Raw genomic sequence first — 437400 nt, 5'->3', positions numbered from 1 at the left:
AAAGGACAACAGCAGAAAGCTTGCCTCCTGTCCAAATGGAAGCCATGCCTTCTGGTCCCTTGCTAAGGCCATTGGATGCAACTTCTGTTCACTCGCACTTTTGCTCCTCTCGCATTCTGATGGCAGCACTGTTACTTCACCTAAAGATAAAGCTGACTTCCTAACATCATTATTTTCCTCAAATTCCTGCATAGATAACCTAGGGAAATCCCGTTACCATAATCTGAGCAGCATCTCTTATAGTCTTTTGACAAAAAAAAGATATCAGAATAATAAATAATTTGGACTCTTAAAAAGTCTTTTGGTCCTTATGGCTTCTCTGCAATTGTTCTTCTGAGCTAACTGCTGTGCTGTATCATCTCTACACTCTATTATGTGTAGCCAGTACTTATTCCAATGCATAGAAGCAATCACATATCCAGCCTACTCCAAAAAAGGGAAATAGAAATCTACCATCAAAGTACCAACCAGCTGCCATCACCTCAGTCCTCTCCATAGCCAACTTCTCCACTACCTAGAAGCTTGCTAGTTAAATAGAGACTGGCAATATGCATTCTGCCATTCAAGATGTAAGCTGACTCCTTAGCTTACATTACCCACCACAGGACACAAATGCTATGGAAAGATTCGGAGAATGTGCTGTCACTCTCGACATTTCCAGAGCGTTTGACCATGTCTAGCATGATGGCCTGCTAAACAAATTGACATTCTGTCTGCCCACCACCTTTGTAATTGGGTTGGCAGCAACCTCTCTGGTCATTACTGTGTGCTGTGGTTTCCTCTCTTTCAGCTTCTCCACCGCAGGAGTACCTGAGGTCTCTGTCCTATCACCCACTCGCTTTCTCTTATATGTAAACAATGTACTCTTAATCACCACTAATCCTATCCACAGTTTTACAGAGAATAGTACTCTTCATTTGACAAATCATGCAGTGCACAGACATCCCAAGCATCAAGATCATCAACAACCATGTCTTAACACATTAATTATATCTTTCAGTGGGATGTGGACAATTTGGTCACCTTCAATGCCACCAAATAAAAGCATTCTTGCCTTTTCTCTCACAAAAGAGATCTCAGCTTGTCTACCCTTACCTTTACTAATACACAAATCACCAGACAAGATTATATCTCTTTGATTAGATCAGGAGAAAACACCTCTAGTCTCTCCTGATACATGAATAGCACACATCACATCAATAGCTTTCTCAACATCCAAAAAACTAGCCATCCTCTTTTGTTCAAGATGCTATTTTACAACCATCTGTAGAATACTCCACCATCCCAAACATATTTGTATCAAATATGTTTGGGATTGTGCAGCTAAAACTTCTCTAAAGGTTATTGACATTGTCCAGAGGGATCATAGATGATCCCCTCTTACAGATTCACTTCAGCTGCTGTCTCACAGACACATTGTTTCGGATCTATGTCTATTCTATAGGTATTTCAACAGTCCTTGCTCTACTGAACTGGCTCCACTTTCTGTTGCATCTGTTAATACAAGAGCAGCAGTTGCTCAGCACCCCTTCACTGTGCAACCTTTCCTCCTCTTTTATTCAATCTACCTCCATCCTTTGGAACAGCCTTCTGCAAGAAGTATTCCCAAACAACTACAACCTAGGTCCTCTGACTTCTCATGTATGGAATATGTATAAATTTGTTAGTATTAAGTTAATGCATAAGTCATTCAGCAGGAGTTAGGTTAAATTCTCCATCCATTGCATTATATTCCATATCACTCAACTTAGACAACAGTTGTGAAAGTAAAACCAGAAAGAACTGGATACAGATGAAGAGAGGGGCACAAAATAGTCAGATGGAGATCTGTGGTTGAGGCTCTGTGCTCCCAATGGAGTGAAGAGGAATAATTAAGTAATCTAATATAAATTGTATATTAAATGTAAATTTGCCTTTCGTTGGTAAGGAGAGTTGCTCCATCACCTGAGAATATTTCCTATTTCCATCATTACATTATTACAGGAGCAACATGAAACTGTATTTTCAGAAAATTTCTGGATTAGCATATGATAACATTCATAGAGAAGACCTTTGGAGAGTATCGAATGAATTTGGAATACCTCATGAGATAATAAATTTAATTAAAATTTGCAGCCAAAGCATGCTAATGGAGAGGAGAGTATTCAGAGACAAGTGACTAAGCTCATGATAGCTCTGTGGAAATTTCCATATGAGGACAGATTGAAGGTGTGTGGGTTGCAGAGTTTAGCTAACAGGTAGAGTAAAGGGGATATGATAGAAACTTGCTAAAGGGATTCCATAAGACTGATACAAATCATTGCTCTGTAATCAACTGTGACATAAAATGTTACTGTTTCTGTAAGAAGTTTTTCTCTATTCCTTTTGGAATTTAGTAGGGTGTCTCTGCCCCCCCCCCTTTTTTTTTTCTTCCCCAGAACAGATAAGTCAGCCAGAGAATATGCAGTTTAGATTTGAGACACATGGTTTACAGCCTTAGTGCTGCTTGTAACAGAGTTATAAGGATGATGTAACATTTTGTCTTATGGTTAGAAAGATCTCGGTTCAAATCTTGTTTAGGACTTCAGTTCCTTTGTTATTATTCAACATAATTATTTGATACAAATATTCTGGAAAGAAAATCATTTAAAAATAAGTGCAACTGTATTACATAGGGATTAAATTCCTTTCAAATGAGTGGTGTTGTGTGGGGGGGAGTTATTCTTTTCCGTCTAAGACAGGTTGAGTCTCCCCTTGAGCAGGACCTTCCAGTCTTCTCTATTCCTTGCTGTTCGAAAAAGTTCTTTATATGTTCTACACCCCGAAATGTTCTTTATTCATTTCAGCCAGGTAATTCTTGGTCTTCAGGGTCTTCTTTTTTCAGTTGGAAAAGTATTGACTAGGACGTTAGGAAGTCTGTCTGTGTTCATGCATACAGTGTGGCCAAACCATCTCAGTTGTTGTTTTCTATTATTGTTCTATTTATTTTTCTTAAACATTTCATTTCAAATGCCAGCAGTTTTTTCTCCTCGCTTTTCTTAACTGTCCACGCTTCTGCTCCATAGATGACTGTTGGTATAATTATTGATTCATATAATTTGATTTTGGCTTGCTTAGATATCTTGTTTGTTTTCCAGATTTTCCGTAATTTTCCCATGGTGGTCCAGCCTATCACTATTCTATGTTTGTTTCGAGTTCATCTATTGTTTCTGTTAGTTTTGATCCAAGATATATAAAGTTGTCTACTTGTTCTCCATTTAGGGTGGCTAAGATGGTAGTTCTGCTCCTCCCTATTTTCATCACTTTTGTCTTTTGTATATTTATTGTCATGTCATGTGTTTTACAGGTTTCGTTTAGCTTGTTTATCAATCTTTGTAGTTCATTTGGGGTTCTTGCAATAAGGACGAGATAATCTGCATATTTGATATTATTTATGTTTAAACCATTAATATTGATTCCAGGCTCATTGTCTATTGCCTTCTTTACAACTTCATCTAGATATAAATTGAATAGGCATCCCTGCATTACTCCTTTTTGGATCTCTGTGGGTTCTGTTGTGAGTGTTTCCTTTTTAATTATTGCATTTGTCTTAGAGTAATATTTTATCAGAAACTGTATTATATATTTATCTATTGCTTTTTCTAGTAGAACTTTAAGGATTTCTCTATCGATGATTTTGAAAGCTTGTTTGAAGTCTACAAAACAACAATATAGTTCTTTATGGTCTTCCCAGCTGAGCTCTGCTAGTTGGTGCAATGTGAAAATCTGGTCTATTGTTGAAGTTTCCTCGGAAACCAGCTTGTTCTATGCCTATCAGTTCTTCATAGCTGCTTTTTAATCTATTTTGTATTATTCTTATTATACAAAATCAACTTTCTTGTATATTGGGATGATCTTTCCAGTTATTTGGAATCTCCTGTTTCTATTATTTTATTGAGTAGAGTTGTTAAATATTCTATTGATGTGCTGTCTCCATATGACCATAGTTCAGTAGGGATAGTATCAATGCCTGGTGCTTTGTTTTTCATCTGTTTTATTACATATCTAACTTCTTGTAAAATTTTGGGTGGTCATTTTATTTCAAGCACATCTGTTCTAAAAATCGACTTCTGCTTGAGCTATCTTTTAGTTTTGATAGGTTGATGTTTTCTTCTTTTCTGATATTGTTTTTTCCTGTTGAATTTTATCTTCACTTTGGCAGTTAATATTTCGTGGTCAGGGTCAAAATCAAAGCTTCTTAATGTTTGTACATTAAGGTACAAACTTAATAATATTAGAACATGAAACTTAATAATATTGGTGGCATTAGTTACTGATCTTTTCCATTGTTTGTTTATGATAATATAGTCTATCCAGTTCTTTATGTTACCACCTGGGGATGTCCATGTATATTTATTATTAGGGCATTGATAGAACGATGTGTTTGCAATCATTAGATCATTTGCTTTACAGAAGTGGAGAAATTGTTCTCCTTTGTCATTAAGCTCTCCATATCCAAATTTCTCCATCACATCTTTTAGTCTGCTGTGAACTGTCCTATTTTAGCGTTGAAATCTCCCATCACTATCATGAGTTCTCTATTTTTGGAATTATCTGTTTCCTGTTGGAGTTCTTTATAGAAATTTTCCATTTCTTCCTCTGAATGGTTACGATCTGGTACATATATTTGGATTATTTTAATTGTTTGACCTTTTGCTTGAAATTTGGCTGTGATTATTCTAGGAGACACTGGTTTCATTTCAGTTACCGAGTGTGTAAGTTTCTTCTTGATTAATAATGCAACTCCTTTTCTGTGTATGTTATCTTTTCTTCCTGAGAAGTATAGTCTTCCTTCTGGTGAATCCATCTCTGCACCAATGTGTCTCTGATGAACCTAAAATACTCAATTTCAGTCTTTTTAAATTTTCCAGGTTGGTATAATGATCTTATGTTGAGGGTGACTATGTGTTTCATGTCCTTTGCTGACCACATTGCTGATTTCTCACCTACTCTATGTGGTCTTCGAGTAGGTGTGTCGGCTGTCCCATATGCAGTAGCACTATCTCAGTTTGTAGACTTTCACCGGCTCATGGAAGTTACTGGCATAATAATGTAGCCAGCTTGCCATGCCTCTGCTATATCCTTTGGTCCACAGCTCTTTATTCAGAGCAACCCATTTGGGTTTCCCCCATCTGGGGGATGCACCTGGTAGGAGTGTGGTCTCTCCCCCAAAATATTTCTGATTATAGTTTCAAATTGTTTTCACAACAGAATTAAAAATGTATTTTACTTTAGAAGCATGTATCTACATTTTTTTTTTTGAGTCAAAAACAATGGGAAAATGTCACATAATATCAAAACCAGCATTACATGAATTTTCTTTTTTTTCTCTTTAAATATGCCATTTTTTTCCTTCATTGAACATTATCCTTCTAATATTCAATTAATGTACCCCCCACCCCCACAAAAAAAATTTGTAAATAGTTTCTTGCTTTTTAGCAAGCAGAGGATTTAGCTAATGCATAAATTTTTTTTCAATAATTGTTTATTCTAGTTTGTAATGAGGGAAGTTGGATTCAAAGTACTACAGATAACATGATAAACTACTACAAATTTTACAATATGTATAAAGATTGTTTTGTGCTCTGTGAAGAAAAATGGTATGGTAACTTTAAGTATTCTGTGAAGCGATTCATTTGACTTCCTTCCATATAAAATTTTCTTATGTTTTTCTAGTTCCATATTTCATTTGCCATCTTCAATAAAAAATTGTAAATAATTGAAATATTTTTCTATACATATTCCATTCATGATGCAGCTGATGTTTTCAATGTACTCCTGCCTATTTTCAGTCTGACTTTTTATTGCTGATTTTTCATGAATTTGGCATAAAAAATCAGTAATTATTCAGTTTAGTTATGGAATCCTGCAGACTTGTTACTAGATTTATTTAGGAATGTAACATTATCTGCATAAAGTAAAGAGTTGAATTTAACATATCCAATTTTGATAACAGATTTATTATTATTATGTGACATCTCGAGGGAGTCCAAAGACTCATCGAGGGAGAGTGTGCCAACAGCATTGAACGATTGATCCCTTCTAACCGTGCTCAAACTTGCTTAACTTTTTGCGAGCCATTAATAGCAGAGGCTCTACCAATCGACCAACCTTTGCTGGCTAAGGTAATTTTTTTTTTTTTTTTTTTTTTACTTTTTTAATACCACTTTCTTCTTATTTGCATTTTCAGACAAACTTAAGTTAGTGCAAGATAACAGTCCAGCTTCAGGTGTTCTGAGTGCTTTTTTTTTTTTTTTTCTATTCTACTCGCCAGACCCTCGGTTCCATCCATGTCTGTTTTTTTCTGTTTCATTTATATATGTAGTGGAATATGTATGCCCAAAGTCACCTTGATCGGATCCTTTCTTCTATGAAAAAAAATTGCCTCAAATTTTGTAAACAATTAAAAACACCTTATTTTGATGTCCCAAAAAAAGTAAAGTGGGGACTCGATAAAAATTTGAAATTTTTAATATACTCAATAGGTGGCTATAAAGTTAAAGTTGTCTCATGCTGTTATTTTCATCTCTTCAACCTATATCCAATTCAAATTCAACTGTTTTTAATATTTTTGGCAATTCTGAAACAATTCCTTTCACCTTGAAATGATTCTGGACATAAGTATTTCGCTACATGTGTATATATAACATAAAAAATCATGTTTCTAGATTCAGCATAGAATACAGAATGAGGAATACCTGAAGCAAGTAGCTACCATCATGCAAATAAGAAATCAAAAAGTAGGCACACAAACACAGTGACCTTGAGCATTACAATAACAGTAAAAAATCAGAAATTGGACAATCTTGAAATACACTGTGAGTAATTTTAAAACCTAATGAAATTATGAACATTCTGTGAATCCACAGAATAAAAATGGCTAATATAATAATAGGATGCCCAAAAAACCCCTTTCATTTAAAGGATAGAGTGAAAAATAATATTAGTTTCATCAAAATCAAGAATTATATGGCTTCAACAGATGATTTCACTTGGAAAGATCCCTGTATCTCGTTTTGTCCTGGCTGCTGACTTACACGGTTGCTTGATATAACATCTCATTTATGCCATTATAATTGCAGTGTTTTAAGCACTTTTTCTTTTGCCACCCAGTCATATATCTTTTCCAGTTCTACAAATTTATATACAGATTCTTGTTATATTGCAACTATTTGCACTTAATTGTTGAAAGTTTTTTCATTAAATTAAAGATGCCAAGAAATTATAGTCTTGTTAAATCCTTGATCCAAGTATAGGTAAACAAAGTTTCTACATGAAGTAGCTTCACACCTAGGCTACCTGTAAAAGGAAGCTAATGAATTCAGTGAGATTTCAATAAAGGTTGAAAGTGGTCTAGGTAGTGGCCCTGCCCATATAATGCATAGTATTATACCTACCCAAGAAAATGTGTACTTTGTATTATGGTATACTAAGGCAATTAATGTGAAGTCATGAAGATACTTCATGCAAAAACTTTGGATAAAAGATTAATCAAAAATATAATTTCTTAGTATCTTTAATTCATGATGAAGTGAAAAAGCTTTCAACACCTAGCTCTAATCCACAGAGCTTAATAATGTGTTACCTTTTGACTACTTGTATGTGGAAAATCTATGAAACTACATTACTTAAACCCTGATATCTTTTCTGGGTCTGGCTCTCACTGTTGACATTTTAATAATGTTTGTCTTTGGGATTGATTCCAGGGAGAAGAGGCTTTGTGGTACATTTTTAGCCTCTCACCGATGAGTTTGAGTGATTCCTTTGGGTCACTCAGTGAGACTTAGAGTGATCTTGTAGATCACTGAGTTTTTGAAGAGAGGCATACCCTGCACCTTAACATTACCTTAGTAAAGATTGAAATTGTTCTGGGTAGTGGCCCTACTCTTAACATGTAGCATTATGTGAAGTCATTAGCCACTATATACAGGTAGCCCAGCCATGAAGATATTTCACATGCAAACTTTGTTTGCTTACACTCGATTAAACAAGAATATAGTTTCTTGGCATCTTTAATTTATTTACACTAAAAGAAAATCTCATCCCGATAACTTTCCTCAAGTTTTCTTACTCTTCTGAACTATTCTTGCATAAGTCTTATCAAGAAAATTCCTCTAATTCTCATGCTCAGTTATATTTCAGTTTTTATAAATGTGTAAAATGAGAGCTCTACTCCAGAAATCTAGTATGCAGTGCAGCTACTATAAAACTTTTATACTGTAAAAAGCAGGTTTATTCATGGTTTTTCTATCTCCAGCAATGAAATGTATTTCTGATTGCATTCGTCCTGAATATTTTCTACCTGTTCTGTAACTTCTTATTACGTTTAGCAGTATTTTAAAATAATTACCCTAGACCAGTGGTTCTTAACCGGTGTTCTGCAAACTGGTTCCAAGTGTAACGCCGGTGAAAGATGTCACATGACACAATTCTGAGCTTAATTGGCTACTCTGATCCTAACAACTGAAGACTTCTAAGCGCGGTGAGTTTTAAACCAATGGAATATCGCTTATAGGTCATGTGTTTGCAGGAAGGGCGGGAGGAGCGTCTCTTTTAGTCATTCAGTGATATATGTTTGGTTTGTGTAATATCGTAATAGCGCACAGTCCATTTTTAATGTTCATTTGGTTTGTGGGTTGTCTAACATCGTAGTAGTAGTACACAATGGATAAATTTATTATTAAACAAAAACGTGATTCTGCGGCAAATATTAATGATGGGGTAAGTACAAATGGAAGTAGTAGTAATGACGTCGCTGCATATACGAATCATAGAGAAGACAACATTATACGTAGTAAAATAAAAAAATAATTAATAGACAATATTCGGACGAATATTTAAGATGAATTACATGGACCAGTGAGGAAGAATGTCCTATTCCCCAGTGTCTTTTATGCGGGGGAAAAACTATTAAATAGTACAATGGTTCCTGCTATGTTCAAACCCATTTTACTAAAGCATGACAATCTTGTTTCAAAAATTAAACATTATTTCAAGAGATTGTTGGATATGCAAGTTAAACAAGTAAAATATTTTGAAAAGACTGTTAAAATATCCGATAAGGCACAACTTGCATCATATAAGGTAGCTGAATTAATTGCATCATCATCAAATTCCTGACATGTACCCTCAAGGGGTGTACAGGATATGATAGTACTACATGAAAAATTTACATAATTACTAACTTCCTATCTACAATTTTCCTCCAAATCAGTCTGTTACTTGTCAAGACTCCAATATTATCATTATCAGATCTTATATTTCTATCGTCTAAGGCACATTGTACCGTATCAATCCACCTATATCTTGGTCTTCCTTTGGGTCGTTTTCCTGCCAACCTGGCAGAGAATACTTGTTTTGCTAATCTTTCCTCGCCCATTCTGTTTAAGTGACCATACCACCTGAGATTAGCTCTGCTAATGCATTCCTGGATGCCGACAATGTAAAGTTATTTCCTAATATCCTCATTTTTAATACGATATTGCCATTGATGCCATCTGTTCACGCCTCTAATCTTTCTCAGGACTCTCATATCTTCGGTCTCTAGTCTTTAGTCAAGTGTTTTACTTCTGACCAAGCTCTCAGATCCATAAGTTAAAACTGGTTTGAACACTGTCTTGTATACAGCTAATTTAGTGTTCTGACTAATTTCTCTCTTATTCCATATGAATTTATTCAATTGACTTCCCACCATACCAGCTTTGTTGATTCCGTTGTCTATTTCCATATTTAATTTACCATCCTCAGTAAAAATCGTGCCTAAGTAGCTTGAAATGTTTTACTTGTTCCACAGGTTCCCCGTTCACAACACAGTTGACATTTTCAACAATTCTACCTATTTTCGTTGTCTTTGTCTTTTTTTTTTTTTAATGCTGACCTTCATACCATATCTATTACAACAGTTATTCAATTTAGTCAGGGAATCTTGCAAACAGGGTGCTTAAGGGTCAAAGCTGTATAACTGAGAGGAGACCTCCACATAGCCTTTAAAGGAATGCAGAGAACCGACCAGGGCTTCTGACCTAATGTCCTGAATGATGCTTCTTTCATTTAGCAGTTTTTCAAAGTAATTACTCCATACCTCAAGGATATCTTTTTCTCCTGTTTTCATGTCACCTTTATCATCTCTAACTCCTTTTACAGCACTCTTTCCTCCATTCCTAAGCTTCTTCAACAACCTCCAGAATATTTTGCCACCTTCTTGATATTTATTTTCTATATTCTTGCGAAAGTCCTCCCATGACTTTTGTTTAGCTAGTTTTACACACTGTTTAGCTTTCTTACATTTGTTTCTGTATTCTGTAAGAGTAAAAGGTGACTTATTTGCCAGGAACTTTTGATATGCTTTCTTCTTTTCCTTCACTGCCTCTTTAACTTCCTGTGTCCACCAGGGAGTTCTGATTTTTCTATCCTTGCACACAACCTCATCACATGCCTCTCTGGCAGAATCAATGTTTTCTTCAGAGTTTGCCACTGAATCTCCAAGGTTTGATTCCTGTTCTCAAACTCTTTCATTTTCTTTTCAATAATCTTTCTGTATTTTAGTCTACAGTTCACATCTGAGAGCTGCTCAACTTTTATTCGCTTTAAAACTTTCTTACATGTTATTCTTTTCAATATGAAATTCAATTTTATCCTGCTCAAGACTAAATAGTGATCACTTCCAATTTCAAATCCTCTGTACACTCTGGTGTCCTGCACCAGGGAGAAAACATCACTATCAACAATAACATAGTCAATGAGACTTTTCTTATTCCTGGCCTCTTCTCTCCATGTGAATTTGTGCACATTTTTATGTTGGAACATGGTGTTAGTAATAACCAGTCCATGTCCTGAGCAGAAATCCAACTGGTATTTGCCATTATTATTAGCTTTGCTCTGTTCTCCAAATTTTCTCAAAATATTTTTGTATGCCTGACAATCATTTCCTACTCTGCTATTTAGATCCTCAACAAGGACCAACCTTTCATTTTTCATTGTGTCAGTCGCTTTCTCTAAAGCCTAAAAAAATTCCTCCACTTCTACCTAAGTAGAACCTTCTGTGGGACCATAGGCACAAATAAGTCTCATTGTTCAGTTCCCCATTCTCATATTTGCCCACATTACTCTACTTGAGACTGACTGCCATTCAAGAAGATTAGCCTCGTATTTTGTGTTGAATACTATGGCTACTCATTCTTTTCCTTGATTGTCATTGCCTGAATATAACATTTTGTATTTATTGCTCAGAAAGATCTCACCAGTTTTTGTCTTTGTTGTTTCAGTCACCCCTATTATGTCGATATGGTACTTATCTAATTCCTCAGCTAGCTCCATTTCTTTGCCATTCAGGCTTCTTACGTTGATAGTACCGATCTTTAACTCTGGTGATGTTGAGTTGGGGGTTTGTTTTCAGATTTGTTCCAGGAGCTGACTTTTCGCTGTTCGCCCTGGTTCCCTGGCGAAAACAACGGGGGGCCTTGTTTAACGGGGGCGACGCCCCAGCCGGCATGAAATTTTGTCATGTTGTACCATCATTTTTTATTTTGGTTTAACCAATAAGAATACAATTTGGTCGGCTAAATCCCAAATTGCCAGCCCATCCTCGTTTGTTCAATATCAAAGTAGATACCCAACAGGGTGCACCACGAGAAGGTGAGGATTGGACATTAGGTCAGAAGCCCTGGTCGGTTCTCCGCATTCCTTTAAAGGCTACGTGGAGGTCTCCTCTCAGTTATACAGATTTGACCCTTAAGCACCCCCCTTTTTTTTTTACAGAACAAATGAGAAGAATCTCATTTGTTTTGTAAACATCACTCTGTTGATAACATTTTATGCTTTCTTGTTGGAATGATATTTCACTGTAAAGTGCACGAAACAGGAGCTTTTGTAGTTTCGTTATCAGTGGAAAACTAGTATGACTGTTAGCCCTGACCATGCCCACCACTGATAGAAAACATTTTGCATCAACAAAATATACTTCTTATTACATGTTAGAATTAAAATCTCTGTACACTTTGTTAAACAGACAATAAGTGAAAACAAAACTCCATCTTTTATTGTACTACTGTTGACTGCATCTGTTCTACCATTACTGAACTGCTTGTGACATCATTGTCACAATTATGGAAAATGAAGAGCATGAGAAAAAAAGAAAACATGGTGAGAAAGGAGAGTTGTTAAATTCTCTTAAAAACAAGGAAGACATGTTTTGTAAGTTCCTGTGGATGAACTAATTTATCTTTACTGATAAACATGATCAGAACTTTTGCAAATGACAATTGTTCATTCAGAAACAGCAATGTTTGAAAGAAATTGTTTCTTTTCTTTCATTTTTAGGTAACTAAAGCTTGGGAAAATAATTATTAATATATTAATATATTTATTTCTTGCTTAACCAGAGATTGAATATAATTGCAATAAGGCACAGTGGAAAGTAAAGGGAGGGATTGTCTTTCTTTTTGTGACATTTGTTGCTTTTATTTCCTCTTGAAAAATTAATATTTCTCAAGAAAGCATAGGTTTGTAAGTTTAGGGACATTAGTTGGCTATAGAAAGAAGAACTGTGTAATAAATGATTTTCCTTAGAAAATGTATTTTGAACATTTTAACTTAAAATTGCACCTGTTTTGAAATTTCTTGCCTGGCCCCAAGTTCTTTGAATGAGTTCATAAAACTGTCCATCACTGTTGTCCACCATGTAGATCACAGACCTAGGCATATACACAAAATTCAAGGACGAACACTATCTCTGAAGATTACAACTACAAATCAGATTGTGGCAATTTCTATGACTGACGATTTCAAGTAGAAAGTGGGTACACCTTTAAATTTTTGAATTGCACGCAAAGGGGTTATATGATAGCACGCAACAGAATGAAGGGCAAAACGCTGCACTAAGCAAATTGTTTTTAAAGGAAGTTCTTTTCATGAAAGAATATAGTTGAAAACTTGGATGTCTTGTAATGTCTCAAAGACATCATCTAAATAATTTCCCAGAGTTTGGGAGGTCAGTATGCAAGTCTGTTCTTCATTCAAGTACAGGTATGTGGATATCTTGACAAACTGGCAAAACATCTACAACAATTAGGCCTATACACCCGAATGCTTGTTCATCTGTGTCCCTTTATCCACAGCTCATCGTACAGCATGTTTTCAGCAGTGTTGTATCCATAAAAATTGGACAAGACACTAATAGTCTAATGTACTCTTTACAGATGAGAGTTGGTTTAGTTTATCCTCCAATTCTAGATAACACTTGATCTGGCATGAAAGAGATATGGCAGTGCTGACTGTCATGGTGTGTGGAGGTGCCGAGCTACAAGTACTGTAAAAAGGGACTGTGACTGGTGAACGATATTACAAGGAAAGTCTTTAAAATCACGTGTCAATTATTCCGTGGTGCTATAGGCGAAGAATTCATTTTTACAGATGACAATGCCACACCACATTGTACACGAGTAGCGGAGATATTTCTGAGACCAAGGATATTAACTTGGTCGAGTGGCCAGCCTGTTTCCCCTAATCTCAACCCTAAAGAACAGGTTTGGGAAGCAATAGGGAGACACATTGCTGCCCAAAATTCTCCCCCAGTAAAGAAACAAGGAATATTAAGAACTTGACATTGTCAGCATCCAGGAATGCGTTAGCAGAGCTAATCTCAGGTGGTATGGTCACTTAAATAGAATGGGAGAGGAAAGATTAGCAAAACAAGTGTTCTCTGCCAGGTTGGCAGGAAAACGACCCAGAGGAAGACCAAGATATAGGTGGATTGATTGGGTACAAAGTGCCTTAGACGATAGAAATATAAGATCTGATAATGTTGGAGTCTTGACAAGTAACAGACTGATTTGGAGGAAAATTGTAGATAGGAAATTAGTAATTATGTAATTTTTTCATGTAGTACTGTCATATCCTGTACACCCCTTGAGGGTACATGGCAGGAATTTGATGATGATGATAAAGAAACAAGGCCTTATCCTTGCTCTGAAGGACAAGTGGGCCAGTTTCTCTTAAGAACTGCTGAATCACTTTGTGCTAAGCATGGTATTGTAAAATCTTTCATTTTATGTTGTTTTTAATTCAGGAAAATGTACTAAAAAGATTGTTAAATCTTTGTTGAAATAATTTTTGTGGGGTATTGTATTCAACCTTTGTTACAATAATGTGGCACATGAGTCAGCAAGTCTAACACTAAGATTAGCAGAGTTAAGAGGATTATCATAAGTGGAACGTTACGGAGACTTACGAACAGTGATGTCATTGTATCCAAAGGCCAACAAGTGCCAAGGATGAGGAACAAAGAAAAAGCACACAAAGATGATGTAAACATACCCGAGGGCGAGCACATGACTAGGTTCAAGAAACGCGCGAATGTGAAATCTAGGCCTATATAAGGCATCTTGTCATTATGGAATTTTATCTTCAGGATTCTCAAGGCGTTCTCTTGCCTGAGATCATCTGCATTCGTTGTTGGGAAGAGAAGCTTCGTTGGTTCTCCAGGGTTCTCAAATCATTTGCTTACTGGAGATTACAGACATTCCTTGTCGGGGAGTGAAAGAGAAGCTTTGTTTGTCATCTACGTAAATTGCTGCCACAAGGGAAACATTGTGTCGAATCGCCAGGAAAGAAAGGAGCTGCATATCACCACTATAATAAGGATCTAATAAAGAAAAAGACAGTTGACTTCTTGAGCAAGGAAAGGAGCAACACTGTAATCGAAGAGAAAGATCCTCATGTTAACATTAGAATACTGTGATAGACTGTCTACTGAAAGGGACTTGTAAGTAGTTGCATTACTGAGGATGTGTAAAGTGAATATTTGTAATAGTTGCATGTAAATTGTGTGTGAGACATTGTATAAGTAATGGTAATTTAGGCTTAACCAGCATGTGTCTCATAATTGTGTTCAGAACTAAAGTTTAGAGTAGTAAGAAATTGTAACTACTTTGTGTGTATATTGTACTCTTTAGGCTTAAATAAATGGTTTATAAACAACATACTGAACTGTATGTTGTTTACAAACCACATCAATGCACTATCCTTAAATAATTCAAACCTGCATAAGAGAAGTATATTCGATTCTTATTTAATTTTGCCACTACTAATTTAAGGTTAGAATAGATTAAAGTGGGGAATACGATTAAGATATCTGCATTGTCTTTGGACTAACTTCTTATACTCTTACACTTAGTATATAGTCTAGCTTGTGCAGTCGATAAACAAATAAATTTGCTAGACTATAGAGCGTGGGAGATAAGATATAGTATAGGCGGCAGTCGGAAGTTAAGGCAGCTGACCATATTAACGAAAATTAAAGTTAAATAAGTAAAGGCAAAGACAAAAGCAAGGTAGTGAATAATGAAAGATATATTATAACAGAAAAATTTTACATTAAATAAACGTACTGCAATTTAAAACACATTTTTTTGTAATATAATTTATTAGTATGCTAGCAATAAATTTATGTCCAGATTTGGCTATAGTCATGAATATTTTTTCATATATATATATATATATATATATATAGGTAAAAATGTAAAATGCAGTTCGTTCTTAGCTTTTGGACAGCATTGTACAATACTACTATAATGGTCTTTTTCCTCATTGTCATTTTCTAACTGAATGGAAAGATTTCATTATTAATTAATGCTATGTTACTGACTGCTCAATCTGTATATTAGGTGTGGAATTCCATTTTTTTAAAAAAATAATAATTACAAAATTAAATTGAGAATAAAGTCTAACTCAAGACCAAACAGAAAAAAAAAAAATATTCAAAAATGCACAGATTTGGTTATCTGGGAATAGTGGAGAGGATCTGGATGCAAGTGACCAGTTCTGTGACATGCTTGCTATAGATTTCAAGGCTTGTGGGTTACAAAGTTTAGTTGTTGGATGCTGAAGACATCTTTCAACACATGACTAGCCGATGGAAGAGAACAAGGGTCTATCCCCTGGAAGTTGCATAAGAGTATGGGTAGAGGACTTGACTTTTTTTTACTCTGAGAGTAGTGAATGAGTGAAATAGGTTATTAGACACAGTCATGAGTTCATGGTGAGGTATGACAGGTAGCATGTGCCTCCCATGCACATAATAAATTTCACAGTACAGCAAAATTCGTTTAAATTCACTTCAGAAGTGGTCAGAGCACTGGTATATTATTAAATGTAACTTATAAATGCAAAACTGATGGATCTTGAAGAGGAATTCTTCTTATAGCAAAAACATTTTTGAATTTCAAGTTGAAACTATATGCAGAGAGAGAGAGAGGAGACTATTACTGCATTTTCTTTCTGCAATATATTTCTGCCTTTTAGTCGACTTAAGATAGAAGTAGAAAGTGTAAAGAATTAAACATGCTTATGTAAAAGACTGTTTCATTTAACCAAAGCTTAACACCATCCAATTAAATTACTGTATGAATATTTTTATCTACAAGGTTATACACAAAATTCCAGTAGAAATTTATTTTGTTCATACAAGAAATAAACTTATACACCTTGTACATTTATTATAGATTTTTACCTGACATGCTATGCTGTATAAGAGCAAATAAAAATTACTGTACAGGAAACACAGGGTATAAACACATAAACAAAAGCAAAATAAAAAAGGCTTAAAATTTTTATATTCTTTTAACATTGTGTGCACCTACATAGGTAATGTAAACATCATACATCACTCATAACTGCCAAAATATGGATATAATTACAAGATGAATGAAATGAAGTTGATACTGATACGAAATGAAAAAAAAAAAAAATGTAACAATGTCCTCATATATTGAGCATCCATCACCCAAGTGCACATGTGGCTTGCTTGGAAAATGTATCACAAGGAAAGAGGAAATCCCAAAAATTGGATGGCAGCAATTTTTCCCCCCCTCTTGGGTTTTTAAAAAAATTTTTTTAAATTAAAAATATCTAAAACTACATCTAGACTGAGTGCAGTTATATAGTTCTGTATAACTTTAATAATTTTTGACTGGCACATGATAGACAAATTGGATATATTAAATGGAAAATTTAATTCATTTTATGTTACATTAGAAAAAAACATGCTAAAATGTGAAAATGTATTCTTTACTTAGTTAAAAATCAGTAAAGAAGTTAGCAACTTCTGAAAATGAAGCAAAAAAAAAAAAAAGTTTTTTTTTTTTTTTAATTAATGGTGAACACAGACATTTTTTAAGGTGCTCCTTGCCACTGTAATCCAAATGAGCTCTTGAATGAATTACTCTTAAAAGTAGATCAGAGAGTCACCATATGGCTAGTCATTCACTTGCTTATCCTCAATGAATAGCCACACTGAAGCTATGACTCCATACTCATTAAAACAGACTTTACCAATTTGGCTATCATTATGCTACTCAATTTATTTATGCGTGCAAAAGTTATTAAAGTTTAAAGCTACTGCAAAATTTTAATAATCATTCTATTGTTAAATCAAGTTATGAAAGTTATATCTAATTTTCAATACTGATTTTAATATTCACAGCTTTATATATATATATATATATATATATAAATGAATTTTTTTGTACATTAACAAACAGAAGCAGTACTTTAATGACTACTTGAAGCTGCAAGATTAAATAAGTTCCCAAGCAGAAAAAGTATGCCCATAGTGATAAATGAAACAAATTATTCTGGTTTAATGAAAGCGATACTGGCGTGCAGGTTTAAGAGTTACATATGTTTTCCTCATATCCTCTGATTCTTCTGATTTGACCTCAGTGTATCTTTCTCCTTTCACACTAACTATTTTGTTATCTCTATAGCGAATCAGCTTCTTTGGTTCCTAAACAAAAATCATTTGAAAAACTACTTTATTCAAGTTGTTAATAAATATTTATTCTAAACATGACCTATTTACTAGTTTTCAATTAATTTATACAAATAAATACCATACAAAATTGATACAGTCAACTTTCATTGGCAAATGTATCGGAACCACTGTTGGCCATAGTGAGAGTTGAATGTATAATATAGATGAAAAGAATTAGCATCATGTGTTAAGTGAAATTCATATTGATATATTTATGCATATACACACATGTATACAGCAAGTCCTTATGTGGTTAATTCATTCGGAAGGTTTCTGCACAAGTTTAAATGTGCTTAAATTATCCATTTCAACAGATAATTAAAGCTGAACAGGTTCTGCTTATGAAAATAATCTGTCTATACTATTAGTATGGACAGTTTTTCCATCCATTAAATCAGTTGAGAGCATGCAATAGCATTTTGGGTTTTCTCTGGCACAATGACATTTATTGTTGCAGTCTTCAATCCAAATCGTCAATGATTTTTCATTTCTTTTATTATTATGCCTCTTTTTTTTGGAAATGACAGTATTGCATATGCATAGGCTAAACTTTAAATGTGCTGCACAACATGAACTTATCTTTTATGACAGTTCTAATAGTCTACTGATTTATTCCCTCCCTTTTTTTTTTTCACATCACTTATATCTACTTGAGTCTCCATAGTCATGATGCACTTCTTACTGCTGTGAATACATGTATTTTTTCTCTTCACATCTTGTTTTCAGTATGTATTACTTGTTTACTAACAAGACAACTTGTGTTCAAAATGGAAAAAAAACAAAATGGCAATGATACATCAGTTGTGTGTCAGCTTTGCACATAATAGATGGTTTTCATATGAAAACCATCTATGTGCAAAGTGGTGCTAGCCAAACTGAAGTACTACAACTTCATATCTAAGAATCCATGTAACTCCAACTCAAATTGTGTAAGTTGGAAACTAACTGTACTTACACTATATATACTTACACCTTTCTATATGAAATTGAAAATAGCCTTTTTTTTTTTTACTTTATTTTTTTTTTTCTTTATACTGATCATATCATTACTTCAGTAATAGGTAATTTATGTCTTAGTACCACTACTTTAAATTATCACTTATTCTTGATTGAAGCCTCCTACAACAATATACTGCCAGGGTCTCTTTCTCCTAGATTTGCCACAGTGTTACAAGCAGCTCTTACTTATTGTTACCTGTAATCTGCCTACTCTATATTAAATCATCACTGTGTCCAATAGCTTAAGAAATTTTGAAATTCCAGTAAGTGGCTCAGTGTTATTGAAAGCATTTGCTGTTGTTTAATTTATGGACATCAGCTGAAGGATAGTTGGATAGTGATCCCAGTTAAACAGGTTTTTAGCAGATGATTCCCAGAAAGAGTAGCAGCTCTGGCTAGTTTCATTTTACACAAATTATGGACTCTACAACCATTCTATAAATAATTATTTTAATTTCCCGACGTTTTGACCTTCATATTAAGGTCATCACCTGGAGTATACATCCACACACACACATATTTATATACACATAGAGACAAGCTAAATTACATTTCACATATTACTATCTATCTATCCCTTAAATTTATTTTATGTTGGACTGCATCTTTGCGATGTCTTTTTCTTATCAGTAGTAATACCGAGTTTATCATCATTGCTTGAGCTAGTTCTTCATGCACAAAACTCGCAATTATTCTTAATTCCTTTAGTCTATTACCTTGGTTTCCCCCCCCCCCCCCCCCCTTTTACAAGGTTGTAAGTATGCTATTTCATGTGTTTAAATTGTAGACTTAGGAAAAGCTTCTGGCTGGAACCAATTCCTTAATTTTCTCTGCTGTATTTTACTAGAAATGACCCTTAAAAAAAATTTTTTTTTTTTGACTGCGCCATTAAGGATCATGTAAAAGAATTGTTTTTCTTTCATTACATACAAGTGAAACATTCAGCTGAGCATGGAAATAACTCTTAAATTACTTCTATCTCAAGCAACTCCTATCAATTAATCAGTCAGTCGTGGCTATCACTATTATTAGGTCACACAGGTTCTATATTTTTATGAGACAGTGCATTGGTAAAGCAAGATCAGGCAAGCTATTAACAAAACAAACATGTTTATTCATTCTAAGACAAATTAATTACAAAATTTAAACTGTACATATCAAGTGTCTGGTTCAGCCTAATACAACTAGATAACAATGGAGACAATACAAATCACTTGTCTAATTTTCCATACGATCATTTAAGCTTAAAAAAGACATTAAATTTTCACACATGTGGATAGACTTTATCTTTACTCATGCTATAAACAGAAAAAAGTTAAAGCTTAATTCACATTCAATTTCTTTGCATTACACAACATTAGCAAATTCCTTAAAACTCTATATACTACTTATTCACATTCAAACAGAAGTAAGGCTTTCTGACTTCTCTAATACTTTATTTGCTAATCGACAATAAACCAACATTCGTCGCTTAATTTTCACAATCTAGGAATTAAAATAAAACATCTTACTTACAATTTTGCCAGCTCATTACATATAGTCCTAGATCCTAAAGGTATACGTTCCGTTTCTTCCAAAAAAAATATTCCAATTGGGCTCTAGGTTACGGCAGCAATACTACAGCACACATGTAGATCATCAAAGAATCATATGGTAGGACATCTCGAAATGACCATCTCTACTGCTATCTAACTTCCCATCTTCGTCGGAACTGCATGCTCACAGGAATGTGACTCTCCCCATCCTCGGAAAAGGCTTGGCACAGGAATCAACTTCAAATCGAGAGCTTTTTGCCCCTCAATCTCTGCCTTTTATCTCACTATCCCGATCTTGGCCCTTCTTCAAATTAAGTCCCCAGGATTTACTGGAGGTTTTTCTCCACCACCCATGCTATCATTAAGTTTTGGCGGGAAAACTAGTAATCCGGCGACCTTCACAATTTTCGCTAGCCTTAGGTCTATTTGCCTAATCCTATTTTTTGTTTTTACAATTCTAGTGGTTCTTACAAAAATATTCTAACAATTTGTTACCAGATTTAATACAACAAAGTGAGTTAAACATTATTTTATGTAAATTTAATTTCCCATGTAAAATTGACATAGAAAAAAATATTACTATGTTTTTTTCTATACGAGATTTTACAGTATACTGAAGAGATAACGATTTGATCAATGCTTATTCTACTGGCCTGACCTCTAGTGAAAATAAAAATAGAAGGATTGTGTCTATTACAGGACAAATTCCCTACCAATATCACAGTGCTCTTTGCACATGTACTACGTTCTGGCTATTTTGTGTGGCAAAACACTTTCTACCTACAAAAAGAAGGCACAGCCACGGGCTCACCACTATCCCCCCCCCCCCCGCTAACTTTTACATGGAACATTTTGAGCAATGTGCTCTAAATTCCTCTTCTTTAAAACCCAAAGTCTGACTTAGATACATTGACGATGTTTTCGCTATCTGGCCAACAGACACTAGCAGTCTTTCCTTCACTGTTTACTGGAAACTGACACATACTGGCCAATATATACTAAAAAAAAATTCCTACCAACACAAAAACTAGGCTTTGAAGATTTGCTCCAATGAACAAGCACTTAAAGATGAATTAAAAGTTATCAGCAATAACTTCCTAAAAAATGGCCAAAATACTATCAAGAAAATTCTGTACAAGACCTCATTTAAAAATAAACAAGACTACAATAAAACTGTAACCATTCCATACATTAAAGGGATATCAGACAAAATAAACAGAATACTGTAAAAATACAACCTTAAAGCCACCTTTAAATCTCCTGCAAAATTAAAGAACTTACTCAACTCATCCAAGGATCCACTTCCTCCACTGGTCCACCCTGGAGTGTTGACATCACACCAAAACATGGTATGAACATAAATTTAATGAGGCATGTGAAATTCTTATCAACCACCCTAATCTTAACAATGATGGTGGTCTAAAAATCCCAAGCATATGGAAGGCACATATTCTACCCACTTAACTTTTCTCCCTAAGAGTTAATTTTAAACAGAACCATAGGTAATCCAGGATCCTAAATTTCATATGACAATTGTCATGTTAAATTAGGACATCATTTTCACTGTAACAAAACTATCTATGCTATCTATTAACTACATCAAAGTTATATTCTATTTAAGATAACATCAGAGAAATAGAATATAACTTTGATGTAGTTAATTTATTTTATTTCATTTATTTATTGTAATTTTATTTTCACTAGAGGTCAGGCCAGTAGAATAATCGTTGATCAAATCATTGTCGCTTCAGCATACTATGTGAAATGTAATTTAGTTCGTCTCTGTATATATACGTGTATACTCCAGATGATGACCTTAATATGAAGGTCGAGACGTCGGGAAATTAAAATATTTATAACACAGTTGTAGAGTCCATAATTTTGTAAAATGAATGCTGATCACAAGGTAACACTAAAGGAAAGGATACTGGTTAGTTTCATGTCCATTTTATAGTAATATTATGTATTTTACACTACATGAAGGTGGTAACCTTCATAAAACCACTGTTGCTTCTGTCACCATATTTATTCACAGTGTGGGAAGGATAGTAGATGTAAACAAAGAAATACAGGAAATCACAACTGATGTGCTAATTAAGGAAAGGAGCATTTTTGTCGGTCTGTGATTGCTTTTGTTTATACTGCCTGCCCCTGTTTTATATATATATATGTAGGCTGTTCAATAAGTTATAAGACTATATTTATACAGAAAACAGATAACCTTTAATCATCATCATTTACATGGTCTTTTTTTAAGTAACTACCGTGAGACGCGATGCATTTGTCCCAACGTTGCGTCCACTTCTTAAACACATGTGAAAGTCCTTTTTTTGAGAGTTCTTTCAAAACCGCCTCCGCAGCTTTTACAGATGCTTTGTTGCTTTCGAAATGGTGGCCTCTTAGTTGTTTGTTGAGCTGAGGAAACTGCGAGATCAGGACTGTATGAAGGGTGTGGTAGGATATCTATGTTGTTCTTCTGCAAAACGTCCACTACACAACCAGCAATATGTGGCCTTGCATTATCGTGGTGCAATAAGAAGCCATTCTTCAGCAATGGACGCTTCCTTTTGACATGCTGTACCATTGTCCGTAAAACATCTGCATAGTATGAGCCATTTACAGTATTCCCGGGTTCTACAGCGTGTTGGTAAACAATGCCTTTGTAGTCAAAAAAACATTATGGTCATAACTTTACTAGCCGATTTTACAGTTTTTGCTTTCTTGGGGGGTAGGCGAAGACGGATGCTTCCATTCACTGCCTTGTTGTTTCATTGTAGGGTCATAGTGATACAACCAAGCTTCATCTGCTGTAATGATGCGTTTTAAGAAGTTGTCGCTTTCTTGTTCCAGTCTTTCTTTCCATTCTGTGCACACATCCACTCGATGCTGCATTTGCTCTGGTGTCAAGAGTTTGGGAATCCATCAGGTGCAAACACGTTTCAGTCCCAAATGGTCAGCCATGATTGAGTGAACACTTCCCACAGAAATATTCAGGACAACATGCAGCTGGCATACTGTAATTCTGCAATCCTCCTTGTTGATAATCACTGCTGTGTTGAACGTTGAAGGTCTTCCCTCACGTTCAAGATCTTCAACATTTTGCCTTCCTTCCTTAAAAGTTTTATGCCTGCGAAAAACACTTGCCCTTGACATTGCTTCATCGTGGAAAACTTCGCGTATCACGTTAAAAGTGTCCAATGCTGATTTTTGCAAACGCACACAAAATTTAATCGCATAATGCTGTTCCAAGGATGCTTCCATTTCGATGACTGGTCGCGGCTCGTAGGCGTGCCGAAGCAAGCTTGCATTTAGTCACATGACACTCTGGCACATCAGCCCGTATACGCCATCTATCAACCTCTTTTGTTAATACAGACAGCAACATTTCTTTATTCCACAGAAATTAATATTGTGATGAGTGGTTTCGTGACAGTAAAATTAGTCTTATTACTTATTGAACAGCCCTCGTATATATATATATATATATATATATATATATATATATATATATATATATATATATATATATATATATACAGAAGAGTAGTTTTTGAACTACTTTTCTGTATATATACGAGGGCTGTTCTTCTAGTTTTTCTGGCTACATATCTTCCCTCAGACATGTGGGAAGGCTTATTTGTTCGTCATACATGTTTATTAATTTTAATGGTATCGATGAGAACACAGACTGATATTCTATCCAGCATCTTCAGAGCACAAATACAATTTGTCACAGCACGTGAGACAACCACAATCCGGTATAACAATGGGATTAGTTTGAACAAATGTGTATATGTATATACACACACAATATATATATATTATATATACAAAACTACATCAAAAGCATAGACTAAGGCCTAATATCCCTGTATATTGTGCGCACACATACACATATATATATTGCTGGTTCACAGACAAAAAATCAAGAGTACTGTACATCAGTGCCATGTGTGGGCAAAAATGCAAGAAGAAAGGTGCAATTATGTTATGTTTTTTGAAAACAGATGAAGGAAATCTTTGAGGAAGGCTACTTCAAAGAACAAAGGTAGAAAGAATTAAAGAGGAAAAAGAGAAGCTGGTTTGGAGATGGGATATAAATAGATGTTAACCAGCAGAGCACAGTACAACGGGCATAAGGCAGAACTGAAGTCAGCGAGACAGGGATAACTCTCTTCACTCATCCAATGCTACTCTGGACCTTTTTTTAAAGTTCTCCCTTCAAAATACACTATAGAGGTCACCTCCCTATCAGCAACTTAGACTACACTTTTGTACAAATCTCTTCTCTCACGGAAGGTCCTTCCTCAAGTCACTCCTGATCTCCCATACTCTGGCACTTGAAAGGTGCTAAATGGATCACCTCTGGAACTTCAACTCATCCTTTATATGGTCTGAATATTGCTTCAGTTCATCCAATCCCAAAGTATGCCTCAAACGAGTAACAGAAACTATCCTTACTGGCATGAAAGCCTTCATCCCCCATTCTACCCAGAATCCTTATCTGTTTTCAAGGCCTAGTTCAACAGGTGTATTGGAGCAGTTGAAGAAAAAAATTCCGCTTAATAACGCTTACGTTGGCATCAAGAACTTCACCTTGCCTATATCAAAGCATGCAGCAAATCTAAATCTGACTTCATGATAGTCTACAGCCAAAAACTTGCCTTCTGTTCAAACAGAAGCCATGATTTTTAGTTCCTTGCTAAGGCTGTTGGACAACTTCTGTTCACCTACACTTCCACCCTGATGGCATCACTGTTACTTTACCTAATCACCACCTACCATACTGGAATCTGAGCACCATATGCCTCCTGTAGTTTTCCAACATAAAGACATTGGCATCTCTCCATTTGTTTTCAAACATTGTGCTCCAGAGCTTTTTTTTTTTTTTTTTTTATGTTTGGCCCATACACAGAAGGTTGGTTGGTCAACCCATAGTACATTAGTACTGTGTATGGGTTGAGAAAGGAAGAATTTGTTTATATTTGATTGGAATGACTTTAAATTGTATTCCTTGGGAAACACAGCAGGTGGGAGACTGTTCCACAGTGCAGGGATGAAGGAAGAGGAAAAGAAACTTGTTCTGTTTGTTTCTAGGTGTACTGTGAAGGGATGTTGCGCAGCAGCTGCATGTGTTCCAATGAGCTTAGTACTGAGCGGAGGAATTATTGATGTTATTTCAGATGAGCATTTCCCATGGAAATATTTGGAGAATATACATACTGCAGAGACCATATGTCTGTTTAAAAGTGGGGGGAGAGAGAGTTGGTAAGGGATGGATCATTGATATGTCTAATTGCTCTCCTCTGTACTGAGTTGAGCATTTTGAGAGAGCTTTTAGGGGCCCCATATGTGGGAGCAGTATTCAATAGTTGGGCGGATTTGCGATTTGTATAATGTTAATAGCTGTTCGGGGGTGAAGTAACGTCTTGAGCAAAAGAGAAATCCTAGCTTTTTTTGAGGCTGAGGATGCAATTGTTGTGATATGTTTATGCCAGGAGAGGTTTGATGTGAGGGTGATTCCAAGAAGTGACATCTCAAACTGTCTGGAAATTTGGGCATCATCAAAAAGGATACTGGAAAAAAATGGTTCTTTTTTATGGGAAATAGTACAGAACTGGGTTTTATTGGCGTTGAAATTTATAAGGTTATCCGAACCCCATTGTAGGATGGCTTGGAGATTGGAGTTGAGGGTGGTGGTGGTTGATGTTCTGTAGGTTGAGGTGAGGTGAGTTATGTAGGGTAAGGCTTATCAAATGCAAGCGAGGAGTGTAGTGTGCTGTCATCTGCAAAACTGTGTATTGGGTTGGAGGTTAATTGCAGTATGTCATTGATATATAGCAGGAAGAGGGTTGTGAGAGGACAGAATCTTGTGAGACCCCAGCATTAAGTGAGTGGTGAGAGGATAGGGAGACGTCCACCATCACGCACAGTGTGCATCCAGACAGAAAGCTGGCAATCCAACTACAGAAGTCCTGGGTCAGACCGAATGATGGTAGTTTGCCTAGTAGGCCTTTGTGCCAGACCTAGTCAAAGGCTTTGGAGATATCTAGTGCAACCACTTCAGATTTGCCAAACCTCTCCATAGCATTTGTCCAGAGATGGGTGACGTATGTGAATAGATCTCCTGTTGATCGGCAGTGGCGGAAGCCATACTGGCGGTCATTTATTTGGTGAGTGTCTTCAAGATAGTGTAGGAGATTTTTTCCATTACTTTTGACAGGACTGAGGTAAGCGAGATAGGGCAGTAATTGGATGGCAGTGACTTGTCACCCTTCTTGGAAATGAGCTGAATACAGACCAATTTCCAGTTTGTGGGATAGATTCCAGTGGAGTAAGAGAGTATATATAGGTGACATAGGATAGGGGTCAGTTCTTGAGCACAAACTTTCAGAACAATTGGGGGAATGCCATCAGGGCCAGGAGACTTTTTGTGTCTAATTTGGACAGTATTTTTCTGATCTCATCCTGGCAAAAGGATACAGGGGCATTGTATGTTGGGTGTCTGGAATGGTTGGGGGACATTTACCATTGTCAGTTATGCATGTATTTGAAGCAAAGTATAAAGCCAGAAGATTTGCTTCTTTTGTGAGTGATGATGCAGTAGGGCCATCTGGGTATGATAGGGGTGGGAATAGTGTTGGACAGAAGTTACGGCCAATTGTTTTGGCGAGAGACCAAAAGGCTCGGCTGCTAGTTTCCTGCTTTTTGCTCTTTTGAACTCTTTTTTTGGAAGTTTTTTTTTTTTTTTTGCATCTATTATGCATCTATTTCGGTGTAAGCTTTGAAGGAAGATGAGGTTCTTGATTTCAGCCAGTTGTGGTATGTCTGGTGTTTCATCTCTACAGCCTTGGCACATCTTTTGGAAAACCAGGTTTTCGTTAGGGAATGGCAGTTCAGAGTGCTGTGTGTAATGTATCTATTCATGCCGGTGAGGATTACTTTGGTAATAAGCTTGGTGAATATGTTTGGGTTGGAAGGCTGGAAACAATAGTCCAACCATGGGAATGAGGCATAGAAGTTGCAGGGCTGTCCCACTTGGCACTGTTATTGTGCCAAACTATTCTTGCATGGGAGTGTCTGTGTAAACGTTGTTGCATGGGGGAGGAGATGAGCACTAGGTTGTAGTCAGAATTGCCCAGAGGAAGGTCACTACTTTCACTGTGTTTTTGGAGGGGTCATTGGTGAGGAAGAGATCTAGGGTGTTTGGGTAGTGGTTTGGGTTATCTGGTATTTTGGTTGGCATCTGGACAAGTTGTATAAGGTCATTAGTGATGGCAAATGTTTCAGCATCTCTGCCTTCAAGATCTGTACAACTGGAGCAGGAAAGCCAGCTAGTGTTGTGGATGTTAAAATCTCCTAGGAGGATCATTTCGCTGTTGGGAAAGTGGGATTGGAGAAAATTGATTTTTAGGGAGAGGAAATTAAAGAGCTCAGGATGGTTGGTTGTGTTGGGGGGAGCGATAGAGACAGCAGATTAATTGGACTGAGTGGGGAAGGGATATTTTCAACTAAAGGTCAAAGTTGGGTGCTCGCTGGCAAGGTATGTCAGAGCAGATGTATGTGCAGACACCAACCTTAGGATGAAAATTGTTAAAGAGTGAGTAGTTTGGAGGGTTGAGATAAGTGGTGCTGGGGGGGGGAGGTGAGATTTGAGTTTCTGCCAGGAAGAGTAGGTGGGGTTTGGTAGACTGTAGGTGGTAGTGAACACTATTCAGGTTGGAGTTTAGGCCACGGATGTTGGTGATGTGTAGGGTTTTGTGAGTCATATGTTGGACCACATTGGTCTTGCACATTTCCTATGTGGTGCCTGCATGCTGGTCTCCATGGTGGCTGCTAGTGGTATCACTTGGTTTTTTTCACCAGTTTATCTCGTCTGTAATCGATGGTTCAACTGTTGTCACCATTTTGACGTTTTTCTTCGAAGCTGGTGTTTTTGTTCCCTTTGTGCAAATGATAAATCTGGTTGTGCATGTATGCGCAATTGGGGACAGGTGTCTTTGAACTTGTTGTTGTTGATCGCTGTTATTATTTTTGATGTGCTTGTCGGCATGTCGCAAGTCACTTTTACTAGGCGTGGAAAGTTCGTTCCATTCTTCCTTTTATTTATAGGCCCGAAACGATGGCACCTGATGATATTCTTAGGATCGATGTTGCATTCTTCAGCTAGTTTGTTGATGTCCTCTTGTAATGATTTTCCGTCAGGAAGTTCAAAATGATGGCGTTGAGTTTTTGTGTTTAGCCTCCATCAAGTCGTTTACCGTTGATGCGATTAGATCGCAAAGTAGAGCTTGTGTTGCACTGGTTTTCAATTTGTTCTAGCTTAGCTTCGACTGCACATAATTTGGAGGTAAAAGTTTCATTTAAAGCATTGATGTGCTGTTCGAGGTTTGACACGTTTACCTATGTTCAGTTATTTTACCGAAGAGAGGCACAGCGAACAGAAGAACGGCTGGTTAAGTTCGATAAGTAGCTTTTGCGCAGCTTCGTCTATTTTCGTGCAGCAAGCATGCAGCCAGTGGCAACAGAAATCGCAGAATATGCTCTTTTTTCTGTCTGTGACATCAGTTTTGCAGCTGCGGCACGTAATAGGTTTGTCGGCGGTGATCGACGGCACTGTGCTGGCGAGACACGTGGTCCTCGTTCAGCATTGGCTTTTGATGCCGCCATCTTTGCTGAGTACGGTAGGCATTGTGAGTGCTTACACTTGGATGATTTAATACACTATAAGTACTTACAGGTTGTACTGGAGTATTCCGCTGTTAAGGTTTCCGTTTGATAAATAATTTCAATGAAAAAACACTCGCAATAACGGTAAACTGGGGAGCACAAGTTTGGAGTAGCTTATTCACCGATGCCGCCTGACACTCATCCTATATTTATCCCAACATGTGGAAGCAATCACATATCTGGCCTTTTCCAAAAAAGAGAGATAGAAGTCTATCATTAAACTACTGACCAGTTGCCACTGCATCCTCACTAAAATAATGGAAAACATCATCAATAGCCAACTTTTTCACTACAGGCTGAATAAGTAATCAGCAACCACCAGTATGGATTCCACCATTTAAGATCCACAGATGACTGCCTAGCTTACATCATTCACCATTGGACATGTGTAATTGAAAGGTATGGAGAAACTTGTGCTGTCACTTGACATTTCCAAAGCTTTTGATCATCTCTGGCATCGACTTCTGTTAATATACTGCCATCCTTTGGTCTACCTGCCACTCTCTGTAATTGGGTTGCAGCTTCCTTTCTGGTCATTCATTGTATATATATATATATATATATTGGTTGACAGCTTCCTCTCTTTAAGTTTGACTACCAATGCAGGAGTGACGTAGGTTCTGTTCTTTCACCTATCCTCTTTCTCATTTACATAAATGACCTATTCTCAACCAGCAACTAATTCTATACAGTTTTGTAGATGATGGTACTCTTCATTCATCTTACTCATTTGGCAAACCATGCAGTGCACATATATCCCAAGCTTCAAGATGGTCAACAACTAGTGCCTCAAACACTGACCTACGTACTATCCGTCAGTGTGTGTGTGTGTGTAGGGGGACAATCTAGTCACATTCAATGTGACCAAAACTCAGTCTTGCCTCTTCAGCCCACATTCCCTTATCCTCAGTAATATATATAAATCACCAGACAAGATCAGATTTCTCTATTTGGACTAATATTCACCTCCAGTCTCTCCTGGCACAAACACATCATATTAATAGCTTCCTTAGCATCCAAAAAAGAAGGCACACTCTCTTTCAAACAAGATGCTATTTTACACTCAACCAATCAACTCTTAATCATATCTATTCCCTCAGCCATATGGGTGGTGGGGGTAGCTACATGCTACCATACTAGGGAAATGACTATGAGCAAGGTGGTTTCCCATTGCCTTCCTTGCCGTGCTATATCCTATGACTGTATCCTGTGTGTTCACAGGGCCGGTTTGCCTGCTTGCGGGATGAAAAACCCCAGATAAACTGGTGGAAAAAGCCCTGCTGTCCATGTCCAAGACTGGCTAACTTGGCTATGGCTGAGGAAGATCCTTAAGCTCCTCACATCGCCGATGGGAATCGAAACTAGAACACTCCTTTCCCAGGCATATGGTTCTTAACCATATACAGATCCGAAATCAAGGTGTTCTTAGAATACTGCTCACATGTTTGGAGAGGAGCACCTAAAACTTCTCTAAAAATTCTTGACGATGTCCAGTGGAGAGCAATTTGCTCATAGACAATCCCTCTCTTACAGATTCACTTTAACCTCCCAGATACAGTCTTTCAGCTCTGTATCTATTCTACAGGTACTTCAATGGTCATTGCTTCAGTGAAGTGTCAACAATAATTCCTCCACTCAATGTTAATACAAGAGCAGCAACTGCCTAGCACCCTTTTACTGTGCGACTGCAAACACACCAAACAACTCTTCAAAAAAGCCAAACTTCTGACTCCTCACTTACATCCAGACACAGCAGTGGTGTGCTTATAAAAGTCCTTCAACCTCTCATGTGTGGGATCTATCTATCTATCTATATATATATATATATGAAATGTGGATGAAAAAAGTCTTGCTACTTCCATATGAGGTTGGCTAACTTGTCTTCAACTAAGAAGCCCTGCAAAGAGTAGTACAATATGGAGGCATTTATACCTCCACATGTTCGGCATGTAATGTTAGAACAGAATACATGCTGATATTCCATGTGTACCTGTTGAATAATTCTTATCCTGGTTATGCAACAGCTCTTCAATCTCATTTCCATACACCTAAATAAATCTAATACCAGTCTTCAGGATTTGCTGACTAGACTGAATAACTGCAATAACAAATTTGGTATGACAATCATCAATAAAAAGACAAAAACTATGAAAACAGGCAGGAACATAGAAAACTTATACAGCAAAGGAAATTATTTCTACTATCTACACAACAAGTAAAATATTTCAGCTATTCAATTACAATTTTTAGTGAAGAGGACAAATTAAATATGAAATAAACGAGAAATTAGCCAAACATCTAATAAAACTTCAAACCAATTTTATTATTATTATCTGAGACCTTCAAGAACATTGAGGGAGGCTATATATCAGCTGTCAACCTGCTCTTAAATTAATTTACACTATATGCACTCACTACCCCTAAAGGCAAACAATTCCATTCACTCACTGATCTGTGGTAAACAAACCTTGCTCTTACCCCTTTCTTGACTGCAAACAAACTTAACTTCCATGGATGCCCCTGAGCTCTCTCCCCACCTTCCATATAATGAAAAATTTCATAGACAATATCCACGTTCAAACACACACGTTCAAAAGTTTTTATACCTCTATCATATCATCATTCTTTCTCCTGTTGATTGACCAGAGTCTGTAATCCACATACTCACAATCTGTCATAATCTAAATTCTATAATCCAGATGTAATCTTTGTAACTCTTCTTTGCACCCTTTCCACAGCTTCTTTATCCTTATGGAACCCGGAAGACCAAATCTACACATAATAATCCAGGTGTAGTGTTATCAATGCCTTATAAAGAAGCAAAATGACTTCCTTATCCTTACATATCAAGGTTCAAATCAACATCACAATTATCCTCTGAGTTGTATTTGAACTTCAAATTCCTATCCATCATTACACCAAGATCCATAGTCTCATCAGTTTCTTGTAGCATAACCCTGCTAATATATGTGGCTGGAAATCTCATCACACCCAAGTGCATAACTTTACACTTACTAACATTAAACTCATACCCATTTTCTTTTGCCCAAAATTTCCAGACTATTCAAATCATTTTGTAAGTGCTGGGCATCAGTATCATCCCTGATTGCCATGCCTATATTCGCATCATCAGCAAACAACTGCACATCTCCTGTTAGATTCTTCTTAATGTCATTCATGTATAGATTAAACAACAATGGCCCAAGGACTGAACTGTGAGATACACCATTGCTCACCTTAAATGTGGCAGATTCATGCCCATCGTATACTACTTTTTGATATCTGTCTGTCAACCATCCTTGATCCAAGTCAAGAGTTTATTCCAATCCCATATTCTCCAGTTTATGCAACAGCCTTTTGTGTGGTATCCTATCAAATGCCTTAGAAAAATCCAACATTATTATATTGTATTCATTCCCTTTATCTAACTCAGCCATGGCATTGTTATAAAATATGAGCAAATTGCTAAAACATCACCTTCCTTTAGTAAAAATTTTCTGCTCCTTGCAGAGTAGTTTCTTTGTCTAGTTACTTCTCTGTATGCAAGTTCTTACCAACTTCGCTAAAATCTTCACTACCACGCTAGAGATACTGATAGGTTGGTAGTTAGACACATCAGTTTTTGCACCACCCTTGTACCATGGAACTATCGCACATTCCTGTGGTATGTTAGAAAAGGTTACATGCTGAACATTACTTTAGCAAACATGCTGATATTCCATGTGTACCTGTTGACAAATTCTTATTCTCGTTATGCAACAGCTCTTCAACCTCATTTCCATGCATGTAACTCTTCATCCAATGTAGCAGCAGCACTATGTCCCATGTTACATGCACCTGGTTGATATATCTTAGCAAAGCGAGCACCCATTAGTTGAACAATCTCATTAGCTTCCAACACTAGAGTACCATCTACATTCAATAAAGTTAATCTTCCACATTCATTCTTTCTTTTGCTTGCAGCATAAGAATAAAATTCTTTTGGATTGCCTTTGCATAGCCAATTTCTTTTCATGCTCTGATTTAGCTTTCCATACAATAGTCGTTACTTTTCTGACCTGAGATTTATATATTTGACAACTCCTTTCACTCTTACTCTCATGATATTATTTCCACATCATCTTCTTCTTGTGGATCTCTTGCTTAATAAGGTTGCACATCCATTTCACTCCCAGCCTGTTTATTCTTTGAACACTAGGGATCACCTCATTTAAGCACTTTTTCAAAGCTTCCCCTGCATTGCCAACATTTTATCCATTCAGTAACTGATACCATGGGACCAAAGATAGTATTCTCCTAAGCTGATCATAATTTCCAGCTTTGTAGTTCAGCATGTAACCTGTTCTAATGGGAACATCAATATAATTATACAGATACTTCCCAAGAAAGCACAACACGAAAACTGTCACCAACTGGTGGTAAAATAGTCATTCTTAATAGAGACTCATACTATGAACAAATCCAACACTCTCTTTGACCTCGAGTTCCTTCTTTCACATGCTGCTTGAGAAAGTTGTCTCCCTCAACAATTCAATAAATTCCTCTTCATTCCTATCATGAAATTTCTCTTCTACCCAATCAATGTTTGGATAATTAAAATCACCCATAACGATCACTCGTTTAGTACCCATAATGCTAATTTGGCAATGAATATCTTCTTCCTCTGCAACTGAGCATCCAGTTCTGTAGCAACATCTCATCATATATTTTGTTCTGTTAGCCACTTCACATTAGATAGCCTTAAACTCTCTGCTACATGGGAAATTGTTACTATCATTATTTTCTTGCATTTCTATCCTAACTGGACTAAGTCGTTTGATGTCATTAGTAGTACTCCTCCTCCTCTCCTATCTCTTCTGTCATTCCTAAAAATACTATACTCATTACTCTCAATCCCAGTTACCATATCTGATTCTGATAGCCAGGTTTCACTAATGCAACAATCTTAGGACATATTGTATTCAATAAAGCAACGAACTCAACCTGTTTGTTTCTGGTGCACCAGGCATTTGTGTAGAGACATAATAAATTTCACCTAGCCTATTCTTATAATTGTCCGTGCGATTAGCCTAGTGGCTTTGCGCTTCGCAACCATGACTGGGGAAGGAGTGTCCTAGGTTTGATTCCCGTCAACGACGTGAGGAGCTGAAGGATCTTCCTCAGTCACAGCCAAGTTAGCCAGTCTTGGGCATGGACAGCAGGGTTTTTTCTGCCAGTTTATCTGGCGTTTTTCATCCCGCAAGCAGGCAAACCGACTCCGTCAACACACAGGGATACAGCCAGGAATACTTCGAGGCATAGGGGTGACCATTCTATCCTCGTATTTCAGTTATGGAATCCAAGCATGCTTGGAGGGTTGTGGGCCTTAAAGGCCTGTTAAAGCCACTGAGATAGATATTCTTATAATTAGACATGCAATCTATCTGGCCTTGTTGTAGAACTTTTATCTCCCCAAACATACTCAAAAGATCCAAACCCAAAGCAAAGTTTACTACCACTTTGCCATTCATATCTTTATCATGTCTGCATACCATAGCTGAACTTTCACACACACACATTTTCCCCAATTCTCCCTTGATGATCTAGTTTCCCTGATTTTGCATTACTTCTCATACCAATTAAGTATTTTTTTACAGGCTCCTGATGCTGAATGAATTCAAGTGCCAACCATCCGTATTATACAAGTATTTTTATAATACTTGTATAATACAAGTATTTTCCGCCATCAAACACACCCCACACATCTAAAAACCCGCATCCATTTCTTCTACGCAGCCTGCACATGGAATCATTTGCCATCATGTTTCTTCCAACAGACCTTTCATATCCTCTCTCCTACTATATTTGTCGCTATTTAAATTTTTAGTTCCTACGAGAGCTACCATCTCCTTTACTTTCCTTTTTTGTTTTTCAATTACATTTGTCATATCTTTAATTTTTGCTCCTGGGAAATTAGAAATAGTGACTCTCTCAGCAAGCACAATTTTACTTGTGGATCCGAGAGCTGGGTCAGAAATTAAGCAGCTGATCAAAGGCTAAAGTTTTCAAAAAAAAAAAAAAAATTAGAGAATAAGCAAAATGGAATCAACGACTGCATCATATTAAAAATGAATATATTAGATAGAAACCTGACATTGCTAGCATTCAGGAATATGTGAGCGGATCTAAGATAATACAGTCACTTAATCAGAATGAAAGAATGAAGATAAGCAAGTATTGCAGTTGCCAGGATGGGCAGGAAAAAGGCTCAGAGGGAGACCAAGATTTAGGTAGTTTGATGCAATTGAAAGTGCCCTAGAAGAGTAAAAAATATCTGATAGCACTGGAATCATGACAAATTGCAGATTAATACAAAGGAAAAACTGGTGACAGGAGATTAATAATAATGTAAATGTAATCATGTAGATGTAAATGTATGTATCCTGACCACACCTTCAGGATACATATCAGGAATTAGATGATAAGCAGAGCACAAGGTTATGGTTAGCACAGACACCAAGAGACCAGATTTTTGCTTGGAGAGTGGTAAATGAGTGGAACCAGTTGCCATAAATGGTCATGACTTTTTTTTTTTTCTAGTGCAGACTGCCATGATGAAACTGACTCAATGATTTTGACTCTGACTCGGACTCAAAAAAAAATTTTTTTTTAATATTTTTATTGCATGTCTGGTAATACTTGGGGGTTTCTTTTAAAAAAGAAGTGAAACAACATGCATTTACTTACAGCTTTGGGAGCAACAGGTTTGTGCTCTCTAACATCATCATCTTGATCAATATAAGCATACCTTAAAAACAAATAAAACAACACAGTTACTAACAGAAGAAAATGACAATTCTGGTAAGTCATTTAATTTCTAGAGAACTATCCAGTAACAGCAATTATTAAAGAACTTCATTTCAAATTGAGATCTAGTTATGATTTATAACTGCATGAAAATTAGAAATTGGAAAATTCCTAATTGTAATATTAAATCATAAAGTAATACGAGAAAAAGTTCAGTGACTTGGCTGACCAAATTGCATTCTGTATCAGCTTTAACAACACGCTATGATATAATGATCAATTGTTATGGTGGCTCGAGCAATGTCTGGTTACAAGAATTCTGCTGTCTTCATCAGAAAACTAAGGAGGACATTGAAAAGTCAGCTATTGGAACAAATGTGAAACTCAACAGAACTGAAGAAAGCACCATGAACATAAGAAGCATCAATGGAAAAGAGGTGAAGCCAAGAAGTAGTACAGAAACATAATATAGACAAAAATGGTGTTACTGAGATGAACAAAACAAGTGAGATATTAAATGGACCTGAATTCCATCTTGGGTGTAAAGAAGCTGTTATAGAATCTTTTCGAATGAAAGAGTAAGCTAGTCTCATACACAGCTTGATGGAATTTTCTTCTGGAAACTAATGTGTGGGATGAAAAACAAACAGGTTAGAGATTATACTTAATTAAGATTGACTGCCCTATCATGAGTAACAAGGTTTATTCGAAGCTGTGAGGAAGGTGGAAGTTGTTTCATTTGTAAATGAGTATTTAGGCTTAGGTGCTGGTTTACATTCATACTGCGCTTTAATGGCAAAAATTACAGTATAAAGAGAAATAACTGAACAAGTTCAATATTTTGTCTCGGTCATCATCAGCAATACAATGTTAAAATTGTAATAACACACAAAACAATGCAAGAAACATTAAGTGGAAGAAATGAGATAGAATCGGATAATATTGGTTTGCATTTCGGTAACAGTGATCAGAGAAAGGAAAGGGTAGTCATAGTAATCAGTGCTAAACACACAAATAAACTTCCTGAATGACAAATTTCAAGTAGAATAATGTGAAAAATTTTGAAATAGTAAACTGGAACATGTGGCAACAGTTCCGCAAAAGAGTCTAGGACAGAAGAGGTAGAGGAATATTTCAAGTTAAGAGAGAAGACAAATGACATGAAGAAATAAGAAGCTTGTTCATATTAGAGAACTAAATAGCAGAGAAGAAAATTAATCTCAGATATATAGAAAAATATTTTGGGAAAAAATTGGGAAAATCACAAAGCTAATAATAATGGTTAAGTATCTACTGGATTTCTGTTCAAGACATGGATTAGTCATTGCAAACACCATATTCCAAGAAGATAAGAGAATCTTATTTTTCTCAGCTTCTTTCCATTCGTCCCTCAGAACTGGTCCCGTGAACATACACAGATTACAGTCATGAATATTTATGACATGGAAGAAATAGGGTCCTCACCACATGTCGTTACGCCCATAGTAAACCATGAGTAACATCATGGTAGTAAACCTCCCAGATAGGAGACAACACATGAATGGGATGGGGAAGTGTTCCAGGCAAGATTTATGCAAGCATACTTGAAAAAGGGCCTGAGAAAGATTGTGGAAGAGAAACTAGGAACTAGGAGGAGAACAAGCTGGGTTCAGGCCAAATAGAGGTTGTCAAGATCAGATTTTCACTTCAAGACAAATAGTTGAGAAATCATGGGCTGAAACATTCATGTTTTTTTTTTTTTATTGCTGAATAACTGACTGCCACAATCGGTGCAATGCCGGATTTTTCTTCTGGAGCTGTACTGGAGGAAGTAGGGGAGACAAGATCTGGGGGGGTGATGATCGATAGAAAACTGAAATTCAGGGGGCATATTGCAAAGGTGGCAAAGGCAACCCAGAGGATTGCTGCAATACTGAGGACACTCAACAGCCCTGCAGAGATAGAAGAGTTATCATTCTGTTGTACAAAACCATGATCAGACCACACTTGGAGTATTGTTCTCATATTTGGTCCCCAGGATTTGAAGGGGATAAATTAACTGTGCAGAGGCAGATAACAAAGATGGTTTCAGGACTGTACAATGTTAATTATGAGGATCAGCTGAGGGAATGTGGACTGCAGAGTTTGGTGGATAGAAGGAGAGGTGATATGATCGAGACTTTTTAACTGTTGAGAGGCAGTTACAGGGTGAACACTGGGGAGTTCTTTCACTTGGTGGAGCAGAGGGAAGGAGCGATGGCAAGGGGCCATCCCAGGAAAGTATGAAAGGAAGATGTGAGCAAGAGGAGGGGTTTCTTTGCGTGGAGGGTGGTGGAACTGTGGAATGCATTGCCTAATAGCAGCAAGAGTGGTATGATAGACTGTGTGTTGACACACAGTCTATCATACAGAGTGGTCAATGAGTGGTATGATAGACTGTGTGTTTCCTAGGATGAACCTCCTGCAATGAGTCTCTTGACTTTATGGAGGCCTGAATAATAATAATAATACACTCCCAACCTCTCAGCCAATGACTTGCTTATAATGTTTATTGTTGATAGTAATACCTTCAGAATGGTTCAGTATACAGGAGATTTGAAATAGGAGGTGATTATCATTTAGTTTTGAGCAGGATAAAAATGGGTATGATAATGAAAAAAGTATGAAAAACCAATGTAAAAGAATTAAAGTTGAAAAGTTTTTGGATATGTCAACAATAGGCTCAGATATACAAATATTACTACAGAAAGAGCAAAAGTCTATAAGCAAGAACCAAATTTTAAAAATCCACAACAGCAAACATTTTAAGACAGACAATTCAGGCAGAAAAGTATGTATGGTGAATTATCTGTAGAATAAAAACTGCTATAATTATATATATAAATGTTGGACCCCATACATGAGAGGAACACTGGTCGACCTGTAGTATGTTAGTATCATGTATTGGAAGAGATTTGGGAAATGAGGAACTTGTTCACAGTGGATTTGAAGGTCTGTGAATTGTATTCCTTGGGAAACATGGGAGGGGAGGCTGCTCCAGAATACAGCAGTAGCAGGAATGAAAGAAACTTGTTTCATGAGTATGAAGTTGGATTGCGTGATACCAGACAGTAGCTGGGTGGATGTTGGGTGTTAGCTGCATGTGTTTCAATGGATTTGGTGGGGAAGGAGGGAAATTAGCGATGATTTGATGAACATTTACCATAGAAGTATTTATAAAAAATGCATACAGTAGATACTAAACCCCAGTGTGAGAGTGACTGAAGTGAGCTGGTAACAGATGAGTCACAAGTCAGTCTGACTGCTCTCTTCTGTATTACATGCAGTATTTTTAGGGACCTCTTGGGACACCTCCCAAGATGTGCGAGCAGTACTCAATGGATATGTAGATTTGTGATCGGTTAATAGCTGTCTGGAAGTAAAGTAATACCTTGTGCTAGACATGGGAAGTTTTTTCACTTGGTTGCATATTAGATTAAGCTTGCCAAGACATTATATTCCTGATTAATCCTTAATCCCAGTATAAGCAAAGTTTGCATGTCCTCAGAACTAGGCTACTTGTATATAGAGTACAATGAATTCACATTAATTCACCTGCATATTCCTACAATGCTCTGCATTATTAGGAAAGGTCGCTACTCATATCAATTTCAACCTTTATTGAGGTATGTTAAAGTACAGGGAGAGCTCTCCAAAAACTCTGAATAATCTACAAGATTAGTAGATTCAGAGTGATCTTGCAGATCACTTTAAGTCTCACTGAATGACCCTAAAGGATCACCACTAAACTCACCGCTCAAGGACAGGAAACCCAGCAGCGGTTCCACTCAGTGACAGGCAAACACCCGTCACTAAGCAGAGCCTCCAGCCTCCCTATTCCCCAGGAAGCAAGCAAACCCAAAGATGAACATTATTATTATTATCTGAGATCTCCAGGGAGGCAAGGACTCATCTAGGGAGGCTATAAATCACTCAAACCAGCTATCATACTTTCCCTTAAATTCATTCACACTAGATGTACTCACTCTAAGGGCAAATTATTCACTGCTCTCAGGGAGAAAAACCTAGCATTTACCCCTTTCTTCAAGATGAACAAACAACTTCTGTGGATGCCCCCGTGTTCTCTCCCCACCTTCCATATAACGAAAAATTTCATCACTTGAAATCCTATAACATCCATTCAAAAGTTTATAGACCTCTATCACATCGCCCCTCTTTCTCCTATTAACCAGAGTCTGCAATCCACACACACTCGCAATCTGTCCTCATAATCTAAATCCCATAATCCAGATATAATCTTAGTAACTCTTCTTTGCACCCTTTCCACAGCGCTTCTTTATCCCCTTGGAACCTGGGAGACCAAATCTGCACACAATAATCCAGGTGTGGTCTTATCAAAAACTTAAAAAGAGGCAAAATGACTTCCTTATCCTTACATGTCAAGGTTCACTTCAACATAGCAATTATCTTCTGAGTTGTATTTGCTACTTTTGCTATGTGACCTTTGAACATTAAATTCTTATCCACAAATACACCAAGATCCCTTGCCTCTTCAGTTTCTTGTAGCATAACCCCACTAATATAATATGCCGCTGGAACTCTAATCACACCAAAGTGCATACCTCGATACTTACTAACATTAAACTGACAGCCATTTACATTTGTCCAAAATTTCCAGTCTATTCAAATCATATTGTAATTGCTGAATATCAGTATTATTCCTGATTGCCCTGCCTATCTTCACATCATCGGCAAACAATTGCACATCAGATGATAGACCCTGCCTGATGTTGTTAATGTATAGATTGAACAATAATGGTCCAATTGCCGAACCCCGAGGTACAGCACTGGTTACCTTAAATTTGGCAGATCACACGCCCACTGTATATGACTTTTTGATATCTTTCTGTCAACCATCCCCTGATCCAAGTCAAGAGATTATATTCCAATCCCATATTCTCCAGTTTATGCAACAGCCTTTTGTGTGGTATCCTATCAAATACTTTAGAAAAATTCAACATTATCATAGTCTATCCATTCCCTTTATCTAATGCAGCAGTAATGTTGTTATAAAATATGAGCAAATTGCTAAAACTGCTTCCTTTAGTAAACCATGTTGTTCCTTGCAGAGTATAGCATGTTTGTCTACCTATTTCTATATACGAGTTCTTACCAACTACTCTAAAATCTTCACTATCACACCAGAGAGACTGATAGGTCAGTAGTTAGACACATCAGTTTTTGCACCACCCTTGTACAATGGAACTCTCATACATTCCTTCCATTCCCGAACTGAGACTGAAGTTATACAAATGTGTGAAAGGCCTAGCCAACTTGGCTGAACATTGCTTTAGCAAACGGGCAGATATTTCATCTCTATTGACAAATTCTTATCCAGGTTATGCAACAGCTCTTCAATCTCATTTCCATGAACCTCTAACTCTTCATCCACCATAGCAGTAGCACTGTGCACCATTCTAACAGATAAGCTTAGGTGTTGACAGTTATTAATGACTTAATTACTTAACGGTATTAACAACACCAAACAATTTAATCAAAAGATATTTTATTAACTGCTTATAGTTTGTTGAATTTCAAATCAGCATCATCAGAGCACAAAGCACTTGTACATGAGACAGTGAGTAAGTAAAACAATAAAATTGCAGTGTACAAAAAATATAAAGTCCTATTTATGGTGCTCTCTAATGTTGGGAAAAAAAAAAAATCATTACAGCTATGTGGGAGTTGCTCTTAGGATGACAGTCTCCCAAATTTTTGGCAAATTAATGCAACAACCTTTCAGATCTGTAACAACTCCTAAATAGCACATTCATTTTGTTCCATTTAATCCTGTGTGAAGGAGTGTCCAAAGCGTGGTCTGCCAGTCCTGACTTGCCATAGTAATAGTAGCGAATGTATTTTTTATGTTCTTCCAGGCAGATGTTAACTGATCTTCCTGTTTGTCCATAGTAGGCCAAGTCACAGGGAACTTCATACACTCCTGGGTGTGCTAAAGGGTGAAGTTTACCCTTAGGTGAGTGGGTCAGAGTTGCTAGCTTTACATGCAGTTTGAAAGTGGTGCGAAGCCCATGTTTCATCAGGACTTTGGCTATCTTTTCTGATGTACCTCTGACATAGGAAATAGAGATGGTAATGTTATGTTCCTGTGTATTAGGGGAGGGAGGAGTAATGGGGCTGCGTAGTATTTTATCTATTTTGCAAGGATTGTAGCCGATGGCTAAGAACGTATGGTGCAGATATTTGAGTTTTGTGGTCAGAGCTGTATTGTTAGAACAAATGGCTCTGGCTCTGTGTGCGAGTGTTTTTAAAATGCCATACTGTTGGACTGGATGATGATGTGATTGTTTATCTAGGTATCTTCCTGTGTATGTTGGCTTTCTGTAAACGGAAAAAGATAGTGATCCATCTGAAAGGCGGGTGACTAATGTGTCAAGAAATGGTAAACAGTTATTAGATTATTTTTCTACTGTGAAGTGGATTTTGGGGTGTTGACTGTTCAGGTAGGTGACAAACACATCGAAAGTGCCTTGTCCATGGGACCAAATGGCAAACACATCATCTACATAGCATAACCAAACTAGTGGATTGTATGTAGCTGTGGTAAGTACTTTGTTTTCAAAGTGTTCCATGTAAAAATTTGCTAATGAGGGGGAACCCATAGCAGTACCATTAGTCTGTTTGTAGAATTTTCCTCATCATGTAAAGTAACCTGCATTCATAGTAAATTTCAATAATTCAAAAATATCGGAGAAATTTAGACTCAATCAAATCCAGTGTCTATAAGTGGTACATTGGTAAATAAAGAGGTGACCTCAAAACTAACAATTATGTCTGAAGTTTTTAGGATACAATTTTTAATTAGTGTGTTTGAAATGGACTGAATTTTTTACAAAAATAGAGGAGTTGCCAGAAAGGGGAGCAAGCGACTTGGCTAACTGTTGGGTCAGTTTATATGTGGGACTACCTTTACTATCAACAATGGGGCGTAGCGGGTTATTAGGTTTGTGGATTTTTGGTAATACATAAAGATCTGAAAGATTATTTTTTGAGTCAGCAATGGCTTTGAAGAATTCTCCTAACCTGAACGAGTATGGGTGAATTAATTTGCCAAAAATTTGGGAGACTGTCATCCAAAGAGCAACTCCCACATAGCTGTAATGATTTATTTTTCTTCCCCAATATTATAGGGTACCATAAATAGCACTTCAGATCTTTTGTACACTGCAATTTTATTGCAGTGTACTTACTCACTGACGCATGTACAAGTATGTTGTGCTCTGATGATGCTGATTTGAAATTCAGCGAAATATAAGCAGTTAATAAAACATCTTTTAATTAAATTGTTTAGTGTTGTTAATACTGCTAAGAAATTAAGTCATGAATAACCATCCACCTAAGCTTAGCTGTTAGATTGGTAATTCTGCATGGAGAAGATATTGTATACAAAGCGCGATGGATCGGTAAGTTGAAACTGAAATTATCCAGTAAATTGAACAGATTAGCCTTCCTGAAAGGATGCCACGACAGCGATATCATTCCAGCTTTTCTCAAATTTAAAGAAAAGTTACAATCGGCAAAGGCATATCATATTTATCGATGGGTGAGTTTAGCGCTTCTCCGAGAACAAATCGCCGCAACTTGCATTGAGCTTAATAAGTTAAACAGCTCTACTGTCACTCTACAAAAAGAACTAATCAACATCTTAAATCCTGAAATATGGACTGTCCCATCGCATCTCCGAAGTTGCAGCAAAAAAAGAACTTACAAAAGTTAAAAGCAGACACCTAAAAAAATATGAACTCCTACAACAGCGCCAACATACAGTTCTGACAGCAACTTAAGAGAGACCGTGTGGTTATAAACCTATCGTCAGAAATACTCAAGAATACTCAGAAATACTAAAGAAGCCATGAATGCTCTCAGTCTAGGACATCACTTTTGCTGTCACACCTCAACAAATTCCAAAATTAGAAATCATGAAGAAGGTAGAACAGGGCATCTATTATCTTCTGCTGGCAATGGCCAATAATGTGCATTTAGATATTGAACATATTCTAAACAAAGCTAAACCACCAAAATGCAATATACCACGTAATGAAATAACTGCCTTAAAAAAGTTATATAAGAATAAAAATATTATTATTACAAAAGCCAATAAAAGGAAATGCTTCAGTTATCATGGATCAAAAAGATTATAACAGAAAAATACAAGATCTCCTATGTGACATTTTCCACGTACCAAATTATAGATCGAGATCCCACTATGTCTCAAAGAAAAAAAAGTCAGAAAATTAATAAAAAAAGAGACTTCTTGGCTCAGAGAATTCATCAAAAAATAAAAACCAATTCATGCTAAACCACTCCGTATTTATGGATTATCCAAAATCCACAAACCTAATAACCACTTACGCCCCATAGTCGATAGCATAGATCAATGGTGTTCAACCTTTTTTACTACGCGAGCTACTTTTCTATAAAAAGTTATTCGCCGATCGACTCTCTTATAAGTTATTCGGCGATCTTATATAGATCATGTTCCCCGAACCTGATATCTGATTACACACAAATCAACAACTAAAAAAATACACAACTAAAAACTTTATTTGTGTATTTAAAAATTTATTTATCACTTTTAATTATTTTGATACAACAAAAACATAAATAAATATATTGGAATAAAATATTTATTTCTCTATTTTGGAAAACCAAAGTTAGGGAAAAAAAGCAGATTGATTACAAACTTACAAGTTACAGGAAATGCTAGTTGATAAAAAAAAAAAAAAGGTTAATGTGAATTTTGGCATTGTTTGGACCTCGCAATGTTTTTCATAGTCAAGTTGATATGAAGAAGTGGCCAATCGCAGACAATCATCCAAATGATCATTTGTAATTTCGTTTCATTGATTTTTTATGACGGTCATATCTGAAAAAGCGGATTCCAACAAATATGTCGATCCGAAACACAACAGAATTTTCCACGCAATATCAGTTAATACTGGGAATTTTTCATGTGCATATTTCCAAATGACTTAATTCTTTATTGATTTTAAATGTAAACTATTCTGAATGTTTATTATCTCAAGTTCTACTTCAGCTTGGTTTATATCAAACAGCACACTAATTTTTTTTGAAATTTCTGTGAGGTTCAAGTTTTCTTGAAATGGATTATTGATAAAAGATACAATCATTTCAGTTTTATTAAAATCTTTAAATATTGGAAGAAATAAATTTAAATAAATTTAAATTTATTTCTTCCTCAACTAATTCTATTTCACGAATAAATTCTTTTAAATCATAGCGAAGCATTTCTTGATTTTGTTCAAAAAATTTTAATAAATATGGGAGATGTCTAAATTTGCGGTCATTTATATTTTTCTTTAATAAAAGTAAGTATTGTTGGAAAGTTTTTATTGAACTTAACATGTCAATTAAATTTTTATCTCTGCCTTGTAACTCTAAATTTAAATTGCTTAATTTCGTACAGAAATCTACTAAAATGATAAGTGTAACAACCATCTTTTATCACTCAATTATGGATAAATACCTCCTTTTTCATCAAGAAAATTTTTTATATCGTTAATTAATACAAGAAATCTTTATAAAAATTGACTTCTGCTGAGCCAGCGAACATTATTGTACAACAGAATGTTCCCTATCATCATCTGCCTGTAATTTAAATAACAGCCACTGCAGGGCTTTTCCTCGAACAGAATTTACAATTTTAAATGTAATATCCAAAACATCTTTTATGTTTAATCTTTTACTACAAAGTACTTGTTTGTGAATAACACAGTGGTATGTTAAAAAATCTGGATATTTGTCATCGTTTTTACATAATGAAATGAAGCCTGATTTATTACCTATCATTGCAGGAGCACCATCAGTGGTAATAGACACAAGTTTAAAAAGCGGAAGTTTGTGTTGTTTCACAAATTCATCAAATGCCGAAAAAATGTCTTCTCCCCTAGTCCTTCCTAATAATGGTATAATTTTCAAAAGTTCTTCTTTACTTGAATAATCTTGAAATACCATGCGAATAAATACCATTAACTGAGCAATATCAGTGAAGTCGTTTGATTCATCAAATTGTAATGAAAACACAACACACTGGTGAATGTCTGACATTAACATGGCCTGGAAACTTTTCTCCGTCAATTTGAAACCTTGTCTGCGGCTTAGAAGTAGTCTCTCTAGCGACGTCTCGAACTGAGAAGCTCCTTTCTGGAAGCAGGAAACTCCTCTCTCAAGCAACGTGGATCCAGGCAGTCTCTCTGACAGCGACTCTGGATCAGGCAGCCTCCTCTCTGACAGCAATTCTGGAACCGGGACCCCCTTCTGCTTGCTTCAGTCCCTTTTTATTAGACCTCCTCTGAGACCTTGCATGAAGTTTGGCAACCCCCAAAGAATCGGCACGAGTCCTTCATCTTAAGTTCCAAGTTTGGCACGCCTTTTGTTCTCCTGCGCATTCTTTTCATTGCAAGTTGCCGGCCATAGGAAAGTTGTTTGAACTCGTTCTGACTGACTTCGGAGATGTTTACACTTAGAGCCTGCAAGCCTTTCTCATACATACAAGTTTCAATAACAATCTTTTTAATGCCGCCATGTACAGCTTCGGTGACAAAAAACATTGCCTTCATTTTTAACACTCTAAAATATTCTTATTAAAGCAGTATATACAGTTAGCTTCAAAAGTTATTTACAAAAACATCTAATACAAACTATACCAAGACAAACAAAGTTTATTTTTTTACAATATTCACATTGGACTTAACCTAAGTAAAAAATCGATGTAATGTGTTTTGGAATATTTAATATTTAAGCTACAATCGAGTTTTTACACTTTGCTTATAATCGCATTCACTCGGCTGGCTGTTTGACTTCCACTGATCCAAATTAATTCATTTACCTGGACTTACAAGAAAATGACTGAGTTGACAATTTTAACGAAAAATAAATAAACAATAGCAATACACTTAAAGCGAATTAAAAATAATACAAAATAATGATAAATAAAATATTATACTTTCAGTTTTAATTTAATTTGTAAGTAAGGAATACACAAGAGATCAACCAAAAATCGCTCCGCGATCAACGGGCTGAACACTCCTGGCATAGATAGTCCCATGTATAAACTGGCCCAACAGTTAGCCAAGTCAGCTTGCTCCCCTTACTGGCAACTCCTGTACTTTTGTAAAAAATTCAGTCCATTACAAAACACTAGTTAAAAATTGTATCCTAAAAACTTCAGACATAATGGTTAGTTTTGATGTCACCGCTTTATTCACCAGTGTACCACTTATAGACACTCTGGATTTGATCAAGTCTAAATTTCCCCCTGATATTTTTGAATTATTCAAATTTACTATGAATGCAAGTTACTTTACATGGGGAGGAAAAATCAACAAACAGATTAATGGTACTGCTATATCTACATAAACAATCACATCATCATCCAGTCCAGCAGTATGGCATTTTAAAAACACTCACACACAGAGCCAGCCATTTGTTCTAACAATAGAGCTCTGACCACAGAACTCAAATATCTATGCCATACAGCCCCATTACTCCTCCCTCCCCTAATATACAGGAACACATCATGACCATCTCTATTCCCTATGTCAGAGGTACATCAGAAAAGATAGCCAAAGTCCTGATGAAACATGGGCTTCACACCACTTTCAAACCGCATGTAAAGCTAGCAACTCTGATCCGCTCACCTAAGGATAAACTTCACCCTTTAGCACACCCAGGAGTGTATGACGTTCCCCGTGACTTGGCCTACTATGGACAAACAGGAAGATCAGTTAACATCCGCCTGGTAAGTCAGGACTGGCAGACCATGTTTTGGATACTTCTTCACACAGGATTAGATGGAACAAAACGAATGTGCTATTTAGGAGTTGTTACAGATCTGAAAGATTGTTTTTTGAGTCAGCAATGGCTTTGAATAATTCTCCTAACCTGAACAAGTATGATTGCATTAATTTGCCAAAAATTTGGGAGACTGTCATCCTAAGAGCAACTCCCACATAGCTATAATGTAATGATTTTTTTTTCCAAACATTAGAGAGCACCATAAATAGGACTTGAGATCTTTTCTACCCTGCAATTTTATTGTTTTACTTACTCACTGTTGCATGTACAAGTGTGTTGTGCTCTGATGATACTGATTTGAAATTCAGCGAAATATAAGCAGGTAATAAAACATCTTTTGATTAAATTGTTTGGTATTGTTAAGAAATTAAGTCACTGTGTACCATGCTACATACATCTGGTTGATATATATCTTAGCAAGGTGAGTACTCCTTAACTGAACAATTTCCTTAGCTTCCGACACTCGAGCACCATCTGCATTCAATAAAGTTATTCTTCCACATTCATTCTTTCTTTTGCTTGTGGCATAACGATAAAATTCTTTTGGATTGCCTATAGCTTGCATGACCACAATTTCTTTTCATATTCCGTTTTAGCTTTCTTCACAATCCTTGTTACTTTTCTGGCCTTAGCTTTATATATTTCATAACTATTCAAATTAAGTGGATATTGAATACGACATTATTTCAAAGCCGAATAGAGAAACTACAAGAGTTTCATGCCGAATAGAGAACTATAAAAGTTTCGCCGGATCCAAGCGTAAGCAAACCTTTCATGACAGGGGCAACTCATAGTAAAGGTGGAGTAAGCTCTGATCACTATCCTTAGTATTTTCCATAATGTAAGGCACATCTCCTAATGGACATGTATGATGCTATACATTATGGGGGGGGGTCACTACACTACCCACACTGGTTTTGACCTTTGTTGGGGTCTCATCAGTGGGGGCCAGACCCAGTTGTAAATACCCAGGTGGAAGTGATGCAGAACTTATATTTTATGATATGGGTTGCCAAAAAAGGTGTCACATTACATCACAAAAGGCACCAAGAATTACTGAAATAAAGAGACAAAAGGCTTCAAATTCAAATTTTTCAAATTAAGTGGATATTGAATCCAACATTATTTCAAAGCCTAACAGAGAAACTACAAGAGTTTCATGCCGAATATAGAAAGTATAAAAGTTTCGCTGATCCAAGCAAAGTCTTTTCGGTCTTTATTTCAGTAATTCTTGGTGTCTTTTGTGATGCGACGCCTTTTTTGGCAACTTGTAAAGTATAAGTTCTGCATCACTTCAACATGAGTATTCACAACTTGGTCTGGCTCCCACTGATGAGACCTCAACAAAGGTCAAAACTGGTCTAGGTAGTGACCCCCTCCCATAATGTATAGCATCATACATGTCCATTAGGAGATGTGCCTTACATTATGGGAAATACTAAGGATAGTGATCAGAGCTTACTTCACCTTTACTACGAGTTTCCCCTGTCATGAAAGGTTTGCTTATGCTTGGATCTGCCAAAACTTTTATAGTTTCTATATTCGGCATGAAACTCTTGTAGTTTCTCTATTCGGCTTTGAAATAATGTTGGATTCAATATCCACTTAATTCGAATAATTTTGCATCGTCGAAGTGAAGCCTTTTGGCTCTTCATTTCAGCAATATTTCATAACTCCTCTCCCTCTTATTCTCACGATATTCTTTCTACATCATCTTCTTGTGGATCTCTTGCTTAATAAGTTGCACATTCATTTCACCCCCAACCTATTTATTCTTTGAACACTAGGGATACATTCAGATACCGCCTCATTCAAGCACTTTTTCAAAGATTCCCATGCATTGCTGACATTTTTCCCATTCAGCAAGTGATACCATGGGACCAAAGATAGTATTCTCCTAAGTTGATCATAATTTCCAGCTTTGTAGTTCATCATGTAACCTGTTTTAATCAGAGCTCCAATACATGCAGGTACTTCCCAAGAAAGTACAGCATAATCATCATCACCAGTTGGTGGTAAAATAGCCATATTCTTGATAGAGACCCCTTCTGACGCTATGAGCAAATACAAAACTCTTTGACCTCGAGTTTCTTCTTTCACATGCTGCTTGAGAAAGTTGTCTCGCAACAGTTCAGTAAATTACTCTTCTTTCTTATCATGAGAATTCTCTTCTACCCAATCAATGTTTGCAAAATTAGTCACCCATAAATCATTCGCTTGGTACCCATAAGGCTAAACTGACGATGCATTTCTTCGTCCCCTGCAACTGAACTGCCAAGTCTGTAGCAACGCCCCACCATATATTTCATTCTGTTGACCTTTCACACTCGATAGACAAAAACTCACCACTACACGGGACATTTACCATCATTTTCTTGTGTTTCTACCCTAACTGGCCATAAGTCATCTCACTTATACCTAAAAATAGTATACCCTTTACACTCGATCCCACTTACCATATCTGATTCTGATAGCCAGGTTTCACTAATGCCAACAATCTTCGGCCCCATCATATTCAATAAAGCAACGAACTCAACCCGTTTTTTTTGTAATGCTCCTGGTATTTGTGTATAGACATAATAAATTATGACCTAGCCTATTCTTATAATTAGATATGCAATCTATTTGATCTTGTTCTAGAATTTTCTCTTTTCCCTCTCCAGACATACAAGATCCGAACCCAAAACAAATTTTTCCACTTCTTCGCCACATACATAACCATGTTTTCAAAAGCATTCATATCTGCATCACGTTTGCATACCATAGCTGAACTTTCACACATATTTTTCCCATTCCTCCCTTGATGATCTAGTTTCCCTGACTCTCTGCATTATGTTGCATACCAAGAAGTAATTTCTCCAGGCTTCTGATGCCAAATGAATTCAAGTGCAGGCCATCATTCTTATACAAGTCTTTTCTGTCATAAAACACACCCCATGTCTAAAAGCTCACATCCATATCTTCTACACAGCCTGTATGAAAGCATTTGCTACCATCGCCCTCCTTCTTAACTCAGTACTATGATATCCGGGTAGTAATTCTACAATTTTTACATTCTCACATTTCTTTCTCGCTTCTTCATATCTTCTCTCATACTATATTTATATTATATTATTATATAATACATACTATATTATTAAGTGTCATCAATGACAGCGAGACCCAGAAAACATAACAAGGCTGAATTAATGCAGAGATCATATATTTATCATATTATTATTATTACCCAAGACCTCATGGAGTCAAATACTCATCTGGAAGGTCCTTTTATCACACACACAGCTCATCATACTGTGCTTTGAACACATTCAAACTCCCTGCAGACACCACACTCTCAGGCAAGGCATTCCAATCATTTACAACTCTGCACGAAAAAAACCTGACTCTTACTCCCCTACTCACACCTTCTTTATACAGTTTCCAGGGATAACCTCTGGTTCTCCCACTATTTTCTGTAGAACTTCTCTAGCATTGATCCTATAACAACCCCTTGTAGGTCTCTATCATATCTTCCCTCTTCCTCCTGTCCACCAGACTCTGCAAATTGTATTTCCTCATACTCGACATTCCAGAGGTCAGAAACTACCTTAGTCAGTTGCCTTTGGACCCTCTCCAACATCTCTTCATCCTTCTGAAAACCAGATGACCAAATGTGGGTACAATAGTCCATGTGTGGCCTAATCAAAGCCTTATACAATGGAAGAAGAATCTCCCTACTTCTACACGTCAGTGTCCTCTACATCATTCCTAGAAGCCTTTGTGTTGTCTTGACAATTCTGGCTATGTGTCTCCCTAAATTTCAGATCCTAATCCACTATCACCCCCAGATCTCTTATTTCTTCCACCTCCAACAATGTTTCCTCACCAAACATAAATTCTGCATCCCATCTTTGTTTTCCAAATTTTAAAACCTTACATTTTGCAACATATATGAGTAATAAAAAAAAAGTGCATCACCTTATTATCAAAATTCTCTGGCTTAGAGATAGATGTGGGAAGTTTTTTCACTTGCCAAGAAATAATATTCTCGTTTTATCCTTTATCCAAGTGTAAGCAAAGTTTGCACATGAAGCACATTTCTCCATTTCTTTCTGTCTTTTGTTGCAGCAATTGCCAACTCCAAAGTCAGTCTGGTGATCTTTTTAATCTGGTCCAACCATCCTGGTCTTGGGCGTCCTCTTTTCTTTGTCCTTCCACTTTGCCTTAGATGATAAGTTTTTCCAAATTGTCATTTTTTCGTCTTGAAATATGACTGAAATATTTGAGAATTCTTTCATTTTTAAAATGTCACACAGCCACCTCTTATTTTTAGTTGGCTTAGTATACTTTCATTAGACCTTTTGTCCATCCAAGAGACTCTCAACATCCTTCTCTAGAACCACATCTTGAATCTTGAAGCTGTTTATCTTGTCCATATCTTTTTTTGCTGAGAGTCAAAGATTCAGTACCATAAATGAAAATCGAAAATACCAAGATATTGACCAGTATTGATTTAGTGGTGATAGAAATGTTTGTCTTTCTATATTTTCTGCAATTGCACCATTGCTGACCTTGCCATGATAATTCTTCATTTAATTTCTGGTTGACATCTACTCTTAGTGCTTATTAGAGCTCCAAGGTAAATGAATTCATCCACCTTCTCGAAGTCAATGTTTTAGGCGAAATTGTTCATTTTCATTTATGGCCATGTATTTTGTTTTATCACGATTAACTCTTAAACCATATTTCAGGCTTTCCCATTCAACTCTTTTAATGAGGGACTCCAGTTCTCCTTTGCTGCTAGAAATAAGAATAGTATCATCAGTGTACCAGGTTATTTATCTTTTTGCCACCAACTGAGAAACCACCATCCTATCCGTTAAGTGCCTTTCTCATAAGTTTTAAAAGAGGTAAACCGTGAGTAGACATATCGGTACACAATAAATAACGGAAAAAACTCACGTAGAAAGATTATTTATTAGTATAATTTTCGCCTGTGTGTCACAGGCATCCTCAGTACATTAAGCTCAAAATTAAATACTAACTGACAATTCCAAAAATCAGTGCCACCTAAGTAGCTGGTGTAAGATAACTAAAAAGGTCAATAACTTTCCTTAAAAAAAAAAAAAAAAATTAATACAATAAAAAGTTAGGAAAGATTAGCTGATTTGTAAAGTACTATCTCCCACAAAGGGGACAGACGTAAGCTGTCGGATCTGTTTAAGTTAGGAGAATGAAGTAGAGTTTCACATGTTTCTTTATAAAGGAGTTCCATGAGAAACTGACTTTTGTGAAGAACTCTTGTCTTTCTCCAATGAACTCTGTGTCTAGTGAAGATGGCATGTTCAGAAAGTCCAGACTTTTCAGGTTTAAAGTATTCAATATAAGATTGGTGTTCTTCTAGCCGAATAGAGGCAGATCTTCCCGTTTGTCCGAAATAAGATAATCCACAAGAGCACGGAATCTGGTAGACACCTGGATGATTAAGATGTGGAAGCTTGTCCTTAGGAGAAGTGAGAAAGGTGGAGATTTTTCTAAACGGTCGAAAGGCAACAAAAATATTCAGTGGTTTTAAAACTTTTGCTATACGTTCACTGATGCCTTGTACATAAGGGATAGTGATGCGTGTTATTTCCTCTGTGTTTGAAGAGGAAGACATATTAAAACTACTCAAAGTTCTTTCAATGAAGCATGTCTTCCTCTTCAAACACAGAGGAAATAACGCGCATTACTATCCCTTATGTACAAGGCATCAGTGAACGTATAGCAAAAGTTTTAAAACCACTGAATATTTTTGTTGCCTTTCGACCGTTTAGAAAAATCTCCACCTTTCTCACTTCTCCTAAGGACAAGCTTCCACATCTTAATCATCCAGGTGTCTATCAGATTCCGTGCTCTTGTGGATTATCTTATTTCGGACAAACGGGAAGATCTGCCTCTATTCGGCTAGAAGAACACCAATCTTATATTGAATACTTTAAACCTGAAAAGTCTGGACTTTCTGAACATGCCATCTTCACTAGACATAGAGTTCATTGGAGAAAGACAAGAGTTCTTCACAAAAGTCAGTTTCTCATGGAACGCCTTTATAAAGAAACATGTGAAACTCTACTTCATTCTCCTAACTTAAACAGATCCGACGGCTTACGTCTGTCCCCTTTATGGGAGATAGTACTTTACAAATCAGCTAATCTTTCCTAACTTTTTATTGCATTAATTTTTTTTTTTTTTAGGAAAGTTATTGACCTTTTTAGTTATCTTACACCAGCTACTTAGGTGGTGCTTTTTGGAATTGTCAGTTAGTATTTAATTTTGAGCTTAATGTACTGAGGATGCCTGTGACACACAGGCGAAAATTATACTAATAAATAATCTTTCTACGTGAGTTTTTTCCGTTATTTATTGTGTACTTTCTCATAATGTATTCTCTGTAAAGATTGTATAGATCAGGGGAGAGTATGCATTCTTGTGTCACACCTTTCTTGCCATTAAACCACTGAGATGTTTTCCATCCATCTTCACTGCAGCCTGATTCCTCTCATAGAGTTGTTTTAAAAGTGTGTCAAATTTTCTGGGGTGCCCACTTGATTTAGTATTTTTCACAAACCCTCCCACCTGACACAATCAAATGCTTTGGCATAATGAATGAAGTACATATATACAAGGGAATATTAAATTCTTGAGCCTTTTCAAGTGCCTTAGATTAGAAATTTGATCTGTGGTTCTTCAACGTCCTTTTCTAAAACCTGCCTGTTCTGCAGGAAGTTTTTACTTGCATGTGAGATCAAGGCTATAGTTCTATAACTATTGCATTCATTGACATTTCCTTTTTTTTTTGTGTATCGGGATAAAAATGGATTTTATCCAATCATCAGGCCAATCTTCTGTTTCCCAGATTGTATTACAAATTTTTCTGATGATTTTGATTCCTATGGCTCCTAGATATGTAAGAAGTTCTCTTGGTATTTGGTTGTGGTCCGGGTTTGCCCTTTTCTGAGTTCTTTTTTTAGAGCTTCTTCAACGTCTTCTTTTAAAATGCAAGGTTCCTTATGGAAGTCTCTGGTGTTATCTTTGTTGAATTTTTGTTTGGTTTAAATTTTCTATTCAACCGGCCTTATTTTGCTAAATAAGTCTTTGTTCTTGTAGATAAGCTTATATGTTGGTGATACATAACTGTTAATTTTAAGGAAAGAACAACATATATTATTGTTCTTTTTTTTAGAGTTTCTTCAACGTCTTCTTTTAAAATGCAAGGTTCTTTATGGAAGTCTCTGGTATTTTCTTTGTTGAATTTTTGTTGAGTTTAAATTTTCTATTCAACTGGCCTTATTTTGCTAAATAAGTCTTTGTTCTTGTAGATAAGCTTATACGTTGGTGATACATAACTGTTAATTTTAAGGAAAGAACAACGTATATTATTGTATTAATTAAATAACTTTAATATTTGGGCTGATGTTCTAAGAATGCAAGTCTCCCATATTTGGGGTAGTCTCATGCATCCAAATTTATTGAGGTTTGGGGAGTTTTTTTAAGGCTGAGACTGATTCTAAGAATAATCTCTCATATTTAAACTTGCTGCGGTGTAGTAAAGAAGCTTTCTTCCAACGTGTTTTATGGCAGGTGTCCAAGGCATGGTCAGCAAGTCCTGAGTGTGTATAACGGTGGAAACGGATATAATTCTTATGTTCAGATATCCTGATATTAGCAGTCCTGCTTGTTTGGCCATAGTAAGACAGTTTACAACTACAAGGGGCCTGGTAAACTCCAGGTAGGTCTAGAGGAAGTGGCTGATCCTTGGGAGAGCGGATAAGAGATGCCTATTTTTGGTATGTTTGTAACAAGTTATCAAGTCATATTTTTTTAAGATTTTTGTTAACTTTTCAGAAGTACCATGAATATAAGGAATAGTGACAGATTTAGAGTAGTTCTTGTTGTGGCAGGGGGTTGGGGTTAACTGGTTTTAATATTTTTTGGATTTTATGGGGGTTGTATCCATTGGCTACAAAGGTGTGAAGAATATGAATAAGTTCAATAGTAAGGGCATTGTTATCTGAACTGATTAATTTTGCCCTGTTATATAGGGTTTTTATAATCCCATATTGTTGGGAGTGGGGATGGTGTGAATGTATCTACCTGTATGTGTAAGTTTTCTGTAAACTGAGAAAGACAGGGATCCATTAGGCTGACGTGTAATCAGAGTATCTAGGAAAGGGAGATTGTTATTGTTTTCTTTTTCTAAGGTAAACTGGATCCTGGGGTGTTGATTGTTTAGGTGTGAAAGGAAGTTTTCGAGGGTGTCTAGGCCATGCAGCCAAATAGTGAACACATCATCTACATAGCGTAACCAAACAATAGGTTTAAGTTGAGCAGAGTTTCAGGCTTTTTCTTCGAAGATCTCCATAAAGAAGTTGGCCAGAGGTGGGGAGAGTGGAGAACCCATGCCAGTCCCCTCTATTTGTTTGTAGAATTTTCCTTGCCAAACGAAATAGACTGAGTTCATGGTGAAATGAAATAGGGCTGAGATATCGGGAGGAGATTTGCCTTGGATGAGGTCCAAAGTATCTTTGAGTGGAACATTGGTGAATAAGGAGGAGACATCAAAACTGACCATTATGTCAGTGTGTTGGAGTGAGAGGTTATGTTTTCTATACTTGCTTTAAAGTGGGCTGAATTTTTAATGTGTGAAGGCTGCCAGTATATTGTGTGAGCACTTTGGCTAAATGTTTGGCTAGTTTGTATGTGGGGGAATTGATGCCATCCACAATGGGACGTAATGGCACATTCTGTTTATAGATTTTTGGAAGTTCATATATTCTGGGGGGGGGTCTAGAGTTAAAAAGGTTTTAGTTTATTAGTAATTTCCACAGGCCAAGAAGTAACTTAAGGAGCCTATGGACTGATTTGGCTACCAGCTCCCAAATTAGAACACTCCATAGGCTCCTTAAGAAGGTTACTTCTTGGCCTGTGGAAATTACTAATAAACTAAAACCTTTTAACTCTAGACCCCCCCCCCCTCCACCAGAATATATGGACTTCCAAAAATCTATAAACAGAATGTGCCATTACGTCCCATTAATTCCCCCACATACAAACTAGCCAAACATTTAGCCAAAGTGCTCACACAATATACTGGCAGCACACCTTCACACATTAAAACTTCAGCCCACTTTAAAGCCAGTATAGAAAACCCTCACTCCAACACACTGACATAATGGTCAGTTTTGATGTCTCCTCCTTATTCAATGTTCCACTCAAAGATACTTTGGACCTCATCCAAGGCAAATTTCCTCCCGATATCTCAGCCCTATTTCACTTCGCCATGAACTCAGGCTATTTCGTTTGGCAAGGAATATTCTACAAACAAATAGAGGGGACTGTTATGGGTTCTCCACTCTCTCCACCTCTGGCCAACTTCTTTATGGAGACCTTCGAAGAAAAAGCCTTAAACTCTGCCCCATTTAAACCTATTGTTTGGTTACGCTATGTAGATGATGTGTTCACTATTTGGCCGCATGGCCTAGACACGCTCAAAAACTTCCTTTCACACCTAAACAATCAACACTCCAGGATCCAGTTTACCTTAGAAAAAGAAAACAATAACAATCTCCCTTTCCTAGATACTCTGATTATACACCAACCTAATGGATCCCTGTTTTTCTCAGTTTACAGAAAACCTACACATACAGATAGATACATTCATCAGCGTTCACACCATCCCCCCCAACAATATGGGATTATAAAAACCCTATATAACAGGGCAAAATTAATCAGTTCAGATAACAATGCCCTTACTACTGAACTTATTCATATTCTTCACACCTTTGTAGCCAATGGATACAACCCCCATAAAATCCAAAAAATATTAAAACCAGTTAACCCCAACCCCCCTCCACAACAAGAACTACTCTAAATCTGCCACTATTCCTTATATTCGTGGTACTTCTGAAAAGTTAACAAAAATCTTAAAAAAATATGACTTGATAACTTGTTACAAACCATACCAAAAATAGGCATCTCTTATCCGCTCTCCCAAGGATCAGCCACTTCCTCTAAACCTACCTGGAGTTTACCAAGTCCCTTGTAGTTGTAAACTGTCTTACTATGGCCAAATAGGCAGGACTGCTAATATCAGGATATCTGAACATAAGAATTATATCCGTTTCCACCGTTATACACACTCAGGACTTGCTGACCATGCCTTGGACACCTGCCATAAAATACGTTGGAAGAAAGCTTCCTTACTACACCGCAGCAAGCTTAAATATGAGAGATTATTCTTAGAATCAGTCTCAGCCTTAAAGAAATCCCCAAACCTCAATAAATTTCGATGCATGAGACTACCCCAAATATGGGAGGCTTGCAATCTTAGAACATCAGCCCAAACAGCCAAGATTATTATCCAATTTGGCCCACTCGGTGGCACCCTTTAGGACTCTAGGAGTGTCTTCAGTTGTTTTCTTCAGCCATTTTTGCTCAGTGTTAGTGCCTGCGTGCACATTTCATTAATTTTTGTTCCCTGATTTAATTTTGATTTGAGTGATCTTCTATTTCTCTGCATGTTGTTGATAGTTGTTTTTATTTTTAATGCAATGTTTTTTGATGAGCTTGGATAACTCACTATAGATCTGTCTATCATCTTCTGTTGAAAGTCCTTTTGACTATTTCTTGACTTGTTTCAGAGTTTCATTTGATATCCAGGGTTTGTTGATTCTGGATTTTTTGGACAGCATTGACTTTGCAGTTTCCAATAATATTATTTTGTTGTGGTTTTACCCAAAGTTCTTCTGGGGGTCATTTCATCAGGTGTAATGCTCTAGTTCTAGAAATCTATTTTCAAATTTAATGTTATATGTCTCAGCAATTTCTGTGATGTCTAATCATGATAAATATGTTATTATTTATTTTCAAACACAATTTCATATCAGCAATGATGAGTTGGTGATCAGAGCCACAATCAGTTCTGGGAAATGCTTTAACAGTTTTCATCATAGACCTCTGTTAATGAGGATATAATCAATTTGGTTCCTTGTTATGTCTCCAGGCAACCTCCAGGTGTATAGTCTCTGTTTATTGGTAGTAATAACCATAAGTTCTCTTTTAATACAAAAGTTGATCAGTCTTTCATCCTTTTTGTTTTGGTCAGCCCATGAGATCCCAGGACTGCCTTGTTGTGGTCTTCCATCCTTTTTCCAACTTTTGCATCAAAATCACCCTTAATGATCAAAATGTCTCTTTTTGGTATTGCATCTATGGCTAAATTCATATCCCTGTAGAAGAGGTCAATGATCAATTTGCACCCCTACAACATCACTTGTAGGGGTGCAAATTTGTAAGAGTGTGATTAGTATTGGATTACAGTCAATTCTTAAGGAAATTATCCTATCATTGATAGGGTTGTAGTTCAGCACTGATTTGCACATACATTTTTTGACAATTATTACTAATCTGTTTCTGCTTATAGAATGATATCCAACAAAATAAATCGTATTGCCTAGCTGTAATGTAACGTGTCCCTTGTTTTACCAATGTGTTTCTGCGATTCCTAATATATAGATGTTTAGTCTTTATATTTCATTTTGCACTATGTCCAGCTTGCCTGTATATAATAATCCTTGTACATTCCAGGTACCAATACATGTAATTTTCCTTAATTGGTGCTTTTTTGGTCATAGTTGAATTGTGGCTGAGAAAGGTATCCATTTTTTGAATGTCATAGGTTCTCAGTAGGTGTCCAGTTTGGGAGTGCACATTCCTCTCCCCCTCTGTGCCCTGACCTTGGTTTGCCAGGCTGGTAGCTTCCCCACTTTTATCATCATTCTTCATTATGGCTATGGTTGTCATGGGAGGAGAGTAGAGTGGTTTTCCCTTTCTTTTTTTACCACAGAGCTATTGCCCACTTCCAGGGTATCTCACTTAGTCTGGCTCCTACCCAAATGAGACCTGACCAGCATGGGTATCCCTGCCAGTTGCTAATCAACTGTTGTTTAGCTCTCTGGGTTGTCAGAGCATGCCATGTCAAGGTGGAGATACCTTTGAGGGGACTACTTGTATATAGAAACTAAATGACTTCACATTAATTGCCTTTGTATCCCATAATGTAAAACACACACTTGGATAAAGGATATAATTTGCAACCAAGTGAAAGAACTTCCTACATCTATCTCTGTAATCCAGAGAATTTTAATAATGTGATAAGCCTTTTTATTACTTGTATATGGGAAGTGTATGGCCTGTGCATTAATTCAACATTTGTATCACTTCTGGGTCCGACTCCTACTTATGTGGTTTTCCATAGATGTGAGATCTACTGAAGTGGTTTTGATCACTGCATTCCAGTAGATGCCTGTCTGGTACGGCTTCTACTGATATGGGCTCTTCAGTGGATGCTTTGCTCTGGGAGATGAGTGGTTCTGGCTGGTAGCCTATGAAGACTGATGCTTGGCTTAGTGATGGGCATTTGCCTGCCATTGGGTGGAGCTGAGGCTTCTGCAGGTTTGTCTGGCAGAACCACTACTGAGATTATTGGAGTGTAATGAGTTATAAGATCCTTTGGATTACTCAATGAGTTTAGAGTGGTCTGAAGGATCACTTAGTTTTTGGAGAAGACCCTTTACTTATACAAAGGCCTTCTGAAGCTCTCAATCACTGCAGTCCATTATATGCTTGCCTATGGTATGATCTCTACTGATAAGTCCTTTATTAGGGCCCTTTGGTAGATGCTTTTCCCTGGGAGATGAGCAGTTCTACTCAGGGATATGGGTTACCTGTCACTGAATAAAACCATTGCTGAGTATCTTTAAGTGATTGAGAGTTAATGAGTTAAAATGATCCTTTTGGATCATTTTAACTCATTTAAGTCATTTAACCTCATTATACAAGTAGCCTAGTCATGAATGTATTTAATGCACAACTGTGCTTGCTTACATCTGGATAAAGGATAAAACAAGAATATAATTTCTTGGCAAGTTTAATGTAATGCCTTGAACAAAAGAGCAATCCTAACTTTTGGGATGCTCATCATGCTAAGAGAGTCTTGAGGGGGGGGGGGATAATCTTGCCTAGGGATTTTGATGTTGCCAAAGGTTAGGCTGGAAGAATATGGTTCTTTTTTGCAGACATTGAAACTGACAAGGTTATCTAATCCTATCAAAGAATGGATCAGAACTTAGCCTTGCAGAGGTTGTTGCTCTGTGAGTTATGGTGGCTGTTTGGTGCAAGATTTGTCAAGTGAGAAGGAGGAATGTAGTGTACTGTTGGTGAAACTGTGTAACTGATTGGCAGTGTCAACTGGATCAGGTCATTGATGCATAGAAGAAAGAGGGTGGGTGAGAGGACTGAACCTTGATGAACTCCAGCACGAGTAGCATAGTTGGAAGGTGGACTCAACTAGTTAGAGACAGTCCTTGAAAAGAAATTATATCAAAAGTTCTAAGTAAGTCAGAACATAAGAAAACAAAGTCAGAAGCAAGTATGGAAAGAACAAACACCATAAAATCAAGGCTATTGAAAAAGCTTACAGATGGAGGAAGGTGGTGACCATGTGAACATTGGCTCTCCATCTCACTTGGTCTCTTGTCTCATCTTTCAGAAGTTCTAATTTCATGTTAATAAGTTCATTTATGTTGTCTATCCAATTCTTTCATCCTCTTCTCCTCCTTCTCATGCCTTCACCTTTATTGCTTTCTTCAGTGTTCATCTGCCTGCAGAGCATGTCCAGAGTACATTAATTTTTGCTCAGCAATCAATGTTTCCGAGGAGCATTTTGTCTTATAATTATATTCTCTAAAACATTCATGTTGGTCATTCTTATTATCCATGAGATTCTTAAGCCTCCTCTATATCCATAATTCAGATGAATCAATTCACGATCTTTCATTTTAATCCAGCTTTCACATCTACAAACTACCACAGAAAGACCATTACTAACTTTTGTAGCCTTATTAACATCTCAATCCTTCATAATGTTTGCCAAGTTTAACATAGCTGTTTTCCACATAGCTATTCTTCTTTTAATTTCATCTTTATATTGAGCATCGTTTCTTATTTTGGACCCTAGTAAAAATGGAGGAAAGGGCATCAAAAAAGGAATCACAGGTGATAAAATTTACATAAAAACCAAATATAAGGATATTCTGGAATAATCAATTAAAAAAATTATTAAATGATATAAGTATTGACAAAGCAGCCTGTAGAAAATATAGGAAAGATACTGTCCTAAGTACATTTCAGTATTCCGAGGTACAAAAATCTAACAATTGATGATGCTGAAATATGGAAGTGTAATAATTTTAACAGGGCTGCAACTACAAAATTTAGAATGCCTGGTCAGGCTGAATTCCAGATAAACAGGTCTTATAGTAGCCATCTATAATAATAATAATAATAATAAAGAAAACAAAAGGAAATAAAATTGAAGGAGAAAATTAGAGTAATTTCCTTACTTGGCATTTGAGGCAAAATTTAAGAAAGCATACTTAAGAAGAGACTAAGAACCAGAGGAAGAAGCAACAGGATTTAGAACAAACAAGGGTTGTCAGAATCATATTTCCACTTATAAAGAGCAATATACCGCCTATACTTAAGTCGTAAATTAGAAATGAAGTTTGTACAAAGATAGTCTTATGTAAAATCCAATGCAAGACAACAGTGTATGCCACCTCCAGTTAATTGTATCACATTATGAAGGGAAATGGCACTAAGCCTCATATGAAAAACCAGACACATTAAATTCAGTTCTGTACTTTATGCAGGTGATGTTATACTCCTAAACAAATTATATAGTCTTCAGGATGAACTAAACTATTGTAAATTTAGCATGAAAATCAGTGCAAAAAAGACAAACTGTGAAAATGAGCAAATTAACTTGTATTTTCAATGGAGAGCATAGCACAATTAAAATATTTCAGAAAACCATTTAGACAAATTTTTAGTGAAGATGATTAAAATATGGAAATAGACAACACAATAAGCAAAGCTGATATACTATCAGTTGATTGAATTGAGAGCCAAATGGCTGAAAAACAAGCTAAAACCAATTTCTATTAGTATTTGAAAAACTATGCTGGAAATAAAATAGTTAACTGCCGACTATACACCACAAAATAGTTCTGAGAAAAACTGGAGGGCAAAACAAATTATCATCAATGCTGAAATCATATTAAAAAGAAAGATACAAAAGGAAAGGAAACAACATTAGCATCAAGAATGTGTGGAAGCAGAGTTAACCTGAGGTTGCATAGTCATTCAGAATGGGAGAGGATGGGTTTGCAAAAGAAGTTTGATAATAGGATGGTAGTAAAAAAGACCCACAGGAAAACCAAGACATAGGTGAATACAGCAGCTAAAAAGAACATCATGTTTCTTAACTGCATCTGGACTTCTCTTGATAGAAATATTTTCTTTATTTCTTCAGCAGAAGCAATTCCTTATTCTGAAAACCACTTTTTTTGAAAATAACTGTAATTATACGTATAAGCAGTGGTGAGATATGGAAATTTTAACCAAGGGTAAAAATGCCGAGCAAAAAAAAAGCCATATTTCACACAAAGACAGCTTGTGTATACCAATGCCAATCAAAAAGTATGAGAAGACAATCAACCTGTAAAGGCTATCATTTTTAAACAAATATTTCATGATCTAAACATGAAATATTTGCACACAATCATCTGTGTGTTAATTTATCTTACATGAGAAAAACATTTTTTAATTATCAAAATATAATAAGAATAAAATCTTTTATAATCGCACATATGAAATAGTCCATATTTTTTATAAACAAAATAAATTTGTTTTGTTTGCGACAGAAGTTTTTATGACAAACAATCTATAAACAATAATATTGAAATACGTTATATTTCTCTTTTGTTTTTGTACTTCAAGTGATAATCAATGGTACCAATCAAAGGGCATTATTTTATAGTCCTGTTTATTTATGTGATTACCAAAAGTGAATTCTTATTTGTAAAATGGTAGTAACAGTAACTATAATATTTTATTTAATAAAATCACTTTCGAGATGATGAGACGATTTTACATGAAAAGAAAAAAAAAAACTCACTGTCTGGTGCAAATTTACCCAGGAAAAACTCACTCCTTTACAGGTTTACAAACAATTGTAAGGAAATACTTATGACAACAGCTGCCACACCTTATTTCCTTCCTCCTTCACGTCTTGTGTTCTTCTAGGAGGATCTATAGCCGAGCGATGATTTTCTAGAAAAGATTTGACATAGGGATTCGGACTAAATTCATTCAAGGGTTTCCCATTTATACATATTGTCAATCCAAAATATGTTTTATAGTGAGAGAAGAACTCTCCGTCATTATGATATTATTCATCACACTAAAAGCGCGTTCGGCTTCAGCACTGTAAACTGCAATTGTTGCCATAATCACTTTTGCTTTTTTCACCGTGCTGAGAATTTCGTTTTGTAACTTTCCAGTCAGAGCCATTTTAACTAAATCTCTAAAATCATTAATTTTAATTTCATATTTCAAAATAAAATTTAAAGATCTTATTCTTTTTTCTCCTTCTAACCATGGACACATAACTTCTTCCATATTCCATGTTTCAGGATAACATACATTTAAAATGTTTTTCAGTTCTTCATGTTCCAAATTCTCATAGTTGTCATTTTTAAAGTTTAAAATTACTTTGATGCATTAATCTATCCTTTAAAGACATTATAAGAGAGTTTAATAATGTTTCTCGCGGTAGTTTGTGAAATCTGATTTTGCTTTCAATTGCTATTCTTTCAAATTCTTTTGATTTTAACATGGTATAAATTTTAGATTCATAAGAACCTACAGAATTTTTTAAATCATTAATTCCATTAATTGTTCGCATGATTAAAGATTTAGCCCTCATAATACTTATATTGCGATTTGTAGAGCTTCTGACAGATTTGATAATTCCTGTAGGATATCAATCATTAATGCTAGATCTTTTAAAAATTCCAAATTGAGAAGTCGGTTTAAAAAGTCCTTATATTTATCGTTCGATGCAAAATGCTTGCATAAAGCTGGGTAATTTGTCCAACACAGCAAGAGCCGTTCATAAACTGCAAGCTGCCCATTGTGGTACAAACAAATGGCCGATCTTTAAAATTTTGATACCAAGGACTTTTGCAATCGTATTTAATTCTCGTTGATTTTGGGTGATTGATGATAAAAAGCATATAATTTATCCATAACTATTTCAAAATGATTTATTTCTTTAATGTTTTTTATCAAATTGTCTGATGCTAATTGTAAACGATGAGCTATGCAATGCCAAATCACAATGTTGGGAAATTGTTTGTAGAAGGTTGATTGCAACATGTGATTAGTTTCCTAACATTACTAGCTCCATCAGAACAAAATGCAATGAGATGATTTTTTAAATAGTTATCAGAAAATCCATATGAATTTAAAGTAGCAATTATAGTTGCATGTATACGTTCCGCAGTGGTATTTTCTAGTTCTACAATAATCATACATGGTTCAGTGAGCTCAACTTGTATGCGAATAACTAAAACACTTATTTTCGATAATGTTGTCTATTCGTCTGCTATTATAGAAATTTTGCATTTTTTTCTATTATTTTGGAGAATATTTCTAATTTTATTTGTTTAGAAATATATTCAACTATTCTAATTCCTGAGAATCTAGAATGCAATGATAATCCTAGATCAATACCATTTTTAATTTGCAGCTCGATAAATCTGGTAAATCAGACATTGGCCGATTTCTCTTCACCAAACTATAAACAGAATTAAACAATTTTGAAGTTATCAAAATTTCTTTTTCATTTAGTTTGTCAATTAAATTTGGTAATATAGATTTGCTACATTCTTCATTAATTTTTATGATTTTATCATGAGCAAATGATTCATTATGTTTGGATAACTTTTTACACAAATATGTGGTTCTTGAGTCTGTAGTGTTTCCCTTCGGTTCTATTTTCTATACCTATTCCTTTGATAAGTGACAATCAAAGGAATGGGTTTTTCCTTCTTCAACACCTAAGTTTTTATATTTTGAGCAAACACGGCATCCTAATTTACCATTTTTAACTTCTAACCACTTATACTGCGTTTTGAAATGCTTGCTTCTCGTTTCAGCAATCAGGTAAATGATTTTCTTTTTTTCTCTTCCAACTCGTTGCATTGAATATTCATTGAATCAATGTGCTTATTATCTTCAACTTCATTTTTTCTTTCCCCAAAAATTTAATAAATTTGACTGCCTTTTCATGTTTCACGGGTAAAAACACTTTTACAATTATAAAAATAAAATATTTTTATAATTGTAAAAGTGTTGGTTATACATCAGTGTACTGACGAACACAGAACTAATGTCCGTGGAACAACCCGTTGATGGCCGTTTTACGAACATTTGATTCGCTACTGGTTTTACCATACGATTGGCTACCAGAAGGGTAAAAATAGCTCATGCACTTATTTTATTTTCAAACTTGGGTGCATTCATTATAGAGGAGTTGAAACAATAATTCCAAATAATCTATATTGTCGCTTAATATAGTTAAAAAAAATTATGTTTTTTTTTGAAAAAATAAAAAAGTAAAGAAGAACAAGGGGCTTGCAAATTTGAGAAAAATTTGCCAAAGGGCTCGCACGAGTCCTTTATAGCTCACCACTGTGTATAAGTAACCATAAGTGCATCCACTTACTCCAAGAATGGCAGTACGTAGCCCTTTGATTGGAAAAGGCCTGAGTTTGATTCTCGTCGTGAAGAGAGAATTCTTTATATGGGCTTTTTCAGTTGAAGGTGAATTAGTCAATCTCAGAGTTAGCAGATAACAACAATAATAATAAATTAAAGATGCCAAGAAATTATATTGATGTTTTAGGAAAGCATACTTGAGAAGAGACTAAGAAAACTTGTACAAGAGTACATGTTTTGAAGTATGCTTTCCTATCAAATTATACTAAAGCAGTTGATGTGAGTAAAAGTAGCCCAGTTGTGAAGATACTTCACACACAAACTATGTTTGCTTATACTTGGATGAAGGATTAAACTAAGAATATAATTTCTTGGCATCTTTAATTTATAGTCTAACCAACTGAAAATGAAAAACTTATCATTCAGTAACTGTAGATTTCCTATTTATGGACTGGACAATATAATCTTCAATTATGAACACTGTCGAGCATTCCTCTTTTAATGACTTTAAGAAAATTACACAAAACATTTCTCCTTCAAGATTCACAATGTTGTTCCTCCTTCTATACCAAGGATTTCCAAGAAAAATAATCAAACACTTTAAATTCTACTTCCTGAATCTATTTTTTAAAACAGCCCTTAAATTATTATTATCCTAAGACCCTATGGAGTCAAAGACTCATCTAGGAGGTCTCTTTGTTATACACACAGCTCATCAAGCCTTGCCTTAAACACATTCAAATTCTCAGCATACACCACTCTCAGGTAAGGCATTCCAATCATTCACAATGTTGCATGCAAAAAAAAACCGAAAAGCATATTCTCCATATACAGATTCCAGGCATGACCTCTTGTTCTCTCACCATTTTATGAAAAACATCTTCAACATTGATTGATAACAATCCCTTACCAACTCGTATGTCTCTATCATATCACCCCTCTTCCTTCTATCCACTAGACTCTGTAAATCCCCATCTTCTCAACCTTTTCTTGTATTCAACATTCCAGAGATCAGAAACTACTTTAGTCAATTTCCTTTGGACCCTTTCCAATGTCTCTTTGTCCCTTTTTATAAACAGGTGACCAAATCTGCATACAGTAGTCCTTATGTGGCCTAATCAAGGCCTTATACAATGGAACAAGAATCTCCTTACTTCTACAAGTCAGTATCTTCCGCATCATTCCCAGAATTTATTACTTTGTCCTCACAATTTTGGCAGTGTGTTCTCTAAATTTTAGATCCTTATTCACCATCATCCCAAGAACCCTTATTTCCTCTGCCTCCAACAATATATCCCCCAAGTGTAAATTCTACATCCCATCTTTTTAAAACCTTACATTTTTCCACATTAAACAGTCATCCTCACTCCCATGAACATTCACTCAATCTATTCAAGTCTCACTGTAAGGCCAGAACATCTGCTCCTCTACTCCTCATAGTTCTTCCTAACTTTGCATCATCCGCAAACCACTGAATATCCCTATCCAAATGTTCTCCAATATCATTAACATATATGTTAAACAGCTATGGCCTAAAAACAGACCTCTGAGGTGTACCACTAATGACTTTCCTCTTATGAGATATTGCTCCCCCATACACAACTTGCTGAGACCTATCAGATAGCCAATCTCCCATCCAATGCACTAGTCTAATATCCAACCCCATCTGCTCTAGTTTGACTATCAACTTATCATGCATTAATTTATCAAAAGTCTTTGCAAAATCTAAGTATACTACTGTGTGTCCATCTCCTTTGTCCAATGAAGCTGCCACCTTATTGTAATAAGTAAGTAGATTACTAAAACATGACCTTATTTAGTAAATCCATGCTGTCCATCAAAGATAATACTACTGTTGTCAACCCAATTCTGGATGCTTGAGTTCTGTTACCTCCTTTATGGAGTACTATTATGCCTTACAATAGTCTTGTAAATCAAAAACCAGAGATATATGCTGATGGAACATTAATTTCGTTTAACCCGACACCTAAATATCTGGGAATAACTCTGGATAGAACTCTGACATATAAACAGCATATAATTAATATTGCTGCTAAAGTTCGCACCAGAAATAACATAGTTCAGAAGCTTTGTGGTACTATATGGGGCTCAAGTGCCACAACTCTGCGGTGCACTGTTATGGGTCTAGTTTACAGTGCAGTAGAGTGTGGTGCTCCTGTCTGGCTCAATAGTTACCATGTCAATAAACTAGATACTCAACTCCACTCTGCGTTTAATAACAGGTTGCATTAGGAGTACACCCTTACAATGGCTCCCCACTTTGGGCCATATTGCTCCTCTGGAACTGTGATGACAGGAAGCCTTGCTTCGTGAATATAAAATAATTTTAAATAACCAAAATCTCCCAATACATGAATTTATTCCAGATGCTTTATCCAATAGACTAAAATCCAGAAGACCTGCCATAAAAACCACCAGTAATCTTCTTAGCCAGAATGACAGTATGGTGAGTAGGCGGGATGTACTGAGGTCCCAAGCAGTATCACCTGAAGTTTGCAATCATATAAACATCTTCCAAAAACTATCTGGATTTGACCTTCCCAGGAACATATGGACAACAGCTAACAGGATTCGTACAGGCCATGGTGTATGTGGAGACTTACTTTCAAAGTGGGGTAAGACACCAAATCCCCACTGTCCCTGTGGGGCCGAGACCCAAACCATTTACCATATAGTACTGGAATACGAGCTGATAGCATATCCAGAAGACTTTAAGGATATCTTTGACCTATCCCCAGAGGCGATCAACTGGATCAAAAACCTAAATGTTAAAATATGACTAATCTTCTATCTGATGCTTGTCATAAATTTCATATTTGTATTTGCATGAATGTAGATTTTTTTTTTTTTTTTTTTTTTAATCATATATCTTATTGTCTTTTAACCATGTGTACAAGCCATATGATAAATAAAAAAATAAATTATGCCTCGTTCCACTCCTTTGGTTCTTGACCCATGCAACCAGTGCAAGATTCATATTAAACAAATATGTCAGGGCAGATGCCAACTCCCTGGCACATTCCTTCAAAATACATGGTGATATATTATCAAGTCCCACGGCCTTATTAACATCAAGTTTGCTCAATCCCCTATATAACTCTTACTCACTTACAGCCAGTCTCTCCTCCTCATCATCAACTGCTCTCGAACTCTCCATTGTTTCACACTCACAAGAATGAAAGACGTTTATAAACTGTTCAATGTCATCCTTCCCTAATTATTATTATTATTTTTTTTTTTTTGCTGGCTGCATATCGAAAGAACCCCTTAAGATTATTTTTTGGGGGGCTTCATTAGCTAACTGCTGCTCCTACTTCACTTTTGCTACCCTTATCAACCAAGTCACCCTCCATGCTTGTTCTTTGTAATCCTCATGATACTGATTATTACCACTCCTCTTATGTTATCTCCATAATGCCTTTTTCCTCTATATCGTATGCTTAATCTCTTCATTCATCTATTTCACACCTACCTTCTGACTCTTGGAATACATTTAGACACTGCTTCTACTAGATAGTTCTTGAATATCATCCAAGGAACACTGATCTCCTTTCCAGCCAACTCCTCATTCTATGCTACACCTGCAAGCTGCCTCCTGAGCTTCTCATAATCACCAGCCTTGTAGCTCCACATATACCCTTTCCAAACAGAGGTCTTCACACTGCTGGCAACCACCCAGGTAATTACTTCATTTTCACTCTCACCAACTGGAGGGTGATTTGACACCTCATTTATAACAACATCCTCTGATGAGATGATCAAATTCAAGATCCTCAATCCTCGTGTATTCCTCTGTTACATACTGCTAGAGGTACATACTGTTAAAAACTCGAGAAACTCATTTCCTTTACTTCCATTTGCTATCTCATCATCCCAGTCTATATTGCGATAATTAAAATTGACCATAATGATCACCCTTTTCTTATTTGCTTGGTTTATTTGACTATACATTTCATGGTCACTACCATCCACATTATCAGGTCTATAACAACAACATTCGACTAATATTGTTGGAGGTTTTTCCACTTAATTATACTATAAATTAAAGATAACAAGAAATTATATACTTGGTTTAATCCTTTATTCAAGTGTAAGTAAACAAAGTTTGTGCTGAAGTATTTTCAGTACAGGTTCAACTTGTATATAGAAGCTTATGACTTCGCATCACTTGCCTTAGCATCCCATAATGCAAAGCATACCCTTGCAGACATGTATAATGCTATGCACTATGGGAAGGGTCACTACCCAAACCAGTTTCGACAGTTTTTGAAGTCTCATCAGTAGGAGCCAGACCCAGAAGTGATACCAAGGTTGAAGTAATGCAGAAGTCATATTTCCATGTTCAAGTTGTCAAGAAGTGTTACGCTGTATTACTAAAATACTCTGAATTAGAGATAGATGTTGAAAGTTTTGCCAGTTAGTTATACTATAAATTAAAGATACCAAGAAATATTACTAAGGCAGATATAAAGTCATTAGCTTCTATATACAAGTTGCTCCAGTCAGTCCTGAAAATACTTCAGGCACAAATTTTGTATGCTTGCACTTGAATAAAGGATTAAATCAAGTATATAATTTCTTGGTATCTTTAATTTATAGTATAACCAAGTGGAAAAACTTCCAACAGCTATCTCTAAATCCAGAGTGTTTTAAGAAATAAGATGTGACACCTTTTGGCTACTCCTAGAGGAAAATATGACCTTTGCATTACTTCGTCCATGGTATCACTTCTGGGTCTGGCTCCTGCTGATGAGAGCTCAATAAAGGTCCACTTTAATGCTTCTTTTTTTTTTTGTATATTGTACAAATCCTTAGTCTACTAAAGATCGAAAAATCCATAGTGACAAAAAGAGAAAGACCTGAAAATGAAGAAAGCATATCAAAAAATTCCTAGCAAAGTAGTGCAAGAGTGCTAAGCTACTATGTGTAAAAGTAGCTAAACAAAAGTCATGGAAAGGGTCTGATTAGAAGATAGATATCACACAAAGGTGACAAATTATAAGAGGCTGTTTAAAAAGATTAGAAATGGAAGAAAGGGCACTGTAAAAGATATCAGAGATGATAAAGATGACATGAAAAGAGAAGATAAAGATATTCTAAATATACGGAATAATTACTTTGAAAAGACTGCTATAAGAAAAAAAAAATTAGAGAAGATTCAAGATGAATTCTGGCATATATTGAAATGCTTAAAGGAAAAATCTGTTTTAAAAAAAAGAGCCTAAAATGTGGAAAAGCAGGTGGAGAAGATAATATTTGATAGAAATGTTCAAATATGGCAGTGTAAAAGTTAAACAGTGTTAGAGGCTCAAATTCCAGATGATTAAAATAGAGATCTCATAGATCCCATCTATAAAAAGGGAAATAAAACTAATTGTGAGAATTGCAGAGAAATTTTACTATTAATTGTTCTAAGTAAGATTTACATAAGCATACTCGAGAAGAGTCTAAGAAACACTGTGGTAAAGAAAGTTGGAGAAGAATAAGTTGAGTTCAGGCCAAATAGATCAGATTTTCCTATAGATTTGCCATCCTGGTTGGCCGAGTGGTTAGCGTATCTGCTCTCCATCCAAAAGGCTGCAGGTTCGAATCCCACCTTGGGCATGGGTGGTTGTGAAAATAGTGGTGGTCGGCGGTAGATGGTGTTGGTAGATGAAGGTAGTTGCAGTTGGTAGAGATGGAGAGTTGTAAAGTAGGTACCCTCCCTCGATGAGTCTTTGGACTCCCTGGAGGTGCTTTCAGGTGAACTAAGTACCCTAACCTAAGTTTTGTAGATCCAGAAAAATCACACAAGGTGCCAAGAGAAAAGCTGTTCAGAATGTTACAGTTGTTGGATTCTGAATGAAGAGAAATTTAAATTATTAATACTCTCCTCAGAATCCAACATAATCCACCATGGCAAAGGCTACATTTGTAAATATTGTTTAATGTAAATCACTTGTTTATAATTTAATATTCATATAACTACCACCTTTAATTTTATCTAATATTTAATTATTTAATCAAGAATATATGTATTAATAGTAGAAAAACTCTGTGTTAAAATATTATCAAGCTTTTAGTTTATTTCTATGTTGATATAGAATTTATATTTGATAATTTAACTGTGCATTAATTGAAATGTAAATATTCCTTATTTATTCCTATTTGTAGAAGTTAAGCGTTATGCAATACCTCAATTTTATTATATTTTGTTTGGTTGTTATGGAGACGTATGTAAGTGAGTGAGCACGTTTTGGAACACCACGTGAGGAGAAAGTTTACTGAAAAGAGTTTTAGATCACGAGAACAATTTAGGCGGGAAGGACGGATATAAAAAGGGAAGAACGCGGAAAAGAAGAATAACAAGGAAACACAGAGAGAGAGAGGATTAGCATTAGGTTGGAATCGGAGCATTCGAGAATCACAGTGCGATAATAGCGAGTCGGCAAGTCACTCAAGCAGCTAATAAAGTCTACTAGTCGAGAGGCGGTTAGCTAATAAGTTGTAGAATAACAATTATAGCTACGGAAGATAGCTGAGTGACTACTAAATAGACTAGCAATACTTGAATTGAGATTTAATTTCAGGGCCGACCTTTCAAGGACACACAGAACCTTGAAGCAAAGCACGAAGTTACTAAAGAATAGTAGTGCTGTAAAGTTGAAGTATACCGATAGCTGTGTTTAGAATTGTAGTGTCTAAAGAATTAATTGAATGCCGGAAGAGTGAACAACTGTGCATATAAAACCTCAAGTTAAGGAATTATTGTGTGTTGCCTTATTTCATGAGTGATCAGCAGTACTTTATGCAGCAACGTTTGTTTATGTGTATTGTGACCGATGGTTAATTCAGTTATTGCCTAGAAGATTTATTTTAATGAGTGCCTTATATGCTCAAAGTGTTTACAGTTATATAAACATGTTTGTGCGTAAGTTTATGAAGAAAGAAAATTATCAGTAAGATTATTCCAACCATTAATATTCCTTTGCAGAAAAGTGTGAGAGTTTCATCCTAGAATTTCCTTATACTAACAATAACTATTGAGGAAGTTAGCTAAAGTGTAAATTTAAAAGTGTTTGTTTGTGAAGAGGTATTACTGCAATTTTTGTTGTATTTGGAACTTAACACGTTCGCTGCCACGCTACTTTGGCATGGTCTGTTCCCCTACGCCGAGCTGTTTTACTTCTTCATGGTCAGTACGATAATCTCGTTACCGGAGGTAAACGACCTACGAGTATACTCGTAGTTGGCTTGTACAGAGCATATACGGTCTATGAGAATACACAGTTTTGAAGCTAGCCCCACAAGCCAAGCATTTTCACTTCTTCAAGGTCACTACAATAATCTCGTTCCCGGCGGTAAGCGTCCTACGAGTATACTCGTAGCTGGCTTGTGAAGCAGGATTACCCACTACGAGTATACTCGTAGTTGGCAGCGAACGTGTTAAGGAACTGTGAGAAGACTGTATTATAGAGATAACAGATTTACCATTGTATGAGTTGAATGATTGAATTTATCTGAGGAGTTAAAATGTTTGTGATATCTTAATTACTGATTTGAATTTAAGCGTAAAATTTGTGATTCTAAATTAAATGTTTGTTTTTGTTTATCTAAAGTTGTATTTTGCCTGAATCTCTTTTACTGCACCATTCATAAAATATTCGAACCAAAGCGGGTAAATTAAGTAAGTCAAATATACTCAGCCAGTATATAATTTTAAGGAGAAATAGTTGAAGGTTGATTTTTCTTCAATTCTTGAACTAATTCAGATATAAAGTGGCGCAGTCTTTAAATATAAATTTTCTTTATATTTGAATTAGAAATCAACTTACAACTTATCAATTGTTTAAGAACATCATAGTGATCAACATGTCGGATCCAAGGTAAAGATTTAGAAGAAGTAGGATCCAACACAGTTATATGGGGTAAACTGAACATTATGCAGAGCAATACACAGCCTATATTTAAGTTTATGAGTCATTACCTGATATCAGAATAGAGGATAACATTTTGTACGTCTTTTATTATGCACTTGTAAACAAATCCAGTCAAAATCTCCAGAATTCTTTAACTAAACCGAATAACAGCTATAACAAATTTTACATGAAAATTAGCAATATAGAAAAATAAGTTTAATCTTATTTTTCTCTTGTGGAAGAACAGAAATCTTATGTCTTAGACAGTTATAGAGAGGTTTTTTATTTTTTCTCCCACTTGGTTAAAAAAACATTATACTAGACAAGAAATTATATTCATGTTTAATCCTTTATTCGAGTGTGAGCACACAAAGTTTGACTGTGAAATATCCTCACAACTAGGCTACTTGTATATAGAGACTGTTAATTTTGCATCAACTGCCTTAACATTCCATAATGCAAAAGCACATTCCTTTAAGATGTGTATATTGCTATGCATTATGAAAAGGATCACTATCCAGACAGCTTTGACTTTTATTGAGGCCTCATCAGTGGAAGAAAGACAGGAGATACCAAGGTTGAATTAATGCTGATGTTACATTTTCCATATAAAGGCAGTGTGCTTTGCATTATTCGATACTAAAGCAAGCAGCTGATTTGAAGTCAACTGCATCTATATAAAAGTAGCCCAGTTGTGAAGGTACTTCATGTGCAAACTTTGTTTGCTTACATCTGGATAAAGAATTACATAAAAATATATTTTATTGTCAAGTATAATTTATTGTATGTTCTAAATAATAACTAACACCATTGTATATGACAAAAAAAAAGTTCAACTAATGGATAATTAAAAATTATTTTAATATTTCTCCTAGGTAGGTAAAATCAAATTAAAAATTAATTTGAAGCTGCATAATTTTGTATTTTGATGAAACTGAGTTATTTTGTTACCCTAATCTTTAGATCAGGGGTCTTCAACACATGGCCTGCAGAGCTCTTTGTCATGGCCTGCCAGCCATTTTGAAAAAATAACTACTTAACATTAAAACACAATTAAATAAAAAATAATTTCAATGAAGCCTGCGAGCCACTAAGCTATACAGGTATCCGTTGCTTAATGTGGGATTTGATTTCCGTGGTGAAATTAATTGCTGCAATCCCTTGATATACTCGGCAAGAGTTTAGATTAACGCACCTTTAACCCTTCGGAGCTTGCAGCCGATCTGACAGATACATGCAAAATGTTTAATATAAATATTCTTACACAATTCAGTGTATAGCTTGGAGGTCATGAGTAACTGTGCATTCATATGCTACGAGTGATATTCCGCACTGTTTTTTGTTGTCAGTTTGATTTAACACATGTTATATAAAGGTCTGTGATATTTGACAGTAAATTGTATCTGAGAGATACCGCGATCTCCGATGTCAGTATAGTATGGTTTACTATTTTTTTTTATTTATTCTTTGTTCAATAATTTCTAGATTGTAACTGAAAATAAATAAACCATCATGTATTACTGAAATAGAAAGCCAAAGGCTCATTGATCATACATGTTCTCTAGGAGATGTGCTTTACATTATGGAAAGTACTAAGGAAAGTGTCTGGAGCTTACTCCACCTTTACTACGAGTTGCCCATAAGGTCGCTTATGCTCGCATCTGCCAAAACTTTTAGTTTCTATATATTCGGCACGAAATTCTTGTAGTTTCTATCTTCTGCTATGAAATAATGTTGGATTCAATATCCACTTAATTTTTACCATCATGTATTATATTTGCAGTGCTTTTTCTTTATGATTTATTGCTTGTTTTCTGAGGTCCGGAGAGTCATTTTGCTTGTTATCGTAGAATGTATGCCGATAAGAAAAAAACTAAAACTGTTCAAACGACTCGATAACTTCTTTTGATAAAAAAATTGCAGTAAATAATGTAGGTGCAAGCATTTATTAAACATTTACTTTGCATTCATTTTTTATCTTTCTTAAAAGATTACCATATAAAACGAATTATTAATACAGTAATCGATCATGGACGAATTGTAATTTTTACCATTGATTATTAGATTTGATTAACGCAGTAACATAGAGGGATTAATTAACTGCGTTAATCGGGGGATACCTTTACTGCAGTATTTAGAATTGTAAGATGCTTTCCAGATTCACAAGGAATGCTGTGCATTTGATACTTTACATAAAATTCTATAAAAATAAATATTAAATAGACATGCTTCTTCAGCCATGTACCAGTGCCAAGCGGTACTTAAGTACTAGTACTAACATTGCAGGTAGATGACTGAAGCAGTAGTTCATTCGAGTGCGCTGTCTAGTGCCTTCCAGATACATCTCGAAGGTTCTCGATACTTTGTTATTTTCATATAAATACAAGAGGATCTCATCCACAGTCAGTCAGTCGTGAACAGTGTGATATTCGTGTATAAGTGCACGCAGGTTTGTCGTGTCAGTCATAGCCGATTTTGGTTTTATATTGTGAGACTTTTTTTTTTTTATTAGTGTGAGACATATTTAGTGGATAACCGTTACACGGCCATTTTGGATCATTTTTTGGGTTCACCTTCCATCACCATGGCGTTTACGAGTAAAAAGCATAAATCAAGTGATTCTTGTTGGTCAGTGTCAAACGAATACAATACAAAACAACGCATGTATCCAATTTCAATCACCTTCAAGGGTGGCTTCGTGTGGACAAAGTGAACAGTCTCCAAATTGATTTAAAATGCCAGCAGGGTATGTTTAAAAGGCAGAGGGAAGAGAACGAAACATGTATCAAAGTAAGTTATGTAATAGCTGAAAAAATTGCTAAAAAATCAAAAGCCTTCTTGGATGGCGAATTTGTGAAAGAGTGTCTCATCACTGCTGGGGATATTCTGTGCCTAAATAATAAGGAAGTGTTTAATAAACAGAGTTTGTCTGGGGGTAACTGTAGCACGATGTGTCAAAGAACTTGCCAATGACATTGAAGGAACTTTAAAAAAAGTCGTCCAAATTTACATCATATTCACTTGCTTTAGATGAGAGCACAGATCTGAAGGATACAGCACAACTGGCTGTCTTTGTCCGTAGCATTGATCAAAAATTCAACGTGACAGAAGAACTGCTAGCGCTCGTACCTATGAAGGGAACGATGGAAGGCACTGATATTCTTGAAGCTGCCAAGAAAACGCTCCAGTGTTTCGACCTCAGCTTAACCAACCTCAAGAGTGTGGTAACTGATGGTGCTCTGCTATGGTGGGAAAGAACCAAGGGTTTGTTGCATTGCTACAGAAAGAACAGGAACTAGAAGGAAAAGATTTCGTCCATTACTACTGTTTAATCCAGGAGAATTTGTGCACGAAAACTACTGGATTTGAGAATGTCATGAAAGCTATCGTGACTGTTGTCAACATTATTAGGGCAAGAGGATTGAATCAGCGTCAATTACAAGAGTTTTTGACCCAAGAGCGCAAAGCAGATCATGGCGATGTGGTTTATTATAGTGATGTGCATTGGTTGAGCAGAGGGAAGGTTCTTAAAAGTCTTTGACTTAAGGAGTGAAATTCGACCAAACCAAGGGGAATCCGATTGTGGAATTTAACGATCCGAATTGGATGACAGACTTTGCCTTTGTGAGCGACATCTCATTGTATATGAATGACCTAAATATGCGGCTACAATCCAAAGATCAACTGGTGCACACTCTGTTTGATCACATCAAAGCGTTTGTGGCCAAGCTCAAACTTTGGGAGGCACAACTTGCAAAAAAAGACAACTCATTTTCAGCTTCTCGCTGAGTCCAACTGTTCGTCTCTTGATGAATACAGTACAAAATTAGCTGTATTGCGAAGTGAGTTCGAAGAGAGATTTAGTGATTTTTGTAACCAACAGTCTTCTTTAGATTTATTTCCAATGCCATTCAGTATCAATGCTGCCGAAATGCCATGCCCAATACAAATGGAGCTGCTTGAACTCCAAAACAACTCTTCTTTGAGAGAAAAATTATTCAATGTGCCCTTGCTTGCATTTTACAACGACTACATTTCTCAGGATGCATTCCCTAATCTTCTCTGGCATGCTTTGAAGGTGTGTGCTTTGTTAGGAAGCACATACTTATGTGAGCAGTTCTTCTCCAGAATGAAGCATGTGAAGTCCAAGACAAGAACTCAGATTATGGACCAACATCTCGAGAACACTCTGAGCAGCGACTTCCAACATTGATGCCAACATCAACAAGCTGGTCAAGGAAAAATATTGCCAAGTTGCCCACTGCCATTGCAAAAAATGAATGTTTTTTTTCCATTAAATTATCTTTTTTCAAGTATTGATTGTATTTACTTATCATGAACCCGGCTCCTACCTACGCCTTAAAGCTGAGTTTGTTTATTTTTATAGGATTTTATGTAAAGTATCAAATGCACAGCATTCCTTATGAATCTGGAAAGCATCTTACAATTCTAAATACCATAGTATAGCTTAGTGGCATGCGGGCTTTGAAATTTTTAATGCGGCCCGCATGGTCTGAAAGGTTGAAGATCCCCTGCTTTAGAATCCTCCCCCACCAGTATAGCCATTTTTATTCAGCAAGTTGATTAATCACAGCTATTTTCAAATTATCAAATTTCTGTTTTTTTGCTGTTATTTGTGTAATCAAAATTACACCTTGAACACTGTGTAGTCAAAAAATGAAAATATGCTCAAGGTATGTGTGCTAATTTTTTTTATTTTATTTATTTTTTTAAATTTCTTATTTGTATTTTCAGACAAACCAATTTTTTTTTCAAGATGACAGCCACCTGCTTTAGGTGTTACAAGTGCTCTTTTCCCTCATTCTGTGCCCTACCCTGCAGTCCCAAGGTTGAATCTATAAGTCTGATTTTTTGTGTTTTATATGCACATGTAGTGGACAAGATAGTTTTGGATATGTATATCCAAAACTATCTTGATTGAAGTATTTCTTTTATTAAAAATAATTATTTCAATATTTTCAAAAAATTAGAAACAGCTAACTTTGAAGCCCAAAATGTTTTGTGTGTGTGTGGGCGGGGTTATACAAATAAATATTTGAAAATTTTATCAGCTACTCTTCACAGGTGGCTCTAAAGCAAATTTAGTCCTATTCTGCAATTTTCACCTATGTGGCTTAGACAGCCTTCTAGCATATTTAGTACATCTACTTACCAGAGCAATTTGTAAAGCCCTCCTGAGTGGTGTACCATGTGACTACAACAACAATCGAGAAAGTAGAAACTAAACAAATTAATTAATACTATAAGTCATTTAAATTCATGAAACTCCTAACTATTTAATATTAATTTAAAATCAATGCTGACTTGGCAATGGAGCAGCCCCTTTATCACAATTAGCCTAAAACAGATAATTAAAAAAGATTTATTTAATTAAGAAAGGATTATTAATTTGACATACATTCATTTTCTTTTCATTTATTCATTACTGGTTAGTACTTATTTGTTATTGGTTTTATTCATCCTAATCTACCTTGAAGGTACCCGGCTATTAAGTGATCACCAGTACAGATTCTGTCAAAGCTGTTCAACAGGAGATCTACTTTCATACATCACCCATCGCTGGACAAACACCATGGAGAAATTCGGTGAATCCCAAGTAGTTACACTTGATATCTCTAAAGCCTTTAACTGAGTCTGGCACAAAGGCTTACTAAGCAAACTCCCATCATTTCACTGCCTCAGGACTTCTACAGATGGATTGCCAGCTTCCTGTCTGGACGCACACTATGTGTGATGGTAGATGGCTCCCTATCCTTTCACCATCCAACTAATGCTGGGGTCCCACAAGATTCAGTTCTCTCACCGACCCTCTTCCTTCTATATATCAATGACCTACTTCAGTTGACCTCTAACCCAATACACAGTTTTGCAGATGACAGCACATTACACTCCTCCCTTTCATTTGACAAACCCTACTCTACACAACTCACTTCAACCCACAGAACATCAACCACCACTGCTCTTAATTCCGACCTCCAAGCTATCCACCAATGGGGCTCAGATAATCTTGTCAACTTCAATGCTAGTAAAACCCAGTTCTGTCTTATATCTCACAAAAAAGAACCAGCATTGTTTTCGATAACACTCAAATTCCCAGACAAGATGAAATTTCTCTTCTCGGAACTACCCTGACATTAAGCCACTCCTGGCATAAATGCATCCTCAGCATCCAAAAAACTGGGTTTACTCTTTCGCTCAAGATGTTACTTCACCTCTAAACAGCTGTTAACATTATACAAATCACAAATCTGCCCAGCTATTGAATACCCTCACATCTGGAATGGGGCTCCTAAAAGCTCCCTCAAAATGCTTGACTCAATACAGAGGAGAGCAATTAGACTGATAAATGACCCATCTCTCACCAACTCGCTCCCCTCACTTTCACAAAGACGCTTGGTCTCTGCAATCTGTATATTCTATAAATATTTCCATGGGAAATGCTCATCTGAAACAACATCAATAATCCCCCCCACTCTGTACTAAGCCCATTGGAACACGTAAGCTGCCGTCCAACATCTTTTTACAGTACACCTTGAAACCCACAGAATAAGTTTCTTTTCCTCCTCATTCATCTCTGCTACTGCAGTATTGTGGAACAGTCTTCCCCCTGCCGTATTTCCCAAGGAATACAACATACAGGCATTAAAATCAAATGTAAACAAGTTTCTCCTTTCCCAACCCACCACCCATATATTGTACTAACGTACTATAGGCTGACCAGCCAACTTCTCGTATATGGGCACAACATAAAAAAAAAAAATTCACGTTTTTCGGCCATCTGATATGTATCTCTAAGCCCAGATATATGAGTTCCTTAGGTACAGGACTTCTCATACCATCTCAGCTCTGATCAAGTCATCATCATCATCATCATCATCAAATTCCTGCCATGTACCCTCAAGGGGTGTACAGGATATGACAGTACTACATGAAAAAATTACATCATTACTAACTTCCTATCCACAATTTTCCTCCAAATCAGTCTGTTACTTGTCAAGACTCCAACATTATCAGATCTTATATTTCTATCGTCTAAGGCACTTTGTACCGTATCAATCCACCTATATCTTGGTCTTCCTCTGGGTCGTTTTCCTGCCAACCTGGCAGAGAACACTTGTTTTGCTAATCTTTCCTCTCCCATTCTATTTAAGTGACCATACCATCTGAGATTAGCTCTGCTAACGCATTCCTGGATGCTGACAATGTCAAGTTCTTTCCTAATATCCTCATTTTTAATATGATATTGCCATTGATGCCATCTGTTCACGCCTCTAATCTTTCTCAGGACTCTCATATCTGCGGTCTCTAGTCTTTGGTCAAGTGTTTTACTTCTGACCCAGCTTTCAGATCCATAAGTTAAAATTGGTTTGAACACAGTCTTGTATACAGCTAATTTAGTGTTCCGACTAATTTCTTTCTTATTCCATATGAATTTATTCAATTGACTTCCCACCATACCAGCTTTGCTGATTCTGTTGTCTATTTCTATATTTAGTTTACCATCTTCAGTAAAAATTGTGCCTAAGTAGCTGAAATGTTTTACTTGTTCCACCGGTTCTCCATTCACAACACAGTTGACATTTTCAATGATTCTGCCTATTTTCATTGTCTTTGTCTTTTTATTGCTGACCTTCATACCATATCTATTACAACAGCTATTCAATTTAGTCAGAGAATCTTGCAGACTTGTAGCGGATTTATTTAGAAGTATAACATCATCCGCATAAAGCAAAGAGCTGACATTAACATCTCCAATTTTGATATCAGGTTTAATGCCACATTCCTTCATAATGTGATCCATATATATAATGAATAACAGAGGGGATAACGTACATCCTTGTCTCACACCAGATTTAACATTAAACCATCTTCCTGTACTTCCTTCAATTCTAACTGCTGACTTACAACTCAAATAAAGACTAAGTATTGCTTGATATAATGCCCCATTGACACCATATAACTGCAGTGTATTGAATAGCTTCTCTCTTGGCACCTTGTCATATGCCTTTTCCAAATCGACAAAACTTAAATACAGATCTTTGTTATATTTCCATGCTTTCTCGACTATTTGTCGTAAAGTGAAGATCTGATCCTGACAGCCTCTATTTGGCCTGAATCCAGCTTGTTCTTCACCAAGCTTTTCTTCCACAATTCCTCTCAACCGTTTCTCAAGTATACTTGCATAGATCTTGCCAGGAACACTCAGTAGGGAAATACCTCTGTAATTCTCACATTCAGTTTTATTTCCCTTTTTATATATGGGTACTATGAGAGCTCTACTCCAATCATCGGGAATTCGTCCCTCTGTCCAGGCTTTCTGAACTATGCAGTGCAGCCACTGTAAGACTCTTATACCACCATACTTCAGCATTTCTGGTCGAATATCATCTACTCCTGCTGCCTTTCCACATTTCAAACCTTTGATGGCTTTTTCTACTTCAAGTATGGATATGTATTCCTGACTGCATGCCTGGTCAGTGTTTTTTATCACTGTGCTGTCATCACTGCTTGTTTCATTTAGCAGTTTTTCAAAGTAATTACTCCATACTTCAAGGATATCTTTTTCTCCTGTTTTCATTTCACCTTTATCATCTCTAATTCCTTTTACAGCACTCTTTCCTCCATTCCTAAGCTTCTTCAACAACCTCCAGAATATTTTGCCACCTTCTTGATATTTATTTTCTATATTCTTGCCAAAGTCCTCCCATGACTTTTGTTTAGCTAGTTTTACACACTGTTTAGCTTTCTTACATTTGTCTCTGTATTCTGTAAGAGTAAAAGCTGACTTATTTGCCAGGAACTTTTGATATGCTTTCTTCTTTTCCTTCACTGCCTCTTTAACTTCCTGTGTCCACCAGGGAGTTCTGATTTTTTTATCCTTGCACACAACCTCACCACATGCCTCTCTGGCAGAATCAATCAATGTTTCCTTCAGAGTTTGCCACTGAATCTCCAAGGTTTGATTCCTGTTCTCAAACTCTTTCATTTTCTTTTCAATAATATTTCTGTATTTTAGTCTACAGTTCACATCTGAGAGCTGCTCAACTTTTATTCGCTTTAAAACTTTCTTACATGTTATTCTTTTCAATATGAAATTCAATTTTATCCTGCTCAAGACTAAATAGTGATCACTTCCAATTTCAAATCCTCTGTACACTCTGGTGTCCTGCACCAGGGAGAAAACATCACTATCAACAATAACATAGTCAATGAGACTTTTCTTATTCCTAGCCTCTTCTCTCCATGTGAATTTGTGCACATTTTTATGTTGGAACATGGTGTTAGTAATAACTAGTCCATGTCCTGAGCAGAAATCCAACAGATATTTGCCATTATTATTAGCTTTGCTCTTTTCTCCAAATTTTCCCAAAATATTTTTGTATGTCTCACAATCATTTCCTACTCTACTATTTAGATCCCCAACAAGGACCAACTTTTCCTTTTTCATTGTGTCAGTTGCTTTTTCTAAAGCCTCAAAAAATTCCTCCACTTCTACCTTAGTAGAACCTTCTGTGGGACCATAGGCACAAATAAGTCTCATTGTCCAGTTCCCCATTCTCATATTTGCCCACATTACTCTACTTGAGACTGCCTGCCATTCAAGAAGATTAGCCTCGTATTTTGTGTTGAATACTATGGCTACTCCTTCTTTTCCTTGATTGTCATTGCCTGAATATAACATTTTGTATTTATTGCTCAGAAAGATCTCACCAGTTTTGGTCTTTTTTGTTTCAGTCACCCCTATTATGTCGATCTGGTACTTATCTAATTCCTCAGCTAGCTCCATTTCTTTGCCATTCAGGCTTCTTACGTTGATAGTACCGATCTTTAACTCTGGTGATGTTGAGTTGGGGTTTGTTCTGATCAAGTCTTATATCAAATTATATACCATCTTTATTTCCAAATAATAAACACAGGTATATAAAATTAATAATTCTACCTTAATTAAAGAAATCTAATTTAATTATATCTCTTTAAGCCTAGTTGTGATAAATGGGCTGCTTCGTTGTCAAAATAGCTCATCATATATTTCCTGATATGTACCTGCAAGAGGTGTTCAAGGTTACTATGACAGCACTACATGATTAAGTTTACATTACTATTAATCTTCTATCAGCAATTTTCCTCCAATCAATTTACTTGTGAACACTGCAATAGTGTCATATCTAACATTTAGTGCTTCTATGGCACTTCTAACTGAATCAATCCGCATGGACCTTGGTCTTCCTCTGGGTGTTTTTCCTGGCATCTTGGCATCAAACACCTGTGTTGCTAATCTTTCTTTCCCCATTTTATTTTAAGTTAATCTAAGGTGACCATACCACCTTAGATTAGCTCTGCTGACACATTCTTGAATGCTAATAATGTCAAGTTTCTTTCTAATATCCTCATTTTGAATATGATTCTGCATTGGTGCCATCGGTTCACTCCCCTAATTTTTCTAAGAACCTTCATATCTGTGATTTCTAGTCTTCGATCAAGTGCTTTATTTCTAACCCAACTCTCAGATCCATAAGTTAAAATTGGTTTGAACAATGTCTTGTAAACTGCTAGTGTGGTGTTTTGGCTAATTTCTCTCTTTATTCCGTATAAATTTATTCAGATGGCTACCCATCATACCAGCTTTGCTTATTCTGTTATCTATTTTCAGATTTAACCTGCCATCACTAAAAATTGTGCCTAATAGCTGAAATATTTTACTTGTTCTATATGATCTCCATTCAAAATGCAGCTGAAGTTTTCTATGCTCCTGCCTATTTTCATAGTTTTGGTCTTTTTATCACTGATTTTCATGCCAAATTTGTTACAGTTGTTATTCAATTTAGTTAGCAAATCCAGGAGACTTGCATTAAATGTGTTTAGGAGTACATCATCATCTACATAAAACAAAGAGCTAAGTTTGACATCTCCAATTCTAATGTCAGGCCTAATGCCACTTACTTTCATAATGTGATCCATATAAATGATGAATAAGAGTGGAGATAATGTGCATCGTTGTCATATCCCTGATATTACATCAAACCATCTTCCTGTATTTCCTTCAATTCTAAGTGCTGACTAGCAACTTAAATATAGACTGTATTATAGACAGACTGAAATATAGACAGCAATATTATATATTGCTCTGTATAATATTCCATTCGCCCATATAATTGTAGTGTTTTGAAAAGCTTTTCTCTGGATACCTTGTTGTATGTACAGATCCTTGTCATATTTCACAATTTCTCAATTATTTGTTTTAAAGTGAAAACTGATCTTGACAACCACTATTTAGCCTGAACCCCATTTGTTCTTCTCCAAGTTTCTCTTCCACAATTTTCCTCAACCTCTTTTAAAGTAAGCTGGCATAAAGCTTATCTAGAACACTTAGTAGAGAAATTCCTCTGTAATTCTCATATTCAGTTTTTTCCCTTTTTTATAGATGGGTACTATGAGAGCTCTACTTCAACAATCATTGGGAATTTGACCTTCTGACTAGACCCCCTGAATCATGCAGTGTAGACACTGGACAACTTTTATACCTCCATACTTAAGTATTTCTTGTTGAATATCATCTACTACAGCTGCCTTTCCACATTTCAAGTTTTTGACAGCTTTTTTTTACCTCAAGTATTGATATGTCCCCCCCTCTTTGCATTCCTCTTGAAAATTTTCTGGTACAGTTCTGTCACCACTTGGTTCGTTTAACAGTCTTTTAAAGTATTTACTCCAGACATCTAGGATATCCTTATCTTCAGTTTTTATGTCACCTTTTTCATCTTTGATTCCTTTTACAGTGCTCTTTCCTCCATTTCCAAGCTTTTTCATAGCCTCCACAACATTTTGCCACCTTCCTGATATTTATTTTCCAGTCTTCCCATGACTTTTGTTTAGCTACTTTTACACATAGCTTAGCTCACATTTTTCTCTGTATTTTTTTTAGGTCATCTGCTGACTTATTTTCTAGGACATTTTGTTATGCTTTGTTCTTTAACTTCTTGTGTCCATCACAGTGTTCTTATTTTTATATTCTTGCAGACAACTTCACCACATACCTCCCTAGCTGAATCAATCAATGTCTTCTTCAGAGTTTGTCAATGAAACTCCAAGGTTTAGTTATTGTTTTCAATTTGTTTCCTTTTTTCTTCAATAATGTTTGTATAATCGAGTCTACAATTTACTTATAAAATCTGCTTAACTTGAATTCTTTTTAAAACTTTTTTACACACTGTTCTTTGCAATGCGATATCCATTTTTGTCCTATTAATTAATGATCACAGCAATCTCTGCACTGTCATTGATGTTCTGCAATAGATATATCAGGTTTTCCTGTCCACTCCATAAGATTCGAGTGCAGCTCATGCCACTTTCTGATCTATACTGTTAAGTGCTTTCTGAAAGTCAACAAAACTGGTATAAAGATTTTTATTTTTATGTAGGACTTCTTTCTCCACAATTAATCTTAACATTAATATTTGGGGCATAGTTTCTGTCTCTTCTAAATCCTGCTTGCTCATCTTCCGGATTTTCATCTATTAGTTTCTTAATTCTTTCTGTTAATACAGTGCTTTCCAATGTTTTTTAGATCATGCCCCACCTCAATGCCTCAAAGATTTTGAGCCCCCCCAGCATAATAGTCAGCCAAGTTTTCTGAAAAAATATAAACACGTACTTTAAATAAAAAAGGAACATAAGTAAAACTGTTTTTAATTTGACTTTCTTCAATGAATATAAATTTTATATTACACTTTGTATATTATAAAACAAATCGAACTGAACTCGGAATAATAAAATCCAAGTTAATGCGATCCTTGAGCTTGATGTCTGCTGCAAAGAGTTTTTATTTGAGGTACTAATTTAGTCATTCTCAATCTCGAATCCCCATGGTTTTTGATATCCAGATGGTTTCCTTTTTTTCAGTAGCAAGTCACTCACAGAACTAAAGCCACATTAAACTGAATATGACGATGGGAAGGGCAACATTATTTTTTTTGCAAAACTAGTTGAATTTCGGTATTTCGTTTCTGTCTCGTCAGAAAGCCATGCCATTATTCCTTTTATGTTAATAAATTTCTAACAGACTCATCATTTTGCTTTTCTGAGAGTTCTTCTTGATACTGTATTTATGTTGACTGCTGTACTAGTGATGTCAGCTTCTTTTCTCAGAAAGTCAGGGTTGCAACATCGACAATTTATTGCCAACAATGGTGAGTTTTTTGAGTATATCGGTGATGAATGCATCATTTTATAATTGCCCACCAAAATATTAAAATTGCTCCCCTGTGGGGCATATGCCCCACATTGGGAAACACTGTGTTAATATAATCATAAGTACTTTTCCCACATGACTCATTAGAGCAATTTCTGTAGTTTTTGCAATCAATTTTGCTTATTTTTTTGTGTATGGGTATTAGAATTGATCTTGTCCATTCTTTTGGTGCTTCACTTTTGTATATGATCACCTTGCCACCATGTTGAAAATTGAAGATGTGCCTTCTGTCCCTCACAAAAACCATCGGACACAACTTCTGCTCACCTGCACTTCCACCTCCCTCTCATCCAAATGGCACCAAAGATAAATCTGACCTCCTGGCATAACTCTTTTCCTCTAACTCCTATATAGATGAAGGTAAATCACCTCCTTCCATGTCAGCAGCCAAGCACTCCTTTGGGCTTATTCTTCTTCTTTGTCTTCTTATGTAATATAACCTGGACACTACAAAGTCTTGTGGTCCTGATGGCATCTCTTGTACTGTACTCAAATGTGCTCCAGAGCTAATATCTGTCCTTTATCATCTCTTCACTCTTTATACTCAGCTAGTACCAATCACATCACATGGAAGCAAGCTTATATCCACCCCATTCCAAAAATAGGGAGATAAAAATCTACTGTACAACTACAGGCCAAATGCCCTCACCTCAATTCTCTCCAAAATAATGCTGATTTCTTCACTACCTAGAAGTTCACCAGTTAATCAGTGACTACTAGTATGGTTTCTGCCATTCCAGATCCATGGCTGATCTTTAAGCCTACATCACCCATTACTTGACAAATGCCATGGAAAGGTTTGGAGAAATGTGTGCATTCAATCTACCTGCTAACATCTATAGCTGGATAGCCAGCTTTTTCTCTGATCATTCCTGTGTGTCATGGTGAATAGCATCCTCTCTTCGAGCTTTGTCATCAATGCAGGAGTGCCTCGGGACTCAGCTATCACTTACCCTCTCTCTTATACATAAACAACCTACTTCCAGTCACCACCAATAATATCCACAGCTTTGCCGATAATAGCACACTCGATTCATCCTACTCCTTTTGACAAACCATGTAGTTCTAACGGTTTGTCAAAAGAGTTCCCAAACATCAAGATCATCTGCAACCAGTGCCTTAAACCTGATCTCCATACCGTTCTTCAGTAGGTCAAGGATAATCCGGTCACTTTCAATGCTGCCAAAACATGGTCCTGCCTTTTCTCTCACTAAAAAGATCTCAGCTCATCTTACCTGATCCTCAGTAATGTATCACCAGACAGGATCAGATCTCTCTCCTCAGACTGACATTTACCTGCAGCTTCACATGGCATAAACACATCATATGAATAGCTTCTTCAGCTTCTAAAAAAACTAGGCATTGTTTTCTGCTCAAGAAGCTATTTTACACCCACCTGACTACTAACCCTATATAAATCCCAAACTTCTCTAAAAATTCTTGATGCTGTCCAGAGGAGAGCAATTTGCCCTTGTAATTGACCCTTCCCTCACATGCAACATTTCAGATCTTTGTCTCTTCTAGGATCACCAATCCAGTGAATTGGCAAACATCAATCCTCTGCTTACTGTTGGGCCTACGAAAACAAGAGAACAGCAGCTGTCCAACATCCTTTTTCAGTACAACTGCAAACACATGGAACTCGTGTTTCTCTTCCTCATTTATTTCATCTACCTCTGTCCTCTGGAACAGCATTCCTCATAATGTGTTTCCCAACAACTTCAACTTACAGCTCTTTGAGAAAAATGTCAATAGATTTCTTCTTTCACAATCCTTATTTGCAAAACTTACACAGGGCATTAATGTGCCCTAGGTTCTTGTATCTTTCATGTGTTGGATAAATAATACATATTCTCCAGCCAGTCTGTGTTCCCAAGAATTCAACATCCAAAGTGATCTGAGGAAATCAATGCACCTGACTTTGTCAAATGCATAGTCTGAAAGTTCAAGAACAGCAACATTCCTCTCATATGCCAACCATGTTTTGACAGACACCCAATCAGTTCTGTTACATCCTGAATGAAGAACATTTAAAATGAAACAATTCATTCAGGATTTAACAAGTCAGAAAAATTCAGCTGAGAGAAAAAACTTGTACTCGAGCAGAAGAAATAAAGTACTAACTGTAAATAGAAATAGAATTACCTCCTTTTAGTAGAATTGTAATACCATGTAAAGAACTTTGTGTATAAATTAGTATTATATGAATGCATCATGTATACAATGAATGGGTAAATTAGATGTAAACAATAGTCCAAAGGTCATGGGTGGGCCTGAGGCATTGGCAATCTCGGAAAGCAATGCACATTAGTTTCCCGGAAGACGCTGCTAGAGATCTTGCGATGTGCCGAAATTCCCATGGATGAAGAAAGTAAGAGGGCGCTATTGCAGTTAGTAACAGGGTGCTAAAAAAAAAAGGGGGAGGGGAGTGAAGGGAGAATAAAAAGGGTTTGCACCCATTTCTCAAGGCTTTTTTTTGCTATTGGATGATGATTCGACTTCTCCCGTGGACCGGTAGTTCCTGATGGTGTTTCTTGGTGATAGTACAATATCGGACAAATTGCCTTCCCCTTCGATGTCTAAATTTCTGCCAGTACTAAAGCGTGAGATGTTGGCATATGCTGTCTTCGCTCCTTCACTGAAAGTTCTGACGGAATAATATCGCGGACGTATACTATGAACCGGCAGTAGAAACGAGGATGGCCCAAAACAGATCGAGAATAGACGAGGGAAAAACACCAGGTGTAGAGCATAGCTTAATCTGATGACCATAGTGACCCACCGCGTGGATGCAGGCATATGGAAGTATCGAGAGGTAATTCAAACAAAGCACAGTTCAGATGGACCTGGAGATCCTGCCGCAAGAAATGGTAAAGTACAGATTTTGTTGTATAATTACCCAGTCGGTAAAAGGGAAAGATCATTGTAGTGTAATAATCGAGTATGGACAGTATTTAAGAACTTTAAGTGATTATTTAGCAGTGGCTAATGTCCATAAGACAAATTGTCTGGAATGATTATAGATGATTCTGACTAGTTTAATGTGCAAGACTAACATAGTAGGTAGAATATTGATTAGCAGTTATAATGTGTATATTATGTATGTTTAATCTCTAACTCAAAAGAAGGATTTATTGTTCATGCATTAGAGTATTAATCAGTTTGATACAGTTTGATTTAGCATGTCATTGATCTAATTGAAAGTGAGATTGGTCTAAGTGTATATATCTTTAGATTCCAATAAATATATTTTTTCTTCTATACCTGAGTTTTGCCTGTGATATGAATCAAAACTACCATTCATTAATCTGAACCATAGCGGGGGGGATTGAAAGAAAGGTATAACATGTTGTTATAGAGGTTACGACTGCAAACCAGAATTTACTTAGCCACAGTAAAGCGTTTAATAATTTATGAGTTTAAGCACTAAATTTATTCACTTATGTGCACTAAAGGTCTGGAAAAGTCTCCCTGAATAAGAGTCCCCTCTATTCTAAGATATTGGCTGGCGCAGCTTTAAAAAATAAATTTGTCAATACCTGAAGAGGAGACGGCCCCAGAAAGAAATTAGAGGATTCGTTTCTTTTAGCAAGGAATAACCTTTAACAGTCACGGTAAGCATGTGAGTAAAATTAGGAATTGGCTAGAGATATAGAATTTGCTTTCCATATAGAATGAACATCTAAGAAGTAATATAGATATTAGAGTCAGAGGAAATTTTGTAAGTCTTGTAGTTATTGTAGAGAGGTAAATTCATAAAGGAAGTAAATTATTATAGGAAAAGTAAATACATAACAATGGCACAGACGACAATGTTTAACAATGGTGCAGAAAACAATACATAACAGTTCCAAGAGACAACATCAAATGGTTTGAAGCTGATCTAGCTACAAGCAGTTTCTCTTCATCTCCTCCAAGAGAAACTGTGCAGTATCATCTTCATGCTTACCATCATTTGGAATGAATGTTTCATCAAAGAATTTGCCACCTGTAATAATAAGTCTACTTTAGGAACACACAAAAATCAGTGAAAACCCTCAGTGAAATTGTATGTCTAATCCTGATAATTGTTCAGTTCAAAAACAAGGTTATATTGCTAGCTGCAGGGAATTTTAATGACAAGCCTTCTCTGACTTAGTTCCAGAAAGGCATACCATTGGTGCTGACTTCCATTCTCAAATATTGCATAACATATTGAAAAAATTCTCTTTCAGCAATGACTGTCAGAAAGGCACAGAAGTGGAGATGGAGCTTCTATAGAATATAGTCCAAAGCTGATGCCATTGGATTATCATTTATTCTGACTGATGGCTCATAGCACTTCATCAGTGCTGAAGAGAATGAAACTAGGTACAAAGATTAGAAATATATACACGTTTACACAAGAATAATGTTTAATTTGCCAAATATTTTGGTCTGAATATTACAGACCATCTTCAGTGACTACATAGGAATAGGTTTAAAAAACAAGGTGGGATACAAACAATTGATCATTCATACATGGAACGAGCCGCGTGATGTCATATCGCTAAGTATTAGAAGATTAAACATTTTTAAAGTCATAATTAAAGATATTAATTCAGAAATTCATATAATAATCTTAAATAACATTAGACTAACACAGGAAATTTACAAAAAAAAAAAAAAAAAAATTAATGTGTTATCCTGATTAAACTTTCTCAAATTTTTGATATAGATATAAAGTCATTATGATTCAAGTTAGGACGTTGAAGTAAGGCCTCCACACTTTCTTTAAATAAATGTTCAAGTTTGTGATGACATCTGTGTAGGAGAGTCTTGGACCAAAGGTTGTTGTAGCATGTTTCTAATCCATGCTGAGCTAATCCAGATTTCTCGGGTTTGTTGTGCTGAATTGATGCTCTTGAATTCTTTTTTCTATAGAATGTCCAGTTTGTCCAAAGTAGGAAAGATTACAGTTGCAAGGAACTTGATACACAGACAAGGTTGAGCATTTATCTTTAGATGAAGGAAAATGGATGGATAATTTGTTAATAGGTGTATAAGAATACCTGAAGGTGAACATATGAGAAGGACATCTAAAAATGATAACTTGTTGTCTTTTTTTCAATCTCCATCCATTCACCTTCAGGTAAGAATACCTGAAGGTGAACATATGAGAAGGACATCTAAAAATGATAACTTGTTGTCTTTTTCAATCTCCATCCATTCACCTTCAGGTATTCTTACAACAACAGTTTACAGAAAACCAACTTTCACAGGTCGTTATATTCTCAAAGAATCTGCTCATCATCCTTGTCAAAAAACAGGAATCATAAAATGTTTGATCCGATGAGCCAAAACTAACTGTTCAACTTCTCATTTATTACATAAAGAACTTTCGACTATCAAACATCACATGAAACTAAATGGCTTCTCCAAAAAGAGTACACAACATCTTTTCGATTCTTACAATCCAACACATCATGTTGGAAGCTTAATGGATTTTTTACAACACTCAAAAAGAATTAAAATAGAATTTAATACTTCCTATATTTCGTCTTAGTCACTAGGACATCTACGGGGATTACAAAAACAATTAATGTAACATATACACAAATAACAAACAATACTAAGCCCAACCACGTGGGTGACACTAAAGTCCTATCTAGGTAGAGCGCCCTCTAAGGGCAGTAGTAGGTGGCCTGGAATGTAAGGTGGGAACTCTGGTGATGAGTGTTTCCCAAATCTTCGGAAGCTTAATGCAACCGTATTTATTGAGATTTAGTTGGTTTTTGAGAGCTGCTGCTTCTAAGAAAAGTCTCTCTTTCTTGAATTTGCTGTGGTGGAGCATGGTGGTTTTCTTCCATGATACCCTGTGGGTGGTGTCCAAAACATGGTCAGCCAAGCCTGAATGGCCATAGTTGTGTTTGAAGATGTAAGACTTGTGTTCCTCTAGATGGATGAATGCTGATCTGCCTGTCTGTCCAAAGCATGCCAGCTTACAGGAACAGGGTACTTTGTAAACTCCAGGCAGAGAGAGAGGAGGGAGCTGATCTTTCGTAGAATGGATAAGAGTAGCAAGTTTGCGGTGGGGCTTATATGCTGTGTGTGTAGGTTGAACTGTTTTAGTATCTTGGCTATTTTTTCAGATGTGCCTCGGATGTAGGGTATGGTGATGGCATTTTTAAAATCTTGTTGACGAGAAGGACGGGGAATGGGGGAGGAGTTGATTATTTTTTTGATACTGTGATCGCTGTAGCCATTGGAGAGGAAAGTGCTGTGTATGTGGTTAAGCTCAGTAGTGAGGGCGGTTCCACTGGAACAAAGATTGTAGGCTCTCTTGGTAAGAGTTTTAATAATGCCATATTGTTGAGAGGGGTGGTGGTGGGAGAGTTTGTGAATGTATCTGCCTGTGTGTGTGTGGGTTTTCTGTATACGGTAAAGGTAAGTGTATCATTAGGCAGGCGTGTGACTAAGGTGTCTAGGAAGGGTAAACAACTGTTCTTTTCCTTTTCCATAGTGAACTGGATTCTTGGATGTAGACTATTGAGATGACTGAGGAAGAAGTCTGTGTCTGGGCCATGAGGCCAAATAGAGAACACATTATCTACATATCTTAGCCAGATAGAAGGTTTGAGTGGGGCTGAGTCTATGGCTCGTTTTTCGAAATCTTCCATATAGAAATTGGCAGGGGGGGGGTGAGAGGGGGGAACTCATGGCAGTTCCTTCTATCTGCTTGTAGATTTTGTTGTTCCAAGAGAAATACCCAGAGTTAATGGCAAAGGAAAAGAGATCTAAGATGTCAGAGGGAAAAACGTTTTCTAAGAGAGATAAGGTGTCAATTAAGGGAATATTGACATAGACAATATTCCCTTAATTGACTATGACAATAAACAAAGAGGAGATATCAAAGCTTACCAATATGTCTGCATTATTCAAGGTTAAATTTTCTGTGAGGGCTTTAAAGTGGGTCGAGTTTTTTATATAGGAAGGGGACCTTCCGGTGAGGGGGATCAGAGAGTTGGCCAGCTATTTAGATAGTCTATAGCAAGGTGCATTGGTGGCATCTACTATAGGCCTGAGTGGGGAATTGGGTTTGTGAATTTTTGGTAAACCGTATATTCGGGGGGGGGGACGGGAGCAGAAAGGTTTAAGTTTTTTCGTGATGTCAGGGGGCCAGGAAGATACTTTTTTGAGTAAGATTTTTAGTTTCTTAACTTGTGTTTTTGTGGGGTCGTGTTCTTTTTAAGTACCCTGTTCCTGTAAGCTGGCGTACTTTGGACAGACAGGCAGATCAGCATTCATCCGACTAGAGGAACACAAGTCTTACATCTTCAAACACAACTTGGCCAATCAGGCTTGGCTGACCATGTTTTGGACACCACCCACAGGGTATCATGGAAGAAAACCACCATGCTCCACCACAGCAAATTCAAGAAAGAGAGACTTTTCTTAGAAGCAGCAGCAGCAGCTCTCAAAAACCAACCAAATCTCAATAAATACAGTTGCATTAAGCTTCCGAAGATTTGGGAAACACTCATCACCAGAGTTCCCACCTTACATTCCAGGCCACCTACTACTGCCCTTAGAGGGTGCTCTACCTAGATAGGACTTTAGTGTCACCCATGTGGTTGGGCTTAGTATTGTTTGTTATTTGTGTATATGTTACATTAATTGTTTTTGTAATCCCCGTAGATGTCCTAGTGACTAGGACGAAATATAGGAAGTATTAAATTCTATTTTAATTCTTTTTGAGTGTCGTAAAAAATCCATTAAGCCTCCAACATGATGTCCTCACAGCACTTAAGCCTCTACACATGAATCCAACACAGAACAGCAAAGATTCAATACGTTGAGTTCCAATTCCTTACATTTCCGGGATTTCAGAACCAATTTCAAGAATTCTGAAGAAATATGATTTAACAGCCACTTATACACCTATTAACAAATTATCCACCCATTTTCCTTCATCTAAAGATAAACACTCAACCTTGTCTCTACCCGGTGTGTATCAAGTTCCTTGCAACTGTAATCTTTCCTACTTTGGCAAACTGGACATTCTATAGAAAAAAGAACTCAAGAGCATCAATCATCAATTCAACACAACAAACCCAAGAAATCTGGATTAGCTCAGCATGGATTAGAAACAAGCCACAACATCCTTTGGTCAAAGACTCTCCTCCTACACAGATCTTCATCATCATCATCATTATCAAATTCCTGCCATGTACCCTCAAGGGGTGTACAGGATATGACAGTACTACATGAAAAAATTACATCATTACTAACTTCCTATCTACAATTTTCCTCCAAATCAGTCTGTTACTGGTCAGGACTCCAACATTATCAGATCTTATATTTCTATCGTCTAAGGCACTTTGTACCGTATCAATCCACCTATATCTTGGTCTTCCTCTGGGTCGTTTTCCTGCCAACCTGGCAGAGAACACTTGTTTTGCTAATCTTTCCTCTCCCATTCTATTTAAGTGACCATACCATCTGAGATTAGCTCTGCTAACGCATTCCTGGATGCTGACAATGTCAAGTTCTTTCCTAATATCCTCATTTTTAATATGATATTGCCATTGATGCCATCTGTTCACGCCTCTAATCTTTCTCAGGACTCTCATATCTGCGGTCTCTAGTCTTTGGTCAAGTGTTTTACTTCTGACCCAGCTCTCAGATCCATAAGTTAAAATTGGTTTGAACACAGTCTTGTATACAGCTAATTTAGTGTTCCGACTAATTTCTTTCTTATTCCATATGAATTTATTCAATTGACTTCCCACGATACCAGCTTTGCTGATTCTGTTGTCTATTTCTATATTTAGTTTACCATCTTCAGTAAAAATTGTGCCTAAGTAGCTGAAATGTTTTACTTCTTCCACAGGTTCTCCATTCACAACACAGTTGACATTTTCAATGATTCTGCCTATTTTCATTGTCTTTGTCTTTTTATTGCTGACCTTCATACCATATCTATTACAACAGCTATTCAATTTAGTCAGAGAATCTTGCAGACTTGTAGCGGATTTATTTAGAAGTATAACATCATCCGCATAAAGCAAAGAGCTGACATTAATATCTCCAATTTTGATATCAGGTTTAATACCACATTCCTTCATAATGTGATCCATATAGATAATGAATAACAGAGGGGATAATGTACATCCTTGTCTCACACCAGATTTAACATTAAACCATCTTCCTGTACTTCCTTCAATTCTAACTGCTGACTCACAACTCAAATAAAGACTAAGTATTGCTTGATATAATGCCCCATTGACACCATATAACTGCAGCGTATTGAATAGCTTCTCTCTTGGCACCTTGTCATATGCCTTTTCCAAATCGACAAAACTTAAATACAGATCTTTGTTATATTCCCATGCTTTCTCGACTATTTGTCGTAAAGTGAAGATCTGATCCTGACAGCCTCTATTTGGCCTGAATCCAGCTTGTTCTTCACCAAGCTTTTCTTCCACAATTCTTCTCAACCGTTTCTCAAGTATACTTGCATAGATCTTGCCAGGAACACTCAGTAGGGAAATACCTCTGTAATTCTCACATTCAGTTTTATTTCCCTTTTTATATATGGGTACTATGAGAGCTCTACTCCAATCATCGGGAATTCGTCCCTCTGTCCAGGCTTTCTGAACTATGCAGTGCAGCCACTGTAAGACTCTTATACCTCCATACTTCAGCATTTCTGGTCGAATATCATCTACTCCTGATGCCTTTCCACATTTCAAGCCTTTGATGGCTTTTTCTACTTCAAGCATGGATATGTATTCCTGACTGCATGCCTAGTCAGTGTTTTTTATCACTGTGCTATCATCACTGCTTGTTTCATTTAGCAGTTTTTCAAAGTAATTACTCCACACTTCAAGGATATCTTTTTCTCCTGTTTTCATTTCACCTTTATCATCTCTAATTCCTTTTACAGCACTCTTTCCTCCATTCCTAAGCTTCTTCAACAACCTCCAGAATATTTTGCCACCTTCTTGATATTTATTTTCTATATTCTTGCCAAAGTCCTCCCATGACTTTTGTTTAGCTAGTTTTACACACTGTTTAGCTTTCTTACATTTGTCTTTGTATTCTGTAAGAGTAAAAGCTGACTTATTTGCCAGGAACTTTTGATATGCTTTCTTCTTTTCCTTCACTGCCTCTTTAACTTCCTGTGTCCACCAGGGAGTTCTGATTTTTTTATCTTTGCACACAACCTCACCACATGCCTCTCTGGCAGAATCAATCAATGTTTCCTTCAGAGTTTGCCACTGAATCTCCAAGGTTTGATTCCTGTTCTCAAACTCTTTCATTTTCTTTTCAATAATATTTCTGTATTTTAGTCTACAGTTTACATCTGAGAGCTGCTCAACTTTTATTCGCTTTAAAACTTTCTTACATGTTATTCTTTTCAATATGAAATTCAATTTTATCCTGCTCAAGACTAAATAGTGATCACTTCCAATTTCAAATCCTCTGTACACTCTGGTGTCCTGCACCAGGGAGAAAACATCACTATCAACAATAACATAGTCAATGAGACTTTTCTTATTCCTAGCCTCTTCTCTCCATGTGAATTTGTGCACATTTTTATGTTGGAACATGGTGTTAGTAATAACCAGTCCATGTCCTGAGCAGAAATCCAACAGATATTTGCCATTAGTATTAGCTTTGCTCTTTTCTCCAAATTTTCCCAAAATATTTTTGTATGTCTCACAATCATTTCCTACTCTACTATTTAGATCCCCAACAAGGACCAACTTTTCCTTTTTCATTGTGTCAGTTGCTTTTTCTAAAGCCTCAAAAAATTCCTCCACTTCTACCTTAGTAGAACCTTCTGTGGGACCATAGGCACAAATAAGTCTCATTGTCCAGTTCCCCATTCTCATATTTGCCCACATTACTCTACTTGAGACTGACTGCCATTCAAGAAGATTAGCCTCGTATTTTGTGTTGAATACTATGGCTACTCCATCTTTTCCTTGATTGTCATTGCCTGAATATACCATTTTGTATTTATTGCTCAGAAAGATCTCACCAGTTTTGGTCTTTTTTGTTTCAGTCACCCCTATTATGTCGATCTGGTACTTATCTAATTCCTCAGCTAGCTCCATTTCTTTGCCATTCAGGCTTCTTACGTTGATAGTACCGATCTTTAACTCTGGTGATGTTGAGTTGGGGTTTGTTTTCAGATTTGTTCCAGTAGCTGACTCTTCGCTGTTCGCCCTGGTTCCCTGGCGAAAACAACGGGGGCCTTGTTTAACCGGGCGACGCCCCAACCGGCATGAAATTTTGTCATGTTGTACCATCATTTTTTATTTTGGTTTAACCAATAAGAATACAATTTGGTCGGCTAAATCCCAAATTGCCAGCCCATCCTCGTTCGTTCAGTATCAAAGTAGATACCCAACAGGGTGCACCACGAGAAGGTGAGGATTGGACATTAGGTCAGAAGCCCTGGTCGGTTCTCCGCATTCCTTTAAAGGCTATGTGGAGGTCTCCTCTCAGTTATACAGCTTTGACCCTTAAGCACCCCTTCCTACACACATGTCGCACACACTTCCTACACACATCCTACACAGATGTCGCTACAAATTTAAACGTTTATTTAAAGAAAGTGTGGAGGCCTTACTTCAGCATCCTAACTTGAATCATAATGACTTTATATCTATATCAAAAATTTGGGAAAGTTTAATCAGGATAACACATTAATTTCTTTTTTTTTTTTTTTTTTTTTGTAAATTTCCTATATTAGTCTAATGTTATTTAAGATTATTATATGAATTTCTGAATTAATATATTTAATTATGACTTTAAAAATGTTTAATCTTCTAATACTTAGCAATATGACATCATGCGGCTCGTTCTATGTGTGAATGATCAATTGTTCGTATTCCATCTTGTTTTTTAAACCTATTCCTATGTAGCCACTGAAGATGGTCTGTAATATTCAGACCGAAATATTTGACAAATTAAACATTATTCTTGTGTAAACGTGTATATATTTCTAATCATTATGTCACAAGTATTGTTAAAAAATCAAATCTAGGTACAAAGAGGTTTTTCAATTGCAAGCCCAGGCTTGGTATTATTGAACTGTTCACTAGGAGAGATGGATTATGACCACAAAACAAGTGTAAGTTTATGGACTGCTTGGAAATAAGCTTATAGGTTGGTTAGACGTAGCTTCTAATTTTTTAGGAAATGACAATGTAAACTAAATGATTAATTATAAAAACTTTAATAACTACCTATATTTCGGCAATGTTACATTGACATCTTCAGGGATCACAAAACAATGATATGTGCATGCAGGAAAAGCTGAAAAAAGGCAACAGAAGTCAGTCCTAGAGTCCTAAATGGTACCTCCTAGTGGGCTAGATTGGGTTGTCTTGAACGTTTGCCTGACGATCTAAAAATGTATGCTTTCCAAATTTGGGGCAGTCTCATGCATTCAAATTTGTTGAAGTTTGGAAAGTTTTGCAGAGCAGAGGCAGATTCAAGGAATAGTCTTTTGTACTTGCTGCAGTGTAATAGAGTGGCCTTCTTCTAGAGTATCCTGTGGTGGGTGTCCAAAGCATGGCCAGCAAGTCCTGAGTGGCTGTATTGGTGGAACTGGATGTAGTCTGTTTTTGGATATCCTAATATTGGCTGTCCTGCCTGTTTGGCTGTAGTAGGATAATTTGCAACTGCAAGGGACCTAGTATATTCCAGGTCAGTCTAGGGCAAGTGGCTGGTGTTTGGTGGAGCAGACAAGAGATGCCAATTTCTTATAGGGTTTGGATGTGAGGTCATATTTCCTTAGGATTTTGGTTAATTTTTCAGATGTACCCCAGATATATGGAATGGTGATAGATTTAGAGTAATCTCTGCTTTGAAGGAGGAGGGGAAGGGGTTGTGGATACCTGGTTTTAATATTTTTTGGATTTTCTGAGTATTGTAGCCAGTAGCTAAGAAGGTGTTAAGGATATGGTCAAGTTCAGTAGTTAGGGCACTGTTATCTGAACTGATTAATTTTACTCTGCTTTATAGCATTTTATGTAATCGCATATTGTTGGGACGGCAGGTGGTGTGACTGCTAGTGAATGTATCTACTTGTAAGTTTTCTGTAAACGAAAAAAGCCAGGGATCCATCAGACTGGTGTGTAATCAGAGTGTCTAGGAAAGGGTGACTGCTGTTGTTTTCCTTTTCCAAGGTAAACTGAATCCCAAGGTGTTGATTGTTTAAGTGTTGTGAAATTGTGGAGTGTATCCAGGTAATGTGACCAAATGGAGAACACATCATCCACATAGCATAATTAGACACTAGGTTTATGTGGGACAGAGTTTAAGGCTTTTTATTCAAAGGTCTCCATAAAGAAGATGGCCAAGGGTAGAGAGAGAGTGTAGAACCTATGGCTGCCCCCTCCATCTGTAGAATTTTCCTTGCCAAACAAAATAGCCCACGTTTATGGTGAACTGAAATAGGGCTGAGATATTGGGAGGAAATTTGGCTTGGATGGGGTCTAAGGTATCTTAAGTGGGACATTGGTGAATAAGGAGGAGACATCAAAACTGATCATTATGTCAATGTCTTGGAGCGTGAGGTTTTCTATACTGGTTTTAAAGTGGGCTGAGTTTTTTTTGTGTGTGAATGTGTGTTTCCAGTATATTGTGTGAGCACTTTGGCTAAATGTTTGGCTAATTTGTATGCGGGGGAATCAATGCCATCCACAATGGGACAAAATGATACATTTTACTTATGGATTTTTGGTAGTCCATATATCCGGGGAGGGGGTTTTAGAATTAAAAGGTTTTAGTCTGTTTGTCGTCCGTCGTCGCCTGTGGAGGCCAAGAGATAACCTTCTTAAGGAGTCTATGGAGTGTTCTGATTTGCATGCTGGCAGGATCATATTCTATAGGGAGGTAGGTAGAATGATCTAAAGGTAAAGAGGCAAGCTTACCTGTGTAATCTGATTAGCTTAAAACCACAAGCGACTCTATTAAACTGCAGCAAGTACAAGTACCAAAGACTATTTTTTGAATTTGACATAGCTCTGAAAAACTTTCCGAACCTCTACAATTCGGGTGCATGAAACTGTCCCAAATTTGGGAAGCATGCATTCCAAGATCGTCAGCCCAACGGCCAAGACAATTTACCCAATTTAGCCCAGTAAGGGACACCATTTAGGATCTAGGACTAACTTCTATTGCCTTTCTTCGGCCTCATTTGCTTAGTGTGAGTGCCTGCATGCACATATCATTGTTTTGTGATCTCTGAAGATGGCAGTGTAACATTGTCAAAATATATGTAGTTATTAATTAAAGTTTTTATAATTAATAATCTAGTTTATATTGCCATTTCCTAAAAAATTAGAAGTTATGTAAGTTTATGGAGTGGTCATATAAAAATGTCACAGTTTGCAATACTTTAGGTGAACTTAGTCTTTTTAACAATATGGTCCCACAGGGCTCAGTACTAGGACCTATATTGTTTAACCTTTATATCAATGACATAGCCAGTGGATTGCAGGAGGATATTCAGTTGTTTGCAGATGATGCGAAGCTGGGAAGGATTATTAGTAATAGTGCAGATGTGGTAGCCCTGCAAGAGGATTTAAATAAGCTAGATAGATGGGCAAATGAATGGGGGTGTCAGTTTAATGTAGCAAAATGTAAGGTCTTGAGGTTTGGGAAACATCGATGGGATGCTGCATACTCTATGGGAGGAATTATACTGGAGGAAGTAGGGGAGACAAGAGATCTGGGGTTGATGATTGATAGAAACCTGAAGTTTAGGGGACATATTGCAAAGGTGGTGAAGGTAACACAGAGGATTGCTGCTATTATGAGAAGGACACTGACCTGCAGAGATAAGAGGGTTATCATTCCGTTGTATAAGTCTCTGATCAGACCACACTTGGACTATTGTTCTCAGATTTGGTCCCCAGGATTTGAAGGGGATAAATTAACCGTGGAAAGGATACAAAGACGGATGACAAAGATGGTTTCAGGACTGTACAAGGATAGTTACGAGGATCGGCTGAGAGAATGTGGACTGCAGAGTTTGGTGGATAGAAGAAGGAGAGGTGATATGATTGAGACTTTTAAACTGTTGAGAGGTGGTTACAGGGTTGACACTGGGGAGTTCTTTCGTTTGGTTGATCAGCGGGAAGGAGTGATGACAAGAGGCCATCCCTGGAAGTTACGAAAGGAAACTGTGAGCAAGAGAGGATAAGGAGTGGTTTCTTTGTGTGGAGGGTGGTTGAGCCGTGAAATGCATTGTCTGATGGAGTGGTGGGAGCGAGAACGGTCAGTGAGTTTAAAGAGAGGTATGATAGACTTTGTGTTTCTCAGGGAGGGGGGGACCTCCCCTCGATGAGTCTTGACAGACTTTATGTCTTAGGAAGGACCTCCCTCGATGAGTCTTTTGACTCCTTGGAGGCCTGAATAATAATAATAATAATAACAATCTACTGAAACTCTCAACCACAAGAATATTCTGTCAATTGTTTTAATATTAGTTGTTGAAATTTTTTTTCACTTGGTTATACATTAAATTAAAGATGCCAAGAAATTATATCCTTGTTTAATTCTTTATCTAAGTGTAAGCAAACAAAGTTTGTGGAAAAAAGTATCTTCATGACTATTTTTGATGTATATAGAGGCTATGACCTCCCATTAATTGCCATAGTATTCCACAATGCAAAACACACATCCTTTCAGGTATGTATAATGTATATGCATTAAGGGAAGAGCCACTACCTAGACTGCTTTTAACCTTTGTATAAGTTAAAGGTCTTCTCCAAAAACTAGGCAATTCTTCGGATGACTCTAATCTCAATGAATAATCTAAAGGATCTTATAACTCATTACACTCCATTAATCTCAGCAGTGGTTCCACCAGACAAAACTTTCAGAAGCCTCAGTTCAACCCAAGGTCAGGCAGAAATCCTTCACTAAGCCAAGCATCAACCTCCATAAGCGGCCAGCCAGAACTGCTCATTTACAGGGAAAGGCATTCACCATAGAGCTCCGATAATGGTCATGTCAACAGAAGCCATACTATATGCAGGTTTAAGGGAAAGCAGTGATCAAGACCACTTCAGTGATCTCACACCCATGGAAAATCTCATCAGTGAAAGCCAGACCAAGAAGAGAGAACAAGGTTGACATAATGCAGAAGTCATATATCTACCATATCCAAGTGGTGAAAAAGTGTAACACCTTATTAAAATACTCTGGATTAGAGCTAGTTATTGAAAGTTTTTTTCAATTGGTTATATATTAAATTATGGTATTACATTATAATGTAGAAACATTTTCAATAACTAGTCCTGAGTATTTTAATAATATGGCACTACAGTTATACCTGGGAAATATATGATTTCTGCATTGTTTCATCAACCTTTGTATCCTTTCTGAGACTGGCTCCCACTGATGGTAGTTTGCGTCCAGGGGAGTAAGAGACGTTCAGCTTGGTGGCTAGTTTTTGCCTGTTATTGAGTGAAGCCACTGTTGATTTTCCTGTCCTGGAGTGATGAGTTTAGTAGTGATCTTCTAGCATCACTAAGTGAGATTTAGAGTGATCACGTAAATCACACAGAGTTTTTGGAGAGGTATCCCCCACACTTTAACATAGCTCAATACAGCCGAAAGTGGTCTAGGTAGTGGCCCTTCCCATAATGCATAGCATTACACACCCAAAAGGATGTGTTTTGCATTATGAGATACTTCATGTGCAAACTTTCTTTGCTTATACTTTGATAAAGAATTAAACAAAAATATAATTTCTTGGCATCTTTAATTTACAGGACTGCTACAAAGAAAAGTATTTCTGACACATGCAAAAAGATTCCTCTGTATCACTCCTCACTCATAATATTTAGATCCTCCATTAGCAATTTTATCCAAGACTGCTCACTTTATAACTAAGATGAAAAGCCAAATGGCTATTTTTTTTCTGGCGAAGTTAATTATGGTTATACATTATAATGTAGAAACATTTTTAATAACTAGTCCTGAGTATTTTAATAATATGGCACTACAGTTATACCTGGGAATCCCCTTAATTTACTGCTCACTTTATTCAAATGCATGCAATTCCACCTCACTTCATTTCAGTTCGGCAATCTCAAGCAAGGCTTACAATACTGGATTTAAGTAACATTTAGGCAAACATACCAAAAACATAAAGAAGAGAGAAATTTACTGATAACCCTTTTTCTGGTGACTCACCACTGTTCAAGTCTGTTTCACCTTTCTTACATGTAACCTTCAATATCTATGCACAGTTTAAACATATTAAACTGTCTTTTCAAGCTGTGCATCTTATTTCTGAAATGTTCAAAAACTATCAATAAGTTGCTTTTCTATTCCTTTCTTTTTTACTTACTTTTTATCCTACACAAAAAGTAAGGGACTCAGAACAGAGAAGGAAGTCATGGTACGTTAACCAAAATACTATAGATTTTATACTACAGTGAAAGTCCATTATATACCAACTGTTTACCAAAATTTTTAAAACATTTGTTTTTAACACAGAATATATTAATCAGGCTGTTTTAATGAAGACAAAGTTTAATTTAGCTCAAACAGAAATATTTACCATTTTTTATATTACTTATATGCGGCTTCAAATGCTTTCTCTATCAGCTTAGAAGTATATTAATGTTCTCCATGTCAGGTTACTAGCCTGGTGATGGATAGTCCAGTGGTAGGGCTGCTACCTTAAGGCTTCTGAACTAGCCTTCTTCCAAATTTAAAGCCATAGGAGGAATAGTGTATATTGAAGGAGAAAGAGTAGATTTTAGAGGGGATATAGACCAGAAATGTAAAGATCCTATAGCCCTCGAGTACTCTAATAGTATAAAGTCTGTGGATCTTCCTCAAAGTAAAGGAAGAAGAGGATAGATCCAGCTGGGGGACCATGACAGTGCCACTTCCTTTACAATCAAGATGATTGCCCCTTATTGTCCACGAGTCCTTATTCGATATATTCGGACCATCCCACCATATCTGGTGGGCTCCCTTATCCATCACCCAGGGGACGCATTCTCTAGAGGTTACAGGGCCCCCCGAAAGTTATTTTGAAGTATATATATATTCTAGGTTGTACGGAATAGCATACAAATGGAATTTTCATTATAGAAATGAAATGTAGAAACAGTGATCTTTTTAACTTTTCTGTGACAATGCTATAAGTACTTGTACTGACCTGCTATTTGAAGAAGAATGATCAATAATATATATATATATATATATATATATATATATATATATATAGTAAGCATAAACTGTGGTGCTTATTATTTTATAGTGAGTCCATATCGCAAGAAGTTAACCTGGACTATTCAATCATATTATCAAAGACTTCAATCACCACAATTAATTCTTTACAGTGCAATGAGTCAATCTGCCTTCTGGAAATTCCACAAAGCACCACAGCACTGATGTCATTCTAAAGAAATTACAGTCACTAAACTTTCTGATGGTAACAATTCAGTCCTTTTCCTACAAACTGGCCGTAGTGAGAGTTGATTATTTTATCATCATCATCAAATTCCTGACATTTAGCCTCAAGGGGTATACAGGATATGATAGTACTACATGAAAAATTTACATCATTACTAACTTCCTATCTGCAATTTTCCTCCAAATCAATCTGTTACCTGTTAAGGCTCCAACATTGTCAGATCTAATATTTCTATCTTCTAAGGCACTTTTTACTGTATCAATCCACCCATATCTTGGTCTTCCTCTGAGTCTTTTTCCTGCAAACCTGGCAGAAAACACATGTTTTGCTAATCTTTCCTCTCCCATTCTGTTTAAGTGACCATACCATACCACCTGAGATTAGCTCTGCTAACACATTCCTGGATGCTAACAATGTCAAGTTCTTTCCTAATATCCTCATTTTTAATACAATATTTCTCCTGTGCACAAGACTCTGCAAATTGCATCTTCTCAATCTTTCCTCATACTCGACATTCCAGGGGTCAGAAACTACCTTAATCAGTCGCCTCTGGACCATTTCCAACATCTCTTCATCCTTCTGAAAACCAGGTGACCAAATCTGGGCACAATATTAGGCCATGTGTGGCCTAATCAAAGCCTTATACAAAGGAAACAAGAATCTCCCTACTTCTACACATCAGTGTCCTCTGCATCATTCCCAGAAGCCTTTGTGTTGTCTTCACAATTTTGGCTATGTGTTCCCTAAATTTCATATTCTTATCCACTATCACCCCCGGATCTCTTATTTCTTCCACTTCCAACAATATATCCTCACCAAACATAAATTCTGGATCCCATCTTTGTTTTCCAAATTTTAAAACCTTACATTTTGCAACATTGAACTCGCTTTCCCATTTCCGTGCCCAATCACTCAATTTATTCAAGTCTTCTTGCAAGTCCACAACATCCTCACTACTCTTCATGGTTCATCCCAACTTTGCATCGTCTTCAAACAACTGAATATCATCATCCAAATCTTCACCTATATCACTAATATACAAGTTAAACAGTAATGGCCCTAAAACAGACCCCTGAGGCACTCCACTAGTGACTTTCCTTTTCCTGGATATTGCTCCCCCATACACAACTTGATACCTATCAGATAGCCAGTCTCCAACCCAATTCACTAATCTAATATCCAACTCCATCTGCTCTAGTTTGACTATCAATTTATCATGAGGTACTCTATCAAAAGCCTTTATGAAATCTAAGTATATTACTGTATATCCTTCTCCTTATCCTTCTCCTCTGTCCAAGGAAGCAGTCACTTTATTGTAATAAGTAAGTAGATTATAAAACATGACCTCCCTTTAGCAAATCCATGCTGTCCATCAAAGATAATACCATTTTCCAAATTTAATTTACCATCTTCACTAAAAATCATGCCTAAGTAGACGAAATGTTTTACTTGTTCTATAGGTTCTCCATTCAAAATAGAGTTGATATTTTCAATGCATCTGCCTATTTTCATTGTCTTGTTATTACTGACCTTCATACCATATCTATTACAAAGAGTTATTATTACAACAGGGGTGCAATTCTAGCTTGCCTCCTCGTGGTGCACCCTGGGTCATGCTAAAGAGCTAGAATGACTGGTGGCCAGACCATTGTGCAATCTCCTGACCATACTTACACATGGAAACTCAAAACCTTCACAACGATTCTTCTTCGAACCAGCTGATAAGGAATTTTGGACATGATATCCGTATCTTCCAGTTAAATGTTGAGAGCATTAGCGCATCAAAATGTCAATGTCTTTCTAAACTTCTACGAGAAAAAACCATCGATCTACTTCTCATTCAAGAATCACATATCAAAACTGAAGATCAAGTTAAATCTAGAGCAATAATCCCTGCCTACGACATTCTCGGGATTACTTACAGTTGTAGCTATGGCAACATAACATATGTCCAAAATGGTATTGAGAATGCTGTGCTGATATCTTCTTCGACTGATGACGAAACCCATAAGATTGCTGTTAAAATAGCTGACATTACGATTGTGAATGTATATAAACCACCTGCCACTGTTTGGCCAAATGATGTTCTACAGACATACTCCCACCCAACGGTGTACTCTGGGGACTTCAACAGTCATCATACTTAGAAATATGATCGGAATGATCAAAACGGGGAAATATTAGCTGAATGGGCAGATCAACACCGTCTTCACTTAGTTTTTGATGCCAAGGAAAAAGGCACCTTTAAATCAAGAGACTGGAATAAGGAATATAACCCAGATGTGACATTCGTCTCCACTGATTGTGAAAATCAGCCTCTACAGACTTTCAGACATATTCGAGGTTTTTCCAAATAGCCAGCACCGTCCCATCTTTATGGAATTAGGAGCCCAAATTCCAGTGATAACATCATTTCCTAGAACAAGATGGAATTTCCATAAAGCCAACTGGGAAAACTTCACTGCGGATCTAGACGCACGCCTTAGAAGAATTCCCCCAACTTACAAAACCTATACACTGTTCACTGGGGTAGTTATAGCGGTGGCAAAAATACACATTCCTTGAGGCTACTGAAAAGAATTCATGCCTGGATGCATCAATGAAATCCCTGTATCGGGAATTCCTTGAAGGTAAGGATCCTGAGATAGGAGAAGAACTGCTCCATAGTCTCAACTCTGCCTGTAGGGAAAAATGGATTCAAATAACTGAAAACATAGATTTCAAACGCTCTAGTAGAAAAGCCTGGTCGCTACTTAAAAAGCTTGGTTCAAGCCCCTCTGTACCAAAGAAATCTCCTCTTGTTGATCTGAATCAGATAGCTGCTCACATTGTTTTGCTTTCTAGAGCTGCGATAAATAAAGAACATACTAAAGAGGTAAAATGCAAACTAAAGGCTATGAAGTCTGTAACTCAAAAGAATCAACAATTCTCTTTGCCTTTTTCCCGTGAGGAAATATCCTCGGCACTTCAAAATATCAAAATGGGGAAGGCTCCTGGATTTGACAATGTTCATAATGAATTCCTGATGCACTGTGGACCTTATGCAAAATCGTGGCTGGCTAAGTTCTTTAACGATATACTTGAGAGTGGTTGCGTTCCTAAAGAATTTAAAAGGACAAAAATCATTGCTGTGTTAAAACCAGGTAATCCAGCAGACAGAACTGAAAGCTATATCTTCCCCATAGCCCTTTTAAGTGAAACCTACAAATTGTTGGAGAGATTAATATTGAACAGGATCAGTGATAAAATTTTGGAATGTGTTCCAACAGAACAAGCAGGGTTCAGAAGAGATCGCAGTTGCACAGATCAAGTTCTCAGCTTAACAACCTACATTGAAGCAGGATTTCAAAGATGTTTGAAGACTACTGCAGTCTTTATTGACTTAACAGCGGCTTACGATACTTTTTGGAGGGAGGGACTCATATATAAATTTCTTAAGGTCATCCCATGTAAAATATTGGGTCATCTCCTAAACAACTTACTGTGTGATCGATATTTCAGGGTAGCTACCGGAGGAAGCATCAGTAAACAGAGAGTGCTAAAGAATGGATTACCTCAGGGCTCAGTGCTCACACCACTGCTTTTTAGCATTTACATTGCAGATATTCCTGAAACAGCCAGCAGGAAGTTTGCTTATGCAGATGATCTAGCATTGGCGATCAACAACAAGTCTATCAAAAGAACTGAAGAAATATTGACAAATGATCTGTCGGCTTCATGGCAGTTCTATAAAAAATGGAGACTAACACCAAATTCTAGTAAAACCAAATGTTCTTGCTTTCACCTGAACAATAGTCTTGTAAATCAAAAACCAGAGATATATGCTGATGGAACATTAATTTCATTTAATCCAACACCTAAATATTTGGGAATAACTCTGGATAGAACTCTGACATATAAACAGAATATGATTGATATCACTGCTAAAGTTCGCACCAGAAATAACATAGTTCAGAAGCTTTGTGGTACTATATGGGGGCTCAAGTGCCACAACTCTGCGGTGCACTGCTATGGGTCTAGTTTACAGTGCAGCAGAGTATGGTGCTCCTGTCTGGCTCAATAGTTACCATGTCAATAAACTAGATACTCAACTTAACTCCACTCTGCGTTTAATAACATATTACATTAGGAGTAGAGTACACCCTTACAATGGCTCCCCACTTTGAGCCATATTGCTCTTCCGGAACTGTGACGACAGGAAGCCTTGCTTCGTGAATATAAAAGAATTTTAAATAACCAAAATCTCCCAATACATGAATTTATTTCAGATGCTTTATTCAATAGACTAAAATCCAGAAGACCTGCCATAAAAACCGCCAGTAATCTTCTTAGCCAGAACGACAGTATGGTGAGTAGGTGGGATGTACTGTGGTCACAAGCAGTATCACCTGAAGTTCGCAATCATATAAACATCTTCCAAAAACCATCTGGATTTGACTTGACCAGCAATATATGGACGATGGCTAATAGGATTCATACAGGCCATGGTGTATGTGAAGACTTACTTTCAAAGTGGGCTAAGATACCAAATCCCCATTGTCCCTGTGGAGCCGAGACCCAAACAATTTACCACATAGTACAGGAATGCGAGCTGACAGCATATCCAGATGACTTTAAGGATATCTTTGACCTATCCCCAGAGGCGACCAACCGGATCAAAAACCTAGATGTTAAAATATGACTAATCTATCTGATGCTTGTCATAAATTTCATATTTGTATTTGCCTGAATGTAGACTTTTGTTTGTTTTTTTTTAATCATATACGTGTATCTTATCTATACTTGTGTGTATTATATCTTATTGTCTTTTAACCATGTGAATAAGCCATAAGATAAATAAAATAAAACAACAGTTATTCAATTTATTCATGGAATCTTGCAGACCTGTAGCAGATTTATTTAAAAGTATAATATCATCTGCATAAACCAAAGAGCAGACATCAACATCTCCAATTTTGATATCATGTTTAATACCACTTTCCTTCATAATGTGATCCATATAGATAATGAATTACAGAGGGGGCTAATGTACATCCTTGTCTCACACCAGCTTTAACATTAAACCATCTTCCTGTTTAACATTAAACCACCTTCATTCAATTCTAACTGCTGACTTACAACTCAAATAAAGACTAAGTATTGCTTAATATAATGCCCCACTGACAACATACAACTGTAGTGTTTTGAAAAGCTTCTCTATTGGCACCTTGTCATATGCCTTTGCCAGATCTACAAAACTTAAATAAAAATCTTTGTTATATTCCCATGACTTCTCAACCATTTGTCATGAAGTGAAAATCTGATCCTGACAGTCTCTATTTGTCCTGAATCCAGCTTGTTCTTCACCAAGCTTATCTTCCACAATTCCTTTCAACCGTTTCTCAAGTATACTTGCATAAATCTTACCAGGAACACTCAGTAGAGAAATACTTCTGTAATTCTCACATTCAGTTTTATTTCCCTTTTGGTATATGGATACTATAAGAGCTCTACTCCAATCATCTGGAATTCGTCTCTCTGTCCAGGCCTTCTGAACTACTGTATGCAGTGCAGCCACTGGAAGACTTTTATACCGCCATACTTCAGCATTTCTGGTCGAATATCATCTACTCCTGCTGCTTTTCTACATTTCAGGCCTTTGATGGCTTTTTCCACTTCAAGTATGGATATGTATTCCTGATTGCATGCCTGGACAGTGTTTTTTTTATCATTGTGCTGTCATCACTGCTAGTTTCATTTAGCAATTTTTCAAAGTAATTACTCCATACTTCAAGGATATCATTTTCTCCAGTTTTCATATTACCTTTATCATCTCTAATTCCTTTTACAACACTCTTTCCTCCATTTCTGATCTTCTTCGACAACCTCCAGAATATTTTGCCACCTTCTTGATATTTATTTTCGATGTTCTTGCCAAAGTCCTCCCATGACTTTTGTTTAGCTAGTTTTACACAGTATTTAGCTTTCTTACTTTTATCTCTGTATTCTCTAAGAGCACAAGCTGACTTATTTGCCAGGAACTTTTGATATACTTTCTTTTCTTTCACTGCCTCTTTAATTTCCTGCGTCCACCATGGAGTCCTGATTTTTCTATCTTTGCAGACAACCGCACCACATGCCGCTCTAGCTGAATCAATCAATGTTTTCTTCAGAGCTTGCCATTGAATCTCCAAAGTTTGATTCCTGTTCTCAAACTCTCATTTTTTCTTGAATAATGTTTGTGTATTTTAGTCTACAGTTCACATTAGAGAGATGCTCAACTTTTATTCACTTCAAAACTTTCTTACATGTTCTTCTTTTCAATATGAAATTCAATTTTTTTTTGTTCAATTGTTGATTATTTTGTAGTGGAAAAAATATATGTTTTAGTGGAATTAATTAGTTATTTAAAAGAGGCTAAAAAATACTAACATAAAAATTAATTTGTGGAAAAGCCCTGGTAATATATTAAACATGTACTTAAAATAAAACAGACCTATTAAGAATTTGCTCTCTTAATTTCTTGTCTTGAAGTTCACAATTTGCATTTCTACGAACACTATGTTTATGACTTTGGGTCGGTATCACAGGGCTAATCAACTGCTCTCCACTTTCCTGTCTTTGTAGTATCAGCTGGACAGCTTTCTGACAATCACCTCCTGATACTGTAAGACAATGCTGAACTTCAATAGAACAAACGTGGGGAAACATTTCCATTAATATTTCAAGCTGCTCTTGTAGTTCTATATCTTCTTTCTTGGACATAGAAAAAAACATAAGATTTAAAAACATTGCTTTAGAATTACACTTATTAGGCTTTAATACAAGTTTACTACTAATATACTGTTTATATGGCAGACTACAAAGTGTTCATGTATTTTCTTTTAAAGCAGAAATATGAAAAGGTTCCTCAAACCTATGGTTATATTGAATTAACCAACAGACTGAAGACCGAGGGAAAAACCTAGCATTGGATTTGAATATCCGTGTGTTGCAATTTTTATAAAAGACAAACAGAATATTTATCCAAAGAATGTAACTAAAGGAATGAATGAAGATGAAAGAAAATTTAATTGGCAAATTTGCAGCTGTCCTCTAAATAAGCAACAGTTCATGCATGATTTAAATTAAGGGGATATTAAATCCCACATTGTTTTAAAACCAAAAAAGAAACTCAGATTGGAATTCAGAGAGAGTTTCATGCCGAATATAGTAAACTATAAAAGTATCGGCGATCACTAGCATGAGCTAATGCAAACAGTCCTAGTATGTAGTACAATCTCGGGCAACTCGCAGCAAAGGTGGTCAAGTTCTGATCGCTATTCTTGGTATTTTCCATAATGTAAAAACACATTTCCTAGGAAATGTATGCTGTTATTACATTATGGTGGGAGGTCACTACCCAGACCGGTTTCAGCCTTTTTTGAGGCTTCATCAGTGAGTAGCTAGACCAAATAGATACCAAAGAGTATAGCGAAATGAACTTATATACTCTGCTATATGAGTTGTCAAAAAGGTGCAACCATTAAGTTACTTAAATATAAAGAGCCAATAGGGTTCAGTTCGGCGATATATACATTATTTAAATTAAGGGGATATCAAATCCCACATCGTTTTAAAATGGAAAAAGAAACTCAAAGATTGGAATTCAGAGAGTTTCATGCCGAATATAGTAAACTATAAAAGTATCGGCGATCACTAGCGTGAGCTAATGCAAGCAGTCCCAGTACATAGTACAATCTCGGGCAACTCGCAGCAAAGATGGTAAAGAGATACCCTTTGGTATCTATTTGGTCTAGCTACTCACTGATGAAGCCTCAAAAAAGGCTGAAACCGGTCTGGGTAGTGACCTCCCACCATAATGTAATAACAGCATACATTTCCTAGGAAATGTTTTTACGTTATGGAAAATACCAAGAATAGCGATCAGAACTTTACCACCTTTGATGCGAGTTGCCCGAGATTGTACTACGTAGTAGGACTGTTTGCATTAGCTTACGCTAGTGATCGCCGATACTTTTATAGTTTACTATATTCGGCATGAAACTCTCTGAATTCCAATCTTTGAGTTTCTTTTACGGTTTTAAAACAATATCGGATTTAATATCCCATTAATTTAAATAATGTTTATATTGCCGAAATGAAGCCTACTGGCTCTTTATATTTAAGTAACTTAATGGTTGCACCTATTTGACCACTCGTATAGCAGAGTATATAAGTTCTTTTTGCAATACCCTTTGGTATCTATTTGATCTGGCTACTCACTGATGAAGCCTCAAAAAAGGCTGAAACTGGTCTGGGTAGTGACCTCCCACCATAATGTAATAACAGCATACATTTCCTAGGAAATGTGTTTTTACATTATGGAAAATACCAAGAATAGCGATCAGAACTTGACCACCTTTGCTGCGAGTTGCCCGAGATTGTACTACATTCTAGGACTGCTTGCATTAGCTCACGCTAGTGATCGCCGATACTTTTATAGTTTACTATATTCTGCATGAAACTCTCTGGATTCCAATCTTTGAGTTTCTTTTCAGTTTTAAAACAATGTGGGATTTAATATCCCCTTAATTTAAATAATGTTTATATCGCCGAAATGAAGCCTATTGGCTCTTTATATTTAAGTAGTTCATGCATGGTTAAACATATACTGAAGAAAAGAAATTGACAGAATTATGATGATCAATACTTCTGATGAAGAAAATATTGTGAATATGCTTTGGGAATTTCTGCTTTAAAATGGTTTGCATATGTAAAAAGAATGAGTTTAGAAAGAAGGGAAAAGATGAGCACAGAAAAGGTGGAAAAACCCAGATAAGAGAAGATTTAGATGAAAACTAAATCAGCTATATGAGAAGATAGCGATGGGGCATTGTTCAGTCTGGCTGTTGAACAGACTTTCTATTGGAACAGTTGTGGTTGATGAAAACCTCATAACAGCCATGAAATACATATAGCAAACATTAACAATTAACTAAGCTTACTGATGAATACTCAAGATTTATTAGGCAATAACACTCTGAGATATAATATCGGTCTATAGTTATGAGGATTCATATTATTTAACTTGAAACTAGAAATGAGTTCCAAATATTGAATAGCTCTTAATTCAAACCACAGGTACTCTGTATACTATTGCACACAAATAATAATTTAATAACATATATTTTGCCTCAACTCACCAAGATAGCTTCAGGATATAAAAATCATGGGATCACTTTCATGTAAAAGCTAAACTATATATGTTTAACAAACTTATACCAGTATCCTATTATTTTAAATGTCTCCTCTACACTGAACAGATATGTCCGGTAATCTTTATAGAAACAAGTAAGGCTCTCAAAGAAGCTATCCTATGAACTTCCCTGATAACTTTAATTCAAGATGAAATATAATGGTCACTAAATTTATTTTGATTTTTATATGCTGCTAGTAAATTTCAAGAGACATTATTATATAACAATAATTTTTATTTCACAAAAAAAAAAAAAAAAAAAGGAAAGAAGCAAGAAGCAGTGTTAAAATCTGTCTTAAATATTTTGTATACAATACTCTAAAATTCCAAATGACTGGAAAAACAAAGCACAAAAGTCTTAATATATACAAAATGGTGATCATACAGATCTAAAAAACTACGGATCAATCAGCCTGCTTTCACATATGTATAAATTATTCACCAACATACTAGCTAATATGATCAAAAACAAACAAAAGACCAAGCAGGATTCAGAAGTGGATATTCAACTAATGAACACCTCCACAAACCTATGTGTTGATGTTCAAGTGTTATGAGGATATCATATTGGAGGTTTAATGGAATATTTACAGCACTAGGAAAGGATTAAAACTGATTTTAATGCTTCCAATATTTCATCTCAGTCACCAAGACATCTTCAGAGATTACAAAAAACTATTGTAGCATACACTCAAATACAACATGATACTAAGTGAAACACATGGGTGACTCAAAAGTCCGATCTAGGTGGTGCGTCCTCTATGAGCATTTGTAGGTGGCCTGGATGTAAAGTGGGATCTCTGATAATTATCAGAGATCTAAATTGGGGAAAAAAAAAAGTATCAGAATAAATGGTCAATATCTAAGCAATTTAAGATTTGCAGATGACATTGTACTATTTTCTAAAACATCTAAAAGCTTAAAGAAATGATTGAAGAATTAAGTACAGAAAGCAACAAGTCTGGTCTCAACATAAATATTGATAAAACTAAAATAATATACAACAAAAATACAAACTACAACCAAAAGATAGAAATAAATGACAGAGAAATAGAAAATGCAACTAAATTCAAACATCTAGGGCCATATAATTAACATAGACAGAAATTGTGAACATGATATAAAACAAAAATAAACCAAGCATGGAAACAATTTGGAAAATACAATAAAATTTTTAAAGAAAACATTCCTATCTGACTAAAAGAAAAGTATATGAATAATGAATCATACCAGCTATGCCATATGGAATAGAAACTGGGAGCATCACAAGAAGACTGGAAAATAAATTAGGAGCTGCACAGAGAAACATGGAAAAATCAATGTTAAATATAAAAAGAATAGATAAAGTAAAAAACATAGATATCAGGAAAAAAATAGGATTAAAAGACATCATCTTTAATGAAATAAAAATAAAAACATGGAGATGGGCAGATCACATCACAAGACAGGAAGCAACCAATGCACAAAAATGTGTATAGAATGGCAAGTATGCAAAGGTTTAAGACCTGGCAGACGATCAGCAAGGTGGAGAGATGAACTACATCATTCAATGGGTAAAGACTAGAGCTTATAGGCCAAAAAATGGGTGGTTAAGGATTGATTATGATGATTAAATGATGATTTAAAATGGGTCATGTTTCTCTGTTAGTGGCTTACTTTTCTCCCTGAAGTTAAACTTCATTAGACTTCTTAATAATGGTTTAATATATCATACAAAATGGGTAAAAATCATAATTTTCTGGTATATCCTTAGGAGTGGAGGGATACTACATATTAAAAGTAACACAATATAACTAATTTCTGATCAGCTACTTTCTTTAATATTGATCTATTATCATTAAAAATTTGATTTTGCACAGCTATTAGATTTAGAATCTCCTAAAGCACTATATTATTATTATTATTATTATTATTATTATCTGAGCCCTTCAGGAAGTCAAGGGCATTGAGGGAGGCTATAAATCACCCATGAAAGCTGTCAACCTGCTCTTAAATTCCTTTACACTACATGCACTCACTACCCCTAAAGGCAAACAATTCCACTCACTCATCACTGCTCTGTGAGAGAAAATTCTAGATCTTACCCCTTTGAGTGCAAACAAACTTCCACAAATGACAATATACACTCACCCCCCCACCTTCCATATAATGAAAAATTTTATTAGACAATATCCTATAACACCCATTCAAAAGTTTTTATACCTCTATCATCACCCCTCTTTCTCCTGTTGACTGACCAAGTCTATAATCCACATATTCGCAATCTGTTTTCATAATCTAAATTCCATAATCCAGATGTAATCTTTGTAACTCTTCTTTGCACCCTTTCCACACTTCATCCTGTTGGAACCCAGAAGACCAAATCTGCACATAATAATCCAGGTGTAGTGCTATCCACACCTTATAAAGAGCAAAATGACTTTCTTATCCTTACATATCAAGGCTTGATTCAACAATGCAATTATCCTCTGAGTTGTATTTGAAACTTTTGCTATGTGACCTTTGAAATTCAAATTCGTATCCACTATTATGCCAAGATCCTTAGCCTCATCAGTTTCTTGTAGCATAACCCTGCTAATATAATATTGCAGGAAATCTCATCAAGCCAAAGTGCATAACTTGCTAACATTAAACTCATACCCATTTTCTTTTGCCCAAATTTCCAGACTTCAAATCATTTTGTAAGTGCTGGATATCAGTATCATCCCTGATTTCATTCATATTCAGTGTTACTGCACTGGATATCAGTGCACTAACAATTGCACATCTCCTGTCAGGCCCGTCCTAATGTCATTAATGTATAGAATGAAAAACAATGGCCCAAGGACCGAACTGTGAGGTACACAACTGGTCACCTTAAATCTAGCAGATTCATGTCCACCGTATACCACTTTTGATATCTGTCTGTCAACCATCCATTGATCGAAGTCAAGAGTTTATATTCCAATCCCATATTCTTCAGTTTATGCAACAGCCTTTTGTGCGGTATCCTATCAAATGACTTAGCAAAATACAACATTATCATACGGTATCCATTCCCTTTATCTAACTAGGCCATAACATTGTTATAAAATGTGAGCAAATTGCTAACACATGACCTTCCTTTAGTAAACCCATGCTGCTCCTTGCAGAGTATATCAAAACACATATCTTGGTCTGGCATGTTTTTTCATTCATATTTAACAAATCTTTTATCTTCCTGTTTACACAATTAAAATTCCTAACTAATACATCTAAATTTGAATACTGATGTTCCTATATGTATTACTTGTTATCACTTGCATTACTATTTTCTATTTTACAGAATACTGCAATCTATCATTCATCTTCATCAAATTCCTGATATATATACCCCTCTCAGGGGGGGGGGGAATAGGATATTATGATAATACTACGGGGTGCTTAAGGGTAAAAGCTGTATAACTGAGAGGAGACCTCCACATAGCCTTTAAAGGAATGCGGAAAACCGACCAGGGCTTCTGACCTAATGTTCAATGCTCACCTTCTCGTGGTGCACCCTGTTGGGTATCTACCTAGACACTGAACGAACGAGGATGGGCTGGCAATTTGGGATTTAGCCGACCAAATTGTATTCTTATTGGTTAAACCAAAATAAAAAATGATGGTACAACATGACAAAATTTCATGCCGGCTGGGGCGTCGGCCCGGTTAAACAAGGCCCCCGTTGTTTTCGCCAGGGAACCAGGGCGAACAGTGAAAAGTCAGCTACTGGAACAAATCTGAAAACAAACCCCAACTCAACATCACCAGAGTTAAAGATCGGTACTATCAACGTAAGAAGCTTGAACAGCAAAGAAATGGAGCTAGCTGAGGAATTAAATAAGTACCAGATCGACATAATAGGGATGACTAAAACCAGAAAGACAAAAACCAGTGAGATCTTTCTCAGCAATAAATACAAAATGTTATATTCAGGCAATAACAATCAAGAAAGAGAAGGAGGAGGACCCATAGTATTCAACACTAAATACGAGGCTAATTTCGAATGGCAGGCAGTCTCAAGTATAGTGATGTGGGCAAATATCAGAATGTGGAATTGGAATGAGACTTATTTGTGCCTATGGTCCCACAGAAGGTTCAACTAAGGTAGAAGTGGAAAAATTTTTTGAGGCTCTAGAGAAAGCTACTGACACAATGAAAAAGGAAAAGTTGGTCCTTGTTCGGGATCTAAATAGCTGAGTAGGAAGTGATTGTCAGACATACAAAAATGTTTTGGGAAAATTTGGAGAAAAGAGCAAAGCTAATAATAATGGCAAATACCTGTTGGATTTCTGCTCAGGACATGGACTGGTTATTACTAACACCATGTTCCATCATAAAAATGTATAAATTCACATGGAGAGAAGAGGCAAGAAATAAGATAAGTCTCATCGAGTATGTTATTGTTGATAGTGATGTTATCTCCCTGGTGCAGGACACCAGAGTGTACAGAGGATTTGAAATTGGAAGTGATCACTATTTAGTCTTGAGCAGGATAAAATTGAATTTCATATTGAAAAGGATAACATGTAAGAAAGTTTTAAAGCAAATAAAAGTTGAGCTGCTCTCAGATGTGAAATGTAGACTAATATACACTAAGATTATTGAAGAAAAAATAAAAGTTTGAGAAGAGGAACCAAACCTTGAAGATTCAGTGGCAAGCCGTGAAGAAAACCCTGATTAATTCAGCTAGAGAGGTATGTGGTGAAGTTGTCTGCAAGGATAGAAAAATTAGAACTCCATGGTGAACACAGGAAGTTAAAGAGGCAGTGAAGGAAAAGAAAGCAAATCAAAAGTTCCTGACAAATAAGTTAGCTTGTGCTCTTAGAGAATACAGAGACAAATGTAAGAAAGATAAATACTGTGCAAAACTAGTTAAACAAAAGTCATGGGAGGACTTTGGCAAGAACATAGAAAATAAATATCAAGAAGGTGGTAAGATATTCTGGAGGTTGTTTAAGATGGAGGAACGAGTGCTGTAAAAGGAGTTAGAGATGATAATGGTGACATGAAAACAAGAGAAAAAGATATCCTTGAAGTATGGAGTAATTACAAAACACTCAAAAGGCATACAGTCAGGAATACATATCCATACTTGAAGTAGAAAAAGCCATCAAAGGCTTGAAATGTTTAAAGATAGTAGGAGTAGATGATATTCGATCAGAAATGCTAACGTATGGTGGTATAAAAGCCTTACAGTGGCTGCACCGCATAGTTCAGAAAGCCTGGACAGAGGGACGAATTTCCAAAGATTGGAGTAGAGCTCTAATAGAATGGGCAAGGAAAGTTCATCAAAACAAGTGTTCTCTGCCAGGTTGGCAGGAAAACAACCCAAAGGAAGGCCAAGATATAGGTGGATTGATACAGTACAAAGTGCCTTAGAGAATAGAAATATAAAATCTGATAATGTTGGAGTCTTGACAAGTAACAGACTGATTTGGAGGAAAATTGTCGATAGGAAGTTAGTAATGATGTAAATTTTTCATGTAGTACTATCATATCCTGTATACCCCTTGAGGGTACATGGCAGGAATTTGATGATGGTGATGATGATAATATTACATGAAAAAGTTACAGTATTATTAACTTTTTTCCTTTAGTGTTATATGGTGATCAGTATTCATTTCACACAAATTATGGACTCTATAAATGTGTTGTAAAGAATTATTTTAATTCTCGATGTTTCGGCCTTCATATTAAGGTTATCTGGAGTACACATATATATGTGTATATATTATTATTATTATTATTACATAACACCTCCAGGGAGTCCAAAGACTCGTCGAGGTTGGTTGGTTGGTTGGTTTATAGTTTATTTGACACAAAAACTACAAAGGTCACACTGTGCCATACTAAAGGTTACAACATTGGCATTTACAGAAAATTGTAAACAATATGTCTGTACAAGAATATAGTTTCAGAAAGCAGCATCTCTAGGTAAACAGAACTGCTGCAAAGGGCACAGCAACACACAAGGTCATAGGTTATTACAGTAGTGCAAAAATAGTTAACAATATAAATTAATATATAATATATGAAACACTAAGCCAAGGAATGCAGTATCTACATATATGTAAAATTATAATAGATGCCTTTATAGCAGTACAAAAATAAGCAAAAAAGGGATTATTATACAATATGCATGGATGAAAATTAAATTTAGCAATGCAGTAGAAATAGAATTTAGAATACATATAAACAGAATTATTAGAAAATACACAAATAGGTAAGATGTCCTAAAGCACAACATGATTATTTGAAAAATAAAGTAGTAAATAAGATGCATACACAAAATGTATGTCAAGTGATACAGTATCTACATATAAACAAAATTACTGCAGATGTTTCAGCAGTACATAAATAGATAACTATAGGTTAACATATGTATATACAAAACAAGTCAAGAAAAGCATTGTCTACATCTAGTAAGATTACAACAAACATCATTATACTAATACTTAAAGAGTCAGAAAGGAATTATTATACAGCAGTGATGCATAAAATTTAAGTTTAGCATTACGGTATGTAGATATTAACAAAATTACAGCAGGGTGACACAAATATACAAGATCAAGGCCCATGGAAATATATAATTGGCGAGATTTAACCTAATGAATAATATTTATGTATAAAAGTTAAGTTAAGCAAAAAAAAAAAGTATTTACATATAAACAAATTTATGGTCAAATGTGTTTGTACAAATTAATTCTATCTAAAAAATTAAAAACATCATGCAATGTGCCTTAGTCTGCTAGCATTTCCCTGAGTGTATATAGCTTGGTTAGATAGGTGAAAATTTCATTCCTCTCATGTGTAAATTTTTGACAATATACCAGAATATGATGAATAATGATGTGTGTTGCATTTTTCACATATGGGAGGGTCATCAGCTTTCAGTAAATGAGAATGTGTAAGGTGACTGTGACCTATGCGGAGCCTAGCAAGGACAACCTCCTCCCTTCTCTTTGTACGTTGACTAGAATGCCAGTGTTTAATTTCAGGTTTAATGTTATATAATTTGTTTGTTGATGTTTCTTGCCATGTTAACTCCCACTACGCAATTAACTTTGATCTTATCAGTTGTTTGTAGTCTGTATATGGAACTGTCAAATAGTATGTGGAGAAGGTATGGGCTGATTTAGCAGCTGCAGCCTCATTTCCTTTGATTCCGATGTGGCTGGGAATCCAGCAGAACTGAACATCGAAATTAAGAATTTTCATTTTGTGAAGCAGGTGTAGCACTTCATAAAGTACTGGATGAGGATTACATAGGAGAGGAGATAGCCTGTAAAGAGCTCAATGAGTCTGTAGAAATTATACACTTTTGGTAGCAGTTTTCTTTTATATGCACAAGTGCAAGCTGAATGGCATGTAACTCTGCTGTATAATTACTTCAGTTTGGTGTGATCTGATTTGAGATAATGTCAGGAAACAGCAGCACAGTCAACAGAGGTGTTAGTTCTTGAACAAAGTACAGATGGGTAAGAAATCAGCGTGTGCTGCTCTGTGTGCATTAAACAATTGCAGGCAAATGGATGATGAAGTATAAGATTTCTGCAGCTGACAAAGTGAGAGGTTGCAGGATGGTGTGCAAACCCTCCATGGAGAAATGCTGTCATTATGTTTAGTGTAGCTAATGTTGTCAACATTTATACTAACAGCTTCCACAGTTTCTTTAACATGCATACCAAAAGGATGTATAGCAGTTTGATGTGTGTGCGTGTGATATTGAGCTTCCCAATGCTGAGAGAAGATACTATTCCATGTAGGGTGATCTGGGAGAGATTTTATTTTTAGGTCATAATTAAGAGACAACTGTTTCCATCGAAGTGATAGAGCCGGTTCATGGCTTCTACATAGAGACTTGGAGTGGGTGAGGTGCGAAAGGCACCAGTAGCTATCTGTATATCCTGATGATGGATGGAATCAAACCATCATAGGATACTCTGTCTTGATGAATCATAGACTTGGGACCCATAATCCAGCTTTGAATGTATAAGTGCACGATAAAGATGGAGCAATGAAGCTCAATCAGCACCCCACCCAGTAGAGGATAGAGTGCGAAGGAGGTTCAAAGTTCTTTTGCACTTTTCTCTTAGTTGAAGAATGTGTGTGTGTGCTAGAAATGTGAGTTTTCTGTCAAAAATGAGTCCCAAGAACTTGGTTTCTGTAGTTACTGGAATAACAGTATGTCCCATTCTTAGTTCAGGATCTGGGTGATGAGTGTGTTTTCGATAGAAGTGTACACAGACACTTTTTTCTGTTGAAAACCTAAATCCATTATTAAGATCCCACAGAGAGACATGATCAATTGCTTGCTGAAGTTGTCTTTCAATTACCCTCATGTTGCGTGAGTGAGTAAATTGTGAAGTCATCAACATATAGAGCATTGACTACAGTGGGAGGAAGCTGTTCAATGATTGAGTTGATTTTAATAGCAAAAAAGGGTTACACTTAAGACAGAGCCTTGGGGAACACCTTGTTCTTGAAGATATGGTCGAGATAGCGTACTTCCCACTCTGACTTGGAAAGTTCGCCTAGACAGAAAGTTTTAATAAATATAGGGAGGTGTCCTTTGAGACTTAGGTTATAGAGGTCTTATAATATGCCATATCTCTAGGTTGTGTCATAAGCTTTTTCCATGTCAAAAAAAAACCAAGACAAGATGTTCTCGCTTCAGAAATGCATCTCTTATACAAGTTTTAACCGAACTAAATGGTCTAAAGTTGATCGATATCTACGGAAACCACATTGTGTATTGGAAAGAAGATTGTTGCTTTCTAAATACCAGAGAAGTTTGGCATTAACCATTTTCTCTAATATCTTACAAAGACAGCAGGTCAGAGCAATGGGCCGATAATTATTTGCTTGTGTTGAATCTTTTCCTGGTTTTGGGATAGCAATGACAATTGACTTATGCCAAGAATTTGGAACCTCTTCCTCTGCAAGTATTCTATTGTATAGTAAGAGAAGAAGATCCATAGAAGATGATGGTAGATGTTTTATCATTTCATAATGGATGTCATCAGGTCCTACTGCACTAGGGTGAGATTGTAGGAAAGCTCTTTTTAGTTCCTCCTTGACAAATGGCTGATACATGGCTGAAGAATGTTGGTACAAAAATTAAGACTTCGTTTCTCTTGCTGCTCTTTCAGTATTAAAAATTCCTGAGAATATGAAGCTGTTGCTGAGATTTTAGCTAAAGTTTCTCCCAAAGTATCTGCAATAGCTTTGGGATCAGCAAGAACACGTCCATTATAATCTAAGGTGGACAAACAATGTGTACTATATCTACCTTTCATTTTCCAGATTTTATCCAATACAATTTTTGGATTGGTCATTTGATTAATTGATTTCCACGAGGATATCACCAGAATGCAATTTCTTGACAGTTTTGGGAGGTGCTGCCAGTACTACTAAACCTTTTTGGATAAAGAAGGGTGATCCAATTTTCCCAATTAGTTTTTCACCTGTTGCATGAATGATTAAAAAGGTTGGTTAATTCGGCGCCACACATAGATGCCCACTACTCGACAAGCAAAGATTGTGCTCAGGAGTGGAACGCCGGGGCTAACCTGGACGCTATACTGGCACTGCAGCAGTTCTAGGATACCGACCCCGGACCATGGGGGTGAGAGACTTACTGCAACACTGTTGACCCTTGCAGGCAAGCACACTAGCCGATTGATCCTGGCTGGGCCATCCAGGACCATTCGTTTTGCCGAAGCAGGGGCCAAAGTAGTGCAAGACTAGCAGGATCCCCCTTTCTGGATGTCCACGTGTCACTCCGCACGGCAAACACGGCGGCAGGGAGTTGGATCCCAGTGATGGTGGTATGGAAAAAGGATAGTGAAAAAGACTCAGGAGAATTAGAGCAAAGAATAGAGGAAGAAAAGCAAGGAAAAAGAGGAAGAATGAAAAGGGCCAGTACAATCACTGGAATGTCCCCTCCACCACGAACAAGTGCCCCACATGGAGGGGGAGGGACTCATCGAGAGAGGGCACATACTCTATAACTCTCCATCTCCACCAATCGCAACTACATTTCATCATCTGCACGAATGCCATCTACCACAAACCACCACTAGTATTTTCACAGACGATCACAAACATCCATGCCCATGGCAGGATTCAAACCCACGGCCTTTTGACTGGAGAGCAGATATGCTAGCCACCTGGCGGGAGTATACACATATGTGTATGCTCCAGATGACCTTAATATGAAGGTCGAAATGTCGGGAAATTAAAATAATTATTTATAACACGGTTGTTGAGTCCATAATTTGCATAAAATGAATTACTAACTTCTAATCAAATTTTTCCACCGAATTAAACTGTTGTACGTCAAGACTTCAACATTATCAGATCTTACATTTCTGTCTTCTAAGACACTTTTTACTGTATCAATCCACCTGCATGTTGGTTTCCTCTAGTCTCTTTTCTGCCAAACAACACCTGTTTTGCTAATCTTTCCTCTCCCATTCTGTTTCAATGACCATACTACCTGAGATTAGATTTCTTAACACATTTCTGAATGATAACAATAGCAAGTTCTTTCCAAATATCCCCATTTTTAATATGATACTGCCATTGATATTATCTTTCACACCAGAATGCCCCCTTTCTGGATTTTTTCTTCTCGGAATTCTCATATTTAAGGACTCCAAGTCTTTGATCAAGTGTTTCTTTTATGCTATTCACTAAGAATAGATTTGCATCAATGATAAATATCAGTTTTAATTTGTATACATTCTTTTATTTATGCTAGATGTTTCTCTGTCTATATGGCTAAGAGCATCATTAAGAGAATGCTTAACATCAGTAAAAACTGACAAAAAATTAATTTAATTTTTTGTCAGTTGTGAAACATGTAGAGGAAATACATCTAGTATAAATAAAAGAACATATACAAGTTAAAACCTGGTATTTATCATTCAAGCATTTTATTTCTAAACCATCTCTCAGATCCATAAGCTAAAATTATTTTACAGCTAATTTAGTGTTTTGATAAATTTCTTTCTTGTTCCTCATCATCATCAAATTTCTGACATGTACCCTCAAGGGGTATATAGGGTATAATAGTACTACATGAAAAATTCACATCATTACTAACTTCCTATCTACAATTTTCTTCCAAATCAGTCTGTTACTTGTCAAGACTCCAATATTAGCAGATCTTATATTTCTATCGTCTAAGGCACTTTGTACTGTATCAATCCACCTATATCTTGGTCTTCCTTTGGGTCGTTTTCCTGCCAACCTGGCAGAGAACACTTGTTTTACTAATCTTTCCTCTCCCATTCTGTTTAAGTGATCATACCACTTGAAATTAACTCTGCTAACACATTCCTGGATGTTGACAATGTCAAGTTCTTTCCTAATATCCTCGTTTTTAATATGATATTGCCATTGATGCCATCTGTTCACGCCTCTAATCTTTCTCAGGACTCTCATATCTGCGGTCTCTAGTCTTTGGTCAAGTGTTTTACTTCTGACCCAGCTCTCAGATCCATAAGTTAAAACTGGTTTGAAAACTGTATTGTATTGAGCTAATTTAGTGTCCCAACTAATTTCTCTCTCATTCCATATGAATTTATTCAATTGACTTCCTACCATACCAGATTTATTGATTCTGTTGACTATTTCCATATTTAATTTACCATCTTCACTAAAAATCATGCCTAAGTAGCTGAAATGATTTACTTGTTCCACAGGTTCTCCGTTCACAACAGTTGACATTTTCAACAATTCTACCTATTTTCATTGTCTTTGTCTTTTAATGCTGAGCTTCATACCATATCTATTACAACAGTTATTCAATTTAGTCAAGGAATCTTGCAAACATGTAGCGGATTTATTTAGAAGTATAATATCACCCGCATAAAGCAAAGAGCTGACATTAACATCTCAAATTTTGATATCATGTTTAATACCACTTTCCTTCATAATGTGATCCATATAGATAATGAATAACAGAGGGGATAACGTACATCCTTGTCTGACACCAGATTTAACATTAAATCATCTTCCTGTACTTCCTTCAATTCTAACTGCTGACTTACAACTCAAATAAAGACTAAGTATTGTTTGATATAATGCCCCATTGACACCATATAACGGTAGTGTATTGAATAGCTTCTCTCTCAGCACCTTGTCATATGCCTTTTCCAAATCGACAAAACTTAAATACAGATCTTTGTTATATTCCCATGATTTCTCAACTATTTGTCGTAAAGTGAAGATCTGATCCTGACAGCCTCTATTTGGCCTGAATCCAGCTTGTACTTCACTAAGCTTTTCTTCCACAATTCTTCTCAACCGTTTCTCAAGTATACTTGCATAGATCTTGCCAGGGAACACGACACTCAGTAGGGAAATACCTCTGTAATTCTCTCATTTAGTTTTATTTCACTTTTTTATATATGGGCACTATTAGAGCTCTACTCCAAACATCAGGAATTCGTCCCACTGTCCAGGCTTTCTGAACTATGCAGTGCAGTCACTGTAAGGCTTTTATACCACCATACTTTAGCATTTCTGATCGAATATCATCTACTCCTGCTATCTTTAAACATTTCAAGCCTTTGATGGCTTTTTCTACTTCAAGTATGGATATGTATTCCTGACTGTATGCCTGTTGAGTGTTTTTTTACCACTGGGCTATCACTGCTTGTTTCATTTAGCAATTTTTCGAAGTAATTACTCCATTGGTAGAGCCTCTGCTACTAATGGCTCAGTTAAGTAAGTTTCAGCGTGGTTAGTAGTTGGAAGGGGACCAATCGTTCGATGCTGTTGGCACACTCTCCTTGATGAGTCTTTGGACTCCCTGGAGGTGTCAAATAATAATTCAAGGATATCTTTTTCTCCCGTTTTCATGTCACCTTTATCATCTCTAACTCCTTTTACAGCACTCTTTCCTCATTTGTGAGCTTCTTCAACAACCTCCAGAATACCTTGATATTTATTTTCTATGTTCTTGCCAAAGTCCTCCCATGACTGTTGTTTAGCCAGGTTTACACACTGTTTTGCTTTCTTACATTTGTCTCTGTATTCTCTAAAAGCACAAGCTGACTTATTTGCCAGGAACTTTTGATATGCTTTCTTCTTTTCCTTCTCTGCCTCTTTAACTTCCTGTGTCCACCATGGAGTTCTGATTTTTCTATCCTTGCAGACAACCTCACCACATGCTCTCTGGCTGAATCAATCAGGGTTTTCTTTAAGGCTCGCCACTGAATCTTCAAGGTTTGGTTCTTGTTCTAAAAATCTTTCATTATTTCTTCAATAATCTTTGTGTATTTTAGTCTACAGTTCACATCTGAGAGCAGCTCAACTTTTATTTGCTTTAAAACTTTCTTACATGTTATTCTTTTCAATATGAAATTCAATTTTATCCTGCTAAAGACTAAATAGTGATCACTTCCAATTTCAAATCCTCTGTACACTCTGGTGTCCTGCACCAGGGAGATAACATCACTATCAACAATAACATAGTCAATGAGACTTTTCTTATTCCTAGCTTCTTCTCTCCATGTGAATTTGTGCACATTTTTATGTTGGAACATGGTGTTAGTAATAACCAGTCCATGTCCTGAGCAGAAATCCAACAGATATTTGCCATTATTATTAGCTTTGCTCTTTTCTCCAAATTTTCTCAAAATATTTTTGTATGTCTGACAATCATTTCCTACTCTGCTATTTAGATCCCCAACAAGGACCAACTCTTCCTTTTTTCATTGTGTCAGTTGCTTTTTCTGAAGCTTCAAAAAATTCCTCCACTTCTACCTTAGTAGAACCTTCTGTGGGACCATAGGCACAAATAAGTCTCATTGTCCAATTCCCCATTCTGATAGTAAAATTAGTTTAATCCTTTATCCAAGTGTGAGCAAACACAGTTTGCGCCTGAAGTATCTTCAGGACTAGGGTAAAGTGATACAACACCAGGGCAACTCGTTGCAAAGGTGGAGAAAGCTACCAACACTCCTAACTCAGTATCTCCTATAATGCAAAACACATCTCCTTGCGGATATGTCTAATGTTATGCATTAAAGGAAGGGCCACTACCCAGACTAGTTTCGACCTTTATTGAGGTCTCTTCAGTGGGAGCCAGGCCCTAGTGGAAATACCAGGCAGAAGCATTAGCAGGTCATCTCTACCTATAGGATTTGCCAAATGGTGTGCCACCCTTTTTTAATAAATTACTCTGGATTTAGAGAAAGATGTTGAAAGTTTGTTTTTTCACTTGGTTAGAGTATAGTAAAATTAGTTTAATCCTTTATCCAAGTGTGAGCAAACACAGTTTGCGCCTGAAGTATCTTCAGGACTAGGGTAAAGTGATACAACACCAGGGCAACTCGTTGCAAAGGTGGAGAAAGCTACCAACACTCCTAACTCAGTATCTCCTATAATGCAAAACACATCTCCTTGCGGATATGTCTAATGTTATGCATTAAAGGAAGGGCCACTACCCAGACTAGTTTCGACCTTTATTGAGGTCTCTTCAGTGGGAGCCAGGCCCTAGTGGAAATACCAGGCAGAAGCATTAGCAGGTCATCTCTACCTATAGGATTTGCCAAATGGTGTGCCACCCTTTTTTAATAAATTACTCTGGATTTAGAGAAAGATGTTGAAAGTTTGTTTTTTCACTTGGTTAGAGTATAGTAAAATTAGTTTAATCCTTTATCCAAGTGTGAGCAAACACAGTTTGCGCCTGAAGTATCTTCAGGACTAGGGTAAAGTGATACAACACCAGGGCAACTCGTTGCAAAGGTGGAGAAAGCTACCAACACTCCTAACTCAGTATCTCCTATAATGCAAAACACATCTCCTTGCGGATATGTCTAATGTTATGCATTAAAGGAAGGGCCACTACCCAGACTAGTTTCGACCTTTATTGAGGTCTCTTCAGTGGGAGCCAGGCCCTAGTGGAAATACCAGGCAGAAGCATTAGCAGGTCATCTCTACCTATAGGATTTGCCAAATGGTGTGCCACCCTTTTTTAATAAATTACTCTGGATTTAGAGAAAGATGTTGAAAGTTTGTTTTTTCACTTGGTTAGAGTATAGTAAAATTAGTTTAATCCTTTATCCAAGTGTGAGCAAACACAGTTTGCGCCTGAAGTATCTTCAGGACTAGGGTAAAGTGATACAACACCAGGGCAACTCGTTGCAAAGGTGGAGAAAGCTACCAACACTCCTAACTCAGTATCTCCTATAATGCAAAACACATCTCCTTGCGGATATGTCTAATGTTATGCATTAAAGGAAGGGCCACTACCCAGACTAGTTTCGACCTTTATTGAGGTCTCTTCAGTGGGAGCCAGGCCCTAGTGGAAATACCAGGCAGAAGCATTAGCAGGTCATCTCTACCTATAGGATTTGCCAAATGGTGTGCCACCCTTTTTTAATAAATTACTCTGGATTTAGAGAAAGATGTTGAAAGTTTGTTTTTTCACTTGGTTAGAGTATAGTAAAATTAGTTTAATCCTTTATCCAAGTGTGAGCAAACACAGTTTGCGCCTGAAGTATCTTCAGGACTAGGGTAAAGTGATACAACACCAGGGCAACTCGTTGCAAAGGTGGAGAAAGCTACCTTTAATGCATAACATTAGACATATCCGCAAGGAGATGTGTTTTGCATTATAGGAGATACTGAGTTAGGAGTGTTGGTAGCTTTCTCCACCTTTGCAACGAGTTGCCCTGGTGTTGTATCACTTTACCCTAGTCCTGAAGATACTTCAGGCGCAAACTGTGTTTGCTCACACTTGGATAAAGGATTAAACTAATTTTACTATACTCTAACCAAGTGAAAAAACAAACTTTCAACATCTTTCTCTAAATCCAGAGTAATTTATTAAAAAAGGGTGGCACACCATTTGGCAAATCCTATAGGTAGAGATGACCTGCTAATGCTTCTGCCTGGTATTTCCACTAGGGCCTGGCTCCCACTGAAGAGACCTCAATAAAGGTCGAAACTAGTCTGGGTAGTGGCCCTTCCTTTAATGCATAACATTAGACATATCCGCAAGGAGATGTGTTTTGCATTATAGGAGATACTGAGTTAGGAGTGTTGGTAGCTTTCTCCACCTTTGCAACGAGTTGCCCTGGTGTTGTATCACTTTACCCTAGTCCTGAAGATACTTCAGGCGCAAACTGTGTTTGCTCACACTTGGATAAAGGATTAAACTAATTTTACTATACTCTAACCAAGTGAAAAAACAAACTTTCAACATCTTTCTCTAAATCCAGAGTAATTTATTAAAAAAGGGTGGCACACCATTTGGCAAATCCTATAGGTAGAGATGACCTGCTAATGCTTCTGCCTGGTATTTCCACTAGGGCCTGGCTCCCACTGAAGAGACCTCAATAAAGGTCGAAACTAGTCTGGGTAGTGGCCCTTCCTTTAATGCATAACATTAGACATATCCGCAAGGAGATGTGTTTTGCATTATAGGAGATACTGAGTTAGGAGTGTTGGTAGCTTTCTCCACCTTTGCAACGAGTTGCCCTGGTGTTGTATCACTTTACCCTAGTCCTGAAGATACTTCAGGCACAAACTGTGTTTGCTCACACTTGGATAAAAGATTAAACTAATTTTACTATACTCTAACCAAGTGAAAAAACAAACTTTCAACATCTTTCTCTAAATCCAGAGTAATTTATTAAAAAAGGGTGGCACACCATTTGGCAAATCCTATAGGTAGAGATGACCTGCTAATGCTTCTGCCTGGTATTTCCACTAGGGCCTGGCTCCCACTGAAGAGACCTCAATAAAGGTCGAAACTAGTCTGGGTAGTGGCCCTTCCTTTAATGCATAACATTAGACATATCCGCAAGGAGATGTGTTTTGCATTATAGGAGATACTGAGTTAGGAGTGTTGGTAGCTTTCTCCACCTTTGCAACGAGTTGCCCTGGTGTTGTATCACTTTACCCTAGTCCTGAAGATACTTCAGGCGCAAACTGTGTTTGCTCACACTTGGATAAAGGATTAAACTAATTTTACTATACTCTAACCAAGTGAAAAAACAAACTTTCAACATCTTTCTCTAAATCCAGAGTAATTTATTAAAAAAGGGTGGCACACCATTTGGCAAATCCTATAGGTAGAGATGACCTGCTAATGCTTCTGCCTGGTATTTCCACTAGGGCCTGGCTCCCACTGAAGAGACCTCAATAAAGGTCGAAACTAGTCTGGGTAGTGGCCCTTCCTTTAATGCATAACATTAGACATATCCGCAAGGAGATGTGTTTTGCATTATAGGAGATACTGAGTTAGGAGTGTTGGTAGCTTTCTCCACCTTTGCAACGAGTTGCCCTGGTGTTGTATCACTTTACCCTAGTCCTGAAGATACTTCAGGTCCAGAGTAATTTATTAAAAAAGGGTGGCACACCATTTGGCAAATCCTATAGGTAGAGATGACCTGCTAATGCTTCTGCCTGGTATTTCCACTAGGGCCTGGCTCCCACTGAAGAGACCTCAATAAAGGTCGAAACTAGTCTGGGTAGTGGCCCTTCCTTTAATGCATAACATTAGACATATCCGCAAGGAGATGTGTTTTGCATTATAGGAGATACTGAGTTAGGAGTGTTGGTAGCTTTCTCCACCTTTGCAACGAGTTGCCCTGGTGTTGTATCACTTTACCCTAGTCCTGAAGATACTTCAGGTGCAAACTGTGTTTGCTCACACTTGGATAAAGGATTAAACTAATTTTACTATACTCTAACCAAGTGAAAAAACAAACTTTCAACATCCCCATTCTGATATTTGCCCACATCACTATACTTGAGACTGCCTGCCATTCGAAATTAGCCTCGTATTTAGTGTTGAATACTATGGGTCCTCCTCCTTCTCTTTCTTGATTGTCATTGCCTGAATATAACATTTTGTATTTATTGCTGAGAAAGATCTCACTGGTTTTTGTCTTTCTGGTTTTAGTCATCCCTATTATGTCGATCTGGTACTTATTTAATTCCTCAGCTAGCTCCATTTCTTTGCTGTTCAAGCTTCTTATGTTGATAGTACCGATCTTTAACTCTGGTGATGTTGAGTTGGGGTGTACTTTCAGATTTGTTCCGGTAGCTGACTTTTCGCTGTTCACCCTAGTTCCCTGCGAAAACAACTTGGGCCTTGTTTAATCGGGTGACGCCCCAGCTGGCATGAAATTTTGTCATGTTGTACCATCATTTTGAATATTGGTTTAAGCCAGTAAGAATACAATTTGGTCAGCTAAATCCCAAATTGCCAGCCCATCCTCATTCGTTCAGTATCCAGGTAGATACCCAACAGGGTACACCACGAGAAGGTGAGGAATGGGCATTAGGTCAGCAGCCCTGGTCGGTTCTCTGCATTCCTTTAAAGGCTATGTGGAGGTCTCCTTTCAGTTATACAACTTTGACCCTTAAGTACCCCCTTAAGGGAGATTATGTTGAAAAATAAAAATAATTTTGAAATTATAAATTTGTTTTTTCATTGTTAGGCCGAGAACTTTTCAGACCACCCTTATATTAGCTGGTATGGCGGACCACAGTTGCATTATCCTTATCTGCTCTAGTAATTGGTATATTTTTCTATCCATAATTTATAAAGTGAGGAGGGTTTGCTAGAAAGATTTCCTTCAAGTGGTGAAGCTCATTGGGATGTTAGCTATGTCAAGACTGACGTTATTAACAATATCTGGAGACAAACTGTTGATTCTGTCTTCTATATGCAACATAAGGTCTGAAATCAGAACTTGCAAGCTATTAAAGCAAAGTTATGCTGAGGTTAAGCATGCTCATGACTTCTATGCAGCTTTTTTTTGAAGAAAAACTGATGACAACTAAGAGGTCAAAATCTCTGGCTGAGAATCAGAGCTGCAAAAGTTGTCATTTTTCATAATGTGTTGGTTCCTTATTATATAAGCTCTTTTCAAGACAATTTATCAGAAAGGAAGCTCCACGGTTTTAGGCTGAGAATAATACAGCTCTAAAGAAAGCTAATGGCTATGCTTGTTGTGGCTAGACCACTCTGAGCGGCAGTGTTCAGTTTTCATAGTAAGGCAAAGCTAAGACATCTGTAGATTCAGAGGACATTTCTGGAGAGTGGGGGGAGAGAAAGAACAGAATTTGATTTTTAACTTTACACATAATTCCAGCATACATCTTTTTCGGAAGGTTAGTTGGAAAAGTTTTTCAAGGAAGAAAAGTTTCTAACCACGTATGAAAAAATAATAGCAAGCGTGGATAGTGGGAAGCATTCTTATGGAGGTTTACAAAATCTCAAATGAGAAGCAATCACAACATGAGCACATTTGGGATTTATACAGCATAAAGTTGAGCAACTTTCCTCACCTTCATTTAATACACTATCTCAACAAGTTTTTATATGCATATTTCCTGTCTGTATGTATATTAACATGGGGTGTATGGAGAGGTAGCACCTTAATATTGATGTCAGCCGCTGATCTCAGGATCAGGATGTTGGGCTCTGGTCCTCACATACACTCAACTCTCACTTATGGCTCCAAGAAGTTGGTAGTGCACACCAGCGGCCACACCCCAGTTAACCGTCTCGGCTGGCGGACTAAATTAAGTGAGGGTATCAGCAATATAGAATGCTGTAAATAGGAAATGTCACCTCTTATGTGCACGAAGTCTGGAATGGCCAAGATGGCAGAAGAATCAACACTGACTGATCGATGGCATCAAGGGCATGACAGCAAGATGTGCGGCACATCGAGGGCACAATCCTGACATCTAGGGGACTTGTGGCCAGCCATCGTGGAAGAGATCGGAGCCTCACCACGTATTTATCCATTGTCAACCATGAAATACACCATGTCACAATATGAAGTTAGAGATGTGGTTGAGACCCCTGCAACCATCAGCTCTTATAGCTACAGGGAAGAAGAGCTTGAAACTGGGAATTGTAAGGAAAGAACTACTAAGGTAGTGTATGAAGATAATATCCCAAACCCTCCAGGGAGGATATTCTCAGATATCCCTTGTCTGAAAACCAGGAGCAATCTCCTGAAAATAGTAACATGGAATGTCAGAACACTCTACGAGGCAATAATTTTTGTTTTGTATCTACGAGGCAGGCAAATTAGATAACCTACTCCAGGAATTAGAAGTGATGAAGGCCAATATTGCAGGTATCAATGAAGTGAGGTGGACAGATACAGGCATATTAAGAAGAAAAAATCACACTATAATCTACTCTGGCAGTGACTTACACCTTAATGGAGTAGCGTTTGTCCTAAGTAATAGAACTGCAAAATCTCTACAGGGATATTGGCCCATAAATGACAGAATCATAACTGTCAAAATAACTGCACAACCATTCAACCTGTATATATTATCCAAGCATATGCACCAAGATCACTCAGATGAGGAGTTGGAACAATTTTATTAAGACATCCAAACTGCAATCTCCAGTGCTAAGTCAGATGATGTTATTATACTGATGGGCGATCTAAATGCAAAAGTGGGCTCAGAAAAAATCTCATTTTGCATGGGAAACCAAGGGCTTGGAATCAGAAATGAAAAAGGTGAAAGATTAATTCAATTCTGTGAAACCGATGAACTAACAATTGCCAACACACTGTTTAAACATCCTCCCAGAAGACTATATACCTGGACAAGCCCTGGGAACATCTATAGAAACCAAATTGACTATATAATAATAAGCAAAAGATTCCGAAATGCAATAACACAAACAAAAACATATTCTGGAGCAGACATAGGATCGGATCACAACCCAGTGATTGCAAAAATCAAAATAAAACTTAAGATACCAAGCCAACCATTCATAAGAGAAACTTATAATTCAGACTCACTTAACAACCAAGAAGTTAAAGACTGCTTTATAAAAGAATTCACAGAATCCCTTAACAAGTCTGACACCACAACTCACACAGAAAATAGAACGCCAATTGATGAAATTAGCATGAACTGGCAAACATTCAAGAATAGCATCAATGAAGCAGCCAAAAATACACTCCCACAATTAAAAAGGAAAAGGAATAAACCTTGCATGAATGACGTTGATGGAACAGAGAAAAAAAGTTATAAAGAACAAACCTGAACATAAAAGCATGAATAAAGAAATAAAAAAAGAATGCAGGAAAGCCAAAGAGGAATGGATTAAATATAAATGTATAGATGTAGAAAACCTTGAGAGAAAACACAGAAGCAGAGAAATGCATGAAAAGATCAGAGAAATGACAAGCAGGACAAATACAGCAAACCATGCAAGTGTCATTAGAGACTCAAGAGACCATATTCTAATGGATAAAATTAAATCATGGAAAGATGGATTGAATACAAAAGGAAATTATATGAACAACAAAGAAATGATATTCCTGAATAGACTGATTTAGAAGGACCATTCATTTTACTCTGTGAAGTTGAAAATGCCATCAGAAAACAAAAACCACATAAAGCTGCAGGAATAGATAACATCTTGGCAGAATGGTTGAGGGCTCTCGATGAAGGAGGACTGAAATTTCTAACAAAATTATTCAGTAAAATATACGAGACTGGATTTCTACCCAAAGATATTAATCACTCAATTTTCGCTCCAATTCCCCAAAAAAACAAAAGCTACAAGATGTGAAGAGTTCAGGACAATCAGCCTAATCAGCCAAGTACCAAAAGTCCTATACGTTATTCTTGAAAGAAATAAAAGAAAAATAAACATAGAAATAAATGATACACAAAGTGGTTTCAAGGAAAATGTAGGAACAAGAGAAGGTATTTTAAACATCAGAACCATCATAGAAAGATATCTAGAAAAACAAAAAGATGAGTTCCTCTGCTTCATAGATTACAAAAAGGCATTCGACAATGTCCAACATGAACAATTAATTGAAATAAATCCTTTCAAAAATAGGCATGGATGGAAAAGAAATTAGGCTATTAACTAATGCATTTTTTTGGAAATTATGGAGACAACTACCGTGTTTGAATAAAAACTTTAGTTTACTATTACTAAAATTTTACAATTCGACGTTTAGACCTTTATGTCAAGGTCATCTTCTGGAGCGTACAAATATACACAAGAAACAAGCTATACTACAATCATACTGGTTCGTTAAAGACACTGACTAACTGCTACCACAATTGTTGGCCTGACCTCTGGTGAAAAAAAAAAAAAAATTATACATCAACACTAGAGTCCTATTATTTGTGTTGTCTACTATATACACATATTAACATCATTCCAGCCAGTTGGAGTGGAATGGTTTCTAATAATAGCAGAGTCCTGACTTATGTTGAATCTTTCAAATTCAACATCCATATCACCACCCAGCACAAAAATATTGAGTCATAAACACCCTTAAAAACAGAGCCACAACTATTTGCTCTAACCAGCAAGCCCTGAAACAAGAACTAAAAATCATTAGTGACACATTCATAAACAATGGCTATAACAAAAATACTGTCAATAAAATACTCTATAAAACCACAACAAAAACGAATCTAGATTACAGTAAAACCATAGCCATCCCATACATTAAAGGGTTATCAGAAAAAATCAACAGAATCCTACAACATTATAACCTCAATGCCACCTTTAAACCACCCACTAAACTTAAAACCATATTCAGCTCCTCTAAGGATCCTCTCCTCCCATTAGCACATCCTGGAGTCTATTGCATCCGCTGCACCTGTAACTTACCGTACATTGGAGAAACAGGACGGACAATCCCTATACGCAAGAAAGAACACATTAGACACATTAAATATAATCATTATGGTGAAGCAGGCCTCTCAGACCATGCACTCAACACCTTACACCAAATCAACTGGAAAAGCACCTGCTCCTTACACCGCACAAAAACATGGTACGAAAGAAAATTTAAAGAATCCTGCAAAATCCTGATAAACCACCCAAATATCAACAATAAAGATGGTATGAAAATTCCAAGGATCTGGATGGCACACATTCAGCCAACCTAATTTGAAAGATTCAACATAAGTCAGGACTCTAGCCAATCTGCTATTATTAGAAACCATTCCACTCTAACTGGCTGGAATGATGTTAATATATGTATATAGTAGACAACCCAAATAATAGGACTCTAGCGTTGATGTATAATTTTTTTTTTTTTTTTTTTTTTTCACCAGAGGTCAGGCCAACAATTGTGTTAGCGGTTAGTCAGTGTCTTTAACGAACCAGTATGATTGTAGTATAGCTTGTTTCTTGTGTATATTTGTACGCTCCAGAAGATGACCTTGACATAAAGGTCTAAACGTCGAATTGTAAAATTTTAGTAATAGTAAACTAAAGTTTTTATTCAAACACGGTAGTTGTCTCCATAATTTCCAAAAATGCATTCGGATCACCGTGCAAGCCTAAAAGAAAGGCTATTAACTAATCTTTACTGGGAACAGACTGCATCTTTGAGAATAAATAGAGAGACCTCAGAAGAATTCCCAGTTCAGAAAGGTGTGAGACAAGGCTATGTCTTTTCTCCGATTCTCTTTAACTTATACACAGAAGAAATATTTAATAAAATTAGTAACCTCAAAGGAATCACTGTAGGGGGCAGAAATATTAATAACCTAAGATATGCAGATGACACAGTTCTTCTAAATGAAAACAAATATGACCTCAAAACTCTTATAGATGAAACCCTCAAGTATAGCAAACAGTATGGCCTCAGTTTCAACTTTAAAAAGAGAAAAATCATGATAATTTCAAGAGAAAAAAAAAAACCAAAAATATACATCGAAATAAAAGGAAATAAATTAGAACAGGTGCAAAAATACATATACCTCGGACACTTGATCACAGAGAATGGCAGGACAGAAGATGAAATTAGAAAAAGGATTGAAATCGCAATGTCAACTTTCAACAGTATGAAAAATCTACTAACATCTAGAGAATTAAATCTGAAAACAAGACTAAGAATCTCCAAATGCTATGTATGGTCTACGTTATTATACGGAGTAGAGACATGGACACTCTCTAATCTGAGTGTGAAAAAACTGGAGACCTTCGAAATGTGGATGCTGCGAAGAATTATGAGAATATCATGGAAACAAAAAAAGACAAATTAAGAGGTACTAGAGATGGCAGGCGTCAACAGGAGCATGAAATAAATTAAAAAGAGAAAAGTCAGATATTTTGGACATATTCTGAGACATAACTGCCTACAAAGGACATTTCTCGAAGGAACTGTTGAGGGAAAGAGAAAGAGAGGAAGACAAAGACTGGACCTATCTCTCATATGAGGAATGCAGCAGAGAGGCACAGAATAGGACATGGTGGAGACACATGGTAGTCAATATCCTGGAGGGAGAAGACGCCTGATAGGACAGGATATTTCCCTATTATACATGATGATGATAAGAGTTGTGTATTGAAGTAGTGTATTATGAACAGTGCAGAAGACCAAGTTTTCTGGAAGCTGAGGAAACTAAATCGCTAAGTTATGTCCAAAAAAAAAGACTTCATGTGTAAGTCAAACCGAGAAAAGAAACGTGATCTAGAGTGGATATCAAATTCTATAAAGTAAAAGGTGTATAGAGTGAAGTGAAAGCTTTCCTACAATTTAAAGATAAGGTGGTACTACACCAGGGCAACTCGTTGCAAAGGTGGAGCAAGCTACCAACACTCCTATCCTAGTATCTCCATAATGCAAAACACATCTCCTTGCGGATATGTCTAATGTTATGCATTAAGGGAAGGGCCACTACCCAGACCGGTTTCGACCTTTATTGAGGTCTCTTCAGTGGGAGCCAGGCCCAAGTCGAGATATCAGGAAGAAGCATTAGCAGGTAATCTCCACCTATAGGAATTGCCAATTGGTGTACCACCCTTTTTTAATAAATTACTCTGGATTTAGAGAAAGATGTTGAAAGTTAAATCCAGAGTAATTTATTAAAAAAGGGTGGCACACCAATTGGCAATTCCTATAGGTGGAGATTACCTGCTAATGCTTCTTCCTGATATCTCGACTTGGGCCTGGCTCCCACTGAAGAGACCTCAATAAAGGTCGAAACCGGTCTGGGTAGTGGCCCTTCCCTTAATGCATAACATTAGACATATCCGCAAGGAGATGTGTTTTGCATTATGGGAGATACTAGGATAGGAGTGTTGGTAGCTTGCTCCACCTTTCCAACGAGTTGCCCTGGTGTAGTACCACCTTAACCCAGTCCTGAAGATACTTTCAGGCGCAAACTTTGTTTGCTCACACTTGGATAAAGGATTAAACTAAATTTATTATACTCTAACCAAGTGGAAAATAAACTTTCAACATCTTTCTCTAAATCCAGAGTAATTTATTAAAAAAGGGTGGCACACCAATTGACAATTCCTATAGGTGGAGATTACCTGCTAATGCTTCTTCCTGATATCTCGACTTGGGCCTGGCTCCCACTGAAGAGACCTCAATAAAGGTCGAAACCGGTCTGGGTAGTGGCCCTTCCCTTAATGCATAACATTAGACATATCCGCAAGGAGATGTGTTTTGCATTATGGGAGATACTAGGATAGGAGTGTTGGTAGCTTGCTCCACCTTTGCAACGAGTTGCCCTGGTGTAGTACCACCTTAACCCAGTCCTGAAGATACTTTCAGGCGCAAACTTTGTTTGCTCACACTTGGATAAAGGATTAAACTAAATTTATTATACTCTAACCAAGTGGAAAATAAACTTTCAACATCTTTCTCTAAATCCAGAGTAATTTATTAAAAAAGGGTGGCACACCAATTGACAATTCCTATAGGTGGAGATTACCTGCTAATGCTTCTTCCTGATATCTCGACTTGGGCCTGGCTCCCACTGAAGAGACCTCAATAAAGGTCGAAACCGGTCTGGGTAGTGGCCCTTCCCTTAATGCATAACATTAGACATATCTGCAAGGAGATGTGTTTTGCATTATGGGAGATACTAGGATAGGAGTGTTGGTAGCTTGCTCCACCTTTGCAACGAGTGTTGCCCTGGTGTAGTACCACCTTAACCCAGTCCTGAAGATACTTTCAGGCGCAAACTTTGTTTGCTCACACTTGGATAAAGGATTAAACTAAATTTATTATACTCTAACCAAGTGGAAAATAAACTTTCAATTTAAAGATAAGATTGTGTTTTGGTAGAAGATCATGGTGCTCACTAGATTATCTTCACATCTATTTGACAAACATTAAAATACACAAAAGATTCTATCTTGAAGACCTTGTTTACCAATGCATTAAAAAAGCAGTGGAATGTACACTTATCAGCAAAAAAAAGTATAAAGGATTTCAAGATTAGTGAAAATTTAGTGCATATCCATATAACAGTGAATTTTTTTTTTTTATGTTACTCCCACCCACAAAAAGTTTTTTTATTTGTAAGCCTATAGTACAATCATACATGGTTAAGGATTTTTCCCCCTATTTTATTACATGTGTGAGTGTGTATATATATATATATATATATTATCTTTTTTTTGACTCACTGAAACCAAGAAAATAGATTTAATGAAGCACACAACATGCTTCGTCAAAACGACTTCTTCAGGTGTGGTAACACTTAAAGCAAATTAAAAAAACCATAAAAACACTGTGCCATTATAATAACAAACTTGTAAACTCATTTTTTTAACCTAGTCCAGAAACCCTGCTCCAGAGACCAAACACAGAACTTTTTCAAGCCACCTCCAAAAAAGTGGAACTAGTGGTCTGACACTGGATGATGACATTTCCCACCTAAAGACAATCAACTTGGAAGGTATTGGGTGTGTCTGTGACACTGGGTGGATGATATTTCCCACCTAGAGACAATCAAGTTCCAAGTTGCAGACTGTTGGTTAGACAGTGAATATGCTAATGACTCAGCCAACTAGGTGAGCTAATATATGTTGTTTAATAAGTGAAATCAGCAGCAGTATTAAAAATAAATAACTCCTTTGATTCTTTTAACTAAGACATGATGTATGCACATTACATGCCATTATTTCTGATTTTCCTATTTCAGGCTATATTCATAAAATAATAAATAAACACTTGTTATTTATCATAATGTATTCTGAATGTTTTAATATGAAAGGAATTAAAAAACAAAATTTTCAGATTCATCTCCATGCTCACTTGCCTTTATGAATTAATGTGGTTTCTTCCTATTTTATGTGTTATTTTTATTACTGGTTTATGTGTAACAAGTAATATGCTGCATTTTTTTTTGTTTGTTTTTACTTGGTTTGCACGTTTATTATTATTCCTGATACCTCCAAAGGAGTCCGAAGACTCATCATGGGAGGACACCTACAACTGTCTCAACCATTACACTGAACCTCTACTAAGAATCATCTCCATCATCGCCATCTACCGCCCACCTCCACCTCTATTTATGAAATGTAAAATCTTCAAAATTTGCAATGCAATAGTTTCTATTCTTCATGTGGTGCCACAATGGATTCTAGTCTTCCACACTGGCAGCACATTGGTTGCCTGAGTGATGTCATTTCTGGCGACTTCAACATGCTGCCTACTAGGCCACGTGGTTTTACTTATGTCTCAACTATCAGCAAGCAGGTTACATACAGTTATACAACTGTATGTAATCATTGTATAATTTTGCCATTTTGAATAAAAGATGTGGAAATAATTAGGTGAATGTCTTTTGAAGCCTATAAGTAATGTTCCCTCTAATTTTTTGCTGCGAGTGTGCACAGAAATTTGCATGTGTGCACCCATATGAGTCACCATACTGATCATTTAAGCAAAGAAGTTAAAAGATTTTAGTTCACTCTTTACCTTCTGGTGTCAATGGGACGTCAGCCAGGTCACCCCCAACTCCCCGCTGTGTTCCCACACACGGCAGTAGCCTCCCCAGTAAACAGTTGGAAATCACGATTCACAAGTCTTGGGCAGGACTCGATCCGGGGACTTCGCGTATGCGAGGCCAACAAAATACCAACTGTACTAGATAGGATTCTAAGTGTGTGTGTATTATTACCATCACCAAGTAAGTTGTGTGACATCAATCACAGAGCTAACAAATATTTTATATGTATTTAATATTGATATGATTAGAAGTAAGAAATAAAGTGAAAAAAAAAAAGATAACACTAGTGACTGATTGACTTTAATTAAATTTTCTAACTTTGCAAATAACTCTAAACGTTCATAATAAAATATTCCCATTACTAATTCTCACCTTGTTAAACATTCAGATGAGAATTAGTCTGTTACTAATTCTCATCTTGTTTAGTTCTAGCTTCTATCTCTTTATTTTTTCTCTCTTCTGTCTTTGGCATTCACCCACTCTTTATACACACTATCTAAATTAATTGAATTTCCATATAATTGGTAACTTTTCACTCTCATTAGCATATCCAAATGACATTCTCCTAAACGGTTTCTAAGTTGGTTTTTTATTTGATTCATTAGACTAAAACCTCGCTCACAGTCTGCACTAGATGCAAGGAAGGTTCCTCCAATATCCATCAACTTTGCCAAATCATAAAACTGCTCATTTTGAAGAGCAAATACAACCATTTGTGTAAAATTTGATATCATTTTTTCTTGTACAGAAAATTTGAAATCATTAAACTGACTAATTATTTCTGTAGTATCATCCAGAAAATCATGATATTTAAGACAAATGGCATTAACAAGTCACTACCAAATGAGAAATCACAACGTGAAATAGAGGAGATATCAAACACTGACCATTCTTGTATCTCATTGTCAGGGAATCTGTCCTCTAAATGTGCACATAAACAATTTATAAAATTTAACAGGGGCCTAGTATCTACTGGTTCAGTCTCTTCTTGTTTAAGTAAAGCATTTACTCTGTCACTCCAGCAAGCGTCACCTTAATAATGATTCCTGATTTTGTTAATCTTCCCTCTGGAAAATGATGACTGTCTAGGGATGTAAGATTACTCCTTTGTAAGATTTTGCAGAGGGAAGCCATTTCTTCAAAAACATCACTTAAAACATTAACAGCTACTTTGAATGTCACGTTAGTTAATTTATTGTGACAATAATTAACCACGGGATCATTTGATTTGTCTTTTTCAAAATATGTGATCAGTCCCTCATGGTTTCTTATTATTGCCTGTAATGCAAAATGTCGGGATAGCCACCGCACTTCATTGAGTGGTCTGAAAGCAATAGCTTCATTTTCAGACGCCTCGACAATTTCTTTAAATTCATGTCTTTTCACTGTGGAACGAGGAAAGAGTGTGTACACTGTTCTCATTAATGTATCAATATCTCTGATTAGTTTAATTTCCTTCCACGTATCACAGATCCCCAGATCCTCACGGTGAGCTACAGTGTTGCTGGACAAGATGTAGAACTTCTAATTTAAGTTTTGCAGCGACACCATTAACTTTGCCTAGCATCACTGCGGCTCCATCAGAGGTAAACATCACCATTTTTTAGAGATCAAATTTCTTTTCTTGATAAAACTGTTTAATAGCTAACACAATGGAGGAGGCATCACATGCCTGCTACTGAATTATTCCACCAAAATGTTTTATATTCATTACAATCTTTAGGTCTAAACTTAAAATAGAGAATGAGACATTTGTTAACAGTTATATCAGTGCTTTCATCAATGGTTAAGGTGTGGAAATTTGCAGATGCAATTTGCTCAAACATGTCATTTTCAACAATTAAATTGATTGTTTCCAGAAATTCAAATGTATAATTTTTGCTTCGCCAGCTGTCTAGGAGTTGAACATACTTTTCCATATGTTCATTAATATGTTGAACTGAAAGTAAAGAGTTATTCATCTTAACAACTAATAAGACACTGTCAATAAGAACTTTAATTTGCTCTGGGTTTGATTCTTTTCTCTCTCGGTCATCTGAAATTTCACGTAGCATACGCAGTACTCCTGTAGCTGGCAATGAACAATTTTGTTGCCTAAGTTTGTGTACACCATCCAGATGTATTTTACTTGTCAAATGGCGTTTCAAAAAATCCAACTTCCAAGTGATATCAAACTTCTTTCCATTAGCAAAATCCCCAGCAACGACAATAAATACAAACAATACCAATTGTAGTATCATACATAAATATTTCACACAGCTGAATGTTTATCAACTCATGAGCTTTTGATGTAGCAGTTTTCACTATTACATCCAACCATTCATTTTTAAAGCAGCTAGCAGTTTGTTTTCGCTTCACACCTTTTGCTTCCTTTGAATTTGACATGGTGCATCAGTTTTTTGCAATTTTGTTATTTGAAGAATGTTTTTATTGTTTTTATAAATTTACAAATATACACTATTCACTGAATAACTTGACAAGGCAAAAGCTGAACCAACACTAAACATTGCCAAGGGGAACACAAGAGCTAAAATATATGCCTAGAGGCTAGATTTAATTAACTTGGTTGTATCTCAATGCGTGCACACGAATATTATTATTTAGTCTACTATTTTAAAATTCCTTTTAAAAGTTAGAGAATTTTGAAACGCTACAATATTTTTAATTGTACTCTAATTTAAGTTTTTAAAAGTATTTAATTATTTTTATTAAAATTATGAAACCACTGTTTTAATTCGTCATGATCTTGAACTAATTTGTTCAGCCAATCACGTTTGGGAATTTTCCATGAGTCAGGCCTGAGATGTAAACAAACTGCGAGCCATTCTATATGCTACTTAAAAATTACACATTTAAGCCACACCCCTTTCACTTTGGCATCAAATCGCTAGCCTCAAATAGGGTTACTGTTAATAATGAAATCGAGAATGTAATAAAAAATGCGAGGTTACAGGCTCGAGCGTTGCCGAGTTACCGTATTTTTTAAAGAATTTATAGGTTAATGTTTAGGTGGAACTTCTTTAATTAATAAATTTAAATTTCATCTTGAAAATCTAATGTACGCATATTTTTTGCTTTGTGCGCTAGTTGTAAAACGTGTGCACACACACAAGCGCACAGCTTAGAGGGAACATTGCCTTTAAGTCAATTTCAACACTTAATATTCAAGTACTTCTGGACTAGCGAATATTGTTTTCACTCCATAACCAATAGATTCTACACCAAATCCAAATGTGGAATTGATGTTCACAAAATTCTTTAGGTGGAAGACTATTTTCATTGTTGGAAGACTGAACTAGCTTGAATAAATACCATGGTTAGTGTCTAGAATTATCTTTTTTAAAATGCAAACAAACTGAATGAAGCAGCAGTAATGACTGTGTATGTAACGATATGGAATTAGGTGTCTAACAGTCAACTAAACCAATTGACCATATTGTAGGTTAAAAACATAATTCAGGGCTTAGCCTTACCAAGAGAATTCCTACTAAGTGTTCATTTTCTTTAAGAATATAAATATTATCTTTCAATGCACAAAGACATTTAATAAGATCATCCTCCTCTGTTTCTGGGGACAGAAGAGTATCCACAAGGATTTTGTACTCAGGGCCAGCAGAAGCGGGCATGCAGAGCATGCGGGCGCTGCCATGAAGGGGGCATCGCTACCAGGGCATGGTTAATAAGTTCATTTTTAGGAAACAAAATTTTGATCATAAACACAAAAAAATTCTTAGAATGATCAATATTAAAATAAATAAGGCCGGATACACCAAATAAAAATTTTAAAAAATTGTATATTGTCGCCTCTTTGATCAGCCGGCTGTTTACAATTTTGCAGCGAGAGCAGGCTAAACTTGCCTGCAGAATGTTGTGTCTACTGCAGTCTATCTAAAGTGAAACGGTGACGGTTTTTATGCACAGAAACGAATTTTCATACAAAACATTTGTTGCTAGTTAGCCAGTCATGTGGTACGCATCTCAGTAGGCGACTGACAGCAGCGAAGTGCGGACTTTTATTTCGTCGCTGTGTCATGTTGTGTAATAATTTCTTGTGGGTATAAAATAGAAATGGAATCAAAAATTAAAAAAAAAAGTTATCCGGTGCACAAAATCATAAGCGTCATGCTGCGAGAGAAGCAGTTATTAAGAAACAAACTGGGGCTCTTAATAAATTTGTTAAAATATTAAAATATTCTGATGCAGATTGTAACCAACTCGATACATCAGAAATCAGAGTTGAAGAACCGTGCATATCATCCAGTTTTCATGAAAGTACTATTGCAACTGAACAAGATAACAAGACGCATGATTTAAGTGAAAAACAGTTAGGAGAAATTTAGTTGTAGTTGACCACGAAACTAACATATTGTTAGTGTCTGTAAATTTAGATCCAGGTGAATGGGGAAATATTGATGAAAAATTACGAGTTGTTTTAATTGAAATGGGGCCTGTTCAAAAGAAAAATATAATATATCCCAGAGATACATAGGTCATAAATTTGGCAACACGTATTATAATAGAAAAATGGAAAACGGGGAGCTCGTGCCAAGAACATGGCTCATTTATTCCGAAACTTTAAATTCTGTTTTTTGCTTTTGTTGCAAAAGTTTTGCACCTACTGAATCAAGTAGTCTTGTAGAAGGTTATAACGATTGGAGAAATTTAAGTAAAACTTTGCATAGACGTGAGACTAGTTTAACTCACATGAAAAATTTCTTAAAATGGAAGGAACTTGATAAAAATTTAATAATCAAAACTACTATTGATTGCCAGACTCAAAGCATGTATGAAATGGAAAAGAAACATTGGACAAGTGTTTTAGAATGCTTGATTGAAATTATAAAATTCCTTGGTAGCCAAACTTTAGCTTTTGTGCAGATCATCTGATAAATTATATGAAAGGAATAACGGCAATTTTTTAAAATTAGTTGAACTGTTTGCTATGTTTGATCCTGTTATGGAAAAATCATGTTGAAAGGGCCCTACATCGAAACAATAGAGAACACTATTTGAGTAAAGACAGACAAAAGGAAATATTGGAAACTTTAAGTAATGCAATCAGGGATACAATTTTATTATTAATTCGAAAATCTAAATATTATTCCATAATTTTAGACTGCACACGTGATGCAAGTAAAACAGTAGAAATGACCATTATTATTCACTTTGTTTTCTGTGACAATGGAATTGTCAAGATCAGGAAAAACTTTTTAGGTTTTGTAGATATATCAGATTCCACAGGACGTGGTTTATGTGCAACAATAATGGAACAACTGGAAAAATGGAACATCCCCATTGAAGACATGCGAGGTCAAGGGTATGACAACGTGGCAAATATGAACGGGAAAAAAATATGGGCTCCAAAATTTCCTTTTGAACAAAAATTCTCGAGCTTTTTATGTGCCATTTGCTGCTCATACTCTAAATTTAATCATTAACGATGCAGCCAAAGTGAATGCAGATACAATTGGTTTCTTCGCAATTATTCAAGAAATATACAATTTCTTTTCATTCTCTTACAAACATTGGGCAATCTTTTTAAAGTTTGTAAAAAATTTAACATTGAAACAGCCATCAAAAACGCAATCGGAAAGTAAAATTAATGCAATCCGCCCTGTATATCAGTTAGGAGAAATTTATGATGCACTTTTTGAAATTTTAAATAATGAAAATTTTAATAAAGAAACTCAGCATGAAGCACAAACATTATGTGCTAAAATAAAGGACTACAAATTTATTTGCTCTCATATAACTTGGCATGATTTACTTAACAGAATAAACCTGTGAGTAAAATGCTTCAAGACAAAAATATGAACATTACACTTGCTTTACAATCTGTCGAAAACTTAAAAATATTCTTACAAGAGTATCAATCAGATACAAATTTTAAAGAAGTTCTAAAAGAGGTGGATGGAGTGAAGAGGTGGATGGAGAACAAGAATTTAAAACTGGTACGGAAGTTTGACGACGAAAGAAGACACGACAATTTGACTACGAGCATTAGAGAATGGTGAACGTTCCTTTTCCAAATTGAAATTGATTAAAACCTACTTAAGAGCAAGTATGTCACATAAAAGGCTTGTTAGTTTGGAGTTAATAACTATTGAAAATGATATATGTGCGGAATTAGACATTACGACCATTATTTCTAATTTTGTAAATATGAAATCATAAACCCTGAAATTTTAATTTAAAAAATTTCAAGTATATTTATGTAATTTAATTATTTATGTTATTCTGCAAAGATGTTATTTTTTGAATACTTATAGTAAATGTTCTAATTATTTCTGAATTCTTTTCTTATTTTCCCATCTATCATGAGTTTCTCTTATTTTCCTAAAAGATAGATCCACTTATAAAAATTATTAAAAAATTTTTACAAGTTACTAAGAATTTACTAACTTGTAAAATGAAAGAATATTTTAAACTTCAGTTAAAATAAATTTTAACTTTAATTAAAATTCATTTTAATTTTGTTAGCGATCTGGGTCGGTGAGAAGGCCCAGATATAATCCCTGTATCATTATATTCAACAATTAAAGTGAATTGACTTTGTCAAAATTTGCATTAACTTTTAAGAATTTTTTGAATATTCGGGTTTTTAATGATTATCCTGCCTATTCAACACCCCCGGTTCGTTACATTTAGCGAACCAACGTGTGGCTGTTCTCTCAAAATTTATTTAAGAAATTTCAAATAATTTAAATTTTTATTATCATGAAAGAACCACACACGCCCGGATCGTTACAGCAGCGCTTAGATAGAAATTGCATGCGGGCACCAAAGACCCTAGTGCCGGTTCTGTTTGTACTGTTCAAAACTACAATTTCCCAAACCTATACTCTTAATAATTTCAGTTATATGGTTCATCTTTACTCTTCTGCATTATTCCAATATCTGGAGATTTTCCTACAAACTTGAAATTACCGGATTTGAATAGCTTTCTTGTTACGTATAATTTTATTCAGCTGACTTCCTACCATACCAGCTTTACTAATTCTCTTGTCTAGTTCCATATTTAATTTGCCATTTTCACTGAAAATTGTGCCAACAGCTGAAATGTTTTACTTGCTCTATAGGTTCGTCATTCAGAATACAATTGATGTGTTCAATGTTTCTGCCTATTTTCATTGTCTTTGTATCACTGATTTTCATACCAAATTTATTACTCCAGTTATTTTATTTAGTCAGGGAATCTTGCAGACTTATACTGGATTTATTCAGAAGTATAACATCATATGCACAAAGTAGATTTAAGACTAACATTGTGAAATTTTGATATAAGATTTTGAACCACTTTCCTCCTTCATAACGTGATTCATATAGATAATAAATAACAGCAGAAATAATCTACAATTTGTCACACACCTGATTTAACATCAAACCATCTTCTTGTACCTGCTTCAATTCTAACTGCTAACTTACAGCTCTTGGGGCATGGGTCCCATGTTAACAAGTGCGTCCCCGGGTTGCAGATAGGGGAATGGCCTCTGGATACAGAGGTTAGGTGCAAATAAACAGGGAAACCTGTGAATAAGCAGTCATGGACAATGGGATGGCATCTACCAACAGGAAGTGGTGAGATAGATAGTGGCATGGTTATCTCTATAAAAAGCCACACATTTCCACTGACGGGGATGCGACATGGCGTGATGTAACCGCGATTAAATAAGTTACAGCCCGCTGGAAGTTGAGGCAGCAACAACTTTCATCCTGATCAGCGGAAGATCACCATAAGTGACAACGGTGTAAAGGATACTGTGGTAGGTAGATAATCATGAGGAATGAGAAACGGCTAGCACACTGAGCCTCTCTAGAAGGCTATTGCTGGACAAGGAAGGCAAGGGGATACCACCTTGTTCTATTTTTCCATAGTAAGATAGCAATATGGATGGACATTCTAAAAGATAGTAATGCGCACAATGGCTCAATACTTGTGCACGGCAGAGGAAGAAGCAAGGCTTCCCAGGTCGTAAACCAGCGAAATCCTTGTATATTCATTGGGACGTGGAATGTGAAAACCCTCCTACAAATTGAAAGTTTATTTTTCAATAGGTTAGACTATGATAAATTTAGTTTAATCCTTTATCCCAGTGAGAGCAAACATGAAAATATCTTCAGGACTGAATATAGTGCTGTACTATCTTATCTGGATAGTACAGCCCTATATTCAGTCCTGAAGATATTTTCAGGCACAAACTTTGTTTGCTCTCACTGGGATAAAGGATTAAACTAAATTTATCACCTCCTACAAATTGGAAAATTTGAAGAGAGAAATGGATAGATTAAAAATAGCCATATTGGTAATTAGTGAAATGAGATGGACTGGAACTGGAGACTTTTGGAGTGGTGATTACAGAATCATTTATTCAGGTGATGAGACAGCAAAAAATGGAGTTGTGATGGTTCTCAATAAGGAATGGGGAAGAAGATTAATCAACTCAGTAAAATGTAGTAGCAGATTGATAATGGTAAAACTAGAAGCAAAACCAACAAATATTATAATAATACGAGCTCATGCCTACTAGCGACCACAGTGAAGAAGAAGTTGAGAGAGTATATGTAGATATTGAAAATCTAATCAAACTAACCAAAAAGGAAGATAATCTTATTGTCATGGGGGATTGGAATGTAGTCATTGGTGAAGGCAAAGATGGTAGAGAGGTGGGAAAGTATGGACTTGGATGCCGAAATGAAAGAGGAGATAGATTTTTGGAGTTCTGCCACCAATTCAATCTGATCATTACTAATACCCGGTATGAGGTACCAAAACGAAGAAGGTATATTTGGAAAATGCCAGGGGATATAGGAAGGTACCAAATAGATTATATTATGACAAGAAATAGATTTAAAAATCAAGTAAAATCATGCAAAAGTTACCCGGGAGCTGATGTTGATAGTGACCACAATTTGGTTTTATTGAAATGTAATCTGAAAATTAAAAAGTTATCACAACCAAGGAAAAGGCCCAAAAACATAAGTAACCTGAAAACAGAGGAAAACCATAGAAACTATAAACAGCAAACTGATGAAAGCATTAAAACTGGAGAGAGGGAAAAGAAAAACAGAGGAAAAATGGACTCATTTGAAGAATACAATCATCAAGGCTGCCAATGACTGCATAGGATTAAGGAAGAAGCAAATAAAAAAACCATGGATCACCCAGGACATTCTAGATCTAATAGATGAAAGAAGAAAATACAAAACCTCCCTAAAGGAAGAAAGCAAAGAAAATATAAACATATAAAAAATATGATAAATAGAAAGTGTGAAGAAGCAAAAGAACAGTGATATACAGAGAAATGTAAAGAAATAGAAGATCTAACAAAGACTGGAAGAATCGATAAAGCTTATAACATTATAAAAGGAATAGGCCAGCAAAACAAGACAAGTGCAATTATCAAAAATAAACAGGGGAACATACTTATAAGGAAGAAATTTCAGAAAGATGGAAGGAGTACTTAGAAGATCTAGATGCCAAGGCTATAGAAGATGAAACAAGACTTGAAATGGAAGAAACTGGTCCAACTATATTAAAAGATGAATTTGAATGGGCACTGAATGCATCGTCAGCCAACAAGGCACCAGGCACTGATAACATCCCTCCAGAATTAATAAAATACTCAGGAAACATAACTAAGTCATACCTTTTCAAGATCATAAAGGATATTTATGAAACAGGGATCATCCCCAAAGATTTTACACAATGCTCTATCATACCCATTCCTAAAGTAAATAATGCAAACAAGTGTGAAAATCATTGAACAATAAGCTTAATATCACATGCCTCAAAAATACTACTCAAAATTATACAAAAAAGACTAACAAAGAAGGTTGAAGAATATGTTGGCAATGACCAGTTTGGATTCAGGAAACAGCAGGGGACAAGAGAAGCAATCCTAGCTCTAAGAACAGTTATTGCAAGAAGATTGGAGAAGAATCAAAATACTCTGATAGTCTTTCTTGACTTGGAGAAAGCCTTCGATAGTATTGACTGGAATCAAATGTTTCACCTCCTAAAAACAATAAAGGTAGATTGGAGAGATAGAAGGCTCATATTTAATCTTTACAAGCATCGAGAAGACCTAATAGAAGCAGCCAGCAATACAACAAAAACCACAATAGCAAAAATATGTAGAGGTGTAAGACAGGAGTGCTCGTTTTCACCCATATTGTTTAATCCGTACATTGAAGATGCAATAAATAAACTGAAAGAACTAATAGAAACTGAAATTCAGATAAATGGAATTGATATTAACTGGCTACGGTTTGCGGATGATATAGCAGTTTTAGCTGATAATGAAAACAAACTGAAAGCCACCCTAACAAAGATGAAAGAAATCTTCACACAGTACAGCCTAAAAATTAATTATAAGAAAAAAAATTATTAATTACAAGTAAAGCAAATCCAATGAAAATAAACCTGGAAATAAATAATAACCTACTACAACAGGTATCCTCTTTTAAATATCTTGGAAGTCTTATCACAGAAGATGGAAGAAACCAATCAGATATTAAAGCACGAATAATCCTAGCTAGAAAAGCATTCTATAACAGAAGAAACATTTTTACCAGTAAAGGACTTAGCATCCAGCTCAAAAAAAGGCTAGTGAAAACATATATATGGAGCATTACATTATATGGTTGTGAAGCCTGGACCAAAACAAGACATGAAAAAGTTGGAGGCATTTGAACTTTGGTGCTGAAGAAAGATGATGAAAATTAGTTGGACAGGAAAGAAAAGTAATGAAGAAGTTCTGAATATAGTTCACGAAGAGCGGTCATTAATGAAACACATCAATAAGAGAAGAAAAAGCCTAAATGGACACCATTTGAGGCATGGGGGGACTGATTACAGAAATAATGGAGGGGACTGTAGAAGGAAAGAGGGCACAAGGCAGACCAAGAATTTCATATATAAATAACATAATGATGCTAACTGGTGCTAAGAGTTATGAAGAGATAAAAAGGAAGTCACAATACAGGATGTTGTGATGTGCTGCTATATTTACCAATTTTCGGATTGATGCACCAAAGAAGAAGAAGTGAACTTACAGCTCACAGAGAGACTATGTGTTGCTCGATATAATGTCCCATTTACACAATATAACTGTAGCATTTTAGGTATTCTCCCTTGGCACCTTGTCATATGCATTTCCCAAATTTACAAAACTATTAAACAGAGGCCACAAGTGGATTGAAGGTCTTGGATTTGACTACCTCATCAGAAGATATTGTTGTAAATGAAGTGTCACTTGGATGGTAGCCAGCCATATCAGGACTTTTGCGAAAAAGTGTTATGTGGAACTATAAGGCAGGTGATTGTGGCAGATTCAGGAGGCAGCTTACAGCAATATCATGGAATGAGGAATTGCACGGGAAGGAAATTAATGCTGCTTGGTCTCTACTCAGGAAGTATCTGGCAGAGGCAATGACTGAGTGTATGCTAAAGATCAGGAGATTAAATAAGGTAGGTGTAAAATCCGGTCACTGGGCTTTCACGGCAGCGCATCAGGACATCCCCTCGGTGGTGGATGAGGGGGATGGTCGATGGCACTACTTTTGTAGGCCTCCCAGCTAGGTCCACGGGACCCGCTAACCAATGACAGCTGCGGTCCTCCATTTATTGGGGGTTGGATGGTTCTGGCAGCCCATTCCATAAAAAATGCCACTATGTAAAACATCATGTCTAAACAGAAAGGAAATAAAGCCCGGATAGTCTCAATATGTCCGGAACGGTGGGGGTCAGGGTGATGTAGCAGGTCCTGCAGTATCGTCAGTCTGTGACTGCTATAAAGAAACTTGATGCAGAAATTGCTTGAATGTTGCTACTTGGAATATAAGAAGATTGAATAAATGTGGGAAATTGGCTAATGTGATGAGAGAGAGAGAGATGGAGAGATTGAATATTAGTATACTAGGAATAAGTAAAACCTTTTGGAAAGGATCATCAGATTTTGAGTCTAAACTTCCAAATGGCAAGATGTATAAAGTATATAGATCAGGTGGTGAAATATCAAGGAGAGGTGTAGCGTTCATAGTAGATAAGAAAACTAATAAAAATATTATCCATGTCATCAGAAAATCAGATAGAGTAACGGCAATTCTAGTGAAGTCTAAACCTTGAGATATGCTGATCATTCAAATATACGTTCCTACAGAACAGAATGAGGAAGTAGAAATAGAATGGTGTATAAAGGAATTTGGAGGCAAGAAAGATCAAGTTATTTGTGCTATGGGTGACTGGAATGCAAAAGTTGGATCAGAGAGAACATCTACACACGTACGTCCATTTGGACTCTGAATCCGGAATGACAAAAACTGATTGATTTCTATAACAAGCACAGTCTCATCGTAACTAACACTTATTTTGAGCAAAAAACAACAGCAAGATACCCATGGGAAAGTCCAGACAGAAGATACAAAAATCATTTAGACTATATTGTGGTCCGTAAACATTACTTCAATGGAATATGGAACTCAAGGGTGATGACAAATGCTGACTGTGAATCTGATCATAGACTGGTCTTAATGAAGATGAATATTCACCTGAAAACAATAAAAATTAAAAGAAGTCAACGTCAACCCCTAAAATGGGATCTGCAAATGGCACAAAATCCAATAGTAAAATCAAAATTTAATGTTCCAGAACTGCTGTTTGCACAGTTGTAAAACGAAAATGAACCCTCTCAGTGGAATAGACTACAAGCAGCTATCATGACATTTGCTAAAAACCACATCAATAAACAAGAAAGAAAGAAAGAAAAAAACATGGATAACACAAGAAGTAACCAACCTTATCGATGAAAGAAGAACATGGAAAAGAGGAGCAAATGAAGAAGAAATATTAAGATATAAAACATTGGATAAAAGAATCAAACAGTTATGCAGAAGACTGAAAGAAAATTGGATAAGTAGGCAGAGCACCGAGATAGAAAAATTACAAAATAGGAATAAAACCAGAGAAGCATTCCTGAAAGTGAAAGAAAACTTGGTAAAGGAAGCTGTACACAGTTTAATAACATCAAGGACAAAGATGGAAACATAATCATTGATAAGGAAAAAATAAATGGAAGATTTAATGATTCACGACACCATATGTTAAACGTAACAACAGATACCACTCTACCGACAAGAAAGGAGATAGAACATGTAATTAAGAATCTTCCTAATAATAAATCTGCTGTGTGCGATAATATCCCAGCTGAGCTGCTGAAAGCTTTGACTGGCAATATTAACAACTATGTAGTGGAATCCATTCAGAACATCTATAAAACAATACAATTACCTGAAGTTTTTATAACATCTATTTGCATACCAATTACAAAGAAAAATAATGTACAAAATTGTGAAAGTTACAGAACTGCGAGTCTAATATCACATGCATCTAAAATTATTTTAACCATTGTTAACAAACAAATTGAAAGAGTCTTAATCAGTGAATTGAGTGAACAACAGAAAGGCTTCAAAAGAGGAATGGGAACCATTAATACTATCCTGGAACTAAAAATACTAATAGAAAGATCACTTGAAAGAAACAGGAACATTTACATATGCTTCACAGACCTCCAGAAAGCCTTTGACTGGGTAAAACATAATAAAATGTTCAATATATTAGGTAAAATAGACATAGAAGATCATGTACTTAATTTTCACTATATTATTTCAGGAAATTACAAGTACTAGGATATACATTAAAATAAATTTTAATATATTTCTATATTTCGGCAACGTCACACTGCCATTTTCAAGAACTTATGTACAAGATACGTGCACGCAGGCACAGCAAAAATAATAAATGAGCAAGAAGAATGAAGCTATTATTTCTCTAAAGTCCTGATGGTGCCCTCTAGCGGGCGATGTTGGTATTCTTGGGCAATTGGACTGGAGGTCTTCTGATGTAGGTTTCCCAAATTTGAGGAATCTCATGCAGCCAAATATGTTGAGGTTTGGCTCGTTTCTTAGGGCTGAAGCTAATTCTATGAAAAGCCTTTCATATCTGTATTTGCTACGGTGTATTATCCTGGCTTTTTTCCACCGTATTCTATGGCAGGTATCCAGAGCATGGTCAGCAAGACCAGAGTGGCTGTATTGGTGAAACCGGATGTAGTCCTTGTGTTCTGAAATTCTGATGTTTGCTGTCCTGCCTGTTTGGCCGAAGTAGGACAGCTTACAGCTGCAAGGGACCTGGTACACTCCAGGTAGGTCTAGGGGGGGAGGTTGGTCTTTTGTTGAGCGGATAAGGGATGCCAATTTTTTATATGGTTTGTAACAAGAAGTTAAGTTATGTTTTTTTAGGATTTTTGTGATTTTTTCTGAGGTGCCTCGGATGTAAGGTATGGTGATGGATTTAGAGTAATCCTTGTGAGGGGGAGGGGGGGTTGTGGTTTACTGGTTTTAATATTTTTTGGAATTTTTTGGGGGGGCAGCCATTGGCTGAGAACGTGTTGAGGATGTGGTTTCGTTCTGTGGTTAGGGCAATGTCATTCGAGCAGATAAGTTTAGCCCTGTTGTGTAGTGTCTTAATGACTCCATATTGTTGTGAGGGGGGGGGGAATTGTTGGTGAATGTATCTGCCTGTATGGGTGGGTTTTCTATATACTGAGAAAACCAAGGTTCCATCAGGCTGGCGGATGACCAGTGTGTCTAAGAACGGAATGCAGTTGTTGTTTTTTTTCCTCTTCCAGGGTGAATTTGATTCTGGGGTGTGGGTTGTTTAAGTGTGTTAAGAAGGAGAGGAGTGCATCAGAGCCATGTGGCCAAATAGCGAATACATCATCTACATAGCGAAGCCAAATGGTTGGTTTTTGTGGGGCAGAGTTCAAGGCTTGCTCTTCAAAAGTCTCCATATAAAAGTTAGCTAAGGGTGGGGAGAGTGGAGAACCCATGGCTGTCCCCTCTATTTGTTTGTAGAATTTTCCTTGCCAAACAAAATAGCCCAAGTTCATTGTGAACTGAAATAGGGCTGTGATATCAGGAGGAAATTTAGCTTGGATTAGCTCTAAGGATTCTTTGAGAGGGACATTTGTAAATAAGGAGGAGACATCAAAACTGACCATTATGTCAGTGTGTTTGAGTGTAAGGTTTTCTATGCTGGCTTTGAAGTGGGCTGAGTTTTTTATGTATGAAGGTGTGTTGCCAGTATAGTGTGAGAGAGCTTTGGCCAAATGTTTAGCTAGTTTGTATGTGGGGGAATCAATGCCATCCACTATGGGACGTAATGGCACATTTTCCTTGTGAATTTTTGGGAGTCCATAAATACGGGGGGGTATGGAGTCATATGGTTTTAGTTTGTTGGTGATTTCCACAGGCCAAGAAGTGACCTTCTTAAGGAGCCTGTGGAGTTTTCTAATTTGTGAGTTGGTGGGATTGTATTCGATAGGGAGGTAAGTGGCACGATCTAACAATAGAGATTTCAGCTTACCTGTGTAATCTTTTTGGTTCAGCAATACTGTGGCATTCCCTTTGTCAGCTTTGGTGATTACTATTTTCTTGTTTTTCTTTAATTCTAATAGAGATTTAATTTCATTATTGGGCATGTTGGTTTTAGGTGGTTTGGCTTTGGTTAGAACACAAGCTACATCCAGTCTAATATCGTTGGCGACGTGACTTGGGAGGTATCGGATCCCGCGTTCAATCCGTATCATGATATCCTCAGCAGGTATTCTTTTGGGCGCAATGGCGAAGTTGTGGCCATGTGCGAGGGCGTCGAGTGCTTCAGGTTTCACAATTAGTGACGACAGATTCACTACCGTATTGGTAGGAAGTTGCGGTTTCGAGATCGCGACCTTTTTTAAATTTTCGAATTTTTTGATGTGTCGATCTTGAACTAATCTAAACTCTTTCTCCGCTGCAGTGCACGAGATGTCGCGTAAAATCGATCAAATTTCGTGGCTTAAGGTGCTTGAAAGGTCATCTTCGAGCATGTATAGCTAACTCAGCTATACAAAATCTGCCTGTATAGCTGAGTTAGCTTCACTCAGGAAACGGCGAGTGGCGGCAATTTGTTCTCTGAGTAAGGCTTGGCTGGCACGGTTATAGATACGAAGTGCCTTTTGCGAAGAGAAACGGTACTTGAATTTCACACAGTTAGGGATTACCTGGTTATCCCGGCAGCGCTTCAGGAAGGCGAGACGATTCAGTTGTCTTGCTAGCTTCAACTTCAATTTACCGTAATGGCGTGCTTTATGTGCGGTAACATCTCCGTGGATTATCGTAATTCTCGTGGAAAGACTTAGACGTTGGTTATGCATTTTCACTATATTATTTCAGGAAATTACAATGTACTAGGATATACATTAAAATAAATTTTAATATATTTCTATATTTCGGAGTCACGCTGCAATTTTCAAGAACTTATGTACAAGATACGTGCACGCAGGCACAGCAAAAACAATAAATGAGCAAGAAGAATGAAGCTATTATTTCTCCTAAAGTCCTGATGGTGCCCTCTAGCGGGCGATTCTTTGGCCAAACAAGCAGGACAGCAAACATCAGAATTTCAGAACACAAGGACTACATCCGGTTTCACCAATACAGCCACTCTGGTCTTGCTGACCATGCTCTGGATACCTGCCATAGAATATGGTGGAAAAAAGCCAGGATAATACACCGTAGCAAATACAGATAAGAAAGGCTTTTCATAGAATCAGCTTCAGCCCTAAGAAACGAGCCAAACCTCAATAAATTTGGCTGCATGAGACTTCTTCAAATTTGGGAAACCTACATCAGAAGACCTCCAGCCCAATCGCCCAAGAATACCAACATCGCCCGCTAGAGGGCACCATCAGGACTTTAGGAGAAATAATAGCTTCATTCTTCTTGCTCATTTATTATTTTTGCTGTGCCTGCGTGCACATGTCCTGTACATAAGTTCTTGAAAATGGCAGCGTGACGTTGCCGAAATATAAAAATATATTAAAATTTATTTTAATGTATATCCTAGTACGTTGTAATTTCCTGAAATAATGTAGTGAAAATGCATAACCAATGTCTAAGCCTTTCCATGAGAATCATGTACTTAAGATTATAAAAATGATTTACACCAAACAGAAAATACAGCTGTTTAACTCTGAGGCTTCTGTAGTAAAAATAAAAAGGAGTTAGACAAGGTTGTTTCCTTTCACCAAATCTATTTAATATTATCTAGAATGAGACAGTGATAAAAAAATATTGAAAAACAAAAAATAGGAATTAGTATCAATGGTATAAAATACGACAATCTTAGATATGCTGATGATACCATTCTAATAGCAGAAAACCGAAATAAATTAATCAAATTACTGCTGCTACTAATTGAAGAAGGTAAAGAATTTGGATTAGATATAAATGCAAAAAAGACCAAATTTATGAAAATTTCAAAAGAAAATAGATCCAAGCCAGATATCTTCATAAACAATATGACAATTGAACATACAACAGAATACAAATATTTAGGCACCTACTTTACTGCAGATGGAAAGCAAGATAAAGAAATAAAAATAAGAACAGTCATAGCTAAAGATGCCTTCTGGAAAAATAAAGATCTGCTCAGAAGTTCTGTGGGTACTGAGACAAAGAAAAAAATGATAAGAAGATTAGTATGGCCAGTTTTCACCTATGGAAGTGAGACCTGGATATTCAAGAAGAGAGTAAGACAACAGATAATGGCTTTGGAAATGTGGTGTTATAGGAGAGCTCTGAAAGATCTCATGGACAGAACATGTGACAAATACAGATGTCCTACAGAGAATGAGAACACAGAGATCTTTATTACAGGAAATGATCCAGAGAAAGATGAGATTGGCGGGACATGTACTGAGAAGTTCAGCAGGACAGAGGATACTAACAGTTTTAGAAGGAAAAATTATGGGAAAAGGATCAATGGCTTGAAGATATAAGATCATGGACAGGATCACATGGCTATGCAGAAACAAAAAGGAAAGCCACCTACAGAGAGAACTGGAAGGATATGGTGCTGCACTCTCTCACTGAGGAAGTTACATGAAGAAAAAGGTGTAAAATGGATGACTGAAGAGGTAAAGAATGCAATCTGGAAGAAAAGGCATTATGGAGATGGCACGAGATGAGTGGAGATAATCAGTTACATGAGCACAAAGATCAAGCAAGGAAGGTGACTCACTTAGTAAGGGTAGAAAATGCGCAGCATGAGTAGCGGTTAGCAAATGGAGCTAAAAGAAATCCTAAGAAGTTTTTTCGATATGTGGCCAGTAGAAAGAAGAATGATGTTAGTCAGTGATATGAGAGATTGATAAACACTGAGGAGGATATAGTAGATGTGTTAAATGAGCATTTCATTAAAGTATTCCATCTTTGTGATTATAATATAGTGCAGAACTTGAGAGCAGTGGGAATGGGAAGAAACCACTGATAGTGAGTGAGCAGGAGGTATATGAGGAATTCAGTGAACTTGATGTCAACAAGGCCATGGGACTTGATGGTAATCACTGTGTGTCTTGAGAGAATGTTCCAGGGAGTTAACAACAGCTTTAACATATATTTTTAACATGAGTCTTAGATTAGCTCAGATACCAAAGAAAAGATGTCAAAATTGTTCTGGAGGTGATAAGACTAAGATTTTGAATTATAAGCCAATCTGCTTGTCTAGTGTTGGAGAAGCTAGTGAGAACAAAGATTCAGAACTGGAAGGACAGCAGTAGAATTCTCTTTAATGGACAGCCTGAGTTTGCTAAAGGAAGATCGTGTTTTAGCAATAATAAGTAAGCAATCTGCTTACTTGTTATAACAAGGTGATAAATACAATGGACAAAAGGATGCATATATAGTAGTATATTTAGGTTTTGCAAAATCTTTCGATAGATTGCCACTTGACAAAGTAGCAATGAAATTGGAACAGATGGGGTTGGATAGTAGATTAGTGTGTTGGATTGGAGATTAGTTTGGTTGTGTATGGGGAAGTGATATTCCAGAAAAGGAAAGTCACTAGTGGTGTGCACCATGGGTTTGTTTTGGAGCCATTGTTTAATTTGTATGTAAATGACACTGGAAAGGGCTCAAATGGTGATACAGTTGTTTGCATATGATGCAAAGTTGTGGAGAGTTATGAGAAGCAGAACAGATGCTGTGGCTTTGCATGAGGACCTAAATAGAATGTCTGAATGGGTAAGTATGTGGGTACATCAGTTTAATGTTGCAAAGTGTAAGTTTTTAAAATTTGGGAAGCAAAGATGAGCTGCAGAGTATAGGATTTTTGGGGATATTTCAGAGGAGGTGGAGGAGATGAAAGATCTGGGAGTTGTAGCAGATAGGGACTTGAAATTTTGTTGACCTTTTAAAATTGTGAGGATAACACAGCAGATGATGAGAATGGTGCAAAGAGCACTGATGTGTAGAATAAGGATGTTTTGATTCCATTGTAGAAAACTTTGATCAGGCCACATATGAATTACTGTGCACAGATTTGGTCACCAGGTTTTCCAAGGATGATGAGATGTTGGAGAAGGACCAGAGATGATTGACTAATTTGGTTTCTGGTCTTTGGAAAGTGGAACATGAGGAGGGATTTGGTGAATGCCAATTTTCGGGAGAGCCTGTAACCCCTAGAGAGTGTGTACCCAGGTGGCAGATCGGGGAATGCCGCCCAGAAATTGGTGGGAGGAGGGAAATGAAATACCTCCCGCGGATCAACAAGTATGCAGCAGAGGAATGGCAAGCCAGCTGCATTAATTGCCTAAAATCCTTAAAGATGAATTGGCCAGCAAAGAAACAGAAATAATGCTACCGCATACGGGAGAGCCGAAAGGCCTAACTCAAGCCCACATAGAGTAGGCAGCTATGCGGAACACAAACTGCATATATAATATTTCAACCAGCAATATCAGAACGTTTTACAAATCTGGCAAATTAAAATTGATAGAGAACTTGAATAGGAAATAGTGGGAGTTGCAGAAACCCACTGGACAAGCGAGGGAAAAATCAACATAAAAAATGCAAGCATATTTTACTCAGGAAGGAAAGATAACATTACAGGGAAAGTGTAGCACTAATCATTAAAAAATAGCTCCTAAACTCAATAGTCGATGTAAGCCCAAATTCCTCTAGAATTATCTCAGTAAGATTCAAAGCAAAAGAAAAAGGAATATATATAAAAATAATAGAAGTTTATGCCCCAGACCAATAACATGCAGGGGCGTGCATGCCATATGTGCAATGTGTGCGATGCACACAGGCACAAGGATAGTAAAGGCGACAAAGATTTGGTATATTTTAAATAAAGTGAATTTTTAAATTATACATATTTGGTCGTTTTATAATAGAAATACAATTTTATTAATACAGACCAGTTTACAATAAAACTTGTATTAAAACCTACTAGTTTCGCCAGCAAACTGTCTGGCTTTTTTCAAGGCGTTTACGGAGATATGAAAATTAGTAAATGCAAATTGAAAGGAACATAAAAAACATTGTAAACCAACTAGTAGCTAAGGTTACACGTTCGCGTGACAGAGAGGACTTATTGTTCTTATTCATTATCACGCATGCGTGTTTGTTGTAAACGTGTAATGTGATTACTGGCTAGCTGTAGTTCAGATTGATTGAGAGAGAGAGGATCAGGTTTTTCCACGAACTGTTTAGAATTACACCTTGATTTCTGTTGAGGTTTCTGCCGGTTATTGACACTATTGTGGCTTCCTTAAATAAACGATGCATGTAGTCGTCATCGAGATATGGCATGGGCCTGTTTTGCCAATCTATCGTGTGGTTAGACGTACAGAAATTATGTGCTAAGCCAGAAGAGATGCTTCTGTTGTGGTTTACATCACCAACATGTTCTTTTTGTCTAATTTCTAAACTTCGTGAAGTTTGTCCGATGTAGGCAAGACCACAGGAACAGGGAATGTAATATACTCCTGGATATTTGTAGAACGGCACTTTATCTTTTGTGGATCCTAAAACTTGTCTGATGTTGGTGGTTGGTTTGAAGACCACTCTGATATTGTGGGCTCTTAGTATTCTTGCTATTTGATAAGAAATTGACTTGATGAAAGGTATCACTACAGTAGAAATGTGCTTACAGTGGGATTCTTCTTGTCTGGGGTTGTCATTGTATAGATATTTTTTGATGATGTTTTGAGGATATCCATTTTGTGATAATATGTTGGCTATTAGTGAAAGTTCAGTCTGTGTATCCTCCTCTTATGATATAAACTTTTTGGCTCTATGTTTCAACATGTGGATAATGCTCAGTTTGTGTGTCTTGTGATGGTTTGAAGTATAATGAAGATATCTTCCAGTATCTGTGGGCTTTCTGTAAATGGATAATTTGACACTGTTAGGTTGTTTTTTTTTTTATCAAGATATCTAAAAAATGTAGTTGGTTGTTGTTTTCCACTTCCAGAGTGAATTTTATAAGATAAAATTCACTCTTATAAAATTTTATAAGAGATTTTTCTTCTGGTGGTCTCCACTCAGCACTCTGGCGCTTTGTTTCGGGCTCATACTCAAAACACCACATTCCGTCACCAGTAACGATCGTTCTAAGGAAGTTTGACTCCTTATGAGCGATTTTAACGAGGTCCTTGCAGTGTTCAATCCGATACATTTTTTGGTCGTCGGTCAACTTGTGGGGAACAAATCATGAACTGAATTTACGAAGGCCCAAACTCTCAGCCAAAATATTGTGCACAGTTGATTTTGAAATCCCCAATTCATCTTTAATCAATCTTATGGACAATTTCGGGTTTTCTTTCATGAAATCATGCACTTTTGGGATGTTAACTTCGCTCAGTCCAGTTTTTGGATGGCCCGGCTTTTCATCGTCCTCAAGCAAATCACAACCACTTTGAAATCGCTTAAACCACCTGTAAACTTGAGTACAGGATAAGCATTCATCACCATAAGCTTTTTGAAGCATCAGATGCTTTGGTAACGCAAACATCAAATGATTTTGCGTTTCAGTAAAACTTTTACCAAGTTTAACACAAAAGTCAATTGCTGCTCTCTATTTGAAACTCATTTTCCAACCGTTCATCAAAACACACTGTCACTCTTGGCACTATAATTCGGCTTCTAATGAAACAAATAGCATAAAAAGTTGACACAACAGTAATGAAGGTTGCTGTTTTCGACAACAAAAAGATACAATAGGTGGCGCCACTAGTTTCTTCTATTTTCGAAAAGTTCGGTTTCTTTTTGGACAGAGGGTGTATAATCATTAATAAGAAATGGAAAAATTTGTTCCAAAATGTCAAAACATTAAAAAAGATTGACATGGTTACAGACCATGAACTACTATCAGCCAAACTAAAAATCAGTTTCAAAAGAAAGAGAATAAACTATCAAAAAAAAAAAAAAAAGAAGATAGACATCTCAAAACTCAATGATACCTTGACCAGATCTATCAGAGAATATTGAAAGAAAAATTAAATAATCTTGCTTTAGATATAGTCTTGTAGTCTTGGAAAAAAGGTAAAGAAATCAAGGCCGGCCTGGTTGGCTGAGCGAGCAATTAGCATGTCCGCTCTCCAGCCAAAAGGCTGCGGGTTCAAATCCTGTCGTGGGCATGGATATTTGTGATTATCTGTGGAAATACTAGTGGTGGTGGCAGGCAATAGATGGCATTGGTGTAGTTGCGGTTAGATGTAGTTGGTGGAGACAAAGAGCTATAGAGTAAGTGTCCTCCCTCAATGAGTCTTTGGACTCATCAAGAAATAGCAACAAAACACCTGGGCTACCAGACAAGAGTAAATAAAGATTTACAAATAAAGAGCGACAGTGTGTTTTGATGAACGGTCGGAAAATGAGTTTCAAACAGAGAGCTGCGATCGACTTTTGTGTTAAATTTTGTAAAAGTTTTACCGAAACGTTTCTTTAATAATAATAATAATAATAATTATTATTATTATTAAAGAAACAGCAACAAAACACCTGGGCTACCAGACAAGAGTAAATAAAGATTGGCTTGCACCAGATATTTTGGACTTATGGGAGAGAAAAAGAACATCCAAAACTAACCTCTCAAAAGAAGATAATGAAGAAAATAGATTATACAAAAATTTGGAAAAAGAAATAGACAAAAAATGCAGATTAGAAAAATCATATATTTTGAAGAAAAAGCAGGAATATATGAAGCATACAAAAAACATGACTCCAAGACTATTTATGAAATAGTTAAAGAGAGAACTAGAACACACTCATCCAACACAGTTTCAATACTAAAAAAAAAGATGGAACTACAACAAGTAGCAGTCAAACAATAAAAGAAATATGGACTAATAATTTTGAAGAAACATTTGCAGCTGAAGAAAACATACATCAAGACACCTTCAGCACAGAAGAAACTTCTGAAACAAAAGACATCCTAAGTGAAGAAATACATAGAGCAATCAAACAAATGAAAAATGATAAACCAGGCATAGAGAACATTGAAAAAGAACTTCTGGAAAAAGGGGGAGAAGGCATAATAAATTACCTAAGGAAACTGTTCAACAAAATACTAAAGAAAGGAAATTTACCAACAGAATGGAGAACAGGCCAGATCATACCCATCCACAAAAAAGGAGATGTCAGATCTTATTATTACTATTATTATAAAAAAACATTCATGGAGGCAAAGGTTCATCGTGGGAGGTCCACTGTTATACACGCAGTTTATCATATCACACCTCAAATATATTCAGTCTCTGCGCTCACTACACTCTCGGGCAATGCATTCCAATCAATCACCACTCTCCATGCAAAAAACCTGCTCCTCACTCCCTCCTTATACAGCTATCAGGGATGATCTCTTGTTCTCCTGCTATCTTCACCCATTCTGTGCAAAACCTCTCCAGACATTAATCTGGTAATAACCGCTTAACAGCTTATATGTCTCGATCATATTCCCCCCCCCCTCCTCCTTTTATCCATCAATTTCTGCAAATTGCATTTCGTCAAATTGTCTTCATACTCTACATTCCAGAGACCAGAAACCACCTTAGTCAATCACCTTTGAACTTTTTCCAACGCACCATCTTTTTGAAAACCAGATGACCAGATCTATGCACAGTAATCCATATGTGGCATGATCAAAGCCTTATACAAAGAAACCATAACATCCTTACTTCTACAAGTCAGTGTCCTCCACATCATTCCCATTATCTACTGTGTGGTCTTCACAATTTTAGTAACATGTCCCCAAAATTTTAGGTCCGTGTCTACAATCACTCCAAGATCTCTCATCTCCTCTACCTCTTCCAAGATATTTTCACTGATTGTATACTTTACATCTCTGCTTCCCAAATTTCAAAACCTCACACTTTGAAACATTGAATTGACATCCCCACTCATTTACCTATTCAGCCAGTGTATTCAAGTCCTCTTGCAAAGCTACAGCATCCGCTCTACTCCTGATAGCTCTCCCCAACTTTGCATCACCTGCAAACAACTGCATATCACCATTTAGACCTCTCCAAATATCATTTACATATTAAACAGCAATGGACCCAAAACAGACCCTTGAGGTACAGCACTAGTAACTTTCCTCTTCTGGGATATCGCTCCTCCATAGACAACTCGCTGATACCTATCAGACAGCGATCCTCCAATCCAGCGAACTAATCTACTGTTCAGCCCCATCTGATCCAATTTAATTACCAACTTGTCGTGTGGCAATTTACAAAACGTCTTTGCAAAATCTAAATATACCACTGTATATGCAACACCCTTATCACTTTATTATAAAAAGTAAGCAGATTGCTAAAGCATGATCTTCCTTTAGTAAGTCCATGTTGACCACCAAAGAGTATTTTTCTGTTGTCAACCCAATTCTGAATCTTAGTCCTAACTAATTTCTCTAATACCTTAACCACAACTCCAGACACACAGACTGGTCTATAATTCAAAGCCTTACTCTTATCATCTCCCTTATGAATTGGAACAATTTTACCCTCTTTCCACTCTTGGAACTTGACCCAGTGAGAGACTCATGTTGAAAAGATATTCAAAAGCTGTTGTTAACTCTCTGGTACATTCCCTTAAAACATGTGGTGAAATAGCATCAAGTCCCACAGCCTTATTTACATCAAGTCTATTCAATTCCTCATATACCTCCTGTTCACTTACTAACCGTTCCTCCTCCTCCTCCTTTCAAGTTCTGCATGATATCACATTCACAAGAATGAAATACCTTTATAAATTGCTCATTAAATATCTCAACTATATCCTCCGCAGCAGTTATCATTCCTCCATTTTCACCAATCAATCCCATCCTACCATAATCATTCTTTCTTCTATTGGCCACATACCAAAAAAACTCCTTAAGATTTTTTTTGGCTGCTTTAGCTAACTGCTGCTCATACTGCATTTTTGCTACTCTTATCAAGCCAGTCAGCTTCCTTGCATGCTCTTCGTACTTCTCTTGCAACTGGTTGTTATAAATATTCATTTTGTGTTTCTTCCAGATTGCATACCTTATCTCTTGATTCATCCATTTTACACCTACTCTATTTACCCTCTTAACCTTTGGAATACACTCTGATATTGCCTCCACCAAATAGTTCTTGCATATGGCCCAAGCAGAACTGATATCCTTTCCATCCAGTTCCTCTTTCCAATTTATTACCACAAGCTGTTTCCTGAGCTTTTTCATAATTACCAGTCTTATAATTCCATATATATCCCTTTCTAACAGACGTCCTCGAATGACTGGTCACTGTGCAAGTGATCACCTTGTGGTCACTCTCACCAACTGGTGGAAGATTTGACACCTCATTTATAATAACATCATCTGATGAGATGATCAAATCCAATACTCTTGATCCTCGTGTACCCTCTGTTACGCGCTGCCTAAGGTAATTGCCTTTCAAAAACTCCAAAAATTCATTTTCTTTACTCCCAGATGCAGTCTCTTGCTTCCAAGTCTATAATACCATAATTAAAGTCACCCATAATGATCACTCATTTCTTGCTAGCTAGGCCAATTTGTCTATACATTTCCTTCTCATTACCCTTCATATTACCAGGTCTATAGTAACACCCAACTAAATATTTCATCCTGTTTACTTCTACCTCACACCATACTGCCTCAAAACTGTGGCCCCTATTTGCAAATCCATACATGGGCACAACTCATCTGCTACCATTAACAGTACTCCTCCTCCCATTCTTCCTTGTCTATCTTCACGAAAAATATCATATCCGTTCATCTCTATTCCTGTCAGGATGTCATCGTCATCTAACCACGTCTCACTTATACCAACAATTTTGGGGCGAATAAACTCAACAAAGCAACAATTTCGTTCCCCTTATTTTGAATACTTCTAGCATAAGTGAATAAATATAAGAAATCATTACTGCTTCTATCTTGCACTAACTATAGACCTATCACCCTTCTATGCCACGGCTATAAAATATTCATCAGTATTTTTCAAAACAGAGTTAAACATTTCTGTGAAGAACAGATGGAAGAAGAACAAATGGGATTTAGAAATAGGAGAAACACAACAGATGCAATTTTATTATTACGGGCGACTCCAGGGAGCCCTTAGACTCATCGAGGAGGCCCTAAACATCATGTCCACACAACTATACGACATTCTCACAGTATCTATCATACCTTGCCTTGAACTCGCTCCCCGTCATAGCACCCACAACAGACTCTGGCAGCTTATTCCACTCATTTACCACTCTAAAAGAAAAAGAACCCAGCTGTAATATCCTTGCTAATCACACTCTATCCCAGCTTCCATAGGTGTCTCCTAGTTCTCCCGCTACTAGTCCTGATCTCAAAAATATCATCTGAATTAATCCTATAGAAACCCTTTAGCAATTTGTATGTCTCAATCATATCTCCCCTTTTCCACCTATCAACTAATTTCTGCAACCCACAAATCTTCAACCTGTTCTCATAAGGTTCATTCGATAGACCTGCTATCATCTTGGTCACTCGCCTCTGGATCCTCTCCACCTCCTCCCCATCAAGAAGAAACCTAGGTGACCAAATCTGGGCACAGTAGTCGAGATGAGGTCTTATCAAGGCTCGGTACAGAGGTACAGTAACTTGATTGTCTCTGCTCGTCAAAGTATTTTTCAACAACCAAGTGAGTCGATGAGCTGATTTAGCTACTTTTGCAATGTGCCCCCTAAACTTCATCTCCCTATCTACCAACACTCCCAAGTCTCATCAATCTCCTGGAGTACAGTTCCACCAATGTGGTATACTGCTGCTAATCTTTTCACCCCAAAATGCATAACCTTACATTTTGTCACATTAAATTGACATCCATTCTCCTTAGCCCAGAACTCCAATCTATCCAAGTCGTCCTGCAAGATTTTGACATCTTCTGCATTCACTATTGCCCTACCCAACTTTGCATCATCAGCGAACAAATGAACTGTCCTCTTAGATCCTTCCCTATATCGTTAATGAACAAAATAAACAGCAGTGGTCCAAGAACCCTGCGGCACACCACTAGTCACAGGCCATCTTTTGGACTCTACTCCTGAATAAACTACTCTCTGATATCTCTCCATCAACCACCCACCTATTCATCTCACCAACCCTATATCCATTCCCATATGTTGTAGTTTACGGATTAGAATTCCATGTGGTTTCCTGTCAAATGCCTTAGCCAGGTCCAGCAGTATTACTGTAAACCCAATACCTTTATCCAGTTCAGCCGTCATGTTATAAAACTTGAGCAAGTTACTGAGGCATGATCTATCCTTCACAAAACCATGCTGTTCCCCCATACAGTATCTCATTTTCATCAATCCATTCCTGTATTGTTCTCTTGACTACTTTCTCCAAGACCTTGACAAAGACTCCTGATATGCTGATCAGTCGGTAATTTGCCACCGTAGTTTTGGATACTCCTTTATGCAGTGGAACTATTTTCCCCCCTCTTTCAACACCTTCGGGACTAAACCAGACCCGAGACTCAGATTAAACAACATGGTCAAGGGCACTGATAATTCTTTAGCCGCTTCACGTAAGACCTGTGCCGGTATACCATCCAATCCCACAGATGCATTCATATTAAGGTTCTGTAATAGACTATTCACCTCCACTTCATTCATCACAATTCCCGTATAAACTAATGGTTCCTTCATTTTTTCAATGTCACCACCTGTATGATATACTCTTGCAAAGTGCTCGCTCAGTAATTCCACTATATCGACTGATTCAGTGACCTCCTTACCATCATCATTCCTTAAAATCATTTTGCCGTGTACAGTTTTTTTTTTTTACTTGCAGCATATTGAAAGAACTGTTTGGGATTCTCCTTAGCTTGTATAGCTAGTTTTCTTTCATAATCCGCTTTTGCTTTTTTTTACCACACTCGTTACCCTTCTGGCCTGCACTTTATACCGTTCGTGTGCCTGCATTTCACCCCTTTCTTTAAATTCCCTCCACAGTTGTTTCTTTTTTTGCAGCTCAAGCTTAATGGTGTTATTCATCCATTTAACCCCTACTTGTTTTACTATTCGGACCCTAGGTATATAATCAGCCATAACCTCCTGTAAATGCTCCTTGACCACTTCCCATGCTCTATCAACATCCAGCCCTTGAAGTTGTACATGCCATGGCACAGATCCAAGCAATCTCCTAAGCTTCTCATACTTGCCAGCACGGTAATTCCACATATACCCTGTCTTAATCGAAAATTCCACACCTTTAGCTACCTCCCAGGTCAAGACCTTATGATCACTCTCACCAATAAGTGGCAATTACCGTCAAATTCTCAGATGCTATTATCAGGTCAAGCACTCTCACACCCTTAATATTTTCAATTACATGCTGTCTAAGATAGTTATCCCTTAATAATTGAATAAAATCCATTTCCTTCCTCATGTGTGTCTTCTTCTCCTTCCAATCAGTGTTACCATAGTTGAAATCCCATAATAATTACCCTCCTTCCACTCATTTCATCAATTTGTTTATGCATACTATCTCTGCCATCTATTCCATCACCTGGTCTATAGCAACACCCAACTGTGTATTTTGTTCTGCCAGTCTCAATCTCACACCAAATAGCCTCAAATGAGCTCTTTTCACTATCCTGTGATTCAACTCCAATTCTCCTTGGCTGCAGTTCATCAGCTATCATCAATAACACTCCTCCCCCCATTTTATTCTCTCTGTCCCTCCTAAGCACACTATAACCTACACATTCTATCCCACTAACTATATCATCTTCTGTCAACCATGTTTCGCTAATGCCAATAACCTGTGGCCAGGAAGAGCCAATCAAGGCCAAAAATTCTTCCTTCTTGTTCCCAATACTCCTGGCATTAGTATACATGAAATGCAGAGGTCCCTTTGTCCCACCCCTATCTTGATGTGTTATTCTAACTATCCCATTCTGATTTCTTGTCCTTAGTACTGGCTCGGGTACATTATATACATTCTTACACTCAACTGTCTCACTGATGTCTGCATATACACTCCCCCCCCCCCTCCTTGGTAGTTCTAGTTTCTGTGGTTCTGCACATCCATTTTCACTTCATTCAGCAACACTTTTTCCAGTCTCCGCACACCAAATCCATCCAAATGCATCCCATCCATCTTGAATAAATCCTTTTGCCCATCAAACTCATTCCACGAATTCCACACCACACCATCTGCGTAACCTGCGCATAAAGTCATTTGTGATTATGGCCCTCCTTCTAAACTCCTCTCTGTCATACCACGGCAACAGACTCACCATCCTAACTCTATCACTCTTTTCTTTCGCTACCTTTAACAATACTTTCAAGTCCTCTCTCATAAAAAATTTATCTCCTTTCAATTCATTCGTACCTGCCACAACTATCAATTCTTTCATCCTCTGTTTTTGCGCTCTAATCCTCTCACTTACATCCTTAAACTTTGCACCCGATAAGTACGATTTAGTTATACTCCCATCTATCACTCCTCTTAATAACGAGTCACCATACAACACTCTTTCCTTCATTTCAGAAACTCTTCCACTTTTAAGCTTATTTTTCCTTTCAAACACTTGTTTATTTCCGTTAGCCGAGGCACTCTGGAAAGAGTTTTGCAGATGCTCTAACTGCCGCTGTGCATTTTGTATCACTGTACACAACCTGGTGATCTCACTCCCTACAAATAATTCCTCATTTTTTCATCATTTAAACCATTTTCTCTCTCTGTATAGCTGCTATCACTCTCTCTTTGATCACCGCTCTCATTGCCATCTTGTACAACATCGCAATTACCTATGAAGCCACTATTTTCACTCACATTCTGGCTTTCTTCAACCATAACTATCTCACGACCTGACACATACTTCAATTCCTCACTTTGCTTAAACTTTCTGCACATTCTCCAACCACTATCACCACTTTCCATCCAAACTCCAGCCTCATTCAGGAATGCATACATCCAACACACATCACACTGGACAAACTTCCTCACATTACAGTTTTTGAACAAAGGCGTCGTATTTCTAGATGCCATTATCTTACGTCGCATTGCCACCATGTGCTAATCTATGAAACGTATCGTTAAAATACTAAATTAAATAAAACAGTATTTTTATCACACCAAAATCACAGACACAACAAGCTACCAAAATTAGACAATATTACTTTATTATTTAAACCAATATTTCAATTTTCACTCAAAATTATACTTAGCTTTCGGGAGCTCTTTGAAAACATTACACGATATTTTCATATTAAACAGATTAGCAGATAAGATCTGCTAATACAGAAAAAAAATAAAAAACTCTACTGCTGTTTTATCGACTTCAAACAAGCTTTTGACTCAATAAACAGAGGCAAACTTATTAAAATTATAGAAAACAGAGGGTTCAACAAATACCTATTAAATTGTATCAAGAATTACTATTCAGAAACACAAGCAATAGTGAAATACAACAACATATAAACAGCAATTAAAAAGGCAAAGCTGCCCATTGTCACCATATTTATTCAACCTGTACCTAAAAGAAGTAGTAGACGAAGGACTACAGATGTGTGAAGGCATAACTGTAAATGGAAGAAATATAACACATTTAAAGTATGCTGACGACATAGTTATCACTACAGACAGCCCCAAAAAATTAGAAAATATCCTGACCAAGCTGCATCAAACAAGTAACATATGATATGAAAATGAATTTTAGTAAAACAAAACTAATGGTAATAGGAAGAAAAAGGGAAGCAATCCAAATGAAAATAGGAAACAATAATATAGAATAAGTAAAGCAATTCAATTACCTAGGATCAATGATCCCTGAAGATCAAGACTATTTCAAAATCATAAAACACAGATTCAATAATGGATGGATAACAATGGGCAGACTACAAAAAATATGGAACAATAAAAGATTAAGCAAAGACTCAAATTAAAGATATATAAAACAATGATTTAGAACATAAATATAAAACATATAATATAATATAAAACAATGATATTAGCTATACAGAGAGAATATCAAATCAAGAAGTTTTAAGAAGAGTTGGGATGGAAAGAACACTGCTCAAGAAGTTCCAGCTGCCCTTCTCTAATGCCTTGAAAAATTTCTACACTGCTTCTTCAGTAGAACCTGCTGCAATCATTGGCACAAATAAATCTCATTGTCCAGTTTCCCATTCTGATCTTTTCCCACATCACTCTACTTGATATTGCCTGCCATTCAAGAAGATTATGCTCGTATTTAGTGTTGAATACTAAATGCAAAATCTTAACTACAATGTAAAATTATGGTAATTATTTTCTGATGTAATTGTAACTGATGAATTTTGCATTTTTAAATAGACACAAAGTAAATTAACCTGAAATCTTGTTTGAAGTTTTTCTGATGACAAATATAATATACTTCATCCCTCTTCTTTGTTTGGCAAACCTTCTTAAACACTGATCTCCTCCCCATTCTCTATGGTGAAGACAACCTTATCGAATTCAATGCTACCAAAATATAATTCTATCTAATTTCTCAAGAAAGATCTCACTTCATCTTATCTTTGTTAATACCCTGTTTGGGCTGGCTTCCACCTCTAGATTTTCCTGGAGCAAACAAGTTGTCATCCATCGATTCTTCGGCCTCCAAAAAAAAGCAGTCTTTCAAATCAGTCCAACTTTAGAATACTGTTTCATGTGATGGCGCATCAAAAAACTTCCCAAAGTCCATTTTTCTCAGACTCACTCAAATCACTTTCTCATATGTTCTGTTTCTGCCTTTTCTGTAGGCATTTTTATGGATGATGTTCTGCTGAAAGCATATAGCATCTTGAATAGATGCTGGTAACGATTTATTAGCAGTCCAGTGTGTCGCTCTCAACCAAGACTCATTTCCATTGGGGATTCTTCTTTTTCATGTCATCTACTCCTGGAAACAATCTTTCACAAAGCCCGCACAGAAAATTTAACCTTGAATAATGCAGACATATTGGTAAGCTTTGATATCTCCTCTTTTGTAAATTGGTAAACAAACTCTTTGTTGACCAATATTCCCTTAACTGACACCTTATCTCTCTCTCTCTCTCTCTCTCTTAGAAAACGTTTTTCCCTCTGACATCTTAGATCTCTTTTCCTTTGCCATTAACTCTGGGTATTTCTCTTGGAAGAACAAAATCTACAAGCAGATAGAGGGAACCACCATGGGTCCCCCCCCCTGCCAATTTCTATATGGAAGATTTTGAAAAACGAGCCATAGACTCAGCCCCACTCAAACCTTCTATCTGGCTAAGATATGTAGATGATGTGTTCTCTATTTGGCCTCATGGCCCAGACACATTAGACTCCTTCCTCAGTCATCTCAATAGCCTACATCCAAGAATCCAGTTTACTATGGAAAAGGAAAAGAACAATTGTTTACCCTTCCTAGACACCTTAGTCACACGCCTGCCTAATAATACACTTGCCTTCACTGTATACAGAAAACCCACGCACACAGGCAGATACATTTACAAACTCTCCCACCACCACCCCTCGCAACAATATGGCATTATTAAAACTCTTACCAAGAGAGCCCACAATCTTTGTTCCAGTGGAACCGCTCTCACTACTGAGCTTAACCACATACACAGCACTTTCCTCTCCAATGGATACAGCGAACACAGGATCAAAAAAATAATTAGTTCTTCCCCCATTCCCCGTCCTTCTTGTCAACAAGATTTTAAAAATGCCATCACCATACCCTACATCCGTGGCACATCCGAAAAAATAGCCAAGATACTAAAAAAGTACAACCTACACATAGCATATAAGCACTACCGCAAACTTGCTACCCTTATCTGTTCTATGAAAGATCAGCTCCCTCCTCTCACTCTGCCTGGAGTTTACAAAGTACCCTGTTCCTGTAAGCTGGCGTACTTTGGACAGACAGGCAGATCAGCATCCATCCGCCTGGAGGAACACAAGTCTTACATCTGTAAACACAACTATGGCCATTCAGGCCTAGCTGGCCATGTTTTGGACACCACCCACAGGGTATCATGGAAGAAAACCACCATGCTCCACCACAGCAAATTCAAGAAAGAGAGACTTTTCTTAGAAGCAGCAGCAGCTCTCAGAAACCAACCAAATCTTCATAAATACGGTTGCATTAAGCTTCCGAAGATTTGGGAAACACTCATCACCAGAGGTCCCACCTTACATTCCAGGCCACCTACTACCACCCTTAGAGGGTGCTCCACCTAGATAGGACTTTAGTGTCACCCACGTGGTTGGGCTTAGTATTGTTTTAACATTTGTGTGCATGTTACATTAATTGTTTTTGTAATCCCCGTAGATGTCCTAGTGACTAGGATGAAATATAGGAAGTATTAAATTCTATTTTAATTCATTTTGAGTGTTGTAAAAAATCCATTAAGCCTTCAACATGATGAAATCTTTCACAAAGTTATCCACTGGGCCATTCAGAAGGCCAGGTAGATAAGTATAAAATCAGTACATGTTCAGTAGATGACCTCCTCTGTTCAGCTTTCCTCACCAATGTTGGAGTACCATATACTATGGTTCTATACTTTTTCATGTATGCTGTTCCTTCTATACATAAATGACATTTATCTCACTAACATGAAATCTTGTTTTAGAATGGACTGAAGGACTACAACAATCAGCTGTTCAAGAGACATAGTTACAGGTTCCTTCTTTCTACTTAACCAGCTGTTCACATAGATGGCACTAATGCTATCTGTTTTACAATCTCTTGTAGCATATTTATTAAAACTAACAGTGAGCACAGCTAAATGTACCAAAAATAGTTGCAGAATTTCAAAAATCAGCAACTAAAATACATATAAAAATCTGCATTTTATTTATATTAAAAACTTAAAACTTACTAGTTTCTTCTTTTATTTTTCTGAAACAGAAAAACAAAAGAAGAAAAACAGCTATTCAGTCTATCAATTCACTAACTAATAACTACTCGGCCACTCACGTGAGCACCTAAATAGAAAAAATATAAGCGATTAAAATCTTAAAGCTTTAATTTCCATACAAACTAAACAATTCAGCACAAAGTCAATTATAACAATCATTAGTACTTAGCAGACTGTAACAGAAATTCCATATCAAGCAACTTCACACTTGACTCAAAATGCAGCATTTTGCACTTTTATCAACTTTATTAATCGATATGGACAGCATCGATGCAGATTGCTTATCATACGTCTCCTTAAACTAGTTCACCAACCTACAACAATTCATTCCACTCATTCCCAAAGGCCCAAATCTATGCACAACAATCCTGATAGTCTTGTCAGGTCCTTATAAAGAGGGATAATAACTTCCTTTTCCTCTTGTCAGTGTGTGTTTATTGTTAACATCTAAGTGATCCTTTGACTAGTTTTGTCCACTTCTTCAATGTCCTCTGAACTTCAACTCTTTATTCACTATTAGTCCAAATTCCTAGCCTTATCACTTTTTTGCAGTAAAAGTTCTGCAGGATTTCTACATCACCTTTATGAATTATTGTTCTTTCCACAGTTTAGTATCATTGAAAAATAACTAGATATTCCTCTCAAATCATTCCCCATATCATCAATACACAAACAGAATAGAACAGCAGTAATCCAAGTAGAATCCTATGGCACGCCACTGGTCACATGTCTTCTCTTTGATAGTTTTACCATATACTATTCTCTGATATCTGTCCATCAACCACCTCTTATCCATGTAACAAACTTCACATCCTTCCCCATCTGCTCCAATTATGTAACAGGGTTCTACACAGTATCTTGCCAAATGGCACTGCAAAATCCATCAATATCACGGTGTATCCATTTCTCTTATCCAACTCGGCTGTAAATTATTTTAGAAAGTGAGTAAATTACTAAAATAAGACCTTCTTTTCAGGAAGTCATGTTCTGTCCACATATAGCATATCATATTCTTATCCACAACTCTTGTGATACTAACTGGTCTATAATTTGCTATCTCCGTCTTGGAACCATCATCATCATCATCATCATCAAATTCCTGCCATGTACCCTCAAGGGGTGTACAGGATATGACAGTACTACATGAAAAAATTACATCATTACTAACTTCCTATCTACAATTTTCCTCCAAATCAGTCTGTTACTTGTCAAGACTCCAACATTATCAGATCTTATATTTCTATCATCTAAGGCACTTTGTACCATATCAATCCACCTATATCTTGGTCTTCCTCTGGGTCGTTTTCCTGCCAACCTGGCAGAGAACACTTGTTTTGCTAATCTTTCCTCTCCCATTCTATTTAAGTGACCATACCACCTGAGATTAGCTCTGCTAACGCATTCCTGGATGCTGACAATGTCAAGTTCTTTCCTAATATCCTCATTTTTAATATGATATTGCCATTGATGCCATCTTTTCACGCCTCTAATCTTTCTCAGGACTCTCATATCTGCGGTCTCTAGTCTTTGGTCAAGTGTTTTACTTCTGACCCAGCTCTCGGATCCATAAGTTAAAATTGGTTTGAACACAGTCTTGTATACAGCTAATTTAGTGTTCCGACTAAAGGTGGTTCCGTCTTGGAACCACCTTTATATAATGGGACTAGCTTGCCCTCTTTAGATTCTTTGAGACTTTTCCAGTGCTGAGAATTAAATCACTGACCTGGTTGGCTGAATGGTTAGTGTATCTGCCTCCAAACAACAGGTGTAGGCATGGATGTTTGTAATTGCCTTTAGGTGGGAGATGAATTTCATTGTTTCGTGTGAGTACACTATCTGACTTATCGGATGACTGAAATGGCTTGAGAAAGTTCAATGTTTAGTCTGTAGAGCATGATATCTGGCTTATGTGAAAATATTAAAATATACATAATAAATTTAGTTTAATCCTTTATCCAAGAGTGTGCAAACAAAGTTTGTGCCTGAAAGTATCTTCAGGACTGGGGTAAAGTGGTACAACACCGGGCAACTCCTTGCAAAGGTGGAGCAAGCTACCAACACTCCTATCTCAGTATCTCCCATAATGCAAAACATCTCCTTGTGGATATGTATAATGTTATGCATTAAGGGAAGGGCCACTACCAGACTAGTCTCAATCTTTATTGAGGTCTCTTCAGTGAGAGCCAAGCCCAAGTGGAGGTACCAGACAGAAGCATTAGCAAGGTCATCTCCTCCTATAGAAGCTGCCAAACGGTGTGCCACCTTTTTATTAAATTACTCTGGATTTAGAGAAAGATGTTGAAAGTTTATTTTTCACTTGGTTAGAATATAATAAATTTAGTTTAATCCTTTATCCAAGTGTGTGCAAACTTTATTTGCACACACTTGGATAAAGGATTAAACTAAATTTATTATAGTCTGACCAAGTGAAAAATAAACTTCCAACATTAAAATATACATATATATAAAATTAATAAATAGAAAAAACCCTTAGCCCAAACAATTAAAGTGCTATAGGTTTCCAACATTTTGTGGGTGGAAGTCATATAAAAAACAACTTAGTTAAGGACAATGCCATTTTTGTCTGTCTTGTAAAACAAAGGCTGATATCTAACCCAATTCCTTGGCTATATTCACCATCAGATGATCTCCTAAATATTGCCAAGATCATCGATCTCAATTCTCATATTAATTCCTATTATATTTATTACTTCATTATTTCCACCTGGATGATACATGCTTTCAAAGTGATTACCTAATAATTCAACTAATTCTTCTGCTTTTGTTGTCTCCCCACCATCAGTGTTCATTAGTTATCCTTCCATAATTCTTCTTCTTTTTACTTGCTACAGAACAAAAGTGCTATGAGATTTTCTTTGGATAGCCTCATTTTCCCCTCAATATCTGATTTAACTTCTGCACCATAGTGATCACCATTTTTAAATTAATTAATTTATTTATATTTGTTTTTAATCTGAGCTTTGCTACTCATGTGCTTGCTGGTCACCTTAATTGTTATATAACCTCCATAATATTTTTTGTGCAGAACCAGTTTTAAGATATTACTCATTCCATTTGACATCCACTGATCTATGAGTATAATCTAATACTGCTTTCCTTAAATACCTATTGACTACTTCCTATGCAAAACACACCTTCCTAGCAGTTTCTTAGACCAGAGCACTGTACCATCGTATGCCATTTTAAGTAAGTATCTCTAAAGAGTTGCATAAATTCCTTTTATTTCCCCCTCCCACATGTGCTTTTTTTTCTATCTTCTAATCCTAATATCCACATAGTTGCAAATAATCAAGATCTGTGTTCATTGAGCCGATTTGCCAATGCATGTCATTCGCATCACATTTTGTTCTGTGGTCTACATTAGCAGCACACAACTAGCTAGATATTTTGTCCTACTGGCTTTTATCACAAATAAAACAGCTTCCAGTGCTTAACTTTACTGAACTCTACTTTCGTGCTGAAATTATATATCTGCTAGTTAAAATTTTTCATATATCATTAATAAAACTTGTCCACAGTTATGTTCTCTTTCTTCATGTAGGAAAGCATAATATTGTCATTCTGTCAGGCACTATCAATATATCCCTAATCATGCAATCGTCATACAGTATTGTCTCTATACTTTCTCTCTTTCACTTGCCAATAACTCTTCTCATTTTTCACCTGTGAGAAACAGGTAAAAAATAAGGACCTCCTTTCACTGCAATGACTGCAGCAATCTTACAGTGCATACTTTCCACAAGCATATGATAGAGATCAATGGGAATTTTGGGTCATTCTTTCTGTAGGCATGAAATGAGGTCCTGGACTATTGTGGAGTGGATGTCTCTTGACCTCACCCAACGCTCCAGTTCATCCCACAGATGGTCAATAAAATTGAGATCAGGGCTCTGTGAAGGCCCAGTCAAGAGTCATGACATTCATGTCCACAAACCATGCAGTTACAGCAGCAGCCTTATAACACGGTGCACCATCTTGCTGAAAGAGACAATGGTCAGTTCTGTAGAAGTGCCACAAAGTAGGAAGCATTGCATTGTCCACAATACCTCAGATACCTCTCGTAGTTCAATTTTCGTGCCATCACAAACAGAAGTTCGAGGCCATACCAAGAAAAACAGAACCATACCACCACACTGCAACCTCCAAATTTCATAGTTCGGGTTACGCACTCTGGTAAGGGATGTTCACACTGAGTATATGCAACACCAACACCTATGTCCATCTGCTCGGTAGATGGTATAGCGCGATTTGTCACTTTATAACACAGAATTCGGAGCAATCAAATTTCTATGTCCCAATGTGTATGCTCTTTGCACCGCTGAATATGATGCCACATGTTGGTTTGGGTAGTGTGGGACTTGCATATTGCAGTCCCAGCATGGAAACCCATGTTCTGAGCTTCAGTTTTGAAGTTTTTTCACTTGGTTATATCATAAATGCTTTTGTGCAGATTCACGTTCCAGTCGATGCCCAGAACTCCACATTCAACATGTCAGTCGACGAATAGCAGTTGTTTTTACATATTATCCTCCATAATACCCTATAGTCATGTTCAGTGAGTGTGGTGGGTCATCCACTGCAGGTAGCACTTGGAGTTAACTCCTCACACTTCCATCTCAGTATAGTATCACTGATCTTTGATCTGAGATGATCCAAATTGTCAACAATTTGCTGAACAGATACAGCCTGCAAATTGGCATCCTATCACAATGTCTCATTCAGAACTAATTGAGTCACTATTTCCCAAAATTTTCAGCCATCATTCTGACTGAATACTGCAAACAGCTTTATAGTATTTATAGTATTTATTTAAAGTACTTGTATGGAAAATTTTTGTGTTGTCCCAAATGAGTTGTAGAAAATGGACATAATTTGTGTTCTAATCACTGGATGTCTAAGGTATGGCAAGTCTGGCCAGGCAAACTGGCTATTAGAATGCATGCAATTAACATACATAATACACTGACTTCATAGCTGGAGTTGCTTTTGCTGTAAATCTAAACAGCAAAAGCTAAATCTAATAGAAGAGACTGCAGGAAAAAAGAATCTGGTATACTCCTGGGAGAGCCATATGAAGAAGTATGTGTTTAGTGGAAGGTAGAATCAAGAAGATAATGTTTTCTGGCTAAAATATTGTCTGGAATTCAAATTAAAAAAAAAAACTTTTTTGAGATATCTTCAGAATTTTTTTTTTTTTTTTAACGTAAGGAATAGAAAAATTCATCTAGAGAGAGAGTGTTAAGATAGTGAGCCTGTTGTTGTGGTATGACAGAGTATAGCTGAGAAAGAGGACCATAATAGCAAATGCCTTGATGTGTAGGTTATATAAGAGGAATAATGTGAAGTTTGTGGATGTATAGAATGAGTTTGATGGGCAAAAGGATTTATACAAGAAGGATGGTTTGTATCTGAATGGATTTAGTGTTCAGAGTCTGGAGAAAGTGTTGCTGAATGAAGTGGAAGTGGGTGTGCAAAATGAGGGAAACTAGAGATTTTTTCTGGGGGGGGGGGCTAATAAGTGGACATTCGGATATCAGTGCAGCAGTTAAGTGTAAGGAAGTGTATAAAATGCCTAAGTTGGTATCACAGGTAAAAAACCAGAATGGGATAGTTAGTATAAAGCATCAGGATAGCAATGGGCCTAAGAGAATTTTACACTTTTCATACACTAATGCCAAGATCATTCAGAACAAACAGGAGCATTGGTTAGTTCATCATGGGAAAAGGTATAATAGATTTAGTTTAATCCTTTATCCCAGTGAGAGCAAACAAAGTTTGCGCCTGAAAATATCTTCAGGACTAAATATAGTGTTGTACTATCTTATCCAGTAAGTAGTGCAACACCAAGGCAACTCGTGGCAAAGGTGGAGCAAGCTACCAGGCACTTCTAACCCAGTATCTCCCATAATGCAAAACACATTTCCTATGTGGATATGTATACTGTTATGCATTAAAGGGATTGGCCATCTACCCAGACTAGTTTTGACCTTTATTGAGGTCTCTTCAGTGGGAGCCAGGCCCAGAGCTGGAGATACCAGGCAGAAGCAGTAGCAAGTCATCTGTGCCTATGGGAGTTGCCAAAAGGTTTATCACCTTTTTTAAAAATTACTCTGGATTTAGAGAAAGATGTTGAAAATTTATTTATCACTAGGTTAGACTATAATAGATTTAGTTTAATCCTTTATCCCAGTGAGAGCAAACAAAGTTTGCGCCTGAAAATATCTTCAGGACTAAATATAGTGTTGTACTATCTTATCCAGTAAGTAGTGCAACACCAAGGCAACTCGTGGCACCTCTGTCCACCTTTGCCACGAGTTGCCTTGGTGTTGCACTACTTACTGGATAAGATAGTACAACACTATATTTAGTCCTGAAGATATTTTCAGGCGCAAACTTTGTTTGCTCTCACTGGGATAAAGGATTAAACTAAATCTATTATAGTCTAACCTAGTGATAAATAAATTTTCAACATGGGAAAAGGTAATTGGCAATTAGTGAGACATGGCTGACAGAAGATGATATAGTTAGTGGGATAGAATGTGAAGGGTATAGTGTGTTCAGGGAGGAGAGAGAAAGAGAGAGAGAGAGAAAAAATGGGAGGAGGAGTGTTATTGATGATAGCTGATGAACTGCAACCAAAGAGTGTAGAAGTTTAATAGCAGGGCAGTGAAAAGAGCATATTTGAGGTAATCTGGTGTAAGATAGTGGAAAGCATAAATTAAAGATACCAAGATTTTATATACTTGGTTTAATCCTTTATCCAAGTGTAAACAAAGTTGGCACCTAACACATCACTTGCCTTAGTATCCCATAATGCAAAGCACATTTCCTTGTGGACATGTATAATGCTATACATTATGGGAAGGGTCACTACCCAGAGCCCAGAAGTGATACTAAGGTTGCAGTAATGCAGAAGTCATATTTTCATATAGTTGCCAAAAGGTGTCACATTAAGTATAGTTTCTGGGAAAATTCCCATATTACTCCTCTTAAACACTATTAATATAATTACGGCTATTATAGCCTGTTTTTGTTTAGGAGTGTCCCTTATTTTAATACATTGGCTTAACATTACTCAAAAAAGGGATATATATATTTTTTATTTTTTAGGGCATTATGGGTGAGTATAGAAGGCAATTATGGCAGAATAAAAGAGGTGGAAAAATTTTGTACATACCTTGTTTTTGGTTCTATGATGCCTACCAATTCCAAGATCCTGCTGAAGGTTGTTTATAAATGGGGGGGGGGGGGGAGAAACATGGGGTATAAGTTTGGAAACCAGGGTTATTAAGGGGATATTAAATCCCACATAGTTTTAAAACCGAATAAGAAACTCAAAGATTCAAATCAGAGAGTTTCTTGCCGAATATAGTAAACTATAAAGTATCGGCGACACTAGCGTTAGCCAATGCAAGTGATCCTAGTACGTAGTACAATACCAGGGCAACTCGTTGCAAAGGTGGGGAAAGTTCAGATCGCTATTCTTAGGTATTTTCCATAATGTAAAAACACATTTCCTAGGAAATGTATGCTGTTATTACATTATGGAGGGAGGTCACTACCCAGACCGGTTTCAGCCTTTTTTGAGGCTTCATCAGTGAGTAGCTAGACCTAATACCAAAGTGTATAGCGAAAAGAACTCATGTACTCTGCAAACGAGTTTTCCAAACAGGTGCAACCATTAAGTTACATAAGTATAAAGAGCTAATAAGCTTCATTTTGGCAATGAAAACATTACTTAAATTAAGGGGATATTAAATCCCACATAGTTTTAAAACCGAATAAGAAACTCAAAGATTGAAATCAGAGAGTTTCTTGCCGAATATAGTAAACTATAAAGTATCGGCGACACTAGCGTTAGCCAATGCAAGTGATCCTAGTACGTAGTACAATACCAGGGCAACTCGTTGCAAAGGTGGGGAAAGTTCAGATCGATATTCTTAGGTATTTTCCATAATGTAAAAACACATTTCCTAGGAAATGTATGCTGTTATTACATTATGGAGGGAGGTCACTACCCAGACCGGTTTCAGCCTTTTTTGAGGCTTCATCAGTGAGTAGCTAGACCTAATACCAAAGTGTATAGCGAAAAGAACTTATGTACTCTGCGAACGAGTTTTCCAAACAGGTGCAACCATTAAGTTACATAAGTATAAAGAGCTAATAAGCTCTTTATACTTATGTAACTATATAAGTAACTTTATACTAACTTATATATATATTATTTTGTTTAGGGCCGCATTTTTTGTGGGGAGAGGGGGGAACGAAGGGGGAAGGGTATCCTTATGTGGAAACTGGGATAGGGTTAACGGGGTGTGGACTGTTTCAGTCGTCGTCTGACTATCGTCGGAACCTTGTCGGAAACCTCTTTTATTCTGCCATAATTGCCTTCTATACTCACCCATAATGCCCTAAAATATATATATACCCCTTTTTTGATGTGTTACATCTTATTATTAAATTACTCTGGATTAGAGAAAGTTGTTGGAAGTTTTTCCACTTGGTTATACTATAAATTAAAGATACCAAGAAATTATATACTTGGTTTAATCCTTTCTTCTTCTGCAGCTTTTCCCACTTAAGTAGGGTCGCTGTTTGTGGTGAGTCTCCTCCACAACTTCCTGTCTTGGGCTGTAGCCACATCCAAGTTCTTCATTCTCAAGTCCTCCTCCACCATCTCCCTTCATCTCTTCTTTGGCAGTCCGCACTTCCTCTTCCCCTGCACATCCATCTGCATGACCCTTCTTCCCACATACTCTTCCTCCCTCCTCATCACATGACCAAACCATCTCAATCTTGTCTCCTGTATCTTTGCTCCTAAGTTCGTAACTTTCACCATTTCCCCTTACATAATCATTTCTCAGATGATCCTTTCTAGTCACACCGCACATCCACCTAAGCATTCTCATCTCCGCTACCTCCACGCTGATGTTATTTTTCCTCAGGGCCACAGTTTCCAAAGCATACGTCATAGCTGGTCTCACTACTGTACTGTAAATTTTGCCTTCTAGATTGATCGGCACCCTCTTATCACATAGCACTCCAGCCATCTCTCTCTCTCTCCAGTTCCTCCATTCTGCATCCCACTTCCTTCTGCCTCACCATCCTCTTTCATTGTTAACCTAAGTATCTAAAGTCACTGACCTTCCTGATGACATTTCCTTCCAGCTCCAGATCTGTCTCCTGGCTGCCATCCACTTTGCAATACATATACTCGGTCTTACTTCTGCTCAGTCTCATACCTCTCTCTTCCAGTGCTTTCCTCCATCTTTCCAGTTTGGAGGAAATGTAAACAAACAAAGTTTGTGCTTGAAGTATTTTCATGACTGGGGCAACTCATATAAGGAAGCTAAGACTTCACATCACTTGCCTTAATATCCTATAATGCAAAGCACATCTCCTTGCAGACCTGTATAATGCTATGCATTATGGGAAGGGTCACTACCCAGCTTTATTGAGGTCTCTTCAGTGGAAGCCAGACCCAGAGGTGATACTAAGGTTGAAGTAATGCAGAAGTCATATTTTCATATACGAGTTGCCAAAACATGTCACACCTTATTATTAATTACTCTGGATTAGAGAAAGTTGTTGGAAGTTTTATGGGAGGGTACTAGGGAACTGTCAGTGCCTTTGACCACATTGTTTAATCTAAGTCTCAGCTCTGGGTTAGTCCCAAGGGGGTGGAAATAGTTCAATTGCATAAAGGCAGCTCCAAGATTGAAGTAGAAAATTACCAATCGATCAGCATATTATAAGTTGTTATCAAGGTACTGAAGAAGTTGGTGAGGAGTAAAATAAAGGAATGAAATAGATGGAAATGGAATACTGTATGGGGGCACAACATGGTTTTTGTGAAGAGTAGGCAGTGCTTCAGTAACTATCTCACACTTTATAATACAGTGACAATTGAGTTAAATAAAGGTAATGGGTTTACATCGATACGGCTGGACTTTGCAAAAGCCTTTGGTAGGATAACAGATGGAATTCTAATCAACAAACTGCAGTGCATGGGGATGGATATAGGGTTGGTGAGGTGGATAAGAGGGTGGTTGATGGAGAGCTATCAAATAGTTTATTCATAAGTAGAATCCAGAAGGCAGCCTGTGACTAGTGGCATGCCACAGGGCTCTGTTCTTGGGCTGCTACTTCTTAATTTGTACATTAATAATATAGGAAAGGATCTGAGAGGAACTGTTCAGTTGTTTGCTGATGATGCAAAATTGATTACAGCAATAATTAATACAGATGACGATAAAATATTGCAGGATGATTTGGACAGACTGGCAGTCTGGGCAAAGGAGAATGGATGTCAGTTTAATGCCAAAGTGTAAGGTTGTACATTTTGGGGTGAAAAGATTACCAGCTGTATACCACTTTGATGGACCTGTACTCCAGGAAATTAATGAAGCCAGAGATTTGAGAGTGTTAGTGGATAGAGAGTTAAAGTTTAGAGGAGACATAGCAAAAGTGGTTAAAGTAGCTCATTGGATTACTTGGTTACTGAAGAATACTTTGATGTGCAAAGACAAGCAGGTTATTATTCCTCTTTATCAGACCTTGATAAGACCGTATCTTGACTACTGCATGCAGATCTGGTCACCTGGGTTTCTTGGCAATGAAGAAGATGTGGAGAGGATTCGGAGGCAAGTGACCAAGATGGAGGTATATGAAATGAACCTTACAAGAACAGGTTGAAGATTTGTGGGTTACAGAAACTGGTTAACAGGCAGAAGAGGGGTGATATGATTGAGACATACAAATTATTGAAGTGTTTTTACAACATTAATTCAGAGGAAATTTTTCTAGATTTTTTTTTTGCTTGGAGAGTGGTGAATGAGTGGAGTAGGTTGCCAGAGTCTGTTGTGAATGCCATGATTGTGAGTGGGTTCAAAGCAAAGTATGATAGATACTGTGCAAATATTATTATTATTATCTGACAACTCCAGGGAGGTCAAGGACTCATCGTGAAATGATGCTTAGATCCTCCCTCGATGAGGCTAAGGATTCCATGGAGTAGCCCACAATAATAATAATAATAATCTTAGTAGGAGAATAGAAAAATGTGTTGCAGTATGGATGGAAAATAACTGTTCAGAATCATGTTCTATATAAACTGTAATTCTAGTCAGAGAGAGAGTGTCCTCAGAAGATCAGATGACATGTGCCCAGTGTACAAGGGTCTTGATAAGTTTTTGTGAAGGAATATAATGGAGAATGTGTGTTCCAGTGAAAGTCAGCTTCTTATAAAGAGAAAAGTTGAGAGAGCCATCCATTTCTCTTACTGCCATTGAATCTAAAAAAGGAAGGAGTTCATTATATTATTTTTCTAATAAATTTATCCTAGGTTAAATGTTAATTTTATCTAATGAATTATCTAATTCTCCATTTATGAGTGTGGTCAAATAGCAAACACATCATCAACATAACAAAATCAAGTTGAAGGCAAAAGGATGAGAGTAGTGAAGAGATGTTCTTTTAAGCATTCCATGAAAAAATCAGCTAAAAAGTGGCAATCTCTACAGGCAGGGGGAGCCTACCTGCTTGTAGAGATTGCTTTGCCAGGAAAAGTATCCAAAGTGTAAAACAAAGTCAAGTAATTTAAGGAGGTTAGCTGGAAAGTCCTTAGAGAGCAGCTGAATAGTTATATTATTATTATACGGGTATCTTCGGAGAGTCTGAAGATTTGTCATGGGAGACCCAATCGACCCACACAATCTATCAATACCTATCTTTGAACCCATTAACAGACAAAGCACTCACAACTGACTCTGACAACCTATTCCACTCATTCACAACTCTCCAAGCAAAAAATCTAGTCCTCACACCCCTACTAACCATATCTTTATTCAACTTCCGGGGACACCTTTGTTCTGGTCCCTCTAGCCAAGTGCTGAAACATTTCCACTGCATCTATCCTATAAAACCCATAAAGCAACTTAAATGTTTCTATCTTATCCCCTTCTTTTTCTCCTATCAAATCAATCAGCTTCTGCAATCCACACAACCTCAATCTATCCTCATAGGGAACATTCCACAAGCCACTCACCATCTTGGTCACTCGCCTCTGAATCCTCTCCACTGCTTCCTCATCTATCCCCATTTGTTCTAATCTGCATAACAAAGTTCCATGTGGTATTCTCTCAAATGCCTTTGCAAAGTAAAAATTTATTTTATGCCAGAAGAAACCCAGAGTTCTCAGGTGGTCACTTTGCCAAGTACTAACTAGGCTCAGGTTTGCTTAACTTCAGTGATCAGAGGAGAACTAGTGCTTTCAAACCGAGCCACTGACAATATATCTAATATATATATATAATATTCATCCAAGCTTGATTTGCTTTCCCAGCCTTAAGTAAAAGGCTGGTTATATTCCACTAATTCGAGCCCTACCTAAGGGTCTATGAGTTGTGAAAATACCTTCTGAATACGAACAAACAAAGCGGCCTTTTGCAGCTGCCTGGTTTTTAATCCATCTAACTCGAGTGCTTCTAGATGTTTTTTCAATGTTTTGGGGATGGTGCCTAAAGCACCTATTATTATGGGAACAACTTTTGTTCTCTTTTGCCAAATTCGTTCAACTTTGACTTACAACTCGAGATACTTTGTCATATTTTCAGTTTCTTTTTTATCAATTTGGCTATCTCCTGGTATTGATATTTCGATAAACTGAACACTCATGTTTTCACTTTTTTTCAACCACTGTTATATTGGGTGTATTACATTCCAAGCTTTTGTAAGTCTGGATTTTGAAATCCCATAGTATTTTAGCTTTTTCATTCTCAATCACTTTTTGGTCAACTTTATGCTTCCAATAGTCTTTAGATAATATAAACCTGTACTTTTTTACATAACTGCCAGTGAATTATCTTAGCTACATTATTGTGCCTTTTACGATACTCATTTTGTGCAATTTTGTTGCACCCGCTTATAATATGGTCTACTGTTTCTTCTTTCTCTTTGCACAATCTGCATTTACTGTTGTGTTGATTTTTTTGTATTTTCGCTTTCATTATGTTGGTTTTAATGGCCTGTTCTTGTGCTGCAAAAATTCCTCACTGTTTCTTTCTTTAGTGCTCCATTTCTCAACTATTGCCAGGTCAGGTTGCTGTCAGCACTGTCCTCTATACAGTGAAGGTATTTTCCATGCAATGCCTTATTTTTCCATCTTTCAGTTCTGGAAAGAATGTATTAAGGGAGATTATGTTGAAAAATAAAAATAATTTTGAAATTATAAATTCGTTTTTTCATTATTAGACAGAACTTTTCAGACCACCCTCGTAACATTTGTTCAGCTGCTCTTTCTGAGCTTAGCATAGGATACCAGTTCAGCCATCCCAATATATATCCTAGCTATTCAAGACATGCAGGCCATGCAATAGATGGCATTCCATTACAAAATGGGTATCTGAAAAATCCATTATATGATTATATGACAATACAACTGAAAATACAAAGTCATCATGTACTAAGCAATGGCTGAAACAAAAAGATTTATTTACCAATATACTACAATAATTCCTATGGAATCTTCTGGATGAAGTTATAAGTAACAAAACTAAAAACAAAACAAAACAAATAGGCAGCAAATGCAAGTTATCTACCTATAGCCTAATATATTACAGATCTTCTAGATGTCAAATGAGGACATACCACTGCAGTTGTAATTTTATATCAGAGTTTGAGGTTATAATGTCATTATCCTTTATTATAATGCTTTACAAGAAATTAATACAACAAATAAAAACTTTTGGTATAACACTAGACTTTGTATAACAATGGCGAATAAAATCAGGAAAGAAATATAAAAATTATGCTGGAAGTTCATTTCTCTGAAGTCCCACCAAATCCAAAATAGTCATTATTTGTCATTTTGGGAAAAAAAAAAAAAAAAATTGTGGCTGCTCTCCACATCTTTCATGGGGTAGCTCAGAGAATCTATGAATCCACAAAACTGGGATTCCTTTATGGTCAGTAGTTAGTTCTCTCAATGTCTCTACATTTAAAATGATCATATATGTATCTGAAATAATATCTTCAGTTTCAGGAGACTATTCTTCTTAAATATCAATTAAAACTTGTCGTGAAAATACTAGTGGTGGTCGGCGGTAGATGGCATTGGTGATGATGATGAAGGTAGTTGCGGTTGGTGGAAACGAAGAATTGTAGAGTAGGTACCCTCCCTCGATGAGTCGCGGACTCCCTGGAGGTGTTATGTAATAATAATAATAATAATAAAAAAAAACCATATTATAGTAATGTTATAACAATATGTAAGCCTAAAAACTATAGCAACAAATCTTGAAACAGCTATATTTATTAAAAGAGGACTTGTTTTAAATGGCTCAAGTAGCAACCTAAAATAAATTATGCTGAATATGTGTTTTTTTTGTGCTTTTAATTTGCCTCTCTTGAACTATATTCTTTCTTTAATAAACTCTATAAGAGTTCAGCACACAGCCAAACTACTTTTCCCATATCTAGGGAATGTCTTATTGATGTTATTTTCTTCTCTGTTTACTGCTATAAATCCTGACTGGTGTCAGTATCCTAATTCACAGAAATGGAGAATTCTATACACAATAGGCAAGCAAAGTGAATGTAGCATATGTTTCAGATAATGATAAAGGAGTATAACTTAAATAGCCTGAAAATTGTCTCTAAAATTTATGAACAGTAAACCAAGAAAGAAAATCTCTGGGCATGAAAAAGAGTAACTTTCATACCTATTCAATTACTTATAAAAACCAATGGAGAATTTCTTTGGGGGAAAGGGGATGGAATAAAATAAGTATTGAATTCAATTTTTAAATTAAATTAATTTTATTTTGTGTTTATCCATCACTGGTCTTGTCCTTAAGTCACTAGATTTCTCTCTTTCTTCTCCAGTGACACATAACAGGAAAAGCTGCTGGATCACAGAACTTAGTTAGTGGAGGGGTGGGGGGATATGAGTCAGTACCATACTATACCATAAAAATTAAAATTGACTTTTGCAATGATTATTATTTAATGCAGCAGGGATGTTAGTATTTTAAGCCATATTGGCATCACCCCTGATCACAGAATGATGAGAGGGAAAATAGAAATACAGCAATCCCTAGATTAATACGCCCCTGATTAGTGCATCATTTTTTTTTTCGATACCCAAATTTGATTAGTGTGCCTCTAAAATTATATTAGTGTGCCTATATACATCTTAAAAATAAATGTTACAGATTAAATTAAGGGGATAAAAATCTCTTATTATTTTACAGCCAGTATGCAAAACTCTACGATCGAAAACTATGATCTAAGAGTTTCGATCTAAGAGTAAAGCAGTATTATATCTCCTAGGAGCTGTGTGTTTTTACATTATGAGAAAATATCAAGGATAGTGAGGGAGCTTGCTCCACCTTTGCTTCGAGTTGCCTTGGTTGTATTACCAGGTGGTCACTTACACTTGGATTTGCCAATAGTTCTTCGGCATGAAACTCTTAGATCATAGTTTTCGATCTTAGAGTTCCGCATACTGGCTGTAAAATAATAAGGGATTTTTATCTCCTTAATTTAATTAACTTTTCATTTTAATTAATTGGCTTTTCATCAAATGTTAGAGATTTTAAAAATTTTCGATCTATACATTTTTTATGACTAACTATTTTAAAAAAATCACTCACATGGATGAAATAATTTAGTTACCGATTTGAAACATTTTACAAAGTCATTTTTAATGGTATACTACACTATTTCCATGTACACTATGTTCCAAATTTACTGCCAAAATTTATGTCGTCTGCTTTACATAGCATTTTGCTGATCATATCTTGTGCAATTACTGTATTTTCCTTACTTTTTTATTTTAAATTATTTTCCTAACCTTTAATCACGAGTAAAAGAATTAGTGAGCAAAAAATAGAAGTGTTAAAATTATTCAAAAAGTAATCTGATTGGAAGAAAAACTTGAAATAATAAAGAAAAATGAACAAGGCGAGTCCAGAGCAAAGATAGGACAAGAACACAAAAATGGGTGAATCAACTGCTGAATACAAGGAGAAAGGTAAGGCTACTTCAAGTTCATCATGCATGCACTCGAAATCAAAGTATTATAATGATTGAATAAGAAAGACTTCTTTTTACATGGATCGAAGATTGTAACCAAAAACGGATCCCACTAAACACTGTCCTTATTAAATCAAAAGCATTGTCTCTTTGTAACCTGGAAAGAAAGGGCTGTCAATGATGGAAAAGAAGAAAAATTCCACATTAGTGCTGGGTGATTTGAGCATTTCAAAAAGAGCAATAGCCTACATAATGTTCTAATCGCAGGTGAAGCTGCAAGTGCAGATAAGGAGATATCCAGAGATTTTGAAGAAAACTGTGTAAGAAGGGGGACTATTGTGATCAACAAATATTTAATGTCGATGAAACTAGCATTTTTTTTGGAAGCAAATGCCTTCCAAGACTTTTCTGGCCAAATCAGAGAAATCACAGCTTGGTTATAAAGTCGCAAAGGTGAATGAAATTACAGCTAGCAATATGTGAGCCGTTTCAAAACATTCGAAACAATCATTTGCACATTCTTCCACATTGTGCAAATGATTTTAGAGGCTTTTCAAATGAAAATCTCATTCTGAGAAGTTGAGCGATTCCAACCTGCTAAATTTAGATGCACAGCGGGAAGATCCTGAAGAATATGAAGAAAATTTAATCACCGACAAGCCGAAAGAGGTTTCACAGAAACAGTTTGAAAATAGTTTTCGTACAATTGAAGTTTATAAGCAGTGATGCTTAGAGACTGACCCTGGTGAAGAGAGAACCAGTAAAATTAGCAGAAGAGACAATAGGGCCATACCATCAGTTGTATGAAAAAAAGAACCAGAATGCTTGCCAAACTATGTTAGCTCAATTCTCTGTTAAGAAGCAGAATAATAAATTTATATTCTGAATATGTTTGATTGTCTTTCAGCTTCATGGTTTTCCTTTAACTAGGCCCTGAGACATACCCTAATTCTTTTATAGAAAACTTAAGGGTCAAAAAGGAAATCTGAGGAACGAATTATACATTTTCCCATAGGTTATTATATTTGATTAGTGCGTTTTTGATTAATGTGCCTGTTTTAAAGAACACATTAGGCACACTAATTGAGGGATTGCTATACCAGTGAAAGCTGAGAGAGTCATATTGCAAAAAAGGAAAAATATTATAAAAGCTGAAATACTTCATACACATAAGGATACCATTAAGATATCAGTGGAAAAGAAAAGAAAATATACAAAGGATATCAAATACAGGAATAAGCATTGACCATGAAAAAGAACATAAAAGAAACATTCTTATTGAATCAGCACAAAATTTAAAAGAAAACAATTGACTGCAGAAGGGGGAAAAAAGGAACTGCTGCAATAAGAGTAATAAACAAGGCAATAAGGATACATATAAAAGAAGATATTAAGAAAAGAGAAGATGATATGATCCAAAAAATCATTGATAAAAATGGAAACCTCAGAATTATAAGAAATAATCTTTCATCTGGAAGGAAGAATATTATAGCTCTTGAAAACCAAAATGGAAGAAAATTATTTAGCAAACAAGAAAAAATCAGAGAAGAAGCAAAAAATTTCTACATGAAAATCTAAAAGTGAAGATAGAAAGAAAATTTCAGAATCAACAGAAAAAAAAAAGATTATGACAATACCTCAGATATACGAGAGTAGTCTGAAAAGTTTTCGGCCTTAACCATAGCTGGCAACAATATCGACAAGGTTTTTTTTTCTAAGTTGGTACATCTGTCATAAGCATCCATGTGAAATTGCAAGTCATTCTATTAAGTAGTTTGTTTTATACAGCTGTCTGAAGCAAAAGTGTTGTTTGTATCCCTTGAAATAAATAAAATTGAGTATCGTGCGGTTATAAAATTCTTTGTAAAAGAAGGCTTAATACCAAAAGAAATTCATTCAAAGTTCATAAAAGTTTATGGGCACTCTTCTCCTTCGTTTTCGACAATTAAGAAATGGGCTGCCGAGTTTAAACATAGCAGTACCAGCCTTAAAGATGATCCGTGTGAAGGTCGTCCAAAAAGTGTAACAACACCAGAAATCAAGTGCCCGATATGGTACTAGATGACTGCCGAGTCAAAGTGCGTGAAATTGCTGAGACTATAGGCATTTCAAAAGAACATGTAGGATACATTTTGCATGAAGAATTGCAAATGAAAAACGCACTCGCATGAAAATCTCTGAACAGTGCTTGGAATGTTTTAACAAGAATAAAACTGATTTTGTGCGTCGATTTATTACTATGGATGAGACATGGATTCACCATTACACACCAGAATCCAAACAGCAGTTAAAACAGTGGACAGAAGCCGGGTTATTCAGCACCAAAGAAGACAAAGTCAGTTGCATCAGCAGGAAAGGTCATGGCATCAGTGTTTTGGGATGCTAAAGCATTTTGTTTATTAATTATCTTGAAAAGGGTAAAACAATAATAGGAGAATATTGTTCTGATCTTTTAACCAGACTAGATGAAAAAATTTGTGAGAAAAAGACCCAGTTTACATAAGGAAAAAATCATCTTTCATGCAGGACAATGCACCTGCCCACAAAAGTGTTTTGGCAATGGTAAAATTAAGGGATCTGCACTTTGAATTGCTGGAACATCCACCCTATTCCACAGATTTGGCTCCCTCTGACTTCTATCTCTTCTCAAAACTAAAACTCTTCCTCGCTGATCAGCGTTTTTCTTCAAATCAAGAGGTGATTACAGCTGTAGAGGGGTATTTTGCAGATCTTACAGAGAACCACTACAGGGACAGGATAATGGTACTGGAGCATCGCTGGAATAAATGTATATTAGTCTTAAGGAAGATTGTGTTGAAAAATAAAAATAATTTTGAAATTATAAATTCGTGTTTTCATTGTTAGGCCCAGAACTTATCAGACCACCCTCATACCTCCATTAGAAATCTTTGAAATTGAAAAAGCATTAAAACAAATGAAAAACAATAGAGCTACCAGAGAGGATGGTTTAATAATAATGATTAAAGGAGGTGGGGATATTCTAAAACAAGAACTGAAAATCCTCTTCAAAAGATGCATCAAAAAGAAGAAACACCTCAAATATATAGAATAATGCAAACATTGTTTTACTGAATAAAAAAGGAAGTAAATTAAAACTAGAAAACTATACACCTATTAGTTTGTTATCCCATGTTTATGAGCTTTTCACTAGAATTATAACCAATAGATTAGAAACAATACTTAATATAATACAACCCTCTGAACATGCTGGTTTCAGAAAGAACATCAATACATAGATTATATTCAATCAATTGGCCTGCTTATTGAAAAATGCAATACATACAACCTTCCTCTTCACATGGCCTTCATAGATTTTAAACAAGCTTTTGAGTGCATAAAAACATCATCAATAATAGAAGCTCCTGGAGATTATGGATTTGAAAAACAATTCATTGATATAATAAAATATATTTATGGAAATATTACATCAAATATCATTCTTAATGAAATAAGTAAAAAATTTCACATAAATCAGGGAATAAGTAATTTAGAGTGGTCCAATAAAGTAGTCAATATTAATGGAATTAAATTAAATAACCCTAACATTTGCTTATGATATTCTTATTATTGCAAACAATATGGAAGATTTAAAGGAAATGATAAAACATTAACACTTAAATCAACAGAAATTGGATTAGACATTAATTCTGAGAAAACCAAAAAGGACACGATGAAAGACACAATGTTATTAAGGTAAACAATAAAGAAATTGAAATAGTAGATGAGTAGGTACACTTAGGAAAATTGTTAACAATGAAGAAACGAGTTATGGAAGAAGTGAAAAGAAGAATAAGAATGGGATGGTCAGCTTTTGGAAAACTGAAGAGGTTTTTAAACAGCAAAATAAAATCTCAGAACAGAGAAAGATTGTTCAGCCAATGTATATTGCCTGTTATGACATAAGGAACAGAAGTATGGCCAATCAAAAAGGAAATGATAGATAAAATGCAAAAAAACAGAAAGAATGGAAAGATGTCTGCAAAACATAAGACTCAGGAATAAAAGCAAAAATGAAGAAATAAGAGCTAAAACAAAATTTTTTGATATTGGAGAAAACATATTTCGAAAGAAATGGAAATAGGTGAGACACATTACAAGACTCAAGGGCAATAGATGGACATAAGTTATACTGGAGTGGCAGCCACATGAAGGTAAAAGATCAGCTTGAAAATATGAAAGAAGATGGTCAGATGATATAAGAAAAACAATTGGAACTCTTTGGCACCAACAAGCTCATGATAGAAACAGATGGAGAGAATTGGTAGACATCTATAGCCAGAAGTGACTATAAAAAAGAGTTAAAAGAAGAAGAGAAAGTTATACTTGTCAGGAAATTATATTCTTGTTTAATTCTTCATGAGTGTGTTGACTTCACATTTGCCTCTATATACAAAGAGCCTAGTTGTGATAATACTTCATACAGAAATGTTGTTTGCTTACACTTGGGTACACAAGAATATAATTTCTTGGCAAGTATAATTTACTTTGTAACGAAGTGAAAAAACTTCCTACAGCTAACCAGAAAAAAATCTAAATGCTACAGGTACTTACAGATATATGAGTAGAAATCCTATCCTCATCTTCTGACTGACTTGTACTTCTGCTACGAGAATGAATACTACTACAACTACTACTACTACTACTACTAGAACTCCTAGGTGGCGATGATTCATCATTCTCAACTGTTAATGGAATAAATGGTATGCTGTTGGCCATATTCTCCAACTGTGGAATAGGCCATGGTAAACTACTGTTTCCAAATAGGGATTCACTATCTGGAAAGAGACAAACTATTTGCACCATTTTAACTCATTGAGGGCACAGTTATGTGATTTTTTAAACTATCTATTAAAATCAAGTAGTTCAACTGGAAATAATACTCATTGTCAGTAAATAAATACATATTCATGACTTATTTTTAACGGTATTAATAACACCACACAATTTTATCAAAGAGATGTTTTATATAACTGCTTATATTTTGCTGAATTTCAACTCAGCATCATCAGAGCACAGCACACTTGTACACGCGACAGTGAGTGAAACAATACAATTGCAATGGACAAAAGATCTAAAGTCCTATTTTTGGCACCCTCTAGCGAAAAAAAAAAGCTATGTGGGGGGGGGGGGGGTCTCTTAGGATAACAGTCTCCCAAATTTTTAACAAATTAATGCAACTAAATTTGTCTTCAAAGCCATTGCCGACTCAAAAAATAATCTTTCAGATCTGAAACGACTCCTAAATAGCACATTCGTTTTCCTCCATCTAATCTTGTGTGAAGGAGTGTCCAAATGTGGTCTGCCAGTCCTGACTAGTAGCAAATGTATTTTTCATGCTCTTCCAGGCAGATGTTAACCAATCTTCTTGTTTGCCCATAATATGCTAAGTCAGAGTCACAGGGAACATCATACACTTCTGGGTGTGATGAAGGGTGAAGTTTATCCTTAGGCGAGCGGATCAGAGTTGCTAGTTTGACGTGAGGTTTGAAAGTAGTGAGAAGGCCATTTTTCATCAATACTTTGGGCATAGTCCTTTGGCTATCTTTTCTGATGTACCTCTGACATAGGGAATAGAAATGGTCATGTTGTGTTCTTGTGTATTAGGGGAGGGGTAGAGTACTGGGCACATGTTTATGCCATTGGCCAAGAACATATGGCGCAGATATTTGAGTTCTGTGGTCAGAGCTGTATCATTAGAACAAATGGCTCTGGCACTGTGTGTGTTTTTAAAATGCCATACTGTTGGACTGGATGATGATGTGATTGTTTATGTAGGTATCTTACTGTGTGTGTGTAGGCTTTCTGTAAATGGAAAAAGATAGTGATCCATCTGAAAGGCGGGTGACTAATGTGAACAGTTATTTGATTCTTTTTCTACTGTGAAATGGATTTTGGGGTGTTAGCTGTTTAGGTAGGTGACAAACACATCCAAAGTGTCTTGTCCATGGGGCCAGATGGCAAACACATCATCGTACTTTGTTTTGAAAGTGTTCCATGTAAAAATTTGCTAACGGGGGGGAACACAGCAGTACCATTAGTCTGTTTGTAGAATTTTCCTCCCTATGTAAAGTACCTGCATTCATAGTAAATTTAAATAATTCAAAAATATCAGGGAGAAATTTAGACTTGATTAAATAAAGAGTGTCTATAACTGATATATTGGTAAAGAAAGAGATGACATCAAAACTAAGCATTATATCTGAATTTTTTAGGATAAGATTTTTAACCAGTGTTTTGAAATATCAAGAAGGTGGCAAAATATTCTGGAGGTTGTTGAAGAAGCTTAGGAATGGAGGAAAGAGTGCTGTAAAAGGAGTTAGAGATGATAAAGGTGACATGAAAACAGGGAGAAAAGATATCCTTGAAGTATGGAGTAATTACTTTGAAAAACTGCTAAATGAAACAAGCAGTGATGACAGCACAGTGGTAAAAAACACTGAATAGGCATGCAGTCAGGAATACATATCCATACTTGAGGTAGAAAACACCGTCAAAGGCTTGAAATGTGGAAAGGCAGCAGGAGTAGATGATATTCGACCAGAAATGCTGAAGTGTGGTGGTATAAAAGTCTTACAGTGGCTGAACTGCATAGTTCAGAAAGCCAGGACAGAGGGACGAATTCCCGATGATTGGAGTAGAGCTCTCAGAGTGCCCATATATAAAAAGGGAAATAAAGCTGAATGTGAGAATTACAGAGGTATTTCCCTACTGAGTGTTCCTGGCAAGATCTATGCAAGTATACTTGAGAAACGGTTGAGAAGAATTGTGGAATAAAAGCTGGGTGAAGAACAAGCTGGATTCAGGCCAAATAGAGGTTGTCAGGATCAGATCTTCACTTTACGACAAATAGTGGTGAAATCATGGGAATATAACAAAGATCTGAATTTGAGTTTTGTCGATTTGGAAAAGGCATATGACAAGGTGCCAAGAGTGAAGCTATTCAATACACTACCGTTATATGGTGTCAACTGTCCATTATATCAAGCAATACTTAGTCTTTATTTGAGTTGTAAGTCAGCAGTTAGAATTGAAGGAAGCACAGGAAGATGGTTTAATGTTAAATCTGGTGTGAGACAAGGATGTACATTATCCCCTCTGTTATTCATTATCTATATGGATCACATTATGAAGGAAAGTGGTATTAAACATTATATCAAAATTTGAGATGTTAATGTCAGCTCTTTGCTTTATGCGGATGATGTTATACTTCTAAATAAACCTGCTACAAGTCTGCAGGATTCTCTGACTAAATTGAATAACTGTTGTAATAGATATGGTATGAAGGTCAGGAATAAAAAGACAAAGACAATGAAATTAGGCAGAATCATTGGAAATTTCAACTGTGTTGTGAATGGAGAACTTGTGGAACAAGTAAAACATTTCAGCTACTTAGGCACGATTTTTAGTGAAGATGGTAAATCATCATCATCATCATCATCATCAAATTCCTGCCATGTACCCTCAAGGGGTGTACAGGATATGACAGTACTACATGAAAAAATTACATCATTACTAACTTCCTATCTACAATTTTCCTCCAAATCAGTCTGTTACTTGTCAAGACTCCAACATTATCAGATCTTATATTTCTATCGTCTAAGGCACTTTGTACCGTATCAATCCACCTATATTTTGGTCTTCCTCTGGGTTGTTTTCCTGCCAACCTGGCAGAGAACACTTGTTTTGCTAATCTTTCCTCTCCCATTCTATTTAAGTGACCATACCATCTGAGATTAGCTCTGCTAACGCATTCCTGGATGCTGACAATGTCAACTTCTTTCCTAATATCCTCATTTTTAATATGATATTGCAATTGATGCCATCTGTTCACGCCTCTAATCTTTCTCAGGACTCTCATATCTGCGGTCTCTAGTCTTTGGTCAAGTGTTTTACTTCTGACCCAGCTCTCAGATCCATAAGTTAAAATTGGTTTGAACACAGTCTTGTATACAGCTAATTTAGTGTTCCGACTAATTTCTTTCTTATTCCATATGAATTTATTCAATTGACTTCCCACCATACCAGCTTTGCTGATTCTGTTGTCTATTTCTATATTTAGTTTACCATCTTCAGTAAAAATTGTGCCTAAGTAGCTGAAATGTTTTACTTGTTCCACAGGTTCTCCATTCACAACACAGTTGACATTTTCAATGATTCTGCCTATTTTCATTGTCTTTGTCTTTTTATTGCTGACCTTCATACCATATTTATTACAACAGCTATTCAATTTAGTCAGAGAATCTTGCAGACTTGTAGCGGATTTATTTAGAAGTATAACATCATCCGCATAAAGCAAAGAGCTGACATTAACATCTCCAATTTTGATATCAGGTTTAATACCACATTCCTTCATAATGTGATCCATATAGATAATGAATAACAGAGGGGATAATGTACATCCTTGTCTCACACCAGATTTAACATTAAACCATCTTCCTGTACTTCCTTCAATTCTAACTGCTGACTCACAACTCAAATAAAGACTAAGTATTGCTTGATATAATGCCCCATTGACACCATATAACTGCAGCGTATTGAATAGCTTCTCTCTTGGCACCTTGTCATATGCCTTTTCCAAATCGACAAAACTTAAATACAGATCTTTGTTATATTCCCATGCTTTCTCGACTATTTGTCGTAAAGTGAAGATCTGATCCTGACAGCCTCTATTTGGCCTGAATCCAGCTTGTTCTTCACCAAGCTTTTCTTCCACAATTCTTCTCAACCGTTTCTCAAGTATACTTGCATAGATCTTGCCAGGAACACTCAGTAGGGAAATACCTCTGTAATTCTCACATTCAGTTTTATTTCCCTTTTTATATATGGGTACTATGAGAGCTCTACTCCAATCATCGGGAATTCGTCCCTCTGTCCATGCTTTCTGAACTATGCAGTGCAGCCACTGTAAGACTCTTATACCACCATACTTCAGCATTTCTGGTCGAATATCATCTACTCCTGCTGCCTTTCCACATTTCAAGCCTTTGATGGCTTTTTCTACTTCACGTATGGATATGTATTCCTGACTGCATGCCTGGTCAGTGTTTTTTATCACTGTGCTGTCATCACTGCTTGTTTCATTTAGCAGTTTTTCAAAGTAATTACTCCATACTTCAAGGATATCTTTTTCTCCTGTTTTCATTTCACCTTTATCATCTCTAATTCCTTTTACAGCACTCTTTCCTCCATTCCTAAGCTTCTTCAACAACCTCCAGAATATTTTGCCACCTTCTTGATATTTATTTTCTATATTCTTGCCAAAGTCCTCCCATGACTTTTGTTTAGCTAGTTTTACACACTGTTTAGCTTTCTTGCATTTGTCTCTGTATTCTGTAAGAGTAAAAGCTGACTTATTTGCCAGGAACTTTTGATATGCTTTCTTCTTTTCCTTCACTGCCTCTTTAACTTCCTGTGTCCACCAGGGAGTTCTGCTTTTTTTATCTTTGCACACAACCTCACCACATGCCTCTCTGGCAGAATCAATCAATGTTTCCTTCAGAGTTTGCCACTGAATCTCCAAGGTTTGATTCCTGTTCTCAAACTCTTTCATTTTCTTTTCAATAATATTTCTGTATTTTAGACTACAGTTTACATCTGAGAGCTGCTCAACTTTTATTCGCTTTAAAACTTTCTTACATGTTATTCTTTTCAATATGAAATTCAATTTTATCCTGCTCAAGACTAAATAGTGATCACTGCCAATTTCAAATCCTCTGTACACTCTGGTGTCCTGCACCAGGGAGAAAACATCACTATCAACAATAACATAGTCAATGAGACTTTTCTTATTCCTAGCCTCTTCTCTCCATGTGAATTTGTGCACATTTTTATGTTGGAACATGGTGTTAGTAATAACCAGTCCATGTCCTGAGCAGAAATCCAACAGATATTTGCCATTATTATTAGCTTTGATCTTTTCTCCAAATTTTCCCAAAATATTTTTGTATGTCTCACAATCATTTCCTACTCTACTATTTAGATCCCCAACAAGGACCAACTTTTCCTTTTTCATTGTGTCAGTTGCTTTTTCTAAAGCCTCAAAAAATTCCTCCACTTCTACCTTAGTAGAACCTTCTGTGGGACCATAGGCACAAATAAGTCTCATTGTCCAGTTCCCCATTCTCATATTTGCCCACATTACTCTACTTGAGACTGACTGCCATTCAAGAAGATTAGCCTCGTATTTTGTGTTGAATACTATGGCTACTCCTTCTTTTCCTTGATTGTTATTGCCTGAATATAACATTTTGTATTTATTGCTCAGAAAGATCTCACCAGTTTTGGTCTTTTTTGTTTCAGTCACCCCTATTATGTCGATCTGGTACTTATCTAATTCCTCAGCTAGCTCCATTTCTTTGCCATTCAGGCTTCTTACGTTGATAGTACCGATCTTTAACTCTGGTGATGTTGAGTTGGGGTTTGTTTTCAGATTTGTTCCAGTAGCTGACTTTTCGCTGTTCGCCCTGGTTCCCTGGCGAAAACAACGGGGGCCTTGTTTAACCGGGCGACGCCCCAGCCGGCATGAAATTTTGTCATGTTGTACCATCATTTTTTATTTTGGTTTAACCAATAAGAATACAATTTGGTCGGCTAAATCCCAAATTGCCAGCCCATCCTCGTTCGTTCAGTATCAAAGTAGATACCCAACAGGGTGCACCACGAGAAGGTGAGGATTGGACATTAGGTCAGAAGCCCTGGTCGGTTCTCCGCATTCCTTTAAAGGCTATGTGGAGGTCTCCTCTCAGTTATACAGCTTTGACCCTTAAGCACCCGAAGATGGTAAATTAAATATAGAAATAGACAACAGAATCAGCAAAGCTGGTATGGTGGGAAGTCAATTGAATAAATTCATATGGAATAAGAGAGAAATTAGTCGGCACACTAAATTAGCTGTATACAAGACGGTGTTCAAACCAGTTTTAACTTATGGATCTGAGAGCTGGGTTAGAAGTAAAACACTTGACCAAAGACTAGAGACTGCAGATATGAGAGTCCTGAGAAAGATTACAGGTGTGAACAGATGGCATCAATGGCAATATCATATTAAAAATGAGGATATTAGGAAAGAACTTGGCATTGTCAGCATCCAGGAATGCATTAGCAGAGCTAATCTCAGGTGGTATGGTCACTTAAATAGAATGGGAGAGGAAAGATTAGCAAAACAAGTGTTCTCTGCCAGGTTGGCAGGAAAACGACCCAGAGGAAGACCAAGATATAGGTGGATTGATATGGTACAAAGTGCCTTAGATGATAGAAATATAAGATCTGATAATGTTGGAGTCTTGACAAGTAACAGACTGATTTGGAGGAAAATTGTAGATAGGAAGTTAGTAATGATGTAATTTTTTCATGTAGTACTATCATATCCTGTACACCCCTTGAGGGTACATGGCAGGAATTTGATGATGATGATGAATTTGAAATGGACTGAATTTTTTTACAAAAGTAGAGGAGTTGACAGTAAAGGGGCAAGCGACTTGGATAAATGCTGGGCCAGTTTATATGTGGGACTATCTATGCTATCGATTATGGGGCGTAGGGGGATATTAGTTTTGTGAATTTTTGGTAATCCAAAAATACGAGGTGGTTTAACATGAATTGGTTTTATTTTCCTGATGCTTTCTTTGGGCCATGACGTCATTTTTTTCAGTAATTTTTGAACTTTTTTCCTTTGAGACATAGTGGGGTCTCGATGTATAATTTGATACGTGGAACCGTCACATAGGAGATCTTGCATTTTTCCGTTATACTCTTCTTGATTCATTATGACTGTTGCATTTCCTTTATCGGCTTTTGTAATAACAATATTTTTATTCTTATATAACTTTTTAGGGCAGTTATTTAATTACCTGGTATATTGCTTTTTGGAGGTTTAGCCTGTTTAGAATACTTGCTATATCTAGATGCACGTTATTGGCAATTATCGGCAGACGATCGTGGATACCCAGTTCTACTTTCATCATAATTTCTAATTTAGGAATTTGTTTTGGCATGATAGCAAAGTTAAGCCCTAGACTGAGAGCGTTCTTGGTTTCTTCAGTGAGTGTTTCTGACGATATGTTTATGACCACGTGGTCTCATCGAAGTTGCAGTCGGGACTTCGTATGTTGGTGCTGTTGTAGGAGTTCATATTTCTTCAGGTATCTGCTTTTTACTTTTCGTAAATTTTTTTTTGCTGCAACTTCGGAGGTGTGATGTAGGACAGTCCACATTTCAGGATTAACACGTTGATTAGTTCTTGTTGGAGAGCTGTGATAGAGCTGTTTAACTTACTAAGCTCTATGCGAGTAGTGCTGATTTGTTCTCAGAGAAGCGCTAAACTCGCCTGTCGATAAATACGATGTGCCTTTGCTGATTGTAACTTTTATTTAACTTTCAGAAAAGATGGAATGATATCATTGTCGTGGCATCGTTTAAGGAAGGCTAACCTGTTCAATTTTCTAGACAATTTCAGTTTCAACTTACCGAACCATCACGCTTTGTAAGCAATATCTTCTCCATGCAGAATCATCAATCTAACAGATAAGCTTAGGTGTTGACTGTTATTCATGACTTATTTTTAACGGTATTAACAACAGCATACAATTTTATCAAAGAGATGTTTTATTAGGAGTTTTACAGGAGTGTATATCAGTGTTGTTTAGGTCTTAGACAACCTGATAAGGTCAAGCTTTCTTGCTTGACCTTATCTTAGATAAGGTCAAGCAAGAAATCAAAACAAACAGGGATATACAGTGGTATCTCGCTAATCCAAAATCCTCCAGTAATCCGAACTGCGGTTTGAAAGAAAAAAAGTTTTATTTATTACGTATTATTATTTTGTGTACTATTATTTTTATTTAATAATTATTATTTTAACTATTATTATTTATTTTATTATTATTATTATTACAGTACAGTATTTTTTTTGTACTGTCGATTGTACGGTTATATTGGAGATGTATTTTGATGTATTGTGTGTTCACGTTTGCTTTTTTATACTGTACAGTACGCACTGTATTGTCGGCATGAATCACAAATATACACAAAAAGAAGAAATTCAAAATGTGCATAATTTGGTTAAAAATATAAATCCAAATGATGAAATTTCACAAACAAATGTTACGGAATGGATTACAGGTAGAACCGAAAGTGAAATCGAAATCAAATCAGATGCTGAAATTATAAATATGATGCTACATATTTATGATGTATTATGTAGAATCATCGTCTTCTAATGAATTAGAAGACTATGATGACGATGGAAGAACTCGAAGAAAAAAAAAGTAAAACATGAAGAGGTAGCTGACAGTTTTAATGTGTATAGAATGTACTAAGCAAAATGATACACCGTTCCACAAAATTTTGTTCCTAATGCAGTTCCGAGAAGAAGCATTCGAAAAAAGTTTAGCTTCGAAGAAACAAAAGAAAATCAGTGAAAAGGAAATAAACTTTTTTGTGTGTTATTTTGTGAAATTTTTTTGTGTTGTGTACAAGAAAGTGATATTTTTTTATGCAAATTAAATTACGTACTGAACATATGCAATTTTATTAAATCAGAATCCTCAACAATACAGGCACAAGAAATTAAATTTTTTACTAAAATAAACTTGTGTACTTTATTATTTTTTGTTTTACATTACAGTAGCTTTTTTTCTATCAGTTTCTATCATTGATGTACCATTACAATCTGATTATTTTTGTCTTAAAAGCTAGTTATTGTTGCCTCTTGGGGGGGAAATTTGCTAATCCGAACGAGCATGGTTTTTATTAGTTTGAAGGAGCGAGATACCACTGTACATCAGAAAAGATAGCCAAAGTATTGATGAAACATGGCCTTCACACCACTTTCAAACCTCATGTCAAACTAGCAACTCTGATCTGCTCACCTAAGGATAAACTTCACCCTTTAGCACACGCAGGAGTGTATGAAGTTCCCTGTGACTTGGCCTATTAAAGGCAAACAGGAAGATCAGTTAACATTAATCTGGAAGAACATGGAAAATACATTCGCTACTATTACTATGGCAGACCACGCTTTGGACACACCTTCACACAGGATTAGATGGAGGAAAATGAATGTGCTATTTAGGAGTCGTTACAGATCTGAAAGATTATTTTTTGAGTCAGCAATGGCTTTGAAGAATTCTCCCAACCTTAACAAATATGGTTGCATCAATTTGCCAAAAATTTGGGAGACTTATCCTAAGAGAAACTGCAGCATAGCTGTTTTATTTTTTATTTTTTTCGTTTGAGGCCGCCAAAAATAGGACTTTAGATATTTTGTCGAATACAATTGTATTGTTTCACTCACTCACTGTCACATGTACAAGTGTGTTGTGCTCTGATGATGCTGAGTTGAAATTCAGCAAAATATAAGCAGCTGATAAAACATCTCTTTGATAAAATTGTGTGGTGTTGTCATTACCGTTAAAAATAAGTCATGAATAACTGTCAACACCTAAGCTTATCTGTTAGAAACAAATATATAATTTCTTATTAAACTAAAATATGCTACAGACAATATTTTAAATAACATCACATAAAAATAAAAAAACAAAATGCTTGATGCCATCTCTCATGATGAATATTGGCTGCATTTAAATTTAAGAAAATTTAAGGATTACAAAAATTATAATAATACAGTAATCCCTCGATTAGTGCATTCCTTAAAATGTATTCCTTAAAACACCTGCATTAAATGAAAACACACTAATCGAATATAATAACCTATGGGAAAAAGTATAATTCATTCCTCAAATTTCTTTTTTGAACCTTAATTTTTATATAAAAGAATTAAGGTATGTCGAGGGCCTAGTTAAAGGAAAACCATGAAGCTGAAAGACAATAAAACATATTCAGAATATAAATTTTATTATTCTACTTCTTAACAAAGAATTGAGCTAACGTAGTTTGGCAGGCATTTTGTTTCTTTTTTTCATATAACCGACGGTATGGTTCTATTGCCTCTTCTACTCTTCTGCATATTTTACTGCTTCTCTCTTCATCAGGGTCAGCCTCTAAGCATTGCTACTTAAAAACGTCGATTGCACGAAAAATATTTTCAAATTGTTTCTGTGAAATCTCTTTTGGCTGACTATCAGTGGTTAAATTTTCTTCATATTCTTTGGGATCTTCCCGCTGTGCATCTAAATTTAGCGGGTCAGAATCACTCAATTCTTCAGAATGAGATTTAATTAACTCTCAGACATTATCATTGAAGGGGAGAATGAAATGAAGGACGTATGAATTGGTCACCAACACGCGAAATCATGTGCTTTATAGATAAAATTTCCGAACTGTTATACAAGCAAAATAGTTACCACTTTAAAAACTGCAATGATCATAAAAGAGAAGTTAATTTCTGACGTGTAATAATAAACAACTCATCCCAGAAGACGGATTGATTACCCTATTATCGGAATGGATTCTCCTTTTTGTTATGCGCAGAAGTGTCAAACGGTCTTGAATCTGTCGGCATACTATAGCAGACGACATAAATTTTGGTGGTAAAAATTTGGAACATAGTATACATAGTGTACATGGAAGTAATGTAGTATGCCATTAAAAATAACTTTGTAAAATGTTTTAAATCAGTAACTAAATTATTTCATTCTGGTGAGTGATTTTTTTAAAATAGTTACCCATAAAAATGTATAGATAGAAAATTTTTAAAATCTGTAACATTTATTTTTGAGATGTATATAGGCGCACTAATCGAATTTGGGTATCGAAAAAAAATGATGCATTAATCGAAAACGCGCTAATCAGGGGCGCATTAATTGAGGGATTACTGTGTGTGTGTGTGTATATATATATATATATATATATATACAGCAATCTGCAATAAAAATGAACAACCGCTTTCACGATGGATAGATATAAAAAGAGGAGTTTTACAGGAGTGTATATTATTATCAGTGTTGTTTGGGATCTTAGATAAGGTCAAGCAAGAAATCAAAACAAAAAGAAGCATCTTAATGCAGAAGAAACAACCTAAGATATGCAGACACACATACCACAGAATTATAACTGAGAAAGAAGAGGACATGTAGAGCACAGTTAATAAACTGAGAGCTGTGATAAATTTGGACTACAAATAAACACACAGAAAATAAAAATATTAATAAAGAAATGGATAAAAACAGGGATGTATACTATCTACCAATGATTGTCCGGACACTTTAGCAATTTATAATTGATATCTGCAGGCAAACTCTAATATCGAATATGTCCACCTTTGGCTTTTGATCACCACCTGCACCCTTTGAAGGAGGTTTTCCACAAATGTGCAGCAAATATCAGGTGTAATTTGTTTCCATTCCTCCATCAAAGCAGCACTGAGTTTAGTGACAGATCGAGAACATGCTGCTCTGGACTTCAATTGGTGCTCCAATTTTTCCACAGTTATCGATGGGATTGAAGTCAGGACTCTGTGAAGGCCAGGTAAGTCATTTAACACCCATCTCTTCATACCATTCCATAATAGCTGGAGCATCATTGTCTTGATAGTAACATGGGTCCATTACACGACCCATGTTACTATCACAGGACAACGACCAGTGGTCCCACTCTAAACTAGCTGAATGCATGCCACACCATTACACAATTACACACCATTACTTGATTTGTGTTTTACAAATGTAGACTGAAGTTTAGTTTCAGAACTCAGCATAGTCTTGAGAATACAACAGTGTATTTAAGTTCGACAGCACATTGCATTCCCTCCTTTCTTTTGATAAACCTTACTCCACAAACTCATCCCTAACCTACAGAACAGCAACCACCACTGCCCTCAATTCAGACCTCCAAGCCATTCTATAATGGGGTTCAGATAACCTAGTCAATTTCAATGCAAATAAAACCCAGTACTGTCTCATTTCTCATAAAAAAGAACCATTTTTTGCCAGTATTATTTTTGACAACACCCAAATTTTCAGACAATCTGAGATTTCTCTTTTTGGAATTATCCTGGCATCAAGCCTCTCCTGGCATAAAACACATAACAACCATTGCATCCTCAGCTTCTAAAAAACTAGGATTTATCTTTTGCTCAAGACGTTATTTCACTCCTGAACAGTTGTTAACCTTATACAAATCCACCCAACCATCGAATACTGCTCCCACATGAGGTGGGGAGCCCCAAAAGCTCCCTCAAAATGCTCAACTCAATACAGAGGAGAGCAATCAGACATTAATAACCCATCCCTTACCAACTCACTCCTCCCACTTTTGCACAGATGATCGATCTCTGCACTATGTGTTTTCTACAAATATTTCCATGGAAAATGTTCATCCGAAATAGCATTAATAATTCCCCCACTTAGTACTAAGCTCACTGAATCATGTGCAGCTGTGCTCAACATCCCTACACAGTGCACCTTGAAACACACAGAACAAGTTTATTCTCCTCCTCCTTTATCCCTGCAACTGCTATACTATGGAACAGTTTTCCCCTTGATGAATACAGTCATTCAAATCCAGTGTGAACGAGTACCTTCTTTCCCAACCCATACACGGTACTAATGTACTATAGGTTGATTTACCAACCTCTCATGTATGGGCTCAACATAAAAAAAAAGAAAAAAGTTCAGTAAATCTGGAAAAATTTAGGTTTTCGTTTCTTTGGATGAATACATAGTTGTTTTAGCATAAATTTCTGGTTGAATATTATCTACTCCAGAACTGCATGTTTAACTTATTGTGTTCACCATGGGGTTCATATTTTTCTAGCCTTACAGACAACTTCACCACATGCCTTTCTAACTGAATCAATGTCTTCCTCAGAGTTTGCCACTGAGAGTCTGGGGTTTGCTTCTTGTTTTCAAACTGCTTCAAGTTTTCTTCATTAAAGTTTGTATATTTGAGTCTACAGTTTACCTGTAAAAGTTGCTCAACTTAAAATATTTTTAAAACTTTCTTACATACTAATTTAATAAGCCGAAAGGCTATTTTACCGGTGAATATGTTAATAGAAAGGGGGATGGAAAATCCCTTTAGGTTTTTAATAGCCGGGTACGAAACTCAGATCGAAATCCATCGTAATCCAAAGAGTTTCATGCCGAAAAAAATTATCGGCAGGCCCAAGTAAATGATCACTTGGATAGTACAACACCAGGGCAACTCCATGCAAAGGTGGAGCAAGCTCCCTCACTAACTTTATATATATATATATTGTTTTACATTATGAGATGAGGTCACTACCCAGCCGGTTTCTACCTTTTTTTTGAGGTCTCATCAGTGAGTAGGTAGACCTGGAATATCAAGGTTTTAAGTGAAACAAGAACTTACATACCTCTACTATCGAATTGCCGAAGTGGTGTACGAATTGCCGAAATGGTGTACCGAAATGGATTACGATGGATTTCGATCCAAGTTTCGTACCCGGCTATTAAAAACCTAAAGGGATTTTCCATTCCCCTTTCTATTTTCTTACATACTGTTTTTGTTGATGTAATATAAGTTTTATCCTGATTAGCCTAAGTAATGGCTACTTTCAACTTCAAATCCACTGTAGCCTCTTGTATATTGAACCAGCATGAAGATATCACTATCAACAACGATATAGTCAATGAGGCTTTTCTCTTATTTCTTCTCTGTCTTCTCTCCACATGAACTTATGCATATCTTTATATTGGGAACATGGCTTAGTAATGACTAGTCCATGCCCTGATCAGAAGTCCAACAAATACTTACCATTATTATTAGCTTTGTCCTTTTCTCCAAATCTTCCCAGAACATTTCTTTTTGCCTGGTGGGATTTGTTTCCTACTCTGCTGTTTAGATCTCCAACAATGACCACTTTTTCTTTATGTCAGCTGCCTGTTCTAATGACTCAAAAAATTCTTCTACTTCTTCCTTAGAAGAATATTCTGTGGGACCATAGGCAGATAAGTTTTACTGTCCATTTCCCCATTTTGAAGCTCACCCGCTAACTCTACTTGAAAATGCTTTCTAATCACAAAGTTTATTTTCATGTCTGGTGTTGAATGCTATCGCTACTCATTCCTTTATTTGTTCATTATTGCCTGAATATAACATCTTAACATCTTAGTAAGATCTCACCTGTTTTGTCTTCTTTCTCTAAGTAATGCCAATTATGCCCATGTTGTACTTTTTTCAATTCTTCTGGAAGTTTGATTTCCTTTCCATTATAACCCCTTATATTGATTGTTCCTATCTTCAGTTCTTCTGACGCTGGGTTTATTCTTCTTCTTCTCCTACCTGTTGAGTTGGAGCTTGTTCCAGTATCTGACTTTTCATGCTTTGTGCCCTAATTCTCTGACAAAAACAGTGGGTGCTTTATTTAACCAGGAGACACCCTTTATGAGGGAACAAGGGTGAACAGTGAAAGTCAGCTATTGGAACAAGCTCCAACTCAGCATCTAGAAGAAGAAGAAGAATAGAGAGTACAATTTGGTTAGGTTGAGTCCAAAATTATCAGCCCATCCTCAGAACCTAGTAGATTCTACTAACTGGGTGCACCACATGGAGTTGAGGATGGGACATTAGGACAGCAGTCCTGGTCTGCATAAGAGAAAGGTGATGTGGAGAGCTCCTCCCACTTTTGGCATTGTTTCTTAAGTGACCCTGACTGTAGTATTTCCACAGTGACAGTAATTTAACTCACTCCCAACAACAAAAAATCATAGTTTTTATATAAGTATAGTTTCTTAATTTTCAAAATTAAAGGCTTTTTTTTTTTTTTTAATACCAAAAGTCAGATATCTGTTGCTAGCAGAGTAGTTAGCAACAATTAAATTTTTTTTTATTGATCCCATACATGAAAGGTTGAGAAACCTATCAGCATATCAGTTTTGTGTGTGTGGGGTGCAGATGAGGACTGAGATATAAGTTTATTGATGTATTTTTCTTCATTTTTTAAGAAGTTGAAGGTTTTAGTTATTTGGGAATACCTCATGAGGAAGGCTATTCCATAAGCAAGAGGTGGATGGAAGAAAAGAGGCCAAAAAGAAGCATGTTTGGTGTGTTTGCAGTTGCACAGTAAAGGAATGCTGGAAAGCTGGTGCTCATATATTAATAGGTACAACAAAAAGTGGAGGATTGATGATTTCAAATTCACTGGAGCGGTGAACATAGAAGTACTGTAGAACAGACACAGTGCTGAAACATTGTGTCTATTCTATAGGTGAGGCATCTATTCTGCATCTGTGAGATAGAGGTTGAAGTGAATCTGTAAGAAAGGGATCATAAATTAGCCTAACGGCTTGCCTCTGGATGGCATCAAGGATTTTAAGGGAAATTTTAGGTGCACCATCCCAAACATGTGAGCAGTATTCTAAGTATGGGCAGATTTCAAATTTGTATATAGTCAGGAGTCGGTTGGGTGTAAAACAGCCTTTTGAACAAAAGAGAATGACTAGTTTCTTCGAAGCTACTGTTGTGATGTGTTTATGCCAGCAGAGACTGGAGGTAAACGTTCATCCAAGCAGAGAGATCTGATCTTGTCTGGTTTTTTTTTTTGTGTTCAATGATTTTTGAACACATTCAGTGATTTTTGTCTTACTGAGGATAAGGTTAGGTGAGCTGATATCTCTTTTGTGAGAGAAAAGGCAAGGCTGTGTTTTGGTGGCATTGAACATGACAAGGTTTTCCTCTATCCTTTGAGGGATAGTATGAAGATCAATGTTTAAGGCACTGGTTGTAGATGATCTTATGGCCTTGGATATAAGAGTATTGCATGGTTTGTCAAATGAGTAAGATGAGTGGAGAGTAGTATTGTTACCAAAGCTGTGAACAGGATTAGTGTTGACTGCAAATGGATCATTTATGAACAAAAGAAAGAGAGTACATGATAGGACAGAGCTTGAGACACTTCTGCATCTCTATGTACCAAGAGTTGCAGAGAATGACCAGAGAGAAAGCAGGTTACCCAATTACAGAAGGTAGCAGGGAGAACAAAGATGGCAATTTGTTTAGTAGACCTTGATAACACACACAGTCGAAATCTTTGGAAATTTCAAGCACCAGTTTTTCCAAACCTTTCTATGGTATAGTGTCCAGTGGTGGGTGATGTAAGCTACAAGGTGAGCCGTGGATCTTAAATGGAAGAATCCATACTGGTGGTTGATGATTTATTCATGGACCTCTAAGTAGTGGAGGAATTGGCTATATAAAGGGATCAGAAGGTATGGCTTCCATTTAGACAAGAGGCAAATTTTCTGCTGTTGGCCTTCATAAAATCAGATTTGGATCTGCTGATGACCGATTTGCATATGTTGCATGATTTATTATAGATAGAGTATGAATATGGAATTCTTTATGTGTACCACATGCGGTAAGCTGAATTTTATTTTTTTCAAATGCTGTGATACATTTATTGTTGAACCAGGGTTTGGAAATGAGATGAAATTTATGGGGTGAATGGGGGATAAAGTACTTCATACCAGTAGGAATAATTTCTCGACTCATTCACATCAGGTGTTAGGATCAGGTGAGTGGAAGTGATAGTCAGACTAAGGAAAGGTGTAGAAATTTTGGAGGTCATCTGAATTAATACCTTTGTAATGCCAGAGAATCAAAGTTGGGAGTGGTTGGAGGAGGGGTTTCTGTGAGAGAGAGGAGACTTGTACAAGATTGTGGTCTGAGTTACCAAGAGGAGAGGTGATCTCTATGGTATACCAGAAAGTCAAACTGGTCAAAAAGAGATCCAGGTATTTAGAGTGAAGAGGGTTATCAGGAATTCAAGTGAATAGATGTACAATTTGTGTTTTGAGATTTGAAAGCATATCTGTTCTCAAACCAATAAGCTGTGGGTTTGAATCCTAATGTGGTTGTCTTTAGGTGAAAGATGAATTTCAATGTCTGTGACCAGCATCCTGTTTATTGCAGACCTGAAGTGGGTTAAAAATATTTCATACTTGGTCTCAGGGGCAATGTCCTGACAAATTACTTGTTGCCAGGTGGCATAACCAAGTGAACTACGTTTGAATTAATGGAGGGTCGGAGTGGGTTGGGACTCTATGTAATCCATCGCGTTCATTATACATAAGGATGGTTTTGCATGTCTAGTGATATGGTAACCGTTGTAAGTGTTTCTGTTTAAATGGTAACATGAATAAGAATGAAAAAGGAGCAGTGTTTCCAGGTTTTAACTCTGTCCACCCATAGTACTTATGTAGTAAAGGTTCTCAAATCTTCACAAAAAAAAAGTGAGACAAGGAAGGCTTACAGCAAACCTTTGTGTAGGATGAGCCAACAGAAAAGCAAAATACTGATATGCCGGTTATATCAGTTTATATCAAGTTTTCAATTGAGGAGGGGGGGCTAACCCTAAGACCATGATGTTTGTCCCAAACTGTTAGTGCTCTGTTTCATTTTCAACCATTTCTGATAAGATCAAGCTATTTGGTTATATGGATTTTTATCATGTAGGCAAAACAAGACTTTTCAGACAGCTTAATTTCTGAGTTTGCTGAAAGTAGTGCAAATGCAGAGTTAAAACTATTTGTTTATATACAGTCAACTTGTGGGGACCAAAAGAACAGCTTGCTATACTGAAATTCTTTTTTGTGATATAATGAAGCTAAGTGACTTTAGTTAAGGAGTCTAGTTGCAACTAAAATAATAATAACAAGAGCATCTGATAAAGGACTTTAGCAAATAATAATATTATTAATATTTATGAATACATTTCAGGGAGTCCATGATTCATTGTGGAAGGCCCTATTTAGGCCACTTACACTTCAATATCTCTCCTTGAATACATCTAACAGTTAACTCAATTCCACATACCATGAGAAGAAGAACTTGGACATCACATGCATTCTAAAAACCACTTGTAACCAGTTTTTAATTTGTAATTTAATAATTACAACTTGCAGCTCTTCAAAAAACTTCTGTCTCAGTCCTCATCAGCACTCCACACCTATAGGTCCTCTTGTGTATGAGATCAATTTTAAAAAAAAATTATATAGTAATTAGATTCTAAGAAATATTTTGCCTTGGTAAACAAGGTATCTTCATAGTCATAAAGAAAAACTAAGTATGTGCACACAGACAAACCTGTAGAAAGATAAATGCAGATGTTGTTTCAAAAGATTGGTTCTTACAGATCTAACTGATGCCCTCTGAGTGTAGTGGTGGAATCTTGTTGTAGGTCTCACAGTGACAGTCTCCCAGATTTTTGGCAGTGTAATGGAGTGAAATTTATTTAGGTTTGGAGAATCAGTTTCTCTCTGATTTGTGTCTGTTTCTGTATAAGAGGGAGTTTTTTTTTTTTTTTTTTGGTGATCTGTATTTATTATTATTATCACCCCAAGACCTCATGGAGTCAAAGACTCATCTGGGAGGTCCTTAGGTTCCACTCCAGAATGGCTGTAGTGTAGATGATGAAATGATGAATATATTTTCTATGTTCTTCTAGGCAGATATTAGCTGTTCTCCCAGTTTGTTTGAATTATTCAAACTTGCAGGAGCAAGGGATACTGTAAACACCAGGATGGTAAAGTGTATCTTTAGATAAGTAGATAAGAATAGCTAATTTTTGGTATGGCCTAAAGCAGGGGTCGGCATGTGCTCATAAAAGATTGACCATACTTACATGGCATGTGGCCCGTAAAATTTTATCATCAAGAAAAGATGTTATGGATATTCAAGAGGACGTTATCTACTACTCAGCTGTTAGATGGTTAAGTAACTGTGATGTGCTAAAAAGATTTTTTAATTTACGTGAAGAAATAGATATTTTCATGACGGAATACAAAAATACTGCCCCACAACTATCGGATAAAAAATGGATTATATCTCTTGCATTTATGGTAGACATTACAACTACCATAACGAACTTAATTTGATCCTTGCAAGGCCAAGGTAAATTACTAGCAGAACTGTTTTCTGACATAAAAGCTTTTGCAGGAAAACTATGTCTGTTGAAGAAATATATGATCGAAGAAAATTTACATCATTATATATGTTGCAAATCTGCATCTAGTTGGATGGAAAACACAAAAGGAAACTTTTGTTGGTATTATTGAAGATTTACAAATGGAATTTTCAATAAAATTTGTGGATTTTATTAAAAATAGCATCGAAATGCGATTATTTTTGCATCCTTTTAATGTCAACATTGATGACGTATCAAACCGATTATAGACAAAAGTTTTGGAATTACAACACAATGAAACATTAAAGAACGCATTTTCATCAGAAAATATTCAAAAAAATTTATCGATGCTTACCAAAAAAATATGAATGATTAATCAGTTTCGCAAATAACACGATAGTCGCATTTGGAAGCACCTACATTTGCGAACAAGCATTTTCAGCCATGAGTTTCAGAAAAAATATATTTTCTTCTCGACTGACTGATAAACATTTGCATGCTTTGATTCAAATTTGCATCTCAGGCTATAAAGTGGATCTAGATAATCTGGCTAAGGGGAAACAATTACAAAAGTCACATTAAGCAGAGAGACACAACACATATTGTGATGTATAAACTATATTATTAGTTTTTACGTGATAATAATTTTTCATTCAGTTTCATATTTCGTATTTTAAATATTTCTGTGTGTTTTAAGATTGATATAATAAAAGTTGATAACTTAAGTATTTTTTTTCACTCACTATTTTCTATTAATTAAACGCTTGCGGCCCGATTATTAAAAATAAAAGTTGAATGTGGCCCGCGAGTCTGAAAAGGTTGCCGATCCCTGGCCTAAAGGACATCTGTATGTTATACCTTTTTAAAAATGTATGCATTCTTAACAACTTTTAAAAACTCTGTATATTTCAAATCTGGCCTGATATGATCCTCAAGGATACTGATGTCATGGTCAGTTTTATATAATCTCCCTATTCACCGATGTATTCTTAAAAGAGTAAGAAATCATTCATACTATCCTCCTGACACAACTGCCTTATTCACTTTCATTATACACTATGGCTAATTTACATGGTAGGGAAAAACCTACAAGATAATTGAGCCTAGAGCTGGCAACAGCCATGGGCAGTGCCGGCTCTAGGGCTACTGGCACCCCAGTGCAATTTTAAGTTGAGTGCCCCTTATTTTTTTTTTCTTCAAAATGTACTTAACATTTAAAGGCTAAAAAAATCAAAACACATATATTTTTATGTAAAATTGTGTATTTTGAAAAATACATATATTAACCTCCCAATTGGCCAGGACGTCTATATATGTCCAGCAAAATCTGGATACGATGCATGCTATCTGTTGAAAGAACAAGAAGTGCAATTTGGCCATCATGTCCATTAGAAGGTGCAATAATCCTTCACACTGAAGAGAACACTTAACCAGAATATCTCGTGATCATAACTGCGTATCAATTGCCTAGAACAAGAAACACAGTTCCTTTCTATGCTGGGTAACTGCACTTTTAGTTATATTGCATAGACTAAAAATATAGAAATTATGTTTATTTTTATTTTCTCCTTTTATTGTACAATTTTTAATACCAGGACAAAATAAGAGATCCTTGCATACTTTCTTCACTTAAATATTGCATTACCTTGGAGAACCAGCGTCATTTTAAATTTTTTGTGCTAATTTTGTCTAATCTCTTAATCACAATACATTTTATTTGTTCTCAAAGAACTTAATTCAAGATAATTATTTGACATATTTTGGAAAAAAAAAAAAAAAACAGGCTGCCCATGTTCCAGAATATGGGCAGCCTGTTTTTTATGCGCTTTAACGACTTTGCTTTATAGATAATATAAAATTCTTTAATCATATCAAATGTGAAGTACATACCGTGAAAAGTATGAAATATGAAATTGGCTATTTATAATTCAGTCACTATTAGCGGTCATGGCAGCAGGAAAGTGGGATGGGGTGGGGGGTTGGAATACTTCAAAACAAACATAACATTTTAATCAATTCCGTATAGGACATGTCTCAGATAATTTCATTAACACACACACACACACACACACTCGGATCTCTTTTAATGCGGATTTGAAGTTATGCGGTATAGTACACTCACAGATACAAGACCTTTTGACACTTCTGCACATGTCAACAGAAGGAGAATGCATTCCGATAATAGGGTAATCCAGCGTTTCCCAAACTTTTCCTACGATAGAACACTTCACAAATCCTGAAATATTCATGGAACACCTAGGTTATTTTGTAATATATTAATTAATAATTGATCATTAATTAAACATCAATTAAACATAAACATCATTAAATTAATTTGTGCTGATTTTCATTGACATATCCCATTCTGATCAAAAATTTATAATATTATAAGTACTTACGAGTGAATACAGAATTTTTCTCCTGCGTGCTGGTAGGTTTTCCCTCCTTTTGTACATCCTGGAGATAACTTGGATGATTGAGGTGGACGAATCGCTATCTGTTGCATCACAAACACCTTCAATAAGCGATTTCTTAACACTGCAATTAAACAAAGTCCTTTGTCTCTTATTCATATTAAAATTTAAATCTGGGGTAATCAATCCGTATTGTGGGATGAGTTGTTTATTATTACACGATGGAAAATTAACTTCTCTTTTATGATCATTGTAGTTTTTAAAGCAGTAACTATTTTGCTTGTATAACAAGCAAAATAGTTACCATTTTGCTTGTTATACAAGCAAAATAGTTACCACTATTCGCATGTTGTTGACTAGTTCGTTCATCGCCGTTGAACATAATGAACGGCGTGTTGCAGCACATTCTAGCGTAATGTGATAAGGTGTAAGCAGTGAGTGTTCGATGTAAGTGTTTGTCTTTTTATTATCGAAAGTCTAAATTTTGCTAATTGTTATTTTAAAGATTTAATTTGGCCCAATGGAGGGAAAAAAGCACCAAAGAAAAGCAATTTTGTTGGAAATGAAAACTGCAATTTTAGATCACTTAGCAAAAGGAGAGGGATCTACAGCAATTAAACATTTTAATTTAGGTGAATCTACTATAAGAGCAATTAAAAAGAATGAAGTTGCAATAAGAAAATCTGTCATTTCTGGCACAAAACTAAGTGCAAATTATCATCATACTCAAGAGATGCATTATTAGAAAACATGGAACAAGGGTTCATAATTTGGATTGAAGAATTAACTCAATGAAGAATTCTTATAAGTGGTAATTTAATTAAGCAAAAAGCTCTTCGGTTTTATGAACAGATGAAGCAAATGGAGCCGTCCGTCTACTTCCGCTTCCCAGGCTGATAAAGAATTTTCACATAGCAAAGGATAGTTACCAGGTTTTTAAAAAGAAATGCACTTCATAATGTGAAGATTACAGGCAAGGTTGCAGCAGCAGATGAAGCAGCAGCCAAAAATTTTCAAGAGAAGTTACCCAAAATTATTGAAGATGGTGGATATTATCGCTGTGTTTAACACTGACGAAACAGGATTGTTTTGAAAGAAAATGCCTAGTCGAACTTACATCGCAAAGTCTGAGAAAAAACCAAGTGGGTTTAAAGCAAGCAAAGATCGAGTAACATTGTTATTTTGTAGCAATGCATCAGGAGATCGAATGTTAAAACCCCTCCTAGTAAATCGATTTCTAAGACCACGTGCTCTAAAAGGCAAAGATCTAAAACAGCTGCCAGTACATTGGATGGCTAATACAAAGGCCTGGGTAACAACTGTTGTATTTACTGAATGGTTCAATAATTGCTTTGTACCAGAAGTGGAAACATACATGAAGCAAAAAGCTCTCGATTTTAAAGTTTTATTAATTGTTGACAATGCACCAAGTCATCTGCATTTAGAATATCCAAATGTGCAGGTAGTGTTTTTTCCACCCAATAAAACAAACATTATTCAGCCATTAGATCAAGGCATAATTGCTACTTTTAAAAAATATTACGTTAAGCACACTTTTCAATTTATATTGGATAAACTAGAAAATGAATCATTAACAGTAACCAACGTTTGGAAAAAATTTTCTATTTTGGACTGCTTAAATCATGTTGCATCTACTATCGCTGAAATAAGACCACAAACTTCAAATGCCTGCTGGAAAGCAACTTGGCCTGGATGTGTTGCAAACAGTGCAACCATCTATATTAACAGCTGAAATCATTACTTTGGCACATGAAATTGGGTGAAGGGTTTGATACATTTAGCCAGAATGATGTAGACGAATTGCTTGTGGATAATGCCTTAAGTGATGATGATATTATTGGATATCGATTAACTTTAGATATCGTCGAAGATCCAGAAAACGATAGTGAAGCAGAAGAAAAACCTGTCCCCCTCACTGCAAATATAATTCGAGAAGGTCTTGAACTGTGCAATAAATTGGAAAATCATTTTCTTGTTAATGACACAAATTCCGAACAAGCCTTTAAATTTCAACGTGAGCTGAAGAACTGTATGTCTGGATATCGCGAGCTGTATAAAAAATTAGTGAAATCATCATCACAAAGTTTAATCATGGATTACATTGTCAGAAGAAAAAAATCAGCACAGAACGAGGGTGAAGCTAATTCTGTTTATGAAGAACCATTGCTTTTACCATACAGATCTGATGCACTGACTATCTCTTTTGGTGATGAAAGTGATTTTGCACCAGTTCTCAAATGTTGCAGAATATTGTCTAATAGCGATGATAATTCTGATGATAAAATATATATATATATAAAAAAAAATTGTTACTTTTCAATAAAATTAAATGAATAAAGCCTAAAAACAAACTGAGGCATTCTTATTTTCCTGAATTTTCAAAAACTTTTTTATGCGATTTTAGGTTTATTTTAATTTTTTTTTATAATAATTATTTTTATGCAGTTTTAGAAAATTATGGAACATATCCCTAATTTTTCAAAGTAAATTAGGCCTTTTTTTGTGCGATTTTTTATATGTGGTTTTCAGTGGAACGTATCTACCACATAAAAAGAGACCCGACTGTGTATGTATATATATATGTATGTGTGTGTGTGTGTGTGTGTGTTGCTTACACCCACGAAAGGTTATTTTACAGCGGTAAAGAAACAGAATTATTATTATTGAAATGAGCACTCTATAAATAACAGTAATAATAACAATTTATTTTGTTTTTCAATTACGAGTTCATTTGAAATATAAATTTGTGATATTTTAAAATTTGTCTTGAAATAATGTAATGCAATTTAAAATGTCTTGTTCATAAGAGCATAAAAAGTTGTTCTCAAACAGCAGCAGGATATCTCAATCTGCAAGCATAACAACATAACATGCATATTTCCATACATCGTAGTAGTGTAAGATCAAATAAAAAGTAATGTTCAAACTTTATTTGCTGCAATAAATTTTGCTTGATAGCATTTTTTTTCCAGAATATTTCAAAACAGTTGTTTAACACAAGTGTAGAAATTAACACGAAAATAATTTCCAAAATATTTTCTGTAACACATCTTCCAAAATGAATATAAATGTATTCATTTTATTTATTATGCATCTGCTGTATTCACTTCATGAATTATTATCTTTTACACTTTCCATTAAACATTCAGTAAACTGTTTCAATAATCACTTTGTAAATAAATGTGTACACGCACGTGGGCGTATATATCTTGGAAACAACCAAAATACTGACTTCGAATTTCTTAATGGAGGAAACTCCAGGTAACACAGGGTTTAATAAAACCCTGTGTTACCTGTTATTATGTGACACCTCCAGGGAATCCAAAGATCCATCGAGGGAGAGTGTGCCAACAGCATCGAATGATTGAACCCTTCCAACTACTAACCACGCTCAAACTTGCTTACCTTTTTGTTCCAAAAAGGTAAGTAATTAGTAACAGAGGCTCTGCCAATCGATCAACCTTTGCTGGCTTCACTTTTCTAAGTCAAGAGGGCATAAACGTTACAAATCCACTACAGTTAGTCATTCCCATTATTTCCATTAGTTGACAAAAATAGCAAGAAAATAATCACATGCACTTTCTTTGTGGGGCAGACTGGTTTGCAGAGTGGTTAGTGTATCTACTCTCCAGCCAAAAGGCTGTGGGTTTGAATCCCAATGTGGGCATGGATGTTGGTTATTGTCTGTGAAAATACTAGTGGTGGTCGGCAGTAGATGGCGTTGGTATAGATGATGAAGGTAGTTGTGGTTGGTGGGGACCGAAAGTTGTAGAGTAGGTGCCCTCCCTCGATGAGTCTTTGCACTCCCTGGAGGTGTTACGTAATAATAATAAATTACACTTCATTCTGACATTTCAACTCAATGATTTCTTTTTAATTTGCGCCTCACGTCCTAAGCAGCGAATGCGTGATGCATGTAAAAAAAAAAGGTCGACACTGTAAGGGTGTCCTCTGTAATGCGATGCCCCAGGCGAATGCCCAGCTTGTCTAGTGCTTCCACCAGCTCTATACTACACATAGTGAAAAACAAATTGCAGTCTTTGCCAAATGTTATTAAAAGTCGCAGTAATTGTTATAATATATTTAGTGCATATCCACATATAATTAACGCTAATATTAAAATGTGTTTTAATTCTGACTGATTCTGATCATGATGAGAAGAATCCATATATGAACTTTTTCAGTTGAAACTGATTTTCATCTGCATAAAATCAAATTGGCCAGAGAACATATGCAACTAACAGATAACAAAAATATTATTAGTGAGCAATAGTAATTATTAGTAATAATTACTAAAGCAGTAATTATGAGTACTAGAAACAACTGTAATAAATATCTCCTTTTCAGTTTTCAATACACAATTCATAATAATGCTTCACAGTATAGACAAGGAAAGGAAAAAATATATATTTATTAAACTCACTAATATTTCGCTGGTATTCTAACTAGCATCATCAGAGCACAATTATAACGGTGGTAGACATGCAATAATGGACAAATTCCTCCCTTTCTCAACTGACATCAAGAACAAGAGACCGAGATGATTGGAGGAGGCTAACAAAAAATATCACCTACTAGCCATGAGTGACCCAACGGTCCATTTAGGACTACGGGAGAGAAGAAGATACACAATAAACTACATAATTGAGGAAAACAATTAATTTTTTTTTTTTTTTAAATAACAAAACCTGTGGTGAGATCATAATTAAAAGAAACACACGTATTATTAACCACGGTGAAAATTATTTACTTGTAAATATTTCATCCTAAGTATCTTAAGACGAAATATTTACACGTAAACAATTTTCACTGTGGTTAATACGTGTGTTTCTTTTAATTAATTTAAATTGTAACTGGCAACAGAACTATTGTCCTTGCATGATGCCCTCTATGGGTCTGATAACCAAAAAGCTAATTTAGAGAAGTTAGGCTATTAGGTCTTAAAATGATCGTCTTCCAGATCTTTGGTAAATTAATTTTTATTATTATTACGGGTGACTCCAGGGAGTCCATTCGACTCATCGAGGGAGGCCCTAAATATCATGTCCACACAACTATACGACATCTATCATACCTTGCCTTGAACTCCCTCAGCGTCATAGCACCCACAACAGACTCTGGCAGCTTATTCCACTCGTTTACTACTCTAAAAGTAAAGAGCCCAGCTCTAACACCCCTGCTAACCACACTCTTGCCCAGCTTCCATAGGTGTCCCCTAGTTCTCCCACCACCAGTCCTGATCTCAAAAATATCCTCTGAATTAATCCTATAGAAACCCTTTAGCAATTTGAATGTCTCAATCATATCTCCCCTTTTCCGCCTATCAACTAATTTCTGCAATCCACAAATCTTCAACTTGTTCTCATATGGTTCATTCCATAGACCTGCTATCATCTTAGTCACTCGCCTCTGGATCTTCTCCACCTCCTCCCCATCAAGAAGGAACCTAGGTGACCAAATCTGGGCACAGTAGGCGATATGAGGTCTTATCAAGGCTTGGTACAGAGGTACAGTAACTTGCTTGTCTCTGCTCGTCAGAGTATTTTTCAACAACCAAGTGAGTTGATGAGCTGATTTAGATACTTTTGCAATGTGTCCCCCCTAAACTTCATCTCCCTATCCACCAACACTCCCAAGTCCCAGGCCTCATCAATCTCCTAGAGTACAGTTCCACCAATGTGGTATACTGCTGCTAATCTTTACACCCCAAAATGCATAACCTTACATTTTGTCACATTAAATTGACATCCATTCTCCTTAGCCCAGAACTCCAATCTATCCAAGTCGTCCTGCAAGATTTTGACATCTTCTGCATTCACTATTGCCCTACCCAACTTTGCATCATCAGCGAACAAATGAACTGTTCCTCTTAGATCCTTCCCTATATCGTTAATGAACAAATTGAACAGCAGTGGTCCAAGAACAGAATCCTGCGGCACGCCACTAGTCACAGGCCGTCTTTTGGACTCTACTCCTGAATAAACTACTCTTTGATATCTCTCCATCAACCACCCACCTATCCATCTCACCAACACTATATCCATTCCCATATGTTGTAGTTTACGGATTAGAATTCCATGTGGTATCCTGTCAAATGCCTTAGCCAGGTCCAGCAGTATCACTGTAAACCCATTACCTTTATCCAGTTCAGCCGTCACAGTGTTATAAAACTTGCACAAGTTACTGAGGGATGATCTACCCTTCACAAAGCCATGCTGTCCCCCGTACAGTATCTCATTTTCATCAATCTATTCCTGTATTTTTCCCTTGACAACTTTCTCCAAGACCTTGACAAGGACTCCTGATATGCTGATCAGTCGGTAATTTGCCACCGTAGTTTTGGATCCTCCTTTATGCAGTGGAACTATTTTCCCCTCTTTCCACACCTTCAGGACTAAACCAAACCCGAGACTCAGATTAAACAACATGGTCAAGGGCACTAATAATTCTTTAGCCGCTTCACGCAAGACCCGTGCCGATATACCATCCAATCGCACAGATATATTCACATTAAGGTTCTGTAATAGACTATTCCCCTACACTTCATTCATCACAATTCCCATATAAACTAATGGTTCCTTCATTTTTTTTAATGCCACTACCTGGATGATATACTTTTGCAAAGTGCTCGCTCAGTAACTCCACTATATCGACTGATTCAGTGACCTCCTTACCATCGTCATTCCTTAAAATCATTTTGCTGTGTACAGTTTTTTCTTGCTTGCAGCATATTGAAAGAATTGTTTGGGATTCTCTTTAGCTTGCATAGCTAGTTTCCTTTCATAATCTGCTTTTTCTTTTTTTACCACACTCGTTACCCTTCTGGCCTGCACTTTATACTGTTCGTGTGCCTGCAAGTCACCTATTTCTTTAAATTCCCTCCGCAGTTGTTTCTTTTTTTGCAGCTCAAGCTTAATGGTGTTATTCATCCATTTAACCCCTACTTGTTTTACTATTCGGACCCTAGGTATATAATCAGCCATAACCTCCTGTAAATGCTCCTTGACCACTTCCCATGCTCTATCAACATCCAGCCCTTGAAGTTGTACATCCCATGGCACATATCCAAGCAATCTCCTAAGCTTGTCATACTTGCCAGCACGGCAATTCCACATATACCCTGTCTTAATCAAAAATTCCACACCTTTAGCCACCTTCTAAGACCTTATGATCCCTCTCACCAACAGGTGGCAACATGGTCATATTCATTGCAGTCAAATTCTCAGATGCTATTACCAGGTCAAGCACTCTCTAATGCAACCATATCTGTTGAAGCTAGGAGAGTAGTACTTCATAGCTGATGCTAGTTCTAAAAATAGTCTCTCAGACCTATAATGACTTTTATAAAATAACAATATTTTCCTCCATCTGATCCTATGTGAAAGAGTATCTAGAGAATGGTCTGCCAATCCTGGACTTGCCATACAGATGGAATTTTTGTGTTCTTCAAGGTGGATGTTAACTGATCTTCCAGTCTGTCCAAAGTAGGCCAAAACTGCAGGCACAGGTAATTTTATACACTCCAGGATGTTCAAGAGGATGTAGTCAATCTTTAGCAGAACGTATGAAGATAGCTAACTGAAAGAAAGGATTGAAAGTAGCATGGAAATCATATTTGCAGAGAACTTGGCCAATTTTTTCTAATGTATCCTTAACATATGAGATGGGAATGTTTTTGCTGTGATCCTGTATGTTGGAGGTGCAAGCAATATTTTATCTATTTTATGAGGGCTGTGGCTATTGGCTAAAAAAGGCGTTGTGAATTTCCCTGAGCTTACTTTCAAGGGTTGTGTCATTTGAAAACTGAGTTCAAGGTCTTTGCAACACTTTTTGGTTTTTGGAAGACTACTTCAAATTCAGAAGTGTTCAAATCATACTTCAGGATTAATGCAGATTTAAGGCAAGATAAAAGCAACTTGGTGTCCTTTTATGGTTAAGATTTATTTTCAACTTATACCATGCTAATGTCGCCTATATAGGTGAAAAATGCACTATGGATATAATGTAGATGTTCCAGTAAAAGCCAAAAGTAAATCTCTGAGAAGAGAAATATGATCTCAAGATCTGGATTATTCTATCAAAGATTTGGGGAGTTAAGGCAGATGTGCAACTAGGGTCCACATTATCTCCACTGTTGGAATTATTCATCATCTATATGGATCGCATTATGAAGGAATGCAGTATCAACCCTGATATCAAAATTGGAGATGTTAATCTCAGCTCTTTACTTTATGCAGATGATGTTATACTCCTAAATAATCCAGGACATGTCTGCAGGATTCACTGAGAAAATTGAATAACTGCTGTAATAAATTTGGTATGAAAATCAGTATTAAAAAGACAAATACAATGAAAATAAGTAGAAATAATGAAAATATCAACTACATCCTAAACCAGCCATAAATTATGGCTAATTTAGGCATAATTTTTAGTGAAGATGGCAAATTAAATTTGGAAATACACAGCAGAATTAGCAAAGCTGGTATGGTAGGAAACCAACTGAATAAATTTATATGGAATAAGAGAGAGAGAGAGAGGGATTAGCCAAAACACTAAACTAGCTCTATACAAGACAGTCTTCAAACCAATTTTAACTTATGTACCTGAGAGCTGGGTTAGAAATAAAACTCTTGATCAAAGACTGGAGATCACACATAATGAGTCCTGAGAAAGATTAGGGGCTGAACAAATGGCATCGATAGCAGTATCATATTAAAAACAAGGATATTAGGAAAGAAATCAACATTGTTAGCATTCAGGAATGTGTCAGCAGAGGTAATCTTAGGTAGTATAGCCACTTAAACAGAATGGGAAAAGAATGATCAGCTAATCAAGTGTTCTTTGTCAGGTTGGCAGGAAAAAGACCTGAGATTAAAACCAAGATATAGGTGGATTGATACAGTAAAAAGTGTCTTAGAAGACAGAAGTATAAGATAATATCTGATAATATTGGAATGTTGACACATAACAGGCTAATCTGGAGGAAAATTGTTGATAGGAAGTTAGTAATAATGCAACTTTTCATGTAGGACTATCATAAGATCCTGTACATCCCCTGAAGGTATATGTCAGGAATTTGATGATGGCAATGATGATGAGATTTGAGAGGTGAAATTAGAGGTCTTTTCCAAGAGAAAGAGACAGTTTGGTGTTTTCGAAACATGAAACTTGACAAGACTGTCCTCATACTACTGAAGAATGGCATAGTGAGCAAAGTTTAAGACACTGCAAGGTTTGTTGAATGAGTATGAATATAAAGTAATATTATCAGCAAAACTATAGCTAGGAGTCAACGAGAGAAAGTCGTTTTATGTAGTGTTTGGTTTCTTGAATCAGGAAACCAGATTATCTAGTTTAGCCCATCCAAAGTACTAAACACACAACAGCTTTACCTTCTGTGATGGAAGGCACGTAAACTATAGAAGAAAGATAAAACCATCCACCATGAGATAGTGAACAATCAGAGAATACACCAAGTTTTCAATGATGGAAGGCAGCCCATCTAGAACAGATAGACTCACTCAGATATGATCTGTGGTTGCCAAAGAAACGTCAAAATTGACTGCATTAATTTTTTTCTTGCCACTAGTATGTAGATAGATATGGAAGTTGAAGGTTTTTTCCCTCTCATAAACTTAGGTTTTTCCATCCCACAAAAGTGGCAAACTTGTCAAAAGAATGCATGCAATTAATAAACATAATACACTGACACCATAGCATTAGATGCTTCAGTAATTCTAATTTTAAATGACTCAATCCAGAAGAGATAATGCAGGCAAAGATATCAATCTATATTGGTGGTATCTAATTAATTGGAAGGTTTACAGTTGGTGAAGAAGTTGACTGGTAATAATCTTCTCTATTACTTTCAAGAGAATTGAGGTGAGATAAAGACAATGGGTTAATAATTTAATGATAGTTTTATCTTAATACTCCTTATATAGAATTTTTCACCAATGTTAAATTTTGCTTTAACATATGCCCAGTATGTGGCATGTCCAAGAAATTTAGTTTTAGAAACTAATATTTGTTATAGTCAGTAATGACTGTCAATTATTCACAGATGGGAATTTTAATTCTGTGAAGGAAAAAACAGTATTCTAACTCAGCTTTTCCAAACCAGTCTCTTCCTTACAGTAATTTCCAGTCACTCTGGAAAAAATATCAGACTCCAGAGTAGGGTTCCACTACAGACAAAGAAGGATGTTAAAAAAAAGAAGCAGAAGTGGCATCCACGCATGTTTTCATAGCACGATATAAATAAGGAAACTGCTATAACATTTTTATATTTTTAAAAAGAAAACGGTACACTAATTTATAAATTTTAGACTTACCTTTTTGTCCAGATGTTTTTGATAACCTTACTGCTAGTTCAAAAATCCATCCACACACAGCAGGACTGAAGGGGGAAAAATTTAGAAAACATTATTCTTTTCCTTCCTTTTAAATGGTGATCAGCACTTTATTATGAAAAAATTATGGAGAGTACCTATTATTATTATTATTATTATTCAGGCTTCCATGGAATCAAAAGACTCCTCATGGGAGTTCCTAAGAAACACAAAGTCTATCAACACTCATCGTGGGAGGTCCCTCTTAGGAAACACAAAGTCTATCATACCACTCCTTAAACTCATTGACCATTCTCAATCTCACCACTCTATCAGGCAATGCATTCCATGGTTCAACCACTCTCCATGCAAAGAAACCACTCCTCACCCCCCTTGCTCACAGTTTCCTTTCGTAACTTCCAGGAATGGCCCCTTGTCATCACTCCTTCCCGCTGTTCAACCAAGCAAAAGATCTCCCCAGTATCAACCCTGTAACCACCTCTCAACAGTTTAAAAGTCTCAATCATATCACCTCTCCTCCTTCTATCCACCAAACTCTGCAGTCCACATTCCCTCAGCTGATCCTCATAACTAACATTGTACAGCATTGAAACTATCTTTGTTATCTGCCTTTGTACCCTTTCCACAGTTAATTTATTCCCTTCAAATCCTAGGGACCAAATCTGGGAACAATAGTCTAAGTGTGGTCTGATAAGGGTCTTATACAATGGAATGACAACTCTTTTATCTCTGCAGGTCAGTGTCCTTCTCATTATTGCAACAATCCTCTATGTTACCTTCACCACCTTTGCAATATGTACTCTAAATTTCAGGTTTCTATCAATCATCAACCCCAGATCTCTTGAATAACTTACTTCCTCCAGTATAGCTCCTCCAATAGAGTATGCAGCATCCCATTGATGTGTCCTAAACCTCAAGACCTTACATTTTGCTATATTAAACCGACATCACATTCATTTGCCCATCTGTCTAGCTTATTCAAATCCTCTTGCAGGGCTACCGCATCTGCACTATTACTAATAACCTTCCCAGCTTCACATCATCTGCAAATAACTGAATATCCCCTTGCAATCCACTGATATAAAGGTTAAACAATATAGGTCCCAGTACTGAGCCGTGTGTGACCAAGCTTGTAACCCTCAGCCTCCTTGAAACTGTCTCACCATACACAACTCTCTGATACCTATCGGACAGCCAATCCTGAATCCAGTTAACCAACCTGACATCCAAACCCATGTGCTGCAACTGAAATATCAGCTTATCATGTGGCACCCTGTCAAATGCCTTCGCTAAATGCAATAAAATTTCAGTATATGCCTTTCCCTCATCTACTGCTCTTTGTTACTTTATTATAAAAGTCTAGCATATTACTAAAACAAGAGCACCCCCTTCACAAATCCATGTTGACTCTCAAAGATAACATTACCATCATCTGCCCAATGCTGTATATGGAACCTCAATAATTTCTCCAAGATCTTAACTACTGAAGACACACAAACTGGCCTATAATTAAACACTTCCAGTCTGCTACCGCCCTTATGCAATGGCACTATCTTACTCTCCTTCCATTCCCTGGGCACCTTTCCTGTAGCCAGATTTTCATTGAAAAGCCAGGTGAAAGGAGCTGTCAGTTCTTTAGCACATTCTCTCAAAACTCGTGGTATAATACCATCCAGTCCCACAGCTTTACTGACATCTGGTATACTCAATAATTAGAATACACTCTCCTCCTGCACCTCTAAACCTTGAACCTGCCCTATCCCTCTAGTATTAAAATTTACTCCTACAGGATGAAATACTCCAATAAAATGTTCATTGAACAATTCCACTATGTCCTCTGCATCAGTCACTCTATTCCCATTTTTATCCCACAATGTCATTTTTCCACAGTCATTTCTCCTCCTACTGGCCACATAGCTAACACATTCCCTAGGATTTTCCTTGGATCTAAGGGCCAATCTCTTCTCATATTCGGGTTTCACCTTCCTTACCACACTAGTCACTCTCCTGGCCTGTGTCTTATATTCTTCATGCATCTGTTCTTTACCTGTCTCCTTATATCTCTTCCATAGCCTCTTTTTCACATGCAGCTCCTGTTTAATATTGTTTGTTATCCACTTGACACCAAATCATGTCCTCTTCTTTGACACAAGTGTAATACAGCTTACTATTGCTGCTAACAAATAATCCTGCACAATTTCCCAAGCACTAATGATATCCTGTCCCTCCAATTCCTCCCCCCATGAAACTTCCCCAAGTTGACATCTGAGACTATTATAATCATCTGACTTATAATTCCACATACGTTTTCCGTCTCTTTGAAACTCCAGCATGTCTATGCATCTTACAAATCAAAACCACATGGTCACTCTCTCTCCAACTGGTGGGAGAGATGATTATTATCAACTCTTCTGATGCTATGACCAAATCCAACTTCTTGGATTTGGGAACCTCTTGTTCCCTCTATTACATGTTGCCTAAGACATTTGTCTGCCAAGAATTCTAGAAATTCCATTCCCTTATTGCTACATGCATCTTCCTCTCCCCAATTTATATTGCTGTAGTTAAAATCTCCCATAACAATCATTCTTCCTGCACTTGCCAAGCTCAACTGTCTAAACATTTCCTGATCCTCACCCTCTGTGTTCCTTGGTCTGTAGCAACACCCCACCAAATATCCCATCTTGCCCATCTCTACCTCACACCATATGCTTTCAAAATCATTAGTGTCACTGCCTTCCAAAGCCTCCACTCTTAGATTTTTCACTATATCATTTCAGGAAATTACAATGTACTAGGATATACATTAAATAAATTTTAATATATTTCTATATTTCGGCAACGTCACTCTGCCATTTTCAAGAACTTAGGTACAAGATATGTGCACGCAGGTACAGCAAAACAATAAATGAGCAAGAAGTATGAAGCTATTATTTCTCCTGAAGTCCTGATGGTGCCCTCTAGCGGGCAATGTTGGTATTCTTGGGCGAATGGGCTGAAGGTCTTCTGATGTAGGTTTCCCAAATTTGAGGAAGTCTCATGCAGCCAAATTTGTTGAGGTTTGGCTCGTTTCTTAAGGCTGAAGCTGATTCTATGAAAAGCCTTTCATATCTGTATTTGCTACGGTGTATTATCCTGGCTTTTTTCCACCGTATTCTATGGCAGGTATCCAGAGCATGGTCAGCAAGACCAGAGCGGCTGTATTGGTGAAACCAGATGTAGTCCTTGGGTTCTGAAATTCTGATATTTGCTGTCCTGCCTGTTTGGCCGAAGTAGGACAGCTTACAGCTGCAAGGGACCTGGTACACACCAGGTCGGTCTAGGGGGGCAGGTTGGTCTTTTGTTGAGCGGATAAGGGATGCCAATTTTTTATAAGGTTTGTAACAAGAAGCCGAAACTGCAACTTCCTACCAATACGGTAGTAAATCTGTCGTCACTAAGTGTGAAACCTGAAGCACTCGACACCCTCGCACGTGGCCACAACTTCGCCATTGCGCCCAAAAGAAGACCTGCTGAGGATATCATGATATGGATTGAACGCAGGATCCGACACCTCCCAAGCCACATCGCCAACGATATTAGACTGGATGTAGCTTGTGTTCTAACCAAGGCCAAACCACCTAAAACCAACATGCCCAGTAAAGAAATTAAATCTCTATTAGAATTAAAGAAAAACAAGAAAATAATAATCACCAAAGCTGACAAAGGGAATGCCACAGTATTGCTGAACCAAAAAGATTACACAGGTAAGCTGAAATCTCTATTGTTAGATCGTGCCACTTACCTCCCTATCGAATACAATCCCACCAACTCACAAATTAGAAAACTCCACAGGCTCCTTAAGAAGGTCACTTCTTGGCCTGTGGAAATCACCAACAAACTAAAACCATATAACTTAATACCCCCCGCATTTATGGACTCCCAAAAATTCACAAGGAAAATGTGCCATTACGTCCCATAGTGGATGGCATTGATTCCCATTTGGCCAAAGCTCTCTCACACTATACTGGCAACACACCTTCATACATAAAAAACTCAGCCCACTTCAAAGCCAGCATAGAAAACCTTACACTCAAACACACTGACATAATGGTCAGTTTTGATGTCTCCTCCTTATTTACGAATGTCCCACTCAAAGAATCCTTAGAGCTAATCCAAGCTAAATTTCCTCCCGATATCACAGCCCTATTTCAGTTCACAATGAACTCAGGCTATTTTGTTTGGCAAGGAAAATTCTACAAACAAATAGAGGGGACAGCCATGGGTTCTCCACTCTTCCCACCCTTGGACAACTTTTATATGGAGACTTTTGAAGAGCAAGCCTTGAACTCTGCCCCACAAAAACCAACCATTTGGCTTCGCTATGTAGATGATGTATTCACTATTTGCCCACATGGCTCTGATGCACTCCTCTCCTTCTTAACACACTTAAACAACCAACATCCCAGAATCAAATTCACCCTGGAAGAAGAAAAAAACAACTGCATTCCGTTCTTAGACACTCTAGTCACCCGCCAGCCTGATGGAACCTTGGTTTTCTCAGTATATAGAAAACCCACCCATACAGGCAGATACATTCACCAACAATCCCCCCCCCCTCACAACAATATGGAGTCATTAAGACACTACACAACAGGGCTAAACTTATCTGCTCGAATGAGAATGCCCTAACCACAGAACTAAACCACATCCTCAACACGTTCTCAGCCAATGGCTACCCCCCCCCCAAAAAAAAAATCCGAAAAATATTAAAACCAGTAAACCACAACCCCCCCCCCCTTCCCCCTCACAACAAAGATTACTCTAAATCCATCACCATACCCTATATCCGAGGCACCTCAGAAAAAATCACAAAAATCTTAAAAAAACATAACTTCTTGTTACAAACCTTATAAAAAATTGGCATCCCTTATCCACTCAACAAAAGACCAACCTGCCCCCCTAGACCTACCTGGTGTGTACCAGGTCCATTGCAGCTGTAAGCTGTCCTACTTCGGCCAAACAGGCAAGACAGCAAATATCAGAATTTCAGAACACAAGGACTACATTCGGTTTCACCAATACAGCCACTCTGGTCTTGCTGACCATGCTCTGGATACCTGCCATAGAATACGGTGGAAAAAAGCCAGGATAATACACCGTAGCAAATACAGATATGAAAGGCTTTTCATAGAATCAGCTTCAGCCTTAAGAAACGAGCCAAACCTCAACAAATTTGGCTGCATGAAACTTCCTCAAATTTGGGAAACCTACATCAGAAGACCTTCAGCCCAATCGCCCAAGAATACCAACATTGCCCGCTAGAGGGCACCATCAGGACTTTAGGAGAAATAATAGCTTCATACTTCTTGCTCATTTATTGTTTTGCTGTACCTGCGTGCACATATCTTGTACCTAAGTTCTTGAAAATGGCAGCGTGATGTTGCCAAAATATAGAAATATATTAAAATTTATTTAATGTATATCCTAGTACGTTGTAATTTCCTGAAATAATATAGTGAAAATGCAAAACCAATGTCTAAGCCTTTCTACGAGAACCACTCTTAGAGGACATAAGTCGTCATTTATCATAAGCAGTACACCACCACCACGCTTTCCCTTCTTATCCTGCCGAAAAATGCTGTACCCTGCTACTTCTATTCCTGTTATTATATCCTCTTCTGTCAACCACATCTCAGTGATTCCAATAATCTTTGGCCAGGCTGATGCTATCAGCACCACCAATTCCTCTCCTTTATTCTGGATACTTCTGGCATTGGTGTAAAGCATAAAATTGCCACTGTTTCTATACCTAGCATTATCCCCCTCTAGACTCAACTGGGCTCAACATTACCTGATGTTGTCCCCCTTATCCCAAGTACCTATTCCCACAAGAGGTCACCCCTGCTACCATCCACACTGGGACACACTGACTCATTCAGAACAGCAATCTCTCCAGATGCCTACGTCCTTCCTCATTCAAATGCAAGCGGTCTCTCGCATACAATTCCTCTCTGTCCTCAAACACCCTCCAAGCATCCACATATTCGAATCCTCTCTTTTGAGGATTCGAATATGTTATTCAATATTCATTATTACTGCTCTTCTGCTCAGCTCGTGACTATCATACCTAGGCAACACACATACTATCTTTCCTCTCTGTGTCTTCTTTTGCACAACCTCAACCAAGAATCTCATATCTCTCCAATTTACATTACCTGTCAAGTCATTTGTTCCTAGGATCACAATCATCTCATCCATCCTTTCGCTTCTCTTAATTGCCGTAGCCACATTTTCTATCATTCCTCCAGGCAAACACTTCTCACAAATCCTATCTTGAACACCACAGATCATTGAGTCCCCATACATTACATCTCTCACTCCGCTGTTCCTCGATTGCTCACATGCATCCCTCACTCTCTCTCCTCTAACACTTTCTCTCTGTGTTCCCCTACTTACCTGCCTTCCTGGCATCACTCTATCCCTGGTTCCAGTGCTCCCTTGCATTCCTCTCATTCCCTCTCTCCTACTGTTTCCATTGTCTCCTCTTCTATCATTCCCTCTCTTCTGCTGTTCCTATTCTCTGCTCTTCTATCATTCCCATATATCTCTCTCTCATTCCCTCTCTTCCACTTATCATATTCTCTCCACTTCTATCATTCACATTACTCTGTCTCATTCCCTCTCTTCTACTGTTCCTATTCTCTCCTCTTCTACCATTCTCATAACTCATTCACTCTTCTATAATTCCCATAACTCTCCTCTTCTACCATTCCCATAACTCTCCTCTTCTACCATTCCCATAACTCTCTCTCATTCCCTCTCTTCTACTGTTCCTATTCTCTCCTCTTCTATCATTCCCATTACTCTCTCTCACTCCTACTCTGATTCACCTTGCATTTGTCTCTTCCATTCGCCTTATCTCAATTTTCACCCTTCTCATCTCATTCTCTAAACATTCCACCTGCTCTTTCAGCTCATCTATCTCTCTCTGCAAGTCAGCCACTCTTATTTGCCATTCATCCTTCCAATTCAGATCATCTCCAAATACTTCACTATCATTCAACCTTTCCATACTCCCCACTCTCATTATTTTATTCATATTCATAGTTATTCATATTGTGCTGTATTAATAGCTAACATAATTACTTTGCACTTCGAACTTCACATTAAGGTCATTATATGGAGCAGACAGAACATGTCTGCTCAAATCAACTCATAAAATAACAGGTTTGATACACAAATTTCTTTTAGCATAACACTGTATCCATAGAACTTTGGTTTGACTGTTCAACAGTTTGTTACAAGTGAGCGAGTCTGTTAGAGTGGTGTCCCCTATAACCTGAGTCGACTGTATGTGTATGTATATACTAAATATAAATATATATTTATAGCATAACTCTACAAATATAGCATGAATATTTATATACATTCCAGATAATGACAAATATGAAGGCCAAAACACTGAGTAATAAGTTTGGATTATGCTAAATTGTATTCCAACATGGTAGCAGACTCCAAAATTTTGTCATAATGAGTTCTATATTCTTTCACATTCCAGGAGATGGAGGATAAATAGCACCAAGTTAGGATGAACTTTGTTTACTTACTTCCATTTAAGTACAAAAGTGAAAAAATTAGGTTGCTTGTGTAAAAAAAAAAGTACTAACAATACATGGTATCATGTTATAAAATTGAAAACATGGTCATATACTGTTAAGATTTTAGTTTGTTTTTCATTCATATAACAGAATGTAAGGTGAGTTAGTTACATGTTACATACTGTATTTCAGTTTGTGCACCTCCAAAATTCAGTAAAACTTCTCTACCTAATAGATTACAACAGATGCGACTTCAAAAAAAAAAAAAATCTTAAAGTCACATCTGTAGTAATCAGGTAGGTAGAGAAGTATTTTTCTTCTAAACATTTAGAATCAATATCAACTAAGGGTTGTTTCAATAAATGGAATTATACTAAAGGATTATTATTTTTTGATAATCAGCAATAAAATTTTGAAATGCTAACAGTATTGAAATGAATGCTAAAATATGTCTGTTCTACAGCTAAACAATACAAAATAATTCATTTTAACTAAAATAAAAGTTTGTTGGCTTTTTTTGTTTGTTTCACTGTATTAAACTTATATGAAGGATCCTTGATTAATATAAAACTTATCTGGGAGGAAAGAGTAAGATCAGCGTATGATATTCATTAAGTGGGAACTGCTAGTGTTACACTCTGATACCTTCACTATGTGGAATTTCCAGTTATCATGGTGTGACATGAAAAGAAAAGAAAATAAAACCCCTGGATAAAAGCTAATAGATAAATTATTTAAAGAAAGAAAAATATTCTTGCATCCAAGTAAAATATATAACAAAAAAAGTGTTTGTTGAACTAACTAATAAAAGAAGGAATATATTACAGTTGTGATATGAAAAAAAAATTAGCTAAGTAAAACAGAAAGGATTAGTCATAAGAAATTGTATGTGAGAGGCTAGAGATTAAAATATTAAGTAAATTCTTAGAAAATTTTGGAAGGGGGATTAATTTAGAGGCTAGCAAAAGAAAACAATAGACTATCGCTCAGGGTCAATTTCAGGATTGAGACATCGTCGCGTGCGCGCCGACCGCAGGGTGTTTGGCAGAAAAACGCCACCCTAATTGGTCGGTGAAGTCGAATCAAGTAAGGGGCAGAGAAAAGAAATTAAAAAAGGTGTCGCTAAGGGTCAAGGTACAAAAGGGTTTAGAACCCCCCCCCCCACGAGGCTTTTTTCCCGGATAGTTTCTTCACGAGCTCCTTCGTATAGGTTTTCACGTGGTTTTCCTGAGTGGCAGGGTTGGAGTTATATCTCCGTCCGACACAACAAGGGAACAAGTAGTGAGCCGGATTTCGATTCCGTATTTCCTATGGTAAGAAACGAGGAATGCAATTTAGCTAAAGGAAAAAAGGTATTATCTATGTGTTTCATCATCCAGTGACAACTACGAAAAAAGGAAATCTGTAAAGAAGTCGGTGTCCACATGGTGAGTTTCACAGCCGTGGTGTGAATGATTCTGAAGTGTGTTCTTAATTCAAGTACGAAAAGTAAAGATTGCATAAGCACTGTTTAGTGCCAAAAGAACTTAGGAGTGACCAATTATAGGAGAGATCATACCAGGATAGTTCAATAGGAAAAAGGTAGAGGCCAATATAGAAAACTCAAGAGAAAACGGTACTGTAAAAATCTCGTGTTAACTCGTCTGTAATTGTAATCATTACTCTATTACTGAACTGTTGAAGAGACTAAGGAAATGTATACTAGGACTTTAGTACATGACTGATTTTAATGAAAGTATGCTTGTTAATATTAATATTGTATAAGTAATTATCTGTCCTGAGATTTATGCATGTGTATTGCAACTTATAGGAAAGTTTTAAATGTCAAAGTTATGAGTTATCACAGTGAAAGGTTTTAATCTACATAGTTTTAGATAGTTAAATAGAGTGAGTTGATCACATATGTCCAGGTGCTACAGCATATAGCGTATTCAGACTAATACAGGGTTAACTAATGTTAATTAGATCTGGGATTATACATATAATTGTATGTGTTGAATTTGTTATGGCGGCATGATCGCAATACCCATAAGGATAATAGCCAAATTACTTGTGATAAGCTAATGTTATTTTGTAAATGTTTCCTTAGTATTGAATTGAATTATATTACAAATTGAATTGTACCATACTAATGAGTTTAATATACCTTTGTTCACTGATAAAACAGTTGTCTGAAATTGCTGCCTAATGCACCACTTGAAAACGTACGAACCTAATCACGCGGGAGGGGAGAATATTTAAATGAGTAACGAGATAAAGTGTCACGACTGCAATATTGTTTCACATTCAGACATATTTTAGTAATTGCTCCTTGTTTTTGTATTTAATATCTCAAACCAAATGTCCCAAAAGGCGCAGTATAATATAAATATTAGGGACACTAAGGGGAGAAATAGCTTAAATATTTGTATTTTGGGGTGATATCTCGTACAGAGATAAAAGTTGAACATAGATAAGCAGAATTTCACTAGATAGAATAATAATCATCAATTGGGACACAACATAAATGGTGCATTCGGCAGGATGTAGTTTAGTTAATTAAATCTTAATTGCAAGCTATTCAACAACAAGTTGTTTTGGGTGCAGATCAGACAACTGAGAGGAAGGAGTTTAGTTAAGTTTTGTTGAGAATTTTAGAGAGTAAATTAGTGTAAACTGGATGTATGACTGAACCCTCTAGTAGTTTAGGCATGGATAACAGCGAATTTTTTCGCCACATTAACCCACAGCAGGTGTTCCCACAATTTTCGGGCGAGGAGACTGATGACGTCCTAAATTTTTTTAGTTACATAGAAGAGCTTAGATGAGTCGGAGGATGGACTGATTTTCAGTTGCTAGTCTTACTCCAAAGTAAACTGGTGGGAAAGGCTAAAGCTTTCTAGTATTCCTTCCCCATTCTCAAGGAAACCCTGGATTACTCCCGATTTAAGATAGTCCTAATTAATGAGTTCTCGAAACTGGGAACCTTAGGAAATAACTATGGAAGCTCCAGAAGTGTACTCAGAAGGAAAGAGAAAGTGTAGCTGAGTTCCATAACAGGCTACTGATGATAGCCAGTGCTCTGAGTGTCCTTAGTGAAGAAAAGCCTCACTTGGACTGGGCCATTTTCCAACAATTCAGACAGGGAGTCAAACCTGAGTTAAAGGAAACGGCATTCAATAAAGATTATCCAATTTAAGAGAATGTTACGATGCTGTAAAGGAACGTGAACAATTGCTTGGAGACCTCCGTCCCGCACATGTTCCAGGGTCAATAAACATAATTGAAGAGAAGGGCAATTCTGAAAAGGGGCAAGGACATATTAAAGAGAGCATGGAGAGAAAGATCTAAGACAAGAGCGACACTAGAAGAAGACAATAAGCAGGAGATAAATAATTTGACAAAGTCTTATATTGATTCAGATAAAATCAGGGTTATTGTGAAACAAGAGATAGAAATACTTCAAAAATCCATTATGGATCGGTTAGATGAGGTGATGAAACAACTAGGAACGTTATCTGTAAGAACCCCAGAGCATGATTATAGCAGAACTGAGGAAACTACTAAGTTAGTTAAAGAGGAAGTTGAGCATCTGCAAAGACCCTTTCTCGATAGATTAGATTCAGTTATGCAGAGGCTATCAGAAGTCATACCACAACAAGCAATAGCTATTTCTCAAAATCAAGGGAGAGCTAGTGACCAAAGAGGCGGTAGAGAGCCCCAAGATGTTTCAGTTGTAACAAACTGGGACATTTTGCTCAAAACTGTTACATTAGCAAGAAGTGCTTTGGTAAGGTTATGATAGAGATTCTGATTCACATACATATACAAACAGAGTTTGGAAAAAGGGACAAGGAAGAAAGGAGCATCCTTATGAGATGGAAGTGAAGGCCAGTGCATATGGAAGATACTGCAATGCTTTGCTAGACATGGGGGAGGGGGGGAAAGCATCCATCATATCTGAGGATTACTTTAAGATAATAGAACCTCATGCCAAAGATAATATCACTGAACTTAAACAACGAGTGAAAGTATCAGGTATCACAACTTCAATGACTCGTGCTTCTAGGTCTGTGAATCTAAAGTTATACCTGCCTGAGTTCAAATTATGTGTTTGGTAGGAGTTTTTGATCCTACCAGGATCCTCTCTTCTACACATCAAGCTGATCCTATGCAGAGATTTCCTGTCAAGGTATGACTTTAAATGTCATTACATGAGGAAAGAAATATACCTATTGGGAAAGAGACAATTTACAAGGAAGGGGCAAACTCCAGAGTTACATAAGGAAGACAGAAATGAGCCTCAGGAGAGGAATCATGAATCCCACGTGAATAAAGTGAAGAAATCATCACATGAGGAGGTAATCTGTGAAAGGAAATCAAAAGTAGTTAAGGTTAAATCAGAGGTAAGTTTCTGCAAGGTTACAAAAGGGAAGAGAAATAAAAACCAAAGAAATTAAGTGCATCAGTTATGAGTATATGGATAATGAATACAAAAAAAAGGGGGGGAAGGAAAGTACAAAAAAAAATAATAATAGGGGGAACCGCATATATGAGAGGAGGAACACTTTAAAAAAGAATTTTTTGAAAAAAAATTTTTTTTTGTTTAAAGGGGGGGGACCTAATACCTTCACTATGTCGAATTTCCAGTTATCATCGTGTAACATAAAAATAAAACCCCTGTATAAAAGCTAATAGATAAATTATTTAAAGAAAGAAAAATATTCTTGCATCCAAGTAAAATATATAACAAAAAAAGTGTTTGTTGAACTAACTAATAAAAGAAGGAATATATTACAGTTGTGATATGAAAAAAAAATTAGCTAAGTAAGACAGAAAGGATTAGTCATAAGAAATTGTATGTGAGAGGCTAGAGATTAAAATCTTAAGTAAATTCTTAGAAAATTTTGGAAGGGGGATTAATTTAGAGGCTAGCAAAAGAAAACAATAGACTATCGCTCAGGGTCAATTTCAGGATTGAGACATCGTTGCGTGCGCGCCGACCGCAGGATGTTTGGCAGAAAAACGCCACCCTAATTGGTCGGTGAAGTCGAATCAAGTAAGGGGTGGAGAAAAGAAATTAAAGAAGGTGCCGTTAGGGGTCAAGGTACAAAAGGGTTAGAAACCCCCCCCCCACGAGGCTTTTTTCCCGGATAGTTTCTTCGTATACGTTTTCACGCGGTTTTCCTGAGTGGCGGGGTTGGAGTTATATCTCCGTCCGACACAACAAGGGAACAAGTAGTGAGCGGGATTTCGATTCCGTATTTCCTATGGTAAGAAAAGACGAATGCCATTTTGCTAAAGGAAAGAAGGTATTATCTATGTGTTTCATCATCCAGTGACAACTATGAAAAAAGGAAATCTGTAAAGAAGTCAGTGTCCACATGGTGAGTTTCACAGCTGTGGTGTGGATGATTCTGAAGTGTGTTCTTAATTCAGGTACGAAAAGTAAAGATCGCATAAGCACAGTTTAATGCCAAAAGAACTTAGGAGTGACCGATTATAGGAGAGATCATACCAGGATAGTTCACTCGGAAAAAGGTAGAGGCCAATATAGAAAACTCAAGAGAAAAAGGTATTGTAAAAATCTCGTGTTAACTGAAAATCGTCTGTAATTGTAATCATTATTCTATTACTGAAATGTTGAAGAGACTAAGGAAATGTATACTAGGACTTTAGTACATGACTGATTTTAATGAAAGTATGCTTGTTAATATATAAGTAATTATGTGTCCTGATATTTATGCATGTGTATCGTAACTTATAGGAAAGTTTTAAATGTCAAAGTTATGAGTTAACATAGTGAAAGGATAATTTAATCTACATAGTTTTAGATAGTTAAGCAGAGTGAGTTGATCACATATGTTCAGGTGCTACAGCATATAGCATATTCAGACTAATATAGGGTTAACGAATGTGTTAATTAGATCTTGGATTATACATATAATTGTATGTGTTGAATTTGTTATGACGGCATGATTGCAATACCCATATAGGATCATAGCCAAATTACTTGTAATAAGCTAATGTTATTTTGTAAATGTTTTCTTAGTATTGAATTGAATTATATTATAAATTGAATTGTACCATACTAATGAGTTTAATATACCTTTGTTCACTGATAAAACAGTTGTCTGAAATTGCTGCCTAATGCACCGCTTGAAAACGTACGAACCTAATCATGCGGGAGGGGAGAATATTTAAATGAGTAACGAGATAAAGTGTCACGACTGCAATATTGTTTCACATTCAGACATGTTTTAGTAATTGCTCCTTCTTTTTGTATTTAATATCTCAAACTAAATGTCCCAAAAGGCACAGTATAATATAAATATTAGGGACACTAAGGGGAGAAATAGCTTAAATATTTGTATTTTGGGGTGATATCTCGTACAGAGATAAAAGTTGAATATAGATAAGCAGAATTTCACTAGATAGAATAATAATCATAAATTGGGATACAACATAAATGTACCACTGGCCTCTACTTTTTTTTATGATTGTACTATCCTGGCATGAACTCTTCTATAATTTGTCACTCCTAAGTTCTTTTGCCATTAAACTGTGCTTATGCGATCTTTACTTTTCGTACTTGAATTAAGAACACACTTTGGAATCATCCATACCATGGCTGTGAAACTCACCACGTGGACACCGACTTCTTTACAGATTTCCTTTTTTCGTAGTTGTCACTGACTGATGAAACACATAGATAATACCTTCTTTCCTTTAGCTAAATGGCATTCCTTGTTTCTTACCATAGGAAATATGATCGAAATCCCGCTCACTACTTGTTCCCTTGTTGTGTCGGACAGAGATATAACTCCAACCCCGCAACTCAGGAAAACCACGTGAAAACCTATAAGAAGAAGCATGTGAAGAAACTATCCGGGAAAAAGCCTCTCGGGGGGGTTCTAACCCTTTTATACCTTGACCCCTACTGGCACCTTCTTTAATTTCTTTTTTCCACCCCTTACTGGATTCGACTTCACCGACCAATTAGGGTGGTGTTTTTCTGCCAAACATCCTGTGGTCGGCAAACACGTGACTGACACGTGACTATGTCTCAATCCGGGAATTGACCCTGAGCGATAGTCTATTGTTTTCTTTTGCTAGCCTCTAAATTAATCCCCCTTCCAAAATTTTCTAAGAATTTACTTAATATTTTAATCTCTAGCCTGTCACATACAATTTCTTATGACTAATCCTTTCTGTCTTACTTAGCTAATTTTTTTTCATATCACAACTGTAATATATTCCTTCTTTTATTAGTTAGTTCAACAAACACTTTTTTTGTTATATATTTTACTTGGATGCAAGAATATTTTTCTTTCTTTAAATAATTTATCTATTAGCTTTTATACAGGGGTTTTATTTTCTTTTCTTTTCACGTTACACCATGATAACTGGAAATTCCACATAGTATCAGGGTGTAATAATTGTAACTGAAAATAAATAAACCATCATGTATTATATTTGCAGTGTTATTTTTTAAGTTTCATCTAATTTTAGCATATACTAGTAATGAATGTATCTCTCAGATACACGCAACCTGTGCTGCAATTTTTTTGATCGCAACCTCCGCAAGGTTAATGCAATGGAACTATCTTATCACTTTCCACTCCCCTGGAACCCTGCCAGAGTTAAGACTTACAACTTTATCAGAGACAATGTCAATTCTCTTGCACGTAGTACATGGGCTGAAATGTCATCTAGTCCCACTGTTGTGCTCACATTCATATTTTTTAATATGCTGAACACCTCCTGATCATATATCTCAATTTTGATTTATGTCTCAGTAACAACAGAAACTGTAAAATCTAAACCTGGATGATACACATTTTCAAAATGATCACTCAGCAACTCAACTATTTCTTTTGACTCAGTCACCTTCCTGCCTTGAGCATTGTTTAAAGTCATTCTACCATAGTCATTTTCCCTCTTACTTGCTACATAACGAAAAATCTCTTTTGGGTTTACGTTGGCCTGTTTGGCTAATTCCCTCTCATAGTCTGATAAGGCCTTTCTTACCATACTAGTCATCCTTCTTGTTTGCACTTTGTACTGTTCACGAGTATGCTAATCATTATTTTCTTTATATTTCCTCCACAAAGTTTTCTTTTTTTGCAGCTCTTGCTTTATAGCCCTACTCATCCATAGTCATTTTCCCTCTTACTTGCTACATAACGAAAAATCTCTTTTGGGTTTACGTTGGCCTGTTTGGCTAATTCCCTCTCATAGTCTGATAAGGCCTTTCTTACCATACTAGTCATCCTTCTTGTTTGCACTTTGTACTGTTCACGAGTATGCTAATCATTATTTTCTTTATATTTCCTCCACAAAGTTTTCTTTTTTTGCAGCTCTTGCTTTATAGCCCTACTCATCCACTTAATTGCAACTTGGTTTATCCTCCTGACCTTTGGTATGCAGTCTGATACTGCTTCACTCAAGCAATCTGACCACTTAGCATGCACTACTGACATTCTTTCCTTGTAGCTTCTCAAGTTATGGCACTGTTCCAAGATGACTCCTGAGTCTCTCATAATCACCAGCCTTATAGTTGAACATACATCCCTTCGTGACAGAGAACTCCACATGTTTGGCAACTTTCCAGAACAAGACCGCACGGACACTCTCTCCCCAAGCTGAACTGGTTAAAACCGGATTTTAGCGTGAAAAGGAGAATGTAGTTGATTGGAAAATAAAAGTAAAGGAAGAAGCCCTAGAGACAGCATAGAGATCGGTAGCAAGTGGCAGAAGGGGAGTTGATATGTGCCGTTAATCGACAAGGAATTAATAGGCATTTTGAATTACTTCTATGGGAGTTCTGATACTACGATAAATTCCAAATGGTTAGTGGAAGAATAGTGCAGAACTGAAGTTAATACATAGAAGAAAATAAGAAATTAGTAGATAACTTAAACCAAGTGCATCAAGACTTGTGTATTTCTGTGTCTATAATTCACTTATTATAGTGGAAGATTTCTTTGAACTGTGTTGCCATAAAGTAAAAGTCAACCAGAATTTCAAATGTGCCTATCCGAATTCAATGTATAGAAGCAGTAATCCGGTAAGAGTTGTCCTTTCTATAACCTGTGAAGCTATAAGTTAACTCAGTCGGATATATTTTGACCTTAGCTGTGATGTTATGTCAATTAATGGTCGGATGTTAGATGCACTGAAGTACTTTCCCCTCGAAATAATAAGTGTCATGTTGATCTATTAAGTGTTAGCTGACTGAGAAAGAATATAGTGTAGCTTGTCATAAGATTAGTTATTGTAACATTTGGAAGGTTAAACTTTTAAGAACTATTCTCAACTTGATTAACTGAGCATAAAGAACTGAAAAAGAATGTTTGATAGTTAATGGATTGTAATTATTCTGAATACTTTAAACTGAGCTAATATATTTATGATTTAATTCATCTAATTGGGTAGAGAGAACTATGTGAAAGAATTACTGATGCTTTAAGAATTAAGAAGTGTCAACATTAGCCATAATCCTCAAACCTAAATAAGAAGTTATTAATATCTGAATATGAATTTTTGTAATTGTTCAATTTGATAACCTTTTGCAGATAGTTATACTTGAATGTATATGTTGTACTATTCCACATTAAATGTTTTCTTTTGTTGAGTTAAACTTGGTGTTTGCCTGATTTTCTTTCATTGCACCGCTCATAAAATTAATCGGACCTTTGCGGAAGCCTTAAAAGCTATTAATAACCTCAGCCTGAAGATAAAGTGATAATATAAGTATAGTTGATGATTGATTCCTCTATATTATTTAGACTAATCTCAATATAGAGTGGCGCAGTATAATATAAATTTCTTTATATTCAGATGAGCATCAATCAACAACTAATGAATAAAAACGGAATTTAAAGAGGTAAAGATAAGATTAACAAACCAACAAAAATTGAACAGTCAGTTAGGTAGGACGTTAATAAAATGCCCCAAATTTTGGGAAAGAATAATTGTCAGAGGTCCCAGTTTACATCCTAGGCCACCTACAAATGTCCACAAAGGACACACCACTTGTTTCATTAAATATTGTGTTGTCTTTGTGTGCGTTGCTGAGACAAAATGTTGGAAGGTTTAAAATTAGTTTTCAATCCTTTCCTAGTGCTCTCAATACTCCATTAAATCTCCAAGATGATGTCCTACCAGCACTTAAGCCTTAACACATGGAAATTGATAGCTTTTTTTATTTGCCCAAATTTTCAGCCTTATTTCAACAGTATCGTAGTGTATCCATCTCCTTTATCCAACTTGGCCATAACACTGTTATAAAATATGAGCAAACTACTAAAACATTGCTAAAATCCTAGCAGAGTATAGAACTTGCATACAGAAATATACCCATTTCTGTATGCAAGTTCTTACCAACTTTTCTAAAATCTTCATCACCACACCAAAGATACTGATAGGTCGGTAGTTAGACACATCAGTGTTTGCACCACTTTTGTAAAATGGAACTATCATGCATTCCTGTGGTATTCTGCCTTTCAAGGTTAAATGGTGGTCAGCATTCATAGTGAATAATTTATGGAGACACAACACACATGTTAGAATAATTACTTTACTTAAAATTTAGGAAAGTAACATTCGACGTTTCGACTCCTGTATTGAGATCATTATAAGGAAAAATACATAAGTATAAGATACAAGCTACATGACACTGCACTATACAAAAGCAAGATGAATCTAAATGCTTGTTAATTATTTAACTTTGCCTGACCTCTTGTGGAAAAAAATTATAAAAGAAATAATAATATTACAAAAAAATAACAAAATAAAAATTAAATAAATAGATTAAAAATTACATAAAAAAACGAATTTTATTTTTTTAATAAAAACAAAATATGAACAGAACTACATTAAACATTTCTAAAGTCCTCTTGTATTGAGATCATCCTCTGTTTGGGCTTTTTCTTGTTGCCATATGGATTGCAGATGGGTCCTCCATATTCTTGGAATGATTAATCCATCATTTTTGTTCAGGTTTGGATAATGTTTCTGCATTTCACAAGCTTCTTTGAATTTTCTTTCAAACCAGGTTTTGGTGCAGTGTAGGGACTTGGTGCCTTTCCAGTCAATTATGTGACATGTTTCAAGTGTGTGGTCTGATAAGCCTGTTATGCCATAGTGGAGGTATTTAATGTGTCGTTTGTGTTCATCTTTTCTGGTTGGGATGGTGCATCCTGTTTCCCCTGTGTAAGGGAGATTATTGGTACATTCAATTTCGTAAACTCCTGGGTGGGCCAGGTATGGAAGAGCTAAGCAAATTTCTTAATTTTCTCAGGGGTTTGAAGGTAGTCTTAAAGTAGTATTTAATTAGTGTTCTATCTATTTTTTCTGAAATGCCCCTAATGTAGGGTATGGCTATGGTATTCTTGTAATCTTTTTTGTTTCTGGTGGCCAAAATATCTGAAAAATTACTTAGTCGTAAAGTCAGGGTCTGCTGGAAAATAGGTGGGCTGAATGTGCGCCATCCAAATTTTTGGGATTTTTATGCCACCATTATTGTTAAGATTAGGGTGGTTAATCAAAATTTCACAGGCTTCTTTAAATTTCTGTTCATACCAGGCTTCATACCTAATGTAGGGTATGGCTATGGCATTCTTGTAATCTTTTTAGTTTTCAGTGGAATTTTTATGAAGGATCTAGAGAATCATTTTTTTATTTTATCCATTTTTTACAAATGTTTGGCTAATAATTTCTAATTCTTGGTTCAGAGCCTGTTCATTGGAGCAAATTGTTAGGGCTCTGTGTGTTGAGGGTGCTGATGACCCCTAGTTTTTAGGCTGGATGGTGATATGAATTTTTATGTATGTATTGGCCTGTGTGTGTTAGGTTTGCAGTAGACTATGAAGGAGAGACAGCCTGAGGGAAGATGTGTGATAAATGTGTCTGGAAAATGAAGAGTTGCTTTTGATTTTGATGGTGAATTGGATATGTTTGTGTTGTTTGTTCTGATGGCGTAGGAATGTATTTAATGTTTCACGGTGGTGGGGCCAAATGGCAAAAATATCATCAACATATCTGAGCCAGACTTTGGGCTTTAGGCTGGCTGAATCTAGAGCTCGTTGCTTGAAGTCTTCAATGTAAAAGTTAGCTACTGGGGGGGGGGGGAGTGTTCAGCCGATGGCCATACCATCTTTCTGTACGTAAAAATTATTCTGCCACACAAAATACCCAGAGTGGAGTACGTGAGCAAAGAGGGCTGTGGTGTCGGGCGGAAATATGTTCTGTAAGAGAAGAATAGTATCATTGATAAAGACATCAATTTTAGTGAAAAGGGCAGTTATGTCAAAGCTGACTAATAAATCTTCGTCGTTGAGTGTGATGTTTCTAATTTTGTTCATGAAGTGTTGTATATTTTTTATGTAGGAGGGGAGTGACCTACCAACTCCTTGAGTATGGCTGCTAATTTTGTGGCTAGGTGATAATTAGGGCTGTCGATTCCTTCAACTATTGGTCATAGTGGTGTGTTTGTTTTGTGTATTTTTGGCAGGCCATAAATTCTGGGAGTGCAGGCATAATGTGGTATTAGTTTTTAGGTTGTTTTTTCTGGCCATGTGATTACCGATTTAATTCTTTTTTTTTTTTTTGATGCGGTTTGTGGGGTTGTAGTTCACCATTTGGTTCGTGTTAAGGTCAGATACCAAATGGTTCATTTTTTTTATTTATTATTATTTTTTTAAAGGTATGCTGTCCAATCGAGAACAACAGTAGCATTACCTTTATCTGCTTTTGTAATCACAATGTCTTTGTTTTTTAAGGATTTAACGGTCAATTTTTCTGCTTTGGTTAGGTTGCACCTTAGTTAGAGTTTAATATGTACGATGCTTCCATTCATATTTTGTCAGCTAAATTAGAGGGGAGGGATCTTAGACCTCTTTTGATATGATAAATAAAATCTAATTTGTTTACTGAACTTGGTGGAATGGTGTAGTTCAGGCCTTTTTCTAGGAGTGCGAGTTCCCCTAAGTTAAGGTTGTAACTGGATTTGTTCATAACCTGTCCAGGTCCATTGGTGGTTGGGTGATCCTGACTTCGCTCGTAGGTTTATTTAAACCAACAATACAAGGCTGCTCCTTGTATTGTTGGTTTGTAATTGTCTGTTCTTCTGGATATGGCATCTGGATTGTCTGTTGCTTTCTTGTTGTTTTAGTGCTTGAAACTTTATTATTGATTTTACTTTGTTCTTAAGTAACACATGCTCAGCCAAGTTATCTGTGATCATGTCTAAACTATCCCAAACATCAGGATTAATGTAGCTGGATAACTCTAGTTTTTGTTGTAAAACACTGGCTTGGCTAACTGCTAAGTTTTTGCATGCCTCGTAGATCTGTTCTCTCAACAAAGCTTTTTTTCCAAACAAGCATAAATACAAAGCACTTTAGTTAATTTTTAACTGAATGCAGTTGGGTATTAAGTCGCTGTCTCTACATCGCTTTAGAAAGGCTAGCCGAATAATTAACATAGAAACACGTATTTTCATCTTACCGCAGTGCAGTTGTTGCATTACTTGTGAGTCATATCTCCATGGATTATGACAATTCTTACTTTTAAGGTTACATGGTGGTCAGAATTCATAGTGAATGACTTATGGAGACACAACACAGATGTTAGAATAATTACTTTACTTAAACTTTAGGAAAGTAACATCCGACGTTTCGACCTCTATATTGAAATCAACATCAGGAAAAATACATACGTATAAGATACAAGCTACATGACACTGCACTATAGAAAAGCAAGATGAATCTAAATGCTTGTTAATTATTTAACCTAGAATGACCTCTTGTGGAAAACAATTATAAAAAAAATAATAACATAAAATAAATAGTTTAAAAATTACATTAAAAAATTATAATTTTTAAAAAAATAAAAACAAAATATAAATTCGAACTACGTTATACATTTCTAAAGTTCTCTTGTATTGAGATGATCTTCTTTTTCTTCATGCTTACACGGTGATCAGAATACATCATGAAAATTATGGAAACAACTACCGTGTTGGAGTAAAACTTTAATTTAATATAAACCAAAATAAACACCTGATGTTTCAAACTTCACATTAAGGTCGTCATCTGGAGTGTACACATATATACAAAGAAACAAGCTGCACTACAATCTACATGGCAAGCTAAAGTTACTGACCAACCGTTACAACTATTAACCTGACCTCTGGTAAAAAAAAACCTTACTACATCAATCTAGAGTAATATTATTATTATTGTTATTGATTAGGTTACAAAATTAAATTAAGCTGGTGAGCAACATGCTTTCAAAAAGGAAAAAATAAATAAATAATAAATAAAAATAAAAGATTACTTACATATGTATACATATAAATTACAACCAAATGGTATGGATATGGCCAATAAAAGCTGAAAAATTGCTTAGAGTCCTAAAGTCAGGGTTTGCTGGAAACTAAGTGGGCTGAATGTGTGCCATCCAAAGTTTTGGGATTTTTATGCCACCGTTATTGTTAAGATTAGGGTGGTTAATCAAAATTTCTCAGGCTTCTTTAAATTTCTGTTTGTACGGTTTTTGTACGACGTAATGAGCAAGTACTTTTCCAATAAATTTGGTGTAGGGTGTTAAGAGCATGATCTGAGAGGCCTGCTTCACCAAAATTGTTAATTTCAATGTGTCGTTTATGTATGTCCAGTTTCCCCAAAATAAGGTAAGTTACAGGTGCAATAGATGCAATAAACTCCAGGATGTGCCAATGGGAGAGGATCCATAGAGGAATTGAATATGTTTTTTAATTTTAAAGGTGGTTTAAAAGTGGCATTAAGATGGTAATAGTGTAGGATTGTATTAATTTTTTCTGATACCCCTTTAATGCATGGAATAGCTATGGTTTTACTGTAATCTATATTATTTTTTGATGAAGTTTTATGAAGAACTTTATTAATAGTATTATTGCTATAGCCATTATTTATAAGTGTATTGATAATAATGGATACGCTAACCAGCCTTGGCTGAAGAGTGGTTAGCGTATCCGCTCTCCAGCCAAGAGGCTGCGGGTTCAAATCCCGCCATGGGCATGGATGTTTGTGATTGTCTGTGGAAATACTAGTAGTGGTGGTGGTCGGCAGTAGATGGTGTTGGTGTAGTTGCAGTTAGTTGGCAGATTGAGTTGGTGGAGACAGAGTTGTAGAGCAGGTGCCCTCTCTCGACGAGTCTTTGGACTCCCTGGAGATGTCTAATAATAATAAATAATAATAATTTGTAATTCTTGTTTATGAGCTTGTTCATTAGAGCAAATTGTTATAACTCTGTTTTTGAGGATGTTAATGACTAACTAAATTTTTGCAAACAGTGGTGATATGAGATAGCATGTATATATTGGCCAGTATGTATAGGTTTTCCTGCACATACCGGCCAATATATACTTGGCCAGCATGGTGAATTTATGGCCTAACCTTCTAAGATGAATCCGACAAAAATAAAATGGCTCTATTCCCTGGAGGCTGGATTGTTAGTATCTATGGCAGCAGGCAGTTAAACATGAAGGCAGAGGGTGCTAAGAATAACCAGATCATGCTGCCATTGGAAACTAGACCTTGGAACATTAAACTTTAGGACTCTGAGCAGTGAAGCACGGCTAACTGAACTAACTGAAGAGCTAAAGCAACTAAAATGGGACATTCTTGGACTGTGCTAAGTCAAACGTAATGGTGAAGGAATTTTTCGATTAACAAATGGAGACATATTATATTATAGAGGCCAAGATAAGGAAAGAATCAGTGGAGTTGGATTCTTGATCAACAAAAAACTGAAAAACAATATAATAGAATTTGACAGTGTATCCGATCGAATAGTAAGTATTGTTCTTCAAATCTCGAAAAGATACACTCTTAAGATCGTCAAAGTCTATGCACCAACAATAAGTCATACTGACGAAGAAATTGAAGCCTTCTATCATGATGTATTCCAACTCTACAATAAAGGAAAACATCATTTCAGAATTGTAATGGGAGACTTTAATGCTAGAATTGGTATATTCAACATTCAGATGAAAGCCCAATGGGAAATTTTGGATATGGCATGAGAGATGACAGAGGAGCAAGGTTAACAGAATTTGCAGAAAAAGAAAGCCTGTATATCATGAATTCCTTTTTCAAGAAAAAAACACATAGAAAGTGGACATGGAAAAGTCCAAATGGAAAAACTAGTGAAATTGACTTTATCCTCAGCAATAAGAAAAACATCTCTCAAGACTGTTCTGTTATAAACACCTTCAACATTGACCATCATATGGTATGCAGTAAAATCCAAATAAACTGCCAAAAAGAAAGAAAAATGTTTCAGAGATCAAAGCAAAACATAGATGTACACAAACTCAACATTAAAAAAGATATATTCCAACAGGAACTAAACAATAGATTTAAACATCTTATTATAGATGACAATGCTGATCAATCAGAAAGTAATGACATTATTATCCAAAACCTTTTACAATGCTCACTTGAAATAGCTGGTACCACAGAACAGAAACAAGACAAAATCTCTGAAGAAACAAAACAGCTTATGAAGAAATGAAACAATCAATTAACCTACAGAATAAAACTGAATACACTGAATTGTGTAAAACAATCAGAAAACGTATCACAGAAGAAATAAGAAAATTCAATTGTAAATTCATACAACAACCAACTGAAAACAACTGTAGTCTCAAAAAAGCCAAACAGCAATTGATGAACAGCAAACAGATGGTTGCAGTCAAACTACAAGATGGGACCATCACCAGAGATAGATATGCTATAGCAAAAAGAACTGAAGAATTCTGCTCAATATTATATCGGGATGGTGAATTAAATGAAGAAGAAGAAGAAGACAACTACGACACAGCAGAAGTACCATAGATTCTACCAGAAGAAGTCATGCAGAGCATCCAAAGCTTCCAAAATGGGAAAATTGCAGGTGAGGGAACTTCTAAAAACAGGTGGAGAAATAATTCTGATACATAAAAAAGGTGAGATAGAAGACTTGACGACCTACCACTCTACTATCAGTGGTCTACAAAGTGTTTACAAAAGTCTTAGCTCATAGGCTTTGTGCGACTCTGGACCTAGCACAACCAAAAGAACAGGCAGGCTTTCGAAGGGGCTTTAGTACAATGGACCATATTCAAGTTGTAGAGCAGATTATTGAACGGTGTAATGAATATCAATTACCACTATGTCTTGGTTTTATTGACTATGCCTTTGATTCACTTAAAACTTGTGCAATACTTAAAGCATTACAAAGCCAACAAGTGGAGGAGCCCTACATCAGAACCATCAAATCAGCATACACCAATGCCACAGCAGCAATTCATTTCAATGAAAACATCTCTACTGTGGGAATACAGAGAGGTATAAGACACGGTGACACAATATCTCCAAAATTATTCACAGCGTGCCTAGAAGAAATATTCAAACTTCTTGATTGGGAAAGGAAAGGTCTGAAGATAAATGAAAGATATTTAAGCCATTTACGCTTTGCAGATGACGTAGTTATCTTTACTTTAACTGCACATGAATTACAGACTTGTATCCATGAGCTCCAAATTGCTAGCAGAACAGCAGTTATGCTCAATAGCTAATTGAGCATAAGTCAGAGACCCAAGTTATGTTGAATAGCTATGTCCAACCAGAAATAATAAAAATCAATAATGAGGAAATTAAACAAGTGGATCAGGAACAAAATATCACGGATGAAATTAAAAGGTGCACAATGCTTGGGTGGAAAGCATTTGGAAAATTACATTCAATATTGAAAAGCCAACTACCATTATGGCTGAAGAGAAAAGTTTTTAACCAGTGTATTCTTCCTATACTGACATATGGTTGTGAAACATGGACAGTGAATGCAAAGGAAATTCAAAAATTAAGAACAACACAATTTAGTATTGAAAGAAGTATGCTTGGTATCACAAGATTGGATCATAAAAGGAATACATGGATAAGAAATCAAACCAAAGTCTCTGACATCATAGGAAGAGTGAAACATCTGAAGTGGCAATGGGCTGGGCGTATTGCTTGAAGACAAGATCAGTGATGGACAAAAGAAGTGCTGGATTGGATTCATGAGAGGAAAATCCACCACGACGCTGACCTAAATCACGGTGGATTAATGATATCATCAGATTTGCAGGAGTGATATGGAAAAGGAGAGCCTAGGACAGAGAGTTTTGGAGTAATCTTGGAAAGGCCTTCATTCAGCAGTGGATCGACAATGGATGATGATGATGTGTAGGTTTTAGGTAAATAGTGAAGGATAGCCAGCCTGAGGGAAGGGTGTGACTAGTGTATCCAGGAAAGGGAGCGAGTTCTAATTTTCAATTTCAATAGTAAATTGTATGCACTCGTGTTGTTTGTTCAGGTGGCTAAGGAATCTGTTTAAAGTTTGGCGACTGTATGGCAAGATAACGAAAATATCGTCAACATATCTAAGCCAAACTGTAGGTTTTAGAATAAAGGAATCAAGAGCACATTGCTCAAAAGTTTCCATATAAAAGTTAGCAATTGGGGAGGATAGAGGTTAGCCCATGGCCATACCTACTTTTTGTAGGTAAAATTTATTTTGCCACACGAACTAACCAGAATGTAGTATGTGGACAAAGAGAGCTGTAATGTTGGGAGGAAATTTGTTGTGTAGGAGGAGAATTGTTTCACTGATTGGGACATCTGTGAAAAGGGCAGAAACATCAAACTGACTAATAAATCATCTCTGCCAAGAGTTGTTTTTAATTTTGTTCATAAAGTGTTGTGTGTTCTTCATATAGGAGGGGGAATGACCCACCAACTCCTTGAGTGTTGACACTAATTTCTTGGCTAGGTGATAATTAGGGCTATCTATTCCCTCAACTATTGGCCGAAGTGGAAGGTTGCGTACATTGGGAACACCATATATTCTGGGAGAATGGGTATAAGTTTTTTAACAATCTCTGACAGCCAAGAAGTGATAGACTTAAGTAATTTCACATTTTTTTTCTTTATCCTGTTCATTGGGTTGCAGTTCACAGAGCTGACAGGTGCTGTTATCAGAGACTAATTGATTCATCTAATGAATGTAAGTTGATCGGTAAAGGATGACCGTTGCACTACCTTTGTCCGACTTTGTTATAATTATATCTTGATTAGCTTTTAATGATTTGATTGCTGCTAGTTCTGTTTTTGTAAAATTGCTACATATAGTTTTCTTTTTATTCAACACATTGCTGGTTTATAAACGAATTTTATCAGCTATATTATTTGGAAGAGACTTAATGCCTCTTTCTGTGTGGTATATAACATCCAGTTTATAAACAGTTCTGTTATCAAGTAATGCAAGTTGATCGTTATTATTTAAGGTGTGGCAAGAAAGGTTGATCTGATGACTACTGCTAGCATGTGGTTGGTTGCTCCTCGTCTAACTTGTTTTCCAGGGAAGAGATATCTTGATTATTTTGATTTGTATGATTGGAATTCAAATCTCGCAGTTGTTTTAAAGTATGAAATTTGGCCTTAAGTTTTACTTTATTTCGACCTTCACATTAAGGTCATCATCTAGAGCAGCGCTTCCCAAACTGAGGGACACGGCCCCCTTGGAGGACTTAAGTTTTGTTGAGGGGGGGCCATGAAATAATGAAAACAAATTTGAAATGTATTTAATTTTTATTATTTATTATTTCTTTTTTGTTATTTTTTATATTTTAATGTTAAAAATCACACATTGGTGTTGGTTCACAAATTTTGCTTCCTGCATATTTCAGCGCTTAATGAATATTAGTAAATATATCCTTATTCGTTTCATTTCAAAAGGTATTGATAAGAAGCACAAAAAAAGCATACAAATGCAAATTCTTGAATATAAATTGTATTGAATATAAATACAATAAATATTATAATAATATATGTCTGTATTACAATTTTTTTTTCTTGATGGGGGCTGTGAAATATTTTAATTTTTCCAAAGGGGGCCTTGGCCTCCATAAGTTTGGGAAGCACTGATCTAGAGCAGGGGTCGGCAAACGACAGCCTGCATGCAGCCGATAAAAGGTTGACCATGCTTACATGGCATGTGGCCCGTAAAATTTTATCATCATTATGGAGATTCAAGAGGACGTTATCTACTACTCAACTGTTGGATGGTTAAGTATAGGTGCTGTGCTAAAAAGATTATTTAATTTACTTGAAGAAATAGATATTTTCATGACGGAACACAAAAATACTGTCCCACAACTATTGGATAAAATTTGGAGCATGTCTCTTGCATTTATGGTAGACATTACAGCTATCATAACGAACTTAATTTGACCCTCCAGGGCCGAGGTAAATTACTAGTAGAATTGTTTTCTGACATAAAAGTTTTGAAAGCAAACTACATCTGTTGAAGAAATATATGATGGAAGAAAATCTACATCATTATATATGTTGCAAATCTGCATCTACAGTTGGATGGCAAACACAAAAGGAAACGTTTGTTGATATTACTGAATATTTTACAAATGGAATTTTCAATAAGATTTGTGGATTTTCATAAAAATAGCATTGAAATGCAATTATTTTTGAACCCTTGATGATGTACCAAACCGACTATAGACAAAAGTTTTGGAATTACAACACAGTGAAACATTAAAGAACGCATTTTTGTTAGAAAATATCCAAAAATTTTATCGATGCTTACAAAAAAATGTGAAGTTTTAATCATTTTCGCAAAGAAGATGATAGTCGCATTTGGAATCACATACATATGCAAACAAGCATTTTCTGCCATGAGTTTTAGAAAAAAAAAATGTTCTTCTCGACTAACTGATGAATATTTGCATGCTTCGATTTAAATTTTCAGCTTAGGTTATCAAGTGGATCTAGATAATTTGGTTGAGGGAAAACAATCACAAAGGTCACATTAAGCAAAGACATGCATATTGTGATGCATAAACTATATTACTTTGTTTTTACATGATAATAATTTTTCATTGAGTTTCATTTCCATTGTTTCATATCTCGTACTTTAAATATTTCTGTGTTTTAAGATTGATATAATAAAAACTGATTACTTAAGTATTTTTTTAATCACTATTTTCTATTAATTAAACGCTTGCGACCCAATTTTTAAAAATAAGTTGAATGTGGCCCGTGAGTCTGAAAAGGTTGCCTACCCCTGATCTAGAGTATAGACATATATATATACAGAGAAAGAAGCTAAAGTTGCATTAAAAGTTACTTTTTTTTTCACCAGTCAGGCCAGTAGTTTTAATGGTTGACTAAATTAATTTAACCTTAGCATGCCCTGTAGATTGTAGTATAAATTGTTTCGTTGTGTGTGTGTGTGTGTGTGTGTGTATGAGTGTTAGCGCATCTGCTCTCCAGCCAAAAGGCTGTAGGTTCGAATCCCGCTCTGTGGGCAATGATGTTTGTGATTGTCTGTGAAATTACTAGTGGTGGCAATGGGCAGCAGATGGAGTTGGTGTAGTTGCGGTTTGTTGTAGTTGGTAAATTGAGCGGTGGAGACAGAGGGTTGCAGAGTAGGTGTCCTCCCTCGATGATGACCTTAATGTGAAGGTCAAAACGTTGAGTGATTATTTAGGTTTATATTAAACTGAAGTTTTTACTTCAACACAGTAGATGCTTCCATAATTTGTATAACGAATTTTGATCACCATGTAACCACAAAGAAAGGATCAACAAGCTGAAACTTAAAGCAAGAAGAAAGCATGATGATATAAAAAATTAGGAAAACCATAACCCACAGAACTAATGTATTTTTATGTCATAATGGATAAAAATCATACTGATTTTTTTTTTCTGGAACAAATTAGAGAATAGGCGAATAAAATTAGAATTATAATGCTTTCAGCTAAATGAGCGTTCAGTTAGCTGAAAACCATTATTTAAACAAGATGCACTGAAAACTTCACTTTCATGTGGTAGGAAGTGAAGACAACTTCCTATCCCATGATGCAATATTTGAAGTCTTTCAACTAATTTTTTTTTATCCAACTTTATATACTAACTACTACACAAAATTTTTGTCTATATAAAAACTGTTACCTTTTAATTGATGCAAAAGTAGGAATATATGCACTCATCATTTCTGAGAACTGTTCAACATCAAAAGCATCTTCAGTTGCTTCAGGACTCCCAAGAGACTCTAATATGCTCACTACATAGCTGAGTACAATGTCATCTATAGCACTACAAATAGAATAATTAGAATAATTCATGGAGATGAAAGAAATTAATTAAATATAGAACAATAGACAAAGTAGATGTTTTGAAGATGAAAATGCTGATAATATTTTGACTGAAATGATTTTTTTTATGTTGTTCCCACCCATGAAATGTTAATTGCAAACCTATAGAGTATTTTGTATTGTAGTTGGATTAACAATTTTTTTTTCTATTTTTGTCAATTATATATATATATTTGTATTTTTCATTTATTTTTTTACATAGTATGGAAATCCTGCTCTCTTAGAGACCAAACATGGAATTTTTTCAAGCTACTTCAAGCCTTCAATTAGCAGGAAGGTGATCTCACACCGGACAACAGAATGGGAGAAGAGAAGGTTTTAAAAACAGCATTTCATAGCCAAGTAAATTGAAGTCTGCAATATGAAATGAAAATTATTAACATAATTTTTGTTAATTTGAATATCAATATGGTGGGCAGTGATAGATGGCATTGGTGTAGAAGATGTATTGGAGTGTAGATGACGGTAGTTGCGGTTGGTGGAGTCATGGAGATGGAGAGCTATAGAGTACGTGCCCTCCCTCGATGAGTCTTTTGACTCCCTGGAGGTGTTACATAATAATAATAATTACTATAAAGAAGTGGAGAACCATGGCTTCCAACCAGTGAATATTCATTAGTATTAGCATTCAAGAATATGTGAGCAGAGCTGATATAAGGCAGTATCATTTAAACAAAATGAGAGTGGAGAATGGTTAGAAAATAAGTGTTTGGTGTCAGGATGGAAAATGACTCAAAGAAAGAACAAGATCTTGGTAGACTGATGTAGTTAGAAGTGTATTAACAAATCAACTGAAAAAGAAATACATACCAGCATCAATGTGTGAATGTATACCGAAGGCCAAAAGGTAGGTGTAAAATGGATGAATGAGGAACTTAAGCATGAAATCTGGTAGAAGAAGGTACTTTGGAGGCACTACAAGATGAATAATGGTAATAATCAGTTACATGAAGAGTATAAAGAACAAGCCAGGAGAGTGATTCAGTAAGGAAAACAAAAGTGCAGTATGAGCAGAAATTGGCAAATTAGGCATAGAAAACCCCCAGTTTTTTTTTTAATATGTGGCAAGTAGAAGGAAGAATGATTTTCTTTTCTTCTTCTTCAACCTTTTGGTTCTGTCCACTGCTGGACGAAGGTCTCTCCCCCATGATTTTCTAGTCTACTCGGTTTTCTGCTTCTCCCATCCACCTCGCTCTTGCAACTTGTTCCAGTTCATCCCTCCATTCTTCTCGGTCTTACTCTTCATCTTGCTCCATCCAATGGTCTCCACTCTGTTGTTTTTCTCTAGTCCATCTCCTGTCATTGTATCTAGCACTATGGCCAGTCCATCTCCACTTAGCCTGTTTAATGTATTTTATGATATCCGTGACACCCGTTTGAGATCTTATCCAGGTATTTGTCTTCCTATCTCTTAATGTTATTTTTAGCATACTTCTCTCCATGTGATGTTGTGTTGTTCTCAGCTTTTTTTTTTTTTTTTTTTTTGTTTAGAGCTTCTGTTCAAGTCCATGTTTCTCCCCTGTATGTTAGGACAGGAAGTATGCAGTGGTCGAAAGCTTTCCTTTTTAGACTCATAGGGATATCACTTCTGAATATGTCTCATTTTACCAGAAACCAATTTTTTGTTCAATTTCTTTTCTTGGGCAATCTTCAAAGGATAACAACTGGTCCAAATATACATATAAGGTAACTTATTCTATTTTATGGTTTTTCAACTTTGACAGTTCTTTGGTTTATGTATTTATTCATCATTATTTTTGTTTTTTCTCAATTTATTTTTAATCAAATTACTCTGAATACTTCATTTAGATGATTTAGTCTTTCTTCCAGATCTTCAAGATTATCTGCTAGTATGACATCATCGTCTACAAATTTCAGATGATGCACTCTTCCTCCATTTATGTTTATTCCTTTTGTTTCCCAATCAAGGCTTCTAAAAACTTCTTCTAATGCAGCTGTAAATAGTTTGGGATATATAGTACCACCTTGCCGGATGCCTTTTTGTATTGGAAACTTTTTGCTGTTTCTATATAACTTAATTACAGAAGTTGCATTATTGTAAATATGTTTTAGTGTTTCAATAGATGGTTTTTCAGTTCCCTGGGTTTCAAGAGCTTTTGGTATTGCAGATGTTTTAATTGAATCAAATGCTTTTTCGTAGTCTATATAGACCAGACATAAATCCAATTGATTTTTCAATTAGCTGTCTTAATGTGTGAATATGGTCCAAAGTATTGTAATTCTTCCTAAATCCAGATTCCTAGATTTTATTCTATTATTTATAATTTTTGTGAAGACTTTATATATGGTGCAGAGATAGGTTTATAGGTCTGTAGTTTTTAATTTCTTCCTTATTGTCCTTTGTAAAAATTATTATTACGAGTGAATTGTTCCAATTTTTTGCAATTTTTCTGTTTTAGGTACTTATTAAAGAGTCTGGTCAGCTATTTGATGACAGGGCTTCCTCCCACTTTTAAGAAGTCTACCACAATTCCATCTTCTCCTGGGGCCTTTCCATTCTTCATTTCCACTTCACTTTGTAAGATCTCATGGGCATCATTCTCATGAGTTCATTCTTCCTCAATTGAGTTATCCATAGTTAATTCTTCAATGTCTCAGTCCTTGTCTTCGTAGAGTTCAGTATAAAATTCCTGAATTCTTTTGATTATTGCATGTTTTTTTTTTTTTTAATAAGTTCACCATTTTTTCCCTCAGCTATTTCCTTTGTTCTGTCTTATAACCTTCATATTACTATTGTTTTTTTTTTTGTTTTTTTTTTTTAATTTTCTCAGTATTATATGATCTAATTTCATATTTCATCCTTTTGCATATAGTTTTATAAATTTCTGAATATTCTATTCTATTGGACCTACAGCCTTTATGCAGTGGAACAATTTTACCCTCCGTCCACTCCCTTGGAACCTGTGCTGTTGTAAGACTCTTATTAAACAGGTATACCTGTTTAATAAGAGTCAGCAGTTGACTTTTATTAAAGAGTAAACTGCTGACTATCTCATTATCTCCTATTGGTCTCATTCAAACCTCTTTTCATATTTCTTCTTTTCTTCATCAGATCAAAGGTTTCCTGTCTTAGTTTTTACACCTCCTATTTCTAGTGCACAATTCAAGAGAGATTTTGTTAAGATTCCTTTAGCATCATCGATGGCAGTAGCTCTAACTTTTTTAGTCCATTTTTGAGTGATTCTCTATAACAGCTTTTATTGTGGTAGAGGCTTTGCATATTCACAAAATTAGACTTTTTTTTTTCTTATGAGCTTATTCCGTTCCCATTTTTTGTTGATCCATACTTTTGCTTTTACTAGTCTGTGGTCACTTCCTGTATTGAATCTATTAAGCACTTCGGTATTATTTATTATATGTCTTGTTGGAGAAGATGAAGTCTATTTCGTTATAGGTTTGTCTGTTTCGGCTTTTACAAGTCCATTGTCCCATTTTCTTCTTGAAAAAGCTGTTCATAATAGGTTATTTTCTTCTGCAAATTCAATAAGTCTTTCTCCTGTTTCATGCATCTGTCCAAATCTACCAATGGAGTTCAAATGGTCATCTCTGCTTCCAATCTTGGCATTAAAGTCACCCATTATAATTATGTAGAATTCTTTAGAATTGCTTAATGTTTCAAAGAAATCTTCTATCATTTCAAATGGATGGTCCATGGTTGGGGCATATATTCGTATAATTTTTAATTGGTATCTTTTATTTATGAAAAGACTTAGTTCAGCTATTCTTGATATCATTTTATTAACAAACAGGACATTGTCCTTGAGTGTTTTATTTATTAGGAAGTCTACACCACCAGTTGAGTTTCTTTCACATTCACAGTGGTAGAGTAGATAGATGTCCATCTTTTAATTGCATGAGTTTCTTCTTTCCTTCTTATCTCTGATAGGCTCACAACGTCCCATTTTATATGGTCCAATTCCTTCATCAGTTCTTCCAATCTATCATCCCATAGAAATCCGCAGTTATATGTTCCTATTAATATCCTTCTGTCATTGTTCATTGTAGATGGCCTTGAGGTGAGTAGAGATGGCAGAGACTGTAGCACATTTTTAGACCCTCTGCCTAAGTCCACGACACGTCCCTTTTTATGCTGGGTGATGGATGAGCCAGTATGTAAATGATGGATTTTCCTACATGATCCATCATTTACATTGTCCTTATTGGGGGGGGGGGGGGGGGTATTTGGCCTTATAGCACCAAGCTGGCCAGACGGCTGGTGCCTCACAATAGTGCATAAGATGAAATAACACAGCAAAATAAGAAAGATTCACCACCTAGTCCTCGAATACTCTAATGGCATTGGGACAAGGAGCAAGAAGAGAAGAAAGAAAGGAAGAGGAGGGACCAGTCTACAGATAATATAACAGATGTATATTACATGAAGTAAGGCATGGTCCAGCATCAGGTACCTTAGGTTTGCCACCCCGTACTCACTAAAGTGAGCCCCTAAGTAGGGGCTGATGTTAATGGATGAAAGTGGTAGAATGGTAACTGCTGCAGAAGACATTGTTGAGGTATCAGTGATAAATTTATAACGATGTTTCATCCTGATCAGGGTGGAATCATGAGGAACTTAAGTGTAGAGGACATAGGAGAGGATGGCTTAATTGTGAGTGAGCAGGAGGAATTTGAGGAAATAAATAACTTTGATGACATATCACCACATGTCTTAAGAGAATGTTCCAGGGAACTGGCAGTAGTATTGGTATACCTGTTTAATAAGAGTCTTACAAGTTTAATAAGAGAAGACAAGGAGTGATGAGGGCTTGGTCCACCTTTACCATGAGTTGCCTCAGTCCTGAAGATACTTCAGGTGCAAACTTTGTTTAATTACACTTGGATAAAGGATTAAACTAAATTTATTAGAGGGTAAAATTGTTTCACTGCATAAAGGCTGTAGGTTCAAATTATAGGCCAATCTGAAAATCTGGAGTTGTGGTGTAGGTACTGGAGAGATGGGCGAGAAGTAGAATGAAGAAATGGGTTGATAACAGCAGTATCCTCTGTGGTTATCAGAATGAGTATGTTAAAGGGAGATCATGTTTTACTAACTTACTTATGTACTATAACAAGGTGACAAATACTTTGGATAGTAGAGATGCATATACAGTGGTGTACTTCGATTTTGCAAAAGCTTTTGATAGACTGCCACGCAACATGCTGTTAAATAAACTGAAACAGATGGGATTGGATAACAGACTTCTGAGCTTGATCAGTGACTTGTCAGATAGGTATCAGAAGTTGTATACAGGGGTGCAGTATCCCAAAAGAGGAAGGTCACTAGTGGTGTACTGCAGGGGTCAGTTTTGGGAACGTTGTTAAATTTGTATGCTAATGATATTGGGATGGGTTTAACTAGTGATATGCAACTGTTTTGCAGATGCAGATTATGCTGCAAACTTGGGGAGCGTATATGTTGGGGAGGAAAACTGTTCATAGAAACCTAACAATAATTCAAACACAATCATGCAATACTATCCTAGTATCCTATACATCCTTCGAGGGTACAAATCAGGCATTTGATGATAAGTGATAACTGCTATTTAAATTCAGTGATGGCGAATGGGATCTATAAAAATTATAATTTGCAATTATACTTCTTTCTACAAGTGTTTTTCTTTCTTTCTTAATCTTTCCCTCTTTTACCTTTATGGTGTCGAGGGCTTCTATTTCTTATAACCACAACCGTTATACAAGGATAAAGTGGTTGACCCTATGCCTCCCGGTGTATCCTATGTCTGTAGAGGCATTATGTTCTCAAGACCGGTTTGCCTGCTTGTAGGAGGAAAAACAATGCAGTCCACACCCAAGACCGGCTAACTTGGCTATGTCTGAGAAAGATCCTAAGTTCCTCGCGTCAGCAATGGGAATCGAACCCAGGACACTCCTTTTCTAGGCATATGGTTTTGAAGCTCATAGCCACTCGGCTAACTGCACGAATCTACAAGTGTTTTAAAAGTTTTTAATTAATTTCAGTTTCATAACTTTGTACCTTCAAGATCATAAAGGATATTTATGAAACAGGGATCATCCCCAACGATTTTACACAATGCTCTATCATACCCATTCCTAAAGTAAATAATGCAAACAAGTGTGAAAATCATCGAACAATAAGCTTAATATCACATGCTTCAAAAATACTACTCAAATTTATACAAAAAAGACTAACAAAGAAGGTTGAAGAATATGTTGGCAATGACCAGTTTGGATTCAGGAAACAGCAGGGGACAAGAGAAGCAATCCTAGCTCTAAGAACAGTTATTGCAAAAAGATTGGAGAAGAATCAAAATACTCTGAGAAAGCCTTCGATAGTATTGACTGGAATCAAATGTTTCACCTCCTAAAAACAATAAAGGTAGATTGGAGAGATAGAAGGCTCATATTTAATCTTTACAAGCATCGAGAAGACCTAATAGAAGCAGCCAGCAATACAACAAAAACCGCAATAGCAAAAATATGTAGAGGTGTAAGACAGGAGTGCTCGCTTTCACCCATATTGTTTAATCTGTACATTGAAGATGCAATAAATAAACTGAAAGAACTAATAGAAACTGAAATTCAGATAAATGGAATTGATATTAACTGGCTACGGTTTGTGGATGATATAGCAGTTTTAGCTGATAACGAAAACAAACTGAAAGCCACCCTAACAAAGATGAAAGAAATCTTCACACAGTACAGCCTAAAAATTAATTATAAGAAAACAAAATTATTAATTACAAGTAAAGCAAATCCAATGAAAATAAACCTGGAAATAAATAATAACCTACTACAACAAGTATCCTCTTTTAAATATCTTGGAAGTTTTATCACAGAAGATGGAAGAAACCAATCAGATATTAAAGCACGAATAATCCTAGCTAGAAAAGCATTCTATAACAGAAGAAACATTTTTACCAGTAAAGGACTTAGCATCCAGCTCAAAAAAAGGCTAGTGAAAACATACATATGGAGCATTGCATTATATGGTTGTGAGGCCTGGACTCTAACAAAACAAGACATGAAAAAGTTGGAGGCATTTGAAATTTGGTGCTGGAGAAAGATGACGAAAATTAGTTGAACAGAAAAGAAAAGTAATGAAGAAGTTCTGAATATAGTTCATGAAGAGTGGTCATTAATGAAACACATCAATAAGAGAAGAAAATGCCTAAATGGACACCATTTGAGGCATGGGGGACTGATTACAGAAATAAAGGAGGGGGACTGTAGAAGAAAAGAGGGCACGAGGCAGACCAAGAATTTCATATATATAAATAACATAATGATGCTAATTGGCTCTAAGAGTTATGAAGAGATAAAAGGAAGTCACAAGACAGGATGTTGTGATGTGCTGCTATATTTACCAATTTTCGGATTGATACACCAAAGAAGAGAACTTTGTATCATTAGCACTTGCTATATGCCTGACTAGAGATTGATATTAATGTTTAAAATAATATTAGATTAAGTTGTACTCATTAAATATGTGATATTTGTAATAACTTCAATGCAGAGTTGAGTGGGTGTTATGGCATTACAGGAGGACTTGAATAGATTGCATGAATGGGCAGGTAAGTGGAACTATCAGTTCAATGTTACCAAGTGTTAAGGTTTTGAGATTTGGTAAGCAACGATGGGATGCAAAGTATACACTTGGTGGGGAAACTTTAACAGAAGTAGAGAAGATGAGAGATCTAGGAGTGATGGTGGACAAGGACTTGAAACCAGGGCCACATTGCACAAGTTATGAAGACATCACATCGAATAATGGCAATGATGCGGAGAACCCTGACATGCAGAAATAGAGAGGTTATGACTCCATTGTATAAGGCCTTGATCAGTCCTCATATGGATTACTGTGCACAGATTTGATCGCCAGGTTTTCTTGGTGACGAGGATATGCTGGAAAGGGTACAGAAGATTCAGAAAGGTAGTCAGTAGTCTTTGGAATGTAGAGTACGAGGACAGATTGAGAGAATGTAAGTTGCAGAGCCTCATGAATATGAGGAAGAGGGGGGGGATATGATTGAGACATATAAGCTAGTCAGGGGGTTGTTATCAGATTGACATGCAAGAGATTTTTCATAGAATGGGAGAGGGGGGGTAGAACAAGAGGCCATCACTGGAAACTGTATAAGGAGGGTGTGAGCAGAGGAGTGAGGAAAAGGTTCTTTGCATGGAGATTGGTTGGTGAATGGAATGCACTGACTGAGTGTGTTGTGAAGGTAGACATATTGAATCAGTTTAAGGCATGGTTGGATGAGCATTGTGTGCAATAGTGTGTACCACCCAGGATGAGTCTCTGACTCTATGGAGGTCAGATAATACTACTAATAATAAAATATCTACAATAATGGAGTTCTGACAAATAGCATACTGATCCGAAGGAAAATTGTTGATAGAAACTTAACAATAATTCAAACATAATCATGCAATACTATCCTAATATCCTATACATCCTTAGAGGGTACAAATCACATGATGAAAAATTTGATGATAAGTGATAATTTGAATACTGCTATTCAAATTCAGTGATGGTGAATGGGATCTATAAAAATTATAATTTACAATTATGAATCTTACAAGTGTTTTAGAAGTTTTTAATTAATTTCAGTTTCATAACTTTGTACCAACAGCACTTGCTTATATGCCTGACTAGAGACTGATATTTATGTTTAAAATAATATCAGATTAAACTGTACTCATCAAATATCTGATGTTTGTAAGAATTTCAATGGTATTAATTATTTTAGTTAACAGCATTTTTAAAACACCTACTAGTATAAAGTACTAGTATCCAAGTAACATATGGATAGGAAGAAAATTAAAAACAGAGACTAAACGACTTGGTATGGAAGTTCACATAAGAACTACGACTGGAAACATAACATCTCCAAAATGCATTTTTAAGCAAAAGTCAATTCTATAGCTGATGGATTAAGAGTTGAAGTAGACAGTTCTAGAAAGGATACACTCAATAGGAATTCTGTTTTAACATTAGAAGAAAATACTAAAAGGAAACAATATATTTAGCTATCTTATAATTTTATGGAGTAACTTACTTAATCGATGTTCTGGTCACCTACAATTCCAAAATCTGAAATCAGTAAATTTTCCTATTCTTTCTAGTATATACACTGGTACCCAAAACCTAAGGATGAACACTATTCTGAAGATTACAACTGCAAATTCAGACGAATCAGCTTGTGGCAATTTGTATAACTGACAATTTCGAGTAAAAAACAGGTATACATTCAAATTTTCAAATTGCACAAAAAGGGATTAAGTGGTAGCACTGAACAGAATAAGAGCCAAAAGGCTGTGCTAAGCGAATTGCATTTGAAGGCAGCTCTTTTCATGAAGGAATAAAGTTGTAAACTTAGATATCTTATAATATCTCAAAGATATCATCTAGATGGTTTCATGTGGGTAAGAATTATTGGAAAGCTTGAAAAAGGCCTCAGAATTACTGACAGTACCAGAGAGTTTGGAATCTAATGTAGCATTGCATCCAAGCTCTAGACTGCGTTTCCTACCAATTCCATTGGTAAGAATGTGTTCCAAACATTTGCTAAGAGATAACCCACCCTCTACCATGCAGATTTTTGGTTATAACAGCAAAATGTAATTGATGTACCATGGCAGGTCAGTTTGCAAGTTGGCTCCATTCAAAGAACGCATTTATTTTGACAAACTATGGCAAGATGTCTGTGACAAGTAGGACTGTAGTTTGCATTCCTTTATAGCAAAGGAAAGCCTTCGAGGTAGGTCACAGTTCATCGTAGAACACATTTTCAGTGGTGTTGAACCCATAAAAACTGGACAAGATACCAGCAGGCTAATGTACTCTTTACAGATGAGAATCATTTTAGTCTCTTCACCGATTCTAGATGACACTTGATCTGGTGTGAAAGTGGTACTGCTTACCATCACGAGAATGTTCTTGAAAGGAATGGATATGCTTGTGCTGGGGTCATGGTATGGGGAGGCATTGTGCTTAGTGGAAGCACCGAGCTACAAGTACTGGAAAAAGGGACTGTGACTAGTGAATGATATTACAAGAAAGTCTTTAAAATCATGTGTAAATTGTTCTGTGGTGCTATAGGTGAAGAATTCATTTTTGTGAATGACAATGCCACACTAAATTGTATGTGAGCAGTGGAGATATTTCGGAAACCAAGGATATTAATCAAATCAAGTGGCCAGCATTTTTCCCCTAATCTCAACTCCATAGAAAGACACATTGCTGCTCAAAATTCCCCTTCAGAAGACAAACAAATTTTATCCTTGCTCTGAAGGAGGAGTGGACCAGTTTGCCTCAAGAACTGCTGAATTACTTGGTGCTAAGTATGGTACGATGTTGTGAGAGCCGCATCACAGTTCGGTGTGGACATATTCTATGCTGAAATGTCTCTCTGCATAGTTTTTTGTAAGCACTGTACATTAATTCCTTAATTATTTACAATTATAATAACGGAATTAACTCATGGAAAATATTCTTTATTAGTAGAATTTTCGTAGAATTGTAAGTAATGTCTACTCACAGTATTTCCTTACCGAAACTGAATTCCTTAATTATGTCCTTAGGAAATTTGTAACTTTAGCCAAAAATGTATTGCAATTTAATTTGTACAAAATTTATAACATTTTTTGTGTAATATAATTTATTAGTATGCTGGCAATAAATTTATGCCTACATTTGGCTGTAGTCATGAAAATGTTTTCATATACTGGTAAAAATGTAGTTCGTCCTTATCTTTTGGACACAAGTTTATTATTATTATTATAAAGTGTGTTTCAAAATTATGTATACACATGCTTTAAAAATTTATATTTCATAAACAATACACACAATTTTAGTTTTTATCACATTTTAAAGTTAAGATATAGTGTTATTGCAAAAAAATTTGAATTTTTTTGCAATAACATGAATTTAGTTTAAATGTTCAAATTGTCCACCATCAACACGAACACATAAGCAACATCTCTTACCAACTGGTCTACAAACTGAAAGGCATAAGGCAGTTGAAATTTTTTCCACTTCCTATTTTATTATCATTCATATTTCCTGCAATGTTTGCAATTTTCAACTATAAACTCTTTCAGTGATTTATGTGATCATGAAATTCATCGTTGGAGATAATACTTCACTGCTACATGATAATATGGGGGTGCACTATCTTGTTGAAAAAACACTGATGTATCTCTAAACATGTTTCTGATATTTGGTAAACTATATAATCTCTCAACATTTTGTGATAATTTTCACTATTAACAGTACTACTGAATCAATTAGATCCAATTATTACATGTGAAGAGATTTCAATCCACACAGTGATCCCAGGTAGATTGACAAAAAAAATTATTCTCTTATGTTTAAAATGTGATAAAGAAAATTTTAAATTTGTCTGTGTTGTTCATGAAATATACATTTTTAAAGTGTGTATACAAAATTTTGAAACACCTTGTATTATTATTATTACAAGACACTTCCAGGAGTAAGAAACTCTTCGAGGTAGGCCACTTACACTGCATCATACCTTCTCTTGAATTCCTTCATATTATTTGCACTACCTCCAAAGGGAAGCCATTCCAGTCACACACTTATCTATAAGGCAGAAATCTAACTCTGGCTTCTTTCTTGGCTGCATTCATGCTCAACTTCCATGGATGTCCGCCCCCCCCCCCTTTGTCCACTTCCTGCCCTCCATAAAATTAAAAATTTCATGTACTAGTATCCTGTATGACCTTTCAGAAGTTTGTAGGTTTCTATCACATGACCCATCTTTTCTCTGTTTGCTATGTCTGCAGTCATAGCAAACACACAAATTCTCAATCTCTCCTCATAATCTACACTCCCAATATCATCTTTAACATTCTCCACTGTACTTACATCACGCTGGAAACCAGATCATCTGGACTAATGTGCAGATGAGCTCATATCAAAGTCTAGGAAAGAGGCTGATGACTTCCTTATTCAAACACTAACAAGTGTTCCTTAATATAATTGCAATGCAGAAATAACACGTCAGCATTTGTTTCAGCATTGCAAAATGAAGTCCTTGCTGCAAAACAGAGGCAGTTCCATTTTTGGTCAAAAATTGAGTTATAGGGTGCACTGTATGTTAAAAAAAAAAAAAAAATGCCAAACAGATTAAAGATGATATCAGGGATGTAAATTATGAGGAGACATTGAGAATTTTGTGACTGTAGACATAGCAAACAGGAGAAAGAGGGGTGATGTGATGGTTGTGAGTTGCACTGTATAGTAAAAAATAAACTACTGGAAAAAGGATTTTATCTTAATAATAGTACTTAAATGTGTATTCATATGTATATTATATATATGTTAGCAAAATGTTTCAAGTAATAGTTTACAATTTTTTTTTTAATAATTTTTACTTAATTTTCAAAAGTTCATAAAATTGGAGATGCCGCATTCTTGCTGCAAAGTCTTCAATTATTCTCTGAGTTGTATTTGCAATGTTTGCCATATGGTCTCTGAATTTCAACTTCGTATCTACTATACAGTTGCACTGTATAGTAGATGTATATAAAAACAACTGTATATAAAAACTCCAAGACCCTAGCCTAATCCTATCAATACAATATGCTATTAGATATCCTATTATACAAAAAGTGCATAACTTTACTAACACTGAAATGACTGCTATTTTCACATGCCCACTATTCCAGCTTATCCTACCTATCTTGCATCATCAGTAAATAGCTGTATGTCTCCCATCAAATTCTTTGCAATGCCATGTAGCCTTCAATATTGTTGACTCACCCCCCCCCCCTTACATTACATTTTGATATATCTGTAAGTTGTCAGCCATCTTCTTACCCAAACTAGTAGTTTATAATTCAATCCTGTATCGTCTAAAATTTATGTAACAGCTATCCATGCTGAATTGCCAACAGCTTTTGCTAGAGGATCATGACGTATCCATTCCCCATGGATAACTCAACTGTCACATTATTATTGTTAAATGTGAGCAAGTTACTCCAACATGACCTTTCCTTAGTATACTCATACTATTCATTGCAAAGTATAAATTTTCAGTTATCCATTTTTTGTATAGTCTCTTATACCAACTTTTCCACAATTTTAACCAATTCTCCAGAGATTCTGATAGGTCAATAGTTAAATACATCAGTTGTTGCACCACCATTGTAAAATAGGATCGTGGTATATTATTTACACTCCTGTGGAGCTTCCATGTTGAGACTCAAATTATACAGCTGAGTCAAAGGGAAAGTCAGTTGAACACTCATTTATCCTCCATGCTGATATCACATCAGTCCCTACAGCCAAATTCTTATTCAGTTTATGTAACAGCTCTAGTACATCCTCCTCATACACCTGAGTTTCTTCCTCTAGTATCAGGGGGTATCAAGTGCTATTTGCACATGCCGGATTGACAGCTTTCAGTAAAATGGCCAGTCATTAGATGAATAATCTGCTCTGCATCTGCAATCCATATACCATCTGCACTGAAGAGTTATTCTTTCACATTCATTCTTTCTTCTACTTGTGACATAATGGGCAAATTCTTTTGGCTTGTCTTCAGCATGCAGACCCAGTAACATTAACTCCTGGCCTATGCCTTATAAATTTCATAACTGACATTATTATTATTGGCTACTTCATGGAGACCTTAGACTGATTGAGGGAGACCCTAAACATCATGTCAAGAACTATAAATGTGTGTGTGTAGAGGCTTAAGTGCTGTGAGGACATCATGTTGGAGGTTTAATGGATTTTTTTTTTTTTTTGTATGCATGTTACATTAATTGTTTTGTAATCCCCGTATATGTCCTAGTGACTAGGATGAAATATACGAAGTATATTTCATCCTAGTCACTAGGATGAAATAGGATGAAATATACGAAGTATTAAATTCTATTTTAATTCTTTTTGAGTGTTGTAAAAAAAATTTTTTAAAAATCCATTAAGCCTCCAACATGATATAAATATTTGTGCAGTATTTATCATACCTTGATTTTAATTCATTCACAGTCATGGCACCCACAACAGACTAGCAACCTATTCCACTCATTCACCACTCTCCAAGCAAAAAACCTATATCTAACACCCGTGCTAACTGCACTCTTACTCAGTTTCCATGGATGGTCCCTAGTTCTCTCATCACCATACCGGTTCTGAAAATTTTTTTCTGAATTAATCTTGTAAAAACTCCTCAGTAATGTGTCTCAATCATATCACCACTTATACACCTGTCAACCAGTTTCTGTAACCCACAAATCTTCAACCTGTTCTTATAAGGTTCACTCCACAGACCTGCTCCCATCTTGGTCACCCACGTCTGGAACCTCTCCAACTCTTCCTCATCACTAAGAAATCTAGGCAACAGGCAATAAGGCTAGATAAAGGAATAATAACCTGCTTGTCTCTGCTCTTCAAAGTATTCTTCAGTAAACAAGCAATATGATGAACTGCTTTAGCTGTGGGCTCTCTAAATTTTAACTCCCTATCCACTAATACCCCCAAATCTCTGACTTTGTCAATTTCCTGGAGTACAGTTCCATCAATGTGGTATGTAACTGGTAATCTTTTCACCCCAAAATGCATAACCTTACATATCATCTGTATTAACTATTGCTCTACCCAACTTCGCATCATCTGCAAATAACTGAACAGTTCCTCTCATATCCTTTCCTATATCATTAATGAGCAAATTAAGCAGTAGTAGTCCAAGATCAGAAGCCTGCAGGATGCCACTAATCACAGGGTTTCTTTTGGACTCTAATTATGAATAAACTACTCTCTGATATCTCTCCATACTCTTAAAGTGTTCACTTAGTAATTCTATTATTTCAACTGATTCAGTTACCTTCCTACCATCAGCATTCATTAAAATCATTCTGCCATAAACATTCTTCCTTATATCGAAATAACTATTTGGGATTATCTTTGGCCTGCACTGCTAATTTCCTTTCATAGTCTGCTTCTGCCTTTCTTACCACACTGGTTACCCTTCTGGCCTGTGCTTTGTACTGCTCATGTGCCTGCTGGTCACCTTTCTCCTTGAATTCCCTCCACAAATGTATCCTTTTTTTTTTGTAGCTCCATTGTATTGATGATATTCATCCATTAACTCCCATTTAATTTACTCTCCTGACTCTAGGTATGCAGTCTAGCATTACTTCCCTCAAACACTCTTTTACCACTTTACATGCACTAGCAACAATGAGCCCTTACAGTTTCACATGCCATGGCACTAATCCAAGCAATCTCCTAAGCTTGTCATACTTACCAGCCCTGTAATTCCACATATAACCCCCCCCCCCCTCTTAACTGAAATTCCACAGGTCAAGACCATGTGATCACTCTAACCATTTGGCAGTAACGTGGTCATATTGGTTATAGACAAATTCTCGGATGAAATTACTAGATCAAGCACTCAAATCCCTAGTATATTTCAGCATATGCCGTCTCAGGTAATTATCCTTTAGTAACTGTATAAATTCCATTTCCTTCCTCTCATGTATCCTCTCCTCCTTCCAATCTATGTTCCCATAGTTGAAATCCCCATAATAATTACCCACCCTCACTCACTGAGCCTATTTGCCAATGTGCACTATTCCCATCTTTTTTTTCCATCCCCTGGTCTATAGCAGCATCCGACTGTATAATTTGTTCTGCTGGTCCCCGTCTCACACCAGATAGCCACACGTGCTATTTTCACTGGCCTGCAGTTGAACTTTGGTTGCAGTTCATCAGCCATCATCAATGACACTCCTCTCCCATTCTTTTCTCTATCCTTTATGAACACACTATATCCTTCACATTCTATTCCACTAACTCCATCAAATCCTGTCAGCCATGTCTCACTAATGCCAATAACCTTTGGCCAGGATAAACTAACTAATGGCAAAAATTCCTCCTGATTATTTCAAATGGAGACTGAGAAGAATACTGGATCAAACCCAGTATTCTTCTCAGTTGGTCATTCTTTCCTGCTTTGAAGTTGAGCATGCAACCTCTTCTAAATGGAAAATCCATATACTTAGCCACTTTCCAAGTAAGTACAGGATGATTACCAACCAGAGGCAGAATAGTCACATCTTTTACTGAAATTACCGCCCCCCTCTCCAAGATACTATGATCAAGTCTAATACTCTTTGACCTTTAGTTCCTCCTGTCATATGTTGCTTAAAGAAGTTGTCAAACAGCTTGATAAATTTGACTTCTTTCTTTTCATGAGATTTCACTGCTACCCAACCAATTTTTGAATAATTATTACCCATGATGATTAATCTTTACATACCCATTAAGTTTAATTCGTAATACATTTCATCATCATAAGTAGCTGATACACTGGGTCTGTAACAACACACTGTCATGCATTTTATCTTGTTAGACTCCACTACTGCATCAAACTCAACATTACATGAACAACCATTACTAATATCACTATCATAGCCATCTACCCTAACTGGACTCAAATTATGCAATAAGATTAAGAGCATTACATCTCTTCCTTTCCTATCTTGTCTAACCTTCCTAAATATACTGCACCTTTTACAGTCAATACCAGTTAGTACATCTGCTGCTGAGAGACAAGTTTCAATAATGCCAATAATTTGAAAGTCCAATTTATTAATTCAGGCAACAAACTCAAGCCCTCTGTTATTTATACTCCTGCCATTTGTGTAGTGACACAAATTACCTCCATGCTTAAAGTAAGCCATCAACAAACATGCTGGCTTCCTATATATATATATATATATATAACAAGTTTTGTTTCATTCTCAATTCTATAAAATCCAAAGGTTACAAGTTCATCTTTTTTTTTAATTTTTTCGTCACTGGTTTAAAATTCTTGTTTCATCTTCATGTTTTTCCTACACTCATTTGTTACTAGCTGGTAGCCACAACTGAAAACTGTATAACATCTCAGCTCTAAAAAGTCTTTACTCAAGTTTTCAGCATTTATATCTCCAAGACACAGGTATGTTAATTTATATTCTTCTTTTTTAAACCTTAGTAAATTCAAATGTTAAGCCTTGTTGTTAAAAAAGTGTCTGCTCCATTGCCAGAAACTTCTTAGCATTTTCTTTTATATTCTAATTCTAAATATACCACTATGTGTACATCACCTTTATCCAATGCATTAGTCACCATGTATCATCTTTCCATAATCTTTCTTTCTTCTACTGGCTATGTATTGAAAAAACTTCTTGGGATTCTTTTTAGCCTTGTGAACTAACCATTGCTCATACTATCCTTTTGCCATCCTCACCAAGCAGATCACCTCTCTCGCCTGCTCTTTATACACTTCATGCAACTGGTTATTACCACTCATCCTATGCTGTTTTCATAATACATTCTTCTTCTGGACTGCAAGCCTTATCTCTTCATTCATCCATTTCTCCTGCTCTATTTAGCCTCTTAACCTTTGGTATACATTCTGATATTGCTTCCACTAGACAGTTTTTGAGTAAGATCCAAATGGCACTGATATCCTTTCCATCCAGTCCTCATTCCATATTATTACTGCAAGCTGTCTCCTAAGCTTCTCGAAATCACCAGCCTTATAGTTCCACATACAAAATAGCAATAAAATTAATCTGAACAAGCAAATTTTCATCAAGTCTTTGGTTTTTGTTTATTATTTTCAGTTTCGTTTCAGTTCATTATTATGGTTGAGTGCTGCGTGTTTTTAACTGTTTTAATTTTTGTTCTTATTTTCTTGCAAAATTAAAATTTTTCTTTAAAATGCGAGTGTTTGGATAAATTTGTTTGCTACTATATCTCTTTCTAACAGAAGTCTTCATATGGTTAGCCACCCTCTAGTGATCACATCATGGTCACTCTTGCTAACTGGTGGAAGATTTGACACCCCCAGTTATAACAACATCATCTGATAATTCAAATTAAGTGGATCGTGAATCCAACATTACTTCAGCCAAGTAGAGAAACTACAAGAGTTTCGTGCCGAATATATAGAAACTATAAAAGTTTCGGTGGATACAAGCATAAGCAAAACTTTCATGACAGGGGAAACTCATAGTAAAGGTGGAGTAAGCTCCGATCACCATCTTTAGTATTTTCCATAATGTAAAACACATCTCCTAGGACAATGTTCAACCTTTTTCACTATGCGGGCTACTTTTCTATAATAAGTTATTCGGCGATCTACTCTCTTATATAGATCATGTTCCCCCAACCTGATATCTGATTATGCACAAATAAACAACAAATAAAAAATACACAACTAAAACCTTTGTGTATTTAAAAATTTATTCATCACTTTTAATTATTTTAATACAACAAAAAAAAATATATATATATATTGGAATAAAATATTTATTTCTCTATTTTGGAAAAACCAAAGTTAGAAAAAACAACAGATTGATTACAAACTCACAAGTTACAGGAAATGCTGGTTGATTAAAAAAAAAAAAAAAAAAAGTTAATGTGAAATCTGGCATTGTTTGGATCTTGCAAATCAATACTTTTATAGTCAAGCTGATATGAAGAAGTGGCCAATTGCAGATAATCATCCAAATGATCATTTGTAATTTGGTTTCTTAATTGATTTTTTTTTCTGACAGTCATATTTGAAGAACCTTTCTTCTTAGTGGACTCAACCCGTTACCAATCAGATGAGATGAGATGAACATGTCAATTAAATTTTTATCTCTACCTTGTAACTCTAAATTTAAATTGCTTAATTTTGTAGAGAAATCTACTAAAAATGATAAGTGTAACAACCATCTTTTATCACTCAATTGTGGATAAATATCTCCTTTTCGTCAAGAAAATTTTTATATCATTAATTAATACAAGAAATCTTTCTAAAAATTGACTTCTGTTGAGCCAGCGACCATTACTGTACAACAGAAGTTCACTATCATCATCTGCCTGTAATTTAAATAACCACCATTGCAAGGCCTTTCCTCGAACAGAATTTACAAAACATCTGTTGTGTTTAATCTTTTACTACACAGTACTTGGTGAATAATACAGTGGTACGTTAAAAAATCTTGATATTTGTCATCGTATTTACATAATGAAATGAAGCCTGATTTATTACCTATCATTGCAGGAGCACCATCAATGGTAATAGACACAAGTGTAAAAATCAGAAGTTTGTGTTGTTTCACAAATTCATCAAATGCCGAAAAAATGTCTTCTCCCCTAGTCCTTCCCAATAATGGTATAATTTTCAAAAGTTCTTCTTTACTTGAATAATCTTGAAATACCATTTTTAAAATAATGTGTGAATCCAAAACCATAGTTATAAAAACCAAAAGTAATGCCAAAAATATTCACTGATTCCATACTATTTCAGAAATTTGGCAGCTTAATCATATTCAAAGCAATATGCAACTTCATACCCAGAATACTCAAGAAATAATCAGAAAATCCATGCCTGTCAATGCCATCTATACAGGAAGCATTATCATTTTTCCTTTCACACTTCTGAAGATAAATTAATCATCGAAATGGCTCACATCGTATTACATTCAGTTCTTTGGTGGTGGTTTGTGTGTGTGTATATATGGGAATATCTTTCTTCCTTCTTCACTACAAGTACGATTGCTTAACTGCATATTTTTATTCATCCATGGTCACATTATCTTTCTGTAAGATATCATAATTAAATTATTTTATTAATTTAAATTTGGCCACGGAGTGGGAATGATGAACCAGGAAGGAGAGAGGGTAGTGGACTTTGCAGTAGCGTTTGATCTGGCAATTGTGAACTCTTTTTTCTACAAGAGGGAAGAACCATTTGATGACATTTAGGAGTGGTAACAACAGCTCACAAATTGACTACATTTTGACTAGAAGAAAACATCTTAAGGTTGTGACAAATTGTAAAGTAATTCCAACAGATCAAGTAGCACAACAACACCGACTGCTGTGCGCAGACTTTCAAATAAGATCGAAGATAAGAACTTCTGGATGCCGTGGAATGAAGACAATTAAGTGGTTTCATTTAAAAGAGGAGAGTGTGAGGAATCGTTTTAGGGAGAGGGTGTTAGAGAGGATTTCGGATGGACTGGAAAGTGTACAGGATTGGTGGAAACATAATTCAAAAGTAATCCTGAGCTGTGCAATCGAGGTGCTTGGTGAGACATCTGGAAAGATTAGAGAGCAGAAGGAGGGTTGGTGGTGGAATAATGATGTACAAGTGGCAGTGACAGCTAAGAGGAAGGCAAAGCAGAAGTGGGATGAGTCGAGAGTGGAAGAGGACAGAGAGGTGTACAAAGAGAGAAAGCGAGAAGCCAAGAGAGTTGTGGCACAGGCGAAGGCCAGGGCATATCAAGATCTGTATGATCAATTAGAAACAAAGAAAGGACAGAGAAAAATTTACCAACTAGCGAAATGTAGACATAAAGCAGCAAAGGACATCTTACATGTGAGGCAGATCAAAGATGCTGAAGGAAGAGTATTATGGAAGGATGTAGACATAAGAAACAGATGGAAAATATACTTTCAGGGACTTTTGAATGAGGAAAATGCAAGGACTCTCAGAGGAGATGGGCAGCCTTCTGAGGGGATGGTGCAGAACATCAGTAGAGTGGAAGTGACGGAGGCCATGAAGAGGATGAAGAATGGAAAATCGGTGGGCCCCGACAGAATTCCAGTGGAGGCATGGAAGGCACTGGGGGAAGAGGGAATTGACCTGCTGTGGGACCTGTTCTTGAAAGTTTGCGAACAGGAAAATATACCTGAGGAATGGAGGGAGAGTACTCTTGTCCCCATCTACAAGGGTAAAGGGGATGCACAAGACTGTAAAAATTACAGAGGAATAAAGCTGATGTCCCACACAATGAAGATCCTAGAAAGAGTTCTTGATGGTAGATTGAGGAAGGAGGTGGAGATTGCAAAGGAACAATTTGGTTTCATGCCTGGTAGATCAACAACAGATGCTATCTTTGGGTTACGGCAGATGATGGAAAAATATCGAGAGAAACAACGGGAGCTACATCTGGTATTTATTGATCTGGAGAAAGCATACGATAGAGTGCCAAGGCAAGAAGTCTGGAGGTGTCTGAGGGAGAAGAAGGTGCCGGAGAAATATGTCAGGTTGGTGCGGGAAATGTACAGAAATGTGAAGACAAGTGTTCGGACCTGTTTGGGACAGACAGAAAGTTTTCAAGTAACAGTTGGCTTGCATCAAGGGTCAGCATTAAGTCCGTTTCTGTTTAATATTGTGATGGAGGTGGTAACAGAGGAGGTGAGAGAAGATGTGCCTTGGACAATGTTGTATGCAGATGACATCTTGTTGTGTGCAGATTCAAAAGAAGAAACGGGAACTAAACTGGAAAGATGGAGAAAAGTACTGGAAGAGAGAGGTATGAGACTGAGCAGAAGTAAGACAGAGTATATGTGTTGCACAGTGGGCGGCGGACAGGAGACGGATCTGGAGCTGGATGGAAATGTCATCAGGAAGGTGAGAGACTTTAGATACTAGGTTCGACAGTGGAAGAAGATGGAGGAGCTGAGAAGGAAGTGGGATGCAGGATACAAGCGGGTTGGAGGAACTGGAGGGAGATGGCTGGAGTGTTATGCGATAAGAGGGTGCCGATCAATCCGAAAGGCAAAATCTATAGGACAGTAGTGAGGCCAGCTATGACATATGCTATAGAAACTGTGGCCCTGAGGAAAAATAACATCAGCAGGATGGAAGTAGCAGAGATGAGAATGCTTAGGTGGATGTGCGGTGTGACCAGAAAGGATCGTCTGAGAAATGACTATGTCAGAGGAACAGTGAAAGTTACGAACTTAGGAGCGAAAATACAGGAGGCAAGGTTGAGATGGTTTGGTCATGTGATGAGGAGGGAGGACGAATATGTGGGAAGAAGGGTCATGCAGATGGATGTGCAAGGAAGGCGGAAGCATGGGCGGCCAAAGAAGAGATGGTGGGAGCTGGTAGAAGAGGACTTGAAGATGAAGAACTTGGATGTGGTGACAGCCCAAGGCAGGAAGGTGTGGAAGAGACTTATTACAAACAGTGACCCCACTTAAGTGGGAGAAGCTGCAGAAGAAGAAGAAGAAGAAGATTAATTTAAATTTTGCCTTATATATTTGTTTTTTTGTCCTTGGGTTCTGCAATGGTTTTACTTTTCTGTTAGATGGTATATCAAAATAATCATTATACAGCTAAAATGCTTTGTTTCCTTATGCGATTCCACTACTTACCTTGTTTTTCCTTAAAACTAATTAAATGACCAAAGTAAATAATACAGGTTTTCACAATTTCAATAGGATTATCTGCCAATTTTAGTTCATATGATCTGAATTTGTCATCAGTTTTGTTTTAGTTACATTCATCTTTAAACTTTTTTTCTCCTGCTTTCTCTGTCAAAGTCATTTAGCATTTCTTGAACTTCATTTTTTGCTATTATGCTATTAGAATAATAGAATCTAATAGAATAAAAATGGGTATAATTTCCTTTGGGTCATTCCTCTCGATATCCGAAACATACCATATGACAATTTCTTACCTTTCAATAATTACAACGCAACACATAAAAATTGGCGCTTATAATGTATTTTTTTAAAAATCCATTTCAAAAATCGGACCGAAAAAATCTTATCACAGTCCATATGACTGAAATTAAAATCAAATTAATAAATCACAACAGGTAATGGAACTTTGTGCTCACATGAGAAACATGCATTACATGCATGATGAAACACAAATCACTATTTACTCAGCACAGAACGCACTAAGATACATGATTTAGAACAAGGAGTAGGGGATATTGTAGCAGCCAAAGCAGCAGCAGCTGTAATGTTTATCAACAAAAGAGACAATTTTTCACATTTAAAGTAAATCACCAAAGTATAGCAAACTGAATTTATCAAAAAAGCACTTAAAGTATAATGACCATTCAATTTTGTTTCATAGCCATTTAAAAAAAAATGGCAATTTTTAATTTAAACAGAGAGATCGTTTTTCATGAATTAGTAGAAGTGGTACACAATCTTAAACCTTAATCAAGTAATTAATGGAGATGTATCATATATTGATAGTAATCTCGAAAGCAGCTAGACAAAATTTTAATTCATTTAAATTTGCTTACATTTTATGATAAAGTGACGAATGTGTTAGATGAGGGCGATTCATTATATACAAGTTGATGTATATGCTGCAGAAGATGGGATTGGACAACAGACTGGAATAACTTAAATGATTGAAGATCAGCTTTCTGAATACCAGCAAGTGTTGTGTAGATGGAGTATTGTCTCGGATAAGGAAAGTGATGAATCTTAAAATGCTTGCTGATGATGAAAAGTCAGGTAGAATTATCAGGAGTATCGTTGAAGCTAATTCTTTACAGACTTTAGCTTGGATAAATGGGAAATCGTAGTTTTAACATTAATAAATGCAAGGTGGGGTGCAGAAATATAAGACTGCATACTATTAGTATAGCTGTGCTTCAGGGAGTTGACATTATCATCATTACTTGACACCTCCAGGGAGTCCATAGACTCATCAAGGGAGGGCACCTACTCTATAACCCTGTCTCCACCACTCAATCCACCAACGCCATCTACCACCCACCAGCGCTACTAGTATTTTCATAGATAATCACGACATCCATGCCCACGGCAGGATTTGAACCCGCAGCCTTTTGGCTGGAGAGCAGATAAGATAACCACTCGGCCAACCAAGATCTGGATCTTAGGATGGCGGTAGACAGTGGACTAAGATTCCAAGGGTACACTGCAAGTGTTGCAAAGACTGCCCATTGTGCTGCTATGATAAGAATTACACTTACATGTAGGGATAAGGAGGTGGATGCCTCCATATGAAGCATTGGTCAGACTACATGTGGACACTAGAGAATCCAAAGATGAATGACCAAAGTGACATCGGAATTCTAAAGTATTGGTTTTGAGGAGCAGTTGAGAGAATGTAAATAAAAGTTTAGTGGACAGGAGGAAAAGGAGTGATGTGACAGAGCCCTTCAAGACAGAAGGAATTAAAAAAGAGTGAAGGTAAGATGGGAAGAACAAGAGACCATCTCTAGAAGTTGTGCCAAGATTTTTTAAAAAGGATGTCAGGGTAGATATTTTACATGGAGAGTGGTTGGCGAATGGTCCTCCAACAATGAGTCTACTGACCCAATAAAGGTTACTGTAATAATAATAAAAAATGGTCAAAAAATATACATATTCGTAATAAAAAATATAATTTTGAATGCAGTTATTTTTAAATTGTATTATGTTTAGTTTGAAAAATATGAAAGATGGCAATTGTATGAATATATATTAATATTGTAAAGTTAATAAAAGCCAGTGAATGAATAAAGATGGGAGGGGGGGACTTGATGCCAACAGTGAAAGAAATTTTCATACCTTTTTAACTAAATGGTCATAAATTTCTACCATTCAAATTAATCATCTCAGTCATGGTGAAAAAAGTTTCTAATTACTAATAAAAGTTAGACAGAAAGCTCACTAATCTAATGAGAAATAGATACCTAAGAGTAAGGACATACTAAACAAAAGTATGTATAAGTTAGGTAATTTCAGAGCAAAATTTTCATCCAAATTTCTTGGCTGGACATATATAGGTGACTGAGAAAGGTAGTTTCTAACCTCTGGAATGTCGAGTATGAGGAAAGATTGAGAAGATGCAACTTGCAGTCTGGTGGTTAGGAGGAAGAGGGGAGATATGATAGAGACCTACAAGTTAGTAAGGGGTTGTTATAGGATCAATGCTGGAGAGGTTCTACAGAAAATAGTGGGAGATCAGGGGAGAACCAGAGGTCATCCCTGGAAGCTGTATAAGGAGGGTGTGAGTAAGGGAGTGAGAAGCAGATTTTTTTCATGCAGAGTTGTGAATGATTAGAATGCCTTGCCTGAGAGTGTGATGTCTGCAGAGAATTTGAGTGTGTCTAAGCACGATATGATGAGCTGTGTTTTTAATAAAAAAACGAACCTCCTAGATGAATCTGACTCCATGGGGTCTTGGGTAATAATAATATTTAGACAATATGGCATATTTCTCCAATAAAATTTTATTTTTATTTGCTGCAAATTTAATTCATAGAATATGCACACAGCATTTAGTTACTTAAATATGAGAAGTCTCTGAAGAAAAATAACATCAAATACTTCATTATACGAGGGCTGTTCAATAAGTAATAAAACTAATTTTACTGTCGCGAAACCACTCATCACAATATTAATTTCTGTGGAATAAAGAAATGTTGCTGTCTATATTAACAAAAGAGGTTGACAGATGGCATATACAGGCTGATGTGCCAGAGTGTCACGTGATGAAACGCAAACTTGTTTCGGCATGCCTACGAGCCGCGACCAGTCGTCGAAATGGAAGCGTCCTTGGAACAGCGTTAGGCAATTAAATTTTGTGTGCGTTTGCAAAAATCGGCATCGGGCACTTTTAACATGATACGCGAAGCTTTCCACGATGAAGCAATGTCGAGGGCAAGTGTTTTTCGCTGGCATAAAACTTTTAAGGAAGGCAAAATGTGGAAGATCTTGAATGTGAGGGACGACCTTCAACGTCCATCACAGAGACAATGATCAACACAGCAGCGATTATTATCAAGGAGGATCGCAGAATTACAGTATGCCAGCTGCATGTTGTCCTGAATATTTCTGTGGGAAGTGTTCACTCAATCATGGCTGAACATTTGGGACTGAAACGTGTTTGCACCCGATGGATTCCCAAACTCTTGACACCGGAGCAAATGCAGCATTGAGTGGATGTGTGCACAGAATGGAAAGAAAGACTGGAACAAGAAGGCGACAACTTCTTAAAACGCATCATTACAGCAGATGAAGCTTGGTTGTATCACTATGACCCTACAATGAAACAACAAAGCAGTGAATGGAAGCATCCATCTTCGCCTACCCCCCAAGAAAGCAAACACTGTAAAATCGACTGGTAAAGTTATGACCATAATGTTTTTTGACAACGAAGGCATTGTTTACCAACACGCTGCAGAAGCCGGGAATACTGTAGGCCCATACTATGCAGATGTTTTACGGACAATGGTACAGCATGTCAAAAGGAAGCGTCCATTGCTGAAGAATGGCTTCTTATTGCACCACGATAATGCAAGGCCACATATTGCTGGTTGTGTAGTGGACATTTTGCAGAAGAACAACATAGATATCCTACCACACCCTCCATACAGTCCTGATCTCGCACTGTGCGATTTCTGGCTGTTTCCTCAGCTCAAGAAACCACTAAGAGGGCCGCCATTTCGAAAGCAACAAAGCATGTGTAAAAGCTGTGGAGGCGGTTTTGAAAGAACTCTCAAAAAAAGGACTTTCACATGTGTTTAAGAAGTGGACGCAACGTTGGGACAAATGCATCGCATCTCACGGTAGATACTTCAAAAAAGACCATGTAAATGATGACAATTAAAGGTAATCTGTTTTCTGTATAAATATAGTCTTATAACTTATTGAACATGATGTATTATGTATTAAACATGAGCACATTTGTATAAAATGGTACTACTATTTCTGAGTGAGAAAGAATTGACAGCTGTATCATACTTCAGAAACATTTCAAAGTGTCTATTTCAATCACTGAGGTCAAGAATTGATATGTGGGCTATTGTAGATCTTTTGCTTCACGTGTGAATGAATAACTGTGTACTGCTGAAACTGTTATTAGCTACATAAAAATATTTATATACTGGTCAGGTAGTGTAATCCTCACCCCATCCTCAAATTAAGAAAAAAAAAATGTATATAATAAAAAAGAATGCAGAATACACTTATCTAGTAGGCAGTTGTCTGTTTTCAGTAATCATAGAACTGCCTGGTCATTGTAGTTAAACTAGAAGTTTTAATCTAACAATTCACTAAAAATGAAAGGTTAAAGATGCAAGGAATTTTTTGTGCAGTAGTACATTAGAAAAAATTGTTGCATCTGCTTTGTATAAAATAAAGAGCTTTTTTTTTTAATAAAAAGTTAACCTTAACTTCTAAAAATAGAAGAAAACATTTTGTGACATAGTTGTACGAAGTACAATAAAAATAAAATTTCATCATCATCAAATTCCTGCCATGTACCCTCAAGTGGTGTAAAGGAAATGATAGTACTTCATGAAAAACTTACATCACTAACTTCTTATCTACAATTTTCCTCCAAATCAATCTTTTACCTGTCAAGACTTCAACATTATCAGATCTTATATTTCTATCTCCTAAGACACTTTTTACTGTATCAATCCACCTATATCTTGGTCTTCCTCTGGGTCTTTTCCCTGCCAACCTGGCAAAGAACACTTCTTTTGCTAATCTTTACTCTCCCATTCTGTAGCGTAATCCTCCCATTCAGGTTCAGAGCTAATCTCAGGTGGTAGTGAGCATACCACCTGAGATTAGCTCTACTAACACATTCCTAGATGCTAACAATATTAAGTTCACTCTTAATATCCTCGTTTTTAATAACATATTGAAACTGATGTCGTCTGTTCACCCCCTCTCTTTCTCATGACTTTCATATCTGTGGTCTCTAGTCTTTGTCAAGTGTTTTATTTCTAACCCAGCTCTCAGATCAATAAGTTAAAATTGGTTTGAACACCGTCTTGTATACAGCTGATTTAGCGTTTTGACTAATTTCTCTCTTATTCCATTTAAATTTATTCAGTTGACTTCCTACCATCCCAGCTTTATTGATTCCATTGTCTACTACCATATTTAACTTACCGCCTCACTAAAAATCGTGCCTAAGCAGTTGAAATGTTTTACTTGTTCTATAGGTTCTCCATTCACAATGAAGTTGATATTTTCAATGCTTCTGTCTATTTTCATTGTCTTTGTCTTGTTATTGCTGACCTTTATACCAAATCTACTAGTTATTCAATTTAGTCAGGGAATCTTGCAGACTTGTAGCAGATTTACTTAGAAGTATAACATCTGCATAGGGTAAAGAGCTGAAATTAACATCTCCAATTTTGATATCAGGTTTAATACCACTTTCCTTCATAATGTGATCCATATAGATAATGAATAACAGAGGGGATAATGTACATCCTTGTCTGACACCAGATTTAACATAAAACCATCTTTCTGTACTTTCTTCAATTCTAACTGCTGATTTACAACTCAAATAAAGACCAAGTATTGCTTGATTTAATGCTCCATTGACACGATACAACTGTAGCACTTTGAACAGCTTCTCTCTTCACACCCTGTCATATGCCTTTTCCAGATATACAAAACTTAAATACAGATCTTTATTATATTCCCACGATTTCTCAACTATTTGTCGTAAGGTGAAAATTTGATTGTGACAGCCTCTATTTGGCCAGAATCCAGTTGTTCTTCACCAAGCTTTCCAACTACAATGTGTCTCATCTGTTTCTCAAGTATATTTGCATAATCTTTCCAGGAACACTCAGTAAGAAAATACCTCTGTAATTCTCACATTCAGTTTTATTTCTCTTTGTATGTATGGGTACTATGAGAGCTCTACTCCTATCATCTGCAATTCGTCCCTCTGTCCAGGCCTTCTGAACTATGCAGTACAGCAACTGTAAAACTTTTATACCTCCATACTTGAGCATATCTGTTCGAATATCATCTACTCCCACTGCCTTTCCACATTTAAGGCTTTTGATGGCTTTTTCTACTTCAAGTATGGATATGTATTCCTGATTGCATGCCTGGACAGTGTTTTTGCTGTCCAGGCAAACATATAATGCTATTTGATGGACAGCACAGTAACGGACTGTGCTGTCCATCACTGTTTGCTTCATTTAGCAATTTTTCGAAGTAATTACTCCACACATCAAGGATTTTTTTTTTTCACCAGTTTTTATGCACCTTTATCATCTTTAATTCCTTTTACAGTACTCTTTCCTCCATTTCTGAGCATTTTCAACAGCCTCCAGAATATTTTGCACCTTCTTTATATTTATTTTCTATGTTTTTACCAGTTTTGCCATGACTTTTATTTAGCTATAATAAATTTAGTTTAATCCTTTATCCAAGTGTGAGCAAACAAAGTTTGCGCCTGAAAGTATCTTCAGGACTGGGGTAAGGTGGTACAACACCAGGACAACTTGTTGCAAAGGTGGAGCAAGCTACCAACACTCCTGTCTCAGTATCTCCTATAATGCAAAACACATCTCCTTGCGGATATGTCTAATGTTATGCATTAAGGGAAGGGCCACTACCCAGACTAGTTTCGACCTTTATTGAGGTCTCTTCAGTGGGAGCCAGGCCCAAGTTGAGATACCAGGCAGAAGCATTAGCAGGTCATCTCTACATAAGTTTGTTACGCTAATCAGTCCTTTTCGTAAATTTTTCATATGCCAAAAATCACGAAGACAAGCACTGGCATTATTGTTCTGCTGATAATAGAGTTTGACTAACAAAGCACGCTCATGTAAGGTAAGAGGCATCAAAAAGCAGTTCGTCTACGAATGATAAGAAATCTCACAGGCTTTCCTTTTATTGCATAATCCCTCGCAAGAAACGTGATAATGCAAATTAATGCATTTTACTCAGTAAACAGCACCAAAATTTCCCCTGTTGCCGACTTTTGGTACTTTTTTTCTCGTTAAATCGAATCCCCATGTTCTACTGTGTACGTCTACCGAATATTGGTGTTTCGTCCAATACATTACTCACTAGAGGGCTCTGAACACTTGACGGTTATTTTATAATCACCCGGTATATAAATAAGCCTCAACATATGTAAGTAGACTTCCGCAAATCTTTATGCGAGTCGGATTCCCGCCTTCCACCTGATCTTTCATAATAGACTTTGCATCCTATTCCATCAGCCGTACAGCTGTTGGGGGTAGCTATATGCTACCATACTAGAGACATGATCATGAGCAAGATGGTTTCCCATTGCCGTCCTTGATTAAATGCATACATAAAATATACATTTTAAGCCATATCCAGATGCACAAATTTTAAACACTGAATACACCAAATCGATTTTGCAATTTGACCACGCTTTAGTGCTGGCAACACAATATATTAACAGGAAATTGTCACTGCACATTATCTTTTAACTCATGGTTAAAAGAGAATGTGCGGTGTAATCCAAACTCATTGTATGGATAAAAGAAAAGAATAATCACCTAAAAATACAGTCAAAAATGCTCCACCATTATAAAGATTATATTTAACAAAAAATGCTTACATAATGCTGCATGTTGGCTTATAAAAATCTGCAAAGAGATATTTGAACTTTTGCTTTCTTTTTTTCCTCAAAAATTTCTCTAAAGCAGGCAAAAGTGTCTTGAGCCATTCTTTGTACTTTAAGAAAATGGAAAGTATTTGGATACATTTTCTAAAACTAAGCTAAACAGGAAGTGAATCTTCAAAAGGCTTCAGCCATCTCTTTTATTATGAATCCTTTTGGTTCTGGATTCTGGTTTTGTGTCTTTCTTCATCTATAACTTTAGCAGTTTCCAGTTCAATGAGATCAGCATTTCATAACTGTTCATCATGTAATTCTATAAGTTCCTCCACATCATGTTCATTGCCTTTCATTTCTGTTTTGCAAGTTTTACGATTTTTTTCACTGACTTCCTCAAATGTTTCATCCTTCTAGAAACTTTGGTTGTCAGGCACAAATTGCAGACAGATTGTTTTCCACACTTGTTTCAAACATGATGGAGTAATATCTTTCCAAGCTTTTGCAATATTCCTTATTGCATGATAAATATTGTAAGATTTCCAGAATTTCCCAGATGTTATTTTGGGATTTCTATCCAGTGCGTCAACTGCTTGGGCAAATGTTCTCTGTAAATGCCTTGAAGTTTGCTATAACACTCTGATCAATCAACTGCAGTAATGACGTAGTGTTGGGTGGAAGGTAGACAACTTTTACACTGGGGTGGAAATCATCCAAATGGCAGGATGGCCAGGAAAATTGTCCAAAATAAGCAGTATCTTAAAGGGAATGTCATTTTCGTTGCAATATTTTTTCTACTTGAAAAATAAAACAGTTGATAAACCAGTCTTCGAATAATGCTAGTCATCCATGATTTCTGGTTGGATTGATAACGGACCAGAAATGTTGCTTTGACAATGCCATTTAATGCTCAGGAGTTTTTGGAGGTGTGAACAAGTAGTGGTTTGAACTTGCATGTTCTGGATGTCTCACCAAGCAAAAGTATTACTCTTTCTGATGCTTTGTATCCTGACATAGGTTTATATATATATTTCCTCTATGGAAATATATATATAGATGCAAAATGCCATTTTTTTTTTTAAAAAAAAATAAAAGTCTGTTTAATCCATATCAAATATATGCTCATGCAAATATTGGCATTTGTCGATTAAGTATTGTAACTACTCAGGAAAATTTTTTGACTGCTTCGGTATCGCTGCTAGCAGCCTCGTGATATGTACACATTATGAAAGCCAGCACGATTTTTAAAACGTGCAAACCATTATATGAAGCAAATGACTGTATTCCTTCAGGATATTTTTCCTTAAGGTCCTCAAATAAACTCCTTGTGTTAACTTATATTGTCATAAGGCTTAAAAGGAACAACATTTCTGGATCTGGTCTTCATCCATATCATAGACAATTTTTCCATCTCATTAGTGTGCCTTCATGTTTTTTTTGTTATTATGGTTGTTTTCATGCTGGCTATTCCTTTAACATGTTCTTTTATATGCGAGGTATATCCATGATATTTACTATCAATACCACAAGACCAAGTTCACGTGCTATACATGCCCACATTCATATTTGTATATTATCATTTTTGTACACTGTACACATTTTATTTCTGGATCAATTGCAGTATGTTGTTTGCAAAATGGTTCACATTTTGATTCAAGGGGACATTTACCAGCTATTGTGAATATTTAGAATAAACACTAAAAACGTGAAACTAAGCACAACACTAATTCACAGAAAGAGTAATGTGAGAACTGAGATGATGCAGCATGCTCTGTTCATAAATATTGTGCATCTCAAATTTCCTACATGTATGGATTTACATATATCGCTGTCTGTCTGTACACACAGTTATACCTAAAGTGGAGAGAACATTTTTCATGTTTGCATGTAAATAATCAGCAATTACTTGTTGCTTCAAGGAAGTAACTTTAAAAATAATATTTTCAAAGTTCATAATTTTTAAATAATGTTCAGTACCATATTGACCTCCAAATAATTTTCTCCAGGTGCTGGCAATCCATAAGCACTTACGTAGCGCAATTGGAAGAACAATGGTACATTGCACCCTTCGATTGGAATAGTCCTAAGTTCGATTCTCATTGCGACAGGAGGAATCTTTATCTGGACGATTTCAATCGAAGGTTAGTTAGCCAATCTCATATGGAGGTAGCAGGGAAACTCAGGTTTTTCATCCTGCATACAGACAAATCGATCCTTCAGAATACGTGCAATTTATAGACAAAAAATACTAGTTGTGGTAGTGGTGGAGGTGGGCGGTAGATGGCGTTGATTCGTAGTAGAGGTTCGGTGTTGTGGTTGAGACAGTTGTAGGTGTCCTCCCGCGATGAGTCTGACTCCTTGGAGGTGTCACGAATAATAATCATCTTCGTTGAGGATTTCTGCAGTGATGATTCTGAGCAGGCATCATTTATGAACTTGGATTTGTACTTGTTTCACCAATGAAAATGCTTTCAGTAATCTGTCCTGTCACACACACTCTGAACAGCCCACTTTTATTAATGCCTACAGTCAAAAAATTTGCGTTTTCTGCAGATGAACTTTGACTAACAATGTTTTGACTAAAATTAAGGCTTGCTATTACTCATGATCATCCATAATCTCAACTACCATGTCCTGAATACCTGAAACAGAAATGATATTACCAGTAATTTTGTTCCATGCTGCACAAGTGCACAAAGCATACAGCACCAGAAAACATCAATGCAGCATTCTTTTGAATCAACAATATTTAAGAAAATATGGTTCAGAAGCATTTTTCTCTAATGAATGGATTATTATTCCTGGATCCACTGGCTGCATTACAAAAGTAATGTTCAGGATAGGGAGGGATATTAAGAAAGCAAGCTTTACTAACGTAATGAATAAAATAATGAAATTATCTTTATTAGGCAAAAATAATTTCTGTATGAACAGTGTAATTATTTATAAGCAGCAAAATTTTCAATTCCTTTCTAGTCATTTCACTGTCCAGATCTCACATCCATCTTTCAAAATTCTTTATTGCTGGGGCTTTTTTGAGGATGGAAATAACTTCAACTGTTTCCTGTATGAGTTGACAAATTTTCTTATTTCTTCATTGATACATTTTCTAAGTGTTTTTGTGCAATTCAGTGTATTCGATTTTATTTCAATTCAATTTTTATTTGTTAGATTATCAGCTTGTTTCTTCTCTCTTTATTTCTTCCTAAACTATCTTGTTTCTGTTCTCTGGTACCAGCTATTTCAAGTGAGCAATGCAGAAGATTTTAGGTATATCATTACTTTCCAATGGATCAGAATCGCCTTCTACATTAAAATTTTTAAAATCTGTTTTGTTCATGTTGAGTTTGCATATAACTGCTAACCTAATCTAACATTTTGCTTTAATCCTCAGAACATTTTTCTTTCTTTTTGGCAATTTATTTGAATCTTACTGTGTATCATACAATGGTCATCACTTCAAATGTTGAAAGTGTTGATAAAAGAACAGCCTGAAAAGATGTTTTTTCTGTTGCTGAGGATAAAGTCAATTTCACTAATTCTTTCATTTGGACTATTCCATATCCACTCCTATGTGTTTTTTCCTTCTTGATTATATATATATATGTAGAAAGTATTTTTACCTTGGGTATAATTATGTTAAAGATACCAAGCAATCTTAAACCTGGTTTTACTCCATTTTTCCAAAGTAAGCAAACAGTTTGCTTACTTTGGAAAAATAGAGTAAATATTCGCCCCTGATATATATATATATATATATATATATATATATATATATATATATATATATATATATATCAGGGGCGAATATTTTCAGGGTATGTTAGGTGTGTGATGCTTATACACCGAATAGCAATATCACCTAAATTATGTTTTTGCATTTATTCCTGTTAAAGACTCCCCTAATTGTTTCCAGACTTTATGTGATTCCTAAAAGTAAACAATATAATAATGCTTCATGAAGAGGACATTTTGACAAGTAAACATTGCATTACATTCATGTTAATAGCCTGGGTGTGCATTCAAAATACACACACCTTCGAGCCCTTTGAAAAGAGGTACAGATGGAGCAGCAGGTCAAATTCTTAGTGTTCTAGTAGTTTTAAACCACTCAGAAGGCAAGCTCTGAGACAATAGCACCTAGAGGCTGTGACTGGCTGTTGTGTCAACCAATCCAATCAAACATTGTCATTTTTCATGAGTTGCCATTTTTGTTTTCTGAGTTTCATCTGTTTTGCATGCATAAAGTATGAATTAACGTGGGTAGGCAAGTTTTTATACATAATATAGACTAGTTTTTAATATATAATTTTCACTAAATTTATAACTTTTTTTTGTCCATATTCACAATGGAAACAGTATTGAAGTCGAAGGAGGTAAGGCTCGTCCACCCTCTTCCAAATTTTATACCTTTGAGTAATTCAAATATACTAACCGAATAGAACATTCTCCATTATTATTTTCTAATATACAGTATCTTAAAACAAACATTGTCCCTGCCTCTGCGCAGATTTGGTTATAACTGACAAATGAAAGTATTATTATTATTCGTGACACCTCCGAGGAGTCCAAAGACTCATCGCGGGAGGACACCTACTGTACCTCAACATCTTCACTGCTACACAGAACCTCTACTGCCAATCACCTACATCAACGCCAGCTACTGCCTACAACCACCCACACCACAGCTAGTATTTTCTGTGTGTTCTGAAGGGCCGATATGTCTGTATGCGGGATGAAAAAACTCTGCTACCTCCGTATGAGATCGGCTAACTCACCTTCAATTGAAAAAGTCCATATAAAGATTCCTCCCTTCATGACGAGAATCGAACTTAGGCCTTTTCTAATCGAAGGGAGCAACGTGCTGTCGTTCTTCCAAATGCGCTATTCAAAGTTATGCTATAATTAATCGCATTAGGCCAATTAAATGAGCACTGATGTGCTTTGCATTCTTAAAACTTTCATACATCGATAAAAATGCAATCATACAGTCAAATTGACCTGAATTTTGTAGCGTGGGTCATATAAGCCACGACAGCATACCCAACCAAAATGAGCATGGGATGCCACTGATATATTTATATATTTCAAAATACTTAAAGCATTGCAAAACCAACAAGTAGAGGTGCCATCAAATCAGCATACACCAATGCAACAGCAGCAATTCATTTCAATGGAAACATCTCTACTGTGGAAATACAGAGAGGTATAAGACCTCTCTGTATTTCCACAGTAGAGATAAGACAGGGTGACACAATATCTGCAAAATTATTCACAGCATGCCTAAAAGAAATATTCAAATTTCTTAATTGGGAAGGGAAAGGTCTGAAGATAAATGGAAGATCTTTAAGTCATTTATGCTTTGAAGATAACAGTTATCTTTACTTCAATTGCATGTGAATTACAGACTCATATCAATAAACTCCAAAATGCTAGCAGAACAGCTGACCTAAAGAAGGCCCAAGTATTGTACACCCACAGTTCATAAAACTGAGCTCAGTAATGTGCCAAGAATAGTAAGCAACAAGTAGAACCAAGCAACTGGTATATATATGGAAATATGATTTCTGCATTGCTTCAACCTTGTTATCACCTCTGGGTCTGGCTCCCACTGAAGAGACCTCAATAAAGGTCGAAACCGGTCTGGGTAGTGACCCTTCCCATAATGCATAGCATTATACATGTCCACAAGGAGGTGTGCTTGCATTATGGGATACTAAGGAAATTGATGAGAAGTCAGTCCACCTTTGCCATGAGTTGCCCCAGTCCTGAAGATACTTCAGGTGCAAATTTTGTTTGCTTATACTTGGATAAAGGATTAAACTAAATATATAATGCCAAGAACAGTCAATTCATGCTGAAGGGGGAGAAACAAATAAAGGATGTACAAATTTGTCACCAACACTTGAAATCACGTGCTTTGTACATAAATTTTCTGATTGTCGTACAAGCAAAATAGTTACCACTTTAAGAACTAGAATTTGCATAACAGAAAAGCTCATTTGCAGACATATAATAATAAACACCCATCCCATGAAATGCATTGATTATCCTAATATCAGAATCGATTCTCCTTCTTCTGACATGCGCAGAAGTGTTGAAGGGTCTTGCATCTATGGACGTACAGTATGTTCAATAACTATGTCCAACCAGAAATAGAAATCAATAATGATGAAATTTAACAAGTAGATCATTACACTTAGGACAACAGATATCAATGGAACAAAATATCGTAGGCAAAATTAAAAGACACACAACTTGGGTGGAAAGCATTTGAAAATTTACAGTCAATATTCCAAAGCCGAACAACCATTATGCCTGAAGAGAAAAGTTTTTAACCTATGTATTTTAACCTATATTGACATATGGCTGTGAAACATAGACACTAAATGCAAAGGAAATTCAAAAATTAAGAACACAATTTAGTATGGAAAGAAGTATGCTTAGTATCAAAAAAGGAACATGTGGATAAGAAATCAAACCAAAGTCTAACATCATAGGAAGAGTGAAACATCTAAAGTGGAAATTGACTAGGCATATTGCTTTAAGACAAGATTAACAATGGACAAAAGAAGTACTGGATTGGATTCCAGGAGAGGAAAAATGACCATGGCGCTGACCTAAATCACAGTGGATTGATGAGTTTTGGTGTAATCTTGGAAAGGACTTCATCCAGCAGTGGATTGACAATGGCTGATGATGATGATATCAAGAATGGATATGAACACACACGGGCATTCATAGGCTGATTTAGTTATTTTTTACACACTTAATATTTAATTAGGTGAATAATCCATATGCAATTTTTATTTTTAATTCAGTAATTTTTTTCTTTTAAACTTTCTTCCCACATAAACTGTTGTCATTCCAATCTCACTTCAGAAACTATCCATTCTTTCTGTGTGTTCCCTGATATCATGAAAAATAACTTTTTAATAGACTTTATTTTTCTTTATGCAATTAACATGTATAGTAATCACTTCACTTCTGGTTTGCTCTGGAAGGAAACAACCACAGTGATAAATGCAACGGCAAAAGTATCCTCTTCAACATTATTTCCATATTAGGTACAAGGAGAAAGCATTCAGTACTAAATGTATTTCAATGTGATCAATTTGACTTGGAATGGGAATAATAAATATAACCAGCGATTGTCAGAGCTACTTTTGTAACCAGAAAAAACTGAAAAACAGAAATAAAGGTTTATGTAAAAAGAACTGTAAGGTTTACAATTTTTATTTATGACAATCTCAAGTGAATTCATTAATAATGAATTAAAACTTTAGTTAGATCAGTCTATAATTTGGAATTATTTTAAGAACTAGCACTATTAAAACTAGTTCACTATAACAGATGAGCATGTTTTAAAGAAAACAGATAATTATTTACTATGCTACATACGGTATTCTAAGTTCTGTTTTATCGTATACAAATTTTGAAAATTTTACAGTATATATGACATTATATATATATATAACATGTAACACACACAGATAAGGTGTTATTAATACATATCTATAAATCTCTCTCTCTCTCTCTCTCTCACTCACACACACACACACACACACAAAAGCTTTGACACCACACACACACACACATACTTTAGTAGTACTATAATCGCAGTTCATCTTTGAAACTAAAAGCAACATTTTTCAGTATGCACATGACAATACTAACTTTTGAGTAAAGAAAGGCTTAGGTGGTGTTCATTATCCATAATAAAGCTTAACAATAGAACCAAAGGAAAAACTACATTTATTAAATTCATTAATATTTCGCTGGTTTTCTACCCAGCACTAAACTAAGTAATTGTAGAAACAATTTAAACAGTAACTAACACCTAATGTCCTTATGTGGCACCCTCTATGGGTCAGATAACTAAAATGATAATATAGAGAAATCTGGCTGTTGATAGTCTCTAAGATCTTTGATAAATGAATGCAACCATGGTATATGGGCTACAGCCAAAATAAAATAGATAAAATATTACATGGTAGACTCCTTGGTCCGTGTTTCAAGGCAGGTCTGGACCAGCGACATGCCTTCGAGATTCGTCCACAGGCTCGTGTGGAATGAATGGTTAACACCGTCGCAGAAGGGCACCTGCCAGAGATCCCGCTCGCTCAGGAGGGCTTGGCAAGGTCCCGCACAAGGAACCGTTCGACCACAGTTGGGCGTCATGCCTAAGGCAGGCTGGATATATAACCAGCGATGGTTTGAGCGCCACCTTCCGGCACCCATCCTCATGGCTGACAAATTCCTCTCGAAGGGGGAAACCCAACTGGTTGCGGCATCCTACTAGCGAAAGGAAGTGCATCAGCGACCGGAAGGGCTCTGGCCCCGGCCCAGCCTGGCACTGTCCGTCGTTCAGACCGACACCAGTCCAACTTCCACTGACTGAATCGCCCCTGCTTTCGGCTTTCGAGGGCCCATCCATTTGCCTCTGAGCAGTTTCACATACGCTTGAACTCTCTCTTCAAAGTTCTTTGCAACTTTCCTTCATGGTACTTGTTTGCTAATGGTCTCACTGACGTATTTAGCCATAGATGGAGTTTACCACCCACTTAGGGCTGCACTCCCAAGCAACCCGACTCCAAGGATCTCACACCAGACGGAGACAGCATCAGCTATGGGCCTCGCACCCACTCTGGTCACAGCGCCGTTCAGGAGAACTTGCGACGCTGTCAACAGACAAAATGATTGCTCCTAAACGCCACATTTTCCAGATGCCTTCTAGGGACACGGAATTTGCCACTGGGCTCATCCCCGTTCGCTCGCCATAACCCTGTTGGTTTCTTTTCCTCTGCTTATTTATATGCTTAAATTCAATGGGTCATCTTGTCTGATCTGAGGTCGACAAATTCACAAATGTGGCACGTAAACGGAACAATAGAAATGCAGTCATACGAAAAAAAATTTTTTTTTTCGATGCAAACCGGCGGTAGACGGCGAGAACCAGGTACTGTCTTCGCGAAGGAAGAGGTTGTCTTCATCACGTTTTCACGTGACACAGTGCGTTACAGGGTCACGCTCTATCTCCGCCATCCTGCACTTAGGCCGATCAAACGTTTCGTCGACACTCGGAGATGACCAAGTAGGATGCCTGTGCACGAAAATGTTCTTGAAGGTTAAGAGAAGCCCCTAGGATTGTGACTGGCATGCAGACAAGCCTTCGGAAATCGTTATCTGACACTCAGACAGGCAAGGCGCTGGGAGGTACCAGAGGCCACAATGTGCGTTGGAAAAATGTGTCCTGCAATTCACACCAAGTCTCGCAGCTGGCTGCGTTCTTCATCGACCCATGAACAGAGTAATCCACCGCTGAGAAAAAACGTTTCAAAATAATAATAATAATAAATAAACATATATTTCTCTTGGTCTGAGGGTAAAAAATGCATCATCATCAAATTCCTGCCATGTACCCTCAAGGGGTGTACAGGATACGACAGTACTACATGAAAAAATTACATCATTACTAACTTCCTATCTACAATTTTCCTCCAAATCAGTCTGTTACTTGCCAATACTCCAACATTATCAGATCTTATATTTCTATCGTCTAAGGCACTTTGTACCGTATCAATCCACCTATATCTTGGTCTTCCTCTGGGTCGTTTTCCTGCCAACCTGGCAAAGAACACTTGTTTTGCTAATATTTCCTCTCCCATTCTATTTAAGTGACCATACCACCTGAGATTAGCTCTGCTAACGCATTCCTGGATGCTGATAATGTCAAGTTCTTTCCTAATATCCTCATTTTTAATATGATATTGCCATTGATGCCATCTGTTCACGCCTCTAATCTTTCTCAGGACTCTCATATCTGCGGCCTCTAGTCTTTGGTCAAGTGTTTTACTTCTGACCCAGCTCTCGGATCCATAAGTTAAAACTGGTTTGAACACTGTCTTGTATACAGCTAATTTATTGTTCTGACTAATTTCTCTCTTATTCCATATGAATTTATTCAATTGACTTCCCACCATGCCAGCTTTGCTGATTCTGTTGTCTATTTCTATATTTAATTTACCATCTTCAGTAAAAATCGTGCATAAGTAGCTGAAATGTTTTACTTGTTCCACAGGTTCTCCATTCACAACACAGTTGACATTTTCAATGATTCTGCCTATTTTCATTGTCTTTGTCTTTTTATTGCTGACCTTCATACCATATCTATTACAACAGCTATTCAATTTAGTCACAGAATCGTGCAGACTTGTAGCGGATTTATTTAGAAGTATAACATCTTCCACATAAAGCAAAGAGCTGACATTAACATCTCCAATTTTGATATCAGGTTTAATACCACTTTCTTTCATAATGTGATTCATATAGATAACGAATAGCAGAGAGGATAATGTACATCCTTGTCTCACACCAGATTTAACATTAAACCATCTTCCTGTACTTCCTTCAATTCTAACTGGAGACTTACAACTCAAATAAAGACTAAGTATTGCTTGATATAATGCCCCATTGACATCATATAACTGCAGCGTATTGAATAGCTTCTCTCTTGGCACCTTCTCATATGCATTTTCCAAATTGACAAAACTTAAACACAGATCTTTGTTATATTCCGATGCTTTCTCGACTATTTGTCGTAAAGTGAAGATCTGATCCTGACAGCCTCTATTTGGCCTGAATCCAGCTTGTTCTTCACCAAGCTTTTCTTCCACAATTCTTCTCAACCGTTTCTCAAGTATACTTGCATAGATCTTGCCAGGGACACGACACTCAGTAGGGAAATACCTCTGTAATTCTCACATGCAGTTTTATTTCCCTTTTTATATATGGGTACTATGAGAGCTCTACTCCAATCATCAGGAATTTGATGTATTCCTGTCTGCATGCCTGGTCAGTGTTTTTTATCACTGTGCTGTCATCACTGCTTGTTTCATTTAGCAGTTTTTCAAAGTAATTACTCCATACTTCAAGGATATCTTTTTCTCCCGTTTTCATGTCACCTTTATCATCTCTAACTGCTTTTACAGCACTCTTTCCTCCATTCCTAAGCTTCTTCAACAACCTCCAGAATATTTTGCCACCTTCTTATATTTATTTTCTATATTCTTGCCACAGTCTTCCCATGACTTTTGTTTAGCTAGTTTTATACACTGCTTAGCTTTCTTACATTTGTCTCTGCATTCCGTAAGAGTAAAACTGACTTATTTGCCAGGAACTTTTGATATGCTGTCTTCTTTTCCTTCACTGCCTCTTTAACTTCCTGTGTCAACCAGGGAGTTCTGATTTTTTTATCCTTGTACACAACCTCACCACATGCCTCTCTGGCAGAATCAATCAATGTTTTCTTCAGAGTTTGCCACTGAATCTCCAAGGTTTGATTCCTGTTCTCAAACTCTTTCATTTTTTATTCAATAATCTTTCTGTATTTTAGTCTACAGTTCACAACTGAGAGCTGCTCAACTTTTATTCTCTTTAAAACTTTCTTACATGTTATTCTTTTCAATATGAAATTCAATTTTATCCTGCTAAAGACTAAATAGTGATCACTTCCAATTTCAAATCCTCTGTACACTCTGGTGTCCTGCACCAGGGAGATAACATCACTATCAACAATAACATAGTCAATGAGACTTTTCTTATTCCTAGCTTCTTCTCTCCATGTGAATTTGTGCACATTTTTATGTTGGAACATGGTGTTAGTAATAACCAGTCTATGTCCTGAGCAGAAATCCAACAGATATTTGCCATTATTATTAGCTTTGCTCTTTTCTCCAAAATTTCCCAAAATATTTTTGTATGTCTCACAATCATTTCCTACTCTGCTATTTAAATCCCCAACAAGGACCAACTTTTCCTTTTTCATTGTGTTAGTTGCTTTTTCTAAAGCGTCAAAAAATTCCTCCACTGCTACCTTAGTTGAACCTTCTGTGGGACCATAGGCACAAATAAGTCTCATTGTCCAGTTCCCCATTCTCATATTTGCCCACATTACTCTACTTGAGACTGACTGCCATTCAAGAAGATTAGCCTCGTATTTGGTGTCGAATACTATGGCTACTCCTTTTCCGTGATTGTCATTGCCTGAATATAACATTTGGTATTTATTGCTCAGAAAGATCTCACCAGTTTTGGTCTTTTTTGTTTCAGTCACCCCTATTATGTCGATCTGGTACTTATCTAATTCTTCAGCTGGCTCCATTTCTTTGCCATTCAGGTTTCTTACGTTGATAGTACCGATCTTTAACTCTGGTGATGTTGAGTTGGGGTTTGTTTTCAGATTTGTTTCAGTAGCTGACATTTCGCTGTTCGCACTGGTTCCCTGGCAAAAACAACGGGGGCCTTGTTTAACCGTGCAACGCCCCAGCCGGCATGAAATTTTGTCATGTTGTACCATCATTTTTTATTTTGGTTTAACCAATAAGAATACAATTTGGTCAGCTAAATCCCAAATTGCCAGCCCATCCTTGTTCGTTCAGTATCAAAGTAGATACCCAACAGGGTGCACCACAAGAAGGTGAGGATTCGACATTAGGTCAGAAGCCCTGGTAGGTTCTCCACATTCCTTTAAATTCTATGTGGAGGTCTCCTCTCAGTTATACAGCTTTGACCCTTAAGCACCCTGGTAAAAAATGCAGTCAAATTAATGACTTCTCATGAAACAGGAAACTAGCCAGAAGAATATGCAGTTGAACCTTGAACAACGCAGGTTTGAACTGCACGGATCCATTTATACGGGGATTTTTTTATTATTATTAAATATGCTGAAAATTTTTTGGAGATTTACGACAATTTGGAAAATTTGTAGATGAACCGCCTAGCCTAGAAATATCGAACAAAATTAAGAAAGAGTTAACTATGTCATGAATTCAAGAAATATATGTAGATACTAGTCTATTTTATCATTTACTACCATAAAATATAAACTGATCTATTATAAAAAGTTAAGATTTATCAAAACTTATGCACACAAACACTTACAAACAGTACATAGCACCATTCACAGTCAAGAGAAATGCAAACAAACATAAAGATGCAGTATTAAATCATTGCATAAAATTAAGTTATGAATTAGTTAATTTAATTAGAATAAAATAATTTTATGATTCATTAATTAGTGTATAGGCTAGGATACCATAAAGTAATCATGTTGTCATTTCTTCGTTGTCAATGCATGAATAGTTATACCAGTAAATAAATATGCAAAATTGCTTTTTCGTGTTATCTTTTCATTTTAGATGTCTAGTGTTAGTAACACGTGTAACATCTACAGTGTTATGTATCATATAATACAATATTGATGTAAATATTGACAGACAGATGATTCATCTAGTAAAGATGACATAAACTTACGGTATCAATAAATACAGTACAGTACTGTAAATGTATTTTCACTTCCTTATGTTTCTTTAATAATATTTTCTTTTCTCTAGCTTACTTTATTGTAAGAATATAGCGTATATACGTACATACATATAAAATAAAATGTGTTATCAACTGTTTATGTTATCGGTACTGCTTCCAATGAACAGTAGGCTATTAGTAATTAAGATTTTGGGGAGTCAAAAGTTATATGCAGATTTTCGAAATGCAGGGGGGTCAGTGTTCCTAACCCCCACATTCTTCAAGGGTCAACTGTATACAACAAAAACAATGCACTTATCTCATATATAGCCTTAGCTGCTTCTGTTGTAATTCCATATAGCCTTAGCTGCTTCTGTTGTAATTCCAAACAACATAATCCAACTAAATATCAGAGTGACTCGACTTTCAATCTTAGTCACATAGGTGTTTTAGACACATATAGGATTAGTACCTATACTGACAAGATTCTGAGAAAATGATTTGATTTCCAGATGAAACAAGTTCCAGAAATTACAATGCTCTTCTCTGGATTTTTATCTCCAATCAAATGAAGATATGCAAAAGAATGACTATGCTCCCCCTTCAGTAATTAAAAGAAGTACTCACTATAAAATTTAAAGTGTTATGTATCTTATTAAAAAGCCTGATATTCTGATAATTTTCTGTAGTTGCCAGATGCAAACTAATTGATATCTAAATGAATGCACAAGGAGGTACAAACTGAAAATGCAATCAGAATCATCCACACATAACAATCTCAGAGAAAAGGGGAGGGTGGGAGTAAAAGTTCTGTGACGGTAAGAAATCCATTCTACTCCCTTGGCACTTTTTGATGTTTGATGTGAATATGAGATGAGATGGAAGAGAATCTGAAAAACCATTACTGGAGTTAAGGAAAAGAGAGAGGGGTAAAGTTTGAATGGCAGAATTAAATGTTAATATCTGTAATTAATAGACATATGAAGAGCCAAAGGCTTCCACAGTAGGCTATTAGTAATTAAGATTTTGGGGAGTCAAAAGTTATATGCAGATTTTTGAAATGCAGGGGGGGTCGGTGTCCCTAACCTCTGTAATTAATATAATAAATTATTGTATGAAATAAATACATTCTCTAATGTCTTTTTCCTCAAAGGGAGTAGGTCTATTTATTTTACTGTAATATAGTATTATGATAGCACAGTAATCCCTCAATTATCCAAACACAGTGGAAGAACAATATGCTGGTTATATAATTTAAGGTACAATTATGTTGGTGCTGTTCCAGAAGTCAGTTGCCAATAACCCATTCAAGAGATGGTTAAATGATGGTGAATTCATTTGAAGACTGTATTAATTGAGAGATCACTGTACAGACATTTTTATTGTTATCTGTCATAACAGCATTTTTATTATTATTCAGAATTTTTTTTTTAATATTTAAAAATGTCTTTATTTGCTCTTTGTGTATTACTGTTTTTGGTTAAATATAGTACAATATTACATTCTCAGTCCAGAGAACACATTTAAACATCTTAAACCAATTTTAAACTTTATTTTGCCAGCAGTGTGCTTACATGTGAGATCAATTAGTTACCATGGAAAATCCCTCTTCCCCCCCCCCCCCCCCCCCCCCCCCCCCCCCACACACACACACAGAGTTTCCTTGGTCAGAATAAATGTCAATCAATCTACACTAAGCTAAATTATACTTAGCAAGAAATTATATTCTTATTTAATCCTTTATCCAAGTATAAGCAAACACAGAAACTCTGCTTGCACTTGAATAAAGGATAAAAATTAACAATTTCTTTCCAAGTATAACTTCTTTGAAACCAAGTGAAAATGATATGCTTTCTAAAATTATGTTATGCTTACAATGCAAGGCTTACATGAAGAAGCCTGAATGGAAAAGAAATGGAGCTAGTCGAGGAATTAGATATGTACCAGATCGACATAATAGGGGTGAACTGAAACAAAAAAGACAAAAACTGGTGAGATCTTTCTGAGCAATAAATACAAAATGTTATATTCAGGCAATGACAATCAAGGAAAAGAAGCAGCAGCCATAGTATTCAACACAAAATACGAGGCTAATCTTCTTGAATGGCAGCCAGTCTCAAGTAGAGTGATGTAGACAAATATCAGAATGGGGAATTGGACAATGAGACTTATTTGTGCCTATGGTCCCACAGAAGGTTCCACTAAGGTAGAAGTGGAGGAATTTTTTGAGGCTTTAGAAAAAGCAACTGACACAATGAAAAAGGAAAAGTTGGTCCTTGTTGGAGATCTAAAGTAGCAGAGTAGGAAATGATTGTCAAACATACAAAAATATTTTGGAAAAATTTGGAGAAAAAGAAAACAGCAAAGCTAATAATAATGGAAAATATCTGTTAGATTTCTGCTCAGGACATGGACTGGTTATTACTAACACCATGTTCCAATATAAAAATGTGCACAAATTCACATGGAGAGAAGAGGCAAGGAATAAGAAAAGTCTCATTGACTATGTTATTGTCAATAGTGATGTTTTCTCCCTGGTGCAGGGCACCAGAGTGTACAGAGGATTTGAAATTGGAAGCGATCACTATTTAGTCTTGAGCAGGATAAAATTGAATTTCATATTGAAAAAAATAACATGTAAGAAAGTTTTAAAGTTAATAAAAGTTGGGCAGCTCTCAGATGTGAACTGTAGACTAAAATACAGAAATATTATTGAATAAAAAATGAAAGAGTTTGAGAACAGGAATCAAATCTTGGAGATTCAGTGGCAAACTCTGAAGAAAACATTGATTGATTCTGCCAGAGAGGTATGTTGTCTGCAAGGATAAAAAAATCAGAACTCCCTGGTGGACACAAGAAGTTATACAGGCAGTGAAGGAAAAGAAGAAAGCATATCAAAAGTTCCGGTCAAATAAGTCAGCTTGTACTCTTAGAGAATACAGAGACAAATGCAAGAATGCTAAACACTGTGTAAAACTAGCTAAACAAAAGCCATGGATGGACTTTGGCAAGAATATAGAAAATAAATATCAAGAAGGTGGCAAAATATTCTGGAGGTTGTCGAAGAAGCTTAGGAATGGAGGAAAGAGTGCTGTAAAAGCAGTTAGAGATGATAAAGGTGACATGAAAACGGGAGAAAAAGATATCCTTGAAGTATGGAGTAATTACTTTGAAAAACTGCTAAATGAAACAAGCAGTGATGACAGCACAGTAGTAAAAAACACTGACCAGGCATGCAGTCAGGAATACATATCCATACTTGAAGTAGAAAAAGCCATCAAAGGCTTGAAATGTGGAAAGGCAGCAGGAGTAGATGATATTCCAATAGAAATGCTGAAGTATGGTGGTGTAAGAGTCTTACAGTGGCTGCACTGCATAGTTCAGAAAGCCTGGACAGAGGGACGAATTCCTGATGATTGGAGTAGAGCTCACATAGCACCCATATATAAAAAGGGAAATAAAATTGCATGTGAGAATTACAGACGTATTTCCCTACTGAATGTTCCTGGCAAGATCTATGCAAGTATACTTGAGAAATGGTTGAGAAGAATTGTGGAAGGAAAGCTTGGTGAAGAACAAGTGCAGAGAGAGATGGCTCTACAGGTGCCGCCATCTCGTGGTCCCTAACCCTTGTATGTAATGTCTGAAATAATGTGGGTTCTACGGTCGATTTTCTTGAGTTTATGGGACGAAAAATCAGAGTTCCGGGGAGAAAAAACCCGCTTGCCCATGCCAGAGATCGACTAACTCCGGAACCGGTCAAAAAAAGGCTTAGAAAAATTTCCTCTAATCACCGACTAGACTCAAAACCAAGTTTTCCTTCGTGTGGCCAAGCGCCATGGTATGCAAACGCCACATCCACTGAGATACACAGGCTAAGGTCTCAGAGAATAATAATAATAATAAAAAACTGATCCGCACTGCAGAATTCTTTCATTTTAGTTTTAAAATTAATATACACACATATATACAGAGAAACAAGCTGCATTATAACCTACGTGGCATGCTAAAGTTACTGACCAACCATTACAACTATTGGCCTGATCTCTGGTGGAAAAAAAAAACTTACTACATTAACGCTAGAGTCCTATTATTATTATCTAATTTTATACACTAGTATTCTAATTATTTGTGTTTTTCTTTACTGGTGTATAAAACTGTTGATGTTAAAATCTAAAATTCCAATATAAAGAAACTATAAAAACAATTTAAATTAATTTTTAAACAAACTAAAATGAAAGAATTTTACAGTGGAGAGCAATTTTTTTTATACAGAAAGCCATTCCAGGTTACTGCCAAAGGTGAGTTAGCCAGTCTGATATGGAGGCGGTAGGGTTTTTCATCATTATTTTATTGCATACTATATTTAAGTTTTTAATTTAATATTCTAGTTTTAAATTCATGTTATTTTGGCTGAAATGTTAATCACCAGAATCCCTCCTCCCTTTACACAATTAACATGTCCTGCAAACATGTGTTAAGAGAATATAATAAGCAATGGAACTACGGACTCATCTACGGACATTCAGAACCTTCATTAATTCTTTTAAAATACATTTGTTTTTAACCATTTTTACTGCCAGTAATAAAATTGATACAACTGAAAGTTTATTAAACAATGCATAATATGTATTCATAATTATACATACAAGTGTATTTAAAAGAAAATTATTTGAAATATCTGAACAAAGTAATTTGCATTGGCTTTTGCTTATTTTTCTGTATGTACATCTTGTTCAAGATACACAATGTACATGATGTGTATCTTGCAGTAACATTTTGTTACTGCAAGATGTTGACATTCCAGCAAACTTGCATACTGCAATCAATGTCAGGGATAATATACATAAATTGCTTTCGAGCTTCAGCAGCTTGAAACAATGATTCAAATTCTTTTAAAGTTATGCTCTTTGTTTGTACATTTATTATGATACATCATGAAAATTATGGAAACAACTACCATGTTAGAGTAAAACTTTAGTTTAATATAAACCAAAATAAACACCTGATGTTTCAAACTTCACATTAAGGTCGTCATCTGGAGTATATACATATATACAAAGAAACAAGCTGCACTGCAATCTACATGGCATGCTAAAGTTACTGACCAACCGTTACAATTATTGGCCTGACCTCTGGTGGGGAAAAAAAATTACTACATTAACACTAGAGTCCTATTATTATTATCTATTAGGTTACAAAATTAAATTAAGCTGGTGAGCAACATGCTTTCAAAAAGGAAAAAAAAAAATAATAATAAATAAAAATAAAAGATTACTTACATATGTATACATATAAATTACAACCAAATGGTATGGATATGGCCAATAAAAGCTGAAAAACTGCTTAGAGTCCTAAAGTCAGGGTTTGCTGGAAACTAAATGAACTGAATGCATGCCATCCAAATTCTTGGAATTTTTATGCCACCATTATTGTTAAGATTAGGGTGGTTAATCAAAATTTCACAGGCTTCTTTAAATTTGTTTGTACCAGGTTTTTGTATGATGTAACAAACAAGTACTTTTCCAATCAATTTGGTGTAGGGTGTTAAAGAGTGTGATCTGAGAAGCCTGCTTCACCATTTTAATGTGTCATTTGTGCTCTCTTTTATAGATAGGGATTGTACATCCAGTTTCCTCAATATAAGTTAAGTTACAGATGCAACAGATGCAATAAACTCCAGAATGTGCCAATGGAAGATGATCCTTAGAGGAGTTGAATATGTTTTTTAATTTTAAAGGTGGTTTAAAAATGGCATTCAGATGGTAATAGTGTAGGATTCTATTAATCTTTTCTGATAACTCTTTAATGTATGGGATAGCTGTGATTTTACTGTAATCTATATTATTTTTGATGAAGTTTTATGAAGAACTTTATTAATAGTATTTTTGCTATAGCCATTATTTATAAATGTATGTTTTTGGGGTGCTTAAGGGTCAAAGCTGTATAACTGAGAGGAGACCTCCACATAGCCTTTAAAGGAATACGGAGAACCGACGAGGGCGTCTGACCTAATGTCCAATCCTCACCTTCTCATGGTGCACCCTGTTGGATATCTACTTGGATACTGAACAAACGAGGATGGGCTGGCAATTTGGGATTTAGCTGACCAAATTGTATTCTTATTGGTTAAACCAAAATAAAAAATGATGGTACAACATGACAAAATTTCATGCTGGCTGGGGCATCGCTCGGTTAAACAAGGACCCCGTTGTTTTCGCCAGGGAACCAGGGCGAACAGCGAAAAGTCAGCTACTGAAACAAATCTGAAAACAAACCCCAACTCAACATCACCAGAGTTAAAGATCGGTACTATCAACATAAGAAGCCTGAATGGCAAAGAAATGGAGCTAGCTGAGGAATTAGATAAGTACCAGATCGACATAATAGGTGTGACTGAAACAAAAAAGACAAAAACTGGTGAGATCTTTCTGAGCAATAAATACAAAATGTTATATTCAGGCAATGACAATCAAGGAAAAGAAGGAGTAGCCATAGTATTCAACACAAAATAAGAGACTAATCTTCTTGAATGGCAGTCAGTCTCAAGTAGAGTAATGTGGGCAAATATGAGAATGGGGAAGTGGACAATGAGACTTATTTGTGCCTATGGTCCCACAGAAGATTCTACTAAGGTAGAAGTGGAGAAATTTTTTGAGGCTTTAGAAAAAGCAACTGACACAATGAAAAAGGAAAAGTTGGTCCTTGTTGGGGATCTAAATAGCAGAGTAGGAAATGATTGTGAGACATACAAAAATATTTTGGGAAAATTTGGAGAAAAGAGCAAAGCTAATACTAATGGCAAATATCTGTTGGATTTCTGCTCAGGACATGGACTGGTTATTACTAACACCATGTTCCAACATAAAAATGTGCACAAATTCACATGGAGAGAAGAGGCTAGGAATAACAAATGTCTCATTGACTATGTTATTGTTGATAGTGATGTTTTCTCCCTGGTGCAGGACACCAGAGTGTACAGAGGATTTAAAATTGGAAGTGATCACTATTTAGTCTTGAGCAGGATAGAATTGAATTTCATATTGAAGAGAATAACATGTAAGAAAGTTTTAAAGCGAATAAAAGTTGAGCAGCTCTCAGATGTGAACTGTAGACTAAAATACAGAAAGATTATTGAAAAGAAAATGAAAGAGTTTGAGAACAGGAATCAAACCTTGCAGATTCAGTGGCAAACTCTGAAGAAAACATTGATTGATTCTGCCAGAAAGGCATGTGGTGAGGTTGTGTACAAGGATAAAAAAAATCAGAACTCCCTGGTTGACACAGGAAGTTAAAGAGGCAGTGAAGGAAAAGAAGAAAGCATATCAAAAGTTCCTGGCAAATAATTCAGCTTTTACTCTTACAGAATACAGAGACAAATGTAAGAAAGCTAAACAGTGTGTAAAACTAGCTAAACAAAAGTCATGGGAGGACTTTGGCAAGAATATAGAAAATAAATATCAAGAAGGTGGCAAAATATTCTGGAGGTTGTTGAAGAAGCTTAGGAACGGAGGAAAGAGTGCTGTAAAAGGAGTTAGAGATGATAAAGGTGACATGAAAACAGGAGAATAAGATGTCCTTGAAGTATGGAGTAATTACTTCGAGAACTGAGAGGAGACCTCCACATAGCCTTTAAAGGAATACGGAGAACCGACCAGGGCTTCTGACCTAATGTCCAATCCTCACCTTCTCGTGGTGCACCCTGTTGGGTATCTACTTTGATACTGAACGAACGAGGATGGGCTGGCAATTTGGGATTTAGCCGACCAAATTGTATTCTTATTGGTTTAACCAAAATAAAAAATGATGGTACAACATGACAAAATTTCATGCCGGCTGGGGCGTCGCCCGGTTAAACAAGGCCCCCGTTGTTTTCGCCAGGGAACCAGGGCGAACAGCGAAAAGTCAGCTACTGGAACAAATCTGAAAACAAACCCCAACTCAACATCACCAGAGTTAAAGATCGGTACTATCAACGTAAGAAGCCTGAATGGCAAAGAAATTGAGCTAGCTGAGGAATTAGATAAGTACCAGATCGACATAATAGGGGTGACTGAAACAAAAAAAGACCAAAACTGGTGAGATCTTTCTGAGCAATAAATACAAAATGTTATATTCAGGCAATGACAATCACGGAAAAGGAGTAGCCATAGTATTCGACACCAAATACGAGGCTAATCTTCTTGAATGGCAGTCAGTCTCAAGTAGAGTAATGTGGGCAAATATGAGAATGGGGAACTGGACAATGAGACTTATTTGTGCCTATGGTCCCACAGAAGGTTCAACTAAGGTAGCAGTGGAGGAATTTTTTGAGGCTTTAGAAAAAGCAACTGACACAATGAAAAAGGAAAAGTTGGTCCTTGTTGGGGGATCTAAATAGTAGAGTAGGAAATGATTGTGAGACATACAAAAATATTTTGGGAAAATTTGGAGAAAAGAGCAAAGCTAATAATAATGGCAAATATCTGTTGGATTTCTGCTCAGGACATGGACTGGTTATTACTAACACCATGTTCCAACATAAAAATGTGCACAAATTCACATGGAGAGAAGAGGCTAGGAATAAGAAAAGTCTCATTGACTATGTTATTGTTGATAGTGATGTTTTCTCCCTGGTGCAGGACACCAGAGTGTACAGAGGATTTGAAATTGGAAGTGATCACTATTTAGTCTTGAGCAGGATAAAATTGAATTTCATATTGAAAAGAATAACATGTAAGAAAGTTTTAAAGCGAATAAAAGTTGAGCAGCTCTCAGATGTAAACTGTAGACTAAAATACAGAAATATTATTGAAAAGAAAATGAAAGAGTTTGAGAACAGGAATCAAACCTTGGAGATTCAGTGACAAACTCTGAAGGAAACATTGATTGATTCTGCCAGAGAGGCATGTGGTGAGGTTGTGTGCAAAGATAAAAAAATCAGAACTCCCTGGTGGACACAGGAAGTTAAAGAGGCAGTGAAGGAAAAGAAGAAAGCATATCAAAAGTTCCTGGCAAATAAGTCAGCTTTTACTCTTACAGAATACAGAGACAAATGTAAGAAAGCTAAACAGTGTGTAAAACTAGCTAAACAAAAGTCATGGGAGGACTTTGGCAAGAATATAGAAAATAAATATCAAGAAAGTGGCAAAATATTCTGGAGGTTGTTGAAGAAGCTTAGGAATGGAGGAAAGAGTGCTGTAAAAGGAATTAGAGATGATAAAGGTGAAATGAAAACAGGAGAAAAAGATATCCTTGAAGTATGGAGTAATTACTTTGAAAAACTGCTAAATGAAACAAGCAGTGATGACAGCACGGTGATAAAAAACACTGACCAGGCATGCAGTCAGGAATACATATCCATACTTGAAGTAGAAAAAGCCATCAAAGGCTTGAAATGTGGAAAGGCAGCAGGAGTAGATGATATTCCAATAGAAATGCTGAAGTATGGTGGTGTAAGAGTCTTACAGTGGCTGCACTGCATAGCTCAGAAAGCCTGGACAGAGGGACGAATTCCCGATGATTGGAGTAGAGCTCTCATAGTACCCATATATAAAAAGGGAAATAAAACTGAATGTGAGAATTACAGAGGTATTTCTCTACTGAGTGTTCCTGGCAAGATCTATGCAAGTATACTTGAGAAACGGTTGAGAAGAATTGTGGAAGAAAAGCTTGGTGAAGAACAAGCTGGATTCAGGCCAAATAGAGGCTGTCAGGATCAGATCTTCACTTTACGACAAATAGTCGAGAAAGCATGGGAATATAACAAAGATCTGTATTTAAGTTTTGTCGATTTGGAAAAGGCATATGACAAGGTGCCAAGAGAGAAGCTATTCAATACGCTGCAGTTATATGGTGTCAATGGGGCATTATATCAAGCAATACTTAGTCTTTATTTGAGTTGTGAGTCAGCAGTTAGAATTGAAGGAAGTACAGGAAGATGGTTTAATGTTAAATCTGGTGTGAGACAAGGATGTACATTATCCCCTCTGTTATTCATTATCTATATGGATCACATTATGAAGGAATGTGGTATTAAACCTGATATCAAAATTGGAGATGTTAATGTCAGCTCTTTGCTTTATGCGGATGATGTTATACTTCTAAATAAATCCGCTACAAGTCTGCAAGATTCTCTGACTAAATTGAATAGCTGTTGTAATAGATATGGTATGAAGGTCAGCAATAAAAAGACAAAGACAATGAAAATAGGCAGAATCATTGAAAATGTCAACTGTGTTGTGAATGGAGAGCCTGTGGAACAAGTAAAACATTTCAGCTACTTAGGCACAATTTTTACTGAAGATGGTAAACTAAATATAGAAATAGACAACAGAATCAGCAAAGCTGGTATCGTGGGAAGTCAATTGAATAAATTCATATGGAATAAGAAAGAAATTAGTCGGAACACTAAATTAGCTGTATACAAGACTGTGTTCAAACCAGTTTTAACTTATGGATCTGAGAGCTGGGTCAGAAGTAAAACACTTGACCAAAGACTAGAGACCGCAGATATGAGAGTCCTGAGAAAGATTAGAGGCGTGAACAGATGGCATCAATGGCAATATCATATTAAAAATGAGGATATTAGGAAAGAACTTGACATTGTCAGCATCCAGGAATGCGTTAGCAGAGCTAATCTCAGATGGTATGGTCACTTAAATAGAATGGGAGAGGAAAGATTAGCAAAACAAGTGTTCTCTGCCAGGTTGGCAGGAAAACGACCCAGAGGAAGACCAAGATATAGGTGGATTGATACGGTACAAAGTGCCTTAGACGATAGAAATATAAGATCTGATAATGTTGGAGTCTTGACAAGTAACAGACTGATTTGGAGGAAAATTGTAGATAGGAAGTTAGTAATGATGTAATTTTTTCATGTAGTACTGTCATATCCTGTACACCCCTTGAGGGTACATGGCAGGAATTTGATGATGATGATGATGATGATGATGATGAAGAAGCAGTGACAGCACAGTGGTAAAAAAACACTCAACAGGCATACAGTCAGGAATACATATCTATACTTGAAGTAGAAAAAGCCATCAAAGGCTTAAAATGTGGAAAGGCAGCAGGAGTAGATGATATTCGATCAGAAATGCTGAAGTATGGTGATATAAGAGTCTTACAGTGGCTGCACTGCATAGTTCAGAAAGCCTGGACAGAGGGACAAATACCCGATGATTGGAGTAGAGCTCTCAGAGTACCAATATATAAAAAGGGAAATAAAACTGAATGTGAGAATTACAGAGGTATTTCCCTACTGAGTGTTCCTGGCAAGATCTATGCAAGTATACTTGAGAAACGGTTGAGAAGAATTGTGGAAGAAAAGCTTGGTGAAGAACAAGCTGGATTCAGGCCAAATAGAGGCTGTCAGGATCAGATCTTCACTTTACGACAAATAGTCGAGAAAGCATCGGAATATAACAAAGATCTGTGTTTAAGTTTTGTCAATTTGGAAAATGCATATGAGAAGGTGCCAAGAGAGAAGCTATTCAATACGCTGCAGTTATATGATGTCAATGGGGCATTATATCAAGCAATACTTAGTCTTTATTTGAGTTGTAAGTCTCCAGTTAGAATTGAAGGAAGTACAGGAAGATGGTTTAATGTTAAATCTGGTGTGAGACAAGGATGTACATTATCCCCTCTGCTATTCATCATCTATATGGGTCACATTATAAAGGAAAGTGGTATTAAACATGATATCAAAATTGGAGATGTTAATGTCAGCTCTTTGCTTTATGCGGATGATGTTATACTTCTAAATAAATCCGTTACAAGTCTGCAAGATTCTCTGACTAAATTGAATAGCTGTTGTAATAGAAATGGTATGAAGGTCAGCAATAAAAAGACAAAGACAATGAAAATAGTCAGAATCATTGAAAATGTCAACTGTGTTTTCAACCTGTGGAACAAGTAAAACATTTCAGCTACTTAGGCACAATTTTTACTGAAGATGGTAAATTAAATATAGAAATAGACAACAGAATCAGCAAAGCTGGTATGGTGGGAAGTCAGTTGAATAAATTCATATGGAATAAGAGAGAAATTAGTCGGAACACTAAATTAGCTGTATACAAGACAGTGTTCAAACCAGGTTTAACTTATGGATCTGAGAGCTGGGTCAGAAGTAAAACACTTGACCAAAGACTAGAGACCGCAGATATAAGAGTCCTGAGAAAGATTATAGGCGTGAACAGGTGGCATCAATGGCAATATCATATTAAAAAATGAGGATATCAGGAAAGAACTTGACATTGTCAGCATCCAGGAATGCGTTAGCAGAGCTAATCTCAGGTGGTATGGTCACTAAAACAGAATGGGCGAGGAAAGATTAGCAAAACAAGTGTTCTCTGCCAGGTTGGCAGCAAAACGACCCAGAGGAAGACCAAGATATAGGTGGATTGATGCGGTACAAAGTGCCTTAGACAATAGAAATATAAGATCTGATAATGTTGGAGTCTTGACAAGTAACAGACTGATTTGGAGGAAAATTGTAGATAGGAAGTTAGTAATGATGTAATTTTTTTCATGTAGTACTATCATATCCTGTACACCCCTTGAGATGGCAGGAATTTGATGATGATGCTAATCATTTTTAATTCTTGTTTAAGAGCTTGTTCATTAGAGCAAATTGAGAAGACTGTGAAATTTTGATTAACCACTCTAATCTTAATAATGGTGGCATAAAAATACCAAGAATTTGATGGCACACATTAAGCCTGCTTAGTTTCTAGCAAACCCTGACTTTAGGACTAAGCAATTTTTCAGCTTTTATTGGCCACTATCCATACCAGTTGGTTGTAATTTATATGTATACTTATTTTTTTTATACGTATTTTTATTTAAAGAGCCTGTGTAGCTCAGTGGATGTGGCGTTTGCACACCACGGCGCTTGGCCGCACGAAGGAAGACTTGGTTTTGAGTCTAGTTGGCGACTAGAGGAAATTTTTCTAAGCCTTTTTTCGACCGGTTCCCGAGTTAGTCGATCTTTGGCACAGGCAAGCAGGTTTTTCCTCCCGGAAACTCAGGTTTTTCGTCCCGTAAACTCAAGAAAATCGACCGTAGAACCCACGTTATTTCAGACATTAAATATATTGTGTTACGGTTAGGGACTACGAGATGGCGGCACATTTGAGCCGTCTCTCTTCACTGTGTACTGCTTAATTAGTGATAGCCTTGGGCCATCTATCTCTGATTGGTACTAGTGGAGATTGAACTGCCCACTCAGTCTCCAAAAGTTAAATAGGGCTAAATGGCCTCGCCTACTCCTGTATACGGGAATAAAAAGGCGTTAGCTGATTTTTTTTTTTTTTTGTATTTTTATTTATTTATTAATTTTTTACTTTTTTGTAAACATGTTGCTCTCCAGCTTAACTTAATTTTGTAACCTAATAGATAATAATAATAAGACTAGCATTGATGTAGCAAGGTGTTTTTTTTTCTTCCACCAGAGGTCAGGCAAATAGTTGCGATGGTCAGTAACTTTAGCATGCCATGTAGATGGTAGTGCAGTTTGTTTCTTTGTATATGTGTATACTCCAGATGACCTTAATGTGAAGGTCGAAACGTCGAGTATTTATTTTAGTTTATATTAAACTAAAGTTTTACTCTAACATGGTAGTTGTTTCCATAATTTTTTGATGTATTGTGATCACTGTGTAAACATGAAGGAAAGGAAACTTTTTCTTCTACATCACAATCATCTTGTTCTTCTGATATGATCATTATTCAATGTTAATGATAGTATTATGACTCAATTCTTCTGAATAAGAGTTTAATGATTCCCAAACATTTATAGCATCGATTTCACTTAAGCCTAGTTCTTTTCTAATGTCAGCTATTTCTTCAATAACAGAATCCATCTGTTAGGTAATGACTACAAAATTGTTTTCACTATGTGGTGCAAGTTTTTTACTGAACAGCTCTCATGTTACCTGATGTCACCTGGTATCATGCTTTGTCAATATTTTTAACAGCAATTTTTATATTATAATTTTTGTAGAATTCCAGCAATGTAACTAGATTGCTAGAATCCTGTTCAAAAGTTATTTTCATGTTATAAAGCTTGAAAGTCAATTATAACTTGATCCATAAGCTGTAAAAGAGATGTATTTGGTGGTAAATATATTACCTACATATCTGCATTTAAATCATGGTCATCCATGCTTTCCTGATAGCACACCAAACAACAGGCAGTAACTGCTGGCTGTAGCATCTAAGCACCTTAAGATTCTGCATATGATACACAAGCATGGGCTTCACAGTTTGAGATCTCTTTCAGCCCATTAAAACTTATTCGATCTTTTGATTATTTATAATCAGGTTGTGATTTTTCATTTTTTGAAAGAAAGTTACAAATTGTAAAATTATTATTTATGAACTGTCAATGATAGAAAATCTTGAATACAATTATGATTTCAAGTTATATAAGTCTTTATTTGCTTTTGAAAAGTTTCTTTACATAAATCTCTTGATTTTTGCATCTAATAATTGCATCATAAAGAGGATTACCATGTATTTTCTATAACTAAAAATTTGAAAGATGTGATAATGTATTTGGTTAGATAAGATGTTTGACACTCCAATAAAACTGTTTTGCTTGCCTGTATATAGTATAGTGTCTGCAGGAGGGGAAGTGTCTTTCATTACATAGGGTCATCTTTATTCTGGTTGTGCCTAATTATACTGTCACTAAATATAGTATGTGGACTTCAATTGCCTCTGTATTGCATTTAGTGATATGATAAAGCTAAGCCTTGTATCAAGGTCAGTTTGAGAAGTTTCATCAGGACCAATATGAGGGGAACATGTTAAGAGAATTTTTAACTGCGTTAAATAAATTGTGGAATAAATTTATTAACAATGTTAATTCAATTTATTAACAATGCTAACAAAATATCTGAAACAATGTAAAATGACAGATTCCTGTATTTTGAATGCATTCTGCTTATAATAATTTAAGTATTTTATGTGATGTGCAGGCAAAGATCTTAAATTTGCTTATTCTTTTAATGTAAACTATCTGGCAGGACACTATTGCAGTAAACTGGATATTTTCTCTTGCATCTCTTGCAGCTGCAGTATTCTGATACAATACTAACAAGCTGCTAACTTATCAATTAATTTCTTCTGTGAAAATTATTTTCTTTAAAAAAAGATATGCTCACAGAAGCAAGTTCTTGATGCTTTTACAGTTCATCAGGAGTCCAACTGGATGGTAATGGATGACCTGAAATATTCTTTTGTAGAAAACTGAAATTAATCATCTAAAATACATTCATTTTAAATAAGGCACACAATTAAAGTCTTTGGTTTTCATCAAATAACCATTTAGAGTTTTTACTTTATGGATAAAGAAATAACAATTCATAAGAACCTCACTGATAAAATTAAATTATTAATGCATACAAAAAAGAGCTATTATACATTGCAGTTCTTAAGAGAATAGCATCAATTTATGCCAGCTGTCCATCATTAGTTGATCTTTTTTTCTCACCTACCTCTCTCATCCGTTGCATGTTGAGACACTAATCAGGAAGGGACTTATGCACGGCTGCAGCATCAATCACTTTCCCCTAACTCTGTGATCAGGCTACCAGTTACAGTCCAGTACAAAGACTCACTACACAAGTCAGTAAGCAGCAGTTGTCTAGGATAGGATTTTCTATTTGTTCCTTTCTTATACTTATTTATTCTAACACACTCTTTCAATACCATTTTTATGTCATCCTTTTTGTGTTCATTGTGAAATGGCCTTTATATACTGTTTCTATCATTGATATAAAAAGTCAAAAAACTGCACCAATTTTTCAGAAAGTAGCTTACTAAATATAATGCAACTGCTTTATGCACTTTCATCTAACTGATGCCATCATAAATGATATGCAATATGCCTATTCCTTTGTAAAAAAATGAGAAGTAATTTCAAATCAGTTGTTTTTACCAACTATGCATGTTGGGTATAATGCAAGAGTGCATTACAAATGTTTTGTTCGGTGTTCGAAAAAATTCTTTTTTTAAAAATCAGAATAACACAATACTAATATGAAATTATAAGGTGACAAAAGAATGCTGTTTAATTCTCAGCTATTCAATATTTATAATCATACTGCTGGCTACCAATACTTCAAAACTATGCAGTGAATAGGATATGGGAGATTTAAATTAAGGACCAGTTAAATTCTCCTAGGAAAAGGGAAGAAATGATCCCATGAAACATGCCTGTTTGATGGGCTCAAATGAGAAGTTCAAGAATTCATAGTTATCAAATGGAATGCCAATAAGTTATTGGGTATTTAACCTACAAAGTGGGGGGGGTGCAGTCTTTTGTTCCTAAATTCATTATAGCAAACTTTATGCTATAATAAAGTTTCTTTGTTCCCTATGAGTTCACTACAGGCAGTGCCTGCTGCAGCAGAAAGCAATTTCTTTTTTTTCTTATTATTACTGGTATCTCAATGGAGTCAGTAGACTCATCGCGGGCGACCCAAACTAGCAAAACAATATCTGTCATATCTCTTCTTGAATTCATTTACAGACGAAGAGCTCACAACTTAGTCAGGCAATGAATTCCACTCATTCACCACCCTCCAGGCAAAAAACCTTGTTCTGACACCTTTGTTAACCACACTCTTCTTTAATTTCCAGAGATGACCTCTTGTTCTTCCATCACTATCACACAGCTGAAACATTTCCCCTGCATCAATCCTATAAAAACCTTTCAGTAATTTGAATGTTTCTATCATATCCCCTCTTCTTCGCCTATCAACCAATTTCTGCAATCCATCAATGTAGGGAGCATTTTTTATATCACTCACCAACTTGGTCACTCTTCTCTGAACCCCTCTGCACAGCCTCCTCATCTCCAAGGAATCCAGGTGACCAGACCTGAGCACAGTAATCCAAATGTGGAAGTATCAATGCTTTATAAAGGGGAATAATAACCTCTTTATCTCTGGATGTCAGTGGATGCCAAGTAATCCTATGTGCAATCTGGACACCTTAGCAATGTGTCCTCTGAACTTCATCTCCCTATCCACCAATACCCCAAGTCCATAGCCTCATCAATCTCTTGGAGTACCTTTCCATCGATGTAGTATACAGCTGGTAATCTTTTAATCCCAAAATGCATGACTTCACACTTTTCCACATTGAACTGACATCCATTATCTTTTGCCCATTTTACCAGCTTATTTAAATCATCCTGCAAACTTTCAACATCAGTTTGATTTTTTATTGCACTACACAACTTTGCATCAGCAGCAAACAACTGAATATCTCCCTTTAAGCCATTTCCTATATCATTTATATACAAATTAAACAACATTGCCCCAAGCACAGAGCCCTGAGGCACACCGCTGGCCTGTCTCATTCTGGACTCGGCTCCTCCATAGACCACCTTATGGTATCTCTCCCTGAGCCATTCTCCTATCCATATCACCAATTTAATATCCATTCCCATCTGTTCCAATTTGCGTAACAGTGTTCTATGGGGTATCCTGTCAAAAGCCTTAGCAAAATCCAGAAGTACCACTGTGTAGCCAGTTCCTTTGTTCCAACTCAGATGTTATTCTATTATGAATAGTTAATAGATTGCTAAGGCAGGATCTACCTTTAACAAAACCATATTGGCCTCTATAGAGTATCATATCCTGATCCACCCATTCTTGAATTTTGTCTTTAACCAACTTTTCCAATACTTTTACCATTACTCCTGAGATGGTGATTGGTCTGTAATTAAATACCGCTGTTTTAGAGCCACCCTTATGCAAAGGAACCATTTTGCCTAACCTCCACTCCCTAGGGACCATACCAGAGTTCAAACTTAAATTAAATATCCAAGTAAGAGGGATTGCCAATTCATTTGCACATTCACGCAACACCTGAGCTGATATTCCATCTAAGCCTACAGCAGTGTTTGCATTTAAGTTTTGCAATATATTTAATACCTCTGATTCTTTAGCTTCAATTCTCACAATAGGTATTGCTACAGCAATAGAGATATCCTCAATTGGGTGATAGACTTTTGAAAAGTGATCACTCAGTAACTCGACTATTACATCTGATTTTGTCACCTCAATACTATCAGCACCCACTAAAGTTATACTTCCGAAGTCATTCTTCCTCTTACTTGCCACATAGCGGAAGAACTCTTTGGGAATACCCTTGATCTCTTTGGCTAAGGTCTTCTCATAATCTGGTAGCCTTGTACTGCTCATGGGTGTCCTGATCACCTTTCTTCTTGTAAATTCTCCATAACATTTTCTTTTTTTGCAGATCAAGCTTGATACTACTGCTCATCCATCTAATGCCTGCCTTGTTTGACCTCCTGACCATGGGGACACAATCTGCTATTGTTTTCCTCAGACACCCGCTGATTTTATCCCAAGCACTGCTAACATCTTTCCCTTGCAATATGTTCTGCCATGGGATGGCTGCAGGCTCACTCCGAAGCTTGTTATAATTGCCTAACCTGTAGTTCCGTATATACCCCTTCTTAACAGAAAAATCCACAGATTTTGCAACCTCCCAAGTCAATACCACATGATCTCTTTCACCGATTGGAGGTAACGAGGACACCTTACTTATGCACATAACCTCTGAACCAATAACCAGGTTCAACACTCTCACACCACGTGTCCCTTCAGTTATGTGCTGTTTCAAGTAATTATCTCATAGAAGATGTATGAACTCCATTTCCTTTTTGCTACGTGATATTTCCTCCTTCCAATTGATATCACCATAATTAAAATCCTCCATAATAATCACTAAGCCTTTACTCATTACACTAATTGGCTGATGCATGAATTCAATATCTCCCCCTGTACTCCCTGGCCTATAGCAGCATTGTTACACCAGATATCTTATCATCAAATTCCTGCCATGTACCCTCAAGGGGTGTACAGGATATAACAGTACTACATGAAAAAATTACATCATTACTAACTTCCTATCTACAATTTTCCTCCAAATCAGTCTGTTACTTGTCAAGACTCCAACATTATCAGATCTTATATTTCTATCGTCTAAGGCACTTTGTACCGTATCAATCCACCTATATCTTGGTCTTCCTCTGGGTCGTTTTACTGCCAACCTGGAAGAGAACACTTGTTTTGCTAATCTTTCCTCTCCCATTCTATTTAAGTGACCATACCACCTGAGATTAGCTCTGCTAATGCATTCCTGGATGCTGACAATGTCAAGTTCTTTCCTAATATCCTCGTTTTTAATATGATATTGCCATTGATGCCATCTGTTCATGCCTCTAATCTTTCTCAGAACTCTCATATCTGTGGTCTCTAGTCTTTGGTCAAGTGTTTTACTTCTGACCCAGCTCTCAGATCCATAAGTTAAAACTGGTTTGAACACTGTCTTGTATACAATTTTCTGATTTAGTGTTCCGACTAATTTCTCTCTTATTCCATATGAATTTATTCAATTGACTTCCCACCATACCAGCTTTGCTGATTCTGTTGTCTATTTCTATATTTAATTTACCATCTTCAGTAAAAATTGTGCCTAAGTAGCTGAAATGTTTTACTTGTTCCACAGGTTCAAAACACAGTTGACATTTTCAATGATTCTGCCTATTTTCATTGTCTTTGTCTTTTTATTGCTGACCTTCATACCATATCTATTACAACAGCTATTCAATTTAGACAGAGAATCTTGCAGACTTCTAGTGGATATATTTAGAAGTATAACACATCATCCGCATAAAGCAAAGAGCTGACATTAACATCTCCAATTTTGATATCAGGTTTAATACCACTTTCCTTCATAATGTGATCCATATAGATAATGAATAACAGAGGGGATAATGTACATCCTTGTCTGACACCAGATTTAACATTAAACCATCTTCCTGTACTTCCTTCAATTCTAACTGCTCACTTACAACTCAAATAAAGACTAAGTATTGCTTGATATAATGCCCCATTGACACCATATAACTGCAGCATATTGAATAGCTTCTCTCTTGCCACCTTGTCATATGCCTTTTCCAAATCGACAAAACATAAATACAGATCTTTGTTATATTCCCATGCTTTCTCGACTATTTGTCGTAAAGTGAAGATCTGATCCTGACAGCCTCTATTTGGCCTGAATCCAGCTTGTTCTTCACCAAGCTTTTCTTCCACAATTCTTCTCAACCGTTTCTCAAGTATACTTGCATAGATCTTGCCAGGAACACTCAGTAGGGAAATACCTCTGTAATTTTCCTTCACTGCCTCTTTAACTTCCTGTGTCCACCAGGGAGTTCTGATTTTTTTTATCCTTGCACACAACCTCACCATATGCCTCTCTGGCAGATTCAATCAATGTTTTCTTCAGAGTTTGCCAATGAATCTCCAAATTTTGATTCCTGTTCTCAAACTCTTTTATTTTCTTTTAATAATCTTTCTGTATTTTAGTCTACAGTTCACATCTGAGAGCTGCTCAACTTTTATTCGCTTTAAAACTTTCTTACATGTTATTCTTTTCAATATGAAATTCAATTTTATCCTACTCAAGACTAAATAGTGATCACTTCCAATTTCAAATCCTCTGTACACTCTGGTGTCCTGCACCAGGGAGAAAACATCACTATCAACAATAACATAGTCAATGAGACTTTTCTTATTCCTAGCCTCTTCTCTCCATGTGAATTTTTGCACATTTTTATGTTGGAACATGGTGTTAGTAATAACCAGCCCATGTCCTTAGCAGAAATCCAACAGATATTTGCCATTATTATTAACTTTGCTCTTTTCTCCAAATTTTCCCAAAATATTTTTGTATGTCTCACAATCATTTCCTAATCTGCTATTTAGATCCCCAACAAGGACCAACTTTTCATTTTTCATTGTGTCAGTTGCTTTTTCTAAAGCCTCAAAAAATTCGTCCACTTCTACCTTAGTAGACCCTTCTGTGGGACCATAGGCACAAATAAGTCTCATTGTCCAGTTCCCCATTCTCATATTTGCCCACATTTCTCTACTTGAGACTGACTGCCATTCAAGAAGATTAGCCTCGTATTTTGTGTTGAATACTATGGCTACTCCTTCTTTTCCTTGATTGTCATTGCCTGAATATAACATTTTGTATTTATTGCTCAGAAAGATCTCACCAGTTTTGGTCTTTTTTGTTTCAGTCACCCCTATTATATTGATTTGGTACTTATCTAATTCCTCAGCTAGCTCCATTTCTTTGCCATTCAGGCTTCTTAAATTGATAGTACCGATCTTTAACTCTGGTGATGTTGAGTTGGGGTTTGTTTTCGGATTTGTTCCAGTAACTGACTTTTCGCTGTTCGCCCTGGTTCCCTGGCGAAAACAACGGGGGCCTTGTTTAACCGGGCGACGCCCCAGCCGGCATGAAAGTTTGTCATGTTGTACCATCATTTTTTATTTTGGTTTAACCAATAAGAATACAATTTGTTCAGCTAAATCCCAAATTGCCAGCCCATCCTCGTTCGTTCAGTATCAAAGTAGATAAATATAGAATTCTCAGCTATCATGGTGTAACATGAAGAGAAATAAATAAAAAACCCTGCATAAAAAAAAAAATAGATGAATTAATTAAAAGAAAAAGAAAGATTCTTGCATCCAATAAAATGTATAAAACATTAAGGTATTTGTTGAACTAGCTAGCAAAAGAAAGAATATATTAATATTGTAATATAATATGAAAGAGAAAATTTAAATAAATAAGACAGAAAAGGATTAGTCATAGGAGATGGTATGTGAGAGGCTAGAGATTAAAATATTAAGTGAATTCATAGAAAAAATTTGGAAAGGGGATTAAGTTAGAGGCTAATGGAAGAAAAACAACAGTCTATCGCTCAGGGTCGATTCCCGGATTGAGACATCATTTGGCTCGCAGACCAAAGGACGTTTGGCAGAAAAACGCCTCCCTAATTGGTCGGTGAAGTAAAATCAAGAAGGGGGCGGAGAAAAGAAGTTAAAAAAAGGTGCCGTTAGGAGAGCAGGTATAAAAGGGTTGGAAACCCTTTTATACCTGCTCCTGGATTTCTATACCTGGATTTCCTATGTAAGAAGCGAAGAATGCCATAGAGTCAAAGAAAAGGAAACATATTCTTTGTGTTTCAACTTCAGTGACAACCACGAGAAAGGGAAAGCTATAAAGATATCGATATCCACGTCGCGAGTCGCACAGCCGTCATATAGATGATTCAAAGTGTGTCTTGAATTACGAAAGTTTAAGACCGTGTAAGCATAGTTCAACTCGAAAAGGAACTTAGGAGTGGCAGATTATCGGAGAGGTTATACCAAGCTAGTTCAATCAGAAAAAGGTAAAGGCCCATATGAAAAACTCAAGAAAGAAAGGTACTGTAAAATATATCTAATGTTAACTAAAATTTGTCTGTAATAAGTATCATTATTCTAATATCGAACTGTTGAAGTGACCAAGGAAAATTTCTACTAGGACTTTAGTATCTGACAGAATATATTAAAAGTAAGCTGGCTAGTGTTAATGTTATGTGAATAATTAAGTGTCCTGAAAATTTTGCATGTCTATTGTAATATATAGGAAAGTAAAAAATGTCATAGTTATATGTTAGTGCAGTAAATGGTTTAGTTAATCTACTTAAGTTTGAATAGTTAAATAGTGTGAATTAATCTTATTTGTCCATGTCAAATGAATTTATGTGTTGAATTGTTATGGCAGCATGATCATAATACCCATTTTAGGATCATAGCCTAATTACCTATGATAAGCTAATGTTAGTTTGTAAGTATTTAGTTTAGCATAAAATTGAGCAATCACGAAAATTTAATTGTATCATGTTAAGGAATTTAATAAACTTTTGTCCAATGATAAAACAGTTGTCTGAAATTGCTGTCCAATGCACCACTTGAAAAATACGAACCTAATCACGTGAGAAATTAATGTTAAGAAACGAGATAAAGTGTCACGACTGCAACATAGTTACAATTTCAGACATATTTGAGTTCTTTCTCCTTGTTTTTGTATATAATATCTTAAACTAAATATCCCAAGAGGTGCAGTATAAATACAAATATTAGGGGTACTAAGGGGAGAAATAACTTAAGTATTAGTAAAAATTTTGGTGATATCTCGTGCGCAGATAATAGTTGAACATAGATAAAGGGGGAATAACTAGATAGAATAAAAATCATAAAATGGGACACAACAACATCCAACTGTATATTTGGTTGCATTGGTCACTATTTTGCACCAGACCGCCTCAAATGAACTCTCATTCACATGTCTGACATCTTGATATACTACTTTCTTTGGCTGCAACACATCAGCTATCATCAACAGTACTCCTCCTCCTGTTCTATCTTCTCTATCCTCCCTGAAAATACTGTACCCATCACATTCAATTCCAGTGACCACATCTTCTGCTGACAGCCAAGTTTCACTAATGCCTACAACTTTTGGTGAGATTTCACTGACTAATGCCAAAAATTCTTCTCTCTTATTTCGAATGCTTCTAGCATTGGTATACAAAAATTGCAGATTCCCTCTAGATCTTGTACCGGCTTTAGAACTGATATATAAGTCACTAACTTCTGTAGTCCTATGCCAATTTTTATCCCCTCTCTTCTGCAATTTATTCTGCATATAAGGATCAATAAATATACAATCAGTGCTAAAGTTTCTCTCTCTTACACTCAACATTTTCAATATTAGTTTCCCTGCCCAATAACTTCAACTTGTTCAGAAAACAATAACTTCTTCAATCGCTTATGTCCTTCCATGTTAAGATGCAGTCCATCTCTAGCATACAACTGCCTTTTTCCTTCAAACACACTCCAAACATCAACAAATTCCAGACCTCTTTTTTTGCACATTCTTGCAATCATATCATTCATTATCATTGCTCGTCTACTTAACTCATAATTGTCAAAACGAGGCAGCACACACACTATCCTCCCATTGACACTTTTCCTCTTCATAATATCTAATAATGTTCTTAAATCTTTTCCAACCCGATTTATACTACCTCTCAGGTCATTTGTACCCACCATAACTATCATCTTGTCTGCTTCATGCCCTCTCTTTATTGCTAAAGCCACTCTTTCTATTGTCCCATCAGCCAAGCACTCCTCATGCATACCACTCTCCATACCTTTAATCATAGAATCACCATATATCTTACCATTCTTAACTTCATTCAAGTCCACACTCATGGACTCATTCTCTACGCTATTCAGCATGACTCTCCCAGCTTCATTACTCAACGCTCTATTACTTACCCCCCCCCCAACTCTCACTACATCTCGTTTCTTCTAGGACACTTGTGGTTTTATTTTGTTGACTCCCAATCACTCCCATACCCATATGTAATCCTGTTCTAGTTACTTCAGCTAAAGTAATCTCCATAGTCCTAATTTCTCTGTTTAACACATTAAACTCAACTTTAACTTCCAGTATCTCCTTACCGAGCACTTCCACTTCCTCATGAAGAAGATGAAGGTCATTTTTCATTTTCATAAACTCCCCGCCTAAGTTCTTCTGCTACGGTCCCAATGTCAGCTTCCATTCCTAAATGCTCCAGCCTATCCCGACACTTCTCACATACGTCGACATTTTCGTTCTTCTCATTTAGCCAGACCGACCACAGATCCTTCACATTTTTCGGCGTATATGCCGAAAAATGTGAAGGATCTGTGGTCAGTTTCCGCAATGCATCCATTGCGAAAAATCTAATGCTGAGCCAGCCTTTTGTGTAGAAGTCCTGCGCGCCACTGACGTACGTTTCTTGTTGGACACCATCTTTACATGTTGAAAAGTGAAACAAACAGCAGTGAAAACACAATATATACAACACAGTTCCAAACAATAACACCACTGAAGGACACTTGTATCTAACCGATGCACAACTGCAGCACAATTTGTGACAAAAAGCCACACTATATTTAACTTTAAAAACACGTTTTCTAGACTAGCTAAACACGACCGCCACATATACCAAGGACACTAGCGCCACCTTTTGTTCATCTAAACAGAGTTGGATGAAAAGAGATTTGTTATGGGTGAAATTACCATAAGAATGTGAGAGGTGGAAACAAGACAGAGCACAAGTTATGCCCAATGGCCTTAGTGGGGACCAGAAGGTTCAACTGCTATTTGAGAAGACAAGTTCTTGTATTTGGATTTTTTTATGAAATCAACTCTGGACTGGTTTATGAATTATGTAAGCATACTACACAAAATGCTTATTATACCAACACTACTATCTTCTTCTTGTGCTATCTTCTATCGAAGGTCAGCGACCATCTTGGCGAACAAACTGCACTCTTGTGCTAATCTGAGCAGTTGTGCACTGCTCTTTCCTGTCCACGTCTTGATGTTGTCAAACCATGATATTCTTTTTCTTCCTCTAGTTCCTTTGCCATCAATTCTTCCTACCAAAATAGTTTGTAGAAGTTGGTATTTGCTGTTTCTCATGATGTGTCCAAGATATGATGTTTTTCGTTTCTTGATTATTTGTACAAGATGTTTAGCTTTGCCAATGGATTTTAAGACATCTTCATTGGTAATTTTTTCTGTCCATGATATCTTTAGCATTCTTCTGTATAGCCACATCTCAAAGGCTTCGATTTTCTTGATGGTTGTCGCCTTCAATGTCCATGTTTCAACTCCATAGAGCAGAATAGACCACACGTAACATTTCAGCATTCGGCATCTGACTTCCATGTTTAGGTCTTTATTGCAGAATAGTGTTCTCATTTTCATGAAGGACTGCCGTGCAACTTCAATCCTTATCTTTATATCTATTTCTGGATCCCACCGTTCATTAAGCCAGCAACCAAGATATTTATATCTTGACACTTGATCAATATTTTTCCCATTGAGTGTCAGTTTCATTGATGAGGCTGGATGTTTGCTGATGATCATGTATTTTGTCTTGTTGATGTTTATATTTATTCCCATTCTTTGACTTTCTATGTATACTCTGTCAACGAGTTTTTGGAGATCCATAATGTTATCTGCAATTAGCACGGTGTCATCTGCATATCGTAGGTTGTTAACAATCTTTCCATTTATTGTGATTCCCTCTGGACATTCTTCCAATGCTTTTTTAAAGATTACCTACTATAAGAACACTACTATAAGAAATCATTAATTACCAAAAAATGCCTGACCCAAACCACACAGACTGTCTTAAAGAAAATCCACTACGGCAAACTGTTCACAACAAACTGCTCTTTTCTCCTTGCTCTATAGTGACACTTGACCATATCAGAAATCTAAAAAAAAAAAAAACTTCTTAAGGGGAAACTAGTGAAGAGGAAGTAACTTTAGGATAATTAGGACATACAGAGACAATATTTTATCTTAGAACCAACAGCTAAGAAATCATGAGAATAAAACAAGTATCTTTATCTAGGTGTTTTTCATCTAAAAAAAAAAGGTCACATAAGCTAATCTGCATGGTGTAAGTGGAACCTTAAACAGTGATACAGAGTTTATGCTTAAGTTTTAATCAACAATCAGAAATATGGTTTTATTGAAGTTTTAGGAGGCTGTATGATATCTCCAATGCTGCTTATAATTGGATCATATTGTTAAGAACACTTGAACAGTTAAGAAAGAGCCTCCGTAGGTCAGAATGACATAGGTTCAATTCCAGTCTATGGTGTGAGGAACCTTTATCTGGTCTCTTTGACTAAAGGTGAGTTAGCCAGTCTCATATGGAAGGGTTTTTTTTTTTCACCTCGAAACTCGTGTTTTTCATTCACAGGGCTGGTTTGCCTATAACAGGCAAACCAGCCCTGTGAACCCACAGATTTACAGTCATAAAAATATATACACCTAATTCCTCATTAGGAGGGTTCGACTTCCTTCACACACAAAGGATTGGATAAGAAAGGGGGGGGGAATAAAATAACAATTTTATTTATTCTTATGGGGTTTCCCCCCTTCCTTCAGTGACATTATAATTTTTAAAGAAAAGCATTTGATCAAATTAAATACCTGTTGATAGATATAGAATGAAAATCAGCAATAAAAAGACCAAAGCTAAGAAAACAGTAAACATCAACTTATTCTCAGTGGCTGAAAATATGTAAGAAGTTAGTTACACATTTCAGATATTAAAACAATTTTTAGTGTAGATGGCAAATAAAATATGGAAACAGAAGAATAAGTAAAACTGGTATGACAAGAAGCTAGGTGAATTTTTATGGCATAAGAGAAAAATGAACGAACATCGAGTTGTAGAAAGCATAAAATAATACAGAAGGCAGTGTTCCAACAAAAATTAACATGCTGGCCTGAACTTTAGAAATAAAACTAGTGATCAAGGACTAAAGACCACAGATGAGAATTCTTAGGAAAATTAGGGAAAGGTTGTAAATTGAGAATCTTATTAAAAGTATATAAGTAAAGTTAATCTAAGCTGTTACGGTCACTTATAGGACACTAGATGAAAAATTAGCATAACAAATGTCTGAAGGTTCCTACTCACAAAACATAAACCTACCATGGGTGGACTAAGGATTTCTTATGTTATTTTATTAATTTTATACATAATACTTTTTATTTTTGCCTTTTTCTTAATTATTTTTTACATATTCCATAAACCCTACTCTAGGGTGAGCAAACATGGAACTTTTTCAAGCCACTTCAGCCCTCAAACAATTGTCACGATAATGTCAAATGTATAAAGAATTTCATTTCTTATCTAAATGACCTGTAGCATGTTGACTTGTAGTAAATAAGCTGGTATACTGGAGTACTTCAATATACCTGGTATATCAGATTATCAAAATATCCAATGAAACCCTATGGTATTTGTTGGCATGTACCAATAAATGGTAGTAAAAATTAAGTTTCTAAAGTGCAGCTTTTTTTTTCCTTTTTAAAGATGATTTAATGTTTCTAATTTAAAAAGGAATGTTTGTGATAACTCTTTCAAAACATCCAGAGTTTGTCATACTTTAACATTAACTCTTAGAGGCATCTATGTAAATGAATAGGGTATATACAGTGGTAATGGATTATAACTAAGTTGCTCTGCATGCTCAGAGAATTTTTTTAATAACATTTAATACTTACTTACTTTAAAGCATCTTGTCCAGTATGTTCATATATAAAACTGACTAAAGCTTCTTTCACCAATGCATTGGTGCTTTGATCATTTTCCAGTGAGCTCATGATGCTGACAGTAATAAGAATGTTCTTCAAAAAAGAAAAGAAATAAGAAAAATACATATAAACAACAGTAAAATAACGAAATTAAATGTAAACTGTGGTTTTGAAAATTATAACATTTTGAATAATATCACAGATATTTTAAGTGGTCAAATATATACCCCAAAGATCCTTGCATATCCACTTCACTAACATCTGTGACCTCAACTCCAACCTTAGTGTCCACTACCATCTTCAGTCTACCAAACCCACCTATCGATATTTTTTTTTTTTTTTTTGCCAGAAACTCAAATCTCACCTCCCTCCAGCACTATTCATCTCAACCTTCCAAACTACACACTCTTTGGCTCCTTTCAACTGAAGGGTGATGTCTGCACATACATTTAACTCTGACATACCTTGCCAGAGAGCAACCAACCTAGAATCACCCAATTTTAACCTTCTTTGGTTGAAAATATCCCTTCTCCACTCAGTCAAATTCATTTACTGTCTCCTGTCTCTATTGCTTCCTTAATGCCATCAGCAACTCTAAGTTCTTTAATTTTCTCTCCTTAAAAATTGATTTTCCTCAGTCCCACTTTCTCAATAGTGAAAACATCCACTTAGGAGATTTTAATGTCCATGAAACCAACTGGTTTCCTCCTCCCACTTTTGCACAGACGTATGGTTTCTGCATTATGTGTATTCTATAAATACAGTATTTTTTTTCCACTTGGTTAGACTATAATAAATTAATAAATAAATTTGGAAAGGGTAGTGGCAACCAAATTAGCCAGCCAGAGGGTACCATTAGGACATTAGGAACAATATTTGTTTCTTGCTTTCTTCCTCATTTGCTTTGTTAGTGCCTGTATGCACATGCCATATTTTTATGTTCCTGAAGATGGCAATGTAACGTTGCCGAAATATAGAAGTTATTCATTAAAGTTGCCTTTAATTAATATACTTTATATGCGTTGTTAATTCCGTAATCTAATTACCAGTTATGACATTATTATATCACATGTTACTTGACAGGGGTTTTTAAGGGTCAAAGCTGTATAAGTGAGAGGAGACCTCCACATAGCCTTTAAAGGAATGCAGAGACCGACCAGGGCTTCTGACATAATATCCAACCTCACCTTCTCGTGGTGCACCCTGTTAGGTACCTGGATACTGAACGAACAAGGATGGGCTGACAATTTGAGATTTAGCCGATCATATTGTATTCTTATTGGCTTAAATCAAAACAGAAATGATGGTACACAATGACTGAATTTCATGCCAGCTGGGGTGTCACTCAGGATAAATAAGGCACCCGTTGTTTTTGCCAGGGGAACCAGGGCAAACAGCGAAAAGTCAGCTACTGGAACAATTCTGAAAACACACCCAACTCAACATCACCAGAGCTAAAGATCGGTACTATTAACATAAGAAGCCTGAATGGCAAAGAACTGAAGCTAGCTGAGGAATTAGATAAGGAGGAATTTTTTGAGGCTTTAGAGAAAGTAACTGACACAATGAAAAAGGAAAAGTTGTTCCTTGTTGCAAATCTAAATAAAGTAGGAAATGATTGTAAGACATACAAAAATATTTTGGGAAAATTTGAAGAAAAGAGCAAAGCTAATAATAATGGCAAATACCTGTTGGATTTCTGCTCAGGACATGGACTGGTTATTACTAACACCATGTTCCAACATAAAAATGTGCACAAATTCACATGAAGAGAAGAGGCAAGGAATAAGACAAGTCTGACTATGTTATTGTCGATAGTAATGTTTTCTCCCTGGTGCAGGACACCAGTGTACAGAGAATTTGAAATTGGAAGTGATCACTAATTTAGTCTTGAGCAGGATAATAAATTTCATTTTGAAAAGAAAAACATGTAAGAAAGTTTTAAAGCGAATAAAAGGTGAGCAGCTCTCAGATGTGGGCTGTATACTAAAATGCACAAAGATTATTGAAGAAAAAATGAAAGTGTTTGAAAACAGAAACCAAACCTTGGATATTTAGTGGCAAGCCTTGAAGAAAACATTGACTGATTCAGCCAGAAAGGCATGTGGTGAGGTTGTGTGCAAGGATAGAAAAATCAAATCTCCATGGTTTACACAGGAAGTTAAAGAGGTAGTGAAGGAAAAGAAGAAAGCATATCAACAGTTCTTGGCAAATAAGTCAGCTTGTGTGCTCTTACAGAATACAGAGATAAATGTAAGAAAGCTAAACACTGTGTAAAACTAGCTAAACAAAAGTCATGGGAAAACTTTGGTAAGAACATAGAAAATAAATATCAAGAAGGTAGCAAAGATATTCTGGAGGTTGTTGAAGAATCTCGGAAATGGAGGAAAGAGTACTGTAAAAGGGATTAGAGATGATAGAAGGTGACATGAAAACCAGTGAAAAAGATATCCTTGAAGTATGGAGTAATTACTTAAAAAATTGCTAAATGAAACAAGCAGTGATAGCACATTGGTAAAAAAACACACAACAGGCACACAATACATATCCATACTTGAAGTAATAAAAGCCATCAAAGACTTGAAATGTGGAAAGGCAGCAGGAATAGATGATATTTGACCAGAATTGCTGAAGTATTGAGGTATAAAAATCTAACAGTGGCTGCACTGCATAGTTCAGAAGGTCTGGACAGGGGGGACGAATTCTCAATGACTGAAGTAGAGCTCTCATAGTACCCATATGCAAAAATGGAAATAAAAATTAATGTGAGAATTACAGAGGTATTTCCCTACTGAGTGTTCCTGGTAAGATTTATGCAAGTATACTAGAGAAAAGGTTGAGAAGAATTGTGGAAGAAAAGCTTGGTGAAGAACAAGCTGGATTCAGACCAAATAGAGGCTGTCAGGATCAGATCTTCACTTTACGACAAATAGTCGAGAAAGCATGGGAATATAACAGAGATCTGTATTTAAGTTTTGTCGATTTGGAAAAGGCATATAAGAAGGTGCAAAGAAAGAAGCTATTCAATACGCTACAGTTATGTAGCGTATTGAATAGCAATACGTAGTCTTTATTTGAGCAATACTTAGTCTTTATTTGAGTTGTAAGTCAGCAGTTAGAATTTAAGGAAGTACAGGAAGATGGTTTAATGTTAAATCTGGTGTGAGACAAGGATGTACATTATCCCCTCTGTTATTCATTATCTATATGGATCACATTATGAAGGAAAGTGGTATTAAACATGATATCAAAATTGGAGATGTTAATGTCAGCTCTTTGCTTTATGCGGACGATGATATACTTCTAAATAAACCCGCTACAAGTCTGCAAGATTCCCTGACTAAATTGAATAACTGTAATAGATATGGTATGAAGGTCAGCAATAAGAACACAAAGACAATGAAAATAGGCAGAAGCACTGAAAATATCAACTGAAATATCAACTTGTTCTATAGGTTTTTTGAATGAAAAACCTATAGAACAAGTAAAACATTTCAGCTACTTAGGCAAGTGAAGATGGTAAATTAAATATGGAAATAGTCAACAGAATCAACAAAGCTGGTATGGTAAGACTCTGTATGTTTTACCATGGTGTTATCACTGCTTGTTTCATTTAGCAGTTTTTCAAAGTAATTACACCATACTTCAAGGATATCTTTTTCTTCCGTTTTCATGTCACCTTTATCATCTCTAACTCCTTTTACAGCACTCTGTCCTCCATTTCTGAGCTTCTTCAACAACACCAGAATATCTTGCCACCTTCTTTATATTTATTTGCTATGTTGTTACCAAAGTCTTCCCATGACTTTTGTTCAGCTAGTGTTACAGTGTTTAGCTTTCTTACATTTGTCATTGTATTCTCTAAGACAGGGGTGTCAATTAATGTTTGCATAAGTTCTACATTGTCCATACAGATACACTAGGAGCAAAAATTGTGGAAACCTTTTGGAAAAAGTGTATTTTTGAGGTTTGATGGCTCATAACACCGGGTTTTTTTTTTATATAAAATTATATATCAATGGAAAGATAATTTAATCAAGAATGTAATGCAATAACTTTTATGAAGGATTTTTTATTAGAACAGCAGTTATAAAGAAGAAAAGTGAAATGCATAGAAAAAACGAGATATACAAAAATTCTCACAATGTGAGTTAATACTTAGTTGGGTAACCTTTAGCATTAATTACGGCCTTACAACGCCTTCCCATGGAGTGAACCAAGATTGAATTATTGCTTCTATTAATTGGGTTTTATTGGTGGGTTGCTTCTGACTAACAAGTTTCTTTAGTCGCCTCCATAGATTTTCGATTGGGTTAAGGTCCGGGCTATTCCCAGGCCCGGACCTTAAGGTTATCATATTCCACTGCTGGAATGTGATAACATTCCAGCAGTGGAATATGATAACCTTGAAACCATTTTTTTGCACACAGCAGCATCATGACATGGAGCTGAATCCTGTTGAAACATAAATGCTTCATAATCTTGGAAAAGATCACGTGCAGAAGACTTCAGTTTGGGCTCAAGTATTTCATTTATGATATTTTTGGACATTTATATTCCCATTAATCACGCAAATTCTGCCCACACCTTTTGATGTCATACAACCCCAGATCATAACACTAAATGGGTGTTTCACGGTAGGTGTAATGCAATCGGGATGCAAATCTTCTCTGATTCTTCTCCTTACATATTTTATGCCATCACTACCAAACAGGGAGACTTTGGTCTCATCACTCCAAATAACACTGTCCCATTGTTCTGCTGTCCAGTTTAATCTTTTCAACCTTTGTTCGAGAGATAAAAATGGCTTTTTTCGTGGAATTCTAGCATTCAGACCAAATTCCTGTAGCCTGCATCAAGCAGTTCTTGCACTCAACTTCATATTGTATTGCGCCATTTCATCTTGTATATACGCAGATGATTTTCTTCTGTCACATAGGCACAGTCTCTCAATTCTCCTATCATCACTTGCTGTTGTGCATCTTTTCCTGCCTTTACCAGTCTGGTTTTGTAGTGACTGAGAATCCTTATACCTCTTCAAAAATTTAGAAATGTTACCATTGGTTAAGTTTCCACCAATTTTTCTTCTAATTTCTTCATAAGTGTAGCCTTGTTCACTTAATAGTACTATTTTACATCGTTTTCTGGGTGACCAGTCAACTCTTTGCACCATGTTTTACAAGCTTACTAAATGAAAGAACACAAAAAAAAACCAAACAACTTGATAGCAATCACATAACACACACTGACAAATGTCCTCCGCTTAGCTCCAATACATGACATCAATAGCTGAATCCTACTGTGACCTTATTGGCTCATTGCCAAAACAAGATGACACCTGATTGGCCCTCTAAACACTCATGCTCATTGGCCACATTCAAATGAAGGAAAGCTACTTCATATTAACCTAAGCAAGTTGTGCTTCTTTATTCTGGTTATTTGGCTATAACTTTTCGTAGAATACAGATAATTGAACAAACTTTGTTGCATTACATCCTTGATTAAATTATCTTTCCATTGATATATAATTTTATGGCATTACACCAAAAAAAAGTGGTGTTATGAGTCATCAAACCTCAAAAATACACTTTTTCCAAAAGTGTTTTCCACAATTTTGGCCACTAGTGTATACCTGCGATCTACCTTTTTAAAAAAAAAAACTGGAGTATGAGGTATAACATTTCTAATTTATGTTTAGACAAGAAAAAATTATCGTACTATTATTTATCGTAATATTAATTAGTTATAATGCTTAAAAGAATATTGCAGTTTTTTAACCACACTGATTAAAATAAATATTTCATTTTGAACTTCCTGATGAACCAGCATTACTTATTCTACAATGCAACGAGTTAACAATATTTGCATAATTTGATGTGTAATTAGTCAATGCATTTCTCAATGCATTGACTCCAAATGCTCAAATTTTAATGTGATACGATATTTTGACTTAATAATGTTCATTTGTGAAAATGCTGATTCGCACAAGTATGTCGAACCAAAATAAGCATAAATATTTTCTACACATTTTCTTAAGTAGGGGTATTTGCATTCCGGTAAATATTTCAAAATTCTCTATTTGTGTGCCTTGCTTTGACGTAAACATCATTTCTTGTTATTATTTCTTCATCATCATCATCATCATCATCAAATTCCTGCCATGTACCCTCAAGGGGTGTACAGGATATGACAGTACTACATGAAAAAATTACATCATTACTAACTTCCTATCTACAATTTTCCTCCAAATCAGTCTGTTACTTGTCAAGACTCCAACATTATCAGATCTTATATTTCTATCGTCTAAGGCACTTTGTACCGTATCAATCCACCTATATCTTGGTCTTCCTCTGGGTCGTTTTCCTGCCAACCTGGCAGAGAACACTTGTTTTGCTAATCTTTCCTCTCCCATTCTATTTAAGTGACCATACCATCTGAGATTAGCTCTGCTAACGCATTCCTGGATGCTGACAATGTCAAGTTCTTTCCTAATATCCTCATTTTTAATATGATATTGCCATTGATGCCATCTGTTCACGCCTCTAATCTTTCTCAGTACTCTCATATCTGTGGTCTCTAGTCTTTGGTCAAGTGTTTTACTTCTGACCCAGCTCTCAGATCCATAAGTTAAAATTGGTTTGAACACAGTCTTGTATACAGCTAATTTAGTGTTCTGACTAATTTCTTTCTTATTCCATATGAATTTATTCAATTGACTTCCCACGATACCAGCTTTGCTGATTCTGTTGTCTATTTCTATATTTAGTTTACCATCTTCAGTAAAAATTGTGCCTAAGTAGCTGAAATGTTTTACTTGTTCCACAGGTTCTCCATTCACAACACAGTTGACATTTTCAATGATTCTGCCTATTTTCATTGTCTTTGTCTTTTTATTGCTGACCTTCATACCATATCTATTACAACAGCTATTCAATTTAGTCAGAGAATCTTGCAGACTTGTAGCGGATTTATTTAGAAGTATAACATCATCCGCATAAAGCAAAGAGCTGACATTAACATCTCCAATTTTGATATCAGGTTTAATACCACATTCCTTCATAATGTGATCCATATAGATAATGAATAACAGAGGGGATAATGTACATCCTTGTCTCACACCAGATTTAACATTAAACCATCTTCCTGTACTTCCTTCAATTCTAACTGCTGACTCACAACTCAAATAAAGACTAAGTATTGCTTGATATAATGCCCCATTGACACCATATAACTGCAGCGTATTGAATAGCTTCTCTCTTGGCACCTTGTCATATGCCTTTTCCAAATCGACAAAACTTAAATACAGATCTTTGTTATATTCCCATGCTTTCTCGACTATTTGTCGTAAAGTGAAGATCTGATCCTGACAGCCTCTATTTGGCCTGAATCCAGCTTGTTCTTCACCAAGCTTTTCTTCCACAATTCTTCTCAATCGTTTCTCAAGTATACTTGCATAGATCTTGCCAGGAACACTCAGTAGGGAAATACCTCTGTAATTCTCACATTCAGTTTTATTTCCCTTTTTATATATGGGTACTATGAGAGCTCTACTCCAATCATCGGGAATTCGTCCCTCTGTCCAGGCTTTCTGAACTATGCAGTGCAGCCACTGTAAGACTCTTATACCACCATACTTCAGCATTTCTGGTCGAATATCATCTACTCCTGCTGCCTTTCCACATTTCAAGCCTTTGATGGCTTTTTCTACTTCAAGTATGGATATGTATTCCTGACTGCATGCCTGGTCAGTGTTTTTTTATCACTGTGCTGTCATCACTGCTTGTTTCATTTAGCAGTTTTTCAAAGTAATTACTCCATACTTCAAGGATATCTTTTTCTCCTGTTTTCATTTCACCTTTATCATCTCTAATTCCTTTTACAGCACTCTTTCCTCCATTCCTAAGCTTCTTCAACAACCTCCAGAATATTTTGCCACCTTCTTGATATTTATTTTCTATATTCTTGCCAAAGTCCTCCCATGACTTTTGTTTAGCTAGTTTTACACACTGTTTAGCTTTCTTACATTTGTCTCTGTATTCTGTAAGAGTAAAAGCTGACTTATTTGCCAGGAACTTTTGATATGCTTTCTTCTTTTCCTTCACTGCCTCTTTAACTTCCTGTGTCCACCAGGGAGTTCTGATTTTTTTATCTTTGCACACAACCTCACCACATGCCTCTCTGGCAGAATCAATCAATGTTTCCTTCAGAGTTTGCCACTGAATCTCCAAGGTTTGATTCCTGTTCTCAAACTCTTTCATTTTCTTTTCAATAATATTTCTGTATTTTAGTCTACAGTTTACATCTAAGAGCTGCTCAACTTTTATTCGCTTTAAAACTTTCTTACATGTTATTCTTTTCAATATGAAATTCTTTCTTCTAGTATAACAATATGCATATCAAAAATAGAGGAAAGGTTTTCTATTATTTCTGGCTTTATGTTGGTACCAAATGGAAAACTCATGAAGAGAATTACATTTTCAAGTTTCTTGAAATCCTGAAAACAGTTTTGTCATTCTTCAATTACTTTCCGAATTTCACCAATATATTTATTTCTGTTGAAATTAGCAAAAGCAGAACTACTTAATTGTGCGGTGATATTCGGAAAATTACATAAATTGTTATTTTCAAGCTTCACTATCAGTTGATTCAATTTTTCTTTAAATGCATTGATAGAACTAATCACATTAAAAATTGTTTTCCTGGGACACTTAAGTTCTAGGTTTAATTCATTTAATTTACTGGTTATGTCGGTCAAAACAGCTAAATCCGATAGCCAAATATCATCTTTTAACTGTTTCTATTTGTCACCCCTATCGACAAGAAATTGTTTAATTTTTTCAATTAAATCCCTAAATCTTTGAAGAAATTTGCCCCCGACTTAACCACCTGACATCAGTATGCATAAGCAGTTCAGAAGGTCCATCATTATCACTTTCTTTCATTTGCAACTTAAAAAGGCGCCTTTGCAGAGGTTTTGCTTGAATTGAATTGGAAATCTTGAAAGCTATGTTCATAATTTCTTTCATATTTAAAACTTTAGCACACATCACTCGTTGACACTAAGAAATTAGGAAAATCTTCATCATGCCTACATAGTGTGATAAAACCGTTGCAATGACCTGTTAAAGCTGGTGCTCCATCTGTGGTAACTGACACTAGTTTATAAAGAGGCAGTTGAATGGTCTTGCTGTAACTCTTAAAACTGGTAAACATATCTTCACCCCCGTGTTTGCCCCTTTAACGGAATGATAGTAAGTAATTCTTTAGTAGAAAAGTCTTTAAAAACCATTCTAATAAAAATAATCATTTGGGTGATGTCAACTGCATCAGTATATTCGCCCAACTGCAGTGAAAAGGCCTGACAATCCTTAATATCCTGCATTAGTTGCTCTTTTAGATCCGAATTAATTTCTTCTACTCGTTTTGCAACTGTATTTCGTGATAACCGTATTTTGTTGATAGCAGCAACTATTTCTGATTTATTTTCAAAATTAGAAAACAACAATTCAGCTGCTGCAAGAGATGCTTTTTAAAACTTGCACATCACTAAAGGGTTTCTTATGTTTGGCAAGAATACGGCTCACTCTTAACGATGCAGTTTGTTGCTGTCTCTGAGTTCGATATTATTTTAATGCAACATAACTGCTGTGATGACAAACTTTTCTTCAATTCTTTAATATTGACTTCGTAAATCACTGTTACGTGTGTATGCCGTTTCATAGCGCTATGCACTGATTTAAAGTGTCGTTCCAAGTTCCCATTTTTCAGCAGAGAAACACTTCCATTGCAAATCAAACAACATTTGTCTTTGATCATAATAAAGAATAATCATGTTCCCACTCTTGATGATAGTGATATGTCTTTGCTTTTTTCGTAGTAGTCGTGATGGTACAATTATAAATAATATTAAAACACTTTAAACTTCAAATTTTAGACTTGTAGCAGAGCACTAGAACAAAACAAACAACCGAGTTCATAATACTGCTATCGTTTATACATCGAGATTCATGTGCTATCTTTGTACAGTGCATCAAAGCGAACAAAAACCCAAACTAGGCATGTCTATGAGGGTGCATATATTTCCAAGTACACTCCACAACGAAAGTCTCATAGAGGGATATTTAAATATTTTTAACTAATATTTGCAATTTTTCTATTGAAATTTTTGAAATAAAATTCAATTTAATATAATTAATTATAAACTGGAATTATTGTACAAAAAATATTTATTTTAAGTTTTTAATTAACGTAAATTTTAAATAGAACCATAATATAGATTATTATTTTGGAAGTTTATTTTCCACTTGGTTAGACTATAATAAATTTAGTTTAATTGTTTTATCCAAGTGTAAGCAAACAAAGTTTGCACCTGAAGTATCTTCAGGACTGAGGTAACTTGTAGTAAAGGTGGATCAAGTGCTCATCACTCCTTGTCTCAGTATCTTCAATAATGCAAAGCACATCTCCTTGCAGACATGTATAATGCTATGCATTAAGGGAAGGGCCACTACCCAGACCGGTTTCAATCTTTATTGAGGTCTCGTCAGCAGGACTGCATTTATACTTTTTGAGGCCCTAGGCACAACATCATAATGAGGCCCCAAAAGAACAAGTCTATTTCAGTTAATCAAATTCATACCCTTTTTTTTTTGCTTGTTTATTGAAAATAAAAGTCGACATTTCCATAGCTCATTTTAATAAACTAAAAATAACACAACATTGATATACATATATATTTGAATTTAAAATATATACACAGGTAACCCTCGTACAACGCACATGTTAGGTTCTGCAGAAATGGCGTGTTATATAAATCGCGTTATGCAAGCCTCAGATCTCATCCGAAATCGTTTTTTTTTTTTTTTAATTATATAAACAACGACATATCAAACAAAAATATATTTTTATTTAATTCAGGTAATTCATGTAAGTTAAGAAAACAAACTATGAAACAAATACATAGTATAAAAGCATAAAATTACAAATTGTACTTAAACTTCATTGTACATAATGCATAAATGTTTTAGGCATAATAAAATAGTGCTTATTTTAATCTTTCATAGCACGAGGATTTGAGGATTGGTTAATAAACACTGGTTTTGTCATGTAATCACCTGATGCATTACTACAAAACAGTAGAGTAATTCTATCTTTGGAAACTTTGAATCCAAGAGCTGATCTTTCATTTTTCGAAATATAGGTGTGTTTTTGCATTTTTGTCCAATGTAACCTGGATTCATCCACATTGAACACTTGATCTGCACTATAAATGTTTATAAACTTTGAGAGCTTTTTGTTTAATAAGATTTCCATCCATAGGAATTTTCTTTTGAGGTGCAATCTTCTATCGAAATCATTAGAGATTTCTCCATTTTTCCATTAGAATATCGTGTACACGAGCAACACGCTTTGCACTTATTGTTGACCCAGGAATAAACACTTTCTTGGATTTTATGTTCATTTTGTTTCCTTGTTTGAATTGTTGATTCATTTAAATTCAAAGTCCCTGCAAAAACTCCTGGTTTTTCTCCATTTTTCAACCGATCCAAGATTTTGAATTTTTTTCTTCGAGAAAAATTAATTTTGTTTTCAATGTTGGTTTTCCCCTTTCGTTGCAGTTTGTGGCCATTACTATAAGAATAATTTTTTACACAAAAAAGCAAGCATTACATATTGTATGTAACTCACCAGAAAATAGTGCTCAGCTTGAGATGAACACACTTATGATTTTTAATGTACTTTCCTGGCAGAAACGAGGACAATTTTCAACAATAAACGTTTTATACAGTAAACAATTGAGGTAGATGTGTGCTAAAGGGTATTTCCCCTAATATAAATTTGCTACTTATAATTACATGTGGGATACAGGCAGACACAAATTTAACGAAGATAAAATTTGATTTTTAAGTCGCGCGGTGAAAAACATGAAAAGATAAAGGGCTACTACAATTTGTAGACCGCGTTATCGAAACTGCGTTCAACAAGGGTAACTACAATTTTAGACTGCGTTATATCGAAACTGCGTTGTATAAGTACTACGTTATACGAGGGTTACCTGTATATATATATCAGTTCAAATTTAAATTAGAAAAGGAAAAATAATAGCTAAAAGTTTTTTTTCTGGCTTTGGTTTTAGCAAATATATCTAAAATGATATCATAATTAATCGAGTCCATTACATCTGATTCAATGCATAATAACGACAGGTCACCTGTTTTATTTTGGTGCAAGTTGCTTCTTAAATTTTTCATTCGTTTCAACACCGAAAATGAGTGTTCAGCACTTGCATTTGAAATAGGCATCCTCAAAAATATTTTTAGAATTGTTTGTATGTTTGGAAAAGTAGACCTTAACCCATGGTTTAAAAATTTGTACATATTTTAATTGAAAAATTTTCTTCTTTTATCGTTATTAAAAATTGCTCAACTTCACCAATAAATTTTCTGAATCAATATAAGCCCCATAAGGTTGTAAAATTTTGTTAATACTAGTCTCGAGTTATACCTTTCTTCAAAAAAATGCCAAACATATCTGTCTAAACAGCTTTTTGCTCTTTCATTAATTTCCAAAATTAGCTTATCGCAAAGGCATTAAAAGTATTAACAATGAAATTTTCTTTTCCGTGTAATATGAGATTGTGAAATTTCGTGAGACATTTTTTTCGTTTTTTCACTCTTTCCTTCTCATCTTTAAATTTTGTCTCATCTGTTAATAAATTTGCTTCTTCATTTAAAGCAACAAAAACTATTTCTTATAATCTAAAATAAAACCAACTAAAGACTAACAAATTATTAGCTAAAAAGAAATCCATATTGGGATCTTGCAGAGATCTAATAGCATTTATTCGTTGTAAAATTTTGTCCCACACAACTGTTAAAATTGCTGTTTCTGAATTGTCAAAATGATCAGCAAATGATGAGCTCTAATTTAGAAATAGGTTTTTCATGAGGAGAAATGGATACTTCAAGTAATGCCTCTTTAATTTGTTTATATCCACGGTTTCAAAGCAATACAGTGTCAGCTCTTGTGAACCACCTCATTTCACTTAATCTTTTAACTGTTAAAGATTTTTTTTCCCTAAATGTTTAAGGAGTATACTCCATCTTCTTGTTGAAGATGAAAAGTAATTATATATGTTTTGAATAAAATGAAAATACTGCACTACTTCCAGACAACATTCTGAAGCATAGTTGTCAATTCAATTTCAATGGATCAAAACTTCATCTGCATTCTACTTTTTATCATGCAATTATCCCCTTCGCCGTTGATCCCTGAATGGCGATTTTAGAGCCGTTAATGGATTAACTGTGGTGGAACAACCTTTGACTTTACGTGTACTGTTACATGGAATTTCCTTTACAGTCCTACAATATTTGATTTTTTTTCTGTTTTCCTGCACAATTATTGTGTCTTTTCCCAAAAATAAAAACGAATTTCACATGTGTGAAAATAATCAATCCTGAAATGACCAGAGATCAGCCTTTGCAATGAATCTATTTAGTAAATAGTAAATTTGCTGCCTTTTATACTTCAAATCAGTGTCACGGAACAAGACAATTTTATGTTCTTTCACTTTACTGACAATACAGAAGAATTTTTCTTTCACGAATTTTCAAATGTTTTTATATTTCATATTTTTGTATATTTTTTAAATAACATTTATTGAAATAAATCTGACAGTTTGCTTTCTTTCCAAGCAAAATACCATTATACGGATCATAACATTTCAATTTTAGGAACGATTTTTTTTGTGAACAATAAATGATGTTAAACTGCATTACTTAGGGTTTCCGATTGTGAGTCTTTTTAATATCAAAAATTTATATCCAATGGTATTTTATCAGAGACTCTTCGCCTTTGTCTTTTGCTTAAAACTGCAACAGATTTTTTTTTTTTTTAGGATCGCATTACTATAATATCCAGTGAACCACTGTAGATATGCTGAAAATATAACATGAAGGATATCCTATACAAAATAATTCAAAATTTATGTCATTTTGAAGATTTTCTACTGCATCTATAGGGTGTGGGGGAAGGAGAGTAGATATGCAGACTTTAGGGAGGCAGTTGAGTATGAGTATAATATGCCCGAGCGAGTACGAAGGACAACAAATCAGAATGGGATAGTTAGTATAAGGCATCAAAGTAGGGATGGGACTAATGGGCTTCTGCAATTCATGTACACTAATGCCAGGAGTATTATGAACAAGAAGGAACAATTTTGGCCTTGGTTGGCACTTCCAGGCCACAGGTTGTTGGTATTAGTGAAACATGGCTGACAGAAGATGATAAAGCTAGTGGGATTGAATGCGACGGGTATAGCGTGTTCAGGAGTGACAGTGTGAATAAAATGGGGGAGGAGTGTTATTGATGATAGCTGATGAGTTGCAGCCAAGGGGTATAGAAGTTGAACTGCAGGATAGAGAAAAGAGCACATTTGAGGCTGTTTCGTGTGAGATAGAATCTAGCAGAACAAAATATACAATTGGGTGCTGCTATAGACCAGGTGATGGAATAGATGGTCGGGATAGTATGCATAGGCAAATAGAAGAAATGAGTGGAAGGAGGGTAATTATTATGGGTGATTTCAATTATGGTAACACTGACTGGAAAGAGGAGAGGGCACATGGGAGGAAGGAATTGGATTTTATGCGGTTATTAAGGGACAACTATCTGTGGCAGCATGTAGTGCAAAATACCAGGGGGCAGAGAGTGCTTGACCTAGTAATTGCAACTGAGAATGTGGCAGTAACGAACATGACCGTGTTGCCACCAACTGATGAGAGTGACCATAAGGTCATGACTTGGGAGGTGGCTAAAGGAGTGGAATTTACAATTAAGACAGGGTACATGTGGAATTACCGGGCTGGTAAGTATGACAAGCTTAGGTGTGTGCTTGGCTCAGTGCCATGGCATGTAAAACTGCAAGGGCTGGATTTTCACAGTGCATGGGAGGTGGTTAAGAAGTGTTTGCAAGAGGCAATGGTCGACTGTATACCAAGAGTCCGAATAATAAATCAAGTAGGGGTTAAATGAATGAATAACACTATTAAGCTTGAGCTGCAAAAAAAAGAAACAATTGTGGAGGGAATTTAAGGAGAAAGGTGACCAGCAGGCACAGGAACAGTATAAAGCTCAGGCCAGGATGGTAACAAGGGTGGTAAGAAAAGCAAAAGCGGATTACGAAAGAAAATTGACCATGCAGGCTAAAGAGAATCCGAAACAGTTTTTTCAATATGTTGCAAGTAAAAGGAAAAATGTTCATGGCAGAATGATCTTAAAAAATGCTGAGGGTAGGGACGCAACCGAATCAGTCGATATAGTGGAATTACTGAGCGAGCACTTTGCAAGAGTATATCATCCAGGTGGTGACATTGCAGGAATGGAAGAACCAACAGATTATACTGGAATTGTGATGAATGAAGTAGAGGTAACTAGTCTATTACAGAACATCAATGTTAATACATTGATGTTCTGTAATCTGTGGGATTGGATGGTATACCAGCTCGTGTCGTACGTGAAGCGGCTAAAGAATTGTCAGTGCCCTTGACCATTTTGTTTAATTTGAGCCTCGGGTCTGGGTCAGTCCCAAGGGGGTGGAAAGAGGGGAAAATAGTTCCGCTGCATAAAGGTGGTTCCAAGGCTGCTGTTGAAAATTACCGGCCAATCAGCATAACAGGAATCATTATCAAGGTCTTGAAGAAAATAGTCAAGAGGAAAATACAAGATTGGATAGAAGAAAATGGGATGCTGTATCGGGGACAGCATGGTTTTGTGAAGGGTAGGTCATGCCTCAGTAACTTGCTCACCTATTATAACACAGTAACGGCTGAACTGGATAAGGGTAATGGGTTTACAGTGATTCTACTGGACCTTGCTAAGGCATTTGACAGGATACCACATGGAATTCTAATCAGTAAATTGCAGCACATGGGAATGGATATAAGGTTGGTGAGATGGATAGGAGGGTGGTTGATGGAGAGATATCAGAGAGTTTATTCAGGAGTAGAGTCCACAAGACGGCCTGTGACTAGTGGTGTGCCACAAGGATCTGTTCTTGGACCACTGCTGTTTAATTTGTTCATTAATGATATAGGAAAGGATCTGAGAGGAACAGTTCATTTGTTTGCGGATGATGCAAAGTTGGGTAGAGCAATAGTGAATGCAGATGATGTCAAAATTTTGCAAGAAGATTTGGATAGATTGGAGGTCTGGGCTAAAGAGATTAGCAACAGTTTACTACATTGGTGGAACTGTACTCCAGGAAATTGATGAGGCACGAGATTTAGGAGTGTTGGTGGATAAGGAGTTGAAGTTTAGGGGCAAATTGCAAAAGTGGCCAAATCAGCTCATCAAATCACTTGGTTGCTGAAGAATACCTTGACAAGCAGAGACAAGCAGGTTATTGTTCCTCTGTATCGAGCCTTGATAAGACCCGATCTTGACTACTGTGCCCAGATTTGGTCACCTAGGTTTCTTCTTGATGGGGAGGAGGTTGAGAGGATCCAGAGGCGAGTGACCAAGATGATAGCAGGTCTGTGGAATGAACCTTATGAGAACAGGTTGAGGATTTGTGGATTGTAAAAATTGGTTGATAGGCAGAGGAGGGGAGATATAATTGAGACATTCAAATTACTGAAGGGGTATCTATAAAATTAATTCAGAAGATATTTTTGAGAACAGGGCTGGTTGTGGGAGGACTAGGAGACATCCATGGAAACTGGGCAAAAGTGTGGTTAGTAAAGGTGTTAGAGCTGGGTTCTTTATTTTTAGAGTAGTGAATGAGTGGAATGGGCTACCAGAGTCTGTGGTGGATGCTGTGACGGTGAATGAGTTTAAGGCGAGGTATGATAGATACTGTATGAATGTCGAATAGTTGTGATGAATATGATTTGGGGCCTCCCTTGATGAGTTCTAATGACTCCCTGGAGTTGCCCATAATAATAATAATCTACCTCCTTTCTCCTCTGCTGGAACTCAATTACATAACTACTTTAAATTTCTACTGGTTTGAAAGCTTTCAGACAGTATTCAAAATCAGTTACTTCAGGTTACAGTTTTGATAAAAAAAATAAAATAAATTAAATAAAGCAATAATATTGTTGTGCCGTCGAAGCTTCTACTTCTGTGCTATTTCTTTGCAATACGAAATCAGTTGTTCAGCGGTCTTTCAGAGTGTTATTTTTGTTATTTAGTTTTTTTTTTAATTCTAAATATTATTACGTCTTCGAAATACTCTATAATAATCCTCTTAGCTGGAGGAAAAGCTAAACTTGGATTACTCTCACTGCTATTGAGAAAGACATGAGAGAAAGATTCCCCAGAAATCACACTAAATTGCCTAGCTGTAGTGCAGAATACATCAAGAATGACTTGTTTCGTTTTCCATTGTTGATTACAGACATCCTAACACAGAAATACTAACATCTTTTACAGGCTGATACAACAGTTATACCAAAATGATTTCTTAATTTATAGTAATCAGTTTCATTTTTATTATCGAAATATTATAAATAATTTAATACAGTTATCTTGAAAAAAAAAAAAAAAAAGATTTGAATTATTTAAAAGAAAAGGCACATATGTATTATGTTTTTCTGGGTGGGAGAGAGGATTATAGACCTATTCCTATCTGCTCTAGTAACAGTCCGTAAGGTAACAAAAATTACTGAGAAAGTGAGAAACGAACACGTCCAGTAGGCGCACTAAAAAATCCCTAACAATAGCCGAATACACACAGAAATTTATTTTATTTTATTATTATATTTGTCACCTTTCTGATTGCTTTAAAGATGTTCAAAACATTTTATTCTGATATTGCTTTTGTAGGATGAAACTGTTTTTTAAACATTAATTTCCCCAATATTACCTAATTTAATGATTTATACTAATCAGGAAATAATATAAATGAAAAAATATACAAAATGCGCTAATTTATAATAATCACAATTTAATTTCGGTAATATATTAAAAGTTCTCTGGTACAATTACTTTGGAAAAATAACGAATTCAAACAAAAATAAAGTGCACAATTACAGAGCAGTTTTTTTTTTTTTGTTGTTGTGTGTGTGGTGGTGATAATTTTGGGAGAAGGGAGTTAGCCATTAAAAGCGAATTAATTCTGTTTTGAAAATATTGGAAATAAAATTTGATTTTGACACATGTACCTACACGTTTCGAAAGATAAACTAGGGAAAACATCGCTACTTAAAAACTGTTGCATAATATTGAAATTAGCCGAAAATATGTACATAACAGTTGACTTTATAACTGCTATTTATTTCGATTTGTAGTGAGTGATTAGGGGGAAACCAAGAAAGTTGAAATGCAAAAACCTACAGATTAATTACGTTATAAAAATTATACATTACATGGTATGATTCAAGATTTACATATGATTCTCTATAAAGCAAAATTTAAAAGTGCGAACTAACCTTCGAACTATGATTATGAATAAAAAAGAAAACTTAATTTGGAACAGTTGGAGGCTGTATTCATTTTTAGATTCGGATTTTCATGAATTTATAAAATAATTGTTTGACAAAAATAATTATCTTCAATCAAGTTCTGGGAAAATTTTTAAATGTATTGGTGACTAAAATAATTAGCAAAAACATTGATAGTGACATTGATCTTCCAAAGTGATACAATATGAAGTGAAGAAAGTATGAAAGGATTTCTTATTTTGTACTAGCATTAAAAACTATAATTATATGATAAAAACAAGTGGCAAAAAATGAATATAACTCATAGGTATTTAGTCTGATATAACTTAGATTCCAGTCACTGAGCAAACGGCAAGCAACTGCGTTTCTTGCTGTAGGCAACTGAATGTAGCTACTACATATGCCAGGTAATTAGTTAAGTGTTCTTTCCAGCGTGAAGGATTATTGTCCCTTCTAATGGACATGACGGTCAAATTGCACTTCTTATCCATATTCTTTCAACAGGTGAACAGAATATTATCCAGGTTTGCTGAATGTATATATATACGTCCAGCAAAGAAATGGTATGCTTACATACATCAATTTTATAGAACACAGGAGTCCCTGTTAATTTTATATTCTAAGGAAAGAACAATGTATTTCAAATGGAAGAAGAAGGCCTCACAAATTTTTCAGCGGCCTCCAGTTTTTATATTATGAATTTAATATTTAAAAATAAGTATTTTATTTTGCAACTATAACTACGCTGTTTTTTTTTTTTTATTGTTCTTTGTGAGGAGTAAGGTTTTAAAATGTGGCTCCCGTAGAGAGAGAGGCCCCAGCTTGCATCTCATGCACCTAATGGTAAATGTGGACCTGCTCATCATTGGAGCCAGACCAAGAAGTGGCGATACTAAGGCAGAAGCAATGGAGAGGTCATATTTACCTATACGAGTTGCCAAAAAGTGTATGACCTTATTATTAAATTACTCTGGATTTAGAGAAAGATGTTCGAAGTTTATTTTCAACTTGGTTAGACTATAATAAATTAAGTTTAATCCTTTATCCAAGTGTAAGCAAACAAAGCATGATATATGTCTGCAAGGAGATGTGATGTGGATTATGGGAGATATTAAGACAAAGAATGATGAAAGCTTGTTCCACCTTTACCACGAGTTGCCTCAGTCCTGAAGATACTTCAAGTGCAAACTTTGTTTGCTTACACTTGGATAAAGGATTAAACTAAATTTCTTATAGTCTAACCAAGTGGAAAATAAACTTCCAACATCCTTCTTTAAATCCAGAGTAATTTAATAATAAGGTGGTACACCTTGTGGCAACTCATATAGGTAAAGATGACCTCTCCATTGCTTCTGCCTTAGTATCACCACTTCTGGGTCTGGCTCCCACTGACAAGACTTCAATTAGGATCGAAACCAGTCTGGGTAGTGGCCCATCCCTTAATGCATAGCATTATATATGTCCACAAGGAGATGTGCTTTGCATTATGAGAGATACTGAGACAAGGAGTATTGAGAGCTTGGTCCACCTTTACTACGAGTTGCCTCAGTCCTGAAGATACTTCAGGCGCAAACTTTGTTTGCTTACACTTCGATAAAAGACTAAACTATAAACTAAATTTATTATAGTTTATTATTTATTTAGTTTATTATGTATTTAGTTATATTTCATTTTATTTAATTATATTTAGTGCACTTAAATGTTTTTGTTTGCAATTGTTTGTACTTTTTTTTCCTTATTTATTTAACGGAATTTATTAATTGAATAATTATTAAAGATTACGCTACTCAGCAGTAAGGAATGATGGCGGATTCAGCTGCAGTCGCAAGTGGCGTATCGCCAAATCCCCTGCCATTTAAGGACTCTATTATAAGCAATATCATAAGGGACTTTGTGGCATGCAGTACTTGCGGCATGTATGCGTCTCGGGAATTGGATATGTGGCTTGTGAAAGAGAGCGGAGAGCGTACGTATGCAAAATGCAGGCAGTTGGAGGAAATAAGTGCATTAGAAATATCAATATCCGCCCTTGTTGCTCCAGGAACGGGGAATGAATGGAGGAAGACAAGTAGTGTGACAGGAGAGAATGAAAAAAATATATATATGAATGAGAAAAATAATAGTTGATAGTGCGGAAGGAGCGAGTGACTGTGAAAGTTTAGGAGATGGTTTTGTTTGAGAGAGTGAATTTAAATTAAGAGTGACTGACCTGCAGAGGGAGATAGATGAGCTGAAAGAGGAGGTGGAATGTCTTGTGAATGAGAGCAGAAGTATGAAAGATAAGATTAGGAGAATGGAAGAGATAAATGCAAGGCAAATCAGAGTAAGGGAGAGAGAATTTTGGGAGTGTTAGAAGAGGAGAGAAAGGAAACAGTAGAAAAGAGGGAATGAGTGAGAGATATGGGGGTGCTAGAAGATGACAGAATAAAAACAGTAGGAGAGAGAGAATGAGAGAGAGGTATGGGAATGCTAGCAGATGAGATGATGGAACAGTAGGAGAGACGGAATGAGAGAGAGAGAGATATCGAAGTGCAAGAAGAGAAGAGAATGGAAACGGTAGGAGAGATGGAATGAGAGAGGCATGGGAATGCTAGAAGACGAGAGGATGGAAACAGTAGGAGAGATGGAATGAAAGAGGAATATGGAAGAGCTAGAAGTGGAGAAAATGGAAACAGTAGGAGAGAGGGAATCAGAGAGATGTATGGGAATGCTAGAAGACGAGAGGATGGAAACAGTAGGAGAGATGGAATGAGAGAGAGGTATGGGAATGCTAGAAGATGAGAGGATGGAAACAGTAGGAGAGACGGAATGAGAGAGAGATATGGAAGAGCTAGAAGTGGAGAAAATGGAAACAGTAGGAGAGAGGGAATGAGAGAGATGTATGGGAATGCTAGAAGAGGAGAGAATGGAAACAGTAGTAGGAGAGAGGTATGGGAATGCTAGAAGAGAGAATAGCAGTAGAGAAGAGGGAATGAGAGAGACCTATGGGAATGAAAGAAGAGGAGAGAATGGAAACAATAGGAAAGAGGGAATGGTAATAATGTATGGCGATTCAATGATCCGTGGTGTTCAAGATAGGATCCGTGAGGAGTGTTTGCCAGGAGGAACAAAGACATCTCTCCCACCAGTTGGAGAGAGTGACCATATGGTTTTGACTTAGAAAATGAATAGACATGCAGGCGTATCAAAGAGATGGGAACTTATGTGGAATTATAAAACAGGTTATTATAATAGTCTTAAACATCAACTTCGGGAAGTTTCATGGAGGGAGGAATTGGAAGGCCGGGATATCATTAGTGCATGGGAAATTGTGAAAGAATATTTGTTAGCAGCAATGGTAAGTGGTATACCACGAGTGAAGAAGAGGACCCAATTTGGAATAAAGTAATTGACAAACAATATTAAACAGGAATTGCATGCAAAAAAGATGCTATGGAAAAGATATAAGGAGACAGGTGAAGAGAAGATGCATGAAGAATATAAGACACAGGCCAGAAGGGTGACTAGTGTGGTAAGAAAAGCGAAACTGGAATATGAGAGGAGATTGGCCCTAAGATCCAAAGAAAATCCTAGGAAATTTTTTTAGCTATGTGGCCAGTAAGAGGAGAAATGACTGTGGAAGAATGATATTGTGGGATAAATATTGGAATAGAGTGACTGATGCAGAGGACATAGTGGAATTGTTCAATGAACACTTTATTGGAGTATTTCATCCTGGAGGAGTCAGATTTAATGCTTAGAGGGATAGGGCAGGTTCGAGGTTTAACGGTACAGGAGGAGAGTGTGTTTTAGATACTGAGTACTCTGGATGTCAGTAAAGCTGTGGGACTGGATGGTATTTCACGAATATTGAGAGAATTTGCTAGGGAACTGACAGTGCCTTTAACCTGGCTTTTCAATGTAAGTCTGGCAACAGGAAAGGTGCCCAGGGAATGGAAGGAAGGTAAGATAGTGCCTTTGCATAAGGGTGGTAACAGACTGGAAGTGTCCAATTATAGGCTAGTTTGTGTGTCATCAGTAGTTACGATCTTGGAGAAATTATTGAGGTTCCATATACAGCATTGGGCAGATGATGGTAATGTAATCTTTGAGAGTCAACATGGATTTGTGAAAGGGTGCTCTTGTTTTAGCAATATGCTAGCCTTCTATAATAAAGTTACAAGAACATTAGATGAGGGAAAGGCATATACTGCAATTTTCTTAGACTTAGCGAAGCCATTTGACAGGGTGCCACATGATAAGCTCATATTAAAGTTGCAGCACATGGGTCTGGATGTCAGATTGGTCAACTGGATTCAGGATTGGCTGTCTGATAGGTATCAGAGAGTTGTGTGTGGTGGAACAGTTTCAAGGAGGCAGAGGGTTACAAGTAGGGTCCCACAGGGCTCAGTACTAAGACCTATATTGTTTAACCTTTATATCAATGACATTGCCAGTGGATTGCAAGGGGATATTCAGTTGTTTGCGGATGATGCGAAGCTGGGAAGGATTATTAGTAATAGTGCAGATGTGGTAGCCCTGCGAGAGGATTTGAATAACCTAGATAGATGGGCAAATGAATCGGGGTGTCAGTTTAATGCAGCAAAATGTAAGGTCTTGAGGTTTGGGAAACATCGATGGGACACTGCATACTCTATGGGAGGAGTTATACTGGAGGACGTAGGGGGAGACAAGAGATCTGGGATTGATGACTGATAGAAACCTGAAATTTAGGAGACATATTGCAAAGGTGGTGAAGGTAACACAGAGGATTGCTGCAATTATGAGAAGGACACTGACCTGCAGAGATAAAAAGGTTATCATTCCGTTGTATAAGTATCTGATCAGACCACACTTACTATTGTTCTCAGTTTTGGTCCCCAGGATTTGAAGGGGATAAATTAACTGTGGAAAGGGTACAGAGACGGATGACAAAGATGGTTTCAGGACTGTACAATTTTTGTTATGAGGATCGGCTGAGGGAATGTGGACTGCAGAGTTTGTTGGATAGAAGGAGAGGTGATATGATTGAGACTTTTAAACTGTTGAGAGGTGGTTACAGGGTTGACACTGAGGAGTTCTTTCGCTTGGTTGAACAGCGGGAAGGAGTGATGACAAGAGGCCATCCCTGGAAGTTACGAAAGGAAACTGTGAGCAAGAGGGTGAGGAGTGGTTTCTTTGCATGGAGGGTGGTTGAACCGTGGAATGCATTGCTTGATGGAGTGGGGAGAGCGAGAACAGTCAATGAGTTTAAGAAGTGGTATGATAGACTGTGTTTCTTAGGGGGGGGGACCTACGCTCAATGAGTCTTGACATACTTTATGTTCTTAGGAAGGACCTCCCACGATGAGTCTTGACTCCATGGAGGCCTGAATAATAATAGTAATAATTATTATTTGATAAATAGGTTAACGTTATTTATTTGCTTTATCGTATTCGGACTCATCTATATATTATTTTGAAAATTGAGACAAAATAAATTTGCAATCGACCACAAAGCATTGTGCAATCTACCCGTAGATCAAGATCGACGTTATTGACACCCCTGCTCTACGAGCACAAGTTGACTTATTTGCCAAGAACTGTTGATATGCTTTCTTCTTTTCCTTCACTACCTCTTTAACTTCCTGTGTCCCCCATGGAGTTCTGATTTTCCTATCCTTACAGACAACCTTAACACATGCCTCTCTAGCTGAATCGATTAGCTTTAAATCTTTCTTGCATGTTATTCTTTTCAAAATGGGTTTCAATTTTATCCTGCTCAAGACTAAATAGTGATCATTTCCAATTTCAAATCCTATGTACACTGGTGTCCTGCACCAGGAAGAAAACATCACTATCAACAATAACACAGTCAATGAGACTTTCCTCATTCCTTGCCTCTTCTCTCAATGTGAATTTGTGCACATTTTTATGTTGGAACATGGTGTTAGTAATAACCAGTCCATGTCCTGAGCCGAAATCCAACAGGTATACACCATTATTATTAGCTTTGCTATTTTCTCCAAATTTTCCCAAAATATATTTGTATGTCTCACAATCATTTCCTACTCTGCTATTTAGATCTCTAACAAGTACCAACTTTTCCTTTTTCATTATGTAAGTTGCTTTCTCTAAAGATTCAAAAAATTCCTCCACATCTACCTTAGTAGAACCTTCCGTGTGACCATAGGCACAAATAAGTCTTATTGTCCAGTTCCCCATTGGAGAACCTATAGAACAAGTAAAACATTTCATCTACTCAGGCATGATTTTTAGTGAAGATGGTAAATTAAATATGGAAATAGACAACAGAATCAACAAAGCTGGTATGGTAGGATGTCAATTGAATAAATTCATATGGAATAAGAGAGAAATTAGTCGGAACACTAAATTAGCTGTATACAAGACAGTGTTCAAACCAGTTTTAACTTATGGATCTGAGAGCTGGGTCAGAAGTAAAACACTTGACCAAAGACTAGAGACTGCAGATATGAGTGATCCTGAGAAAGATCAGGAGCATGAACAGATGGCATCAATGGCAATATCATTTTAAAAACGAGGATATTAGGAAAAAACTTGACATTGTCAGCATTAAGGAATGCTTTAGCAGAGCTAATCTGAGGTGGTATGGTCACTTAAGCAGAATGGGAGAGGAAAGATTAGCAAAACAAGTTTTCTCTGCCAGGTCTTCCTCTGGGTTGTTTTCCTGCCAATCTGACAAAGAACCCTTGTGTTACTAATCTTTGCTCTCCAATTCTATTTAATTGACCATGCCCTGAGATTGGCTCTACTAACACATTCCTGAATGCTAACAATTGAAAGTTCTTTCCTAATATCCTCATTTTTAATGTGATACTGCCACTGGTGCCATCTGTAGACTCCACTAATCTTTCTCGGAACTTTCATATCAGAGGTCTCCAGTCTGATCAAGTACTTTATTTCTAACCCAGCTCTCGAATCCACAAGTTAAATTGGTCTGAATACTGTAATGAAGGTTTATTTTCTTGATCCTGAGAATTAGTAATAATATTTTTGGTTTACAGATCAAGTGTTGATCAATTTTATTAACTTAACCAACTAGTTTCGCCAAGCTTTAACTGTTGGCCTCTTCAGGGCATTTATATATAGGCTGAAACAATCTCACAATTATGTGTAATATAAAACTGACAAGAATAACTGTAAAAAACTGACTAGAATGATTACAATTAAAATAGTATCGAACGTGCATGATACACATATCGCATGTACAAGATTAGCTAGCTGTTGCTAAGGAACTTTCTGTAGTTTGTATTAAAGTTCATTTCTTTTGTTTTTAGAGATTTGATTAGGGTTTTCCATATCTCTGGGAGTATTAGGCCTTGATTTCTGTTAAGGTTGACAGTAGAACGGGTGACTGTGGCTGCTTCTTTGAAAATTCTTGAATCGTAATCTTCCTCTAAGTAAGGGGAACAACTTTTGTCCCACTCGATGACATGGTTAGTTGTAGAGAAATGAGATGACAGGCCAGAAATGTCCTGTCTGTTGTTTTTGAATAACAATATGCTCTTTTTGCCTGATTTCAAAGCTTCTCGATGTCTGTCCGATGTAACTAGAGCCACACGAGCATGGAATATTATAAACTCCAGCATATTTATAGAAAGGGTGGTTGTCTTTTGGAGATCTTAGTAGTTTACGAATAGATTCTATTGGTTTAAATATTACTCTTATTTTGTGTTGTTTGAGGAGGCTGGCGAGCTTGTACAAGATGCCACTTATAAACAGAATTGCAATAGTTTTTATATATTGAATATCTTCTTGTTCTTTTTGTGGTGGTTCAGAGAAAAGTTCTTTATTGACTAGTCTTCTTGGATAGCCGTTCAAGTACAGATTGTTGGAAATTAACGTTAACTCATCTTGAAGTGTCTCGTCTGTTGTGATGCGAATCGCTCTCTTTTTTAACATGTGTACAATGCTGAGTTTATGTGAGATGTGGTGAGAGGAGCTGAAATGTAGGTAGCGACCTGTATTGGTAGGTTTTCTGTACACTGATAGATTTATACTGCCATCAATTTGTTTTTTTGATTAAGATGTCTAAAAATAGTAGTTGGTTTTCTCTTTCAAGTTCAGAGTAAATTTAATGAATGATGGAAGGAGTTGATCTTTTCTGGCCTATTGTCTCATTTCTCTACAACTAACCATGTCATCGAGTGGGACAAAAGTTGTTCCCCTTACTTAGAGGAAGATTACGATTCAAGAATTTTCAAAGCAGCAGCCACAGCCGCCCGTTCTACTGTCAACCTTAACAGAAATCGAGGCCTAATACTCCCAGAGATATGGAAAACCCTAATCAAATCTTTAAAAACAAAAGAAATGAGCTTTAATACAAACTACAGAAAGTTCCTTAGCAACAGCTAGCTAATCTTGTACATGCAATACATGTTTCACGCACGTTCAATAGTATTTTATTTGTAATCATTCTTGTCAGTTTTATAATTACACATAATTGTGAGATTGTTTCAGCCTATATGTAAGTGCCCTGAAGACGCTAACAGTTAAAGTTTGGCGAAACTAGTTGGTTAAGTTAATAAAATTGATCAACACTTGATCAGTAAACCAAACCGTTTTATACCTCGTATCTCTAGCTCCCTCTTTCACTCAAAACGTTTTGCCCGACTCCTGATTCATTCCTATCTTTCTGGAATCTTCCGTACGATTTCCGCGTCTTCCCGGAAAAAACATTTTGCGCGTGCCATTCGCACGTAAGCAAATTGCCGTGGACTACAATTTATCTGAGGTTGTCATTAATGGACTTTGATCCTTCTTTATTATGCTCTACCATATATCTTATAGAGAAACTTCTTACATTATAATCCTTTTACAAAAAAAGTGACCTTTTTTTCACTTTTAATTAATATTAGAAAAATTTGTATTAGTACAATTCTTTAAACAAAATTGGTATCTTCACTTATTTACAAGCATTTCCCCTTTTAGTTTTTTTCTTTTTCTTGTTAAATTTCGAATGAGATATTTCTTAGTAAAAATATTTTCATTCAAAATTCAACACCATGACCGGTTCATATTCTATTAAGCTAAGTCCAGGATTTTCATGGAAGTTTTGAGCAAGCATCAAAACTATCTTGTAATTTGTTAAGAAAAAATTTTTTAATATCATCTGTCTGGTTCTCCCACTGTTTTTGCCACTTTTGCTTCAGGTCGAAGTTAGATTATAATATACATTGAAAGCTCTGTTGTTCAACTGCCAGTATTAATATATTACTGGCAGTTGAACAACAAGGGATTTGTATCACCTTAATTATTATTAAGGATGCCAGAAAAATAGCCGTTTGGCTTTCAATTTATGTTATAATATACAAATACATCTTTATGGCATTCGTATAGTAAAGGTATATGTAAGTTCTTTTCACTTAAATCTTGTTATCTTCCAGGTCTACCTACTCACTGATGAGACCTCAAAAAAGGTTGAAACCGGTGTGGGTAGTGACTTCTCCTCATAATGTAATTACAGTATTACATCCCCTAGGAGCTGTGTTTTTACATTATGAGAAAATATCAAGGATAGTGAGGGAGCTTGCTCCACCTTTGCTTCGAGTTGCCTTGGTGTTGTACTACCAAGTGGTCATTTACACTTGGATTCGCCGATAGTTTTTCGGTATATATGAAACTCATAGATTCGTAGTTCTCGATCTTAGAGTTTTGCTTACTGGCAGTTGAACAACAAGGGATTTGTATCCCCTTAATTATTAGATTGTAATAGTTGTTGGGATAATTGTAATAGTGGATGGTCTCAATCTCAGTCGTTGTGCACTCAAGTCTGAGAGATCTAAGTGTATTGGTAGAGCTGTGTTCTCCAGGATCTTCTTATACTTCTGTAAGAGAGCTTCGGTTCTGCGCAGACTTGGTGGAACAATGCCGCTAAGAGCCAGAAGCCAGTGTACGGGCGTTGATTTAATTGTGCCAGAAATCAGTCTGATTGTATTATTCAGTTGGTTATCAAAAAATTTTAATGCGTGTGCTATTTAGCCACACTGGTGAGCAGTGATACGTAGATTATCAGCTGTTGTTCCCCATGTCATGACTATTAGCTTTTGTATTATGTTGTTACGGGTTACCAACATAGCAGAAACGTTTGTTAGATGTTGTTTATATGAGAACGTGCTGTCCAAAGTCATGCCCAAGTACTTTGGAAACTTATTGTGTCGTAGTAAGCATCCTTCAAAGCAGATATGCAAAGTGACATCTGCCATGTGATTATTAAGGTGAAAGATTGATACTTCTGGATTGAGGTGGCACCTCCATTTTTTGTAATATTCACCTATTGTTTTCAGGTCTTTTGTAATTACTCTTCAGCCTGACTCATGTTTTTGTGTCGAATGGCAATTACAGTGTCATCAGCATAACAGAACTTGCGTGAGATGGTGGGCAGGCAAGTCATATGTGTATAGATTATAAAGTAGGGGTGCCAATACTGACCCTTGTGGAAGGTCATTATTAAGTTTTCGTTGTCAGGACATTTTATTTCCTAATATAACTTGAAAGAAACATTCCGTAAGCATGGAGGAAATTAAGTGCACAGTCCATTTACATGGGACAATACTAAGAAATTTGTATATAAGACCTTGATGCCAAACTGTATCATAGGCTGCTGTTAGGTCTAAGAAGACAGCTGATGTTTTTTCTTGCTTCTGGAATCCAGCTTCTATGTATGATGTTAAAGCACTTGGTCACAGCAACCACGTTTTTCTCTAAAACCAGCTTGTTCATTTGGGACGTGCTACATGATTGGTATAGACAATCTGTTGTACAGAAGGTGTTCCAACATTTTATAGGTGCAACTCAATAAAGCAATAGGTCTGTAACTTTTTGCCTCCTGGGACGGTTTTCCAGGTTTAAGAATAGCAACTATTTTTGATTTCTTAAACTGGGTAGTTGGCCAGTCAATAATATATCAAAGAAGAATTCAGAAAGCCATTTTATAGTATTTGGCCTGCTATTAATCAGGAATTCAGGATGGATACTGTTGAAGCCTGGGATCTTGCCTGCTTTGACATCTTTTATGACGGCTTTTACTTTATCTATAATAATGATTGAGGCATATTGTGAGAAAGCAGGAGCATTTGTTTTTAATGCTCTAAGGCAGGAGTTCCCAACCCTATGCCTGCAGGCACCATGGCACCCGTTGACCAATTTGTGTGTGTGCCCGCCGCTGTTCAACCATGTGCTGTATAGTTTGAAATAATCACACAACAATTCATGGCATGCTATATGACGCATGCGTTAATGATACATGACTAGTATTAAACACACATAATGTAAAGTAGACGTGCATTCAAAGTTGTTCATTCCAGTTTAAGAACTGGAATATCATCATATTCTCCTAATTATGAAGCACTGGCCAATGAAATGCAATGCCAAAGATCACACTAACTTACATATATCTATTTAAATTTTTATATAATGTAAACTTTTACATTATATAAAATAAAAGTAATAAAACATTTGATTATAATGTAAACTTTGTATGTATTCATTTACCAAACGAATTCAAAAAATTTGTTTGAAAAAATAAATGGTGCCCATCGCCCTATCGGTATTTTAGAATGTGCTCTAGGAAACAAAAAGGTTGGGAACCCCTGCTCTAAGGTCTTTCTTAACTTTCTTGGTATGTTCATGGTCCCCTTGACATATTAATGATTTGATTAGCTATTTTCTCAGGAGAGATCGTTATGCTTTTTCTTTTAGGCAGATTAGTTGTGGATAGTTTTTGGAGAAGATTCCAAGCTTTTCTACTTGATCGTTTGAGGTCAGGGTTTTCAACCATATTAATCCATTGTTTTTTGAGATGAATTCAGGCTATGTAGTAATTCATCCAAAATTTCAGGATCTTCACTTCTGAGGAACTCTCTATAAAGATTTTCACTCTCTTCCTTCCATCTGGGAACATAATCCTTTCTGTAACCTCTAGGGATATATATTTTTTCGCAGTTGAGATGATCATTCCTACGAATCTCTTGCATTCCACAACTCTAGCAGGTATCCACGAACACATTTATTCAATTTATTTGTGAAATTTCTCCAACTGGCTTTTTTAAAATTCCAACGCAGTTGTGGTAAGGATCTTGCTATAGGTGGCGTCATAGCAATTTCTAATAACACCGGTTGATGTTGACTGTGTGGGAAATTAGAAAGTACATATCATCTTGCTGGTAATGGTTGTCCTGTGTTTAACGAAACAAAACATAGGTTTGGATTAGACTCCATTTGCTATGCTGCTGATCTAAAAGGTATTTCTATCCTTAGTATCAAATACAAGGAGTATGTTATTTATTTCTGCCCACTGAACCAAGGGCAGTACTGCAGTCAATGTTATCATGGTACTTCCATTCTTCATGATGGCTATTACAATCTCCAATTCATACTGTTGGATGTTGATAAGTGGATACCACATCTATAGATCATGATGTTAAAGGAGGTTTATAGACACTGACTATTGTTATGTTGTGGATTTTCACACTCACAAGATGGGTATCGTTATCACATCTCATTGTTAGGACAAAAGCATTTTCTATATCATCTTTAACATATGTTGCAATGCCATAATTCCAGTGGTATATAGCACCAATCAGGGTGTAACCAATTATTTTTCCTCTTCTGTTAAGGTCGTCTTCGTTTTCCACATGTGTTTCTTGAAGAAGCACAATGTCAATGTTATTTTCTTGTAGTATTTTGCAGAGATAATTGCATTTTGCTGTTAATTCCCTTGATATTCAGTTGACACATCTTAACAGGTTCATTGCCAAGCTGAAAATTGGAATTTTGTGTGGTGGCCAAACTTTTTTTATTTTTTTATTTAGTTAGCGACGTCTACGCGATAACGCGTGATCGGCCGTTCGGTGAGAACTCGCAACACACGATATCGCGTGATTGGCAGTGAACGTGTTAAGGCTAATCCCAATTTTTTGTCAGCATCAACAATAAAATCAGAAAAATTTCGATTGAACAAGGGCAGCACTTTAACCAGGTGCTTTCCTTTCTTACATTTTTCTCTGTATTCTCTAAGAGCACAAGCTGACTTAATTGCCAGGAACTTTTAGCAGTATGCTTTCTTTTTTCATTTACTGCCTCCTTAACTTCTTGAGTCAACCATGGAGTTCTGATTTTTTTTCTATCCCTTACAGACAACCTCACCATATGCTGCTTTGGCAGAATCAACCAACTTTCTTCAGGGTTTGCCACTGATTCTCCAAGATTTGGGTCTTGTTTTCAATCATTCATTTTTTTCTTCAATGATGTTTGTGTATTTGAGTGTACAGTTCACCTCTGAAAGCTGCTCAACTTTGAATCATTTTAAAACTTTCTTACTGAATAGTAAAAAATTGATAATTGAATACAGTAGTCCCTCTAATCTTAACTATTGGCCTCAGTGGACAATTTGCTTTATGTACTTTTGGTACGTTGTATAATCTTGGAAAAAGCAGATGCAAGGACCGAAGAGAAAGAAGTGTGTTTCTGGGAAGCTCTGTTGTCGTCTTAAGGAGATTGTTTGTTTGATTATGTATTTCTCTTGTTGGGTCTCGGTCTAGTTCAGAATAGGTATCTGATTCTAGTAATGCAATGATTTTTTTCGCGATAAACTGTTTTATTTAGTAAGACCGTTGTATTGCCATGGTTTGCTTGGAGGATAATAATATGTCTATTCCTTTTAAGTTTTTTGATGGATAGTCTTTCACCAGGAGAAATGTTGTTGACTGGTGGTTTTGCATTGTTAACTGCAAATATTGCCTCCATAAGAAGTAAATTTGCATCTAATGTAGGATGCAAATTGCAGTGAGCTAGCTTTTTCTATCCTGGTAAGAAACAATTCTCTAGGGATGGATTTTGGTGAAGGAACAAAAGGTCCATACATCCACTTATTCCAATATTATACGGCCTACCAAAGGTGCATAAAGCAAATTGTCCACTCAGGCCAATTGTTGATAGTATTGATTCACAGACATATAAATTATCAAAATATCTAGCTATAAAAAAATATCTATAAAAGGGGTGCTTAAGGGTCAAAGCGGTATAACTGAGAGGAGACCTCCACATAGCCTTTAAAGGAATGCAGAGAACCGACCAGGGCTCTGACCTAATGTCCAATCCTCACCTTCTCATGGTGCACCCTGTTGGGTATCTACTTGGATACTGAACGAAAGAGGATGGACTGGCAATTTGGGATTTAGCCGAGCAAATTGTATTCTTATTGGTTAAACCAAAATAAAAAATGATGGTACAACATGACAAAATTTCATGCTGGCTAGGGCGTCGCCTGGTTAAACAAGGCCCCTGTTGTTTTCACCAGGGAACCAGGGCGAACAGCAAAAGGTCAGCTACTGGAACAAATCTGAAAACAAACCCCAACTCAACATCACCAGAGTTAAAGATCTGATACTATCAACGTAAGAAGCCTGAATGGCAAAAAAATGGAGCTAGCTGAGGAATTAGATAAGTACCAGATCGACATAATAGGAGTGACTGAAACAAAAAAGACAAAAACTGGTGAGATCTTTCTGAGCAATAAATACAAAATGTTATATTCAAGAAATGACAATCAAGGAAAAGAAGGGGTAGCCATAGTATTCAACACAAAATACGAGGCTAATCTTCTTGAATGGCAGCCAGTCTCAAGTAGAGTGATATGGGCAAATATCAGAATGGGGAACTGCACAATGAGACTTATTTGTGCCTATGGTCCCACAGAAGGTTCTACTTAGGTAGAAGTGGAGGAATTTTTTTGAGGCTTTAGAGAAAGCAACTGACACAACGAAAAAGGAAAAGTTGGTCCTTGATGAGGCTCTAAATAGCAGAGTAGGAAATGATTGTGAGACATACAAAAATATTTTGGGAAAATTTGGAGAAAAGAGCAAAGCTAATACTAATGGCAAATATCTGTTGGATTTCTGCTCAGGACATGGACTGGTTATTACTAACACCATGTTCCAACATAAAAATGTGCACAAATTCACATGGAGAGAAGAGGCTAGGAATAAGAAAAGTCTCATTGACTGTGTTATTGTTGATAGTGATGTTTTCTCCCTGGTGCAGGACACCAGAGTGTACAGAGGATTTAAAATTGGAAGTGATCACTATTTAGTCTTGAGCAGGATAGAATTGAATTTCATATTGAAGAGAATAACATGTAAGAAAGTTTTAAAGTGAATAAAAGTTGAGCAGCTCTCAGATGTGAACTGTACACTAAAATACAGAAAGATTATTGAAAAGAAAATGAAAGAGTTTGAGAACAGGAATCAAACCTTGAAGATTCATTGGCAAACTCTGAAGAAAACATTGATTGATTCTGCCAGAGAGGCATGTGGTGAGGTTGTTTGTAAGGATAAAAAAATCAGAACTCCCTGGTGGACACAGGAGGTTAAAGAGGCAGTGAAGGAAAAGAAGAAAGCATACCAAAAGTTCCTCTCAAATAAGTCAGCTTGTGCTCTTAGAGAATATAGAGACAAATGCAAGAATTGTGAAAGAAAAGCTTGGTGAAGAACAAGCTGGATTCAGGCCAAATAGAGGCTGTCAGGATCAGATCTTCACTTTACGACAAATAGTCGAGAAAGCATGGGAATATAACAAAGATCTGTATTTAAGTTTTGTCGATTTGGAAAAGGCATATGACAAGGTGGCAAGAGAGAAGCTATTCAATATGCTGCAGTTATATGGTGTCAATGGGGCATTATATCAAGCAATACTTAGTCTTTATTTGAGCTGTAAGTCAGCAGTTAGAATTGAAGGAAGTACAGGAAGATGGTTTAATGTTAAATCTGGTGTGAGACATGGATGTACATTATCCCCCTCTGTTATTCATTATCTATATGGATCACATTATGAAGGAAAGTGGTATTAAACCTGATATCAAAATTGGAGATGTTAATGTCAGCTCTTTGCTTTATGCGGATGATGTTATACTTCTAAATAAATCCGCTACAAGTCTGTAAGATTCTCTGACTAAATTGAATAGCTCTTGTAATAGATATGGTATGAAGGTCAGCAATAAAAAGACAAAGACAAAGAAAATAGGCAATCAGTGAAAATGTGAACTGTGTTGTGAATGGAGAACCTGTGGAACAAGTAAAACATTTCAGCTATTTTGGCACAATTTTTGCTGAAGATGGTAAATTAAATATAGAAATAGACAACAGAATCAGCAAAGCTGGTATGGTGGGAAGTCAATTGAATAAATTCATATGGAATAAGGGAGAAATTAGTCGGAACACTAAATTAGCTGTATACAAGACAGTGTTCAAACCAGTTTTAACTTATGGATCTGAGAGCTGGGTCAGAAGTAAAATCCTTGACCAAAGACTAGAGACCACAGATATGAGAGTCCTGAGAAAGATTATAGGCATGAACAGATGGCATCAATGGCAATGTCATATTAAAAACTAGGATATTAGGAAAGAACTTGACATTGTCAGCATCCAGGAATGCGTTAGCAGAGCTAATCTCAGGTGGTATGGTCACTTAAATAGAATGGGAGAGGAAAGATTAGCAAAACAAGCGTTCTCTGCCAGGTTGGCAGGAAAACGACCCAGAGGAAGACCAAGATATAGGTGGATTGATACGGTACAAAGTGCCTTAGACGATAGAAATATAAGATCTGATAATGTTGGAGTCTTGACAAGTAAGAGACTGATTTGGAGGAAAATTGTAGATAGGAAATTAATAATGATGTAATTTTTTTCATGTAGTACTATCATATCCTGTACACCCCTTGAGGGTACATGGCAGGAATTTGATGATGATGATGAAATATCTAGCATCCTCCTTAAAAGGTCTAGTAGGAAAATCTTCCTCTTACATTAAAAATTCAATGGACTTCGCTTCTAAAATTAAAGATATAAAGCTGAAGAGTTCCAATATTATGGCGAGTTTTGATGTTGTGGCTCTTTTCACTAATGTTCCAATGCAAGATGTCCTCAGCATTTTAAAAAACAAGATATCTAAAAAGATTTTTGCTCTCCTCTCACACTGTATTAATTCAGGGTATTTTAAGTTTGAAGAGAAAATTTACAAACAGAACAGAGGAGTAGCTATAGGTAGCCCCCTGTCTCCAATACTGGCCAACATTTTCTTCGAGGAAAAAGCCATCTCTAAAGAAACATTAAAACCTAGAACATGGCTCCACTATGTAGATGATATATTCCTTATTATTATTATTATTATTACATTACACATCCAGGGAGTCCAAAGACTCATCGAGGGAGGGCACCTACTCTACAACTCTCCATCTCCACCAACCGCAACTACCTTCATAATCTACACCAACGCCATCTACCGCCGACCATCACCACTAGTATTTTCACAGATAATCACAAACATCCATGCCCACGGCAGGATTCGAACCCACAGCCTTTTGACTGGAGAGCAGATACATTAACCACTCGGCCAGCCAGGCTGGCTTATTCAGGAGCATGGTGTAGAGAATCTTCACATCTTCCTAAATCATTTAAACAACTTCCACCAAGACACAAAATTTACCATTGAGATTGAAGAAAATGGTTCCCCTTTCATTTTTAGACATGAAACTTACTGGGATGTCCGATTCTTTAAAAATATTAATCTTAAGGAAATCAACACAAACAGATAGATACCTACACGCATCCTCACATCAATATCCTGCACAAAAGTTAGGTATCATTTCCACATTGGCTCACTGTGCTTGCTCAGTATTGTCCGATGAAGAAGAACTAAAAAATGAACTAACATATCTAGAAAGAACTTTCTTAAATAATGGATATTCTTCCAAAAACATTAAGAGGTAACTATACCAGTGCCCTCGAAACAATACAGAGATCCCTAACAACCCCAGGGGTTATATTTCGTTATCTCACATCAGCTCGCTCTCCTGGAAACTAGGAAGAATTTTGAAGAAATTTAATATTAAAACGCGTTTTTCAACTCTTCCAAAAGTAAAGTAAGTTCTAAGCCACCCAAAACAGGCTCATAACCATCTTCAGTTCCCCGGTGTATATAAGGTAATATGTGATTGTGGGAGGCCATGCTATGGCCAGACTGAGAGGTCAATCCTACTACAGCTAGAGGAACGTCAGAGAGACATTTCATATAATAGAGTAAGAGCAAGCACACTTTCAAGTCATGTCTTATTTTCAGTGAACACAAATGATGAAGGCCGCCCACACGGAGTAGATTGAAATGCAACATCAAATGTTTATATTTGTCACGATGAAGTGGAACGGCACATAGTTGAGTCCAAAAAAAAATTGCCCTACGCTCGTCTCATATCAACAGCAATCTTAGTTATAGTCTACCTGACTTGTAGTTCTGCCATTAGGTACTGGAGTACGTGTAATCTCATACGCTCGCATTTGCACAACAACAGAACTGCAGAACAGACTATAACGACAATTCAAACTTAACTTCAGTTCACAAGTCTGTTATTATAATAGCACTGTGTTTTTATGGTTTTTAATTTGCTTTAAGTGTTACCACGCTTGAAGAAGTCATTTTTGACAAAATATGTTGTGTGCTCCATTAAATTAACTTGTCTATTTTCTAGTTTCAGTCGGTCAAAAAAAGATGAACATATCCAATCACCGAGTCAATGTAACTACTGATTACACACACACACAATTAAAAGTTAGGAAAGATTAGCTGATTTAAAAAGTACTATCTCCCATAAAGGGGATAGACGTAGACCATTCCACGAGGAACCGACTTTTGTGAAGGCCATCAGGATATCCAAACACAAAGACTACATCTGGTTTCACCAATACAGCCACTCAGGACTTGCTGACCATGCTCTAGATACCCACCACAGAATACACTGGAAGAAAGCCACTTTACTACACCGCAGCAAATACAAGTGTTCGCTATTTGGCCACATGGCTTAGATACGCTCCACAACTTCTTAACACACTTAAACAATCAACACCCTAGAATCCAGTTCACCTTGGAAAAGGAAAACAACAATCTCCCTTTCCTAGACACTCTAAGTATGAAAGATTATTCCTGGAATCAGCCTCGGCTCTAAAAAACTTCCCAAATCTCAACAAATTTGGATGCATGAGACTTCCCCAAATTTGGATAGCTTGCATCCAAAGAACATCAGCCAAGACAACCCAATTTAGCCCACTAAGGGGCACCTTTAGGACTCTAGACCTAACTTCAGTTGCTCATCAGCCTCATTTGCTCATTGTTCTTGCCTGCATGCACATATCATAATTTTTATTAATGAAATAAAGAGCCAAAAGGCTTCACTTTGGCGATGTAAAAATTATTTAAATTAAGGGGTTATTTAATCCCAAATTATTTCAAAACCGAATAAGAAACTCTAAAAGAGAAATCAAAGAGTTTCATGCCGAATATAGCAAGCTATAAAAATTCAGCGAGTCCAAGCGTAAGCAAACACCTGGGGTAGTAATATGGCAATGTAACATTGCCGAAATATAGGAAGGTATTAATTAAAGTTTTTTTAATTAATATTTTAGTATACATTGATATTGACTGAAAAATTTAAAGTCATGTATAACCAACGTATAAGTTTATCTACAAGAATTTTGATGGAGCACAGTGTGGAAGGCCCAATTAACCATATTTATGACTGAAGATGTATTTTTTGTGTTCTTCAATTCATGTTGGCTGATCTTCCTGTCTGTCCATAGTAGTAACTTGCAGGAACATCATCATCATGCGTATCAAGGATTTAGGCCTAGCATGGCCTGTTCCGGCCTTAAAAGTCATCGTTTAAGAGGACGTCCTGGTTTTCTTTTTCCTAATGGCTTGTACTTTAAGGCTTGTTTTGGAAATCGTTCTGTTTTCATTCTTTGAACGTGTTCCATCCATTCATGTTTATATTTTTTAATTTTTTCTATTACTGGTTCTTGGTTTAATTCTTTCATAATTTCTTCATTTCTTTTGTGATCAAATAGGGTATACTTTGCAGTTTTTCTCATAAACTTCATTTCTGCTGTTGTTAATCTTTGGTTGTCTTTTTGTTTAATTGTCCAGATTTCGCTTCCATACATTAAGACTGGTAGGGCTAATGTATTGTATATTTTTAGCCTGGTTTGTTTTTGAACTAAGTTTGGTTTAAATACAGAGTTAATTACACCTGTTATTTTTAAATATTTTGCAATTTTTACATTTATATCTTTTTCATATGTGATCATACATCCTAGGTAGTTAAATGAATTCACCTGTTCTAAGATCTTGTTATCTATTACTATTTTAGTTCTTGCTGGATCTTGTCCTTTAAAGGCCATAGTTTTTGATTTTTCTGTTGATATTATCATACCATAATCTTTGGATATCTCATTTAGATTTAAAATAGCTTTCTGTAAGTTATCTTCAGAATTTGTAATTATTATTTGGTCATCGGCAAAGAGGAGAGTGTTTAAGTTTGGTATAGGAGAAAGTTTAATTCCTTGATGTAAATTTTTATTATTTCATTTAAGTAGATATTAAAAAGAGTTGTTGAGAGGGGACATCCCTGGTTTATCTCTCTCATATGATAGCTCGTGATTTAATCTTATTTGTATTTGATTATTTTCATATATACTAGTGATAGCTTTTAGAATATTATTTGTTATTTGTCTTTCTTTTAATATGTTAAATATGTTTCTTTTAACTTTGTCAAATGCTTTTCAAAGTCAATAAATGCAATATGTGTTTCTAAATTGTATTCTCTTTTCTCTATTACCAATTTTAGGCAAAAGGCCAGGTCTATACATGATCGTCCTTTTCTAAATCTATTCTGTACTTCTAGAATAAAGTTTTCGGAATATTTCATTAGTTTGTTATTTAAGATTCTGCTATATATTTTGTAACAGGAATTTAGTATACTGATACCTCTATAGTTTTTAGGGTCATCTCTATTACCTTTCTTAAAGATAGGAATCACAATTGCTTTTTTCCATTCTATTGGGGGGGATACCAGTTGAGTAAATTTTATTTAAAAATAGTAAGAGTCTTTTTTTGAATCTTCTTCCTGCGTATTTATATAGTTCTGAACCTAGCTTATCTTCTCCAGGTGATTTTCTGTTTCTTGTTTCTTTCAGGCTGATTTCTAATTCTTATTTAATTTCCTTTTCATTTTTGTTAATTGTTTGCCAGTTGTCTTTTTTAAAATATTTGTCTGTCCACAGTTCTGTGTAGTAATTTAGAAATTCTTCTAATTTCAATTCAGTGTTTAATTTTATGTTTTCTTTGGTATCTGCATTTAAGTGTTTCAAAATCTTATATGCATTGGTTCTTATTTTATATAAATCATGTTCTACATTAGAAATAAATTTGTTCCATGATTCTCTATGTTTTTCTGACTACTCTTTTAGCTATGGCTCTTATTCTTTTATATTCTATTTCATCTTCTAATCTTTTACTGCTTAACCATTTGTGATAGGCTTCTTTTTTCTTTTTGATTACTTCTTTGATTGTATCATCCCAGATTTTCAGTTTTTTCCTTTTATTGAATTTTTTGGTCTTTCCTAAGCTTTCGTTTGCTGCTGCATTTAGTATCATTTTTTATATTAAGCCATTCTCTTTCTATTTCTTCATTTTGTTTTATTTTATCTAGATATTGGTTAATTCTTTGTTCATATAGCCATTGTACATTTGTGTCATTCAATAATCTAGTTTTATAAACAAACGTTTCAATTTTTCTTTCAGTTCTTGTTACTTGTAGCCATTTAGGTGGTAACCTTAATTTTATTTTAGCAAGGAAGTGGTCACTGCTTATTTCATATCCTCTGTGAACTCTAACATCTACTGAAAATTTTGATGTCTTTTGATTTAATATGAATTAATCTAATATTGATTTCCATCCTCTTGCTGCCCAAGTATATTTATGTATAGCTTTATGTTTATAGAAGGAATTCATTATTTTTAGGTTATTATAAACTACAAAGTCAATAAATTTTTTACCATTCCTGTTTAGAGTATGTTCTCCATGTATCATCATCATCATCAAATTCCTGCCATGTACCCTCAAGGGGTGTACAGGATATGATAGTACTACATGAAAAAAATTACATTATTATTAATTTCCTATCTACAATTTTCCTCCAAATCAGTCTGTTACTTGTCAACACTCCAATATTATCAGCTCTTATATTTCTATCATCTAAAGCACTTTGTACCGTATCAATCCACCTATATCTTGGTCTTCCTCTCGGTCGTTTTCCTGCCAACCTGGCAGAGAACACTTGTTTTGCTAATCTTTCCTCGCCCATTCTATTTAAGTGACCATACCACCTGAGATTAGCTCTGCTAACGCATTCCTGGATGCTGACAATGTCAAGTTCTTTCCTAATATCCTCGTTTTTAATATGATACTGCCATTGATGCCACCTGTTCACGCCTATAATCTTTCTCAGGACTCTCATATCTGAAGTCTCTAGTCTTTGGTCAAGTGTTTTACTTCTGACCCAGCTCTCAGATCCATAAGTTAAAACTGGTTTGAACACTGTCTTGTATACAGCTAATATAGTGTTGCGACTAACTTCTCTCTTATTCCATATGAATTTATTCAATTGACTTCCCACCATACCAGCTTTGCTGATTCTGTTGTCTATTTCTATATTTAATTTACCATCTTCAGTAAAAATCGTGCCTAAATAGCTGAAATGTTTTACTTGTTCCACAGGTTCTCCATTCACAACACAGTTGACATTTTCAATGATTCTGCCTATTTTCATTGTCTTTGTCTTTTTATTGCTGACCTTCATACCATATCTATTACAAGAGCTATTCAATTTAGTCAGAGAATCTTGCAGACTTGTAGCGGATTTATTTAGAAGTATAACATCATCCGCATAGAGCAAAGAGCTGACATTAACATCTCCAATTTCGATATCATGTTTAATACCACTTTCCTTCATAACGATCCATATAGATAATGAATAACAGAGGGTATAATGTACATCCTTGTCTCACAGCAGATTTAACATTAAACCATCTTCCTGTACTTCCTTCAATTCTAACTGCTGACTTACAACTCAAATAAAGACTAAGTATTGCTTGATATAATGTCCCATTGACACCATATAACTGCAGCGTATTGAATAGCTTCTCTCTTGGCACCTTGTCATATGCCTTTTCCAGATCGACAAAACTTAAATACAGATCTTTGTTATATTCCCATGCTTTCTCGACTATTTGTCGTAAAGTGAAGATCTGATCCTGACAGCCTCTATTTGGCCTGAATCCAGCTTGTTCTTCACCAAGCTTTTCTTCCACAATTCTTCTCAACCGTTTCTCAAGTATACTTGCATAGATCTTGCCAGGAACACTCAGTAGGGAAATACCTCTGTAATTCTCACATGCAGTTTTATTTCCCTTTTTATATATGGGTACTATGAGAGCTCTACTCCAATCATCGGGAATTCGTCCCTCTGTCCAGGCTTTCTGAACTATGCAGTGCAGCCACTGTAAGACTCTTATACCACCATACTTCAGCATTTCTGGTCGAATATCACCTACTCCTGCTGCCTTTCCACATTTCAAGCCTTTGATGGCTTTTTCTACTTCAAGTATGGATATTTATTCCTGACTGCATGCCTGGTCAGTGTTTTTTACCACTTTGCTGTCATCACTGCTTGTTTCATTTAACAGTTTTTCAAAGTAATTACTCCATACTTCAAGGATATCTTTTTCTCCCGTTTTCATGTCACCTTTATCATCTTAATTCCTTTTACAGCACTCTTTCCTCCATTCTTAAGCTTCTTCAACAACCTCCAGAATATTTTGCCACCTTCTTGATATTTATTTTCTATATTCTTGCCAAAGTCCTCCCATGACTTTTGTTTAGCTAGTTTTACAGTGTTTAGCATTCTTGCATTTGTCTCTATATTCTCTAAGAGCACAAGCTGACTTATTTGAGAGGAACTTTTGGTATGCTTTCTTCTTTTCCTTCACTGCCTCTTTAACCTCCTGTGTCCACCAGGGAGTTCTGATTTTTTTATCCTTACAAACAACCTCACCACATGCCTCTCTGGCAGAATCAATCAATGTTTTCTTCAGAGTTTGCCAATGAATCTCCAAGGTTTGATTCCTGTTCTCAAACTCTTTCATTTTTCCTTCAATAATCTTTGTGTATTTTAGTCTACAGCTCACATATGAGAGCTGCTCAACTTTTATTCGCTTTAAAACTTTCTTACATGTTATTCTCTTCAATATGAAATTCAATTTTATCCTGCTAAAGACTAAATAGTGATCACTTCCAATTTCAAATCCTCTGTACACTCTGGTGTCCTGCACCAGGGAGAAAACATCACTATCAACAATAACATAGTCAATGAGACTTTTCTTATTCCTAGCCTCTTCTCTCCATGTGAATTTGTGCACATTTTTATGTTGGAACATGGTGTTAGTAATAACCAGTCCATGTCCTGAGCAGAAATCCAACAGATATTTGCCATTATTATTAGCTTTGCTCTTTTCTCCAAATTTTCCCAAAATATTTTTGTATGTCTCACAATCATTTCCTACTCTGCTATTTAGATCCTCAACAAGGACCAACTTTTCATTTTTCATTGTGTCAGTTGCTTTTTCTAAAGCATCAAAAAATTCCTCCACTTCTACCTTAGTTGAACCTTCTGTGGGACCATAGGCACAAATAAGTCTCATTGTCCAGTTCCCCATTCTCATATTTGCCCACATTACTCTACTTGAGACTGACTGCCATTCAAGAAGATTAGCCTCGTATTTGGTGTCGAATACTATGGCTACTCCTTTTCCGTGATTGTCATTGCCTGAATATAACATTTTGTATTTATTGCTCAGAAAGATCTCACCAGTTTTGGTCTTTTTTGTTTCAGTCACCCCTATTATGTCGATCTGGTACTTATCTAATTCCTCAGCTAGCTCCATTTCTTTGGCATTCAGGCTTCTTACGTTGATAGTACCGATCTTTAACTCTGGTGATGTTGAGTTGGGGTTTATTTTCAGATTTGTTCCAGTAGCTGACTTTTCGCTGTTCGCCCTGGTTCCCTGGCGAAAGCAATGGGGGCCTTGTTTAACCGGGCGATGCCCCAGCCGGCATGAAATTTTGTCATGTTGTACCATCATTCTATATTTTGGTTTAACCAATAAGAATACAATTTGGTCGGCTAAATCCCAAATTGCCAGCCCATCCTTGTCCGTTCAGTATCGAAGTAGATACCCAACAGGATGCACCACAAGAAGGTGAGGATTGGACATTAGGTCAGAAGCCCTGGTCGGTTCTCTGCATTCCTTTAAAGGCTATGTGGAGGTCTCCTCTCAGTTATACAGCTTTGACCCTTAAGCACCCCCGTTCTCCATGTCCTATATTATTATTAATTTTCGTGTTTCCAATTCTTGCATTTAAGTCTCCTGCTAAAATTACCTAATCATTTTTATTTATTTTATTATATATGTTTTGTAGCTGATTATAAAAATCAATATTATCCTGTTCTCTTCCTTCTTCTGGGGCATATAAACCAATAATTGTTAAATAGTCTCTATCTATTTTTATTCTAGCTTCTATTATTCTTTCATTCCATAATTTATAAAGTTTTAACTGTTTTGAAAGGGAGTTGAATCCAAATCATGACTCCTGCTTGTGCTCTTTGGTCTCTGTCACCTTGCAGGAACAGGGCACTTCATATAATCCAAGCACAGAAAGATAGGAGGAAGCTGATCTTTAGTAAACCTATGAGAGCAGCCAGCTTTAGGTTGAGATTGAAAGCCGTGCAGAGATTGTATCTCTTTAAGACTGGCTATTTTTGATGAAGTTCCTAGGACATAGCAGATGATAGCATTACTAAAATCTTTCTGAAAAGATCAAGAATTGGGGGAAAGGAATGATTATTTATTGATATTGCGGGAAGGTTTGGTGTATGTAGTTAAGTTGTGATGTAATAGAGGACTCATTGGAACAAAGTTTATAGGCTCTATAGGTTTAGTGTTTTACCATATTGTTAAGAGGGAGGGGAAATTTTGTGAACATATCTACTTGTGTGGGAGGGCTTCCTTCCTGTATACTGAAAAGGACAGGTTACTGATTGGTAGGCATGTTACCTAAGTGTCTAGAAAGGTTAAACTATGATTCTTTTTTTTTTTTTTTTCCCATGGTAAACTGGATGAGGTTGTTGGGGGGGGGGGTTGAGAACCATAACAGTATCATCTGTTTATATGTTTTGTGCTTACAAGAGAAATATACAGAATGGACAACAAAAGAAAAACTCTTTATAAATAATAAGGTGCCATTTAAAAGAATATTGTCGAATAGCAAGGTGAATATTAAAGCTAACCAAAATATCAGTATTATTTAATATTGAATTCTGAATAGTTTTAAAATGTATAGTTGTTTTTATAATTATATATATAGGAAGTGTGGTATGACCAGTGAGGTAGGATGGGGGAATAAGAGCCTGTTAACTGTTTATAGCATGGGGAATCTATAGCATCTGCTATACATCTTAAGGGGGAATTCAGTTTGTCTACTTTATGGTGATGGGGAGAGAAAACTGAGGGGTTTGAGTTTTTTTTCAAGAGGGCAAAAACTAACTAACTTTTTAACACTTTTCTGCATTCATTGGTATTAAGAATAACAGTAGCATGCCCATTATCAGCTCTGGAGATGACTATACTGCTATCTTTGCATAGTTTGAGGGCACTGAGTTGGCATGATGACAGATTTTTTTTAGAAGGCAAAGGTCAAGCAAGAATACTGACAACATGAAGTCTAATGTCGTTAGTTATTTCCAGAGATAAATTATGGATACTGCATTTGATGTTGAACATTAGGTTTAGTGCTGGTACTTGCTTTAGAGCAATGGTAAAATTATGGCTGACACTAAGGGCACTGACAGCAACATCACTAAGCCTTTTAACAATTCTATGAAGGGTCTAAACTAGAGATACGGTTCAGAATCCAGAAGAGCGTTGTACTTTTCGATATGTTTTTTTATTTTTAAGAATTCTTTCTGAGCAGAAGCGTCTGAAATATCAAAGAGAATAGTACAGAACTCTGTGTTCCGAATAATTGAGAGTTCCCACTGCAATGAGCTGATGGCTGTGTTGATAACAGCAAGGATGGTACGAGTAAGCAGCAATCTGTTCCCGTAATAGAGCGAAACTGGCATGCTTGTAGATACAGAGAGCCTTTTTAGATTTGAACTTGACTTCAAATTAAACAGTTTGGTATTATTTCCACATCTTAACATCTTTTGAGAAAGGTCAGCCTGTTAATTCTCTAGATAACTGAAGTTTCAACTTACTGTAACGCTTTGCCTTGCATGCTATATCTTCACCCTGAATAATCATAATCCATGCGCCAAGGCTTAATTGCTCCATTAAGGCTTAATGGAACTGCCAGCATTCGTTCTCAATCTGCAAGAAAGAATGCTTCACCTCCTAAAAGAAATCAATTATCATGCCATGTCTGTTATATTTTTTTACATTTTCTTTTAAGGCATCTTTTTTTTTATGTGCGGTTCCCACTCACAAAACATCGTTATAAACCTATAGTAGAGTTTCTACTGTGGGTGGGCTAAGATTTTTTTTTTTAAATCAATTTTATATTTTTTTTTCTTTATTTGTTTATTTCTTTCCACATAGTCAGGAAACCCTGCTCTATAGACCAAACATGGAACTTTTTTCGAGCCACTTCAGGCTTCCAAATAAGAGGGGAAGTGGCCTCACACTAGGCGATGAAATTCATCTTCCACCTAAAGAAAATTACAAACATTCATGTCCACAGTGCAATTTGAACTTGCAACCGGTTAGTTGGAGAGTGGGGAAGCTAACCACTTGGCTAACCAGGTCGGCATCTGCTGAATTATTTGCTAGAAATTGCTAGGAATGTTAAAGAAGTATCTAGTTCTGATATTTCACATTGATACTCAGTGGCATACCAAACATCAGTATGCCACTGAGGCACCAAGGTTTGGTTCTTGTTTTTGAACTGTTTCATGTTTCTTCAATAATGTACAGGAAGATGGCTTTCGTGTACAATTAGAAACTGAGAAAATTTCTTTCGATAATTAGAAATTTTAAAACGTAAAATGAGAAATGGGTACTCATTGGCATCGTGAATAGCAGGGCAGAAAATGAAACCCAATTTTGGAACTGTTTTGCAGAGAAGGAAATGCTAAACCATCTACATTATAATTTCATATTGGCGGTTTAATGGAATATTTACAGCACTAGCAAAGGATTAAAACTAATTTTAATGTTTCCAATATTTTGTCTCAGTCATTGAGACATCTTCAGGGATTACAAATAACTAACTCTTGTAACACACACACATACAATTATAAATGAAACATGTGGGTAACTAAAGTCATATCTAGGTGGTGCACCCTCTATGGGCATTTGTAGGTGGCCTAGGATGTAAAGTGGAACCTCTGACAATTATTGTTTCCCAAATTTTGGGAAGTTTTATACATCTATATTTATTTAAATTTGGTTGATGTCTGAGTGCAGCTGCAGATTCTAAAAACAAAGTCTTTCCTTATTGAATTTACTATGGTGGAACATGGTGGTATTCTTCCAGGGGAAGTACCGTCGACAGGGTACTGCCCCTGGAAGCAGCACCACAGAGGCAGCCTGCCTCATGGCGCTGCTTAATAAGGGTGCTCGTTCAGCCATATTGCGATAGGCACTGTCACTACGCTAACACATAGCAAGTGTGAAAAGTTTTTCCAAGCTTAAACTGATTAAAAATTATTTGTGAACAGCATTGACCAAGAAATATTGGTTGGTCTAGCAACCATATTGACAGAGCCAGATATAGCTTATAATTTAAATTTAGAATAACTTATAAACAGTTTTAATGTGCGATATTCCCATAGAGTAAATATTTAATGAATATTATTATGTAATCGTTTTGCACTAATGTTTCTCTGGTAATAAAAACAAAATAGCAATTGGAGATTTTATTATATTTTTGTCTTATAATCCATCAGGGATGATATTTAATTGTTTGTCTCAGGGAACGATCTAATCTGGTGACGGCCCTGTGCAGGAGAGCCTGTGAGTTGTATCCAATAGATGGTCTGCAAGGCCAGATTGACCATATTCGTGATTGCAGACGTATGATTTGTGTTCTTAACCAGGGGTCTTCAACCTTTCAGACAGTGTGGGTCGCATTAAAAATTTCACTGAAGCCCACAGGTCACTAAGCAATACAGCAGTATTTAGAATTGTAAGATGCTCTCCAGATTCACAAGGAACGCTGTGCAATTGATACTTTACATAGAATCCTATAAAAAAAAACAAACTCAGCTTTAAGGGCATAGGTAGGAGTCAGGTTCATGATAAGTAAATACAATCAATACTTGAAAAAAGACAATTTAATGAAGAAAACATTCATTTTTTATAATGTCAATGAGCAACTTGGCAATGTTTTTCCTTGAACAACTTGTGGATGTTGGCATCAATGTTGGAAGTCGCAATGCACAAAGTATTCTCGAGATGTTGGTCCATAATCTGAATTCTTGTCTTGGACTTAACATGCTTCATTCTGGAGAAGAACTGCTCACATAAGTATGTGCTTCCTAACAAAGTGCAAATCTTCAAAGCATGCCGGTGAAGGTTAGGGAATGCATCCTCAGAAATATAGTCTTTGTAAAATGTAAGCAAGGGCACACTGAATAATTTTTCTCACAAAGAAGAGTTGTTTTGGAGTTCAATCAGCTCCATTTGTACTGAGCCCGACATTTCGGCAGCATTGACACTGAATGGCATTGAAAATAAATCTAAAGAAGACTGTTGGTTACAAAAATCACTAAATCTCTCTTCGAACTCACTTTGCAACATGGCTAATTTTTTACTGTATTCATCAAGAGATGAATAGTTGGGCTCAGTGAGAAGCTGAAAATGAGTTAAGTCTTTTTTTTACAAATTATGCCTCCCAAAAATTTCAGCTTGGCCACAAAAGCTTTGATGTGATCAAACAGAGTGTGTACCAGTTGATCTTTGGATTGTAGCTGAATATTTAGGTCATTCATATGCAACAAGATGTCGGTCACAAAGGCAAAGTCTTCATCACTTCAGATCGTTAAATTCCACAATCGGATTCCCCTTGGTTTGCATGAACTTCTGTATTTCGCTCCTTAAGTCAAAGAACTTTTAAGAACCTTCCCTCTGCTCAACCAACGCACATCACTATAATGAACCACATCGCAGTGATCTGCTTCGCACTCTTAGGTCAAAACCTCTTAGAATGGCCGATGATTCAATCCTCTTGCCCTAATAATGTTGACGACAGTCACAATAACTTGCATGACATTCTCAAATCCAATAGTTTTCGCACACAAATTCTCCTGGTGGATTAAACAGTGGTAATGGATGAAATCCTTTCCTTCTACTTCCAGTTCCTTCCGTAGCAGAGCAACAAACCCTTCGTTCTTTCCCACTATAGCAGGAGAACCATCAGTTACCACAACCTCGAGGTTGGTAAAGCCGAGGTCAAAAAGCTGGAGTGTTTTCTTGGTGACTTCAAAAATATCAGTGCCTTTCGTTTGCCTTCATAGGTACGATCGCTAGCAGTTCTTCTGTCACATTGAATTGTTGATCAATGCCACGGACAAAGATAGCCAGTTGTGCTGTATCCTTCACATCTGTGCTCTCATCTAAACAAGTAAATATGACGTAATTGAAAAAAAGACAATAATTCATTCAGAAAATAAGTTCTAAAATTCGGAATAGCACTTTACCACTGGATAACCATCTTATTTCAGTGTGCAAAAGCAAAGATTCGTACTTGGTTTCCACAGATATGTAAAGTGTGTCATGTGACATCTTTGACTGGTGGAAAACTTGTAACCAGTTTGCAGAACACAAGCGTTCCGGGGAACACCGGTTAAGAACCACTGGTCTAGATTCAAGAATCCAGTTCACAATGGAAAATTAAAATCACAATGGTTCACCTTCCTAGACATCTTAGTAACATGCCTTCCCAATGGTAACTTTTCATTTGCTGTATATAGAAAACCCACTGAACACAGGCAGATACATTCATGAATTTCCCCATAACCACCCCTCTCAACAATATGGGCATTATTAAAACTCTAACCAATAGAACCTATAATCTTCGTTCCAGTGGAATCTCTTTCAACCGAACGCAACCACATACACATCTTCCTTTCAAAGGTTCCTACAGCGATTACAGAATTAAAAAAATTATCAGTTCCTCTTCCATTCCTTGGTCATCGCTTCAAAAGAATTTCAGAAATGCCATCACCATCCCCAACATCTGTGCCACATCAGAAAAAATAATCTTTAAAAAAAAGTACAATCTCTACACATGTTTTAAGCCCTACTGGAAACTTGCTATCCTTAACTGTTCTACCAGAGATCAGCTCCCTCCTCTCTGAGTGCCTGGAGTATATAAAGTACCCTGTTCCTGCAAGGTAGCTTACTTTGGACAGACAGGTAGATTAGCTGCCATCCATTTAGAAGAACACAAATCACATCTGCAATCACAATTATGGATCAATCTGGCCTTGCAGACCATGTATCGGACACAACCCACAGGATCTCCTGGAAGAAAACCACCACACTCCAACATAGGAAATTTAAAAAAGGAAAGACTGTTTTTATAAATTGTAGTGGAACTCAGAAATCAATCGAATTTAAATAAATACAGATGAATAAAACTTCCTAAAATTTGGGAAACAATAATTGTCAGAAGGTTCACCTTACATCCTAGGCCACCTACAAATGCCCATGAGGGCACACTACCTAGATAGGACTTTATTCACCCACGTGTTTCATTTAGTATTGTGTGTTTTACAAGAGATGACAAGCATTAAAATTACTTGTAATCCCTTGAAGATGTCTCAGTGACAGATGAAATATTGGAAGCATTAAAATTACTTTTAATCCTTTCCTAGAGATGTCCTCTCAACAGTTGGATGCCTTAACATATGGATTCTAATCAATCATACATTATAATTTCTTGAAACTTTATTACATGACTGATAAAAATAATAAAATACGCTAACATAAAAAATGGAGCCACGACCACAAATAAGTCACATTTCAAACCAGAAATGAGCAGTAATTGTTCTTATTGCTGCCATGACAGGAATATTGTGTTAGAAGCCCTGAAGTTCTCTACAATCCTTTAAGGCACATTTGGGAATATCCTCCTAATTATCTAGCTCTGATTCTTAAGCACCCCTGCATTCATATGACTTTAAAGATGAGAAGCAGTGTGGCTTTATATACACAACCAACAATGTAACTTATCTTCCAAATTAAAAAAAGGGGAGGTTCTGAAAAATAAGACAGTGTTGTAAATTCACAAGGTATGCTATCAGTTATGCTATAATTAGCTGTTCCAGTTTTACTGGACCAACTTTAACTTAATGAAACTCAGTTGAGGAAGAGAGAGAGTTATCTAACCACTTAAGTTATTTAAAGAATACATACAACATACACATAAACTAAGCCTTAAAAAGTACTTTATTAATACACACACATTATTTTGACAGTTAATATTTGGTCTTTTTTTATACTAAATATGAGACATTTTCTTTGGACCATGGTTCTTTATAAATGTATGTATATAATTGTCTACCAGTTTCGCAGCTTGAAATTAAAGGATTTTAATTTCAAGCTGGTTCAATAAAATTCAAAGAAAATGTCCCACACACACATTATATTGATAGAAGTATTTGTACACCTAGTTGTGGTAAAAAAAAAGAGTTTTAATTACATATCTAGTACAGAGTGGGACGACCTTTAGCCTGAATGACAACTACCCTTCAGGGAATGTTTCAATCAATTTCTGATACATCGCAACAGAATATTCTTCCATTCTTCACACAAAGCTATTCTCTCATTGCTGATGACAGTTGCTATGGTTTGGATTCAGCATTCTGATTCATCCCAAAGATGTTTGATAGGGTGTTCCAGGTTGACTGTGAGGTCTGCTGCTGATGACGCATGGAATGGTTGAACATTCTGAGACAGAGCTTGTTAATCTTGGTCAGTCCAACACTTCAATGTTGTGTTGGACTGGCCAAGTACAAACATGCAAGGATCACTGCTGAATTATTTCCCTAGCATCGAAAGCATGAAATTGTCCAGGGTATCCCAACAGCCATCAGACATCATAGTTTTGGGCATGTCCACCAATGGACAAAGCCATACACCCATACCATTACCAAATCTCTACCAAACTTAACAGTTGGAATGATGTAGTCCTGTTGTTCCCCAGGTAATCTCCAGACATGACCACCAGAGTGAAACATTCAAAAGTGTGATTCTTCCAGTCGAGGAATGTGCAAAAGACATGAGTCCAAAAGTCGTTTGGTGTTGAGTGGGGGTTGATGTGTGGCTTGTTCGCAGTAGCTCTGTCATGATAACCAAAAGGTATGCAGTTCTCTGCAGACAGTTCTAGTGCTGGCAGATGTCCCTGCAGCATTTTACAGGTTGACTGCGATGTCTGCTGCTGATGATGCATGGAATGCTTGAACATTCCGAGACAGAGCTTGTTAATCTTGGTCAGTGAGTTGGTGGCCAGGGATGTAGCACCAGCAGGTAGCACCACCCGTTGATGGTGCTACCTGCTGTGGTAGCACTATCAACTGTTCATCTACAAATGACATCGAATGATATAAACAATGGTGGATTTCGGTATACTAAGACAGTTAACAATGTCGTGGACAGAAAGACTACTGATGTGACACCAAACCACCATCCCATGTTGGAAGTCTGTCAGTTCAGTTGAACACAACATCTTAACATCAAGCACAGTGAAAAACATGCAGCACATTCCACCTTTTATTACTAGACTTATGTAGACATTCCCTGAATATTTGCATGTGGTAGGATCCGAAATTTGCATGGCATATAAGGTATCCAAATACTTTTGTTAACACAGTGAGTGTGTGTATATTATTAATCAAGTACTTTATATTGTTAGGCTTAATTTATATATATATATATATTACAACAATATATCTAGAACATGAAAGAAATTCTGATTGGAAAAACTTGCATCAAATAATGTCTTGCACATCCATAACATTTTTGGATGTACATCAAAGTGTTAGGTAGTAGATGATTTTTACTGTGAAACATAGATTACTATCTTACTTACTGAAGGAATGAAGCCCCTTGAAAAAGTATTATGCTTTTGTCTCTGATGCAGCATTCAAATGTATCTTTTAGAACACTCGTGGTACTAATGGGCTATATACTACTAATCTGCTATGAGATTATCCTTCAAGTATTACTTACGAAGGCTGAAACTTTGTAAATAGTAAATGAATATTTTACTACTATCAAACTTTTGGATAATGGATAAAATATAGTAACTCACCAATAAATATTACAATTATACAGGTATTAACTTGAAATAATCCAGTGTGTTCAGCAAATACTATGAAGGAGATATTTCTAACCTAGAAATAAGATTGAATACTTGCATGGAAATTCAATTTACACATTTATAAACTTTGTTAGAAAGTTACACAAGATGTAAGAAATTCAAAAAGTTCATTATAAATAATTGAATAAATATATAAATTTTAATATTATTGAGTTTTCTACTTTGTTGAAGTATAAATTAAAAATATCAAGAAATTATATTCACAATTTAATCCTTTGTCCACGTTTAAGTAAACAAAGTTTGCCCATGAAATACCCTTCACCACTTTTTTTTAATTTCTTGGCATCTTTAATTTAAAATTTTAATAATTCATTCATTTAGATAGAAGAGGAGAGAATGAGAACAGTAAAAGAGAGGGAATGAGAGAGAGTTGTATGAATGATAGAAGAGGTGAGAATAGGAAAAGTGGAAGAGAGGGAATCAGTGTCAGATACAGGAATGATAGAAAAGGAAAGAATGGAAACAGCAGGAGAGAAGGAAGAAGAGGAATATAGGGAGCACAGGGATAGAGTGATGTCAGGAAGGCAGGTAAGTGGGTGAGCACAGAGAGAAAGTGTTACAGGAGAGAGAGAGTGAGGGTTGCATGTGAGCAATTAAGGAATAAGGTGGTAAGAGATGTAATGTATGGGGACTCAATGATCCGTGGTGTTCAAGATAGTATGCGTGAGGAGTGTTTGCCAGGAGGAATGATAGAAAGTGTGGCTATGGCAATTAAGAGATGTGAAAGGGTGGATGAGATGATTTTGATGGTAGGAACAAATGACTTGAGTGGTAATGTAAGTAGGGCAGCGAGAAATATGAGATTCTTGCTTGAGGGTGTACGAAAGAAGACACAGAGAGAAGAGATAGTGTGTGTTGCCTAGGTATGATAGTGATGAGCTGAGCAGAAGAGCAGTGATATTGAATGGCATAATAGCGAGAATGTGTCAGAAGAGAGGATTGGATGTGGAATACTTGGAGAGAACTCTCAAACGCACTACAACTTAGGCAACATGTAACAGAGTGAACAAGAGGTTCAAGAGTTTTGGATTTGGTTAAAGCATCAGAAATGCTGATAATAACTGAGATGACATCTCTCCCACTGGTTGAAGAGAGTGACCATATGATTTTGACTTGGAAAATGAATAGACATGCAGGAGTATCAAAGAGAGGGGAATGTATGTGGAATTATAAAGCAGGTCATTATAATAGTCTAAGACGTCAACTTGGAGAAATTTTGTGGAGAGAGGAATTGGAAGGCCGGGATATCATTAGTGCTTGGGAAATTATGAAGGAATATTTGTTAGCAGCAATTGAAAGCTGTATTCCACGAGTGAAGAGGACACAATCTGGAGTAAAGTGGATGACAAACAATATTAAACAGGAACTGCATGTGTAAAAGAGGCTATGGAAGAGATATAAGGAGACAGGGGAAGAGAGGATGCATGAAGAATATAAGACATAGGCTAGGAGAGTGACTAGTATGGCAAGGAAGGCGAAACAGGAAATATGAGAAAAGATTTGCCCTTAGATCCAAGGAAAATACTAGGGAATTTTTTGACTATGTGGCCAGTGGGAGGAGAAATGACTGAAAGAATGACATTGTGGGATAAAAATGGGAATAGAGTGACTGATGCAGAGGACATAGTGGAATTGTTCAATGAACACTTTATTATCATCCTGGAGGAGTCAATTTGAATACAAGAGTGATAGGGCAAGTTCGAGGTTTAGAGGTGCAGGAGGAGAGTGTATTCCAAATACTGAGTACTGTGGATGTCAGTAAAGCTGTGGGGCTGAATGGTATTTCACCACGAGTTTTGAGAGAATGTGCTAGGAAACTGACATTGCCTTTGACCTGGCTTTTCAGTGAAAGTCTGGCTGCGGGAAAGGTGCCCAGGGAATGGAAGGAGGGTAAGATAGTGCCATTGCATAAGGGCAGTAGCAGACTGGAAGTGTCTAATTATAGGCAGTTTGTGTGTCATCAGTAGTTAAGATCTTGGAGAAAGTAATGAGGGACCCTACAGCATTGGCCAGATGAGGGTAATGTTATCTGTGAGAGTCAACATGGATTTGTGAAGGGGCAATCTTGTTTTATCAATATGCTAGCCTTTATAATAAAGTAACAAACAGCAGTAGATGAGAGAAAGGCATATATTACCATTTTCCTAGACTTAGAAAAGGCATTTGACAGGGTGCCACATGATAAGCTGATATTCAAGTTGCAGCACATGGGTTTGGATGTCAGATTGGTTAACTGGATTCAGGATTGGCTGTCCAATAGGTATCAAAGAGTTGTGTATGGTGGAGCAATATCAAAGAGGCAGAAGGTTACACGTGGGTTTCTACAGGGCTCAGTAACGGGACCTATATTGTTTAACCTTTATATCAATGACATTGTGCATCGATTGCAAGGGGATATTCAGTTGTTTGCGGATGATGCGAAGTTGGGAAGGGTTATTAGTAATAGTGCAGATGCGGTAGCCATGCGAGAGGATTTGAATAAGCTAGATAGATGGGCAAATGAATGGGGGGTGTCGGTTTAATGCAGCAAAATGTAAGGTCTTGAGGTTTGGGACACATTGATGGGACGCTGCATAGTTATGTTTTTTGTCGTCGAGTCTGCGCCATTGTTACGTTTCTACCCTTTTACATTGTTATATCTTTTATCTTTATCCCTTTATATTATTCTTTGCGTGATTTACTTTCTTATATATACTTTGGCTTATTTGCTATCTTTAACTTCATGTATCCCTAAGTCGTCTATCTTACTTGAATTTGTGATCTTATTGCTTATCTAACAAATTTCTCAATTTTGGGCCCCCCAGAAATACCTGTTCCCTGATCACTATAAGCTATCCTTATTCACTCAGGCAAATTTATTTACTGCACCAGCCTGGGCCTTAAGGGTAGAGTTAACTCAGCCTAAGGATAGTTATATCATTTACTAAAATTCAGAAGCCTTAGGTTTTCTAGTTTATTTGCAGTTGTGCCCCTTTTCTCTCTTAATTGGGATATCCCCGCTCACATATATGATCACAGGTTCGAAATTTTATGAAGGGTCAGGGTCAGTCAGCATGGTCAGAAATACAGGCTTGAAAGGTATCAAACAGTTTTAATGAATTCATTATTTAATATAATACAGGAACAAAACAATTATTAATACTAAGTTAAACTCTTACTTTCTTCTCACTCTCTTGTTCTTAAAAATAAACATTGATTTTTAAATCTTTACAATTCAATTTTCTCAACTTATTTGTCATTTTAGTTTACAACTCATTAGGCCAGCTAGGCATTTAGCACATTAATATTTTCCCTCGAGTGGATCACAACAAAATATCTAATAAACTAATAGTTCTTAAAATTCAGTCCAAAGGTATAGAGTTATTCACATAAATTTCAATTCTTCATACTTCCTTCTATCACAAATTCGAAATACACTCTTTTCCATACTGTTAGTCAATTTCTCTAAAAGGGGCTAGAGCATACGAAAGTACTTATCTACACTGTTTCGGTTTCTCTCGGGGTTCTCGCCGTCCTTCCTTCTTTGTGAAGATTCTGGTTATCTTGATTCTACCGCCACGTGGGATTCACATGCTCTTCCTGAATCGGGCGCTGTTTCTTTGCTATGGATTACGCCAACGTTTTCCTCATTGACGGCCTACATTTGATCTTGCGGTGTTCTCTGGCAGTGCCATGCTGGAACCTCTTGAAGGTCAGCTTTTAAAAATAAGAACTAAACCACGATGAACACTTGAAGCACACGGTGAGGGTACAGGAACAAAAAAAAAAATGGGGTGGTTTCAATTCAGTGTTGCAGGTTTTATATGCTCCCCAAGAGCGCCCGCCACCTTTCCAAGTTTGATTTCTCCTATCATCCTGCCGATTGGTCCCCGACTGGATGACCTCACTGATCCTTATAAGAGGCTTTCTAATTCCAGGAATGTATGCATCATGAAATTTTCTCAGATGTAACACCCACGGGCGCTTACGCTGCTCTTGTAGCGTTTGGGCAGCCTTTGCCCCATCCTGCCGAATTATTGGCATTCTTTTACGTGTAGAATATTACTGAAAATTACTCATACAATTGCCCCTTTTATTGACTTACAGTTACATTTGATATATAGATACTTTAACTTTATTTTAAACAGTTCTAAATTTAGTTTGCAAGATGTTATTTCCTTCAAAAACATAGTTACACTGTGCTAAATGATAAGTATGCTTAAATTATGGTTATTTTCTGTTAGACTCTGCAATGGTGACGTCATGTAGAATGAGGTCGCCTGTTTCAGATCTAACAATACTCTATGAGAGGAGTTAAACTGGAGGAAGTAGGGGAGACAAGAGATATGAGGTTGATGATTGATAGAAACCTGAAATTTAGGGGACAAATTGCAAAGGCAGCAAAGGTAAGACAGAGGATTGCTGCAATAATGAGGACACTGACCTGCAGAGATAAAAAGATTATCATTCAGTTATATAAGACTCTGATCAGACCACATTTAGACTATTGTTCTCAGATCTGGTCCACAGGATTTGAAGAGGATAAATTAACTGTGGAAAGGGTACAGAGGCGGATAACAAAGATGGTTTCAGGACTGTACAATGTTAGTTATGAGGATCGGCTGGGGGAGTGTGGCCTGCAGAGTTTGGTGGATAGAAGGAGAGGTGATATGATCGAGACTTTTAAACTGTTGAGAGGTGGTTACAGGGTCGACAGTGGGGAGTTCTTTCACTTGGTTGAACAGTGGGAAGGAGTCATGACAAGGGGCCATACCTGGAAGTTACAAAAGGAAACTGTGAGAAAGAGGGTGAGGAGTGGTTTCTTTGCATGGAGGATGGTTGAACCATGGAATGCATTACCTAATGGAGTGGTGGGAGCAAGAACGGTCAATGCGTTTAAGGAGTGGTATGATAGACTTTATGTTTCCTAAGATGGACCTCCCTCGATGAGTCTTGATAGACTTGTGTTTCTTAGAAAGGACTTCCAACAATGAGTCTTTTGACTCCATCGTGGAGGCCTGAATAATAATAATTCATTAGACCTTCTTAAGAATATGACATTTACAATTCTCGAGTTGTTGTTTTTTTTCCCACTTCTTTTTACTGTCACTTTGTGGAAAATGCAGTTCAAAGTCTAACAATTTTGAATTCATAATTAATTTCTTATCAACAATTTTCTTCCAAATTGATCTTATCTGATTAACTTATCTGAATAGGGGATCATTCCTGGAAATTGAGGGCATGAGGACTAGATTTTTTGCTTGGATAGTTGTCAGCCTTGGAGATGAAATTATTATAAAAATCAACTAACGTCTTTTATTCTCCCTTAGGAAGCAGACATGGCCATTTTAGCCCTATCTAACTTTTGGAGACTGGGGGGGGGGGGGGCATTCAATCTCAACAGGTAGCCAATCAGAGATAGCTGGTCCAGGACTATCACTAGTTATACACAGCATCTGGTGAAGATAGGCAGCTGACAAGTGCTGTGATTGGAAGTTTTTCCACTTGGATATACTATAAATTAAAGATACCAAGAAATTATATACTTGGTTTAATCCTTTATCCATGTGTAAGCAAGTATCCAAGTTACCCCAGTCCTGAAAATAATTCTGGTGCAAACTTTGCTTGCTTACACTTGGATAAAGGATTAACCAAATATATAATTTCTTGGTATCTTTAATTTAAAGCGCTGTCATCTCGTGGTCCCTGATTCTAACACTATGTTTAGTGTCTAAAAATAGCAGGTTCTACAGTCAATTTTTTTTATGCGATGAAAACTTAGTTTCTGGGAGAAAAAACTTGCCCGTGAACAGAGCTCAACTAAATTTGGGAACTGATCAAAAATGACACATGCCACTTCCATTGAGTTACACAGGCTCTTATTATTATTGTACCATGTAATCCTAAGACTCACTGGAAGACCCAAACTATCAACATAATATCTATGATACTTCTCCATGAAACCATTAATAAAGTACTCACAATTTACTAAAGCAACCCATTCCATTCATTCACCATTCTCCAAGCAAAAAATCTAGTTCTGATGCCCTTGCTAACCATGCTCTTACCCAACTTCCAGAGATGACCCTTTATTCTATTTCATCTACCCAAGTGCTGAAGCATTTTCCCTGCAATCCTATAAAAGCCTTTAACTTAAATGTTTCTATCATATCTCTCCCCTTTTTTGCCTATCAACCAACTTTTGGAATCCACAAAACCTCAATCTATCCTTGTAGGAAGCATTCTGCAGACCACTCACAATCTTGGTCACTTGCCTCTGGATCCTCTTCATCACTTCCTCATCCAAGAAATCCAAGTGACCGGACCTACGAACAGTAATTCAGATGTGATCATGTCAAGACTTTATAAAGAGGAATGATAACTCTCTTATCTCTGCTTGTTAGTATATTCTTCAATAATGAAGTAATTCTGTAAACCCTGGCTACTTGAGCAATATGCCCTTCAAACTTCAGCTCACTATCTACTACAACCCCCAAATTCCTGGCTTCATCAATTTCTTGGTGTACAGTTCTCTCAATGTGATACACGGTTTATAATTTTTGTATCCCAAAATGCAGACTTCACATAACTTCACACTTTTCTACTTTAAATTGACATCCATTACATTTTGCACATACTGTCACAGTCTACTTAAATCATCCTGCAAGTTCTCTATATATGACCTTCATTAGCTATTACCCTACCAACTTTACATAATCAGCAAACAACTGAATATTTCTCTTCAAAGTATTTCCTGTATCATTCATGTACAAATTAAACAGCAGTGGTCCAAGCACAAAGCCCTGTGGCACACCACTAGTCACCTGCCTTTTCCTGGATTCTGCTCTTCCATATACTACTTTTTGGTATCTGTCTATCATCCATCCTTTTATCCATATCACCAGTTTCCTATCCATCCCTATTTGTTGCAGTTTGCTTAACAGAGTTCCATGTGGTATCCTATCAAGTACCTTTGCAAAATCCAGCAGTATCATCATATAGCCATTCTCTTTATCCAACTCAGTTGTCACTCTATTATAAAAAGTTAGTAGATAACTAAGACATCACTGACCCTTCATAAAACCATACTGCCCTCATAGAGGATCATATTCTTAACCACCCATTCCTGAATCCTCTTTCTGAACAATTTTTCCAGTACTTTTACCACTTATGAGATACTAATAGCCATATAAAGCAGGGGTGTCAAACTGCAGCCCATGGGCTGCATGTGGCCCATAAAGCAATTTCTTGCAGCCCACGACGCCTCAAGGAAAGGTTAAAAAAAAGGATGGTTGCTTTTTATAATAAAACAGAAATACCGTATTGACTCTAATATAACTAGCCCTCACATATGACTTGCACCCCTGATTTTACTTTACGAAAAAAATAAATTAAAAAGTATTGCATATACATCACACACGAAAATAAAGTTTAACCACTTTCACGTCGGGGCAATAACTCGCTCCCTGCAGTAAACAACCAGCCCTCCCCAACTGCTGCTATACTGCAGATGCAAGAAAGCCAAGTAGTTTTATTGTACCACTGAATAAAGTACAGAGACATTTGCTCTGTGTAATATATTTCTCAACATGTGTAATATCTTTCTTTAATGCAATTAGAGATAACTGGGATAAAAATGGCACTAACTAATGAATCACATGTCCCCCTCCCACATTAACCATGCTGTTTAGACTCAAGCAAAACCAAATGTTGCACCAGCAAACAGTATCCAACTAAAAACAATAGTTTTTAGTCAGATGTGTGTGAGTGTGCACACTAACTCAAATGCAAAGCTGCAATAAAATTAGTAAATGTGTTACTAATTTTATTGTTATGGTAGTTTTAGATGGAATTTGATTTAAGAGAATTAGCGTTTCAACTCAAAAATTGTCGGCTTGACTATGTTTTGGTAACGCGATCTTTTGTTAATACCGCATCAATCATATGCACATCCTCAGCTGTTCTATCTCTATTGGCCTACCATTGCTGCCTATTTCACGCTCTGCTTTCACTTCTCATTAGACATTCGTGAAGGGTTGTTCATCACTTATCTAAAATCTTGTAAATCACTTGTAATTTTTACTTGGAATAATGGGAAAGAAGATGCTATTTGGGTAGATGACTGACAATGCACACAAGGAAACCGCTTGAGGCTGGAAGTAGCAATAACGAATAGGAGATTATTGGTAAGTCATCCCCGTTTTCAGTTTTTTCCTGAAAACTTTAGTTTCCAAAAATCCCTGTATATATCTCGCACCACGATTTTTTAGCTTTAATTTTCGGGAAAAAAGTGCAAGTTATATTCAAGTAAATACGGTATCGATTTACTTGTTTTCATACAAAATTTATAGTTACAATATGGATGCAACGACCTGTTATAATATAATTGCAATAATAAAAATTTATATCGATTTAAGAGAATTAAAAAAAGATTAAAAAAAGGATGGTTGCTTTTTATAATAAATAAAAATACACAATGTTAGATCCAATCCTAATCAATCATAAACTATATTTATGCTCTCATTGTTAATGTATAGCATGCTGCTGAAATTGAATAGCGTGCTGAAAAAATTGAATTCTATTGGCTACCAACTGTTCAAGTGACGCACAGCATACGTGCTCATGTGAATCCAGGGTATGAGTTTATAATTGCCTGCTACAGTCAATCAGTATCAGTGATCTTTGAAGTCAGTGCACCAAACACGATTCAACAACAACCTAGCAGTGAGAGAATCCCTTTTTTATTATTTTTTATTTGCAATAGTCTTGTGCACTGGTTTGTGCATTTTTATTCAAACATTTTTATAAAAATTGTTATTAATAATATAATTATTAACCCAGGCAATATCGCTTTCTAAGACAACAAGAAAAAGAAAAATTGCTGATTAGGGGAGAAAATTTCAAGAAAAATGGGAATTGAATTACTTCTGCGCTGAAACAAAGGACAAAATTGTGTGCATTATTTGTAACGAAACAATTAGTGTCGCAAAAGAATATAATATAAAAAGGCACTACGATAAAATTCAAAAGAACAATATTCACGCTTTGAGGGTAAATTGAGAGAAGAAAAATTAATTCACTTCAAAGTCAACAACAAATATTTTCAAAAATTATGAAAGACAATGAATCAGCATTGAATGAGCCAGTTATGAAATTAGCTATTTATTGGCGAAACATTTCAAAACCTTTTAGTGACAGTTCCTTGGTTAAGGAGTGTATGATAAAAGCAACCAAAAACGTATGTCCCAAAAATGTGCAAGTATTTTGCGATATTTTTTTGTCCAGAAATACTGTGATCGAAAGAATAACCGAAATGGCAGATAATCTCGTGACCAGTTGCAAAAAAATCTGCAAATGTACAGTGTTTTTCAATTGCACTTCACGAAAGTTTCGATATTCACGACGTGGCTCAAGTTACTCTGTTTCTTCGGGCTTGTGACGACAATATGAATATTACTGAAGCGTTCTTGGAAATGATTCCCATCCATGGAACCACTACAGGGGAAGACAATTTTGATGCAGTGTGGAGCATTTTGGAAAAATACCAACTTCCTCTGAACAGGCTCGTAGCAGTGACAACCGATGGTGCTCCAGCAATGACAGGCAAAAATAAAGATTTTGTATCAAGACTTGCAACAAAGTTAAAGAAAATGTATCCAGACATTCCAAAACTGCAATCTTTCCACTGCATTATTCATCAGCAGATCCTGTGCTCCAAAGTATTGGAAATGAGCTGTGTATTCAAGCCTCTGACAAATACTGTGAACTTCATCCGATCCAGAGGCCTCAATCACCACCAGTTTGCACCATTTTTTAAAGACTTGGAGAGTGAATTTGAAAGGCTACCTTATTACACAGAGATTCATTGGTTATCTTGTTATAAGGGTCTAAAAAGCTTTTTTTAAACTTTTAGAGGAGATCAAATTGTTCCTAGAAATGAAAAATCATGATGTTGCATTTCTTAATGATCAGACATGGGTACAAGATCTAGCATTCTTAGTTGATATTACAGGACATCTGAATGATTTAAATGCCAAACTTCAGGGGAAAGATCAGTTAATAACACACATGTACGAGGTGGTATCAAAACGTTTCGAGACTAGGTTTGTAACATTCCAACAGATGGCAGCACAAGGCTGCACGCACAGTCACAGAGAGCACCTATCTTCATAAGTCAGTGTGCCAAAAGACATCGTCCTGTGTACATCAGGAGCTGTGCAACTGATGCTATTCTGACCACCTGTGTTACCACATCTGCAATTTCATCATGGACAGCAAGTTAGAACAAAGAGCAAACGTGAAATTCGAGGATCATTACCGGTGACGAAACTGGGGTGTACGGGTATGACCCTGAGACGAAGCAACGGTCTTCACAGTGAAGAGCCCATCATCTCCACGACCGAAAAAGGTGAGGTCATGGAGATGATGGGTCCGCAGCTCGACCAAGTGCATGCTCATTGTCTTTTTCGACATTCGCGGCATTGTGCATTGAGAATTCGTCCTCAGGGGCCACACCGTCAATAGCGAGTTGTACTGCCAGGTTTTAAGGCGTCTGAGGGAGGACATTTGCTGAAAGCGACCAGATCTGTGGCGCGCAAAAAACAACATGATCTCACTTCCGCACACACCCTACTCGCCAGATTTGGCTCCTGCAGACTTTGCCCTCTTCCTGAAGATGAAGATCCAGCTCCAAGGTCACCGTTTTGACACCGCTGCAGAGATCCAGCGCAAATCGCAGAAGCTGCTTGACATGGTTCGAAAAGAAGACTTCCAGGACATATTCCAGAATATGGCAAGAATGCTGGGAGCACTGTATTCATATGCAAAGGGACTATTTTGAAGGTGATAGTGTGTAAACGAAGATAAATAAAGTAATTTCTCGTAAACAGAGCTAGTCTCAAAACTTTTTGATACCACCTCGTATGATGCACTGGCAAGTTTTAGATGTAAATTAGTTTTGTTTCAAAATCATTTAAAAGAGAATATTCTAAATTATTTTCCTATGTATGAACAGTTGAATAATAGAAATCAAAGTTTTACCTTTTCTCAATATTGTCCCAAAATAGATTAAAGAAGAATTTGATAGGCGATTTAAAGATTTTAAGGAGCAAGAAGTTTTTTCGCTTTTTACGGATCCTTTTTCCTTTAATTTTGAAAAAGCTCCTATTTGTATTCAAATTGAACTTATTGATTTCCAAAATGAATTCATTCTAAAAGCAAAATACCAAGAAGTTGGTGTTCCAAAAATATACAGTTATTTAGGTCAAAAATATCCGGAAATAAAAGTTTGCAGCAAATATTCTGTTATTTTGGAAGCACCTATTTATGTGAACAGTTATTCTCGTGTATGAAAGGTAACAAAACAGCCCACAGATCAAGATTAACCAACGTCAATCTTTCTGCCATAATGAAGGTCGTATGCTCACAATCTTTGAGTCCAAATTTTGGCAAGCTGGTTAGCAATAAACGTTGTCAAGTGTTGAGAAAAAAATAAAATACTACAATTAAATAACTTAAAATTACTATAATTATATTATGCAAGTATATATATTTTAACCCGAAAATATTATAATTTTTCCCAAAAATATTTTCATTAACATTTAAAAAATTCTCCAAAATGTAGGACCCCCCCCCCCAAAAAAAGGAGTATTTTATTGCAACACAAACACAAAAAATTTCAAACTAACAGGAGGCTCTGTAAATTTTTATGATGGTTATTAATGAGAGTTTACACTTTTTTTAGACTATAAATATTTGATTTATTCCAATAATATTTAATTTCAGTTTAATTTGGTTTAAATTCTATTATTGTAAATATTAATATAATAAAAAAATATTCTTTATTTTTTTTTGAAAAAAATATTCTTTATTTTTTTTTGAGTTGTCATAATCATTATACCATTATTTTATGTCTTATAATGACCTAGAATAAATAAAACTTTTGTTATAAATTTTTCAATTTATTTATACTCATTCTTTCACTTCCCTTCGATTCTAATTTTTTAGTCGAAAATTTTTTGCGGCTCACTTGAGATACAGTTTTATAGCAAATGGCCCGTGGTAAAATTGAGTTTGATACTCCTGATATAAAGTGACAAGCCAAACTAAAAAAAGGTTGCTCCATAACATAAAAGCTTGGATTATCACTTTACATCAAAGAATACTATATAACAGGTTTATAATTTGCTACCACAGACTTTGATCCTCCTTTATGCAAAGGAATTTTGCCCTCCCTCTACTCTTGAAACTTTGCCAGAGATGAGACTTAAACAGTGTAGTCAAAGGCACTGCCAGTTCCTCTCTCATAAAATGCAAGCCAATATCCCATTCAATTCCACAGCAGTATTTGCATTCAGATTCTGCAATATACTAAATACCTCCAATTCTTCAACCTCTGTTCTCAGATCTGTATATGTCACTTCTATCATAGCAATATCTTCACTTGGATATTACACACTTGCAAAATGATCACTCAGTAGCTCAACAATTTTGCCTGCCTTCATTACCTCACTACCATCTGCACTTGTTAAAGTTATCCTTCCATAGTCATTCTTCCTCCTACTTGCTACATAATGAAGAAAACTCTTTGGGATTTCCTTTTGCCTATTTCGCTAATTTCTTATCATAAATCTGATTTTGCCTTCTTTAGCATGCTGGTCACTATTCTCCTTATATATCTTTCACAACATTTTCTGTCTCTGCAGCTCATTCTTAATAATACTATACCACTCATTCATCTTACTCCTACACGATTTACATTCCTGACATTGGGTATACAGTGCAATCTTGATTCCTCCATATAACCTTTGACTATTTCCCCCCCATGTATTGTGAACATCCTTCACTTGCAGATCATTATGCCATTGTACTACTTCAAGCTACCTCCTAAGTGTATCATAATCATAAATTAAAGATACAAGCAATTATATACTTTGTTTAATCCTCTATCCAAGTGTAAGCAAACAAGTTTGCACCTGAATTATTTTCAGGACTGGAGCAACTCGTATACAGAAGATTATGACTTCACATCACTTGCCTTAGTATCCCATAATGCAAAGCACATATCCTTATAGGTATGAATAATGCTATGCATTATGGGAAGGTCATTACCCAGACCGGTTTTGACCTTTATTGAGGTCTCATCAGTGGGAGCCAGACCCGAAGGTGATAGCAAGCTTCAAGTAAAGCAGAAGTCATATTTTCATATACTTCCAACAACAGAATATGAAAGCAAAATGCATGCACTGCTCCAAGACCAGTCTACATATCAAATCATAGATCGAGATCCCACCAACTCACAAAAGAATAAGGTGTGCAAGTTACTGAACAAAATCACTTCCTGGCCTAAAGAAATTGTCAAAAAACTCAAACCCATGCATGTTAAAGCACCCAGAATATATGGTGCTCCTAAAATACACAAACAAGGTACACCTTTACGTCCTATTGTAGATAGTATAAACAGTCCTACATATAAACTAGCTAAACATTTAGCAAAATTACTAACCACTTACACAAACAATTGACCCTCTTTTGTTAAAAATTCTACCCACCTAAAAAGTATTTTAGAAAACCACACCTTAAATAGTTCAGACCTAATGGCGAGTTTTGATATCACCTCATTATTCACTAATGTACCACTGACTGAAACACTTAACTTACTAAATTCACAATTTCCCCCAGATATATTTCAGCTATTTAAATTCACAGTACAGGCAGGTTATTTTACATGGAAAGGGAAAATATACAAACAATTAGATGGGACAGCTATGGGTTCACCCCTTTCTCCCCCCCCTTAGCCAATTTTTCCAACATCTGGAAAAATTAGCTATTAACACAGCCACTCTCAAACCTAGTCTCTGGCTACGCTATGTTGACGATGTGTTTGCTATTTGGCCACATGGCCCAGACACATTGAATACATTTTTAGTGCATCTAAATAGCCAGCACCCTAAAATCCACTTTACAATGGAACTAGAAGCCAATGACTGCCTGCCCTTCTTGGACACACCGATCACACGTCTTCCAGAAGGTTCCTTATCATTTTTGGTTTATAGAAAACCCACACATAAAGGGAGATACTTACACAAAGAATCACCCTTCTCAACAATATGGTATCTTAAAAACACTAACCCATAGAGCTAGAGCAATCTGTTCCAATGACATTGCTCTCACTGCTGAACTTTCTCACCTACATCAAACCTTCTTAATCAATGGTTATAATCCCCACAAAATAGATAACATACTAAATGCTACCCATAAATCCCCTCTATCTACCACAGAAGACTACAACAAAACCATCACCATCCCATACATTAAAGGCACATCTGAAAAGATATCTAGGGTGCTTAACAAACACCAACTACGCACAGTATTTAAACCTTATATAAAATTAGCAACTCTCATCCATTCACCTAAGGACAAATGCACTCCTTTATCACATCCAGGTGTCTATGAAGTGCCCTGTTCTTGCCATCAAGCCTACTACGGACAGACAGGAAGAAATGTGGACATCCGCCTCAGTGAACACAAAAAATATATCCGACACTTTCGCTATGGTAAGTCGGGTCTGGCAGACCATGCTTTGGATACCCCTGCACACAGGATCAATTGGAAAGAAACAAAATTAATGCACAGAAGCTTCTACAAGTCAGAGAGGTTGTTCCTGGAATCAACAGAAGCCTTAAAACATACTCCAAATCTTAACAAGTATGGCTGTATAAATCTACCAAGATTTGGGAGACAGTCATCCTAAGACCAATTTAATATTTTTTAATTTATATTTTTTCAATTTGAATTTTTTTGACTACTATTTCAAAACTTTTTTTTTTTTTTAAACCTAGATGGTGCCATATTAAGACTTGTGTTGTGTTGCACGCTGCAATCACTTATACTAGCCCCCACTGTTACACCGGTTTGTGGTTGTCTTACATTTGTAACAAACTTTGTGTTGTGTGCTCTGAAGATGCTGGATATAATACCAGCGAAATATTAGCTTTAAGTTAATAAATAGTTATTTTCTTAACCATCTGTGTTCTTATTATACCGTGAAACCTATTACAACTTTTCAAAAACTATCTCTAATCCAGAGTATTTTAATAATAAGGTGTGACATCTTTTGGCAACTTGTATATGAAAATATGACTTCTGCTTTACTTCAACCTTGGCATCACCTCTGGTTCTGGCTCCCACTGATGAGACCTCCATAAAGGTCAAAACCAGTTTGGGTTGTGACCCCTCCCATAATGCATAGTATTATACATACCCGTAAGGATAGGTGCTTTGCATTATGGGATACTAAGGCAAGTGATGTGAAGTCATGAGCTTCTATATATGAGTTGCCACAGTCCTGAAAATAATTCAGGTGCAAACTTGTTTGCTTACACTTGGATAAAGGAATTAAACCAAGCATATAATTGCTTGGTATCTTTAATTCATAGTACAATCAAGTGGAAAAACTTCCAACAACTATGTATGATAATCACTTACTTCATAGTTCTTCACTGGAATTTCCACATGTTTTGCTACCTCCCAAAAGACCACATGATCACTTTCCCCATATGAGGCAATGTAGCTGCTTCAGTTATGAGCAGGTCTTCTGATCCTATAACAAGATCCAACGCTCTCATACCACGAGTTCCTTCCATCACATCCTGCTTCAAGTAATCATCTCTCAGTAAGAGTGCGTAATTCCATTTCCTTCTTCAATTGTGATCTTTCCTCCTTCCAGTCTATGTCTCCGAAGTTGAAGATTACTCAACTTACACTCGTACTAATCTGTTGATGCATGTCTTCCACATTATCCCTGATGTCTCATTTGGCAAATAGTAGCAACCAATTTTATATTTTGTCTTATTGGCCTCAATTGCATATCATACTGACTCAAAAGAACTAACATCTGCATGACTGACTCCTACTCTCGTTGGATGCAATTAATCTGCAACAACAGCAGTACTCCTTCCCCCTCCTCTTGTCTACTCTATCTTCCCTGAAAATACTAAATTCATTACATTCTATCCCTGTAACTACATCATCTGCTGTTAGCCAAGTCTCACTAACGCTTATAATGTTTGGCGAAGTTGCACTAACCAATGCCAAAAAACTTATTCCTGATGCTTCTAGCATTGGTATATAGAAACTACAGCATCCTCTCAAGCCCCCAACCACATTTACAGACTGAATTGACTATCTATCCCATTCGATATTGTTGCCTGAGAGACTAAATTCCTCATTTTGTGTTCATTCAAACACACTCATTTGCTTCATGAATGTCTTCACACCTACACACACACACACCTTCATTCACCCTAATTTCTTTTAGTTTCCTTGACAACTCTTGTAAACTCAAGTGAACAAGGGTGTTTCTAGACACTGAACTCCAAATCCATTTAAATGCAGTCCATCAGCATTGTATAAATCTTCATGTCCATCAAAGTCAGGATAGGTCCACAACCTGCATATTAATTCATTAGTTATCATCACCCTCCTTTTCAGTTTGACTATCAGAGAATGACAGCAGATTCACAAGGTTCACCTTCGCATGCTTCTCTTCTGCTTCTTCCAATAACTCTTTCACATCTTCCCTCATACAATACTTCTCATCTCAGGTCATTAGTTCCATCCAAAACAATCACTTCCTTCACCTTCCCTTTAAAATTCTAAAATCATTACTAATATTATTAATTTTCACACCAAGGAAACAAAAATCTGCTTATGCTCTTTCTCTCGTTTATTCTTACAATTTTCTTTTTAGTTTTGGACCTCTTGCTTTTTTTCTGTTCTCAGTTCAACTAATCTCTTACTCCTTTCTTATATAATCCGACGAACAGGATAAAGGCCGATAGTTGAGGGAATAGACAGCCCTAATTATCACCTAGCCAAGAAATTAGCATCGACACTCAAGGAGTTGGTAGGTCATTCCCCCTACTATATAAAGAACACACAACACTTTTAAAAAAAAATTAAAAACATAGTACTTGGCAAAGATGTTTTATTAGTCAGTTCTGACGTTTCTGCCCTTTTCACAAATGTCCCAATCAATGACACCGTCTCTTACAGAACAAATTTCCACCTGACATTACGGCTCTCTTTGGCCATGTGCTACGTTCCGGTTACTTCGTATGGCAAAATAATTTTTACCTACAAAAAGAAGGTATGGCCATGGGCTCACCACTATCTCCCCACAATTGCTAACTTTTATATGGAAGCTTTTGAGCAATGTGCTCTAGATTCCTTTACTTTAAAATCTACAGTTTGGCTTAGATATGGTGACGATGTTTTCGTTATCTGGCCACACAGCTGCCAAATGTTAAACACATTCCTTAGCCATCTGAACAAACAACATGAATGCATACAATTTACTATTGAAATTGAAAATCAGAACTCACTTTCCTGAATACACTGGTCACACGTATTCCCACAGGCAGTCTTTCCTTCACTGTTTACCGCAAACCTACACATACTGACCAATGTATACATACTAACTTATATCACCACCCTTTTCAAAAACTTGGAGTCATTACACCCTCAAAAACAGAGCTATAACAATTTGCTCTAATGAACAAGCTCTTAAACAAGAATTACAAACTATTAGCAATACATTTATAAATAATGGATATAGCAAATATGCACAAAATGCAGGCAGTGGGAGGAAATTAATGAATTAGATATTTCGATAACAGACCTAGTTGCTTCAGGGACGGGAAATGAATGTCAGGAGACGAGTAGTGTGATAGGAGAGAATGACGAATGAAGTATGAATGAGAAAATAAGAGTCGGGAGTGTGAAAGGTTTGAATAACTGTGAAGTTTATGTGGTTCTGATTGGGTAAATGAATAGCGAGTAAGAGTGACTAAATTGCAGAGAGAGAGAGATGAGCTGAAAGAGGAGATGGAATGTCTTGTGAACTAGATGAGAAGTATGAAAGATGAGATTAGGAGAATGGAAGAGATGTATGCAAGGCGAATCGGAGTAGGAGTGAGAGAAAGTTTTGGGAATGATAGAAGAGGAGAGCATAGAATCAGTAGGAGAGAGGGAATGAGAGAGGGGTTTTGGAATGATAGAAGAGGAGAGAATGGAAACAGTAGAAGAGAGGAAATGAGAGAGTTATAGTGAACAATAGAAGGGGAGAGAATAGGATAAGTGGAAGAGAGAGAATGAGAGGGAGGTATGGGAATGATAGAAGAGGAGAGAATGGGAACAGCAGAAGAGAGGGAATGAGAGAGAGAAGTGACTGAAAGGAGAGAAGAGAATAGGAACAGTGAAAGAGAGGGAATGAGAGACTTATGGGAATGATAAGAGGAGAGAATGGAAACAGCAGGTGAGAGGGAATGAGAAGAATGCAAGGGAGCACTGGAACCAGGGACAGAGTGATGTCAGGAAGGCAGGTAAGTAGGGGAAGAAAGAGAGAGTGAGGGATTCATGGGAGCAATCGAGGAACAGGGTGGCAAAAGGTGTAATGTATGGGGGGACTCAATGATCCGTGGTATGCAAGATAGGATGAGTGAGGTGTGTTTGCCTGGAGGAACAATAGAAAGTGTGACTATGGCAATTAAGAGGGAGTGAAAGGGTGGATGAGATGATTGCGATGGTAGGAACAAATGACTTGAGAGGTAATGTAAATTGGTCAGTGAGAGATATGAGATTCTTGCTTGAGGTAGTACGAAAGAAGATGCAGAGATGAAAGATAGTATGCATGTTGCCTAGGTATGATAGTGACGAGATGAGCAGAAGAGCAGTAATATTGAATAACGTAATAGCTAGAACGTGTCAAAAGAGAGGATTGAAATATGCGGATGCTTGGAGGGCATTTGAGCACAAAGAAGAACTGTATGCAAGAGACCGCTTACATTTGAATGAGGAAGGGCGTAGGCATCTGGAGAGATTGCTGTTCTGAAAGAGTCAGTGTGTCAATGCAGGGAAACTAGAATGCCCAAGGTGGATAGTAGCAGGGGTGGCCTCTTGTGGGAATGGGTACTTGGGAGAAGTGGGAGGACATCAGGTAACGCTGAGCCCAGTGGAGTCTAGAGTGGATAATGCTGGGCATAGAAACAGTGGCATTTTTATGCTTTATACTAATGTCAGGAGTATCCGGAATAAAGAAAGGGAATTGGTGGTGCTGATAGGATCAGCCTGGCCAAAGATTATTGGGATCACTGAGACGTGGTCGACAGAAGAGGATATAATAACAGAAATAGAAGTAGCAGGGGTATAGCATTTTTCGGCAGGATAGGAAGGGAAAATGTGGTGGTGGAGCACTGCTTATGATAAGTGACGACTTATGTCCTCTAATAGTGGAGGCTTTGGAAGGCGGTGACACTAATGATTTTGAAAGCAATGGTGTGAGGTAGAGATGGGCAAGATGGGATATTTGGTGGGGTGTTGCTACAGACCAAGGAACACAGAGGGTGGGGACCAGGAGATGTTTAGACAGTTGAGCTTGGCAGGTGCAAGAAGAATGATTGTTATGGGAGATATTAACTATAGCAGTATAAATTAGGGAGAGGAAGATGCAGTCAGCAATAAGGGAATGGAATTTCTAGAATTCTTGAGGGACAAATGTCTTAGGCAACATGTAATGGTGGAAACAAGAGGTTTTGGATTTGGTCATAGCATCAGAAGAGTTGATAATAACTGAGATGAAATCTCTCTCACCAGTTGGAGAGAGTGACCGTGCGGTTTTGACTTGGCCGATGAATAGACATGCAGGAGTATCAAAGAGAAGGAAACATGTGGAATTATAAGGCAGGTGATTATAACAGTATTAGACATCAACTTCAGGAAGTTTCATGGCGGGAGGAATTGGAAGGCCGGGATATCATTAGTGCTTAGGAAATTGTGAAGAAATATTTGTTAGCAGCAATTGAAAGCTGTGTTCCACAAGTGAAGAAGAGGACACAATTTGGTGTAAAGTGGATGACAAACAATATTAAACAGGAACTGCATGTGTAAAAGAGGCTATGGAAGAGATAGAAGGAGACAGGTGAAGAGCAGATGCGTGAAGAATATAACACATAGGCCAGTAGAGTGACTAGTATGGAAAGGAAGGTGAAACTGGAATATGAGAAGAGATTGGCCCTAAGATCCAAAGAAAATCCTAGGGAATTTTTTAGCTATTTGACCAGTAGGAGGAGAAATGATCGTGGAAGAATGACATTGTGGGAAAAAAAATGGGAATAGTGTGACTGATGCAGAGGACATAGTGGAATTGTTCAATGAACACTTTATTGGTGTATTTCATCCTGGAGGAGTAAATTTTAATACTAGAGGGATAGGGCGGGTTCGAGGTTTAGAGGCGTAGGAGGAGGACGTGTTCAAATACTGACTACTCTGGATGTCATTAAAGCTGTGGGACTGGATGGTATTTCACCACGGGTTTTGAGAGAATGTGCTAAGGAACTGACGCCTACTTTGACCTGGCTTTTCAATAAAAGTCTGGCTACAGGAAAGGTGCCCAGGGAATGGAAGGAGGGTAAGATAGTGCCACTGCATAAGGGCAATAGCAGACTGGAAGTGTCTAATTATAGGCCACTTTGTGTGTCATCAGTAGTTAAGATCTTGGAGAAATTATTGAGGTTCCATATACAGCATTGGGCAGATGATGGTAATGTTATCTTTGAGAGTCAACATGGATTTGTGAAGGGAGTGCTCTTGTTTTAGTAATATGCTAGACTTTTATAATAAAGTAACAAAGAGCAGTAGATGAGGGAAAGGCATATACTGCCATTTTATTGGATTTAGCGAAGGCATTTGACAGGGTGCCACATGATAAGCTGATATTTCAGTTGCAGCACATGGATATGGATGTCAGGTTGGTTAACTGGATTCAGGATTGGCTGTCCGATAGGTATCAGAGAGTTGTGTATAGTGAGCCAGTTTCGAGGTAGAGAGTTACAAGCGGGGTCACACAGGGACCAGTACTGGGACCTGTATTGTTTAACCTTTATATCAATGACATTGTTAGTGAATTGTATAGGCATAGTTAGTTGTTTGCAGATGATGTGAAGCTGGGAAGGGTTATTAGTAATAGTGCAGATGTAGCAGTCCTGCAAGAGGACTTGAATAAGCTATACAGATGGGTAAATGAATGGGGGTATCGGTTTAATGCAGCAAAATGTAAGTTCTTGAAGTTTGGGACACATCGATGGGACGCTGCATACGCTATTGGAGGAGCTATACTGGAGGAAGTAGGAGAGATGAGAGATCTTGGATTGACAGAAACCTGAAATTCATGGGACATATTGCAAAGGTGGTGAAGGTAACACAAAGGATTGCTGCAATAATGAGAAGGACGCTGACCTGCAGAGATAAAAGAGTTATCATTCCAGTGTATAAGATCCTTATCAGACCACACTTTGACTATTGTTTTCAGATTTGCTCTCCAGGATTTGAAAGGAATAAATTTACTGTAGAAAGGGTACAAAGGCAGATAACAAAGATAGTTTCAGGACTGTACAATGTTAGTTATGAGGATCAGCTGAGGGAACGTGGACAGCAGAGTTTGGTGGATAGAAGGAGAGGTGATATGATTGAGACTTTTAAAGGGTGGAGAGGTGGCTACAGGGCTGACATTGGGGAGTTCTTTCGCTTGGTTGAACAGCGGGAAGGAGTGATGACAAGGGGCCATCCCTGGAAATTACGAAAGGAAACTGTGAGCAAGAGGGTGAGAAGTGGTTTCTTTTCAGGAGGGTGGTTGATCCATGGAATGCATTGCCTGATAGAGTGGTGAGAGCAGGAACGATCAATGAGTTTAACGAGTGGTATGATTGACTTTGTGTTTCCTAGGAGGAACCTCGCACGATGAGTCTTGATAGACTTGTGTTTCCTAGGAAGGCCCTCCCGCGATGAGTCTTTTGACTCCTTGGAGGCCTAAATAATAATAATAATAATAAAAATACTATTAATAAAGTTCTTCATAAAACTTCATCAAAAAATAATATTGATTACAGTAAAATCATCGCTATCCCATATGTTAAAGGATTATCAGAAAAAATTAATAGAATTCTGCACCATTATAATCTTAATGCCACTTTTAAACCACCTATAAAACTAAAAAAACATATTCAACTCCTCTAAGGATCCCCTCTCCCCACTGACTCACCCTGGAGTTTATTGTATCTACTGCACCTGTAACTTACCTTATATTGGGGAAACTGAACATACAATCCCTACCCATAAAAAAAGAACACAAATGAAACATTAAGTTTAATAATTCTGGTGAAGCAAGCCTCTCAAGATCATGCTCTTAACACCCTATACCAAACTGAATGGAAAAGTACTTGTTCTTTACATCATATAAAAAACTGGTGTGAACAGAAATTTAAAGCCTGTGAAATTTTGATTAACTGACCTAATCTTAACAATAATGGTGGCATAAATATCCCAAAAATTTGGTTGGCACTGATTTAGCTCACTTAGTTGAAGTTTTCCAAACAAATCCTGACTTTAGGACTCTAAGCAATTTTTCAGCTTTTATTGGCCACCATCCATACTGGTTTGTTTTAATTTATATGTATACTTATACGAGTAAAAATAAAAATAAAAAAAATTTTTTAAATAATAAAAAAAATATATATATACATATATATACAGGGTGTTCGGGATAAATTTGACATATTTATAATTAATTATATTTTTCCGTAAGTTACATGTATTAACACACACTTCTCTTCATTTAAAAGTTTGGACCCTTCTTCATTCATATACAAGATGTCAGAAAGGATGGATAGCTGGAACCCACCTGAATCATGGAAGAGAATAACTTGTATCATGATGATTCGTGCCCGCCATCAAAATAAGGATATTACGACTGCTGCCCAATGCTCCCTGAATACAGTAAAAACAATCAGGCATGAACTAGAGACTTGCAATGGTGACTACGAGGATGTAGCAAGAAGAAAGATCCCTAGCAGACGATCTGATTGCGTTCGTACAGCAGAATTCCTCGCAAATCTGCAGGAACAGGTGTTGAAGAACCCTGGCATTGGAATTCGGGCTTTGTTCGTGGAGTTGCTAACTGTAGTCAAGCCCTGGATAACAAGGGTAGCCAATGGTAGGCCGTATGTATGGCAGCAGGATTCGGCCCCTTGCCACACCTCTGGGAAAAGTCAAAAATGGTTGTCTGAAAATTTCTACGACTTCACCAGTCCAAATGTTTGGCCTCCAAACTCCCCAGACCTTAACCCCATGGATTATTTTGTATGGGGCGCAGTTGAAAAAGACACCAATCGCACCTCCAGTAATACAAAAGCCCAGTTAATGGATAAAATTAAAACAGTTTTTGCGGCCCTTCCCAGGGAGACTGTAGCATCAGCTTGTTCGAGGTTCCGAAGCAGAATTGAAGCTGTGATCGATGCTAATGGTGGTTATTTTGAGTAAATCTTGTTGATAGTATTGTAATTAACTCTGCCTGTAATGTTTTTTTGTCAATTCATTAAATTTAATAGATACAAAGAAGATTTTCTTTTTCCTTACGAAACTGTCAAATTTATCCCGAACACCCTGTATATACACACACATTTTTTTTGTGTGTGCAAACATGTTCCTCTGTAGCTCAATTTAATTTTGTAACCTAATAGATAATAATAATGATAATAATAACTAAAACAACATAACAGGACTCTAGCTTTGATAGTAAGCAATTTTTTTTCCACCAGAGGTCAGGCTAGTAGTTTTAATGGTTGACTAAATCAATATAACTTCAGCATATCACGTAGATTGTAATGCAGCTTGTTTCTTGGATGATCTTAATGTTTAGGTCGAAACATCGAGTGATTATTTTGGTTTATATTAAAATGAAGTTTTAACTCTAACATGATAGTTGTTTCCATACTCCTTCACAGGATGAATCTCATGCTTCATCCTGTGAAGCACTACATGCAGGTGAACTATTTCTTTATTAAGATCTTATACTTTCTCCTAAACTTCTGGCACCACAACTTTCACAGATGCTATCTTACTGTCACTTTCAATCCTCATTTATAATCTTTCACATTTCTTTCACCATCATTTAAACCTGGAACTCCAATACTTCACAAAAATAACGTTCCACTCAGACCCATCGGGGATTCTATTAGCAGCCTGACTTACAAGTTATCTAGATTTTTATCTAACCCTCTCGGTCCTCATATAGGCCACTCAGCCTCATCAAACAAATCCACAGTTTCATGCAAAAATAAAAGACATTCAACCTGTTGGAAACTGACATGCTAATTAGCTTCGTCATTGTCTCCCTCTTCACTAATATTCCCCATAAGGAAACGGTACACTTGCTAACTCAAAATTTCCATCTGATATTGGTGAATTATTCAAATTTGTTATTACGTCCGGTTACTTCACTTGGAAAGAAAATATTTACAAACAAGAGGAAGGAACAGCAATGGGGTCTCCCTTATCACCAAACTTAGCAAACCTGTTTCTAGAATACCTTGAAGAAAAAATTTTCACGTTTAAACCCAAAACAAAAATTTGGCTACGATATGTCGATGACGTCTTTGCTGTCTGGGGTCATTCCAAACAAGAACTACAACTGTTTCTAGATAAAATAAACCTTCATCCTCGCATCAAATTTATGCTACAAAAAGAATCTCCACAGGGCATCTCCTTTCTGGATTTACACATCCAAAGAAAAGAAGATGGTTCCATCTCCACTTTTGTCTATCGCAAGCCAACATTTTCAGGTCGCAACATTCATAATTCTTCTGCTCATGATCCATCTCAAAAATATGGCATCATTAAATCATTAGTAACCAGAGCACACAGATTCTGCTCCTCTGAAGAAATTCTAAACCAAGAATTGAAAATAATCAAAAAATACAGCCATACTAAATATACAATCTTAAAACAACTCAAAAAATCATCAGTCACTTCCCCACACATCAACCTAGACAAGCCCATAGGATTCCCATACCTTATGTCAAAGGCGTCTCCGAACGTCTTTCAAAAATTATGAAGAAACTTGCTACTACCTATAAATCAAACAACCAGATCTATAACTTGTTACCTTCTCCTGAAGACAAACTCTCACCTCTGACGATACCTGGCGTGTATGAGGTTCCAAGCTCCTGTAAATTGTCTTACTATGGACAGACAGGTAGATCTGTTCATAAACGAATTTCGGAACATCAAGACCATATCCGTCTCATCAAACCGCAGAAATTTGGCCTTGCACAACACGGAGTTGAAAACCCAAACCGTAGGATCCATTGGGAAAAGACAAAACTTCTACATAGATCTTTATATAAACATGAATGTTTATATAAAGAAACTGCTATAGCCCTACTTCACAGACCAAATCTAAACAGTAATGATGTTCATGCTATTCCTAAAGTATGGAAATTGTCATACAAAATTGTGTAAAATAATTTTGATATATATTATCTTATTTTAATGTAATTTTTTCCCCTTCCAAATATATTTTAATTTAATTCTATAATGCGCTACTGCACGCATATAGGGATTCCGTTGTAATCTTGCACCCTAACTGCATGTTATTCCTAGTATTGTTTGAATTAACTGTACTGGCGATGTCCTAAGATACTTAGGATGAAATATTTACTCATTAAAACTTATTACTGTGGTTATTATGAGTGTTTGTTTAGTCATTAATATAACAATTGTCATGTTAAAAATAGGACATCATTGTCACTGTAAGATAACTATCTATATAAAAGAATGTTTCTCCGATGTTATCTTAAATAGAATTTAGCTTTTAGCTTTGATGTAGTTTCTAAATATTTAATTAATTTTATCTGTGTGTGTGTGTGTGTGTGTGTGTGTGTATATATATATATATTTTTTTTTTTTTTTTCACTAGAGGTCATGCCAGTAGAATAACTGATCAAATCATTGTTTCTTTAACTTATTGTGTGAAATGTAACTCAGCTTGTCCTTGTATATGCTCCAGATGATGATGTTGGATTGTGAATGAGGCCTGTTGTTACTAGACAGACTTTCATTCAGGATCCAACAAGAACAGAGCCTAAATCAAAAGATACCTGTACTGCTGGTGCAAATTGTGCTATAAATAAAAAGGGGGGGGGGAGTTAAGTGTATCACGTAAATATTAAATGAGTGCATATCTGTTTACCCAAAGAGGGAAAAACACTGTAGGTTATGTTTAGGTTATGTATATGTGATATGTCAAGGAAAAGCGATATATGAATTTGTAGTGAGACGACATATGTGACGACCAACCAAAGAATAGGCTGTGTGAAACAGTGCATACTTCAGTGGTGACTAAGGGCTCTGAGGTCATGACCTTGGCAAACTCATTAGTGATCCTTACAAGCAAGGTTCGCAAAAAGAGACAAACGTGGACAATTCTCTGGGAGGAGCTCTCTCATGCGTTCAAGTGCAATGTCATCGAAACGACCGTGACTGAAAGCTGCAGTACAATAGGAGTTGGTGGCCGGAAAAAAAAGGGGGGGAGTAGAGGGAACGGGAAGCAGGAAGGAGAAAAAAATAAAGGGGATGTGATCGAAGCACAGAGGGCAAGAAGCATCTGATGTAGAAGTGCCAGTGCGGATGTTCGGATGAAGTCCGACGAAACCTCTAAGTGCAGACTGATGAAGAAGCTTATGACCAAGTGGAACCTCAATCCTGATGTCCTTCTAAAAGGGTTCATAAGTCCTGGAGATGCATGGTGAAAAATTTCCACCGACAGCAAAGTTCCAGTGTGCATTGATCCAAAAGGGAGAGTGTTCCACAAAGTGAGTCAAGTTCAACCAGGGTTTGCACGTGACTCGCACATGGTGATGAAGTGTGACTATATGCTGCATCAAATGGTAATGTAAAGTTTTGCTATATCTAAAATATGTTAAATGTTGAAGCAGCTAGGACCTTTCATTAGCAAAGGAAGCTGAAACTATTTGTCGGTATTGGAACTTATAGATACCTTGGACTGGTAGTCCGAAGACCCATGTCATGTGATATGTGATCTTCACATCGTGCATATATGTGTCACTTTAGCGATCTCTCCAGAGATCCATGTTCAGATAATTAATAGTATATGCTTATATCTATAACATTCTTAGAAAATAGCAATCTTATCCTATTTGAAATTGTCATATATATTACTATGTAGAGCGTTTAAGGTTTGAAATAACAATTAACTGATTGAATGATTTATGTTCTATGTGTCCTAATCTTGTTAAAATTAAACTTTGTATTCTAATTTAATAAGTCGAAAGGCTATTTACCGGCGAATATGTTAATAGAAAGGGGGATGGTAAATCCCTTTATGTTTTAATAGCCGGGTACGAAACTCGGATCGAAATCCATAGAGTTTCATGCCGAAAAAACTATCGGCAGGCCCATGTGTAAATGATCACTTGGGTAGTACTACACCAGGGCAACTCCATGCAAAGGTGGAGCAAGCTCCCTCACTAACTTTAATATTCTCTCATAATGTAAAAGCCAGCTCCTAAGAGATGTATATATATTGTTTTACATTATGAGAAGAGGTCACTACCCAGACCGGTTTTAACCTTTTTTGAGGTCTCATCAGTGAGTAGGTAGACCTGGAATATAAACGTTTTAAGTGAACATGAACTTACATACCTCTACTATCGAATTGCCGAAGTGGTGTACTCCTATATTTAATGTTAATTAAATATAGGAGTACACCATATATATCACAGTTCGTGTGTTGGTGAGTGGAAATGACGTTCTCAAACACAATTCAGTGACCAGGATTTAACAAGAAACACAAAGTTTCTTTTTAAATCTAAGTTAAATCAAAGTTTCTTGTTAAAATATATCCCTTTTCCTTGACATATCACATACAATATATTTACCATCCCCCTATCTATTAACATATTCGCCAGTAAAATAGCCTTTCAGCTTATTAAATTAGTAATTAACATTAAATATAGGAGTACACCGCTTCAGCAATTCGATAGTAGAGGTATGCAAGTTCATGTTCACTTAAAACCTTGATATTCCAGGTCTACCTACTCACTAATGAGACCTCAAAAAAGGTTGAAACCAGTCTGGGTAGTGATCTCTTCTCATAATGTAAAACAATATATATACATCTCTTAGGAGTTGGCTTTTACATTATGAGAGAATATTAAAGTTAGTGAGGGGATCTTGCTCCACCTTTGCATGGAGTTGCCCTGGTGTTGTACTACCCAAGTGATCGTTTACACTTGGGCCTGCTAATAGTTTTTTCGGCATGAAACTATGGATTTCGATCCGAGTTTCGTACCCAGCTATTAAAACAAAGGGATTTACCATCCCCCTTTCTATTAAACTTTGTGTTTCTTGTTAAATCCTGGTCACTGAATTGTGTTTGAGAACGATATTGCCACTCACCAACACACGAACTGTGATAAAAGGGGAAGAGTATCTAAATAAATTTAGTAAGGCTAGGAAAGGGCATGACTGCAAAATCCCTGAATCCGTACACCGTTCTACCTGACTTGGGTCAAGTAAGATAAACGTCAGATTCAGGAAGGGTCCGCGACATTCAAGGGGTGACTCTAACTGGCACAGAACAAAGAAATTTGTTAGAGTCCGTGATCCGAGGGAGCTTTAGATCCCAGGTCACAAGAACGCACGCTAACAGGCCACATACAAGGCTCAGAACAAATATTTCGCGAAGTGGTGACATAACAATGACCTTAATATAAAGGTCGAAACGTCAGGAAATTAAGAGTTAATTATAACACAGTTGTAAAGTCCATAATTTCTAAAATGAGCACTCGCTATACCTACCATCAGGCAATGCATTCTACTCACTAACCATTCCACAAAAAGAGATTACTCCTCGCTCCTCATGCTCTCTGTCTGTCTGCCTTTCTCACACACGCACCCTCCCTATAGTTTCTAGGGTGGCCTCTTTCTATTATCCCCCCCCCATCATTATATGTCCATATTAACCTGGCAACCCCTGCCAAACTTACATGCCTCAATCATATCCCTTCTCCTATTCACAAGGCTTTGCAAAAAGCATTCCCACAATCTGTCTTCATATTCCACATTCCAAACACCAGTTAGTATGTTGGTCAACATTCTCTGGACCGTAATATATATCCTGATCTCTACGAAAATCAGGTGATCAAATCTCTGCACACTAATCCATACAAGGCTTGATCAAAGCTATATACAAAGGATCCATTACCTTTATTTCTGCATGTTAAGGTCCTGTGAAACATTGCAATAATCAAGTGAAGCCTGAATTTCAGGTCCACCAGCACTCAAAGGTCTCTTTGCTCCTCAATCTCCTTCCAAATTTCAACTAAATGTACACTTTGCAACACTGAACTGACAGTTCTGCTCATCTGCTCACTCATACAATCTATTTAAGTACTCCTGCAAGGCCACAACATCTACTTGACTTCATTTTTCATTATCTGCGAATAGTTGCTTATTTCCAGTTGAACCCATCTCAATGCCATTAATATACAAGTTGAACAAAAATGGTCATAAAATAGTCAGACCCTTGCAGCACATCTAATGAGTTTACTGCACTCCCATATTCAAATTGCTGGTACCCATTAAACAGCCAGTCACCTATCCAACTTGGTAGTCTGTTATTCAATCACATTCATTTCGATTTATTTACCAACTTGTTGTCTATCAAAAGCTTTTGCAAAATTAAGTATACTATCATATATATATATATATATATATGGAGTCATTAAATCTATTTTTTTTCAAATGTATAACAACCGAGTAAAAGCTGATCGCCACATATATATATATATATATATATATATATTTATAAGATTAAAATTTAACTGACTAGAACCCAAGAAAGCATAACAAAAATCTTTAATAAATCACAACTAGTTTCATCAGTATTCCGACTTCTTCAGGTGAGTAAGAAATAACATAACACTCATAAAAATAACAAGGTAGAAAACATGAACTTTCTAGCTTAATAAAAAGAAACAGAATAGTAACAGTCATATTTGAATAGGTGACAGCGTGCTACTGTTGGCATGAGCAGAATGTGTGTGACAGCTAATTTTAGAGCGTCAGTATTAGATTACTGCGCTATGTGAATCAGGCAAATTGTAGCTTAGATTGTTGTTCAAGTGTGAAGGGTCCAGAACTATTTCTTTTGATTCTATAATACATCTTTCAAATTCATCCTTACATATATATAAATTGGTTGTGTGGTCCCAATCAACTTGGTGTTGCCGTTCTTCGAGGTTAGAGTTTGAGGAGAAGAGCACGACTGGAAAGGGTGATCACTCGTGTTCTACTGTAGGAAATGTCACATCTATGTTCCTCAAGATGAAGTAAAACAGATTTATCTGTCTGGCCAAAATAAGGTCGACCACAGTCACATATAACTTTATAAACACCAGGAAAATGCAGTTGGTTGTGGTTTGGTTTTGGTCGACTCAGAAAATAACAAAGTTTTGGCAGAGTAGTATAGTCAGTCTTTATGTTGAATTTCTTCATAATCCTATATAGTTTTGGGATAAGAGTAACTGTATATGAGTGATAGGGTTGGATTCATCTTCTTGTCCAGGTTGTTGGCATGGTCTCAAACGTTTAGTGATGTTACGAGATGAATATCCATTATTTAAAAAGGTGTTTTTCAGGAAGTTAAGCTCTGTTTGTAGGTCTTCTTCTGTGGAAGTGAGACATCTTGCTCGATGGGCAAGGGTGGAGATGATGCCAAGTTTCTGAGGAGGGAAGTGATGAGAAGAGCCATGCAAATATCTATCAGTGTGGGTAGTGTTCCGAAAAATTGAAAATTTAAGACAGTCAAGTGATCTACTGATCTTTAGATCTAAGAAGGGGAGAACGCTGATAATCTATATATATGTATGTATGTATATATATACACACACACACACACAGGGTGGCCATAAATTAACTCTCCCTCTTTGGTGGTATCTGTAGCTAGAACTAATACATGGAATGAAACATTTTATATTGAGACTTTCAAAGGCATTGGGAGATGAATTCTCCAAAAAAAAGATTTAGTACCAAAAGTCACCAAAAGGAGAAATTTTGGTGCTGGCAGAGCCGAAAGCAATCACATATTTGCAGTAAATGCAGATAAACAGGATTATGCAAATTTTACTGTGTGTACGTGCAGCAGCGCCACCAATTCCACTTAAAAAGGGATGGGAACGTTCAGGCAGTTATTCGAATGACTGACGCATTGTGTGCTCGATATGCATCCTACCTTGCCTGAGCGTGCTTTACTTGTTAAGTTGTTTTACCTTAAACAGTGCAATGCCATAGCAGCCCTTCGGGAATTTAGAAGGCTTCATAACCTGCATACAGGTCCTATGTCAGCTGTAGCACTGAGAGCTATGATTAAGAAGTTTGAAGAAACTGGATCACTAGAGTTAGACCTGGCAGAGGACGGAAAGCAGTGCAAGAGACAGTAACAGACTTGCTACTGCAGTGTTCGACAACACAGGGTGTTATTATTCCATTTTATCTGCCTTTAATGTAATTATCCACTTGTTTTCTGCTCCGCCAGCACCACAATTTCCCCTGTTGGCGACTTTTGGTACTAAATCTTTTTTTCGCAGAAATCATCTCCACATGCCTTCAAAAGTCTCAATATAAAATTTGGTCTCATTCGGTTTATTGGATTTAGCTACAGATGCCTCCAAAGAGGGAAAGTTATTTTATGGCCACCCTGTGTATATATATCTACCCTATATATAAAATGATAAGCTTTTTATATCACGCTTCTATGTCACATTTTTTGAAACTCAAGGCTACCCCAAGTGTCGAGTCTTCAAAATTTGAGTTCATCAGAATTCAACGAGAACAGGCCACCAGTCCAGAACTCGGGGAAGTTGGACGCCATAGCCACTGCATGGGGGGGGAGCAGAATCCCCTTTTGAGTTTTCAAAATTCGAGTCATCAGAATCCAAGGAGAACTGGCCTACCAGTCCAGAACTCGGGGGAGGGGGGAGGCTGTAGCCCACGCCAGTATATATATATATGTGTGTGTGTGTGCATATATATATATATATATATATATGTAGAAAGTATTTTACCTTGGGTAAAATACTTGAGATGCATATATACATATGCATCTCAAGGGAGATGCATATATGCATCTCCCTTGTCCAATGCATGTCACCTTCTTGTAGACAGCAAAAGAATTGGATGAGATGGGATCTAGAGGAAACAGTTGAAATTGAAGAGGGTTCTAAAATGAATAGGCAGAAAGCAAAATGGCCCTAGTCAAACATGGAGAGATCACATCGAATGAGTGTTATGAGTGAAACTAGCTATAGATCCAGGAATGAGCTGTTGTGTTTATATACAAATGCCAGAAGTGTAAGAAACAAGGCAGATGAAATGGTTGCAATAATTAAGGCTGTTCACCCAAAAATTGTTGGAATAAGTGAGACATGGTTAGATGATAACGACATCCTGACAGGAATAGAGATAGAAGGATATGATGTGTTTCGTGAGGATAGAAGGGGTAAAAAGGGAGGGGGGGGAGTGCTATTAATGATCGAGAAAGAGTTATGTCCATACAAAGTAGAGATGCAAGAGGGAAATAGTGCCAGTGGTTTTGAGGCAGTATGGTGTGAGATAGAGGTGAATGGAATGAAATACTTGGTTGGATGTTATAGACCAGGAAATGTAGATAGTAGTGACTATGAAATGTATAATCAAATTAGCCAAGCAAATAAGAGAAGAGTGAAGAGTTTCTAGAGGTTTTGAGGGATTTAGTCATATCATCAGAGGGTGTAATTATAAATGAAGTGTCAAATCACCCACTAATTGGTGATGATGAACATGAGGTGATTACCTGGGTGGTTGCCAGCAGTGTGAAGACCTCTGTAAGAAAAGGGTATATCTGGAACTACAAAGGGGAGGTGATTATGAAGAGCTCAGGAGACAGCTTGTGGGTGTAGCATGGAATGAGGAGATAGCTGGAAAAGAGATCAATGCAGCTTGGGGGATTTTAAAAAATTATCTAGTAGATGCAATGTCTAAATATATTCCAAGGGTGAGAAGGTTAAATAAGGTAGGTGTGAGATGGATGAATAAAGAGATTAAGCATGCAATACAGAGAAAAAGGGCATTGTGGAGGCAGCATAAGAGAAATGGAAGTAACCAATTTCATGAGGTCGACAAAGACCAGGCAAGGAGGGTGACTTGGTTGGTGAGAGTAGCTAAAGAGAGGTATGAACAGCAGTTAGCTAATGAAGCCAAAAAAAAGAATCCTAGGGAGTTCTTTCGATATGTAGCAAGCAAAAGAAAGAATGATTATGGAAGGATGACATTAACTGGAGAAAATGGTATAAAGACAGCTGTTGCAGAAGGTGTGGTGTAGATACTTAATGAGTAATTCATAAAGGTCTTTCAATCTTGTGAATGTGACTTTATGGAGAGAATGAGAGCAGTTGATGATGGAGAAGAGACTCTGACTGTAAGTGAGCAAGAGGTGTATGGGGAGTTGAGTAAACTAGATGTTAATAAGGCTGTGGGACTTGATAATATATCGCCACGTATTCTGAAGGAATGTGCCAGGGAGTTGACACCTGTCTTGACATATTTTTTTAATACGAGTCTTGCACTCGTTCAAGTTCCTAAGGAGTGGAAGGAGGGCAAGATTGTGCCACTCCATAAAGGAGGTGATAGACCTCAAGCATCAAACTATAGGCCTATCTGTGTGCCAGGTGTTGTAGTTAAGTTGTTGGAGAAGCTTGTGAGAACTAGGATCCAGAATTGGGTTGGCAACAATGGTATTATCTTTGATGGACAGCATGGATTTGCTAAAGAGAGGTCATGTTTCAGTAATCTACTTACTTATTACAGTAAGGTGACTGCTTCCATGGACAAATGTCAATGGAAGCAGTCACAGGATACACAGTAATATACTTAGATTTTGCAAAGGCTTTTGATAGATTTCCACATGATAAGTTGATAGTCAAATTGAAGTGGATGGGGTTGGATATTAGATTGGTGCATTGGATTGGAGACTGGCTATCTGTTAAGTATCAACAAGTTGTGTATGGGGGAGCAATATCCTGGAAAAGGAAGGTTACTAGTGGTGTGCCTCATTGGGTCTGTTTTAGGGCCATTGCAGTTTAATTTGTATATTAATGATATTGGTGAAGATCTGGATGGAGATATTCAGTTGTTTGCAGACGATGCAAAGTTGGGATGAACCATGAAGAGTAGAGAAGATGTTATGGCCTTACAAGAAGACTTGAATAAATTGAGTGATTGGGCACGGGAATGGAGATGCGAGTTTAATGTTGCAAAATGTAAGGTTTTAAAATTTAAAAACAAAAATGGGATGCAGAATTTATGCTTGGTGAGGATATATTGTCAGAGGTGGAGGAAATAAGATCTGGGGGTGATAGTGGATAAGGATGTGAAATTTAGAGGGACACATAGCCAAAATTGTGAAGACAACAGAAAGGCTTCTGGGAATGATGAGGAGGACACCTACTTGTGAAGTAGGGAGATTCTTGTTCCATTGTATAAGGATTCCATGTGTGGCCTATTGTGACCAGATTTGGTCACCTAGTTTTCCGAAGGATGAAGAGATGTCGGAGAGGGTCCAGAGGCGACTGACTAAGGTAGTTTCTAACCTTTGGAATGTCGAGTATGAGGAAAGATTGAGAAGATGCAACTTGCAGAGTCTGGTGGAGAGGAGGAGGGGAGATATGATAGAGACCTACAAGTTATTAAGGGGTTGTTATAGGATCAATGATGGAGAGGTTCTACAGAAAATAGTGGAGATCAGGGGAGAACCAGAGGTCATCCCTGGAAAGTGTATAAAGAGGGTGTGAGTAGGGGAATGAGAAATAGGTTTTATTCGTGGAGAGTTGTGAATGAGTGGAAAACTTTGCCTAAGAATGTGGTGTCTGCAGATAATTTGAGTGTGTTTAAAGCATGATATGATGAGCTGTGTGTTTGATAAAAAGACCTCCTAGATGAATCTTTGACTCCATGGGATCTTGGGAAATAATAATACGTGACTTTCATTTAACAAACACATACTGACAATCACAGAGAATACTGCCGTTATCAATCCATTTCTGTATCCTAACCCCTCCAATACCTTAACCACAAATACAGATTGCTTTTGTAAGTAGCAACAGCCTTACTGCCACCTTTGTGAAGAGGAACAATTTTACCTTCTTTCCACTCCCTTAAAATCCATGCTGTTGCAAGGTTTGTTAAATCGGAAAGCCAAGACTACTGCCAATTCCCTGGAACATTCCCTTAAGACATGATTTTTCATCAAGTCCTATTATCTTATTGTCATCAAGTTTACTTAACTGCTCATATACCTCTTGTTCACTCACCAACAAGCCATTCTTTCTCATTTACACTACCCTTGAGCTTGATGATTCACACTGATGAGGATAATACCTTGAGGAATTGGTCACTGAATACCTCAACTATGTCCTCTGCAGCAGTTACAAATCTACCATTTTCATCTATTATCATCATTTCACCATAATCATTCTTCGTTCTACTTATGACATATCGAAAAAACTCCTTTTTTTTTTTTGGCTCAATTTGCTCATACTGCAATTTTGCTGTCCTTACCAACTGAGTCATCTTCTTGCCCTGCTCTTTATACTCTTCATGGAAGTGATAAATTCATCTTGTTCACCATTATTCATCTCTTGCTGCCTCCACAGTCCTTTCTTCCAGATTTCCTGCTTAATCCCTTTATTCATCCATTAGATACCCACATTAGTCAGCCTTTTGACCTTCAGAATACATTAATGCTGATAAGATGTCTTTGTCAGTTCCCAAGCAGAATTTCTTTCTTTCTTACTTAAATCCTCATTCCAGACTACTGCTTCAAGCAGAAAGTTTTCAGAAAATTTATGGGTATTCAAGTTACACAGATCTAATGTATCTCAAGAGAAAATTAACATATCCTGAGCACCAAGCTGAATTTGTGTTACTTTCTCTTGAATACATGAAGTTGATATCAACTGAATTTGTTCCTTAGTATTACACAGCTGGCCGAGTGATTAGCATATCTGTTCTCCAGACAAGAAGTTGCAGGTTCAAATCCCACCAGCAGTATGGATGTTTGTGACTGTCCTACTAACTCTTGATGGAAAGGGAATCTGCAACCCTACTACTTCTAGCAGAAGGCTTCACTGCTAAAATCCCAATGATATATGGGAGTTTGCTATAGCATCAAAATGACATCACATGTGAATAAGGATTACACAATAGCTAATGTATTAAGGATTATTACAAACACATATTCACAGAAATAAAGAATAATAATTTTATTAGTGCAAATATTTCTGGCTGTAATTAACAAGCCATCATCAGTGCATCAGCATGATCACAATGTGAGACAAGAACAAAGGAATGTTATTCCTTTTTACAGAGCTAAGCAACATAATTGGTGAAGGTAACCCAGAGGATTGCTACAATACTGAGAAGGATGCTGACCTGTAGAGATAGAAGAGTTATCATTCTGTTGTATAAGGCCCTGATCAGACCACACTTAGACTATTGCTCTCAAATTTGGTCCTCAGGATTTGAAGGGGATAAATTAACTGTGGAAAGGGTGCAGAGGTAGATAACAAAGATGGTTTCAGGGCTGTACAATGTTAATTATGAGGATTGGCTGAGGGAATGTGGACTGCAGAGTCTGGTGGATAGGAGGAGAGGTGATATGATCGAGACTTTTAAACTGTTGAGAGGTAGTTACGGGGAAGACACTGCAGTGTTCTTTCACTTGGTAGAGAAATGGGAAGGAGCGATGACAAGGGACCATCCCTGGAAAATACGAACGGAAGCTGTGAGCAAGCGGATGAGGAGTGATTTCTTTGCATGGAGGGTGGTGGAACCGGAATGCATTGCCTGATATTAGTGAGAGCAAGAATAGTAAATGAGTTCAAGGAGTGGTATGATGTGTTTCCTAGGAAGGACCTCCCATGATGAGTCTCTTGAATCTATGCAGGCCTAAATAATAATAATAAATGGAGTGGTACCATATCAGTAGTTATAAAACAAGATGATTACAGTTAGAGTACTTTGGACAAACAGGACTTAAGTCATAAAATGGCTACATGAACTAGGTCTTATCAATCACAATAAACCTGAAAAATCTGACCTGACAGAGCACGAAGTGGACACTTAACCATAATATCCTCTGGTCCAAAAATCACTTTTACATCAGTGCCAGTTTTGTAAGTTTGGACACTTAAACTTGCTTAAAGAGTGCTGAAAGTTCTAAACTGTCCAAACTTAAATTGGAGTGACTATTTATCCATTGCCAAGATAAGGTAGCCTCATTCTCATAAATAGCAAGCAACAGCATGCCTCCTTCCCTTTTTTATAATGTCACATCATTCGAATTTTTAATCTAATGTTATTTTATTGCATTTTAAAGTTATTTTAATTTTAGTTTTCATTATACATCTTATTCTGTAACTACCCATATGGTAACATTCCATCACGTGGCTAAACTCTGTAAAAAGGAATAACATTCCGTTTTTCTAGCTCTGATTATGGAATGTTAATTTCATGCTGAAGTATTTGCACTAATAAATTTACTAATCTTTATTCTTGTGAAAACGTTCTAATAATTGTTACTTTGTCATAAATGCCATTAAAAACTCAAGTGTATTATGGTTATTACAAGAGATAGTATAGGTCCTCGGATCAAATCTGATTACCCACAAATTTATTACTATTTTGTTAATAGGTATCTCCACGGAGTTCAAAGACTCATCACGGGAGGCCCACAAACTTCATAACATACCTATTAGACCTCCCACAATGCAACCAAAATTTCACCACAGCATAAAAAACTAACACTATTAACACAGCGCTTATTGTGCCTCTTCTTAAACTGATTCACCAATGCAGAACTGCCAATCACCCCAGGCAACCTATTCCGCTCATTCATCACCCTTGAAGAAAAAAAAGAAAAAAAAAATCTAGATTTCACTTCACATTCTTGATAACTGTAACTTTACTCAACTTATAATGATGGGGAGATTGAGACAGCCTTCCTATGTTCAACCCCCCCCCCCATCAGTAGTGTTTCTCTCATAGCACATTTCTTCTGGTGCTTCAGACAAAAGAAGTCCCGGAGATGTCTCACTGGTAGCATGAAGCTAATGTCTCTAACCAGGCGTCAGAGATAAAACAGTTTATATAACAAACTCCATAAAACATTTAAAAGTGCCTGGTAATTATGAAAAACTTTTAAAATGTTCTGAAATATTAGAAGGAAACCCGAAATAACATTAAAGAAAAAAAAACTCGAGAACTCAACACTATAGGGCATAGGATACACCGAGGTCTAGGGACCACCTTATCCTGTGAATGGTTTGAGGTCCGATGATTAATAAACCCTCGACACCGCAAGATAAAAGAGGATAAAAAGAAGATGAGATGAGAAGAAAAAAAAACAAAACAAAACTGAAAGTTGTATTGCAACACATTATGACAAACGCTATGTTGCATAAAAACATCTGAATGTTATATTCGCTCTTTATTAATAGAGAACACAACATACATTGCAATAATTATTAATATGACCTTAGAGGAATACCTGATAACTTTTAAGAAATAGTCAAAGATAATGAAAATAGATTTTTGCATTGTTTCAGTAATTTATTTCTAAGCTTCTAAACATGAAGTTTACTGCATTGTTGGTTTTATCATGGTAAACGTGAGATTAGTACTATTAACCAAAAGAATTTCTTACCTGAATAATTTGAATTAAACTACATTCACAAAGATGACTAACAAAGATTAAATTAATTTCACATTACAATTATGAACAACTGATTAACTAGTATGCAGGAATTCTGACAGAAGGCTTGCCCCAGTGTTTTATTTTCATTTCCCAGTGATGCTGAAACCAGCAATAATGCATTTCTGTATATATTTGCATTTCAAAGCAACACAGCAGCCATGGTCAGGTTAGATGCAAAGTACTTGTACATGATCATGATAGACAATATTCTAAAGACTTTGGAACCTTATAACAGAATTTCTGCATATTATGGCCAATTAATTCTATCAGTTTTGCAATAATCAAGTTGTGTGATGCGCAAAACTTCATTGCAATCATTGTCTTCAAAAACAAATCTCTTGTTATTGTAAATAGTCCTACACATAGTCCAAATATTTCTTCTTCATGCAAGAAAAACATATCGTTCAACATTTCTCTTTCTACTTAATCAGAAGGAATCTATCCTATAGAAGCAAGTGTTTATTATTATTCTTGCACCCTCCATGGATTCGACACTCATCATGAGAGGTTCATTTACCAGACAACATATATCATACCGAATCTTAAAATTCTTCACACTCTTTCTGTTAACAACACATTCTGATAATGCGTTCCATTCACTGACAATTCTCCATGTAAAAAATGCACTCCTACACATACCCCTCCTCACCACATTCTTACACAACTTCCAGGGATGGCCTCTGGTTCTTTCTCCTCTCACCTACTCTTTTCATAATCCACTCTAAATTCTTCTGGCAGCCCGGTTGGCTAAGTGGTTAGCATACCTGCTTTCCAATCAACAAGTCGCGAGTTTGAATCTTGTCATTATTATTCTTGCACCCTCCATGGATTCGACACTCATCATGAGAGGTTCATTTACCAGACAACATTTATCATACCGAATCTTAAAATTCTTCACACTCTTTCTGTTAACAACACATTCTGATAATGCGTTCCATTCACTGACAATTCTCCATGTAAAAAATGCACTCCTACACATACCCCTCCTCACCACATTCTTACACAACTTCCAGGGATGGCCTCTGGTTCTTTCTCCTCTCACCTACTCTTTTCATAATCCACTCTAAATTCTTCTGGCAGCCCGGTTGGCTAAGTGGTTAGCATACCTGCTTTCCAATCAACAAGTCGCGAGTTTGAATCTTGTCATGGATATTTGTTATTATCTTTAGGAGGAAGAGGAATTTCACCACCTAGTGTGAGACCACCGCCCTGCTTCTTGGAGACCTGAAGTGGCTGAAAAAGTTACATTTGGTCTCTAGAGCATACCTTCCAGAGAATGTAAAAATAAATAAAAAATTACAAATATATATATATATATATATATAAAATTAACAAAAATGGAAAGAAAAAACCTTAACCCACCCATGGTACAAATGTACTATGGGTTTAGTAATAACCTTTTATGAGTGGTAACCACAAAAAACTTAAAATCTTCTCATTAATTTAGATCCTATCACATCACCTCTTTTCATCCTATCCACTAAACTTGGCAATCCACGTTTCTTCAACCAATCACCATAGTCGCATTCCAAAGTCCTGATATTGTCTTAGTCACTCATCTCTGGACCCTCTCCAATGTTTCCACACACACACACACACACACACACACACACACTGAAAACCAGATTAAAAAATATGAGCACAATAGTTCCATTGTGGTCAGACCACAATATCCTATCCCTTATCCCTACATGTTAGAGTACTTCTTATCATTGCAACACTATGATGTGTAGTCTTTGCAACGCTTGCAATCCCTCTAAACCTCAGTCTATTGTAAAACATCACTGCTGAATCTCATCCACTTCCTGCAGTACACTGCTTTATATTCCTGCACTCCATAATGCAACACCTTGTACTTACTAATATTAAAATGACAATCCCACTCATTTGTCCAAGTCAAAAGTTAATTCAAATCTTCCTGAAGGGAAATAAAGTTTATAGAAAATTAGGCAATGAAATTTCATGGATGTGATTTTCTACACTAAGTGCTATTCACAAATTTAAAGAGATGGTATATGCACCGAAACAAATGAAAATTAACGTGAGCAGTACATATCACCAACATAAATTACGTGAATAATGAAACAGCTGTATAAATACCTTCGTGAACACTACTAACCTGGGCATTACAAGATCATTCGCCCAAGGCACAAAATATGAGATCTGTACCTATAAAGAAAACAGTTTTCCACGATAGTTCCAATAATTCTTTAAGGGCATCAAATTACTATATGTCAAGCTTTTATAATAAACTTTCAAATCACCTTCCTAAAAAAATAATAATTGAGAAAAAGTTATCATCTTCGCAAAATGTACAATTATGGGTACCATTACTAAAAGAAAACACCAAATATAACACAAATTTCTCTCATAAATAATGTAAAAAAACAAAAAATAAATCTGGCTATAAACAGTCTAGAACATGAAAAGTACATCACATATGACACCTAGCGGTAAGAAGGTAATACGAAAGCATTTAGGGAAAAATTGTCAAGAAAAAATAAGTACAAGTTACAACGGGCAATATTGTTAAATGAACTGTTTAATTGCTGCACGTTCTTCCCAATTAGCTCTAAAGAAAGGGGTTAATTTCTAAGCTGCATCAAGGTAACCAGGTGAGCTTTGTATTGAACCTCTTTAATTAACTTTGCATGAAAATACCTTGATCTTGATCTTGATCTGTACCTTGATCTTGCAGGAAAGACAAATGCAGATAAGTGTTGCTCACTTTTGCTGCATGTTCCTTCTTTATTTCATCATCATCATCATAACACAATTACGAGTATAGACCATATTGCTCTCTTCCGGTCTCATTCCAATAGCCTTTTTTGAGGTCGATCCTGCCTTCTCTTTCCATTTGGCTTATATTTTAGTATTTGTTTAGGATGTCGGGTGTCGGCTATTTGGTTTACATGGTCAATCAATTTTGGTTTATAATTGTTTAGTTTTTCTTCTATTGATTTTATTTTTAGTTCACTGCCTTCAATTCAGACCATCAAGCCATCCTCCAATGGGTTTCAGATAACCTAGTCAATTTCAATGCAAATAAAACCCAGTACTGTCTCGTTTCACATAAAAAAGAGCCATTTTCTCCCAATATTATTTTTTGATAACACCCAAATTTTTCAGACAATCTGAAATTTCTCTTCTTTGAATTAACCTGACATCAAGCCTCTCCTGGCATAAACACATAACAACCATTGCATCCTCAGCTTCTAAAAAACTAGGATTTCTCTTTCACTCAGGACGATACTTCACCCCTGAACAGCTTTTAAACTTATACGAATCACATATTATTATTATTACGGGCAACTCCAAGGAGACCTTAGACTCATCGAGAGAGAGACTCTGAAGATCATATCAAGAACAACTATTTAATATCCACACAGTATCCATCATACTTTGCCTTCTCGAAGTTAAATATATCAGTACTTAGATGACACTGCGCTAGCAGTTCCACACAGATATCAACACGGCTTTCTCCAAAGCACAATAAGACCTGAATGGAATCACCACATACTTCTACCAGAACTCAATTGTAATCAACACCACCAAGACACCGATGTTAATAATACATAATCCGAGAATCATACACCCTGCACCACTGTCGCTACATTTTCACACATACCACTGCGTTAACAAAAAAAAAATACCTGCCAGTGTCCCGAAATCAAATCCATAAGACATGCAAAATACTTTGGCCTTTACATAGACTGCCACCTTAAATGGACAAATCATACAGAATACCTACATATTAAATTCCACAACATCGCAGCAAAACTCTTCCAATAAAAGATATGGTTGCATCTAACATACAACAAAAATCCTATATCATGGTATTTGCGAATCTTTACTCAGGTACGGTATAATGGTCTACGCAAACACATCAGTCACCTATCAAAATTAGAAACATTACATAGGTAAATTATATCAACAATGATTTGGAGATCTTATATTTCTAGATATTTTACCAATCCATCTATATCTTGGTCGTCCTCTGGGCCTTATTTATGCTTGTGTGAGTTTTCACCTTTTTACACACATACACGGCTAGCACCCCCCCCTCCCAAACGCTATCACTGGGGCCGAATTCAATGGAAGAGTCACTTCCAAGAACAAGCAGGAACTGTAAGTACATTTTTCTTGAACTTTGTACATTAGAAAAGTTAGCAGTTCAATAGGAGGATATAATACTAGAACTTCGAGTAGTGTTAAAATGGCGGCACGGGACGAATTAGATTTCGAAAAAACCCTCCAGTTGCTGCTTAACGTTGCCAAAGTAAGCGGTAATTTAAGAAATGATTTAAAAAAGGACATACTAACGGCAGTGAGCAAATCAACGAAGGTATTCAATCAAATGAAAAACGAAGCTAAAGTATTAATTAAACTAAAGACTACTCCAAACAATCAGGAACAGGCTAACTTAGCTCAGCCTACTCAGCTATATTTGCATGTCGTTAAAAACAATGCTCAAAACAAAGACGAACCTGAAAACAGTCCTTGCTATAAATTAATAGTAAAAATTATCATTAAAAAAAATAGATCCAAGAGAAATCAAAACCGGAATCACAAAAATGAAAAGCATTAATACCGAAGGAGTCCATTGAATCCAAAGGAAAGGCAGATATAGACTTGCTATCTCTAAGGAATATCTCTATCTCTAACGAAATCTCTAAGGAATGCAAAGACACGTCAGTAGCAACTCCTAGTAAGAAATACTCTCCAAGGCTAATCATATATGACATTCCCAGTGAAATTGATACCAACTATACAATTGACTCAAACCGCATGCAGAACGAAGAACACTTCAGTGGCGATACAAAGATAACACACAAATTCATCATGACAAATAAAAAAACGAACAAGAAAAACGTGATTATAGAAGTCGATCTAACGTCCACGACCAAATTGTTGAGAATCGGGGTAAAAATGCTGCGGAGAATTTGCCATTGTGCAGAGTACGTAAGCGTTCTGAGGTGCTTTAACTGCAATACATTCCACCACCACACACGAGACTGTAGAGGAAAAACTACCTGTCCATTCTGCTCTAAAGAACATAAGTTCAGCGAGTACCCAAGATATAAGTTTGAGATGAACTGCATAAATTGCCAAAATCACAAGCATGCCAAAACCAAAAACGACTGCAAACACTGCAAACATCGCACTGAGCAAAGACTGCCCGACATATAACTACTATAGACAGCTCAAAATTCAAAACATAGATTATGGAAAGCAACAATAAAGCTGGCAGAAAGGGCACTATTTACCTGGCATGCCTTCAATTAATCTCCAATGTTCTAAAAAAGCTGTAAATAACTTAACGGGACTCATAAAGAGAAAAAATATAGGACTAGCATTAATACAAGAACCCTACAACATCAATAACAAAATGTGTGGCTTTCCAAGTAACTATAAAATATTTTCAAAGGGATCAGAAAAAAAGAGATCTGCATACTAGTGATCAACCCTGAAGTCGAGGCAATATTAATTTCTGAGCACAGCAACGAGGACTCGGTACCTAACGAAATTACATACAGAAGAATTAAAGCTTTTGCTGGAAGTATGTATCTAAACTATCACGCTGACATAAAACACGACATGGAAAAAATGGGCAACATCGTGGATTTTACCATCAACCACGGCTTAATTCCAGGAATAGATAACAACACCCATTCGGTATTATCGTTTAACGAAAACACAAACAATAGAGGGAAAAATTTGGAAGAGTTTATAGCACCAAATTCTGTATACATGCTAAACGACAATTGAAACAGTCTGTCATTTGAATATACCAGAGGAAGCAGCTTCATTGATCTGACAATAACAAACAACGCTATTTTACCCTGGGTTTCTGAATGGAATTGCGAAGAAGAGGAAAGCTGTTCTGAACATCGCATATTAAATTTCATTATCCGTTACAAAAATTTAAACGGAATAACGAACACAAACTATCGAATTAATACCAAGTACTTCACCAATAAAACAAACTTTGAGAAATTTATAAAAGCATTAAAAAGAGAATTTTCACGCCTAATCTCAGAAGATCACTTTAATGCGAACAATTGCCCAGCTTAGCCAAAAACCTAGCCATCTGGGCATCCGTACAAACCGATACAGACTTCCTTGCTTCAACGCTTTCATCAAGTCTGATAAAATCCAGCGATCAAACACTCAGAACAACCAAGAAGCTAAACATCAAGGGAAGAAAATCAGTTCCTTGGTAGAACGACGAACTAACCGTTTTAAGAAAACGTGTTAAAGCACTCCGACGACTATACTAAAGAACATACAATATCCAAGATTTGAGAGAGAGTAGAAGACAGAATTACTATAGCGCCAAATATAGCTATCAGTCCAAAATTACAAACGCGAAAACAGCATCATGGAAAAAATTCTGTACAGTTTCAACCGCATCGAATCCTTGGAACTGCATATATAAATTAGAGGGAAGCAAGAATAAGACAACACCAATATTATCAACTATCAAGAAAACAGACGACATCTACACTAAAAACTTAGCAGAAACTATAGATATTATGATAAACAAGTTTATTCCCGATGACGATGAATCAATCAAAAATCAAAAAAATCAACTAACGCCTTTTATTCCCAAATGGGGAGTAGGCGAGGCATTTATACCCTATCTAGCTTTGAGTACCTATCTATTTACCGATGAATCAATAGATGAAGAAATCAAAAAAACTTACAGACAAAGAATGAAAACAGACATAGACACTCCTGACGACGACTTATTTACATATAATGAAATCGAGTCACTATTAAGATCAATGGATCCAAAAAAATCTCCTGGAGAGAACGGAATAAACAGCGATATACTACTAAGAGCGTTTCTCGAATTCCCCGAATTCATAACAACAGTTTACAACGAATGTCTAAAAAGAGGACGATTTCCTTACGGAAACGCTCAAAAATTATACCATAATCAAACCAGGAAAAGAAACATCCAACGAAATTAGCAAATATAGAAAATCAGTCTCATAAACTCAGTCTCATAAACAAATAAAAAAAAGGCGTTAGCTGAGTCTCATAAACTGGTAAGGTACTAGAAAAACTCCTAATAAACTGAATGATGCACTATGTCTACTCAAGAAACATATTAAGCAACAATCAATACGCATTTAGACCTCAGTACAGCACAGTATACGCAATTATGGACGTCAAAGAGTTCAAAGAAGCAAAATAAAAGTCGTACTATTGATCTCACTCGATGTGCAAGGAACCTTCGATGTTGCATGGTGGCCAGCAATAATCAACCAGTTAATATATTTAAAATGCTCAAAAAACTTACTCTCACTTAAAAAAAAAATATTTTACAGATATAACAGCAACCATGACATTAAAAACCACAACTCTAGCGAAAGACGTCAAATGAGGCTGCTTGCAAGGTTCCTGCTGTGGGCCTGGTTTCTGGATCATCCAGTACGACTCGCTTTTAAAATTTCCTTTCACTTCTGAAACAAAAGTCGTAGGCTTCGCCGATGATGCGATGATAGTGATTCGGGAACGCAACGGCTTACAGTTAGAAGTAACGGCCAACGAAACTCTTTAAAATTGCAGAGTAGGAACGCGGGAAGAAAGTTACATTCAATAGCAGCAAGTCTAAAGTGCTTCACATCTCACGTAAAAAATCAAAACAACCTGTTACAGTCTTTCTAAATGGAGAAGTTCTCGAGATACCCAGTGAGCTAAAATAACTAGAAGTAATAATAGATGAAAGATTTACCTTCAACAAGCACATCTCATATTATGCCGAAAAAAAGCTTACAAATTGTAAATCTTCTAGCAAAGTCAGCAAGGATTAAAAGGGGATTAGGCCAACGGGCGCTGAAACCAATATATACCAGTGCTATACTACTATTAATATCTTATGCTGCACCTGCCTGGAAACATGCACTAAAATTAAAGATAAACCGACAAAAACTAAACAGAGTTCAACGCCTTATAGCTATACGAATAATTAAAAGATACAGGGCAATATCTTTCGAGGCAACTTGCGTTATTGCGGCTCTAACACCGATTGACCTGAAAATGCAAAAAATATCTCTAATATACGAAGTCACTTCCGGAAGATATAACGAAAATTCTAACATTGATCCAAATTTCTATGAACATCCGCTTCACTACAGTAAGTGGCCTCACCCAGCAAAGAAAACAAATATTAAGGAGAAGGAAAGCACTGAATGTGACGAATTCCATATATACACTGACGGAAGCAAAACCGGAGGGTATGCGGATGTTCTTTCATTGCATATGACAGGCAGTCCAATGTACAAGAACGCTGCTCTAGACTGCATCCTCTCTGTTCCAACAACCAAGCAGAACAACTTGCTTTAGTTCAGTCACTCACATATCTCCAGGAATTAGAGGTCAACACCTCTCAGCAAAAGACGACAACAACTTACACCTACAATAGAAGCACTATGGACAGCATAAAAAACCAGATTAACCATATAGCGTTAATAGAACAGACAAGAAAGCTGGTTTGGAATCTCACTCTATCTACTTCTTCTCAGCTTCGCCCACATAAGTGGGGTCACTGTTAATGATGAGACTCCTCTACATCCTCCTGTCTTGGGCTGTCACCACATCCAAGTTCTTCATCCTCAAGTCCTCTTCTACTAGCTCCCTCCATCTCTTCTTTGGCAGCCCACGCTTCCTCCTTCCTTGCACATCTATCTGCATGACCTTTCTTCACACATATTCGTCCTCCCGCCTCATCACGTGACCAAACCATCTCAAACTTGTCTCCTGTATATTCGCTCCTAAGTTCATAACTTTCACTGTTCCCCTCACATAATCATTTCTCAGACGATCCTTTCTGGTCACACCGCACATCCACCTAAGCATTCTTATCTCTGCTACTTCCATCCTGCTGATGTTTATTTTCCTCAGGGCCACAGTTTCTATAGCATATGTCATAGCTGGCCTCACTACTGTCCTATAGATTTTGCCTTTCAGATTGATTGGCACCTTCTTATCGCATAACACTCCGACCATCTCCCTCCATAATGTTCGAGGTTTAATGGATTTTTTAAACACTCAGAAAGGATTAAAAAGAATTTAATACTCCCTATATTTCGTCCTAGTCACTAGGACATCAACAGGGATTACAAAAATGACTAATGTAAGATAACACAAATATCATACAATACTAAGCCCAACCACGTGGGTGACACTAAATTCCTATCTAGGTGGAGCGCCCTCTAAGGGCGGTTGTAGGTGGCCTGGAATATAAAGTAGGATCTCTGGTGATGAGTGTTTCCCAAATTTTCGGAAGCGTAATGCAACCGTATTTATTAAGATTTGGTTGATTTCTAAGAGCTGCTGCTGCTGCTGCTAAGAATGGTCTCTCTTTCTTGAATTTGCTGTGATGGAGCATGGTGGGTGATGGAGCAAGATTTGCTGTGATGGAGCATGATACTCTGTGGGTGGTGTCCAAGACATGGTCAACCAAGCCTGAATGACCATAGTTGTGTTTACAGATGTAAGACTTGTGTTCCTCTAGGCGGATGGATGCTGATCTGCCTGTCTGTCCAAAGTACGCCAGCTTACAGGAACAGGGTACTTTGTAAACTCCAGGCAGAGAGAGAGGAGGGAGCTGATCTTTTGTAGAACGGATAAGGGTAGCAACTTTTTTGTAGGTTGTACTTTTTTAGAATCTTGGCTATTTTTTCGGATGTGTCACGGATGTAGGGTATGGTGATCGCATTTTTAAATTCTTGTTGACGAGAAGGACTGGGAATGGGAGAGGAACTAATTATTTTTTTGATACTGTGATCGCTGTAGCCATTGGAGAGGAAAGTGTTGTGTATGTAGTTAAGCTCAGTAGTGAGGGCGGTTCCACTGGAACAAAGATTGTGGGCTCTCTTGGTAAGAGTTTTAATAATGCCATATTGGTGGTGGTGTGAGAGTTTGTGAATGTATCTGCTGTGTGTGTGGATTTTCTGTATACAGTGAAGGCAAGTGTATCATTAGGCAGGCGTGTGACTAAGGTGTCTAGGAAGGGTAAACAATTGTTCTTTTCCTTTTCCATAGTAAACTGGATTCTTGGATGTAGACTATTGAGATGACCGAGGAAGGAGTCTAATGTGTCTGGGCCATGAGGCCAAATAGAGAACACATCATCTACATATCTTAGCCAGATAGGTTTGAGTGGGGCTGAGTCTATGGCTGGTTTTTCAAAATCTTCCATATAGAAATTGGCAAGGGGGGAGAGGGGGAACCCATGGCAGTTCCTTCTATCTGCTTGTAGATTTTGTTCTTCCAAGAAAAATACCCAGAGTTAATGGCAAAGGAAAAGAGATCTAAGATGGCAGAAGGGAAAACTTTTGTAAGAGAGATAAGGTGTCACGTAAGGGAATATTAGTAAACAAAGAGGAGATATCAAAGCTTACCAATATGTCTGCTTTATTCAAGGTTAAATTTTCTATGAGGGCTTTAAAGTGGGTCGAGTTTTTATATAGGAAGTGGATCTTTTAATGTAGGGGGGGTGGGGTCAGAGAGTTGGCCAAATGTTTAGACAGTCTGTAGCAAGGTGCATTGGTGGCATCTACTATAGGTCTGAGTGGGGAATTGGGTTTGTGAATTTTTGGTAAGCCGTAAATTCGCGGGGGGGGGGGGGAATGGAGCGGAAAGGTTTAAATTTTTTTGTGATGTCGGGGGGGCCAGGAAGATACTTCTTTAAGTACGATTTTTAATTTTTTAACTTGTGTTTTTGTGGGGTCGTGTTCTAGCGGGATGTAGGTAGCGCGATCGCGGAGGATAATATTCATTTTGCGATTGTATTCACTGGTATTAAGAACGACTGCGGCATTACCCTTATCCGCTCTGATGATGACGATACTTTTTTCTTTCCGTAATTTCAGGAGAGCTGTGCGTTGGGCATACGATAAATTACTTTTTGGAGGCGAAGAATGAGCAAGGATGTTGGCTACGTCAAGTCTGATGTTGTTGGCTATCTCCGACGGTAAGCAACCGATCCCACGTTCGATGTTAACCATTACATCAAGCACTGGCACTTCCTTCGGAGCGACGGCAAAATTACGGCCAAGGCTAAGTACGCTGACGGCATCGTCATTGAGCCTTTTGGAAGAGAGGTTTACTACTGTCTGGAGTAGTTGAATTTGTGGTTGCGGTTTGTCTTTAATCAGGTTGTTATATTTCTTGACGTGTTTATTTTTTATTTTTTGAAATTCTTTCTGTGCGGAGGTTTCCGAAATGCCGGAGAGAATCGACCGAAGTTCAGGGTTAAGAACGTTGGAGAGCTCTGAATGTAAGGAGCCAATGGCGGCGTTCGTCACTGAGAGGGGGGCACGAGTAGAAGCGATTTGCTCGCCTAGTAATGCCAGGCTGGCACCGTTATATATCTGGAGTGCTTTCTTGGAATGGAAATTGGTCTTTAGTTTAACGCAGTTCGGTATCACTCTTGTATCCCCTCATCTTTATTAAAAAGGCCAGCCTATTTAGTTGCCTAGATAGTCGTAGTTTTGACTTACCGTATTGCTTGGATTTGCGTGGGGGCTCCACCTAGATAGGATTTTAGTGTCACCCACGTGGTTGGGCTTAGTATTGTATGATATTTGTGTTATTTTACATTAATTATTTTTGTAATCCCCGTAGATGTCCTAGTGACTAGGAAGAAATATAGGAAGTATTAAATTCTTTTTAATCCTTTCTGAGTGTTGTAAAAAATCCATTAAACCTTCAACATTATGTCTTCACAGCACTTAAGCCTCTATACACATCTCCCTCCAGTTCCTCCAACCCGCTTGTATCCTGAATCCTACTTCCTTCTCAGCTCCTCCGTCTTCTTCCACTGGTGAACCTAAATATCTAAAGTCCCTCACCTTCCCGATGACATTTCCTTCGAGCTCCAGATCTATCTTCTTGCCGCCGCCCACTGCGCAACACTATATTCTGTCTTACTTCTGCTCAGTCTCACACCCCTCTCTTCCAGTACTTTTCTCCATCTTTCCAGTTTACTTCCCGCTTTTTCTCCTGAATCTGCATACAGCAAGATGTCATCTGCATAAAACATTATCCAACGCGCATCTACTCTCACCTCCTCCGTCATCACCTCCATCACAATGCTAAACAGAAACGGACTTAATGCTGACCCTTGATGTAAGTCAACTGTTACTTAAAAACTTTCTGTCTGTTCCAGACAGGTCCGAACACTTGTCTTCACATTTCTGTACATCTCCCGCACCAACCTGACATATTTCTCCGGAACCTTCTTCTCCCTCAGACACCTACAGACTTCTTGCCTTGGTATTCTATCATATGCTTTCTCCAGATCAAGAATGCCAGATGTAGCTCCCGTTGTTTCTCTCGAAGCTTTTCCATCATCTGCCGTAACCCAAAGATAGCATCTGTTGTTGATCTACCAGGCATCAAGACAAATTGTTCCTTTGCAATCTCCACCTCCTTCCTCAATCTTCCATCAAGAACCCTTTCTAGGATTTTCATTGTGTAAGACATCAACTTTATTCCTCTGTAATTTTTACAATCTTGTGCATCCCCTTTACCCTGGTAGATGGGGACAAGGGTACTCTCCCTCCATTCCTCAGGCATATTTTCCTGTTTGCAAATTTTCATAAACAGGTCCCACAGCAGGTCAATTCCCTCTTCCCTCAGTGCCTTCCATGCCTTCACTGGAATTCTGTCGGGGCCCACCGATTTTCCATTCCTCATCGTCTTCATGGCCTCCATCACTTCCACTCTACTGATGTTCTGCACCATCCCCTCAGATGGCTGCCCATCTTCTCAGTGAGTCCCTGCATTTTCCTCATTCAAAAGTCGCTCAAAGTATATATTGTCCATCTGTTTCTAATGTCCACATCCCTCCATAATACTCTTCCTTCAGCGTCTTTGATCTGCCTCATGTAAGATGTCCTTTGCTGCTTTATTTCTGCATTTCGCTAGTTGGTAAATTTTTCTCTGTCCTTCCTTTGTTTCTAATTGATCAAACAGTTCTTGATATATCATGGCCTTCGCCTATGCCACAACTCTCTTGGCTTCTTGCTTTCTCTTTCTACTTTGCTTTGCCTTCCTCTTAGCTGTCACTGCCACTTGTACTTAATTATTCCACCACCAACTCTCCTTCTGCTCTCTAATCTTTCCAGATATCACCAAGCACCTCGATTGCACAGCTCAGGATTACTTTTGAATTATGTTTCCACCAATCGTGTACACTTTTCAGTCCATCCGAAATCCTCTCTAACACCCTCTCCCTAAAACGATTCCTCACACTCTCCTCTTTTAAGCGAAACCACTTAATTGTCTTCATCCCATGGCATACAGAAGTTCTTATCTTCGATCTTATTTTAAAGTCTGTGCAGAGCAGTCGGTGTTGCTGTGCCACTTGATCTGTTGGAATTACTTTACAATTTATCACAACCTTAAGATGTTTTCTTCTAGTCAAAATGTAGTCAATTTGTGAACTGTTGTTACCACTCCTAAATGTTAATAAATGTTCTGCCCTCTTGTAGAAAAACGAGTTCACAATTGCCAGATCAAATATTACTGCAAAGTCCACAAGCCTCTCTCCTTCCTGGTTCATCATTCCCACTCCGTGGCCACCATGCACCTTTTCACAGTCTCTCTTCTGTCTCCCTGTGTCCGTTCAAGTCTCCTCCAACAATCATCATTTCGAGAATTATTCATAAGACATATTCATAAAAAAATTTAACATAATGAACAGGATCAACGAGTTCGCCAAACAAAATCATCATTTCGTTTTCTTCCAGTTCCCTCATTTCTTCATCTAACACGTTCCAGAACTAATCTTTCTCCTCTGCTGTACAACCAACTTGCGGAGCATATACACATAATACGACCACCCGCTCTTCTCCAAGACCCAATTTCATTCGCATGATCCTGTCGTTCCTTCTACCCACTTCCAGTACTTCGCCCGTCATTCTGCCACACACCACAATTCCTACACTATTTCTTCCCTCGTTATTCGCTCAAGAGTAAAACAATTTATATCCATCTCCCAGTTCCTTTGCCTTTCCCCCCTTCCACCTTGTCTCCTGCGCACATAAAATGTCCAACTTCCTCTTTCTCATCATGTCTGCCACCTCTCTTCCCCTTCCAGTCATGCTTCCAACATTCAGTGTTCCCACTCGCAACATCCTGTAAACCTGCTGGGCTCGCTTCGTTAACCGCACCTGCCCTTAATGCGGTATCCCTCGTCCACTTCCCGCAGCTGTAGGGCGATGTGGCTGCGCCTCGCTTAAGGGGTACGCCCTAGCCCTTATATCATTTTCTCTTTGACTCATATCATAGTTTGAGCTGGCATTACTTAGCAAGATAGGAAAGATTCACCCCTAGCCTTCGAATACTCTAATAACATCAGGGGGAAGGAGCAAGGAGAGGAGTAAGAAGCAAAGGAGAATGGGACCAGTCTACAGAATAATATAACAAATGTATATTACATGAAATAAGACATGGTCCAGCATCTGGTACCTCGGGTTTGCAATGCCTGTACTCACTAAAGTGAGCCCTTGAGGTGTGAATCTCACTCTATCGGGATGGGAAATCAAGTTCTGCTGGGTTGCAGGAAACAAGAGAGTGGATTAGTTGGCTAAAGAAGCGACTAGAAACGGCTAGGAACAAGTTACTAAAATACTCGAAATCTGCTGTAAAAACACTTGCAGAAGAAAGAAGCCTAGTCTTGTGGGAAGAAG

The 437400-nt window shown here is 36.5% G+C and overlaps 1 protein-coding gene and 1 pseudogene across 5 annotated transcripts; both read right to left on the bottom strand.

Annotated features, from left to right (window-relative positions):
* Nucleotides 1-16452: 16452 nt before the first annotated feature.
* On the bottom strand, nt 16453-425102 carry LOC150097825 (CUE domain-containing protein 2). 5 transcript variants are annotated; one of them, XM_090406326.1, is made up of 10 exons: nt 424809-425102; nt 383938-384019; nt 341603-341808; nt 331208-331326; nt 259533-259676; nt 229916-229980; nt 197874-198097; nt 112482-112741; nt 35818-35878; nt 16453-17800 (listed from the first exon to the last, which is right to left on the bottom strand). In XM_090406326.1, the coding sequence occupies exons 4-10, from the start codon at nt 331300-331302 to the stop codon at nt 17654-17656; spliced, it is 996 nt and encodes a 331-aa protein (XP_090262452.1). In that variant the 5' UTR covers nt 331303-331326; nt 341603-341808; nt 383938-384019; nt 424809-425102; the 3' UTR covers nt 16453-17653. The 5 variants fall into 5 exon arrangements, with proteins under 5 accessions (XP_090262452.1, XP_090262453.1, XP_090262450.1 ...); XM_090406327.1 differs by lacking the exon at nt 341603-341808 and having other exon boundaries at nt 331204-331326; nt 424790-425102; XM_090406324.1 differs by lacking the exon at nt 341603-341808 and having other exon boundaries at nt 424790-425102.
* Nucleotides 299063-299205, bottom strand: LOC150097826 (5.8S ribosomal RNA; annotated as a pseudogene).
* Nucleotides 425103-437400: the final 12298 nt, after the last annotated feature.

This window comes from Typopeltis vanoorti, chromosome 16 (genome assembly GCF_054136105.1).
Source record: "Typopeltis vanoorti isolate ZY-2024b chromosome 16, IOZ_Tvanoo_1.0, whole genome shotgun sequence".
NCBI lineage: Eukaryota > Metazoa > Arthropoda > Arachnida > Uropygi > Thelyphonidae > Typopeltis > Typopeltis vanoorti.
This window is presented reverse-complemented; position numbering and strand designations above follow the sequence as displayed.

What these genes read in the sequence shown, in the direction of transcription:
- LOC150097825 (XM_090406324.1), bottom strand. Translation starts at nt 331,302, where the DNA reads ATGAGCTCACTGGAAAATGATCAAAGCACCAATGCATTGGTGAAAGAA. An exon ending in ACTTTTGCATCAATTAAAAG is followed by an intron (nt 229,981 to 259,532) that starts GTAACAGTTTTT and finishes TTCCCCCTTCAG; the next exon opens with TCCTGCTGTGTGTGGATGGA. An exon ending in AAAAACATCTGGACAAAAAG is followed by an intron (nt 198,098 to 229,915) that starts GTAAGTCTAAAA and finishes GTCTCTTTCCAG; the next exon opens with ATAGTGAATCCCTATTTGGA.